The sequence below is a fragment of the Crocodylus siamensis genome, chromosome 12 (assembly GCF_052110815.1).
Source record: "Crocodylus siamensis isolate JL-2025a chromosome 12, ASM5211081v1, whole genome shotgun sequence".
Taxonomy (NCBI): domain Eukaryota; kingdom Metazoa; phylum Chordata; order Crocodylia; family Crocodylidae; genus Crocodylus; species Crocodylus siamensis.
The window spans coordinates 31,673,092-32,249,807 of NC_143406.1; the positions used below are offsets into that span (position 1 = coordinate 31,673,092).

Sequence of the window (576,716 nt, forward strand, 5' to 3'; positions counted from 1 at the left end):
AAGGAAAGTGTTAGCCTTCCTTCCTTCTTCCAGTCCTTACGCTTCATCTTTCCCCCTTTTCTGCATGAAACATGCAAGGATGTTCCCTTTTCTTTTGCCTGATTCCATAAAATGATATAGGGCAGTGAACAATGTTCCAGTAAAACACTATATGATTGTAAAAGCCTATTCCACAACCTACGTGAAGAAGGACTATGAAATGAAAAGTAGACATGTGGTAGCAATCAAAGAAAATTGTCCAATAACTGTTTTTCTGCTTATTGTATGCAATATATTTTATAATAAAAAATATTTACTTAATTTGAAAAATAAGCATTTTCTTTCCTCAAGGTTCCTAATTATCCCCAGGAAGATTCCACTTTCCCATAATAGCCCTTTCAATTTGTTTTTGGCAAAGGTGTTTCTCACTGTAGACTAGCGACTTAGACAGGAGAATCAACATGTTGGAGTGGGACAAAGGTTCTCATCCACTGCAGCTCTCTTGGCTGCTTTTATACTATGGTTCTTGTGTATTCGTTTGTAACTTGGTTTATTTAATTCATTTTTAGATAAGAAAGCAGGAAATCATGTATCTGTACAACCGTTGGTATATTAACTATATTCTTGCTTCTCAATACACTTTACGCACAATGCACTTGCTTCTCAGTGCGCTCAATGTACTTCTGTTCCCAAATGCAGAGCTAAAGGACCAACAGCTGTTCAGTGACCAGACAGGTTTTCTGTCTGGAAACATATCTTAAAGCTTTTTTGAACAAACCACTTGGTTTGCTCAGTAAATCTCCATCTAAGAAATAAAGTGTTTACAACTAGAGCCCAATACGCTTTTTAGATGTAATAGCTAATCCCTCTGTATGATATACTTATATTCCCTCTTACTGAAGCACTGCGTGTAACCCACTTTTTTTTCATAATTGCTGCATATTTATCTTGATAAACAGCTGAATGCATTAGTAAGATTAACAGGAGATTCTAGAGACATGAGTATAGCTTGCGTTTTGAATCCCTGAAGGATCATTAAATTGTAGACAGGGCATAAGGAACAATGAAGACTCATGACAAGACAGTTTTTTCAAGTAGGAGCTAGGAAAAACCACACACGGGCAATCCAGGTTTGTACTGAAGGGTTAGCTTTGGAATGCTATATGCTTTAGATTAATTAGTTTATCATCAATTTATGGCCTGATTACCAAAATGAAAAAGTGTTGCATATAGAATAAGCAGAGGAAAAACAAAGTATTTTATTGGCTGGCACTGATAACATGCTTTGGATGGAATGTGTAATTAAAATTCAGAGCCAAAAACTGGATTTTCTTGTTTGTGAGACCATTTATTTCTCCCAATAGAGCTAAAATAAAACAAATCCTAAAACAAACTTTTAAAACCACAAGCTTCTGTTCACATGTTTGGGCTGGGCAGTTCTGCTCCACATATGTACAATATCAGTAAGGTTAAGTAAGCAAGATAAAACAATTCAAAAAATTGCAAAATACCTTTACGTTAAAGAGTATCAAAACCCAGTAATATATCTAACAAATATGTGTTTATTGATATATCTCCTTGTTGTAGCTCCTTTGACTTTTGCCCCAATGAATGTAGCCTTGTAGCTGATACCACCTGCCAAAAATATTACAGTATTGAAGCTGCCAACTACTGAAATCCCAGCGTCATCATGTCTTCTAAATGTTTTCTGATTCTTTTCATATTGTAAGAGCCAAATGAGAGTATAGTCCTGTTAGGTACTTCTTATTTGCTGAGTTCACTGTTATTACTGACATCTGTGAGGCAAAACAATTGCTCAGTACATCTTAAAATTAAGTGCTTAGTTTATAAAATTCACATTACAAATTTATCATGTTTTTACAATATGTGCTAAGTATAAACATAGAACAATCTAAATGTTTGTGGTAAGTCTGGTAAGTACATTTCTACCTATGCATCTCCATTTTGCAACATTTACTTGATATTTTCATCATGTGAGTAGTCCTGTTAACACTCACATAAGTAAGTGCTTTTTGGCTACTTGAGCTTACAATTGATTGTAAAATTTGGGTCATAATGGTAAAGAATATTTATTATGGCTGCTATAGCTATTGCCATGGAGGGACATGCTGGAAAGCCGGATTGTGAAATAACAGGTGATCGTGTAAAAATGAATCAGCATCAATAGCTACTGTTTCTTCTCTGCTACACAAACTGCCAAAAGATTGAAGGCTGGAGCAGAAGTAACAAGGACTGCACAGTTAGTGTCAAGAACAGAGGCAATAACTGTTAATGTACCACCTGGGCAGTTCAGTTCCAGGGATAGCAGTCACCTGCCAAGCAACAGTAAATGGTAAAAGATCTCATAGTGACAGGTTCAGGCCAGGAAAGTGAGAAGAGTCGCCTGGCTCAAACAGAATCTATTTTGGAAGTGGATTAGTTACAATAATCTTCTCTCTCTAGTCAGTAACTCAGATTCTTTTGATTGCTATAGGATAATAAAAAAAATTCTCCAAATCATATTGGAATACTTACACTTGTGTGCCAGGTATGCACAGCTGTGTATACACCAATGAGATCCATCAGCAGTAAACCTGCCACATGATGACAGCTGCTATAACTATACTTAGGGTGGGACAGGAGAAGAGGCAGAGGTCAGTAAGAAAACAAACAAGGAACTTTTTCTTTCTTCTGACATCTGCAATTTCTGATCCTTCCTTTAATACTGAGAACCAAGAAAGAACTTTTAGGAAGGGTTTAATAAAAATAACTTCCTGGTCACAATATTTCCATAAAATTGTGCAGTGCTAATAGTTATTGAGGTAGCACATGACACGTATGCAATGCCTTCTTGCATTCTCAGTTTATCCATTATGATGTGTAGTAGATCTAAGGAGAAAAAAGACTTAGGACCCAGTTTTCCACTCTGATTCTCCTTTATAATAATTAAGCAGTATAATGGGTACAGAGAGTAGCAGAACTCTGCCTGTCAGAGAACACCAGTGGTGTAAGAAGATTCCCATCTTGACTTACAGCAACAGGAGCAGCTTTATACCCAGCCTCCACCGTCTGACAGCTTCCAGTATCCTGAGAATAAGGTAACAAGGAGGAATCAGGGATATGGACAAAATATGCTGTGCTTTAATTATCCTCACTGAAGTTACTCTGACAGTCATTATGGGCCACTAGGTCTCTGAACGGTGCCAAAATTAAGTCCTGTTTATGTAGTACAGTAATAGAATAAGGATGTCAGTACTGAGCTGAAGTCTGGGGGGGCTAGGACCCCTAGACTGAGATTGACTGTCAGGGGCTCCCCAATCAACCAGTTGATTGGGATGAGCCAGTTTGTGACCACTGGTTTAGCTCTGTGGTGGGCCACTAGGGGGTGCTCCTGCATTGAGCCAACCACCTCACTGCATCTGACCACTTTCCAGGCTCCAAGTGCCTCCCTCATGTCTAGCCAACCCCCTTCCTGGAGCACACCTGCTAGCCTGGAGGTAGTGCTGCCACCACCCAGGGTCTGGAGTGCTCCTGCCTCTGTGCCCCACCCCCCCAGAAACACAGGGCTAGTAGCCCTTGAGGGTACTTGACTCGCCTCAAGAACTTGGGGTGCTTCCCTCAGTCTGAAGCACAAATAGTGGTCTCCCTTAGTAAGCCAAACCAAGGGGACCCCAAGGCATAATCTAGACCTGCTCCCAATAAGTCTCCCACACTAGGTACCAAGGAGAACTTTACTGGTTACACAGAGTAAGTTTGGAATTGGATACAGGGTTGGGCAATATCAGAGAAACCCCATGGAGCAGACAGCATAGGATCACGCATCTGAGTTGCTGCAAGCTATATTTTTAGTTAGATCTTAGGTAGCTTACTCACAAATATCATCCAGAGGCAGGTGGAGATTCCCTCTGGAGGCAGGCAGTTCATTGATCATGAGTTCCAAGAGAGAGAGCAAGTTTCAGATGGTCCAGCTCTTCTCTGAGTTTTCTTCATGGCTACTGCCCCTCCTCCTGGGCAGCCCTTATTTTATATAGACTTAATGACCTCATTTACCTGGTCCAAGGGAGGCCAGCACCTGTTGGCTGCCAGCCAACCAATTTCAAATGCATCACTGGTTGCCGGGCAGACTGGCAGGGTCTCTAGCCCCCTCCCAGTCAGGTTGGCATTGCTTAGAACAATAGGAAGCGTAATCCCCTCACCCATGCCAGTCACGTAGGCAGAGGGAGCAGGTTTCCCCCCTCCCTCAGGAATCTATCCAACTCAGGTTACCTAAAGAGATTGGATGTCTGCCCTTTGCAGGGCCCATATTAACCAAATTATCACAGAGCAGAGTTTTTGGGGAGAGACAGAGGTGGCCTTCAGTCACAAGCTCCATCCTCTTTGAAATCACCCTTCAGGTATTTGAAGGCTGCTATTAAATCCCACCTCAGTCTTCTCTTCTCTAGAATAAATAAGACCAGTTGCCTCAGCCTCTCCTCATAAATTATGTGCCGCAGCCCCCTAACCATTTTCATTGCCCTCTTCTTTCCAATTTGTCCACATCCTTTCTGTAGTGGGGGGCCCAAAACTGGACACAGTACTGCAGATTTGGTCTCACCAGTGCCAAATAGAGGGGAATAATTACTTCCCTCAATCTGCTGGCAACACTTCTACTAATACAGCCCAGCATGCTGTTAGCCTTTTTGGCAACAAGGGAACACTGTTGGCTCATATTCAGTTTCTTGTCCAATATAATAAAGTACTTCTCACTTTTGCACAGCTGGTTTGTTCCCAGGCTGTACCAGTGCATAGGGTTGTTCTGTCCTATGTGCAGGACTTTGCACTTCCTATTGAATCTCATGAGATTTATTTTGGTGTAATCTTCCAATTTGTCAAGGTCTCTCTGAATCCTAGCCCTACCCTCCAGCATATCTGCTACACCCCAAAGCTTGGTGGCATCTGCAAACTTGCTGAGAGTGCACTCCATCCAATTTCCAGGTGGTTGATGAAAATATTGAACAAAACCACCCCCAGGACTAACCCCTGGGGTGCGCTACTTGATACTGAGTGCCAACTAGACATTGAGCCATTGATTACTACCATCTGAGCCAAATGATCCATCTAGTTTTCCATCCAGCTTACACTCCATTTATCCAACCTGTACTTACTTAGCTTGCCTGCGAGAATGTTGTGGGAGACTCTATCTAAAGCCTTGCTAAAATCAAACTATATCATGTTCACTGCTCTTCCCACATCCACAGAGCTAGTCATCTCATCATCGAAGGTAATCAAGTTGGTCAGGCATGACTTACCCTTGGTGAATCCATGCTGATTGTTCCTAATCACCACCACCTCCTCCAAGTGCTTAGAAAATCACAGATCAAGGTTCTTCCTGGCTAAAAGAAGGGAATGCAATAGTACAGCTATACTAATGCCTGTCCACTCAGGGCTGTAAATGAAGTGAACAATAGATAAGGTCTGAACTTAAAGTTTTATCTTGCTTGTCACTAGTTTTGTGTGCTCCATGCAAGGAACCATAACTTCCAATATAAATATGGTTTAATTTGAATATATCTAGTATATCCACAGCTGTCTATGTTGCCTTTTGTCATCAGTAGAGAACTTTTCATTGATTTTGATTAGACATCAATTATGACAAGCCTAGATCCCTTGATGTCAAGCCTCCAAGTATTGCTGGTTGCTTTTTGAGAGTATGTATTCATTAAACTATTTCTGTCCTGGTTTCTGTTCTGAATCTAGCTTTTACTAAGAAAAAATGGAGTAGGTAAACATACACCAGCCTGACTCTGAAAACACATATGCATATAAGTAGTCCCAAAGTAAGAAGCCCTGGAAAGATTTGGCCAGCAGACAATACTACAAAATGTTTACATTTAAAGCCAGGATTTTTTTAATTTTAATATTAAACATAAAATTAACAAGGCGGGGTATGAGGGGCTTGGTTTCTGGTATCATAGCGTGAGATATTAAAATGTAACAATCAAGAATTTTTACTATGCAAACTAACATTTTCACGGATGCAAATTATAGTTCTCTGGTTCCTACCACATGTCTTCAGAAAATATGCTTTCTCTTTCCAAATGTTAATTTATTTTTTAAAGACTGTGTACAACATAATTTTGTCTCCTGATCAAACCAAGTTTGCATGTGGACCCACTTTTTTTCAGCTCAGCACCATCTTTCCATTGCTGAATGATGCCTGCCCCCATCCCCAATAAAAAAGGTGAAAAAGTTCAGAAAAAACTGTTTCAGAAACAGATTCAGTTTAATTACAGGGCAATGTTTTCTTGGCAACAGGTAGCAAAGCTGGCTATAATTCAGATTCTCTGAATCTGTTTTTGGCACTGTACCGCTGAATTAGAAGCTTGGATTTCATGGCTTTTTATTATTATTATTTTCCAACATCCACTTCCTGTTTTACCAAACAGCATTTTTTTCTAGTACTTGAAGAAAATTGTTCAGCATTCTTTGCTATATAGAAGGAATTTATCATAGCTATTCTTTTTAGTATTTAAATGTGATGGGGATACTGGAAAAAACATAAGCATTATCTGCTAAACATAGCATGCTAGAAAAATGGACTGGTTTAGGTTTGTAAGCACATGAAGGAATCAAAAAGGGCTCTTTAATATTAGGTCTGTTTAAATCATCATAACAGGAATTAAAAGGAAACATAACCAAATGTAGAGTAAAAGGAAAAGCATTCAAATGTGGAATGTGGTGCCTAGAGCAGGAAGTTGGCTTCAGTGGTTCCATTCAAGCATAGGAGTTGCCATGTGTAATACATTGCAGAAACAGGCCTAGAAAACTTAGAAATGATAGGACTCAAAGGAAAATGGCTGGAAGAGACCTCGTAAGAGGTCATCTTCTCCAGTTCCCTACTCAAGGTAGGACCACCCCGACTAAGTCAACCCAGACAAGTGTCTGTCTAACCTGTTTTTGAAAATTTCCAGGGATGGAGATTCCACAACCTTACTAAGTAGATAGTTCCAATGCTTGACCACTCTCACAGTGAGAATATTTTTCTTCATCTCCCATCTAAATTTCCTCTGCTGCAATTTAAGGCCATTGTTTCTAATGCTATCCCATATGACAACAGAGAATAGTCTATCTCTATCCCCTTTCATATATTTAACAACTGTTATAAAATCCCACCTTGGTCTTCTCTTCTCCAGACTAGTCCTAGTTTTTTCAGACTTTCCTCATAAGCCATGTTACCCAGCCCCCTAATCACTGTCACTCTTCACTGGACTTTTTCTAATCTGTCCACATCTTTTTTAATGTGGGGCCCAAAACCATATACAGTACTGCAGATGTGGCCATACCAGTGATGATAGAATAGAAGAATCACTTTCCTTTATTTGCAACAGACACTCCTGCTAATACCATCTAGTATGCTGCTGGCTTTTTTTTTGCAACAAGAGCACACTGTTGGCTCATATTGAGCTTATTGTCCACTGTGACACCCCCGTCCCAGCTAAGCATTGCAAACACAAATATAGATTGGGGAATTATTCACCCCAAGTACAGGACTTTGAAATCCAATAAGAATGAGTGTATCCAGTTCATTTAGGACCATTTATTCAGTTTATTCAGGTCATTCTGGATCCTAGACCTGCCTTCTACAGTGTCTGCAACTCCACCCGCCTTGGTGTTATCTACACCAAGCATGCACTCAATCCCATCATGCAAATCATTAATGAAGATGTTTAAAAATACTGGACCTTTGAGGAGCCCCATTTAATGCTTCCTCCCAAATAGACATTGAACTATGAATGACTACTCTTTAAGTATGATGACCCAATCAATCATTTATCCATTTTATAGTACTTTAATCTAGTCTGTATTTCGATAGGTTATTAATAGAGGTTTATCAAACTTGAGGTGGTTGTTGGCCTATTCTGCAGGGAGATCCTCAAGCTGGCAACCCCCATCCCTCCCCCACACTTCTAACTGGTTGAGGGGCCCCTCCCTGTTCATAGAATCATAGAATCATAGAAGTAGGGTCAGAAGGGACCTTGTAGATCTTCAAGTCTGACCCCCTGCCTGGGCAGGAGAAAAAACTGGGCTCAAATGATCCCAGCTAGGTAGGCATAAAGCCTCCTCTTAAAGACCTCCAGGGTAGGAGCCAGCACCACTTCCCTTGGAAGTTGGTTCCAGATCCTAGCCGCCCTGACTGTGAAGGAGTTCTTACTTATGTCTAATCTAACCTACTCTCCAACAATTTATGGCTGTTATTCCTTGTTATGCCAGGGGGCGCTAGGGGAAACAAGGTCTCTCCCAAACCCTTCTGGTCCCCCCTAGTGAATTTAGAGACTGTCACCAGGTCCTCCCTCAACTTTCTCTTGTGGAGGCTGAACAGGTTCAGGTCCCGCAGTCTCTCATTGTAGGATCTGCTCTGTTGTCCCCGAATCATGCGGGTGGCCCTCCTCTGGACCCTCTCCATGCTGTCCACATCCCTACTGAAGTGGGGCGCACAGAACTTGACGCAGTACTCCAGCTGTGGCCTGACCGTGCTGCATAGAGAGGGAGGATCACATCCTTGGCCCTGCTAGAGATGCACCTGTGGATGCATGACAAGGTGTGGTTAGCCCTGCCAACCGTGACTTCGCACTGTTGGCTCATGTTCATCTTGTAGTCAATAATGACTCTAAGATCCCTTTCTGCTTCCATGCTTTCACGAAGTGCATTTCCCATCTTATAAGTGTGCTGCTGGTTACTACTGCCCAAGTGCAGCACCCTGCACTTGTCAGTATTGAAGCGCATCCTGTTTTTGCTAGCCCACCCCTGCAACCTATCCAAGTCTTGCTGCAGTCTTTCCCTCCCTACTAGCGTGCTCACCTCACCCCAAATTTTGGTATCATCAGCGAATTTAAACAGGGTGCTTTTCACCCCATTGTCCAAATCACTGATAAAGAGATTGAACAGTGTGGGCCCAAGGACTGAGCCCTGGGGGACTCCGCTGCCCACTTCTTCCCAGGTCGAATATGACTCAGCCACCACCACCCTCTGAGTACGACCCTTCAGCCAATCTGCAATCCATCTGATGGTGTAGGCATCAATGCCACAGTCGCCCAATTTTTTAATGAGGATGGGGTGGGAGACGGTGTCAAAGGCCTTGCTGAAGTCCAGAAAGACTACATCCACGGCAACACCTGCATCCAATGCTTTTGTGACCTGATCATAAAAGGCAATCAGGTTGGCCTGACATGACCTGCCCCTAATGAAACCATGCTGGTTGCCCTTGAACATCATCTCTGAGGCCGGCCCATCGCAGATGTGCTCCATGATGATCTTCTCAAAGAGTTTCCCTAGGAGTGAGGTAAGACTGACGGGCCTATAGTTGCCCAGGTCCTCCCTCCTCCCTTTTTTAAAGATGGGGACCACATTGGCTATCTTCCAGTCATCTGGCACCTGGCCCAAGCACCACGAGCATTTGTAAAGCCGTGCCAAGGGCCCTGAAATAACCCCTGCTAGCTCCCTCAACATCCTGGGGTGGAGAGCATATGGACCCGCTGATTTGAATACGTCCAGCCCCTCCAGAAGCTCTCTAACCAGTCCTCCCCAACCTGAGGTCTGGAGGCTTTCCCCTCGAGTCCACCTTGCATCATGGTGGGGAAGTCCCGGTCCCTGGACAAGAAAACGGAGGTGAAGAATTGGTTAAAGAGGTCTGCTTTCTCCTCTGGCGCAACCACCAGATTGCCCAGAGGATCTTGCAGGGGCCTCACATTTCCCAGTGCTTTCTTCATCCTCCCTATATATTTGAAAAAGGACTTCTTGTTATCTTTGATTTTGGATGCTAGTCCTAGCCTTAGCTTTCCTGACAGCCTCCCTACGGGCCCGAGCAGAGGATGTATACTCCTCTTTGGAGATAGCACCCCCCTTCCACCAGGTGTACGCCACCTTTTTGGCAATCAGGCATTCCCGGATGCCCTTGGTGAGCCCGGGGGGCTTTTGGGCACTCCTGCCCCCCTTGCTTTGTGTTGGGATGGTCACCCCTTGGGCCCTAAGTATCGTCTCCTTAAGGAATGACCACTCATCTTGGGCACTGAGTTCCCCTGCTCTCAAGAACCCCAGCGCCTCTCCCACTAATCTCCTCAACTCATTGAAGTTGGCCCTCTTGAAGTCTAGGGCTACCGCCTTGCTGCTGGCCCTTGACCCCCTGTGCTGGATGGTAAGTTCCAGCAGGTGATGATTGCTATCACCCAGGTGGTCAAGGACCTGGAGGCCCCTTACCAGGTCGTCGCCTGTGGTGAGGACCAGGTCCAACAAGGTATTTCCTCTGGTGGGTCTGTGCACTTCCTGAATTAAGTGGAGGTCCTGTATCTCGGCCAGGAAGCTTCTGGAACAGTCTGACCTGGCTGACTGTTCCTCCTAGCAGATATCTGGGTAAATTTAAATCACCCGTGACAACTACATCCCTTGCCTTAAGTGCCTCTGCAAGCTGGCCTGAAAATTCTTGGTCCAGCTCCTCCCGTTGGCTGGGGGGTCTGTAGTAGACCCCCACCATTAGATCCCTCTCCCCACGGCCCCCTTGTATCTTGACCCAGAGCACTTCAGCTTGCCCCTCTGACCCCATTTTACTGGCAGAGGATGTGTATTGCTCCTTGACATAGAACGCCACACCCCGACCTTTCCTTCTTTCTCTATCCCACCTGTAAAGCCTATAGCCCCTAATGCTAACTGCCCAGTCATGGGATGAATCCCACCATGTTTCTGTAAGCCCTATTATGTCTGGGCCTGAACTGGCTATTCTGAGGGTGAGTTCCTCCTGCTTATTCCCCATACTACGAGCATTGGTATATAGGCATTTAAGGCCCTGCCTAGCTGCGTGTGCCACCCCCCAATTTGGGAGACTGTTTGGACCCCTGTTTCTTACCTGGGCACTCCTAACATTTGTTACCTGTCTTGCTTGGGTGGTGTCTCCTCGTCTTCCTGCGGCCCCCTCCCCCTCCCCTGTTCATTGACTGTCCATTATACAGGCCTACCCTTCACTGCTGACTATCAGGGCTGTCCAACATGCAGCCCTGCCCTTCACTACCAATGGGTGATTGACAATAGGTGGCAGCAACCCTGCTCTTGCTGTGCCAGCAAGCTGCCTTCCTGTTTTGCTCCCCAGTGGGTTGTGCCGTTTGGCTGCAGTGGCCACAAGGACTGCTAGCTTCAGAGGGAGCTAGGATTTTATTTTCAGTAAGTATTTTTTGTCATTTTTTTTTTTGAAGAACGCCTGCCAAAAGCATGGAGCCCATGCTTTCTCGTAAAGCCTGCCTGAGCTCAGTCATGATTTTGGTAGGTCCCAAGTGATTAATGCAAATCTTAGCTGTGGTAGTTTAAGAAGGAAGCAAACAAGACAGGATAACAACTTTATGCAAGTAGTTACTTTATAATGTGTAAGGCAAAATGAAACAATCATGCAACACAAATTGAGTTATTTTAAGTTTTGATTTTTCTCTTTAAGTGTTCTTGGCATATGTGACTTTTATGCTATGGAGAGGGAATGCCAGACCTCTTTCTGAACACTCTTCTTGTCCATATATGCCTTTTTGTATCCTTTTCTGTCACTCAGTCACAGGCTTGGAGCTCCCCCTTAACTAACAGGGCTCCCCTCTTACTCTTCATCAGTATCTGGTCTTGGGGCCTGATTGGCTGGCTAAGCAGATTTGGTTGCTGCTGGGACCTATCATTCATTGTGTTCTTGCTTAACCCCTTTTTATTGTGTGAGGCCTATAAAACTCAGCACATACACTTTATAAGAAATTACTAAACTGTGATACTGAACACTAATAGGGATGCTTAACTTTGAATATATACAATCAGAACATTACCTTTCACAGAAAAATTATAGGGTCCAATTGATTCCTAAACCAAAGCCCAACATGCACTGCCAGCATTTATTACTTAGTTTAGAGCTTCCTACTACAAGAAATACCATAGTGTAAGCATTGCTTTCAACAGTAAGGATTTGTAGGATTGGGTCTTAAAACTCTTGCTCTTAGCACTTGATACAGGGAGTGTGCAAAGTTTGAATTTAAGTTTCACAGGCTCTACCTTTCTAATGATCTGTACCAAATCCCTGAAGCTGTATACATGCCAGTTTTTGCAAGGCACTAGTATATGTATTTGACTCAGATTTTTCTATCTTGAGCCTTTCTCTAATAAAAAATAAATTATTCCAGTACTGTCTCTCCTTGGGTGAAATATTTCTCACCCCGCCTTTCTAATAAGGAGTGTGGGGGTGGGGTGGGGGGAGTGCATAATTTGTGGATGGCCAACCATCCATTGCAGCTCTTCTACACAGCTTATTTAAACTAGTGGAGATTCAGTCTAAAAACAGTCTTTCTGATCTTTTATTCTCTTTTTTTTATACCATGCAGGGCCGGTCCAACCATTACATGAACTCGTGCGCCAAAAGTATATACAGAATAAAATAACAGGAACATCATTCTAAATAACAGCACTGGCCAGCTACGGTCTAAGACCTTTGGTTTAGTAAAGGGAGAAAGATCTCTGAAAAGATCTCAGAGGAAAGATCACTAGAATCTCAACTCCTACCTTTTCAGCTCTCAGGTGGACTTATGACAACAGCATACTGCTGTCGACATCATCCTAAAAGATGAACCCCTGCTCTTTATGCTTCTTATTTTCCTCTATATTGGAAGTGGTGGGGGCGCCGAGGTAAACAGTTTGCCTAAGGTGCCAACTAGCCTTGGACCAGCCCTGATACCATGGTGAATACTTATGTTCAAAAGACATCACTGCATACAAACCTCAGTTTAATTGTCTCCTGCAGCATATGTTTCTGCTATGAAAACTGCATTATCCCAGGGAGAAGAGCTGCCACAATCTATAGTACTCTTTAAAAACTGGAAAACACAGGAAAATTACTCTAGTGTTGATTTTAAATATCACCCTTGTTTCCAGAGCTGTGGAAGGTTTCCTTCCAGTGCACAGCTTTTATGCAGAAAAGGATTTGGAGGAGTACTCTACAGTGATTGAGTCCTTCTGCTTGACACAGACTATAGGAGTCAGGACAGAAGACCTGCCTCCACATGGGTTCTGCAGACCATTGCAACTGGGAAGAAGTAAAAATAGAGCTTTGGGGCACATTAATTCTTATATTGACCCTGCTACTCAGCCTAGTAATTAGCATAAAGCTTTAGCTCCAAGTACTCAGATGAAGACATCTATTCCAGAAAACATGTGCAGTGTTCATAGGTTAAACCACCAGCTGCAACCCTAAATATGTGAGTACTGAATTTCTTATTTATACAAGAATTTCTCATGTATATTCACCATGCACATATGTATGTGTGTGTGTATGTGTGTGTGTGTATTCAAAACATTGTGTCATATTGAATTCAAACTGAGCACTGCATATTTTAGGTACAGTTCCCAAAAACACATTCAGAATCATTGTACATGGTATTCCTAGAAAATCAACTCAGCTAAATTTATGATTTGGAAAACCTATTCAACTACTGTTGCAACTTGGCATTACTTACTTTTATGTCAGGCACTCAGAGCAGGAGATGCTCTTGCACAAATAATCTAGTCATTAGTGATATCCTTTTGACTGAATGTTGAACGTAGTATGTGAATGAATGTTGTAAAATATTGGGAAAATTACCTTCATTAAGTAGACAGGTAATGTGGTTAAAAATCAGTGGGCCCTTTGCTTCTAAGTCACTTCAATGTTTTTTTGGAAAACCCACCAACACTGTCTATGAGAAAATAAAGTTGTAAACTTTATAATGCTTAACTGGCAATATGGGTGACATTCACCACAAAACAGATTGGCCATGCAACCACTTAACGCTTAACTCTGAAATTATATGTGAATGAAGGTAAAAAATTATGTGAATAGATACATGCAACATTTGTTTGGGGTATTCTAGTAACCGAAGAACAGTAGCAATGAATAGGCCAAAGCAATAGGTGGAAAGGAAAGTTAGGGTAAGGGGTTGTGCAGGTGGATAGCTGTTATTCTCCCTTGTTTTCAACAGCAAAAACAGAGAAATGTTAGTAGGCTCAGACAGTTAGTAGACTCAGCCCACTTCATGCTGTAGAAGGGAGGACTTTCTATAGGCGGTAGTGCAACAAAGCTCTTCAGTACATTTCTAGATGCCTTGGTGCTTAGTGTTTTGTATGTGATCCCAGTCTTTGCTGAATCTTGATGGGATTACTTATGTGTTTAAAATTAAGGGCACATTTAAGTGACTTGCAAATTGGAGTGTAAATTCTGAAGGTTGGATTCAGATACTGTACGTCTATTTTTCTTTTGCATTTAAGTCAAATCTCTGATCTCTATTTAAAAGGATTTTTATGTTCTTCAGAGACATATAATGCATGTAGTAAATATTTTTTCAGTCTTTGTTGAAAATTAATTCTTGTCTAGTCTTTATGCATGTCCTTTCCCTGTGGTTTATGAAATGATAGTTTTTGCCTTAGTTTTAAAGGTTACACTAACTACATCTGCCTCTTACCCAGTTCCTTCTGATTTACTCCAGGGGCTCTTTACTTCTATTTTTGGCTTAATAACTGCTATTTTGAATGGTTCATATTCTGAAGAAAAGTGTCCGTGTGATTTTCAGTATAGTTTGGTAAATCCCTTTTTGTTTCAATCTCTGACTTTAATTAATTATCACTATCAGTCCGTCTCTGGTGTGTTTTATTCTAGTGTCATATCATCCCACACCTCAGATTTTAAATGTTGTTTTGATGAAGCCTACTTAATCACCTTTTAGAGTTGTTTGCCTCTACTGAAATAGCTCTGCCAAAAGTATTTAAGAGTCTGATTTGTAGCTAAACTGTAAAGAATGAACATTGGCTTCAGTTTTCCCTCCCTCATGTAAAGCAAGCTTTCTGTGTTTGTCTTTAAATGATGGTATAAAGCCTGGGGTTCTTTTAGGGGTTTTCATTTTACTTAGTTCCACATTATGGACTACTTATTTAACCACAGGATGTTTATTATATCTACCTTATTCTACTGTGCACCCACCGGGCTTTATGGAGCCTCTCCTGGGTGGCCCTCAAGCAGGAGCCCTGAGCTTGTCATGGAGTCTGCTCCAGCTGCCCGGGTGTCTGCTGGGTCTCCTTACCGGGGAGTATCCTGACATTCACCTGCCATGCCTTTCATGTTGAGTTCAGTAGTGGGGTTCCCCTTGGTGAAGGAAGGATACACTGGGCAATGTTGCTGGCAGATGTTCTAGGAGCTCCAACTTCCCTACACCTATGCCATGCACCAGCCTGTTGGGATGGTCAGACATTGGTCAGTCTGACCCTTTCTTGGGTTCCTCAGTCCCCAGGATCCCCAATTTCGCACTCTTGACCTTGGAGGTCTGGCACCACAATTAATTGGTCAGATGCCTCTTTCCCATTGGTTATGGTCTGCAGCTCATTTGCTGTGGACCTGGCATCAGTTCAATTCCCCCACCCTGGCGGGGCTCCTGGGGTACAGGGTCGACACTGATGGTGGGTTGCCCTACAATGTTGGGAGTCCCTGAGGGGCCCCTGGGTGCTCAGCCCCCAACATTTATCCTCTGGCCTTTTCCCCAGCCCACAGGGCCTCAAAAGAAGCAAAGAAAAGGATGCTGAACAACTTAACTTCAGGGAGGGCTTGGAGCCTCCTCCTTATTCATGCGTCCTGCGTTGGAATGTGCTGATCATCTCTCGGTGCGATCCTGGGTCCCAGCTCACTCCCTGGGCCCAGTGCCGAGTACTCCCCTGATTGGGGGTGGAAACACTTGCCGGGTCCTTTCCCAGGCTCTCTCCTTGGGTCCAGGAGGGTTCCTGGCTGGCCCAAGTAGAGGACTCACAGCCTCCTCTCTGCGGCATTACCCCAGCCTTCTCCCCACCTCCGGCTTTTAACACAGCCAGGCAGTATCTCCTGTTGATGTCATCATCCTGTGCTGGTTCCAGCCATATAAAAAAGTGATTGATGAACTGTGTGGGAGGTTTGTTCCCCTGTGGCTTGTCCTGGCTCTTCTCCTCTGAAAAAGGTAAGTTTGCTCCAGTCGTGGGCCTGTTTTTTGGGGGGTTTCACCCCTCTCTTTTCATCTTCCTGGGACATACTGCTATTCAGGTATAGTGTTGAGTGCTTAGCCTGGAAAGTTTGCGGCTTCCTGGGGGCCCACATCCGTGACATTGTGGAGAAGATCCCTAAACTCCTCCAGCCCACAGACCGCTATCCCATGCTCCTTATCCATGTGGGCACCAATGACATGGCTCGGAGTGCTCCTAGCTGGGTCATGAGATGCTTCAGGGATTTGGGTGTGGAGTTAAAGGGTCTGGGGGCACAGGTGATGTTTTCTTTGATCCTCCCAGTCTCAGGCTCTGGGCTGAGGGAGAGGAGGATCCACGTAGTCAACCAAAGACTGTGGCGCTGGTGTCATAGGGAAGGCTTTGGCTTTCATGACCACAGTCCGCTCTTTGGAGAGAAAGGCAGTGAGCTGTTGGGAAGGGACAGCCTCCACTTCTCTCCATTGGGGAGGAGGTTCTTCTCAGCTAGACTGGCTGACCTGCTCCACCAGGCTTTAAACTAAGCTCGCCAGGGGATGGGGGGACTACTGCTGCTGCTGGCCCACTGAGTGGCCCTTGCAAAGCCAGCAGGCCAAGGCACATAATGGATCCCACACCAGTCCCAACCCTGGAACAAAAAGTGCGCAAGGCAAGAGCCCCTAAGGGGACACTTGTGTGTCTATACACAAATGCCAGGAGCCTGGGGAATAAACAGGAGGAACTTGTTATCCTCCTAAATGCAAATAACTGCGATGTCATTGGGATAACAGAGACCTGGTAGGACGCTGCCCATGACTGGACCATGGGTATAGATAGCTATACCCTGTACAGGAGGGATCGAGTGGACAAAACGGGCAGGGGCATAGCTCTCTATGTCAAGGAAAGCTACACGTTTCTGCAAGCTGACATTGGCACCCATGGTGGATGACTTCAGACCCTCTGGGTTAAAATCCATGGGAAACACAGTGCAGGGATACTATTGTGGGGGTCTACTATAGACCCCCTACCCAGAGTCAAGACCTCGACCAGGAGTTCACCAGGGAATTGGCTGAGGCTGCACAATCCTGGTGTGTGGATATCATGGGAGACTTTAACTACCCAAATATCTCATGGGAGGAGTGCTCAGCCAAATCCGAGCAGTCGCAAACCTTTCTCTCATGTGTGGATGACTTCTATCTGATCCAGGAAGTCTATGGATGGACAAGAGGTAAAACACAGCTCGACCTCGTACTGGCAACCAGGGATGACCTAATTGGCAACCTAGCAATCAAAGGGAAGCTGGGTGACAGTGATCATGGGCTGATCACCTTCACCATCTGCTGTAAAGCTGGCAAGTCAGTCAGTTGTACAGAAGTCCTTGACTTCAGGAAAGCCGACTTTGACAAGTTCAGGAGGCTTGTCAGAGAGGCCCTAAAAGGTCACAATCCAATGGAGAGGGGAGTTCAGGATGCATGGATACTCCTCAAGGAAGCAATCCTGGATATGCAAGCAAAGTCTGGCCCATCTCAGAGGAGCAGCAGGAGGGCACGGCAGCCCCCTTGGCTCTCCAGGGAACTGGTAGACCTCCTGTGTCTTAAAAGGAGGACCTATAATGGATAGAGGACTGGAACCACCATCAAGGAAGAATATTCTGCATTAGTCTGGACTTGCAGAGAGCAAATTAGGAAAACCAAGGCTGCGATGGAACTCCAGCTAGCTACAAATATCAAGGAAAATAAAAAGTCCTTTTTTAGATATGTGGGGAGCCAGAGGGAAAGCAAGGGCAACTTTGGATCCCTGCTAAACCAGTTGGGGCAACTGACAACTGACGCCCAGGAAAAAGCAAACTTGCTAAATGGATACGTTGTGTCAGTTTTCCATCAGCCCCATGGGATGGTCCTGCCCACTGTGGGTCAGGGAGGCCCGGGTGAGGGAGATTCCTTACCCTCCATCGAAGCAGACCTCATGAAGGAACACCTCAACAAGCTGGATACCTTCAAGTCAGTTGGCCCTGATGGGTTACACCCAAGGGTACTCAGGAAGCTGGCAAGCATCATAGCTCAGCCCCTGGCATGGATCTTTGAGAGTTCTTGGTGCTCTGCTGAAGTGCCTGATGATTGGAAGAGGGCCAATGTCATGCCTATCTTCAAGAAAGGGAGGAAAGTAGATCCGGCAAACTACAGGCCCATCAGCCTGACCTCTATCTTGGGGGAAGTTTTGGAAAAGATTATCAAGGAGACCATCCTTAACAGACTAGCTGAAGGCAATATCCTGAGGGATACCCAGCATGGGTTTGTTGCAGGTAGGTCTTGGGTAACCAATCTCATTTCCTTTTATGACCAGGTGACCTATCACCTGGACAAAGGGGAAGAGATCGACATCATATACCCTGACTTTAAAAAAGCCTTCGATCTGGCATCCCATGATCACCTCTTGGTTAAACTGGCTAACTGCGGCCTTGACGTCACCACAGTTTGCTGGCTGGGGAACTGGCTCTGCGGTAGGACCCAGAGTGTGGTGGTCGATGGGAGCCAATCTTCTTGGTGTGTTGTGACCAGTGGGGTCCCACAAGGCTCTGTCCTAGGGCCTATACTGTTTAATATTTACATCAATGATGTGGACATTGGTGTCAAAAGTGGACTGGCCAAGTTTGCCCACGACACCAAACTCTGAGGTAAAACATCCCCACCTGAGGACTGGAGGGTGATCCAGGCAGATCTGGACAGACTCATGAAATAGGCGGATGAGAATGTGATGGTGTTCAACACCAAAAAATGCAAGGTTCTCCACCTTGGGAGGAAAAACCTGCACCATGCATATAAGCTCGGTAGTGCTACGCTGGTTAGCTCTACAGATGAAAGGGACTTGGGGGTCACAGCTGACCACAAGACGAACACGAGCATTCAGTGTGATGCTGCAGCTAGTAAAGTGAGCAAAACGCTGGCTTTCATCCATAGATGCTTCTCAAGCAGATCCTGGGATGTCATTCTCCCGTTGTACTCAGCCTTGGTGAGGCCGCAGCTGGAGTACTGTGTCCAGTTTTGGACTCCACAATTCAAAAAGGATGTGGAGAAGCTTGATAGAGTCCAGAGAAGAGCCACGCGCATGATCAGAGGGCAGGAAAACAGACCTTATGATGAGAGGCTAAGAGCCATGGGGCTATTTAGTCTGGAAAAGCGCAGGCTCAGGGGTGATCTGGTGGCCACCTATAAGCTTATCAGGGGTGCTCATCAGTATCCGGGGGAACAACTGTTCACCAGAGCCCCCCAAGGGATGACAAGATTGAACAGTCACAAACACCACTGAAACCGGTTCAGGCTGGACATAAGAAAGAACTTCTTCACTGTCCGAGCCCCCAAGGTTTGGAACAGACTGCCACCTGAGGCGGTTCAAGTGCCCACTTTGAACACCTTCAAAACACATGTGCATGCTTATCTTGCTGGGATCCTATGTTCCCTGCTGACTTCCTGCCCCTGGGGTAGGGGGGCTGGACGCCGGAGTCCTTTCCAGCCTAAATGTCTATGAAATCTATGAGAATAGGCCCACTGCTCAGAAAGGAAAAACCTCACAGTGAAGAATTAGATGGTAAGGAGGAAAATAAGAACAAACTACATATATCCAAAATAAAACAGTGCAATCAACTAATATTTAATACTATTTAAACAAGGTTATTGTTAATGTGTGAGGCTCTGGAAGCCTTAGTCAGCCAACTTGATCATCTGAAGAATGCCAGTACATATTAGGGAAAAGTTCATGATTCATAACCATGGAGTATGCCAGCAGAATCTTGTGGTCTAAGTAGCCTGGATCAGCAGTGATAAAAACTGGGATTTTCTTATCTTTAAAAAAATACTAATGGAGACACACAACAGAGATATTTGGGGTTTGGTGGCAGACAGTACACATTTGATTTAAGAGCCGATAATGGTGAGAGAAGGCATGGCACAATTGCTGTTTTGGCAAACTGTCAATGTCAGGATGGAAATGTAATGTAAACTACAGAATGCGAAGTATTCCACAGAGATGAATCATTGTGATTCTGAACAACAATTAAATGAGAATTGGAACTTAAAATGTAACCCTTTCATCTTCAGTAACTCTGTTATCCAAAGAAGATTGTTTTAGTTGTTCTCTGAATAGTCAGGAAATCACACTTCCCAGAGCGTTAATTACTCTCAGATGAATAAGGAATTTTGTATCATTAAATAATACAACATATAGTCTGACAAAGTAAACACAGAGTTAGAAATGATGAGATCTAATAGCAAATATATCACCTAGCCAAGTCACTTGGCTTCAGTGCCTCAGTTTCCCTCTGAAAATTGGAAAAATAATACTTACTTTACCAAGTCATAGGGAGGAATTATTAGCTGATGCTTTTTTAGCACTCGACAGCAGAGAAACCTTTCTCTGTACATGAAGAGTAGGGTGGATGCAGTGCTGGGTCCAGAGGCTATATAGTGGTACTGGTGCACCCCTCTTTCAGTTGATGAAGCCGAGGGAGCAGCAGCTAGGGCCTTTTTTTTTCTTTTAAGTTCCTGAATTGGATAGGAATTCCTCACCTCCCTATCTCTTCATGCTCAGTGGTACCTCCCCTTCCTTTCCCTCCCTCTCCGCTCCTCTGTTGCCACTGTCCTCAGCTGCCCATAGGATGTGGGGGAGCTCTAGAGCCACTCCCACCCCCTCCAGGCAGGCTCTGCAGGGAGCCAGGCTCAGGCAGAGACTGCAGCAGTGGTGGGTAGGTTCTCCCTCCATGCCTGGTCCCCCTGGATATTCTCTACCTGCCTACCGCCGGTAGGCGCAGAGGAAGGGAACGTGCCTGCTGCTGCTGTCTGTAGCTGAGCCTGGCTCCACATACAGCCCAACTGGAACAAGAGAGAAGCAGCTCTGAAGCCTCCCTCCCCCGCTGCTTCCTCACCCCCCTTTACAAAATCTGGAAGCTGTTCATGGGTGGATGAATTGGAATCGTAACCAGCCTCAGTCAATACTGTTTTTGAGGAATAATAGAGTACAAATTAAGAGGATGGCAGTTGTTTCCTTATAGTAACAACCAGTTTCTTTGACATATTGAGAAAACAATGGCTAGCTATACAAGAAAAAATATTGCTTGAGAATGACAGATTTTTGGTTCCATATCCTGGAGTCTTTGGATTTCAGAGGATGATATAATAAGCTGAAAGTATCAGTCTTCTGCCAGTTTCATATTTCACATGCAAAATAAGCATGTCTTGTGCTGTATAAGCTGTCAGTTACCAGATAACAGAATCTTTGTTGGCCAAAGTGAAGAAAATAATTCTTCAGTTACTCTTATATAGAACTCCCACTTGAACATCTAGAGGGAGATTATTCTATGGAGTCGCTATAAAAAGCTGAAATTGCATAAGCAAGCCAAAGACACAGGATTACTTTCCATTCTTAACCCAGCCCCCACTTTTTCTTCACCTCTGAATCCTACGTGATGATTATCCTAGTTTCCTCAACTGTTCAACTGACGTTAGATCTCTTAGCGATAGGTTGAACAGTGGAAGTGTCTTATCGGTCCTTTTATTTCATTTTCTTGTTTGAACTCTAGTTTGTCTTTATTTCATGTTTCATGAATTTGCAAGCAAAAAGAGGTCAAAAAGAAGCATAGGTCAATAGAGGCATAAGACAGGCATGCTGCAACAGGCAGATCTGTAATATCCTTTCCTTCAGTCCACACTAATAAGAAAAAAACTGATTTAGAATAGCATTTCTGTTGCATGTTCTTCCTCCCCTATCTTTTAATTAGGATGAGTGACTGTATTAGAGGCCATAGGAAAGCCTTCTGTACAACCCCAGTCTCCCTATATGTCTTTCCTCTGAAGAAAGGAGAAGAAACAGACTGCTACCACCATCCACCACCCTGTGCCACGGTTCCACAAGCAGCTGCTGCTCTGGGACTGACCACCGTTACTGCCCCTCTCTCCTGCTCCGGGACCGGCTGCAGCTCGGGTTTCAAAAATCCAGAATTTTCACATTTCCAGCAGGTTCTCAGCCCTGAGCATGCCGGATTCATGAGGTTATACTGTATCTTTTAATAGACCACCTACATAAAAGATATTGCTTCTAAACCAAGAGTTTTGTCTGCCTCAGCTTGTAGCTGTGTTGGTCTAAAAAGCAATATCCCTGGCATTTGTTCAGAAATGTATAGTTGGGATGGATACAAGAATTGCATACATAGGTAAAATGGTTGTCATGTCCCTTCTTATACAATTTAAAAGACCTTTGTATCTGTACACCAGTTATAAGGCCCACTACTATCATGGTGTAATTGGAGAATAGTTTGAAGAGATCTTCCGTTTAAACTCACTTTAAGTGAGTCGATTTGAAGTAAAACATTCCCCCTCATTGTGCTGCTCTACTTAGTTTCACCATCTCAAATTCACTTTCACACTTTTGTCATATCTTTTTGGAAATCCACTGAGCTGCAGTAGGAACAAAACAAATATTAAGAAAAATAAAAAATGAAAACTAACAAGAAACACAAATCTCTACTGGACAGCAACTATGTTCTGGTTTCCTCAACTTTTTATGTTTTTAACTACTGTATTATCTTACATGCAATACACCCAAATAAAATATACACCTTGTCTGTGGAAACCAGAATGTAGAAAAAAAGATTTTTCCAGAATTATGGCCAACTCTGTGATAGAGGAGAAGTCCTTCAGGGAGCACAGTGTGTCCAGCAAATGTTGCATCAGGAAATTCCTGCTGTCAGCTGCCTCATCCAGACTGTCTCATTCATAGTTCCTGGATACTCTGTGGTCCCAGGAGGACTTACTAGAGTAGGGGTGGACAATTATTTGGGCTGGAAGGCCACTTAGGTAGTTTTGGTGAGCTGTTGTAGATCGGGTCAGCACCACCCCTTGCCCTGCCACACTAGGTCAACACCCCACCCCCATGCCTGCAACTCCCTAAGCATCCCATGATGGCAGGGCACACTCAGCCAGGCAGATGGGATGGGGCTGTGGGTGGCCAGCAGGTGTGGCTGGTGACCTGTGAGACGGTGGGGCGGGTAGAACATCACACCAGGGGCGACCCTATGCAGCTGTGGACAGCGGAGCCACGTGGGGATTCCTCATCGCTGCGAGCTGCCCCCCACCCCCCACTGCCCTCATGATGTGCCCCTGTGCCTTTGAGCACAGCCCTGCACCGCTGCCCCGCACACAGGGGGCGCACTGCCGGGGCAGTGGGGGGCGAGAAGCCATGAGGAGGAGGTTTTCCACACAGCTCCTCCGCTCCCTGCCATGCTGGGCTGTGGGGGGAGAAGCAAAGCAGCAGAAAACAGCAGGCCCTGTGCTTGCCACTGTTCCCTGCTTCCCCATCCCAGTCTGGATGCTGCAGGGAGCGGAGAAGCCATGCAGAAAACCTCCTCCTTGCCACTTCTTGCCCCCCGCTGCCCCAGTGACACTCCCCCAGTGCACGGGGCTGCAGTGAGGACAGTGACGCAGGGCTCCTCAAAGCAGCGGCAGGTGCAGGGGGTGCATTGTCAGGGCAGCGGAGGGGAGGGGCAGCTCCCAGTGGCAAGGAATCCCTACATGACTCTGCTGTCCCCAGCTGCACCATCGCACCCACTGGACTGAGGAAGCCTCGGGGGAGGGAAGCAGGATGGGAGCTCAAGCCTGCAGCCTGTGCCTGCCCCAGCTACAATACCGGGGGGCACAGGGGAGTGTGTGCAGTAGCAAGGAGCCAGCCCTCCCCCGGACGAGCCACCTGTCCTGTTCCCCACTGCAACCCTGCAGCCACACATTGTGGCCCCAACCCCAAGCCCAACCTGGCTGGGCAGCAGCTCCCCAGGCCTGCCTATCTCCCTCCCTACAGGGGCCTCAATCCCACTTTCCCCCACTTACCTGTAGGAGCTGCTTTACAGGCTGCCTGGGGCCAGTGCATGTCTCTGCACTGTCTGTCTGTGCCCCCTGTCTTTCTTCCTTCCTCCCAACAGCTCTTTACCAGGGCTGGGGCGTCAGTACAGGCGCCCTGCTGCCTACTTAAACAAGTGGTTATTGCCATCCAGTCTAAATATTGAAGTGTTTCTACTGTGCACATGCTACTTGCGCCGTAAGGAAATTGCCCCAAGGTGCTTACTGCCTGTATTCACCTTCTTGTTGTGTAAGTGTAGTGCATGATCATAATCATGATCTTGACATTGATCCTGTTGCTTTGAACCGCGTGGGGCAGCGCCCGAGTGCCCCCTATTGACCGGCCACCACTGGTGGGCAGGGAGTGCTGTCATGGCACAGGGCAGGCCGCCAGGGCTCGGGCCCCTGCCCATGGCCTGTCCCATCTGCCCAGCCAAGCATGCCATATCTCCAGGGGTCCCAGACTGGTCTCCATGGAAACCCTGCCCTCCCACTCCATCTGACACCCCTGGCACTGGGTGCACGGTGGACAGGCAGCTGGGCCAGGTCCAGTTGCAGTGGTGACACTGGCAGCAGCAGCAGCAAGGAACTACTGTTGCTGGGGCTCCCAGGAAATGGAGTCTGGCCACTTTGCCATGCTGGCCTCACTGTGTATCTGGGGCGGTGGGACCAGCCACATGTGCCTTGTCCCAGACTGCCACCCAGGCCTAGGCTGGGTGGGGCCAATGTCCTGCTGTTGGCCAGATAAAATGCCTTGGTGGCTGGATCCAGCCTGCAGGCCATATTTGGCCTACCCCTGTACTAGAGTCACACAAGGTTAGACCCTAGACCCTTGCAAGGGCAGCAGCAAGCCTGTTAGTTCTTACAGTACTTCTTTTTATACATTCCTGTAAATAGTCTTATTTCCACATCACAAGGCTCATCAAGATGCTACCAGCAGCTCACTTGCTGGCAGGCAAAATGTACAGTGCACAGCCAACAGCTATGCCTATAAGAGAGTTAACACAGGACTCTGCCATCTTGGCAGCTGTATGGCATGCACAGTGTCTCCAGGTTTCCAGTGACGAGAAATCTTTCCCAGTTTCCATAAACACCCCAGTTTAGGGGTGCTGATTCTGGGGGGAAAGGTGCATGGTGTGTGTTAGCAAATATAGTAGTAGTCCTTTCTGTTTTGTACAATATGACTATGTTCCTCATGGGTAGATGTTCAAAGACAAAAAAGGAAAAACTGCTATTGCTAAAGTATTATGTAAGGCAGTGTGACGAGTAAGGCAGTGTAACTCCCATTTGGGCTTTGGAACATCTCCTCTTGTTAACAGGATTGCTAAACATTGTTTAGTAAGTTTGACTATCAAATACTGAGGAATCGCATGCATGATAAACAGAAAAGAGAGAAACACAGAAAAGACTATTAGTTCTTACAGTCCCATCCCTATCTACAGTGTATTAGAGAGATATTATAATAGAAGAGCCAAAAAAATAATATCTGGAGATTAAACCTATTAAAAAACACTGTTAAAAAGTCAATTGCAGCCCTGAAGTGAAAGCTTTCTGGTTTGAATTAGTCCTATTTCCTGACTAATAATTAAATGAATATTTCATATATAAAATGAAAAAGAGGAGCATTTTAGATAGCTAGATAAATAGATAATTTCACAAACATTGGCCAACTACTCCAATTCTTATTCCAAATTTCACTTTAATGTATATACTTTCCATTCTATATTTTGTTCATTAATTGTGTGTTAAATCGAGCATGAGGTTTTTAAAAGCATAATATAAAATAAAGTAATAAATTAAGCTTTTTGGATTACTATTCTTGTTTGCCTAAGGAGTCTTGATCTGTGTGTTATTGGTTCACTTACAGTTAAGTATAATTAATGACTCATTATTCTCATGTATGTCTAACATTAATGTGAAATACCTATTACCCAACAATCAGCTTGAATATTTTTTATGATTAAATGAATTATTATTGCACTATTTACCTCCTGCCAAATAAAAAAATGTATAAAAGGCCCCAGCTACTTTGCAATTTCAGTGAATAAGTACCAAATCTGAGGCAGAATTCAAACATTACAGTATTCACATATCACATGCCCTTTCTCCAGAAATTAGCCATCTCAAATTGGGACTTGTGTTTTAAGCAAGAAAGTTGACAGAGACATGGGGACATAGGGGGCAGAAAGATGGGCTCCTATACATGTGCAGGGAGCCGGAATTCCAATGCATCGGAGCAGACTTGATTGATCTGCTGAAGCATCTCTGATGCAGACTCGATTAACCTGCATCGAAGCAGACTCGAGTCTGCCGAAGTGTGGAAAGTAATGTGCTCCAGCAGCCTCCAGCGTCATGTGTATCACCATCCCTGCCCTGAAAAATGCCGGGGAGGAGGGGGCGTTAAACTCAAGCTCATCCGATGACCTTTCCTTCCCTTGCATGGAGGAGGGGTGGAGTCTACTACTTGGATTATTTTTTCTCTTCTGGCAAGTTTCACAGCTCAAATTGTAACCCTATCACTTCTGGAGGGAGTAAATGACACTGACAAATAGACTCTGTTCCTGGGTATTCATTTTTTCCTTCATTCTTCCTTCCCAAAACAAGGTGCATGTTTTATTTAGGGGCTTGTGGGGAAATGTTTTATTTAGGGTATGTGAGGAAATATGACATATGATTCACTTATCCTCACTCCTAAACCACAACTACTGAAATATTTGTTGAAACAACAAAATCTTGAAATGGAAAAAGAATGTATAATATCAATAGAAGAGCACATAGGGCTAGGCCCTTTCACTGTGATTGAGCTTCCCTTTGATTTCAATGGGTTTAGATTAGGCTCATGGTGGGGGGATCCCAAAAGTTATGATCATTACAGGCAATACAGCTTGGGCTGAATAAGTAAATCAATGTGTAGGAATGTGAGTGCAGTCATCCTCTTGGGACTGGGACCCCCTGTGAGATAATGCAGGGAACACATTACTGGAGTTCCAGTTAGCGCACCACAACACTCCAATATGTGTGGGAAGAGATGTATAAGAAAGTCACAAGGTGCAGATTTGTGTGCATATTATAAGCAATAGGAGAATTTCAGTGCCCTGTTTGTAGGGGTGGTTGTTTGAGTGAAAGAAAAAAAGAAGTGGATGTATACACAAAATAAAGTTTACTTGACATAGAAATAGGAAAATAAAACATAAGAATAAAAATAAAGATAGGAATGAAAACAATAAAAATAAGAATACAAAATTTAAAAATATTGGTAAAACATTTTAAAAAGTGTAAAAATATGTGTAAAATTAATGAAAGTAATGATACTTAATTAAATCATTTAAAGTAATGAAACTGCACCACTTTCGGTCATCTGCACATATCAGCATGCTGTGAGCTATAGCCACTCCCTGCTGTAAATTAATACAAAGAGATCAGTGGGGTGGACTGTTATGCATCGCCCCCTGCAGTAATTTACCGTGAGTAGCGCACTGAGCATATCATGAGATTTATGAGTGATGATGTGTACACAGTGATGGAAAAATAAAACCCACTGTTTCAATTTAGAGGGCACAGGATGCAACCTTGAGGTGCTTGTTCACATGACGGTTGTCACGATGTACACATGACAAAAATGTCATTTGTATGGTTTAGTGGCCTCACATATTACACATGCGCCAGTTTTGGAGGTTTTAGATGAGTTTGCATCATTGCAAATTATACTACATTCAGATGTAGTTTAGTTTGCAATATTGCAAATTGCAATGATGCAGCTGTCAGCTCAGCCCCGGCTGCAGGAGAGGTGGGCAGTCTCCGCAGAAAACAAGTATCAGGCCCCTTGCCACTTCTGCCTTCAGCAAGCTCCTGTGGCCAGCAGGATGCCTGCGGCCACATGGGAATGGGCTGGCTTTCCCCTGGGCAGCACAGGAAGGCAGCAGGAGGGCAGCTAGGTGTGCTGGTGGCTGGAGATGGCAGCATGGATGGTATATGGGGTGCTGGAAGCCCAAGCAGGCTTGGGGTAGCATTAGATCATGTGCCTCCAAGCTGGGATAGCACCCAGCCAGCTAGCAGCCTGTCCAGGCTTCCAGTGCCCTTTGCACTGTCCCTGCCACCTTCTCCGGCTGCCAGCAAACCCAGTCACCCTCCTGTCACCTTCTCACGCTGGCCCAGGGACAAGGCAACCCATTCCTGCATGCCCCAGGCATCCTGCTGACTGCAGGTGCCTGCTGATGGCAAAAGTCGTGAGGGGCCTGATCCTTTTTTAAATATTTTTAAGGTGGAGCCTGCTCACCTCTCCCATGGCTAGGGGGTGAGCTGCCAGCAGGCCAACTGGCCCCTGAGCTGCAGGGGCCCCTGGTCCTTCCCTCCATGGCAGCGGTGGTGTCCCCCTGGGCTGCCTGGGAGGGCTGCTAGTGGGCTGGGTAAAGCCTCAGATCAGAGGCAGCACCTGACCCAACCCAACTGTTCCCTGAGCCTGCCTGCCGGGTGCTGCTTCCTGGGTGGGCTCAAGGAACCGTGGGATCAGGCCAAGAGCTGCCTTCAAGCTGGGGCAGCACCCAGGCCACTAGCAGCCTACCTGGGCAGCCCCTGGGGGTGCCATCTCCAGGTGTGGGGGGAGGACCAGGGTCCCCTGCAGCTCAGGGACCGCTTGGCCTGCTGGCAGCTCGCCCTTAGCCGCGGGCAGGCTCCAGCTGCAACAAAAACAAACAAAAAGGATTGGGCCCCTTGCCGTAACATGGCAGAAAAATTGAAATGGTGGGTTTCAATTAAAAATAAAACCTTGGAGGCTAAACCCCCGCCTGGAATAAAACCTTGAAGATTAAACCCCCGCCATGTGTACAAGTGCCCATACAAATATTCACTTGTAAGTTGCTGATTTAAAACAATGCAATAAGTTATTTTTATCTGATAGGAAATTCAAAATTACTGTGGCCTTAATTTAAGTCATTTGTGGGACAGATATCCACTTAACAAAAACCGTACCAGCCCTACTTGGCTTCTTTTGCAATCACCATAGAAATATCAAAAAATGAAAGGGTGTACTGTAAATCATTTTATTGCTATTTCTGGTTCAGGGCTGTGCTCTGAGGGAAGCAATGGGAGCAGCAGCAGTATATGTTAGCTATTCTAGGTTAAAGGAAGAGCCACCCAAACTGAATCTTTTCTCTAGCACAGCCTTTATACTGCTTTTTAAAATTTACTGACTTTTACAATTAAAGATATGAATATTCAAGTTGCTCAGCTACAACAGTGATGAGCACTATAAATTCGTAAGGAGCCAGTCCACAGTAGTTGTTGTTTCTTTCTGTGTGAAAGTTAGCATTCAAACAAGCATTGGTTAGGCAAACCCAGAAGGGGCAAACCCAAGCGCAAGCAAGCACTGGATAATACTCCTTATGCAATTTTGCCAGCGCAATTCAGTCTTGCAAACTGTCAAATTGCAAAAGAGAAGGATAATTGTTTTAGTGTTTCTTAATGTTGAAATGGTCTTAAACTACAATGTTTTTTCTGATTGAGACAGAGTAGGTTGTGACTAACTTTATTTTCCCTTTAGCCTGCAATCCATAAAGAGCTGACACCATTAGATGAAATCTGTCCAATCTCTTATCCTTTGGGAGAGGGTGTTCTTTCTGCTTTCTTCAGGAAAGCTTGTCACAGTGGGCAACATGCTAGAGAAATTAAACTGGGGAAATGAGTAAGTATAGGCATGCTCCTGCTTATCCTGAATTCTCTCCTAGTTATCTTTCTTCTGGGGGAGAAAGTATTCTTGATATCTACTGTAAAACATAAAAAGATACGAAGGAAAGGTCTGTTTTCATACTGCTTTTCTGGTTGCAAGTTGATAGTGTATTGAATAGTGCTATATCAGCTGAGGCAACAGGCAAACAAGGATATTTCCCCTCACCCTGGGAAAGCACATGGAATGAACACATACAATATGCCAGTTATCTGGTTTATAATCAGAGGTAGAAAGGATTTGCCATTTTAATTTTAAATTAACAAGTTATCATTTATAAAATCACATGACCTATGTTACCAATGTTGATAGTTATGCCAAATATTCCAGAAAAGGAGCAGTTTCCTAGATTTGCCATGCAAGTTAATAAATTCACTTAGCACTTTTTAGCTACTTTGGTGCACCTTTGAATACTCTGTGCTAGAAATAGCACCCCAGCACTAAACATCAGGGAAGTGTAGCAACCTTACTGTACATTCTTCCTTTGCTATATCATTTATATAAGTATGAATGTATTTGCTACCACTTTTTTCTCTCATTCCTCCAGTTCCCTATTATTAATTATTGGCCCCTTACTAATTAACTAGGTACACTCAATTCCTATAGAAATAGAGGGGCTTTCAGCCCAAGGCAAGATTGGGCCCCTGTATTTAATAGGATTAAATAACCTGTCTTGAAATTATGTATGAAAGTCAGATGGTGTTGGAGAAATGCCTGACCAATGTTTCTCACAGTTTTTACCCAAGGTGCACACCTAATACTCACATACAAGATGCACATGTTTATAGAGATTAACTTATCTAAATGTATTTACATCATTTTAAGTAATTTGTCTTTCTATAATGTTTTCACTTTTAAGAAAGCAATTATCAAAGCAAAGATAATGATAAAATTCTAAATATTTTGCTCAAACAAATGTTGTTAAACATAAGATAAAATATATTTCTATCATCTGAGTTTTACTCCTTCCCTGCCCACCCCCAACCAAAAATAAAACACCAGTCTCGTAACATGTTGCATATATACAAAGTCCTACCCAACTGTGAGTTCAGGGAGTCTGCCTTTGCAGTTCCACTTGCAAGATCAGGGGCACAGTCCAAAGAGGAAAGAACAATATACTTATATACTGAAAATTAAAATATTTGGAATCCTGCTTCCACAATTTGCTAATAAAATCTAAGTTTTACATTCTGGAGTGTTAACTGAAAAAACAAAAAACCTTTCTCTTTATAGAAAAAAGACAGCTCTGCATGTGGTAAAGTGCCCAGTGGTGATGGGAATCAACGAATGCAAGTTCACAAAATTAAAATACATAGTGAAAAGCACAAGATGTAAGTAAAGTGTTTCAAACACCAGGTGAAAAAACAGTCATAAAACAAGTCACTGGATTCTATCACAGAAACACACAAAGCAGGAAAATAGTTGTTTTGTCTTTCTTTAGAAACCAAGATCATTTAAACCCCTGCTGTGATCTGGATGGCCTCCATAAAAGAATCTGTATAACATGAGACTAAGTTCCATTTAAAAAATATTGGGTTATGGCAGGACTGATAGGAAAGAACCTCCTTCCAGCAAGCTGTAATAAGAACCAGCTGTCTAATATGAATTTAAAGGGAGGTTAGGTTTGGGGGTGAAATGCACACCTCTCTCCTTAAGGAAAACTAGTTATTATTAGAAGGAAGGTAAAATTAATACACAATTTAATATTTATGGATATCTGCATACCAACAGACCAAAAATACAAAATACATCTAAGCATGTTTACTGTTATGAGCAACACTCAAAAGTTAGTGGTATCAGAGGGTATAAGATTCCAAGTGTATAATTGCAACACACACCCATCTATAGTTTCAGTAATGTACCTTTGGTCAGCAAAATCCCTATTTTCAAATGTGACCACACTGCACCCAGAATAGGATTGCAAATTGTGTGTGAGTGCCAAAAATGATACTTACGTGCCTGGACAAGTGCTATTTGGGTGTGTAAAGTGAAATAGGATCTAACCCAGACTGTTCTGTCAGAGAATGAATCAGGAATATCTCGGTTTAAGTCACTGAAGTTTTCCTACTGTAAACCTAGTTTAAGGTGAATAACATTCCCTGTAGAGCTCACACCACATTTGCCTGTTGTTTTTTTTCTTTCTTTCTTTTCATCTTACCACCTTTAGTGGCTTATTTTACAAAAGTGAGGTTGAGAGAGATTGTGTTTTCTCTTTGTTACAAGTTACCACTACTTTTACTCTTTACCAAAGCAGCCCCCATTGACTTAAGGATGACTGCACATGTGAAAAAAGGATGCAAAATGATCTGAAGCCTTATCCTGCCCTATGCAGACAAACTGCATACAGTTTAACTAAACCAAGTGATACAACTCTCCAAAATGAAGACAAAATCTGATGTTAAGGGAGAACTTTTTAATGAAAATCAGCCACTGAAGTTAATGAAGACACTAAAGATAAATTTGATCCCTTGGCTACTTGCCTTACTAATTCCTTTGCAGATGTGCTATAAAAGTCTTGGTATTACACAACCATGTGATTTGGGGTTTAGCAAAAACAAACAAAACTACGTCACTCTGAATTAAATTTCCACAAACAGGAAATATATTGCAGTATTACTTTACACCTTTCATTTCATCACACTTTGCTGTCCACTTTTTGGGAACCAAACATCGGGTCTATTTTCAAGTGGGCTGAAAACTAGGGTTGTGTGAAGCTTCGGGTGGTGATTCGATTCAGAGGAGATTCCGCCTGATTTGGTGGCAGAATCTCTGAATCCGAACTGAATCGGGGACGAATTAAAAGGTCCAAATTGATTCAAAGTTCTCTGGATCTTCGGAAAAGATTCAGAGAGCTTTGATGATTTGGGAAGTCCCTGGTGGCTGCAGCAGGGAGCTGGAGCCGGACTCGGAGTTGGTAAGTAGAGGGCGGGGAAGGGGACCATGCGGGAATCCCTGCCAGCCCCCAGGCCCTGCCTGCTCCCCCAGCCACCCCCAACCCCCACCCACTCCCCCAGCCCACCCATGGCTGCCCCACCCACCTCAACTCCTGGTCCTTTAAAGAAAAGCCTCGGTGTTCCCTGGGTGCTGCCAGGCAGGGGGTGATCTCCACTGCCCCCTATTGCCCCACACTGCATGAGGGGCCCTGCATGATCCCCCCTAACCCCCCTCACTCCCCCAGCCCCCCCCCCAGCTGCCCTGCCTGGGCCAACTCTGGCCCTTTAAGGAAAAAAAATGGAGAAAAGCCCTGGGACTCTCTGCTTCTGCAGCTGCCTTGGGGCTTTGGGGGGCTCATGCAGAGCCCCCCCCATGTAGCATGGGGCATTAGGGAGTGCTCCAACCCCCCCACTGGCAAAAGCAGCGAGTATGGGGGGATTTCGGGGGGGGTTCCTTAAAGGGCCGGAGCCATGGCAGGCAGGGCAGCCATGTGGGGGGCTGGGACAGGGGTGGGGGCTGGGGGCTCATACAGAGCCTTCCACACAGTGTGGGGCAGCGGGGACCAGTGGGGATCACCCCTCACCCAGCAGCACCTGCTAAGTTGGAGCTTTTTTTTAAACAAGTGGTGGTAGCTGGGGCGGGTGGGACAGCCTTTGCCAGGCTGGGGTGGGGTAAGCCTGGCTGATTTGGAGATTCAGAGATTCAGCAGCAGCCAAATCTCCAAATCAGATTCGGCCAAATTGATTCAGGACAGTGATTCAAATCACCGTGTAGCAGAGCACTAGGGTGCTTGCTACTGGTAATGGTAATAAGGGCCCAGCTGCCAATCTTCAGGGCAGCACAGGTAAGGGTTGCTGGGACTACCAATTTGGTCAAATGACCAGAAGGGGGCAGGGCCTGGCCCTTATAAGCAGTCAGGCTGAGGCCAGAAGTCAGTTCCCCTCTGGCAGCCTGAGCAGCAGGAGCTCTGCCATAGGGCAGGGCAGGGCAGGGCAGGGCAGGGCAGGGCAGGGCAGGGCAGCGCAGCGCAGCGCAGCGCAGCGCAGCGCAGCGCAGCGCAGCGCAGCGCAGTGCAGTGCAGCCTGACCGCCTGAGTGGCTGCATGTTGGTATGGGGTGAAGAGAACCCTGACAGGGAGGTATGATGGACAGCCAGGGTGGCGCAGAATTCATGTTATAGCCAGGAGGCTTCTTTTGCATTACAGCTGGTTGGCTCATGGCTTTGTGTTTTGGTTTGGTTGTTTGTGTAACACCGGAGGACTGGGTGAGGCTGTAGGGGTTGGAGGAGGCCTCAGGGGAGCTCCCCAGCAGTAGGGGGGGGGTTCCTGGCGCTGCTGAGGGTGATGCGTTTTGGGGTGTCCCGGCCCCAGTGTGGGCGATTATCAGGACGAGCCCAGTGGGCGTGGGACCCGAGTGGGCGTGGGACCTGAGGAAGGGGTCTGGAGGTCAGGTAAGGCTGAGGCTGCCTGAGCCCCATTGCAAGAAGGCCCCAGTGTGGGCAGGGAGCGCGAGAAGCATGAGCATAGGCCCGAGTGCGGGCGGGGAGCACGAGAAGCGCGAGTAGGAGCCCGGAGAGGGCGCGTATACCAGCTAGCGTGAGCAGGAGCCCGGAGAGGGCGAGCACATGAGCAGGAGCCTGGAGAGGGCGAGCGCGGGGCGCATACGCAGAGAGGAGCCCCGGGAGAGGGCGAGCGCGGGGCGCATACGCAGAGAGGAGCCCCGGGAGAGGGCGAGCGTGGGGCGCATACGCAGAGAGGAGCCCCGGGAGAGGGCGAGCGCGGGGCGCATACACGGAGAGGGCGAGCGCGGGGCGCATACACGGAGAGGAGCCCCGGGAGAGGGCGAGCGCGGGGCGCATACGCAGAGAGGAGCCCCGGGAGAGGGCGAGCGCAGGGCGTGTACGCAGAGAGGAGCCCCGGGAGAGGGCACATATACAGAGAGGCCCCAGGAGAGGGCGCATACACCAGCTAGAGCCCGGTGAGGACAGGCACAAGATTAGAGAGCCTGGGGAGGGCAAGTACGGGAGTAAGGAGCCTGGTGAGGGCGAGCATACAGTCAGAGGCCTCAGAGAGGCCCAGCGAGGAAAGAGCATAGATGAGATAACGTCCAGAACAACTGAGAGACTTGGGGCATGGTATTGGGGTGGAAGGAGCCATGCGACACCCATAGGGTTGGGGCACCAGGATCTATTCGTATTAGGGCGAGGACCAGAAGGGCAAGTGCACCGGGTCCAAGGGCCCAAGCCTCCCATTAATATTACAGAACCATCAAAGTCATGGCGGGCAAGAACGAGGGTGCCAGACAGGCAACTTGGCATGGTAGGGGCGCCAAGAGAGATCACAGCTGCTCCTGGGTCCCTGCCCCATGACACACCGAATCAGATCACTGTCTCCAAATCAGCCTGTCGCAGAGCACTTAGGCACCCTGCTCCTTTTAAAGAGGGGAAGCTGCGAGAGGAGAGCCCTAGCAGTGAGTGAGGAGCCCCAGCTGCTGGTTGCCAAAGCTACCAGAGTAGGCTGGTGACCCACACCTGTCAGCAGTCAGCTGACCAGAAGGGGCAGGGCCTGGTTCACATTTAAACCCCACGGCTGGGGTCAGGTTGGCAGTTCCCCGCTAGCAGCCAAGGGAGAAGGAGCTCTGCTGGAGCAAACAGAGGGGAAGAAGCCTGACTGCATGAGCAGCTCCTGATTGCTGTTATGGGGTGGAGAATTCCCTGGTAGGGATTGAATGATGTTTAGCCGGGCAGCTTAGGTTTTATGTTATAGCCCAGAGGCTTGTTTTGTGTTTAGAACCGGAGGTTTGGGTGAGGCTATAGGAGTTAGAGGAGGCCTCATAGGAGAGCCATGGCAGCGTGGAAACCCCAGCCCCAGGGGAGGGGGCAGCGAGAAGCCCCAGAGAGGGGGGCAGCATTGATGAACACCCAGTGAGGCGCCCAGTAAGGCAGGGCCATGGAGAGCCCAGGCAGGGCAAGGGGGCCAGAGTATAGTAAGGCCCAAACTAAATGATGTGAGTATCATCTACGAGGCTTGGGCTTCAGTGTAGGGGAGGAAAGGAGCCGCAGATAGCACCCCCTTGTATCGGGGCAATAAATGGGCAGCCTCCCGCTTAATTAACATCTTTTAATTAATCAATTAACAATGTGTGGCAGGCAAGAAGGTGGGTGGTTGGCCCATAACAGGTGGGCGGGGTCACCAGTGGACAGACCCCAAAGGGGTATACCTGTCACACGGCCAAATCCAAATCCAAAGCAAATACTAGCCATTTCACACAGGCCTACTGAAAACCAGGACTGGCGAACATCAGTCTTAGAACTGTAATAGTTTAAGATATTCATTTGCTGAATCTTTTAAAAAAATTAAGATGTTTAATCGATTATGTGAGTAAAAAAGTCTGAGTTCAGAACCTCATTTGTAGTGTACATCCATTAGGAGAAATCTCTTCTGTTTTTAAATGTATGTAATTTTCTCAGAAAAGGGGTTAATGATGCCTAGTTTTACATGGATATAAATGAGGCAGAATTGAGCCTTTGAGCCCTTTATACCCTGGTTCAGCCTATGACAGACTTCATTTATAGCTAAAATCAAACCTGCTTGAAAACAAAATTAATTGCAGAAACATGGACAGATCCTTAACACTGTGACTGCTAATTGGCACAGCTGTGACATGCTAGTCACAGTCAGATTGATAACTTAAAAATAACACCATTTCCACAGTATAGAGATATCCTTCTGTTAAATAGATGTGAGAAAAGTTATGCTGATTTTGTTTTTAAAATAATAGCCATTGATCCTGTCATGATCTTATTTCAGCTATGCTAAGTGATATCTTTTTTAAATTATTGTTTTCATGTGGTGTTTATGAAAATGAGGGATTAACAGTACTGGCTGTAGCCCAATGTACTATGGGTTGGTGCTATGCAGGCTTCACCTACGTATTTTAGCTAATGTATTTCAGTCCTAGCATGCATAAACTCTGCTAGCTCAGCCAGGGTCCTTATTAATGAGGCAGTCTTCATTTGATTCAGTTTTAGGATCAGATTCTGAAATTAAACCACCAAAATTTGCTTTTATTTAAGATCTAAGGGATGTATACTTTAAAATTATGAGTATCTTCGAATGCTACATTCTGCTACTCAGGACATTTAGGATCAGATTTATAAAAGTATTTAGCTGCCTTAAAGATATAAATAGCAGTTCAGGGAAATTTGCAAAAGTGCCAAGGCAGGTTAAGAGCCTGATTCATATGAGAGTGTGACTCTCACTAAACACATAGCTTCATCTTCATGCAGCTAAACACCTTTATCGATCTGGGTCTTAGCTCCTTGTTTGTATTAATCTTTTTTTTTTGTTGGCACTGGATGCCATGCTCTGATAATATGCAGTCTAACTTGGTAGAATTTTGGCACAAACAAAGGAAAACTGCACAGAAACACTTAATGAAGATTTTTACACTAAGCTGAGTGGGTTATGAAAAAGGAGTTAAGGGCTGTGTCTAGATGAGCGTGGCCATGTGGTATGTGGTGCTGCAGACATGTCTGTTCAGTTGTTCTCTGAAATGCGAGGGACCAGCAAAGGGGTTGTTTGTTTTTTTACCCCTGGATATTCAGGGATCAAAACCCCCCACAGAAAATAAAAAGTGGAGTGATACACGTGGGGGCAGTGTGAGCTGCTCAAAACTGGCACTTGGCCAGCCACAGCCACGTTCCAGCTGCTGGGCAGGCTCTGCACCAGCCCAGGGGGGCCCACAGGACCCCAGGTAAGGCCCAATGCTGGCCCCAGCCTCCCCTACCCCACCTGGGGTAACCTGCCGTGCGCCAAAGTGCACGTGGCAAAGGCATTTCCCAGGGAAAACTAGCAGCGGCACAAGGTGCGCCACTGCTAGTTGTCCCTGGGGAACCAAATGTCCATGTATATATGCATGCGGCCAGGGAGTTCAGTCAGAGAGAGAGAGAGTGTGTGTGTATGAATATATTTTTAAATATGTTCCGTTGATAAATGTTTATCAAATATATCTAGCTGACAAAGGTTTTGCCAGATAACTTTAATCCAAATAGTAAATTCCCCACTGACTTTTTTTAGCTGATCAATAACAAACAGTAACTATGTGGGGAGTTTTTATCCTGGACTGACTGGATTCACTTATGTTAATGTTTAAAGCATCTTGATTAAACTTGTCCCTTTTATACTATGAACTGTAGTCAAGCAGCACCTTTCTCCTGGTCATCACCACAACATTGATAGTAACAACATCCTGTGAAAAGTTTAACCTTTATCAACAAGACTGTTGGGAGCAAAGTGCAATGGCTGTATTTTTAATGGAGATCTAGAGGGAGTGCAAAATATATTTAAAAACCTATAATTTTATTATTACAATGCCAAAAGAATGGTGTAGAATGGTGTCTGTATAATGTGAATAGTGCTTAAACATGTTACCAGTCAATGCAAAGCACAATATTTTAAAGTCACTGGATATTTTGTTGATTCTTCTTGCCATTTCAGAATGCGCTGCTATTCTGATCACATATCCAAAATCTGTTTCTCTGACACTATACCAAGGAATTCAGATTCATCCACTCACAATATTGCAGTAACACAAAAGTAGCTGTATCATGATCACGAAATGTTCTGTATTGCACCCAGGCAAACATTTCATAATGGACCAAGCATCTCTTTCTCGCTTGCACAGCACTCTCCTACAATGCACAGTGTATAGGGACATAAGCTCCTCATGACTTTTCTTACAATGCTCTGATCCTCCTTGTGTTCATGCAGGGCCCATCCATATTAGAAAAGGAACTCTTGATGCAGCAAAGGCACTTATAAAAAAAACAAAAAACAACCATATTGCTATTAATTTGTACTATCCTCGTTTTGTCAGAAAGGACTGAAGTGTTCCAGAGTACATAAATACAAAGCTTGCCTCTAGTAATATTCTGGAAGGTCATCAGTCCTGTTTACTCATGTGTGTTAATACAGCCACCAAAGTCTAGCTGTTTCACAGAGGTCTTCCTCTGGGACAGACACCACCATTTCTTATCAAACGCAACATTTACATAGCACATTATGTTTAATCACTAGGTATTAATGAGATTGATTCTAGATTCTAGGATTTTTGATTTAGGGGCAGCGTAAGAGTTTACGTATCACTAAGCAATTATGCTTCAAAAGGGTTAATACAGACATTTTCTTCACTTTGAACTAGGGTGGCTATCAGTCCTGTTTTATACTGGACTGTCCTTTGTCACTTGTCCATTTCTGAATGAAGAATAGACTGCAAAAAGTCCTTTTTTTCAGTTCATTAATGGAAGTGCATGTCAGTAATTTGTCCTTGTGATTCTACTGGCTGTGCCTAGAGGTAGGGTGGTGCACAGCCAGGACAATCGGGCTTCCCAGCCAGCCGGGCAGGGAGGGAGGGAGGTGGAGGATCTCAAGAGCTGTTTGCTCTGTGCCCGCGCAAGGAGCCATGCCTGCAGTACGTGTGCAGGCACAGTGAGAGCTGAGGCAGGGCTGTGTGCCTGAGCTCCCTGACCCTGGGCTGGCTGTGTGCCGGTGGGCCCAGGCCCTAGGGGCAGAACAGAACACACATTTGCCCTTTGGTGGAGGGGAGGATAAATCTTAGATCAGGTTCTGCCTTTTTTATGCCTGTGTGTGCCGAGCTTCTGTTCTGCTATGCATATAGACCAGTTTTGTGTGCCAAACTTCTGTTCTGTTATGGGTATAGACCGGCTTCTGATCACTTATACTTGTAAAAGTATAATGTCTGTACCCGGCCCTCAAGTTCAATGACACCCCAGATTTCATATGAAATTCAGTGAAAAGCTCTGAGTTCCACACAGTCTCCTGTTGTCAATGCTGACCTCTTATTGTGCCAACCTGAAACCACAAATTAACCCAGGTGTGCTGCAGTGTTTGTGAATGTGGCCTGAGTTTCCAGTTGTTTTTTTTTTACAAAAAGGAAACCTGGGCTGTTTTGTGTGGTGTTAGATTTTTATATGGAAGGTCTAAATGAAAGTCAGCCGTTAGGTGATTTTAAGGTAAAACACAGATTTCTCAAAGAGCTTGAGGCAAACACTCGAAGGAAGGAAGGAAGCAAGCCTATGGCACAAAGATTAAAGCAAAAAAACAGATATTCACTGTTACTAAGGAAAGTCGAGCCACACGATCCTTCTAAAGAATAAGATAAGAGGATTTTAAAAAGGGAGATGTGGCTTAAGCCATGCAGTCTAAATAACCTTGTCTTTCAGTAATGTTCAGATCTAACATATTGGTACCTTTCATTGTAAACAAAAAAGCCACTTAGAGAATTAGGATCTGGACTCAGATTTCTATTTAAAGCTTGGCAAAGTTTAAGGTTGTTCAGATCTGCTTGGGGTTTTAGTAAAAATACATCTCCAGTGGAAACATTAGTTCATACATATGCAGCAAGATTACCACAGTCTTTGTTTCCGAGAAAAGGATTCTTTACACGTGGAAATGAATGGGCATAATTACACTGGTACAATTATATCATTAGATTTATACATGCATAACTCCCCATGTGGTCACCCTTATTCTGGAAAAGAGAATCCACAGGAACTGTTATGCCTGTACTACTAAAACAAAATCACTTTATATTTAAAGCAAGCTAGAGAAATGTGTACATTAGCCAGCTCTTGCTCTTTAAATTCTCAATGATTGTACTGGTGCAGAATTAAGTCCAAAGTGTTACATTGCCTATGTTTTGGAATATATTAATACTTTAAGTTACTATTTAATTTAGTCTTTTGGAAAATCCAGGAGGATGGAGTCTTCCAACTAAAAGTATTTAAATTTAGCTCCATCTCTCTACTTTGAACAAGTAGCCAGATGCAAGATCTTAATGCAAGTGGAAATCATTTTCCTCCTCTTTTATTTTTCTTTCTGGAATTTTTAATGATCAGCATATCATGTATACATCAATCTGCAACATTTTAAAACTGAGCATGGATCAAATAACCATATAATTTTACATAATGACAAATTGAGCCATGTAGTTTCATCTTTATTAATGATTCATTTAAAATGTAGTATTATACCCTAACTACTAGATAAAGCTCCTATTGACTTTAATAAACCCAACAGAACTAACTGATCACCCTGTAAAAGTATATATAGATTTTATAGAAAATACACAGTTCTCTCTCTTAAATTCTATAGGACTTTTCCCTTAGTGGAACAACTTTATCACATGAATTCTTTTCTTTGTTGCATTCCATTTACTTCTTTACTAGGATTAACAAAACACTCCAAATATTTTTATGGGGAAGTAATATATTTACAAAAATTCTCATAAAAAATCTTTTATATTCAAGTTACAGAAAAGGACTCAGTCTTCCCAGGACACATTTTTATGATCAGATCAGGTCATATTTTAATTTCAAAATTATTCTGATGCTGCACTTGCTTGCATGTATGTGGGATAAGATGTCTCTCCTTGCTACTATTTCCTTGTGTGTTGGGGTCTCATTACTGCAATAATAAAGACTGTATTCTAGCCACACTATCTAGAGTGTGGCCATCAGCAGGTGAATTATTTAAGTAAATCTCATGCATAATCATGCCAGTCTGGTAAAATTAATGTTTAAATATTGATTGCCAAATAATATTTGGAGTAGAGTTAATGAAACTGTAAGTAGGACTGATCAGCACCTTTTTAATGAAGGCTTTAATGCCTTTGAAGATGCCTCTTATCAGTGTAGCCAAAAGTAAATTTAGAGAACTGTCAACTCCCAATACAATAAAATAATTGCTTTTCAGAAGGATACTACGTTACAGAATTACTCCCACTATTTGGGTCTATGTGGCACGGGCCAAATATAACACATATTGAAGCAAGTATAAGCACCATGGATTTATAGGAAGAGCAAAACATAGCATGCAAAAGGGTTACACTGATGAAGTCTTCTCACATTCAGTACTGGCCTGAAAAAGCCAAAGTAAATAGATACTCTGTGGGTGTGGCTACACATGCAATGAGTCTACATGAATAAACTCTGGGGCTTATTGCTCCAGAATTTTTTGCTTTTGGGCATGTTAATTAAATGTATTCCCAGGAACAAAAAATCTCTGGAGCAGTTAGCTGTAGAGTGTAGTCATGCACAGCATATGGAGCCCAGCCAGCCCCATCATCATCTGTGCATTTAAGTGCAGTAAGTTACTGTGCCTTCAGATAGTATTTGTCTCTGACAGGGCAGTATCCCACAGTGCAGTAAAATAGTCTACACTGGCCTAACTGCCATGCATGATTAGATGTTGATACTTTTCTGTGCAACAGTCTGCACTGTAATGCACACATGTAGGTGCACCCCATGAAATGTGCCCTGAAGATCAGCCGGCCCAGTTATTTCAGACTGAGGGGAGTAGGTTCCAAAGCAGGGGGGCCTTCATAGAGAACTGCTGCCAACCTTTTCTTCTAAATCTCAAGAGGCTACTGCTGAAGCCTCCTTTGCACATCACAACTGCTGCTGTTTGACATTAAAGAGAGATTTTTCAAGTATAATGGGTCTACTAACAAGAAACATGCAGTCAGATGTTGGTTTTGAACAATTAATTTTCAAATCTGCTCCCACTGAGTTTAGCAGCAAAACTTCTGTAGACTTCAGTTGTGGAGAATCAGATCTTGACTAACCACAGTTATATTATAATATGTTTCGGGGTATTATCAACCTGACAAATATAAACATGGCTGCTGACATAGTTAGATACCTATAAACACTGCAGATGTAATGACCTCTTGGGAATAACCTATGTGGATATTTTTCATGCTTGGAGAACGCTGGAAATTCTCAGCAGATTTAGAAATGAAACAGTGCTCATCCTAAACATTGCTAGTTTCTAAGCTGCTCATTAATTCTTCCTGAATTCATGAAGATTTATGAATCCACAAGATTGTTTGCTTCTTCACATATCCACACACACACACTCTCTCTCTCTCTCCCACCATTCCTGGCAAATCGACAGGACTGCTTTTCTTGGGAATTTGAGTATGGAATTTTGAAATGTTTTGTAAAATATCATTAGTGGCAGATGTGTTGAAAATGCCAAGTTAATTCTTCTTGTAGAGACTGTTCTGTTGATATCTGATGAGTATGTGAGGGTATGTAACTATAACTCTTCGTGACAGATCTAATTTCTGGTAAGCATGTTTAACTTCATTATCAATACAATGCCACATGCTATGAAATCATAAACATGACATCAGAACAGGACATATATCATCATAAAGAATTTGTCAATTTTGTAATGGCTGTTTCGTATTGGTAAATGTCTTTTCTCACCTGTTACTTGATGGAAAAAACACTAAATAAATGAAGAAGCCTACTGTGCACTTGACCACAGCAGGACTACTTATGACAGCAAAGTTCTTATTTTTAAATGTTTCTAAGAAAAACAGTATTTTTTTTCCTATTTAAATATTTAAATGTTTTAAAACCTGTAAATTATTTCTTGAATTTTAAAATATTACCTGTAACGGTAATCTATAATTCCCGCAGAATTTGGGGCCACAGAGGCAATCACCTCCCCTTTCTGTGCTCATCTATACCAGTGCAAAGTATATATAAAATACGTTGACACAGATTTGGTGCCTTTTCCACCACTTTGAATCATACAGCAAAATGTAAATTAGGCAAGAGCCTGAAAAACCTTGAAAAAATGTACAGCTTTTCTAAATTAAAATGAAACAAACAATATGAAAAAGCATGAAAATCATTCCCAGCTTCTACCACTAAGTGAAATATTAATATTGAACACAATCAAGACTAAAGATACTATCTAGTTGTTTAAAAATAATTTTTGAACTGTTGTGTTGCTACTGTATTTAGCAACACTCGGTATAGAAAGGCTTAGAACTTAACTTAAAAATTTAGGTCCAGAGAGGAGCGTGTCTCAATAGACTTTTGTCTAATAGCCTGTCTAGCTCAACAAATATTCAGTCTTTACTAGTCACACTTTGGCAGCTGTCTTACAATTTGACAGCATGAGTAGCAGATCTGATGTAGCGCTGTATTCTCCTTCTGCTACATCCACAATAGTTTCCTGATAAGTTCTTAAGACAGCTCTTAAGTGGTTTTCACTGTATGATACATCCCCACACGGTACATCTCTTCCAGAACAAATATGGTTTGACTTTAAAATCTTTTAGAATCTGAGCCAATCTGTGTCAAACGTTCAGTGGATGTAAACTGATAGAGCTTTGTTAAATCAGGGGAACGGTCCTGATTTTCACCAAATGAGCATCTGATGCTTTCTTGTCTGTATTACACTCACCCAGTGTGATATTAGGAAGCAGGGCTGTTCAACTTCAAAGCCCCCAGGGGCTTCATGGTAAAAGGGACATACCACATGTGGATGCTACCCCCCACTGCTCTGAATGCCCACATAGCACCTCCTCCACATTGCTACACCAGACAGCCCCCCCCCAGCCACTACACCATGTGGGCATGCAGGCATGATTCCTCTTCCCTCTCCCTCTGCAACACTCTGTCATGGACAGCCTGCCAAGGCTACCCTGCAGGCACATGATCCCCTCCCTGCTGCATAGCCTGGACCCCCCTAAGTTCTTGGTGCTCTGTTGCACTGCCTTACCCCTGGAATTAGGGCAGGAAGTGGCAGCTGGTGAACAGAAGGGGAGCCCAGCATCTCCAGCTGCTGCTGCAGTTGGACTGATAAAGGGAAGTGTTGGCCAGGTGAAAGCCTGTGGGGGCTGCAATTTAATCTCTCACAGGCTGCATGCAGTCCACTGGCTGCCAGCTGGACAGCCCTGTTATAAAGCAAACAATCCCGCATCAGAAAGGATCTAGGTCTTGTTTTCACTGTCCTCGAATAAGGCACCTTGAAACCTAATCTGACATGTAAACAACCTTCCCTGATTTATGGAGGATGTTCCAAACCTCATGTCATCTCTACTTGTTTTGGGAGATGACATTAAAATAAAGTGATCTCTGAAAAGGATCTCTCTCAGAACCTCCTTTGAACAGGCCAATGACACTTTCTAAGGCTCTGTGTCAGTGACCTTCGAGATATTTGATAATATATTTATCCACACAATAAATCTATCAAAGCATGTCAGATAAAGTTCTTGTTAGACTGTGCTATTTAAAGTAGAAGATGCTAACTAAAGAACAAATGATTTATTAACTCTCTTCAACCATTTGTATTTTTGATTAAACCAAAGAAAAACATTCTTAGACCTCATAAAAGAAATGCTAAGTAGTCAGGCTGTCTGTGCTCACTGTATGTGATAGATTTATCCCTTGAAGTACCTGCTGCAAAACTGTTGGCACTAGGCTGAAAGCAGTTTATTATTGGAGTAGAGTGTTGCCCCTTCAGGCTCAAATGCTACATCTACACATGCGGTGGACTGCACAGTTGTTACTGTGGAGTCATTTAGTACTTTAGTATTACCTACTATGCAAGTACTAAATGATTGCACAGTAACTAGTGTTACTGTGCGGTACCATTGTAGCACATTTTTCTCCCAGTGCTACTGTGCAATAGCTCATTACTCCTGTGCAGTACCATTGCTGCACGGTTAGTGCCTGGCAACACTACTGCAGCAATGAGCATTTCATGTAGCATTTCATGTAGATGCGCCCAAGGTCAGCTAAATTGGCACATTTCCTATTTTTTTCCTGCATTCTCACAAGTTATTATTCATGCTGCAGGCTTCCATAGGTTTTTCTGATCTAGAGCAAGAAATGCTAAGGAAATTTTTTCCATTAAAAACTGTCTTTCTTTATGCTGTAGTTTACGTGCAGTAGTTACATACTGTAGCTCCTCTGCACTGATTATAAGAAAGCAAGAGGAATAATGGTCTTTAGTAAAATGATAGATACTTCAGATATGGGATGGGTATCTTGTGTGACTTCTTGTCTCTCAGAGGAATAAAAAGGTATTGGCTCATAGAAGAGTTAGCTTGGTATAAAATGTCTAGACCTCACTTCTCCAGATGAACTACCTGTTTCCCATATCATATTCAAGACATGACAGTGTGCTTTCCTATAAAGGCCGCACCCTGGACATGCATGAACTCCTGTGCCAGGAGGCAGCATCCTTTACTTCACTGGTGCTCTGCAAGGGCTCACCCACATACGGTTCTTTGCAGGGTCAAGACCTATTTTTCTGAACAGCCTTTAACGTTCTGGATTACCAGAGATGGCACAAGTTACTATGTATTTAGTGAAATGCAGTTGTAAAAATATCACAAGTACAAGGCAAACTGTTAACATGAGAAATGTTTTGTATTGCTACTACAACATTTTGCTTGGCTGTTCAGGATATCCAGCTGTCAATAAACAACTTCCCTCTAGCCGCTAAAAGGTATTCTGTGCTTCTGAATGCCTAGAGCCAATACTAGATTTTGCTGCTTCCTTTCCAGGAGACTGGTTCCTGCAACCAAGTCATCCAATTTGTGTTATAGCCCTCACGAACATTCATTTGGAAGAGCAACACTTTCTCATTCTTTTTAATAAACATCCTGTGCATGTTTCTTCTCCTGTGGCTTTGCACTAAATAAAGAGAAAGTCTTGAAAGATTTGCTGAGTATTCCCTTATATAATTTCAGTGGGAAACCTAGACACAGGAAACAATTCTCATACAAATAGCCAAGGGTATCCATATTCTCCAGTGCCAAGCAACCACATTCAAAGAGAATGGCCAGGCCTAACCCAGACTTACGAGTGTCATGAAATTCTTTACAAATAACCTAAAAATATTAGCCTTGGTTGTGGATCACTTCTTGCTAAATCCCACATTGCTCTCCATCCTTACTGATTTTTTTTCCCCTTTCACGCCATATCACAAGATGGAGCATAAACATAACTCATCTGTATTTCTTTAGAAAGCCATGGCAGTCATAGATTGCCACACAATTTCAGTTTCCTAAAACACTGATTATCTTCTGTACATATAGTAGTAATATTTCTCTAAAACCATAAATGCTTGCACTTTGCTTAGAGAATCTGTTTTTATAAGCAAGAAAATATTTAAAATCGCACATATTTTTTTCTTTTAAAACTCTTCAAACATTTCCAAAGTAGGTTCTCTATAAAATATGTTGAAAAAGAAATTACAGAAGGCATAGTATAAAGGGCTTTATTGGGAGTTGCATGCAAGTATTTTTCCTAGCTCACTTGTGACTTCCCAACTGGTAATTAATACAGTCATTCCAGGTTCTTGCCAATAAAATCTTTATACCACACTACCATGCATTATCTATATGTCCCTAATCATATTTTATTGGTGTATGTCACTGAGAAAATATAAACTATATTTGAGGTGTATGTGGCAGCACTTTAATAGCATTTACCCTTGGAAATATGAGTTCTAATATAGACTTATGAGTTGAAGTATCAATGTATTTTTGTGTTGACATTTGTCTACCAAAAATTCAGGTAAGAATCAAGGTGCTTTATATAGCGGAGTTCAGGAGAAACTTGCTGAGTTCCTATCTATACTATCCCTTCTTTTAACCTCCCAAGCCCCCACAACCCAAACCCTTTCCACTTAAAGTGCAGAGGTCCAGGGTACTGCATGAACTGAATATTTTTAATCTAAAGAAAGCCACTGGGTTAAATTCCGTTTTTTTCATACTCTAGTAATCCCACTTGGTGCAGTAGAGTTGCTTGGTTATAGCAGTCCCCTATATTTAGATTTCTAGAAAACATGGATTACTACCTCATAATGGTGTATTCTTCGTGCATGTCTACATGAGATGCTTTACTCAAGATTAGAGGAAACTACTGTGCAGTAAGCATCACCAACTACACTTGCAGATGCTTACTGTGCAGTAATTTGCTCTAATTGCAAGTAAATGTGCTACCTGTAAATATAAGCAGCAGATTTACTCAGGAGTAATTACTGTGCAGTATGGCAAATGTAGGTGGCCAACTGGGAGCCAATGTGCTCCGAGTCAGCCGGGAGCAGGAAATTGCTCCCTGCCCCCAGGAGCTTCCTGCTTCCTAGGTGGGGACAATGTTCCCCTGCCCCAGCAGCAGGGTACTCCCAGCCCCTGTTCTGCAATCACAGAGCAGGGGTTGGGAGCTCCCTGCTGCCAGGGCAGGAGGGTATTTTCACCACCCACACTCCTGACAGAGGCCAGGCTCCTGGCAGGCAGCTCCCAGAGGCTGGGAGCAATCTCTCAGCCCCAGCCTAGAGCTCCTCCTGGTTGCTGCAGGGGGCTGGTGTGGGGCTTTTGGGGCAGGAGCACACCTGCCCACTGTGGGTTACTCTAGAGTAAATGCTAGTGTAAACACCTTGCATGTAGCTGGCAGAGCTCTTGAGCAATTCCCTACAGACAGAGATGGCTACAGCAGCAAAAGCTCCAGGTACTAACAGAAGAAAACACTGTTCTGTAGGACATAGAGCACTGACCAACTACTACTAATTTTTCAGTTTCAGATGAAAACTCTTTAGTGCATTTCCAATTTTTTTCAAATGACTTAAGAAGCTCCGAATACAACTCTGGATAGTGCTTATCAATCTGTCATGTATGGTAGTGTTTGTTAACTTGCAACAAGAAAATGTTTATCTTCTTTCTACATTTGAAGAAAACAACAGAAATGAACGTTCCTGTGAAAAGCAGCTGGCAAATGGCCTGCATGCTAAAGGGACTCTGGTTTACTGTTTTATTTTTTACTTATATGGTTTTCTCTCCAGGATTCAGTCAACAGTAATGATTCTTTTTTTTTTATTACTTCTAATGCTAAAGATGTGTATTCAATAGCTACTGCCTAGAGTACAAACAGTACTCTGACACAAAGAAAAGGACAGCAGTACTCAAAGTATTATTTGTGACTTATTATCCATATTATTGTAGCACTTAGATATTGTAGTAATTGACTAGAACTCCATAGTACAATGAACTGTAGATATACAAAACAAAAAGAAAATCCTTATCCCAGAGTAATGGTCCAAAACTCTTGTCTTACATTAGGAACACAACCGCGTTTTAGTCTGTTACAAAAGAATACAATAGTATTTTCTTTTTCAGTGATATGTGGGTAGAACAAGGAAGTTTGTATTTCTGTTTGGTGTCCTATGATTAAGTGGCAAACTTCTGATGTTCCAACTGTTGGGTCATACGCAGTACATTAATTCAAAATATAATAAAAAACTCTAAGCAGATGCCTAATTTGTTTTAGAGTCTAATCAGATGTTACCCTGAGGAACACTACTGAGCATGTCACAGTAGTCTGCCTTCTTTCATAATTACGTTTATTATTTAATATTTATTGTTATAATTTAGTATTATTTTTATGTATGTTGTCAGTTTTTAGACGGTAACGCTTCAGATTTGTTGTATACATGCTAGTTTGTTTCCTTTTTAAAAAGCCAGAGGAAAAAAATCCTTTTAAGACCATTAGTATTATGTTCAAACAATACCAAACCAATTGATTGTAGCAAAGTAAGAACAGACTAAGCTTGATTCTCACTGTTTTGCCTAGTTGCTCAGTATATGTGGTTGTCTTCTGATCTCCAAACGCTTTATGGTATCTTACTCCAAGACCTAATCTCATAGTTTTTAATCAGAAAATTCCTAGTGGTTGCAATGGAATTTTTTTCCTGGATATGAAGTACAGAATTAGAACTACATTCACTGTAGTGCTGTGTAACGGGCAAATGTCATGAAGTATCAGGCTTCATGAACCTGCCCATTTTTTGTTATACTTGCTTCTCTTCTCCAATCCTTGCATCCTGTCCACATAATGTATTGTCTGCTGCCTAACCTTGGGTGCCTGTACATGTGGTCGGGTGTGGGAGATGCATTTTAATTCGAGTGGTTCCTGAAAAGCACCTCAGTGTCATGTGTATTAAGACCCCCTGCATTTAAAAATGGCCATGGAACGCTTTAACTAAAGTTCAATCGATGAGCATTAGTTAAAGCACCCCAGCAACCATTTTTGCATGTGATCCTGTGGCAGTGCTAGCGCACTCTACTTAGAATTTGAAGCAGACTCAATTAATTGAGTGTGCTCCGACACGTTCTAATTAGAACACGTCGGACCACGTGTATAGGCATGCCTAGCTGTGTTATGTCTCAGAGTACTGTGCTGTGGACACAAGCTCTCTGAGCGCTTGGAAGCTGTATAACCTGCAGTTTTTGCAGTCGTCCACTTATATTAATTAGCACAATTAATAATGTACAATGCACTGCTGGGTAGATATATACTAGTGTATAGATATTAGAATGTGTTCTGCTCTCATACAAAGTCAAGCTCAATTTTCACTTCAATTGGAGCAGTATTTGGTTGTTTTTTATGGTTCTTGGGGCAAGGATCTATAATAGTTACATGTTTGTAAAACGCCATCCACATTATACCAACGTAAATTTCTCATTTATGTAGCATAATCGTGATGCTAAAAGTATATCTGTGTATTATTCCTTTCTTCCACTTCACGTAGTTCTTAGACAGATTGCTTCTTCCCAGTCAGAACCCTGCTGAAGTCAAGAGTCTGTTTGTGCATTGCAATGCAGGATCAAGGCACTAGTCTGAAATACATAAGATATATTTTGAGAATTGGAAGACAATACTGCTCTTAGCATCTGTCTAGTTAGCTTGATTAACACTGGCATGCTGTTTTCAACTACTTATGGGTCCTTGTGCGTAATGAATTACTATCAACAGCAAGAATTGGGGCTCTGTCTACTGGCAAACATTCCCCTTACGTGGTGGGCAGAAGTTCAAGGATCATAAAATGATCAAGATTTGGATTTCAATAAATCTGTTATGTTACTTGGGGCCCTTAGTAAAGTCACATTCATATACCCAGTACAAAAGAAAAAAGGCACTGAAGCAATATTTTGCAGCACTTTTGAAAGCATATAAAATAGAACACTGACACTGTGGTTTGCTAAACTGCACTTCACAAATTTTAATTTTAGAAGAAAACTGTAATTAAGATGGAAGAACTAGAGGGGCAATTGAAGAAACTAATCTGAAACAGATTGCCTGCACTCATTTTGCAAAACTTTATTGTTATCATCTATATACCCAACAAAAGTAATAAATATTTTCAGCATGAATTGATAGGAATAGGTGGAATGAGGAGCCCTGCACTGTTTTAAAATGGACAGCTAAATAGCTCCATATTTTTTTAGCAACGTGATGTGTCAGGGAGAACTGGAAACTGCAAAAGAGAGCCACTACTCTTACCCATTAAAATCATGATAAAATGGCATCACTTATGTCTATCTAAAACATAAATTAGTAACTAGTACCATTCAGGTAATATTACTAACTTTCCAGATTTTTATGCCATTTAAGGCAACACTTAGACTACTTGGGGGAATAATGTATTATGATAAGGTAATAACCTTAGACAGATATGTAAATATTTTTAAATATAATTCTTAAAATTCTGTAGGACACCTATGACTACTTTCTGCCAATAGTCACATAAATTATTTGTAATACATCTTTTTAAACAAGATACTATCAAAATTCCAGTCACGTTTTCAGTCACTAGGGATTATTACTATTTGTTCTTTATAGGAATGGAAAATTAATTATTTCCTCTTAAAATCAGCACTACCACGTACAAGCAATAACGCTAAAATCCAATTAAATACATGTTCTATAACATTCATTGCAGTTGCAATAAATTACAATAAAACAGTTCTCCATCTCACTTATTTACTGCCAAGCCAGTTAGGGGACTTCATAGATGAACAACACCTGCAATGCATCCAGAAGCAAATTGCGTGGGAGGAAGGGGAGGAGGGAGCCTAGATGGCAAGTATGAAGTGGTCACTTCAGCCTGTTGATCTAGTCAAAAGCTGAAAAAGAGATGGTTAATTGTGGCCAGGTCAAAGTTAATCAAACTGATAAAACAATTTCTCTTAATGAGTTAAATGAAATTAAAATCATAACATGGCATCTTCCCATTGCCTAGCATACAGTGGGGAGTAGCGATAACTGAAAACGTGTTGGCAAAACCAAGCTCATTTATAGCTATAGGTAAAGGTCATATTGTACCTTAATTAGAATAGACAGAAAACATGGTCCATAATTTATTCTTGGTTATTAAAAAGAGAGAAAGGTGGATTTATATTTATGGGGGCTGTGCCTAAACTACATGTGAATGAAAGGAGTAGAACTCAAAAGAAGTACAGCAAAAGAAGTAGTGCCATCTGTTACTGAGCAGATGGTAAAATTTTCCCTCTTGCCCAACCCAAACTTGGGTGTTATCAGGAGGCACGGCTATCAGGACATTGCAGCCGTGGCTCAGTCTTCTTTTTTGGCAGTCATGCATTCAAGATCTTGAAAGAGAGACACTTGTTTTTTTGGACTTCTTAGAATTTTCTGTTTATTTACCACACAACCGGCCAAAGTTAATAAAGGAGCAGAGCAGGTCCAGGAAGGTGTGATGGGTAAGGGCAGATGGTGATTTGCCCTGTGCTGACCTGACTGACAAACCAGATGAAATTCTCCCTGAAATCACCTTGTGAGGGCAAGTAACTGCTCCACTTGTTTGGTACAAATGAAAGGGTTTTGCACTATCCTGTGATTGGTCAGACTCGATTAATCCTTTAGTGGCCCTAGGCAAACTCATGGGCCCCTACTTTTTTCACTCAATAATTATAACATGTAAAATAAGCACAACTTATTTTGGGCCCTTTCTTCACGTAGGGCCTTAGGCATGTGCCTAGTTTGCCTATGCATTAATCTGGCCTTGGTGACCAGGACAAGGCACACAGTGTCCAGACCTCAAGTCTAAACTCCTCAGTGTCATGCATTCCAGTTCTAGCATGTGGAGCTGAACCTAACACTATTGTTCTTGGGGTGTCTGCTGTAGAAAAAGAAGGGGATCTATTTTGTTATTTGAGTCTAATTTAACAAAAATCTTACAAAAACAAAACCATTTTGGCACAATTTTGAAGATATTTCTTCAAGAGCAGCTGCTTTTATAAGAGTTCTTAAGAGTTTGGGGCCTGTAAATCTCAGTCTGAACTCTACCACAGATGTAACCTCTGACACAAGTCACTGTCTGAAGCTACCCTGGACACAAACAGTTGCCTCTTCTGCCAGCTCAAGTGTATAAACTATTTAGATATCAATATTGTGCTCATCATTGTGGTATCTGAATGCCTGAGACAACAATTAACAATAAAACTGTAGCTTTCTGTTTTCAAAAGAATATGTAATATACAGTTTGTCCTTGGAAAGATACAAGAAGGAAATTGCTGCCTATCATTTTAAGAGGCTTGTCTACAAAACTAACAAAATACAAGCCATTAATGAATCACTGGGTGCATCTACATGAGATGCTATGGTGCAGTAGCGTTGCCAGGCACTAATCGTGCAGCAATGCTACTGTGCAGTAGTAATGAGCTACTGAGCAGTAGCTTGTTGCTACTGCACAGTAGTGTCAGGGAAAAAGTGTGGCGATGGTACTGTGCAGTAACACCAGTTACTGCACAGACATTTTAGTACCTGCACCGACTCATTTAGTCACTTTAGTACTGCACAGTCATTTAGTACTAAATGACTGAGCAGTAAGAACTGCATAGTCCACCGCACATGTAGATGAGGTCACTGTGGAGAAGAATTCTGAGGAGCCATTAAAATGTCTGTTAATATTATATCTGTTGCAGTCCAACTAATGGATAAGGTCACCTATTACAAATATTTCAATATAAATAATTCCTCAGCACAATAAATAAAGCAATAATCCAAAATAACTTGTTCATTTAATTCATCTCATGGAATGATCTTAAGTTTTAGTTTAAGCATGAAGTGCAGATAATGTAGATCTTTACTATGAATCACCCCATGTTGGTAAATGTTTGATTCTGAAATGAACATACTTTTCCTTTAAATTATCTTTGTTATTTTATAGCAATTCCATATATTTCCTTAACTGTGTGTATATACATGTTGCACATTGGTAGAGCTTCATCCATCCATAATTAAGGTTGTGTCAGCACTGCTATTCAAAAACTCTGTTTGCAGTTGTATATAGCATGACAGCAAAAATCCACTTCAGCAAGAATCTTGGCAGTGAACGTGTAAGGCTGGGGATGTGTTTATACATGTTTCAAATTTAAACAAAACAAAGTAAAACCTATTTAGACATATTTAATGTTTCACAGTTTGGTCTGATTGATGAGTGTGGGAGTGACCCTTTATTAATGGAGTATTACTTTATTTAATGAAATAGAAGAAGACCCTGATTATAAGACGACCCCCCCAATAATTAGATTCTATTTATGGAAAATTTATAAATTTGTTACAATTTTCCGGGTATAGAACCTAATTATTGGTTTGCCTTGTATTTGTCACCCTCTCACTGCTGCAGCAGGGAAAATAAATCTGGGAGATCAGCTCTTTCCTCTACTTCCCTCTAACTTTTTCCCCTGGCAGCCCCTTCCCTGTCACTTTACTGTCAGACCCTGCTCTCCCTGAGCACATGGAAGTGAGGAGCAAATGTGAAAACAACAAACTTGAAATTAAACATGGTTGTAGCAATTTGCATACAGTAGCCATAGGCTTAGTTCATCCAGAATTAGTGCATGCTACTAATCTTGAAACTGCTTTAACTTTTAGCACGTGTGTTTCATAAACACAATTTTGAGCAGTGCTTTGGTACTTACATCTGTCTAGCATCAACTTTTTTTTAACCTGGCAAGGGAGATCCCATGATCAACAAGGACTTGGTAGAGAAGATCTCATGATTCTCTCAGCCAATCAAGTTTAGTTATAGGATGAAATCTGCCCCTTGCACTCCAGGCAGACTGACTACTGTAAAATTCCCCAAATGCAGGAAATTTGACTGCACAGGATTGTGGTAATGGGGGGCTGAGTTCTTGCTTTTCCCATGGCTTGCTCCTTAGTCTTTTGGTTAGGAGCAGCCAGGACTAACAGGCATCCAAACCCCAAGGTCTTTGGGCTTGGGTCTTGCACATAGGATGCCTGCCATAAATTTGGGGAGTATCTGAAGCCCCAGACCGATGGGTATCAGAAGAAGGATACTTCCAGTGCTCAGTCAAAATTTGGAACTTAATTCAGGACTGATTTGGCCCTTAAAACAAAATCTTATATAAGTATAAAGTATGTATGGTATTAGTCCAAAGCCAAAAGACTCATGATTTACCATATAGTTCACTGGACTGGGCCTCACTAGACTCAACAACATTCCAAGCTATGGTGAGCTACAACACTTCATACAGTTCACCCAGAATCCCTGCTGCACCCTCTCACAGCCTGGGACAAATTATTAGTGTGCCCCCACCCTCCATGGTGACCCCAGAGGTCAGCACTGCTCAGTACGTATATATATTCCAAATGTCCCCCACAAAGAATCCATGTACTAATTAGCCCCCAATCATGACCGGAACTGGGTGTTCTTGTCACAAGTCCTGAAATGCTCCAAAAGTTTATGTGCAGATGAGGAGCAGGGCAACCTAGTCTGGCTTTACCTTGTGGAGGGTGGGGCCACACTAATCACATGTGCCAGTCTGAGAAAGAGTGCACAGAAAGATTCTGGATATGCAATGTTGTAGCTCACCATGACTTGAAAAGAATCAGTGGTGAGGAGGACTGCACTTAATGGGCACTACCATGTAGCTTATGTAGATAGATTGCACTAACCTATACTTGTGGTATGGTCCCATTAGAATTGAAGGCCTTGATCAATGTCATAAAGGAAGAGAAAAAGATTGACAGAGTATAGGGGTGTAAAGAATGAAGGATGGGAGACCCAAAGCTCAAAACAATGGCAGGGGCAGCAACTAAGCATAAGGTAGAAAAAGAGTTGAAGAGCAGAAATGAAGGTCTGGAGACAGACAGTGGACAAAGGTCTAGAAGAGGGTATGAAAGAAGGTGATGATGGGAACAACAGCAGAAGCAACAATGATGGCAGCAGTACCAGCAAAGCAGGGGGTGATGAGAGCGATGATGCCAGAGAAAACCCAGGAGCAAAGGAAAGTAAGCAACACAGTGGGAGCAGCAGGCAAAGGTATGTTGGGCAAGAGACAGAGGACAGTGGGAACATGATGAAATTCCAGTGCACTGGGAGTGGCATGGTAGGAAGACACAGAAAACACAACAGATTGAAGAAAGGATCAGAAACTGCATATAACGTAGTATTAGTCACCAATGGAACAAAGACTGTATCAGTCCTAAACAGATATGACTTTTTGGAAAAGGGAATGTTTGTATACTGGATATACTGCTGGAGAACCTGACTAGCTTAACTGCTTTTCTAAACAGAAAACCTTGGCAAATCACTTACTGAAACAGAGATGGGTATGGGTTTTTTTAAAAGAAATATGCAGAGGAATGTGGGAGGGAGGAACTAAGAGGGATAAGGTTTATGGCAGGAGAAAAGACAAGGGAACGAGTGATTATAGTACAAATGTATATGGATTTATTAGTGGAAGAAGACATAGAAAGATGGTTGGAATTGCATGTTCAAAGAGTAATGAGTGTGAAGAAAGTGAAGGACAAATATGGTATTTGGACGGGGTCATGGAGGGCATTAATAGTGTTACAAGCAAATGAGTGTCGCCTAGCTGGAGTGATGTAATTCAGCTGGGGGCACATTGGAGTTTTATGATGTATCATGGGCAATCCAAACAGTGTAGCAAATGTGGAAAGGGGGGGGCACTTGTCTGCACATTGCCCTTATACAATGTGCTTCAAGTATGAAGGGAAGAGGTACAGGGTAACAGAGCACCAGGACCCACTAAAATACATTACCTGTAGAGGTGGGGAGGCTACTTGCACCACAGGTGTCCAATGGCTTTTGCAGACAAGGTCAGTTCCCACAAGGAACAGCGAGAATCAGAAGGGGCAGCAAGGGAGAAGAGAGGGGTGAGAGCAAGATGGAAATGGTGGAAGAGACCCTGCAGGAGGGAGAAATGGAGAAGTGGGGGGCAGAGTTTCTGTAACTGAGGAATTGCAGACATCAGTCAATGTCAGGAGTGTTTTAACACAAAAAGATGGGAAGAGAGTGAACCAGGGTTGGAACAAATAAGGTCAGACATAATCTTCCTATGTGGTATACCAGAGGAGAGGGTTTATAAATGCTTTGAGAAAAGGTGGAGATGGGGATCATCTTGGTGGTCAGGGACAAATGAGAACAAAGTGGCAGGAGTAGCAATACTTTTCAAGAATCCAGAGTTGAGAGTAAATAAGTGGAAGACATCATCAGTGGAAGACTACAACGAATGATACCATCAGCCAGGGAAACAATTAGAAATTTTCAATGTATAGGCACCGTCAGAGTAGGACGGGGGAAAATCTATGCTTAGGAAGCTAGCAGTTTACGTGGTCGGGGGCAGGCTGTGGATAATAGTGGGGGACTTCAACTGTATAACAGAACAGGGGCAGGAGATGGAACTTTATACAGTTCATCCAGACTATTGAGAAATATAATAAAAGAAGTGGCACTAAAAGATGTATGGGCAGGAGAGAAAGATTTCACTAGAACAGACCCCAGGGAAGGAAACAGTCACAAACTGACTTTGCCTTGGTATCAAAAGAAACAGAGATAAAGAAAAAATAAACTGCCATTGTGGCATTTAGGGCATTTATACACATACCTTTTTCCTGCAACATGGCAGAGATCCGCTGTTTCGGAGCAGATTAATTGAGTCTGCTCCACATGCGAGATGAGGGGAATTGTGCTGTGCTGTGTGCAGTTGTATAAGTAGGAAAATGCGTGTCAGTGAGCAATAAATAGCGGCAGCGCGCTTTTGAGCTAAAGCACCTCTGAGGAATTTTAGTTCACTGCCATTTTCTCAGCGCTGATGCTCATTTAGCCACTTACACAACTGCAAGCATCGCAGCACCAGGCGCTTTGAAAAGTGCCCAGCGCTGAGGCACTTACATATGTAAAAATGCCTATTTAGAATTACCAGATGCTGAAGGCAGAACTGAATCTTGGTCAGAGCCCCATAAGAGGAAGAGGCGTGTGGAAGTTAAATGGATGACTGTTACAAGATAAGAAGATACGTCAAGTGTACTGAGACAGTATGAGGAGTGAACAACAGTGAAGAAATATTTTAAGATTACCTGGGAATGGTGGACGATGGTGAGAAAGAGGACAGAAGAGTTTTTCAGGACGGATGGCTGAAGAACCACAGAGAAAAGAGCAAAGCTGAGAGAGCTGCAGAAGAAGAGGCAGGAGCTGCTAGAGGAAGCCACAGAAGGAAGACAGGTATGAGAAGAACTAGAAGAAACAAGGCAAGAGATCAAAAGATGGCTTAAAAGAAAGGTGAGAGAAAAATGTTTTTAGTACAAGCACCCTGTGTGGCAGAAAACGAAGAGTGGTCCCGATACTTTTCAGCTAGAGTGAAGATGGCGAAAGGAAAGCTAAAAGTGGTGCACAAAGAGGGTGGTACCTGGGTGGAAAAAATAGAAAGAGGCAAAGAAAAAATTTTATGAAAAGGTATAAAAGAAGAGGGAAATTCATAGAAAGAAGATGAAGGATTTGCTGGAAGAAATTGAAGAGAAAGTAGAGGAGGAAGCAAAGAAGATGAAAGAAAAGATAAGTTTAAAGAAAAGAGTGCTTAAAAACCTTCAGAAGAAGGAAATCACCAGAAGTCAGACTGCCTATGGAATTTTATGGGAAGTTTTGGACATGTGTAGGAAAGGATATAGTAAAAGTCTGTGAGGAAATGGCAGGGGAGAGAGGCAGGGAAGGATTTTACTAGAGCCATTGTGATCTTACTGTTCAAGAAAGGGGAGAAGGAACTCTTGAAAAACTGGAGACCTATTACACTCCTCACTATGGATTATAAATTAATGGCCAAGACAGTGGCTTTGAGGGTGAGGAAAAACCTCCAGAAGATAATACATGAAGACTAAGTATGCACATACCAGGTAGAAGGATCTCCAAAGCAGCCAGAGTAATCAGAGATACACTGTCCCACATCTGAGAGAGGAAAACAAATACAGTTATAGCAAACATAGATTTAGAAAAAGCATAGGACAGAGTGGATCATGATTACATATTAAAGATGCGAGGAAAATTGGGTTCCCAGAGAAATGTATATGTTGGATTAGATTATTGTATAGAGAAGCAGAGATTCAAGTTCCAGTTAATGAGCATCTAAGCGGGACCTTTAAAATCCATACAGGGATGAGACAAAGGTGCCCCCTGTCGCTACTACAATTTGTGTGGCATGGAACCATTAGCACCAAGAATAAGAAATGACAAGGTCACAAGTGGAGTAAAGATACCAGGTGGGGGAGAGGTAAAATTCATACTATACATGGATGAAACAAACGTAGTAGTTAGAGATAGATTCCTTTCATTGGAAAGGGTGCTAAAGTATACACTGGAGTATGGGAAATGGTGACAACAAGGCTATAGCAAAAACTTTGGTTATGGTCCAGAAGTATGCATGTATTCAAGTACTTATGGTATTGATTTTTTGATGTTTTCTGCTTCTGTAACTCTATAACAACTTCTGTTAAAGAAAAGATAATCTAAACAACCTCAGTACCTCGTGGTGCCAACTCCGTGTGTGCTCCGGGGCTGGAGCACTACTAGAAAAAATTAGCAGGTGCTCAGCACCCACAAGCTACAGTCATTTTGGTTTTACTCAATACATGTTAGATCTCTGTTATATTAAAAACTTTCCCCAGAAACTGAGCTTTTACGAACTGGTACCACTAGGTAACAGAAGAATGTTACATGGCTGCACAAGGGAGGTGGACTTAGACCAGTGCCCCATAATTCAAGGTGAGGTAGTGGACATCAGTATGGCCAGAGGTAGGGCCAAAGCACCTACCCGCAAAATCCACAGTCAGTGGCTATACATCTTGGAAGCTGTGCTGTATCCTTTGCCTTACTTGGGGCCACATGCTGCAGGGAACACCAGCACAGTCTCTCTGCAACCTTATTTACAGCACACAGGCTCTATGATGGTCCTAGAGCATGTCTGTACAAACCAACCCCCTCCACCACTTTCTGTATACCTCTTTTTGGTTCAGGGTCTACTGTTTCATGACCCTATATCCAGCATCATTCTAGTGGCGGGATGACAACTAATATTTGGCTCACAACCATGAGGCAGAACTGTTACTGACTTTATTCAGTGAACTAGACCGCATGCACCCGAAGTCCCATAAATATAATATATGAAAAAATACATATTTTTAAACAGAAATCAAAATTTGTATTAGTGGTAATTTTTTAAATAATTTGATAGTTATACATAAAACTTAAAATAATTCTGATAATGCATTGAATAAACAATTTTTTTTTGTATTTCATTAAATTTAGGATTTCAGGATTTGTGTTTTTATATAGCTGCCTGAAATATCAAAAATTATATATACGATAGAGGAAGAGACCTGTAACCTTTCTGTAAAGCTCCTCACATTTTGGGAAAGAATGAAAATATATCTATATTTATCATTTATTGGCAAATAATAAATATTTCATAACTTTTGCACTGTGGAAATTCTAGTTTAAAGATGTCACCTGGGACAGAATTTGATTTCCCTGGGTGCCCCCAGATGAGTGCAAACTTGCCTTTTGTGGTATCTCAGAGGCTTCTGAGGCACCACAAAACACATGCAGTGCACGTAAAAAGGTTCTCTGTGCTGCATATTTGCAGCACAGAGCCAGAATTAGATACCAGGAAATCCCAGTACCTAAAAAATGTGCCAAAAAAAGCGGGGCAGTACACATGGCTGCAGCATGTACCACCTGACGGTGGAGTCTGGCCAGCCAGAGTCATGTTCTGGCTGCTGGCCAGGCTCTGCATGCCTGTATCACCACTGCTGCAGCCCCATGAGGCCCCCAGGATCCCAGGTAAGGCTGCTGGGGCCAACCCAGGTGCTGGCCCCAACCCAGGTGCTGGCCCCAGCTTCACCTACCTCACCCAGGGCAATTTGCTGTGTGCCAGAGTGCACGTGCAGGGGCATTCCCCAGGCACAAGCAGCAGCGGCAGAACTATGTGCTTCTGCTGTTTGTCCTGGAGAAATGCAGTTTCTTGTTCATTTGGATGCACCCCCTTTGTGCATCCAAGTGCAGTTTTTTAGCCATGTAAATGATGTTTTTATTACTTATATGCACAGTTTGAAATTCTATCTTACATCCTTATCTCTCCTGCCCTGTGGATGCCTAAGCCTGCAAGTATAGACCAAGCATGCTAATGAGTTACACACTGGCTGGATTGCTCCACAACTAGGTAGGTGTATCCATTCTGGATGGGTACCTGCATCTAAGACATGAAAACATAGCTGGCCAAAATCACATGACTGATGAAGTAGGTGGGGAGGACTTTCCTATGTATTAACCCCAATAACTGAGTGGTTAGGACACTTGCTAAGGAAGCAGGAGACAGGTTCTAGGCCTCTCTTGTCCAAAAAGTTTTTGAATTTATCTCTCTTGACTTCTGCAGCATTTCCCAGGCCACAAGTCAGGTATTACCTAGTTCCTTCCACAGCCCTCGTCTTGAAGCTGAACCACAGCCATTGGCGACTGGTGCCTCCCGAGTCTGGGGGGGGCACCAGATTGCCGACTGGGGGGGACCCCCCAACGGCCAATCATCAACCAGGGGAGGGTGTCTCCCAGTGGCCAATTGCTGAGCCAGTGGCAAAACAGCTGGTGCTTCCAGGGGGTGCATGGATGATCTCAGGGGGTGCACATCCACCCCCTACGCATCACCAATGACCACAGCACCTTGCATTTTATAGTCATTGGGTTCTAGCCTGGACCCGTTTTCCTAGTGGGGTAGATGGTACAATGTTCTCCGTCCATGTATGCAATGACTATTAAGGACACCGGCTCAACCTTAAAGAGAGTGCTAGAGAACATTCTAGAGGGCCTAACCTGTGGTGTTGCTATTCAATACTGGTGCTGAGAGGTCAGCAAGACTAAGGTTCAAACACCCACAGAGCAATGAGGTCTCTGGTTTCTAGGACAAGTGCCCTAACCCAGGGGATGGCCAATCTGTGGTACAAGTGGCACAGGCAGCCTCTGTTCATGACATGGCAGACGGGGGAGAGGACAGGCAGCACAGTAGCAGACAGAGTAGAAAGATGAATAGCAGTTCATGCAGGAAGCACTAGGCAAGAAGCAGAAAGCATAGCAGCAGATCAGGAAGGGATAGGATATCAGAGTGGTACTCGAGGGCCATGTCTACACATGAACTTTACTATGGAGTAGACTAATTAGCTGTGGAGTATTACCATCTACATGTGCTCTGGTATTAGGACATAGTACTACCTTACGGTAGACAAGGGTCTTTGGGTAGATGTGATATCTTTTATTAGGCCAACTAAATAGTTAGAAAAAAGTTCTTTCAAGTTTTTTGGTACAAACACCTTTCTTCAAGCACTGGGAGACTCTGCTGCTTATGGTGGAGTAATTGAATGCTATTAAACACAGGTGCAGGTGCTGACTGTGAGCATAAATTGCACCTGGCTAGCCCAGGCACCAGCAGGCCAAACTTCTGCCTGCTGCCTAGCCACATGGGTCTGTACTTTTAGCACCCTTTTGCCCCAGCCAGCCCCTCTGCCACCAACCAGAGCAGAGCAGAGCAGGGCTGGAGTGGTCCTGGCATAAACTGCTCTACCCCAGCTCAAATTGCTGCTGTCCTGGGCACAAGTGTAAATGCGGCACCTGGGAGTAGTTTACTCTGGCTCAAACTGCTCCAGAGTTTATTGCTTCAAATTAATTGTATTTGTAGACATACCCAGTGAGACTATAGGGCTAATTTGTGGCACACCTGCCTAAAAGGGTTGGTCCCTACTGCCCTAACCACTCAGTTATTAGAGCTAAAATATAGGTTCTTCACCTGCCCCCTCCCCTTGCTTTTCCAGGACTTGTGCTTAGCTACATGCATATACTTGCAAACTAATTCCACGTGCTGACCCCATGCCACTTATCTGACCTGTAGGACCAGAAGGTTGAGCACCACTGCCTTAAAATATGTGCCCATTGCAGAAATTATTCATTGTTGTAAACTCTAATTCTTTAATTGATTAGAACATTATACATTTGACCCATACTCTTGACTTAACTGTTTAAAATACACATCTCAGACCACATACTTAACTCTCATTTTCTAACACTTATGATGGAAAAAATGTGTAAATAAATGCACATACTTGTATGACAGTTAATTTAAGATCTGATATATAGCCAAAAAGTCGGCAGAATTCTATGTCACTTAAAGCACCACCAAAGTGTGGCTTGCAACCAACTCTGCGTTACCTGACTAAAGTTTAGGAATTATTTTATTACCTCCTCTGAGCATGTACGTGCTTCCATTATAGAAACAGGGAAAAATTTATACATCTCTGGAGGCAATTCTATGAAGCATTTTTTAAAGACTTGCATACAGTTTGGAGTGTGGGCATGTGTATATATCCATATAAGAATTGTCTGGTATGTGTGAGATTTTATTTACTGTGGTTTTAATGAAGCAGAAGAGGTCACTTACTTAAATTTTTTTAAAAGACTTACATAAATCCTAACTTAACATTACAATACAGAATGAGTATGAAAGCAGCTCCATTTTAATAATAAAATCCAACATTTTACATATGATTGTGACAAAGATCATCCAAAAAGATTTTTAAAACATACAAAACCAAATGATTAACAGCTCATTCAGTTGACACAGTTGTCTGCCATGGCAAAGAAATACAGAGTTAGATGGCTCTCAGAATACCACCCCCTCACCTCCCTGCCATTCACTGTTAGTCTAGTATTCTCCAAACAGTGTATGTTCCCACATACTCTGGAATATAGTCTCAGTTTGAAACAGATTTTTTAGCCAAGTATTCTACTCAGCAGAAACAGGCTTGCTGAACACACTCCCAAATGACTGGAACTTCATTAATAATACTAGTAAGTTAATTAAGGATCTACAACCTTACAGTTTTAAACCCTGTATGGGCCTCAGGTTACACCCTAGTCATGATGTTTGTAGTTCATATCACAAGACCTTTAGCCCTCTCATATGACCTATAGCAGGGGTAGGCAACATTTTTTGGCCGGAGTGCTAAAAAAACCACAATGTCTATCTTAGAAGGTGCCGGAGTGCCAACATGCCAGAGCCCAGAGCAGCTGTTTGCAGCCTCCCGGCTACAGCCGGCCCACGGATCCTGCGCTGCTTGCAGCAGGGCTTGCAGCCTCCCAGCTGCCTGCTGGGAGCAGCCTGGGCTCCGTGGCTGGCAGCAGCTGCTTAGAGCCTGGTCTAGCCAAGCAAAATGGCCTTGCATGCCGTGCTCGGCACACATGCCGGGGGTTGCTGACCCGACCTATACTTTTGGAATCAAGTATGAGGTTGTAGGAGGGCAGGCAGCTGATCTGGCTCCAGCTCCATCCCAACCCCAGCTCCAACCCCAATCTGGGGTCAGAGCTGGAACCACAGCTGCTGCCTGCCTCCCTGCAGCCTATGCCCCTGCCATCTGCCCTCTCCATAGCCTTAGGCCTCCTGTCCCTCTTCTCCTGCATCTCCTGTCCCATCACCCCCATCCCCATTCATTTACCCTTGCTCCAGTACCACCGGCTCTGTCCCTGTTCCAACCTAGGTCATGGAGCATGTGCTTGCTCTGGTTCCAGCCCAACCCAATAGCAGTGGTGCTGGCAGAGCAGCTCACCATGGGCCCAAGCTGCTATGCCACCAGAGCTGCTCCCAGGCCTCCCAAGCATGTGCTTCATGAACCAGGCTGGAGCAGGGATAAAGCCTGTGACACTGGAGGAAGTATAAGTGGAGGGGGAGGGGCAGGTGGAACAGAGTCTGTGGCAGGGAGGGAGGATGGGAGGCACAAGATGAGGCAGGCGTCAGTGATGACAAATGGTAGGGGTGGACAAGTGGTAGTGGGCAGGGTGTAGGAGGAAAAGGGGCAGAGGTCAAACTACTTGACCCAACTATCTGCCTGTCTTCCCACTACCTGCCTCCCCACTGCCGCCTCACTGCCTGCCCTCTCACTGCCTGTCCCCAGTGCCTCCCCGCTCCCTTTCCCCCTACTGGCCCCTACACCTTCTCACCACCTGCCCCTCTGCCACTGCTTTTCCAACTGAAACAATGGTGGGGGAGACAAATTGAAGATAACTCTCCAATAATTAGATTCTATACATGGAAAATTATAACAAATTTAAATATTTTCCCATGAATAGAATCTAATTATGGGGGGTCATTTTAATTTTAATGTATTCGGGGTCACCTTGGATTTGGGTAAATACAGTATTTGTCCTCCCTGTCCAATATCTTGATTTAAGAATACATACACTACTAATCATTCATAGCATTCTACTGGTCACAGCTGCTAAATTTGCACTTCTAATTTTACACATATGAAGTTGAGGATATATTGTGCTTCAATATCAGGTGAAAAGAGAGATTTGTTTTTTTGATTTTAAGACTATAGTCCCTCTTTCTTCAAACCACAATGAAAAAGTGAAGGCTTTTTGGCAAATCACCGTCTGCCATGAAATGTTTTGTAGGGTGTAGACTTGGCTTGGGAACAGGCCTCAAAACCTTGGAGATCAACAGGATTCACATAGATGAACAGAGGAGCCACCCTGAAGGTATAACTGTGTAGAAGGTAAACCTTTTACCAGGAACCTATTGAATTTGTGTATCTCAAAATGAGGCACAGTTATACCTCTAGCAGCTGAGATATACCTCACTTCCCAGATGTACAACTCCAGTAGAAGTTCTTCTATAGCTACCTAGCAGAAAGTTCCAAGATGAGGTAGAAGTGGTACCACAGAGATGTCACTTTCCACAATTCTCCCTGTCTCCAAAAGAGCACAGAGCGCTGGTAAGTGCAGGTAAATTCTCTGAATTATAATGGGAAGCGGGGACACTTGAAAGGGAGGAAATAACTCTCATTTTTCTGAGTGATTAGCTGAAGTTCTATCCATTCTATCCATCTCTTGATTACATAAGCATAGAGCAGATAAGCGCTTGGATGTCATTCCTAGGTCAATAGGAACATAAAAACTGGCATTTATTAGGTCAGACCATAGGTCCATCTCGCCCAGTATCCTGTGTCACACAGTGCCAGAAAGTGGATGCTGAAAAGGAGAGTAAACAGGGATTGGCCAGGATTTTTCCTCTGTTCCTCTCCCACTTGCAGCCTCCAGCATTTAGGCTAGGGACAGACATTCAAAAAGCCTAAGCCTGAATTGATTCAATCTTTGCAGGTTAGTCTAACCTGGCTAGGCTGAACTGGTTTGAAACTGGACAGACGTTTTTTTCTGAACTGAGGAAATTCAGGCACGTGCCTGCAGTAGCTCAGGCTAGAAGCTGGGGGGAGCGGGGGGGGGGGCACTAGAGCAGCCCTCCCTTCCCTTCTGCAGGGAGCTGAGCTGAGGGGGGCATAGCCAGGCTGGCAGGACTCTCATTAGGGAGGTCTGCCTGCATGGTCCCAGGCTTTTCCCCGCTCATTGCCAGCCCCAGGCTAGACTCTGAGGCAAGGGGGGTGCACAGTGCATGCATCTGTTGATGATATGGAGCTTTTCAAGCTCCTTCCCTGTTTTGTCATACTGTCTGCATCACACTGACAGGCTAGCAGGCCAGCTGAGGGCTGACAGTGATAATAGTCATTATCACCCAATTAGCAAAACAATGACCTCTCTCCATTACTTCAAACTTCATATACAGTTTACTGGTTGACCTGTTGATTAGCTCTAAACAGCCCTAAGCAGTCACTGTTCTGTCTGCCTGTCCTAGTGAAATTGGAGAGAGACACACACAGACACGTCTCAGCATTAGCTACCATACCACATGCCTAGCATCCATGGGGCTGGGGTCCCTTCTGTGGGAGACGGGAGGAGGGGGCAGGATTTTCTGCTTGAGCAGTGGGGGGGGGAAGGGCAGGGGGAAGCCAGACAGACTCTACTGTGTCTGCAGTCTCTGCTGGAGCCTTATACAGCATTAGCTAGCATACCACATGCTGGCTATGGTCTGTGCTGTGGCAGAGAGGAGGAAGGGATCCCTGCTTAAGCAGTGAGTAGTAAGGGGGGGGGGTGGTAAACAGGGAAGCCAACAGACCCTGCTGTGCCTGCAAGACCGCCAGAGCTCTGGCCAGGGAGCAGAGGGGAGGGGCCAGCCCTACTGTAGAGCAGAGAGCCCTGCCCAGCCCAGAGAGCATGCTGGGATGCTAGGGGACTCTGATTTAACTTAAACCAGCAAGGGGTCTGGGACAGAAATAGCATAAAACAGTTTGACCCAAATGAGTTAAGTCTAATACTACATTCAACCAGGTTTATCTCAAACCGGTTGCAGCCATTTTAAAACTGGTTTATGTGCACTGAACATCTGCTCTGTTACAAGTTTAAGCCAGTTTCTGATCACTTAAACCAGTTTATCTGTAATATCTGTCCCTAGCCTTAAGGTTTAGGACGTTCTGATTCAGAGACTATATCTCTGACTCTCATGGTCAACAGCTACTGATGCATTTTTCCTCAAAGCATTTGTCCAATCTTTTTTTAATCTGGCTAAAGTAGCAGTTTTGACATCTTGTAGCACTTTAACTATATTCTGTGTGGAAAAGAACCTCCTTTTGTTAGTTTTAAACTATCTACTAGTTTTATTTTGTAACCCCTAGTTCTTGTATTGTGAGAGAGAGTAAATAATAAATCCCTATTTACTTTTTCTTCACCATTTAGTATTTTCTAAATGCTTATCATGTCCCCCTAAAGCATCTCTTTTCTAAACTGAATAGGCCTAGCTCCTTTGTCTCTCCTTATATGAAAGCCCCGCCATGCCACTAATCATCCTTGTTGTTCATCTCTGTACCTTCTCTCCTTCCAAACCTACTGTGCAGTGCCAGTGAGTTCTTCTATCTCCTTTCAGAGACGTGGGAACCAAAATTGGGCATAGTACTCCAGGTGTGGATGCACCATGGATTTATTAAGGGGCATGATGATACTTTATGTTTTATTTACAGTTCCTTTCTTAATAATTCCTAGCATACTGTTTGCCTTTTTGATGCATGCTGAGCACTGAGCTGATGTTTTTAGTGAACTGTCCACAATGACTCCCAGATCTCTTTCCTGTGTGGTAACAGCTAATGCAGAGTACATTATAGTGTAGGTATAACTTGGGTTATTTTTTCCCATGTGCATCACTTTACACTTGTCTACACTGAATTTCATCTGCCATTTAGTTGCCCATTTGCTCAATAATACAAGATCCTTCTGTAATTCCTGACAGTCTACCTTGCTCTTTACTACTTTGATTAATTTTGTGCCATGTCCATATCTGACCACCTTGCTACTCACCCCCTTTTCCAGATCATTTATGAATACAGCACTGGTCCCAACATAGATCCCTGGAGGACCCTGCTACTTACTTATTTCCATCCTAAAAACTGATCATTTATGCTCACTCTTTGTTTTCTATCCTTAACACAATTTCTAATCCATAAATGGGCCTTACCTATAATCTCATGACTACCTTTGTTAGGAGCCTATCCTTGTCAAAGGCTTTTTTGGAAGTCCATACATCACCCTGATCTATCTGCTTACTGACACCCTCAATAACCTCAAAAAACTCTAGTTGGTCAGTGAGGTATGATTTCACTTTGGCAAAACCATGTTGATTCCTCCCCCAGCAAGTCAGGTTCATCTGTGTACTGAACAATATTTTTAATGATTATTTCTACTAGTTTTCCAGGAACAGAAATTAGATTTACTAGTCTGTAGTTCCCTTAGAGCCCTTTTAAAATATGGGAGTCATGTTGGCAATCCTGCAGTCCTCTGGTAGCAAGGTTGTTTTTGCTGATAGGTTGCATACTACAGTTTAGAGTTCAGCAATTTCTGATCTGAGCTCCTTCAGGACTCTAGGGTGAATGCCATCAGGTCCTGGTGATTTGCTACTGTTTAGTTTATTAATTTCCTCCACAACCTCATCTACTAAAAATGCAATTTGGGTCAGCTCCACTGACTCATCCCTATAAAAGAATGGATCTAGTGAGGGAGTCTCCCTAGTATCTTCCACAGTGAAGACAAATTCAAAAAATGCATTTAGTTTCTCAGCAATGGTCCTGTCATCCTTTGGCATCCCTTTGACACTGATTATCCAAAGGCCTAAGTGACTCCCTGACAGGTCTTTGGCTTTTAATGTACTTGAAGAATTTTTTAAGGGTTTACCCTTAATTTATTAATTTTGAGATTATGTGAGGCCTGTGATTTTATCTGACCACAATTTTGGTGTGTTTAATAGAAGACTCATGCTATGCGGCTCTGTTGTACACTGCTTCATATGCACTCTTACCAGCAACAGATTTTGAGTGGGATCAGATACAGCAAAGTAATTCAAGAGTAGGTGTACTAAATCACTGAGAAATCTCTGTGTAATGGGGTTAATGATCCTGGAGACATACACGGTAAGTTCTCAGGTTAAACACAAATGATATTAGTTTTACAAAACAAGTAAAGCTTCTTTTTAAAACTCACTCTTATGGTGAAATTTATTCCTTTTCCCAAGTACTGCACAGGTGCCAGCATGTTCCTTAGATTTATGACTTCTGACATTTGTTTATCAACAGGTGGTTGCACATCTTGCCATTTATATTTTAAGCAACAGTAAACACAACTAAAAATAAGATAAGATAAACAAACTCAGTGTTTTTTAAACGATTTTTGCATTAAAGCTGCACTTATAAGCTAGATCTTCAAGTAGTTCACACCAGGCCCTGTAACACAGAAGAATACTGCAAGAGCAATAAGGATTTTTAGGGGCATTATGATAGTGTAATGGAAACACAACTGCCCCCAAAAGTCCCTCATTTTCCCTGCGGTAAAGAGCCATGCAGGAAGTGATGAATGCTGGAACATCAAGAGTGAAACTAAAAGGAAAAATATTAGAAATTAAAACAAACACTTGTTCAAGACCAGTTCAGGCTTTTATACCGTGCTGTTAAGCCACTTTGCAGAACAGTAATATGTAAAGCTATCAAATTTGCCAATTTTTTCTTCATATTCTGGATGCATTCAAAAGTTCTGCTTCTCAGTCAAGTACCACCTAATACTAAGTAACATGGAGATGAAAGCATGTCTTACGGAAAGTGAAGACAATCCAAGAATATTCTTGGCTATTATTTTTCTGACAAAAATGATACCACAGAGAACAGTTTTGTTAACCTCTGATCAGTTAGCCTAATATTTAAGCACTAACTTTAAACAACTCATGATAGTGGAACAGAGTTTTTAAAGAATGCGGGAGCAAATAAATCCTGTAACAGTTTTTATCCAAAAAGATTGCAAAGTGGTTTTACAAATTACAGTCCATGTTTATCTCCACACATGAAAGACTACAGTAACGGAGCACAAATAATAGGAGAAATTCTAATGCTAAAATATCTAATCTACCTACATGTTAATAGAAGTCATTAGTAAATCAGATAACATTCTTAACACTCAGTGAAACGGATGGATCAAATACAAAGGTAAAATGATAAAATAATCCTTTATTATGTATCAGTCATATTATTCCCTGGGTTATGTGTAGTAGTATATAAAGTATAATTATTTTGTTGAGTATGATGATTATCAAATCCTTCATTTATTACTCAGCATAGGCCTATATCTGGTACTTTTGTTCTTTATTTCTATTAAAAAACAACTTATGATACAGAATGTGAAGCCACTTCTGTTCTCAGATCAACTTATTGTGATCTCACAGTTCATCTGATCTCACATAAATCTAATATTGATTCAACTCCATTGATTTCAGGGGTGTTATTGTTGAATTATACTATTGTAAATGTATAACTCCAGTTATCAGACAACAGAAGGCGCCATAAGAATAATATGGTAAAGGTTTTGAATAGAGTTTAGTAATTAAAGAGAGAGGGATATTTCATAAAATTTGATAATAACAATCACTGCTCCCCCACGTTATGTGCATTTTACAAGAAATGTAGCTAATGCTAACAATAACAACAAGTACATATAAAATGTGTCACCAATAAAACTAACACCTGCAATATTTCTTTTCCCCAGTTTAACCCTTATAAGCCAACCATGGAACATGCTAAAGAAACTCACTGCCCTCCCCCCCTCTCCTCCCAGTGAAGCCCACTTAAATCTGAGCTGTCAGAAATGATAGTTTTTCTTTTGTATGTCTCCTGCCTGGCATACAAAATGGAAGTAAAAATATTACCTGCAAAACACAAATGTATAGCTGTTATTTTATACCAATATACTGAATGCATGCAAGGAATTCAGGCCTCCTGACCCCAGTGAGATAGAAGCTTGAAGATGACTGACTTAACAGAGGCTTAATTGCATAAATATTACATTACACTGGCAAACTGTAACCTCTACTCTCTCCTTCCCTGCTGATAACCAAATTCAAATATTACACCAGCACTAAATGAAAGGCTGAAAATAGCTTTAACATAACTAATATTTATGATGTAAGTATTCAAATTATAAGGCAAACTTTTAGGCCTGTTACAAGATTGCTAATGGTTCTTTTGATCTCACTAGATCTATTTCAAGCAGGAAAGGAAGAAACAAAACTTTTTAGGACACTAGAGCTCATCTCTGAGGGTGCTGCTATTCTTTCTGAATCCTGTCTGATGACCAAAATGGTATTCAGACTTGAAAGCATTTTTTGAAGTTTTTTAACCTGATTATACTGCAGGGACTCGGAAATCACTAGTAACCTTCTCAAACGCCACCAATTCCTGACATATAGTCGTATTTGGCAGGCTCACAAAACACAACTCACCTAAATAATAGAAGATGGGTTTTTACTCCTGCTATCTGCCTCACTACACACTGCAGGAATGTCTGGAAACCCCCCCCCCCACAATGCTGAACAACCCAAAGGCGCACACACATGGCTCGCCTACATAAACACTGTCCTCGCACTGAAACCTTAGTAAGCAGAAACTAGCCAGGCATTCTGGCAACGGACAAAAAAAGCTGATTCTTTGTCTCTCTTGTTGCCATGCTTGGCCTTTACCACAGTCCCTATTTGCTTTATTTGATTGAGAAAGGCATATGACACTGCACCGGACAAGAGGTTTGCATAATCATTAACTGACCTGTACTCTGCAAAGGACAAATAATGCCTTAAATAAGACTGGGAGCTTCATATCCCCAGGCTGCACAGGCTGAAATGGACTTGTTTGTCTGCCCAATACAACTTCTTTTCTGCAGCTTATTCCACTGTAAGGGCAAATTCCAGGTCCATACCAGTTTTTGTCAGTCCACGTGGGGTGCTGTAAACTCTTCAACAAACTTTACGGACAACATCTCTGCTAACAAGGAAGCAGATATGCCTGTTTAAAGGCAATGTGAAATTGTTTATCTTTGAAACAACGTGTTCTGTACACGTTTTCATACATTCATAAACATTTCCATATACCTGTTTGGATGTCTGAGGTCCAAATTCTGCGCAGGAGAGCAATGCCCATTAATTCTATGCAGGGGCGTAGTGCCCACTGAGGTACATGAGTTTAATCACATGAGTATGACAAGCAGATGTTGACCATTTCCTTGCCCTGGTATAAAATTGTGGATGCTTTCATAAAAACTTGAGCCTGAGTTTGCAGCCCTTACTTGCAAACCTGCTAGCTACTCCAGCGCAGTTTTTCAATCAAAGGATCACAGCCTCCTCCCCTTTCTCTATGACTACATTAGAGAGGTTCCAGAAAACCTTTGTGTTGTAAGGTGGGGTCATGGGATGTGAAAGGCTGAGGACCACTTCTTCAGAAGACTGAAGGTGCAAAATACTTCTCAGGTTCAGGCCTTATGATAGAAAAAAAGTCATACCATTGCTTTGTGGTGGGGATCCTGGGCCTGAATCTGTTTCCACTGATTTCAATAGGAATTCATCCACTGACTTCAACAGCATCCAGTTGGGCCCTTTGCTAGACCTTTCACAGTTTCTCTTGCTCTTAAGTTTCCTTGGAAAGCGCTCAAACCTGACATTCAAAAATCGAAGGTAGTTTTTAACTGTATTTAAAAAGTATACAAGGTAGGTTTTCCAAAATTATAAATGAAAAAGTAATAATCAAAATAGCTTTGATTTAAAAAAAAATGTTTGACTGAAAATAATTATTTTCTTCATTAAGTACATTTTCTCATTTTAAACAGGAAAATAAACAAACTGTCTCTGATCTTTAATTAATACAAGTATTATATACAGAATACATTCTAATATATTTAAATTTAAGGCTGACCTCTCATATTTTAATTATGGCTTGTAGGAAAAAAGGCATCTAAATATATATATTAGGAACGACCCTACCCATGTAATTTTTATTACAAGCATTTATCAGGAATCCATCACTATACCATCTGGTCGTCATTGGTCTGGATTACAAATTTAGTATTAACATAGAGTTTGGGGGAACATATTTAAGGGTGACATCTGAGTTTAGCATTGGTTTAACTGGTTTAATATACTTGTAAACATTAAGAAAAAAAATACATGAATAATAGTTTTAATGAGGAAAACCTGCAGGACTAAATTCATATTATTCATATGTGCTTATTTAAAAAATAAACATATTAAATGGTCTGATTTAACCTAATGCTACTAGAAAGATTACACATATATTATGTTTATGGTTAATGAGGAACTAAATAAAATCCAATTTGAAAAATGTTATCTCAAGAATAGCTGCTTAACCAAATGTGATGCATAAGAATGGGCATAATACATAATTTAGTATTAAAAGCTATATATGTGACATTTCAGAGCATTCAAATGTTGGGTTTCATTTTCTAAAGAGAAATTACTTCTAACTTTTAGCAGAAAAGGGTTGGTGTTTGGAGTGGCCCTGTACTGTTTATTCCTGTTTTCCACTTTATAAGAGCAAGATCCTTCACTAGACCAACACTCACAACACCCACAACACTCTACTCCTTGGTTTTCAAAATAGTACTCAAGGAACAACGGGAATAAAGTTACTGTATTTGTTTGGATAAACACTGTACTCCCCCCCCCCCCAAAAAAAAATTACCACCATAAACTAGGGTGTGGTCATTATATGCACCCTAGACCAAGACAGAAAGAATAACAGAAGTTATAATACAGGGTGCGCCCAGACGAGTAAAGACATTTGTTTCCCCGGTGACAAGTAGCAGTGACACACCTTGTGCCGCTGCTACTTATCCCCAGGAAACACCTGGGGCACGCACGCTCTGGCACGTGGCAGGTTACCCTAGGTTGGGTAGGGGAGGCTGGGGCCAGTAACCGTGATGACCCCAACAGCCTTACCTGGGGTCCTTACATACAGCCTCAGGGCTGCTACTGTGGCAGGAAACCTGACCAGCAGCCGGAGTATGACTCCAGCCAGTCAGCCTCTGGCTTTGGGTAGCATGCGCTGCCACCACATGTGCTGCCCTGCTTTTTTCAGCATGGGCTTTTTTGACCCTGGCATATCCTAGGGTCAAAAAGGCTCCCTGCGCTGCAAGATAGTAGTGCAAGAAACACCTGTATATGTGGTGTGCAGAGCTGCAGACAAGTCTGCAGTGCTACATACCACATGTCCACACTTGTCTGGATGCAGCCACGGTGTTCAAACATTCATTCTTACTTCTCCATCTTTCTTTATCTTACAGACAAGACTGAATGTGGAGCAGAACTAATACACCATGTGGAGTACGTTTCCTAAGTAGGTATGTTGTATTCCTCAACAAATTGTGGCTTTTCAGAGAAATGTAATTCGAATCAGTGTCTCTAAAAATTTGAGTCCAGCAGTTATGGAGGTAGGTTATTTTACAAACTTATAAGATAAAGTTTAGGCATGTGGACATTACACAAATATGAATATTACATGAATAAATATATTAAATGCATTTATATGGAGACAGATATATAATTTCCTTGGTACAAAAAAAATTAAAGGTTTTCCATAAATTCTACTATTGAGCCATAAAAGTGTTCGTATTAAATAGAAGTGAACATACATCTAGAGCAGTAGCATAATAATTTAAAATGTTGCCAGATATTTCTTTCAACATACTTTGGGTCTTAAGCACATTGATTCATTTATCATGTGTGGAGTACAAATGTCTTTCTATCTCACATATGCCTACGTAAAGACCATATAAAACTTCTTTGGAATAGCTATTGTGAATTCTTCATTTTGTAAAATAATCTTTTTGATTATCATTATCATATATTTGATTACCATATCAGGAACTACCTTAACAGTATATCACTGTGCAACTTTTGCTAATTTTCAAGATCTTTTTAAAGGATTCAAAGTGGTACAAGAATATATTATATTAATATGAGTAGAGCAGTTAAATAAATAATGCAAAAAATATGCCAATGCATGAAAATATGAGTCGCTCATTTACAGTATGGGAAAGATCCACAGCTGGGGTGGCTATGATAATTGCATATATCTATGATAACTTATATCACCCAAAGATCTTCACCAAACATACTTTCTGGATATACAGTGACCACACATAGCAAATATTTAATCTCACGAAGAAGTTAGTAACTTGTTTCTTTACATTCTGTGTGCTATAGAGTCATGGCTACAAAAAGGGTTGGAATTTTCTACTAGCAAATCTTAAAAGTTTATAAAAAACCCAATTGGAAAATGTAAATATATGCTTACTTAGTGAAATTATTTAGTAAAAACTACTCTGAGACTATGAGTCTCAACCATTTATTAATAGAATGGATTTGTGCACTCTTACTAAGTGCAAATGTATAGTACACTTGTCCTGAGAACATATTTTACAAATAATGTGAATACAGTAGCCAACATGGCCAAGAGAGAATTATTTAAAAATATATATTTGGCTGAATCATGACAGTTAGTGTAGAGAAATACATATAAAACTGCAGAATTTTGTGACTAAGAATATATATAAATGGAAATCCTATAAAGTCTATAAGATTTTTTAAAAGTTTTTTAACCTGTTTCTCTTAATTATCTAGGCACTAGTTTGCTTTTCTCAGAAATTCACTTTTGGTAGATTTATGTTCTTTGGCTCATGTTCCATAACTGAATGACAGCTGAAAACTTTTTCATAGGGTTTTTACTGTTTATAAAAAAAAAAATCTTTTATGAATTGCATCAACAATTACAAACTTATCTTCTAATTCCCAAGGATTGGTACCATCTTCTACCCATTTATCATGTTGAGGACATTATCAAATTACAATATTGTTATTTATTAAAAATGTGCCATAATCTTGTCCTGCATGCAGCAGTAGCATAACACTAATTTACTATCCACTGTATGAGCCATAATCTACACGTTTCTTTTGCAGAACAAAGTGACCACCAAAAGCGGGACTTTGTGGGCCAGTTGGATAAAACATAAGCTCATCTTGCCCCCAAAACCCCGACTCTGGAACCACAACTTTCAGAGGGTTAATTGTTAAGGGAAATATCTTAACAAGGTATGCCCAATCAGCTAAAAGAATATCTGCTGCAAGCAGCTAACTTTTCTGACAGCTACAGAAGGATAGCATAGCCAAATCTCAATGCACATTTTCTTCTCTTACTGCAAAAAAGAAATTGCTACCAGATCTTACTGCTTTCTATTTATGTTTCATGATTTCTGTACTATATAGACCAGAAACATTTTCTAAAGCAACTTTATATATAAGCAAGTCAGAATTCACACAGTAAAGTATTAGATCAGGCCAAACTGCATCTGTTTGATAAGATTTTTTTTCTTGAATTTAGAAATGAAATTTCTTGCATTTACCTGTTTGACTTTATTTCAAGCAAAGACTGAAACATTTTGGGTAACAGTCTCCATTTCTGTCCAAATTTGGTGGAAATTTCCGCTGTAACAATCAGGACTTCTACTCAACAGCAGTTATATTTTGAAGGGGTGTCATACGTACTTCTGTAATACTGCTCTCGACACTAAATACGTATTTTACAGATGACAGAGAAAGGCAGGTATCTTGAAATTTGCCGTTTCCTTTCCCTACAAAAATTCTAATAAATAACTTGAGTTACTCAGAAACATAGTCCACGTTCAGACAGCTGAAAGAGCGCATTATTATATTTTTTTTTAAACTGCACTTGCAAAGCAAAAATAAAGTAAGTGTTAGGTTTACTTTGTACTAAAAGAGTACCATGGACTCTATGGCCTGTGGAAGTTGGGAATTGTATTTAGTTATGGTAACTTAAAAAAATGGCCGGGTTGCTGGTTTCCCCTCATCTGAGCAGCGACACATGTCTGCAGTTCAGGAGTCCGGCGCTTTCCTTCCTCGCCTTCCCCGGGCGGGTCCCGGGAGCTCCTTCCAGCCAACGCTTCCCGACGTGCTAACTGGGGCGGGATGCTGCGAAGCGCTGAGCACCTGTAGCTGCGGGGGGCTGCGGGGCTCAGCACCAGGCCTGTCTTCCTCGAGCGCCCAACCACGGCCCCGGCCTCCTGCCCCGCGGGGACTTGCAGACACTTGCAGCGTCGGCCCGGCTGCCTCGCGGCTGCCCGCAACGCCAACTTGGGCGACTCGCGCAGCTCCCGCGTCCACCTGGCTGCCGGCACGTGTCAGCGCAGCCGAGAGGGCGGCGGTCCCGGGCGGCGGCGGGCGCGCCAGGGCACGGCGGGCTCGCCACGGCGCTGTCACCGGGCGAGACGGCTCGGCTGCTCGGGGCGCTCCCGCCTGCGCGCGGGAGCAGAGCGAGAGCCCCGCACGACGCGCCCGCCTTTTGTGCTCCCGGAGCTGCCCAGCCGCGGGGCAGAGCGACATCTTTATTTATCCCCGGGCACCTCCGGCGTCCGGCTGCGTGTGCGCAGGGGAGGCTGCCGAAGCCGCCGTGGTTTTTTCCGGCGAAACGCGTGCGATGGAGGAAGGACAAGGGGCTGCTGCGGGCGGCAGCGAGGCATCGTCCTCGGGCAGGGGCAGGGGCAGGGGCAGGGAGACTGCAGCGGAGCCGCCGCCGCCGCCGCCGCATCAGACACTGTCTAGCGCGCGGTCCCGGGAGAGCCCAGGTGCCTGCTCTGTTTGCACGACCCCGCTCGCCCGGCTTTGTGAGGGACCCGCAAAGCCTCGCCGCACCCGGCTCCGCCGAGGCCCCTTGTCCCCCTTCCCGGCCCCGCACCCCCCGCACCTGCTGAGCACCCGGCGCAGACAGGGACGTGCGTGAGCACACGCGTCTCGCCGAGCCTGGGAATCAGCACAGGGAGGTGGGGGGAGGGCACAAAATTACCGGCGGGGGGGGGGGTAGTGAAAAGAAAATACAACTCACCACTTGTCACAGCTTTCAGGTGTCCAAAAAACCCCAAGCCCCCACAAAACAGCAAGCGAGGACTGGGCTCCCAAGGAGAAGGTGCAGCCCGCCTGTCATTTTTCTGCTTGAAAGCAGACAACCCCTCAATCCTCCGGCCCTCTTTGCAAAATCCTGACTCATTATAGAAAAAAAGATCACACTGCCAGGCGCCCAGAAACATTTCTTCATCATGGTCACGCCACAAGCTAAACAAGAGGCCACATCAAGGGGGGGCGGGGGGCGGCAGGAGAAGGAGAGAGAAAAAAAATCCATAAAGATTAAAAGGAAAAAAAAAAAGAAAGAAAGAAAAATTTTTTTTAAAAAATCCTCTTCCGTTGAAACAGAAAAAGAAAAGTGCCGGAGTCAAATCAGCCGCCCGGAGATAACTACAGAAGATCCACGCATTGTTGCCACAGACACCTCTCCCCCCTCCATGCTCATTTCTGCAACATTGTTACAAAGAGGCAGCGCTGCCTGGAGTTGGGATCGCCGGCACCGGGCTTCGCAACTCCGCCGGGCTCCGCGGCAGGGACCCCTGGGGGCGCGGGTCCTTGCACAGGACGGGGGCTCAGCCCAGGAGCCTCTCAGAAGGCTTTTTTCCCCCTAGAAACTACCTCCAAATATAGTAACAGGGAAGGGGCATTCCTAGAAATTCAGGAGACGTCAGAAAGGGAAGACTTGTGAAATTCAGCCTCACTTCCTGCAGAGGGCTCCTAGCATAGAAAAAAAAATCAAGTGAGCAATAAAGTGCTTTTCATGCCTCTCTGATCAGATAATAGTTAAAAAAAGAAGAATGGCAAAGCACTTAACTCACATTGCTCAGATAAGATCTAGGAGTGTCATATGGAGGAGAGCTAATCAGTAACCTCCTTTCTTCATTTTCTACTAATGTTTATAGATGTCTGCCTCCTGTGTTTACTTTTTCCCCCTGTCTGTCCTCACAGCAGACACATGCACAAAGCAAATACAAGGAATACACAAATTACACACACAGAGAGAGTGATACTAATGCTTGCCTACATCACAGGGTATTCTAAGCTTAGCAAATGTTTACACAATATTGTCTACATGATCTGTGGGTGCCATCTTGCAAACTTCAGTCGCATTCATGCGTCTTGCAAACTTTGGTCACATTTAAATTGCTGATAAATGTATGCAAAATTGCTATTGTAATTGTTATTGCTCAGGTGAATAGGAATGTGCATGATCAGCCTCTATTTAGGGCCTCAATCCTGTGAAAGGCTGTCACTGTCACTTGCCAAAGACTTTAGCAGAAGTTGAAGGTGCTTAGCAACTCTCAAAATAGGTCATAAATGCCCTATATAAAGCAATTTGAACAACACTCCTGTGACAGAGTCAATTATTACTGTTTTTTCTCATAAATCTTTACATTTACCTAGTATATGCTTTACATACATCTATTTGATGTGTTCCAACCCAGTCATTCAGCATTTTTGAACTCATGTGAATAGTCCCAATGAAGCACTAAAAATACTTTATTTAACTCATCGAAATGTCAAAATGTTGCATGACTTAATGTTTGTAAAGGATTCTAAGATTCCCAGAAGGAACTATAGATGTGAAAGTGCTATTATTATTGATAGCAATGGATTCCTGATTTAGAAAAACTATCCAGGAAAAGCAATGACTGCTGTAGAAACCATCATGAATAGTTTTTGGCAAAAGGGTTTAAACATGTTTAACTTTTGTTGGTGAATTGGATTTTCATAATTAACCCCCTATTGAGTAGGTGAAATTCTTGCTTTTGTTCTTCACATTTTCAATACAATTTTTAAAAACCTTCCCATCGCCATCTTCTTAGCATCAAGTACAATGAAGATGCTGGTGTTTGGCTCCATGCTCTCACTTTGTTTTTAGTAGTTTATAAAATATTGCTATTAATCACTGAAGTTGAAAGACACACAGTAGTATGCACAAAGTTTCTCTAAAGTTTCCCTTAAACTGTCCTATAACATTTACCTGTTACCTCTTTACTGAGAAAGCAATGGCATAAAAATACAGAGCTAACTGTTGAACATTTACACATTTTTATTAGTAATTATACCTGTTTAGAAGTGGATTAAAAGAACACTTTCTAAATAATCTTTCTGGAATTTAAAACAACACTTTAGATAATTACAAAAGCCATTTCTGAGCTGGCAGTAATTTTTGCAACATACTTTTGCCACTCAAATTAATACCCTCCATGGAATGAGGATGACAAGCTGAAGTTCAGAATCTTTTGATCATTATAAAATGTATTTGCTGTCCTCTGTTGGTCATATTGGTTGTCACATGTAAAATTAAATTAGATAGGAAATAAAGCTCAGTCCTATAAAGCAATGGTTCTCCACCTTTTTTGCACCAGGACCCATTTGTAAACATTGATGGCCAGTCCCAACACAGTGCCCCTCACTCCTGACCCCCCTGCCCCAGGCTCAAGCCCCCCAATGTGTGGACAAGGGGGTGGATGTGTGGGCTATGGGGTGCCCCAAGCAGCCCCTTGCAGGCTGAATTTCTGACAGCCAGCAAGGGAAAAGCTGTGGTTTCACATGTTTTTCTCCTTTAAAAGAAAATCCATTTTTAAAGTTTGTTCGCCACCCTTTTATACATTCTTGAGACCCACATTTGGGTCATGACTCATGGGCTGAGAAACACAGCTATAAAGGGTTGGAATGAGTTAACGCCCTTTCCCCTTTCACTATTGTGACTTGGCAGTGCATGGAGTTTTAAAGCATAGTCTAATACTAAAAGATACCATAACGTTAGCTGCAGGATAAGTTAAAAGAGGGAGGCAGTATTAATGTCATGACTTTTATGTGATGAATTTTGTATATATTTCTCCCACTCATGTTATTTCTCCCATTTCTTTATTTCCTCGCCCCATTGTTATTAGCTGTGGTGAAAAGTCCAAAAAAAAGCCAGGAAGTGCTCCAGGACATTCCTCTGCTGTAGTGACTCTGATGTAGGTAGAGTCCCTGGCAGGTGCATAGCTGATTTCCCCCATTGGAGCCCCTGGCACAGGAGGTGTCCTCAAAGCACATCGGAGTCAGCAGGGTAATATGGCTTGAACATTCCTATGACATTCCAGTTTCCAGCTGCCAGAATAGTATGTAGGGGTCACTGCACCAAAGGCACAATTTAGTATAGAAAGAACTGCTGTTTCATTATTAGTTGATTTGTTCTCCAGTCTGTGTCTCGGAAGTTAAAGCTTACCTGTACAATTCCTAGCATCTATTCTCTCCCTAATAATATAAGAGAGATCCTAAAACCACAAGTGAGCTGAGCAACTATAGTCCTGATAATCTGACCTCAATAGCATACTAAAGCTTTGACAGGAAGAATAATTAAAGACATTGAAAATAGAAAAGTGCAACATAGTTTTACTAAGGTAGATTGTGCCAGATGATCCCGATGTCTTTGTCTGACAACTAATTCTTTTGACAAATGAAATGCAATAAATCTAATCCACTTGAATTTAGGAGAAGCACTGGTACAGTGCCACAAGGGAAATGATTAATTAAACTAGAGAAGATGTGTATTAATACAAGATTTTTAAAGTGGTAAGGAATTGGCTGAAGGGGAGACAACAATGGGTTTTGCTGAAAGGGGAATCACTGCACTAGAGATAAGTTGCTTGTGAAGGTCCTCAAAGATTTATATTAGAACTACTCTTATTTAATATTTTAATTAATGTGGTTGATCCAAAAAGGAGAAGTATACAAATGAAATTTGCAGATGACACAAACTAGGAAGGCATTGTCAATACAAAGGAGACTCAGTATAACACACAGGAAGAACTGGATGATCTAGCAGACTTGAATAATAGAAATCAGCTGAAATTAAATAGCACAAAATGGAAGTTGCCATACTTAGAAAGTAATAATAATTTGTACTATACCTTTTGGGTTTACTAGCTGGAAATGACCAAAAAAAGATATATATATATTAGTCATAGGATGGCTATGAGGAGCCATTGTGATACAGCCATTGGTAGGGCAAAGCAATCCTAGGGCGCATCCAGAAGAGTGCACATATGTGGTTTGGGGCACCTCAAACCACATGCTGCACATGTGCAACCATTCACTGCGCTGCTAATTTGCACTGCAGCACCAAAGTTTGATACTGAGAGATTCCAGTACCAAAAAAAGCTGAAGCAAAAAAAAAGGAAAAAAGAAAAGCGGCATGGTGTATGCTCTAGAAGTAGGCACTGGCAAGCATGGAGTCTGGGTCCTCCAGGAAGTTGCTTTGGTTGCTGGCCAAAGCATCTCCCCCACCTCTAGTTGTCCCTCCAGCATGCCTCAGTAGCCCATGTGTAGAGGCTTGTGCAGTGTCAACAAGCGGCAGCACCAATTTGTGCTGCTGCTATTTTTACTGTAGCAAACACGCATCTCTGCAAATTTATGCTTATCTGAGTGTGCCTCTAGGACAGGGGCGGGCAATTATTTTGGGGAGAGGGCCACTTACTGAGTTTTGGCACGCCATCGAGGGCTGCATGACAGGCAGCCAGGGGCAGATAAATACTAATTTTCTAAATTTTTTAGGGGCCCCACAGGCCAGATAGAATGGCCTAGCAGGCAGCATCCGGCCCGCGGGCTGCATTTTGCCCACCCCTGCCGCAGGGTGTATCAGTAGAGGTATGTATAGTCCTCACCATGGACTGCCACCTTGATGGGGTGGAGAGCTTGCTTGTACCAGTGACTCTAAGAGCAACATCGTTTGGAGTCTTGTACTCCTGGTAGGTTCACTCATGGTGGTATGGTCAAAGTTGAGGTATCAGATGAAAAGTAGTCCTGTATGACACAAAGACCTCGATGGTGGAGCAGGGTAGATGCAGAAGCCATACTTCTCGATGGCTGCGAAGGCAGATGAAAGCTACTGTGGAAGAGTAACCCCTGTTGTCTTGGATCTCCTTGCCACTGGACACAAGTTTCTCCTCTGCCAAGATCTGTGTAGTTGCCGATGTGCAACAGCCTTCTTATGTAAAACGTAAAACTCCTTCATGACCAGATGACTGCCTCCATCCTATGCAGTGGCTCAGCTATCGAACCCTTTGCCATTCAAAATGGCATCAAGCAGGGCTGCATGATCACACCAATTCTGTTTTCCATCTTTTTTGCGATCAAGATGCTTATCCCTGACTGCCATATGGCATCGGCATCAAGTACAGGATGGATGGGAAATTTTTCAGTCTTTCCTGCCTCTGTGCCAAAAGCCAAGTTACATCAGCCTTGAGTTTGGAAAGCTCTTCTCTATGGCTGTGAAGCTTGGACCACCTGAAAAGCTTGGAAAGCCTTCAACAGCACTACCTCTGGAAGATCCTTGGCATAAAGTGGGAGGTTAGTTGCACAGATGGCATTGTCCACACCAATGCCAAGACCACCAGCATGGAAGCATTGATTATTCAACATCAGCTGTGATGGACAGGGCATTGTGTGTGCAGGCCTAATGTATATTTACCAGAACAATGGCTATACTCCCAACTCAGCCAAAGACAAAGGACATGGGGTGGGCGAGAGCACAACAGAAAAATGACAGAACTGGAAGGAAAGAAAAGAAAACCCAGAAAGCTGTGGTTCAACCCTCTCTTTAACCACCACTTGTGGCATTTGCTAGAGAATCTGTGGCTCTAGGATCAGCCTTCTTAGCCATCAACAGACTCATCTACAACCCTCTACTTGACCCATTGGAGTGATCATCTTCAACCGTGGGAGATTGCTGCCGCCATTGGATTTATAGTAGAGGTAGGGAAATAACCACAAAATTGTACAAGTCCCTGGTGAGTCCTCTTCTAGAATACTGTGTTCAATGTTGACCATCCATATTTTTTAAAAGGTTAATTCAAAGTGGAAAAGGAAAAGAGCTAAGATGATAATGGGAATAGAGAGCATGTCTCATGAGAAGATTTTAGCTTTCATCCTTGTGAAACAAAGATTGAAAATAAAGTTTCTAACCATCAGAATAATAAACTTCTGGGCCAGTCTTCCAACATGAATTATAGGTGCTTAAAACATAACTACTTTGAGGGTGAAGCTAGAAGCTTATGAACAAGATTACATGATAACATTGGTAACGTGTAAGGGGTGCACCCTGAGATTGGTGGTGCACTCCCTGCAAAAAGCGCCACCAATGCTGCTGGCAGTGACTGTAGGCGATCGCCACTCACAGCACCCCTCACTGTCTGCAGGTGGTCCCTGATCGCTGCTGGCTGCCACCGCCACCATTGGTGGTGTCTGCGGGTTGTCATCGACCACTGGTCAGCGCTTGCCACCCCCCACCGCCAACAGCACTGTGGCCACCTGCGGGAGCTCACTGCTTGCCACCACCACGCCCATGCCGCTGCCAGTGTCACCGCTGCCTGCAGGAGCTCACTGTACCCCCCCCAGCCTCCAGGGGCACGCAGTGTTCATGCATGATATGGTTGCCTGTGAAGACAGGGGAGGGGTTTTGATAACTCAGGATAACCCTTCTAGTCCTGTCTTACCTGTGTATTCAGCTTACTGTAAACTGAACACACCAATGGAAAACAGGAACATTGCTGATGCGCATTTGGGGCTGGGCTGATGCAGCAGAGCTTCACTGCTGGGGCTGTCAGCAGGTATGGAGGAGGGAGAAGGAAGCCACACATGCAGCCCTTCCCCATCCAGTCTTCTTGAAGAGGATTTCTGGAATGCAGCATGTGTTGGAGTCCTCGGAGCCAGCAAAGGCACCTGCTTTCAGTGCAGGTCCACCTGCTTTGCTCCTGTCAGGAGCCAGGGGGCTGGTGGCTGCTTCCTCTGTGAGCGCATCACTCCTTTGGGACTAGGTGATATTCTTGCAGCCTGGGCAGTCCCAAAGGAGTGAGGTCCAGGAACAGGACAAGAGGGTGAGGCTGGGATCTGCTCTCCGCGCATCCCTGCCTGCAAAACTGTTGCCTATTGCAGGGACATATGGGGAGTGGACCACGTCTCTGCCCCAGCCCTGTGCTGTCACCACCCAGTAATCCCAGCCCCTGCCCACCTGTCCCATTCCTGGATGCCCCTCCCCACCCACCCACAACCTCACTATCCACCCAGCCAAGTGTGCTCTGCCCATGGAGGTCTGGGCCAGTCTCCATGGAGACCGCATCCACCTACCCACCCACTCACTTCATCCAGTGCCCTCAGCAGTGTATGTGAAGCAGATGGGCTGGGCGCCAGGGCAGCCGGGCTGGGTCTGGCAGTGACAGCGGCATTGGCGTTGCATAGGGAGTGCACGTGGGTGCACCCCCTGAGACTGGTGATGGCATCTGCAGCTGGTTGATCGCCGCCATTATCTGTGCAACTCATGGGTTGAGAAATACCGGTTTAGAGATATATCAGGTAAGATAAAACCCCACAAAAAATAAAACATGTCTGTACATTAGACTTGGTATGGAAATCTTACTGTATATTAGGAAAAGCCTTAGCCAACCACACGTGAACATTTGTGGAGAGGAAAAAAAGGTAAAAGGTTAAAAAAAAATCTGTCAGGGATTATTATGGGCAATCTTTAAATTACCTTCTTCCCCTCTGCCTTTCCAAAGATCGGCAGAGATACAGAACAGGCAAAGGTGGTTCCAGAAAAAAAAATACTTTAAATACCTCCATGACCTCCACCAAGGCCAGTCCATCAGCAGGATTTAGGGACATGTAATGCTGCACTGGCTACTGTACCAAATCCGTGCTCTTTGGGCAATTTTACATGTGGTCTGGGACATTATGCTGGGCACTTTAATTAGGGAGCCATGCTAATTAAAAGTTCTCACGCATCACGTGTATCAGCATCTCCACGCTGAAAAAATGGTGGTAGGCCACTGAACTAAAGCTCACTGAATGTATTTCAAAGTGCCTCACCACCGTTTTTTCAGCATGGAGACACTGATACACATGACGCAGAAGGCTGCCGGAGCGCTTCAATTTTTGTGCTCCAGCTGAGTCCATTTATTGAGTCTGCTCTGGTGAGCTGGTGTGTCCGGCATGGGCGACTGCTGCCACCTTAGTCAAGGGGGGGCACGTGCCCCCAGTGACCAGTCAGTGACTGGGAGGTGGGGCCCGTGGCCAATCTCGCTGACCGGGAAGTGTCTGCAGTGCTACATCCATCGCTCCCACCCCCTGGCCAGCGCTTGCAGGGGGGCACTGGTGCTCCCACCTGCCCCCCCGCCCATCGCCTAACCGGGGAGCACGGCTGGTCTGGGGGTGCACCAATGCTCTCAGGGGGTTCACATGTACACCTGTGCACCCCCTACGCATCACCACCGGTGTCTGAGCAGGCGCCGCATGCCCTGGCAGGAGCCCTCCATGGCTTCCGCCCTGCAGAGAAGCCCTGCCACTGGTATCAGCCTGAGATCATTCCTGGAAAACACACATTTGGTTGATAGGCTGCCCTCTCCAGAAGAGGCTCAGGGCACCTTGCAACAATACAAACTGGGTAAAAGGTAATCCTTTTTTAATTTAATCCTTTATCATGGCAGCCATAGATAACATTATTACACTAAAACAGTATGTAATAAATTAAGCTCCCCCACATCGTAACGCCGCCTCTGCCCCCACCCACACGCGGGCGGGCGAGGAGCAGCTCCCGGGCTCGCCCCGCGGCAGCGACCCTCCCCCCGCCGGCGCTCGGAGCCCCCTGTGGACTCAGGCCGGGGGAGCAGCTCTGCTTTGGAAGAAATGCGGCCGGGCCGGCTCGGGGGACAGGCCATCGTGCGCCCCGCTCCGGCGCAAGCACGGGGCCGGCCTGCGGATCCCGCATTGTCCCTGGGAGTCGTTTCTTCCTCGCCCCTGAGGGCCTTGGGAGCGAGGCAGGGAAGGAGCAGCCCTCTCTCCTGCCCGCCGTTCGCTCGAAATTCCCCTAAAAATTTTCAAGGCAAACCTTCCCCCTTCGCGGGGCCGAGGCACGGACGGGGTTCGAACCCGTGATCTTCGGTTTACGAGACCGACGCCTTACCACTTGGCCACCGCGCCTGCGTTGCCAGGCCGGTCCCACGCCCCTGTATGCTGGCGCCACTCCCGAGCGCCGCCTCGACACAGTTCGAGTGCGCGTGCGCTGGAGCCACCTCCCCTTGTGCCTGCCCCTCCCACTCCACTGCCTGCGGGCGGCCATTTGGCGCTGGTTGCACGCAGGTCGCGGAGAGGAAGAGGTTGGCGTGGTACTCGCGCTTCGCTGACGGGGCGGAACGCGGTCCGCGGAGTTCCTCAGCAGTGGCGTGCGGTCACGACCGTTGGGCGCTGCCGTTAGGAACAAGCCGGGCCCCGCGCTGCTGCGGCCCGAGCGGGGAGGGCGATGAGCGCTGCCCGCCCCCGGGGCACAAAGACGCCTTCGGGACCTCCCATGACCGCTGTGCTGGGCAAGCCCCTGAGAGCAGCCCGGAGCGGGTGCCCGCAGTGCAGTGCCAAGGGGCGGTGTATGGCCACCAATGGTTTCCCGCCCGGGCCCTGTGGGGATTTGCAGGGGCAGCGGTACCCCCCCGTGGTGCAGGCTGGGCTGCGTGTGAGGAGGAGCAGCAGGAGGTCCAGGTAGAGGGAGTCAGAAATGTGGCCAGAAGTGGAGGACCCTGAGGCAGTGAGTGAGCAAAGAGGTGCATCCAGCAGGGCACTTGCAGGGGGGGCCTTGGTCAGGTACATGGCAGGTTTGATGCATCAGAGAGACGCCTCTGGTAGCAGGTTGGGGTCAAGCACAGTGTCTGCAAGGGTAAAGGGCAAGTGTCCTGGCTAGCAGTCACTGCCACTCAGACTCCAGCTGTGGCCCACACAAAAGGTGACTTGGACACCTCCCTGTTCAGAGTGGCAAGGCTCTCCAGTGCTGCTCCAACTGCCAGCCTGTCCTGTGCTGCGACAGTGCCCCGTGCTTCCTTGTCCGTCTCCACATCCCCTTGGGTTTGTGGTCCCCTAGGTTGTAGGGTTGAGACTTCTCCTCTGCTGCCTCCTTCCCCACATTACCTGTTTAACCCCCTCGAGCAGAGGAATCCCCACATAGCGGTTGTGTAGAACGCAACAAGCCATGGAGGTTTAGGGAAATTTTGGTGGATGAATTAATGTGCTGCCAGGTGCAGGTCCAGTGGACCTTTCCACAGCTGACCTGGCGCATGTGATTGTACAGCATTTTGGCATCTCTCTTGGGATACAGGAGACATGGCCAGACAGGGTAACTGCAATTCCAAGTGCAGACATACAAGCGGCAGCCCCAAGAGCGCCCTTCCCCCCACCAAATTATCTCACAGTGACTGGCTCACACCCGTTCTGCCTGCTGCTTTGCCTACACTTGTCAGAGGGCCCCAGGGCGCTTTATTTACAGTCCATGTTCAAATTGGCAGCAACCCACAGCAGCAGCAGCAGTTGCTACAAGCAGCTACATCCTATTAGTCGAGTGTTTTGTACAACTACATTTTTTTTTTTTTACCTATTCAGGCTTAGGGTAGCCACTAGATATCCAGAAGAATGGAATAGATTAGCCCTAGGGTGTAAAAGGCTGCTGCATGCCTCTGAAGAGGAATAGGATTGTGATAGAGTATGCTTAGTGGTCACAGGTGCAAATGACCTGGCAAAGGTGTAGCAGAGTCATGCATTTTGCTCCGTAAGTGTGATTCAGTTGTTGGAAAAAATGACAGAATTAAATCTGGATAGCTAGCTAGCTAAGTGTTGTTTAAGCATCACATAATTGTTTTATCTGATGAAATAAGATTCCACCCAGTTTTTGGTGGGGTGAGTTATGTGAGTTATGCTTAGCTCCTCAAAATATACCGTACTTTGGATATATTGTATTTACTCAAATACAAGATCAGGTTTTTCCTTCCAATTGGCATGGGGGAAAAAAGCCCCTCATCTTATAATCAAATGCAGGAAAATCTCACTAAATACACTGTCTATCGTTAAACTGCTGCCAAAAGCAGCATGTGCTCAGCAATGGAACCCAACTATGAAGCTGATTAAATGCAGCCAACACTGAGCATGACTAAAAACACATGGCCCATATTGGGCAAACATGCTGATAGGGACCTGCCACTTTTCAAAAATTTTGTTTCAAGGGCCAGATCAGTTCCAGATTCAATTGGGCAAAGCCCAACAGTCAAGTTCCAAAATTTAACTAAGCTCTTTGCTCAGTCAGCAAGTCTGTGCAACTCTACCACCAGGCAGGTATCCACCCTTCCAAACTCATTGGTCTGGAGCATTGGATATTCCCCAAATCTAGACAGACATCATATGTACAAGCCAGGGCTCAGAGGCCTTGGGATGCAGTTGCCCCCCAGTCTCACCTGATCTTAGCCAAGAGGCCAAGAAGCCATGAAAAGCCATGCCTATCTTTTTTAAAATAAATTTTATTGGTAACACAAAGCTTCACATATTGTACAAACAACTACATATCCAAAACCATACAACTGTGTATCTTAAATGACATGCATCAACCACTCACAAAGAAATGCTTACAGGACTCATTTTCTTCAAATCCATGAAACACAATTACCTCAGCAACCACCTGAAACTGCCCCTCTCATCAGTCCTCTCTGTTGGTTCAGTGAAACAAGTCTAGTCCTTTTTCCTCCATTTCTTCTCTGATCTCTTCCTTGTTCCAGTCAATGTAGTATTTCAGTTCATGCACCCCCAGCTACGGGCACTCTCTTTCAATGAAAACCAATCCCTTAAAACCCAGAGGTTTCTTACTTTCCATAAACTAGTTTTAAACATACTAGTGAAGTCCTTAATAATGTTTCCTCCAGTCTCTTTGGTCTGAGTTTGCATAGTACCATCTCTCCGGCTTACAGGTTTATTTTGATGACACTCAGAAAGCAGTGGGCCCTTCCCCATACCCCCTTTGCAAATGTACACTCCCAAAACATGTTCCACTGTTTTTTTTTGCCCGTACCCTCTACCTTGGGCACCTAAATATGCTCGTCAAGCCTCAACTGTTGTACCTCTTTCATTGGCAAGATATTTCTTACAACCATCCACGCTAGGTCAGCATGTTCACATTTTAGTTGTTTACCCACTGCCACTCCCCACACCTTCTTCACTTGTCCTTCTGTGAAGGTTCCCACCAGCACCATCCTGTCTCTCTCCCGTATCACTTTCATCAATTTTTCACAATCCTTCGGGACCTCCAGCTACACGCCAACTTTATGGAAATGGGAGACTTCTCTCTAGGTTGCTTCTGCAGCCATATGGCTGAAGGCAAGCAAAACTCGGGGACATCTGAATCCCAAGCCTCTGGGCTTGGGCCTGCATGTAGGATGCCTGCCTAAGATTTGGAAGCATCTGAAGCTCCAGGCTGGAGTGGAAGACACTTGCTGGAGCATACGGTTCTTGAATGATTCAAATGGATTCAGATTTGATCTGGCTAATTTGACGAGGAATATGAAAAATTTTCCACAAAAAAATGATGCTATGTGATAGCAATGGAGATGACAACAAAAACAGGTGCAATGTCAAGTGAAAGGATGGGGAAGCAGGCAGGAGAGTTGGGAGGGAGCGGAGGGCACTGAGGCACTCCTTGGCATAATTTGTTTTTCTTGCTGTGTATATAATAGGGAATTCAAAGTTAAACAGGTTTTGAGATATGATAGGAGATTAAGGTGTTTGATATGTTAGATACTTGTAACCTAGTTTAGTAGGGTTTTGAAGGATTATATTTCCCTCATGTTTTTAAACTGGCGTGGCATATTTTGTAACACTTCTGGAACTCCTTTTTTATTTAAGTCAACTTTTATTTTATCCATGAGGAACAGGGCCAGCCTGAACTGCGGTCACTTCGTTTACTTGTGAGATGAACTTTTACTGTTATATTTATTCTCGATCTTTATTACTTGGGGGGCTTTGTACCCATTCTTTTCCATTACACTTTTTGGAAGGTGCCAATAGACAGTCTTGTGTGTGGAATCTGACTTATTAGAAGATATACATACATAACAAAAAGGTTTTCCCTCTTCGGTCTTTCCATGAGAATTTGAGTGAGAGTCCTGATTTTGATCCAAGGTTATTTTCTTTTTTCTTTCTGCAGCTTTGTCAATGTTACAAAATTCTGGAATACCTGCAAGTGGTAATTCCAAATTTCTTTTATTTTTTTTATTTAAGTGCACATTAAGTTTTTCTTTTTTCTTTTCTAGCTCTAGATATATACTTGTTCTTGTAATGGAAGCCACAGGGTAGCTAAATATTCTTTTAGTTTTATTTGAATGCTTTCCTTTTCTGTCATGACCTCTGTGGGCTCCTGAGGCAGAAGTAGACACTTTTTGATAGAGAGATTCTTCTGGATGGTTATTCATTTGGGATTTGGCATTTACTGATTGCTGTTCAGCATTCATACCACAAATATTGCAATGTTGCTGTAAAATACTCCACTTTACATCTTTTTCAATATTTTGCCTTATGTTTGAGGCAAAATTGTTGACTGCTGGAATTACTTCCAAGTCTGCCTCTAATATATTGTCACTAATATCTGACTGCAGAGCAGGTGGACTGAATGAGTTCCATGCTTGTGGTATTATTAGTGCCTGCCTGTATAGTGATTTCCTCAGTGTGATACACTTGTCTTGCATATTAGCAGAGGAAAATGAGGTTTCATAGTCTGAGGAAAATGAAGTTTCATTGTCTGTAATGTCTGTTACAGCTCCACTTGGCTGGATTCTTGTAAGTGTCCATGGGGCCTTGGGGATCATCATCTTCATAGACTCACTATATACTGTAGGAAGTTTCCAAAGGAATACAAGATATTTATGTTTTATATTAAAATCTATAAGATGTAGAGCATCTTGATCTATAAATGGCAGGTATAAAGCCTTAGATCTTTTAAGCTTATTACCATAATGAATCAGTTTTGTCAGAGGTCTTTTTAGATTAAAGTAAACTGCTTTGAAAGATACTTGAACCATTGTAGGTAGTGTTCCTAATCTGACCTGTAGTGATTTCACTGTTGTATGATAGATAAGTTTATTAATCTCTTCCGATGTAAATGATCTGAGAAAAAAGTTTTTCGGTATTTTTCTTGCTTCAGAATACATAATACTAGGTCTTGCATCTGATGCAAAGTGTACATATGGAAAATTAAGACATTCATAACTTGTAGCATGTACAATGTTTGATGTTTCTTTTTTCCTATATGTGATGCAATTGGCCATAAGTTTTTCTTGGAAATGTGGTGCAAAGGGGGTAGATTTTTTTAATGGTTCAATCTCTTTGGGGGGAATTCCCCACTTTTCCTTAATTATTTTCTTTTTTATATGGAATTCAAGGCAATATTTGGTTTTCTCATTGAATGGTAAATTGATTATGTTTTTCACTTCTGTTTCATTTTTCATTCTGATTTTTCTAGATGGGCCTGGTATGGAGACTTCAGTTGACTTCTCTGTCTGTAATTCCAAAACCCACTTGTGTTGAATTTTTTTTTTCCTAAGATGACATTCAGACTTCTCTACAACTTGATCTGGAGTAAGTGGTCTACTTAGTTCTGTGTCTTGTATTGCAGTTCTTATTGTTGGATTTAGAGAAGGAGACTTTGGAATATTTTTTCTTAAGGGCTCTGTTTGTTTTGGAGGAATTCCCCAGTAAGCCAATAGATGTTTCTGTCTTATTTCAAAATTATCTTGATTAAGAGAAGCTTGATGTATTAATGTCATCATTGTAGTTGTTTCCATTTTGGGTTTTTTATCATTAATAGATGGCTTTACAATTGGTTTCTGTATGACAGTGCAAAGTTGTTTAATAGTTACAGGAATTGTTTCCACTTCGATAGCAAATGATTTCCTCATAACATGAAAACATACATTATTCTTTTTTCCCAAAGATGAGCTTTGGAAGATATTTCTTCCCATTAAGGAATCTTTGAATTGGAATTTATTTGTTGCCATAAATCTATTTTGCAGTTGATTCATTTGTTTCGTTAAAAGACACTGCTCAGGAAATGCTGGACTAGATGATACATTTTTTTCTTGATTTTGCACACAAAAGTTGCTGTCTTCAGGGATGGAGCAGTTGTGTAATTCAGAATCAGAATTACAACTGTCACTGTCAGAGATATCTGATACTGATTTTTCTGTTGTTGAACTTGCCTTTACAAATGAAGTTATTTTTGTTGATGGGATGGACTCCGGGCATGTAGAAGCAATGGGATAACTAGAGCCAGTTACTTGTTTCAAGCTTTTTATGTGAGATGGCATGAAAGATGATGATGTCCCTTTGGATAAGTGGCATACTTGAATTTCTTCTGTATTAGAAAAACATAATCTGTTATCTTTACTTTCTTCACCTAAGTCTTTCTGATACCAGTTCTCAGGGTCTTGGCATCTAACTGAAGCATTTATACCTGTCTTCCAATGTGCTTCAAAATTGCTGAAAAGTAAGAGGACACATCTTACAAATGCAGAGATACTGGTATATTTCAAAATAATAAAATAGTGAGTAGAAACTGCGGCCTTGATGAGGCCGCAGCTGGAGTACTGTGTCCAGTTTTGGGCTCCACAATTCAAAAAGGATGTGGAGAAGCTTGAGATAGTCCAGAGAAGAGCCACATGCGTGATCAGAGGTCAGGAAAAAAGACCTTACGATGACAGGCTGGGAGCCATGGGACTCTTTAGCCTGGAAAAGCGCAGGCTTAGGGGTGATCTGATGGCCACCTGTAAGTTTATCGGGGTGACCACCAGTATCTGGGGGAATGTTTGTTCACCAGAGCGCCCCAAGGGATGACGAGGTGGAACAGTCATAAACTACTACAAGACTGTTTCAGACTGGACATAAGGAAGAATTTCTTTACTGTCTGAGCCCCCAAGGTCTGGAACAGCCTGCCATCGGAGGTGGTTCAAGCACCTACATTGAACATCTTCAAGATTTCATAGATTTCATAGACATTAGGGCTAGAAGGGACCTCGGGAGATCATTGAGTCCAGCCCCTGCCCAAAGGGCAGGAAGTCAGCTGGGGTCATAGGATCAAGAGCAAATTGGATGCTTATCTTGCTGGGTTCCTATGACCCCAGCTGACTTCCTGCCCTTTGGGCTGGGGGCTGGACTCAAATGATCTTCCAAGGTCCCTTCCAGCCCTAATGTCTATGAAATCTATGAAAAGGGTGTTTGTTAAAAATAACTACTCCATATTTTTTTATAATATTTAAGGAAACCAAATTGAGCTTCAGTTGCATTAATAGAAAACAAAATAAAATCAGATTTTATAAGAAACAACTACATTGTCAAACCCCAGAATATCTATTATATTTGCCCCAAACTGCTATTTCATAATATTGATCTTTTTTATTAAAATTCAATCTCAGATTTTTATAATAATCTTTTACATTAACTCATATACACTTTTAGCTTCAGAAAGATAATCCCACTATATCTGCCTCTGCCGTACAGCTTTTTCTAGGATGAGCAAAACTGAAAACTATCTAAATATAGACCATATTTCATTTTGTAGACTCAGAGTACCTTCAACACCTGGTCCTCTGATGAGTTATTTTATTAATAATTATTTCACAGAAGATCACCCGTATCTGATATGGTCTTGTAGACAAGCAAAACAAGAGCAGGACCAAAAACTCTTTTGCTGGAATTTGACACATGCAAACAAAGGTAATAATGGAGACGATGACAGTAATCAGGGCTATCTCCTTTGACTAACTCCTTCCTTTTCTGAATGGCAAAATATAGCAAAATGCTTAGGATTCACATAATACTGTTTATCAACATATTCTTTGATGAGGGAATCACCCTTTATCCTTCAATATGCAGATGTTCAACCATTGTGGTTTGCTAGGGACCTCATAAGCCACTGCTTGGACTTCTAAGATCTCTCCCTTTTCTAAGTGCGAAGCAAGGTTTTTTGTGATATATTTTATTGGACCAACTGTATATTTGGGAAAGACATTAAACAAGCTTTCCAGCACAAAATCACTATCCCTTGGGTGGATCACCCTAGATGCTCCAAGCCTGCTCTCCAACTCTCCTACTGTGTTTTCTCAGGTACATGCTGTATCTTGTTTCCCAGACGCTGTAACTGGGCAAAATCCCAGTCTAAACCAGATTAAACAGTTTAATTGGAGGAAGACCTAGGCAGCTTTCCAGTGATTTTTCCCCCAGGAATTATACAATATTAAAATATCAGGTGTGATCTTCATAGAAATGGAAATGGAATGCCTGTAATAAGAGGTGAGCTGGGGGTGGGGGGACAGGGGGTGTTGGGGGTGCAGTCTCACCTCCCTTTGATTCCTGCTCCACTGAAAGTTTACAAGACATTGCCCAGCAGGGCAGCCACATTTCTATTTAGGTAGAGTTGAGGGAGTCAGTTGACTTCATGCCTTATTATTATCTGATTTCTGCTAATTTCTTCACTCAGTAGGTGTTAACAACCCTTGATTTTCCACTAAAGCTATCCTTTCTTCTACAATTATCCTGTCTGTTATCTATTCCTCATAATGTTTCCCTGCTCACCCACCAGCAAGTCCAATAAATGTGTGGGCATTTTGGGGGTGGTATTTGGGGTAGAGGGGTGTGGAGTAAGGAATGACTGGGGCATTAGGGTGGTGGGGGCTGGGAGGCATAGATGAGGTTTGGGATTGGGGGGGTGGGGGGATCTGTTGTGCTAAAATGGGGTGTGAAGGGGTGGGGAGCAAGAGGGATTGTGAGCGAGGGGGACCCAAGTGGTGTGAGGGGCTCCAGTGGTGTTTGAATGCTCAGAGGGGCAGGGGAGCACTCCAGATAGTGTGAGGGGGATGGTAACTGTGGCAGCATCTGACGTTGAGAGCCACTGTTGCTGCTGTCTCAATTTACATCAGTGTGTCTCAACTGGGTACTGCTGGGTCCAGATAAAAATTGTCCCCCATACCTGCTGCACAGCCAGCCCAGGGAAGGCAGTAGCATGTATACACACTTCTCCTGCATTAGGGGTCTCTGATAACCCTAAAGCAGGGCAGAGAGCTGCCTCAGGCTAATGCCTTTCCCAGTCCACCTCTCCCATGCTTTGCCCAGAAATGGTGGAGTGCATGGGTGGAACAGAGAGCTCTAATGCAGCAAAAATGTGCATGAACATCAGCACTGTATGCAGGGCAGTTTTACTTGCCTGTGGCTGCCACATCAGCACCTGCACCGTAGCACCCCTAATCAGGTTTCATGGCACCCCTTCCAATGTTCTAGGGAGGCTGGTTTTATTTGCACTTTAAACACAAACTGAAATTTCAGAAAGCTAAAACAAAAGCACTTGTTGTTAACCTCATTGCAACAAAAAGACCAGTATGTATAAATTTAGAAGGTTTCTTTTGATCTTTATGTTGATCTTTTTGGTATCAAAGTTAAAGCTCATGGACTATTAAATATCAGCTATATCTTGGCTGCAAGATACTGAATCTGATGTGTTGGCTAATAGGGTTACCAGGCCCAAAAAAAAGGACACCCTCCATGGGGTGGAGGGAGTATGATGGTGGGGGAGGGGGAGCAGTGGCATGCTGGTACACTGCCCCTGCCCATTCTTTGCCCCTCCCTGACAAGACACCCCAGCCTCCAGCCCTGCTGGTGCCTCTCACTTGCAAACAGCAGTGCCCTGCTCCCCATCCCTTGCTGGTGCCCTTCATTTCAGCCCCCTTGTGCTGCCAGTACCCTGCACAATCAACCCACAGTCAACTGTCCCTTCCCCCATGCCCCTCACTTCTGATGGATGGCCCCTGCCAGCCCTGCCGGTGCCCCTCACTCCAGACCTGCAGCCGCCTGTGCCCTTCCCAGCCCTGCTGCCTAAGCAGCTCCTGCATTGCATGTACACCTGCTTTCGCCCACTCTCTTTCTCTCTCTCCCCCTTTCCCTCCCTGGTTTGCCAGAGCCCATGCGGGGCACATGTGACCCCCAACAGTCAATCACCTTGCTCGCTGCTCCCAGCCCAAAGCGCCAGCCCAGGAAAGCAGAAAACCCAGACATTTGCTCTTATTTAGAAACCTGCCCAGACGCAGCACAGGGGTCCAGAAAAGAAGACTTGTCCAGGAAAACCCGGATGTATGGTAACACTATTGGCTAGTGACCATAGGCAACTCATAGGGTGGGAGGGGAGGCACATGCTTCCCCTGAGATTGACTGCTGCTGCCACCGCTGGCTTCTGCAGACAGTTGCCACTTGTCACTGCTCCCCCCGCCCCCTGCCACCGGCATCACTGCTGGCGTCTGTGTGTGGTCCCCTCTCACTGCCAACCCTGCCACCTATAAATGGTGCCCCCCCCCAGTCTCAAGAGGCACCAGTCATTCATGCTAATGACATATATTGCTCCTCATGTGCTAGGCAGTCTTGAAACAGTCTGTTGGTTCTTAGCTGGCATGCTAGCCATTCTTTATGAATTGCTAAGTACTGTTGTAAAAGATGTTTCCCTCATCCTTGTTCCCAGGTTCAGACCATCTTTGTATTAATTAGGGCTGTCAATTAATTGCTGTTAATGTGTGCAATTAACACATTAATTGGTTCACGTTAATTGCATTGTTTCACCTTGTACATTAATAATCTTCAGTGGATTATTAGGAAGACCATGGTTTATTAATGTACAGGAAGACCATGGATTAGAAAATTCTATATATATAAAAGCCTTTGTCTGTCTGTCTGTAACACTGTATTCGCGCTTTGATTGGTTGTCTCGGCAGCCGGTCAAAGTGCTCTAAGAGCATTCTGAACAAAAGGCAGTGGCAGCATGGCTGAGCTCTGCCATGACAGAGGGGGTGGAGGGGGGCGAGGGGCGAGGCCAGTGCTGCTGGCCTCACTCCCTCCCATCCCAGCCCTGCTCCCTGGAGGTGGCAGCAGCACAGGGTGCTTCCCAAGGGGGATGGAGGGGATGGCAGGCAAGCTTCTCTCCTGCCTTCCTGCTCCTTGGAGGCAGATGTGGGAGGGAAGGGGGCAAGACGGTTGGGGAGAACAGGGTCAGGCCTGCCGTGGCAGGGGGAGGACACAGGGGAGCAGCCTTGGACCCAAACTGCTAGGGAGAACGGGGTTAGGCCCAAAGCAGTGGGAGAGGCAGGGCTGGATGAGGACGGGAGCAATGCTGGGCTCCTTCCCCCTGTAATTCTTGATGGGCAACTTGCTAGTATTTTATAAATATGATGCAAAAGTAAGCACAAGAGAAAAGGCTTGAATGTTCATTTAGGAATATTTGCTGTGTTTCTTCTGTAAGAAGATCTGTGATGGAGCTCTAGTTTACCAAACTGGAAACTAAGATTAGACTTTACCTACCTGACATAACTTGACATTGATTGTGAATTGATTAATCCAAAAACTGAATGAGAATCTGTCAATATATAGAAAATAATTTACTGAAATAGGAAGAACTTAATCTATATATTACTTCTATTAAATCCAATTAAGAATATGGAATTAAAAAGACATTGTTTCCCCAGCTGTCACTTCTCCATCTTTTATTACAAACCACCACTAAAATAACTAAAACATAAAGAATTTAAGAGAAAATTGTTAAACACATTTTGTACAAATAAGTTCAACACATTTTGTACAAATACATTTCACTGGTTGATGGCCTAATACTTTATTTTCATTCATTGCTCTCATTTCATTCATTGCATTTACAAGTGCTGTAAGTGAATCTTCACTGGAGATGCAATGTTTGTATTCACAAGGAAACCCCAGGGGAGGGTGGACTTGAGCATGTTTGGTGTTATGTTTTCCAAAATATTCTTAAAGATACAGCAAATCTGTTATTAGCTTTTTTTTTAATCAGGTCATACCATGTTCTGTTTAAAATAATATTTCAAAGTTAGTCAATGCAAGAAAATGTAAATTTTATTATTTCCTCTGTAATGGTTGCTAAGTGTTACTGATATAAAAAACAATAACTTTTTTTTTTAAAATGAGATCAGCTCATGTTCTGTCTAAAACAACTAGTCAATACATACAAGTTAGTCAGTACAAGTTTCAAAGTTAGTTAATACAAGAAAACTTAAGACTTGCTGTTTCTCTTTTATGTTTGCTAAGTGTTACTGATGTAAAAGCAATAAAGACTATATATGTTGTTACTATTATTATACTATTAAGAAGTTATTTTATATTTACCTTTTGTTTGACTTCTTTGAGAGCAACTTCCTGTCTCCTGTATAAAGGAAGAAAAGGATTAGAAGACCAAAACAAGTCCTAGTCACAGCTTCCTTTCACTGTTACCAACCTCAGTTGCTGAAAACTTTCACTAACCTTACATCTACAATACACACTACATCACATCCGGGCACCTTGTCCTCACTTGTAAAGTCCTCCATAATCTTGCTGCCACCTATATGTCTGCTTCTCATTCTTTACTTTATGTTTTGTTCCTACACTTTTCCCTAGATTCTCATCTTACTGTTTCCTTAATCTAGGAAGAGAATAAAAGTTGTAGTGGATCAGAGCAGTGATCCAAATTATTCAGCTTTTTGCAGCTTTGGTGGTGGTTAGTTATGAAATACTTTCTCTCCAGTCTTGCCTCCAATCTCAGCTTCCCACCCTCTCTTGTGTAGTTCCAGTGTTACTTATTCACTAAACTTTTTTTCCTGCAATCCTGACAGAAAGCTTATTTGTTCAGGGGTCATTCGGTGTTCATTTTACCAAAGATCCCTTTCATTCTAATTTATTTAAATCACTGTCCTAAAATGTTAATGTAGAATTCAAGCAGTGTAGGTAATAGAAAATGGCTTGCTGTATGTTTATCTGCTGTAGATATCTGACATGATATAAAGTACTACAAGTGATAAAATTACTTTTTAAGTATATCACACTAAAATGTATTCTTTTTACCCGCTGAAAACATGAAGAACTTTCCGAACTCTTCTGTTGTGGCATTTGTGCACTGGTTGTTTTGTAAGATGTCCAGATGGCAAAACCTATCAGCAGAATAAGTATTGCAGTTCTCAAATAGAAACAATTCCAGGCGGGTAGAGGAACCTGGCTGAAACCATATTTCCAGAAGATCTTCTTTTCAAAAAGATACGGTTTATTCGCTGTCTCGTGCAAAATAGCTGGCTTTTTCATGTCCATAAGAGCTGCTTCATATTTAAGAAATGGTTTCTTTTCATGGTTTCTTTTCAGTAAAGATGCAGTAAGCACTAGAAATATACACCAATTTCTCATGGTAGTCCACCAGAGGGATCCTTTTCAAAGTAGAATTATATCCAATACATTATTAGCACTGAGCACCTATCAAGTAGTCTGGTTTAGCCTGATAGAATCTGTAGGTTTGCCTATAGAACATTTTAAACAAGACAAATATGTCATAATGCTGCTTTTGTCCCATCTTAAACATCATCCTTGCATACAGTCAGCTTGAGCAGAAAGTGCAGGGGACTTTTATAGCCCAGCTAGGTAGCCATTTGTACATCGTATATTAATAAAGTTAGTTTTTGTTTCATTTTCAGCAACTTCAAACAGAGAGTGTAATCTTTGATTAACTTCACAATTTTTTGTTGGCTGATGATTGTGCCTTAGTCTCTCATTAGTCTCTGAAGAACTGCAAACCATGGTGGAGAGCTTTGCAAATATATGCTCACTTTTTGGTATGGTTACTAGTCTTAAATGGACCAGAATCCTCCATCACCCTGCACCTGCAAAACCTTAGGTATTGTCAGAAGCCAGCATTAGTGGACAGGATCTCCAATCAGTTCCTAAATGTAACTATTGTGGGAGTACTGTAGCATGTTACGATGAATGATGAACTTCCACAAAGAATTGCCAAAGCCATCACAGTGTTTGGAAAACTGCCAGGCTAGTATTAGAACTCACACTGGATACATCTACATATGCAATTTATGTGCCTGAATTTATACCACAGAAAATTCAGGCTCGTCAAAGCACTTTGGGGTACACATCTATATATGTGCCCCATCAGGAGCAAATTGAACCTGACAGGAGCAGTCCAGTCCAGGGCTGCTTCCTGCCGCTGTAGCAGCCAGGGGGAGAGCGATCCCTGCTCAGCTCCCCATGTGGCTTAGGATTAGGAACCCCATGTGGCTGGCAGAAAGCATCCCTTGCTCAGTGGGGATGGTTTTCCCAGCTACATGGTAATTGGGACTCCCTTGATCCCCACATAGCTTGAATCAGGCAGTTCCAGTTGCTGGGACAGCTGTCCTGACCATGTGAGGGTCGGGACAGGTCCCAGTCTCCATGTGGCAGCGAAAGAGCTGCCAAGTAGCTAATGAACCATTAATCTAGTACCTATATGTCCTAGTACTGGCAAACAGCGCATTAGCTTAATTTACTGCACAGTAAGTCCTGTGCACGTGTAGCCGATGACACTTTACTGCATATTAGAATAGTTTAATGTGCAGTAAAGCATTTCATGTAGACTCACCCACTGTGGACCAAATTGAAATGCTTTAAGGACTGCCTGAAATTTCAACTCAAACAGTACAACATTGGCTTCTGATTGGGAGCAACTGGCATTAACTCACAACCTGGGACAAGACAGCATGGCATTTACTAACCCAGAGGTTCTCCATTTTTTGACTCAGGTCACCTCTCAGCTTTAGCTCATTTTTTGAATCTGGAAAAGTAATTGCAAAGAACTCAGAAAGACCACAAAAGGTTAGAATGTTTTTGACATTATTGATTTCTATTTGAAATCTCTGGGCTTATCTTGTGAATCGTGTGTGTGTTTGCTACCTAAGGGTGCTAATATTGCTCTTATTAAAAGTATCTCATGGCACTCTCCTTGGGAATCACTGTGCAAACCTGTTCAGGTGCTTGCCCTTTGAGAGCCCATGCATCTGAGATGCTCACGATAGGTCTCCTCTTGATGGCTTGAAGCCGTCCTCTTTGATTCCAGCAACGGGATAAAAAGAATGAAGATTGTATGGATGAATTCATTGCTCATCTAAATCTTCGTTAAGGCTTTTGGACTCAGAAATATTAATAGTGTAAAAACAACATCTATTTTTCTTCAGTAAGGAAGTGCTGTACTTCAGGGACTTTTTCTCCTTTTGGGTAACAAAGGCTACATTTTTAAGGTACTGCTCTCATTTCCCCTCTCCTGCAATTGCTTGCAAATGCAAACACAATTAGGCATAGACAGAAATGACAGCATTTAAAACTAATTATCTAATTTGCAGATGCAGTCAATTGTGGCAACAAAAGTAGAAACCATTAACCAGAAAAAAAGAAAAAGCCAACAGCTTGTATGTTCTTTTGTGTTGCACTTTGAAAAACTGAAGGCCCTTCAGATCTTATCACCCAGGTTATCTATGGAATTACATTAAGTGGAGTCGCATCAGCCTATGTGCCTGAATGCAGTTTTGGCTTCTGGCTGTTTGTCCATCACCGTCCTGAAGCATATGCAGGTTTAGGTAACCAGTCAGGGGATATGGCAGACTTGCCACAGAGCCTTTGGGGCAAAAAACACTGATTATCCAAGTAAGTAAAAATGTAGATATTTCTTGTATTAGTGATGTCCTGCCGGTGTTTTCTCTCTCAGTCTATGAAATTCTGGATAGGGGTTCTGGATAGAAGGTTGCACAGAGAATACTGGGAAAAATGTCTATTTTGTTCCTTTTGGAAACCCATATTCTCTATTTTCGTGGAAATCAGAGCTGCAGCTGGTAGAGATTGTGTCCTGGGCAACAGAGGTATACCTGCTAGGGTTTGCTACTGGAATATATAAGGCTCCAGCTGCCTGCAGCAGGGTGGAGACAGGATGCTTGTGCAGGAGGAGGTGTTTCCACGAGCACCCAAGTTAACTCTCCCTTGCCCCACTGCCATAGTTTTATATGGTGAGCAACCATGTAAATCCCTTAGGTTGTTAGTGATACCTCTCCTTGCAGCAGCATTGCTCATGGAGAAGGAAGGTGAGTCTGACGAGGGAACTCCTGCCTCTGCTCTGCCGTGTGGCTGGGACCTTGCACCCTCCCACCTCCATTCTGGCTCTCCCTTTTACTGGGCTTCTCCCAGTCCCCCACCCTTCGTTATGGTATGGCTGAAAATACTTGGACTTTATTCCAAAAAATGCATGTGTTTATATGTGTTTATAGATTTCTGAAGGCTTCTCCAGCTTGTAAGTTTGCCAAACCAACTGTATCCTTTCAGTCTCTGTGAACAGAGAGAGACATGTATATTTCCTCTTCTGCAAACAAACTTTTTGGAAAACATCCCTCCTTTTCTTTTTCCCTGAGAATTTAGATTCCCTTTATATTTTTCCCTTTGCATTTCCCTCCTTTCTTGCTCTGACTTGGATCTGGAAAGGTTACAATAGCTCCTTATGGAGGATTGGGAACTTCCCTACCCTAATAAATCCTTGATCTTTTGTAGGAGGTAATGTTGGTTGAACTGCTCCATCCATTAATTCTTCTCAATGCTTAATATTTTCCTTTCATTCTTAAGGTACTGTCATCCACCTTTTCCATCATCTTCTGCCTTGTTTTGTCTACTACCTAACCCAAGTGGCAGATACCGTATTTTTCCAAGACCACCCCAATAGACATCTTCAGCACATAATACAAAAGCAATAAAAGTTACATCACATAACCTGCCACTACTTCTACTTCTTCATAGCTTCCAGTTGACTCTTTGTGCCATCTGGATGCTGTTTCCTTTTGGCTGAGAAGATGCAACTTCAGAGAGAGCTAACTGTGCATGAGATGATCAGCTGCCAGAAATGTAGCTAACCATCACTGGCAACATGTCACAGACTGTGCATTTATGTCAACAAGAGCAGAACAAAAATCCATTCATTTTCCTTAATGCTTGGCTGAGGAACAGTGGTATTAACATGTTTTTTAATGCGTTCCTTCTTCATTGAAGTGCAGTTTGTTTATTAAAATGTTTTAATTTTTGATTGATTGCTTTAGAAAGCACGCAGCGAGAAATATTCTGTTCTTTGCTGGAATAGAGGTCTGTGTCAAAGTGATACACAGCATTTTGTCAGTCACTAGAAATCTAGGACAAATCTACTGTATAACACTGCTTTTGAGTGAAGTGGTGAGAGCCTGGGGAATGGGAGTTAGGACTTGTTTCTGTCTCTGATGTCTGAGGATCTCATCTAAGTGGTAACCAAAAAAAGTAGTCTGACAGAACAGGTGACACTTGAATTACCCTCTATACTTTGTGCCAAAAAAATCAATGTTTTGGCCACTTAATATGCATCTCAGCAGCAAAAAAAAGGTGATGTCTCCCCCAGCAGTAATGAACCTCAAGATGCTGCTTCCATGTTGCTGCTGCTGTTCTGTCCTCCCCAGTGCTGGGGCTGGAGCCACTGCAGCGAAGGTACAGGATGTGGGGTTGAGGGAGCACGGTACCAGCCAGTTATGCCTTTGCCTCAGATTTGCAGCCTGAGCCCCCATGGCTCCTGTCTTCAATATGTTGAATCGACCTCAGTGTCTTAACCCTCTCTATTTATTTCCCAGTGTCCCAGATCTTTCATTTTTAGCAGTCCCTTCCATGTCCTCTTGCAGCAGAGGCTAGCTGTCTTTCCTAGTGTTTAGGAGCACGTCTGGGGGGTGCAGGTCCACTCTAAATCCACCAGGTTCTAACCCATGGTCCTGGCTCGTTTTGCAGCCACACGTCCACCAGCTTTGCTCTGGTGCAGCTTGGTACCTGTTTCATGGGCCATCTCCACACCTCTGATTCCTCAGCATATACATCTTGCATCTTACCTCTACCTTTGGCCTCTGCTGCCTAGACTGCCCTTCAGTCCCTCAGGCTTCATGTGCGCATCAGGAACATCTGTCACCTTAGTACTTATTGAAACATTTTTATAAACTTTTCCAAATCAAAGTAACTCTTGTGTTGTAATATAGTGGTGTTATAGTTGGGCCTAAAGCATTTCAATAGAAGTTTTTTGACTAGTTCTGTTAATAGCATGATTGTCCTTGCTCTGTATTTGGAATGGGAAGTCCATTATCTATTTTTATGACTCAGTCAATTTTTGCTTTGTGTTGTTAGGAGGAGTTCTGAAATCTAGTAGGATGAAAAAATTGGCCTCAAGTCCATTTGTTTGATGACTGCTGAAGCTTAGCCATCTGGTGGAGACATGTTATTTTGAGTGGCTCTGTGTCAAACAGCAAATTACTCTGGCTTCAGTCTGCATGTGAGCTAGTAAGAAAAGTATCTCTGGATGTCTAAAACTAGTTTCTTCACATATGCTCTTTTGCCTTTTAACTGTATTTAAAGAAAACAGCACAGGATGATCATCACAAGATAATATGATAGGAGTGCTCGACACCCTTATCTTTTCTCTTTTTGTCGGTAGGGCAGTGCAGTGTCTGATTAAAAAAACCACATTCCGCTTTCAAATAATTGCAGAACACTCCTGAATTCACTGCCTCGTAAGAACCCCTGCCCCAGAATCAGTCCATGCTAACAAAATGCCATTTACATCAATGGCAAATCAGTGCACTATGTAATTGAAAGACTGGAGAATATGCAGCGCTCAGAAATATAACTTACAATTTGGTCAAAGAAGCCAAAAACAAAGAATCTGATACTAGTCTTCCCAGTGATAAATTTTCAGAAAAAAACAAGTGATTTGTAAAGGCAATAAAGACTGAAGGAGAAAACTGTGGCAAGAATGTCAACCTTTATTCGTTGGAAACACTAGTACCTCTTTTAGCATATCCCTTTACCCCTTAATCTTGGCAGTATTTAAATTAAATAAAGTTTATGAAAGCCTCTTCCAGAACCAAACCTGACTCCTTAGGTTTAATATCCCCACAACTAACCTGAGTGAAATATGTAAAAGAACCAAATTACTCTGCAAAAGTAAATTTATTGAATTCTTCACGTCTTTCAGTTTATACCTGGGAAGATGTTTTTGCGCAGCTCTGATCCCAACCTGGTCAGCTACTGTAGACCTATATTTCAACAGGACTGGCAGGGGGCCTTTTAGTTCTGCCAAAGGCTGAAGCCCCCCCCGTCCCCCTTACACTGCCTGTTTGTGGAAGAATAATTTAATATATTAGAAAGAATGGATAAAACATTATTTTAAATGGAATTATATGGACAGCCCATTTATAAAATCCTATGCAAGCAGTGTTTAAGCTGCTTAGCTGTCAACATTGTTTATTGTAGATTACGTTTTCTATCATTCACAATAAGATATTGTGAGAAATCATATTTTACGCTGACATATCCATGGAGACATCATTGCCATGTGAGAGCCAGCCACCCAGCAAGGAAGGTGTAGACATTAAGCATTCAAAAGTCTGAGACCAGGGACAGTCAAACAGTGAGGTTTTATACAACCAAAAAAACAACATAGTACACCCTAGAACACAAAATGTAGGCCACATTTACAGGGGAGGAGCATGTCATTGAAAAGGGCTTAGGAATCATCATATATGAAATCCCACCATGTTCCTGTGTCAAAAAGGGCATGATCTTACATGAATTTACTAACAGAGCAGTAGGGAAATGTTACTACTTTTTTGTCCATGATCACCTTCCCCATTACTGTGAATGAAACTAGTACTTGAGAGGCTAGGTCTTTAAAGGTAGAAGGAAGTCACTTCTGGCTCCATTTCCTTTACAGGTAAGTAAGAAGCAGCAGAGGTGTAATTAGCTAATTCAGGGCCTTGCCAGAGTGTGTGTGGGGGACACAGGGAGCGGGGCAGGGATTGGGGGCAGGTGAGATCCTGCTACCTTGCGCAACAGGTATGGCTACCACCGTGCAGGTGCCCCATTGACTGCACCCTCATTACAGTATTGATAATCAGGCTAGGAAAGCTACGTCAGTTGAACCTAGGCTACTAAGAAGCTTCAGGTCCAGAATTGGATGACTCCCAACCAAGCTGCTGGCTAAGACTGTGGAGCAGCAAGCTTGAGTGATAAGCTAAAGTGGCTGAGCCAAGGAATTAAAGCCAAAGGACTGAATATGGAGGGGAGCAAAGAGCCAGGAAGCCAGACTGGGAGGCATGACAGGGGATGCCAGTGTTGGGACTGCCAGACGTGGAAGGGACCCAAATAAATTGTAATAAGCTGTGGTAAAGAGTGTAACCACCAGGGCCAAGCTGTGTAGCCAGGAAGGGTCCTGGGTTGGGAGGAACCTGGTATACCTTTTTTGTGTCCAAAACTGGGTACCTGCAGAGGACCACTAGCCTATTCTATTTGGGATAGGCCATAGAGGAGACTGTGAGGTTTCGATGCTGAGCAACCTGCCTGCTTCTGAACAAGAGAAAGCGTGAGAACTTTGGATAGATCCAAGTGAATTGAAGGAAGGCTATGAAGGGCCTGGGTTGTTAAAAACAAATGAGCCATGGCACAGCTGTAAGCGCTAAGGAGATTGATCAGGAAAAGATGAAAACTGAAAGATGTATAGCAAAAATCATATTTTTTTTACACCAGACTAACTCCTGGCCAGAGTGAGCCTTTTTTAACACAAAGTCTCTAGGAATTTGTTTTGACCATGTTAAAAAATGTATTTCATTAACTCAGTTCTCAAAAATCCCTGAACTATTGTAGCTGAAATTTAAAAAAAATGGCCTGAAATACCCAGCCAGTAATTTCAGCTGAAATTGTTAGTTTGGGATCATGATCAGCAACTGAAAACAAGGTCTATTATGGGGAAATTCTGTAAAACAAAACAAGAAAAAAAGACAACAATAACAGCTGCAATATGTGATATTTTCTTACATCTCATATTTTCAAACGTGGCTGGTTTTATATCAGGGGTGTCAAACATAAGGCTGATGGGCCAGATCCAGCCTTTGGTGCCATATGATCTGGCCCATGAATCTCAGACTGACCTGTGCAGGGCTGGTCTGGCACATGGGCTGGACCCAGGACCAGCTGCAGGTGCTGCTTGCAGCACAGGGGCCTAACGCATGGTGCACACTGCATGTGGACTCATGCTGGACTGACCCTGTGCACTGACTCTGGGCTGATCTGAACTGGGCTGTGCCAGAAGCTGGAGTCGGGCTGGTCATACTGGGGTGAAATGGGGAATGTAGCGGCCCTGTGTGCCACTGGACTGTCTTTGTGTGGTGGCTCTGGTGCAGCCTGATCTGGTTCACAGACTGGCCTGGAGACCTTCATCTAGCCCACCAGGCCTGATGAGTTTGATACCCCTGCTTAATGTAATGTAATACAGGCAGTCCTCAGACTTACGACACAATTGGTTCCAGAAAACTGTGTCTTAAGTCGAAATGCAACTCGGAACAAATTTTCTCATAAGAAACAATGTTATAAATGGGGGATTGGTTCCCGAACCAAGGCCCGATACCCTATTTTTACCAAAAATACCCCAGAATTTTGTACTCGATCAATTATAGATAAGTAATATAGCTACATTAATGTCTTCATATTGTAAATAGCAATCAGATTGATTTGGAAGGACTTCTTTGAGGTGACTTTGCTGGACTTTTTGAAGGGCTTTAGGTTGGACTTTTTGAATGGTTCTTGGCTGGAGTCTTGGCTGCAGGTTTTTCTGGAGTCTCGTCTGCTTTCTTAAGGAAGTTTGGATAGATGTTCTCCAGGGAGATGGGTGATGCAGCGAGCTTGTTTGCTGGTGTGGCATCACATCGGATCAAGCGTTGTAAAGTTGAAACTGACGTCAGAAAGTTGAAACGGTGTCAATTTATAAACACAAGTGCAAAACGTTGTAACTCAAAACATTATAAGTCAAGGACTGCCTGTATAATCTTGATCATTTACGTTCTAATACCAGGATTTGTTTCCTGTAAGCGTGGCTTATCAGCTTCTCATGAGCCGAAATAAAGTTCTGTAATGAGACACATTCTGTACCAGAAGAAGTGACAAATCTTGCTATTGCAAATAGAAATTTTGCGTGGCAAATGTGGCAGCATCAGTATGTCCATGTTTCACTGCTGAGATCTCCATGTCAGCAGGCATGACTTCATTTCTTCTGTAACTGGGTTTGCAAGGATAGCAAGTCTCACAGTGGGTTCAGGGGTCAAAGGTTCTTCTTTTATTGAGAGGCACAACTGAAAGGAAATACAGGAGAATGGTTGGGTACTTTTAGATCCTGACTGCTGTCAGTTCACTGGGGATTTAAATATACAAGCAGAGCAATCTTCTCAGGGCAGTCAAAAGAGCAACTGGACAAAGGCTACTAATATTTGTCCTGCTGCAACAGAGCAAATAATGGCCTGTAGCCAGAGCATTGCAGCAAGCATGTAAGAGGTTGGCAAAGTTTAGATACAAAATTACTAAGTAGGAAGATTAGAATGGAAAAGGACAATACTCTAAGCCTTAGTTTGTTAAAACTGATGTCTCAAACCATGTATATGCACTCACTGAATTACATCACATAAAATTGACAAAAGATCTTTGTTCTTTATAGAAATATCTGGACTTTCCAGTGAACATGGAAAGAAAAATCATACTCTTCAAGCTCGCTGAGTTGAAGCGTAATCCCGAATGCACAATTGTAAAGCTAGAGGGAGCCTGTAAAAGTCAATAGAGTGAGGGCTGTTTAGGGTGGCTTTTTTCTGGTGTAACGGGTTAGAATCTGGACTCCAACCATACAGGCCCCACATTATGTGGCATCAGAAGGGTTTATTTGAGGGGAAAAAATGCAGTTTTAGCAGCAGTGTAAAAAACCACACAAATCAGCAAACAATAATCCAGAATATAGTCTAGAAATGCTAAAATCTATGGTATGGTGTCGCAGGGTCCCCCAGGAGGGTGCTTGTGTGGGATCTCCTAGCAATCCTGTGCCTTAACAAAGAGTTAAGCCTCTGTACCCAAACCAGCACATATAGCCATGGGGTTGTTCACCCTGCCCTGTCCATTACCATTGCTTATCTCTGTCTCCTCCCTCTGGGGCATCTCCTTGAAAGGGTGATTACCAAACCCACCTGAAGCAGCAACATAGCTATTCAAGTCTTTATAGATGCATGTGTCTCTTGTCAAGTAGGTCAGTAGCTCTGGCTTTACTGTCTGTCTCTTTTTTTCCCCTCTGTATAAATTAGCCACGGGAAATTGAGGTACACAGCATTACTACAACATAAACCTACTTAACACAGAAATAGTAAAATGCATAATGATGCAGATGGCTTATAAGGAATTTTAGAAATGTAAGACAACTTAATGTCACAAAGAGATATTCTTGCTATTGTTTTCCTCTAGTGTGTTTCAGGATATGGTTTACCTGAAACTAGTTACATTTTCTATACTACAAAGCATTCATGTGAGGGGCTTTTCTCCTGTATCGGAGAGATTTTTAGTATCTGCTTTCTTCTTTCCCAAGGGAAAGCTGCATTTTTTACTGCCTTGACTTTTACTGTAGTCCTAATGATAATAGAATCAATGTTGAATAACATGGGTCCCCATACCAATGATGACAAAAATATGGATGATCTGTTTCAGAACAAATACATGAATATTATTTTAATTCAGTGAAGTATTGTTCAGTCATTGATTTAAGCTTCTATTTCTAATTGATTTATTTGTCCATCTATCAGATGGCCTGCCAGATCCCACAAAGCTTGATGCTAAAGCAAATGCTCTTAAAAGGATTTAAGAAACCTGAGAGTCGGTAGAAGTAGTGGTACTTGGTCCTTTCATACCAGTAAGGTAACTTATGTGCAATTTGAGGACAGAGTTGCAATACTAAGTACTTTGGCTTATGAAGTGTGAAGAAAATAGAGGAGATGCAGAAGCTGAGAACACGGGGAGAAGATGAGCACCGCATCACTTTAATGGTAAGATTTAAAAGAAAAAGTTCTGATAGGTCAGGTGAAGGAACTATGATTCAGGAAAAAGGAAAGAAAAAAATTACTCCATCAACCAACCTCCATAATTACCAAGGCTCTGTCGCTCTTTACCACTATCCTCATAAAATTCATTGCCAGTTAGTAAGTGGAAAAATGGTGAGCTGTACTTCTTGGGCTACTGTGTGAGATGGCCACTGACAAATGCCCAGGTAAAGGCACAATGGGATCTGATTTGTGATCTCAACAATAGTGCCTCCTGCTATGCCACACATGCATGACAGGAGTTGCAGTTGCAGGATTGGGGATCAGATCCTAATCATGCCCTACTGCACATGAACAGGGAGCTGACCCCAGGCTCCCCCTGCTTTGCCAGCAAGTAGTAAGCAGGTATTTGGTGTACCCAGCTGTGGGCGTTCAGTCATCTTGAAGGGCTCCAGTGTGTTCCTGTGGCTGGGAGTGCCAGTCTGGTGATAGGCACTCCCAGCCTTGGGACCACATTGGAGCCCTTCAGGACTCCACTGCACTCCCAGGGCTGGGAAGGGAAGGGAGTGCTGGACACACATTCAGTTTAAGGTGCAAGGGAACCAGCCACAAAGCTATTACACATATTTTGTATGATGATAACCAGGGATCTGGGTTTTCCATCTGCTATGGAAAAATGCAGTAAAACCCAGATTTTTTCATTTTATGGAGGAAAAAAACAAATTTCTCATTTTAATGAGAGAAACCTGGATTTTTCTTCTTTAAAGGAGAAAAATGTGGGAAATGCTGGGTTTCTCCTTGTAGGTTTGCAGAGTTCCAGCCTGCGAGGGGCTGGGGGGAGCCGGAGGAGGGCGATCAGGCACGGGGTGCCATGTACGTGTGGGCACGTACACATGCACATGGCCTCTAGGGAGCCTGGAGAACAGCTCCCTGCGGGTATTTTTTTTTTTTTTGTGGGGGGGGCATGGCTGGATTGAGGCCCCAGTAGTGATGGAGGGAGGGAGGGAGGGAGCTGGGCAGGGCTGGCACACAGCTCAGGTGCGGAGTGGGATGGAGCCGTGGGTGACTCATCCAGGGAGCAGCAGGAGTGGGAGAGGGGAGGATTTTTAAACAGAGAAAACCAGGATCCCTGGTGATAACTGTGGTTATTCCCTGTTTTAGCATGTTATTAATTGCATGAATATATGGTTGGGTTACTATTTAAGATGTAATTAACTGGTTAATCATGTCTTAAGTGTAATATTTAACTTCAGAGGCTGTGACACAAATTGCTATGCATTGGACATCATTTAATAAATCTACAATTTCAACTGAAAACCAGGTTTTGGCTTCTGGAGCAGAACCTCAGGTGCCAACCAGTTTTACTGGCCTGCTGTTCACATCGTTATACCTTTGTGAACATCGCAGCAGTGTTTTTAAGTTAATTTGGTGAATTCAACTTTACCTGTTATTTGATGGAAACAACATTAAAAGAATTAAAACAGAAAAATAAATAAAGGTAAAATAGAATTCAGAGCCTGGAGATAATGATTTAATGTGATCCTGGAATTACTTGGAGAGGTTTTAAAGGCTGTTTTTATAAAACAAAAAAAAAAAAAAAAAAAACACAAAACACAGCTACATAAGCACTTATTCTGCTTCACATGTAAGTCTAGTTTATCTAGGACGGGGGTTAGACTGTTTACCAGACCTTTGATTTCACATCCACTCCTGAATGCTTAGAAAAAAATGTACTTTTTCTCAAACAAAAGAACATTCTTTGGGCTGATGCCGCCTGACATGATCCTTCTGTGCGCTTGCTCTGGTCAGGTAAGTGACAAGAGTTGATCTAATGATCACCGAAAGCAAGAGCTCGTGCCGCTTTCTGGTTCTTATGTCTCATTATTTACTTCAAGTACCCAGAGTTTACTGAGGACAGTGTCTGATTCTCTTCCTAAATTAACATGTCTAGGCAGTGTGCAAGAGGCCCCCCCTCTAGATAAGCAACCTGTATGGGGCATGTTCCCCAGTGTCTGGTCTTGAATAATGGGTGTTTTTGTTAGGTGAACCAAGTTTGCAATCCTGCAGTTAAGCTCCTTTACCTTTAGGAATATATTTTGATTGATTAAATTAATATACAAATGGTCTCTTCTGGTGCTATTTTGTTCCTTTGCAAAAAGCATGATTTAGAGAACGAGTGGCTAGAAATATTGCCTGAGTTTGATGACATATTTGAAATTTAATATTAAAAAAATGTGAGGGTTATAGAATATAGTCTAGATTCCACTTCCTTGAAAACTGCATTGTTTGGGTATTATATCACTAATATGTGATGAGACAAACGTGGGCCTTGTTCTGTAAGGCATTACACGTCTGCCCTCAAATCATCCTGAAGACAGAAACCTGTTGCATGTAATATGAATAACACAGCTGGTTTGGCTCTGCTAGTAGAGTTAATTGGCCTGCCTACAGTACGGCACTATGGTGGCTACACTGCTGGTTTAGGAGTGAGTCAACATAACAGAACAGTATAGAGTGATCCTTAAGCTGTGTCTGGATGGTGGAAAGTAGCGCTGTGCAGAAATACTTGTACTTCCTCCTGAAACAAGCAGTCGTGGTGTGTCAGCCTGGAACATCATAAAGCATCCAAAAATCTAACAGTATTTCTCTCTGCCTATTATAATTCAGAATGATCTTTTTAAGTTAAGTAGACACCACCAAATATCAGTTCACCTGGGAAATAGAATGGTTAAGACATTCACTAAGCTACTAGCCAGAGTCCTACATAAAAGCATTTTGCCTTAAGAGCCAGTGTAGAAAACTGAAGTTAAATTTCTAAATTAATCTTTGAGTGGGAACTGTGACTGGGGTGTACTAATGCTCCTTTTGGGACTAAAGCCAGTGGTTCCTGGCTAGAGGGTCTTGCCGCTCTGCTAAGGGTCAGACCTCTGGCACGCAGCAGGTTACCCCAAGTGGGGCCGGGGAGGTTGGGACCAGCACTCTGCAACAGCCTTACCTGGGATCCTGGGGGCCTCTTAGGGCTGCAGCAGTGGCGATCCTGCTGCTTGGAGCCTGGCCAGCAGCTGGAGAGTGACTCCAGCTGATCAGGCTCCAGTTCTGGGCAGCATGCGCTGCCCGTGCATGTGCCACTCCACTTTTGTTTTGAATTTCCTGGTGTCAAACCCCATCCTCATACTGCTACCTTGCAGCATGGAGAACAGCTAAATGTGCGGTATGTGGTGCCACAGCTAAAGGTTAACATTTTAAAGGGATTTATTTAAGTACAACAATATGTTGTTTTTAAATGGACAATTTGCAATCTTGTCTAGGTCTATAGAAAATGGTAAAAAACAGTGATATTCTGTTTCTCCAGTATAAGGTGCAACCTCCTTCTTGCCCTTTTCACAGTTGCTAAGACAGAAAGACAATAGTAAATAACCAAAAACTTGTTGCTGCTGTAATACATGAGATCCATGGGAATTTCACAGTTGGACTTAGATCCTATTACATTTCAATAAAATAGTGCATGACTGATTATCCAGAGTGAAATGTAGAAGATCCAGGGAACTACAAGCCAACCAGTTGGACCTCAATCCCTAGAAAGATCTTGGAAAAAAATCATCAAATAAATAATCAACAAGAGGCTAACAGAAGGCAACATTTTGAGATATATCAACATAGCTTTGTTGCAGGCAGAATTTGCCTGACCAACCTCATTTCCTTCTATGACCAGCTGATGCATCACCTGGACAAAGGAGAAGAGGTTGATGTCATATACTTAAATTAAACTAAGCCCACTGGGGGATGGGGGGACTACTGCCACTGCTGGCCTGCTGAGCAACCCTTGCAAAGCCAGCAGACGAAGGCACTTAAGGGAGCCCACCCCTGCCCCAGCCCTGGCACAGTCTGTGGGCAAGGCAAGAGCCCCCAAGAGGACACTTTCCTGCCTGTACACTAATGCCAGGAGCCTGGGCAACAAGCAGGAGGAGCTCATCCTCCTGCTCAGTGCAAAGAATTATGACGTCATTGGGATAACGGAGACCTGGTGGGACTCCACCCATGACTGGACCACGGGGATAGAGGGCTATACCCTGTACAGGAGGGATCGTGTTGACAAAAGGGGCGGGGGTGTAGCTCTCTATGTGAAGGAAAGCTATATGTCCCTGCAAGCTGATGTTGGTGACCAGCATGGACAGCTAGAGACCCTCTGGGTAAAAATTCATGGGGAATACGGCACAAGGGACACAACGGTGGGAGCCTACTACAGACCTCCCGCTCAAAGTCCTGAGCTTGACCAGGAGTTCGCCCGGGAACTGACTGAGGCCGCTTGCTCCAGGACCTTGGTTGTCATGGGTGACTTCAATTACCCGGATATCTTGTGGGAAGATCACTCAGCAAAATCCGAGCGGTCGCAAAACTTTCTCTCGTGCGTGGATGACCTCTACCTGACTCAAGAAGTCTATGGGCCAACGAGAGGCAAAGCGCTGCTCAACCTGGTACTGGCTACGGGGGACGACCTAATCGGCAACCTAGTGATCGATGGGAAGCTGGGTGACAGCGACCACGAGCTGATCACCTTCACCATCCGCCGTAAAGCTGGCAAGTCAGTCAGCAACACAGAAGTCCTTGACTTCAGAGAAGCCGACTTTGACAAGCTCAAGAGGCTTGTCGGTCAGGCCCTCGGGGACCATGACCCCAGGGAGATGGGAGTTCAAGAAGAGTGGTTGCTTCTCAAGGAAGCGATCCTCAATGCACAAGCGAAATCTATTCCAACACAGAGGAAAGGCAGCAAGAAGGCACAGAAGCCCTCCTGGCTCTCTAGGGACCTAGCGGACTTCCTGCGGCTAAAAAGGGAAGCCTACAAAGGATGGAGGATGGGATTCACCTCCAAGGAGGATTATTCTGCACTGGTCCGGTCCTGCAGGGAGCAAACCAGGAAAGCCAAGGCTGCAACTGAACTCCAACTAGCTTCAAGCATCAAGGACAACAAAAAGTCCTTTTTCAGATATGTGGGGAGCCGGAGGAAAAGCAAGGGCAACGTTGGACCCCTGCTAAACCAGATGGGTCAACTGACAACTGACGCCCAGGAAAAAGCCAACCTATTAAATAGGTACTTTGTGTCAGTCTTTCATCAGTCCCATGGGACGCCCATGCCTGCTATGGGACAGGGAGATCCGGGTGATGGGGATCCCCTACCCTCCATAAATGCTGACCTCGTGAAGGAACATCTTGAGAAGCTGGATACCTTCAAGTCAGCCGGCCCTGACAATCTGCACCCCAGGGTACTCAAGAAGCTGGCAAGTGTCATAGCCCAGCCTCTGGCACGGATCTTTGAAAACTCCTGGCGCTCTGGTGTAGTGCCCGAAGACTGGAAGAAGGCCAATGTGGTGCCAATCTTCAAAAAAGGGAGGAGAGTGGATCCGGCTAACTACAGGCCCATTAGCCTGACTTCTATCCTGGGAAAGATCTTAGAAAAGTTTATTAAGGAGGCCATCCTTGAGGGACTGGCCCAGGCTAACATTCTAAGGGATAGCTGGCACGGGTTTGTTGCGGGTAGGTCTTGTTTGACCAATCTCATTTCCTTCTACAACCAGGTGACCTATCACCTGGACGAGGGAGAAGAGATTGATGTCATATATCTTGACTTCAAAAAAGCTTTTGATCTGGTATCCCATGATCACCTCTTGGCCAAAGTGGCCAATTGCGGCCTTGGCTCCACCATGATCCGCTGGCTGGGAAATTGGCTCCGTGGTCGGTCACTCATTGTGGTGCCCTGTGACCAGTGGGGTCCCTCAAGGCTCTGTCCTGGGACCCATACTGTTCAACATCTTCATTAATGATGTGGACATTGGAGTCAGGAGTGGACTGGCCAAGTTCACTGATGACACCAAACTTTGGGGCAAAGCATCCACACCAGAAGATAGGCGGGTGATCCAGGCTGACCTGGACAAGCTCAGCAAATGGGCAGATGAGAACCTGATGGTGTTTAACACTGAAAAATGCTAGGTTCTCCACCTTGGGAGGAAAAACCTGCAGCATCCTTATAGGCTTGGCAGTGCTACGTTGGATAATACTACAGAAGAAAGAGATTTGGGTGTCGTCATTGACCACAAGATGAACATGAGCCTGCAATGCGATGCTGCGGCTAGTAAAGCGACCAAAACACTGGCTTGCATCCATAGATGCTTCTCGAGCAAATCCCGGGACGTCATTCTCCCCTTGTACTCGGCCTTGGTGAGGCCGCAGCTGGAGTACTGCGTCCAGTTTTGGGCTCCACAATTCAAAAAGGATATGGAGAAGCTTGAGAGAGTCCAGAGGAGAGCCACGCGCATGATCAGAGGTCAGGAAAACAGATCTTACGATGATAGGCTGAGAGACATGAGACTCTTTAGCCTGGAAAAGCACAGGCTCAGGGGTGATCTGATGACCACCTATAAGTTTATCAGGGGTGACCACCAGGATCTGGGGGAACATTTGTTCACCAGAGCGCCCCAAGGGATGACGAGGTGGAATAGTCACAAACTCCTGCAAGACCGTTTCAGGCTGGACATAAGGAAGAATTTCTTTACTGTCCAAGCCCCCAAGGTCTGGAACAGTCTTCCAGCGGAGGTGGTTCAAGCACCTACATTGAACACCTTCAAGAGTAAATTGGATGCTTATCTTGCTGGGATCCTATGACCCCAGCTGACTTCCTGCCCTTTGGGCAGGGGGCTGGACTCGATGATCTCCCGAGGTTCCTTCCAGCCCTGATGTCTATGAAATCTATGCAATTTAGGTTTCAAAAAAGCCTTTGATTTGGTCTCCTATGATGTCCTCATGGTAAAATTGGGGAACTGTAGCCTTGATAACCTTATGGACTGATGGCTGGGGAACTGGCTGTGGTCAGAACCAGAGCGTGATAGTCGATGGAACAGAGTCAACGTGGCACATGGTGACCAGTGGCACCCCTAGGGCTCAGTACTCAGATCAGTACTCCTTTAATACATTCATAAATGATCTGGATTTGGGTGTCAGAAGTAGACTGGCTAAGTTTGTGGATAACACCAAATTATGGGGAAGTGCAGTCACTTCCAAAGGATAGGCTAGCGATTCAGGCTGACCTGGACAGGCTTGCAAGGTGCGCAGATCAAAACCTGATGACAGAGAAATGCAAGGTACTCCACATTGGGAGAAACGCCCCCCAACATCATACTTATAGGCTTGGCAGTGCTACACTCACTAGCACCACAACTGACAGAGACTTGGGGGTCATGACTGACCACAAGATGAGCATAAGCCACCAGTGCAATGCCACAGCCGGCAAAGCGAATAAAACTCTGGCTTGCAGCTACTGATGCATCTGAAGCAGGACTCAAGAACTCATCCTCCCACTTTATTCAGCCTTGGTGAGGCTGCAGCTGGAGTACTGCATCCAATTCTGGGCTCTACACTTTAGAAAGGACGTGGAGAAGCTTGAGAGAGTCCAGAGAGCCATGTGCATGATTAGCGGTCAGGAGAAGAGGCTTTATGAGCCAAGGCTGAGAGGCATGGAACTCTTCAGCCTGTAGAAGTGAAGGCTCAGAGGTGACGTGGTGGCAGCCTATAAGTACATAAGGGGTGTGCATCAGGAACTGGGAGAATGTCTGTTCACCAGTGTCACGCCCTGATGACCGGTGCACCCTTGACCTGTGAGCCTGGGGCGGCATGACCGGCTTGGCGGGAAGGAGGATTTATGACCGGACAGGTGGGTGTTAACGGCAAGCAGGAGTCAGATGATTTAAAGCGTAATGGTTACACAGAAAGTTTATTTTACTTACGCTACTGATGTGATGCAGTGTAGGCAGAGGAGTTGATTTATTCAGTTACAGCATGCAGATATCATGTTACCCAGCATTTACAGGGTGGGTAAGAGAGTTGCTTGTTACAGATTCCGAGCGATTCACATAAGCCGTTGCAGTCTGCAGATTACCGAGAGCTCTTGATAAGAAAGATAACGAGGGAGATAATCGAGCGGGCAAGGACGGAGTTACGCCGAGATAAAGATTGGAGGTGGGGAGATGTTTGTAAGAGGCCACTTTACAAACTATGTGTCCTGGGTGTGTGTGTGTGGAGAGTTCTCCGCTTTGGGCGGAAGCTCTTTCAAAGTTATACTTGGCCAGGTGGCCAATTACTGCATGCCAGGCATGGATAATTAACGAGTTGGCACTTGTGCTCTCTTTGTTTGCTCAGGTTTCAGAAAAAAGGGGGGTTATTTTTCACTTGGGTGGTACTGGTCCTGTTTGGTCACAGGAGGGCGAGCATAGTACATTATTTAATTTTACAACTTCACTAAAGTCAGATAATTTGGAGTTTCATTTTTATCTGGTCACCATGGGTACCCATATCTTTCGTGCTGAGTTGTCAAGGTCAGTTTCTCTCTCTCGTATGGGAGCTCAAGTGATTTGAAATGAGGCACAGACATAGGTGTGTGCATGCAGCACTGTTACAAACTAGAGAATAATAGTGTGAGACTACAATTACAGAGTTTGTTGTGTTAGCTTCTGACCTTTTGCCATCTGACCTTTTGCCACCAGCATCTGAAATCAAAGACTTTGATCTTTGACAACCAGGACACCCCAAGGGAAGACAAGGTCTAATGGTCACAAACTGCTGGAACACTGTTTTAGATTGGACATAGGGAAAAACTTCTTTACCATCCAAGTCTCCAGACTCTGTAGTAGATTTCCCCCAGAAGTGGTGCAAGCACCTACTCTGGGTACCTTTAAGAAACACTTGGATGCTTGTTGGGGTGATCTGACTCCAGCTGACTTCCTGCCCCTTGGGCAGGGTGCTTAATTCGATGAACTTGAGAAGTCCCTTCCAGCCCTAACGTCTATGAAATCTATTAAACTAGTGCAGGTTCATGGAGGATGTGTTATGAACTGTGATAAGTATTTACTGCGTGTCAAATTCTCACAAACCTAGATGTTATTTACAGAGAATTTAACTTTTTTCCCCCAGAATAACATAAATATAGTGAGACCCCCCAAATGATAAATAAAAGGAACCTGAATCTAGTGTCTAATGCATAACATCACCTCTATAGTGTGCTCTCATTACACAGAGAAAGGGTGGGTTCAGGGAGAATTTCAGAACTTCTCAGTTTCCAGATGGTACAAGTGTACTTCATGTTTCAATACAGTGGTGATAGTTTTTTAGAAAAAAATGCAAGTTAAACAGACACATTCTTCTTTGTACTCCATGACGAATCAAAACAACATATTGCCTGATGTGGAGAAGATGCTTAGAATTAATTCTTTTTTGTCTAATTAGCTTCACAATACATGTCTCAGCATCTGCATGTGCTGGGTCATTACGATGGAGTAAACTAATTAACTCCATCCTATAATATTAATAAGTCACCAAGACTGGATCGCATTTACCTGTAAGTTCTGACGTTCTCGCAGGTGAAATTGCAGGACTGCGGGCAACAGTATGCAACACTGGGCGCAGATGGAAATGACATTTGTCACACAATAAGTGCTCTAAAGTTGTGCCCAAATAAAAGAGCATGGCTGTGAGCCCTCCAATCACACCGTAAATTAAATCTCATCGTATGAGGGTTCAAATGAAGATGCTCCTAAGCGGAGTGACTTCATTAATTTGTCTGCTGTGGCCTGGTCTGAGCTGCTGTCTCTGAATGGGAGGGGGAGAAAGCAGGGGATGGAGGTCCCTTCTGAGGGTCTGTCAGCCCCGCTGGAGTGATGAGGGGCAGGTGGATTGGAGCCCCTCACCTCAGGGGGGGGGCTCTAATCTACCCACCCATATGTACACAATGTTGGGGTCTGAACTAGCTGTACTGACTCAGAAAAGAGACTGTGGAGTCATTGTAGTCATTGCCAACCAGCGGTTGTGGGGTTGGGGGAAGTGCACAGGGGAAACTGCAAGAGTAGAGTTGCTGCCATGGAGTGCACTTCCCATATGAATTCTAGTGGTCCCTCTACTGATAGCTATTGAGTAGACCATCTGGAAATGTTTCCTCTAGCATCTCCAAACCAATAATGGTGGATACCAGGGAATCATAGAAAATAAGGGCTGGACTGGACCTCGAAAGATCACTGAGTCCAACTCCCCTGCTAGGGGCAGGAATGCTTTTGAGACCAAATGATCCCAGCAAGGTGGCTGTCTAGTCTCCTCTTGAAGACTTCCAAGGTTGGGGACTGCACCTCCTTGGGAAGTCTTTTACAGATTCTGGTTACCTGTACTGTAAAGAAGTTCTTCCTTATATCTAACCTGAAACCAGTTTATGGCCATTGCTCCATATCCTCCCCTGGGGCACCCTAGTGAATGCCAGCTCCTGATAGTCACCCCTTACATACTTATAGTTGGCCACCAAGTCCCCTCTCAATCTTCTCTTCCCCAGACTGAACAGGCCCAGATCCCTTAGTCTTTCCTCATAATGTTCGTTCTCCAGGCTTATTCATTCTTGTTGCCTTTCTTTGGACCTGTTCAAGATTCTCCATGTCGTCAAAGTGCAGTGCCTAGAACCGGACACACTACTCCAGTTGGGGTCTCACCATTGGTGAGTAGAGAGGAAGATCACTTCCTTAGTCCTGCTTGCAATGCATTGGCAAATGCATCCCAGGATGCTATTAGCTCTGTTGACTAGTGTTGCACTGGTGGCTCATGTTCATCCTGTCATCTACCATAACCCCGGGATCCCTTTCAGCCACCATGCAGGCCAGGGCATCTCTCACCGGTTACTTCTCCTCAGATGAAGTGCTCTGCATTTATCCTTATGAAAGGGAAGGTATTGAATAGGGGTTAGCTCAGTAAATACCTGTTCATTGTGCTGCCTCTATAGCATCTACCCCTGCCACTGTCAGGGACAGACTACTGGTCTAAATGGACCACTGGTTTGATCTAGTATGGCACTTACATTATTAATTAGGATTCTGGCTTTTAATTTTCTGTTTATTTCAGAGACACATAGAATCTACCTTTGTGCGAGCTGATGTAAATACACAGCCCCAAGTGTAAACTTAATCTTGGCGTGTACTGACATTGTCAGGTGTTACAAAAAAATGAACACACGTCAGTGTGAAAAAATTAGCAAAAAGTGTTTTTTTCCTGAATGAGCTTACCATTGAAAATGTATACAACAAGGGATGAAAAGTGCTGAATGTAGATTTTTTATTGCTGGTAGGCTTCTGGTATCTAGAATTATTTATTTTTAAGGAACCAGGTTAGTGAACATTAAGGCTAGGGATAGACATTATACATAAACTGGCATAAGTGATCAGAAACTGGTTCAAATCTATAACACAGCAGAGGTTCAGTGCATATAAATCACTTTCAAAATAGTGCAAAGATTGTATCAGCTCAGCCTTAGGCTTTTTGACAGTCTATACTTAGCCTAGAAGAGTGCCTCAAGGAGCAAAGAATAAAATTAAGGATAAGAATGAGGCTGATTTACTGACTCTTTTACACAAGACAACCATTGACTAAACCTTCTTAGGATCCTGGTTTATGCTTTTGTGAAAGCTACTAAATGTTGGATGCAGCAGTCACCTCCTGGAGGTAAAGGGAACCAGCTCTCTCTCTCGATTATGTCCTGAAGAAATGGTCACTGTGAGTATGGAACACGGACTGTTTTGTTCCACCGGAGGACACCTGCTGAGAGCTTCTCAGAGAGGCTGGCTATGAAGTTTGTTAAGCCCAGATCAGAATTTTAAACTACTAGAAATTAACAGCACAAAACAGGAAGGATTTTAATGCGTTTTCTCCACCGTAAAGTTTGTTTGTAAATAGTAGGACAACTGGTCCAGAGTAACTGGATTTCTCTAAAAATAAAAAATAATTATTTAGGAATTGAGTATGAAGCTACTGTCTCCTCACTTTGTAAAATCATGTTCAGTAAGGCAGTATTACTTTTTTTTTAAACACCGACTAAACATTAGGATGTTTGTACACCGTATTTATAAATCCCATTGGTTACATGAGATGGCAATTTGGCTGTGTTCTTTAAGACAATCTATTACTTTTCCTGTTGATGCATCATATAAGAAAACTGAATTTGACAAATCAGTCTCTACTACAGCATATGGTTTATGGCCTAAAGCAGTACATCCTCTTTTACTCATCTCCAAAAGCCCTAGGAGGAGGAGAGTACAATGCCTTCCTACTTAGACTGTACAATGAAGTAAGATTCCTGCATGTACAGGATGCTTTGTGTATTTACTTTCCAAGTGGTAAGGCTTTTATAGTTGACCTTTGACATGTATGTTTTCACCTTCTTTAGTTTTTGCAGGCAATTTTAGTTTACCTTTACTTTCTTGCCATTCACTGCAGATGCTGACAATTTCCCCCCTGCCCCATAGTTTCAGGTAAATGAAGCACATACACTAAGCATCTTCTCAAATGTAACATGACACTTGTCTTTGCAGGGGATCTCCGTCATGGACTTTTATTCTCATTCCTCTTGAGATTGAGGGGATCAATAAAAAAACAGTACACAAATCAGGACTGTGGTTATCTTGTTGAATATTACTAATGTCATATTAAGTTCTTTGTGGCTTTTTCTGATATTTCTCTCACAGTTTTAGTTGAACACAATAAATGTATGCGGTTTATCATTTTTTTTTATTTGAGACACAAATAGCAAAATACTGAGATATCAAACATTTCCTCAGTAGCTACAATATTGCCACTATGTACAAAAAATTTGATAAATGTACTACACATATAAAAATACAGTATGCATTACATATATACAGTACAATGTGCAAAACATATGGCATTCAAATATGGAATTGATTTCAGGGGTGCAAACAGCAAATACAAAGGCATCATGGTTTCTTATAGAAAGGCAATACATGAATGGATGCCCTGATTGCCATACTTTTTTTTACTGATGTAGCATGTAAATGAAGAGAGCTGTACAGACAGGTATCCATCTTCTTTTTTTCATTAAGTGAGATGCTAAGACATAATTTTGACCATGAAAATAAGAAGAGAAACACCAATGACTGTAAGCATTATTTTTACTGCAAGCAGTACAGTGAAGAAACAGCTATCTGAAAAGAAGCCTGTGTTTATTACCTAAAACAGTTGCTCAAACAGCAAAACAAATGTGTACTGTTATACATCAAAATCAACTTCAAAATATATACATCCTTAATTAAAAAAAAGATAATTTTAAACTGATAATACTTTTTGGGACTGAATTTTCTATGCTTCAAAATACAAAGTGCCTCCTTTGGCAATAAAAATGGCAATCCTTTGGTTCCTATTAAATAAAACATTGTATTAGTAGAACTTATTGAGACTATGTATCTTTTGAATATCTAAGCAGAATTCTTTACCCTCCCCCCCAAGGACATTATAGCGCTAGAGTCAAGGTACACTGATTTCCTGTTTTTCTCTGAAACTGCATACAAACGTTCAGTTTCTACTGGGAGAATTGCCTAGATCTTGGTAGAAAACAAAACTCTGCAGACATTTAAGCATTTTTTCCCCCAAGAGGTAAAATGGCTGTTTCTGGAGAAGAATAACCTGGGAACAACCAGAGTTAAATTGCTCTTGGAAGAGTTTCTCCCAAGAAACTCAAAGTCTCCACACTTTCTTCTGGCTTACCTCCTCTTGGGACTGTCTGTGGCTTTTCAACAGCAGCCACCTGCCACTTGACAGCCTGCCTCCTTCCTAGGCAGCAGGAGGACAGACTGCCAATTTAGGGGCTCCCCTAAGGGCAGGGGTGGCCCAGAGAGATCCCTGGCTGCAGACCTGGCCTGCAAAGCTATTTCTTCCAGCAGAAATATAGGTCAGTACACAGCCACAGTCAACATGACACCTGCTAGATTTCTAAAACTGCATTTATATACCAAATGCAAGGTTTTTGTAATTCAATCAGACACTGCAGAATAAAAGAAGTGTCTTCTTTCAGGAATCAAATTGTACTGACAGGTGTTTTAACAAAAATATTTGGTAGGATTTTCTTTTCCCTAATTTTTCAGGTCAAACTATTTTAAGAACTTTATAAGAGTTCAGATGATATTCCTATACTAGAAATACATAACAAATAGAATAAAAGCATTTATAAAACAGCTGCATGCTCTACATTCCTGTATAGATTTTTTTTTATTTGTGTCATATGTTAAAATAATGGCAGGAAAATATGCAACCATACTTTGTTTAAAGGCTGCTGGATTGCAATTTAAAGATTTAAGAGTAGTGCAGTGTGTTTCGACATTAAGGGTTCATTATTCAGAATTCTGTAGAACTAATTTTTCTTTCCAGTTTTAATAGAATTTGCTTAAAGAGTTTAAAAATACAATGATTCTATCCAAATAAAAATGATTCTTTACAACAGTCAGGTAGCTTTACTGCATTTTTACTACATAATGCCCTTCCAGTTAAAAGTATTCTGTGATTTGCATTTTACTTGTTTTATGACCCTTAGAGAAGTCAAACAGCTTGCTCTGGGTTATGATATTGCCTATCAACTACAAGTTTCAGATGGCTAAATGTGTTAACTAAGCAACATATGGATATTTTCTCTTGGAATTTTGTACACCTGTTTACCTTACAGCTACTCAAACGGGTGACCCAACAATGTTTCAAATAACTTTTGAAAAAGACATCAACATAGAATAGAAAATTCCTCCTAAATGCTAAAGCCTAATTTCACAAACTCACATTTATGCAAGCTCAGATTGCAGAATTCGGTCCTAGGGTTGATTGAAAAAAAATCTACCATAAATTTTGCTCTTCAGAAAGCCTGTTAAATTTATGACAAATATAAAGAACCATCAATAGTGTTCTAGAAAAAAATGCATGTAAACTTACATGCCTCAACAAATGTTGAATGGCACTAAAAAGTGCAGAAGAAACACTGTTTCTGTGCTTAGTGACAAAAAGGTGGTGGTCTTTGTTTTGATAAGACCTTTCCCTTGGTTATAAAGTTACTATCCACTGACAGCAATTAAGCTACGTCTCTTAGTCTACTTCAGCCAGTACATGGCAAGTGTAGTACTAGTGCATTCCTTTCCAACTGTTTGCACGAGACATCATTCTGACTGTGGCAGTCACAAAACTGTACAGTTATATTAGAGTTTCAAGATGTATATATCCTATTTGTGTTACAAAAATGATCGTGTAAAAACATGCACAAAAAGAAAAATCTAAGCAAGAAAATCTTTTCACAATACCAGGTATACATGAATATGGCAAATATTGTAGCACATTTCAGAACATATGATCTAAAGCAAACCATTATATATGAGGTTTTATAATGCATGTAATTCTGAAACGTACAAAAAAATAATCATACCCCATACACTAAAATACTTGCATTTTTAGAACTTCACACTGATCCCTTTTGTGTGTGTATGTGTGTGTGTGCATTGACCAGGTTAGGGGAAAAACAGCTCTGTATTGGTACTGACAGATTTCAGAGCCTTGGGTACTTCTTCCACCTGCACTCAGATTCTTATGGGTTGGTTAGTAAACTATGTTGCCAGTGATACTTGTGTAGCAAGATACTACATAATATTGCCAGTTTTGAGCTATATTTACAGGCACATCAAAATGACAGTACAATTTCTCTCTGTGCTAGTCTGGCTAATTTTTTCCTCCAATAGAAAACTGATTTTAATTGAATTTTAACCCATCACATTTAAACAGAAAGCACAAACAAAAGGGGCCATTCTGTTACTATCATCTTTGGTCTGTCATTACATTTTTATACTGCACATTTTTAGTACAATATTTTACATAATACACTAACATACAATAGTGTAGAACAATATACATTTCATAGAGGTCCTCCTACCAGACCAAGAACCCACCTCTCTTGCAAGGTGTGAAAAGCCTCTAACTCCCACTGACTTCTGTAACAGCAGAGGGTATTCAGCACCTCACAGGATCAGCCCCAAGAGAGCATGGTCAAGTGGAAAGGTAAAAGATGAGGATATTTGTTCAGTCATGTTCACAAGAGTCCTACCATAGTTATCAATACTTAAAAACAGAACACCACATTAAAAGTGTACTCATGTGCATATATACCATAGCCAAGAAAATCAGAACTTAAGGCAGGCTGTCTCAATGCAATATTGCCCTTGAACATTGCTTACACAGATGTGGATGGCAATATCTATGCACAACAATGTAGGATAAGAATAATGTTCTTAACTTCAAACTAGCGTCCTTTTTCTTGTGGGACACCCCTAATACAAGACATTTTGACTTTAAAGGACATTTAGTTTAAAAGTAAACTGCAGTGTGACTTCATAACTGTGACTTCATTAAATGCCTGCAATTTTTTTTTTCAGATACAGGTGTAATTGTCATGAAACCAAACCAATCACACTGATCTGACAGGTCCCAATGTACATATGTTATTTAGGCCTGAAAGTCTGATGCAATCCTTTGTGAACACAATTTTGAAGAAGGAGAATGGACTATATCCTCAGTGTCTAATTCTGTAATATTTCGACAATATGGAATTCTGGAACTTGAATATCTAAAAGATGATATTTTAAAAGTTCATTTTGGTATGTGTTATTATGTTATTATTATAAAGTTAATAGCCACTTGGTTTTCACTAAGTCATCCCTGAAAATAATGACTTGGCAAATTTTATTTCTGAAACTGAAAAAACCCAAATTGTTTCTGAACTGAGACCAATTTTCATCCCAAATATTGCTTTTATATAGTCTTAAAAGAACTAATGGTTTTTGATGGCTATGTGGGAATAACACTAGCCACACCAGTACAGCTACACTGATTGTATGGAAACCAAAATACAGTGTTCCAGAATATATAACTCTCACTTACATCATTCTTTGTAGAATCTAACTCAGTTGAAGCTAACATGGAAATAGTCAAGAAGAATAATAAGCAAGTGAAGGACTGCTCATCTTTTACTACATGCCTGCGATGCAAATAATGTGCATTCCAGCTTGGTAAATTTGCATCTTCATTTAGCAGCGTTTACTTGTATATCTTGAGGCCTTCCTATTTTTCTCCTCTTCCGCAGTGTTGTTTTAGGATTGCTTTTGAACAGTTTCAACCAGGATTAGGTACTGGCAGATGAAGTTAAGTTGTCTACAATGTCATTATATCCTGTGCAATCTGGGGCTGATCCTGCAAACATACTGCACTTGATTGGATCATTTGTGCATAGGTGTGTGCAACATCAGAGCCCTAAAAAGCTTTACCAGAAACTCTTGTAGTAGGCTGAAAACAATATAATGTGCTGAGGTGATTCACTGAGATATTTTGATAGATGAATCTCTTTAGCAAATACTATCAAACAATGGGAGTGAAATTGGATGTTTACTATTAGAATACTAGAGTCCATTGGTTGGTATGCCTACTGCTACCCTTCCCCCACAGAAATAAATTGTACAAGCCACAACAATAAAAAGTATACAAATACCTGTCTGATATACACATTAAAACCATCTATTAAATCCAGAGTGGAAAATTCAGTGTTCTCAAAATACCTGGCCTTTTCTACAGTGGATTATTCACAATTACACTTAAAATATCCCTTAGGATGCAGTTATGTCCTCCCCTCAGTATTTAAAATTGAAATAGAGTGAGAAAAGAGTTTAAAAAGTCACAAAACAAACCAAATACAAAACAAACAAATTAAAGGACTAGATACAAGTGAAATTTCACTGAACCAGCCAGTGCTTTTAGTTGCCTTTGCCCTCACAATGCATCTTGCTCTTGGCTCAGGCTGTCCACAGGAACAATTAAGTGCAGTGATACCTTCCCTTCCCCCAATGTATGCTCTCTTTGTCCATACTGCAGAATAAAATCTGTCCTGTTTTTCTTGTTTCAGTTCTAACCAGTGGCCTCATGTTATGCAATCTGAACATGGCAAAGGTATTAATGCTAATTCTTACATATACATTTTTTATGCTTCACCTTGGCAGTACTTTTCATTAATAAAAATACAACCATCCCTTTTCTGATCTGTGTAGTATAACACTCAAATGCCCCTGACTTGCATTACTGAGAATCTAACCAATTCATGGTCATGTACTTCAACATTAGTGAAGGCTTCTCTTCGAGCATTTCTCCTTCCCATCATTCTGTGGTAATTTACTTTAATTGCAATCAGAATGATGTAATAATGAACCTACACTGTAAACAGATCTTTGAAAGTCACATTCTTATTGGCTGCACTTTTATACCTTAATCCCAGTGCAACTGTAGGTCTTGAGGATCTAGAAAGTCAGTGGAAAACATACTTGGGGCAGCAGAGCCAAGAGGAGTAAGCCCTGATGAGGAATTGGGCATGGTAATGTCTAACCACTCCATATTGTCTAAATTTGTGTCAGAAAGGTCAAGAGATAAACAGGAACTATTAGCAGTGAATTGAGGATCAGATGTTTCCATGGGTGACTGGGAGTGATCAAGCATGCTAGAGTGATTGAGCAGATCACTTTGAAGGTCTTCAATCAGAGAAAATGACTCTCTGTCTTCGCTGCTGCTTGTTAACTGAGGAATTTCATTACCGGGAGGCAAAGTTCCATCCAAGAGAGCTTCAAGTTGGTTTTCTAAACTGTTTGCCAGTTCTAAGGAGACAGGAGGTGCCATTTGCACTTGCGGTGGTGGACGAGATACTACTGTATTCACTGGCATTGTGGTGATATTAGCTGTAACTGGTCTCATTTTGGAAATTGGAGATGGTTCCTCCTTTATTGGAAGGGAAATTTCTGCAAAAAGGAAAGTTAAAATAAATCAGTACAGATCACCATGCATTCAAATATTAGTATTTATTTCTTTACAGCCTTTAGTCAAAGAGGCTATGCTTTTTACAGCACCTGAAACAATAAATAAATGCTCTCCGGGCAGGGACTGTCTTTTTGCTCTAAGTAGAAGGCAAGAAACACAGGGGTGTGGAATTCTGTTTCCCTTTCCGAGCATAAATGGCAGTTTCCTAGCTGCATACCTGGTTGTTTGGCCCTCCCTCTACAACCGCAGATGGTTAAGTGGCCAGCACAGCCTGGCTGCATACACACATAACTGAGCATTCGTCTGGAGAAAAGCTGGGGAGGGTAGTTTTATTCCTCACCAGCTAAGGGCATGTTCTAAGGAAGCAACAGGCCCAGGTCCCAGGGGGCTTCACCCCAAGGGGCTTTGAAACCGCATCTCTAACTTCCCAGTACAGTGCTGTAACCATCTGGACACAGGTTAGGTTTTATCCATTCTTTATCCAGGCTGTATTCTGGAAGCTCAGCCATGGCCCCTTGCATTTAATAGTCATTGGATAAAATGAATTAAGAGCAGTATAGCACTCTACTAGGAGCCGGGGGCCAGGGTAGAACCTATTCCCTTCTACAGCAACATTCATCTCACTGACCTACACGCTGTGTGATGCTTCAGAGCTTGCACCTGCAATCCCACACATGGGGCTATGAGTGCAGCCCTGTGCATGTGCTGCATGACGGAGAAACTTCCCTACACTTGGCATGTTAAAGTCTGTGCCCACAGCCGCTTACATGGGGTGGGAGGGAATGGACGGGCAGGACTGGGAGCAGCATCTGTGCCCTACACCTTCCCCAGACTGATCCCTGGCCTTGAAAGTGGGGACAGCAGGAAAGGGGGGCAATTGCAGGATAAATACTTGTACTGCTTCATTCCCAGAACAATTCCTCTAAAATTTCCACAGCTAGAAATGAACACGTACGCCCCCCACCCCAAGTTCCTCTTTTTCTTATCCTTTTTCTTCTTTTTTTGTTGTTGCTCATCCTCAACTTTTAGGATTTAATGTTGCAATTCTTCCTCAGTCAAGAAGCCTCAGGGAACTTAACATCACCAGTAGTATTGGGAAGGCCCATTATTACCTGAATAAGTGATTTGTACCTGTAATGGTCCAGGAAACATGCGAGGCGCAAGACTTTTTGTGGATGGTATCTTTTATTGGACCAACTGCATGGTTGGGATAAAGTTAGACAAGCTTTCAGGTATCACATGGAACAAAAGCTTGTGTAAAACTTCACACTTTACTTCACAGGTGAGAATGACCCTCTTGATCCTGTTCTTTCATTCTGGTGAGTGGCGACTGGCTGCAGGTGGGGGGTGCACTGCCATGCTCAGGAGGTGCACGTGCTCCCAGGTGAACCCCCATTGCATCGCCTCGCCAATGCCCGTAGCGGCAGTGCCATGGCAGCGTGGGGCTGGGGTTTCCATGGAGACCAGCCCCAGTAGTGCTGTCAGGGGGGGAAGCTGCTCCAGACTGAAATCTTCCAGTGGAACTGGCATGACCCAGAGCTGGGACAGAGCCGTGATCCCCTGCCTGCACACCCTTGCCCAAGGCATGTGGGCAGCAGATCACAGCTCTGCCCCAGCTCTGGACCACGCTGTCCCTGCCAGCGCTGTGCTTTGTCTCGGCAACGAGAGCAACTCTCCATCCTGCTGCACACCCTGTCAGCGCTGCTGGGGTTGTGGAAACCCTGGCTGTGCACTGTCACGGTGCTGCCACTCCTGGGGTCTCCATGGAAACTGGCCACAGTGACAGGCAGGGGCTGCTGGGAAACAAAGTCCACTGTGGGCCTGATCTGGCCTGCAGGCTGGATTTTGCCCATCCCTGGTCTAGTCACTTGTCTCCTCGTTGCTCCCTAGATCTGATTACTCCTACACTGTGCAATTAATTTTTATTTTCTTTACTTAACCTTGCAATAGTGCTTTGAGAAGCAGAAATACTCTTATTTGAGAATGTGTCTCAAGAACCACCTAATAACCTACAAGCAGTTATTAGCAGTAGCTACTTTCTTCCTTCTGACAGCAATATAAAATGTTTCCCAGTAGGTACCGTACAAAATTTGTTCATGCAATTTTAAATAAAATTACTTTGATTTCTCCCTCCTTAATATACATGATGACGTGGAGACTGTTTCATATTTTTTTCTGTTTAAACTGCGCAGGATGTTAGCCATTAAATAATAAATATAGGCACATATTTTATGTTTCTTCAGTAGTTCAGGTTTTCATAATGTGATGTTATATTTATATCCTACAGTTGAAAATATTATTCTGAATATATTTTTCCCATTTTGTAACATACAGAACTTGCAATTGTTTACTTCCTCTAGTATTGTCCTACCTAAACTGAAGTGCTACTGCTGACACTTAGGATAAAGACACATGCTGAACTCCACACGGGCTAACTTACCCTACTGAGAAAATGTGGAGTACAGACATACCCTTACAATGTAATCTGTTATGCTTCTCCTGTGAAGCTCAAAAATGTCTTTCCTTACTTCCAGCTGTTGGCCATGTGATATTGGGTTAGAATAGTAATGGAATTTAAGCTACAATCATGTTCATCACTTCAAGTGTGTGTCAGAATCCAGCGGGCTATTTCAAAATCGGTCCGAAGACAAGCTGATGATCTGTTTCTTACTCTCTTGTTCAGCTCTTGAGAGTCAATCAATCAATTAAATTCCCTAATCAATTGTGCCAACTAATTATTCTGGACAACAGGTTAATTCATTATTCTCTCTATTTAAGGTACCCTGATAACTATATGTTAGTGGCGTCTTCTCATTTAAAATGACCTACTGACTTCTAAACTGGGAGTCAGAATTTTACAGCATTACTTTACAGAAAAATTTGGCCAGGGGTGTAGAAACAAACTGAGATACAATTCTATCCTATAGTAGGACACCAGGGACCCGAGTTTTCCGTGGGAAAAAAGGGGAGAATCTCTGTTTAAAAAACACAAACATTTGTTTATCCATGACGTTCTGAAAACATGGTGGCGTCCCGCAGCAAGCTGTGGCCTGACTGGCTGAGAAGCAAATAACATGGAAAAAATAAAAGACATCAGAAATTGCACCGCTTGCTGCAAGACACTGTCATGCTTTCAGTAAGTCATGGATGAACAAGGCTTTCATGTTTTTCTATGGCAAATGGAAAACTAGGATCCCTGGTAATTATGTCTCTTGAATAGAAAAGCTCTTCTTTCAGGTTCAGTAGCAGAAATAGGCTTCCATGCACCAAGCATTTGAAAGAACAAGGAAGTTTCAGGCACATCTAGCTTGCCCCATTTCTTCAGCTGCAGGAACAGCTGGGGGCTTCGGGCTTCAGACTACCCCTCCCTCTGGCCTTCCCTTCTTTTCCCCATGCAGCAGGGAGGCGCCTTGCATGCAGTCAAGCAATGGGGGTGCAGAACGAAGTTGGGAGGCTGCACCTGGGTGCACAGTGAAGTGGAGGGTGGGAGAGAAGCATCAGGGAATGTGAAGTACAGTGGGAGGGTGGGGTGCAGTGCTGCAGGGGAAGGAAAGGGGTTACCTGACTGCACAGAGAAGCGGGGGTGGGGGTGCGATAAGAGGAAAATCTGTTTAAAAAATGGCAGGAGTGCCTGGGCCTGTGGTGCAGCAGCAGTAGGGCATGGTGCAGCAGGAGGGGCATCCAGGTATGTAGTGTGCTCATGCTGGGTGGAACAGGGACATGCAGCCCCAGGGCTCCACGGTCCCCCCTGATATGGCTCCTGCTACTGCAGCTTCTGGTATTGTGGCCTGAACAGCATGCAGCCCTCAGCCACTGAGAACTTGGACAGCCCTGATTTAAAGACTAGAATTACAAGAATGATATTCTTATGCAGGAAGAAACACACAGATGACAAGAAGGAACGGAGAATAACTAAGACATCATTTATTTTATGCAGCTTTTTCTTTGTCATTTGTCTGTCTCTTTCCCTTCCATCCTGCATGGCACAGACATAATGAACAATAAGAACAAGGGTGAGGTTTTCCTTGATAGCACTTGGAACAGCTCTACAGCCTCAAGCAATCATGATAGATTTCTGCTTCTTACAGTTTATTACTAAGTTGGCAGAAATAATATGCTGTTCTTGGAGACTTTTACTGAAGCCTGATAGAAAAGGGAACTGAGAGACCTAAATACCTGAATTACCCAGGCAGGGTGACTGAAGCAGCTCTCCAAATTTATTCATAATCTATCTGAAATTAAAGCAGTTGTTAGTCCTCAGGGATGATAATGATTGTAAGGGGACAAAGATTTTAGAGAATTTGGGAGATAACATGTTTTGTGGATCAGGAGGCTAAAGAGACCTTAAATATATAAAAATGTTTGTATAAGATTCTGGCTGCAGGAACTTCTGAATACTTATTAGTGCCTGAAACCCGCTAGTATAACTCACCTAGTGATGAGTCTCCTGAAAACACCTTGGACTAAAATCAACTGCATCTTCCCTTTCATCTTCCTCTCTCTCTTTCCCTGCTTGTGACACCCTATAACTCACTGTGCATTGAAACATCAGAAAATCATACATCTCAGCTCATAAACTGTACTCCAGTTAAAGTAGCTCAATTCTTATTTTAAATTTAATTATGCAAATAGTTTTCCAGACTTTTGCTATGAAGTTTCAGAAAACAGATTCAAATACAACTTGGGCAGGGCAGGGCCAGGGCCATAGACCATAGTTTACATTTATAAACAGATGACCAATATTATTTCATTTGCATTGAAATGAGCTGCAAACATTGATAAATAGAGCAAGAGTTGTCTAGTTAAACTAGCTCCTGAATAACTACTACTGAGACAGCATCCAAAAGTTTTAAACCAACAAACTGCAAACAACAGCTATACGCTTGGTGTAGGGGATGAATAACTATTTCCCTTTTTCTTCAGTGTGAACAGAACTTTAGCTTGTGACATATCTACAGTCAGGCAGTATTTTCAACTGAGTAAAGAACTATACAGATGTAGGTGAAAACTGAAGAAGTAATACTTTAGATGATTTATAAATATTGCCTGCCCCAGCAAAGAAGAATCCTCTACAGTGGCACTTCCTTCCTTAGTCATACTGTTGCATCTTAACTTATTCCCAACTTCCGTCAGTTTGCTAAACTGCTTCACATCTGTGCATCATATACTATTTTAAACTGATTTACCTCCGCTCTTAATGAGAATATCAAAGAGATCATCCATCTGCTGACTGTGTGCACTGGAAACCTGTAATAGAAAAAAGGGTTATTCTTTGTCACGCAGACCTTACTCTAAGCTAACTGATGCCAGCTTCTCACAATAATACCCAAGCTACTAACTTGGGCTGAAGGCTAGCATGACTAGTAAGAGTTTTTTAACTTACAGAAATGGAGAAGAAGGGAGGGGATGCCAGGGAAGTATGCAGCCTAGACAACAAAGTGGAGGAACAAGAACTATCAGCGCAAGACACAAAAGTGAATTCTGGAGGGACTATACATATGGTGAAATAGCAATCATGTCTGGAATACGTGTTGCTCAGAAAAGGTAGAAATAAAGGGAAAGGTGCTGGGCTCAGTTTTCTGACTTTTAATTCTTAGTACAAAGCCTGGGCCAGAAATAGTGTGTTGCTGTGGAAAAAGCTGAGGATTAGGAAGCTGGCTGGAAAAGTTTGGTGCTGTAATGCAAGAAAGATGTCTGGTTGTTTCATTTGTCCTGTGCTCAACAAAGCAAATCTTCATACATTCTTGTAAACCAGGGGCGTCAAAGATATGTAGGCCAGATCCAGCCTGCAAAGCCCTATTGTTCAGCCCACAATGCTGCCTCAATTTCTCAAAGATTGAAAATTTAATTTGATATTTTCATGCTCATGAAACTTTTTGACAAAAAGTTAGGAGGCAGAGTGAATGCAGAAGAGTACAGGAATATATAGGAAGAAATGGGATGGATTGGAATATTGCAGAATGATACACTCAGAGATTAAAAACAATTTCTGTTACAACCTGTAGGCATATCACAATAGATTAGGATAGATTAGCGTTTCCCAACCTTTTTCGCCCCACAGCACATTTACTGAAATGAAAAAGCACCATGGCACACAGGACACCGATTGCGGGGAGGGAGGGAGCAACCACAGAAACAGAACCTCTCTCAAAAGCAGAGAATAATAGTTTATTTGTTTAGGTTAGTAGACCAAAGCTACAGAGACTCATAATCTAGTTGAAATTAAGGCAGTTGCTAGGCCTCAGGGAGCATGATGACTCTTAAAATAGTTATGCAGTAACGGTAAATAATATATTAAGTAAATGTTGATAGATAAATATGACTATGTATTACAGTAAAAATACTGATAAAAGCTGTGCATGCCAGGAGGTACACACACAGGGATGTGACTATCCATCTTGAATCATCCATGACAAAAGTCATCTTTTTAAAATAAATGGGAGTCATGGATCATTAGCATAACTTTACAGCTTCTTTTAAACTAAAAACTGGAATTTACAGAAACAAATGAAAACAGATCAGCAACAAGGAAGTGTAGAGATAATGAAGTGTGTGTTGGGAAATGGAGACACTTAAAATCAAAACTTCCCAAATGCAAGAAATCAGGAAGAGTGCCAACAATTTCCTAGTTGAACACTGAAATTCTGTTTTCCCATGAGCTGAAAAGTGATTTTTGCCAAAGCGTATGAGGATTGGCATTACATACAACTGGTGCACTACATTCACAAATCCCCAGTTTGGATTTGGTAAAAAAATTCTGAAGCAGTAAGGCTTTTCAGTTTATAGGCGGACTCGTGTGGCAGAAGCTCTCTTCAGATTTTGTAGCAAGGCTTTTAAAACTTCAGCTCTTTATTGCTATGTTCTCTTCTAAGAGTAACAACTTGGACAGATATGAAATGTGGATGCTGTGCTTTTTGGCATGCCAAGCAATATCACAGTTCCCAAAACATGGAGAAAAACAGGTGCAAGTGATCATCATGACAGGAAAGGAGAAGCAGATGATAACTCTAATTCTCTGTGTGACAGCAGATGGCTGTATACTGCCTCCATATACAGCTTCTAAGCAGAAAGGCCTGTCAAGGGACAATTTCCCCAAAATAATATTTGTTTAAGTGCAGGTAAGAAAATGAATAGCTGAGGAGCTTATACTGAATTGTCTGCAGAAAGCATGATTTTGGTCACCTGGTGCCCTGTTAAACCAAATGAAATGCTTGTGATGGATGCTTATGAAGCGCACAAAACCTATGCAGTTAAGAGGACAGCTGTGACCACAAAACTGACCCGGTTATCGTGCCAGGTGGGCTAATGTTATAACTTAAGCCATTTAACATCTATGTGAACTAGCTACTTTAAATATAAAACTGAGAAATCTTTATCACTAAATGGTTTGTGAGTGAAGAAACAGCTGACATTAACTGGATGAAGATACTCTGCATTTCCTCTTCTCTGTGAATGGATTATTAAAGCATGGGACACTATAAGACAAATCGATGCAGTCCTTCTAAAAAAGGTTCTCTCTCAAACTAGCATGATAGAACAGAAAAATATAGTCTGGGAGATGTAAAGTGAGAGAGAATGACTAGGAGAGATTTGTACTGTTATATTTGTAGTATTTCATAGCAAAAAGCAGGGTATTGTTTTCCTTTCTTTAAAAAAAATACAGTAGTTCCTGTATGCACAAGAGGTTATTTCCCTGTAAATGTTGCTATTTGATATTTGCTTTCTCCAATTATAGAAGAACAATCCAAAAAAACTTAGATGCATGTTAAATTTGAAGGTATTTTGCATTCAAAGGAATACGGAATTTAACTTGAAGTACAATGATGGGACAAAACAGATTGACGTAAGTTGACCTTGAATAAATTTAGCCAAGAAATCGAAATGCTGACCAAAGCAATGACAGTGGAACTACTTTCCAGTAGCAGAAAGGGGCCAAGAAGCCTAAAAAGCTTTAAAATGCACTGAGTTGAAGTTATGAACAAGGTTATATACAATGTGGCTGCTTAAGACAGGATGGGACTGGATTTGATTCATTTGAGGAATCCTAGCCACAGAGCCTAATTTGGTGGGTATGACGTTTATCACAATATAAATTGCTGTGTCACCAGATAGCTCCCTTATATATCCAACTTCAGCTGCAGCAGGGATCATACTTCCTCCACTTGTGTGACAGGAGGGTAGAAAATAGACAGAGACAAAAACTACCAACAAGGCAGATTCTTACAGGGGAAGACTGGGAGAGACAAAGGAAGCTTTGGACAGGAGTGGGGACAGAAGGGGTGCTTAAACTGGCTTCTGTAGTAGGGGAGGCTGGTGTGGCTGTAAAACTGCATTTAGGAAGTTGTTTCTTCTAATAATCTGCAGGGCTGTGTGAAGCAGCAACTCCTTGATTCGGCTTCAGACTTGGCTGATTCAGAGGGACAGTGATTTGATTTGCTGATTCGAATCACTGTCCCAATTAAATCTGGTTGATTTGGATTCAGAGATTTGACCGCTGAATCAGGCCAAATCTCCTCTAAATCAAACAGGTGGCAGCAGCAATGTTGGCAGCGGGGGCGTGGCGGCAGGGAGCGGGGTCCCACCACCTGCCCACTCACCCTGCCCCCCATGTCTGCCCCTCCCAGCCCCAGCATCCCGGCGCTTAAAAAGTCCCGCACTCACTGGCAATCGGGGCCTCTGGAGGCTTGTGGCAGAGCCCCCCCACGCAGTGCGAGGCAGTGGGGATTGGTCCTCTCTGCCTGGCACCCACGAAGCAGCTGTTGCATCACGCAGGTGCAGCGCAGCTCAGCAGGGTGCCGTGGGGCTCCACACGCAGTCCGGGAGCTGGGGTTACTTGGGCTGGGGGCTGCTCAGGTCTGGGTGACTGCTGGAGCCACACCCCAGCTCGAGGACAGTGTGCAGCGCCCTGCTGAGCCGCACTGCACCCACACGATGCAACAGCTGTCGCGTGGGTGCCAGGTGTGGGGGGGCATTCCCACTGCCCCACGCTGTGCGGGGGGGGGGGGCTCTGCCACGAGCCCCGAATTGCCATTTCAGCAGCTGCTGAGTGTGGGCCTTTTTAAGTGCTGGGATGATGGGGCTGGGTGGGGCAGCCATGGTGGGGAGGCTGTGGGCACTCGGGGGAGCCGGTGGGGGATGGGGCCAGGTGCGGTTCCCCCCCATGGTCCCTCTCCCCCTCCCCCTACTTACCAGCACAGAGCCTGGGTCCAGCTCCCTGTGGCGGCGAGCAGGGACCACCCGAATCTCTGAATCAATCAGAGGCTTCCGATTAGATTTGGACCTTTTAATGGGTCTCCCGTTTCAATTCAGATTCGGAGATTCAGCCCCCGAATCAGGCCAAATCTCCTCCGAATCGAATCAGCTACTGAAGCTTCACACAGCCCTAATAATTTATAACCAAGCTTTATTCATCAAGTAAAATTAATGGTAAGCTTTGCAGAGTTGCAAATTTTATCTGTTATGCCCTCATCTCTTATATGACACCCAAAGAGAGAAACTGTAAACTAATGCTAATGCTTTAGATGAAATTTTAAAAAAGGGCACATTTAAGCTGCGGTGGGAGTCTGAAGAGTCAGAACTAGACTGCAAGATAGGCTCCTGGACTATCAGTTTCCACCTTTCAGGAGAAAATCTGAAATACTGAGTCCACGTATATACATTCAGTTTCTCCTGGGAGAGTTACTTCTCCCCCAGGACCAACCACAAATGTACAGATGCTCAGGATTTTTCACCCAGACAGCTGCTTGAGTAGAAAAACAATTGGGGAACAACCAAGGTTAAATTGCTCCCAGGAGAGTTTCTCTTGGGAAAATGAACATCTGTACATGTTGTCTTCCGATAGAACCCACAGCACAATTCTCCAGCATCCCAGGGTGCTTTGCTCCTCCCTCCCCTCCTCAGTCCTAAGACAGTGCGTCACTTGCTGGACTCCGCTGCTTCCACCAAGCAGGGGATGGAACCCCCACCACAATTCTCTGTCCCTGCATGGAGACGCAGGCAATCTGGGTGAGCCAGTCAGGATTGTCCTGTGCACCACTGCTGTTCTGTCTCTGGGTAGGCTGAAGGAACCTGCAGAGCATGCTGAGATGTGTGCACAGGGTCCCCCGGGCTTCGCAGTATCAGCACTGCAAGCTCTTTGGTCTTCAAAGGCTCAGCATTTGAATGTCTGTGCAGATGTTCCTAGGTAAGGTTTTCTCCTAGAAGAACAAACCTGGGAGAATCCCCTCAGATTAACTGAAAAGAGCCTAAGTCTGCACCCTAAGCATGTGCTTAGAGACTCAAGAATGATGGGCAGTTTCCAGACTTGTTTAGACTCAAGTTGTAACACTCCTAGGAATGCAGCAGTTGGGTCCCTGAGAGCAATCTGGTGAGTAACCAGTAGGGAACATGTTGCCAGATAACTACCTCAAGAAGCCTAAAAGTATTGCGTTAAGTATTAGCCTGGATTAGGACCCTTTTTAAAAAAAAAAAAAAGTTTTAGAACTAGCCCAATGTGTTTTGTAGTTTAAATCTCTTATTTCTCTTCTTCTATGGTCCGTAACGGAATCCAGACTTGGGACACAAATAGAAACACAATAAGATTTAGGTTGCTAAACACTTATATTCTGGCCATTGAGGTGGGATGCATAAAACAATTGGAAACTATTGTCATACAAATCCTGAAAGGCAAGGATCAACGTTTTGTTTTTGTTCAAAAGTTACTATGAAACACAGGAAAAACGGATGAAAGTTCCACAACATCTTGCCTCGGCTTTTTCTCACTGTCAACGTGACTCATGTTCTGGTAGTATCTGAAGGCCCAGTTTCCAGTATTTCTATTATATAACCTTGGAAGTACAAAGAGATGGAAACGTATGTCTTAGACTTCCTTGAAGATTAGTTATTTTCAGTTTATTAAGGGTCAGATTTAAGCATCTGGACTCTGAGGAGTTGAAGCCATGCCATGTCACTTAAAGGATTTTATTACTAGACTAGTCAACCGCCTGTCAAGAATGGGGGGGTGGGGTGGGGAGGAGAGAGGGCGGGGATGGAGTGCTGCCACCTAATGCCCCATGCTGCCACTATTCTGTGTCTTGCAGGAGCAGTTGGGGGAGCCGAGGCCAGCAGCGCCCACCCTCTGGTCCTCAGTGCAGGTCTGGAATCATGGCGGTGCCCCCCCATGCTTGGAGCACTCTGATTGGCTGTTTCCATCAGTCAATCCGAGTATGAATAAAACATTATAGACAGACTTAGGCTTTTATAATATTAGAATTGTCAGATCTAGGCATCATTTAAGAAATGACTGAGGTTCTTAAATTTCAAACTAGTATTAATACTGGTAAACATCCAACTTTTTTCTGAGTGGCAATAATCTTACATAAAGAATAAAATCAGTTTAACAGAAAAAAGAGCTTTCAGAGTTAGGATTATGAGTTATCAAACTGTTAGTAGCAGTGGAATGCATACAGAGAAATCCTAGCACCAAGAGACCAAGTAATTATAACACTGTGATAAACAACTTTAATTCTGTGGAAAAAACACAGCTACCTATCAGGCAAGTAAGAGAAAACTACCTCTCGGTGAGATGCTTGCATGTTGCGGGTCTGTTTTATGGCCTCTTCATAACGTGGAGGGTCTTTTGTCTTGGTTACTGGCCTGTTGAACAGAGTGTGTTGTACGATGTACGGTTGGGATTGAGATGGTGAGCCAGGCTGTATGAAATAGCAATACAACATACAAATTAAATCTGTGACATTCAATTTACTAGAGGTACCAGTCTTACATTTATCCAATCTTATTAATAATTAATCACCAGCAGATACACTACCATTTAGTTGTAAAATGTAATACCTATTGACATGCAAAATACTTTCCCCTCATCTTAGAGTGATATACAATGACTGTAATGTAATAATGAATATTTTGAATTAAAAGGAAAGTGGGATCTGACAAGCACAAGTGAATTAGACTTACCTTATTATGAACAGTGGGTCCATTTTGAACAGAAGGAACCTGATTGTTCCCAGTGTGAAGAACAGTATTTCCCTTATTGATAAAAGGTTGTGATAGCTTTGTAACAGGTGGATTTTGATAGGAAAACACTGTATTGGATGTAGTAGGTGTAAAAACCTGTAAGAATTGATATTCTGTCAATAGCCCATCTAATTTTACATTAAGCTGGTTAAATCACATTAAATCTTACTGTCCCATTTTCTTCTCCCTTTTTTAGCCTCTCTCCATTTAACTTCCATCAAGGGAGAAAATTACTGTAGTCCTTAGGTCTATAGTAATTTTCAGTATATACCTAATCCTGGAGAGACAAATCTTACTGTGTGATATTGAGCTTTTTCACCTTAAATTTATAAAACTGCTTCAGTCTGACAAATGACTTTTGTTAATTATATGCTAGAGACATAGCCTAAAAACCTGTGGGTACCCTTTTTAGGGGAGCACATGAGCCATCAGACTTTCTGAGAAGAATATCCTGTCTGATGCATGAGAATAGAATTATGTTCTTCTGAAGACAAAGCATTTTAAACATGCATAATATCTCCACCTTGTGGACAACAAAATAAAATATGGTGTATGAATTTATGTCCTCAATTCTAAATTGGGCCTAAGAGAAAGCTTCAGTGTAACTCAGCCATTCATGATGCACTTTCAAGGAAAAAGGGAAGAGGGATCTAGACTTCCCCTTTGTAAATCTGGATTGCCAAACTACATAAAGCCAGTAAAGTTAGTCTCTGTACTTTTAAGATGAAGTCCTTATTTCAGAAAAATCCTAAGAAATGAAAACCTGGGAATGATGCTTCCCTCTTCATTAAATATATCTGTTATCATATATGAAACAGCTAGCAGTAATATAACACTTTTCATTCACTTGATCTTGAACCCTTTTAGTAAAGTAAGTATTAGTCCCATTTTGTCATATGAAGAAGATGCAGTACAGAGACATTAAAGATACCTGTAGACAAGTGGGGATGCTGCTCCAGAGTGCTGTAATTACAGCACATTGGAGCAGACTTGATTAATCAGTCATGGGATTAATTAGTGTGCTCCAGCAGCTTCCATGTCTCATGTATTCAGCATCCCTGCACTTCAAAATGGCGGCAGAGACACTTTAACTAAAACTCATTAAATGAGCTTTAGTCAAAGCACCCCTGCCACCATTTAAGTGTAGGACACTGAATACACAAGGTGCTGTGGCTCTTGGAGCCACTCTAAAGTGCCCTTCTCCTCAGCCCTGGAGCATGTGTAAAGACACCGTAAGTGACTTACCTCTAGCACAACCAGGAAGAACATCCTTTCTGTTAAACTACAGCATCTCATTTAAAAGGGTAATATTTGTTAACGGTGCACACAGGTTACCATGCATGGCATGGTAAAGATTCTATGAAGTAACATAAATTGCAGCATACCCTATTTCAACACATCTCATTGCTATTCACAAACCTTTCTGATTTGCTGGACTTGACTGAGCACATGCTGTGAGACAGAATTCTGTTTAGATTGCGAAGTATGTATTTGTGGGGCTGTCTGGGCCAGACCAGTGGATGAAACAGGAGCAGTTATTTGTGATGGCACCTGAATTCTTGCTTGTGATTGAGCCTGAATAATGAAAATAATGTGTTACAGAAAAAAATTTCTATAATATACTTCAGTATAGATTCTGCAATACAGATACAGCAGATATCACCCCAGAATGATATTAACAGCAATTTTTACACAAGACACAGGACGTGATTATTTTGCTCAACTAGGTGCTGCTGAGGCTTCACTTGGGAATATCCAGTTGTGGGCACCATACTCTAGGAAAGAAGCAGACAAACTGAAGAGATTCCAGGTTTAGAAAAACATGACCTGGAGCAAGGGGGTCAACTCACCTGCCTCCATGGATCAGATCCAGAATGCAGGACTTCTTCCAGGTGGGTGACCCACCTCTAGTGGAGGAGCAAAGGCCTAGGCTTGCTCCCTGTTTTCCACTGGTGTTGATTTTAGTCCTCAATGGCAACTAAAGACTCTGGTGGCATGCAAGGAGGTGGGAGGGGGCAAGCAGCAGTGACATTCACCTGGTGGGCTCTGAGAAGCCCTGTGAGCTGCATGCAGCCTGTGGGCTACCAGTTGAGGGAAAGCTTACCTAGAGGGAAAGGATGAAGGAACTGGATTGTTTAACTATAGAACAGAAGACCGAGGGGGCAACATAACTTTTTCAGTATGTAAAATACTTTTTATAAAGAGAATTATTGTTCTACATGGCCACTTGAAAAGGGCAAGAGGGACATAAGCTCAATTGTCAGGGAAGATGATTTAGGCTGGATATTGGGGCAGGGTGGTGGGGAGGTGAAAGTGTGGAAACCTGAACTGTTACAGAGCAATGAAACACTGCAGTAAATTACTTCACTGGAGGTTTCTAACAAGAAGTTAGACAAATATCAGTCAGACTTAGTTTAGGAATACTTGATCCTGCCTCAACACAGAGGATTAGACAAACTGACTCGCGAGTTCCCTCCTAGCTCTATATTTCTGATTGTGTAATTATCAGATAAACAATTATTCTTGGTGTTGTTAACACAAAATCAGTTGGGAAATCACATTTACTGATCAACCACTGTCTCACTTCCCAATTCCACAGAAGCTCTGCAGTTTCTAGTTTGACCATTTAAAAATGAGTCTCTCTGTACACATTTTAAAAGTGAGTATATCTCAGAATAAATTGCTGGGCTTGGGGGATGCATACTCTACTCCAGAAGAGTATGAACAAGGCATGTGTGTATGCAGTCTCTTCACCAAACCTTGCTTAAACAGCAAATGAAACATACAGAATACCTAGTTGAAATCCCCTCTCCATACACCTGCTTCTTGTACATTTCTCTTGCTGCTCAAACTTTAATGTATAATAGTATATTACACATGCAATGCCAAAATGACATGTAAACAACTTTTCTATGCTGAGGCTTGCCCTTTTTATTCCCCATTCCAATTTTCATGGGTTTCCTTCATAAACCACTTCATTACTGCACAGCTTTGAATGTATAATTGTGTAAGTATGGTACTTAGGAATTCATCAACTTTCCTCTTCCTAGTCTATAAGCTTGTTGTATTCTGGCAAATGCCAGTGAATTCACTACTACATAATGTGCATCAGAATGATTCAACTACTCCATACTGCAGGAAGTGATATATTCATATGATCCCATGTGTAAGTTGGACATTACTTCTAGGACAGGGCTTTAAAATCCTGTTGGCTATTCACCTACAGCAAGCAGAAACTCTTCTCAAGTAACTGACGCTGAGGGTTGCCAGAGGAAAGTAGTAACGGTACCAATAGTGTGTAACAGAACAGATAGGGTACTGGATTTACTGCTTTTCCTGAGGGCAAGGGAACATGAGAAGAGCGGCCCAAGTAGAAAAGAGCCATAATTCTATGCAGTCAAGGGTCCTTACAAAGAGGGAGACACCCTTTGCTTCCCAAAAATATTAGCTGGCAGGCAAGAGCCACATAAGAAGGGCTGCTGAACTGAACAATTATGGGGGGCATATAGTGTTTGAACCCAAAAGTCATTTAACTGGGGCTAAAGAGAGCCAACAATGGTTAATTGGAAGACAAGTGGATTTTACTTTAAGGGGATATCATAATTCCTCCCCACCTTTTTTTTAAATAAATGAAGGAATAACACATTAGCTGTATGGTGATGGGTCAGATAGGACAAGGATGTAACACTACAAATTAAAGCTGTGCATAGGAAGTGTAGCTAACTGCAGATGCTTTACATTTGGACAGGTGTGTGTCAGGACATTTTTCTAAGCCTTATTTGAATATTTTTGCTAGAGTGCTCAAAAAAGATTTTCTAACAAGAATCCAAGGACCAGAAAAGAAACTAGAAAAAGATTAAAGGCCAAAAAGTGACTTTTTTTTGCCTAATGCACCCGTGACCCAAGTCACTAATTTTATACAGGTCTTATAAACAGTACACTTCTATTGTACATGAAAAAATGAGAGAGAGCGAGGGAGCAAGCACGAGCACACATACATGCTAATTTTGCTTACTATTGTCAATGATACTGAATGATTTAAGTTGAAGAAACAACATACCTGTAGCTTTATATTTCCTACTGGTAGCTGTACTGAAGTGGAAGAATTCGGTCCCTGGATAGACAATGGAAGTAGCAGCTGTGCTGTTCCTTGAGTAGTCAGTAAAGCTTGAGGCTGGGCAACAACTGCAGTTTGTGGCTGTTGCTGAGAACTCACATAAAATTGAGAGATGACATTCTGTGGTTCAGCTTTGGCAACAGGCACCTCTTGCTTGATGATAACAGCCTTTTTGGCAACTAGACTCTGACTACTAGTAGACATTGGTTGTGCTAAAGAATGGTTGGCTATAGATGCTGACTGATTTCCATTAGAGCAGTCAGGGAGAGCATTTTCATCTTTGACAGCAGCACTGCATTGTTTTTGATCCAAAGCAGTTATGGAATTACTAGAAGATTGGGCCTGCTGCTGCCCCCGTTTCTCAACCTCAAGTTGCATTTTTAGTTCTTCCACAAGTTTCTGCTCCTGTTCCAGTTTTCTTTTGAGCTCTTCAATCTGCTTCTCTTTTTCTTGAAGCTTGCGGTCCTTTTCTGCTGCATCAAACTCCATGCTTGACATGCTTCCACTGGCATGACTTGCACTGTCTTCATTCGTAGTGACTCTTAGAGGTGAGGTATTTAAGAACTGGGACGGTGACATCATGGTCATCATTTCTGTAAAACTATCTGTCATATTAGTATCATCTGTGCTTAGATTGGATTGCTCTGAAGGAGATGGGGATATGGGCAAAGGGGAGCTAGTGCTTTCAGTATGTGCTGCTTTTGCAGTAGATGTTTTTTCTGTAGGAAAGCTGGACACAGAACTAACAACTGCTTTATTTAGCGTTGAAATGGGGAATCCCACTGTCACCTCCCCAGTGGAAGTTGCTGTTGTAGTAGTGTTACTAGTAGTGACTCCATTGTTGTTAAGATCTTGATAAGGTTTCAGACGCTCTATAAGATCTGTTTTAGTTCCAGATACAGGTAATCCCCTTAACTTCAACTCCATCTTCAGTTCAGCAACCTGAAAATATAAGTTACTTTATTAAAACATGTTACTTAATGCCAAGTTTTGTTTGCATTACATTTTGCTACAGCATTTCTTTCTCAGTATATTCATGGTTTCATGAGTCACAGGTCTTTTATATAAAAAGATTTCTTACAACAGTATTTCTTCTTCAACTGCTCCCTTAAATTTGGCGGGTGGCCAAACACTCATGTTAGTACTATTAAACTGTACAATACTGGATAAACCTCATATGACAATGTAGGTTCACTGTATGCTATACACACAAAATGGCTCTACATTTGGGTTGAATAAGTCTGTAACAAACTTAGAGTATGTAACGGTTCAGATTAAAGCACTGGGTAAAAGTATATTGTAGAGTCATTTCTTTATGCCAGTATGACACAAATTCTGGTATCAGAAATGTATCAAGTAGATTGATGACTCAATATGCTAATAATAGCTTTTAGATCCTGCCTTCAGTTAGGTATTGACAAAATGTTACTAATTTCAGGTAGGAATAGTCATCAATAGGTGGCCAAAGCTCTTTTAGCTCAAACAGAAGGAGTTTAGCTTGGCTAACTTAATATCTATTTATACAACTGAATATACTTTAAGAGTTGTTTGTTCCTTAACTCTCACAAGCAGAAGTCACAAAGTCTAGAGATCTGAGACAGATATCTGAATGATTTTTTCTTTAATGGTAGCTCTGGACCAGATCAGGGTGGTGGAGAACGCACCGTCATGCAGACGTGGAATGGCCAACAGTGGGTCCATAAATGCCATATGAAGGCTGTCACTTTTCTTGAGTTATGTGAGGAGCTAGCCTCCATTCCTTTAGTGTTGGCCATGGACATAAGGGGCATCTACACATGTGCTCCAGGATGGAGGGGGGTGCTTTAATTAGGGCGGCTCCAAGAGTTGCTCTACTTAAAGTGCCCACAGCATTACATGTATTCAGTATCCCACACTTCACAATGGCAGCGTGAGTGCTTTAGCTAAAGCTGATTTGATGAGCTTTAGTTCAAGCGCCCGCACCACCGCTCTGCAGTGCAGGAATGCTTGATAGATGTGACATGGAGGCTGCTGGAGCAATTAGTTTGGCATGAGTATAGGTGCCTAAGAGGCCAAACCACTCTAGAACTGTAGTGGCAGCAAAGTCATCAGGGAGAGTCAGGTACTACGTGGCTGGGGCCTCAGAGTTGGAAGGATCCAGGGCTCCCCCTACTGCTGAAGCCCTGCTTGGCTTGGCTTTAAGGAGACCGTACAAGGATGGGACTCCCAAGCTAGTGCTCCCTAGGAGGAATCCACAGCACAAGAAGCTAATGTCTCCAATCAGTTCTTTCTAGTGTGGCCAAGAGTCTTATGTATATGCCATGTGGTTTTTGCAGGCTGTGGTAATCTTAATGGTCACAGCCAGGTTCCTTGTTATGAAAGGATGCAAAATATGTAAAAACTTGTATTTTTCTGTTCACCTTCAAGAGATGCATGTAAAGTTCTCACCATTTATTTTATCAGATCTAGTGAAACTTTAATCACATTTGAGGCCATGGTGGGCAGAATCTCAGCTTTAAGAGAGGATGCAGTAATTACAGTAAGGATTGAATATTCTATTCTTAATGCACACGTTTTTCCCCGTCCTTCTCCTCCTATGTACTTGTAGGCAAAACCAGGTGGCTCACGTGAGGTGGCTTCCTCTGTCTCTTTTAGGAACAATCTAGCCTTAGAAACAGTAGACAAAGCAGGCCCCTGAAATAAGGTGGTATCTCCCATTGCATCTATCAAAACCATAGCTAGTAAAATGTGTAAGTAGTGTGGCAGAGGAGTTGAAAATTTAGCCTTTGTGAAGCCGAGATCTCTTTTTATTACCCCTCATGGATCCTTTCTAAGAATCTGTCCTTGGCTTCCAATGAGGTACACAGAGTGGGGATGTTGGCTATTTGGGAGATAGTTCTCTGTCAAGCTTACCACGAGAGGAAGAAAAGGCATAACTATCTAACAGAGATATAACCCTCTCAGCTGTAGCCTTTTTTTGTATACCAGAGAAGAGTACATATCTCCAGCAAAATTGCCTCTCCTAATTTGCCCAATAACAGGTATTAGTAAAGTTCTGGTGTTGTGATGGGTTATATGCAACTAATGGGTAACATGCAATTAGTATCAACATGGAATCAACATGGAAGATACTGGGATTACCAGAAGCAATCCGGGTTGAGGCTCTCTGTACAAAGGCAGCCTCAGAATGGATATATACTAAGATATTTGAAATCAAGGCTCCAGCAGGGCACTGATCAAGATCAAATGACCTGATACCACACTTTTCTGGAGCTTGAGGAAGCTTGACTGACTTGCATAGGAAGCTACATTTTTTCTTCTTTCTCACTCTCTAAGAACACCTGTGGAGTCACAGACGGGCACTTGTCTGGTACAGGTCCTTTAATGGACAATGAAGTGGTACTGGCCACCAATAAAGAGGTTTATGAACAACCAATCTTAGATTTGCTCCTCTGTGACTTGGCTTCTGTCATTCTAGGAATGCTATATTGGTTATATATGCGTGTGTAAGGGTAAAATCAAAGTAACAAACTTACAGATCTTATTTGCTAATGCACAACAGGAAACAAAATCTACACCATAGATTTTGGATATGGAAGAAGTTCACCCCGTTGCTACAGGTCGTAAGAAGGACCCAAGGGACAACTGGGACCCAAGGGACAAGGCTCCCTAGAGCCTCTGGTGAGAAGCACAATAGCATTTGGGCTGCAGCCAACAGTCACAAACATCTGACTTAAAGAATCTAATTCTGATGCATAGCACCAGGAGGATTTACATGGATAATTGCTTGAATGTGAAAAATATTTTATCGTTTAAATGTTTTACCATTTTTTTCAGTGGCTTTCACAAGAACATCCCATATGCATTCTAATCTGCATATTAGTTTTAAAGCCTCCCAGGGCTGGATCCTGCCTAGCCCACATGTAAATGATATGGTGATAAAAACACATACAGCAGGTCTTTCCACAGGACTGGAACTGCACTAGAAATAAGTATTTAAAAATACTACTGTGGGCAGAAGAGCAGAATACTGGTAAATTACAACAGGAATGGATAAGAACTTTTCCGACCACTGCAAACTGTATATATAACGATTTGGCATTTCCAACTTTAAAGTTAAGTCTAAGTTGCATGTCCTATAATTGTTTTATATGAAAATATTAGCTTTGAAATCAGTAAATTCTTGACACAAAAATCTAATCTCAGAAACCATTTTTTCCCTGCTTTCCATTAAGAAACTACTGGATTAAGAAATATAAACTGCAGATCAGCAATCCACTAGATGTCTCTGCTCCCTCACACAAGAGTATTTTCACAGTAGCTACTGAATACTAAAAGCTTGAGGTCCTTAATCTATTTTCAGTGTCCCAGGCCCCTTCCACATGTGCAGGTAAGGGTGTGATTGGATCTACTGCATGTTCCATACAGTTGTGCCTGTCATGCCACACCGAAAGCCCTGCAACTGACAGGGCTCTTGGGCCCAGCTGCACCTCACACGCAGCTGGAACTGAGGGACGCCAAAACTGTGTGAGGTGTAGCTGTGGCTGAGCACCCTGCCAGTTGTGGGGTCTTAGTCATGGCTGTGCGGGGCATAGCCAGGGCTGAGAGCCCCATTAGCTGTGGAACTCTCAGTTCCAGATGCATGTGAGGTGCAGCCAGGGCTGAGAGCTGCATGTGGGCTGGCAGTTTTATGCCCCCCTGAGCCCTGGGGATCATGGCAGCCGTGATCCTTAAGGCTTAGGGGTTTCATCCTGGGGCTCCCAGCTGCAGGGGCCACACAGCCAGATCCAAGGGATCCCACAACTGATGGGGCTCCTGGTCCTGGTACCTCAGCATCACCCAGGACAGAGACCCACAACTGACAGAGTTTCTGGTCCCAAATGTGTCATGGACCAAGAGCACCATGTGGGCCAGGGGTTTCATGGTCCCCCCGAGCCTTGGGGATCATGACAGCCACAATTCCCAGGGCTTGGGGGTTTAATGCTCCCCTGTGGGTTGGGAGTCCTGTCAGCTGATGGGGCTCCCAGCCACAGGGGAGACCCTGCTACACATGTAAAATAAAGCTTGAAAACAACCAGCTATAAAGTTAGTACACATTTTTGAGATCTAACTTTATAGCTTGTTGGAGCTTTCTATTGTGTGATGGCTACTTTGCATCGCTTCTCAGCCTCTTGAAGGATCAGCTCAAGTGTAGTATCTGGTCTTAAGGTAACTGCACAATTAACCAGTTAATTGCACGATACCTGTAATATGTAGAAGGGGCTCCAGTGTCAGCTCTAGCTTTCTAAGTTATTTTGAAGAAATATCATATATAGTGTTGTTATATATGACTAGTAGAAAAGTGGAATGCAAATATTTTTAAAAACAGACATTCCAGTTCATAGTTTCATGTTCACATGACTGCCTGATGTTTCATGAATTATTCATTAATTCTGAAAGTACCATGCACGAATCAAAATGAATTTTCAGGTAAGAAATGTGTTCATTATTCCCTCGTTTTAGTTTGTTTCCAGTCAGGAAACAAAAAACGTTATTTGCTGTATGGGATTGGCCATATAACACTCTGAACAGACATCTGGGGGTTTCATAAACAAGGAAACAAATACCCCCCAAAAGTCTATGCTGTGTAACTAGCAACGAATAATTCAATGAGCTGTATTGTATAGATGTGAATAGGAAACATGAATTCTTCGGTTTATAAGTGATACAGAAATATATCTAGTAAATGCCATAGTTTCTGTATAAAAACTTTAAATATATGTAAGTAGGACCAAATGTAGAGAAGTGTGTCCTTGGAATGAACAAAATCCTTGTGCATACACTTTGGGCAGTTTCATCGGTAAGACACCAGCCAATCCAATTTGTGTACATGAAGGGAAAAAAAATCTGGTTTGAGACCGACTGCTTTACTGGTGTTATATCTGTGTAGAAATTCCACCAGTGATTTCTCCAAATGTCTCAGAGGACCTGTTTGAACTAAACTTCTGCACAAGAGTTTATGAGGGAGTCATTATGTCAGTGTAAAAATCTGTTTGAGTAAAATCTTAGCATGTAGTCTGCTTTACCTAGATTAGGGCTCTTAAACTCATGGTCTGCAGGCTGGATCAGACCCACAGATCACCCCACATGCTGGATCCAGTGCACGTCCTGGAGTGACTGAAGTGGATGCTGCAGGCTCTGGAACACACTGCTGGATCCAGCATTGAGCCGGCACACGCTGGAATGGACGCTGTATACAGTGTGGTCCTTAAATAGCTGGAGCAGGCACTGTGTACAGTGTGTAAGGCCAGCTGGTGTGCCTCTCATGCTGCCTATGGGTCAACGCTGAGATCTACAGGCAGCATCGGCAGCCAGATGATAGGGCTCCAAGGGCCAGATGCAGCCTGTGGGCTTTCTTTGACACACCTCATCTAGATGGTTATTCTTCTCTGCTCACCCAGAGAAGCACATAAATACCAAGCAAATAAAGTACATGGATTATCTACTGTAAATTCCTTCCTTATCTGAAATGGAGGAATGCTGTAAGAATCAGATGAAAATTATAAAATATTTTGAACAAGAAAAGTGTTTATGAACACTTGGTACATAAGCTAAAGTGAACCACAATTGCTGGATGATAATAAATGAACCACAGAAACATTTTTATATAAAACTCAGTATGAAGGTAGAGTTTCCATAAGAAAAAGATATTTTACTTCATGTTTATGAGTAACAGTTTGTAAATTATAAGCTTTTCTAATATTAATAAATGGAGAAATCCCTCTATTTTTACCTTCAAGTCATCCAAGCTTGAAGGCAGTGGTCCTGGTTTCCTGCTGGGCGTATTATTGTTCTGTCTTGGTGTGTTGGCTACTGTTGTAGGTGTGCTGTTGCTCAAAGTATTCAGTGGTGTATTCCCATTGCTGATCTGTTTGTCATTCAATGACCTTTTAAATGAAAAAAAGTATTAAAACGCATTGATTCTTACAGTATTTACATTTAAGAGGATGTGTTGCTGAATTCATGGTACATGGATTTTCCTCAGATACATTTAAAAATGTTAGTTGGATTCAGTTAATATTTTAGATATTCTGGAACTGCTTACAGAGGAAGTCTGCTGCGAAGAATGGTTGGTATTTTATGAACTCGAGTTTGTTTTACACATTTCTCTTACTTATTTTTACAATATTAAATTATATGCCAATGTGGCCCATACCATATCAAACTACTGGCTTTATTTAAATAGCCTAAGACTTAACTGTATCTTACTGATGCAGGCACATCACAATCTGATTTTAAAAACAAAGAACATTGAAACAGACCAAGCTTCTGCCGACTGGTGCAATTAAGCAGGTAAGTAAGATTATAACATTAAAAGCTCTCTTCAAATGAAGGTTTACCTTTTTAAAAAATTAGTAAGGATCATTTGGAGCATGGTAATTCACTATGATGTATAAACAAAGAGCACAGGAGGAGAACATGTATCCCTATTTTATCTAAACACATTGCCTAATATTAATCTGCTTCTTATAGCCACAGCTAAAACTGACATTTTCAAAATAAACACCTAAAGTTAGGCATCTGAATTTATATTCAGACACCTAAATGATGTGATCTACACAAGCACTTAATATATACTTCTCCACTGGAGGCTGGAGACATTCCATTTTTGTTTTGCAAGAAATACACAGAGAGCATAGCTAAGTGTCACCGAAGTTGTAATAAAGCTGTAACCCAGAAAGGATTTCACTGGAATATGCCAGGAGATTACAGGTATTTGTAAAGAGTTGAGGTGCATTGATACATTGGTCTGATATTGGATCGGTACTGATATAAAACAAATTTGCTGTACTGGATATTGGGCCAATAAATGTTCATGCTGCGCACAGCTGCAGCGCAACATGAAGCAGAGCAGGCAGTGTGGAGAGCTGCCTCCAGCTGGTAAGTCAAAAGGGAAAGGAAGGGGCATGGGGGGACGCAGATCAACATCCCCACAGTAAGGGGGGTGGGGCGTGGGATGGAAGCACAGCTCTTACTGCTGCTTGCACCCCAGGAGAATGGTGTGAAGAGGGTGTGCCCTCGGATCGGCACAGGGCAGGCTGGAGCCAGTGCTGCGCTGGGCTCTTCTTGGCAGGGGCTGGGCTTGAGTGGGTGCCGGCAGCGCTAGGAGGGGCTGCTCCCCCCCCCCCCCACAATTTCACCGCAGCTCTGCTCCCAGTGCTGCCACCCTGAGACACAGCCCAGCTCTATGTCTCGCCTCCACCCACGCACTGGGAAAAGCCCAGGCTGTGCCAAGTGGCTGGTGGCAGCGGCGGTGCTGGGAGCGGAGCTGTGGCAAAATGTAGGGTGGCTGCAGCCCCTTCCAGCACCGCCGGTGCCTGCTCTGAGCCCAGCCCCCATCAAGAAGAGCCCCCCACAGCACCAGCTCCAGGCCACCCACCCCACCCCACCCTGTGCAGATCTGGGGGCTCCCCACCCCCACCCCCTCCCAGGGTGCAAGCAGTGGCAGGAGCCGCCCCTGCCACAAGCTACACCTCCATCCCCCACCCCTGCCCCCTCACTGCAGGGGGTGTTGATCTCCCCACCCCACCTTTTTCCTCCCCCCTCCCCTTCCACCACAACAGACTTACCACTGTACTGGATATTGTATTGGTAATGTGCCTCCTTAAATATCGGCTATTGGTATCAACCCCAAAAATCTCTATCTGTGCACCCCTAGTAAAGAGATATCTACAGACTGTTCTGGCATATACTATCTGATGTATACTACATCTGTAAAATGAGATCTACCTTTAGTTTGTGGTTAAATGTCTTGGTTTCTGCACGTGACTATATAAGATAGAAGAAGAGAAACACGCAACAATAATTTCTAAATACTTTAAAAATCTTTGCAGTATTTCAGAATAAAAAGCATTATGAAACCAATCTTTTAAATATTTTTAGTAACCGTCAATTTACTATAATTTTCTTAAAATGTTCCCTTATGTTTAATTTATTCCTCAACTGGTCATCCTCACAACAACTTAAATAGTACAGCAGCATAAAATAATAGAATTTAGAAGTGGTATTTAAAAGTGCCTTTCAGAAATTAAATAGATAACACTAGGTCAGGAGTGCTCAACATCTGGCCCTCTAGGTCAAGAGTGCTCAACATCTGGCCCCACAGGCTAAATGCAGGCCGCAGAGCCATCTCATCTGGCTTGCAGAGCTCCCCACGGGTCTGGCAATTTGGCAGCAGGGAAACAGTGGCCATTAATATAGCCACTGTGCACCCCTGCCAAATGCCTAAACTTCAGGCTCCAAGGAAATGTCACACCAAGGAAATGCACGTATTGGTAAGCATCTTGTTTTATTTTAATCTGCTTGATCTATTATTATTATAATTCTACATTATTGGAAAAATCAACGTGCATTTTCTAAACATCCAAAAGTTGAATTTTAATCTTCTTTTGAAAAAAAGAGTAAGATGAAACAATGAGTCCTTGTATCAAGAGACCTAAATATATTTAACAGTCACTGAATTTCAAGACCTCATCTTCCTGAACAGCTGCAATTTTCATTCATGGTTTATGTAATTATGTCTTTACTGTTACTTCTGAGAAACAATACTTACATCTTAGTATCTCAAGGGTCTTTTAAAGTGGTACTAGTAAGATATCTTAAATGTTTGTTTTGGGAATTGAAATACTTATTAGATTAGAAACAATTAAACTAAGCTTTGTTTCATTACTATAATATTTTTAAATGAATGAATTTAAACAGATTTTCATTCCCTGCCTCTATAGATTTGCAGAAAATAGGCAATATACCATTTCCTGGACTTCCTACCTGGCACCATAAAGATGTTCATAATCTAAAAACTATCTCCAAGAAGAAAAGCTATAATTTGTAATGTGCTGTTATTTATCCAAGTTTCACATGAGTTTAAGGATGAAGTACTGACCTCTGTATTTTGCTTTTTATACGCAGTACAAATCATTAATCTCTAGTAAGAAGCTTAGATAATTTAATAACAAGTAAAAGCGATGCCACTGTTTAGATAACATATATAAAATGTCCTTTTTATTTGTTTTATTATTCAGGGGAATATGTATTTTTGAAAAATCAGTACCTATAACAAAAGGAACTGCTGATAGCAAGCACCACAATAACTGATAGGGTGCATGGCAGTGATAAAAAAGTTGTTTCAGACGGTACCTTCTAGTAATCTACTATCAGTTGTCAAGGAAGGCTGGAAAACAGGCTTACTCTTTAAAAAAACTAATTTAAAGCATTTATTATTATGTAACTATGGTGTTCCAATGAAAGTAGTCCACGGAGAATAATCGCGTGATTAAGGAACTGAAACCCTTGTTGATCTGAGGTCAATTTCTAGCTTAGCCAGCCTCCCTTTAAGTACTTGAACAAATTATTTATTTTTTATTTAATTATTAAACTAGACATACCACTTCCCTATATATCACAAGGGTGTAGAAGGAAAACGTCCGAGATACTCATACCATCTTGGTGTTAGGATGGCATGTAAAAATTACCAAGATAGGCTGAACTTTTAATCTATTGCCAGTAACTTAAAGCCCGTTTCTTATTAAACACCTCAGCACCTCCAAAATGTTGCCTATAATGCTGATATACAAAAGCTTCTCCTATGACTCCAAAAGCAACAGGATGCTAATTTTCTTTGTAATAAGCAAACATATCTGTTGACTGCATCTCTCTCTGATCTACCCACCAAGTATTTACACTACCCTATAGGCAGGGTTTTGAAACCTACAAGGTTAATAAGACATCAGGATTCTTGTGAATTCCAAATGCACATTTAATTTAAAAAAATACATTAGACAGAGGAATAGAGGGGTTTTGTTTGTACACATATCCCCAGGCCAAAATAAAGGCAATAGGTTCACTCTTTACTACCCTTTAATAAATCAGACTAACAGTAGTTTTATCATTATGGGCTCCTACAGACATGTGGGGAGTGCACTCCGACACGCTGGAAATCTAGTGGGTTAGAGCATGGAACTGATGTGCTGCAGCAGCCTTCTGCATCACCTTTATCAACATCCCTGTGTCTCCTGCTGAAGAAATGGTGGCGGGGTGCTTTGAAATAAAAAAAGGGAAGAGAGAGGACCCGGGCAACTATAGGCCTGTCAGTCTTACCTCTATCCCTGGGAAACTCTTTGAGAAGATCCTCAAGGAGCACATCTGTGATGGGCCGTCTTCAGGGATGATGCTCAAAGGCAACCAGCACGGTTTCATTAGGGGCAGGTCATGTCAGACCAACCTGATTGCCTTTTATGATCAGGTCACAAAGGCAATGGATGCAGGTGTCACCATGGATGTAGTCTTTCTAGACTTCAGCAAGGCCTTTGACACCTTCTGCCACCCCATCCTCATTAAAAAAACTAGACGACTGTGGCATTGATGCCTACACAGTCAGATGGATTGCAGATTGGCTCAAGGGTTGTACTCAGAGGGTGGTGGTGGATGGGTCATATTCAACCTGGGGGGAAGTGGGCAGCAGAGTCCCCCAGGGCTCGGTCCTTGGGCCTGTGCTGTTCAATTTCTTCATCAGCAATTTGGACGACAGGGTGAAATGCAACCTGTTTAAATTCGCTGATGATACCAAAATTTGGGGTGAGGTGAGCACGCTAGTAGGGAGGGAAAGATTGCAGCAATATCTGGATAGGTTACAGGAGTGGGCTGACATAAACAGGATGCGTTTCAATACTGACAAGTGCAGGGTGCTGCACTTGGGCAGTAGAAACCAGCAGCACACTTATAGAACGGGAAACTCCCTTCCTGAGAGCACGAAGGCAGAAAGGGATCTTGGAGTTATTACTGACTCCAAGATGAACATGGGCCGACAATGCGAGGTCATGGTTGGTAGGGCTAACCGGACCTTGTTGTGTATCCACAGGTGCATCTCAAGCAGAGCCAGGGAGGTGATCCTCCCCCTCTGTGTGATGCTGGTCAGGCCACAGCTGGAGTACTGCGTCCAGTTCTGTGCGCCCCATTTCAGGAGGGATGTGGACAACATTGAAAGGGTCCGGAGGAGGGCCACCCGCATGATCCGGGGACTACAGGGCAGACCCTACATTGAAAGACTGTGGGAGCTAAACCTGTTCAGCCTTCACAAGAGAAGGCTGAGGAGGAACCTGGTGACTGTCTATAAACTCACTAGGGGGGACCAGAAGGGTTTAGGGGAGACACTGTTTCCCCTAGCGCCCCTTGGCATGACAAGGAACAATGGACACAAATTATTAGAGAGTAGGTTTAGATTAGACATCCGCAAGAACTACTTCACAGTTAGGGCGGCTAGGAGCTGGAACTGACTTCCAAGGGAAGTGGTGCTGGCTCCTACCCTGGGGGCCTTTAAGAAGAGGCTTGATGCCTACCTGGGTGGACTCATTTGAGTCCAGTCTTTTCTCTCGCCCAGGCGGGGGGTCGGACTTGAAAATCTACAAGGTCCCTTCTGACCCTACTTCTATGATTCTACGTTCAATGAACTTTAGTTTAAAGTGACTCACCACCATTTTTTTCAGCGTGGGGATGCCGATACACATGACATGCAGGCGCTTTTCATTAGTGTGGCTCACTAATTAAAGTGCCTGGCACCTCATCCCAGAACACATGTAAAAATGCCTTATGTGTGCTGGTAAATGATGCAGTCAACTACAGACTAAAGAACAGGTGATACTGAGGGCACAGGCACTACTAACCTTTAAAATATGAGTGGCTCACGTGTAATGAGTTCACACTCCCCTGTATATCAAACAGACAATTTATTTCTAAAGCACAAAGTCTATAGTTTACAATAATTTTCACTATTAAGGAAAAAAAAGGAAACCATTTTATTAGGGGCAAAAACTGACAAAGCCTCACATACTTGAGTGGTGCAGGCAGAATCGTCTGGTAGTTGTAGTGTTGTTGCTGTTGGCTCAAGATCTGCAGCTGCAGAAAAAGCTGCTGCTGTTGTAGCAAACGAGCATAGTTGGAGTCCATCTGTGGTTCGTTCTTCTCACCTTTCTGATCAGGTGGAATATACTGATGATACTTCAGCTTCTTTACCCTGGGCTTAGGTTCTTTACATTTCTTGCTCCGGTGTTTGTCATTGGGATTCTTGGGGTGGCTTTGCTATTTACAGACAGAAGCAGAGAAAAAAATTTGTAAGACAACAGCTATTACATAAACATCTGGTTTATGAACCAACTGTGTGAAGACACGAAGGTAAGGCATAAAGAAAACCTCTATTTTGAAAAGGAGACAGCAGGAGAAAATGCTGCCCATTGCTATAATCAACACAGCTTTATAGCTATTTTTTATTAAAAAAAAGTTGATTTATATATATAAAATATATTTGTGTTAGCAAGTAAGCAAACTGAATCAGTTAAATCCAAAAGACCAAAACAGACCCATCACATCCAATTTAGAACCTAAATGAAGAGTTCCAGATATATACACATCTTATTAATGCCTGCAACCTGTTTCATACACTTCCCACTAAACACTTTTTTTAAATAGCTTGTGCTGAAAACTTAGAACATTTACACACATACTATTTAGTCCCACAACGCACTGGAGATCTCCAGCTTTGGAGCAGATTTGATTAATCAAGTCTCCTTCTCACGTGAGCTGACATGCACCACATTGCGTTGCATGCAGCTGTATAAGCAGAAAAACGTGCGTCAGCGAGTAGAAAATGGTAGGCGTGCTTTTGAACTTAGCACTGGTGCACATTTTGCCACGTATACAACTCCAAGTGTAGAAGCACTGGGTGCTTTTCAAACAAATGCCCATTAACTCTTAAAAGTGATTTTTTGATGTTTTGTCAATCCTGAAGTTCATCTTCCCTATTTTTACCCACTCACTCAGTTTGGTGCAGCTCTTCTCTGACAGCTTGGGATTTGACTACCTGGAAAAATTTAGTAACACCTAAAGTTTTGGGGAATTTTACTTCAAAACCCCATTTTCAGATCACTGATGAAAATAATAAAACTGGGCTCAGATCAGATCCCTGTGGGACGCCCGTTTTGACCTCCCTCCATCTTGAGAAGTGACCATTTATCTCTTCCCTTTGATTTATATCTTTTAACCATCACTTGATCCACAGAAGAATCTTCTCTCCAGTCCCAAGCAACTCAGTTTTTCTCAGTGAGGGACTTTGTTGAAAGGTGTTTGAAAACCCAAATATGTCATGAACAAGGGGATCCAGTGGACATGTGCTTGTTAACATCCTCAAAGAACTCTAGCAGATTGGTGAGCCAGGATTTGCCTTACAAAAACCATGCTGACACTTCCCAAGCAATCATATTTGTCCATGTGACTGCTGATTTTATAGACTCTACCAACTTGCTAAGGATGGAAGTGAGACTCACTGGTATTTAGTCCCCAGGATCACATCTAAAGCCTCTTCTGAATATGGGTGTTGGCAACCTGCCAGTCCTCTGGCACAGATGCCACTTGAATTGACAGGTTATATCAGTGGTTCTCCACCGTTTTAAAAATCGGGAGACTCTTCTATTACTTTTCTGAATTTGGCAGCACCTGTTTCAGAACCACTGAAAAGCCCAAATTCCTGCAGATCTACTTCATGGGTGACAATGCCAAGCAGGCTGAACAGCGCTGCAACAATGTCATTCAAACCAACCTGCAGGTGGTGCTGCAATTGCCAGACATGCTCCACAAGGAAAACAACTATGTTCGCAGTTTCAAGTGTGCCATGGAGAAGATGACTCCAGAGTATAATGTTGCCATTCATGCAGACAACACTCCAGCTGGTGAGCATGAGCGGCACTTCAATGCACCCACAACCCGTGCAAAGCCGGGTACTTTGGCTAGTTTTATAATAAACGCATCTATATACAGGTGCAAGCTAATGTTTAAAATTACAGAACCAAAACTAGCTTTTAAAAAACTCAACCCTTTTCCTAATCAACTGTTTATAATCAAATTCTAAATGCTATACATTCTACCACATCTCTACAAAGGCCAATTTTAAAAAAAATCTGGCCCTGCAGCATGATCCAGAAGTTGGTAAGTACTGGTCCAAAGACAGGACAGGGTCATTATGGAGAACTACTTCACATGAATAATACATATCCCATACTTACACCTGTACTCCAAGCTGAAGCAACTAGATACTATGAAGGTTACCTTAGTGCAGCCTTCTCAAAAACTGGAAGACAGAAAAATAACTAGACTGTCAATGTCCAGAATGGGTTTCTTGAACAATTTTAACTGCTATCCTCCCTAAAGAAGGCACTGACCATCTTCAATAACATACCCAATACATCTCCTTTGTCCTTCACTAATCTAAAAGGATGCAACTTTCACTGGGTTACAGTTCTAACACTTCCAACACCTTAGTAAGCATGCTGAACAAAGCTCAACAACAGAAGACTTTCAAGACCATATTCAGCTCTGATGGAAACATCCAGTTGATTGTGAATTGAACTACTTTTCCCCAAAGTATCTAGAAATTTTCTCATAGTGGTAGGAAATAAAATCACCACTCTGAAGACAGCTTGGATCAGAGATGATCTTGGCTGAGGTGAGTATTTGCTTGACTTTCTCCCTTACAAGGGCCCTTAAAAAGTGGCTGTATAATAAAACATATTCCCAACAACATGGGGTTTTCTTAAATTAATCTCTCAGAAGGAAACTAAAAAATGCCAACCTACAGAGTAAGATATACCAAAAACTCTTTGTGAACATGCTGTATATAGAGAATGTGTGAAATGACAGTTCAGAAAAAAATCCAGTTCCTCTCAAGGGCCGTGGCAATGATTGCATGCCTTGGGAAATTTACTAGTTGCTCCCATTTCATTTAAATGTAGGAGACTGGTTTTGGAACATCTCTGTCTGCAATAGGAATAATACTGTTAAAGCAAGGTTTTATGTCTGTATTTCAAACTTGAACATCAATGAGAATGTTATCAGTGCAAGCCCATAAATCTCAGAAATAGTGTTCAACTAGAGCTTGCTTCAGCTGTACTCTTACTCGTGGTCCTGGTGCTCATGGTACAGATACCCTCTGGTTATGGAAATCTCCTCCTTAGCAAACTCTGAATCAGTCTCCAGTACAAACGGGTAACAGTTTTAGAGCACAAAATGATGAACGGAAATCCATGTTGATATACACGTACTAGTTAATCATGTGGTCTGTTAAACTTTTTGAAGGGTCTCTGAAGTTGATAAAGTTGTTTACGTGAGTGTTCTGGTTTAACTCCATTTAGCTCAGCAGATACATTTCAAATCAACATCATTATAATGGAGCAGAATTAGACCTGATACAGTACATCCCGAGTACTAGGAGTTAACTGAGAGAGAACGGCAAGGAGGGGCATGAACGAATTCTTTCTGTTCCTACCGAGCCCCTCACACAAAACCAGACTGGCTGGTTTTTGTGCTGGGAGGATGACTTTCACCAATAAAGAATACACAACACATAGGGACCTACCAAATTTGCATTTTTCCAGATTTGGCAAAATCCAGGCGATGCCCATGAAATCCATGGGGAAGAAAAAAAATCTTACGAAAAAGAAAACGTTGGCACCTTGGAGGGAGCCAGCAGTTCTCAGTGTGCTGCGACAGCCTGGTGGGGAAGGAGGAGCTGCCTGCCCAAAAGGCTGCGGGCAAGATGGCTGCTGCTCCCACCCCTCCATCAGCTGGCGGTGAGGAGTGGGGCTGCATGATGGACAGTCCTTGTAGCCAGTCAGGGGCAAGGCTACATGATAGGCAGCCCCCGCAAACCAATCAGCAGTGAGGGGCAGGGCCACCAGGGCCCCATGGCCAATCCAAGTCATTGGGGGGGGGGGCACTGCACTTCACCTGCGAAATGGCAGCCCAGGACTGCATTCTGCCTGTGAAATCAGGGCTGGCGGGGGCAGCCCCTATGAATTAGGTAGGTCCCTAACAGCAGCATGGGAGGACTCTGGTTACTCCCTGAAGTATGTATCTTTTTATGCATTTACATTTGTATGTGAAGCCAGGGCAGGGTGACACCTTAGAAACTAACTTATTTATCTCAAGCTTGTACCTTGCAGGCAGCTCCCCAACCTGTTTCTCTACCAATATCATATATGCCAACACCTGCTTATATAGCCTTTCTGCTATCCACATTGGACAGACAGACATAGCGATCCCTATGTGAAAGAATGAATGGACACCATTCTGACATCAATTCCAAAAAGACATAAAAGCCTGTGGCAGAATGCTTAATCCCCGCCAGACATCCTGTTGCCAGCCTCAAAGCAGCTGTCTTAAACAACAAAACTCTAAAAACCAACTTGGATGCAAACTGACAGAACAAGAAAATATCTACAGACCAGGCTGTGCTACATAGCATCTCAGTAGAGACTTTGAATTCTTATCCCATTACCTGGACTACCTTTTATAACCCTCATGTCACTCTTTGGGTTAACTGCTCCAACCCACTGTCATTCTCTCAGTTGTGCCCCTTTCCACTATCCTTTCTTCCTCCTTTCCCAATTCTTTGTATTTAAATTACTTTATTTATTCCTTTCTATTTAGTACCTATGCTCTCTGCAAGTCTATTCATAGCATCTGACCAAGTAGGCTGTCACCTATAAAAGCTTATTACTCTCTGAATGAGTTAATCTTTAGCATGCTACCATGCCCTGCCTTCTGCCTGACTTCAGACTAACATGGCTAACTCTACCTCTCTCTACTTTTGTACTTGAAGAGTAAAGTAATGAGTATGCACACATATGCACACTTATGGTAGGCTAATGAAACATTTTGCAAACACTGCAAAATGTGACTGATTCCAGATAGTGTGCTGTAGTTTTCAGCTGACAGCTCAGCTATTCTTCTGAGCACTTGCAGGATACAAATGTATTTTTTTAAAGCACCGTAACTAGGAATCTATGTATTCCCTGTCATTATAAACAGAGAGCAGATTTACAGCACAAACACCAAATGCCTTCACAATAGCCTACCTTTACCAATGTTGGCCCAGGCTTTGCTGAAGAGACAGTATTTGTGATCAGGGTAACAGAAGCTGTAGAGCGCTGTTCAGTGGTGAGGGGAGGTTTTAGGAATTCAAGGACTGGAGAGGTTAATGGTGGATACTGGTTATAAAAAACAGAGAAAAAAAATCAACATTAAAGTTGGCATCTAAATAGGAAAACCATGTAAAAAATGATGACCATTCCATGTATAGAATCAAGCATTTTTGGACAAGAATGGTTTACCTGCCCACAGTCAAATTAGAATTGTTCAATACTACATATAATTTGGTTACAGTTTTTTTGCTTTTCATATACCTGCAGTCTAGGGTTGTACATCTCTAGTGGTAAGGCATTAAGCTGCTTAGGAGACTTGTTTCTAATCTCACTGAAGGAAAAAGCAAAATTCCAACTGATTGCTATGAAAAATGTCGTGCCTTTACGGCGTTATAAACTCAACCTACATTTTACTCCTCTTAATGTCAGCCTATTCCTTCAAGTTAATACGTTTATAACATGGCAAATAATCATTTCCTTTGTGTTGTAGACTTCCGTCTCGTTCTCCTAGCAAGCTTTATATACCACATTGTTCCAAATTTAAGTCACTCCTACATATAAGCTAAATCCATATTTCTGGGTTTACTTTTAGGAAAAACCCCTTTTGCCACCAAATATAACTTGATAATTACCAATAAACTTGTAAACCTTTGATCCTTGATTCAAGATGCACTAAAAAAAGAATTGCACTAAAAAAAAATTCTGACTTGGTATTTTTTTCATTGCATGCACAAAAATATTATAAGTACAAGAGTCAAGCTTGTCAGGGACTCAATTATAGATCAATCCTCATAAGTTAGTGTGCGATTTTCACTGGGTTTTTTGGAGGAAAAATAGATCAATATATAATCAGAACAATATTATATCAATCCCCAAAATCTCTGTGGCAAAAATTCTCTCAGGCCCTTTTCAGTTCCCCTTGTTTGCATACAATAGGGATAAACATCTCCTTCATTGTGAAATACAGTTAATTTCACAGAAGAGATTAAAGGTAGTTTTGAGGTAGTACATCTGCCCTAATTCTCCCCAGCAATTTTGGTGGTATATGGTATTTCCTAATTAAAAATATTACCCTTTTCTCTTCTATTTTTAAAGACTCCCGGGCAACAGAAAAATATGACTATTCAGGGAAACCAGTTATTGTTACTAGATGCTAAGGGGCAGCATTCTGTTACTTCACTGGTCATTTAAGTGGCCATTTTTTAGTTGTCTACATGGATCTTTTGGCACTAATGTGTCCAAAGGAATTCTACTCCTCGATGTGTAGATGTCTACATAGGCAAACAGACTGGGCATGCTCAAGAGAACTTGGGACATATTCAAATCAATAAAATACTTCTAATTTTTTTGGAGTTAAAAAGTAACTTTAAGCATGATTTAGAACAGGGGTTGGCAACATTTTTGGCCGGAGTGCCAAAAACACCCCAACCTTGACCCATGGCTCAGTTTGGCATGCCAGGGGCAGATGGCAGGGGAGCTGCAAAGGGCCTGATCCTTGTTGCTGGTGGCGAGTGCACACGTCTCTGGGTGGATGGGTTGCGCTGCCTCAGCCCTGTCCCTGCTGTGAGCCCCGAGGTGCGTGTGCAGCTGCCACTGGCTCCAGAGGCGGGGTGGGGCTCCTGACCCCGGTGCACCGGCTGCAGCCCCCTGGCTGCCTGCCACAGCCAGCCCAGGCTCTGGGCAGCCCTTACCTGCCATGGAGCCCGAGCTGCTTGCAGCCTCTTCACTGCTTGCTGTAAGCAGCCCAGGCTCCGTGGCCAGTGGCAGTTGCCCAGGCTGGCTGTGACGTGCTGATAAAAATTTGTAATTCACCTTTTCTCCTACTTTAAACCTATTTGGGAACAGAGGTATAGATATATAACATAAAGGGAAATTTTCCATGTAGTCTTCCTCATGACTTAAAGCAGTCCTAACAATGCCTTCATTCCAGGCATCAGAATAAGGAAGCACCTTCTCTTGAAGTCAATACCAACCCTGTCCACTGGAATTATGTTAGAAAAAAAATTTCAAAGTACCCTTCCCCCCTTTTCTCTGAAGAGTACATTAGCTTTCGTACAATGCCTACAGAGAACATAATAAAACTGCCACTAACTAAAGTTATAGAGCTTTATTAAAAGAGTTTGACAAATTTTAGAGAATTAAAAAGAGAAAAAATTATGAAAGTGATGTTATGCTTAATGTTTAAGTTTAAATCAACTTTTTAAATACTAAAAATAATAAGGAAAGCAGTAAGTTTATAAAAATGAAGGAAAATGGAAATGCAGCAGAGTGAGTGTAGGTGGGATGTGTGCTTATGTTAAGGATTAGCAGTCATTTAGCTCTTGCTCTGCTGTCTGTGCAAAAGAAAAGCTATGAATATTGAGTTCTGAATTCTGACATATACATTTCTGTGTTATATTGAAAACTTTACCTCAGGTATACCATAGATATACTCTGTGTAATGGAATTGAGAGAAAAAGCACTTTAGATGTATTTTTTCTTATTCACAAAGCTATTATCCCTTATCAACTTTCAGCTGAAGCAACAATCATTCCTACACACAAAGAAATGTAAAGGCTTATCACCCTTTGTGGGCTTCTCAGATTTACTGTAGGACAGAAGTGTGGGTGGTGGTAGGGGGAGTCCGTCATTTACTTGTCACGTTTTTGTGGATTGGTGTCCTTTTCTGAAGTTCTTAATGGAAATGCATAAAGATAAGTACAAAGGCGGCTTCTATTTGTAGTTTGAAAGATGTTACTTCTTCACTTTTTTATTAATATGCACCAGGTTAATAGGTATTTGAAAAACACAGGAAGTAATCATTGCATATTGCTTCAGTGAGCAAAATTCTTTATTTTTCAAAAATTAATTTAAAGTTGATAATCTAATTACACTACTAGTATCAGCACTAGACTCTGGCATGTTAAGTAAGGTCAAACATCTAATCCTTAACAGATGCAAGTACTTTAGGTGAAAGCAATTTTGGGTTATCTTTCAATCTGAGCTGAGGGTTTGCAGAGTTAGTTACACCGTTTAAGGCCTGGTAACGTGCAGGAGGAAGCCTTCAAAAAGCTCTGGCTACATTTCTTAAAGTTCAAAATATTATTTATATATTTTTCTGTTGTAATAAAATGCAAAGCTTGTCAAAGCAAAATTTGCAGGCATGTGCAGAGATATCCTACACTGTTATTCTTATATTTTAAAGGACCATGAAGATAAGCATCTATTTTATTCTGTGGAGCAGCAGTTTAGTACTTCTAGAGCTGTATGGAGAAATAGATGGAATGCAGGGTGCAATCTCTAACCAGAAGACAAAAGGCCCCATTTGAAATGCTTTTCAAATCAACTTCAAGCGCTCTGTTGTTTTGTTGTTGCTATCGTGACTCTCTCTAAGGCTTATTGCTTTAATGGCTTTTGGCATGTATTGCTTTGGATATTTTTATTTAACTATCCATAAGAAACCTAACTCTTTACTTAGTGATCTCATTTCATGTAGTTTGTTGTTATTTCATTCAATGCATAATTCTATTTTCTGCACATGGAGCCTAATTTGCGCCTCAGTTTGAACTTCAGGAAGAAGTGTGCTGTGAATGATGAACACTCCCAGGATATACTTTTCTTTAACTTGAACTCTGCAATAAAATATAAAAATATATTTTACTGTGGTGAAGGGAGGTGGTCTGGGGGTTGCCTAAGAATAAATAAGTCTAACTCTCACTGTGTTGAAAAGCAAATTGACTCCAAAAGTGCCTTGACCACATCAAAAGTCAACTTACAATTTAAATACAGAAATAAAACAAATAAACATGAGATATACATGTACCCATTTAAAGGAAATCTGAACAAACAAAATGGGAAAATATTCCAAAATGCTTGGACCTGTGTTTTGGCCTTTGTATAATCTAGGACAGTGATTGGATTATATTAGATTATTAATTTAATATAATCCTAGATTATTAATCTAGGACAGTGATTAAGGAATTTGCCTCAAGCATACAGAATCTGCATATGGTCCCTCTGAAAATCCAACAGGATATTTACAGCTCACCACTGCTACCCTAAAGGAAGATTGAAGATTTGAATTAATACCCACAACGCACTAGCCTTGCAATCTTTTCAGAAGCAGAAGAATACATGTTATTTTAGGAGAGGTAGAGAAGTTATCCATAAACTGGTTTAAGTGATCAGAAACTGTTTTAAACTTGTAACAGAAAAGAAGTTAAGTGTACATAAACCAGTTTCAAAATGGCTGAAACAGGTTTTAAGATAAACCCGGTTGCACATAGTATCAGACTACAGTGATTTAGGTCAAACCAGCGATTTAACTTGAACCTTCCTGGTTCAAGTTAAATCACAGTCCCCTGGAGTCCCAGGATACTTTGCAGCCCTAGGCTGGGTTGAGCTGTGCTGTCTGCTCCAGAGAACAGGGTTGGTCCTGCCCCTCTGCTCCCTAGCCAGACCAGTGAGGGCAGGCTGACAAGGGGGAGGGGGTGGGAAACCCAGCAGGGTCTGCTTGGGGGGAGGGGAAAGTCCCTACCAGACTTTTTGCCGCTGGAGCAGAGGGCATAACCAGGCAGGCTCGGGCAAAGGGGAGGGAAGGGACTTTAAATCCCCTCTCCCACCGGTACAGGACCCAGGCTGGGGTCTGCTTGGCAGGGGCTGGCAGGAGACCGGCAGACTCTACCCCCTCCCACCCCTTATCAACTGCATGTGTCCACCTGAGGCACGCATGCAGTTGATAAGGGGAGGAGGGGGGATCATAATTCCCCTCAGCTCCCCCAGGCCATGGGGGAGGAGAAGAGGCTGGGGAACCAGGGCTGGAGGGACTAGTCCCCTGCCACCTGTGAGCACAGGGCCAAGCCCTGCAGGACCACACAGAGGTGGGAGGTGTTGGCAAAGACCTGGCACAATCATCACATGTATGTGCCGGAGATGTAGTTAAAAGAACGAACAGGAGAGAGTCGGAGACTGCTTGGGCTGGTATGCCCAAAGAAACCAGACAACTACATTTATATTATAAAGCAGAACCTGTAAAAGGTGGGAGACTGGAATACCCAAGACGAGACAAAAGACACTGAATGCATGAGAGTCCTGCCACAGGTGACAAGCATACTAATGTCAAGGCACCCAAGTGGGAGAAGGGGGTGCAAGTGCGCCTATAAAAACCCAACTAGAGATGAGGCCTGTGGGATCTCCACTCCAACAACTAAGATCCCCTGCCGATTCCCCAAGAAAGACTTTCTGAATACCTGGCTGTAAGGAGACACTCTGCCCTCAGGATTGCATAAGACTTATACAAGGCTCTCTCTCGTCTTTGTGGTTTATTACATTCCATTTTAGGTTGTGCGCGCTCTCACGGTGTTTTAGGGCTGTATGTTGGCTTAGGAGAAGAATTCTGGTTGTTCTTTGTCATGTGTTGGAGGTGGCACATTGCTGTGTTCAATACATGCTCACTTCAGAGAAAGGACTATTCTTGTTCAAGCTTTTATGAATTCATTGCCACTACTTTTTTCCCCACCCACCCACTCCTAGAGCCTGGCAGGGGTTGCCCTTCCCCCACCCTCGAGCGGAGAGCAGGGGCAGTGTGGGGCAGAACCCTGACAGGCACTGCCCCCACCGCCCTGGCAGACCCAGGCTGGAGTCCTGTCAGATTCAGGGAGGGGATTTAAACCCCCATCCCTCCAGTGTGCTAGCCCTGGGCTGGGGCTTGGCCATGCCCCCTCCACTCAGGCAGAGAAGGGGGGAAAAGTCTTGGACCTTCAGCCCCTTCCCTTTGACAGTGGCTGGCAGGCATGCTCTAGCACAGTGATTCTCAACCTTTCCCACTGGGACCCATTAGCATAACTATCACCTTGCCATGACCCACACCCTCCTGGTCCCCAACCAAGAGCATCTTCCTCTCTCTCCCCACTTCCCCTCCAGCTGCTGCATCCAGTCCCCTCTCTCCCTCTCCCACTGCTTTAGTTGCCCTGCTGTGTGCTCACCATGGCTCCCTCCCCCACTGTGTGCCACCTCCGTGCAGACTTGCAGCATCTCCCTCAGACCTCCCTGCAACCTTTAAAATCTTCTTGCAACCCACTTTTGTGTTGTGACTCACGGGTTGAGAAAAGCTGCTCTAGCGCTCTCCTGGCTTCTGACCCAAGCCACTGCAGGCATGTGGCGGCATTTCCTGAATCAAAAGTGAACGTCTGAGACAGAACACAAGCAACTAGAGCAAAAAACAAAGGATGTAGGGAGGGAGGCAGTGATTTAATTATCTTATTATGACTCATCATTTTTAGATGATGAGTGTTTCCTGCTGGCAGTTCTTTCAAACCTTTTTATGTTTTTTTTGGATTAACAGTTTTAGAAATACCAAAAAGTCTAAAATAAGCCAAAAATTGATAGAGCTTTTATTTAGGGAGAATTGTATCCATTTTATGGCGTTTCAGTGAGTAATCCATTAAAAAATTTTAAATGAATTTGAGAATCACGTAAGAGGTAACAGAAGCACTCAAAAATATGCTTGTTTTCTTCTACCTGTAGTTATGCTTTAAAATAAATATATTAGCCTTTTCAGTATATAAGGCTAAGCACAGACAGTCAAAACCTTGAGGCTGAATCGATTAACTGTTTAGCAGTTAAACCCATGAAACTAACATGAAACTATCAGCAGCACTGGTAAACTCCTTGGGGCAGGGAGTGCATCTACATATCTGTTTTTACTTCGCTTAAACATAATGAGATTTGGATCCTTAGCATGTCAAAAAATCCCAACAGTAACATGAAATAAAGCTTCACTTTTCAAATTGCAGAATAGTCAGGCAGGGCTTGAACCAACAGTAAAAGGACCATTATCATTTAATCCTGAAATGTAACCTCAGGGCAGGAAGGGAGCAGTATAAAGTCAAAACAATAAACAATTCTTAACACAGTTAAAAAAGCCATATTTCTGCACTGTATTTTTTTTTTTTTTTTTTTTAACTATACAGGATTAACTCTTTTAAATTGAGGAATCCTTAAACCGAGTATGGTACTAGACTGCAGACCTCTTCTGCAGCTTTGCATATCAGAGCCACTGTGATACACAGCAAAGTCGTTCCACAAAATGTCAGAATGTTATATGTATGCAAGAAGGGCATTATAAAATATTCCAAAACAAATGCTTGCAATTTGGGGCAACACCCTGTAAAATATAACTGGCACACAGAACTGGGATTTACCAGTGCTGCTGATAGTTTCATGTTAGTTTCATGGGCTTAACTGCTCAATGCTTCAGTGGATGGAAAACTGGCTGTATGGTAGGACCCAGCAAGTTCTTGTTAACGGATCTGTGTCATCTTGGTGAGAAGTGGCCAGTTGTGTCCCTCAGGGGTCTGTGCTTGGACTGGTGCTTTTCAACATCTTTATCAATGATTTGGATGTGAGGGTGAAAAGCTCGCTGGCCAAGTTTGTGGATGACACCAAGTTATGGGGGAGCATGGCCATGCCAGAAGATAGGCTGCAACAGGCGGACCTGGACAGGCTGGAGAATTGGGTGGACCGAAACCAGATGAAGTTCAACACTCAAAGTGTAAGGTGGTCCATCCTGGGGCAAACAATCCCCAACATACCTACAGGCTCAGTGGTAACAAGCTGACTTGCATCATGGCTAAAAAGGACCTGGGGTAGTGATTGACAATTGCATGAACATGAGCTGGCAGTGTGATGCTGTGGCCAGCATGGCAAACAACATGCTGGCATGCATTAACCACTGCATCTCATGAAAGACTAAGGAAGTGCTACTCCCACTGCACTGCTGAGACCACAGTTCTGGGCGCTGCTCTTCAACAAGGACGTGGAAAAACTTGAGAGGGTCCAGAGAAGAGCCACCCATATGACCAGGGACTTGCAAGACAAGCCATAAAAGAAGCTGAGGGACTTGGGCCTCTTCAGCCTATAGAAGAGAAGGCTGAGAGGGGACTTGGTAACAGCTTACCACTACATCAGGGGAGTACATCAAGAACTTGGTGGACAGCTGTTCACCAGGGCATCCCTGGGAAAGACCAGGAGCAATGGATACAAACGCCTGGAAGGCTGCTATGGCTCAATTCCAGGAAGAACTCCTTCAGTCAGGGTGACCAGACTGTGGAATAAACTCCCTCCAGTGCCAGTGCAGTCACCTACCCTGGAAATCTTCAAAAGGAGATTGGACAGTCACTTGACCCCAGCCATCATTTCCAGCCTAGTGCAGGGGGACTGGACCCAGTGATCTACAAAGTCCCTTCCAGCCCCTAACAATCTATGAATGTTAAGTCGGAATCAAGATTTTTTCCTTAATAAAATATTGTTTATCAAATGACAAATCTGAACATGGGATTTCTAATGTAAAGTACATATTGTGATTTATGATTTCTATATAAAAGCAAACCGATAATTTTCCATAAGGAACTAGCTCTCATAATATAAAGTATTTATGGATGGAATATTGTTTCCCTTTGGGTATCTAAATGGCAGCTTTTCAGCTGTGCAAATGCCAAAAATGCTACTTATACACAGGTGGCAATTCTACTTTTCCTGCAGTGTAGATGCATAATTAGTTCTCAACCTTTGGGCATACTGAACTGACCATACTGAATATGTTCAGAAGGCCATGCCTGGGCTGGGAGCACACGTATATCACTCAGTCACTGGAGATGCGTATTTGACTCCAAATTTGGAAACCAGAGGTGGCAAAACCCCATAACTACAATGCACCCATTTTAGCCCCAGTTATGGCAACAGTGTAACTATCAGGGTCTGTTCCCTGGATAGTAGGAGCCAGAGCAAGGGCCAGGGTCAGCTGCAGTTCTTGTACCCACCCCTCATTAAGCTACTGGGTTAAGGAACACACTCTGGGGGGAAAGAAACTGGGGAAGACAGGTTCTAGGACCCTGCTGCTGAGAGAGTGTTTGAAAATGCATTTCTCTGATTTCCCAGCAGTGTCTAGCTACCATATCACAGAGCCCCTCTCTTGCACTCTTTTTGAAGCTGGCCACTGAGGCAGCCAGGAGCATGAGAGCAAGCCAAAAGATGTGTGACTCAGTGAGATGGCTGGTAGCCTAAAGCCTTGTTCCTTGTGGGGCAGAAGTTTCCTCACTGCACTACCTCGATCCATCCATATTTTCCAATGACTATTAATGCAAGTGGCCCAGCCATATGTGGCTGCATATGTACCTGGCCAGTGTGTATTCCTATCATGCATGCTCATGCAAGATCATTACCATCCATTCCAGACCACACAGCTAAAACATATGAAGGAAAATTTTTTTCAAAGCTCAAACTATTTTCGCAGTTGACTTGAAAAGAAAATCAAGTACCGTTACAGCCTGTAACAGGTCCCCCTTTAGGCCCCATTACAAGGAAAAAGGGGTAAGTCCCATTTAAGAGGGATAAAATAGACTGGGAGGCCAGGTTCATACGGGGATACAAAGAAACGGCCTCAGCAGCATGGGACAGAAGCACTCCACCACTAAGACAGAGAATAAACACAAGCAAGTTATCAGGATGGCTTATATATACTAAAGAAAGTTGCAGAGGAAGCTTTAAGAGCCCTTGCACCAGGAGACTGAGAGGTGCTACACTGAGCCAGGGGGCATCTCCCCCCGGAGTCCTGCCCGCTGATAGAACATCAAGGTGTGGCAAATGAAGTGCAGAAGCTGGGAGTGAGAAGAGGGCCTGCTTGGCATGGGGGCCATGAGGCTGGTACTGTACCTGGAGAAGGGAGCAGTGGTTATAAACTCATTTTGAACATTTAAACTTGTTTGACTTTTATTGGCCAGAAGTCAGAGTTCATAGGACCAGGAAATTAAAAAAAAAAAAAAGCTTTTATCTAGATGTTAATATGGTTGGAGTTGTAACATTACCTAGTTCATCCAAAGGACAAATAATTAACGGGTAGCATAATGCTTAATTTTTTCAAGTCCACACACTTTTCAATAGTGAAAGAATGACTTCTTTTTGGAGAAAAAAATTCAACTACATTATGCTTCAAGGTGTCTGCTCTGTATGACACTTTCAGAACATCTGAAAATCCATAAATAAGATCAGGGATTTTCAACCTTTTTTTAACAAGTGTACCCCATCTGTCTCGAAGTTTCAGCTCATGTAGCCCTTTATATTCTTTTCTTGTTTTTAAGAGGTGGGGGGAAGATTGAGGGCCCCATAGTGAGGGAGGGAGTGGGGCTAGGGTAGGGGCAGGTGCTGCACAGCTGGGACAGGGTGCAGAACGGATCTGCGAGTGGCTTGTCTGGGGGGTGCAGGGAGGGGGTGGGGAACTGCTGCTATGCACACCGCAGGAGGGCATGGGAGAGCATGTGTCCCTGGATCTGCATGTGGGGCAAAGGCGGGCTGCTGCAGGGGAAGTGGGGGGCAGATCCAGGCCCCAGCAGAGGGGGAGGGAGTGGGGTTGGGGGCAGGAGCTGCCCAGCTAGGGGGAGCATGGGACTGAGCCGCATGGGGGCGGGGAATAGCTCCCACTGCTATGTGCACCCTCAAGAGGGCATGGGGGGTGTGTGCCCCCAGATCTGCACATGGGGCATGGGTGGGCTGCCACTGGGCTGTGGTTGGGGTGGTACCAGGCTCTTCCCAGCAGACCGAGGCCACACTTGGGGTGGGAGAGGCTAGACTGGGGCTGTACTTGAGGCAAGCGGCGATGGTGCTGAGAAGGAAGGCTGAGGGAGTCTGGTGGATTCTGGAGTGGCTGCAGCCCACCCTGTAGCCCCATTCCTACAGGCCCCCATGATGAGGGAGGCAGTGGGGCTGCGGCAGGCACTGCACAGTTGCAGCAGAGCACAGGACAGAGCCGTGAGCAGTTCGTCTGGGGGTGGTGGCTTCCACTGCTGCATGCACCCCAGGAGGGCATGTGCCCCTGGATCTGTGCGTGGGATGGGGTTGGCTGGGGCTGCACCAGGCTCCATCTGGTGGGGGCTGGGCCAGGCTGCACTATGGCAGTGCACGCGCGTACCTCCAACAAGCCTTTTAAGTACCCCTAGGAGTACGCACATCCCCAGTTGACAACCACTGAATTAGACCAGAAGCTTAAATCCCCCCTCTCATTTACAACCAAGTTACTTTTTTGTCCTAAAGAGATAAGCTAACAGGACTAACAAACAAAATCAGATATCTTCATGTGTAGTTTTAAGCTACTAAGTTGTTCCTGCATTTTGTGGAGATAGTACCATCACAAATTTAAAAAAGCACCACAAATTCAGCTGTCCTATTATAGAGGATGTCAGCATTTCATCTGTTGTTATTGATTTCTTTAGTTTTAGGCCACTTTACTTTAACACATTTGAGCACATAAGGCAAGGAACCACCCCCGCCCCACAAAATCTATCTTGGATAACACTCTCTAGGGTTGTTTTGTTCCTTAATAAGCTGTTTTAAACTCTCTCTGTATGTGAAAAACTTCATTATTTCTTGTATCTCTTTGGGATAGAAAGGGCCAGGTACTCAGCTGAAGGAAAGTGTCATAGCTCCACAGATTTGCAAGAGTTCAGGATCTGGCACAAGATGAAAGAAAGGTACTAAAAAAGTACGTAAGTGCCAGTAGCAACCAACAATATTATAACTGAAGCATCTGTCTAGGAAGACAGGAGACATTTTGTTATTTCTGGCAAGAACGTAGGTTGACATCTTGGCTCTACTGAAATCAGTGGGAGTTTTGCCATTGACTTCAGCAGACTCAGAATTTCATCCTTGCAAAAATGTAACAAGTCAACTGGGTTGCACACAATGAATCATGATGGGAGGGGTGGGGCGGCGGTTATCAAAAATATGGCGTGCAGGCCAGAACCAGCCTGTGGAGCAGGGAATTCAGCCTAGAGGTTTTTCTTGTGCTGGTATCAACAGCAAAGGAGTTAATGCAGCCACTGCTTAACTTCTGTCACCACAGCTGCCGGAGCCACTGTTTCAGTGTGGCAGCTCAAGCAGCAGTAGCAATGGGGGCTAAGTCTCTGGCTACTCTGGCAGCACAGTGAGAAGACTTGCAGGCCAGATCTGGAGGTGGGTCATTTGGCCCACAGGCCAAATAAGTTTGACACTACTGAAGTAAACAAACATCTCAACATGCCCTTAAGAATTTAACAGTTTCAGATGAGATGAAAGTAATGAACCTGAAAAAGTGTAATTCTTTATTACTGCTTGGTCCCCCAAAGTTTGCGAGCAGCATGAAAGACTGTTCCCTTTCAAAACTATGCATTTTTGTTTCTGATTTTAAGTGTTTGTCTCCCCTCCAGTTAGCTAAATCAATGTCATCTCATAAGTAAAAGGGAAATGAAAAATATTTCTTTGCTACCTTTTTGTAAGTTAAATTAAGCAAAATAATATATGAGAAGTTTTCCTGTTTCTTGCTTTTGTAAAGCAGTCCGTCTAATTAAACAGTACAAATTCTAACTGGATACATTTAGTGGGAAAAAGGGATAGAATTATTACAAATGTTCCCTGTGTTCAAGCTGACCAGACAAGATTATCATAATACATTGTAGATTAGTACATGATGACTCAAAGACTTTGGTGTGTTTTACCAGCAAAGAATGTCTTTAAGAAGTGATCTGTTCAGTCTCTCTGCTGAATGTTGTCCCTCATTACTTTAAAAGCACATCCTGAATACTGATCCATGCTGACAATGGAGGAAGTTCCTCACATATATTTTGATCCAGGCATGGGCTTTCATGCTAATAGAAATACGAGAAAAGTATGTAAGGTACAGGACTTCCCTCTATTTTTCCCTTCCCTTTTTAAATAGAACAATGTGTAATTTTGTTTTCATGAGATTGTGACTACTGATTTAGAATCCTAAGCATCTGTAAGCAAGAGAGGGAGGTAGGGTGATGCTATAGAAAATTACTGACTTAATTTAAGAGTTCAGAAAATAAAGGGAAAACTAAAACATCTCTACATACAAAGGTATATGAAAGAAGATACCATAATTAAAAATGGCTCAAGTATGCTAGCATACAGTTCATATTTATTCCATCAACTTCTCGACAATGTTTACACACAGAACAACCATGAAATCTCACTAGCTCATTTCTAAGTAATCCAAATTTGCTGCTTAAATTTTATTACCTGAAGTCACATGCCTGCTTAATGTGATGAATGAAATAGTGCACTTGGTGATCAGAGAGAGGTAAAACTGTTTTTTGGATTCAGATATAGCATAGATAAGCCCACATAAAAGATGGTGACCAGTAAGAAAGGTAGAACAGAAGAGTTAAGAAAAAAGTAAGTAAATATTAATGAAAAATTAGAGGAAATTAAGTTGGGCAAGAACACCACTAGTGCCATTTACTTCCTTCTTCCTCCACTCAACAGTATTTTTCAGATATGTTAATAACATTAGTACATGCTCTTATTGAATGCCAAACCATGTTCAACAGTGCCTGTTTTCCCTGAAAGGAATCCTATGAAAACACAATCAAATGTCCTTTTTCAACAGTGCTTGGGCCTTGCACAATGCACAATACAGAAATGCAATACAGGATTATGACTTGGTTCTGACATTAAAAACTGTACCTGAGCTGCAGAAATAGTGTTTGGTATGACTGGTGATGGTGAGTCGCTTGGTTTTGGCTCACCAGGGGAAGCTGCTGAACCCTGTGATTCCTGGCTGCCAGGCTGATCTGGTGATAAAGCATCACTGCTGTCTTCATCAAATGAGTAATCTTCAAGAGCTTGAGGATAATTCTCTTGCCCAACAGCTAGGAGTTTTACAAAAGACAAGAACTTTCTTTTAGTTTCAGAAGTCAAGATCTGAACAGTGAGAGAAGCACAGATCACTGGAAATCATTCAGTGGCACATATATAAACAAGTTTTTAGTGGAGGAGGTGGTTAATACAAAGAAATAAAATTAGATTTCTATTATAATGTGTATAATGTGTTTATATTAAAGAAAACCATCTTATGTGACATAAGGAACCAATAAAATTGGATACATAATGGATCCAGATTATAATAAAATAATATAAAAGAGATAGATTACGTATTTTGAGGGCTATACATAGTCTCATAAAATAGAAACAGACTAAAGTACAGGTGCCAAAAGATCTAGCTTGGGGGGTTCCTGGAGGGGCCAGGAATTTAGGGCAGAGTCCACTGCCCAATTCCAGAATTCAGAGACTCGATGGGTCTGGTTTTGATGGCAATGAGGCCAGAGGCAGCTGTGTTAATCCCCACAGCTCCCTGAGTCAACACAGTGGCTCAGGCACTCACAGAGGTTAATCTGCTGCCACTCACCCCACCAGAGGTAAATTCAGACCCCATGGTACAGATCCAGCCTGGTGGGCGCAAGTTTGAAACCCACAGACTAAATAAAGGTACCACATGTGTTGCTTCAGTTAATTTTTTATCATGTGGACTAATTAAGAAAAAAGTTGCTCACACACTGCATTATACTTTAAATCAACTCTATAATTAAACTAGGTTTTGAATAAAAATAACAATCTCTTTGTTTGACTTAATGCTGACATGGATTAATTACTTAAGAATCTGATATAATATGGAGTCTCTTACCTGTATGTTCATTTTTCTTTTACTAAACTTCAAATTTAAGGTTTAAATAGCTATTTCCCATATTGCCTTATTGCTAACAGGCCCAAACTGAAGCTCTTTTACTTGCCTATAATTGCTTCTTTAACACTAGAGTCTACAGGAAGGATGTTCTTTTCCACCAATTCCATAGGGCCGGGCCTCTGTGCAATCTTCTCATTCAGGTCATCTGCCAGTCGAGCTCTCTTCAGTTTCATCTGAGTTGCCTGTAGTGAGGGCTCTGCAAACGTCTCTAAAAGAGATATGTAGTTTAAATGTATTCTCTTCACACAGTCTTCCATTTCATGACCTCAGATTTCACCTGAAGTCCTCCTATACTAGTACAGTGCTCCAATATTTAGGCTGAAAACTTTGCAGCATAATACTTATTTGGACTGAACACAATACGGTAATATATTTTCTACCTGTAGAGATGGTTTATATGGTTATTAAAACAAAATAAAAGAAGCACCATTTTAAAAAATTTAACATTTGAAATAAATTTGACTTGCAAAGTTCCTTTAAGTATTTTGACCCTGATTCAACAAACAACTGTACCATATCCTTACCTTCTAGCACCAGAGTAGCCCTACAGAAGTCAGGTTAAAACTATGCAGTTGTTTAGAGATTTAGCTGAAAAAGGACCTTTTGTTACAAAGGCTAAATTTATAATGTTAGACTTCTGTATCAATATGTAGGTTCAGGTCAAAAGTAAAACCAAGTCATGGATATGTTAAATAATGCAGACACTTTTTTTTTTTTTTAAAGTTATAATACCAATATCTATTCCAAACATCTGAGATCATATCACAAGCCTGAAGCACAGAGCTAACATGATTCATAAGTTTAAAAGTAGATCATATATAATAACACTATAAATTATAACAGCACTTGTATACTTAAAGATGAGTTGATATTTCAATTTTAAACTGCAATGTAATACACTGACTGTTTCAAAATACACTTGGTTGACATGATTTTAATTTAAATTTCAGTCCTACTGCCAATTCTTCCCCAAGAAAAAAACTGAATGACATCTATTAAGCGGCAGTTTTGCAAATGGAGAACTTCAAAATACACAATTTAGATGCATTCTTGCCAAGCTGATAATTATGTAAGTTTTAATGTTAAAAATGCAATTTTGAAGTTTTAAATTGTTGTCATTACATGCCAATTGTAATGACAAAATATAGATGGTGTGTCAATATGAAGAATCCTAATCTGACTGTAGTATGCAAATTCATGTCTTGAAAATTAAAAACAACAGACTATTCCACTGACTGGAATTACTGGAAATGTATTTGTTTCTAACACTCCTGTTTCTATACACAAATCAGATTCCAAAATTAAAACTTGCTAATGCTGTCCCATTCACAAACTGATTTTATGACATCAATATTAAATCCACCTGAGCAGCAAGAACAGAAAGCATGAGATTATGGAATTATAGGATGGCAACAATATATACTCTTTGAACATCCTTTGGGGCAAAGGTTTTAAGAAAATTAATGTTATATAATAAAAAACAATGTTTATTTAGAGGCAGCTGTGGTGACACAGGGTCCTCCTCAGGCTGCAGTTGCAGCTGTCTCTCCCTTTGTTCCTTACGGAGTAGGATGAAGATTTCATCTGCTGGCTCTAGTCTCCATGGAATTCCTCTGTGCCACTTTCTTGGTGGCCACTTCTCTGGTGGGAGATGGTGCAAGTGTTTGCGTGTTTTGTGGAGATGGCAACAGTTTTTGTGCACCTTAAGAGGCTTAGAGCCCAAAACTAAAATAAGTCCTCATCTTGGAAAGAAAGGAGATCTGGGGTCCTACCTTCAAGAATATGCATTCTGACCAGCTCTGATCGATCTGGTCTACTGCGAATCTTGTGCTTCAGAAAATTTTCAGTCTTAAAAAAGGGGGGGGGGGAAAGAAAAAGCATCATAACAGTGTTTACTAAACAAAAGCACAAAACAATTTTTTAATTCACATAACCTTTTATGAACAATGACTTTCTTAATATATTCATCTGCTTTAGTTGTAGATGCTCAGATGTGTGTAATTGTTTTTTTCTTCTCTCAAAACTATGCAGAGCAAAGGGAAACAAAGAACTAAATGCAATGACTTGGGATTTAGGAACAGTTGCAGATTTGTGTCCATTCGCCACCCTCAAGAAATCACTAATAGTATGTAGAACAAAAAATTGCCTTTCAAACTATTTTTAAAACTCTATTTTGTTCTTTACTTGAAAGTAGCATTGGCTCCTTATTCAAGCAATAACCATCACAATGGAGCAACCTGGCCTTTGTACATGAAGAAGAGGGAAGACAAATAAAGCCTTTTCTATACAACTTAAAACATCCCACAGAAAGGCCAGAGGCCATCACAGCATCTGATTTTAATCTCTCTCCTGAGTAGATCCTGTTTCATGATTCTAGGCCTGTGCTGGATTAGCTTAGTGCAGACCATTGCAATTAAATTCAGCTTTTTCTTTTAAATCTGTTTACCAAAAGCATCCTACCCTTCCTGGACTAAGAGTAAACTTGAAATAGTTCAGAAGTGTCCAACTGGAGGCCTGCAGTTTACATCTGGCCTGCATGGGGTAAACCTGCCTGGCTCCTGGCCAACCATCTCTCCCCACACTGTTCCTGCTGCAAATGGAGTTGTTGTGGCAGGTACCGCGGTGAGAGTGGTCCCATGAGTCCACTGCCAGGAGATGGGAAAGGGCTCATGCTGCCACCATGGTACTGAGGTAGACGGGAAGGCAGGCATCGCGCTACCCGCACAATGCTGGTCATGTGGTGGGGAGCCCCTTTGGTGTGCAGCCCAAGGCCTATGACCAGCATGGTTGGTGGCTCCCACTCACTCCCAAGTTGGACAGCCATGAAGTAGAGTACTACCATATTTTATATACCTCCCTGTCCAACAAGTGTAGAGAGTTAAGAAAACCTCTCAGATATTCAATACAAACACAATACTTTAATTCCATGAATCCCTGCAGAATGCCACTATTATTGCTATTGTTGTTATTTTTAAATTAGAATAAATTGTTTCCCATAGTCTGAGAATTTACTTTCACATCTATTGCAGTTTACTATCCATTTCCAGATCACAGCAGAATATCTTACCCTGGCTCGTTCCAAACTCTTTATCTGCTCATGGAATGCAGCTGGACTTTTCAAAGCTGAGAAAGAAAAGAAAGGAAGATTTAAAATTGACATAAAATTATTGCCAAAAGAAATAAATAGTCTACTCTGTGTAGTAAACACAGGCACCTTGCACAAAACACTAATAGTTTTGGGGCTCCACTTCACTAGCCCAGCATCTGACCTTATTTCATTTTTTGTTTGCTTGTATACAGTGAAGTTAAAATATGTCCTTGTGTGGACAGCTTAAGTCCTGCATAGTCTTTATGCTGGCCCTTTCCACAGGGATGAAAGTTACCCTTAGATCACAGCTTGCTGCTAAAGCGTATAAAAGATAAATATAGACAGAGAGAGATGATTACTGGCTCTCCGTGATAAAACATATATATATATATAATCCAAACTGAGATACAGAACTAAGTGGAGTTATGGATTATAAAGGAGAAAAAATGCTATATACAGTCAATCTCTTGGAAACTGAAATACTTTCATAGCATAGGAACTCCACATGGGGTTTCCACACACACACCAAAAAAATTTATGGAAGAATTTTTCTGACACTTTTCAGCAGTCTAAGCTGGCAGTGCTATATTACCACCCGTCTATGTTTTAATTTAACTGAGAAGATAGAAAATATGGAAAACTTCTATTGGACAGATGAAGAAATTGTTTTTTTAGTAAGAAATGATTACACTGGTCTTTTTTTAAAAGATTTTGAGAAAACAAGATTTTCATAGTATAATAAAAATTAGCAAAGGTCACCACCATAATGCATTAAATTTGATGCAATATTCAAGAAAACATAAAAAGGTCAATATCTACCTTATTTACTCAAATATAAGATGCCCCCTGAAATAATTAGATTTTATATATGTGCAGACCCAGGCCCAGAAGTCTTGGTCTTCAGATGCCCCTGAGTCTAGCTTGCCTTTAGCCAACAGACCGAAGGAGAAAACTAGGGAGAAATACCCCATCTCCATCAAATAAGTGTGCAGCACGACTGTGAGAAATTTCAGCAGCCATTTCATTTCGGAGGGGCTGGGGAATCCCTGCTCCGTGACCTGGCTCAGAAGCAGGTGACAAAACAGGGGAAGGAGGAGGAAGCGTAACTTCAGACACTTCATCCAGATATAATTAAAAAGTGATTAACATGTGTGGGCAAGGGAAAAGTTTTCACTAAAATTGACCCAAGTGGAAAGAAACAATCAAGAACAGACTTTGTATTTGTATCAAAAGAAAGAGAGATAAGGTAGTAAGAAACCATAACTGTGGCACCAAGTGATCACCGGATGCTGAAGGCGGAACTGAGTTGTGGTAACTGCCCATAGGGGAAGGGGAATGAGAGAATTAAATGTCCACTGATACAGGATGAGGAGATATGTCAAGTGTATACGAGACAGTATGAAGGGTAGAGAACGCTGAAGAAATACCTTAAAAGTACCAGAGAATGGTAGGTGATGGTGAAGAAAAGGATGACAGAATTCTTTAGGAATAAAGGACAAAGAACCATGGGGGAAAGAACGAAAGATTTGAGAGCTGCAAAGAAAGAGGTAGGAGTGGCTAAAGAAACCTGCAGAAGGAAGACAAATACAAGAATAAGCAGAAGAAACGAGACAAGAGATTGAAAGCTAGTTTACAAGAAAGATGAGAGAGAAAAATTTTTTAGCACAAGCACCCTGGGTGGGAGAAAACAGAGTGGTTCTGACGTTTTTCAGCTAGAGTGATGACAGCAAAAGGAGAGCTAAAAGCAGTGCCCAAAGAAGGTGGTACCCAAGTAGAAAAGCAGGTGGTGTTGGAGGCAACAAGAGGATTTTATGAAGAGCTATATCAGAAGAAGCAAATAGACAGAAAGCAGATGAAGGATTTGCTGGAAGAGACTGAAGAATAAGTAGAGGAGGAGGACAGGAAGCAAAGAAGATGGAAAAAAAAGATAAGCTTTGGAGGAGTGTTTAAAAACCTTTAAAAGAGGGAAATCACCAGGAGCAGATGGACTGCTTGAGGAATTTTATGAGAAGTTTTGGGCATGGGTAGAGAGGGATGTAGTCAAATTTTTAAAGGAAATAGCAGAAACAGGAGAGGCAGGGAAAGATTTTACAAGAGACCTTGTGATCTTACTCTTCCATTCCTTAATATAGACTATAGGTTAATAGCAAAGACACTGGCTTTGAGGATGAGGAAAAACCTCCAGAAGATAATGTATGAAGAACAAGTATACACAGTACCAGGCCGAAGGATCTCCAAAGCAATCAAAGTGATCAGATACGCTGTCCCACATCCAAGAGCAAATCTAGATTTAGAAAAAGCATATGACAGAGTGGATCATGATTACATATTCAAGGTGCTTGAAAAAATGGGGTTCCCAGAGGAATGTATATGTTGGATAAGGCTATTGTATAGAGAAGCAGAAAGTCAAGTCCAAATTAATGGATATCTAAGCAGAGCTTTTAAAATCCATAAATGGGTGAGACAAGGATGCCTCCTGTCACTACCACTATTTGCATGCAACATGGAATACTTAGCACAAAGAGTAAAGACAGACAAGGTCATAAGGAGAATAAAGACACTGGGAGGGGGAGAGGTGAAATGCATATTATACATGGATGATATAAATGTAGTAGATAGACTCTTGATGGAAAGGGTGCTAAAGCTTACATTAGAGTATGGAAAAGCAATGGGGACCACAGTAAATAGATTGAAAAGCACCATAACAAGAATGGGGAACTGGTGAGACTTGGAGAAGTTGGGCCTTAAAATAAGAGAGAAATAAGAGTAATAGGGATCCCAATGAATGCCGAAGGGAAAGATGGGATGGCAAGGATACGGAAAATACTTTGGTTACTGTTTGGAAAGAACCAGGACACTTGTTTTTTGGAGTGAACATATGGAAAGGGGATCTGGGAAAGGGTTTGTTGCTTTCTGAGGCCCACCAGAATAAATCTGTTGTTAGCGTGGGAGATGGTACTATATGGACTCATATCAAAAGGACCTGAGGAAACATTATTAAGGACTTTATTAGCATGTGTTAAAACTAGTTTATGCAAAGTAAAAGACCTCTGGGTTTTTAAGGGGTTGGCCTTCACTGAAAGAAAGTACCTGAAGCTGGGGCTGCATGAACTGAAATCCTACATCCATCAGGACAAGGAAGAGATTAGAGAAGTGAAGGGAAAAGGACTAAACACACTTGTTTCACTGAACCAACAGAGGGGACTGATGGGAGAGGTGGAGAATTTCAAGTGGATATTAAGGCAACAAGTTTTTTATGAGGTTCTGTATAGAGAAAAACAGTTCTGTAAGGGTATTTGTTGTGGGAAGTGGATGCATGTTCTTTAAGGGTTTAATATATGTAGTTGTATGTTTTTGGATAAGCAGTTCTTTTTCTGATATCAAGTTTTGGGAAAACAAGGATGGCTCAATATGTGAAGCTTTATAAGAGTATGCTGATAAGTGTGTTTTAATAACATTTGTTAATAATAATAAAAATGTGTCCATCAGTGTATTTGCCCAATATGGACCATATATTTTATAGCCATGCTCAGTGCTGACTGCATTTAAATCACCTTTCTGGTTCGTTTGTATTACTGAGCATATGATGCTTTTGGCAGCAGTTTAACAACAGGCAATGCATTTAATGGGGTTTCCTTGTATGTGAATATAAGATGCGGGGCATTCCCCCTCATGCTGACTGGGGGAGAAAAATCTCATGTTCTAATCAAGTAAATACGGTGTTTGTATTTGCATTTTTCAAGTCCAAGCTATTCCTTTTCTTGTTCTAGTACCGTGTGTTGATTTTCCAGACAGAAAAGAAGTCTTTTGGGAGCCTATTCCCCAGTGTAAGACTGCAAGACCAGTTGAGAGCTGACTTGTCACTAAGAGATAAGGCATAGGGAGAGATGATGGATAAATCACTACAAAACTGAAAAAATACTGTGGTGAAGCAGGCTAAGATCTATTAGGTGTCTAGAAGTTTCCAAGATAGAGGTTAGTTTTGAGAAATCCTAGTGAACTGTGACTCCATCAGTGTAGACTATTTACAGTAATTTGAACTGAAGAATATTACTCTTCAGCTGAAGAATTTCTACTCAGGCTTGTAATTTTTGGAATCCAGTCTCCTCCAACTAGACTTTCCTGGCGGCAATGATAAAAAAGGAGCTAAGGAAAAATTCTCTAAATAAACTAAGATACTGTTAAATGTTGGGACAGCACTGTCAGTTTTAGCTACCTCTGCTCTCAGGTCATTCTGCAGTACTTTTCAGCAGGATGGTCACCAAGGACAAGTTCAGCTGCTCCCACATACTCCAATTGCTTATGGTCCCAAAAAGATATTAAGGTATATTTTAAAAGATAAAATCAAACCCAGTTTTTTCTATTCTTTATCTGCTCTGATTTTAAATATTTCAAAATTCTGAGGTTTTCAACATAGTAGTTGTACAGTCTGAAGAGCAATTCAGTTCTCCACCTCCATATCCTTTTTTAAAAAGCTCTTAGTTAAGTTAGTTATAATCACAGATCCTGGTTTTCCCTGATAAAAAAATAAAATCACAAATTCTCTGATAACGCCCCCCCCCAAATTATTAAATTTAAATGCTCCCTCCAGCCCCCTCAGCCCTGCTGGTGCCCCTCACTCTCCCCACCCTGCACAGCCCCAGTCCTGCCCCTTACTCTCCTCACAATAGGCTCCCACCCCTACTGGTGTCCCTGGTGTGGGAAGGAAGCAGGGCAGAAGCTCAAGCCTGCAGTCTGCCCCACACAGATCTGAGGGCATGGGTCCCTCCTTGCCACTGAGGGTGAAAGACATGGAGTGCCTGGCCAGCTGCACATAGACTGTGAGCAATGCTATTGGCCTGACTGGGCTTGGCGCCTCCATGTGCATCTTCCCTTAAGGGCTGATAGTGCCACTCCAGTGCCATTTATATTTTGGGGTTTGATTTTGGTTTTTTTATGGAAAATTAGAGCTCTCCTTGCCCCTTCATTCGCCAGGATACAGCTCCAGCTGTGGCTATCCTCTCCTGCTGCACTGTGGCACTGAGCAGCCCCGATATGCCAGTATCCTGATGCTGCCCATGTCATTGTTCCTCACTCCCAACCCACAACCCTTTGGCTCTGTTGGCGCCCCTCACTTCCAACTCATAAAACCCCACCCCTACAACCCTGCTGATACCCCTCACTCCTGACCCATAGTTTCATAGTAGCTAGAGTCGGAAGGGACCTAGGAAGATCATCTAGTCCGACCCCCTGCCTTGGCAGGAAAGAGCACCGGGGTCAGATGACCCCGGCAAGGTGCTCATCTAACTTCCTTTTAAAAATCCCCAGGCTAGGAGCCTGCACCACTTCCCCTGGAAGCCGGTTCCAGGCCCTAGCCGCCCTGACTGTGAAGTAGCGCCTCCTAATATCTAATCTAAACCTACCCTCCGCCAGCTTGTGACCGTTATTCCTGATCACTCCTGGCAGCGCACGGGGGAACAGGGACTCCCCCAATACCTGCTGATCCCCCCTGACCAGTTTGTAGCAGGCCACAAGGTCCCCCCTTAACCTTCTCTTGTGGAGGCTAAACAGGTTCAGGTCCCGTAGCCTCTCCTCATAAGGCCTGCCCTGCTGACTCCTGATCAAACGAGTGGCCCTCCTCTGGACTCTTTCTATATCGTCCACGTCCCTCTTGAAGTGTGGCGCCCAGAACTGGACGCAGTACTCCAGCTGCGGCCTGACCAGTGCCGCATAGAGGGGGAGGATCACCTCCCTGGACCCACAGCCCTCTGCTGCCCTGCCGGAGAGGACCCCCAGCTGCCAGGGTTACAGGACCCAGTGGCTGCTATATCCAGAGTGGAGCACGGAGCCTGCCCTCCCCCTTCTCCCATGGCATTACTGGAGTGGAGCCCCACACAGAGTCCATGGGGGGTGGGACAAGATGCTGGCTGCATGTGGCAGGGCTCCCCGCCCTGCTGGCCTTCCTTTGGGGGCCCCTGTGGCTGAGCAGGCTGGATCTGGCATGGGAGGGCAACAGGGTGGGGAAGCTCATTGATGCTGCCATTGCCACCAGGAGCCCCATCCTAGCTGCACCTGCCCACCCACCAGCAGCAGCACAACTCTATGCTGCTACTGCTGCCCCCATTGCCTCCAGGCAGGCAGTGAGCACCTCACCATGATGGCTGTCATGGGGCACCCAGTGGTAGCAGCACCAAGCCACCTGGCCCTGGCTCCTGGGCTGTGGAGGCACCCAGGAGGAAGGCAGCAGGGCTGGGAGCCCCACAGGAGGCAGTCTGCATCCTCCCCACCCCATGCACAAATCTGGGGGGGCCACATGCCCCCCCCCCGGGAGTGCACACAGCAGCAGGCAGCCTACCTCCCCACCAGCCCCCTAGACAAACCATCTGCACCCCCATCCTGCACCCCCCCAGCCACAAATGCCAACCCTGCTTCACTCTATCCCTCACTATGGCTGCCTCAATCAGCCCCCCACCTCCCCCCGGCAACACTTATGCTACCCACCCCCTGACACATAGCCTATGTTCCCTCCCCCACATAGACTTACCTACAAGCATCCGGTGGAGCAAGCAAGCAGCTGCTTTCCACAACTGCCTGGCTGTATTGAACTTCTGTGTTGCTGGCCATGTGCATGTGTACGTATGCACATGTGCACATGGCACCCCCTACCCCTTGAGTCCCTCTCCCCCCAACCCCAAGCATTCCCTTCCAAGCTGGAAAACTGCCAGCTTGCAAGGGGAAACCCATAATTCCCACATTCTTTTCTGTTAAAGGAGAAACTGTGCATATTTCCACAGTAAATGGAAAACCTGAATGCCTGGTTATAAGTTTTCCCAAAGGTATTAAAAGGGTATTGTCAAATGCTAAAATTGTTTTTATTGATATATTTTAAAATTGTCTTTTTCAATGATTATATACTTCTTAAAATAGAATACAAGTGAAATAAAATTAGTCTTACGTGGCATGATGCCCTGGTCTACCAGCTGTTCTCTTGTTCTCCTTTGCTGCAGCCTAAGCTGAAGTACTGGTAAAAGAAAATAGCAATCATTAATTCACATGTAATGATACCATCACCTACTTAAAGCTGCAAGAAAAAAATTAAATTCTAATTAAGATGTCAAATATTCCACTACTGTAAAAACCACTGTGGCTATATCTATTCAGCATCACACAGGAAATTGTATGTAATGGGCAGGAGGTTGTTTTTAAACCTCTGGTATCATTGACAGGAACACAAAGTCCATACCACATCTTTGCACTGCATTGTTAGAATGATGTCTGAGGTTCATAATTTTATGTACCAATTCACATATATTCAATATTTTTAAAGGATTTTTTAAGTAGAATTACTAAATTCTAAATTTGTTTATATATTATTTACATAGCATCTGCTTTCCACTTCAAACTCCTACAAGTCAGATAACATTTTAATTTAGAAATGATGTTATATTTATTTGCCCCAAAATAAAGTCTTGGCACTTACAGAGCACCTTTTAACTTAGTATCTCAAAGTGTTGTACAGAGAACATTCCCCACTTTTTAAAAATGGAGAGCAGAAGAGGAGACAGATTAACTGATTTATTCAGAGTCACCCAACAAGTGACAGTCAGAAATAGACTCTTATCCCCTGCTACTTCCTTGATTAATGGGGAGAGCTTTGTCCTGTGACAATGGTTTAATACAAGCATTCAGAATGTAAGCCCACTCTTGTAATTTGCAAGAGATCCTGCTTAACTTTCAGAAGTAAATTTTCTATGCTTTTTAAAATTCCAAATAAAATCCAAAGTATTCAACTAGTTAGGATTATTTGCATTACCGCAGCAAAAAGGAAAAGGACAGTATTAGCATGAAATGTACTGATACAAAACAAGATACAGAGGCCCAAAGTAAAATCTGGCCAAAGGAATTTTATTAATGTGTGTGTTTTTTGTTTCTTTTTTAAATTTTTCCCCTGTCTAACCATATCTAGATTTTTAATTTAGAGGGTAGCAAAGAGTATTGGGATTAAAAACCATGGCTAAGACTTCAATGCTGCAGAATGAACAAACTTTACAGCATTAAAATCAAATAACTATGGGTGTTCTGTAGCAGTTTTTTAGGTGGTATTTTTGGAATTTACATGCACATGAGGATTCTATTACTCCTCATATGTGAACACACAGACTGCACCTGTACAGCAGGCTAGGCACTAGCCATTAGGGGCAGCCACTGCTGGGCTGGGGGAGTGGGCGGGGGATGGACCTGGCTGATTCAGAGATTCAGCACCCGCCGAATCTCTGAATCAGATTTGGCCAAATCAATTCGGGACAGTGATTCAAATCACCATATCGAATCCCTGTCCCCTGAATAGGCCGAATCTGAAGCAAATACTAGCCAGTTCGCACAGGCCTACTAGCCATGTATGTGTCTGACTATGTGTGCATTGCCCTTGTGGACACCTACTGTTTGTTATCTAATCCCTAGAAATACAGGCATCCCCAGACCCATGACTACTGGGTATTGCACTCTGGAGAAGAACTCTCCAGTATTTTAATCTCAATCCTGGGCTGTTAAGGTATTTACTTGGAAAACTGGAGAGCCAGATTCTAGGCCCCCCTCAACAAAAGAGGGTTTGAACTTGTATTATTCTGACTCAGCACAGTGGTTTAACAGCCACGCCACAGGTCAGGCATCAGCCAGTCCCTTCTCTGGCACCCCTACTGAAGCCGGCAGAGGGCAGGTGGCTCAGTGAGATGGTGGCTGGCTGGGAAAGGAGGGAGCCTTAAGCTCTAGCCTAGAGCCTTACTCCTAATGAGGCACAAACTTCCCCTACATATTACCATGCATCCTTCCCCCACCCAGTAACTACATTACATACAAGGGGCAGTGGCCCAGATTCAAAAGTAGTGCCTGATACGTGGCCTGGTGGTTAGAAACTATGCTGAGAAATGACAGATATAGGTTCAAACCACCTTCATCTTCTCAGGCAAGTGCCAGAGCTACTCAGCTAAACCATCCAAGGGTCCTCCACCACTATTGGGTTTGTTGCTGGGTTACACACCTGGGAACAGAACGGCTGCCTGCATACAAGTAGCAAAAAGACCATGTAGACGACTAAGAAACTGCCACTTGGACAACGAAAGGGAAACAGAACACCTTAAGAGAGTGCCTCAACACTGTACAGTTTTCAGACAATCCAAACAAGTAAGCTTTGAGGTTTCGAAATGTACACTATTATCACCGATACCGTGCCTTAAAGAGAAGGCTCTGACTTGGTTGGGTCTTTTGGCTGCTACTGTAATATAAATAAAAAAATCAACAGAATTAATGTTACTGACTTTACAGTGAATAGAAAAATCAACCAAGATACGTCATAATTTTGCTGATTAAAAAAAATGTCATCTTTGGTTTTATGCTATTTCAATTCTTCCAGTGCATAAACCACAAAAAAGTAGGGATAGAAGGGACCTCTAGAGGTCATTTACTCCAACCCCCTGCTTGGGGCAGGATCATCCCTATCCAAACCACCCCATACAGGTGCTCGTCTAACCTAGTCCCAAAATTACCCAATCAACCCTGTTGCACAGCTAGTCAGACACCAAAAGCACCCTAATGTGCTAACTGGTAAAGCAGAGGTATAAAGGCTAAACCCTACACAGTCTGTATTAGTCTGACCACAGGGTAAAATTCCTTCACGATCCCAAATGTGGTCATTAGTCTAACCTAATAGGAGGTTCCTCTACCCTGGAACCTCTGGGTTTTAGTCCCAGCCACATAGGTACATCCCAGTAAAAATTCCCAGCTTCGGCTGCAGCCGACACCCAATGCTTCTGAGTAAGGTAACCCTAGGATGGGGAAGAAATGGGGAAAAAATATTTCCTGACCCCACGTGGTAACCAGAAAAACTCAGAAACATGGGGAAAACCAAACGCCCTCCATTTTGCTCTGCAACATGGGACAGCAAGCGTAACTCCACATATCACACCCTCTAAATGGACAGTCAGTACTTCCTTTTTTTGCATCTACTACATAAATTCTCTCAGCTCCTGTACATTTCTTTCATAAGTAAACTGGTTGTAGAGCTCTGCTTCGTTCTCATGTTGCCGAGCGTGGTCCTCTTTAATATGCACCTGGTCTAGGCTGCATGGCTCTTATCTCCCAGCAATCTATTGTCTGGTGGGGAAGGTAAAAGGGGGGGGCTCCTCAATTTACAACTGTTGCTCTTTACGGAGCACTTCAGACATAGCTACTTTTAGATCACGCCTGATCAATGCTCATTCAACCTTTCTTTGAATCCTGCCAATGATGGAGATTCCACCAAAAGCCATTGTCCATAAGCTAGACAATCTAATAAGATTATGCATCTGAAAGTAGAATTAATAATATGATCTGAAAAGAAAAATATTTTGTCAATAAATATAAAGTTGACAATATAATTCATTTTGGTTATATGAACCAGTGGAACAATTGCTAACATAAAATACATTGGTTAGTCTAAACGCAGCTCTTTCCTAGGTTTGGCACCGTTGTCAAAAAACAAAAGCCACAACAATCAAGAATAATAACCTTTTTCTAAACTTGACTCTTAAGGTTCTCCCCAGTACGATCAATCTACAACTACCTTTGGTTCCCTCTGCCTCAGAGACATGCTAAAATTTTTACACTCCTGATTGGGGCTGACAAGGCTCCCATATCCGGCAGTGAATACAATTTTGCATATCTGTGCACAATTCTAGTATCTGACTTCACTGCAAATTAAAAAGCACCTCCCTACTGTATACTTAAATCTGATAACATACTGGTCTAAAAAACTATAGTACCCAATAATTTATTACATTTCTTAAAATACAGCACCTCTATTTTAAGCCCTTACTGTATAGAGTTCTTAGACTTCTATAGAACTACTTTCATGAGTAGGAACTGGTAAAGCCATGCCTTTGATACTACCAACACTATCATAATTAGTGTGGAGATCTTCAAAGCTCTTAATAGATTTAGGTGTGTCAGTACCAGTTTTTCTTGTATAGATGACTGCAGCCTCTCTTATATTAATTTTAAATGCTTAAAGTACAAGATCCTATTTCACCTGTTACAAGCCAAATTGACAGCCAGACATGATTTTTTATTCTATTTCACTTTGTATTAATTCCTGAAAAATCTGTATTTTGTAATGTCTTTGTTTTAGCTTTAATACCAAGTCACAAAACGCAGCAAGGGGGAGGATATCCCACCCACCCATGTTTGGCAAGAATGGTTTTTCAAGGATTTGACAAAAGTGGAAAAGGATCACACAATCTGACAACTCAGACACTCAGAAGGTAGAATTCTTCTGGCCTCAACTTTATATTTAATCCTTAAGATTTTAATCATATTAGAAAAAAATACTGCAGTCTAAATCAAACAACCTAAAGTAAAATAATGCATAAAATCTTTTCACAGTAAAGCATGCCTTGATCCTTCATATGATAAAGACTGTGTAAAAATAAAATTACAATGCATTCCCAAGACCTTTCTTGATAATTTATGGATGAATGATTAGGATACACTGTTCCCATTGTACTTCATTAGAAGACAAAACAAACTAAACATTGGCCAGAACATCAAAATGAATGCAATTTCTTTAAAATTAGGCTGAGGACAGAGTTCATTGTTTTCAGAGTTAAAAGGGAATCAGCTGGTTTCCTGTTTCATAGTGCAGGAAGGGCGGCATTCTGGCTAGTGGCAGGCTCTCTCTTCTTGCTAATGCATGAGCTCAGGAGTGAGGACATTTAGGTTCCCCGCCAGACTCAAATGTAAACCTGGAACATGAAGGACATTTTTCTTTGTCACCAATGCTTTGAGAAAAATACCATTTCAAACTGAGCTAAATTATACCTGCCCGAGTCATTTTTGAACATAACAGCAGCCTGTCTACTATAAGAGTTTGGTACAGCTGCAAAGGTACATCTCTCCCCCCAAGTAAGCAAGTTTTCAAGCTCCACAGAGGAAACATGTTCTGCAAATGCAGGATGTTATTGCAGTTATTTAGACAGGAGACTTGAGTTCTATTTTCAATCCTGTATTAACTCACTGCATGACCTTGGACAAGAAATACTTGTCTTTCTTGTGCCTCTGCTTCCCTCTCTGTAAAGCAGGAATGATAATGCATATCCACATTTGTAAAACTGACATATACAGCTGGGAAGTACTACATAGAAGATGGCGGTGATAAGTAATAGAGAAAATTGTTTAATACTTTTGTACTTTAATACTGGTAATGAATATTACAACTGCAGTTTGGTCCGGTGTTTTTCTCTTGGGGTTTCTGTGTTGCTATACAGTATAAGAAGGGCAGGGACCAGAGAAAGCAAGAGTCAAGAAAATTCTGTGTATGCAGTGCAAAGATATTAAAACTCATGCTTGAGTTTAAGGCATTCCCATAGCAACATAAAAAAAACCATATCATGTAATGGAATATACTGTGGAGCTGCAATATCTTGTAATTTATTAATAAGGGAATTAACGGTAACCATGGAAATATTTTTCTAACTGTAGTCACACTTGGATTTAATTTGGACTTTTCCTTAATTTTCCTCCAAGAAATTACAGAAGTTAGTCTTCCGTGCTTGAATCCAACAGCAGTGTTTTATATTTTATAATTTTTCCTTGGCATACCTGGTGTTGCTAATTTAATTACTGAATTACAGAGTTAGTTATTAAATTACATTTAAAATAAGACTTGTTGGCTAAAACAAGATACAATAATGATTACTACCCTGTAAAACTACTCTGTACTTCCTGACCTGATTTAAAATCGTGAATGCCAAAAACCTTAAAGGATTAAATCTGTCACCTCAAAGGTTTAAACGGTTTGAACACTGGTTGGACCAGATGATTGCTTGAGGCCTCTTGATCTACGTCACCATTTCACAAGAGACAGCCAGGAGCCCAGATTAACGTGGCAAGGGTATTAACCTTTAATTTGACAACGGCTTGCAAAGCACTTAGTCTATGCGTCTACTTGCTCCATCAAGAATGCTTGTATATTCATTAATAAATCTGCAGCCACAAGGCATGTTAATAAGCACGGAAAGCTCTCCAAGAACAGAAAATTAAACTACCTTAAGTTCATAACTGCTGCAGATGTATAGATTAAACAAAGTATGATTACATGAAATAAAAATAAAGTGTTGTGAATCACATTTAAATGCTCTTTGCTCTTCCTTAGAGGAGAAATACAGATAGATGAATTAAGCTGTAGAAATATAAAAATATTGCAAAATATACATAGAAACACAAGACGAATTAAGAAGAAAAATACTTTCTGGTATATCCTTGCACAGAACTGAATTTGTTCACAAAGGGGTGAACTTTGAATTCTAAAACAATTTCTGGTGCTTTTCACAGTATCATTCACGTAAAAGAAACTATATTAAGGCACCCTAAGATATGAATGAATTTGCCTATTCAGTATGTGAGAGGGTGTGTGCGTGTGCGTGAGAAGTCTAGCTTCTGGTATCACCTTAAAGACTACCTGGCTCTGAGAGGCATGAGCTTTCATAGCATCAGACAAAGGTTATTACGTATGAAAGCTCATGCCTCTCTGAAGCAAGTGTCACCTTGCCCTGCCATCTGCAATGCACTCAAAAGGTTAGACCCTTCAAATTCATAAGGTAAATTTAAAAACCCTGAACCCAAACCTGTGAATGTGGCCCACTTGGAACTCCAGCCCAAGCTGCAATGTTGGAAGAGGTGGCCAAACTAGTGACATATGCTGTCAATGCTCTATATCAGGGATGCCAAACTCACTCTGCACTCCAGGCCAGATCTGCACTGCAGGGCTGGATCCAGATCTGGTGACAGCAGAGCAGGTGGCTGTGCTGGCAGAGCTGTCACTTGCCCCCTTGCTGTTGAAGGCTGGTCCCAGCATGGCTTGCTCCACAGCCTTGAATTCTGTGGCAGGCCCTGACCCTGCTTGCCCCACTCGAATTCCCCAGTGGGCCTCCCTGGCAGACCCTGCTCTGTCCAATACCTTTGACTTCTTCATACAGCTTACCTAAAGACCATTAAAGTCCATGGAAGTTTTCATAATGACTTCAGTGGACTTTAGACCTCCTTTTATTTTGTTTCATCATTCCTTACAAAATAGTTTGCTTAATGGCACCTTTGTCTGAAGAGTGTTTGCAAAGTATAGGTAACTTCATAAAGCCAAAGATCCCAATCTTGCTTGAGCTCTGTGCAACCGCAAGCATCACGTATGTTCATTGTTTTTGTTCTTGGGTCCCATTGATGCAATCAAGAGTCCTGACAGATGTTGAACTGACATAATGACCGGTTCTCCATTTGAAATTTTGTTCATTTGGAGTAAGTGAAGTTTATCAGAATCCAACCATAACAACACTGTGAATGTCAGCGTATCAACTATTTTAAAAACGAAAGAAGCTTTTAATTAAAGTAGATGTCCAGCTGTACATCCAATTTTCACTACTTGTGAAAGCCCCACTACTGTGTATTTCTTGAATATTAACTTGTACAGCAAGTGCAAGAAATGTTAATTTCAAAGTTTTATATTAATCATGTGATTGAAATGTAATAACATGAGGCTTTAATACTTGGGGAAACATGGTGGATTTCCTATGACAAAGCACAGAAACATCCACTAACTAGTGGCTAGGAATTAAATTATTACCCTAAGATTAAAATGGAGAATCCCTTTAAAAATCAGGAGTGTCATTTTAATTTGGATTGCACAGAACTTCAGACAGTATCACGTTGTTTAGAAGTGGCATTTCAAGATTCCCCCAGTGCAAAGTCTTCTTCTCCAGGGAGATTCACTGGGCCAAAACTGAACAAACAATCTGACTTTCCTCTTTCCCTTTCTCAAATCAATGCTTTTTGATGTTGCCTGTAAATAGTAAAAGCAGGTACAATTCTTGCTCTGAACAGCAAACAACCAGGCACAATGCATTTAGCTCAGATTTACTGCACACCTGCGTTTGGCTTTACTAGGAACTCCAAACACAATGAAAATAGAAGTCTTAGGAGAGAGTTACATCTACACACCTGGTCTTAGCTGTCCCTATGGCATCCCTTCAGAGACTTCTCTGCCCTAGATCCCAACTCCCTATGCCAAAAAGGCTATTCTACATCATTATGTCCTGTGTGGAGTTATTATACCATATGTGACACAGTAAGCAGGAAACAACATGTCCGTACAAGCACAGTGGATCGGCAGGGGATGCTGTTACCATTAAAACAGGCATAGGGAATTCCATCAGTCAAACGGATACTTCTACCAGGAGATAAGAAGACATAATTTGTGGTATTTTGATTTTTATTACCCCTTTTTGTCTTGTCATTTGTATCTACTGAGGCTCATGATTAAAGAGTTCATTAGCTTAGGAAACCAAAAGCAAGGCATAGAGAAGCTGAAGTCTGTACGAGACAGAATTACAATTTGATAACAGCAGTTTCTACTTTCTTCAAGTTATAATCCTTTTCTTTCTGTTAAAAGCAAGTAAAAACCTTTGGACCACTGTGGGTTCAGCTAAGACTATTTTTGCCTGAAAATGCCATCTCTTGGTGATGCTCTCATAAAACCAGGGTGAAAGTTAAATCCAACTCATGCACTTATCTCTACACTATAAATTCTCCATAAAATTTGTCATGGATAGCACTCTCTGAAAGCCCCGTCTCCTTCCCAAGTTCAAATAGAAGCCCATATTAGAATTTGTGTATGTGGGAAATTTATACAACTTCTACTCCTATTTCAAACATGTGCTCCAGTTTTTCACCTTGTTACATGGTAATTACTGTAAAATTTTAAGAGAAAAAGATTGACGGTAGGCTGCAACTTGGCATACAAGGTCTTGATGCGGCCAAAAACAGCTCTACCATAATTTTATTAAATTAATTTGGCTGATAAACTACATGAATGGTACAGAAGTTTAATGGTATTGGATATTTTCTTTCTGCCCTTGTATATCTTAACTTACAAGCTCAATTAAGTGAAAGAGTTTACTGTATTTTCTTGCATACAGCATGCCCCCCAAATAAAATATATACCTTGTTTGTGAATGGGAGAATAAAGAAAAAAAAAGATCTTTCCTTGACATCCTCTCCCAAGGAGCGACAGGGGTCAGGTAGAAAAAGAGAAAGTTTTCAGAGCCAGCAGCTAGAGAGACCTGCATGTAGTACACTCAGCTTCACTTTTGCTTTCCCTGGCAGATGCTTAGATGGCAGAAACAGTGGGCACTGACAGACGTGCAGCCATGCGTTAGCCATTTCAGAAAGCCATTCCAGAAAGCGCCATGAGTTAGAGCAACCTCCCCAACCCAACAGGCACTTGCTGGCATTTCAAGATGAGGCAGTGGGCTCCAATTCACCTGCGCCACTCCAGCTCAGGCTGGGCAAACCCGTTAGGAGCTCCGTCCCCTCCTGTCTCCCCCTTCCTGTCCTGCAGACAGCCCTGGTAGCAGGGCTTAGCTACATCAGCTGAGCCCCGATCACATGAAGGGACAGTCGGAAATTAATGAAAGCATTCCACTTTGGAGTGCCTTCATCTGAACCCTCATTACATAAAGGCTAATTTGTCATACGATCAGGCAATACTCTGCAGCTGTGCACTTCTGTCAGGGTATGGATGTAGAGCACTTTCAGGGGGTCAATCATGAGGCAAATGTCACTTTTGTCAGCACCCCTTCATTACCATATTTCCTTGATTTCAAGTTTCAGCAGATGAATTTTGAGGTGTGTGGGGGAGGGACGAGGGGAGAGGAGGAAGTGCATGCTGTATATGAGAACACACAGTATTTATTACAGGGTAAAACTGTTCTTTCCCCAGTCCAGGCACAGAAGTGACTCTCTCCTTCTACCCTCCTCCACCTGTATGATGCTCTGCAGAGTGAAGATGGAGGGAGGAAAAAAGAAGTGTTGAGTCTTATGCTGACTGGGAGGACAGACATGGACATGGTCAGCCAGGAAGATTATTTGGAAAAAAGGTAGCACGGCTGGAAAGTTTATTGATCATGTATTGATGCCATTTCTGGGGAGGCAACAGCAGCATCTATTAACTGGACATTAAACTCCTGAAAGTTACTACTGTGCACTCTCAAGGAAGATGTTACATATGAAAGAATGCATTTTAAATGCCAGAGCAAGGAGCAAAATTAAGTCAATCCCAATTATAAATTCAAAAGTAAATTGTACGGTCAGTGCTTCATGATGGCATCCTTTCATTTAGGGACATTTCTGAAGCTATGCTAAAGCTTATGTCTGTGGAAGCAGGTATCCACAAAAAGATGAACAAACCAGGCCAAAAATACTGCATGAAGCCTGCTGAATTAGTGGAAAGGTAGTAAGCTAGAATTATCTTTTATGAAACGAAGAGGCATCTTGGAGCACAATTTCAAGGCAATTCTGAAACACCATCATTTTCTTTTAACATTTAAAAATGTTAGGCTAATGTAATGAATGCAAGGCAAATTGGTAATAACAGGACATTAATTTAATCTAACTCGAGATAAATGGAGTATTATATACAATTAACAGCTTTAATTATTTTAAATCTCAACTTTTACAAATACAATACACTGTACTTGGTAAATGCACAGCAAGATAATTTATTTAAAAATGCAAATGCTGCAGAAGTACAAACATGTCCCATACCTTACATGAGGACTATCACCAACTATACAGAATATATATGGGTATGGGGGTATAGGGTTTTTTGTTCTTTTTTTCTTTTTTTTTGAGGGAGGTGCAGGGTATAGTCTTGTATTGCTCTACTGCACCTGAAAAACGTGTTTAATTTGAATTTTTAATAGCACGTTTCTGTGAGGGCAAAAGAAAAAAAAGGAAATAACAAATATAACAAACATTAAAATCTGCTGATAAAGTTTTGATTCCTTTAACAATCTACATGAGAGGCTACCAGAATTACCACTAACTGTTGAGAAAGAATTACCAGAAAAACAGGAGAGGCTAAAACTTCTGAGTGTTCGTGTGCCCTAAAAAATAATACCATTCATAATTTCCTTGTAAATTGTTAGAGAAAATTTCCCAATCCAGAAAATCACCCTAAAGATTGATTTTCTCTTTGGTAAGCTAAATTACCGGCAAACATTATCTGAGAGGCAAGAATTTATTAAGATGATATCTTTTATTGGACCAACTATGTAGTTCAGTTAAAGTCAGATAAGCTTTCGAATGCAAGACATTAAACATGTTTATCCTGGATCAGAATGCTCAGCTAATTGTCATACCAGTGATCCAGGTTTCCTCTGTTTAAAAATTGCAAATTATCTGATTAAAACACACACACACACACACACACACACACACACTCTCTCTCTCTCTCTCTCTCTCTCTGATTAACCCCCTGCAATGAAATGGGGTGATTAAAATGAAATGCCACTATATATGGATATATGTATGTATCAACTAATCACAAAGTTTTATTAATACATATATTGACAATTTTAAAACAATTTGGAAATCTACCAGTGCCTCAATCACTATAATAAAATAAATTCTAAGTACCTATACATTTTGGTTTTTGATTTTGGTTTTATCATGGAACATTAGAGCTCCCCCAGCCTCTTTAGCCCCTCCTGTTGCTGCTGGGTGGGCAGGGGGCACTTTGTGAGGGCAGCGTGAGGCTTGCAGCAGCAACGAGCTTCCTTACCCAGCCCTGATCTTCCCTGCTGCACCAGGTTATGCCTGCTGGGCTGCAGAGGCCATGGGGGGAGGGCAGCAGGGTGGGGAGCCCAAGACCACAGTGGTCTTCCCAGTGTAAAGTGTGCCCTGCCCCATGTACAGATCTGGGGGGCATGTGCCCCTCTGCCCCCCCCCGGGAGTCTGCCAGTTCAAGTCCCCCCCACCTCCCAGACAAGCCACCCACGGCTTATCCCGCTTCCCCCCTCCCCCCCAGGCCCTGCACATGGCCTTGGGCCCTAAGCCCCACACACTGCCCAAGCGGGGCAGCAGCCTCAGCCCTGCCCAACTCCCTCACTATGGGGGCTTCAACCCCCACTTCCCCCCATCATACTTATGGGAGCTCCTTTCCAGGCTGCCATGTGCATGTGTACATGCACATTGTACGCTCTGTCTGACCGCCATTCACCCACTTCCCCTAGGCCCCTGCAGGCTGGAACTCTGCTAGCCTCCACAGAACTCTGCAAAAGTGGAAAACATGCGTGTTTCTCTGTTAAAATAAAAAATCTGCATTTTTCTTGGTTAAAAATAGGAAAAATCCACATTTTTTTCTGTTTTTTTGCAGGGTACAGAAAACCCGGATCCCTGATTATTACATTTCATTGCCAGATCGTTCTCAAATGTGCAACCTACTGTACCAATACCCCAATCTGAATCAGACATATTTGTCTGGGTGCTGCACAAACAAGCAGCAAGAATTATTTCCTGCCCTAATGAACGTGTAGTCTAAGATGACAAAATGCAGCAAGTCAGAGGGACAGAACAAATGTAGGAAGATAAGGAAACTATAAGCCACATCAAGATACTATCAGCAGCCAAGTGCTGCTTCACGCAAAAGCTACAGTACTTAGCCAATAGCTACAGCTGTGAAAGGGTTCTCTCAAGACTCCACCCCTTCAGTTTGCTGAGCAGATGCACGTGACAGCCATCTTAGCAGGTACATGGCATGCACAGTATTTCCAGGAGTGCTGCTTTTCCAGCAAAGAAAAGAGCTTCCCTGCTTAAAACATACAACCCAATTTTGAAGGGTTGATTTTGCGGGGAAAGGAACATGTTTTAAGTAAGAAAATATAGTACTTAAGTTATTTAGAAACACAAGGCCCAGTAGTCACTTTTAAAATCATCATGATCTCTATTTAAAAGATCTTTTTATGTCTGGCCTAAATAAGTGCACCTAAATTTTTGCCTGATACTTTTCCTTTCTATATTTTCACCACTTCTTGAATGAGGCACATTTATATGTTTAACTATCATAACCAGAAAAGATATTCCTGCCTCTGAGAATCAGCAAAGGTTTAAGTGTGTTAGTAATTCTATTGATTTTTATCAGGTTATTCAAATGCTTAAGTATAGATATGTTTGCACAAACAGTCTATGGCCATGTATAAATGTTCAATTCTAGTGGTGTAAAATTCCCATTGTATGAAATGATTCTTAGAGAGGAAGCAATACAGATGTTCAGTCTGCAACTGCCCTTTCTTCCCCTAATCCTTGTGCCTTTCTGAGACCAGTGACACAAGTCTAGGGAAAACAATGGCTGCCCCAGTCCTCCTGTGCCCAGGGGGGCTAGAGCAGTGGGCTTCTCATACCAAAGACTCTGGGTGTGAAAAGTAGTCAAGAGGTTTGTAATGACAGTCCTTTCCAGGCACACTGCTGGGCACTGGGAGCTGAGTATAGGAAGTGGCATGACAAAGCTTGCTGCCTGCATATCATTCTGCAAACTCAAGTAGAAAAAACCGGTGGCTGTTCCTCTCCTCCCCTCCCAGACTATGTGAAGAGGGAAGCAGCTGGCCCCTACACCTTCTCCAGACTTCTTTCTGGGTCAAAGGCTCCTGTGCCATCCATTTCCAGTCTTCCTGGTCTCTAGGAGGTGTTAACCGAGGGGGAAATTGTGTACACATTCAGTCTCCTGGAAGAAACTCTCTTGGGATTGATTTCTCTCTCATGAGAGTCAGGTTATTTTTCTCCCAGAGTGGCCATTTTTGCTCTGGCAGAAAACGTTTGAACATCTGTGTGCACTTGTGGTTTCTAGCAGGAGAATGGCAATTCTCCTAGGAGAAACCAAACATCTGTACATGGCCTATGCTAGCACCACTGAATGAATTAGGCTGCCTAAACAAGACATAAACAGGATCTACAGCATTTGAAAGCATCTTTTTCACAGTGTTGCCAAACTAGAGAATAAAGTCTAAAAACTACTTCTGATTTGCATCTGTTCAGAACTGCATTGTTGTTTTTAATTAGTGCATGATGGGACATTTACAAATGTAATACTTAACTTTCTTAATAAAACCTCTTTGGAAATTTCCTATGGTTTATCTATCAGATTGTTAACCAAAGTTTTTAATTAAATGCTTAATTTTTAAAGACAGAGAATATTTATTCCTTGCAATGGGAGTCTCAGGCATTCAAATAGCACAAAATCAGCAGAGATCTACTGCACTACTAGAGCTATGCTGTTTTTTTACCAGGTGAGAATCCATTTCACAGAGGTTAGTGCTCTCTCATTATTAGCAAATGTGCTAACACTAATAAAGATATTAGGAAGTCTCCCTGTCCACAGACAGCTGAATAAAGAGGATAGTACATAAAAAGAAAAGTTATCTGGTAACCAGACATGTACTGGGAAATATATTTCAACCTCCTGGTGAATTTCATAGAATAATTTGATTGCTTTCCCTCTCCTAATAGTTAATATTGTTCAAGATAAGCAACATAAGGAATAGGCCTTCCACTGCAATTGCTGAAGTGCACTGCTATTTCAGTGGCCAGAAGCAAATACGGATGGATAGGCAAATCATTTACTCAGCAATAAAAATATTACTTTTTATGTATGATTTATTAAAATATGACAAATTAACACTGCTCCAGAAACAAGTCAGATTTTAATTCATGCGACATAGAATAAATGAAGAGAAAAGGGATGCATTATTAACATATCTTAGAAAATAAAGCACTATTGAAGTCAAAGAATGTTCATTTGATATATTGTTCATACTGAATCTGTGATTTTTAAGGTATGGAAAGGGTGCTTCCAAGTAGTACTATGTAATCATAAGAACTGGAATGTAAAGAAGCCAAAAATAAATTGATAGCTGCTTTGTAGGAACAGTGTTATCTACATTGATTGACAAGCTTTCATCACTGGTTCTTGTCCTGAATAAAAACAGAACTCATATTCTGCACAGTAATTCTAATGCTACTAATTCCAAGACCTGTGAATTTCAGCTAGAACATCCATCTTTTGTTTGTCTTGTTAAAGTAGGTGCTATGATATGTAGCACCTAAATGACTATCAAAAGTTTAAACAAATGTGGGTATTTTTCTTATAAAATACTGTAAACCTACAAGGAGAGACCGGTTAGCCAATATACACACTTCTTAAAGGATGTGTAAAATGCAAAAATAACAACACATGGCAAGATAAATCTCAACCGTGCCCTGATTATTTCTCTAAAAGATAAAACACTGTAGATAAATTGCTGTTCAGTGATTATCCATAAAAATGTAGGTGATAGTTAGAAAATGGTATTTCCAGCATTCTGCCTTGGCAATTTGCAAGAGCTCTCCTAGCTGCTGCTCTGGCTGCCATGGAAACAGGCAGTGCTCAAGATGGGTAGGTTCCTTTAAACTCCTGTTACACAAAAAGCTCATTTTTCTTTTTGTTAGTTTACAGTAACTTGTCCTGCTTTTGGTAAGCCAAAATCTCCCCAGGATGTTTAGCAAGAAATATACTACATCAGTATAATGGGCACAGAAAAATTCAGTGGATGGCTCTATCAGTTATAAAAAAATAAGACTGATAGTTCTTTTAATTTAAAATCTCTAGATTACCACAAATTGCAGTTACATGGTATTATGTCTCTGAAATATTACACAGGCACTATGAACAAGTGAAGTCCTGATGCATAAAATAGCAAAGAACACCATCAAGGGCTAGGTGAAATACATAATTAAGTGAACTAAGCGCATGAAGTTTACACTGCCTAATGTAATGGAACTACAGTTTCAAATCCCAATAAGATCAATTTGATTCCCCCCAACTCAACTACTACCTCCAAAGCAAGAACCCGTCTGCTTAGCATAGACTCAAAAGAACCCATTATATTTTTGCTACAGAAGGGATTAGGCTGAAGTTTTCTTTCTAACACTGGTATGCTGTGCTCTGCAGTTGTAAGTATATATGCAATTAAGGTGTGCTTATAAAGACTGTAAAATACACAGGAATTTAACAGCAATTTTACAATTTTTTCCAACAAACATCTATTATTTGTGGGTATAAATCTGAGGAATTTAAAAATCACAATGTTCTAAATGGAAGCTTCTTTTTCTGGTATTTACTATTCAATATACAGCCTTGTGAAGGACTATGGAATATGTTGGTTTTCACCCTGAATTACTCATCCCATATGTTTCCAAAATCACAAATCTGATGATAACATTTTGTTCTTTTGGTTCCCATAGCAGTAGTATGTTCCAGAGAGAGTGAGGCCTTTACAAGTATTTAGCAATCTGCAATCTGGTGGAAGTACACTGGAATGAACTGTGTATCACCTTAAAAGCTAAAAAGTTTTTGCATTTGTTTCCTATGAATTACAAGGAGTTATACAGGCAGTCCTCGACTTACAACATTTCGAGTTACAATGATCTCCACTTACAACATCTATAAATTGACACCCTGTTTCAACTTTATGACGTCAGTTTTGACTTTACAAGTTCGCTGCGTTGTTCATCTCCCTAGAGAACATCTGTCCAAACTTCCCTGGACACTTTCTTTAAGAAGCAGACAAGATTCCAGAAAAACCTGCAGCTAAGACTCCTAAGACGACTCCAGCCAAGAACCCTTCAAAAAGTCCAGTAGAGTCACCTCAAAGAAGTCCTTCCAAATCAATGATCGCTATTTACAATATAAAGACATTAACGTAGCTACATAACTCATCTATAATTGAACGAGAACAAAATTCTGAGGTATTTTTGGTGAAAATAGGGTATCGGGCCTTGGTTCAGGAACCAATCCCCCATTTATAACATTGTTTCTTATGAGAAAATTGGTTCCGAGTTACAACGTTTCGACTTAAGACAGGGTTTTCAGGAACCAATTGTATCATAAGTCCAAGGACTGCCTGTAGTTAATATTTTAAAATGGCCTTCAAAATAATACAAAGCTTTAATTAATAATTACATCAGAAACAACAAATTAATTTGATGCAACTTTGTAACGGTAGCTGTTTGGCAGACAAAGGCTTGCTGTGGGTTAAAACTTAGTGATTTTTCATGCGTGTTAAAGTAATGTATATTCTTTTTAGAATGGTTATATATCTTGCTTAACAGAAAACGAAGTATGTGGGACAACTTAGACTAAAAACTGCATGTAAAATGGATAAGTAATTGAACTTATCCGTAGTTAGAAATGCCTGTATCCTTTCACATATTCATTTCCTGAGCAACAAATTGTTGTGAATATTTTCACGCACAGATTCACAAAAGTTTAGGTCTGGAAGGGACCTCATGAGATCATTGAGTCCACCCCCCCCCCCGGCAGCAAATATAGTTTCACTGGCTGAAAAGTGCAGTGAACAAATGCAAATTGTAGAAATTTACACTGTTGAGTAATTTGTAGAGCTTACACAATAGCTATGTATGGTACAGTAATTCTATCAAAACTCCAGAACTCTGGAGAGATATTTTGCAAAGCCCCACAGGATCATGTAAACTGGGGTGAGCAAGATATGCCCGCTAAAGGCATTCTGCTTCACAAAGGTCTCTTGCGCCACGCCATCCAAGAGCAGGCGGCAGCCCAGGACACGTGGATTGGGGCTGCATGGACAGATGACAGGACAGGTGGGTAGGGCTGGGGCTATGATGGGGACCACAGGACCAGGGCCCAGGGCAGAGCTGTGATCCGTTTCCCGGCCCACTGCAGGGATGTGCAGGGAGTGGACTGTAGCTGTGCCCTAGGACCTGGTCCCACACTGTCACTACCATGCAATACAGGCCCCAGCTGCCACCTACCCATCCTGCTCCTGGACTCTGCTCCCCGCTTACCCACAGCCGCATCCCATCCGCCTGGTTGAGCACACACTGCCCATGAGGGTCCTAGGTCAGTTTCCTCCAGACCCGTTTGGTGCCCCAAGCAGTGGATGCAGGGCAAATGGGCCTGGGACCAGATACGATCAGCTGCCCTCCCTCCAATAGCTTACCAAACTAAAGTGGCCCTTCAGCCCAAATAATTGCCTACCCTGATATAAACTCTTGCAAATTTAACATCAGCAATTCAAGATGTTCTTTGGGAAGCCAACAACACTGTATAAGTAGGTCCAGAAAAAAAGTATTCTACTGCCCTGCAGGCAACAAGTAAAAAGCTAGTTTTGAAAGGAAACTAAAAATAATTTAGCATTTTCTTTAATTATTAGACAATAAAACCCAGAACTATTACTGTAGCCTAGGAAATACTTAAGTGAAATGCCTAGGAAACAGAACAAGCTGTGTCATATATTATTGCTATGGAACACTTGGTTGCTTGGAAACAAGTAAGAACATAAATTTAGTCTTTCAAATTTAGATTGTTGGAACCCCTGCGAGAACAAATGTTCTAGATATATAACCTAGACTTTTGACAATTTTTCTGAAGCTGTACAACAAGAAAATAGGTCAGAGTTAAAAGGAGAGGAACGAAGAATTAAAGTTTAAAAATCTGGAATATTTTGTGAAATATATTGGTTATATTACCAGAAATTACACTTTCTAATATTCATTGTATTTCTTTGCTTAATAAGTGGTTGCTATGATTTTTAAAACTGTTTTACCCTTCTGCAGATAGATTTATGCTCCAGATTAGTTAGTGGACTGCACATCATAAGACCTGGACTCTGTTTCTGGTACTACCACAATCCTGTCGTGCAACACTTTTGGGCACATTACTTATGATGCTATCATACAAAGACCAGCATGCAGGCATCATGCCCTTAATTTAGCAAAGAATTAAGCATGTGATAATCTTTAAAGTCAATGTGACTTAGCCATATGCATACCACTAACTCAGCTCCATAAGCACATATCTTGGAAGAAACAGGAACAAAAAACCACCAGCAAGAATATGAATATAACCATCACCTTGCAACACGATTTGCTGAATCAAAGCCTACAAGTTAACCCCATTGCCAGCATTGCCTGTGTCTCAAAGTGCATAAAATTAAGTATTTTCATAACCCTTGGCAAGATCAGGCCCTTAAATTTTCTGGAATATGGGAATAATCCTGTTTTCCATTTTGTTCCTACCTTTGTCCTTTTACATTTAGGCTGCAATCTCCATTACTTTCTGTGTGCACAATGGGACCCTGACCTCAGCTACAGGCTTTAGGTGCGACAGTATAATTATGTTATTCTATGATGCAAAAAACTAAGAAGATGCATCTAGAAGGGCCTAAACCAGTTAGGACCTTAATTCCATTTAGATGTCAATGGGACCTAAATTCCTAAACTATGTATTTTTGAAGCTTGTGAAAAGGCTGTTTAAGTATGTATGAATGATTAGAAATTACTAGAGAGTTAAACTCTGGAGTAACAGTTTTAAAGATTTTCTTTGCTTGTTAAATGTACAGAAGTTCTTTACAAAAGTCAACATGTAAAATTCAGGTCTTGAAAAAATCTTTTCACCATGAACAGATGGAGAGCAAAATAATAGTGCATGGCGTTGTTTACAGGAAAGTAGGGTCATTAGGATTTCCTCCCTCTGATTTGGAACAGGATGCTATAAAGTATACCTTATAAAGTATTTATTACTTTAAGAAAAAAGTTATTTGTCATCTAATCTCCTAATGCCCTTTTATTGTGTACATTAGCTTGTTAATGTAATGTTGGGTTTCATTTTCATAAAAATTCTTAACATTTGATCCCGGAGACCATTTTTTCACTTATAAGGAATAAGTGAGCAAAAAGGATAACTTAACGACTTGCTGCAAATAAAATGTTTGCAGTTCAGGAATTTTAAACTTGACATATTTGAGCAAAGTACATTAGGACCCAATTCAAGTACTTCTAAAATGACATGAATACTAATCAATACTGGAGTATCAAAAAAAGCCTACTTTCTACATCTTTATAGTTCTGCCTATTACATTTTTACAAATGGTGTTCACTTTTTTGGCGCCATTAAAGAGATGTTGAAGCAGACAGCTCTTTAGTTTAATAAGATCATAACTGCTGACATTTCAAATAAACTTACTTTATTAAATATTGTTCTATCCAAATTAATCAAATTAAATTTGCTAATAAATAATTTGCAGTTTTAATTATAGTAAATAAAAATAAAAATAATGGAAACCTACATAATTAAGTGAAAACTTGACTATAGCCTGCAAAGCTTCTTATTTGGGCAGACTTCTAGTAGGGAAGTTAAATTCTGAGTATTCTCTGGGGAACTCTTTTATTATCTGTTTTAATGACTTATTTTAAGCTGCCCTGAGCCTTTTTGGTGAGGGCGGCATAGAAATAAACTAAATAAATAAGATGTTTAATAATGTTTTTGTGACATGTTAAATTATAAAAATAAAGCTAAAACTCTTTGTTAGCACTGGTAGATTATAAAAGCAGAGTTGCAACATATCATATACAGAAACCTAGAATAGATAAACTACTGAATAATAAACAGAAATGATTGTTTTTCTTAATGCCACACTATGAATTAAACAACAAGTTTTCTAAAATAATACTACACTTACTTACCTTTTACAGTCCAAGTGATTTTAATTTTAAACTTCAAGTTGTCAAGCTGGTAGGTGGAAGAATGAGTAATTCGCAGGGGAAGGAGAGCAAACATGGAAGGGCAAAAAAATTACAGAAAAATAAAGGCCAAGAGGATGGGGGAACATTTATTTTCAACCACAGAATGCTAAACAATTTCAACCCTAAAATATTTTTGAGTTGTGACAGCATCCTACACTTACTATTTGTCACTGATTTAATTACATGACAAATTGTAATGAACAGCTGGGTTATGATATTCCATTTATTATGTGCAAGTCAGATTTATTCAAATATAAAGAATATTTATTTCTGTGTAGTTTTTTAACCCACCCTATTCTCTTCTGTTCATTGCTTCTTCCATACCTTTATTTTCTTTCATTTCTCCCATTATTTCTTAGTAGTACAGATCTCTTTATTTTTTCTGGTACAACATGCATTTCTTTGCTACCCCTCTTCTGCTTCTTTGGTCTTCTCCTTTGCCCCGCCAGCCCCTGCTGCAGGTTTTCTATGAACTTTAATGACATTTGCAGCAGCTTTAACTGTGTAAATATTTGGATCTTCAAGGAACCTGTAACTGTGATGTACACTATGGGATGAAAATTCAGTGTAAGCTTTTTTTTTATTTTTTATTATTATCAGCTTTCTGTAGTACAGGAGGCAAAATTATTATTATGCCTTCAGGCACAGTTATTTATACACGCTGCTTTTGAGTCCTTATTTATACACTGGCTTCTTTCACTTAATAAAGAAAAATATATTTGCCTTTAAGGCTGCTGACAGATGTGAACCCCCTCTCCATTCCCCCCCACCAAAAAAACAACAACCATTGTTTACCAGAAGCAGCAGCAGGTTAGTTTGTCCTGGCTCCTCAGTGTCTGTATAGATTGGGTGCTTTGGCTGGGCTTTTTGGTGCTTTTATCTAATAGCTGATTCAATCAGCTATTAGATAAAAGTGCCAAAAAAAACACCATTAAAGCACCCGATCTATACAGACGTTGGGTGAGCTGGGTCCAACTAACTTGATGCCTTTTCTGGGCATGTGCTGGGCTCAGTGCTGGAGCACACTGAGTTTAAAGTGCTGTTTTGTTTTGTTTTGTTTTTTTTAACGGCTGCAAGCCACCTACATGAGTAATATTAAACAGTTTTTCCTTGGCCACAACTAGAGATAGTTGAAAACTGGAAGGTTTGCAGTAAGGACCAATTTTCCAACCAGATCTATTAATAATCTCAACATAATTTTTCCAATATATTTTTCCTTTTCATGTCTATTATTTCAGTTTGGAAGAAGATATAAACTCCAATGGAAAGAAATTTTCAGCTCTGCATCACTGGCACCAAGGAGAGCTGTTTGGCTCACTAACAGATGAGCCAGAGAGACACGGGATAAAGACGGGCCAGACAGGGAGGCAAGGGATGGGTGCAAGAAACAGCTCTGTCTACTGACAGGAAGGGATTTTGGCTAGCAGGATATGTCAGCGATGCTCAACCAGGGTGTTAAGGTATACTCGCATGCCACAAGACCTTTTGAAGGGTGCCACAAGGTGCAACGAGATTAATGCAGGCTCAAGCTCTTCCCTACCAAGACTGCCTGGCCCCTCTGCAAGAAGGTAATCACTACAATATATACACTATTTTTTGAAGTGGGGTGCAGGTCAATTCACAAAAGTTATGGGGGTTTGGCTCAAGTCAAATGAGGGGTTCCTTGAGTCTAAAAAGGTTGAGAACCACTGAAATATGTTAAGGGTTGGAGTCTCTAACTGCAAGGAACTACATACAGTTTGTGTTGAAGAACTTGGTGTATAAAATTCGGGAGCTGTGCTCTCTGCAGGGCAGGAAGGAATTCCAGCAGCCTTCTCCTCCTCAACATGATTCTCTTACCTCCAAGTGGGTGAAGAAATTTGATAACCGCCTGTCTTCCAGCAATATTATGACAGTCCAATGAACCCTACTTTGTATGCACTTTGCATAGTTTTCTTAGTACCAATCAGTATTGTTATCACTATCAGTACTGAATGATAATGCCCAAAACAAACCTCAACAGATTATCTCATTGTTGCTTTCTCGATTAACTTCCTACCATGAATAATCATTTAAAATGATAGAAATAGGCTTAGATGTACACAGGGATGGAAAAATAAGAAGAACCAAAAGACAGAAAGGGGTGGGGGGGGAGAGAAAAAAAAAAAAGAGAGAAAGAACTGTGCAAAGAGATAGCTGTCAGGAGAAAACAGCAGTGTCCCACATTAAAAATAGGGAAGAAGTAGAAAACTCTGTATAAAAATGCTTACCTCTACTCTCTAGTTTAAGACAACATGTGAAATCCTTTCAGGGCACATTCTGAAATGTGCTCTGAATGGAATTTTTGTACAAGATACTGCGCTGAAATAAGCACTTACCACTAACTTTTTTCAATAAATTGATTTCTATTAGTATTCGTTACCCATTATTGTTCAGTTGGCACTCCCATAATAAAATAATGAATCTGCTTTTTAAAAGATTTGAAAATTGAAGACAATATTTGTATGCATGCAAAGAAACATCTTGGAGCATGATATTTTAGAGCAGGCAGTTGCAGACTGAATGTATTATCATTTTGCCTGCATTTTTTTTGCCTTCCATGTTCTCCCCACCAACCAGCAAGTGACTGACCTTCCTTGAGACTTTTTTGGTTGTTCAACTCAAGACATTCCTTTTCTTTCAACGGCTCAATATCTCCAGTAGGTAAAATCTCTGGAAAGCCCTGTTGCTGTTTCTTGGAACTATCGATCATGATGAGACTCCTTTAGACCGGCAACATCCAAATTAGGAAAAAGATCAAATTGCTAACCAGCAGCACACTGCTCTCCTAAATACTCTGCTTCCAGTTTCTCTCTCACAATAAGTGAGCAATTATGTCTTTATGCAGTTGAAAGCAGCCATTTACCCCTTACCCGGTTTGACCTGCAACCACACTCAAGCTGCTTGGACCCCTTAACTCTCTCCCAGACAAGAGGGACTGAGCTTGTGAAGCAGAACTACAAATCCCCACCTCCTTCCCCAAACAACCACGCCTCCCAATCCCTTAGTTCTCCTGGCTTCCTCTGCACTTTTTTGTTTCAATATACAGTTTAATGGTCAATCATCTGACAAACACTGAGTCAAGCAGTTAAAAATAAATCCAGCAGTTGCTGAAGGAGCAGCCTTTGCTGATACCCGAGACAAATTATTACTGTGGTTTCTCTCTCTCGCTCCCTCCCCCTTCCCATCCCCAACACTGCTGCAGGCTGTGGAAATACTTTTATGTCAGCCTGACAGGCACGTTCATTACTCATTAAGTGCCATCAGTAAACAAACAGCTGACTGCCAGCATCTGAAAAAATCTAGATAAAGAGAAGAAAATTGAGTCTTATTTACTCAGCAGGGCTGTGAAGCTTAAGAAAAATTAAGGGACAATTTGAAAGCAATTGGTTTCTTTTGACTCTATTCATATAGTGTACAAAACCTGCCACTGCTATATACAGATTTGATTCTTTAAAATAAATATTTTCAATTGTAGATTTCTATTTTTTCCTTTTGCACTACACTCACGACACAGTAACACTTCCCATTGTTTCCCAGCAGTCAGCTCAGAGGATTTCCTCCTACACAGTTTCTGATTTGCCATTCTCACCAGCATGCACCTTTTTATCTTTTTTATGAGTCACTGACACGGCTCTTCAGCGACAACTAGGAACTTGGAGAAGATACTTTCCCTTCGCAGCTTCTCAAATTCTTTGGCACTGTCAGTGCCAAACTGAGACACAGGCAAAGTAATTCTGGTCGCAAATGTGAGTAAATTCCTTGACACTTCAGGTACAATGATATCCATCTTCTCTGGTTAAAGTGGGCTAGAATTCCAGTGAAACTTAATATTTTACAGATATGGTTTTCAACAGGAAGTTAAATGACTACTGCTTATTTATTTAAAAGAAAAAATGGCCAGGGTTGTTTAACTTTTTTTTATTTAAAGAGACTTGTCTATTAACTTGCAAGAGCACATGAATTAATATCTTTAGGAAATAACAACTTGCATCTATCACAAAAGAGTATATTTGAAACAGTACATGTATGCTTATGAAGTAAGGGACTCAGGCTCAATGTACAGTTACTGGAGGCACAAACAAGTTTCCCGGGACAATCAGTGACTATTCCACCCAGGTAAATGAATGTTTAGTGCAGTGGGTGGGCATGTACCAAAAATTCCCTTTTTCAAGTGTACAAGTCACTTAAATTGCTCTTATGTAGCTATTTCCATGAATCGTTCTTGTATTTGTACTTCACATGTTAAAAATGTATTTGATTATTTGGACTTCTGCCTCTACTTACATAATATAATTTTATGTAATATTTTCAGATTCCTCTCTCTTTTTTAGCGGGGACAAATTCTGTCTGCAATTAGTGGGAGTAAACAGTCAAATTTGTGCTAACAATTAATTTCCGTGGCTGTTTTTATTACAGGTACAATTCCCATATACAACAAAGAAGGCTAAGACTTAGCTCTTTGATAAACTATCCTTTTCTATATTTCTCTTTGCTTGCTCTTTAGAAAGGGAAAGGGAAGAGAAAGGGAGAAAAAGCTGACAAGGGAGAAAAACTAAACTTTTAAGCTTCTGTTTACTTCTAATGGATTATAAGCTACCTGAAACCTACATACATATAACAATGTGGCAGTCAATTTTAAGAAGAATAGTAGAAGCTACGTTTTAACAATATTTTACAAATGTTCTATGTCCAAAAGTATTTTTTAAAATGATTTGGTTTGCAAGGCTTTATAAATAATAATTCTCCTAGACCTTAATCCTGCACATCTGTTCACATGAGAACGCCTACTGATTTCAAAGTTATGCATGGAAGTATCAGGACCAGATCTAATATGAATGTTTGAATTGTTAAAGGTATTGCATGGGATACAAAATGGTTATTTTTTTTCTTTTTAATTTTTTCAAATCTTCCTTTACCAAGTCAAAAGAATGGACATAATTTTTTTTTTTTTTTTACTTTTGTATCACCAAGAGAACACACACACATACAAAATCTTCCTAAAGCAAAGGAATATATTGACTTCCATGTTTTCTTTATGAGCTGTTAAATTCACAGAGGATGAGATTTCCAACCTGAAGTGAAAATATAAAAGGATCTTATATAAAAAGATATGGAAAAGTTTTAATGGACTTCTATGTTGGGGGCAAGTTAACTGAAGCTACAAGGTTAACAGTGATGTTGTTCAACTGACACTATGCAAGCTACCATTGGGCCAAGACAGCTTCTGTAAGGAGTTATAAAAGGACTCTACTGCACTTAAGAGGTTTTTTTTAATCTCAATAAGACTGTAGAGACAATTTTTCAATGCTGTTAGTTGCTTTCAAAAACCCTTACTGTGTAGGGTGAGTTCCCAAGATCCCTACTTCATGTCTAATGATGGAGCTCTTCAGCTTGAAAGCACATGAAATGTATGCAACAGAACACCACAAATGATTTCCTTTTTCATTCTTGGCATCATACAGTTACATTTCTCCACGCAGTATTACAGCTGGCTAATACAAACTATTTTTAATGGAGAAGAACAGCAATCATCTCGTCTCTTCAAGTAAGCTTGTGTGACAGTGATCAATTTGGGAATAAGCCAACAGAGTTAAGCCTGAGTTTCTCAACCTTTCTAAACTCAAGGTTCCCCTCATTAAGACTTGAGGCACCCCTCCAAAAATGCCAGCTCTTCGTTTCACTCATTTTTTGACTACAGAAAAATAATAGAGCAAGTCTTCCATTGCAAACAACTCAGAAAGACCACAAGTCAGAATGTTTTCCTACTTGAATGGATTCCTATTTAAAATCTCTGGTTTTATTTTGTGAATCATGTGTAGCCATTTCCAGACTTAACAGTGCTAATATTCTGCAACACTTCACAGAACCCTTAAAAGGATTTTGGAACAACCTGGCTGAGAATCACTGAGTTAAGCCATTGACACGGCTAAGACTGTATGATGTAGCATGGCAGTGAGGGTGACTCGAGAATCTACTACTACACCCCTTTCCTCAATATTCTTCCTCAGACAGTGGAGCAGATCCAAGCTGCATAGATGAGAGGATATCAACCTGTAAAGACCAAGAGATGTGAACCTACTTGGAAACAGCAGTAGTGTGACATTTAAACTATTAGAAATCCTAGCAGTCATCCACCAGTCTGAGGTGGAATGGGACCATGCCAGTGACTGAATTAAATACTTAAATATTAAAAATATTTCTAGTTCATCTACGACACCTACAGAAAGTAACATAATTCAAGTTACATTTGAGGCAAAAAGCAGCTATTTGTATCATAACTGTCTTAGGCTGGTTCTCTCATCTACAAATATGTTGTTAACTGCTTGTAGGATACCATATTGGTCAAATACATCATCTTAAATGACATATTGCATAAATGCAGAAGATATAAGATCACAGTCATATGTGTTGCAATACATCTGTTTTTGTAGTGAATTTTATTGTTCAGAACACAAATTTGCTACAGAAGAACTCCTCCTTAAATCAAGTCAAATTTCCCACTTACCCTAGCCCAAACACTTACTAAGCATGAGAAAAATTGTACTGCTGAGAAGTTGGGCACAGCCAACGAGGGACTTCCAGGCAAGGAGAATACAAACAAACATTGCTCAAGGGACATATATGAAAATTTGGCAGGGTCATTATATTCCTACAGTTAGTGATGCACTAGACTATTATTTTACAATTTTTTTGTTCCAACAAAGTAGTGAGTCAATTAGCCAACTGTGGATAACAGCGCAATAGTGGGTTCAAGCAAGGAAAAAAGGAAAAAATTGCATATATTTCATGTATTAAAATGTTCTGTTAAACTATCATTTTGATCCTGAAATAATTCCCCCAAAACATCAGAAAACAGACTAGGCTCAAATATAAATGTGATAAAATTAAAATGCAATTAATATGCAGAGATCCTGGTTTTCTCTATTTAAAAATCCCAAATTCTGATTTAAAAACTGAAAATCTATGTTTTTCCATGATTAAAATGAAATGCCTCTATCTATCCATCGAACACAATACTTTGATATCTTTACGATTTTTAAGCAATTTGGAAGCCTACCTGTGCCTCTATAATTATAAACAAATAAATTCTAAATATCTATATATTGTGGTATTTGATTTTGGATTTATCATAGAAAATCAAAACTCCCCCTCCCCTCTTCGCTCACCAAAAGGCAGGTCCAACAGCTGCTGTCCCCCCTGCTGCTTTGTGGCACTGAACAGCTGTGATATGCTGATGCCCTGCCCCTGCCCATTCCCCTCACTCCCAAGACACAACCTCCACCAGCCCTGCCAATGCCCCTCACTCCCAACCTGCAGCTCCCTGGCCCTGCCAGTGTCCCTCACTCCCAACCTGCAGTCACCCACCACCCTAGCCTCATGATACCCCCGACTCCTGATCCGTAGTCCCCAGTCCCCGCCAATGACCCTCACAGTGCCCGCCAATGCCCCACAGCCTACTAACCCTGCCAGTGCCCCTCACTCCTGACCTGCAGTCCCCTGCCCGCCACAGCCCTGTGAGAGAGAGCTCTCAGCTGCCAGGACTATGGGATCAGGAGCAGGGCCAGGCCTGCAGCCCCCTACCCCCTCCCCGGAAGTGCCTGAGCCCCAGCTGCTGTGGCTAGAGCAGATCACAGAGTCTAGCCCCTCTTACTCCCCTGCCCTAGGCGGTATGGCTGAAGTAAAGACAAGGGGAGCCCACGAAGAGGGAGGATGCAGACTGCCCGCTCTGGGGCCCCCAGCCCTGTTGCCCTCCCTTCATGGGCCTATGCAGCTCAGCAGGTGGGACTTGAGGACAGAGATGCTGGGTGCTGCTGCAGCCAGGAGCTCCATGCCAGCTGAGCCACCATGGCAAGGTGCCCCTGGCTGCCCCGAAGGAGCAGGAGTGGTGGCATGGAGTTGTGCCCCTCCACCGCTGCCAGGAAGGTAGGGGAAGCCTTGCCATGGTACCACAGCTGGTGCAGGGGTCCCAGTGGTGGCAGCACCAAGCCTCTCTGCCCTCCTGTACCGAGTTCCACCTGCTGGGCTGCTAGGCCCCTGTGGGGAGGGCAGCAGGATATGGAGGTCTGAGCCCCACAGCAGGCAGCCTGCATCCACCCCTGCCATACAAATTTTGGGGGGCATGTGCCCCACCATGTCCCCATCCCCAGGAATGCACACAGCAGTGGCGAGCCAGCTTCCCTCCCACCCCCTGCAGACAAGCTGCCTATGGCTCCATCCTGTTCCCTGGCCAGCTCCACAGCTGCACATTCCTGCCCCAGCTCCAGGCCCCATGCACCACCCCAGCTGGGCAGTGCCCCCAGTTGCAGCCCCTGCTGCCAACCCTGGCACACTCCCCCTCCTTCACTGTGGAGGCCTAAACCTGCCCCTATGTACCGCCCACACTTACCCACAGGCAGCTGATCTCCACCACTTCCTGGCTTTATCACTGGCCACATGCATGTGTGCACATACACATGGCACCCCTTGCCCCCTGCATCCCGCTCCCCTCAGCCCTTAGTAGCCACTTGCAGACTAGAACTCTGGCAGCCTACAAGGGAAACCTGCGGTTTCTTGCGTTTTTCTCCTTTAAAGAAGGAAATCCACGTATTTACATGGTAAACAGAAAACCCAGATCTATGTTAATAAGTCCATCATTAAAAGTACTAAAGGACAGTTTAGTACCTTATACTGTGTGTGCTGTAGTACTGAATGACATATTCTGTTTTGTTTACTCTAGTTCTTACATGGATTTTTAGCTGGCATCAATGCCAGAGTAACAGCACTGAATACTGAAGGCCAGACCAGGTGTAACTTAAGGAGCAGTAATTCAAGTTTCTCTAAATGTACCTCTCCTCTGCCTGGAATGAGGAAAGAACTTTAGAGCCCCAAAGATTTATAGGTTCTAGTCTTTGGATTTGCTACTAAGGGGTTGTCTACAAAGGGTGAAGCAGATATTCAAAATCCTTTTACAGCATCTGATGAAGTGAACCTGGGTTCTAATTACGTTAATTTACTTTGAAAGCCAATTTAGAATAAGGTCCTCTTTATTGGAGCAAAAGACTCCACGCACAGAGAGTTCATTTGCTATTCTGGAAAACTTCCTATCAAGGCAAGCACTTAGGAGGCTGATCAGTGACAGGCACCAAGTAGGAAGTGAAGGTTACACCTGTAAACAGAATTTGGACTAAAATCACAATCAGATACGAGATTCTACTTTTTAAGTGTTAATAACACTATAATAGAACTGGGAATGAAATTTCAAGTATGTACACTAGGCTTGATCCCAAACCCACCAAAGTCAACAGAAAGAATTCTATTGCCTTCAGTGGCTTTCCATTGTGCCCAGTCTGAGAAGCATCATTTCATAAAACACAATGCCTGCTAGAAGCATATGTATATCTGGTGGGTTGTAAGATATAAGGCAGATCATTTAAAACTAAATGGGTCTCCAACTACTTCACTCCCACAAAACAAATAAACAAAAAAAAGCATTTCACAGCTTTCCTATTGCTTGAAGTAATCATATTTACTTTTAACTAAACAGCAGCACAAAGGAAACAGATTGGTAGCAACAGATGAGAAATTAGGTTAGCATGTGTATCAGTTTGAGAACAAATCTTTAGCTTTTAGACAACAACAAGTAATTGAATAACTTTAGTTAAAGCACCCTTGCTGCCACATCTCAGTGCAGGGATGCTGATACACATGACCCTCTGGGCACTTTAATTAGTGTGGCTCAGAGAGCCATTCTAATTGAAGCGCCTCCCCCACAGGGCACATTTATAAATGCCCTTAGAGCTATTATTACTACTATTCTCCAGGTCTATAGACATTCTGCTGACATCTTAATAAAAAATACACATACACAGAAGTTAAAATAAAACTCTAATACAGCTTCTTTTACCTGAGGGTCTCAATACATTTTATGTGGATATTACAAGTTACATTTTAAAGATGCAACATACTCCAAGTACTTTTGGCATTTTATGATACTAAACGCTGAAAAGCAGATAATGAACAAAGCAGAGGAACTCTGCATACTGTAGAATTCACTGCTTAATAAGCATAGATCATAAGATCTCAAACTGTGTTTGTGGGCCACAGAGCTTCTTGATCAAATGGTGCTGGCTGCTAAACTGCATTGAAAAGACAGACAAATAAGCAGGCACTACTTCACGGTCAGGGCGGCTATGATCTGGAACCAACTTCCAAGAGAAGTGGTGCTGGCTCCTACCCTGGGAGTCTTTAAGAGGAGGCTGGATGAACACCCTGCCAGGGTCATTTGACCCCAGTACTCTTTCCTGCCATGGCAGGGGGTTGGACTCGATCTGCTCAGGTCCCTTCCGACCCTACAAACTATGAAACTATGAAATTATCAAATAATTTCCTAGGCAAATACAGCAATGTCCACAGAATTGTTATGCAATTATTGATGGAGACATGGATCATGTAACTGTGAATGGGAAGGAAGAAGCTCCACAAAGACTTATTCTCATGCCAGCAAAAGATTGTGAATGCTTGGGGAAGACAATCTGGGCATTTTACTACAGGACATAGTTTCTCCTGAATTCCTTTTCTCTCATAAGTTCAAGATTATATATACCATGTCTCATGAAAAAGAGACTTCTCTTTCATCTCCGTTAAGTTTTTGACAACTATTAGTCTAAAACATGCAGTGATAGAAGGCTAACTAATAGTTTTTGATTCCTTGGGTCACCCACCAGAAATAGCAGTTACACCATTTCCACTGGTAACACACCTGGGAACAAAACTGTCCAAAATAATTCCATAAGTAATTAGGGAAGTCCAATATTTTGATGAAACTCTTGGGTAATCAGGTAGATGTACCAAATGACATGACAGCAAAATTAAAATGTAATTATACATGTTTTAGTGTAGGAAAAATGTTTCTTGAAAATATCATTCCCACATTCATAGGACAAATGCAGCAAAAACTGAATTAAATAGGGGGCTATCAAAGAGATCTCCAAGGATTTAGAAACAAGAACTTCACTAAAGAGAATAAGAACACTGCAAGTTAAGATATTCATTATAGTCAAGTATTAAAATTAATCTGTTAAAGTAAACACAGCTTAATTAAATGTAGACACTTGTGAATTACCCTAAAGAAAAAAAAAATCAATTTACCAATTAAAAAAGCGGTTCTGTTACATTGTGTAATCCACAGTAAATTACATAGGAAAGAAGAGTGAAGAAAAGAATCTGAATTCAGATTTACAATGTCTTCTGTTTCACTATTTTTCCTTTATTGTCCACAGGAAGTCTCAGACAGTATTAAAGATGTTATATATTAGACAGAATGATAACAAAGTTCCTTTCTTTATTTTGGATTGAAGAATTTACAGTGTTATCAACATAAACATTACTCCCCACCTTAAGGAATCATGTTTTATACTTCAGTCTAAAAACAATTTATCTTTGGTAACAACATACCTCAAAACTTAAAAAAACCCCAGTGTCTGTGTTTAATACTTAGGGGATGATAACACTCTCCTTAAGCAATTTGGCAAAGAGCAGAAGTGAGAGAGGCAGTTGCAAGAAAACAGTATTTTCAAACTGAACGTGGAACAGCTGGAACTAGATGGAAGAGCACCTCACTCATATTTCATGGCATCAAGACTCCAAATCTTTACTCTGAGCAGTGATATAAAGACAAGAGGCAAGGGATGAAGATTAGACTCTCACTTGATTAAGTCATCTGAGAATACTATATAGCACTGTCTTAGGGCACTAAGGTGCCTAGAGAGAGAGCTCTAGCAATCAGGCAGGAACCCCAGATGCAGGTTACTGTGGCAGCAGGCCTAAGGAGGGAATTAGCCTGCCACCTGCAGCTGGTCAGCTGACCAGAAGAGGCAGAGCCCTGGGCCCGTATAAACCCCAGCGCTGGGAGTACAAAGTCAGTTCCCAGCCAGCAGCCAGATGGGAAAGAGCCTCCAGGGAGGAATTGCCCAGAGATACTGCAGCTGCCTGGTATGCTGCACTTAAGGCTAATGGGGCTCCAGGAGCTCACCAGGTACCCTTGCCTACTAGGCACTTAGTGCCAGGAAGAAGTCAGACTCTTTTAAAGGGGTGGAACACACCCTGAACTTTGTGTGTTATGTTATAGCCCAGGGGCTCATGTTCCTATAATACTGGTGAATTGGGTTGAGGTTATTGGTGAAGGAGGCAGCCTCATTGGGGACCCACTACAGTGTGGGGACCCCAGCACCAGAGTGGGTGCGGTATTCAGGGTGAACAGACCCCAGCACCAGAGTGGGCAGTTATGGAAGCTGGACTGAACTGAGGCGTCAATTCCAAGGAGACAATATCCGTATAACATTTGCAAGGCTTGGGGCGTGGTAATGGGGTGGTTAGGAGCCACACATCTACCTCAAGAGGCATCCATTTTGGAGCAGGACCCAAAAGAGATCCAAGAACACACAGGGTTCAGTGGGGTCCATCAGGACCGTGCCCAAAAATAGGAACTAGAGGGTAGCCTCTTTATTTATTATAGTACAAGACATGGCAGGCGAGAGAGGGCACCCATTGGGCAGGATTGGCACAGTCAAGGAACCTTACGGGTATCACTGCCATCCCTAGGAACCTCATCCCATGGCAAGCACTGAACTGTGCAGATCATAATTCTTCTCTTGATTATTACAGCTACTTTTCAGAAGGGTTGCCACTAGCCCTTCCACTTTCCAACTTGGGCATAACCCATTTCTGAGACTACACTATACTCTTCTGGCATGAGGAATAAAGGGGTTTGTCTCCCAGCTGCACCAGATGTGAAAAGCTTCAAATCCCCTTCTTAAGACCCTTAAATGTTGTTGTCCCATAAGTCCATTTCCAACTCTGACTGAACTGGGAACTAGACCTATTATGGAGTGAGTATCTCCACTAGACACTTGCCAGTGTCCTGCTAAATAATGACATCTTGAAACTAGCCCTCATAACAGTCAGGTCCCAGGATTCTAACTGACAGAAATAAGGTATAGATACTTCACCTCCCAACACTACCCACTCAGTACACATTGGTCACTTGCTCATCTATGCCCCTTTTGGTTACCCCCAGGCTCAGACTGTGCCCAGTTTGTCCTTGCCTTGCAGTCCAAAAGACAGAAGAGTTAAGAGGAGCCACAACCTGTGTTGTTTTTTTTCCGCCAGTAAAACATTCTTTTCTTGGCAACTGAAGTTGTAAGCAACTTTTCCATCTCTGAGGTGCTTGGTACACGTTTATTTAGGCCGCGTCTACACGTGCAATTAATGCACCAGAATTTCTTTGCAGAAAATTCAAACTAATTGAAGTGTTCCAGGGTGGATGCATTGGGAGCAAATTGTGCCTCATAGGAGCAGTCCAGTCCAGCGCTGCTCCTGCCCTGCTCTGCCCACCCTGCAGCATCCAGGGGGAGTTCCATGCTCCCCCAGGTGCCAACCCTGGGGCTGGTAGGGAGGATGGGGGTCCAGTCCCAATCCCCACATGGTTGGGGGAGCTATCCCTGCTCAACGGGGATGCTGCCTGCCAGCCACATGGGGATTAGATCGGGACCCTACCTCCATGTGGATATGACACAGCAGTCCTGGCTGCCAGAACAGCTCTCTCAGTCACATGGGGATCAGGACAGGTCCCAATCCCCATGTGACAGGGAAACAATGGTCCCTGCGGCCAAGACACCTCCCTCCACATTGGGGCTTAGCCAGGACTGACTAGGAGCAAATTGTTCCTGGTCACCATATATACATGTACCACTGCACAGTAGCTAATGCGCCATTAATCTAGTACCTGTATTTCCTGGTACTAACAAACAGTGCTTTAGCCTAATTTACTGCACAGTAAGTCTCACGGATTTGTACACAGTGATTTTTTACTGCACATTACATATCTAGTCCACAGTAAAGCACCTTGTGTAGACTCACCCTTAATGGCACAATAAGATCTGATCCCCAATCCCAACAAACCCAATGATGTGAGAAGATATGACTGGGATCTGATCCCTGATTCCAACAGTCACGCCATTACTAATTGCCTCCCCCTGCACTAGCAAGTTTAAAGAGAAGTGCCAGCAGGTCCAGCTGGGGCTGACAATCAGATGATGACTGGTTCTGCACTAGGGTCTCCCAGGCGTTCTGGAGCCAGGGCTGCAAACCAGTTCATTGTCAGGGCCAGAGCTAGTGATGAGCTGGTTGTCAGCTCTAGCCACAGACAGCACCAAGGCCAATTCAATTTCCCAGTGTAGTAAGCTGACAATCAGCTGATTGTTGGCCTCAGCTGGGACTGCCCTGGGTCTGGTTCTAAACTGAGACGGTCTGGGTTGGGCTGGCAATCAGCTAATTGTTAAAATCCAGAACTTGGCAGCTCTGGCCAGGTTCTCGGGTGCAGGGAATCAGCAGCTCCCAGGGCACGGGGAGGAACCAAAAGGCTTCTCTGGCTGGGGACTTCAAACTATGTTGGGAGCCTCTGATCCCCAGGAGGCTGGCTAAAATTGCTGAGAATAAGGTTTAAGGCACCCAGAAGGGAAACCTGGGAAAGCTGCCTCAACTCATTAAAGCTCCCTGAGTGCCAGGAGCCAGAGACTGGGGAAGCCTCTACCCACTGCCAGGGATAAAAATGCCCTGGGGAGCTTTAAAAAGCACAGCTGCAGCCTAGGTACAGGTGTACTTTTTAAGGTTTTCTGTGCATTGGAACCCATGGTGCAAAGTATGGGTACCCTGGAAACTTAAGAAGTAGGCATGCAGCTGGAGCTCCCAACTGCACACCTATTTTTTAAAGTTCTGGAGTGGTGAGCCCAAGATCAGGGTGATGCTCCCTAACATTAGGCTCATGGCATTCCCCCTCCTGCCCCACAAGTCATTTGCCTCTGGAGACTGGGTGGAGATACCGGGTCCAGGATGTGGTGCTACCCCCGGTCCAGCAGCAGGCAATTCTTTCAGGCAGAGGGCCACTTACAGAGTTCTGGCAAGCTGTTGAGGGCCCCACCTCTTGGCAGGTGCCTCAGCCCCTGGTCACCATGTTAGGACCAAATGTCCCACCCCCTTATCCCTGACCTTTGCCACCAGAAGCCCCTTTCCATGCCCCTAGAAATACTCCTTTCAGGTCTGCAATCTCAGAACCAGCAAAATAACAAATATTCTAAAAAAATCAAACATCTACAACTATCATTAATTTCATTTAAAAAAATATTTTTGTTCTGATTTACATGTGTTGGTGTAGTATACACAGAGGTGATCACACAATAGCTCAAAATGAAGTCTTACTCTTGTATACTGTAGGGGAGTGGGAGGCATAAGGGTATGTGGGGTACGGAGAGGGTATGGTTGTGTGCGTGGGGGGGTTTATGGGATGCAAGGGAGCATGTGGGTATGTGTGTGGTTATGCAGGGTGTGGATAGGTATGGGGCTTGTGGGCATCTGCGTGGGGGTGTGTGGGTGGTACTTGCCCTACAAACACACAAACTACATAGTTTGGGGGGAGGGGGCGCTTAGGGGTGGGGCCAGGCCAGCCCTGCTCCTGAGTCCTGCCAGCTTCCCCTGGCTCCCGTAGTCTTTGACAGGGGGCCAGGAGCAGATAAATAATAATTTTCTAAATTTCTTAGGTGCTCCGCAGGCCGGACAATGGCCTGGCGGGCCGGATCTGGCCTGCAGGCCATATTTTGCCCACCTTTGGGTTAGCAGAAATGGAGCATAAAGAGCACAAGAAATAGGTGAATACTGTAAAACTAGCCATTGGCGAGAAACCCTAGATTTTTTTGGCAAACGTATTTCTAAATTAACAAATACAACAACAACTTCACTTACCCATGCTACAAACTCAACTCCACTCTAGAAATAAGTACATTTCATTTAATCGTATAATATACTTTACAAAAAGTGCGCCTATCAAAAAATAATTATGAATATACATGTGACAAATAGATTTTCCCAATTTTTTTATAACTCTTAAAAATATAAAAACTTAACGTTATGAGCTTTTAAAAACACGATTTGTGGAGAGAACCCAATCCAAACAACAGATAATCAAATTTAACAGAAAAAAAATTACTGCTCACCCCATAACCTTACTTAAATACAAAATTTAATGATTCTTTGATAATATCCCTTTTAATGATGGCAGTTATTTCAGAAAACCTTTTACTGAAAAGGTAAGCAGGACCTGAAAGCACAATAAAATAGAAAATGCAATATAAATATAGTTCCTTGCCTGATGCATTCATGTTCAAAAGATGACAAAAGAGCTTTGAGAAGTTACATATTCAATTAGTGTTTCAAGGTTATGCCATAGTGAGTGCGTCTCTACGTACATTTATGGCACCACTGTTGCTGTGCCATCATTTAACACTTCCTTTTGGAAGTACTGAAAGACAGTGTATTAACAGCTGGAACTGCTTTGAGCACACCATGCATGGTTATTTTTAGGCACTATGCTGCTGTAGTAATGCGCTAACCAGGGAGTGCATCATTATGACAGCATAGCTGTGGCATCATGGGTTTTGCCCACGGATGCTACATTGCCATAGCACATTGCTACAGTGATGTAGCATCGTGTGTAGACGTGCCTGGTATATTTTGTCTTCATTTCCTTAAATGTGCTAGTATACATCGGCTATATTCCCAATAAGCAGTACAGAGGAAGCTTGTCTTAATTAGGAATTTCAGTGGAAAGAAACTAGGCACCTTGTGGATGAGCTCAGAAAAAGGTTCACTGCATGACACCCAGAATGAAAGAAGGTACACTCCTTAAGAGAGAAGGGAATAAAAAATGGTGGAAAAGACTGACTTCTGTAATGAATAAGATGAACCAAGACAGAAGCATGTAAGCAGAAAGAGGTGGAGTTAAGCAAAGCTTTGAAGAAAGTTATGAAAGTCCTAAGTAACTGCATACTTGAGTGACCACATTAACAACAAAATATCTAGAGTGCCTTATATTGCACCACGTATTTACACTGCTTACTTGTCTCTAGTTAAGCTGTATTTCCTCATATTTCATTCCACTTCAAGTATTAATATAGGCTGGAGCCAACTGCATTTTCTGATACATACACAAATAGCAAGCTTTAATATTTGGGTTACAAGCATGGGAGAAAATTGTTCATATTAAATGGTTTTCCATATTATATAGTTTTAAATTTGAAATGATACATAATTAAATGATTTTTAAAAATATATTTAAAATTTATAATTAACTCTATATTCAAGACAGAAACATTCAGCATAATGTTTTAAAGGCTGTTCAATAAGAAGGCATGGGCAAACATTATCATTTAGATTGGTTTCATAGTTTCTAGGGTCGGAAGGGACCTGAGCAGATCATCTAGTCCGACCCCCTGCCATGGCAGGGAAGAATACTAGGGTCAAACGACCCCAGCAAGATGTTCATCTAATCTCCTCTTAAACACCCCCAGGGTAGGAGCCTGCACCACTTCTCTTGGAAGCTGGTGCCAGACCCTAGCCGCCCTGACCGTGAAGTAGCGCCTCCTGATATCTAACTTAAACCTTCCCTCTGCCAGCTTGAACTTTAAATGAAAGTTAACCTGAAACAAACACACAAGCCCATTAAATTGGTTTAAAACTGCCAGTTCACACTACATCAGTTCAGTTTTACATGTGGATACCGGCATTTTATGACATGAGTTTGGTCGGTCCTCCAAGCATCTTACACTGCATCACTGTTCTTCCCGCACCTCTGCCACAACTGGCCACTCTGATAAGCCCTATTACCCCTACTTTCCTCAAATTTGACAAGCCTTATTACCCCTACTAACCCCTATTTCCCTCAATTTGACAACATTTATCAATAAGCTCTTTTATGCTCTCACTCTCAACTCCTCCCCCGCCGAAATCCAGAAGTGTAGGTCTCCTCAACCCCAGCCACTCCATGTCAGACAAGCACACTGCAGACTTTGGTCAATTACAGGTTCCTAAGGTTTACTGAACTTAGGTTTAGGGACAGCAGAAAAGTAAATCCCCCATCCGCCGTAAAGCTGGCAAGTCAGTCAGCAACACAGAAGTCCTTGACTTCAGAAAAGCCGACTTTGATAAGCTCAAGAGGCTAGTCAGTCAAGCCCTCAGGGACCATGACCCCAGGGAGAGGGGAGTTCAAGAAGAGTGGTTGCTTCTCAAGGAAGCGATCCTCAATGCACAAGCTAAATCTGTCCCAACACGGAGGAAAGGCAGCAAGAAGGCACAGCAGCCCTCCTGGCTCTCCAGGCACCTAGCGGACCTCCTGCGGCTAAAAATGAAAGCCTACAAAGGATGGAGGACGGGATTCACCTCCAAGGAGGATTACTCTGCGCTGGTCTGGTCCTGCAGGGAGCAAACCAGGAAAGCCAAGGCTGCAACTGAACTCCAACTAGCTTCAGGCATCAAGGACAATAAAAAGTCCTTTTTCAGATATGTGGGGAGCCGGAGGAAAAGCAAGGGCAATGTTGGACCCCTGCTAAACCAGATGGGGCAACTGACAACTGACGCCCAGGAAAAAGCCAACCTATTAAATAGGTACTTTGCGTCAGTCTTTCATCAGTCACACGGGATGCCCATGCCTGCTATGGGACAGGGAGATCTGGATGATGGGGATACTCTACCCTCCGTCAATGCTGACCTCGTGAAGGAACACCTTGAGAAGCTGGATACCTTCAAGTCAGCCAGCCCTGACAATCTGCACCCCAGGGCACTCAAGGAGCTGGCGAGCGTCATAGCCCAGCCCCTGGCACGGATCTTTGAAAACTCCTGGCGCTCTGGTGTAGTGCCCGAAGACTGGAAGAAGGCCAATGTGGTGCCGATCTTCAAAAAAGGGAGGAGAGTGGATCTGGCTATCTACAGGCCCATTAGCCTGACTTCTATCCTGGGGAAGATCTTAGACAAGTTTATTAAGGAGGCCATCCTTGAGGGACTGGCCCAGGCTAACATTCTTAGGGATAGCTGGCACGGGTTTGTTGCGGGTAGGTCTTGTTTGACCAATCTCATTTCCTTCTATGACCAGGTGACCTATCACCTGGACAAGGGAGAAGAGATTGATGTCATATATCTTGACTTCAAAAAAGCCTTTAGTCTGGTATCCCATGATCACCTCTTAGCCAAACTGCCCAGTTGTGGCCTTGGCTCTACCATGATCCGCTGGCTGGGAAATTGGCTTCGTGGTCGGACCCAGAGGGTTGTGATTGATGGCAGTCACTCATCATGGTGCCCTGTGACCAGTGGGGTCCCTCAAGGCTCTGTCCTGGGACCCATACTGTTCAACATCTCATTAACAATGTGGACATTGGAGTCAGGAGTGGACTGGCCAAGTTCGCCGATGACACCAAACTTTGGGGCAAAGCATCCACGCCAGAAGATAGGCGGGTGATCCAGACTGACCTGGACAAGCTCAGCAAATGGGCAGACGAGAACCTCATGGTGTTTAACACCAATAAATGCAAGGTTCTCCACCTTGAGAGGAAAAACCTGCAGCACCCTTATAGGCTCGGCAGTGCTACGTTGGTTAGCACTACAGAAGAGAGAGACTTGGGGGTCATCATTGACCACAAGATGAACATAAGCCTCCAATGCGATGCTGCGGCTAGTAAAGCAACCAAAATGCTGGCGTGCATCCATAGATACTTCTCGAGCAAATCCCGGGATGTCATTCTCCCCTTGTACTCGGCCTTGGTGAGGCCGCAGCTGGAATACTGCATCCAGTTTTGGGCTCCACAATTCAAAAAGGATGTGGAGAAGCTTGAGAGAGTCCAGAGGAGAGCCACGCGCATGATGAGAGGTCAGGAAAACAGATCTTACGATGACAGGCTGAGAGCCACGGGACTCTTTAGCCTGGAAAAGCGCAGGCTCAGGGGTGATCTGATGGCCACCTATAAGTTTATCAGGGGTGACCACCAGGATCTGGGGGAACGTCTGTTCACCAGAGTGCCCCAAGGGATGACGAGGTCGAACGGTCACAAACTCCTGCAAGACCGTTTCAGGCTGGACATAAGGAAGAATTTCTTTACTGTCCGAGCCCCCAAGGTCTGCAACAGTCTGCCAGCGGAGGTGGTTCAAGCACCTACATTGAACACCTTCAAGAGTAAATTGGATGCTTATCTTGCTGGGATCCTATGACCCCAGCTGACTTCCTGCCCTTTGGGCAGGGGGCTGGACTCGATCTCCCGAGGTTCCTTCCAGCCCTAATGTCTATAAAATCTATGACTATTCTACCTGGAATGCTAGGGCACTGTACGTGTGGACATCTCTGACCTGGGGCAATAGAAATCTGTTCACAAAGTGACGTGGTTTGGGTTAGTTCACTTGTATCCATAACCTTAGAAGTGTATGTGAACGAGTGGGCAAGCCAGAAGCAATTTCTGCATGTAATGATTTTTTAAACCACTTGCTATTTTGTAGACTAAAATTGTTGTCTGTCAACAGGGTTTATTTAAAACAGTTAATTTTTTGGAGGCCAAATCAAACACTTTGGCATCCACTAAGCCAACGTGCAAATTGATTGGTTCATATTAAAATACTGCTGATTTTAGTCTTGTGGTATTTGAAAGGCTTCTTTAAAAGTAAGATGTGCTGGGTTCCACAGTACTGTACTAGCATACAAAAGAACTTGTACAAGTTACTTTTTTTTTTTTTTTTTTTTTTTTTTACTGATTCCTTTTCAGTACAACAAACATGCTAGCCTTTTAAAGAGCTGTTGAATTACCTTTTGCCACATAAAAGACTATTCAAATACACTGTGAAAAAGATTCAAGTTTCTTGTCTGCTCAAGAAGTATTAAGTGATGACCCATCAGGCAAGAGACACATACGCTAAAGCTGCTTGGGAATACCTGCTACACAGGACCTATCTTCTAAGAAAAAAAATCGTCAAACAGCAAAGGTACACTTAAAATAACAACCATAAAAAGCATCTGCAAATAAACAAAAAGGGAGCTCATACTTAAAAATAACTTATTCTCATTGGGCATAAATTCTGGCAAATTTTCATTCGTTTCAGTGGTGTCAGGATGTTCTCCACTGTTTCTTTGTGGTTTTTGTACCTGTATATCCTTTTCCTACACCTTTTAAGAGAATATATTGATATTCTAAGTTCTGAAGCTATAACCTTCTGTTTTACATCAAAAACATTCCTGTAAGCATTACTGTAATTCAATGCTTCTATTCCTTTAAGCAGCACTTCTTATTTTAAACTACTTGCAGAAGAGACAAACATATGGATTAGATTTCTGAAAAATACCTTTTTTATTTCAAGAAAAATATTCAGAGGTTGCAACTGTAAAACAATGTCACTCAAAAATGACAGTATTAGGCTTACCCTTTAACAGTGTTAAATGAAATTTCCTTTTTAAGACTTCTATTAAAATTAAAAAAAACACCAAGTGATCTCTAGGATTGACATTTTCAGGACATATGTGGAGCACAGTACTGGAAACAGCTGAAGTTACACAGATACAGCACAAAAATATATAGCTCATATCCAAGATCTTAATCTACTAGTCACTGAAATCAATGTGAATCTTCCTATTTAATTGGTTGGGCTTTCTATTTTTAAAGGTAAAGCAGTAAAAATGATAATGGAGTAAATTTTGCAATTAGCCAATCAGAATGTAAAGAAGCATTCAGACAAGTAGCACAGCGCTGCCATGACGGTGGGGACACAGGGGATGGTGGAGGCAGGAAGAGGAGCGGGTCTGGCCCAACACTGCAGTAGTGGAGGGGGGAGAAGCAAGTCTCCTCCCCACCCCCTTGGGCCCACTCCTCCTCCAACTCCCCTCCCCCCCCATGTCAGCCCCGAGCCCACTCCTCTTGTCCCCCCACTGCTGCCAGGTCAGTTCAGGCCCCGCTGCTTCCCCCCACTCACCCTGCCAGCCTAGCTTCTCCCCACCCTTGGGCCCAGTCTTCCCTGGCACTGGGTCCAGGCCCGGTCCTCCCCTCCCCACACAGCTGCAGGGGGAAGCAGGCTTGGACCCCAAGCAGTAGGAAGGGGGGAGCCAGTCGGGGGGGAGGGCTCCATCCCTCCCCACTCCCTCACCTGGTCATTCTTGATGGGCAACTGGCTAGTATAAAACATTAGTCATATATTCATTTTAAAATCATCACATACCATTTATAGATGTATGGCAAAGAAAGCTAACTGAACTGATTTTTTTAATCACATTCAAGACTCGGTTACGATTCAACTGTCAGGTCTGCATTCTCTTGTAGTGATGCAAGTTGGTTAAATCACCAAGTTTAACCCCAAATGAAACATGGTTAAAATTCCAAGAAACATTACAGTAGCATAAATGTTACAGCTTATATGAAGGTATCATTCAATATCAATATAATTGCTACGTCTTAGTGGTGCACTGATAGAGATTTTGGGGGCTGATACTGATACCTGATATTTAAGAAGGCATAAGGCTGAAACCAATTCGATTTCCAATACAGCTGATAAGTCCATGTGATGGAATGGGGGAGGGAAGGGGCATGGAAGGGGCAGATCAACACCCCTCATGGTGAGGGAATGAGATGGGGCAGGGCAGACAGAACGAAGCCACGACTCATCGGGAGAGGTGGCTCCCACCGCTGTTTGCACTCTGAGAGGGCATGGGGGGGTGCACCCCCAGATCTGTGCAGAGCAGGGCAGGCGGGCTGTAGCTCTGGACTGGAGCCAGGGCTGCGCGAGGCTCTTCTTGCTGAGGGCTGGCCTCAGGGTGGTGGCTATGAAGGGAGCTGCAACCACCCCAAATTTTGCCAGATCTCTGCTCCCAGCACCGCCGCCGCACACCCGGTGCAGCCCCAGCTCTTCTTGGTGCCTGGGTGGAGGTGAACCTTTGAGCCAGGGCTGAACTGGGCGCACCATAGCAGCAGCGCTGGGAGCAGAGCTGTGGCAAAACTTCAGGTGGCTACAGCCCCCTCCCAGCGCCTGGCCTGAGCCAAGCCCTTGGCAAGAAGAGCCCCATGCAGCTCCAGCTCCAGACCACAGCTGCAGCTCACTCACCCTGCCCCATGCAGATCCGGGGGCACATGCCTCCTGTGCCCTCCCAGGGTGCAAGCAGCAGCAGTAGCCCCCCCCCCCCCCATGAGCCATGGCTCCATCCCATGCCTGCCCCCACCCTGGTTGGGCAGAGCCTCCCCCCTACCCAGGGGGGGAATTGATCTGCTCCCTTTCCCTCCCCCTTTCACCACATGGACTTACCAGCTGGAGGCAGCTCTCCAAGCTGCCAGCTCTGCTCTTGCTTGCCTGTGTGCTGTGCTGCTACTGAGCACAGCACCGGCATTTATTGGCCAAATTATTGGCCCCAATTGGGCCAATTTCCGATACAGCCAATTTTCTTTATATTGGTACCGATTTGATATCAGACTGATGTATCGGTGCACCTCTACTAAGTCTGTCTATGTCTTTAGTATGGATGAAGCAGCAGTTAGTAACCATCAAACAAAATAACACCATCTTTTTTCTAATGAAACATATTCTTATAACTTTAATTTCCAAATAGAGGCCGCAAGCCAAAAGAATACAAACAGAATTCAATGTAGAGAAAACAATATTAACCAGCAACAGAACTAGTTACTTTGCCACATTTTATGTTTTGTTTTGTTTCCATGTAGTATAGCAACAGCTATAGGGCTCTTATTGTCTTCAATGGTTAGGGGGCATTTCCTCATTACATTAGTTCTAAAATAACTTGATGCATTATAAATTCTACAAAAAAAAGTACTATTTGTTTTGCATTACTCACTGCTGAAGAGAAGGCCAAATTTACTTTTTATACACTGGTAGTGCCATGTAAGCCACCCTAGTGGTCATATGGAAAATTTCTGCTGTTTGCAAGAAAAACTATCTACCTAGGACACCACAACTGCCTAATATTTAATAAAAAATGAAATGGCCACATTTTACTCTTTTTTTTTTTTTTTTTTTTAAATGTTATGGCTCTCAGGTTCTGCTCACATTTCATATACTTGAAAGCAGATTACTTTTTTTTTTTCATATAAGGCAATTTGCTCTATGGCCCTGGCCTACAGACAGAACTTGCTTGACCCAGGATATTTCCCCATTTCAATTTAATATTAAAAGGTGGAATGTGAAGCAGGGAATATAATTCCCTAAATCTAAATACATTTTTTTTTATATCTGTGTATTTCATTCACCAGTGGAGAAAACCTGTGTTATACCCAGCTGAAGAATCCCATGCTGCAGGACCTCCTCAATGCATCAACATATCAAAGTTGGAATCCAAATTAAAATTCCACGGTGGTTAGGACGTGTTTCTAGCAATATTACTTTTAAAGATCATTTTAAGTAACTAAGTCAGACTAGAGTATTAACACAGTATTCATCTGCAGCTAAGCATTCAGTTATCCCAAGGAATTTTTGGAAACAAAAATCAAAATAAGGCATTTTGATCAAAAGATTTCTTTAAAGGAAAACATACTTTCCATATCTTCTGTAATTACTTGACTGCCAAAACTTCTAGCTTAGGCTTTTTTCATATACACCAGATGCCTTAATGGAGTCAGTCACAGATCATGTCTCCTATCTTAATCTATTCACAAGAAGCAAATAATAAAAGAAAAAATTTCTATAAATCAGATTAAAATGACAGACAGTTTGTTTAGAAGTTTACCAAATGGAACGACCCTGCTGGAATTCCTTCAAGTAGCCTGCGAAAATGTCAGAATATATTCTATTTAAGAGGTCACAGTCCCTAGAGAGCTCTGAGTTTTGGCCTGTATGTCTTTTCACATGCTTTAATATTTGAAAATTGTTCCTTGTAGACACTGACTGATGCCCTGGGAATGCTAGGATTGTGGGAACTGGCAGTACCCATGACAAAGGCAGACTTAATGGGAAATCAGTACCTACTCAGTTTGCTCTCTCATCTTTTAGAAGATAACATTCAAATACATATGGGGAACAAAAAAAACCCAACCAAACAAACAAAAAAACCACACATTAGCAGACATTTGTTGTTCCTATTGACATTGTTTTCAGAGTTTTGAAAAACAAAATTTCAGAGACTATAAAAAAGGACAAAAACCTACTTAATTGCAACATTCTGCATTTCAACTAAGATTAAAGTATTGTAAGTGCTAGTACACTTTATTTCAAGTATAGTAGAATGTGTTTTCATATTAATTTCCAAGGATGATTTAAAAAAAAAAGAACTGAAATGATGAATATCTACCTTTTATGCATTTATAAATGTATTTTTACTTTTTATTGGGCTTTTAAACTTTCGTTAATATCTAACTTAATATTGTAATCTTTGCTTAAAAGGGCAAATTCATTACGAGACTCAATACATTGAAAAAATTGTTCAATACATCAAATGAAAACTTTCTGCACTATATACAGGCAGTCCTCAGCCATGCAATTAATTCCTGAAAACCACATCTTGCCATAAGTTGAAATGTTGCAACTTGGAACCAATTTTCACATAGGAAACAATGTTATAAATGAGCGACTGGCTCCTGAACCAAGGCCCAATGCCCTATTTTCACAAAAAATAACCCAGAATTTTGTATTCAATCAATTACAGATAAGTAATATAGCTACATTAACATATGTATAATGTAAATAGTGATCATATTGATTTGGAAGGACTTCTTTGAGGTGACTTTGCTGAACTTTTTGAAGGACTCCTGGTTGGACTTTTTGAAGGGTTCTTGGCTAGAGTATTCTCAGGAGTCTTGGCTGCAGGTTTTTTCTGGAGTCTTGTCTGCTTTCTTAAAGAAAGTGTCCAAGCAAGTTTGGACAGATGTTCTCCAAGGAGATGCGTGGCACAGCGAACTTGTTCGCTGGTATGGCGTCGCGTCGGATCAAGCATTGTAAAGTCGAAACTGATGTCAGAAAGTTGAAACATGGTGTCAATTAATAAACGTTGTAACTTAATGTTGTAAGTCAAGGACTGCCTGTACGCAGCTACAGAGTACCATCATAAATGTATTCATGCCAGACACTGTACTCGTATCTTTTTTTTTTTTAAATAAAAAAAATTACTTGTCTAGAATTTACATTAGTATTGCCCAGATCTCATTATTTTCAGTTTAGTAACTAGCAGGATAGCTAAAAAAAACTCTGAACTCGAATTATTCCAACTGGTTTTCTAGGTTGTTTTATTCTGCTGCCTATTGTTTGCTCACTGGTTAGAACATATAAAGACTAGATTTCGCCTTTCTTTTGGTTTACAGCTGGTGTTTCAAATAGCTTTTTAAAACCATCCCCACCAAATTGTTTTCTTCCTGTAAGTAAACACCATGAGTACCGAGTTGATGATCATCCAACATCAACTTTGTTGGGTTGACCAAGTCATCCAGACATCTGACTCCAGATTCCTGAAGCAAGTTTTATTCTCCCAGCTCAGCCAAGTTGTACACTCTGAAAGAGGTTAGAGGAAGTGCTTCAATGATGTCCTCAAGGCCAACTTAAAAAAAATGCAACATCAATGTCAATTCATGGGCCACTAATCACCCAGGACTGCCCCAAATGGAGGAACAGTCTGTTGCAGGGATCTCAGTACTTTGCCGTGGCATCAGCAGCGTCACAAACCAAATCAAAAATCTAGCACCACCCACCCCACATGGAAACACGTCCAAGCCACAGTAGAGTCCGTCAATCCTGGATAGGCCTCATCTGCCATCTTTGGACATGCAGATAAAACAACCATGGAAGACAATCATCCTCAACTACAAGGGATTGCCAAAGACAACAATTATGATGGACAGATACAGGAGCTTCTCAGTGAGGCACTGCTGGAATGCCCAATACTGAATGCCCTGTGCCCCTAAAACTATTCCAACCATTCTAAGCTGGTCCAAAATAAATCACCCACCAATTTTCACCTATTGCTATATGACTGAGTCCCTGCCAGTTTCTGAGTTCTCTACTATTTGTGACCAACTAATATTTCTGAAGAAAATTAAAAAATCCTTGAGAATCCTTGGAGCTCTAAGTACCTAGAAGAGAACTCCAAATTATAAAGCTTGTATTAAGTGATAATACATATTTTTAATAACTTAGTCACTGTTAATGTTTTAAGATTTATAATGTAAAATGCTTGTTCTAAAACCAACAGTACATTGTGTTATGTCATCCAGCAAAACAGTCTAAAAATTCATAACACATACTCTGCACCACAATTAAAGTGTGAGAAGTGCTGAAGATAAAGTTCTAATTAGAATTTGTATTTCATAGCCTTTTGATGATGAAGACATCTGTCTGAAAAGTGACATTATTTGTGACTTCAGAGATCATGCAGTACATGCAGAGATTCAGGCTATTTTTCTGCTGATAAATGAAGTATGCAATAGCTATCCCACTGAAAAAAAATAAAATAATGGGGTAAGGCATTTACATTTTACTCAAGATAAATTAGGCAAGGTGAACTATGTACTCCATGTAGGATGTATACTGCTGACCTCATCTTGCTACCCAATAGTAAAAATTACAGAAACCTTGTTTATAATAAGATTTTATAGCAAGGTAGAGTGAGTGAGTTCCTACTATTTCCTTCTTCACTGATGGCCTCTTTTTTACCTTGTATTACTACCACTATAATGTTTCCCTTTGGCCCTTTTTTAAAATCCCTGCTTTCTCCTCCACCCCCAGAGATGTGGGGTGAAAAATTTTCCAGCCCTTAATTTTTCCATGGGAAATTTTCCATTTCGAAAAATTCATTGTTTCATAAAATTCATTAGTAACAATGAATGGATACCAATACAATATTAGGCAAGCTTGGCAGTTTCAAAGTTTTAATTAATGTTTTTCAGATGATTATCCCTAGGAAGTGTGTGAGTACCATACATGTTTTATTAATTTGTAAACAGGAGGGTAAATACACTCAAATAATAATCCAAACCAAAAATCAAGTATGAATTCACCTAATTGGCTATGCAGGTCAAATCAAAACCAAAGCTAAAATTCTTATTTAATTTCAGACTAAGTGAAAGCAAAACCAACACTAAAACCATGATTAATTTTTGTTTCACTTTCAGTTCAGCAAACAGACAGCAGTGTCTCATTTCTTTTCTTGAGCTGGGGAAGTTGGAAGTGTTTGAATAAAATCTGTTAGTTTTTTAGTGCTTTTGGTTTCAAGTAGCCATAATGATGCCTAATCAGAAAAAATGAGTGTGTGTGGCATCATTATTAGTGAAGTTCAAGCCACTGAAGGAAGGAAGAAAGTTGGTAGATGTAAATATTGTGGACAGGAGTATGTTGACAATGCAACAAGAATGAAGAAACATTTAATAACATGCAGAAACTGTCCTGAAAGAGTACAGGCCATATACAGAAAGCTAATACAATAACATGGTGGAAAAACATCATCTGAGAAATCTCTACTTCAGGAATCCTATGCAAGTAAACAAATTAATATGTTAAACAACACACAGTATAGACTAGTATCTATATTGTTTTAAAACATTATAATTTTAAAGTTAATGCAACTCTGGACTATTGTTTATTTATTTAAAATATTTGTATCATGCTTTTCTGCTTGCACTAAGCACCCAAAATGGCATACGGTTAACAATATAATTTTTAAAATTACATATTAGATCAATAGTTAATTATTTCAACCCAGCAGAGCGAGCTTAGTCCTCTGGCTGATGGCAGAGGCCAGACTACACTTCCCTTTGGCTCTGCAGTCCCAGGGCAACTAAGCAGCAAGATGAGCAGCAGAATGTTCTTTCTGGCATTGGAGGGGAGGAAGCAAACTCCATGTCACTTCTCCTTCTGATGGCTGAAGCCAGACTACAATAGGCTAAAATAAAAATCTTTGCCCCCTTTTGTTGCAGGAACTTGGTAGCTCAAGTGAAATAGCAGATTTGCAAAGAATGGAATATTAAAATGTTGAGCTGCCAGGTCTTGGAGAAAAAGCAGCAGGATCCTTGATTTCTAGGTAACTGTCACCAGATATGCAATCCACCATGGAGTAGCTGTTCAAGACAGTCAAGCTTTTATCAAGCTTTGTGGACAAAATGTCAAAAGAAGATCAAGAAGAAGCAGAAGAGACATTAGCTCGAGCTATATTTGCAAGTGGTACACCTCTTTCCATAACTGATAAATCAATACTGGAACGAACATTACAAACTAATTCGCCTATCATATAAGTTACTGTCACGTTATCACCTATCACATTTTCTCTTAGATAGAGGGTATGACAGAGTTCAAGCAATGGTTACTCAAAGGATTGGTCAAGCAGAATCACTGACTCTAGTTTCATATGGATGGACTGATATACAAGGAAAGCCTTTATTGAACATTCTGTTAGCAGCACCTGAACCAATATTCCTGAAAGCAATTGCTACCAAATTTTCTGGTCATACAGGTGAATATGCAGCCAAATTACTAAGTGAAGCAATTGAAAGTGCAGGTCCCTCCAGGGTACAAGCCCTTGTAACTGATAATGCGGGCGACAAGAAAGCTATATGGCAAATATTAAAGGCAAAGTATCCTTATTTAATAGTATTTGGCTGTCTTGCTCATGGGTGAATCTTCTGGCAAAGGACATGGTAAGTGTGAATACAATAAAAGAAATTAATGGCAAACTGAAAAGCAATTGTGAAGGTATTCAACAATCATCATGTTAATCAGACTGAAGAAGCTACAGAAAGAGAAGAAGGGGAAGGAAAGTGCACTTTTATTGCCAACAGAAACTAGATGGGGCTTGGCTACCAAGTATTTACATAGCTTGCTGTGCAGAAAGAACTGTTTGCAGTATGCTTCAATAGATGACACAGTATCCCAGATTATTTCCATGAACCTTCAGAAACAGATTCTTGACAATGATGTGTTATGGGTTTGTGTTCAAGGAGCATTCAAGTTGTTACTACCAGTTCTGGTGGCTATCAAGAAACTTGAAGAAGATACACCAAGCCTTTCAAATATTCTAGAGATATTCAGACAACTAAATGAAAATCTAACTGAGCTTTTGCCTTCTTCACCTTTATCCAAAAAAGAAGTAAAACAAATGTTTACTACAAAACCTGAGTTTTTGCTCTCATCCAGTTCATTTGGCAGCAAACCTTTTGGATCCTCAACACAGAGGACAACATTTATGAGAAGATTAATTATCTACTGCTCTTGATACTATTATGGAAGTAGCTAAGAACGTCCCCAACTTTGACAAAATAGCTGTGATGGCAAACATTACCGAGAACTGCAGAAAAGAAAAACTTTGGAGCAAATATATCATTTGGCAGGAAGCAGAGAATGCGTCTCCTCTCACGTGGTGGAAGGGATACTGTAATACCCAACTGTTGTTCAGGATTGCTCCAAGGATCCTAAGCATTCTTCCAACAGCAGCTTCTTGTGAACAGAACTGGAAGGCTTTCAGCTCAATCAAGACATAAAAGAGGAATAGACTAACAAATGAGTGCACTGCTAAACTTGTTTCTATTTCTCAAAATCTTCAGCTGGAGTAGTATGTCCAGTTTTGAGTGCCACACTTCAGAAGGGATGTAGATAACCTAGAAAGGGTTCAGAGGAGGACCACTGGTCTGGTGAAAGGCCTACAGAAAAAACCCTATGAGGACTGATTGAGGGACCTGAATCTCTTCAGCCTCCACAAGAGAAGGCTGACAAGTGACCCTGTGGGTGTCTACAAACTCATCGGAGGTGACAGCAGGAAATAGGGGATATGATGTTTGCCAGGACGCCCATCAGGGTAACTAGAAACAATGGCCACAAACTGAAGGAGAGCAAATTTAGACAGAACATCAGAAAAAAAAATTCTTTACAGTGAGGGTTGCCAAAATATGGAATACGCTTTCAAGGGAGGCGGTGCTGTCCCCTTCCTTGGAGGTATTTAAGAGGAGATTGGACAAACACCTGGCTAGGGTCATCTGACCCCATTCCTGCCCAGGGCGGGGGGGGGGGTTGGCCTCGATGATCTAATAGGTCTCTTCCAATTCTAAAATCTATGAAATACATGCTATTTTGTATTGTCTTTATGCTTTTATAAGTATTCCAATACCAATAATTTATTTCCACATAGAGCTTTGAATTTGTTTGAATATAACATTTATACCACATTAAGTGTGCTGTATTTAATTTTTTTCAGTTCAAATACTTTTGGCTATTGGGACATAAAATTAACACGGGGTACTTTTTTAGTTTTGTTACTAAATAAGTCAAATAAACATGCCAAATCAGATCACTCTCTAGTTAGGGCATTGGAAAAATTTCTCGAAAACCCACATCTCTCCCCTCCTCTCCCGCTTTACCTTTTTGTTTCTCCTTTTTACCTTTTTATAATTATACTACATCCACTCATACTTGTAGCTTCTCTCATTCCTGTTTTCCTGATCTCCATCTACTTCCCTATTCTACCTTGTATTCTATCACTGTAATGTCTCCCTTTAGCCTTCTTCCCCCTGCTCTCTTCCTCTTCCCCCTCCCCTCTCTTATTTACCCTTTGTCTTTCTAATTTCTACTTATTTATATTCTCACCAACATCCTGCCACACTATTTTAGTTTCTCACATTTCTTGGAGTCTCAGAACAGCAGAGACTCCCAATGCTTGAAGAAGGATGACTGCACCTGAAAGCTTGCTAAGAACTTTTTCCAACTACTCAGTTGGTCTAATAAACATATCTACTCAAAGAACCTTGCCTGCCTATATCCTTAGGCCAACATGGCTACAACCAAAAACCCAGCAACATTATGATTTATCTACGAAACGTTCCTCAAGTGTAGGACACCAGAGGTCCTACTTGCTTCCTAGGTCAGGTCTGTCATATGGATATTTCACTACTGTGCCAAAAGGAACAGTGTTGCCATGTACATTAATTTATTTTGTTCTGAAAAGAGAAAAATATACACTTCTACTAGTTATTTACCTTTATACCATACTCTTGAAGAATGCAAGTCTAAGTCTAAAAAGGTGAAGATGGTGAGGTGCATACGCTTCCTGAAATTAATTCATTTTACAACAAAAGCAACCTACATCTTGATTCAAGCCTAACTATTCCATATTTACTGTAATCACGAAAACACTGTTCTACTAAGTTGCCTTGTGAACATCAACAATGATGGAAAATAAAAAAAATTTAAGTATAAATCTTGTTCTTCTTGTGGTGTTCACCCTTAGACTACTCTATGAAACAGAAATTCTACTTTAAAATCTCGAGTTTAAACACCTGTTTTGCTAAATGTCTCTCTTAATTATCTTCAGGTACCTAATGATGTTACAGTTTCCTTGCAAAATACAGTAAAATTGACCAACTCATACTTGCACTCTGTATTTGCTAGAGATTATAAATTTAACACATTTTTAAAAGTTGACCAAATATTTCCAAGTTGGTGGTTTAAATTAGAAGCACACATAACATCTTGTGTGTATCTTGTAAATTGCAACTGTAAACTAAGTTGGTTGAGAGATATTGCATAACAAACAACAATGCTCAAACTTTAATACAACTATTGGAGATGAAGAGGGAGAAAGTTAAACAAAGATTTAGCTTGAAGAAAATGAAGAATTAAGCAACAACATCTCAGTTAAAAAAAATCATATCTTAGCAGGAAGGAACAAAGGAGAGCTCTTCATATAATCAATTTTGCACTTACCATTTTTCCGTTCTTTGAGGGGGGGTAAGTACTGATTGGGCTGCAATGACAGTTCCTGAAATTCATGAGCAACTGCTTCACTATGAGGACTAGGAGCAAGACGTGTTAATGATCCTGAATCATCCTCAGTGTCTGCTGTCCCTAAGTGATCCATTGTGTCCAAATGGCTGAAGAAAGGGAAAGCAAGTGGCCTCTTAATCACAGCAGGTTGACAAAACTGATAAGGGGGAAAGGAAAAAAAAAAAAAAAAAAAAAAAAAAAAAGACATCAGGTAACCAAAGGTAGAACAATTACTTAATGCTTAATGCATTTTAAGGCCATCCAACATTCATCGCACAACAAAATTCTCTACAACAACATTTTTTTAATACCAAATAAAAGCTGTACTGTGTAACTCTTTTAATAAGGCTCTGAGATGATGATTTTTGAGCTTTGGTTCACAGATGACAAGTGCTCTATGTAGCTCTTGGTAGTCTCCAGAAAACTAACAGGTCATATGATCATTATAAAATCAGAAAATTAGGGTTTAAAGAGACCTCAGGAGGTCATCTAACCCAGCATTTCTCAACCTGTGGCTCATGACCCAAAAGTGGGTTGCAAGAATATATGAAGTGGTCGCAAACACACTTTAAAAATGGATCAGCAAACTCTAAAAATGGAGTCTCCTTTAAAAGGAGAGAAAAAAAGTGGGAAACAATGGCTTTTCCCTTGCAGGATGGAAAAGTTCCAGCCTGCGAGGGGCTGTTTGGAGCTGCTGGGCTCCCCGCACCCCTTGCCCCATACACCCACCTCCTGCCCCACACACTGAGTGAGGCCTGGGGGTGGAGGGCACTGGGTCTGAACTGGCCTTGGGTGTTTACAAATAGGTCCTGGTACAAAAAAGGTTGAGAACCACTGATCTAGTCCCTGCTCAAAGCAGGACCAGCCCCAACTAGAACATCTCAGCCAAAGCTGTCTACCTTGGTCTTAAAAACCTCCAAGGATGGAGAGTCCACAGCTTCTCTGGGTAACCCGTTCCAGTGTTTTACCACCCTCCTGATCAGAGAGCTTCTTCCTAATATCTAACCTAAACTTCCCTTGCTACAACTTGAGACCACTGTTCCTTGTTCTGTCATCTGCTCCCACTGAGAACAGTCCAGCTCCATCCTCTTTGGAACCATCCTTCAGGTAGTTGAATGCTGCCAGTTAATCCCCTCCCTCTTTTTTCCAGACTAAATAAGCATATTATGATTTTTTTTCCTTGTATTGTCTAAATTTCAAAAAGCAAACACTTAATTTCTTGCATATCACTCCCCCTCCCACCCAATAAGATATGTATCTTGTTTTTGGAAGGCAAAAATGAAGAAAATTTGCTGCATCAGATATTGGCCTGATGGGGCCAATAATTTGGCCAATAAATATCTGTGCTGCACACAACCGCAGTGTGGCACGAAGCAGAGCCAGAAGCATGGAGAACTGCCTCTAGCTACTAAATTGGAAGGAGGGGGGAGGGAACAGGTGTGGGGGGAGCAGATCAACACCCCCTATGGTGAGGGAGGGAGGGGGACCCCAGAAAGGAATGAGGGGTGTCCCCCATCTGCATGGGCCGGGTGGGTGGGCTGGAGCCAGCACCGTGTGGGGCTCTTCTTGGCAAGGGCTGGGCTCACAGTGGGCACCAGCAGTGCTGGGAGGATGCTGCATCCACCCCAAATTTTGCCAGAGCTCTGTTCTAGCCCTGCACTGCCAGGCACAGCCTAGATCCATGTCCTGCCTCCACCAATGCGCTGGGAAGAGCTGAGGCTGAGCCAGGCAGCTGGCAGCAGTGGCAGCACTGGGAGCGGAGCCGAGGTGAAATTTAGGGTGGCTACAGCCCCTGCCCAGCTCCCACTGAGCTCAGCCCCACCCAGAAGAGCCCCAGAGCAGGAGTTGGTAGTGCTGGAGCCACCCCAAATTTTGCCACAGCTCCACTCACAGTGCCACCACTATCACCAGCCACCCGACTCAGCCTTGGCTCTTCCCAGTGCATCGGTGGAAGCAGGACATAGAGTTGGGCTGCGTCAAGTGGCACAGGGCTGAGAGCAGAGCTGTGGCGAAATCTGTGGTGGATGCAGCATCCTCTCAGTGCTGCCAGTGCCCGTTTCAAGCCCAGCACCTGCTAAGAAGAGGCTCCAGCCTGCCAGCCCATCCTGCACAGATTCAAGGGGTGCTCCCCTCCCCATTGTCCTGGGGTGCCTATGCAGCGTACCTCTGTCCCCCCACCAGTAGCACCTGCCCCCAATGTCTCCCACAGGGAGGGAGATCTGCCCCCCCATGCCCCTTCGCTCCCCCTCCTCTTCCACCACAAGAGAGACTTACCAGCTGGATGCAGCTGTATCAGATCAGTATCAGTTGATATGCCTCCTTATCAGTATCAACCCCCAAAATCTCTATTGGTGTACCCCTAGTTAAGAATTTTTAACAGTTTCAAATATATTCTTTTATTTTCACTCACTTTAAAAAAAAAAAACAACTTTCTAAATTCTCACTTTTGGACCCTAGACAAGACAGAAATTTGGGGGGGAAATTTCCTTCAGCCTTTCTCAAGTTCCCCATTTTAAAACTATTGTTGCACTTTCTCCACCTACAGACACTCAGAACTGAGAACTACCTGAACTTCGGGATCTGGGGGAATGCCTATTCACCAGAGCACCCCATGGGATGACAAGGTCAAGCAGTCACAAACTTCTCCAGGACTGTTTCAGGCTAGACATAAGGAAGAACTTCTTTACAGTTAGAGCCCCCAAGGCCTGGAACAGACTCTCACCAGAGATGGTGCAAGCACCTACTCTGGACTCCTTTAAGAGTCAATTGGACATTAATCTTGTTGGGATCCTGTGATTCTTCCCGACTTCCTGCCCCTGGGGCAGGAGGTGGGACTTGATGACCTTCCGAGGTCCCTTCCAGCCGTAATGTCTATGAAATGCACAGATCTAATATACATCTACTAGAGATGAGGAAGACTGAGGACAAACAAACAATGGCTAAATAACATTATAAGCAATGTAATAAAAACACTGACTTTTTCATATCAGAGAATATTATCAGAGCTTAATATCTCTCTGCCCAATTTGACTAGTATGTTATATTAAAGTGAAAGACTGAATAAAGCCCATGATAAAGTAACATGCTTTTCCTGTGGAACCTCAAAATGGAGTTAAATTTCCGTCCCAGCTATTTGAATGAGCTATTAATAATGACATATGCAAGAAACACTTTAAACTACTTAGGCAGTAAAAAGGAGCATTTGGTTGCCTCAGGCTTACAGAAAACCTATCCAACCAGTTTACCACGCCCCACAGGACAATGGGATACATCTCTTCTGTACAGCTGAGCAAAATGGCAGCTCCTTGTTTTAAGAAAAATATGTATCTCATATCAGTAATACCAGGCTGTCCTTTACTATCCAATAAACAAATTTAAATAGGTCCCTCTTTAGATTAACAACTTTGCTGAAGTTTATTAAAACTACATAAAAATGTATGAGCTCTGACATAATTTTGCCAAACTTGACATCATATCATGGTAGCACTCCACTGGGCCTGATGCTTACGCTCCACTGGGGCTGATGCTTAATGGTGCCAGGCCTTACACAAGACACATGATACAGACATGGTTATAGCTTTGTTATAACGTACTGAGGAACACCATCCACACCTCTACTTTGACCCATCTGAACATGTACTTGGAGCGCCAGGTGGCACAGCAATGTGAAACACAAAAAGATTATTATGAAGATGGTCTTTATCATGCAAACATTAAGGCAACAGAAAATGAGAAAAGAACATAGAAAAATGCTTACCAGACAAGTGAATAAAGCAGAGGACAGATAAGTATATAGCTAGGTAAAACCAATAAGGGAAGGAATAAAATGGGAGAAAGAAAAAAGGAAAGAGATTAACTAGTAGTTTTTAAAACCACCTTTACAGCAGAAAAACAAATCAATAAAGGGTTGTACAGATCATCTCTAGACAATTCCTGCTTTTTAAATCATAGAAAATTAGGGTTGGAAAGAACCTCAGGAGGTCACATCTACTCCAACCCCCTGCTCAAGACAGGATCACCCCCAACTAGATCATCTCAGCAAAACACTGTCTAGCTGGGTCATAAAAACCTCCAAAGATAGAGCTTGCACCACCTGTCTGGGTAACCTGCTCCAGTGTTTTACTACCCTTCTAGTAAGAAAATTCTTCCCAAAATCTAACCTAAACTTACCATGCTACAACTTGAGACCATTTTTCCTTGTTCTATCATCTATCACCACTGAGAACAGTTTAACTCCATCCTCTTTCAAACCCCACTTCAGGTAGTTGAAGGCTGCTATTAAATCCCCACTCAGTCTTCTCTTCTCTAGACTAAATAAGCCCAGTTCCTTCAGTCTCTCCTCATAAGTCATGTCCCCCAGCACTCTCACTGTTTTTGTGGCCTTCCATTGCACTCTCTCAGATTTGTCCACATCCTTTCTGTAGTGGGGATCCAAAACTGAACACAGTACTCCAGATGTAGCCTCACCAGTGCTGAATAGAAAGGAATAATCACTTCCCTTGACCTGCTGGCAACACTCCTACCAATGCAGCCCCAGATGCCGTTAGCCTTCTTGGCAACAAGGGCACACTGCTGGTTCATATTCAGTTTAACCCTCAGGTCCTTATCTACAGAGCTGCTGCACAACCAGTCAGCCCCCAGCCTGTACTGATGCATGGGACTGTTCTATCCTAAATGCAGGACTTTACACTTGTCCTTGTTGAACCTCATGACTCTTTCTGGCTGAATCTTGCAATTTGTCTAGGTCCCCTGAATCCTAGCCCTACCCTTCAGAGTATTTACTACTCCCCGCAGCGTCATGTCATCTGTATAATTCCTGAGGGTGCAGTCTATGCCATCTTTCAGGTCACTGATGAAGACACTGAACATAACCAGCCTCAGGACCAAGCCTACTAGGGCTGTGCAAAACAAGCCCTATTCAATTTAGATTCAGCCTGAATCAGGGATGGTGATTCGATCCACTGTCCTTGATTTGATTTGGCCGAAACCAGATCTGAAGATTCGATGCTGATTCAGTGAATCAGTGATTCACACACAGGCACAGGTTTAAAAGTTTTTTCTACGTACCCTGAGGTAGCAGTGCAGCTCATGACCACTGCGGTGCTGGGGCGCATGGGAGCGTCCCCACAGGAGTGCGGGTGGGGGCGGGGCGGGGCGGCTCTCCAGCATGCTTGGCAGTGAATCTGGAAGTGGACCGAAAGTACTTCCGGGTCTGCCAGGAAGCGTGCTGGGGTCACCGGCTATCGGCCAAGGGGGGAGCCTGGGTGCCCCCCCCCACACCCAGGAGGCACCAGTCACCAAGCCAGAGGAGCACGGGGGGGCTCCTCTGTGCACTCCACAGTGGACCAAGAAGTGGACCAGAAGTAGTTCTGGTCCACTTCCAGGTCTGCTGCTGAATGTACTGGGGAGCCCCCCGTGCTTCTGTGCGATGCTGCATCTGCCCCACTCAGAGCCCCTGCTACCTAGAGGTATGTAAAAAAAACATCTGAAGCTGTATCTATGTCCAAATCGCTGAATCTGTCTGAATCTCTCCAAATCTTTTCAGAGGGCTCCATGGTCACCTCCCCTTGTGGGGTCTGCTCCCTTTTGGGGTCTCTGGCACGCCAGCTGGAGGAGCTCCAAGCCAGAGTCCAGAGACTGCGTGCCATCAGGGACTGTGAGCAGGAGATTGACTCCTACTGCCAGGCCCTTCTCCCCTGGGAGCCAGAGGGTAGACCACCGTCTCCCTCCAGGACAAAGGAGGACTCCAGGACCTCCCACTCTGTCCAGTCAGGGCCATGGACCAAGGTGGTCAAGGGCCCTAAGGCCCACCGCACCAAGGCCCCTCCCCGCTGGAGCTCAGCAACAGGTACACACCTCTTGCTGCTCCAGCAGAGCCTGCTGAGTTGCCAGCTTCTGCAGGCAACACAGGCTCAACTGCAGCTACCGCCCCCACTCTCCCCAGGTGTTTGTTGTGGGAGACTCCATCCTGATGGGGACTGAAGGGGTAATCTGCTGCCCCGACCCTTTAGCCTGGGAAGTCTGCTGCTTCCTGGAGGCCCGCATCTGGGACATTGTGGAGAGGAGCCCTAAGCTCCTCCAGCCCACAGACGACTACCCCATGCTCCTTATTCATGTGGGCAGCAATGACATGGCTCGGAGAGCTCCCAGCAGGGTCATGAGGCGCTATAAGGATTTGGGAGCAGGGCTAAAGGGTTTGGGGGCACAGGTGATGTTCTCGTCGATCCTCCCAGTCTTGGGCTATGGGCTGAGGAGGGAGAGGAAGATCCACGTAGTCAACCAAAGACGGCAGCACTGGTGTCATTGGGAAGGCTTTGGCTTCCATGACCACAGCCCGCTCTTTGGTGAGAAAGGCAGCGAGCTGCTGGGAAGAGATGGCCTCCACCTCTCTTCCCTGGGGAGGAGGCTCTTCTCAGTCAGACTGGCTGACCTACTCCACCGGGCTTTAAACTAAGCCTGCTGGGGGACAGGGGGACTACCGCCATTCCTGTCCTGCTGAGCAACCCTTGCAAAGCCAGCAGGCCAAGGCACTTAAGGAAGCCCACCCCTGCCCCAGCCCCGGTACAATCTGTAGGTAAGGCAAGAGCCCCCAGGGAGACACTTGTTTTGCCTCTACACAAATGCCAGGAGCTTGGGAAATAAGCAGGAGGAGCTCGTCCTCCTGCTTAAATGCAAATAATTATGAAGTCACAGGGATAACAGAGACCTGGTGGAACTCCACCCATGACTGGACCACGGGTATAGATGTCTATACCCTGTACAGGAGGTATCGTGTAAATAAAAGGGGTGGGGGTGTAGCTCTCTATGTTAAGGAAAGCTATGCATCCCTGCAAGCTGATATTGAGGACCAGGGTGGACTGGAGACCCTCTGGGTTAAAATCCATGGGGAACATAGCACAGCAGACACAATGGTGGGAGTCTACTACAGACCTCCCACCCAAAGTCCTGAGCTTGACCAGAAGTTCACCCAGGAACTGGCTGAAGCCACATGTTCCAGCACCATGGTTGTCATGGGTGACTTCAATTACCCGGACATCTCATGGGAGGATCACACAGCAAAATCCGAGCAGTCTCAAAGCTTTCTCTCGTGCGTGGGTGACCTCTACCTGACTCAAGAAGTCTACAGGCCAACGAGAAGTAAAGTGGTGCTCGACTTGGTACTGGCAACTGGGGATGACCTAAAATCGGCAACCTAGTGATGGATGGGAAGCCGGGTGACAGCGACCACGAGCTGATCACCTTCACCATCCGCCATGAAGCTGGCACGTCAGTCAGCAACACAGAAGTCCTTGACTTCAGAAAAGCCGACTTTGACAAGCTCAAGAGGCTTGTCAGTGAAGTCCTAAGGGACCATGACCCTAGGGAGAGGGGAGTTCAAGAAGAGTGGTTGCTCCTCAAGGGAGCAATCCTCAATGCACAAGCTAAGTCTACTCCATCTCGGAGGAAAGGCAGTAAGAGGGCACAACAGCCCCCCTGGCTCTCCAGGGACCTAGCAGACCTCCTGAGGGTAAAAAGAAAAGCCTACAAAGGATGGAGGATGGGATTCACCTCCAAGGGGGATTATTCTGCACTGGTCCGGTCCTGCAGGGACCAAACCAGGAAAGCCAAGGCTGCAACTGAACTCCAACTAGCTTCAGGCATCAAGGACAATAAAAAGTCCTTTTTCACATATGTGGGGAGCCAGAGGAAAAGCAAGGGCAGCACTGGACCCCAGCTGGACCAGATGGGGCAACTGATGCCCAGGAAAAAGCCAACCTATTAAATGGGTACTTTGCACCAGTCTTTCATCAGTCCCATGGGACACCCATGCCTGCTACAGGAGTGGGCGGTCCGGGTGAGGGAGATCCCCTGCCCCCTCCATTAATGCTGACCTCATGAAGGAACACCCTGAGAAGCTGGATACCTTCAAGTCAGCCGGCCCTGACAATCTACACCCCAGGTTACTCAAGGAGCTGGCGAGCATCATAGACCAGCCTCTGGCACGGATCTTTGAAAACGCCTGGTGCTCTGGTGTAGTGCCCGAAGACTGGAAGAAGGCCAATGTGGTGCCTATCCTCAAGAAAGGGAGGAAAGTGGATCCGGCTAACTATAGGCCCATCAGCCTGACTTCTATCCCAGGGAAGATCTTAGAAAACTTTATTAAAGAAGCCATCCTTAATGGACTGGCTGACGCCAACATCCTGAGGGATAGCCAGCATGGGTTTGTTGCGAGTAGGTCTTGTTTGACCAATCTCATTTCCTTCTATGACCAGGTGACCTATCACCTGGACAAGGGAGATGAGATTGATGTCATATATCCTGACTTCAAAAAAGCCTTCGATCTGGTATCCCATGATCACCTTTTGGTAAAACTGGCCAATTGTGGCCTTGGGTCCACCATGATACGCTGGCTGGGAAATTGGCTCCTTGGTCAGACCCAGAGTGTAGTAATTGATGGAAGTCAATCATAATGGTGTCCTGTAACCAGTGGGGTCCCCCCAAGGCTCTGTCCTTGGACCCATATTGTTCATCATCTTCATTAAAGATGTGGACACTGGAGTCAGAAGCGGACTGGCCAAGTTCGCCAGTGACACCAAACTTTGGGGCAAAGCATCCACGCCAGAAGACAGGAGGGCAATCCAGGTTGACCTGGACAGGTTCAGCAAATGGGCAGATGAGAACCTGATGGTGTTTAACGCCAAGAAATGCTAGGTTCTCCACCTTGGTAAGAAAAACCTGCAGCATCCTTATAGGCTCGGCAGTGCTATGCTGGCTAGCACTACAGAAGAAAGAGACTTGGGGGTCATGATTGACCACAAGATGAACATAAGCCTGCAATGCAATGCTGCGGCTAGTAAAGCGACCAAAATGCTGGCGTGCATCCATAGATGCTTCTCAAGCAAATCCCAGGATGTCATTCTCCCCTTGTACTCAGCCTTGGTGAGGCCGCAGCTGGAGTACTGCGTCCAGTTTTGGGCTCCACAATTCAAAAAGGATGTGGAGAAGCTTGAGAGAGTCCAGAGGAGAGCCACACGCATGATCAGAGGTCAGGAAAACAGACCTTACGACGACAGGCTGAGAGCCATGGGGCTCTTTATCCTGGAAACACGCAGGCTCAGGGGTGATCTGATGGCCACCTATAAGTTGATCAGGGGTGACTACCAGGATCTGGGGGAACGTTTGTTCACCAGAGCGCCCCAAGGGATGATGAGGTCGAACGGTCATAAACTACTACAAGACCGTTTCAGGCTGGACATAAGGAAGAATTTCTTTACTGTCCGAGCCCCCAAGGTCTGGAACAGCCTGCCATCAGAGGTAGTTCAAGCACCTACACTGAACACCTTCAAGAGCAAACTGGATATTTATCTTGCTGGGATCCTATGACCCCAGCTGACTTCCTGCCCTTCGGGCAGGGGGATGGACTCGATGCTTTTCCGAGGTCCTTTCCAGCCCTAATGTCTGTGAAATCTATTAGATTGATTTGGAGAGATTAATGGGTCCTCTGATTCGATTCTGATTTGGAGATTCAGCCACCGAAATGGGCTGAATCTCCGCCCAATTGAATCAGGGACTGAAGCTTTGCACACCCCTACTGGCTACCAAACAGACATTGAGCCATTGATTAGTACCGTCTGAGCCTGATGCTCAAAATGTGCCCTTTTATTTTGTCATTACTCATACCAAGTCCTTGACCAGCTGTCTAGCTATCAAAAATACATATATAATACTGCTCAAACCATGGTTGTTCTTCTGACATTCTCTTCATCAGCAAAACTGAATCATGGATATTAGCACCCTCCTTTTAGTCTTTTTCTTTTCATCAAATTATGAGTAGACATTTAGACATCCCCCATCCCAAAACACTTGTCTATATATAAAAAGAAAACTTTACTTGCAGGATACATAAAAATCAATTAATTAAAAAAAATAATAAAAAATAGTTTTTATTTAAATTGGATTTTTTCATTTAAATTGGATTTTTTCATTTAAATTATAATTAAATTAAGTTTTCCTTTCTAAAAATAAACCAGCTTAAAATTACATTTGAACTGAATACAGTATAGGCTAACTATTAAAATAATGTAAAATAATGTGTGGAGTCAATGAGCCTGTAACAAAAACTCTTGAGCTAAAAGGTGGACTTTTTTCTATATAAAAATTAGGGGAGAAAACACCTAACCTTTGAGGTCTAGCTTTAGAAATATGGCACAATATCTCATGTATTAGGAGCTTGAGCTGCAAGGAATGCAGGCTCAAACTACTGGATGCAAAGGATCACAAAGTCACCACAGGTGTTGGAACCTAGCCTCCAACTCCAGCAGACACCATTATGTGTACTCTTTGACCAGGATTATCCACTAATTCCTTAATAGTATCAAAGCCCTGTTTTATTCTTTGTACGTGAGCTCCGATTAGCTCAGCTTTCAAATTATGAGTATTTATAATTCCATACCTGTAATGGAAGTTCATGGAAAAACAACCAATCTGCTCAATAACTATGAACCCCTTGCTTCTGAATGGTTCTGTATATTTCAGTTAAACCGTCTTCCTTGGGCCCTTTGCATATTAAGTGAATGTTAACTTTTCAAGGGCTCTGTCCACTTTTATAAGCTAAAATACTGTACCACACAAGGCAAGGGGGTTACAACAACAGAAATCAAACTGTTAGGGGGAAAAGGTTTGGTTTGGTTTTGTGGGGCAGGGGAAAGGGAAAGGTGTGGTGGCTTATGTCACAGATAGAAGGGAATCTTGAGTTGTTAATGTCTTGTGTGTAAGAAGGAGAGGGAGCAGAGTAAGGAGCGGTGTGTGCAACAAGGGACCAACTCTGAGCTCGGACAATGTAGGAAAAAGAATAATATTCTGTGGAGTGTAGACTAGTTTGGATTTCAACACCTGGGAACTGAAGGAAAAAAAAGTGTTATGGCTGCAGGTCACCAAAAAGACCCTATTCGGGAATATTTTCAAGAAATTCCTGAGAAAAAGATGAAACAGTGCAACAATACGCGTTTGTGTGACAACAGAAGACAGGATTGTATTATCTCAGAAAAAAATAACTGACACAGAAAAATGCCTACTGCAGTATATTTAAAAGCAGCAGCAGTAAAATCTGTAACATCTTGTGAGCAAAAATTCAAGTGTCACTTGCATAGCCTTGTCACAGATACTTCTATAATGTTGCAAAGATGAGCAGGAACTCGGAAGATAATGAAGCAAACCTGAAACTTATGACATATGGGTGCAGTGCTCGCTTGATCTAGCTAATAATTTAAGTACCCCAGGAATAAAGGAAAATGCTGAAATTACAAAATACTTCTGTAAAATCAATTTGCTTCAGCTTCACTAAAGAGAGCGAGGGGATCCAAACTACCTTCCCAAGATGTACAATGGAATTCAATTTATTTATTAAGAACTGGCTGATTCTGATAACCATCTTTGAAGAAAATGGTGACAAAATTTGATGGAAGTATCGCAGCTAGAGGAGTTAACACTGGACTACAGAGAAATGTAGAAGATATGCTGAATATGCTAAAACCTATTTCCATAGTCTTGGACAAACCACAGAAAGATTGCTGCTATATTGTGGATTCTGGTGAAATCTGGGATAACTTCAGGAAATAGTAAATCAAGAGTCAAAACGATTCTTTTTATTTTACTTTATCCCAATTCACCCATGACTATCATTCACTCATGACCAATCCATTACTACTATAATTTTCTACGAACAGAAAAATTCAAAAAACCTTAGACGTAAGAAGCTAATTTTGTAATATATATTCAAATCTTAATTTACTTCTACTCACCACATAAGAAATAGATGACAAAAGACAGTTATACTTTTTCCGCAGTGAGGAAACTAGAATTTGCTAGATCTCATACAACATGAAAAGTTTGTTTAACTGAATAATGAACTTTGAAAAAAAATGTTAATTTAATCATAAAATACACTACATCTCCTTGGAGGTCATCTACATTCCGATTTACACATATGATTTCTGATAAGAACATTCCTAATTTCAGTTATGTCTGACTGCTACAAATCACTTTAATGTTCAGTAGATAGCTTGAAATCAGACTTATAACTGATTTATACTTAATAAGGCTGAGGCAAAAGGACAAGCAAGATGGCTAAAATCAGAAAGAAAACATACGCATTTTCAAATCACTAATGTAACAGCGTCTACACTTTCTTATAGGGCTTCTGAAATCAAGGACCTTCCTCAGTAGACGGTACTTGAAGTTAGAAAGTCTACCATGCCTTTTGGTTACAGATTTTAAAAATTATTTTGTTGAACTCCTTATTACAGGTTCCCAGAACAAACTAAAATAGTCAAAAGAAAGCAAGAGTCTGGGAAAACTTGAAACTGCGACCTTAGTTTGTTGGGATAGATTTCTTACATCCAATGAAAATTTTGCTTTTCAAAGAAGTAATAATTCCAGGCACCAGAATAATTGCACCCATCCTTTCTGACTATGACAGGAAACAGAAAACATAAATTATTTTAAAATATATTACTGAGCCTCTGCCCTTTGTATTTAATAGTTATAGGACAAAACAGAGGCTACTGCAACTAAGAGGTTTCTGCCTTTTAGGCAAGAGACCTGGAAACAAGAGACATGGACAGGATCCAGACGCTGTTCTGTTATAGGCCAGCAACAATCTCACTGAACCACACACCCTCTGACTTGTTCCCCTTCTCTTGATCCCCTATATCTCTTTCTCTTGGCTGCCCATGGCGCCAGCCTTAAAAGTAGTACCAGAGATGGAGGCTAGGCAATGTCTTACCTGCAGCATGTTGGCGAGACCAATAAAGTGGGAAGTCAGACAGACACAGCGAGGGCAGCACAGAACATGGGCCTCCTGGTTTCTAGGAAGCGCCCTAGCCAGTGGGTTGGGGACCTGAAATGTCGTAGGGCCACCTCCTCCTTTATTTTATCCTACAATTACTAAATTCAGAGAACTGAAGTTTGGGAGTATATTGTTTAATAATGAATTCATGTTTTCTGTTTCTTTTGATAGTCAGAAAGGATGGATGCAATCATTCTGATGGCTGTAATTACTTCTTTGGATACAGTCTTCTTCCTTCACCCCCTCCCTCCCTTACACATACCTTCCTCCTCAGCATGTATGTGCCTAGCTACTGCATAGCCCTGCTATACATGTTCATTTTGTGTGTGTGGGCTTACATGGGAGTCAATGGCTAGAAATGGTTGGGTGGTGGCTAAATAAATTGCCATTTAGATGTACAAATAGGAAAAAAAAATCTGTGCACAAAACTCATTTTGATTGAAGTATACTAACTTATAACATTACGCAGTTTTTAATTTGTTCATCGCTTTTAGGAAGCATAACTTGCAATGCTCTAATACTATTTCCCGACATTATACTTTTCTCATACTCCCACACATCCATTCAAATTAAGTACATTATTAACTAATCAAGTCTTTTCAGAGCAGAATTCACATGAAAATCTAGCTGAAAACCCCATTATATTCATGACAGTTCATTGGCAATTTATTGGCTATAAGTTATGCCTAGCAACCATTTTTCGAAGTCAGAAACAAGTATCACATTTGATTTATTCATGCAAGTAACCTTCCTGAAGTCAGCAGGAATGCCTCCTATCTGAAGGATTTAGTGCTTACTATGTGGTACCCAAACTCTCTCTTCCCCCCCTTATGGATTATTGCTTCAAAATAGACAAATATTCAATGTGTTACAGAAGCACTGAAAAGCAAATTAAATTAATAAAATGTTTACTTATAATTTTGGTATTGGAAGTATGAGAAAATGGGCCTTAACTGCTGCCTGATATTTTTTTTAACCCGAATTCCATTTTATATATAGCAGCTGTGCAATTCAACTTAGGTCTCTTTTCTGTTTTCTTCCCCAAAGATGTTCTTTCACAAAGACAGTTTGTTTAACGAAATGCACAGATTATGTAACAGAAAAACTGTACTTAGTATTAGGAGCTGAGAGTTAAGTTGTTGCTATAGTTGTAATATGGCAAGAATACTTGGTAGTGACCAGAGCAAAGAGAACACTAAAAACACAGAAAAAAAAATTAACCAGAAGATTTCTCTCTTCTTTGTCATCACCAGACCAGTATCAGCTGAAACCCTCCAAAGGCCAAGCACCACAAAACTACTACTCCACAAAGTTCTTGTTACAAATCACAAAAGAAGATACCACGGGCTTACTTTCACTTCTTTCCCTTGAAAAGGAAGGAGGCACAGACATCTAAGACATACGTATAGATAAGCAGACACTGATTGGCCAAATAACTCTAATCTCACATTTTTGGGGAGCATTGTGTGCCCAAAGTGCAATCCCTGTGAATGAATTCTTGAAGCACTTGTCTACATTGCAGTCTAAAGATGCAACTACAGCTTATGGAGATACACAAGACAGTTTCAACTAGCTAGATCACGTACAGCTGTGTATCTACTGCAGCACAATGCTCAAGAATTTACTTAGGGTTCCAGGGGGCATTTGATAGCCCACGAAGGCTATGCTGCTGCAGATACACTGTTAGCAGCACTAGTGATAGAGAGTTTAAAACTAGCTTGGATACATCATCTACACATGATGCAATCACATCTGTGGACTGTAATATAGACATAGCATAAAAAGAAGCATTAGTACTTTATCCTTTCTGACACGTTATCATCTCAGTCCCAAGGAACTGAGTGCTCAAACTTTTCTCTTTGTTACACTCAGCTGTATTAGAGAAAGACCATCACTCTCAAATTTAATAGATAAGGATGCAAGTTTAACAGACAAAGTACATTTTTGTTTTATCACACTGCCAAAGAAAGGTATAGGGACAGACTAAGAGTTATTTTCCATAGCACAACAAAAGCAATGCCATCGACTAGTAAATAACACCTGAAAATTTGAATTCAAATTAGCAAAACTGAAATCCAAGACACTTGCAAGAAACCTGCAGCTGTTGAAGAGTGACTTTGACTTTGCTTCTTTAGGGCATGGACACACATAAACACTCAGAACAGTTTAAATGCATTTAAAACCTCAGACAGATGGACACAGAAGCCCGTTATAGCAGCTGAATTATTTTAAACTGTTCAAGATTCTGAGGAGTGTAACTTCCAAAATTAGCATGTTTGCCTATCAGGCTTTCCTAAGTATAAGATTTTGCTAATTGCCTGTTGACAGCGTTTATACATTATTGATAAAATAAATTTAAGCTTTTAAGAAAATCTGGTTTTAAGATACAGCTTTACAAAAAAAATAATAGAACATTTAAGAAAAATGAAGTACTTATATGAAAACCAGTTTCTTCTACTGGTATTGTATCCTATAAGATGAACTACTTGTGTTACAGCATGAGATTTTAATTTCTATGGGCTATAAAGGATGCTTCCTATCATACTATCTTACTATACAAGATAAACTACTTCACCAAAAAACAGATTTTCAGTTCTTAAGTACATCTTTCCATCTTTTCATTTTCTTAAGCTACATTTCATTATGAAATGTCTCTAATGTTAATAGTTAAACTGTTTGGATACCAAGTAAACAACATGAATGCAAGCAACAACAAACTACTTATCACTGTATGCTCAAAAGCCAATACAGATGTGTATTGAACCTCCATTTTTTTGATGGAAGTGGGTGAATATAGAAAGGGATGAATGAGGATCCTTTCTTGAAGAAAAGGAAAAGAGGATCTGGGGTATTATAAACCAGGCAGTCTGACATTGATACCTAGAAAGATCATGAAAACAGGCCTCAAGGAAATCTACTGGGAAGCACTTAGAGAAGAACAAAGTGTTCAGGAACAGCTACCATGGATTCACCAAGAGTAAATCATACCCGACCAACCTGATTTCTTCTATAAAGTGACAGGCTCTGCAGATAGGGAGAGAGCAGTGGATGTGATGTACCTTCACTTCAGTAAGGCTTTTGACACTCTCTCATGACATTCTTATTAACTAAGGAAATACAGACTAGAAGAAAGTACATAATTGTGACCAATGAGTAATCATCAATGGCTCAATGTCTAATTGGGAAGCGGTATCAAATGGACTTTGTCAGGGGTCTGTCCTGGTCCAGTGTTGTTTAACATCCTCTTTAATGATCTGGACAATGGGACTGAGTGCATGCTTAGCAAATCTGTAGTGACACCAATTTGGATGGAGTTATAGATACTCGGGGAGGGTCAGGGGGTAGAGCTAGGATCCAGAATGATTTCAAACTGAAGAAATAGCCCACAAAAAATCACATGAGATTCAACAAGGACAAGTGCAAAGTACATTTAGGATGAAATAATTGTATGCCTAAATACAGACGGAAGAATGGCTGGCTAGGCTGCACAATGACAGAGAAGTACCTGGAGGTTACAAACCAAAAGCTGAATGTAAGCTAACGGTGTGCTCTTGTGGCAAAAAAAATAGAACCACATACTGGATTGTATTAACAGGAGAGTCCTGCAAATCTAGGAAAGTGATTCTTCTGCTCTGTTCTGTACTGGTGAGGCCCCAAGCGCAGTACTGTATCCAGTTTTGGGCCCCACACCTCAAGAAAGATGTGAACAGACTAGAAACAGTCTAATGGAAAACGTCCGTGATTAGAGGCCTAGGAAACTGGACATATGAGGAAAAGCTGAAAGAATTAGGATTATTTAGCCTGGAGAAAAGAAGATTAAAGCAGGGATTTGATAAGTCTAAATCACCTGAAGGGTAATTATAGACAGGATGGAGATAGACAAGCAGTTTTCACCCTTTTTATACTCGAGGCAGTCCTTGACAGGCTTGAGGCATCCCTTGCAAAAGCCAGCTCTTAGTTTGCATTCCTTTTTTCTTTACAGAAAAATAATAAAGCAGCTTTTTCTGCTGCAGAGGACTTGGAAAGACTACAACTATGGATTTCTATTTGAAATCTCAAGGTTTATCTTGTGAATCATGTGTACATACCTAACAGTGCTAACATTGTGCGGCACCCCACAGCACCCTGTAGATGGACTTTTCTTTGTGGCTGAGAGGGCAGAACTAGGAGCAGTGGCCTCAAACTGCTGCAGAGGAAATTTAAGTTGGAGATTAGGAAAAACTTTCTGAATATGAGGGTCATCAAACATTGGAAAAGGCTATCTAGAGAAACTGTGGAATCTCCATCCTTGGAAATTTTCAAGAGCAGGATGGACAGGCAGTTGGTTAGGATGGTTTAGTCAGGGATGATCCTGCCTTGAGCAAGAGGCTGGACTTAATGACCTTATGTGCATGCAGATAGTAAATCAGTCTACAAGAGATTTCAAAAAAGAAAAAGCAATGTGGTACTCATTAAAAAGCAAACAAACAAAACAACCCCCCCCCCAATATTTTGGCACACTAGAGCTTTTACAGTGTTTCAAGGTTTGTATATGGTTCAAAAGTGTATCCTTCCAGCCCTACTTTCCTCCCAACCTAAGTGGGGGGGGAAGTAAGGGGGGCTGGAAACAAACAAAACATACAGCAGAAAAGAAATATCAGCTTGATTTTAGACCTTACACTTTTAAAAGGCTTCTTAATTTGCTCGTCTTCATTCTCAGTTTTCAATAACATAGTTAGAAGATGCTTACAGATTTAAAGTAATTTTCATGTGCCTTATTAAACAGACCAAACTGAGTATGTTGACACATGCCTCAAAAATAACCACCACCACCAAAAGTAATTTTAAATGTTCATTAACATTTTTGACATGTACTGAAGCTTGAAACCAATATAGACAAATTATTCCAGGCCTTTAGAATTACAATCCTAAGGGGAAAAAAAAACTTTGTGTACTATATCTGAAAACATGGCTAATAGATACAAAATGGTATCTAGTCATCTAAAGGTTCAAATACGTAATGATACATTTTTTTAATTATACACAAATCTTGAAAAAGTTCTAGTGTGTCAAAATATTGTGTTTTTTAAATAAGAGGTAGCATATCATTTCCCCCTTTTCCTTTATTTGAAATCCCTTGCACTGTGAAGAATTATTTGGTATTTACCATCTGCATACACATATGGTAACCATTAGCTGTGCAACTGCTGACTTTCATCTGCTTAAATATAAAAATATATTAATATCCCATAACTGTTTCCTATTCAGTATAGAAATATTTTACTGTGGGAACCATTTTTTTTAAATAGTCATGCAGTTGTGCAAGTCTTACAATATTGCAAGAATTATATATTGTTGGTTTTTTGTTACATGACATTTATTTAATGTTGCATATTATAAATTTGTCCCCATCCAACCACAGAAAAAATATCTGCAAATTTACTAAGCTTCCTAAAAGCCTGTTCCATACAGAATTTACAACGTTTCTGTTCATTAAATATTTAGAAGTAGAACTTAAAATAATTAACTGGTCGACTCTTAGCTATCTGATAAGTTACTCTGAAATTCCCTATCTTATCACACAACCAATTAAACTGAGAAGAGCACTAAAATGAAGAAGAGCAGCACCTGCACTGTGCATGTTTCTGCTTTTATGTCTAAAAAGTATGTTCTAGTTTATCCATTCTGGATATCCACCATAGGTAACATGTAAAATTTGGCTTTAATTTGCCTGACAAATGCACAGCCAGTGCCATAGTACTGACAAAGAACAACTGACATACTGTACAGCAAGCTTACATAAGTGTTCTCACAGCTTGTAGGTGGTTGCTATCATTCTTAAATGCTGAACAAAAGTACTTATTTTAAAACATGATCATTTTATCCTTAGAAGAAAAAAACACCTTTTCTAGATAAAACTCTAAAGGAAAAATGTGCATATTTTGCATTTCTGATACACTTTTTAAAATATAAAAACAATTGAGCCTGGAAGTTGCTTTAGTGTTTTATTTGAGAAGAAAACCTGCTCAGAGGGCAGGATAAAAGAAAAAAAAACAAAACTCTCAGGTGTCAAAATCACTGGTCACTGTATACTTGCTTGCTTTCACTGACTTCAGTGGAGTTATTGTCAATTAACACTCACTATCAATCCAATCCACCGTAACTATCATTGTATAAATATGTTAACCAACATGTAAGGTAGCATAGCTAGCAGGGCTGTGTGAAGCTTCGGTCCTTGATTTGATTCGGCAGAGATTTGGCGCAATTTGGTGGCTGAATTTCCAAATCCCAATCGAATCAGAGGCCCCTTTAATCTTTCCGAATTGAATCGGAACCTTCCAAATTGATTAGGTGAGATTTGGAAGGATTCAGACATAGACACAACTTTAAATGTTTTTCTACATACCTCTAGATAGCAGGCAGCACGTGAATGCTGCGACGCTGGGGCAGATGGAGTGTACCACAGGAGCGTGGGGAGTCCCCCGCGCGCTTGGCAGCAGACCCAGAAGTGGACCAGAAGCACTTCTGGTCCAGCTAGGGAGTGCGTTGGGGGGCCCCCCTGCATTCCCCCAGCTTGGCAACTGGTACCTCCTGGGTGGGGGGCGAGGGGGCACCTGGGGCTAATCACTGAGCCACGGGGGGCATGGGAAAAACCCCCAGCGTGCTCCATGGTGGACCCGGAAGTGGACTGGAAGTACTTCCGGTCCAATTCTGGGTTTGCCGTTGAGCTCATGGAGGGCCCACCCCCCTGCGCTCCTGTGGGACGCTCCATTCACCCCAGCATCACAGTGTTCATAAGCCGAACTAGTATCTCAAGGCATGCAGAAAAAAATATTTAAATCTTTGTCTACGTCTGAAACACTGATTCTCTGAATCAGCATCAAATCTTCATATTCAGATTTAGCCGAATCAAATCAGGGACAGTGATCTGAACCAACTAATCAAATCACTGTCCTTGATTTGGGTTGAATCCAAATCGAACAGAGCCCACTTCGCACACCCCTACTAGCTAGTGTTTAAACCATTAGATTTGAAGTTCAGAATATTGGGTTCTAGCCCCAAATTTACTGCAGAATTTAGTTAAACCAAGGAACAATTAAAAATCCTGACTTCAGCAGCAGGTACGGCATGAAGAGGACTTTGGGGAGGGAAGAACAGGGGAAAGCGAGCAGTATTAAATCCGCAAGTTTCAGATCAATGCTGAAATAGCAGCTCTGGCAATGGTGACAATGAACACCACTGCTGTAGGGGCTCTGGCAGCTGTAGCAATAAGCTCCACAGACCAAACAGACCAAATCTGGTCCACAGAGGTGGGTGGTCCAGCCCATGAGAAGCTCCTTTAGCTGGATGATGCATCTCCATGCATGCTTGACACACCTGTTCTAAATTAAGATTCTTTCCCCTCCAATATCTATTATAACATACTCAATCTCCAAAATTCATTCTGGTCCCACTAGGTGGAGATACTGACCAATGGTGAACTAGAAAACCAAAAAAGAAAAAAAGGCAGGGGAGGAAAGCACATACCTAGGGATGGAAGGGCTCAGCCCTGTAACAGGTAGTCCTCGACTTACAAAGTTTTAAGTTACTACGTTTTGCACTTATATTTATAAATCAACACCCTGTTTCAACTTTCTGACATCAGTTTTGACTACAACACTTGATCTGACGCAACACCACACCAGCAAACAAATTCGTTGCATCGCCCATGTCCCTGGAGAATCTCTGTCCAAACTTGCTTGGACACTTCCTTTAAGAAAGCAGACAAGACTCCAGAAAACCTGCTGCCGAGACTCCCGAGAAGACTCCAGCCAAAAACCCTTCAAGAAGTCCAGCAAAGTCACCTCAAAGAAGTCCTTCCAAATCAATATGATTGCTATTTATAATATAAATACATTAATGTAACTATATTATTCATTTATAAATTGATTTTTGAGTACAAAATCCTGGGTTATTTTGGGTGAAAATAGGGTATTGGGCCTTGGTTCAGGAACCAATCCCCATTTATAACATTGTTCCCTATGGGAAAAATGATTCTGAGTTACAACATTTTGACTTAAGACACAGTTTTCGGGAACCAATTATGTCATAAGTCCAAGAGCTGCCTGTATTCTCATGGGCTTTTTGCCTCAATCTTGGGGAAGCTAACTGGCTTTGTATCCATCCCATGCTTCTGCAGCTATCCAAACCTTTTCCTTTTTAACTACCCAACATGCCTTCCTTGTAGCCCAAAAGTCAGAGCTATATTTTATGATGCTACAGGTATTACCGATTGCCTGAGAAAATAATTGCCTTTGAGCCAAACAGTAAGTGGCCCAACTGCATAGAATTACAAAGACAGATCAAACAGAAGAAAGAAGTGAAAACTGAATATAAAGAATTTTAGTTCCTTGCCATTTGCAGTAGACGTCCAATGCAAATAAAAGCTAAAAGGGTCAGTTCCCACAGCTAAGAAATCCAGATTTTAGTGATGAACCTTTCTGCAGCTGAGGAAACACTAAATTTTCACAGAATGCTCTTCCCCCTCGCCCCCACATACTCCTCACCCTCTTGTATACGAGGGTGAGAGGATTAAAAAAGAGTCTTAAGAGTTAAGCTGAGGAAGGAAAATGGATATATTGCACACTTGTCCAGTGTTAGGTTGATAAAATTGTGACTTGCTGCTTAAATCCATGCTTGTATGCATGGGTCCTCATTCACCTGCATGTTCTAATGTTATCCAATAGGATGGTAAGCGCGACAGCGTACCATTCATCCATTTAAAATCAGCAACATCTTAAGAAGTCTCCGAAGTCACAGAGAACAACGTATTTTCAAAGCACATGCCTTTAAAATATACACCCTGGCATATAATCATCTAACTGTACCTTCTAAATTTTTCTCCAAATACTCTTTGGCAGACTTTACCATGTGTATATACATGCTAAATCTCCCTCCATCTTTGGGTGTATACTTCCTCAATTCTAAGATTCTATTAACTCTTCAGAAATACTTGGGATAGTTTTAAACCATTGCCCAGCCAGTTTATAGCCACTCCAGATATCAGCTTCTGTAATGATCTATGAATTATAAATGGAAGCATATATCCAAAAGTTTGAGTCATAAAGAGATTATCCATTATAAATTAGCAGATTAGGCTTACATTTTTATTTGATGATCTTATTTAAAGAAGTGTCTACATTATTCTTCATTACGAGAGCTTCCAAAACTATTAGCACATCTTTGTTAAATGGCTAAGAATTTTTAATATTTTTTAACTGTAAAACAAAGATGCTTTCTACATCTAGCACAAAGAAAATCAGAAATACTGTAACACGTTAAATAATTAGGGTTGGCAATATTTTCTAAAGTCTTTAAACTGCATTTATTTAAAATGAGTATAAAAGTATGCAAATAACACAGGAAAAAAAATCATTCTTTGGATCAAGTTTTAGCACAGCTGAACACTGAGTTCAACATAACAGACACAGACAGCTCCAGAAGTTAATCAACACACCGTCCCAGATCCTAGAGATGTTGTGGAATCTCCATCCTTGGAAATTTTCAAAAGCAGATTAATCAGACACTTGACTGAGATGGTTTAGTCAAGGATGGTCTTGCTTTGAACAGGGGGTTAGACTAGATGACCTTGAGTTACCTTCCAGTCCTACTGTCTATTATCTTATATGCAAGACTGACTTTTAAATGGGTCTTCCTGCACAAAATAAACTGCTCCCTTAAACCGAGTTTAGACAAAACTTATTTTCTAAATGCAGCTTTTCTGATTGACCATGCTCATGAATATTAAGCTGACAGCATCTTTTATAAGTATATTTATTTTCTTAAACTTCAAGTCTCTTAATCCTTACTCCTTAGTCCCCCATGGATCAGAACAGCTAGGTTTGAGCCCTTCCATGAAAAAGCCAATTTAAAGAAGTTCAGAAGCCTTCCTACTCCCCATCCAATAGTGCTATGCTGTCACATTTTTTTCCAGAGATGACTGAATCAGTGCCACAGAGCAAGACAACTCAAAGCTGTCTGTGGTTTTCTTTGTAATTTCTGAAACCGTTTTATTTTTTTCTGCAAAATGCATTAGTTCTTTCACATAAATACAATATTTCTCATATTATGCAAAATAATAGTTGTAATAGCTATGTGAACTCTGAAATTAAAACTCATTACAATCTGAAATGTAAAATTAGTTAAACTGCTTTGTTAAAATGATAAAATGCTGTATCCTAGTTGATAAAAAGTGACATGAACACCAGCAAAGATATAAAACACACAGACAGTTCTACAAAAAAAGTCAACTAAAAATGGGCAATACTGAGAAGAAACACTATTAATGGTTGGCAAATAGCTGTATGACCCAGTATGAGGAGCTTTACACATCACCATAAACATATCTGTATTGCAGCAGCTGCAAATTGCTGAACACTACAGAAAACTGCTCACCTCCAGACAGTGATAAAAAGTGGGCCAGTTTGGTCAGCAGAATTAGAGTTGGTGCACTCTGCTGAACTGGCTCACTGATGTAGACTGGGAAGTGAAGGATGTACAACAGTACATTCCCTGTGATGTACCAGGCCCTCCCTTCAGTGAACAGAGGTGGTCCCTAATGACAGCCACATAGCCTCAATGAAGAAGAACTGGATAGGGGTGCACTGATAAAGGTTTTCTTGAATGATACTGATAGTTGATTATTAACCAGCCATATCAGCCGAGACCAATACGATAACAAATTTACAGGAATGCAGCCAGGTAGCATGGAGAGCAGCACCCTGCAGGCAAGTCTGTGGAGGGGAAGGAGTATGGGGCAGAGGCTGGGAGCACTGCCCAGCCAGGGCTGTAAATGGGACCTGGGACCAGGGCAGGAAGCAGGATAGAACTGTAGGTGGCTCATCCAGGGGATCAGTGTCCCAGGGCTTAAAAATGGGAATTAACTGGGGCAGCCGACTCAAAAGTCAGAAGATCACACAGAGAGCAGAGCTGAGGAACAAGCCAAGTCAAGAAACCAGGAGATCTCACAGAGACAGGAGCTGAGGAGCAAGTCAGAGGGAACAGCAAAGCAGTTTACGGTCAGATTCATAGACTGTAGAGTGAGAAGGGACCACAAAGGATCATCAGGTCTGACCCCCTGCTCCAGGTAGGAAAGAGCACTGAGGTCATATGACCCCAGCCAGGTGTCTATCTAGCCTCCTCTCGAAGACCTCTAAGTTAAGTGAGAGTACCACCCCACCCAGCAGCCCATTCCAGATTCTGGCCACCCATACTGTGAAAAATTTCTTCCTAATGTCTAACCTGAATTTACTCTCCACTAGTTTGTACCCATTATATCTAGTTACTCCTAGGGGTGCCCTGGTAAATAGTGTATCTCCAATTCTCTGTTGTCCTCCCTTGATAAACTTACAGGCAGTTACAAGGTAACCCCTCAGCTGTCTCTTGTGAAGGCTGCAGAGATCCAAATCCCTCAACCTCCCCTCGTAGGGTCTTGCATGGAGGCCACTAATCATATGAGTGGCCCTCCTCTGAACCCTCTCCAGATTCTCCTCATCCCTCTTGAAGTGCAGTGCCCAAAACTGGACACAGTACTCCAACTGCGGCCTGACCAATGCTGCATAGGTTGATACCTGTTGCCTGGACAATTCCTGTTCTGAGTCAGGGGTTTATACAGGGGGGAAAAAATAAAAATAAAAATAAATAAAAAAAATAAAAAATTGAGGGTCAGCTGACGCTGGCCAGCCATTCCAGTGCCAGGGAGTAGACAAAGGGTTGCATCCTACTGAAAACTTCAGCCTCAACTAGCCTGGGTGACTACTCATAGGGTGGCAGGCATGGATAAGCAATTTTTCCAAGCAGATACCTCAGGTTCAAGACTATGGTCTGACACCACTGATTCACAGAGCCTGTTGTCTTTTCATAGAAGGAAATTGGGTAGGTCAGGCATGAATTGCTCTTGGTCAATCCATGCTAGCTGCTCCTGATCACTTTGTTTTCCTCCAGGTTCTTGATAATAGATTCCTTGAGGACCTGCTCCATGATCTTTCTAGGTATTGAAGTTAGACTCTCTGGTCTGCAGTTCCTTGGATTCCCCTTTTTCCCTTTCTTAAAAAATGAACACTATATTTGCCCTTTTCCACACCTAAGATCACATCTGACCTCCACAAATTCTAAGAAAGGATAATCTATTGCTCTGAACTTACCTTAGCCGATTCTCTCAGTACCCTAGGGTGCATTCCATCTGGCCCTGCCAACTTGAAAGTTTATGAGACCAGGTGGAGGTGGTATGGGGGCTTTGGGCCTGATCCCAGTATGCATGAGGCCCAATCCTGCTCACAGATGCCTCCACATTAATCATATGGCCCACAAAGCCAAAATATTGAGCACCACTTATGTAGAGCAATTCCTGCCCTTGCTGCAGGAAGCACTACAATATTCTTATAAACTTTGCCCGTTGGTGCCTTTTCTGTTACGTTTCAGTATGCCTACGTTAATTTCCTCTTTTACATCAACCACCATTTCAATTTGGTGGTTTGATGTTGACTACACATCTAATTCTCTAACAGTCTCTCCCTACTCTTAGGGTAGCACTTAAAGTAGCTCTCGATAGCATCTGTAAGCTGTAATAACCCTTCAAGGGGGAGCTCCCTCTAAAACTAGCTTATTTGTTGTCCGCCCCTCCCCCCCCTTGGCTACTCTCTTCCTGCTGAGCTTCCTCTTTCTTATATCCACTGTTCCTTCGGTGTAGCAAGCCGGACTAAAGGAAGGGCCTCCCAGTCCTTATAAAAGCATGCCACCTACTTACAGAAAATCTGTTCAGTGCATTGTCATAATGTTTCCAGCAGAATTTCAACAGATTTAAATTTTATAAAAGGAAAAGTCTTTCACACCAGAAAAATTGCCTCTCTCTCTAGAAATTTGATCCAGAGCCACAAACTAAGAACAGTATTCTTGGAGCTTCAAAAAACTTTTGATTTAATCAGGTTTCCTTTAACCCAGATTGTCAGAATTATATTATTCCAATAACCCTGGTCCTGAATGGCTGAATTTCTGCTGTTAGGCATGGGCTGAGAGACCAAGAAAACTGCAAGAGGTCTGTATAGAATGAAAGGACACAACAGCTTCAGAACTGGCTAAATTGGCTTCCAGTAATTCTGACAGCAAAAGTCTAAAATTGGGTCTATACTTCTATTCTTATTTTAGGGGGCAGATGGAGCATCTGAACTGGAAAAATCCTCTCTAGAAAACATATGAAAGAGAGCTTGCCTCTGAAAATTGTCGAAGAGGAAGTACATAGTTAACACATTCCTGTAAACGTGGTGCTTCTTGCTGTGATCTCCTAGAGCTGCTGTGCTTGCATAGCCAACACCTAGGAAGTTATTACCACCCTCACCACTGTCACTGATCAAATCAGAAGCCAGGATTAATTACTCCTTTCCAATATTGTGAAGATTTTTATGCTGGACCTACCTGCTCATGCCACTAAAATAGGCCCAGAATCACTCAGAAAAGGAATTTTGCAGACATCATGGTATTGGAAATGCAGTACCAAATTTCATGGATATACATAGATCCAGCCCTTCATAGTGCAAGATCACTGAAAAGTGACCCTGCCATGCTCAAAGGTATCGCCCCCATACAATCAGATTCTTTACTGGTAATTGGACCATTGCTCCTCGTTCTGTCATCTGCCACCACCGAGAACAGTCTAGCTCCATCCTCTTTTGAACCACCCTTCAGGTAGTTGAAGGCTGTTATTAAATCCCCTCTCAGTCTTCTCTTCTCTGGTCTAAATAAGCCCAGGTCCCTCAGCCTGTTCTCAGAAGTTGTGTGCCCCAGCCCCCTAATCATTTTCACTGCCCCCCACACCCTGTGGTGTTGGCCCCAAAACTGGACAAAGAACTCCAGATGTAGCCTCACCAGTACCAAACAGAGATGAAAAATCATTTCCCTCAATCTGCTGGCAACACTCCTACTAATGCCGCCCAGTGTGTAATTAGTGTTCTTAGCAACAAGGGCACACTGTTGGCTCACATTCAGCCTACTGTTCACTGTAACCCTTGGGTCCTTTTCTGTGGAGCTGCTGCTTAGCTAGTCAGTCCCCAGCCTGCTCCGCCCTATGTGCAGGACTTGGCACTTGTCCTTATTGACTTAACCAATCAACTGCAACAATTGATTTAGCCAATCACTTGTCCTTATTGACTTATTCAATCAGTTAATTTCAAAATAACCTAAGCCAATCAGAGCTGAAAAACCGTCCCCATCCACAGCTGTCAACGAGGCTGCCTAAATCTGCTTCTGCTACTGCAGTAGATTCCATGACAGATGGGCACCTTCTTTAAGAAGAGAAACAACAAGAAAAGCAATACCAGTGTCTTAATTCGGGAGAGTCAAACTCAAAATATGTTAGTGGGCCACATCTAACCCATGGGGCTTCTCACTGCAGCTCCCAGAGCCTGTGTGTGTCAGTGTGGCCAGCATGAGGAAGTTAACGGCACTGCTGCTCACACCCCCAACTATAGTTTTACATACCAAACAGCAATTGGCAACAACCAAGGGTAGGGTGACATTAATTGCATAGGTACTGCCAGCACAGCAGCTCTAGGAGCCCACAGCAAGAAGCATCAAGGGGCCAGATCTTGAGGGGTACTGTCTGGCCACAGAGAAGCCCACAGGCCAGAGGAGCCACATTTATGGGCTGTATGTTTAACACCCTGTCTTCTTCATTCATGGCACCTCTGATGGCCCTGAAGGGTAGCTTAAACTACTCCACCCTTTATACTTTTAGAACTCTTCAGGGGTTGAGGAGAGGGGATAAATGGTCCCATTGGACGACTGCTTTCAAGGTTTTTCATAAGTTGTTAGAGGCTGGAAGGGACCTTTCAGATCATCTAAGTTCTAGAAACTTATAGCACAAGTACCATGATCATATAAATAAAAGATGCAAAGACCAAATAATTTAATTTAAGTTACGTGGTTACACTTTTACAGCCTCATGTTACTGTCCCTTTTATACAAAAAATAGAGTGGAGCAGTTGAAGACTTATTAAAACATTCAAACTTTTACAAATAGGACAATTTCCATATTCGAAATCAATAAACTAATCTTTGGAAAAAGCAATAGCTTATGTTGGCAAGACTTAGCATGTTAACTTTAATGCTTTTTGTAACTTTGTTTAATAAAACGCTCTAAATTGAGATCTATGTTCCTTAATAATATAATAATAATATTTATTTCTGTTCACCTATCATCACAGAGAAATATAACTATTACACACACACACACACACACACACACACACACACACGTGAGCAAGCAAGCAAGCGAGCGAAGCACCAGTATGAGGCTCTAGAGAACCTTACAAATACAAAAAAAAGAAATAAAGGATCTACACTCTCACTAAGGGCAATCAATCCCCTCCTGATACAAGTCACTTGTTTAAATGGCTTATTGAACTCAAACCTAGTAAACTGGTGCTTTGACAGACATGTTTATAAAGTCAACTTCAGTCAGGAACTTCTCTCTCAAAAATAATAGAATATTATCTCCAGGGGTACAACTCTTACACTAACAGATGACAAGAGAAATGGTCTCTCAGGTACCTTTGGCATACAGAGGCTTAAAATGGTTTGCAAATTAGCACCGAAAACTCAGATAATGGGAATCAAACTGTAATATACTTCCTATTGTTATGGTTTGTGAGTAGACAGCCATATGCTGCCTTAATTTATATCTCCACATGGTTCTACAGCACAAGGTATTGCAAAAAATAAAAAAATAAAAAAAATCAAAAAAAAAATCAAAAAAAAAATCAAGAAACTTGTTCAAGAAATTGGTATGAGCTTAAAGTCCTATGAGAGAATGAAAAGGTGCACTTCTTAAATTGATTACTGATAAAATACAGGCCTTTTTATAGCTATTACTCGTACATTTAGGGGCAGCGAAGGCTCTAACACCACCCATTTACACATTATATTCAAATATACTCAGGCATTCAGTTAAAGAAAAAAAGTCTATTGAATTTTACAAAAATATTAAAGTGTGTTTTGAAAAAATACTGGTGTGGAACAAAATGTTTATACATATTCTTCCAAATATAATGTACCTTTAAATTATCCACAATAACTTTGTAGAAGCAAAAATATCAAGTCTTTAATATTTTCAGCATCTTGTGTGCTTTACAGGCATGTCTATAAACAGAAAAATCAATGAGGAAAAATATTAGACTTTTTTGAAGAGGATCTCTAGCAATTCAAAAAACTGATTAGATTCACAGCTTTCAGTCTATTATACCTTTCTCTTTGTCCTTTAGCCTTCCTATAACCCCTCTTTTTAAAATTAGCACTGGTAGAAATTTCTTGAAGCATTCCTAAAAGGTTAAATTACTTTATGATTTCATTTGTTTGCTCAGCTACTTCAAGATGTTCCCATTTATGTAAGCTGCAGGTGCTATTCTGTTTATTTTAGCGCATGTAAACTAAGCCCTTGAATTGAACAAAGTGAGGAAAGCATTAGAATTCAAGTTAGAGAGGAAGGAACTGCACAAATGTTTCCTGTAGAACATGCCACTTTCCATCTTCCTTCAAGCACATGATCTTCTATTTCACAAAAATGTCTATGAACAAAGTAGAGAGGTAGTTATCTACATCAGTCCAAAGTTAGAAAGAGGGCAGAACAGGGTGGCACCTTAGATATTAAGTCATTCAGAAAGTAGGCTGTTGTTTGTGAAAGTTTCTGCTTTTCTGAATATGTCTCTATAATGTCTTCAAGATGCCACCCTGCTATGTCTTCTGTATGAACAAAGTGCTTTTTCCCCCCAAAAAGAGTAACTTTGTTTTCTTTTACGTTAATGATTTTCTCAGGAATTACTGGGAACAAAAAGCTACGTTTTATTTTACTCGTAATCCTATAATAAAATATTTACAGTGAAAACTTAACACCCCCCCTCTTAGATATAAAGTAAAACTCTCATTTAAAACAGAAGCAGAATTTCATAGTCTCCAAATCCAGCAATAAACTAAATGCTTGTAGAAATGAATTCAGAATACAGCTCCTATCCAACATAGCACAGTCAGAGGTGATTAGAAACACCAATTTACCAAAAGCTGTACATATTCAGGGCAACATTTATGTAGGCATGTATCATAACTGGTAATATGCCGGAATGGAACATTCTGTATTGCAAAAGGTGGAATAATTTAGTCAGAAGAACACATTTTTCACATACATTTTGGCACTACAACTTGTGCAAATGCACAGAAGAGTAGTACTGGTATATTTTTAGCTATCTGTAATGAGTGTTTTTCCTTTTTGAAAAGTTAATAATACCATTTTGCCCCTTTCTTCTGTTCTGTTTCTTTCAGCTAGAAAGGAGGAAGAAAGTCTATACCATGCAATCAGTCTCCAAAAAATCTCTTCAAACTGTCAGATCGAGTTCTTGAAGACTACCCTTTCTCTCCCCTCACAATAGAAATGTCTCAATTTTATTTATTAGTTTATTTTGGATCATGAAATAGATTCTGGATTGTACTGAAAACTTAATTTTAGAAAACTTAAGCTGAAAAGAAAATTCCAACCTGTTTTCCTTTTAGAAGAATGTGTTTATAAACTAAGCTGCAAGTCCCACAATATTGTTCTTAGAGATGGTAGCCCTCTATCCAGCGAGCACACGAAACATAGGCAGCAGCAGTATACTGTCTGCCAACAGATGTTAATCCCAACCTGAAGCACACAAATTTACAAGTAACTAAACTCCAGAGGATGCCTGATGTTCTGCAGAGTTGCCTGGCTTTGGAGAATCCAAATTATACTCTCTAATCATAGACTTCCAAGGGCTCTCCAATTACATGAAAGGTTCTGTTGTCCAAAGGCATTTGAATTGTATATAGTATACATCCCATTATCATGTATAAACCATCACATTCTTCGCTCTCAACTAAATACAGAAAGTTGCCTCTTAACTTGTGATGCAGAGTTTTGACCATCAAATAAATGATGCAGCCAACTCTCTATTAATAGTATGCAATTCCTTTACATTCACATTTGTCATTATTCTGAAGTCAAGATTAGAATTAGAGCTAATTTATTAAATTTTGCAAATTCCTTCCTTCCTCCAGAGTCATAATTGTGACTTAGAAGCCTCCTTTGCTATGGTTACCAAGAGTAGTACTTGTTGTTCTCCAGGTTATATTGGCACTTAAAGTACCTTAATTTCATAGTAAATTGTTTTTCTTTGTTTAGTCTCTCTTTATTCTAGCTGCCTGTAAGATTTCTGGCTTTTAACAACACACTTAATAGGTACCTTTTCCAAAGAAGGTATCTGCTGACAAATAGAAGCTAATGCAGAGACTCTTCTGGAGTATACTTGTAACCAAACAAAGAGCACTGAAACAATACATTTGGAGTCAAGAAACCAGCGTCTGGACTGTCTACACTTTTTAGTTAAATGACTACTGAAATGTTTGAGAAGACCTTTCTTTACATTTGCTTATTGAAAAAAATCTTTAAAAAAAAAAAGAAGGGAAAAACAAAGAAAGTAAACAATAGGCCTGAATCGGTTTATGACCTTAATCTCACTGATGTACCCACTATAACTTAATGGTATCCTTCTAATTAGATGCTGCTTTCAGTTGTGTTCAGCATAGTTATATCTAATCAATGGCCAAAGTAAGTAATGTTAAGAATACTCATTCAAACACAAAGATGTCCCAGACTTTGGAAAACAAGACCAAGGCATATGGCAATCTATTCTCCTTGTAACTGAGAAATACCTCTGAAGCCAAGGTAGTTCTCTCCTCTACTTCAGAAAAGTTGATAAAGCTAACTTTTCTACCCCCATGGATGAAACATGGGCATACGCAACTTTCTCTTGCAATGGAACAAGATCACAAGAGTCACTCATTCTGCCTATGTAAGTGCCAGAGGATTAAGCTTAATCCTCAAATCACTACCCATTTTTTTTCACTTTATTTAAAAGAAAAAAAAACCTTTTTAGAGCAGTTTCTGAAAACTGCAATGTTCTTAACATTATAATGCTATAATCCAGAGTCCATGCCCTCTCTGCTTTAAGAGCAAGTTTCTCACAAACTTCAAGGCCAAAATGAACTGGAATTCCTTTTTCCATACTGGAATTAACCAAATACTAACAGGGCAGAAGCTTAGGGTCAGGGTGTGTTTACACTGCCCAAAGCCCTCCTAAGGACGGCCCCTCTTAAAATACTGAAGGCGACAAGGATTTCCTGATAGCAAAAAAAAGAACCCAGAAAAGGTGGTGCAAAGCACACCAAAGTGCATTCTGCCAGGACAAACACGGGGGCAGGGAAGCAGGCAGCCCAGGACTGCCTGCTCTCCCACCACTGTGCACTGCAGCCCCCACGCTGAAGCATCCTGTGCCCCAACCAGCCGGGGAGTGGCACAGCCCTGTGCTGCCTGCTCCCATCGCCGCATGCTGCAGAGCCCCCCTTTTCTCATGGTGCACTGCATGCCAACCAGCTACTCACCAAGTCTACATGCCACTCCTTGGCTGCCTGGGGCATAGGGCACCTCAGTGTGTCCCCATGTCCTATTCCCTGGCTGCCTGGAGCACAAGGTGCCCAGTGTGGGTGCTGCCTGCTAGCTAGCCCTACACTGAGGCACCCTGTACCCCAGCCAGCCCCCCCTGCAATGGGACAATATATATCTCACCACAAACCGCATAAGCAAGGGTGTGCACTGCAGCACAAAGTAGCAGCACTAATCTGTGTCCCACTATTTGTGTGCTGCAGACATATGCCCCTGTTTGTGTGGATGCAACTTGTGTGTCCTAAAGTGTTCTTCTATAGGTCTATGCATCTCTAAACAGTTGAAATGGGAAACAGAAAGAATTTGTATAGAGATAACACGAAGTCATCACTGTGTTTTACCAGTAACTTGGCCTCTAAATTCCTTATTTTCAAAAGACTTTTAAGTTTCTTGTTTAAATGGAACATTAAATGAAGCCTTAAATGTGGGCATGGGACCCACAACCAGCACTTCATTAAAGAACAATCCTGGCCTACTCCTCCAGTGCCCTTCTCTCCTTGCACACTGGAAATACCCTGAACTAGCTACAGAGGACTGCTATAATCAGTAGCATGCTATGACTTGCCAAAACTAGTGAACTATACTATCACATTATCCAATTTAAATAAAAACATATGTAAAGATATTGTGGAAATTATACTGGCAACAATAACCTTCCAAAATGTGAACCGATAGGAAGCCTTTTTAACACCATCTTCGAGTCTTTATCTACCGACACAGTTATTGTTGTTGTTACAGTACAAGCAAGCAAGTGAGCAGCAAAACTGCAAAAATCTAGCTGGTTTATATTATTATAGTCATAATCTTCCCAGGAGTAGTAAATGTTGAAAAAGAAACCGCTGTTAGCCAGAGAAGCTATGAAACTGAAGGCAAGGCAGGTAAAGAAGTAATTGCAGAAGAGCAGGACCCCGATGCAAGACTCCAAAACTAAATCACAAACCAAAAAGCACACAGTAAAAAAATAAGTAAGTTAACAATAACGATAATCACAGCAGCAAAAAACGACAATCACAGCAGCAAAAAACTACTATGGCTAGAGACAAAAGAAACATTTACTACTGTATCAGTTGGATGTGGTGGTTTCAGAGAAAGTGAGAAACAGTATTGCCTCCCTTGACATTCAAATTTTTTTACAGTCAATTCACTTTTATTTCTGCTGAGAGCATTGACTGTATTATAATGTTATGTAACAAAACAGGTAAAGGAAGTTTTATCCATCCAGTGAAGCCAACTTCTTTGAGCAAGGAATGCATTCAAAGATGATAAAGAATCCTGACATAAATCTAAGGGAGAAGGAAGAAGAATAAAAATGAGGACCCCTCCCCCCACACACACACCTGCCCTGAAAAAAACACCTTAAAATGTTTAGGGCTCTTTGTGTATTATTAGTGATTTAAGATTTTAACATTTTTAAAGAGCATTTGGATGCAAGAAAACAGAATCCTATTGTAGTAGACATAATGAATAAGCAACAATCTGCTCATACAAGGATTATATTAAATATAATGCATTCTATATAAGCAATGTTTGTAACAATATAAACTACACGCAAAGACCCATCTATACAAAAGGATTATGGTATCATCATTTTGTGAAGCAGGAGGGAGCACACATCACACTATAATTTTTACTCGTATACCAAGATATTACTTACCAGCATAAAACTCTACCACACATCTAGGTCCAAATAGGGACCTACCAAAATCACAATTTTGCAGGAATCATGAAATCTGGCATTGTCTGTGAAACCCACAGCTGGACAACAGCTGTGAAATCCACAAAAAAACCCCCAAACTTACTGAAAATAAAATGCTGGCTCCACAGGGTAGCCAGCAGTCCTCATGGCATGGTGTCCCAGCCACATGGCCCACGAGGGAGGCAGGGGGAGAGGGGCTACAAGCATGAAGGGGAGCCCAAGATAGCTGCCAGGTTAACGGACCGCTGATTGGCTGAGGGGGCTGCCTGTTTTGCAACCCCACACCTCTCTACCAATCAGTGGCAAGGGGCAGGGCTGCACGACAGACAACCTTCACAGCCAATCAGCAGGAAAGGACAGGGCCGCAAGACAGAAAGCCCTCACAACCAATTGGTAGTAAGGGGCACAGCCGCATGACAGACAGCCCCTGCTACCCATCAACAGCAAGAGGCAGGGCCACCAGGGCCCCCTGGCCAATCAGAGGCATGGGAGGGAGCACCGCAATGAGCCCACGAAAACAGCAGCTGGCCCCGTGATCTCCCCACAAAATCACCCAGGTGTCTCCTCAAGTCGGGGAGACCCGTAGCCAAATCCTGCAAAGCACATACTAAACTTTACGTGCTAACTAGTCTAAAAAATCATTCCAAGCATGCAACGTGAAGTCTTCTCAGGACTGGGATTTGGATATATAGTGCAAATTCAAATCAGTGAACAATGTTAAGATTGGGTTGTCAATATAAGTGATATGGAATGCTACAAAGTATCAACTCTGACCATGAGGCACAGGCTTAAATGCTTTACTTATTGATTTCTAAGTATTTTAGTATTTGGGGAGTCTTAAGCAGCACAATATTTTGTAAAGAAGATTACAGCTGATCTTCACTGGAAAATATGAACCAACATAACTCTTTGTGTTCTTGTATTAGCTTCCTCTTCTTTTATTGTGATGTAGAAAGGCAAGTCAACAAGTAACTTTGATGTCTACATAAGTCGAAAATAAATCTTCAGCATCTGTTTTCCATTTTAGATGTGATTGCAAAAAGACTGTTTTTCAGAACTCCAGCTTATACAAGCATAAATATGTATATACATACTTGCAATGTGTATATGTTTTATGTTCTGGAGCATGAATTTCTAATGATTTCCTCATGTTTAAACAGCAAACTGATCAATTTTGACATATACTTCTCTTTAGGATAGGTGGTTTTGTGCATACGGCATGTACTGTAATTGTAACAGAATCTCAACTCTAAGTTGTATAACGTCATACCTTATGTACAATTTCTTGAGAACTACACCAGACTTCTGATAATGATCCAGCAGGGAGGAAAGCAACTGTAAGTTGATGTGACATCATTGTCTCATACATCTACTTGGCTTTTTCATACTTGTAGTTGACTAATCAGTTTTATAGTTCCATCTTCTAACTTCTTATTAAGAATAACTTCTGTCATTTGCTATTAAAAAAAAAAAATCACCTGCAGAAGCAGCTCCCTCATTACTAGTATAATATCCGTACATATTGTTATTCTTCAGGATATATCATGCATAAACATAAATACACTTTTCATCTTTTAACACTTATTGCAATGAAACCTCAGATTTTAAATACTATTCATTAATTAAACAAAAAAAGTAGGTATTTTGGTGGGGCAAACTCCTTTGATTCAGAAAAATAGCTACTGAAAAGGCGTACAGTAGTGAACTTTTCTCTCTAGCAGTAGTAACAAATGATACTCAAAAGTGATGGTCCAGATAAAATAAAGATTAAGTTGCTGTCTTAAATAATCATTTTTATTTCTTCTTATCACCATTAACATTAGCATTAACATTTTTTGTATGTTGTTGTAGGTAATAGATTAAGATGAAAATTTTCATGCATCCCAAGCCATTTTTGAAGCACAGTATAAGGAGACCTGTAAATTATTTAGACTAAAATGAGCCTTTTAAATGGTAAAGCTGAATAAATAAATTTGGAGTTGCTCTAAAATACTGTTTCAACAAACAAGAAATATTTGAAATGTTAACCTTACAGCAAACTTCTAACATTATTTACAGCTCTCTGGAAACTCACCAAACTTTTTTGAAGATACTAATAAAGGATGCTTACTTACAGTCTTAAGAATGCACATTCTGATAGGGTAAAAGTAATAAAACAAGTAGTTTCTGATTTGTTTTGGGCTTGTCTGTATTTCATGCTTCAATGCTAAGACTTAGAAGAATAACTACAGACTCATCCCTTATTGTACTGCTTTGGTTCTCATGCCCAGACTCAAGTCAATTTTCAAACAATATTTAATTAATAGCTCTCCTCAAGTATCGAAACATGAAGTATGTCAGAGTTCTATGTATTCAATGCACAATGCTAATATTAACATCTGGCTTTAAATAGGTATCTGAATACTATTTAATACAGTGGTTTTCAAACTTCCTAGTCATGGAACCTGTTCATATCACTTCTGCCACAGAACCCCTACCCCTGTCCTAAGGACTGATATGGAGCCAGGCAAACAAGACCCACAATGGCAGTACATTGCCCCCCTGACCCACTCTGCCAGTACTGCCCAGTCTCTTTGTGGAAACCCATATGAACAAAACGCACAATCCCAGAATTCCAAGGAACACAGCTGGAAAACCATGGTTTGGTATATTCTCCAACGTGTAATTGTTCTTAAAAATATGAAAGATTTTTGGGGTGATGGTTTTAGGCAGGTCTCAGGAAGACTGGAGAAAGGTTTTGTGGCAGTTGTCAGAATATCGCAGGAGCTTTATTGCACACTGAAGACTAAGTGATTTTCAATTATTCTTTGGGTTTCTCAAAGCTGCCTTGAACTTCAGCTGATGAAGAAAAGCTAAAGAACCAGTGCCAGGGAGTTTGGTTCATTGTGTTCAATAGAGCATGCAACGATTTTATTTAGAGATGCTGAGAGATGAAAGCTTTATGGCTGCCAAGTTCAAATAGGTTTAATTTGGGTCATTAAACATTTTCTAGGCATAATGTTGGTTGTTGCCTGGCATGCTGCTAATGAAGCAGCAAACACACTCATTCCAGGGAAATAAAGGTCACAGCTGTATTAAACCAACAGGACAGGCACACAGCTAGCTTTGCCAAATCCACTCAAAGGAGCAGTTCTCTGAGCAGCCTGAAGGCATCATAGTAATTCATTTTACATAGTGGCAGGGATGGATACAGGAGTGGGGAATTAGAGAGTGGGGTGAACCCCCCTTTGGTTATGTGGCAGACACACAGCGAGTTCTTTGTAGTTACTGGTCTGTTGGCATGGATGCTGACATAGAGTCACCGGTTTTGTGCAGCTCTGGAACGTATGGAGCGAACTCTGCCACCACTCATTCCCCACCCTTTGTCCACTGCCAAACTGGGTGACAAGAGAAAAGGTCAGGCAAGTACTGGCAACATCCATCTCCTTGGTTCCAGAGCCATGCCAAAGTGGCAGTTCTGGCAGGAGCCCTGCAAACAAGCCAGGGAGCTCATAAAGGTCACTGCACGTGTACGGCCAAAAGGGGTGGGGGGAAGAAGGAGGACTGAACCCTGACACCTCCCCCAGATCTGCCTTTACCTACAGGATAACTGAAGCCCTCACCTCTACTTTCTGCACTCCCTGTAGATACAATTACAGAACTTTTGTCTAACACTAGTCTCAGGAAGAGATGCAAGGGATAAGAGTAGGTGTTCTTTGCCTCAGCTTTCTTGTATTGGACATCCACAGCCCACAGAGCAGTCAGTTGTAACTACTTGAATTATGTTCTCAGTGGCTTCAAAATTGTAATCTGAAAACAGCATCTGCTAAATGTTTAGGGTTATGATTTTCAACCATTTTAAAGTTAAAGCACCTCTCATCCTTGTTGTGAATACAGTGACTCAAGCAGGCAAAACTGGGCCTTGAGAACACTTCAAGTCTAAACACTGGAAGAAGAACACTTGTTGACTTCCGGGTCCGGAACCAATCTACCCATCAACATCTGGCAGGTGCATGGACGGGGTAGAGGGGAGGTAGGAGTCCCGCAAAGAAGGTGGACTGACTGACTCCAGATCAAATGCTTGGCGGACATACCACCTCCCAACCAATAAAAAAAGAAAAATTCACTGTTAAGACATGGCAGGTGAGAAATGGGCAGCATTAGCTGGACGCTTCAGAGATGTCTCATTCCCCACAGCAAAATCCCACCAAGCCTTGAGTCAATGGGGGCCGCAACTCTGATGCCACAGCAACATTCAGAAACAGCTTGAATAAAAATAATTAAAGCTGGAAGTGGAGCAAGAGCTTTCACAGGTATCCACATTTCTTACAAGAGTTTATTAAGTACTAATTTAAACTGATTTGGCCCCATGTTTGTGAGCAAGGCCCCTCAGTCAAACCACTAAAAGGTTTCTGTGGCTTAGCTGCTTTGATGGTTCTAGCTCCTACCTGTACCCATAAGAATGTCCAGTGCTTCAGGAGAAGAGAAATAAAAAATAAATCTAAATAATACATTCAAAGGAAGGGAGAAAAATGCAAGGGAGCAGGGGGAGAGGAGGAAGAAAAGGAAAAAAAAATTCCTGTCTGCAAGAGACAACCAGCAGAAGCCCTGAAGCAAAGGATTACCAAACACCTCCCACATAGTGCAAGCAAATCCCCAAAACGATCACATTTCCATGAAACCTCCTCCCAAAGGTATCAAAAAAATAAATAAAAAAAAAAAAAAAAAAATCACACGTTCCAAGTACTACTCTAAGAATATGCCTATCTTATTATAATCCCTTTCAGATAATGTCAAGCTTCATCTTGAAGAAACTCAGTTTTTTTGTCCCTACTACATTATGAACCCATTCAAGAATTCCATTCTTCTGGTTAGAAATCTTTTAATTTACACTCTAAATTTATATAACCAGTTTGTATTCATTTGAACTTATATATAAATTGTCCTTTAATTTAAATATCCATTGTACCTCATAACAATTACGGAAATTAAGAAAGAACAGCATGCAAAACATTACACGTTTAAAAGCTGGAACTTCAGCTTCTCTGACTGGTAAATGTAATTGCAATTTAGTTAAGTAAAATTAATCTTAGCTCACATATATTGGCTATAAAACTTGCATGTATGCTAAACATGGTATTGGATAAGTTGTATACTTCAGAACATCATAAAGCATCTTCACTTAGCTTTTTAAGGGGGTAATATAAAGACATGTGCTCATCTCTACTACATTCTGCTGCTTATGCTATACCAGGGGTTGGCAATATATGGTCCATGGAGACACTGGATCTGGCTTCCAGAGCTGGAGGTCTTTGCCTGCATCCATTCTGGGTCTGGCCAGTTAGGAGGTACCTGTGCTGCTGCCACTTTTTCCCATCCTTCAATCTGTAGTCCAATGTCAGCTGAGTGGTTTCTGTAGCACATCAGTGGTGGAAGGGCTTTGCCTATACCAGCACCAGGCAGCTGTGCCCATGCCACTACACTTCCCCCAGTCCTCCACTTCCCAACTAGGGTGTGGGTACAGCTTCCAGTCCATGGCGAGCTATACCAGAGTTCAGCATCTTCAAACTCCATTCATGCTGTTGTAGCTTCTCCTCACTTGAACTGCAGTACAGGCACAGCTTTGAGCTAACTAAAGCCAGACTGCTTCCAGCTGTGCCTATGCCACATGGGGAAGAGAGAAGGACAGGGAAGAAGCAGTGATAGGGAAGAGACAGACAGTTTGTAGGTAACTGGATCTGATGCAGCTCCCCACCAGCTGGAAGCAGCATCTGTCCTGCCAGCTGGGAAGCAGGGAATGGGGAGAAGCGGTAGTGGTGCATGAACATCTCCCAAGGGGAAAGCCAAAGCCCGATGGCCCCCACTGGACTGGAGCTGGGTCATTTAGGCCCATGGCTTGTAATTGGTTGTTGGCCCCTGTACTATCCCAAAGCTTCTTAAATTATTTCAGACTTGTAAGCAGCCCCTTACACCTACCTGAAAGTCTCCCAGTCAATATTTACAAAGCCTCATTTCTTTCCTCCTCCAAGACTAATGAGAAAGCAATATTTGTTCACCATTTCCTTTCCTGTAACAATTTAATGTAGAATTCGACATTCTAATGGCATTTTATCCTAATGGTTAGAATTCCTCACTTTCCTTTAATTGAGCTAGTCCTTCACTAATTAGCTTGAGTAATGCAACCAGCAACCCACAAGGCATGAAAACTTGTGGCCTTATGCCAAAAGGTTTTACTTTTCATGTAACTTTTTCTGATGTTACTCTGAAATGGAATAAATGGAAGGAAGCCTGCACTGTTTTCTTCCACAATCCCTGGTGTGGGTACAGTGAAATTTGTACTTGCATACCACTTTTCATCTGATGACAACAAAAACATGTTACCAACATTAAGACTATCAAAATCCTGGGGTGGATTCATTCATTAAAAAAAAAAAAAGAAAAAAAGAATGCACAATAATTTAAGTGACATGCCAAAGTTCTTTCTGTAAGACACCAAAAGGTTTAGAAAAAAACAGAAAGTACCCAGAGTAACAGTTGTGCAACCTGACAAATAAGCCACGTTCCACTTAAACAGGTGTATCAAAAATGCAGTTACACAGTAAAGACAAAAATCTTCCTGCCAAAATTAATTTTTCCACCTAATTTCAAAAAAACACTATAAACTTCAGCTGTTTGGAATGGTGATCATTATCATTAAATGCAAATCAGACCAACAAGCATTTGATATACTGGATGTTAAATACAAGCATACGTGTTTCAGAAATCTAAGGAATAAAATATCATCCACAAATACCCTGTAAATATTTCAAGTGGTCTATGAATGTAGATCATTCAAATTCTTACATTACAAAAAACAGAAAGGTCTAGTATAGTATGTATGCCACAGATTAGCCCTACCCTTTCCCTGAGTGTCATTCTGATCTCGCCCCCTCCCCAATCTGCTGCTCTGTTCCCTGCCTGACCTGCCACTGCTGCCTGTCCTCCCCGTCTCCAATTTCGCACATGCCACACGCAGAAGACACCTGGACCACTTATAGCACTTGTTGCAGGTTGGCTACCCCATATATCTAGTAAGATCATCTACTCTGACAACCTGTACAATACATACCACACAGCTCTTATCATTAGTTCCTCTTTGACCTAAAACATATTCTCTAGAAAATTTCCAATCTTGTTTTAATAGAAAATATGCAGTAGCATAGCCCAAAAGATTATCTAATCGAATAATGAAACAAGCTCATAAATGTAAAAATGTTATAATAACACAGAGAATATATGTTGTATATAATATTAAGATAACTGCCCTATTTCAACACATTCATGGTAAACTTCAATGCAGAAGTGAAGGTTCACAAAAAGCCCACAAGAAAAGAAACATAAGTTTAAATATACAATTCATTAAAATGTAAATATTACATCTTAGAATGCAAGATCCTGATTCTGCAAGCTGCTCTTACCAGTGTACCCAGACTTTACTAATTTTCTGACTTGTAAGCAGCCTCTTACTCTTGGAAGTCTCCTAGTCAGTATTCACAAAGCCTCATTTCAATGTTCTATCAATTTACAAATTTGAAGAAGAAGAAAAATGATTTCAATATACTCTAACACCTTGAATAATAAGTTACAAGATGACACAAAGATCTTTTGTTATTCCAGTTCATTCTAGATTGAACATCAGTGTTAGGGATGTTCTTTTTCATAATTACAATATAACATGCTAGACTCTGATTCTAAGTATGATTTTACAATAAAATCTTGTTTGGTAGTTTGGCTGCAGTAGACAAACCCTCAGAGTTGGAATGCTTTCACACCTGAAACTTTGAAGATACTGACTATACTAATTCTTTCTTTTATAATGAAAACAGATTTTAAGGTTTTATAGATTTTACTACTCAAGTATAAAAAGTAAAAGGAGGACAAAATTCGGTGGTCACGTTCAACACCTTTTCTATGACAACCAGTGTTCTGTAACTGGTCTAAGTTTGTGACACTACTCTGGAAAAAACAGATGATTTAGTATGTCGGTAGAGTTTACAAATTCCTTTTATAAAACATAAGGAAGAAAAAAGAAAGGAGAATGGTAATTATATTTTTGCACTTCTACCATGATAATGGTGTGCACGCATACACAGGTGTGCACACACAAATGTGAACTCAATTATCACCACATATATTAATAAAATGAAATTGTGTGGCTAAACCCTCTATTTAGATTTGAAAATCTTTATAAACATCTTTGCGTTTAGAGACGGTGTGTGGTGTTGCACATTTATACAAGAATGCCTTCCCAATTAGCATGTCTACTAATTTTGACTCTGATCCTCTAAATAGTGTATGGAAAGTCCCAGATGTAAAACTATCTTCAGACAGTTGTTCCCATTAGTACTACATGAATGACAAAAATATACATTTTAAAATATGTTTCTGATGGTTAAAATTAAAATGTCTTTGTTATATCAAACAATGAAAGAGAAGATCTGGAAAAAGATGAGATGCTAAGATTTGTATGAGCTGTATATTTTATTAGATCAATTATATAGTTGGGAAGGATACAGACAAATTTTTGGATACCAAGTATCCTTTCCTCTTGCATTTTTCCTGGACCATCATAGCTAAAACATGACTCCAGAACTATCACATCTTGTAAAGATAGAAGATATAAAGAATAAATGGAGACAGATGAAATTAATGTTATAGATTTAAAAAGAACTTCTGGAGTACTCCTTCGCCCCCTGCCTCCACCCATACTTCTGCAATTTAAACACCAGTCTTCAGAATAAGAGTATACCCGCTTCCTAACCACCACACCATAATAGGCTGCTTGTAGACATTAAAAAGAAAACAAATCAAAACAAAAAATATGTGCTTTACATGAAGAAGCAATGCATTATTTCAACCTGGCTCTCCACAGTGTTTATATGCATGGGGCACTTTGGCATGGCTTTTTGGTGCTTTTATCTAATAGCTGATTCAATCAACTATTAGTAGGGGTGCACTGATAGATATTTGGGGGGCCGATACCAAGAGTTGTAAGGAGGCACACTGGCCGATACCGATCTGATTTCTGATATAGCTGGTAAGTCTGCTGTGGTGGAAGGGGAGGGGGTAGGGAAGGGGCATAGGGGGGCAGATCAACACTCCCCACAGTGAGGGAGGGAGTGGGGCTGGTGCAGGACAGAGCCACAGCTCATCCAGGGGGCGCAGGGAGGGGGCAGCTCCTGCTGCTGTGGGACAGAGCCAAGGGCTTATCTGGAAGCTCCTGCTGGCTGTCTGGGAGGGCACAGGGGGAGAGGGGGGCGTGGGACCCCAGATCTGCGCAGGCCAGGGCAGGGTGGGTTGCAGCTGCAGGCCTCACTGCACTAGGGGCAGGCGGTAGCAGTGCTGGGAGGGAGCTACAGGGGGGCTGCAGCCACCCCAAATTTCACCATAGCTATCCCATAGCTCCAGCTGCCAGTGCCTCCACTGCCCGCCCCAAGTGCAGAGCAGCCCCAGTCCCCAGCCCGCACCTGCAGCCCGTTCTGCCATGTGCAGATCCAGGGACACACGGTCCCCTCCCCACCCATGCCCTCCTGAAGGAGTGGTGGGAGCAGCGGTGGGAGCTGCCAGATGAACACTCAGCACTGTCCCACAGCAGTGGGAGCCACCGTGACCCTCCCCCGAGGAGCCATGGCTCTGTCCCACACCCACCCCAGCTCGGCAGCACCTACCCCAGCTGCACTCCCCCTCTCACTGCAGCAGGGCATTGATCTGCCTCCCCCCACACACGCCCCTTTACTCCCCTTCCACCACAATAGACTTGCTGGCTGCATGCAGCTCTCCACACTGCTGGACTTCTCACTGTCTGCATGCTGCACTGTGGCTGCATGCACAGACAGTCATTTATCGGCCAAATTAGGCCTATTTCTGACATAGTCAATTTTCTTTACACTGGTGCCGATCCAATATCGGATCGATGCATTGGTGCACCACTAGTTGTTAGATAAAAGTGCTAAAAAAAGCCCAAACTAAAGCCCCTAATCTATACAGACATCAGGGAAGCCAGGTCCAACTAACGCACTGTATCTTCTGGGCACGCACTGGGCTCAGTGTAGGAGCATACGGAATTTAAAGTGCTGTTTTTTATGTTTAAATGTCTACAAGCAGCCTACAAAAGGTCTGTAATTATTCTAACACATAAGACACCATCTTAATAATGTTTTACCATTAAAAATGTGCAATTTACTGAACATTTAAATTATAATTTCTAAACTTGAACTGAACACTGATATGCTAAAACTCACCCCTCAAATTCTTCTGCTGATTCATGTTGTTAAATCCTACAAACTAAAGACAGCAAAAACCTACCAGTTCAAAGAAAGTCCGATGTTGGTAGGGAGATTATATGAAGTTTATTTTCTATTGTTTAGTTCAACCTAATTCCAATTGATTCTCTCTAAATTTCCCCAACATGGGTCAGTTCAGAAGTGTGCTACTTCCTGAAAGGCACTGGGCATTATCAGCTCCCATATGTTATTACAAAGGTTGGAATAAAAGAACTGCATTGACACTGATATATTTTAAACCCAAACTATATCATATCCAAATTTACTACTTAAGTAGATACTTAGCTAAATACACTGGCCCAAGCAACTTAAAAACAAAACTTTATTAAACATCAAACATTAAAAAAAATCTTTAAGCGTCAAACACTGATGCTCAGATCTTCAGTACAAGTATCAATGCAAAAGTTGGGCGTTTTTCCCTTCGAGAGAAAGCTATGTAACATTAGACACACAACTACCTTTATATAAATATATATTAGAGTACATACTGTACTTGTGGCATTGAGTAATAAAAACATGACTAATACCTTGGTATTTCTAGATAAATCTTTTAGTAACTAGAATTAAGCAAATAATCTGTAAGCATTGCAGCGTTTCTTGTTTACGAAATACCCATGAGCGATTAGTTACTTTCTTGTACTCATTCCATTGTTCTCTGGATGTATATACTGATACCTTTCTATTTAAAATTAGTTTACTAGTTGCAATTGGTCACAAAAAAGTCACAACACTATTTTTCCCCCAGGTTAGGATGCAGATAGCTTAAAAAAAAAAAAAAAAAAAAAAAAGGATTTTAAAAATACATACAGGAAAGTTCATTAAAGTGAACTAAAAGCTACGTAAGCAAGGCCAAGGCAAATCTGTGCAAGAAATAAATGGTTGAGAAATTATTTACCATGGGCTGGCTTGTAAGCGATGCATAATACTGTATACATGATTGCTGCAAGTACATTTTATGTTGTAGCGCCAATTTAAAAAAATCCTGCTTCTTGCAAACTCCAGTAACCTCAAACCATTTAACAAACAGATAAGTCTTTCAAAAAACCCTTCGAAGTGGGCATTATTATTCCTTTAACAGGTAAGTAAACTTTAAACAGTAACCTGAGAACAACTTAAGCAATCAAGGCTGAGAGTTAGGAAAGCTAACGAAGCCAAACTTTGCTCTCAGGTGTACAGACTTCTAAGCAGGGATGATGTCAGGATCATCACCTAGTCTGAACCTGCCCACCACAGCCCGAATGTTTCAGCTAATGATTTAGGCTAGCTGCAGTGACTGGGGGGGCACCAAACTCTGCAGACTTGGACAGAGGGACATGGACAGGCAGAGCCTGAGGGGGATAACGCTGCCTGTCTGACTCCCCAGGTACAGTCCTGCCTTCCAGAATAACAGTGCAACACCCAACGGTGACATCAACTCAACCAGAAAAATGCACGCTTACTCCAGAGCAACGCCCTCCCGTGCACACGGGGCAACAGGCACGGAGCAGCAGGAGGGTCCTGCCCACCCAGGTGCACGTCTACGTCTCCAGGGGGGCTGTTTTCAGACAGAACTAGGACCCAGACAGGCTTCAAAACCATCTGGGCTGTGAGCTCTTCGACGCCCCACATGAAAGCACGGGGGACCTTCCCAAAAGCCCGGCCCGGCCCTGCCCTGCCCGAGGCGGGGACTGCAGGTGAAGCTGCGGGCGGGTCAGTACCGAGGCTGGGTCGGGGCGATTCTGCCCCCAGGCGGGCAGGTGCTGCGGACTCGCCTGCAACAAGGCTCCGCCAGGGCTGTGCAGGAGCCTCCCGCGGGCCCGGGGAGCAGCCAGTCCCGGCTGCCGCTCCCACCCCTCAGTCCCTCCGCAGCCCCGCCCGCGGCCTGACCCTCGCGGGGGAGGCCCACGCCGGGCCCCCCCAGCTCCCGTGGGCCCCGCTCGTCCGCCCCTCACTCACCCTCTCTCGCCGCCACGGCGGACATGTCCTCTCGCGAGCGTTGCGGCCGAGACCTCGCTCGGGCGCGCGGCCCAGTGGGGAGCCTGAGGCGGGGGCGGGTGGAGGCGGCCCTGCCGCATCCGGGTCCCAGCCCCCCCGCGGACGTTACGCCCCTTCCCCCCCAATCCATGCAGTGTCCTCGCCCATCCCCAGGCGGCGACCTCGGGCTGGGGCGTGCGGCCTGCCGGAGGCCTGAGCAGAGCAGAACTCCAGTCTCTTTTTCTAACCCTACGAACTTAAAAGTTTTAATCGCCATTTTAACCGTGACATCTCGCTCAGGTTTTTCTGGTGACCTCCGCTTTGGTCTGCCTGAAAGGCCAGGTTTGTACATGGCTTTTTTGGCAGAACAAAATAAGGTGGGCCTGCTTCTGCCGCAGCAACTACAGTTTTGCCCAACTGTCAACGCAACACTGCGGAGCCAAGGCAAAGCGAACGGGAAATTTAAGACGTGACGTGTGTTGTCGTTAGTAGCCAGACCAGCCGTGATCTCTCGAGCAAAGGCAGTTGAGAGAAGAGCCTGCACCTAAAATCACGGATACAAGCTGGTAGAGATGGCAAGCGCTGGGTGCAGGGCAGAGCGTTTATCAGCTGAACTGGATGAGGTGAAATTTAATTTGAGTAAAAGTTACTCAAAGTTATCATAAGTCTGGGATTTCAGATCCCAAAGGAAGTACATCACAGATAATAAAGTTGGGGAGATTAAGTTTTTAATCTTGCTTCAGTTTAGATCAATGGGTGTTTTTCCACTGACATCATTTGGAGCAGTTCCTAAAACTTATAAAGAAGACAGACAAATACTAAGCATATAGTGCGTTTCTATTCAGGCTGCAGTGAGGGAGTCATTTGTCTTCATGGTTCATTGTAATCTACCTGATTCCTTCTAAACTGCATTCCACAAGTATTAATGATCCTTTCCTTTTTAATGATGTTCAGGTTCCAATGATCAGGCTATTCTTTCTCTGCAGTTCTGTGGCCTGTTAGCTGCTTCTCTGAATGTAGCTGCTGTTTCACAGCCCTAGCTAAAAACATTTCAGGTAAACATTAATTTAGCTATGGAAATAACTTATGATGAATCTTTGGATGCACTGTTAACATGCTCAAGAAAGCTAGATTCTTGTTTTATGAATTTGAAAAAGGGATATACATTTAATTCCAATGACTACAGGACTAACAAAACAACATCTTTTGATCCATTGCCTCTGTTGGGATTTTTCTATATCAATATATCACATAGCAAATTAATACACATTGCAATTGTGATGGGCATGCTGGTAGCAGCCCAGCTTGCCAGCTCAAAAAGACTTCGAGCCATTGGTGGGACATTCCCACCAATCAGCTGGTGGTGCAGGAGAGGCTGCCCTGCCCTGCCCCTCCCCTGGGCAAGGCAGAGAACCCAGACCTGGTTGAAGCCTCTACCTTGCTTCACCCTGATTGGTCCTCTTGCAGTCCGAGGACAGAACCTCCAAAGGGCATAAAAGAACAGCGTGTGCAGCATACGGACACACTGTGTCGAGGGATGAAGAAGAGAGTGGGACTAAGAGGAGCTGGGGAGAGCTGCCCAGCAAAGTGGAGCAGTAACCCAGAAGAGCCTGAAGACTGGATGGGAACAGCGAGCGGAGCAGCCCACAGCCGTGCCACTGATAAGCGTGACGGCGGTGCACAGTTGGGTGCACAGAGTCAGATCCTGGGAGCTGTATGAGGCAGCTTGTGTCTGCACCCCCTGGCATGTGACCAGAGGTGCACAAGGCAGCTCAGGTCCACACCCCCTGGCATGAGGCCAGGGGCTCATGCCAGGCAGCGCTGCATGGAGGGTCCGGGAACAGACCCAGGCCCTGGGGCCGTATGAGGCAGCTCAGGTTCTCAACCCCTGGCAAGTGGCCAGGTCCTCGGTGCAGGGCACAATCCAGGAGTAGATCCAGATCCTGAGGGCTGCACGAGGTAGCTCAGGTCCACAACCCCTGGAGAGCGGCCAGGATCTCAGTGCACAGGCGGTACATGGTACAGTCCAAGCTTGACCAAGACCCTGAAGCTGTATGAGGCAGCTTGAGTCTCCAACCCCTGGCAGGAGGCCAGGAAGACTCAGTGCAGGTGGCACTGCATGGAAGGTCCGGGAACAGACACAGGCTCTGGAGCTGTATGAGGTAGCTCAGGTCTACAACCCCCCTAGCATGAGGCCAGGCACTCAGAGCAAAAGCGTTGCAAAGAGGGTCCCAGTTGGAACCAAGACCCTGGAACCATGCAAGGTGATTCAGGGCCCTGAGCAGCAAACAGGCCACAGGGAACCAGAGACAGATGGGACCTCAGCAAGAAAGGTGGCAACTCACCTGCAGAGACAAGGACCCTCCACCTGGCTCTGTGGAGTCATGAGTTCCCAGGGAAGAGGATTCCCACAGGGGAGAGAAAAGTTACCCTAGGTCAGTGTGTGCTTGGCCACTGAAAGGGAAGCCCAGAAAGAAAGGGCTTCCTGGGATTGGAGGTTTTGTTTTGGGGAATGCATTTTGTTGGGCTGAGAGAAGCAAGAAGAGCACTGAGAAATTCTTCCCCCACACCAGCCCCATTCTGTCACTGGAGTGCAGCCATGACTCCCAGACAGTCTGGGCCTTGGTGTCCCTTAAATAGCTAATTTATAATTAAGGTTCTTGTCCTTTCTGTTTTGGAGATGGCGTCTTATATTTTGTGAAACTGTATTTTATTATATGTAAGTTTGAACTTTGAGTTTAAAGTTGTTTGACCTTCATTGAAATCTTTGTTGGGTGGTATAAGATTGAATGGACATTATCCATAGTTTATGTTATTGTGTATATGTCTTGTGTATTTTATATTTGTAGTTCAATAAAGTTTAGAGTATATGATTTACATTGAGGCCCTGCTGGGACCCTCTATTATTTATCTGGTATTTAGCAGTAACATCTTGGTATCTTTAGGGGTGGCAGACATATATGTGTGTGTGTGTATGTGTGTGTATGTGTATATGTCAGAAGATTTAAAGTTTAATAATATATGTAAATATATGTGTTCATTTTTGTTTATATTTATTTTTATGTAATTAAATTTGTACGTAGTTAAGTTCATATAGTGTCCTGCCTTGGCTCTCTATAGGGGAAGGAAGCTGCGTGCAGCCAGCGGTTGTCCCCCCACAGGATACCTGCCCTGTTGACATATCTCTTCAGTTGGAGAAGGGAGAACATACCTGACTACATCCAGGTTACACAATAACGTTATTTTTATTTGTGCTTTGGTCTTACACTGAATAACATACCCTAGGCCCCCACCTTACTAGTAAAACTTCTTTTCAACTGAAGAAAAATACACATTGTGTTATATGTGATGATTCATCACACCATCTGTGCTCCTCTTTTGAAAATCCTAGATCCACCCATGACAAAGAGGTGTACTCTGGCCAAAATTCAGGACAGATCACAGCTATAGTGTAACACAACCAATATTAAAATGCTTTTTGTACAACTCGTTTATTTTTAACTTATGTGTGATTGTAAACAATCTAACATCAAGATTAGAAGGTGGACATTGAAGCAGTTGAGGGGGATTTCTTATTTTTTCTTCAATCTTTACAATGGAAAACAAAGGGGACATGTTTATTTTGAAAACTACATCCATGACAGTAGGGCCTTAACCCAGACTGAAGTCTATGAGGATTAAATCATAAAGTATTAAATCATAGCCTGGGAAACAAACAGGAATAATTGGAAGACCCTGCACAGTCACAGAACTATGATACAATTGGAATAACAGGGACTTGATGGGATAGCACGCATGACTGGAGTACCATCATGGATGGGTATAAACTCTTGAGGAAGGAAAGAAGAGGAGGAGGAGTTATGTAAAAGACCTGCATGATTTCTCACAGCTCCATTATGAAACTGGAGATAGGCCTGTTGAAAGTCTCTGGGTTAGGGTTAGAAGTGAGAGCAACGGGTTATGTCACGGTGGGGGTCTGCTATAGACCACCAAACCAGGAGGAAGTGGTGAATGAGCCTTTCTTCATACAACTAGTGAAAGTTTCCTGAGCACAGGCCCTGGTTGTCATGGGGGACTTCAATCACCCTGGCATCTTCTGGGAGGGCAATACAGCAGTGCACAGGAAATCCAGAAATGTTTTGGAGAGTACTGGGGACAACTTCCTGGTACAAGTGTTGGAGAGGCCAATTAGAGGTCGTGTTCTTGACCTGCTGCTCACAAACTTGGAAGAATTGTTGGGGAGTGTAGTAATGGATGGCAACACGGGCAGCAGCAACCATGAGATGATTGAGTTCCAGGATTCCAAGGCAAGGCAGAAGGAGAGCAGCAGGGAAGGTCCCTGGACTTCAGAAAAGTAGACTTCAACTCGCTCAGGCAGCTCATGGGCAGAATCCTATGGGAAGCTAGTCTGAAGGGGAGAGAAGTCCAGGAGAGCTGGCTGTACTTTAAATAAACATTTCTGAGAGTGTAGGAACAAACCGTCCTGATATGCAGGAAGACAGGCAAGTATGGCAGAGGAGCAGGTTGTCTTAGCAGGGAACTCTTCAGTAAGCTAAAACACAGAAAAGGGAGCTTATAAGTAGCAACCTGGAAAAACAACTAGGGATGAGTATGAGTATTTCTCGGGCATGCAGGGATGAAGTCAGGAAGGCGAAAGCACAACTGGAGTTGCAGCTAGCAAGAGATGTGAAGGGTAACAAGAAGGGTTTCTACAAGTACATCGGTATCAAGAGGAGGATCAGGGAAAGTGCGGATCCCTTGCTGAGTGGGGGAGGCAACCTAATGACAAAGGATACAGAAAAGGCTGAAGTGCTCAGTGCCTTTTCCCCCTCAGTCTTCACAGGTGAGGTCAGCCCACAAACTGCTGCACCTGGGGCAGCACAGTTTGGTGGGGAGGTGAGCAGCTGACAGTGGTGAAAGAACAGGTTAGGGACTATTTAGAAAGGCTGGACATATACAAGTCCATGGGGTCAGACAGGATGCACCCAAGGGTGCTGAGGGAGTTGGCCAATGTGACTGCAGAGCCACTGGCCATCATCTGTGAAAACTTGCAGCAAGCAGGAGAGGTCCTGGATGACTGGAAAAAGGCAAATATAGTGCCTATATTTAAGAAAGGGGAAAAGGAGGATGCAAGGAACTATAGACTGGTCACCTTACTCCAGCTGCTGGAAAAATCATGGAGCAAATTCTCAAGGAATCCATTTCTAAACACTTGTAGGAGAAGAAGGTGATTAGGAACAGTCAGCATGGATTCACCAAGGGCAAGTCATGCCTGACCAACCTGATTGCCTTCTATGATGAGATGACTGGCTCTGTGGATGTGGGGAGATTGCTGGATGTGGCATACCTTGACTTTATCAAGGCTTTTGATATGGTTTCCTACAACATTTTCACAGGCAAACTGAGGAAGTACAGGTTGAATGAATGGACTGTAAGATGGATAGAAAACTGGCTGGATAATTAGGCTCAGAGTGTAGTAGTTAATGGCTTAATGTCTAGCTGGCAGCTGGTATCACATGGAGTGCCCCAGGGGTCAGTCGTGAGGCCAGTTTTGTTCAATATCTTCATCAGTGACCTGGAAGATGGCATAGACTGCACCCTCAGCAAGTTTGCAGATGACACCAAGGGTGGCGGGGGGGGGGGGGAGTAGTAGGTACACTGGAGGGTAGGACTAGGATTCAGACAGACCTAAACAAATTGGAGGATTGGGCCAAAGGAAATCTCATGAGGTTCAGTAGGGACAAGGGCAAAGTCCTGCACTTAGGACAGAACAATCCCAGTACCAGTGTACAGGCTGGGGGCTGACTGACTGAGCAGCAGCTCTGCAGACTGGACCAGGAGGTTACAGTGGACAATACATTGAATATTATTCAACAGTGGGCCCATGTTACCAGGAAAGCTAATGGCATACTGGGCTGTATCGGTAGGAGTGTTGTCAGCAGATTGAGGGAAATGATTATTCCCCTCTACTCAGCACTGCTGAGGCCACATCTGGAATATTGTGTTCAGTTTTGGGCCCCCCACTACAGAAAGGATGCGGAAAACCTGGAGAATCCAACGGAGGACAACAAAAATGGTGAGGGAGCTGGGGCACATGACTTATGAGAAGAGGCTGAGGGAACTGGCCTTATTTAGTCTAGAGAAGAGAAGACTGAGGGAGATGTAATAGCAGCCTTCAGCTATCTGAAGGGGGATCAAAAGGGGATGGAGCTAGACTGTTCTCAGTGGTGGCAGATATCAGAACAAGGAGAAATGGTTTCACGTTACAGCACGGGAAGTTTAGGTTACATACACAGAAAAACTTTGTAAAACACTGGAACAGGTTACCTAGAGAGGTTGTGTAATCACCATCCTTGATGGTTTTTAAGACCTGGCTAGACAAAGTCTTAGCTGGGATGATCTAGTTGGGAATGGTCCTGCTTTGAGCAGGGGTTGGAGTAGATGACCTCCTGAGGCCCCTTCCAACTCTAATTTCCTTTGATTCTATAAAACAAAGCTGAGAAACTCAAGAACACTTAGCAGTATTGGTAAACTTCCCCAATTACTCCCCAACATAAACCAAGGATTTGGTATTTTTTTTATATGAAAAGAGAAATCCATTTTATTGAACAATATGGAATTTTTATAGATGCTAATTTTGAAATGTACTTAGATCTGCCCAATAGGAAGTACTAAAGCACAGCACCATAGCAACTGCACTATACGGCGCCATGAATACACACCCAAAATGGAGAAAACCTCAAAGTGTTCCAAAGACTGAATATCAGTGACATATTTAAAAATAGCTTCTGTGAAGAAATCATGAGCTTTCTCAATGGTTTCTTTTTGAATTTCTAGGGTATTACAAACTAAAGCCTTGTTTGGACTCTTGAAAATATGAATGTCCTAAACTCACCCCTTGCTCCCTAATGCCTTCTTCTAATACCAGGCATCTGAAGCAATAGTATCTCAAAACTTTAAGAACATGCATATTATCTCTTTAAAGATGACTAAATCCTCACTGCTGTCCTTTCATATAAATCACATTTTTCTTTTAAATCTGGTGGAATAAAACTTTGGACTAAAGAGGCCCACAAAAACTGGTAATTAGAGACAAGAATAACCTTTTATGAACTGTATAGTGCAAACAAAACTTATAGTAACAGGAAAACAAGATGCAATTATTTTCTATCAATAAGCATGATAGATTTTAATAGTACTGAAAATGAAAAGCCAGATAAATGTGCCAAAAAAACAAAATTATATTTTATTTTCTGCAAATGCACTGAGTAATCTGGATCCTTTCTGTACGAATATTAAACTTGGCTTGCATTTCTGTTTTCCTAAGAACAGGAAGGAGGGTAGATCATCTAAACTAAGATGGTAATATCTGCAAGTACTCTTATGTGTTTACATACATTAAGAAAGATAAATTGTTAAGATCAAGCTATTATGATGACACAAATTATTTTGCAAGGGAGAAATCACACTGAAAAGATTATTTTTCACTTGATGTTAGCCAGGTAACCATTTCTGTTTCAAGGAAAAACAGACAACTATATCATTTTTTTAAAAATGGAATTTAAGCAACAACAGACTAATATTTTAATATTTCAGAATTTTAAAGCTGAATGAGAATATACGATTAGCTACATAATTATAGCAGGAATACAAAACAGTCATTAACGTTACGTGAAATTTGAGACATCAGATAAAGAAGGCATTAGACTAAGGTACAAATGATCAACTTAGATTAGAATCCTTAACATTTCTACAATATCTATAAATTCTTGTTCAAAGTTAAATTTGTCATTTCTTCACTAAGATATTGAATTTATACTGGAGACAACAGTCTGGAGTTAGTTCTGGAGACAGTCTCCAGAATATTCGAGATTAGAACATGGAAAGCAGGGAAGCTTTCATTCTTGAATAAAGAGGGTTTTTTTCCCCCTGAAATAAGCACTCTTTGGAGGGAGTAATTCAAATTGCTTATGGAAGAGTCAGAGGGAAAACACACTAGAAGAAAAATCGCTTAGTTCATGAAAATAAAAACAGTACGAAGGTATAACCAACGCTGATACTGATGTCCCACAATTAGACATCTGTATTTTCTTTTGTTGATTGTTCTAGAGACGGGAGCAGTCTTTTCCAGCGGTGAAACATCAAGGAGAAAGAAAAAACATAATGCATTCCTTTTTTCTTTTTTGCACAAATGTCTTATTTTTATGGAGATAACAACAAATGGAATTGATTTAGAAAATTGTTATGGAAATTATAATAAGTTAACACAATTTAAACTAGCTGTTGCATTAAAAGATTAAAGTTGTCAGCATACAGAAATGAGGAGAAAAATACTAAAAAAATAGAACACTATCGACTTTAGAAAGAGCTAAACAAAAATGTAAACCAAGAGAATGTTTATCTTAAATCAGTCTTGAAGATCACTGAAGATAATTAGATGATTATAGTGATTGCAAATCTGAAACAAAAAGTCAATATTATGGTAGGAATGTCTGATTAGCGATTAATAAAAGGAATGAGTTTACTCCAAAATGTATTCCAAAATACTTCTGAGTACTTAATGAAAACAATAGCAATTACAATGAGCAAAAAAAGTTAAAAAAAAATAAAGGCGTAGTCACTTTATATAATTATAGCTCTATAATTCTGTACTGATCCACCTAGCCTGTTCTAACTTACGGTGGCACAGGTTAGGAGAAGAGCTCTGCCACATCCCCACCCATCATGTTTTTTCCCCTCCCTCAAACTCTACCTACACCAGAATAAAGGGAGTAGCTGAACTGTGGCTGGGGCATTTCTTAAGGTACCTCTGCTGTTCAAAAATGATGAAATGCAAACTAGAATCTGCCCTACAAAGAAGTGACACTGCTAAAATACAAGACGTATGGGACAAAGGGACCAGGCTGGTAAGCAACCACAAGAGGGGTGAAAGTAGCCAGATGGTACAGAAATATGTGTAGGAGAACAGCGGGGAGAGAGCTATAGAGCAGATGAGATGGGTAAATGAAATTATGACCAACAGTAGAATCTGATTAATATTTTTTAAAAAGGACAAACAAATTCTTTATATATTCAATTAGGTAGTAGAGGGGGCATTGGCCCAGGAAGCAATCTTCATGCTACATGCTTTTCAGATTGAAAAAGAACTACTTTTCCAGAAATTCTGAGAATTCTTGTATTATATATCAATTATAGTATAACCTTTGGAGATGAGGGATGTTTAGATTCTCTTTACAGTGCAGTAGTAGCTGGAGGGATAATGAACTGGTCAGAAGTTGAGGCATGGACAACATGACCAAGCTACAAGTTCCTTTATTTGAGAAAACAAAGGGGACAGGCATGTCACACTTTAAGTGTTTCAAACACCTTCAAAGGATAAGCCATTGAGGTAAAAAAAATTACTGAATCACTTCAAAATCATACTCATTTTGTTTCACTTTTTGTTATGTCGACATGTTGTATGGAGTGTAATAACATATCCCATAGTGCTCAGCTGGAGTACAGCAGGGCAGACTCTTAGAGTTGCCACAGCTGGGAAACCCACACTAGAAACAGGAGACCCCATGCTCCCCCTGTCCTTCCTCCTCTCCCCTGCATTGAAGCCCCTGTGCCTTCCTGCCAGAATTGGGAGACCTAGTGTCCAGTTCCTGTATACAGAGGATCTATCTGCAAGTTGGTGGGGTACAAGTCTCTGGTCCCCCAGCTGTGGGGGATGCTCTGAGAGGTAGAGCAGCAGGAACCATTCACTGCATTGGCTACATTGGCAGGGGAAGGGAAGTCATAACCCCTGGGAGACTGGGGGCGCTGCAGAGCTGCACTGACACGCTGTTCTTCTCCCCACTCCCTGTTAGGGGAGGGAAAGTGGAACCACAGGTCGCTGCAGCTTTTTGTTGCGCTTACAAGCTGATAGGGCTGTGCAAGGCTTTGGACACAGCTTCAGATCCAAAGAAGCTTCAGATGCTTCGGGGTCCAAAGCAGCATGTCTGGGTCAAAGTGCTGGCCTTGTTAGGCTCCCTGAAGCGTTTTGGAGCTCCTGAAGAGCTTCAGAGCTGCCTCGGAGCCACCTCGGAGATCCGGCCATAGGGTATAGCGCGGAAACAATAAAATATCTATAACTTTGTTGTTTTTTGTCCAATTTGGATGAAATTTTCAGGGATGGTAGACTCTGCAGAGAGAACAAAGTTGGCCATATTTCAAGAAGCTCAGTGCAAGGGTTTGGGCGTAACTGCACCCCAAATTCTGGAAAACAAACCATGTCATGTCTAGGTGTTACAGCATAGGGGATGAAAACTGCAGGTGTGATAGCCTATGCTGAGACGCCAAAGCCTGCCAAGTTTCAAGAAGATTGGTGCAGGGATTTGTGGGGGAAGTACCCCTCAAGCTGTGGACAAGCAAAACTCGTGCCATGGGTGACGCTGTGTGTGTTAAGGCACAGCGGTGTGAAAGCTGCAGGGATGATAGCCCCTGCTGCAGCCACAGAGCCTGCCAGCTGTCAAGTAGATTGGTGCAGGGGGGTTCTGGGGCCCTGCACCCCTAGCTGCTGACAGGCAAAAATTGTGCCATGGGTGGTTGTGGAACTGTCTCTGTCTTGGGGCCTGGGAGATACTACTGCAGGCCTGGCTGCTAAGCTGCTGTGTTACCAGTTACCAATCAATCATGATTCACTCAGTGACCAGCTCAGTACACAGGGCCTAGCTAATGTGGCCAGTTAATTGCCATCAATTAGCACCTACAAAACCAGACTAAGGAGATGAAAGAATCAGTACAGACAACCAACTGCCCCAAGACAGACATAGTCAGTCCTACAAGCACCCATGGCACAATTTTTGCCTGTCAGCAGTTTTGTTTGTCTGCAGCTTGAGGTGCAGTGCCCCTCAAACCCCTGCACCAATCTCCTTGAAACTTGGCAGGCTTTGTGGCCTCAGTAAGAGCTACCAGCCCTGCAGTTTTCACCCCCCTGTGGTATAACACATACATGTGACAGGAGTCTTACTTTCAAGAATTTGGGGTACAGTTCCTCCCAAATCCCTGCACCAATTTTCTTGAAACTTGGCAGGCTTTGTGACCTGAGCCCTGTGGGGCCACCACACCTGCAGTTTTCACCCCCTATGTTGTAACACCTAGATGTGACATGAGTTTCTTTCAAGAATTTGGGGTGAAGTTCCCCCCAAGCCCCTGAACCGAACTTCTTGAAACCTGGCAGGCTTCATGCTCTCTGCAGAATCTACCATCCCTGAAAATTTCATCCAAATCAGACAAAATACAACAAAGTTATAGATGTTTTATTGTTTCCCCAATATACCCTATGGGTGTAATTTACATTTGGCACTATACAAAAACGTCTTGGGGAGGTTGATTGTCTATATTGATTCTTTCTGGTTTTGTAGGTACTAATTGATGGCAATTAACTGGCTACATTAGCTAGGTCCTATGTATTGAGCTGGTCCCTGAGTGAATCATGAGTGACTGGTAACTGATAACACAGTAGCTAAGCAGACAGGCCTGCTGTAGTGTCTACCATGCCTCAAGACAGACACAGACACAGTTGCATAAGCACCCGTGTCATGAGTTTTGTCTGTCAGCAGCTAGATGTGCAGGGCTCCAGAACGCCCCTGCACCAATCTCCTCGACAGCTGATAGGCATCGTGGCCTCAGCAGGGGCCACCATCCCTACAGCTTTCAGCCTGCTGCGCCTTAACACACTCACTGTGACCCATGGCACGAGTTTTGCTTGTCCACAGCTTGAGGGGCAGTTCCCCCAAACCCCTGCACTGATCTTGAAACTTGGCAGGTTTTATGGCCTTAGTAAGACCTACCATCCCTGCAGTTTTGACCTCCCTGTGGTGTAACAAATAGATGTGATGGGAGTTTTGCGTTCAAGAATTTGGGGTACAGTTCCCCCCAAATCCCTGCACTGATCTTTTTTAAACTTGGCAGGTTTCATGCACTCAGCAGAGGCTACCATCCCTGTAAGTTTCATCCAAATCAGACAAAAACCAACAAAATTATAGATATTTAATTGACTCCCCATTATACCCTATGGCCGGATCTCCGAGGAGGCTCTGAAGCTTGGGAGCTGCTTGGGCCAGATCGAGGCAGAAACCCAGTCTGGAGCTCTGGATCAGATGGCGGCCATCCGAAGCAGCCAGATCTGAAGCCGGATTGGATCCCTACCAACTTGCACAGGCCTATTAGTTGAACAGCACAACACTGAATGCTGATGCAAGCAATTTTGAAATGCTCCAGCCAGGGGGCACAATAGGGGCTGTTGTCTGTCCAGTGGCTGAAATGGTCCATTTTTTTAATGTTTCCAAACCAGTTACACTTGGAAATGTTTCAAATGTTATGTCTGTCCACATTATTTAAAGACTACACTACTAAAGAGGCAGGAACATAAATGCCATTTACTGAGTCAGACCATGGATCCATCTTGCCCAGTGCCCTGTATCACAGTTAGAGGTGGGTAATAACTGCACCACATATTTAAGCACCCTCAACTAAGTGATTACAACAACATGGATACATATCAGTTCATTTTTTTTTTTTAATACCTGGAACCTGAAATTGGGGGAAAAACAAAGGAAAAAGAGCTGGTTAACAATTTTGAATGTAAACAAACCAATGCTACTTTTTCTGTTGTTTTTTGAACAAAAAAAACTGGTCATACTAGCCAATGAGTAAAAGAGAGAGTCCATTTAAAGAAGCAAAGAGATACTCAGAATAGCTTGATCTGCAAACCACTTTATGGAAACTGTTCAACCGAACACAGTAGTGCAATGCTGAATACCACCTTTCCTGTCTTGGTCATGGACATTACAATACCTCCTTCTCAAAAAAGACAAGTTTGGATAGAGAATGAACTCTATATTCCCTCACTTACAATCCTGTAGTTACTCAAATACAAGTTTTTTTCCTCCCAACCAGTATGGGGAAAAAAAGCCCCTCATTTTACATTCACATTCACATACAAGGAAACCACATTAAATAAATTGTCTATTATTAAACTGTTGCCAGAAATAATATGGGCTCAGTAATGGAAACTAACTAAGAAGTTGATTAAATGCAGCCAACACTGAGCAGGACTATAAAAACACATAGCTCATATGTAACAATCTTTTTATTATGGGAATCTTATTTATTTATGGGAATCTTTTTTATTATTATTATGAAAGTATCAAAAACTTTAAATCCTGCTTCTATTAGCTTACATTGCATTACAAAAGAACTACATCAATTTGCTGGCCAACAAAACAATAAAGTATCAAAACTTAGAACATGCTTCCATGAGCTTACATTGCCTAACAAAAATTACATCAACTATGGAGAAAATGAAACAATAAGGCATCAAAACTTATAACATGCTTCCATAAGCTTCCAAAACTTTGACAGATAAGGCCAACAAAAAACATCAAACATTTACACATTGTCCAACAATTCCCTCCTTCCCTCAAAATTCCCATTACTTCAGGGGCCTGGACCCTTCCATTTCTTAATACTGCATTGTTGTTCCCTGTAGCTTTCCAAGCTCATTTATTAATGCCAATCACCCCTTATCCCATAAATGTCTTTGTCTTAGCCCCTTTCATGCTTTTCCCTAGGTAACCTCTGGCCTGCAGCTATAGCACTGTTCCCCTCAAACCTCATCATTAGGGACCAGCTTAAAGTGCACTTTTGTAGTTTTTGCAGAAACCATGAAAAACATTAGCTTACACAATTGCTGTGAAAAAATGGTGTTTGCTGTGATATCCTTCAGAATCACCCCAAAATAAAATTAAAATAAAATACTGCACCCCCGTGGGAGCCAGTGGTGCTTACAGCCTCTGCTGCCTGGCCGCTGGGGCCTCTTGGCCCATCAGCAGTGAGGGGCGACACTGTCGTGAAATGCCCACAAAAGTTGCTTGGCACACCACAGGCGGGCAGTGAAAAGCCTTTCATCTTGCCCCAATTTAGGTAGGTTTCTACTCATCATCTTTTCATCCTCCTAGATCTACTAGGTATCTTCATTGTTCTCTTTTCTGTAGACCCATTTCCTGCCCCTAACCTAGTTCTCTTGCATCCAGCCAGCAATACCACCCCAGTTCGCTCAATCTTAATGTAAGGTATCTTCTATAGAAAGTTCCAGTTGTTGCATGACTAGTTAGTTTCTTGCCTCCCAAAGTGCCATACAAGACTTTACTACAGCTTTCCATACTGTTCTTCTATCTCTTCTCTGAGCCCCAGCTCACATGCCGCACATGAAACCGCTTCTAGCATGAGTTGTCTCTTAGCACCCAGCCTCTATAGGAGTTTCTCTGCCTTCCTCCAGACTGTTCTGGCAAACGGACACTCCCGCATCACATGCTGCATGCTTTTTTCTCTGTGTCTCATACCAGTTCACCAATTTTACAATTTTCTTGTACATTTGCAGCATCTGGGCCCAGGGCTGTGAGAGTCACCTTTTACATACATCATATATATGCAGTAATTTCCCCACATAGTACCAGCCCATTTGGTGCCCCCTTATATCCTTTCTTTGTGGCACACGCTGACATACTTTGCATAAACAAAAATAAACACCTCTGAGAAGCCCCATCCTCCCTTCAATTTCTCCTTGTATAGTGTGGTTCTCCTCAGCCTTGCCCTTTTGGCTTTCCAAAGAACACCATCAGTTCCCACTGAATCCTATAGGTGGTAGTCCATGATGGAGCAAATACCACACCTAAATACAGTATGACTGGGAGTACCACCACCTTCCCTACACTTACCTGTCCTGCCATTGAAAGCTTCCAGTCATACCAGCTCCCCAGTTTTTGTTTCACCTTTTCTTTCACCTTCTCCCAGGCCACTTTGCTTGTCAGTCACACGTCCACCTCCACTCGCAGTATTTTGATTGGTCCATTGTGACCTGTAACCCTAGTTTTCCCGTTCTTTCCATCTTCCCCACCACCAGGCGCTTACTTTTTTGTACATTTAGTTTTGCCTCCAATGCCTTTCCACATTCATTTATGTCTTACTCATTCTTGGGACACACTGTCCCTTGCTAAAATATTAACATTGTCCATGTACAACATGGATTTTTCTTGTGTGCCCTTTTCTCCAGAGATTGGCATGACCTTTATCATGCAATCTGTTCTGATCCTCTATGCCAATGGTTTGAATGGCAGGTGAACAGGAGTGGCAACAGGGGGCACCTGTACCATACTTGATATGACCTTGACTTCCTCTGGTAAGTAACGATTCACTCCTACTCTACCCCATGCTCCTTTGTGTAAAGTCTCAGTCCAGCTTAGAAACTGTGGTAGGACCTTCACCTTGTCAAGCTTGCCAGACAGGAACTCATGCTCCACCCGTTCATACGTTTTTTCTAAATCAAGATTCAGAAGTGCCACATTCAATCCTCATTCTTGACAGTACCAAATCGTATCTCTTACTAGTGTTGCAGTTACTACAAGGGACTGTGCAAGTCTGGTCACTGTGGACTCTCTCCCATGACTTGTTTAATTTATTCACTAACACCTTGGCTATTATCTTATCATGTAGGTTCAGTACAGCGATTGGCCTCTGGTTCTTTAACTTTTCCCACTCTCCTCTCTTGTATACCAGCATTATTATCCCTGAGTCCATACCTGTCTCCAGCTGCTCCTTCTCCAGACACTCCTGGAACACAACTAACAGGACCAGGCTTAGTATGTCCCAAAAAGTCTTGTAAAATTCTGCTGTTTTGGAGCCCATCATTCCCCAGGTCCTTTTGTGTCTTGAAGGTTTGGGTTGCCTTCCATAGTTTTTCCAATGTCCACACCTTCTTCAGCGATGCCTTTCACTTTCCTAGCCCCTCCAAAAATGGATCAAGGCCTTCCTGATGCAACACTCTGTTGGAGTACAAATTTTGGTAAAACTCCTTTACCACAATCAGTATTTCTTCTGTCTTTGTTAGTCCCGCTCCCCTAATCCCATCACTGCCATAATACTTTTTTCCCCTCTCCTTTGGGCAAAGTAAGAAGATGATTCTTCTCCTTCCTCCACCCAGGCAGCCTTCACAAGGAAGATGTTTCTCTGTCCTCTCCCTCTAAGCCACTCATTCACTAGATTCTTCATGTCTCTAATTTCTGCTGCTACTGTGAATCCCTTCTCTGCCAGTCATAGGAGACACTGCAGTCTCTTAAACCTCTTCTGCTTTTCCCAGGCCCTTCTTTTTCCCACATTTTGAAAAAAGCCTTGTGTTCTTTCTTTAAGAGCTTCCCACCATCTCACTCTGCTTGAATGCATTCCTTTCATTGCTTCTTATTCTGCATAGTAGCTCTTATACCATCTGCACACTTGTTTGTCTTCCAGTAATCTTGTTGTCACGGGGTGGGGCCCTGCAAGCAGCCGCGAGCTCGCTAGCGCCCCTTTGCCGTGCCAGTTAGGGTGATCTGGCACCTTCTACTCGCCCGCCACATCTTTGCTGTTGAGGTTCAGAATGGGAGGCTGCCTACTTACACCTAACGACACCTTGCTGGTATCACCTCTGTTCCAAAGTGGGGGTATTCTCACCCCAGCCTTATGGGCAAATGCGTGCCTCCAAACCTCCCCTTTAGCACGCCCCAAGCCTCGCAGCTGTTCCGTGGGACGTTGTCCGGTCCCCTGCCCCTCGGGTGCTCTCCCGCTGGCACCCTGAGCTCGTCACCCACCTGGCGCCCCTGGGCCGGGCTCCTACCCACCGGCCTATTACCGGCGCCCCTGGGCCTGGCACGTAGCCACTGCCCTAGCTCCTCTCGCCCCTCTCGGGGTCTCTGACCGCGCTCCTCGCGCCTCTCGCCCTCTCCGGGGCCTGTACCGCGCTCCTCGCGCCTCTCGCCCTCTCCGGGGCCTCGCCCTCTCCGGGGCCTGTACCGCGCTCCTCGCGCCTCTCGCCCTCTCCGGGGCCTCGCCCTCTCCGGGGCCTGTACCGCGCTCCTCGCGCCTCTCGCCCTCTCCGGGGCCTCGCCCTCTCCGGGGCCTGTACCGCGCTCCTCGCGCCTCTCGCCCTCTCCGGGGCCTCGCCCTCTCCGGGGCCTGTACCGCGCCCCTCGCGCCTCTCGCCCTCTCCGGGGCCTGTACCGCGCCCCTCGCGCCTCTCGCCCTCTCCGGGGCCTGTACCGCGCCCCTCGCGCCTCTCGCCCTCTCCGGGGCCTGTACCGCGCCCCTCGCGCCTCTCGCCCTCTCCGGGGCCTGTACCGCGCCCCTCGCGCCTCTCGCCCTCTCCGGGGCCTCGCCCTCTCCGGGGCCTGTACCGCGCCTCTCGCGCCTCTCGCCCTCTCCGGGGCCTCGCCCTCTCCGGGGCCTGTACCGCGCCCCTCGCGCCTCTCCGGGGCCTCGCCCTCTCCGGGGCCTGTACCGCGCTCCTCGCGCCTCTCGCCCTCTCCGGGGCCTCGCCCTCTCCGGGGCCTGTACCGCGCCTCTCGCGCTTCACGTTTCCCGCGCTTGGGCTCAGGTGGCTGTAGCCATGCCTGGCCCCTTGACTCTTTCTTGGGTCGTTTGCCCCACTGGGCAAACTGCTGCCCTCATGGGCTGGGGTCCAAACCCCGTACACCGCGCCACTCTGGCGCAAACAGTTGTGTCCCGCTGGCACTGTGCCCCTACTGGGCACCTGGAACCCCCATGCTGTTGGGAAGCCCCGCTGAGGCCTCCTCACTCCCCTACAGCCTCACCCGGTCCTCCGGTTAACCATAACTCAAGCCAAGCCCAAACGGCTGTAACAAAACCAACAAAGAGCCTACCCGCTCGTAATGTAAACTCCGAGCCCCTCTAGGGCTCCCAACCCTACCTCTCGTCAGGGTGTTCTCGTCCCTAGCATCATCGCAGCTGGTCAGCAAGGTAAGGCTGCAACCACCAACTCTGACCGCTCAGCTCAGCCACAGCGCTCCTGCTCCTGCTCCTGCTCCTGCTCCTGCTCCTGCTCCTGCTCCTGCTCCTGCTCCTGCTCCTGCTCCTGCTCCTGCTCCTGTGGCATCCAGAAGGGTACTGCTAGCTAGGCTTTGGCCTAGCTGTTTATAAGGGCCTGGCCCTGCCCCCTCCTGGCCACATGACCCGCCTGGTTGCCCTAGCAACCCCCATCTGTGTTGCTCCAGGGCACTTCAGCAGCCCTATTCCTCCTGCTAGTAGCAGGCACCGTGGTGCCCTGCTACACGTCTCCCCTTCCCGGGGTGGCGTCTCCTTAGGAGCGGGGCGCGGGAGTGCCCCGCGACACTTGTATTTAACTTACACTGCCCTCTACCTGGTGTTCCTTGCTCTACCACTTGAAACACCATCCTCAGCAGCAGGTGGTCAGAGATGATCAGTATTCCCTCTGCCACTCAAACTTTCTAGTGTACAAACCCAAAAACAAAGTCTGCGTGGGACCATAAGCAGCCTGCCACATCCACTCTAGTAAACCAGCTCTAGGCACTGCCTTTTGTGTGTCCTGTAGTTCATGCTCCACTATCATCCTTGTGAATATCCATGATGACTTGCCTAATCTTGAGGCATCACTCCCTACCCTATACCCTTTCTCCAAATCACAATTAAAATCTCCAGTCACTATTGATCACCTGTAACTTTCTTCCCCCAGTTGTATCCTGATAACTTATTAGTTCCAGCTGTGGATCTTTAATTATGTGGCTGGGCACCATACTCACTGCCCAACCACATGGATGGGCCATGCTTCTATCTTCCTACAAGGTCCTTTTACTCCCTCTGTCCTGGGATCCCACATTCCTGCAGGCATATCACATCTGCCTCTACCTGGTCCAAATACTAGCCCACCCCCCATGTTTTTCTCATGGCTGTAAATGCTCCTTACATTAACTGATATTAGCATGATGATCATAATTATTCAAGGTATTTCCTATCACCCTTCAAGTCCAATCTATGCACCAAGGTCTAGGCGTAGGCATGAGTGCTTCTGATTCCAAACTCAAAATCAAACCTTCCTTCTCCTCCCGCATTTTTCCTCCTCCACCTTCTTTTTTCACCATGTCCATTGCACGCAACAAACTTTGTATTTTGCCTTCCTCTAAGAACTCTACCCCAGCAGGGATTTGGCTTCCCTATGCAGACCCCAATAAACCTGAGAGCTGTGGGGCTAGGCATAGGTTGGGAGGGGGACTTGAAGGAAGACTCTGTTGTCTGTAAATCTCCTTTTCTTCCCTCCTGCATCTCCACCTGCCCTCTAATACCTGCCATTTCAGCTTCTGCTTCATGCATCCTGCAGAGCACTCCACATTGTTGTCCTCTTCCTCCTCCTCCTCTCTTTTCTTCTCCCACTCCCTACCTTTTTCCTTGCCCCTTTTCACCTCTATTCTCCCTTCCCCTTTTCCTCTTATTCCACCCTTCCAACTTCCCTCTAATCCTCTCCCTCTCTCCATCTTCTCTACTCCCCTAGTCCCTGCCTGTTCTTCCCTTTCCCCTTATTCTCTCTTTATATTCCCCTTCCCCTCTTCCTGTCATCTCTTCTTCCCCATTCCCATTCCCTTTCTCCTCATCTTCTTCTCTCTCCCTCCCAACTCCTCTTTCTCCATAGGCTCCATCATTGCATCTGCCCAGCCTATTAATTTCCCCTGCCTCATCTACTTCCTCTTCCCTCTCTGTGCCCCCTCTGGCCCCTCTCTCCCACCCCCTCCCTGCACACTTTCCCTTGTCATCTTAGGAAATGCGTAGGGGAGGTACGGGGGAAGAGGCACGTGCTCCCCCTGAGATTGGCTGCTGCCGATGCAGTTGCCAGCATCTGCAGGTGGTCACCACTTGCCACCCCCCGCCCTTGCTGCTGACACTGCCATGGCCAGGTGCAGGCACTCCCTGCTCAGCCCACCCTCACCACCATTACTGTGGCCACCTGTGGGCAGTCCCCACTTGCTGCCACCATGTTCGCACTGCCAACACTGCTGCCTGCACCCCTAACCGTCACACCATCACCATGACCCCCCAGTCTCAGGAGACACTATTCATTCATGCTTGCCATATTCTCTCCACCTTGTCTTCTTTTGATTGTACTTGTGAATGATCTGGGGCAGGTGTAGAACACATGATCCAATTCTCTGCACAAATTACGTTTCCATTCCTTCTTACACTCTTGCACCGTGTGACCCTTCTCTCTTCGCACCATACAAATCTCTTATGAGCAAGCCATTGCCAAATGCCCCTCTTCCTTGCAGCTCAAATATAACTTTGACTCTCCATAGCAAATCATCAGTCCTTTGTGGAGCCCTAAGACAATTCCCAGAAGCAGGTGTTGTACTGCACATACCCCTACTGAGTCAACCCAAAGTAATACCCAGGGTCTCTAGACCCTAGTTTACACCCCATCTGGGTCTCAGACCTTGTCCATGTTCTTCACTCTCTCACAGCACCTTGATAGGCAAAATCTTATATCCTTGTCTTCTGCAAAGTCCGTATGAATCGTAATTGTAACTACTCTTTCTCAGGTGTCCTCCACAGTCCCAAAATCAAAATGTGCTAGGATAGGGTCTTTCTGCCAACATTCTTTGTAGGTCTCTAAAAACATCCCTAAACAAGTTCAAGTTACACATCTCCCACATCATACAGAACTAATTCCTTTTTCTGGCTCTCATCCATTGTCATCCACCAGGTGCAGCCCATCCTGTCTCTTTCCTTACTGCCATTCTCAGTGTACCTGGTGCTGCTCCTAATCCCTTCTAAGCCTTCCAACCAAACCAGGCCATCATCCTGATCTTGGTCCACAGGCTGAGGAGCAATATACTAATAGGACCCTACCCTATTAGTTAGATTAGGGTAACCCATCTCAGTAAGATATGTGGTAGTCCTCTTCAGTACTGACTCTTTTTAAGTCACAGTGAGCCACTACATTGAATACATTTCAATTTCCTCTTCACACCCACAACTGAGCTGTGCCTTTCTTCTCCATTTCCAACAATCCCTGTTTCATCACTAGCCTTACATGTTTGCCAAACATTACCAACTGGGACCCCAAACAGTTCACCCAGAATCCCTCTGTCACCCCCTCTCTCAGACTGTTGTATATGATTAGTATGGCCTTGCCCTCCATGAGGTGGACCCGAATCAGATTACCCTGCGCTTCATCTGCAAATAATTTTTTGGAGCATCACATGACTCGTGATAAAAACACCTAATTCCAGTCCTGAGTGTGGGTTAATTAGCACATAGATGCTTTGTAGGGGGGTATCATCTGCAGTAGACACACATACTGAGCAGTGCTGAGCTGTGGGGTTACCATGGCTTGAAATGCTGTTGACTCTGCTGGGGCCCAGCCTGATGAACTTTATGGTAATTCATGACCCTTTTGGCTTTGGACTATTATCATGTATGTACTTACTACCTGGTGATAGCTCCCAGGCCATGTGGGAGCAAACCTTCCACAAGGACCTGCAGGAGGAACACAGAGACTTGAACTGGCAGGCAGCCCACCTGGCACTCCTTATGCAGGCATGAAATAACAGTGCAGGGCAGAGAAGTCTATCTGACTGCCTTAGGCAATCCTGCTGGTGTAGCAAAACCCACAGTTTTTCTTTTCTTTTCTTTTAAAATGCATTCCCTCTCATTCCCCAACCATTTCTGACTTACTCTCTCCCTTTCTATTCCCTATAGATAAGTATAAGTTAGCTAAGACATAGGATAAGCTTTAGCATTTTATTTTAATAGCAAGTTGTATTTGTTTTGTTTTTTTTCTTCTTTATATTGTATAATTATTATGTTTATGTTGATGTTTACTGTTCTATATTACAGTTTTATTGATACTATATGATTTAGGCCTACATAGGTAAGTTAGCATAAGTCATGTCAAGTTTCTATTTTGTTTGTCAAGTCTCCATCTTGTCCCTATGCCTTGTTGTGCAAATATGTTGTAATCTATGACTTATACCTACCCCTCCTATGTAACTTAGTTCCTGAATGAATAGGGATGAATGAGGGCGCTTAAGAGACAATGGCAGTAGGTCTGAAAATAGCTCCCTCTGAATGACCAAACCATCAAAACCAATACCTGGACCAATGACCCAGCTCTTGCAACCACCCTCAGCATTCAAGAAACAAAAGATGAGGCAACCCACCATTGTGCCAAGACTGCACATGTTCAGTATGAACACCTGGAACCCTCTGGAACAGAATTGACAAAGCCTGGACATGCCCTCCCCATAGAAGACCAGAGGTAGCCTGTCCCATAAAAAGGGGTAGTGAAGACAGACTCCTTGGGACACCTTCTCCATCTGGACCAGCACCACACCACACCACCTATCAATCTAGAGACCCTGCCAGCAACCCCACTCTGGACAACACCTGCTGGACAGAGACCCCTTTGAAGCATGGATAGGTAGCTATCACCCCCCACCCTCTCTTCAACCAAGGACTTGGACTCTGCTTCTCTTCCCTACCTGGACTCCAGCTCTTCCACTGAGTCTCTTTCTCCTGCTACCATTGTGAGTATGTGTGTGTGTACGAATAACTTCATAGGACTGTGTAGTGTGTTTTCTGTTTTATAAACCTGTTATTTTGAAACCCCAAGTTGGGTTTTTGTCTGTTTCCTGACTGTTTCTTCCTTGCCACCACTTATCTGCCCCCTGATCTCCCACCTGTCTGCCTCAGTTTCTAGCCCCAAGCTCCAAGGTTTCTGCCTCTCTCTCTTTCCTGGCTGTCACCTCCTTGCCACCAGGCTTTTTACCTTGCACCAGTGACCTCAAGTGACTCTGGGGCCACTTGACCTTAAGTAACCCCAAACCTCAGTTTCTTAGCCCAGATTCTCTCTAGTCTACTGGTTCTAATCCTGGTTCTGGCAACTTTCACTCCTTACACTTTCTCTCTCACCTTAACCGTACCCCAAGTACCCCAAACACACACATACATACCATACCATCCAAGTTAGGAACCCACCTATGTGTAGGTGCATGGTAAGTGTGTGAACTGGTGAATATATATATATGTGGCATTTTGCGCGTGATATACAAATTAGTGATCCATGTATGGAGTATGTAGGTATTGACAACTGATTGTTGTCTAATTTTTGGTGTGTGTAGTATGTATGTGCTTGAATTGGTGATAGGTATGCATGTGCCTAGGCTGGTTTGGATGTGTGTGCCTGAGTTGGGTGGGTATATGCACCTAATTGATTTGTGTGTTTGTATATGTGCAATTGTGTCACACTCTCCCATCTAACAGTGCAAAATTGAGATCCTGAGTTGGCCTGGCCCCCCAGGACAACACTGGTGGCAGGTGGAAACAATCAACCACTTCTTCTGGGGCTGCCCATCTGCCAGAGGGGGGTGGAAGCGACTACACACACTCTTCATGGTGGTGACAGGTTTTATAACCCTGACCCAAGAGGCAGTTCTGTTGACTAAGCAGCAAGGGGCCCTGAAAACCCACTTTGACCAATCCATCTCCTGCTTCAGGTATGCCCTGGAAGACCAGGAACTTGCTCATAAACAGACACACAGACCTACCAGTCAAGGGCTATATTAAAACAGGACTGAATTGAATGTATTGGTACTACAAAAAGACAGAAGGCAGCAATGGAAGAGAGATGGCACACCTTATATGGAAGAGAGGGGACTAGCACAGATTTTTCAGAGTCAAGCCCTCTGAAGAGAACAACAAGGACGATGATGGCGAGGACAATGATGATAACAATGATGAATATGACAATGAGTGAAAGGACTGGGCACACAAGCAAGACAGGGAGGAAGTGAGGTAAGGGAAGGGGAGGGGGCTGAAGTGGGTATTTGCATAACTGTGAGGGCATAAAAGTGACGGTGGTGGGTGCGTGGGCACACAGGAACATGGATGTGCCAGGAAGTCTGTGTAATGGGACTAAGAATGGTGTAACTGTAAAAGTGTGTTTTGGATTGTCAAGTGAACCACAATGGTCACAAGACAAGTTGTTAGAAGTTCAGTTATATATATATTTTTTCAAAAAAAAAGTATAGTCTGTACTATACATAAGTAGGTGCAAAAGTACTGCTTTAAAGGTATGTTTATGGAGTACCTGTGCTAAAACCTACAGCAGTTTCTGAAAAGGTAAAATGCCTCAATTCTAGATGGATTCAGGGAGAAGGGGCTGCTGGAAGAAAACATTGGGTGTGGGAGCAGAGGGCAAGGGGACCACCTGATCCCCCAGATTTATTTTCCCTGCTGTAGCAGTGGGGAAGGGACAAATTCCAAGCAAACCTCCAATAATTAGATTCTATACCTGGAAAATTATAACAAATTTATATATCTTTCATATATAGAATCTACTTATTAGGGGTCACCCTGTTTTTGAGTAAATATGATAGAAGCAAGAGCAATAAAAGGGATAAAATGATTGCTATTGATAGGATAGTGATGTCCTCCAAAAACTATGGACCTAGCTTTCCCCGCTTTACATATTGATAGCCTGCAGTTGTAATGTGCTGAAAATGAAAAGGGATCCTAACTTAATCAACGTCAGTGCCCAGCTACCCCTCCGGGCGGAAATACATACAAACTGAAAAGAGTCATAGAAATATACCTAAAATTTGTTTTTCAACTGGAGCAGTCCAAAAATCACAATTTAGCCTTAGCAACAAAGAATGGAATATGTTTGTTTTTTCTCTGTGAGTCAGTTTAGTGCATTCCTTACAAATCAGAAAAAAAGGTACTGAAGAAATATCTTCAAGTTAAATTATATTAAAAGTAAGATCTAGAAATGTTTATGTACTATTTTTCCTGATAAAATCATCCAAGGACTTTTTTTAAATGCATTATGCGTTCTCTTGATAATAAATGATGTAATAAATGGAGCATAAAACTGAACAGTAACTGCAAAAACATAATGAAAGAAACAGCTGGTGGATCAAAACCCCCTGCTTTTGAATGGCATGTTCCAGAAGATCCTCATTGTGTTTAGATTTGTGAATATGGGTATATATTATTTCATTTTTTTTCAGATATACTTCATTTTGCTGATCATCTTTTTTGCTAGAATCCAATTTTAAAGAGTCATTTTGATTTATAATGTATACGCATATTTTTATGCATACTATGTCTATTTGAGAGAAATAGAATTAGTTAAAAATTAAATGTAATTACAAGTATAATTCAGAAACTGTTGACAGTTTTCTATTGTAGCTCAACCATTTAATAGAGTATTGAATTGATCTGTGAGTTCAATGCATTTTGATCAAATAACCAAATGTCAACACTTTACAGAAGTTTTTTCAGTTCTTTCTACAAACATAATCCCAGATGGGTTTTTTTTAAATAATTTAATTTTAAACTGTACATGAACATTAGCAAAATCATTCACCTAGTTCTGAGACCTTTTACTGTGTTTCAAACTATCTTCAAAATACTAGACCCTTGGTTCTCAACCAGGCTGCTGCAAGACCCTTTCAGGTAGACCCGGCCTACTCCTCATGTATGGGTAGATTAGCCTAAAGCAGGTAGGAGTGACCAGTCCTGCTGTAGCTCTTACTGGCCCTCACAGTCCTCAACTGCTCTCAACAGGGGTGTCATCAAATTTTTAACAATTTATGAAGTGGTGCCCAAAATCTAAACAGTTTGAGCACCTCTGTACTAGACCAGGAGTTCCCAAACTGTGGTGTGCATACCACTGGGGGTAGGCAAGACATCTCCCCATAGTTGACCTAGATTACAATGGGTACCTAGTCATTCATGCTTGGGAGTTGAAAGTGGCCAGATGCGATATTGGTCACATCACTTCTTTGTGTTAGCAAGTACTAAAAGACTGCGTAGTTCCCACTGGCACTGCGCTGTCCCTGCGGCACATGGATTGTTTCTGACTCTGCATGGAAGCACTGAGCTACTGCACAGTAGCTCATTGCTACTGCACAGTAGCAGCAGTGTCACAGTTAGTGCCCACTGATGTTACACCACTGTAGCAATGAGCTACATTGCCATATCTTGCTCATGTAGATGCACCCAGTCTCAAACATGCTAGCCTGATGGATCACCTAAGCATTAGAGGGCAGGGTGGGGAGGAAGCTTTAATCTTTCTCAAACCTGCAGACAGTTTTAGCAGAATGAGCATGGAAAGATCTCTTGAATATAGTTAAAGAGACTACCATGTGGACTGAAACATTGCTTGTGCCCTGGGCCAGATTCTGACTGAAAGGTTCTAAGGATGTTGCTGTTTGAGCATATTCTTTTTTTCTGGACAGTAGTAAAAGCTCATACCTGCAGAAAAATAGCCCATTCCTTTCCAAAGTGTGAAAAGTAAGGAAGACAATTTCTTTCTATATTATTCTGAATTATAGCACTTTCCAAATAAGAGAAAAAGGCCAGTTAGTAAAGATTAATTACACACTGGTTGTGTGTGCATGTGCAATTAATGCGGCTGACACGAGGGTCCTACAGTGTGGGGCTAGCCAACAGGCCCCAGCCAGTCCTGTCACCACCTACACATTCAGTACAGTGGAGTTAATTACTTTACTCTGTCCCAATAGCACCACACATATAGATGGTGACATTTTACTGTGGAGCTAATTAGTCAACTCCACTGTAACTGTCTTGTGTAGACGTGTCCATTCATATGCACATGTATATAGTCTTGCTAGTAATTTACCAGCAATAGCCAACACAAACATTGGACTAATAATGATAATTTGCAACTACTGGTTTTATAAAGACATTTATTCATGATGTCCATGTATTTGACACTCATTCCCGTCTCTTATTTCTTGTTTATATGTGGCAGTTTTTGGTATCCATATTATGAACTTGCTAGAATACCATTGCATATGGAATTCTTAAACACCATTCCACATGAACTTATCCTAAAAAGAGAAATGTTAAAGGCATCCTTTTAGTTTCCATTTTCAAACTACCTTACTTTCATTAAATGACATGTTGACCTTTGTGAGATGCATTTGTAATCTTCTCAAGAAGTACTTGATGCTTATGTGATCAAATGCAAATAACCAATGTATTTTATTCAAAACACAATTTAGTTTTATGCTGTTTCAATGACAAATTTTTATTTCACTGGTTACCTTGCCAACCATAATTAACACGCATTAGATGAACTGTATCATTAAAGATATTGGCTGTGTAGAGGTGTAAGGATATATATAGCTAGAATAATCTTTTGAAACTGTAAAATAATACTTGAAGTCTGACACAGAACACTTAGAAAAAAACTTCCCATATTTAAGCACTGAGGAAAATGTATTCCCAGCTATAAAACTGAATTTCTGTAAATCAGATTTTTTAAAAATTCAGCATGTGAGACTATTTCTATAATCCTGTCTTTCCTCAGGCAGGTTGTAGAGGTTGTGCTTGTTCTTTTTCACGTGGCTCTATATCTTCTTGGTCACTAAACTAAAAATATGTAGGACATCTTAAAAACATTTAGGCCACTGGCTCCCATAACATTATATTCAGTATGCAATGTTCCAACCACCATGGGACTCCACTGGCATTCGGAATCAGCCTATAGGGGTCATGTAAATAGGGGGTTTGTTAGAACTATATATTGCAGACTCACAGAAGTTCTGTCTTATTTTTAAAGCGCATCACATTGTAAAACAATATTTTAAAAAGCCTTTGAAAATGTAGTCAAAAGGACACATATTATTATGTGTTATTATGCATATATTATTGTCATATCCAGAGGCCTCAACAGCAATTAACCTCCTCCTTTGTTCACTATTGTATAAAAGCATGCAAAGATATTTTCTTGTCCCAAAAATATAGTCTTAGGCCTAATTGTATGAACAAGTTAGCTGTCCTCTTCCAAGAAGAGTTGCTGCCATATGGTACTGATGGCTTAAGAATAGTATTTTACAGGTTTGATTTTTGGGAATTGGCTTATAGATAGGTAGATCTGCATTAGAATCGTTTAGGATGGGCAGCAGGGGTTAATTGATTTTTAAGAGCCTGGATCTCTCTCACACAGTTTCTCAGCCTTCAGAAGCAGACAGGCTGTCTAATAAAGAAGAACACATAGCCTGGGAAAGTGGGGGCATGTACCAGACTGTTCCATAACATGAGATGAAGTGGTACCAGTCCACAAGGCCAAAGAGGAGGGCCTGAAATTCTTGTTTTGGGAAAGGTGTGCATATGATGAGTTATGTGCTCAGTACGATGATCATAGAGAGAGACCAATCAGCAATAACCACACATGATGAAGAGTCATCAAGAGTCATCAGGAAGAGAAGGAGAATACAAAAGCAGAGACTTGAGAGTAATGAACAGTCCCAGCCAGCTAGGTCCTCCTCCCTGTCCTTCTCCCAATGAGGGTCCCTGAGAGGGGTCCCCATCCCCCAGGAGGGATCCCCAAGGTCACTATGGACAGCCCATCTCATCCATCCCACTGGAGGGGGGGTGTGGGCCTCAGCATCAGACGTCAGATGGCATGCTGACATCTGACACCTAAGAGAGAGCCTCAGAGTGAAGCCTGCATCCTGGCCAGATGTACTTTGACTCTGATGACAGATGTAGAATTGGTAGATATATAGAATTGCTTCATTTGTTTGTATTTTTTTCTATTATCACTGTGTATCAATAAATTTGCTTATTATCGAATGAAAAAGAGAACTGAAGGCCTATCATAGCTGAGAAATTACACTAGTGAGTGGAGAACCATCTAGAGAGGATCATAATCCATATTCAGGGAGCAAGGGGGCAGGCAGGAGTAGACTTGGTGGGGAGGAAAGGGGTAAATACCCCTCCCATTACACCTCCCAGTAACCCCCATCCCAGTTTCTTCCCTTTTCCTCCTGAAACGCTTAATAACTTCCTTGTTCCTCACAAATGCTTCTCAAATGTCACTCTCACTTGTTTCTTTTTCTAGTCTTGCTTCCCTCTTTCCTCACATTTACTTTCTCTCCCTCTTGCCCCAATTTCTTCAGTCTCTTTCCTTTTAGAAATTCAGTGGTGATCCCCAGTGTCTGGCTCATCTACAGCTGTGTTCTCTTGGTGATGCCATCCAACTGTGCCTGTGTTGTCTATGTACCTGCCCACTTGTGCCTATGCTATGCCTGCTGTGTCCCTACCCCTGTTTCTGCAAGCCCCATTTCTACTCTGGCTGTGCAGACCCTTGGAGTCAGCAGGGAAGGGAAAGTCAACATTAGGAGCCTGTGTGCCAGTCCAACAAAGGGCTACAACTGCAGTAACCACTTTTCTATTGAACTATTTATTTCACATTTGGTGGGAAAAGAGAGCAGTTTTCACCTACCCTCAGAACAGCAGCACTCTTTCCTTCCTCCCAGCCTAGCAAAAGAGATGTGAGGCTGGCTACAGGTGTCACACATACGAGAAAGTGTTGTGATTCTTGGTAAGGGTGCACCGATAGAGATTTCTGTGGCTGATACTGATAGCCGATTTTTAAGGAGGCATATGGGCTGATACCAATCTGATTTCTGATACCAACCCAGCAGCATAGAGAGAAGGGGCGTGCGGGGGCAGATCAAGGCCCCCGTGGTGACGGAAGTGTGGGCTGGGGTAGGGGCTGGGGCTGCCCAGGGAAAATAGGGGGGAACAAGTGCAGGACAGAGTGTCATCAGCTCATCCAGGGGGCACGGCAAGGGGGGAAGCAGCTCCCACTGCTGTGTGCCACTCAGCCAGGTGCTACTAGTCTGGTGACTCATCTGGCACTTGCCCACTTGTCTGGTGGCTCCTGCTGCTGCTCCCATCACTTGCCTGGGAGGGTATGGCAGGGTGTGCCCCCAGATCTGTGCAGGGCAGGCTCGGGCTGGGGCTGTGCCAAGCTCTTCCTGGCATGGCGGGGCTGCCCTGGAAAGGGGTTGCAGCAAATTTGTGGCTGCAGGCTCCCTCCCTGTAGTCCCCTCCCAGAGCAGCCCCATCCCACCAGGAAGAACTTGGTACAGCCCCGGCCCCAGCCCACCCCATGCAGATCCAGGGCACACCCTCCCCCCATGCCTTCCTGGTCATGGCAGGAGCCACTAGATGAGTAGACAAGTGCTGGACAAGCCTCCGGATCAGTGGCTCCCTGTCAAGTGGTGTGAGGCAGCAGTAGCTGCTCACCCCCCAATCCCTGCACCCTCTGGATGAACTGCCGCTCTGTCCCACACCTGCCCTGCCGCACCTCAGCTGGGCAGCTCCTGCCCCAGCCCCATGCCTTCCTCCCTGCAGGGGCCTTGATATGCCCCTCCAGCCCCTTCCCTCCCCCCTCCCACCACACCAGACTTCCCAGCTGGAAGCAGCTCTGCACGCTGCCGGGTTGTGCTCCTCGCTGCCTGTGCTGCGCTGTGGCTGTGTGCAGGCATGGACCATTTATTGGCCAAATTATTGGCCTGATATGGCCAATTTCTGATATATTAAATTTTGTTTATATCAGTGCCAATCTGATATCAGACCAATGTATTGGTGCATCTCAATTCTTGGGTTAGTGTATATGTGCTAAAATGTCTGGATGCTGTATCGTGCAGTGGTTTTCAACCTTTTTTTCATTTGTGGACCCCTAAAAAATTTCAAATGGAAGTGTGGACCCATTTGAATTGTAAGTGTGAGCATTCACATATTTTTGATTGATCATAGTCACTTCTTGAGGACCCCTTAGACACAGTCTGTGACCCCACAGGGATCTCTGGACCACAGGCTGTAAACCACTGGTTCAATAGATTAGCTACTCAAGTGGTGGATAACCTAAATGGTGTCTGAGAGTGAGTGTGATGTGTGCATGAACTTGGCCAATTGTAGTTAGAGGTGCTGAGGTTGGGTGAGTGCTGTTTGGGAAGGTTTCCTGGGATTTGTTTTGTTTTTTGTGACAGGACGCTTGTCTAGAGAGCTGAGGGGGTAGGGATGGTTTCTAGGGCTTGACAGAGGGTTCTGGGGTAATAACTGCACCCATTTCTCTGTGTTCACAGCCAGACTCTACCGTTGCAGTTGTAAGGATTGGAAGGGGTGGTGGGTGGTCTTCCTTATTAGGATCCAGCAGGGACAGCAGCAAGAAAAGCCGTGGCCACCTGGAGGGCTAATCAGCAGAGCACACAGTGTCCCCAGGTGGCAACCAGTTAAATGTGCATGCATGCTCCTTTTGCCTCCCTACTCTGCAGCTGTGGGAATGTGGGATGGGGTTGCCAGATACCTGGCACTCGGCAGTTGTGGGCAGTTATTGTCTAAATTGTGGTAAGACTGGAGTATTGCTGTAGCCGTGCTGGTCCAGGACACATGCAAGGTTTTATATCTCTTATAGGACTAACTGCATAGTTAGGAGATGATTCAAAGATGGACATTTTGTGCCTAAAAGCTTATCTAACATCTCCCAACTATGCAGTTGATATCACCAATAAAACCTTGCTTGTCCTAAGAGTTAAGCAAGGCAAAAGAGCTGATATTTCCTGAGTCCAGAACTGCTGAAACAGTGAAACATCTCTCTGAACTCTTGAGGAGATTTCTTTCTTCCACAGCTATAAGAAATACTGCTCTATAGACTATGCAGTCTTTTGTGGAAGACGTGTATGAAAACACTGTGCCAGAACATCTCTTTCCTTTAAACTCTAAATCCTATTTCACTGAATGTACAGTGTAATTTGCTACATGGGGCTATGGTTTGAGATTTTAACTTTTGTCAGAGTGCCCAGAACAGAAAATGAATGCCTTTGTTAGAACAACAGCTTTATATTAGTGCAAAGAATTGATCAACTAATTCAATATCACCATGGGCAAAATGTTGAGGTTTTCTTCAGGCGACTCCCATCCGTGCCAAGTGCACTAGACCAGATGTGATTTTCTTGTTCCTGTGATAAAAGTTTACTTTCTAATGCAGAGTCAAACACTGTAGGATCCAGAGCATTAATCTTAGTTAATGGGAGTTGTAGAGTCTCACCATCTAAGTTGGAAGCCCAAGTCAGGGTGTCCTGCCCCACACTGCTCATGACATATGAAACTTCTTTGCATGGGATATACAGATATACCAGTGCTCATCTCATCATGCAAAAGATAATTTTAAAATATAGGTATAACATAAGCGTGGCATAACAACTGTTCAAAAATATAAAAATAGCAAAATCTGTGGAGGCGGCTATTACTTTTGTAAATCAAGGCGTGTGACTAAAGAATGCTGCTTAGCAACAGATAGAGAAATTTAGAAGATGACTGCATAATTTCTCATGTATTGCTAATTATGCATTAGAACAGTGGCTTTCAACATGTGGTCTGCGGACCCCTGGGGGTCCACAGACTACGTTAAGGAGTCTGCAAAAGACGACTATGATCAATCACAAGCATGTGAATACACACACTTACAATTCAAAGGGGTCTGCACCTCCATTTGAAATTTTAGGGGTCTACAAAAAGGCGGAAAACCACTGGATTAGAAGGTTCATTTGCATTCTATCTTGGGGAAGTTGAACTGGTATCTCTGAGAACCATTCCCTCCTTGTCCCCTGCCCAGACGGTCTAAGGATGTAGAACTAACTATAAACTGGTTGACACCCATCATTGTAGCTATGAATCAGCTCTAGGGCTAGAGAGGAGGCTTCACCCGTTTCCTTCCACCTCCTCTGCATAGTGCATATTCACTCTGATGTACCAAGGAGGCCACTCCTGGCTTGAGCTTTGGGAAGGGCCATACCACTTGGCCATTTCTATGGATAATCACTTTACTACGCAGTTGGTTCCATCACTACCAATCAACTACTTCTCCAAAACATTTCCTACATATCTTCCTTTCAAAACGTGGGAAAACAAAACAAAAGAGATTAATGAGGACAGCTTTATTTCACATATCTAAAAGATTTCCCCAGTAAATTGAGCTCCAGATCTGGAATCTTTATTTCAGAACTAACAACTTAGTATTCCCAAAATAGTGTGTTTGGAAAGAGTAATTATAATAGCCTGTGACTGATTTAAAATGGGTAATTCAGCATTCAGGGTATGAAATATTAAAATGAGCAATTATTGTCCAACTTATTTGTAAATTATTTATTCGTGAACTAAAACTTTAAAAGAAATATAAACCATGCTATCATGCTAATCAAATTGCTAGATTTGTAATACAAACAATCATATACTTAAGCAAGAACAGACATTTGTACAGTTAGCATATGAAATGGGAGGGAGGAACTTAGATTTTCTAATTTAGAAGGAAAGAGGAATAGATATGTCCAGCAATTAGTCTTATAATCATAAATATACAGTCCCATCCCAGTTAATCTGTCTATGCTTCATCAATTGCCCCAACCTTTGCTTCAACTTTGTAAATTGCATTTCCTTCCCACCAAGGGATGTGTCCCTTTTTCTATGGTTTGAAAATCACCTAGCAGTTGAATGCTACTTTAACATGAAGTATAATTAAACCCCATCAGCTCTCTCTAAGATTCTTCCATGTCAATACAAAACAGCTTTTTTTTGCTCTTCCCATGACAGAAGATGTTTTTGAAAGGTACAATAGACAGATGACATTTATGGAGGTCACTTTAAACCTTCAGAGGCAATTTAAGGAGGCTGGGAACACCTGACTCTGTCAAGTGTATTATTTCTATAGTTTACCTTTATAAGATTGAAATAATTATGACCCACATCCTGAGCTGTACCAGTTTTCACTTACTGAGGATTCAGTACTGTGTTTACATATTTAATTCTCTGATATTCTCTTTTATTGTTAAAATGCATTTATTCATTTGCCATTAATATTTTACATTTTGAAAGCACAGCTCTAGTCTTCCCAGCTCAGATCAAGTGTATATTGCCTGCTTGAACATGGGGAAAGATTGACTTGTAATAAAATGTATTAGCAAGAACTGCAAATGTGCAAAAGAGCATAGCCTTTGTTACTGTTTATATAATATAGCTCTATTGTGTTGTCACCTTTTATTAGAAATGAAGGTAGATTGCCTCTTGCAATTTAGCCTATTTAGCCTCCTGTAATAACTCAGGTTTCCATCGTTACCAGTAATGTTTCACTTACATTGCTGGGGAGATATTTCTAAAAAATACAAGAATAAAAACCTGTGTATAGGTAACCAGAGCAGGGGTGTTAGATCTAATGATCTCACAACTTGCCTTCCAGCCCTAAACTTCTGTAAATCTGTGAACCAGGTAGACTAACGTTCTTCACTATTCAGCATTATGCAGCATTGCACAATAGACTGGAAAGTTTCCTAACTTTCAGATTTTTATCTGGTTAACTTCTTGTGTTATATTAGATTCACCTTTCCATAGAATATAATGACTAACACAATGACAAATTCTAGCCCCTTTTGACTTCAGCTACAAATAAGACAAAATTAATGTTGTAAAAAAAGGCCTAGACATGCCCGCCAGCTGGTTTATGCCAGGAGTATAGATAAATCCAGTTAGATTCATAGGGCCTGTGTGGCTTTCAGAAGAGGAGGGTTTAGAACTCAAAGAAGCATTAACTCAACTCATAAACCTCCCTCTAAAATACAACTCTGCTGCTGTGGAAACAATGGCTGGGTTTGCAATGCTGTTCCTCATGACTGTATCTTTTTTAGAAGCGCATGCAACCCCCACACATTATTTGAACCCAAAGATGTGTATCTTTTAAAATGAAAGCATGTTTTTAAGATTAAAATAATTTTAGATTTGCTGCATCTGAGTCCTATACTTATGATTACAGACATTTCCCACTTAAAATATCACTTTCCCATGCAATGGTGCAGAACCATACTGAAAGCCAGATGCCTTTCTCTAGCAGAATACTAATCTACTGTAAAAGATTTTTCTTTTCTCTAATGCAAAATATCACGCATGTCTTCCTTTTTCTTTTACTTACAGTGACTGCCACAAGGATTTTTTGATATTTAAATATGAGGGCTGTTCAAAAAGTATCAAGGCTGATGCTGTAGGAAAGAAAATATTTACATTTACAGGGGGCTCAGCTTAATCTCCTTCAAAGTATACTCCTTCTGCAGCCAAACACTTCTCCCAACATTTCTGCCATTGTTCGAATGTTAACTGTTAAGCAATTTGTGGAATCAGTAAAAGCTGCTCGGTCACGTTTTGTTTTATCACGTCCACATCACAAAATTTTCTTCCTTCCAAGGTTTTCTTTAGTTGAGGGAAAAGAAAAAAGTCGCATGGGGCCATATCAGGCTGTGGCACTTGTGGGATATGGTGTTTGGCTAAAATTTGGCTATATATTGCTTCACAAGCTGTGCTAAGTGGGAAGGCGCATGGTTGTGGTAAAGTTTTTCTGGTTATTTCATTCCCAAATTGTTGGTTAGAACTGAATGACACGAACCAACAGAAATTCCAGCTCCCTTCTTTTAAAGGAGTGGCCTTTCTCTCCCTGAGTTAGACAGCCATTCTTTCTCTGCAGTTTTCCTCCTTCATTGACTGGTTGTTTGCTGAGAGCTCTCACTAGTATTTCAGTTTATTTTAAATACTGCTTATAAAATGTTCAGACCCCTTATCTGGCATCTTGGTATATTTTTAAACAGTGCTTCCTTATGTACCTAACTGCTGATCTGAGTGTCAGAATTAAGGGCTTGCATGCCCCTTTGAGATATATTTATTTGAAAATGAGGCATTTCATATCAAAATCCCTGTGTCAGCTCTGGAAGATGATCTTATAATCAAACAAAACATTTCAGCATTTAAGAGATGACTACATTCTCTCTTCCTCATTGGGCCAAATGTTTGTGTCCTTACTCAGTTATAATGTATACTTTATTTAAACCAGACATCCACTGAAGTATATATTCATTTTAATTAGGTGTGGATTGAATCAGAACGTAAGTAGGCCTGATGTTGCTTTGAGATATACTAATTTAAACCTGTAGGAATTGTTTTGATCTCAGTAAGCCCTACCAAAAGGCATGGGCCTGATGGAGAACTAAATCTATATTAAGTCAAAGATTTAGACTAGAAACTGGTAATAACGCAGAGTACCTTACAAGTGAGGAGAAAGATAGCTTACAGGAACAGGAGTCAATATCTAGGTTATGCTTCAGGCTTTGCCAACAACTTGCTCTGTCACCTTTGGCATGTTAGCTTTCTTTTCATTTCTTCAGGTTACCCATCTGTGAGGGAGAACAAATAATACACATCTGTTGGAAATTAATTCATTAATATGCCTTCTAATGAGTAGATTGTTATCTCTTAAGTGCTATAAGAGTACCTAGGCTGTTTGTAGATGACACTTTTTAGCAGGTTTAAAGTAGGCTAAATGCCTTTTGCAATGCTTTAATGGCATTGCTGTTTGCACATTTGACGGCATATTGCACATTAATTCCAGCCACTGCTATGGAGGGAAGTACCAGCCCTCCCCTGCAGCTCAGGGACCACTCTGCCCACCAGCAGCTCACTCTCCTCTTCCTGCCGCTGGTAAGGATCGGGTTCTGATATGCATGTACACGACATGGGGGTTTACTTCGTCCTAAGCTGAAGCAGTGTTTTTTAAAAAAGCATGAAGCTCTAACAACAGAGGAGGAGGAGCACATTTCATTGGTGGAAGAGGCCAGGCCAGGATTCCCCAAGGTGGGGAGGATCATGACTTCTGCCACAAAGAGGAAACAATGGGTGGTGGTGGTTGGAGACTCCCTTCTGTGGGGTACAGTGGGATCCATCTGTTGGCTTGACCTGTTGTCCCAGGAGGTTTGCCGCTTGCCTGCAGCCTGGATCTGAGATGTATGGAATGATTACCAAGGCTCATCCAACCCTCCGACTACTACTCCATGCTGTTCATCTATGTGGGAATCCACGACACTGCCAGGGGTGACCCTGAGCAGATCAAGAGTGATTACAGGGCTCTGGGTGCAAGGATGAAAGGGACAGGTGCACAGGCAATATTCTTCTCAGTCCTTCTGGTCCAAGGGAAGGGCTCTTGCAGGGGTGGATGCATCCTGCAGATCAATGCATGGTTGCACAGGTGCTCTTGCCAGCAGAGATCTGGCTTCTTTGACTATGGGATGAAGGATTGCTAGGAAGAGATGGGATCCACTTGATAAAGAGAAGGAAGAGCATTTTTCAAACAGACTTGCTACCCTAATAAGGAGGGGTTTAAACTAGGTTCACCAGGGGGATGGAGATCAAAGCCCTGAGGTAGATGAGGAAGTGGGAGACCTAGAGGAAGCATAAGGAGTAGTTGACATCAGTGGGGGCTGCAACACGTCAGAGTCCCCAGGGGCAGCCATGATCCAGTTGTTTCCATGGCTCTTGAATAGGCTGCCACATTCTGCTTATAGCCAGCAGGACCTCTGGCAAACTTTGCACTTCTCCAGCCCCCCGGCTACCCAGGTAAGGCTGTTCTGCAGGTTCTCTCATACCTCAGGGAATTTGTTCCTGCAACAGTATCTCCACCTCCATTCTGGAAGCAAAGTCTTCTTTGCCCCTATGTAGCCCAGGTATACTTGGGTATATACTCCCCTTCTCCAACTGAAGGGAATTGTTAGCTGGCAGATGTGTTGTGGGGGAACTGCAGACCGCTCAGTTTCCCTCCATCCCTATAGAACCAGGCCAGGACAGTCAGGGGACTTAACTATATACAAATTTATTTACATTAACTTTTCACAAGGAAAAAAAACATGGATATAAACATATCATATATATATATATATATATATATATGATATTAGTACATATCTAAACAAATAAGACAAACAATACCCTCTGGGTACATGTTATAAAACCTTACACCAGTGCTCCATATACAGGTAAGTATCTAATCTGAAACAGATAAGCCCCAAAATAAACATAAATAGCCAACAAATAAACTATAGATAAGGCGAATAATAAATTAGGTGAACAATAAAGTAGCCACAAATAAATACAAATAAACAACAGGTGAAATAATAGCAACAGGGGGTCCCAGCAATGCCCTAGGCCTCTGCTCATCTACTAATTTACAAACATGAGAGTTCACAAAATGTAAGGAATGATATCACACCACCTGCAGCGCAAGAACCTCAAAGATCAACTTAATCCTGAGGGGAAACCCCAATGCCCTCGAGCTTTTTCCCAAGCCCTTCAAGGAAGCTGGTAACTTCAGGGGGGACCTCCCAGTGGGACCTCCACTTTCAGGAGCCCTTAACTAACCGGGGGGACTCTACCTCCCCTGTGGAAATCCTTTTTTCCCTGCAACTCATGGTTCCCAGGTCTGGAGGGTGGCCCTTGCCCTCTGTGCCAAGCTGCTCTCTCTCTTGCAGTGGGCTTCGAAGGGTGCCTGTCCCCTGGAACAGGGCTCCGCTATGCAGAGCTTCTGGGGCCTCTGGCTTTGCACTGTATGCTGGCTCAGTAGCCCAAGCACCTTCTGGCTCCCTGGACTCAACCTTTTGGTATGAATTGGAGGCCCCGACTGCCTTTGCAGCACCAGGTTCAGCCCGCTCCCAGACCCTCCGTGCAGCACCTCTTGTATTGAGCTCCCAACCTTGTGCCAGCGGTTGGGGATTTGAGCTGCCCAAGCGTTCCAAAGATCCTACTCCATGCACCGGCCTGTGCACCATGTTTTTGGCCACACGCCACAGCTTGCAGACCCCACCCACCTCATGCAGCTCCTGGGGTCTGCCCACTGTCCACAAACCGCATAGAACCCTCACCCCACGCATTTCCAAGGGGCTCACTCGGACTTCCGAGGGCTGGGTGTTTCACTCTCTGACGGGCGCTCTTTTCTTTGGGGAAAGAGTCCTGATTCTCCAAAATGGGTTTGGACTCACTTTGGGCCTGGACAACAGGACCTGTTTCCCCTTCTAGATCCTATTCGGCATTCTCTAGGGCTTCATCTGGATGCCCTGGTCCCTCAACTCCCCTTTGGGGTGAATTGGCCTCTTCTTCCAACAGCTGTCATCCCAAAGACTTCCCCTGCCCCCTCTTCTTTTGGCCACCCTTCGGATCGGGGCCGTGCCTGCAGTCAGGTTCCTGTAGCCTTTCTATCTCCATTGTCCACCATGGTTTTAGGAGCTTTCTGTGGTCTTCCTCTGTGGGTGCAGGTTTGTGGGGGCACATCTCCTCTTAGATTCTTTTGTGGGTCTTTGTCCTCCACCCCCACCATCTCTGTTCCATTTTTTCTGTTTGTACCCTGTGCCTGACTCAGCTTTTGCAGAGCCATGGCCAGCTCAGACTGAGCCCTCTCCAGCCCTCCTTCTACCCACTGGATATGGCCCTGAAAGGCCGCCACCTCAGTGCAGTGCTCATTTCTGTTCTGCTTGGCTGCTCTTGTAGCAACCCCCCCACCCGGTTTTTCTTTTTTTTTTCTTTTGAAATGCATTCCTTCCCTTCCCCAGCTGTTTCTGACTTTTTCTCTCCCTCTTTATGCCCTATAGATAAGTATGAGCACGCTAAGACAGAGTGAGCTAAAACATGGGATAAGCTTTAGCATTTTTGTAGCAAGTTTTTTCCTTCTCTCCTTCTTTGATCCACTGATTTATATTGTATAATTATTATGCTTATATTGATTCTTACTGTGTGATTACTGTTTTGCTGATTTTTACTGTTTTTTCTATTGATACTTCTATGATTTAGGTTTACATGTGTAAGTTAGCATAAGTAATAGCAAATTATGTCAAGTTTCCATTTTGTATGTCAAGCCTCTATCTTGTGTCCTCTGCCCGGGTGTAACCTATGACTCATATCTAACTAGTCTCTTGTAAATTGGTTCCTGAATGAATGGGGATGAATGAGGGTGCCTGAGATACAATGGTAGCAGGCTTCTACTGAATAATCAACTTAATGACTAGACCATTGCCTTCCATTGACTCACCCAGGAACAGAAGAGAAACCCAGCATTTGAAAGACAAAGACAATACAGAAATCAGCCAACCCATTATTGCAACACCAACACCTGGAACTGCATGTCCTTGCCTGGAGTGCACATGCTCAGTACACCAGGGCTGACCCTTGCCTGGGCATGCCCCTGCCACTAGGGTCATAGAAGATCTGCCCCTATAAAAAGGAGCAGTGAAGACAGAGCCAGTGGGATGCACTCTCCATCTGGACTATCACCGTGCCACACCATCTATCCACCCAGAGGCCCTGCTGGCAACCCCTCTGGACAACACCTTGCTGGCCAGTTGGGGTCTTCTCCATCAAGGATCAACTCACAGCCCAGGATAGGTAGCCATCATCCATCATCCTTCCCCAAGCAAAGGACCTGGACTCTGTCCCTACACACCTTGACTTCAATCCCTCCACTAAGCCTTTTTCTTTCTTGCTACCATTGTGTGGGTGTGTATGTGAGTGCTTGTGTGTGTGTAGGAACCAATAACTTCGTGGAGCTGTAGTGAGGTGTCTGTTTAATAAACCTGTTATTTTGAAACCCCAAGTTGGGTTTTTGTCTTATTGACCTTCCAACCCTCCTCCTTGATCTCCCAGTTTTCTGCCTCCCTGTTTCCTGGCCCAATCTCTCAGCTTTCTGCCTCTCTGTTTCCTGGCTGTCTTCCTTGCCACTGGATTTTTCCTTTTGCTTCCACCCCAAACCCCAGTGATCCTGAGTAACTCTGGGGCAATTGACCTAAAGTAATCCCAGCTTCCCCTCCAGTCTGCTGGTTCTAATCCCAGCCCCTGGTACTTTCACTTTCATATTTTTCCCTCTCTCATCTTAACCCCATCCATCTCCTTCCTTCTGGAAATCTTTGACCCTTGATTCCCCCTCCCACAGTCACCAAGCACCCTAGGTACCCCAAGTACCCCAAGCACACACATACACACCACACCACCCTGTGGAACTCACCTGTTTGTATGTGTAGGTGTGTGGTATGAATGACAAATATATATATCATCGTGTGCACGGTATACAAATTAGTAATCCATGTATGTGTATTGGATGTGTGGTTATTGACTACTGATTTTTGTCTAATTTTTGGTGTGTATAGTGTGTACCTGCCTGAGTTGGTAGTGTGTGTGTATGCCCTTAATTGATTTTTGTGTGTGTATATCTGTGCAATTGTGTCACACCCTCTCATCTAACAGTGCAATTTTGAGATCCTGAGAGTTGGCCTGGCCCTACAGGACACCACTCTGGCCTTCCTGCACCAGCCGGTTACTTTCACCAGCTCTTTTATCACATCCTTTATGTCCTGCCTGCTTGCAGGATGCCGCTCTCCCAGCTGTGATGCAAGGCCTCTTAATTCATGTGTGATTTCTTCCTGTAGGTGGTAAAGTCTGGTATTGCACCTCTGCTGCTCTAGGCCTAATTTTGTCCCAGCTGCTGGTTTTCACTGGTCGGCTCAACATTGATTTGATGGAGCGCCACAAGTTATTCCTCACAACTGGCCTTCTCTGCCTGCAAGTGCTCCCTCTGTGCATGGGCTTCAGCCAACTCCTGGTTAGCTCTCAAGAGTTCTTTCTGCCAAGCTGTTTGCTCACCTCGATATAAATACTCAGTGGATATCAGCTCCTGCACCAAGGCATGGGAACTGAAGAGGTTTTGTAGCATACACAAGAGCTGCTTACCCTGTACATACCTTCCTTGAGTGTCCTGCATCTCTTCCTGCAGTACCTGCTGACACGTATTTTGCACCTCAGGCTGTTTCTTCAGGGCTGCTACCTTGGCCTTCTGTTTTTTCTCTTCCCTAGGGTTGTCAGAGTTCCTGGTTTTTGAGGCTGAGTCCATCCTCCCAGCCTGAGAGGCAACAGCATCCACTTGATCTTGGAGTGCTAATAGCTTTGTCTCCCCCTCTTGGCTTCTCTCTGCCTCTGCCACTATCAGCTGGTTTATTTCTTTGTGGCTCTCAGTCTTGACTGCCAACAAACATCTCAGCTCTTTACTTTTATTCTCTTTACCCTCTGCCAGTATCTGCTACTCAAGGAAGCTACTTCCACCTCAGCTAGCTCATGGGCTTAGTGCTTTACAGCTAGTTCCCATTGTAGGTGGTCTCCTTGTCCACCCACCTCGTCTGCAAAGATCTGTGCCTTTAAAAGTTCATGATCCAGCCTCTCTATGTGATCAGCCTCCAGCACTGCCTTGCTTCTGTCACTGAAGTGCTTGAACCCCTTGATGGATAGGTGCTCTGACAGTCTCTGTTGCACCACTATCCATAATTGTTGGGCTTCTGTGCTTTGCAGCTTGAGTTTTCTTATGTCCTCTTTTACATGCTGGAACATCTGCCCTATCTGTTTCAGCCAATCTTGACTGGCTGCCATCTGGGTTCCAGGCTGCTGAAACTGTAAGCAGACCACCTCTCCAATTCACTCATTTTGCTTTTAGGCCTGCTAAGTTGCAGCAATCTTCTGCTTGATAAATAACTGTACTACCTGCTCCATTTCTGCAGCCATCTCTGCTTTTTTCATCTCCCTACAACCTCACTGTTAGACATGGAGCAATATCTGTTTCCTGCCAGTGCCTCACTTGGCCCATAGGCTCCCTCTCTCTCTCTCCTTCACAGACAACTATTCTGGCCATTGTACCAGTGTAGCACATTAGATTCCCAGGGCTGGCCCCTGGTGGCTTCTTGATCATGTCCCACTCTGCCCCACTCTCTAGAGTGCCTTTCCTTCTCATCTGCCACACCTTGATGTAGTAATAGTAGTAATGGGGAGGCTGCCCACTGGCTTTCACATGACCTCAGTTCAACTGAACCCCAGACTAGGGTTCCCCAGCACCCTACTGATTCTTACTAATCCCCAGGCTCCTTGCTGGGCCTTCATGGTTCAAGGCCCATCACTGGGCTTTTTTCTCTACGTGTACTGCTGCAGGGCACCTCAAGCCTTATGGGTTAATTGATTAGCTTCAGTCCTCCCCTACACCATGCCCCAAGCCTCGCAGGTGTTACCATAATGTTGTTCCCTTGTTAGAGCTTTGGCCTCCTCAGCCTCTACCCCTTTATTCTAGCTAGGCCTTCTAGCCTAGGTCCACTGTATTGGACCTGGCTTTGAGGCACCAGCTCTGCTTTGTCCCCTTTGGGCGATGGGTCCCTGGTCCCTGCCTGGCTCTCTGGCCTTACACTATACCCGCTCTGGGCTCTGTAGTCACTTGGGCCTTGAAGGGCCAAGGTGATTGCATGCCCCCTTGGCACTAATGGGGCCTCGGTATACTGCCCCTACAGTCCCAACCCAAATTGCTGGTATAAACTACAACATAAACAATAAGCCCCTGTGCATAAGAGGGGGCTCTTCCCTCTGCCTCTTTGAGAGGGAAAACTTTCCCTCACCCCTTGTGCTGGCACACCTCCCAGCCTGGGCTGCCTGGAACTCCTTGAGGGTCACTGTTCCTGGAGTCAGCAAAGCACTTGGTGTAGCATCCCTGGGTAGCTCCCCTGGGCATGAGCTCCTAACCCTGCATCTGGCAGTGTTAGATTGGCTTGCCAGCCGAAGCCCCAGGCTTATATCCTCCCAGGGCCCTGCCCCCTTCCAGTTAGCAGACTTCCTGGGCTGCCTGCAGGTATCTGCTAATTGGCTTAATTGCCCTGTAGCCATGACAACCTGCAGCAGCTGCCCCTTGCCTGGCTTGCAGTGCCTCCTTGCTGAGCTGCTTCTTCCTTAAAGGAACAGAGAGCCCTGGGGTCTCTGTTACAGAGGCTGCCTCACTCTTCCTGACAAAGTGGTGCAATTGGCTAGCTACCTCAGGTCTGTGCATGAATACATGGACCCTCGGAAACAAGCAGGAAGAACTGAAAGTCCTCACAGAATCAAGAAGCTATGACATGATTGGAATTACACATTTGGTGGAATAGCTTGCATGACTAGAGTACTGTCAAGGATGGGTACAAACTGTTCAGGAAGGATAGGTGGGGAGAAGAGGAGGAAGAGTACAGTTGTGCTGTATGTAAAAGAGCCATATGATTGCTCAGAGCTCCAATATGAAACTGGAGATAACCCCAAGTCTTTCAACAGGCTTAAGGTTATAGGGGAAAGCAACAAGGGGATGTCATGGTGAGTGTCTGCTATAGACTACCAGACCAGGAATAGGTGGGGCTTTCTTCAGACAGCAGACAGAAGTTTCCCGATCACAGGCTCTGGTTCTTATGAGGGACTTCAATCACCCTGACATCTGCTGGTAGGGCAATACAGCAGTGGTCAGGAAATCCAGGAAACTTTTGGAGAGCATTGGAGAAAACTTCTTGGTAAACGTGTTGGAGAGACCAACCACAGGCCATGCACTTCTTGACCTACTTCTCACAAACAGGGAAGAATTGGTATGGGATGTAGAAGTGGATGGCAACTTGGGCAGCAATGACCATGAGATGATTGAGTTCAGGAACCTGACAAATGGAAGAAAGAAGAGCAGCAGAGTATGGACCCAGGACTTCAGAAAAGCAGGCTTTGACTCCCCTCAGGAAACTGATGGGCAGGATCCCCTGAGAGGCCAGTCTGAGAAGGAGGAGTCCAGGAAAACTGGCTGTACTTTAAAAAAAACTTTACTGAGGGTGCAGGGACAAACCGTCCTGATGTGCAGGAAGAATAGCAAATAGGGCAGGTAACCAGCTTGGCTTAGCAAAGAACTCTTCAGTGAGCTCAAACAAAAAAAGGAAGCTTACAAGAAGTGGAAGCTTAGGCAGAAGACTAGGGAGGAATATAAAAATATTGCTCGGGCATGCAGGGATGAAATCAGGAAGGCCCAAGTGCAATTGGAGTTGCAGCTAGCAAGGGATATGATGTGTAACAAGAAGTGTTTCTACAAGTACGTTAGCAACAAGTGGAAGGCTAGGGAAAATGTGGGTTCCATACTGAATGGGGGAGACAAACTAGTGACAGATGATGAGGAAAAGGCTGAAGTACTCAATGCCTTTTTTTGCTCGATCTTCATAGACAAGGTCAGCTGTCAGACTACTGCACAGAGCAGCACAGTTACGGGAGGAGGTGAACATCCCTCAGTAATGAAGAAACAGGTTAGGGACATTTAGAAAAGCTAGGCATGTACAAGTCCATGGAGCTGGATGCAATTTATCTGAGGGTACTGAGGCAGTTGGCTCATGTGATCACAGAGCCACTGGCCATTATCTTTAAAAACTCACCAGGACCAAGAGAGATGCCTATTTTTAAAAAATGGAAAACGAAGGAGCTAGGGAACTATAGACCAGTCAGCCTCACCTCAGTTTCTAGAAAAATAATGAAGCAGGTCTCAAGTAATCCATTTCTAAGCACATGGAGGAGAAGAAAGTGATTAGGAACAATCAGCATGGACTCAAGTCATGCTTGTCCAACCTGATTGCCTTCTATGATGAGATGACAGGCTCTGTGGATGCAGGGAAAGCACTGGGCGTGATATATGTTGACTTTAGCAAGGCTTTTGATATGTTCCTCCACAGTATTCTTGCAAGGAAGCTAAGAAAGTATGGGTTGGATGAATGGACTGTAAGATGGATAGAAAGCTGGCTGGATTGTTAAGCTCAATGGGTAGTGGTCTGTGGCTTGAGGTCTAGTTGGTAGCTAATATTAAGTGGAATGCCCCAGGGGTTGGTCCTGGGGCTGATTTTGTTTAATCTTCATTAACAATCTGCAAGATGGGATGGATTGCATTCTAAGCAAGTTCATGGATGACTCCAAGCTGGGAGGAGTAGTAGATATGGAGGGTAGGGCTAGGATTAAGAGTGACTTAGAAAAATTAGAGGATTGGGCCAAAAGAAATCTTACAAAATTCAATAAAGGAAGTGCAAAGTCCTGCACTTAGGACAGAAGAATCCCATGCACCCATACTGGATTGGGGCCAACAGGCTAAGCAACAGCTCTGTAGAAAAGGACCCGGGGGTTACAGTGGACAATAAGCTGGATGAGTCAACAGTGTACCTTTGTTTCTGAGAAGGCTAAAGGCATACTGGGCTGCACTGTTAGGAGTATTGCCAGCAGATCAAGGAATCAAGGCCCCCGCCTCTGCACAAAGTATGTGGAGAAGTTGAGGAGATTCCATTGGAGGGCAACAAAAATGGTTAGGGGATTGAGGCACATGACTTATGAGAGAGGCTGAGGGAACTGGTCTTATTTAATCTGCAGAACAGAAAACTTAGGTGGGATTTGAGAGCAGCCTTTGACTACCTGAAGGGTGGTTCCAAAGAAGATAGACAGATGACAGAACAAGGAGCTAGTATGGGAGGTATCTCAAGTTGGAGTATGGGAGGTTTAGGTTGGATACTATAGATTTCATAGACATTATGGGCTGGAAGGGACCTCATGAGATCATCAGGTGCAACACCTCCCTTCCCCCAATAGGCGGGAAGTCAGCTGGGATCAAGTGACTCCAGCAAGAAATATATCCACTTGTTTTTTTGAAAGAGTCCAGAGTAGGTGCTTGCACCACCTCTGGGGTGAGTTTGTTCCAGACCCTGGACACATGTACCGTAGAGAACTTTTTTCTTATGTCTAGTCTAAATCGGCCTTCCTGGAGTTTATGTCTGTTTGACCTTGTTATCGCTTGGGGAGCTCTGGTGAACATTAGAAAAAACTTTCTTACCAGGAGGGTGGTGAAGCACTGGAATGGGTTACCCAGAGTGTACTCTCCATCCTTGGAGGTTTAGCTTGATTTGATAAAGCCCTGGCTGCAATGATCTACTCGGGGACGGTCCTGCACTGAGCAGGAGGTTGGACTAGATGATCTCCTGAGGTGCCTTCCAGCCCCTATTTTCTATGATTCTATAAGAAAACCAGATTCAGTAACACCTCTTGCAGTTAATAATTCATATTCCCAGGAAAAGCAACAGAAACCCAAATGATCCTCCTGGAGAACTGGCAATGCAAATGAGCTACACATGTTTTGGAGGCTTCATGAAACTTGTTACTGTATTGAACAGTGTATCAGTAAGTAGATTCTATATATAAAAATGTTTACATTTATTATAATTTTTCAGGTACAGAATCTTATTATTGGAGGTTTGCCTTGAATATGTTTCTAGGCCACTACTACAGCAGGGAAAATAAATCTGTGTGGCTTACCTACTTGCCCTCTGCTCCCTACCTCTCCCCCATGCCCAATTTCTTTCCCCTATAGCTCCTTCCTCCTCTCCTGACTGTCAGATCCTGCTCTTCCTAAGCACATGGAAGTAAGGGGCAAATTTGAAAACACTGATCTTGAAATAGACATAACTGTAGTAATTTGCATGTAGGCAAATTACTACAGGTATGCATAGACTTAGTTCATCCAGAATCAGTGCATCTTGCCTTTTTGAAACTGCTGCATGTTTTAGCACAGGTACTCCATAAACACACTTTTAAGCAGTGCTTTTTAATTTACTTACGTGTAAAATAAACCATGCATGACATTTCTTTAAAACTAACAGGTTCATGGTTTACCGTAAAGTTAAATGCAGAGTCAACAGCATTTCAAGCAATGGTGACTACACAGCTCAGGCCTACTCAATATTTATGTGTACTTGAGATACCCACCACTAAGCATCCATGTGCTAATTGGCCCCAAAGTCATGACTGGAAACAGGGAGTTCTTGTCTTGAGTCTTGGGATCCTCCAAAAATTTATATGCAGATGAGGCACAGGACAACCTGGCTTGGGTCCTCCTTGCATAATCATATGCAACAGGCTGAGAGAGGAGGTGACAGAAGGATTCTGGATGAATTGCTTGGGGCCCAGTTTGGTGATGCTTGCTAGATATTTAAGGCTCATGAAGAAACAGAACTCACTGGAAATGGGAAAGAAAGGTGCAGCTCAGTTGTGGGAATGAAGAAGTAGTAACAAAGTATGCAATGTAGTGGCTCACAATGACTTGAAAAAGAATGGGTGCTGAGGGGGAGTGCCCACGATGGGCACTACCCTCTGCTTTATTCAGACGGGCTGCTCTAACCTATCCTTTTGGTAGGTTCCCTGGCAGAGGAAATACTGTGACCACTAAGGCAACTTTCCTAGTCACTAGGGATAATTGCTTTTCTGAAATAGGGAAGTACCCACAGAGGTAATATATAATTAACCTCCCAAGTTCATTTCCTGTGGGAAGATCTTGACTTTATGCCCACTTTATGGAAATGGGAAACCCAAGGGCATCTGAACTCCAATTCTTCAGGGTTGGGCCTGCACATAGGATGTCTGCCAAATGATTTGGAAACATCTGAAGCCCCAGAGAGGGGTGGAGGATGTTTGCTGGTAGTAGGGCTACATATGGTTCTTGAATGACTCACATATTTTGAATTGATTTGGCTGATTTGGCTTGGAACATGAAAAATTTTACATTAAAAAAAAAATTCTGGTATGCTCCCATCAGCATCTCGGCCTCTTTGGCCATGATCAAATGTAGCATTTTGGGCATCAATGGGAGGGTACTGACTGGCTCTGTCCCCCCTCATGCCGGCCTGGCCTGGTGCCAGTTCCCTGTGGAATAAACACCTGACATTTTTTGTTGTTTTAAAAAAAAAAAACCCATAAAAACATCAGTTCCCATCAGCATTTTCTTAGCCTCTTGGGCCAAGATTAAATGATCAGGTGAAAACCTGATCAATACCCAAAGAAAAAAGATACGGATCAGAATGTAAGGAGTGGAATAGGTAAACCCAAAGTTCAAGACAATGGCAGTGGTGGCAAGCAACAGGAGCTGGAAAGTGAAATGAAGCACAGAAAAGAAAGACTAAAGACAGATGGAGAGTGGAAAAAAAGAGTAACAGAGAAGAAAGATGACTGAGAAGATGAGAGCAACAGCAGAAGTAGCAACAACTATAGAAGCAGAGGTAAAGGTGATGGAGAGAGGAACAGAGGAGAAAGGGAGAGTCATGAGTGACTCTAGGGCTCTTGGGGCTGGGCTTAAGGGGTCAGGGTCACGGTAGTTTTCTCCTTGGTCCTCCCAGTTATGGGTCACAGGTACAGAAGGGACAGATACATAGAAGAAGCAAACAGAAGACTCCGGTGCTAGTGCCACCATGCTAGCTTTGGCTTCTTCAACCACAGCACACTTCAGAGACCACAGCCTGTTGGGAAGACATGGCATCCATCTCATGTTGAAGGGGAAGGAGATTTTCTTGGCTAGAATGGTGGACCTCTTGGCTAGGGCTTTTAACTGAGATCAGTGGGGGATGGGCAGTCAATTACTGGTACAAGCCCAGAAAATGACAACCATGGAACCAGCAAACAAGGGAACAATAGGAAGTATACTCAGACATCAGCCAAAGGACAGGATTTTCTGCAGCACAGGAAGCCTAGGGCCTCCAATGGCAGGCGTAGTTGCCTGTTCAAAAACGTCAGGAGCATGGGGAAGAAGCAAGAGGAATTGGCCCTCCTGCTAACCAATGATCAATATGATCTCAGAGGGATAACGGAGACCTGGCGGGACTCCACCCATGATTGGGCCGCAGGTATAGAGGGTTACACCTTGCATAGCGGGGATCATGTTGGAAAGAAGGGTTGGGGAGTTGCTTTCTATGTGAAGGAGCAATATACCTCCCTAGAAGCAGAGACTGGCATTAAAGAATAGTGACTTGAGACCCTCTGGGTCGAGATATGGGGTAAGCACAGAGAAGCAGATTTGACTGTAGGAGTTTACTACCGACCTCCAAACCAGGAGGCAGAGCTAGATCAGGAATTCTCTAGAGAACTGGTAGAGGCTGCACACTCTCGGAGCACAATAGTCATAGGCAATTTGAACTACCCAGACGTTTCATGGGACGAGCGTTCAGTAAGATCTGATTGTTCTCAAAGCTTCCTCACTTGCATTGAAGAGCTATACCCGACTCAGGAAGTCTATGGGCCTACTGGGGTAAGGAACTCCTGGACTTGGTTCTGCCAAAGGGGACAAACTAGTGAGCAGCCTGTGGATAAAAGGGAAGCTAGGCGACAGTGACCATGAGATGGTCACCTTCTCCATCCACCATAAGATGGGGAAATCAGTCAATAGGGTAGAAATCCTTGATTTTAGGAAAGCTGACTTCTACAAGTTTAGGAGATTGGTTGGCAAGGCCTGCAGGACCATGGTATGGAAGACGGTTGTTCCTCAAGGATGTGATCCTTGGAGCACAAAGGAAATCCATTCCCTTTTGAAAGAAAGGCAGCAAAAGTGCTGGCAAACCCCCTTGGCTCAATAGGGAAGTTGTGGACCTCCTATAATTGAAAAGAAAAGCTTATAAGGGATGGAAGTCAGGAATTACTAGCATGGAGGACACAGCAATAGCCCACACCTTTAGGAAGTAGATTAGAAAAGCAAAGGTAGAAACCAAATTCAATTTGGCAACTGGAATCAAGGACAATAAAAAGTCCTTCTTTAGATATGTAGGAAGTCAGAAAATAAATAAGGAAAACATAGGACCCCTGCTAAATGCAATGGGACAGCTGATAACCGCCACTCAGGAGAAAACTGAACTCCTAAACAAATACTTTGCATCAGTATTCCACTAGTCCAAAGGTGCTAGCCTGCTTGACAGGATACATGATGATCAAGGATACATGATGATCACCTTCCCATAGTTGGCAAAGATCTTGTGGGAGAACATCTAGGGAGGCTGGATATCTACAAGTCAGCAGGACCAGATGAACTATACACGAGAGTGCTGAAAGAATAGGTCATGTGATGATGTTGGCCAATGCCAAAGCTATTTGAGGACTCATGGCACTCAGGAGAGGTACCAGAAGACTGGAAGAAGGCCAGTGTGGTGCCTATCTTCAAGAAAGGGAGAAAGGAGGACCCAGGGAATTACAAGCCAGTCAGTTTCACCTCAATTCTTGGGGGAAAAAAAAATATCAGTCAGAGAATCCATTATTGATGGGTTAACTGAAGGCAGTATTCTAAATGACAGCCAACATGGCTTCATTGCAGGCAGGTTTTGCCTGACCAACCTCATTTTCTTCTACGATCAGGTAACTCACCACCTGGATAAGGGAAATGAGGCTGATGTCATATACCTAGATTTCAAAAAGGCTTTTGACTTAGGCCATGTGTAGACGAAACGAGGGGCATGTGTGCACAACACTTTAAAGTGGGTTAAAGACTTTTGCACCACTTTAATGGTGTTGGTGTTAGCATGTGTCAGTGGCGTATTGCACAGTAATTTCAGCTGCTGTAGCAAATTTGGTGGCATAATGCACCTTAAATGACTTGGGGTGCAGCAAATTAAAACTCTTCCAAGGAGTTTTAGTTTGCTGCCCTATAGCCACAGACTGAAGCACCAGGCTCTGTGCAGCTCAGGGGCTCTGCAGAAAGCCCATGCAGGCAGCCTGACAGTAGCCTGGGAAGGCAGGCTCTGCCCAAGAAAAAAGCAGCAAGCCTGATTTTCCCTGCCACCCCTGAGCTGCCTGCCTGAGCTGCACAGGGGCCTGGTGCTTCTCTCCATGGCTGCGATGCCCCCTGGGACTGTCTGAGCTGGGTGCCTACAAGCAGGTGCTGTATGGTGAGGGCCACCGCTGCCATGGAGGGAAGAATCAGCCTCTCCCACAGTCCAGGGACTACTCTACCTGCTGGCAGCTCACCCTCCCCTCCCTGCTGGAGAGGCAGTCAAGTTCAGGTGTGTGCAACACAGGGGTTTAAAGGGCCCTAAATTGAAGCAGTGTTTTTAAAAACCCACTGCTTCAATTTAGGGCCCCGGTTTCATCTACACATGCCCTTAGTCTCCCACAATGTCCTCATGGTGAAACTGGGAAAAAGAAGCCTTAATTACTTTATGGTCCAGTGGCTAGGTAACTGGCTCTGAAGCAGGACCCAGAGAGTATTAATAGATGGAATGGAGTCAATATGGCGAAAGGTGACCAGTGGTGTTCCTCAGGGTTCAGTACTTAAAGCAGTGCTTTTCAACATGTTCATCAATTATTTGGATTTGGGTGTTAAAAGCAGACTGACAAAGTTTGCGGATGACACCAAATTATGGGGAAGTATGGTCACACTTGAGGATAGGCTGGGGATACAGGCCCACCTGGACAGGCTTGTAAGATGGGCAGATCAAAACCTGGTGATGTTTAATATGGAGAAATGTAATGTGCTCCATCTGGGGAGAAAAAATCTGCAATACACTTAAAGGCTTGGCAGTGCTACACTTGCCAGAACCACAGATAAGAGAGATCTGGGGGTCATGATAGACCACAGAATGAACACAGGCCACCGATGTGATGCTGTAGCTGGCAGAGTGAACAAAACACTGGCATGCATCTACCGATGCATCTCAAGCAAGACTAAGGATGTCATCCTCCCATTCTACTCGGCCTTGGTGAGACCGCAGCTGGAGTGCTGTGTCCAGTTCTGGGTGCTGCACTTAAGGAAGGATGCGGAGAAGCTTGAGAGAGTCCAAAGTAGGGCCACACACATGATTCGAGGTCTGGAGAGCAGGTCATACAAGGAGAGGCTGAAAGACATGGGACTGTTCAGCCTGGAGGAAAGAAGACTTAGAGGGGACTTGGTGGCAGCCTACTGGTATATAAGGGGCATAAATGAGGGCCTGGGGGAGCATCTGTTCACCAAGGCACCCCAGGGGAAGACAAGAACCAGTGGCCACAAACTGCTCAAAGATCACTTCAGATTGGACACAAAGAGAAATTTCTTTATGATTCAAGTGCCTAGGGTCTGGAACAGACTCCCCACAGAGGTAGTATAACCATGTACCCTCGAGATCTTTAAAAAACATCTTGACATGGACCTTGCTGGGGTCATCTGATCCCATCAGTCTTTCCTGCTCAAGTACAGGGGGGGGAAGGGGGGGCAGCTGGACCCAATGATCTTGTGAGGTCCCTTCCAGCCTCTAACATCTATGAATTTAAGTTCCCGTGAGCAAGGACATCAAAATCCAGTCTTCAGGCTTGGCCAGTGGAAAACTTGTATATTGGGATAATTATGCCAGTACAGCAGACATTATGGACATAAAGTTACCCTGTTCTTATTGTTGGCTTCCTTTCTTGTATGGTAAACTAAACTGAACCAATCAAAACACATTTAGACCAGCAGAACTGCATCTCCACTGATGACTGGACCACGGGTATAGAGGGCTATACCCTGTACAGGAGGGATTGTGTAGACAAAAGGGGCGGGGGTGTAGCTCTCTATGTCAAGGAAAGCTACATGTCCCTGCAAGCTGATGTTGGCGACCAGCATGGACAGCTAGAGACCCTCTGGGTAAAAATTCGTGGGAAAAACGGCACAAGGGACACAACGGTGGGAGTCTACTACAGACCTCCCACTCAAAGTCCTCAGCTTGACTAGGAGTTCGCCCGGGAACTGGCTGAGGCCACTTGCTCCAGGACCTTGGTTGTCATGGGTGACTTCAATTACCTGGACATCTCCTGGGAAGATCACTCAGCAAAATCCGAGCAGTTGCAAAGCTTTCTCTCATGCGTGGATGACCTCTACCTGACTCAAGAAGTCTATGGGCCAACGAGAGGCAAAGCGCTGCTCGACCTGGTACTGGCTACGGGGGACAACCTAATCGGCAACCTAGTGATCGATGGGAAGCCGGGTGACAGCGACCACAAGCTGATCACCTTCACCATCCGCCATAAAGCTGGCAAGTCAGTCAGCAACACAGAAGTCCTTGACTTCAGGAAAGCCAGCTTTGACAAGCTCAAGAGGCTTGTCAGTCAGGCCCTCAGGGACCATGACCCCAGGGAGATGGGAGTTCAAGAAGAGTGGTTGCTTCTCAAGGAAGCGATCCTCAATGCACAAGCAAAATCTATTCCAACACGGAGGAAAGGCAGCAAGAAGGCACAGCAGCCCTCCTGGCTCTCCAGGGACCTAGCGGACCTCCTGTGGCTAAAAATGAAAGCCTACAAAGGATGGAGGACGGGATTCACCACCAAGGAGGATTATTCTGTGCTGGTCTGGTCCTGCAGGGAGCAAACCAGGAAAGCCAAGGCTGCAACTGAACTCCAACTAGCTTCAAGCATCAAGGACAACAAAAAGTCCTTTTTCAGATATGTGGGGAGCCGGAGGAAAAGCAAGGGCAATGTTGGACCCCTGCTAAACCAGATGGGGCAACTGACAACTGACGCCCAGGAAAAAGCCAACCTATTAATTAGGTACTTTGCGCCTGTCTTTCATCAGTCACACGGGATGCCCATGCCTGCTATGGGACAGGGAGATCCGGGTGATGGGGAACCCCTACCCTCCATAAATGCTGACCTTGTGAAGGAACACCTTGAGAAGCTGGATACCTTCAAGCCAGCCGGCCCTAACAATCTGCACCCCAGGGTACTCAAGGAGCTGGCGAGCGTCATAGCCCAGCCCCGGCACGGATCTTTGAAAACTCCTGGTGCTCTGGTGTAGTGCCTGAAGACTGGAAGAAGGCCAATGTGGTGCCGATCTTCAAAAAAGGGAGGAGAGTGGATCCGGCTAACTACAGGCCCATTAGCCTGACTTCTATCCTGGGGAAGATCCTAGAAAAGTTTAAGGAGCCCATCCTTGAGGGACTGGCCCTGGCTAACATTCTAAGGGATAGCTGGCACGGGTTTGTTGCCGGTAGGTCTTGTTTGACCAATTTCATTTCCTTCTATGACCAGGTGACCTATCACCTGGACAAGGGAGAAGAGATTGATGTCATATATCTTGACTTCAAAAAAGCCTTTGATCTGGTATCCCATGATCACCTCTTGGCCAAACTGCCCAGTTGTGGCCTTGGCTCCACCATGATCCGCTGGCTGGGAAACTGGCTCCGTGGTCAGACCCAGAGGGTTGTAATTGATGGCAGTCACTCATCATGGTGCCCTGTGACAAGTGGGGTCCCTCTAGGCTCTGTCCTGGGACCCATCCTGTTCAACATCTTCATTAATGATGTGGACATTGGAGTCAGGAGTGGACTGGCCAAGTTCGCCGATGACACCAAACTTTGGGGCAAAGCATCCACGCCAGAAGATAGGTGGGTCATCCAGGCTGACCTGGACAAGCTCAGCAAATGGGCGGACGAGAACCTGATGGTGTTTAACACCGAAAAATGCAAGGTTCTCCACCTTGGGAGGAAAAACCTGCAGCTTCCTTATAGGCTCGGCAGTGCTACGTTGGATAGCACTACAGAAGAAAGAGACTTGGGGGGTCGTCATTGACCACCAGACGAACATGAGCCTTCAATGTGATGCTGCGGCTAGTAAAGTGGCCAAAACGCTGGCTTGCATCCATAGATGCTTCTCGAGCGAATCCCAGGACGTCATTCTCCCTTTGTACTCGGCCTTGGTGAGGCCACAGCTGGAGTACTGCGTCCAGTTTTGCGCTCCACAATTCAAAAAGGATGTGGAGAAGCTTGAGAGAGTCCAGAGGAGAGCCACGCACATGATCAGAGGTCAGGAAAACAGATCTTATGACGACAGGTTGAGAGCCATGGGGCTCTTTAGCCTGGAAAAGCGCAGGCTCAGGGGTGATCTGATGGCCACCTATAAGTTTATCAGGGGTGACCACCAGGATCTGGGGGAACGTCTGTTCACCAGAGCGCCCCAAGGGATGACAAGGTCGAACGGTCACAAACTCCTGCAAGACCGTTTCAGGCTGGACATAAGGAAGAATTTCTTTACTGTCTGAGCCCCCAAGGTCTGGAACAGTCTGCCAGCGGAGGTGGTTCAAGCACCTACATTGAACACCTTCAAGAGTAAATTGGATGCTTATCTTGCTGGGATCCTGTGACCCCAGCTGACTTGCTGCCCTTTGGGCAGGGGGTTGGACTCGATGATCTCCCGAGGTCCCTTCCAGCCCTAATGTCTATGAAATCTATGAAATCTATGAAAATCTGTGTTGCAGTGTAGTTAAAGTGATACAACTTCCTCATGTAGACCTGGCCTCAGCATCTGTTAGCATTTTTTTAACCTAATCTTCCATGTCTAAACATCCCTTGAGTGGCTAAAAGGAAAGGCAGCTGTATCTTGAACAAGTCCCTTGGGGCCCACTTCTTTTTTTTTAACATTGAACTACCCCCATTTGAGTAGGTACTATTGATTATAAGAGTGACAGAATCAGAGTCTTAATCTGTTTTCCCCATCCATATGATGGGTATAATACTCTCTTCATAAAAGTTTTCTGGATTTAATTTATCTTGGTAAAATACGTTGCATATCAACATCTGTACTCAGTGACACGTGGGTAAATTTGATTAAATTACAAGGATGACAACTGACAACAGATCTGTTTTAATCATTGCCGATATTATGTCTTCAAAGTCTCAAGGCATTAGAACAGTTCCAAGTGCGTAAAAACCCACGCAGTAACCCACCCCCATGAGAAAATATTACTTCCTGTCATTGCTCTGCAGTGCAGTTACTCAACTGCACTCGTTAACTGTGCACATTCCTGATGACATCATCTATTCTGCTAGCACACAGACTAAGACATAAACAAAGAGAGAGCCATGGACATTTCTGATGCATTAAGGAACACGGCAAAATACAATAAGGCAAAGTCAGTAGGGAAAGACATTTTATCATCAACCCGGTAAAGGTCTATTGCAGCCAATGAAGAATAAACAAAATAAGTCAAAGTGATAAAAAGGACTTGACTACCCCATAAATCTTACTGTCAGGCTTAACTACCAAGTCTTATCTGATGACTAATTCACATAAATCTCCAGATTAACTGTAATCAGATAAGATAAACAAGATCTGTACAGTACCTTGAGAAAAATTGGACTGCGGTCTCCACTAATTGATTGAGAATATCTGAAAGAAAGTATTTTTCTGTTTGCATGGAAAGGTTGTCTTCAATGCAGTTTGAATCCTGGACCTGGCCTTAGGTTTTAAAACCACAGTTTTACATTTGATTCACAAAGCAAGGAGGAGGACTTTTGTTTTGAGAATATTGTTCTTCATGCTTTCTTTTTAAAATGCTGGACTATTCCTAAGCCTGTCTTCAGACAAAAGGCTGCTCAAATTTAGGCAATAAAACCACATCCAAAAACAAAGCAGAAAAAACAGCTCTGATTTGCAGGAACAGTCATAGCTGACTGCTCTGGGATCGTCTTCAGAATTACCTCATTATTTATTCTTGGTGCAGTCCACAAATTAAACAAACAGTTTCTATATATATATATAATGGGGATGGGCTTAGCCTACTTTATCAGGGGTCATTTTCATAGAGGCACTGAAACTGCACAGGCTCAAATTACCCTTCTCAGCAGATACTTGCTTGTGCGTGAGAGATATTATAAACTATCTAGCAAAGCAAAAGGAGCAAAGATGGATGAACAAAGGCAAGTCAAGGCTTTCCACTGGATATGAGTCAGAACATGTCTGTTTGGGCCAGTGGTGCCTATAGTTTTGGACTTCCAGCTAAAACCACTTGAATTATTTCAGACTAGGAGGAGACGTAGAGGTGGGATGGGGACAGTGTCTATTAATTACATTCACTTTGAATGTCTATTGCACTGTGTCTGAGAACCTCAAAGCTCTTTATAAACATTAAGCTGTACAAGCTTCCCTGAAAGGTAAGCTGTGTGGCTATACAGAAAAAAGAAAATCCTTATGATTTACTCATCATTGACTCAAAATAGTTCTGTGTCAGTTAATAGCATGCTTATTATTTACAACATCGGGGATAAATACTAAAGTCTGCAACAATGTGAGGCTGTCAAATCACATACAGAAATCACTGAAAAACTGAACTCACCTTAGATTTCCGTCAAATAGCACATGCTGTGCTTGGAATCAAATTTGAAAACCTCTTGAAGACTCCAGTTAGTACAGAATGCTTCCCTAAATAGGAGCCCCTGCTTTGCTGGGTTAGTCCAAGGACACACCATGTGATTTCATTTGCTTCTCCAGAATAAAGCGGTTTGTTTGTTGTATGATTCCTAGGTGGTTTGAAACTTCTCAGCTACCTTGGTACCCAAGGAAGTGTTTTTCTGTCTTGAGAGTCGAGATCAGTTTGGGATACGTATGTCAACAGTTCCTCAATATAAATTTTGCACACTTCTGGCAGGATACTTCCTGGAGGATATCAACTCTAAACTTTATTTATTCTGGTAGTATAACTGAAGTGGGGGGAGAGGCAGGCTGAGCAGGAGAACAAAAATAGCTGCTAGAGTGCAGCAGCCGTTGCTGTTCTATTTGATTGTGAACCCCTCCCCTCTCCCCCTCCCCCCCCCCACATATATTGGGAGCCAAACTAAGGGGGAGGAAAGGGATGGGGGGGAGTGGGACACTGCTCCCATTGCATGATAAAGTATTCTGCTGGACTACTGCTTAACTTCTCAATGAAGCACAGTGAACATCTCCAGGACCTGCCCTATTCAGATACCAAGCTTAACATATTGAACTTGGCTTGTTAATTGGAAATAAAGTGTTGTATCACTATTCTCCCAAGACCACACATGCAGCATTAAAATGAGCCGTCTCACCACAGACTGAAGATCATGTTATAAACTGTCTTTTGTTGCATGTTTTTATGCAAGTGAAATGGTATTTTAAATGTCAGCACTGATTAACAGACATTTGAGTTAGCAGCCTTTGAAAGGGATTGGGCGAGTTGCACCTCACAGCTATTGCTTCAAGTTCTGAAAACACAGGCTTTCCACCTAACTCGGGCTCAAAAACGTGAACCACGAGAGAGGTATCTTAACAACAAGAACAACTGGAGTTTCTTTTTATGCAAGCTGTTTCTGGAGAAAAAAAAGAATATGGCACACCTTAGCAGTGCTGCTATTCTGTGTATACCACAGCATGCTGGCCTAGTCAGAACCCCGATATAAATGACTGTGCAACTTCACAGTTAAATAAATCTTAAAGCTGGCACCAAAAGTCAATTTCATCCTATTATATTGTTATAAAGTGTTAAATGCGAAATAAAGTCTAAACTGCATACATGCTAGCAGAGTGCACGTTTACAACGACGTTACCTGTGCTTGATAAGCACAGAACTTTGTTAGGCATGGAAGAATGTTTTGAAGGTTTATTTCCTGGGCTGTAATTATTTTATATGAACACTTGATTATAATTCCGTTTCATCTAAACTTAGTCTGGTTCCAGTCTAATTAAAAAGAAAAAAAAATTGCGAGTACAGTCTGCAAGAACTGCCAACCTGCTGCTTTTCCGTGCTTGTCAGTTTTCCCATTTTGATTTGCCTCAGCTCTACAGAGTGAGTGAAAATGCAGTATATAGTGTGTTTTATTTAAGCTTGTGTCAGATACTGGAGGTAGGTCTATCAAAGCTAATTTTGAAAGGATCAGAATCAATTTTGTGAGTGCTTTTGTGGATGAAGTTTGCCAAATTTATAAACACGATGGCTAATTGGCTGCTTACATACAGACTTATAATGCTGTTTATATAACACTGGAACAGTGTCTGCACATGAAAAAAGGAGACTTTGACAGCACCCTGCCTCCACAATTCTTTTTAAGACACTTTTAAGATTTTCTGACAGAACCTACATGCTAGTGTTAGACACTGAAGCCAGTTGCTTTCGCTTCATTTTAAACACGTCAGTAAATGGGTGAAAACCAGTACACAAGAGATAACAGCAGTGGCAGCAAAGTGATCAGACAGAAGATAGGCCTTGAGAGGGACAGGAAAAAACTGGAATTAAAACATGGCAAAATAAGAGAAAGAATGATATCCCGAAGAGTTAAGGAAGAACATAAGTGGACACAAGGAAAAGAGTCTGAGAAGGCATAAAATATTACTTCATTTAGGGTTAAATGATGTCCCAGGTATGTGACACACAAGCCTCCAGTGCAGCTGCACATTCTTGTTACTGTAGATCCTTGTAACATTCCATTCATCTGAGTGGACAGTCTGTGGAGGACAGCTGGCAGAATATATACGTGTCCCATCAGGGAAAACGCAAAGGGCCTAATTGGCTATCAAGTAGAGCTAAGCAAATAATTCAGAATAATTACTCTTATTTTGGGGGGGCGGTGTAAAAGGCAAACAAAAACGATGCAGTGTTTTCAAAGTTAGTCATAATTTGCCTATTTCTTTAGCGCACAATTTTTTGGTTTGCAAATCGCTGAGATTTTATTGTATAGTTGAGATCCTTTTCCCCCAAAAATGTGATACAGAAGGGCCCTTTCTCTATTTCTGTTTCCCCATAAACAGGCATATGCCTGGAGAAGCACAAACTAGAATTATACAATTAAATACCTAAAACTGAAATTCATTTTTCTGTTCACTTGTCCAATTCTCTAGGACTGTAGCATGTGCTTAAACGCTTGGTGCCTTGAGATTTAAGGAGTCAGAAAGTAACTGACATTACAGTAATTGGGAGGTTGGAATTTGAGGAATTGTGCTTTTTTGTTACATTTTCTTTTGAAAGGGGATGTTGCAGGGCACTTGCAATTGAAAAATAGCGAGCTACAATATAAGTTAGAGAAGACCTGTGTCATGGGGTGGGGTCTCTAGAGACTGTCATGATGCCCCTAAGGCCCTGTGACTGTGCCAGCTGCACCCTGCAGGCACCTTCTAGTCTCGCCTGCCATGCTTTATTGGTCAGGATAGTAGATAGGGAGGCTGCCCTCAAGTTGCTATGAAGTCATGGTGCTGATGGATCCCACTAAACCCTGAGGGGTTTTAGACCCCTTGCTGGTTCCCCTTCTAAGCAGGTGCCTTGCAAGACACCCCAAGCCTTAAGGGCTAGATGTGTGGCTCCAAAACCGCCCCTTTACCACGCCTCATGCCTCGCAGATGGTATTTATACGTTGTTTCCTGTGATGAGGCCTCAGTTTAATTCGGCCTCTTGTCATTGGACCCTTAGCCTCAGTAACTGCACCCTCTGGCCCTGGGGTCTCCTCACCCCGTTACTGTGTCCTCTGGTGCTGAGGCTCTGCACCAGTAGTGTGCCCCAATGAGGTTTCCTTCTCCCCAATAGCCTCAGCCCAGTTCACTGGATTAAACAACAAAAAAAAATATGAGCCCTTGGGCTATAACCTAACAATAATACTATCAATGACACTGGAAGCCACACTCTGCACCTTTAAGAGGGCCAGTTTCTCCCTCAGCCATGTGTACCTCCCATCCCCAAGCACTTTTGGAGCTCCTAGAGCCTGTTTGTCTTACCCACAGCTGGACAGGCAGCCAAGCATCTCCACGGAGCTTTTATGCATAAACTCCTTCCCCCCTGGCTGCTGCCAGAGAACTGACCACCTCCACCCCTGGGGCTTATATGTGCCCAGGCCCGTTTCCTTCTGGTCAGCTGACTGGATGCAGGTGCAGGCTAATTCCCTCATTAGCCTGCTGCCACAGCAACCTGCACCTGTGGGGTTTCTGCCTGGCTCCAAGGGCCCTCTCTAGGCAGTTTGGAGCAGGCACACCTTAGTGCCCTGTGACAACCTGTCCATTTCTCCTTGATCAGGAGGCTAGAAGGGGGTATTATGCCCCAGAGCATGTGGAAAAAGGCATGACATTCAGTAACAGAAGATCCTACAAGAGAAATATCAACTTGTAAATCCAGATGGGATCACTGAAGATGGGGCAAACTTGCAACCGACAAAATCAGCAGCTTTTTAACCACAACTTTAAATCCTTAAGAAAAATCCTATATTAGTAGCACAGGGTGCTTAACGGATGCTATTGCCATGCTTAAAAAAATTGCAGTGAAATTAATGTATATGGTATTTTGATACACTGCAGCAACATTTTAGAAAACAACAAATCACTGTAGCAATGCAGTAGTTCTGGTTACTGTAAGTTCAGAATAACAAAAAAAGTCCTCTCTTGGTTAAGAATTGGCAGCCATGCTGCTGAACATTTCTGCTCAGTTTCCAAGACAACACTGCTGAGAACATTTTTACCTTGTGAATGTATTGCAGAGAAGCTTGTAAAATGCAGATAAACTCTGAAATCAAGATGGCTAGCCTATTTACTGAGCTTTTTTTTTTTGGTGAATCCAGGCTATATTCAAAGTATTTTGTAGCACACCAACACTCATTCTCCTATTAATAGGCAAATCCATGTTGCTGACAAAGGCAGGGTATTATGCAAATAAGAGAACTCTCTCATCAAAGCTTCCAAAACTTAAGTTTTAGGGGTATGAAAAGAATCATACTCCTCATCAATAGAGCTTTTCTGGCAAAAAGCCCTGTGTGGATGGAGTTATACTGACAAAAAATAGGAAGCTATATAATCTATACTGGCAAAAGAACTGTATCTCTACTGCTATAGACAAATCCCCGTGCAGACAAGATCCAAGACAAATAAGCCATTTCCTAGTTTTTGCCAACTGGCATATATTGAAAGAGATCAACAGTTTCAGATGTACAATGATCTTAAAAATCTGGAGAACTAAAATTGAGGTAAAGTCCAGGTTTATAATTTAACCCTATAGTTTACAGCTTTAACCCCTTCTAAAAACAGTAAATCAGACACTGACAAGAAAAATAAGCACAAAATTTCTTTGCAATGAAAGCATTTAATTTGTGGGGCAATTTCACAATATCATTTTCAGGTCAGAGGACACGTCTGAGGTATTGGTGCAGAACTTAACACAACTGGGAACCAATCTTATGTTACAAATCCATAGTTATCCAATACCTATATTATATCCTGAAAAACAGAGTGTATGAATTCATATAAAATTCAAAGTACAGAAATAAAAGGCAATTTAATTTAAATATCTATTAATATTAATAATTTAGTTACATTGTGCAATTTTATTCAGAGTTTATCATTCAAAGCCACATAGTTATAAATGTATGCTCTTCATTTTTATCGTGTGCAATTCTGAGAACAAATTCATCCCAAACTCATTTCAGACTCATATAAACACAAATATATTTTTTCTGTACTACAGTACAAAGTGATAAAATAAATACTGATTTTAATACTAGTACATAGTTAAGATGGTGTAGATGTTAACTATTAATGGACAAAGGCTAAGTGACTGGAAATTCCACTCATCCCTGTGGTAAAAGTAGACTGTGATATGCAGTTGTCATTTGAAAGTGCCATACAGAATATCTGTCTTTTACAACTGACATTCATAAATTAACAAAGAAAAATTAAATTCTTCCTCCACTCTGTACTACATAAAATGCTAAAAGTCAGCTCTCAGATAAGCAAATACCAGTGCTGAATTTATTCAGACTGGCAATTCAAGGCACTCAAGTGCAAAATAAACTAGGATATATTATAGATGATAATGCACAAAACAAAAGCAACACCTGCAAAAACTGTGAATTTGTTCTAAAACTTTACTTTGGAAAAGTTGTAGAATGTGTGATAGAAAAATCTTTGGGTACAATGAAAAGAACTAAACCACCCAATTTATCAAATATTATAATATTATATTTAGATTTTCATCTTTAACAGAAGGTATCAAAGCTGGAACAAAAATGTTTCTGGAGCATAAATCTAAACTAAGAGACAGACCAAGTAAAGTGGCAGTGTACCAATGTACAATGTGCGTCTCAGTTTTAGAATTATGGAACTTATATGGAAGCGACCAACACCACCAGAGTTGTATTGGTTCTGCAGTGTTACCAAGAGGGAAAAACAACAGTTCGCATTTTTGTCAGTAAAATAAGAAAATATTACACAAAATGTACAGTGCGAGCACAAGCTTGGAGAAATGGCTACTGTTTTTATGTAGTTAAGTTTCTGACCATAAATAAGAATGCTGATCACATTTTTATAATGTAAACTGTGACATTAAAAATGTATCTATCTATTCTCCTAAAACTCCATGGAAAAAGCATGGACATTTTAAACATTTTCACCACTACCTATAATTTAGACAAGTCACAACAACAAAAAAATGGTGGTTTAGGCAACCCCGCCCCCCCAAAACAAAACAATCTAATATGCAAAACAGCACATACATTCCACCCATTAGAAACTCAACACATCTTCATTATACAAGACATCATACATCTCTGAAGTCAGTTTTCCTTTTAAGAGAATACTGAGCGTTCAGCATCTGATTCCAGTAGGCCCCAAAACAAAGTTCATTTACTTCATTCTGTACTATTACAGAGTTGGTACAAGCACTGCGGATGGACTAAGATGATACACTAGTCTGTCTTTTGTACATGAAATTTGCCTCCAGCAATGTCAGGAACAGTGAAAGTTGGTAGAACAGCATTAGCTATACAATTGATTACACCAAAAGGTAAAAAAATATGTGTTTAAAACTCTTTACCAAACTACTGTTCAAGACACAGTGTAATCATGGCCTGGGCTGGCCAACCCCATCAATCATTTTTTGGTTTTGCCTTGAGAAATGGCCTCTGCATAGGATAAGTGAATAAAATCATACAGCTGCTTAGCACTGACAGCATTGCCCAGAATTTCTGTGAGTCTGTCCTGTGACAGTGTTGCCAGTTCTGCAATGCTATTAATATTGTTCATTAAGATAGAACAGTTTTTTGCATTAACGCCTGGCATTTTTAAGAGAAAGTCCTGTGGGCCAGGATTATATTTGTCCGATTCTGGAAGAATTTCAGAATCTGCTGTGATGGCCATTGCTGTGGCTGCATCAGGCTGTGGCCGGTTTTGTTTCAACTCCTCAAAGAGCTCAGCTGTAGCATGGGGAGAGGGACACCACAAGATACGTAGTTTTGGGAAATGAAGGGTAAGAAGGGTGAGTTTGGAAGTGACATCATTACTGGAAATCTCTTGCTGCAGAGAGTCTCGCAAAGTGAGAGAGAAAGATTTGCTAGGGTCAAATTCAATCAGAAGAATTGGCCGCTTGTAATAACGTGACATAGAAATGCATTGAGTGTAGAGCCTTCCGTTATTTAAGGAACCAATCAAATCACTGATACTCTTCCGCTCTACGCAGATATCAGGGGTTAGAATGTAATCTCCAACTTCCAAAGTAACGGGTTCAATATCAATGCCACGACGATGAATCAGAGATGGAAGCTCACTGCGAAATTCTCGCATATCCACTATTATAATTTGCTGAATACTCTTCTGTTCCTGTCCACCTAAAGAATAAAATATTTTTAATGAAACACTTTCATATAGCTGATCACCAATTCACCTTATAGATAACTTATGTTTTATTATGCCAATAACTTGAAAGTTCTACTAACCCCATTATAAAATCCTGATTTTTCCAGTGTTTATCATAGTCAAAAGAAAATCAGAAAAAATCCCTTGCAAATCCATCTATAAAATTAATGCTCTAAGGCAGTGGTCTCCAACCTTTTTAAGTAGGAGATCACCTTTGGTATTTAAAAGCAATCCGAGATCTACCATGTACTGCTGCCATCCCCACAGCAGGTAAGTATGTGGAGCAGGAAGGTGGGGTGCAGATTGAGGCATAGGGACAAAACAATTATTTGGGGGCGCACCTCCCCAGCAAATAAGTCTCACCCGGCCAGGGCCCCTCATTTTATCCCTGCTCCTGCTTCTGTGGCACCGTCCCTCACCACAGGGACCTTGATCTAGCCCTCACCCCTTCCATCTCCCCAAGGATTGACCTGCTGGGCTGGGGTGCATGTGTCCATGCACGTGGGCATTCAGCTCCCCACCCCGGCCATGGATCGACTCCAGGAGGCTCTGAGATGTACCAGTGGATTCACTGGTTGGTGACCACTTCTCTAAGGTAACTAATATGACACCAAAGATGCAAATCTTTTTCTTGTTACAACTTTTTATTTTTAAAGCATTTGGAAAGCTTTAAAAAAAATGTTTCCAGAATGGATTGATTTTAACTCTGCATCCCACTTTGAGGTGTCAGTGGCACAGGAAATCCAGACTGTTCCTCTTCTTGTTGCTTCACCCACTAGACAAGTTTTAAAATGCAGCTGTATTGAGAACTGGCCATAATTTAACAAATCAAGCTTTGCATATGAAAGTCAACATTCAACTGGCTGAGAATGACAAAATTAATCCTAGGAACAGATGTTGCATTTGTCCCTGGACAAGTTATACCTGTGTTTGTTCTAGAATCGAAATGTCCCTAGATTGGCATGTACACAATCAGGATTCACTGTGGTTTCTCTACCCTTGAGTCAATTGCGTTTATCCCAGGACAACTGGTCAGACACACTTTACTATGTCCCAGAATAATAGGGGTACACTGATAGAGATTTTTGGGGCCAATACTGATAGGTGATTTTTAAGGAGGCATATTGGCCAATACCAATCTGATTTTTGATACGGCTGCGTGCAGCTGGTAAGTCTGGAACAGGATGGGGGAGGGAAGGGGCATGGGAGGGTAGATTGAAGCCCGTGTGGCGAGGGAGGGAGTGGTGCTGGGGCAGGCACTAATCACCTGGGGCAGAGCAGGGTGTGGGACAGAGCCACACAGCTCTCGTTGCTGCACACACCCTAGGTGGGGGGTGTGCCCCAGATCTGCGCGGGGTGCAGGTAGGGCAGGCTGCAGCTGTGGCCTGGCGCTGGGGCAGTGCTGAGGTGGGGGGGAGCTGCAGCTACCCCAAAAATCACCTTGGCCACCCCATAGCCCCCCTCCCAGTGCTGCTGCCTGCCCTGCACATGCCCTGCCTTGCCCTCCTGGACGAGTGGCAGGAGCAGCAGTGGGAGCTGCCGGATGAGTAGAGAAGCTGCTGAACGAGCTGTGTGCAGTGGCAGGAGCTGTGCCCCCACCCTTTTCCACACTTTGTGGACGATCTGCAGTTCCGTCCTGCACCCTCCTGCCCTGGCTGGGCAGCACTTGCCCCTGGCCCATCCCCAGTCCCACACCTTCCCCAGTCAGACATGATTTCCTGGGATAAAACTGTTAACACTTCTTAACCTGTGAACCTTTTTAGGATTTATCCTGGGACAATGGATGTGGATGTCTAAACGATCATGTTCTGTCCTGTGATAAAAAATGATTCATCCCAGGATGACACAATTTCTGTTTGTAGCCCTTGAGATAAATGTTTAAATATACTGGGAAAGTTTGATTTAAAAAGATTTATACTTAAAGAACATGACAATTTTCTCTTAAAAAGTGAGAGCAATCACTTTTACTTGGAATTAAGATACTCTCATTCACTCCTAACAATCTGCCACTCAAATACAACAATTGGGCCATCAGAAGTATGTACAAGACCAGGATCTTTTCTATAAATAAGATATAAACAAAACATTTCAGGCTCAACTGACTGCTATAGAGGGGAATAGAAAATATACCTGACAGAGAGCTAAATGAGGCAGTGAGATTTATAGGATTAGAAAGAAAAGAGTAAGATAGACAAACCAAGGCATACCATATGCATGCACGTGTCTCTCACCATGAAATGAAAGTGGGAAGAGAAATGGAGAATAAAGACAAACAGATTAGACAGAGGATACAGTGAACAAGAGGGACCTGGAGGAAATAAGAGGCTGGGTAGAGCTGTGAAGACAAGGGCAAAGAGTTTGAATTTCTAAGAAAAGCAAAAAGCCAGATAAGACATTCAAATAAAGGACCAAGACTGTTGGAACAGTAGCAAAAGGATGACTGATTTTTGTTGCCACTTTTGGGATAGAAAACATCCTCTGCCTATTGGTTGCTTTCTATACAGGATTTTGCAATAAATACCTTCTTTTGCAGCCTCTTTTACTGCCTTGTATAAAACTGTAACTATTTATGGACCCCACTTCCAAAAACAAAAAACAAACAACCCCCCCAACCACCGCCACACAAAACCCAAAATACCCACCACCACCACTCATGTATACATTATGACAATGAATTTATGAATTTGTTTCTGAGGTTGAATACTAGGCCTTGATCTGCCATCAATATAACTGCTAGCTGACTAATTCTTCCACGTTTGCTGGGGAGGGTATGACATAGTTTTTAAGCATATTTTTTAGTCAATGTAAGCAGTTTTTTTCCTTTAGTCACGAAAGCCCACCAGTATAATCTTTTTGTGATAAATTCTAATACTCTTTATATTCCGTGCACACTTTGTACGTGAAACCCATTGATGTCAAAAGATAGAGGAGCAAAATGATCGAGGGAACTTAGGCACCTGCGCCTCAATTTTTAGGTTCTTTAGAATAAAACACTGCTTTAAGCTTTCCCTTCTTGAGTCTTCACACAGCAGGCATCATTCACTCTAGCTGTGAGGAGATAGACCAGTCTTCTTACAGAGTCAGTTAATGCAGGTCTTTTGTCAGAGGAGTGGGAGCAAGCTGTAAGACACTGCTCCCTGCTGCCTTTCAAAGCTAAAAGACATACTGCTGCAGTTCTTCAGAAGCCTTACTGTGACTCACAGTCTAATGACCTGTGCCAAAGAGAAGTGTCTTTGTCCCCAGCCAAAGTCTGGACCAAGTGGCTTAGTTTCCAATAATGGCAATGAGAACTACATTCATTTCCACTAACCAAATTTAATCTGGTCCCATGTATTATTAATGTGCAGCCAGGTATCTAAGGCATTATGCCAGGTTCTGCATAAGCATTAAAGTGTGCTTGGCATTTTTTGGATGGACAAGCTCCTGTTCTGAAACAGAGAGCATATGTACGCACGTATTTGTGAAAGGGATAGAGCACAATTTGTTTACACCAACACAATTCTACTTTCTATTTTTATTTACTTGTCAGTTGGTTGCCCTAGGTACATCTTTAACCTCTGCCAATTTCTTTTTGTTTAGTATCCAAGCTTCCTTCCCCTCCTAGTTTATTTAAAAAGACAAAAGCCCATGCCCTGGAGATCACCCTCCAGTCTCCCCAAGTCTTTGTATTAACTCTCTTCTACATCACGGCCTGTGTAACAGAGTTACCAAGTACCTATGGGAAGATAAACTGCCTTTACTCCCTTCACTTCCTTGCCTAAAGATCTCCCAGAGAAATAGAAGTGATAAGACCAATCTTCCTTTGAAGTCAGAAGGAGTTTTATCCTGGCTTTAATGGGAGAAGGACTGATTTTTTTAGCTTGACATTTTAAAGCGATATTGATTAAGTCTTGGAGCCTCCCCTCTCTGCAAGGTAGGCAGGATGTAGATCTCCACTCCGAAGGTCAAAGGGTGGTGTATTTGCCAGACCATACTTTTATGGTAATTCATGGTGCTACCTAACAGGCAAGTTACAATGATTCAGCAACGCTCTCAGAGTCCAAGCACAAGGACTGGAATTTAACCATGAACATACTGTCATTAGGGGCATCTCTACATGTGCTCCAGGTCAGGCAGGCACTTTAATTAAAGCAGCTCCCGAGAGCTGCTCTAATTAAAACACGTGCAGTGTTTCATGTATTCAGCGCCCCACGCTTCAAAATGGCCATGGGGGGTGCTTTAAATAAACCTTGTTTGGCAAGCTTTAGTTAGCGTCCCCACTGTCATTTTGAAATGTGGGAGCGCTGAATAAAAGTGATAGTGAGGCTGCTGAAACGTTTTAATTAGAATGATTAATCAAGTCTGCTTTGACGTGTTCTAATTCTAGGGTGTGCAGGCACCCTAGAATATTACACTTGAGCAGGAAAGATTTCTAAAATGACATTGTACCAGATAATCTGTCAAGTGCTTGTCAGATATTCTACCCTGACATTACGTGAAGCTGCAGAGCAGTGGTTTTCAACCTGTGGTCCACAGACCCTGGGAGTCTACAGACTATGATTAAAGGGTCCAGCAAAAGATAACTATGATCATTCAAAATATGTGAATAATCACACATACAATTCAAAGTGTTCTGCACCTTCATTTGAAATTTTTTAGGGGTCCACAAATGAAAACAGGTTGAAAATCATTGCTGTAGAGCTAGCTCCAGGAACTGCTCACCTGCTTTGCGTGTGTCAGTAGAAACAGTTGCAGAAGCCGCATCTCTGATTAGATCCAAGTTTGTGTCATCTCTGCCTTCTCTTTCTTCAGGAATAACCATGCTAGCCTTCTCTCTGAAAAAAATCAGAAAATGTAACAGTGGAATTATTTCTGTTGTGTTTTTTTATTGATATTCAAGTCTGAGCTCTCCAGGATTCTAGTGTGACAAATACTATAAATTATTTTACATCTGGTGAAACAGTACTAGAAATGCACATAGTTTAGTATTGCTTGAAAACTTTATAAGAATTACAATGATCCAAAGAAAAATCCCAAGTAAATTAAGGCTATTAGTCAGACACTTATTTTTTTTTTTATTAATATTTGTACTGTGAGGAGCCTCAATTTTCTGTGGAACTTCTCTGGGAAAAGGGGACTTAACTGCACATGAAGACCAGCAGCCTAACCTTGTCTTTGTGATACTGGCCCACCACTCTACTATGATTTTATGATGCGTCCCTCCACTGGAACTATATAAAAAGCCCCAGAAGTTGTTTGGCATCATACAAAAGTTGCTATTTTTGTAAGTAAAACATTTAAGATGTCTTCGCACACAAAAGCGCACATAGCTGCAAGCAGCACCCAGAATGAGGTTTAGGCCTTTCAAATTTCTGAAGTTTTAGACAGACACATCCATGTTAGCAATACAACTATGCCACTGTCATTTCACTGATTCTCAAGGGGAGACTTAACACTGAAAAGCCAGCATAATTGAAAACTTTAAAGAAATAAGAAATTCAGGTTCAAGAAGTCAACATAAAAACGTGTGTTATGAAACAAGTGATTTCCTGTAAAGCTAGTAAGACCACTTTTATTACCGAATTAGTTTTTCAAAAGCTTCTTTTTCTTTCCTTAGAGTAGTGAGATAGCGCTGTTCTTCTGTTGAACCTCCATATATAAGGAAATAAACCCTACAGGCAGGGCACAAGAACATTATTTTAGATTGCAAAACACAACAATGTTATCCTGAAAGAAACATGGACATGTCGGTATTTGAGATAACCAGCTTTAAGGCCTTAAATAATAAATATTTGACTAACAAGGACTCCATTAATTACAACTGAAATTAGAATTGTGGAAATTCATTTGCTGAAAAATTCTTTTATCCAAATTTTTCCTTTTGCCAAAAGAAGGATATGCTTATATAAGCACCGGAATGCAACTGAAGCAGATGGCATGGAGTTTTACTCATCATCACTGTTTTTTGAGACAAGCAAGTTCTTTCAGAAAAGGCAAGCAGCAAAATAAAACTGGAGATCATATTTTTCATTGTTCTTATATGCAAGCTTCCCTGAAGAATGTTTATAAAATGAACCAAAAGTGTGGATTACTTTAAAGATAGCACTCTAAAGTGACAGGCTTAGAGAAGGGCAATACCTAAATTTATATATGGATATACTTTCCTTATATAAAGGATCCCCTTTCGCTGGTGTCACATGCATCGCAGCCATCATAACATATACACTTAGGACCTGAACAAGTAAAACATTACATCACTTTATAAAAGCTGGGGGAGGGGATTTGCCACTGTTCTGCTGAACCCACTAACAGTTTCATCCGTCTACTCTTCAGTAAATGGAAGCTAAACCCCAATAGTTCCCACCTGATTTATTTAGAGATTAAATCATTATGGTGTAGGAACAGACCAAGTCAAAATGGATCAACTGATGGGTACACACAAACAGTAGTTACAAGTGCAGTTAAAGCAGTATAATTGTTAGTCTGTTCATACTTGGAGAAATACTAATAGTTTTATATCAGGTCAATGCATTAAGTACATAAAATCTACATGGAGATATTTCTATTAACTGTCCCTGCACCATGTTCAAAATACATGGAACTGTTTTCTTGGTATGTTTGTAATGCCTACCCAAAAAGAACTTTTATAATGTCTTAACACCCTGTTTCAACACTGAGTTTCTCAATTAATGAACAGTATGATCAGGCTCAGGAAAAGGAAGAAGCATACTGTAAAATTTCACTTCATGACCACAAACACTTTCGTTGGACCAAGCAAACACAGCAAACTTGCAATTAGTGTTCAGCCAGCAGGACACATTTTAAACACAAGTATGCCTCTTGGCCCAGGTTGGGCAGGGGGTAGGGGCTCAAGCATGATGGAACATGTAATTGCTGGTGCTGATACATCTCTGTTGTAAAGAGGATTAAATACTTGCTGGAAAAATAAATACACATTTTTAAAGTAGAATCAATTACAGGGTACATGCTTGTGGCTTTTGAAACCAAAGAATATAACTGAATAGGAATTACAAGATAAACACAGATTCATTGAATGGATATTCTGGGTTAATTATCAAATGGCTGTAACACTGGCATTTTTTAAAGCAAAATTACAGCAACTACATTCTCAGATATCAACTCAACTTGCCTCAAGGGCTTTCCAGGCCTGCTTGCCTTATAGACTTCCAGCTGCCGAACAAAAGTTAGTTCTGCATCATATAATATAACGTATCGTGGTTCCACTTCATGCAATACCCGAGTGAGAGCATAAGGGTCACTACAACCCTGCAGTGGATGAATAATAGTCAAGGGGGTTCTAAAGATACCATAGTAAGTATCTGAAGGCAAGTTCACATGGAAATCTTCAGGTTTGGTTTCCTCCATGTTGCTTTCTTGGCTACTGCTGAAGTCTTTATAATCCTCTGCCTCGTCTCCTATGTTCTCCTCATCTGTTTTTTCTGTTGTTTGGATTAAAATCAAGTCTCTTTCTTTATTGTTTTTGTTTTGTTTTGAAGTAGCTTCTATTCTGGCTTTTTTGGCCCGAGGCCCTTTGTCCAATTTGGCATTTCCTTTGGACTTGACAGCTTTTCTATCCTTACTCCACACATCTCCAGTTTTCTCATCCTTCCCAAAGGTTTTGTTATACAGTCTCATTAAAAAAGCCTCTGCTCCATCAATAATGTACTCCCGGAGTTGTGCACAAGTTCGGTCGTCATTGGCACAAATAAGCACTTGTCCTACAGTCAAAAAAAATATTTTAAATCTCTTACACTGCACTTTATTCACATACAAGAAGTCTCTTGAGCAAAGATCTAAATTGTTTGTAAATGATCTCCAGAGCATGCCTGCCAAATGCCTTCACACTTGTTAGTAGCAGTTGCTCTGGATTTTTGTGGACCATCTAACTTGCATGATTTTTGTCATGAACATAACAAGGCTCCAACTGCAGGTCAGGCTAAGTTCCTTATTCTTAAATGGCCAGAATCAGTGCAGGTTCTTTGAACCATCTGACATAAGACTGATGCAGACACAGAATGATATAAAAAGTACACGCTAGTTGAACCTGTTCTAATTTTCACCCTTTTAACTATCTAAGTTAGTCAGCCTAGAAATACCTCAAACAAATAAATTTTACACCCTCAAATTTGAGGACCCTGGCCACACTATCTTTTTGCAGATTGATATGACTATTTGCAACAGACTTCACTAATTTGATGAGAGCGTACATCTGTCTGATATATGTTCTATCCACTGACATTAGTATTTAAATAAACAGTTACAAATTATTACTGAGGACTGAACAAAGAGCCAGCCTGTGTGCCTGCCCAGGATATCATAATTTACAAAGATTTGGGTGGATTTATAAAACATCCATATGACTTGGTACCTAATGCTCCTTGGTGAATTTAGCCCTTTTGAAATTCTTACCTGTTTCAAAGGCAGGCATGGTCCCACTTGTGAAGCTGAGAATTCCAAATTGAAGATATACCCACATTTACAGGTTATTTGTTTACACTGACTTCAATAGCTAACAACTTTTACTTAGTTCTTCTTATTTGTTATTGTTATCCATAAATATTACCAAAGTATTAGACTAAACATAAGACATTTACACCCCCCTCCACACACAAAAGCTAGTTATGTTTCCCCCTTAAAAGTTACTCAGAGGCAAGAACCTATCAAGCCTCTGGTAATCTACAACATTTGACACTATCTTACCTGGTCCACCAAGACTTTCACTGTTCTTGTTCTCATTTTCAATCTCTTTCAATACTTCTCTTAAAGCCTCCCATTTTGGGTTACTTTCTAGAACCAATTCCTTTTTTAGTTCTGAAATACAGTAGAACAGGTTTAACGTTGAAGGCTTTACAGTCAAGAGATCCCTAAAAGCTTTAAATTAATGAGTTAGATACTGATGATAACTGTTGCAAAGGCAGTTTTCAATGTTCCACATATGCAACTTGTTATGCTGATGGGGTTGGGGACTGCTATTTTATAAACATATTTATAAATGAGGACAAAAGCTTTTGTGAAGCAAAAGTTAAACAGAGTAAAATAGGGATGCTTTAATTCCAAAACTCTTAAAGGGAAAAAACCCCCATATTTATGAGTGACTGAATAACAAGCCAATACAAACACCCTTTGTGGTTCAAGAACAGTCCCCATGGAACAGGGGCAGGCAAAGTCCAGCCTGTTGGCCAGATCAGCCTGTGGCAGACTCCATTTTCTAGTAACCCTTGCCTCCATCGCTGTGGCCGGTTTCCATGGAGACCCTAACAGCTGTGGGGCTGTGACATGGTGGGGCCAGGGCTTCCATGGAGACTGGACCCAGCAGCATTGGCAGGGCATGTGGCTTTGCAGGGAGCTGTTCTGGGACAAGGATGTTGCAGTGGTGACAGCATGGTCTGGAGCTGGGGCAGAACTGTGATCTGCTGCCTGCATGCCCCAGGCAGGGGTGTGCAGGCAGTGGATTGTGGCTCTGCCCTGGCTCCAGACCATGCTGTCACCACCACAAGATCCCAGCCCCAACCTTGGAGCAGCTCCCTGCCCAGCCACATGCTCTGCCAGTGCTGCTGGGGCCAGTCTCCATGGAAACCCTGGCCTGGTGCTGTTACAGCCCTGCCATTGCTGGGGTCTCCATGGAAACTGGCCAATGTGACACACGCAGGGGCTACTGGGAAATGGGAGTCTGGCCACTGGCTGGATCTGCCATTTTGCTGACCCCTGCTATAGAAGCTCTTCCAGGGACTTGCAAGGTCCTGAAGTATGTTACTTCATCTCCTTGTACCTCACTGTCTTATCTATTCTAAATTCGTTGAAGCTAGGACTCTCTCAATGTGCACTTACAAAGCACCTAGAACAATAGGTTCTGAATCTAAGTAGTGGATCCTTAATGATACTGTAATGCCGGTAACAAATTACAAAATGCTAGAATTAACAGTTTAAAAATGAGAAATTCTCATACCGCTTTTATCTCTCTTCATACTGATATTTTCAGATACTTCAACCTTCTTACTCGCTTTGTCACTGGGAACGTGATAAACTCTGGCTCGAGCATTTACAAACATTGACGTACTAGAGTCAAGAAACAACCATCCTAAAGGTGAAGAGAAACCACAATATTAGTCAATTAAACATTTGGAACATGTGTGCTTCAACTTCAAATAAAAGCACAAAATCTCTCATCTGAAATAGCTGTGTTACCTGCTTGTTATATAATCACTGTCTTGGTAAGAGAGAAAAATGCAAATTTGTGATGTGATTTATTTCATGCTGTTAAGTAACAGAAGTTTAGGGGGAGGGTGAAAGCATTAACTGTCAATAAGACCCACGTCCTTATGGTTGGGTATTTAAACCTAATTAGAAGCCTCAGTATAGGTTGGAGGATTTAATTAAAAAGTATCAAGATTTCACTGTTTTTGTGCATTTTCTGACGTGTTAGTCACCTCATACCTGAATTCTGACCAAAAGCCTTTTCAGTTGCTTTCAACGACTCTAGAAGATTAAGGAAGGTGACACAATCATACTGAGTTAGATATTGCAGCAAAGTACGTAATATCTTCAAATCCTGAACCAAAGATTTGGTCTTCGCTCCAAGCTGGTGCCAAAGAGGATCTAAATAGTGACGGATTGTCTAGAAACAAATAAGAAAGTTAAGAATCTTGTATACATGCTATAGCAATCTACACAGGTCTGCAGCAACTCTTTTTCATTCCAGCATTGAGGGCTTGATTCAATGTACACTAAATCTTTCCACTGACCTCTGCAGGCATTGTATCAGGCCTACAGTAGATTTAGATTGGCTTTTAAACCTGTATTGTAAAAATTTTGTATGTTAGAGTTACTTTGGTGAAAGAGACTCAAATAAAAACCGTAATATTATATTTATGTCAGTACCTTGGAAAACTAAAAAATATATGCTCTGACATAAGTAAACAATTTACAAATATTTGCTTCCTCTATTGTTTAAACACAGATTTTCTTTTCCCTAAATAAAATACAGCTGCTGAAATACAGAAAACATAAAAACTTATTTTCCTTGACCTGGCTTGACACTTACTAATTAGTAAAGAAAAAGAAACTTATCATAATATCATTCATTTCTAAAGATGAACGCACTGGAGATGAGAGATTTAAATATTATAGAAACAAACATTCTCTAAAACATTCCACAAGGCTTCATGTTAAAATACAAGAAGAGATAAGCTTAAAGTAACTTTGGCATAAAATGACTGCCTAAGCTTATGGTTTTACTTTGCAAAAGTAAACTGGTCAAGCAAGTTTCAGGTCTGCTACCAATGGCAATATAAACATGGCTAACGACAAACAGTATTTGGATAAGATACAGATGCACCAAGCCATAGTCTGCCCCCCCTGCATTTGAAGAGCTCCTAGTAGGAAGAATACAGGTTGTGAACATGTCATCATGACATAGTAATGCATTGGCTTCACAAATCAAAATTTTCCATTAGACACAGCCAACTAAAAAAAGACATTCAGTACACCAGACTAAACAGCCAAGCAATTAAGAATTTATGCAACTATGAAAGTATTAAAAATTGCCCCATAACTTATATTGCCAGAATAGCTAGGAGGTTTCATCTCAGACCAACATTTCTTTGTGCTTGGTACTGTACAAACATGCAACAAAAAAACCCTCTACCCCAAGGTGCTCTCAGTGAAATCTGGTAATGCCAACTGCACACAAATAGCACTATGGATAACTACGATTCTCTACTTGCATATGTTATGAACTTGTCACGAGAAATTTTAAGTGGCTTCCAGTTAGTTTCTGAAATACTGTATTACCATAGAAAATGTTAGCAAAAATTATCTTTGTTATAATACAGCAAAACACAAGATACCTTGTCAAAAGGTTTTCCAATAGCGTTTTCCAAAGACAAGTCTTCCACCTCAAGAGCTGGATTATAGCGTTTGAGTTCTTTCAGACACACATTCAGGATGTCCAGTATAGAAGTCTGGATGGCACGCATGGCAGAAGTCATAGATACATGCATTTCCACTACTTCAGGTTTATGCTTCTCTAAAAACGAGTTCACTGCTATGTGAAACCTAGAGAGAGAGCAGCTTATGAAGAGGAGTTTTTTGGGTGGTATGCTTGGTGCTATAGTTATTCACTAGGTTCACATATTCAGCCCAGCCATCAACATTAAAACCAGGTAACCACTATACCACCAGCACTATCTGTACCAATATGTGAAGGGGAGATAATGTTGGAATAGATCATGGCATGGAGAATAAGGGCTCCAGGTACATGTCTCCTTATAAACCTTAAGGTGCATTTTCCTTTCTAGCAGAACCTTCATCCTGTGGAGGAGATTCCAGGGGTTTGAGACAAGAGAATAACACTCTGTAACATCACTGTTTACCCGTTTCTTCCCTAGTTAACCTCACTTCTGTTTCCTTTTACTGATTAAATGAAAGCTGAAGATACTATTTACAGTAGCAGGTGACAGGACAAAGGAGAAAGTGAGTGGCTTGTATGGTGGACTGATAAAAAAACTATTTTAAGTACAGATGGATTTTCAGTGCAACTACGATAGTCTCTGTTTTCACTGTTCAGTAGATATGTCACTTGGCCTAATACAGGAGGTCTTGGCTCTACACCTGGCTTTGCTAACTTCACAGAAGTCTCAAACCTTGTGCCTCAATTACCAGTCAGTTGTGAATTCTTTAAACGTAATACACATATTTAAAGGAAGATACTAATTTTGATCTTGTATCTAAATGATAACGGCAGAGTCTATGGAAAATTACCACAAGCCAAACAACTGCAAGAATAACAAAAATATCATGTACTAAGTAACAAGGGGCTTACCTGGGCCATAAGTAAAGTTTCCGTACAAAAAGATTTCTCATCACTCTTTCCACTTGGCAAAAGCCAGTATTAAAAGCAATGGCATTGTCTGTGAAAGCTTTAATGAAACCCTGCTTGTTCTTCTGGCGATAGAGTCGCAAGATAAATGCTTCTTGACATGACTCAATGATTCTATGTGCTTTGTACACCAAAATGCCTGGCAGAATGAGAGGTTTACAAGTTACACAAAAGGAAAAAATAATATTACAGTATTGTGAACATTTTCTCCACAAGCATGCTTTATTCTTAACATGTTTTGATAATTAAAAAAGAAGAATCCAAATCATCTTCCTCTAAGTACAAAATCCTGCAAGACCAATTCAAATAATTCCTTTTCTTCACCATGAAACTCCCAAATAACATAGCTCTGTGACTGAGGTATCTTCAGCCAAAAACACTAGTGTAACCATGCAAGCCAGGCAGGCTTAATTTGGATTCTCAGTGCTACACTAGACATTCCTAGAACTTATCTTAAAACAAAATTTGTAGTGCTGACAAAGGAGCACTGCTGAAAGCCAATTTGAGTATGTTAGTACTACAATTTAAATATTTTAAAGGCTACAAAATTTGAATTAGTTCAACCACAAAACATCTTAACTTGTAAGCTGATAATCAGCCAAATAACTATACCTATTATATTTTGTTCAGTTTTCTTGTGTTCAAAGAACCTCTGTAACATTGTTTTTCAAGTTTTTTTCTGATTTCATACATGCACGATTTTAGCAGCAGAAGGGACAATTATGCAGGAAATCTGATTAGATGACTGTAATACAGGCTACAATATTTAATCAAGGCTTTGCCCTTGACAAAAAAGATGCAATGTTACAAAATCCTAGTGAAAACAAAGAAAGTTGGTTGAAGTAAACCCCAAAGGTTGAATTCACTCAGCTAAGATTTGCTAAAATTAAAGCCTGCCTTGCTTACAATAGGATTCCAACATGTGACTTAATATATTATAAAGCTTTCTTTCAAGTGAAGACAAAGTCCACAGAATATGTGAATCAGACACAACATCTGACTGAACTGCAGTGTCTTTCAGAAACTGACTTAAGGCCTGCGTAAGTGTCAGAACCTACAAAAGCAGTTCTAAAAAGTGAATTATTTTATTTAAAACTATAAACTATTTTTAGCTTCAACTGGTTTAGCTCAACTAAATACCCTGCCTCAACTTCAGTTACACAATTGCGGTTCCTCTGAGATTTGGAAATTTGGCAGCAGGGAAGCAGTGGCTCCAATAATTATCACTACTTTAGGACTTGGATAAGTTGGCTGTACACTGCAAATAAGAGCTCATGGTCAGTGGGTTATCTACCATGAACTTTGAGTTCTTTTCCAAGTCACTGCCTTTCAAAAGCTGCCCCCCTTATCTTATGTGACCTATGTTTTGGTTCCTGAATGTATGTCTTAATATTAGACCACATTAAAATACCTGTTAGAGTGAACTCATCCTACTATGTGATCCTATGGCCAATTATTTACCACTCCAGCAATTTGTGTTACCTGAAATGTTTATGTTTTTCCATATAACTGATAATGGTTTCAAAAGCATTAAGCCAAGAACCTGTGGGACCCGCTAGAAATGCCCCATTGGATAATGGTTCTTGGATAATAAAAAAGGATTTATCCATAATAGTAGTATACTGTCTGTCATGTTTGAGGAATATTAGATTAAAAAAAAAGAGCCTCACTTACCTAGTTTTTTTTCTGAATTTGTTTAATTACTCAATATATCAAATAACATTTATGTTTAATTTATACATACAGCAAGAAATAAAAATATGGCTATTGTTATACTGACATCTAGTGGCAACAGCAAAAGTATTGAAAATATTGGTAATTACAATTACCAATGTGACTACTCACAAAAAATTAACTCCCAAATATGTATCTGAAATATTATAAATAAAGTCCTTGCTTTACTTTCTTAAATTCTTACCAGTGATAAGACTTGAAGGAATTCTGTCAGTCAGGAAATCCACCACAAGTATTCGACTTGTTGCAAAGAGGACACCACCTTGGGTATAAACTTCATACCGACTATTGGTCGCAATTTCATTGGTGATGCGCTGGGGAAGATGAGAAACTCCATCTGACCTCAGCTGATCAATAAAATATTCCTAAACCAAACAATGAGATTAGAACACAATACATCAGCAGAGTAACTGATTAAATGAATGGAAAAATAATAGTCATCTACGTGCTTGTCTATTGTTTTTTTGGGAGCAGTCACAAAAACATATCTACAAAATTGCAGCCATTAGGCACTAACTTCTAGGCAAGATGCAACACATCTTGTCTAGTTAGGTATTATGATTAAAACACTCAGGCTCATCTAACTGACTTCAGAGTCTAACTCTGATTTGCAAAAGCAACTTAAGCAAATTGAATTTCAGTAAGTATCAAGAACCTAAGGAATTTAGAAAATATTTCCCTGTAATTTCTTTACTAACTCTGGAACAAAAGCCTAAGGTAATTTTAACACTTGGTTGATTAATAGGACCGATGTTAACCAGTAGGTTAGTAAGTCCATCCATCCATAAGCCAAACAAGCTCCATCTAAAAAGATGGTTGGGTTTTTTGTTCCCTGCTGCTCCAGCTTCCCCAGCTGTTCCAGAACCTTACTGTTACAATGGTTAGGAACTTTTATTTTCATCCCCAATTTATTTGTGGCTAGTTTATATCCATTTATTTTGTGAATGTTGTGCTTCAGCTTTAAAAGCTCTGCTTTGCTGGTGTTTACCTGCCAAGGTATACAGGCAGCAATTATACACTTCATCTTTGTTTTGCTGAACTAAACCATGTCTCTACTGTAAAATAAGTTTTTATTCCCCTGACCATCCAGTAGCGCCCCCCCCCGCCCATGCCTGCAAATGAGATCTTACCACAGCTACATACAAGGGCATTACATCTCTAGTTATGCTTAAAATACCTGGACTGGTACACCCTTGAATTGCATTGGTTCTGATTTTAATTTACAGCCGCACTACATTGGAGGCAGTGGTTCAGTAAACTTCCTCCATTTCCCTCACTTCTTACACAGCCTTTGTATTTGGTTACAATAAAATAGAGACAAGAAAAGCAAATTTTTATACATAATGGATGCGGATACAAAAGAGGCAGTTCCTTACCAATATGAAGTAATAGGGATGGGCAAGCTATTCAACAATCATAGAATCACAGAAAATTAGGGTTGAAAAGGACCTCAGGAGGTCATCTAGTCCAACCCCCTGCTCAAAGCAGGACCATCCCCAACCCATCCCAGCCAAGGCTTTGTCTAGCTGGGTCTTCAAAACCTCTAAGGACGGAGATTCCACAACTTTTCTGGGTAACCTGTTCCAGTGTTTTACTACCCTCCTAGGTTTTTTCCTAATATCTAACCTAAACTGCTTTTGTCACAATTTGAGACCATTGTTCCTTGTTCTTCACCTGCCACCAAGAACAGTCTAACGCAGAGGTGGGCAAACTATGGCCCATAGGCCCAGATCTCGCACATGGCAGGTGCCCACCAATTGATTGGATCTGGCCTGTGGCTGCCCCCCATGACACACTGTATGGGGCCAAGCCCTGTCTGGGGCAGCCAGTGCGGTGCTCCTGCCTCCCAGACTCGGTTCAGGCCAGCATAGAGTTTCTGGTGGGACTGCTCCTGGTGCAGCTGCAGCTGCCTGGGTTGCTGGCTCAGCTCCCTTTGCTGCCAATGTTGGCTCCTCCTCCTGCTCCTGACCCTGCTGTGCTGCTCTGGGTGGGGAGGAAGCTTCAGCCGGGCAGACCCTGCGCCCGCGCGCGAGGCTTGGGCTCCAGCTCCAGGCTGCCTTTCACTCACTTTGCCCGCTAGCGCAAGTGGCCGAGTGGATGGAAGGCAGCCAGGAGCTGGAGCAGGAGCTGCCTGGCTGAAGCTTCCCTTCGATCCAGAAAACCACAGCAGGAGGAGTCACCACTGGAGGTGAAGGGATCTGAGCTGGAAACTGTGTGCACTGGCTGGGGCTGGACTGGTGGGTGTGAGCTGGAGTGCAGCGTGGGCTGCCCCAGCTGGGAGACAGTCAGGACTTGGTCCCATGTCCCACTGTGGTGGCAGCTATGGACCGCACTGCCCAAGTGAGCTCTGTTGCACGCATCCCCTTGCTTTCTCCCTCCCCTCACCTGCAGCCAACTCTCAGGACCTAGCACCCAAGCAGTCCCTCCTCCATACACTCTACGCCCCTCCCCCACCCCCAAACAGGGCAGGGGTGTTCAGGTAGTGGATTGTGGCTTTGCTCCAAGGACCTGGCCCTGCGCTGTCACTGCCCCGCAACCCCACCCCGTGATCCCTTTCCTGCCCATCCCAGGTCCAAACACCATTCCTTGCCGAGCTGCAGCCCCAAACTACACACAGGGGTCTAGCGAGTTGTTGCTGTAGCAGGAGAGGTGCTGACTTGGCCTGTGACAACTCGGTAAGGGTTGGCAGAATCTGGAATGGGCTTCCAAGGGAGGTGGTGCTCTCCCTTACCTTGGGGGTCTTTAAAGGGGAGGCAAGACATGCATCTGGCTGGGATCGTCTGACCCCAGCACTCTTTCTTGCCCAGGGCATGGGGTCGGACTCGATCTGCCAAGGTCCCTTCCGACCCAAATATCTACGAAACTCATCAAATCTCCCTGTGGCCCATCGGCCCAAATAATTGCCCACCTCTGGTCTAGCTTCATTCTTTTTAGTATTAAGTCCCCTCTCAGCCTTCTACTCTCCAGGCTAAATAAGCCCAGCTCCCTCAGCTTCTCCTCAAGTCATGTGCCCTTGGACCCTGGTTTTTTTGTCAAAATGCTCAGCTTCAGTTACAACAGGAAATCTACAGTCTAAAAAAAGAGGGACCTGATGGACTGTCTTGCACTCAAACACTTGCCTAACTTCATCCCAAGCATGCAGTGGGGATGAAGTTTCCAAATGCAGGGAGACTAAAGAAATGTTCTGTTTACAAAAAGAAATGCTTAAGGGGCAATATACAGGTTTACAAAATACTAAAGGGAAAAGAGAAAGTAAATACGGATTGATTATTTACTCTCTCTCAATACAAGAAGTAGGGGGTCGCAAAATGAAACTAGTCGGCCGTAGGTTTACAACTAACAAAAGGAAGTTCTTTTTCACACAGTGTGTAATTAATTTAAAGCGTGGAATTCACTGCCATTGAGTGTGGTGGAAGGTGACAGTTTAGCCGGATTCAAAAATGGGTTGGACAAATTCTGCAAGAAAAGGGGGATCAGCAGTTATCAAGTATGGGAGTCAGGAATAAAGCTTCCGAACACAACTTCCTACACCTTAAAATGTTGAAAGGTGCAAGTGAAAGAGGAACAGTGGTAACAGATCCTGCTCATGCCCAGTTCACTCTCCCTTTCAGCACCCACCCTCTGCTACTGCAGACACAGGGCCTTGCGACATGCCACTCCAGACCACGGGCCAAAGCCCACCAAGTAGAGACAGAACCCTCCCGTCACAAGAGGGACCACGAAGGGCCCATCCCTAAGCCCTCAGGACAACAAAGAGACAAAATAGGGATGGCAGCAAGGGTCAGAGGTTCAAAACAAGGGCACCGAACGGGGACAAGGAGCAGAACACGCTGTACAGGCCACCTCTGCCCTCCAGCGACTCACAGAGGCCAGTGAGCACTGCTCAGTGACACTGCCCAGAGACGTGCCGTGCTGCGTGACGGGCTCAGAGAGCCATAACATAGTGAACTATTAGGCTCCCTCAGCCAGGGAGACGACTGCAAAGGCAACAGCTGGTCACTTGCCTCAACTACAAACATCACAGGGGGGGAAGAGAAAGTCAGGGGCTTAGGAGGAGTGCACCGACGGAGGCCTGGCTCCCTGCACTCCTGACACAGGAGACTGAGGAAGACGGACCCATGGTCTGACCCAAGGAGCGGCAGCTCTCCTGCTGTCCTGAACACCGCCCACTCCCCCAGCTACAAAGGCTCCAGCCGGACCCCGCGCCCTAGCTGGCACCAGCGGGAAGCGACAGGCGCCCGCTCCGCCCCGGAACGAGCCTCTCTTCCCTGAGGGGCGAGTGGGGCCGAGGGGCCCGCCCGGGGCTTGCTCTGCCCCGCGCCCGGCCGCGGACGCATCCGGAGGCCCCGCAGAGCCTGTAGCGCCCGCGTCCCCGGCCCCGCACTTGCCTCCTCGGCCGGGCTTGTGTTGAGCACCAGCACCAGGCTGGTGGGCTCGCAGTACAGGCGGAGGAAGCGCAGCAGCAGGCGGTCGATGCCCAGCCCGCGCGCGCACACCACCAGCCCGTCCTGGTGGAAGAGGTCTAGGAAGACCTGGTTCTCGTGCTCCAGTGCCGCCGCCATGGCCGCCCCCGCGCATGCGCCTAGCCGCCCTCGCCGCCGCCTTCCCTGCAGCCCCGCGGGGTCCCCGCCCGGTTGGGGGACCCCCCCATGTAGGGCCGCCCGCCTCCAGGACTGCCCGGGGGTCTCCAGAAGTAGCAGTCACTCTCCAGGAGATGCCGAGAGTCACCCGGGAGAGACGTGTTGGGACAGTCGTTAAAATAAGCATTCAATGTTGGGTCTGATTTATGTAGCGGGCCAGTGGGTTTTTAATATGTAATAGTCACGTGCATTTTCCTTCCTGAGGTAAAGCCATTCGTGTCGTTACGTCGCGTGAGGAAACCTCCCCGAAAAGGGACCCCCGACGGCTCGAGCTTCCCCCTTGGGGACGGGACACCAGGAGCACCGTCTGCCCGGGCGCTGCCGGGTTCCTCGGCCGTCGTGTTCCTCTGAGAGGAGTTTTGCTGTTTTAAAAAAAAAAAAAAAAATTTCCTTTGAGAAGGGACCTCTGAGCAAGCCCGATACACAGTGCTGGGCTCGGGCTCCTCAAACATGGCAGCCAAGACCCCTTCCAAGGAGGAGAAGGGGCCTTCAGGTATTAAGAGATGCTGCAAAGAGCAGGGCTCTTTGTCCAGGGGGCGCAGGGTGAGAAGTGCTGGCTTAAAGCCACAGGGGAGACCAAGGTTCAATAGTAGGAAGAGCTTTCCAGCTAGGCAGATCTTAGAAAATTAGGGTTGGAAGAAACCTCAGGACATCATCCAGCTTAACCCCCCTGCTCAGAGCAGGACCAGCCCCAACTAGATCATCCCAGCCAAGGCTTTGTCTAGCTGGGTTGTAAAAACCTCCAAGGATGGAGATTGTGCCACCTCTCTGGGTATCTGTTCCAGTGCTTTACTACCTCTTAGTGAGCAGGTTTTTCCTAATGTCTAACCTAAACTTCCCTTGCTGCAACTTGAGACCACTGCTCCTTCTGTCATCTGCCACCACTGAGAACAGTCCAGCTCCATCCTCTTTTGAACCCTCCTTCAGGCAGTTGAAGCCTGCTGTTAAATCCCCCCTCAGTCTTCCCTTCTTCTGACTAAAGAAGCTCAGTTCCCTCAATCTGTTTTCAGATGGTTAAGTGCTGCAGCAAATTACCTAGGGAGACTGTGAAATCGCTGTCATAGGAAGTTTTTATGTGCACTTCCTGGGACAGGAGTGAGATGGTGTGGTCTAATGGTGAGCTGGGTTTTCCTTTATGCAGTGGTGGGGTCCATGGCCATCTCCATACCAGGAAGGAGGCTCTGGCCAGAAAAAACACAGGCAAGGATGGGGCTGTTTTCCTTATTCCTCTGTTCACATTTCCAGGCACAGTTTCACTGGTTGGGGCCCACAGGTTCATTTGACTCATTCAGAGGGCAGAGGGCACATTCAGGGGGCAGAGAGGGCTGGTACACTCTGCTGGTATCCCCTTCTGGACCCTTGTTTTGAAATTGTAACTCTCACTCCTGTTCCTGTTTCCTTTTTTATTTGTCCCAGACATTTCTTGTATTCTCAGTGGCCTCCCTTGCACGTTCACTGAATGCAACAAATAGGCCTGCCTTGAGCTGGGAGGCTGGACTACTGACCTGAGGTTCCTTCCAGCCACGTTTTTCTGTAATTTTGTTTTTCTGAGCTAGTGTAATAGAACATCACTTTCTAACCTGGTGATGTGAGGAGGTCTCCTTGTTCCAGGGAGTGCTTAATATGAAATACATAAAGGCTTTTTACATTGGCACAAAACTGCCTGCAGCAAGGACCAAAATAATCACATTGCTCACTATAAATTTGTAAGAGTCAACACCATGTAGTGTATAGTAGAAGGGAATGAGACTCCTTGGGGCCCTTTCACATTTTACCCCATGAGGGAATGAATTAAAGCAAACCAGTCCTTAAGAAAAATAAAGAACATTTAACACAGTTTAGAGCCAGGTTAGTCACAGACTCAGGTGGGCATTGGTTACAGTTAGGTCTGGCTTTTACATTTCACTTTGTATTGATAGGGGTACAAATATATATATTTTTAATTATTGACATTCTGTTTTTATCCCAGGATATGGGGACTGGGTCTGTAGCACCTTAATCTAACTCTGGCCTCAGCCTTTTATTCAGAGAGAAAAAACTTCTGCACAGTCTGTTAAAGCCAAAAGGATACTCTTCAGAGTTTTCTTCAGAGGTGAGTGAGGAGGAAGGAGACTTCTTAGAACAACCTTAAAACCTAAGATGATGAGAGAGACAAGGAGAAACAACAAATTTCCCCACAGTCTCATTCAATAGTATAACTTTCTAGACTTTCCTCAGATCTCTCATAAGTGGAGATGAAGCCTCTCCAGAGTTGTCCAAGTTTAACAAGGTGGGATGGGGAAACTGTTAAGTAGAGTGGTATCCATAACTCCTTTGTTAGGAGAGGGACTATAACAGGGACTCCCATTACTTTAAGAGGAAATTGCAGCAGGCTGAGCTGGCTCCATGGGGCTTGGCAGCTAGGTTAACTATTAGTGAACTAGCTGCCAGAAAGCAAGCAGGTTATTAACGACACAGATAGCAGCTACTTCTGGGAGAAGTGACTATCCTAGGAAATAGAAGCAGAGCAGTTAGCTGAATCTAGACAGTGTAAAAACAAAGGGCTGCAAGCAACTGAGCTTAAGTTACTGTAGGGAAGGGAAACTGGTCACCAGACCCAAAATAGAAACCCTTGTGGGCAGCTGGAGAGCTACTTGACAGGAAGGGGAAGGGTTTAGGAGGCACATAGGGCCAGTGCCTGAGACCAGGCTGTCAGTATGGTCCAGCAGGCAGAAGAGCTCCTGAGCAAGATGGTTGCCAGAGAGGGACTTACTCTGGAGCTGCAAGTAAAGTACTTATGGCTTGCAGAAAACCTTGTGTGGGGATAGTTTTAGTTATAGGCAGAGGGCTTGTATTTTTGTTTACATTTTATACTGGTGAACCAGGTGTGGCTATAAGGGGTGAATGAGGAGGCTGCAGGTGGGCCTGAGGTACACATTGGTTTTGAGCCCTGCTAGGGGTGAGGACACAAAACATCAGCAGGTGGAAGTCAGGAGTGTTAAAGCCTAAAGCCAGAAAGGTGACAGGTGGCCTGAAGCTTGGAGGGCTAAGGGCCAGAGCCTGAGAGGAGTGAAACCAGGGCTAGGGACCCAGAGCCCAAGAGGGGCAGATATCAGAGCCAAGTGCCCAGAGCTTGGGCAGGCCCAGGGGCAGTAGAGGTGGCTTGAAGCTGGGCAGGTTGGAGGCCCAGGGGCAATACAAGGGAGAGATAGGGGCTGGAGTTTTTCTGGTAGAAAAACTTTCTTGGAGCCACATGGACAAACATTCTAATACTGAGGCCCTGACAAGTAGAAAGCTTGCAGTGCTGATGCTGTGTGCATCTCGGCATGCTTTGTGGGCTCCCTTACTCTGCCTGGCAACAGATGGCAGCAGTGTATAGGGCATAGGGTATATCACTCGTTATTATGTTTTACCTTGTGACCTGTATATTAAGCCCAGTAATTTGTCTTCAGCTAATGCAGGGGTTGACAGTCTATAGGAAGGTTTGCAGGGAAGGAAGGAGAGTAGCTGGCTCCCTGTTATCTCAACCAGAACTGAGCTGTGAGGGTGTCCAGCGTGCTGCCGTTTGGCTGGTCCTATTGATCAACTGATTGGGTGGATCTAGGAGGCTGTGGCTCTGTCGCTGACCTGGGGGCTGTGCCCTGCCCTGTTCAGCCAGGCAGCCCTGGGGGCAACTGTCAAGGTGTTACAAGTTAAGAGTTTTAAAATGAGATTTTTTTGATATTTTATTGATTGATCATTACTTGGTGCTTATTGTTGCTTCCCAATATTGTCTTTCCCTCTACATTGGGGGTGTCAAACTCGCCTTGCCCCTTTGGCCAGCAAGATCTACACTGTGGGGCTCCTCACAGGTGTGTGGTGGCAGGGTGTAGGGCAAACATCACTTGCTCCTGACTGCTGCGGTACATGCCCAGTGGGGCTCTGTGCCCAGGATTAGGGCAACAGGCTCTGTCTCTGCTTTCTCTGTCTCTGACTTCTTGGCCCCACTAACAGCCCTGTGTACATTAAGAACATGCTTGATACCCCTGGTCCACATGTGCTGTTAATGGAAGCTCTCTGAGTGTTTTACTTTTAGGTAGAGGACCTAGCCCATTGTTTGCATAATCGTGTTGGGAGTCTTACAGTGTTAATTATTTTCATGTCCCTTTATGACAGTATGACAGTGGTCATTGGGAAGATTGTCTGGAGTTTTTCCAACAGTATTTCCTTAGATTTTTTGTTTTTGTTTTTAAGCTTCAAATACAGGAAAGAAGATTATCTAGTGAGGCTCACCTTCCACCATGGCTGGACCATTTCCTAGTTTTCTTTTCTTTTTGACATTTTTTCTGCTGGTATTACCTCCTGACTTCTGAACCACCTTTTCTGAGGAAAAGAGAATGATTCAAGTTGCATCTCGATTCCAGATTGCATCTGCTTCTGTCAGGTAGGCCAGTCATCTCAGTCTCCACCCTAAGAGTTTTGAAACTATACTTACACTATTTTAGAAATTCAGTATTTGTTTCTCTGATAGTCCCACTATAACCACCCAATTTAAGTTCACATGGTTGATGCAAGCTGCACAATCTAATTATAGTGGAAGTCTTGCCCACCATTATATTCAGTACTTTCGAGTATGGCCAGTAGTTCTTAAATACCATCTTGCAAGTTGAAGGCCATACGTGATACCTTCTCTGGAGTGCAGTATGAAGAGGAATGTGAAGTATTGTCCATCCTAATTTAGGAGAGACTTATCTTCAGTCTTTTCCATTTGCCTGCTTGGATTAGAAATTAAATACTTAGTATTTCATGCAAGATTGTTTTCTCTAATATGGCTATATTCAACATACACACTTTTCTTAGTTGCCAGAAATATCCACTGGTAGGCATGCATTCATAGTGCTTTAAGGCAGTAAATAAGTAAATACAAAAATGTAGCAGTACCAGGCATAGACAGAGGTGCAAAGCCCCTTAGCCAGAGCTCATGAGATTCTGCTGGAAGTGCCCTACTCCTTGGCAAAGTCCTGTGAGCTGCACATGGTGGCAAGGAGCAGGGAAAGCAGCCAACTCCATCATGCAGGGCTTCCCTTGGTAGTGCATGAGTCCTGGGATCTGAACGTGAGCCCTGCATGATAGAGGTGGGCCGGTCAGACTCTGCTTCTTGCAACCATGTGCAGCTTCCGGAACGGCTTGGAGCCATGAACTGCCTGGCGCTGGTGCCTGTGTGGACCACAAACACCCTGAGGGCCCACCACCTGCTGCTGCTGCTGCCACCGGCAGCAGGGACTGTATGCCATGTGGGGAGTTAAGGGGGATCCCCGCACCACCATCCTCCCTCACAGCTGCACCCTGCCCACCCAAGCTCTGGGCTCCCACTTCCCAATTGGGCGTGGGCCTCGGACTCCATTCACCTGGGAGCCTCAGAGTTGGCCTGCGAGTTGTATTTTGCCTGCCTCTGCTCTACATCCTGAGTCCCCTCACTGACATCTTGCCACCCTCTGTGGGGGAAACAGGAATGACAGCCTAGTCCTTGTTAGACTGCAGCTGTTTGTAAGTGTGGGACAAGGGCTGGGCCCAGGGCATTGGCGAGCCTGATCATGGTCCCAAGCTCACTGACAGTTCCATCCCATGAGGAGTTGGCAGGGCACTCCCCTGGAGTTTGTTGATGCATTGCATAATCTGTGTTTATATATGCATTTAGCCACTAGAGGGCTGTCATTTGTCAATTTTATGTTAACATATGCATCAGCTTAAAATACTTTGTCATGTTGTGATTTCATTGCATCTTTTCTATTTACAATTTTAATTTTTTTAAAATCCTGTCCAGTCCTTGATGTTGGTGGTCCAGCTTGTTCTTGGTCTTCCTCTTCTTCTGTCCACAGCACCCTGCAAGATGGCACTAGTAAGGGTGCTGGGCCTTCTTGTTACATGTCCAAACCACTGCATAAGTAGAATTAAAAAAGCACCTGAAATATGTCATATTACATACTTTTTAAACATGTAGCTTAAAACAGATTTTGTGCATTTTAGTGTTGATGTAGTTGTAATGATTTACTCTACAACTTTTCATATGTGGGTAACAAACCTGAGCTAATGATGCTAATTACACCATTAACCTACAGTCTCTTCTCAATCAGAGTTTATATTTCCTGTGAAAACTGAATCAGTGAATATTATCCAATTGCAGGAAATGTGATTAACATGGTATTAGTGCACTACAATACAAAGACAATTACCAGGAACTTTAAATTTAAAAAGTGAATCTTTTTATTTTAGTTTTGAAACATTTCAAGGCTTTATCTGGTCTCTCCTGCCCTCCAAATCTAATTTACTTCAATACAACTAAATTAGCATATACCTCTTAATGAGGAGTCCATTTAATTTTTCCCTAATCAGGAGGAGTGTAAGAGGGGAGCCAGGGGCTCCTGTTACTTTGAAAGAGACTGTAGATTCTTACTTTGAAAGAATCCCAGGCAGCTGAACAAGGGTGAGCTGAAGGAGGGAATGCAGCAAGGGAGCAACTGCAGTTTAGGTGCAATAAGCTGCCTGTTAAGGTGCGGGGACACAACTACAGCTAGTCAGGAGAGCACCTTACTGTGGTCGTAGAAGCCGAAGCCTTCATGATGGCACAGATGGCTGGTGACATCATGAAGACTTTGGCTTTTATGACCACAGTCCACACTTCAGAGAGAGAGGCAGTGGTCTGTTGAGAAGGGATGGCCTTCACCTCACTTTGCTGGGGAAGAAGGTCTTCTCAGCCATAATGGCTGATCTGCTTGACCGGGCTTTAAACTAAGTTCACTGGGGGATGGGCAGACAACCACTAGTGCAAACTCACCGACCATCAGCCGCAAAATCAGCAGGTTAGGCTGCTTAAGACTCACCCAGGAATGGAGTCAGGAGTGCAAGGAAGCCTAGGGCCTCTAACAGCACACTTACTTGCTTGTATACAGATGCCAGGAGGTTGGGGAATAAACAGGAGGAACTAGTTCTTCTGATGAACAGAAATGACTACGATCTCTTAAGGATAATGGAGACCTGGTGGGACTCCTCCTATGACTGGACCATGGGTATAGATGGCGATACCCTTTACAGGAGAGATCATGCTGAAAAAAGGGGTGGGGGTGTAGCTCTCTATGTGAAGGAGCAGCACACTTCCCTACAAGCAGAGATTGACACCCAAGGAGGAAGACTGGAGACCCTCTGGGTTAGAATACAAGGGGAACATGGTGAAAGGGATACAATGGTAGGAGTCTACTACTGACCTCCAAATCAGGAACAAGAGCTTGACCATGAATTTGCTAGGGAACTGGCTGAGGCTGCATGCTCTCAGTGCATGGTTGTCATAGGAGACTTCAACTACCCAGACATCTCATAGGAAGAGCACTCAGCCAAGTCCAGTTGGTCACAAAGCTTCCTCACACGCATGGATGAGCTCTACCTTTCTCAAGAAGTTTATGGGCCAGAAAGAGGTAAGATTTTGTACTGGCCAAAGGGAATGATTTAGTCAGTGACCTAACAATTGAAGGGAAGCTGGGAGACAGTGACCACGAGTTGAACATTTTCTCTATCCATCACAAAGCTGGCAAGTCAGTCAGCAATGCCGAAGTCCTCCACTTCAGAAAAACTGACTTTCATAAGCTCAGGAGGCTTGTTGTTGAAGCCCTGAGAGGCCATGATTTGACAGGGAGGGGAGTTCACGATGCGTGGTTGCTCCTTAAGAAAGCAATCCTAGAAGCACAAGGGAAGTCCATTCCCGCCTGTAGGAAAGGTAGGGTTGGAAGGGACCTGAGTAGATCATCTAGTCAGCCCCCTGCCATGGCAGAAAAGAGTACTGGGGTCAAACAACCCCACGAAGGTGTACATCTAGCCTCCTCTTAAAGACTCCCAGGGTAGGAGCCAGCACCACTTCACTTGGAAGTTGGTTCCAGATCCTAGCCACCCTGACTGTGAAGTAGCGCCTTCTGATATCTAGCCTAAATCTACCCTCTGCCAGCTAGTGACCATTATTCCTGATCACTCCTGGCAATGCTTGGGGGAACAGGGACTTCCCCAGTGCCTGCTGGTCCCCTCTGACTAGTTTGTAACAGGCCACTAGATCCCCCCCTGAGCCTTCTCTTGTGGAGGCTGAACAGGTTCAGGTCCCGTATCCTCTCCTCATAAGGCCTGCCCTGCTGTCCCCTGATGATGCGTGTGGCCTCCTCTGGACCCTCTCCATGTTGTCCACATCCCTCTTGAAGTGCGGCACCCAGAACTGGACACAGTACTCCAGCTATGGCCTGACCAGTGCTGCATAGAGGGGGAGAATCACATCCTTGGACCTGCTTGAGATGCATCTGTGGATTCATGACAAGGTACGGTTGGCTTTCCTGACTGCATCCCCACACTGCTGGCCCATGTTCATGCTGGAGTCAATGATGACTCCAAGATCCTTTTCTGCCTCTGTGCTGACAAGAAGGGAGTTCCCCAACCTGTAGGTATGGTGCGGGTTGTTCCTCCCCAGGTGCATCGCTTTGCAATTGTCGGTGTTGAATCCCATCCTATTCTCATCCGCCCACCCTTGTAACCTGTCTAGGTCTGATTGTAGCCTATTCCTTCCTTCTAGCATGCCCACATCCCCCCACATCTTAGTGTCATCAGCAAATTTGAACAGGGTGCTTTTTACCCCCTCATCCAAGTCACTGATGAAGATGTTGAACAGTGCGGGCCCGATGACTGAGCAGAACCCCACTGCCCACATCCCTCCAAGTCGAAAATGACCCTTCCACTACCACTCTCTGGATGCGGCCCTCCAGCCACTTGGCAATCCAGTTGACTGTGTGGGTGTTGACACCACAGCCCCCCAGTTTCTTAATGAGAACGGGGTGAGAGACAGTCGAAGGCCTTCCGAAAGTCAAGGAAGACTACGTCCACTGCTACCCCTGTATTTAAGGATTTGGTGACCTGGTCGTAGAAGGCCACCAGGTTGGTCTGACAGGACCTGCCTTCAATGAACCAACACGGGTTGGTTGCCCCCTAAGCATAATCTCCCCTGCTGGCCCCTCATGGATATGCACCAGAATAATTTTCTCAAAAAGCTTGCCCAGGATCGAGGTAAGACTAACTGGCCTATAGTTTCCCAGGTCCTCCTTCTTCCCCTTTTTGAAGATGGGAACCACATTGGCCCTCTTCCAGTCCTCTGGCACCACACCAGAGCACCACAAATGCTTGTAAAGCCGTGCCAGGGGTCCTGCAATGACCTCAGCCAATTCCCTCAGTACTCTAGGGTGGAGATTGTCCGGACCAGTTGACTTGAATACATCCAGTCCCTCCTGAAGTTCCCTAACTAGTTCCTTGCTAACCCTTGGTCTAGGTGAGCCTCCCCTGGGGCCTGAGGGGGACGCAGCGGGGGGGGTGACTGTTCCGGTCCCCGCTTTGGAAAATGGAGGCAAAGAAATCGTTAAATATGTTGGCTTTGTTGTCTGGTGTGACGACCAAATTTCCTAACGTGTCCTGCAGGAGCCCCACATTACCCAGAACCTTCTTTTTACCCCCTATGTATTTGAAAAAGGACTTCTTGTTGTCCTTGATCCGGGAAGCTAGTCCCAGTTCCATCTCCACCTTGGCCTTCCTGACTGCCCCTCTGCATCCCTGAGCAACTGCGGTATAGTCCTCCCTGGTGATGGCCCCTCCCTTCCATTGGGTGTACGCCTCCCTTTTTGTTAGGAGACATTCCTGGATGCTTTTGGTGAGCCATGGGGGCTTATGTGCCCTCCTGCTCCCTTTGATTTGTGTTGGGATTACCTCCCTTTGAGCTTGGAGGATCATCTCCTTAAGGAGCGAGCATTTTCCTTGGACACCTGGCTCCCGTCCCCTCTGGGACCTCAGTATCGACTATTCTCCTTAGCTCATTGAAGTTTGCCCTCCTGAAATCTAGGGCTGCTGCCTTGCTGCAGGCCTTTGCCACCCTGTGCTGGATGATGAATTCCAGCAGGCGATGATCACTGTCTCCCAGGTGGTCGAGCACCCGCAGCCCCCTCACCAGGTCATCTCCTGTGGCCAGCACCAGGTCCAACAAGTCGTCTCCCTCGGTGGAGCTGTGCACCTCCTGGGTTAGATGGAAGTCCTGCATTCTGGCTAGGAACCTATGTGAGCGGTCAGACCTGGATGACTCCTCTTTCCAGCAGATGTCTGGAAAGTTCAGGTCCCCCATGACACCTACATCCTTTGACTTCACTACCTCCGTGAGCTGACTTAAGAATTCCTGGTCGAGCTCTTCCCCTTGGTTGGGAGGTCTCTAGTAGACCCCCACCATTAAGTCTCTTTCCCCTCGACTGCCTTGTAGTCTAACCCAAAGCACTTCAGATTGCCCCTCCTCTGATTCTTTGTTAATTTACGAGGATGTGTATTCCTCCTTAATATAGAGTGCCACGCCCCCACTTTTCCTTCCTATCCTGTCCCTCCTGTACAGCCTATAGCCCTTGACATTCACCGCCCAGTCATACGTTGAGTCCCACCACATTTCAGTGATCCCCCCTATGTCCGGGTTGGTGTCGGCTAGCAGGAGGGTAAGTTGCTCCTGCTTGTTTCTCATACTATGAGTGTTTGTGTAGAGGCATTTGAGGCCTCCTGTGGATGTGTGCACTGGCCCCCTACTTTCAGCATTACCCTGGTCCCTGTCACTTACCTGTGTATATGTTCCGCTCGTCGGTCTAGGCTGGGCTGTACTTGTGGGTGTTGCTTGGTCTGGCAGTCCGATGTTTCTTCCACCCTCGTCTTCCCCTTCCCCCAGTGAGCCTAGTTTAAAGCCCGCTGGAGGAGATAGGCCAACCTAGAAGAAAACACACACATCCCATCTGAGCATGTCTCTTGTTGTGATGTGCCGGTCATTGTCGAGGAAGCCAAAGCCCACTTCGAGACACCATTCCCGGAGCCGCCAGTTGGTCTCCACGATGCCTGTTGCATGCCGTCTTCACATTGTGAGGGGGTATGGCTGTGTGTGGGGGGGCATAGATTATGTTGGGGGGTTGTGTATATGTGGGGGATTGTGGGAGCAGGGTGTGGGGGGAGTGGGGACCCCCTGCACTCCCCCCGTGGTGCAGCAGCAGGCGGGGTGCCGGCAGGGTGCAGCTCCAGCCAGTGCTGCACATCTCAGCAAGGGGCGCAACCTCTGTGTGGCTACCTGTATTGCTGCTGCTCCCTGCCACTCAAATGCAGCCCTTGCACTAGCACAGCAGGGAGGGAAGCCCCGTGTGCTGGAGCTAGGTGCCTTCTCCATCAGGGATGCACAGCACTGGAGAGAAGCTTCAGGCTCTGGAGCTAGCTGCCTTCCCTACAGGGGCTGTGTTGCAGGGGAGGGAGGCCCCAGGAGCCAGCAGGAGATCAGGCAAGTAAGCAGATCTTGGGGGATGTGGCAGCAGCAGCCTTGCAGAAGCCAGCCAGCAGAAGCTGAATGCTGGCCCCTCAGGCTGTTTTGCCCATGAAGGTGGGAGCAAGGCAAAAGGGTAGTTCTTGGGGCTGTGTGTACTTGTGGGCATCTCGTTCCCACCCTTGTGGGTGGAAGGGCTGGGTGGGGCACGATTTGCTGGGGGGTCCCTGTGGGCCAGATGAAAGTGCCATGGGCCATATTTTGCCTGCCTCTGGTGTAGATCTGGTGAAGGAACACCTTGAGATGCTGGACACCCACAAATCAGCAGGTCTGGATAGACTACACCCAAGAGTGCTAAAAGAATTGGCAGACATCATAGCATGGATACTGACAAAGATATTCGAGAACTTGTGGCACTTGGGTGAAGTACCTGAAGATTGGAAGAAGGCCAATATGGTGCCTATCTTTAAGAAAGGGAGGAAGGAAGATCCGGGAAACTACAGTCCAATCAGTTTCACCTCAATCTCTGGAAAGATCTTAGAAAAAATTATCAAAGAAACCATTATCAGCAGGCTAACAGAAGGCAGCATTCTGAGGGATAGCCAGCACAGGTTTGTTGTGGGTAGGTTTTGCCTGACCAATCTCATTTCCTTCTATGACCACATGACACATCACCTGGACAAAGGAGAAGAGGTTGATATTATATATTTGGACTTTTAAAAAAGTCTTTGACCTGGTGTCCCATGATGTCCTCATGGAGAAATTGGGGAACTGCGGTCTCAACTACTCTACAGTCTGGCTGGGGAACTGGCTCCGAGGTTGGACCCAGAGAGTGGTAGTTGATGGAACCATATCAACATGGCACACAGTGACCAGTGGCTCCCCCCAAGGCTCTATTGTCAGACCTGTACTCTTTAATGTTTTTATAAATGATTTGGACTCTGGTGTCAGAAGTGGACTCGCCAAGTTCGCTGATGACACCAAACTTTGGGGAAGAGTTTCCACACTTGAGGATATGCTGGCAATACAGGCTGACTTCAGTAGGCTTGTAAGGTGGGCGGATGAAAACCTGATGGCATTCAACATGGAGAAATGCAAGGTGCTTCACCTTGGGGGGGCGGGGAGGGAAACCCCTATATTGTACTTATAGACTTGGCAGTGCTACACTCGCTAGTACCACGACCAAGAGAGACTTGGGGATCATGATTGACCACCAGGTGAACATGAGCCACCAGTGTTACACTGCAGCCAGCAAAGCAAAAAAACCTCTGGCTTGCATCTCTGATGCATCTGAAGCAAGACCTAGGAAGTCATCCTCCCACTTTATTTGGTCTTGGTGAGGTCACAGCTGGAGTACTGCATCCAATTCTGGGCTCCACAATTCAGAAGGGAAGTGGAGAAGCTTGAAAGAGTCCAGAGGAGAGCCACGTGCATGATCACAGGGCAAGAGAGCATGCCTTAGGCTGAGAGTCATGAGACACTTCAGCCTGGAGAAGTGTAGGTTCAGGGGTGACTTGGTGGCAGCCTATAAGTACATAATGGGTGCCATCAGCATCTGGGGGAGCGCCTGTTCACTAGAGCACCCCAAGGGAATACTAGGTCCAGTGGTCACAAACTCCTGGAAGATCGTTTTAGGCTGGACATAAGGAAAAGCGTCTTTACTTTCCAAGTTCCCAGGGCCTGGAATAGACTTCCCCCAGAGGTAGTGTAAACACCTACTCTGGACACTTTCAAGAAAGGATGCCTATCTTGCTGGAATCCTTTGACCCTACCTGACTTCCTGGCCCTTGGGCAGGGGGCTGGACCCAGTGATCTTATGAGGTCCCTTCCAGACCTAATGTCTATGAAGTCTATGAAGGTAGAGGAGCTCAGGGCATATAATCCTGGACCCCTGATGCTGAGGGGTTAGTACAGGCCTTAACTGCAGAAACAGGAGCTCCTAACAGTTCAGGCTGATGGGGAATGAGAACTGCAGGTGCTCCCAGGGCAGAGAGAGCCAGAGAGTGGGAGGGTAAGAGGCAGTGCTTTGATGACCCAGTGGGAGGACTTTGAGCTTAAAATGGTTCCTTGAATTTTTGTTTTAGTTCATACTGGAGGGCCAGGTATGGCTATAGGGAGTGAAAGGGAGCTACAGGGATTCCTGAGGGGCACCCTTGGTTGAGCCCTGGCAGGGGCACAAGGCACAGGCAGTCTGAGCACCAGGTGAAGGGGTGATGGGTGGCCTGAGGCCAACAAGAGGCTGAAACTGGAATGGCCAGGCCAGAGCCAGCAGGTCTAGGCTACCAGGCAACAGTAGAGTAATCTGCAGGCTAAGAAGGCCAAAGCCTATACAGGAGCGCAAATGGTGACTGTGTGACATGTATAAGGCATGGCTATGCCTATGGGAGCAGCAGGAGACCCTGGTTAGGAACCCTAAGGCTTAAATAAGGGCCATTTGGGCATTGGCTCACAATACTGGTGGGGCACTGGTAGGTCTGCTGGAGTGTGTGGAACTGCGTGATTTTTGGCCAATGGGCAGAGGACCCATTGATCATGAGTAGTGATCTACCTAAGTCACGGCCAGAGAAAGGGTTTTTTTTGTGGGCCACTTGTGGCGTATGAAGCTGATTTCATGGCCTTTCACAGTAAGCTCACCCTTCACTGCGGATTCACTGAGAGTGCTGTCATTGTGTGGCCCTGCCCCTTACCACTGATTGATGGAGATGGGCAGGGCTGTGCAACATGCAGCCTTCTCAGGTAATCAGTGGAGAGGTGTGGGGAGTAGCTGCTGTCTTGCCTGCTCCCCTTTGTGTTGGTGGCTTCCCTCCCCCCACACCTGGCAGGCTGCAAGGCCAGGTCACAGGAGCCATAAGGATCATTAGCTTACACTGGGGAATCAGCTTTTTATTTTTAGTAAGGTTTTTTCTTTTGTTACATTTCATGGACAATGCCTGATTTATGTTGTTTCCACAAAATCCATGAAATTGCGAATTAAGTAAGTTCCTAATCATGAGACTAGTCATGTTAGGCAAAGCCCTGGTGCGGGCACTCTAGGATTTAGGGTCAACCTCCCAATTAATATCAAGGAACATCAAGGGGTGTCAGGAGGCCAACAAGAGGTTGGACCGTGAGTGTGGGCAGGATTAGGGTGGTTCTGCTACAAGACGACACTTGTAGTTACTTTACAAGGGCCCAGTGAAATCTGTGAGTATCTTTCAGTCTACTTCAATTGTCTTTATAACAGATAGCAAATAGTATCACACCATTTTTCCACTGATAGCAAGGACATACTTTATATTAGGGAACCAACTTTTCCTTGTGGAAGTTTATTAATTATATTTAATATGTATTACCTTTTAAAGCAAAGGTGTCAAAGATACAGTATGTGGGCCAGTTTGGCCTGTGGAGTCTTGTCACCTCACCTCCAGTGTTGCCTCTGGGTCTGAGTTGACCCACATAGTATACACTGGACCAGCCCTACGTGCAGGGCCTGGGACAAATATTGCACGTGGCACCTGCTCCAGGATCTGCACTACACATGGTGCCCACCGAGGCTGGTCTGGAAATACATTGCATGTGGCACCTGTTACAGCCACTCCCAGATCCATGCTGCATGTAGAGCATGATTATTTAATTTGTTTGCATTTCACACTCATGAAGGGTGCTAGGTTGATAGTCCTGGGGCTGAATTCCTACATTTAACACCATAACAAATATGCATTGCAGACAATATCAGTGCAAAATTGCTTAGAATGACCTCACAGCTTGCATCTCACCTTGCATTTCTACACCCATTAGATTTTTGGCATCTCTTCTGAGATGGCCAACACAGTTCCCTGTGAGTGAAAAAACTGGCAGTTGTTTTTCTAATGTGAGAATTTGACCACAGAACTGAGAACACAGAATTACATGATAAAGCAAATGCTTAGTAATGACCTTTCAAGTTCTGTACCTCCAGTTTACTATTTGAAGGCACAAAGGTCTGTCCACCAGTGCTGTGTAGAAGACCCTAGCCCATAGCTGGATTCAACCAGAAAAATTAGATGGGAGAGGCAATGTAGCTAATTATCAAAGTCCCAAGGCTGGCAGCCAGTTAATAATACCTTAAAAATACATCAGTAGAACTCTTGTGACATTTAAAATTCTATGAAACTGAGATCACCTCCATGGTAATGGGATACCATGACTCAGTCAAAGGTAGGCTTATTACCTGGATTTGTAATGAATAGTTTTATTTGATTCTGGCAATAACAAGTTTTTATTAATCTTTGCTAATGTAGAGAAAAGATGTAAGAAACTGAGAATAAAAGTCATTTATGTACTCATTTATGTAATGACAACAGTCTTTCCACAAAACGGATAACAATTCTTATATATTATGTGATTAACCTTTTATTACTGATTTGCAAAGTGAGGAGGAGAGCCTCCCATGAGAAAAATAATACTTTAGTCATTCAAGTTTTGTAGATCTTATTTCATGTTCATTTCAAAAGACTATCAATATTTCTTTTGTATTCCATTCTACCTCCCTATCTTGGGAAAAACACCATCAGAAATCTGTACTTCCAGCAGTGGGAATGGTGTGACTGACTCTGTTGATATCATCACTGTACAGTTAACCAAATTACCTAGCTTGTAGCCAATTCCTCCCTTCATCCATACAGAAAAACCTCTGACCTGGGTTTGCAGGTGGTTTAAGCCTATGCTAATTTTCCCAGGTGGGAGAGAAGTAAGGCGAAGCTTTTTTTTACTTAGCCTTGAACCTTCCTACTTTGCAATAAGGATGAAATTAGACTCACATGAGTACTGAGCCCTGTGTTGTCCTTTCCATTATTCCTCCTCAAGGATACACAATTTTCTCTTGAAGCTGACACCATGGACTAGATTAAGGCTAAGAACATTTCAAAACGAAGTGCTAGCCTATTCCAAACCAAATCCAAGATGTTTCAGCATTATATCCTGCCTATGCCCTTAGACCAACACTGTTACAACCAAAAACCCAGCAACATGGAAGATATCGAATTTTTCCATCTGAAATGGAACCTTTGTAACATGAAGAAAAAAGAAGCGAACTTCAGCAGTGATGTTCTGCCACACTTTTAGCTTCTCTCATTTTTGGAGTGTCAGAACAGCAGACTCCCTATGCCTAAAGAAGGGTGACTGTGCCCGAAAGCTTGCTATGAACTTTTTTCCAACTGCTCAGTTGGTTTAATAAAAGATATCACATCTACTCAAAGAACCTTGCCATTCAGGTATATAAGCATTTCTAACGCACCACAAAACTGACACAGCATTTGTATAAACCATGTACAGGCTGTTAAAACACTTGAATTACTTGAGAACTGTAATTTCCAAAACCTTTCTAAGATGTGTTTTATAACCTGAAAATATGTAAGTGTTTTCAGGAAGTTAGGGACAAATATTGCCCTGCACAGAAGACTGTGGAGATGTTGAATCACTGTGTTTCTATTACTGTATGCTCAAAGGTAGGGTAGAATTCCAGGAATCCATGCTTAGTGTTTATCCCCCCTCCCCCCACCATGCATGCATGGAAAATGCCCTTGGTATGGGCCACATCTGTATTTTTTTGAGAACAATGTCTACTTGGGTCCTTATACTCTAGTTTGGTACAAATAATGCAGTTTTGATCTTGGAAATACATTATCATATCATGATGTTTGTAACAGAGTGGGGGGGGAAGGGGGGTTCTGTTACTTTGAGAGAAGCAGCCACAGAGAGAGCACTGAACGCCAGGCAGGGCCCAGCTGTAATTGGGTTGCCACGGTAGTTTTTCAATGAGATCAGTTAGCAGGCACCTGCAGGCAGCACAGAATAGTCTCTAGACCAGAAGGGGCAGGGCTTTGGGAGGCATGTAAGCCAAAGGCCTGAGCTAGCAAGGCAGTCTAGTCCTGCATGCTGCAGGGGTAAGAGCTCCTGGCCAGGAAAGCTACCAGGAATGCTAGAAGGACTAGTGTGTTGCCTTGGTTTACCAATGAGGCTCTGGGAGCTCATAGGCATATAACCCAGAACTGGGAGGTTATCTTGGTACCAGAGGTGAGGAAAAGTTTTCTCTTATAAAGGCACAGTGTGCTGCTTCCCCTTTTTGTTGATGTTGGTGGGTCCAGAAGGAAGAGTTTGTTATAGCCCAGGGGCAGAGGCAACCCGAGTGGGGTGCAGGGCCCCATCCCTACTCTGATCCCGGACCCGAAGAAACTGCCACCACCATTGGAGGCAGTAACGGGGTGGGGGAGGGGAGTAGTGAGTGGCTGAGAGGAGCAGAGACGGGGGGCCAGGGGCCTGGTGCCCAAGACGGCAAGACTAGAGCTGGTGCCTCAAAGCCAGGTCCAATACAGTGGACGCTGGCTAGAAAGCCCAGCTTAGAGAAAAGAGGCAGAGGCCGAGGAGGACAAAGTCCTGCAGGAGAGTATGATAATACAGTGACACCCATGAAGCTTAAGGCATGGAGTAGGGGAGGTAAGGACCCACACAATTGGCCCTTAAGGCTATAAGTGCATAGCAGAGGCATGGTCAGGCCAAGAGGACCCACCCTGAGGGCACAGTTGAGGTCAGTGAGGTTTAGAGGAACCCTGGTGGAGATTTAGCTGGACAGGGACTCACTCTAAGGCCTGTGGGCAGCCTCCCTTTCAATCCAATAATTGCATCAAGGTGTGGTGGATGAGATGGAAGAGGGCACCTTAGAGGCAGAGTGGGACATGGTTGCAGAGCCACTAGGGCTGTCATGGCTGCCAACGGGATCCCACCATGCTACAGTGTTTTTTAGCAGTAAACAGAATAGAAGAGTGGCTCTCAATCTTTGTAGATTGAAGTTACCTCTTCATAACTTTTTTTGAGTTTACTAGCACCCCAGTTGAGAACCACTGTTTTACTTCCTCACTGGTTCTCAACCATTCTCTAAGACCTCTATTCCTGTGGTTCTCAGCAGAAACATTTATCTGATAAATCTAATGGAGGCAGGAGTGCCAGCTGCTATGACCTTCCTAGCCCGATTCAACATGCTGCTCTCAAAAACAGGAGTATAGGGCAGCATGGCAGCCTGGAGATTTATCTGCTTTTCCTGTGTTTCCCCAGATGGTTGCATTGCTGCTGCCAGGTAGAATTGTGATTTGATAAACTTGTTCCTGTGTTTCTGGTTGAGAACCTTTGGAACAGATGTTTCTTCATTACATCAATAAATTATGTCTTGTATGGAGTGTATCTGATAAACCTAATGCAGCAGAAATACCTACTTGTGCTGCAGCTGCTTACTGATCTGGCTCTGTATGAAGCATGCAGGGTAGTTTTACCTAGCTGCAGACAGCACAGTGGAGGTTGCAGTGGTGCGGGTGCCAAGGCACATGGTTGACAGCCTAGCGGTCTCAAGTTTGAAGCCATAGCAGAAGCACTCTCAACATAGCCATATCAGATTCCAACACATCTGCAAATTCTGCTAAATATCTTGTCACAAGGGCACAAAAATGGAAGGAAGGTCACCATGGCAGCAGCGCCTGTTCTGTAGCACTCTTGAAAGCATCTTTGTACAGCATCTTTTTGGCATTTGAAAGCATCTTCCTGGCACCCCAGGATACCATGACAACCTGGTTGAGCAATACTTTTGTCACTCATGGCTGTAATACAATTTTTGGCTTTCAAATTGTGATAAGCTATGATTTTAATTGTAATGTTTCTGTGTTTAACTATGTTCATGTTGTAAAGTTGAATCCCTTAGTTTCTCTGTAAAGCTAGTATTTAGGGAAGGAATGGGCTAAGGAGATGGTGGAAGCCTGACATCTGCTTATTTGTGAGTCAAGGTAAGTTGGACCGCTAGCATCCATCTTGAATAATTTTGATACTACAGGCAACCCCCACTTAACACTGTTTTGCTTAGTGCTATTTCATTATAGCGTTCATTTTAAGTTGATACCTGATTCCACTTAGTGCTCAGCAAATTTCATTATAATGCTCATGGGCATCACATAGCTAGTGCTGAAACTTACACTAATCCTGACAGCCCTGATTCTAGTGATTTTGGTAGCTTTAGAAATTGAAAAGTGAAAGTTGGTTTTGCTTAACGCTTGGTTTTACTTAATGCTCAGTTTTTCGGGAACCAGTTAAGAGTGCTAAGAAGGGATTGCCTATATCTGCAGAAAAGGACCTGGGGGTTACAGTGGACAATAAACTAGATATGAGTTAGCAGTGTACCCTTGTTGCCAAGAAGGCTAATAGCATACTGGGCTGCATTAGTAGGAGCATTGCCAGCAGAACAAAGGAAGTGATTCTTCCCCTCTATTGGGCACTGGTGAGGCTACATCTGGAGTACCGTGTCCAGTTTTGGGTCCCCCACTACGGGAAGGATGTGCACAAGTTGGAGAGAGTCCAGTAGAAGGTAGAGAAAATGGTGAGGGGGCTGGGACACATGACTTCGGAGGAGAAACTGAGAGAACTGGGCTTATTTAGTCTGCAGAAGAGAAGACTGAGTGGGGATTTAATTGCAGCCTTTAACTATCTGAAGTGTGGTTCCAAAGAGGATGGAGCTGGACTGTTGTCAGTGGTGGCAGGTGATGGAACAAGGAGCAATGGTCTCAAGTTATAGCAAGGGAGGTTTAAGTTGAATATTAGGAAAAACTCTGTCACCGGGAGGGTGGTGAAGCACAGGAACAGGTTACCTAGATGGTGGAATCTCCATCATTGTCGTTCTATTAATATTAGAGGTTTTCAAGGTCTGGCTAGACAAAACCCTGACTGGAATTATCTAGTTGGGGATGGTTCTGTTTTGAGTAGGGGGTGGACTACATGACTTCTTGAGGTCCCTTCAACCCTCATTTTCTGTCATTCTGTGACACTGTTTCAGGGTGACACGAAAGGGGTGGTAGCCCCTCGCAGACGAAATTCTCTTAGAGGAGTTCCTGTGTGATTTGGAGGACTGTACCCAGTGCTGGGTCTGGGATCACTCACTATAGAATTGCAATGAGGTCTTGAGGCTGGCCAAGGCCTTTGCCATCTCAGAAGGAGAATACAGCTGGGAGCAGCTTGTCTTGTGCCCAGGGAGCTGTAGCTCATGAGAGGGATATTTCATAGATTTCATAGACATTAGGGCTGGAAGGGACCTCGGAAGATCATCAAGTCCAGCCTCCCACCCAAAGGGCAGGAAGTCAGCTGGGGTCATAGGATCCCAGCAAGAAAAGCATCCAATTTGTTCTTGAAGGTGTTCAATGTAGGTGTTTGAACCACCTCTGATGGCAGGCTGTTCCTGACCTTGGGGGCTCGGACAGTAAAGAAATTCTTCCTTATGTCCAGTCTGAAACAGTCTTGCAGTAGTTTATGACCATTCGACCTTGTCATCCCTTGGGGCGCTCTGGTGAACAAACGTTCCCCTAGATACTGGTGGTCACCTCTGATAAACTTATAGGTGGCCATCAGATCACCCCTGAGCCTACACTTTTCCAGGCTAAAGAGCCCCGTGGCTCTCAGCCTGTCGTCATAAGGTCTGCTTTTCTGACTTCTGATCATGCGTATGGCTCTTCTCTGGACTCTCTCAAGTTTCTCCACATCCTTTTTGAATTGTGGAGCCCAAAACTGGACGCAGTACTCCAGCTGCGGCCTCACCAAGGCCGAGTACAAGGGGAGAATGACGTCCCGGGATTTGCTTGAGAAGTATCTATGGATGCAAGCCAGCATTTTGGTCACTTTACTAGCCGCAGCATCGCATTGCAGGCTCATGTTCATCTTGTGGTCAATGATGACCCCCAAGTCTCTTTCTTCTGCAGTGCTAGCCAGCGTTGCACTGCCGAGCCTATAAGGATGCTGCAGGTTTTTCTTCCCAAGGTGGAGAATCTTGCATTTTTCGGTGTTAAACACCATCAGGTTCTCATCCGCCCATTTGCTGAGCCTGTCCAGGTCAGCCTGGATGACCCACCTATCTTCTGGCGTGGATGCTTTGCCCCAAAGTTTGGTGTCATCGGCGAACTTGGCCAGTCCACTCCTGACTCCAATGTCCACATCATTAATGAAGATGTTGAACAGGATGGGTCCCAGGACAGAGCCTTGAGGGACCCCACTGGTCACAGGACACCATGATGAGTGACTGCCATCAATTACAACCCTCTGGGTCCAACCACGGAGCTAATTTCCCAGCCAGCAGATCGTGGTGGAGCCAAGGCCACAATTGGCCAGTTTCACCAAGAGGTGATCATGGGATACCAGATCAAAGGCTTTTTTGATCAATCTCATCTCCCTTGTCCAGGTGATAGGTCACCTGGTCGTAGAAGGAAATGAGATTAGTCAAGCAAGACCTAGCCACAACAAACCCATGCTAGCTATCCCTTAGGATGTTGGCGTCAGCCAGTCCATTAAGGATGGCCTCTTTAATAAACTTTTCTAAGAACTTCCCCAGGATAGAAGTCAGGCTAATGGGCCTATAGTTAGTCGGATCCACTTTCCTCCCCTTCTTGAAGATAGGCACCACATTGGCCTTCTTCCAGTCTTCGGGCACTACAGCAGAGCGCCAGGAGTTTTTAAAGATCTGTGCCAGGGGCTGGGCTATGACGCTCGCCAGCTCCTTGAGTACCCTGGGGTGCGGATTGTCAGGGCTGGCTGACTTGAAGGTATCCAGCTTCTCAAAGTGTTCCTTCATGAGGTCAGCATTTATGGTGGGCAGGGGATCTCCCTCACCCAGACCTCCCTAGGCATCCCATGTGACTGATGAAAGACTGACGCAAAGTGCCCATTTAATAGGTTGGCTTTTTCCTGGGCGTCAGTTGCCAGTTGCCCGATCTGGTTCAGCAGGGGTCCAGTGTTGCCCTTGCTTTTCCTCTGGCTTCCCACATATCTGAAAAAGGACTTTTTATTGTCCTTGATGCTCAAAGCTAGTTGGAGTTCAGTTGCAGCCTTGGCTTTCCTGGTTTGCTCCCTGCAGCACCAGACCAGTGCAGAATAATCTTCCTTGGAGGTAAATCCCATCCTCCATCCTTTGTAGGTCTTTCTTTTTAGCCTCAGGATGTCTGCTAGATCCCTGGAGAGCCTGGAGGGCTGCTGTGCCCTCTTGCTGCCTTTCCTCCGAGATGAAATAGAATTAGCTTGTCCATTGAGGATTGCTCCCTTGAGGAGCAACTACTCTTCTTGAACTCCCCTCTCCCTAGGGTCATGGTCCCTTAGGGCCTGACTGACAAGCCTCCTGAGCTTGTCAAAGCTGGCTTTCCTGAAGTCAAGGACTTCCGTTTTGCTGACTGACTTGCCAGTTTTACGGCAGATGGTGAAGGTGATTAGTGGGGCTGTGCAAAGCTTCAACTTAATATTCGATTTGATTCGACAAATATTCTACGTATTCGACCTTGAAAAGTGAAAGTCGAGTCGAATAGCAGCTGGTTGAATAGCTGTCAAATCGAATACCAGAAGTCAAATTCTAACAGCGAGAGTTGAATATTAACAGCACGGATCAAACTTTCGACTTGCTTATACTGGATTCCCTGTGGTGGGGGGCGGAAAAAGGAAAGTAAGGGGATGGAGGGGGAGAGGGGGAAGGAGTGCTTTCATGATTGACATGTGTGGTTGGCCAGTGACCTGTCAGCATTCTCTGATGTCCCTTCCAAACCCAGTGCTCTGGGGGAGGGCCAGAGAAAATGCATACAGTTTTTGAGCTCCCCTGCTTTCTGCCTTGGGGTCAGTTTCTGAGCTGCTGGTGTTTTCCAGCACCTCTGCGTCAGACCAGGACAGCTGGAAGCCCTGATCTTCAACAGATTCCCTGCTTGCAACGCTAGTAACGGGGATTTCTGAGAACTCAGTGCTTTTATTTTATAACTACTTTTCATATTAGCTTATGCTTATATTGGATAGGGTTAGTAGTAGCCTAGGATCTATTCTATATCCAGGAATTTAGTTTATATATATATATATTTTTTCATACATCATTCATTCTTTCCACCACACCAGTGCTTCTCAATATATTATCTACATACACAACACATTTACATAACATCCAGAAATCTAATCCGCGGCGCACAGCACACTTAGCGGTTCCAATTTACATACAAAGGAACACATTATGAAGTGGGGTGGAAAGGCAGGTGGCCACACTGGCCAGCCTGCATGAAGGGGAGCAAGGGAGGTTGCAAGCGGGAGAGCTTTGCTACTTGAAACTTCAGGTTGTGCTGGGTCTACCCAGCAAGAAGTAAAGTCTCATAGGAGGGGAACTGGCTGACTCCTTGAGTCAGGGCCATGGGGAACCAGGGAAAATGAGAGACCAAAAGGCTAGGGTCCTAGAGTGGGAAGAAACCTGAGTTCTCTTGCTTTAGAAGCCATGTCTCCGCTGGCTTTGGGGGACTGTTAGGCTAAGGACAGAAATTATACATAAACCAGTATAAGTGATTGGAAACTGGTTCAAGTCTGTAACACAACAGACTTTCGGTTCACATAAACTGCTTTCAAAATGGCCGAAACTGGCTTAAGATAAAGCTGGATGGGTTAGTATCAAACTGAACTGATTTAGGTTAAATCAGTTTATTGAACTGCTGTCCCAGACCCCTTCCATATTCAGGTTAATTCACAGCCCCCCAGCATCCCAGGATGTTTTGTGCCTCACCTGCAAACCTCCTGTAGCAGGGTGGGCAGACTAGCCTTGGCCCAAGCTGTCTGCTCCAGTTAGCAGGGAGGCATGTTTTAGTGCTCCCTGGCTTCGGGCCTGGGCCACTGCAGGTATGTAGCTGCATTTCCAAAATCAAAAATGAATGTCTGTTTACTTTATTATCAGTTCAATCTATGCAGCTTAGACTAATCTGCAAAAATTGAATCAATTCAGCCTTGGGCTCTTTGACTGTCTGTACTTTGCCTTAGGGATCAGATAAGGCCATGGTAGTCCTTACTAAGCAGTCCCTGAATGACATCCCATGACAGAAGCCTGATAGAAGTAATATAAGCTATTGTTATTTATTTTTATTTTGATAATTGACATAAATGTGCCTGTTGTTTGACTTCCAGTTTATCCTTTCTTTGAGAGAATTAATTTGCTCTTGTACTGATTTCAGTTTTTTTATAGCATAGCCTGAGCCTAGGTTTAGTATTTCCAGTTACAAGTTAGGTTGAGTAGAGGTCTGCTGTAATTTAACTCGGATAATGAGGGAAAATACAGTTCTGAGCCCTCTTTGCAGGTTCCTGAGCTTGGGGTTAGTAAGCAGGGGCTGATGTAGCCCAGGGTTGTGCTATATTGTGCGAAAAAACTATTTTACCAACCAGGGGATCACTGAAATAGCCCCAGCCTCATGTGGTTGTTGAATTACCATGGAGTCCTTAACTCCCAACCCAGGAAGTCCATTAATTGGTGATTTAGATTGAGAGGTAGTAGTCATGTTAGTCTGAAGTGAGGCAGAAAGTAGGGTAGATATGCATCTTATAGACTATCTAAATAAGATATATAGAAAGCCGAAGCTTTGATTAAGGCCAGGGAAAGGTGTTACAATTGGGATGTTCAATATGCATTTGTAGAGCTACAAAAGCTGAGCATACAGCTATTTAAGCCGGTAACATTACAAAGATGCTGAACATGTTACAGAATATTAGCTCTGCTGAGAAATTACTCTGAAAGTACAATCTATGTTGTGGAGACCTATGAGTAATGCCTCAACATGGAGGTTTTCAAATTGTGGGTCGCAACCCCCCAGGGGGGTTGTGGGCAACTTAAAAAGGGGCCACAAACTTCCCAGGTGGTATGCGCGGTGGCACAGTGATGTATGGTGATGGTGGCTACTGCGTGCGAGCTCCCTGTCCCTCGCTGCCACCATCCAGCACTCAGGGTCACAGTATCACAAAGTTTGAGAACCCCTGCCGTAACAGTTACATGTGGCACTGCAGGGGTCTCTGGGTCCTTCCCTGCCCTTCTCCCCTTCCCAGCATGCTATGTTGTTCTGTTCTTCCCATGCTTTAAGGGACAGGAAGGGAGGTGAAGCGGCTGATTCCCCTGATAGTTTGCTCTGTGGCTTCTGGCTAGCTGGTAGGGAATACTAGTGGGACCCTGCTCCCACAGCCACTTGAACAGTCACTTTGTAGCTCTCCAGCCAGGGAAATAGAATGCTTGTATGCTCCATTAGCACTATGTTTTTGTAGTGCTATCAAGTGCTAAGCCACTGTGGCACTGCAAATGAAAGCCTGTCCATACCCTGAGAGAGAGGGAGAGAGATTATACCATCTGTTCTCTTTTGCTACACAATATTTAAAGAAAAGGGCTAATTTCTTATTTAAAAGATGATTGGAAAAATGTACTACCTTTTCTATAATAATCTAGCATTAGAGCATTTCCTAGGAAGTACAGTATGTCTTCCTTGTATGTTTCTAATAATGTTTATAAGTTAGTTTTTGGTTACATTTGGCATTTGAAAAATACACTACTGTGGGTGCATCTACATGTGCAATTCAATGTGAAGCAATAAACTCGGGAGCGTAGTGCTCCCAAGTTTATTGCTCTCAGGCACACAGTTTGAACGTGCACCCTGAACCACAGCATGTTGAGGCAGGTTGGAGCAGCCCAGGGCTGCTTATGCCCAGACTCAACATGCTGTAGAGGGGCTGACTGGGCCATGAGGGTGCTCCAGTGTGGGGCTAGCCCAGAAGGCAGCTCCTGCACTGAAGCTCCCTGGTGCCCCAGCCAGCTGTGTCAGTGGCTACATGTGCACTGCTGCAGAGTTTATTAGTTTATTCCAGCCTGTAACAGGGACTTAGGCAGGAGCCCTGTTACTTGGGTAAAGTCAGGCAAGATTGACCCGAGATTGAACTCTGCCAGGTGGAAGGAGATACGCACCTGAGAATGATCAGGTGATTAGCCCACCAAACTGGCATAAAGCTGGTGGCAGAGTAAGGACTGATTGCCTTTGGGCACAGGAAGAGGAATGGGGAGTCTCCGAGAATCCGGAGAAAAAAACGACGAGACTGACCAGTAACTTGGGAGGACGCCGGGAGTGCGGGACTCCAGGTGGCTCAGCAGGTCCGGTATGAAAGAAAGTATTCTCCTCAGAAATAAGCAATGGCACTGTTGAGCGCGGGAATGCTAAAGACATTGGGAGAAGGATCTGTCAGGAGTCTGAGAAGAGAGGGATAGGATCCTCGATGTATATCGGGGGTGACTGGAATTAATATAAACCCTGAACTGGTCGTGAAGGCAGCAGCGCCGAAAGTGGCAAGGTAAACTGAGAGGGAGCTGCAGGGGGCTGCTCCCAGCACGAGATGCTTGTAAGGAGTAAGAGACATGGCATACACATCTTGCTAATGAGGCAATTGGCAGCAACAATCATTTACAAAGTTTTGGTGTTATCTGGGGTGGAAACTTCAAATCTACAGACCAGACTGCCCTCATCAATGAAGCAATGGGTGAAGACTACTGTTATTGTAACTCTTTTGTTGAGGAAATAAGCAAACACTCTGAGCATACAACATCTAGGTGGTGGTTACTAATTTGTAACATCAAAAGGCACTAATTCCCTTCCTTTTTTTCTTCATCCAAGTTGTGGCAGGTGAGTACAGAAGGGAGACACACTTAAGATTACTGCCCACCCCCCCACTCACACAGCCTAACAGGGATGCATGTGTAGATGCCAAGATGTTTACTGTGGAGCTGGTTGGTCAACTCTGCAGTAAACATCTTGTGTAGACATGCCCCATGTGATGTAGAATAAAAGTTTATTTTTTAGTATTATTTTGAGTGATCCACCCTACTCTTTTGAGTTTATCATTCTGGAGTTGCATGGTCATTTTGAGTTCATGTATTTAAAACAATTTTATTACAGCATTATGGATTCTCACTGCATATGTGCTCACTTTAAAGTTTAATTAAATAAGATGGTTTATTACAACTCAGGGTTTTTAACTTTCCTAACCCTATGGCTGAACATACGTTCCCTCAAGGCCATCTGTACGTACTACATTTATCTACTGGCATCCATAATCACTCATTTTGATGAGCTATCTCTAAGTAGATTTATCTTTTTGCCTATCATCATATTAGCATTTAACCTCATTAGCCAAAGAATCTTAAGAAACTAACAACACTTCAGTCCTGCAGCTAATGCTATCATAATTATCTCAGATCATTACAGCAAGGCCTGAATATCTCTCCTGCATGTATTTTCTCCCTGGGGGGGCTCAGGGATTCACTACTTTTTTTCAGATGGCAAATCCTTATGGGGGGTAGGGGTGGTGCGGTAAAGATCATCAGTGATTTAAAGGTTAGGACTTAAGGAGCAGCATAGCCGCGATTGATTTTTAGATTTAATTCAAGCTTTTAGTATATATGGGTGGTTTTGAAAGTTGACTAAAACTGAAGTGTTGACTATAAATGCGGGTGTAAATTGAAGGAAATATGCTGTAAATTCAAAAGGTATGTAATTTTGCTATAAGCCCTCTACTGCCACCCATATCCTTTAATATTCTCAGAATTTTCCAGAATATTTACCTTTGGGGCTGACACTTCCAGTAGTTGATTTCTAGCTGAAAACGGAATTTTTCTTTCAAGTTTCAATAAAGAACCTTCATATGACTTTGCCTTAGGGGTAAAAAAAAAAAAAAGCTTTCCCCCCATTATAAATAAATATGCATTTTAGATGTAGCTAGAGCAAAAATAGCTGATGTCTAAAACATGAATCATACTGTGCGTATTTCTCAAAGGGCACAAGTGCCTTTGCTCGCTAAAAAATACCCCTGTGATTAAAACAGTTATTTGAAGATCAGAGGACATGGTCTGGTCTAGTAGGTAGGGAACTGTACTGATAGCCCTTGGTTCTAATCCTAGCTCTGCCATAGATATTTAGCATGAGCCTAGGCAAGTTGCTTCATTTCTGAGTCTGTTTTCCTTCTAGATATCACTGCAATACAGATAACTCTAGATGTTCATACAGTTTAATAACAATAAAAAAAACACTGTCCCTTTCTTGCTACCACATATTAGCCTCATGTTTCTGTCCTACTGTGAGAAAATGAAATCTTTGCTTTCCCCTCACTAAGCTCCCTTGATACTTCTGCAGATAGCCCTGTAACTATCACAGGGCTAGGAAGATTTGCAAGCATTCTTGTAATTTACCAGTTCTTGAACGTTTTTAAAAGCCTTCTTTCAGTTAGACTTAGGGATAAGAAGTAGTTAAAGGAAAAGATGTGTGCAGTTGTAGTTCTAATTCTTCCTCATAATTGGAAAACTAAATGTCTAATAGTTTAGAAAGTAGCTATTTAAAAATATAGACAGTCATAGTTAAAGTATTCTAAACAACCTTAATCCCAACCCATTTCTCCTCTACTCTTTTGTTTTCTATTAGTAGTAATGGTGCATATGGAGGAAATTAAAAAAAATAAAAGTTTTTGAAGTTGAACCAGATTTACTGGTTTTAAAAACATAGATTTCATAGGTTTCATAGACATTAGGGCTGAAAGGGACCTCAGAAGAGCATTGAGTCCAGCCTCCTGCCCCAGGGGCAGGAAGTCAGGTAGGGTCAAAGGATCCCAGCAAGATCAACATCCAAACATTTCTTAGAAGAATCCAAAGTAGGTGCACCACCTCTGGAGGAAGTCTATTCCAGGCCTTGGGGGCTCAGACAGTAAAGAAGTTTTTCCTTATTTGCAGCCTAAAACGGTCATGGAGGAGTTTATGACCATTGGACTTTGTCATCCCTTGGGGCGCTCTGGTGAACAGTCATTCCTCCAGAACCTGATGCACACCCCTTATATACTTATAGGCTACTACCAGGTCACCCCTGAGCCTGCACTTTTCCAGGCTGAAGAGTCCTATGGCTCTCAGCCTCTCTTCATATAATAAATAGTAAACAGGATATCTGAACATGTTCTTAAGTATTATTCAGATTAGTAGAAAGACATGCTTAGTGTTCATAAATTAGTCTTTTATAAATTTCTAAGAGGCACAAGCATATCTATTCGGAGGTATCTCCTTGTTTTTGCAAATTCAAAATTTAGGACTCTAGAAGGGAGTATAAATGATACAAGTTACCTTCACTTTCACATTCTCTAACAATTCCTCCCTGATTGTGAGCAGCAAGTCAAGAAGAGCTGTCCCCCTTGTTGGCATCACTCCCAGGGCAGCTGCCTCCACCCTGCACACAGGTTGGAGGGCCACATGCACAGAGTGGCGGAGCCCCCCTGCACCCTTGGATGAGCTGCCTGGGCTCCGACTGTCCTGCCACGCAGCCCAAGGGGGGCTCCATTCACCCCAGCCTCTGCCCCTGTGCCACTCCTCCCTTGTGGGGGCCCTGATCTGCTTCCTCCCCCAGCCTCTTCCCCTTCACAGAATTGACTACTTACCTGCTGTGCTGGGCAGCCAGTGCTGGGCTGTGATCCTGGCAGCGTGAATCCCTCCCCACCCCTGCTGCAGCTGCCTGGAGCCTGCAGCTGGGCTGCCTTGGTGCCCTACTTGCTACCATGTGTTTGTGGGGGGATGAGACCCATTAGCCATGGCCTTCCACCACCTATGGAGCCATCCTTCCCCCGTAACCCACTCTCCCACCACCTATGGAGCCATCCTTCCCCCGTAACCCACTCTCCCTTCCAAATGAGCAGCTTACGGCTCCATCCCATGTCCCACTCTGTCTGGGCAGCATTGATTGGCGCGCCTTCACTTTAGTGCCCAGGGTTGTCGCTCCGCTCCCCCCCACCCCCGTCCTTAGCTATGGCATTGCTAGGGAATGAATGGCTGTACTGCAGAGAAGGACCTAGGGACATAAGCCAAATATGAGCCAAGAATGTGCTCTTGTTGCAAAAAAGGCCAATAGCATACTGGGTTGCATTAACATGAGTGTCACTTGCAAATCTAGGGAAGTGATTTTTTTACTCTGTTTAGCACTAATGAAGACTCACTTGGGGTACTGTGTGCAGTTTTGGGCCCCACACTGGATAGAGTTCAGTGCAGGATAACAAAAATGATTAGATGCCTGGGAGACGAGACTTATGAGGAAAGGCTGAAAGAGGTACAGTTATTTAGCATGGAGAAGACAAGACTGAAGGAGAACTTGATAACAATTCTCAAAGACCTGCAAGACAATTAGAGAGAGGATGGAGATATGTTTTTCTCTGTAGTTGTAGGGGACAGGATTAGGAACAACACCCTGAAGCTGCAGCAAGGAAAACTTAGGTTGAAGATTCGGAGGAATTTTCTGACTATGAGGGTTGTCAGACATTGGAACAGCCTACCTACAGAAATTGTGGAATCTCCATCTTTGGAAATATTGACCCTTGGCTAGAGTCAGGGATGATCCTGCCTTGAGCAGGAGGCTGGACTTGACCTTGTGAGGCTCCTTCCAGCTCTTTCCTTTGATAACTGTAATAAATATTTACTAAAACATTATGTTGAAAAATAATTGGTTTTCTTTTCCTTATGCAGTTTGCGTTGGGTTAACTTGCTGACTGCTCTAAAAGAACATTTTACAAGGATTACTTATTTGGTACTTGACTGAATGGTTCACCTTTACATGAAGTACAGACCAGTAAGATTGTACTGTAGTAATACGTTTCTTGGTTTTTATTGGCTGTGAAATAAACTGGAAGAGTTATTGACATTTGTATTTAGCTGCACTGTTAAAATTTAAAAAAAATTACACCCTTACAGCTTAGTGTCATGCAGTAGCCTTTAGTATTGTATTCACTTTTCCTTAAGCATATTATCAAATTTAATTTTCTCCAATAAGAAAGTAATTTTGTCAGGAAATGCAGTAACAGGACAATTAAAAACCTTTTCATATTAATTTGGAAGCTATGAATGTGAAATTAATATTGTACTATATGATTGACTTTTCTAATTAGAGTGCTTGTTGTATTCTATTATTGCAGAAAAGTATGCCGGTAGTGAAGAATCACATTTATAATAGGTTACTTAACACCTTAATTGCTGAAAGTAATTTAAGCTTTTTAGTTTAAAACAGCAGGGGGATAGGTGGTAGGGGAGGCCATAGAAAGGGCAGGGAGTGGGAGAACCTCCCTTCCTAGGGCCTGTATGCCCCAGTACTTCCCTCCCTCTGCAAATCTTGCCCACCTGCACCCTGCCCACCCTCTGTATTCCTGCATTTCCTGGCATCTTTGTTTTTCCCCCACACTCTGCCTTTGCCTCACCCCTGCCCTGGTACTGCTGCTTGCCCTGCAGCTTTGGTTCTGGCTCCAACAGGGTTCTAGTCCTGCTCCAGCCTGGGGTATGGAGCACATAGTTGCTCTGGCTCCCACCCAATTATTTGATAGCTTTTGCAACAGCAGCAGCTTCAGCTAGGCTGTGGAGCTAGAGCCCAGCCTGGAGCTGCTGCCACTGGCATTGCTACCAGTGTGAGGTTGGAGCAACCATGTGCAGCACTGAAGCCCTGCCAGAGGATAAGCTAGGGTTACCATATTTCCAGCCTTCAGTAGTGAAAGAACAAAAAAGAGGACATCGGGGGTGGGGAAGGGGAGAGGTATATGATTGGGAGGGCGGGTAGTGATATGCCTGCACCCTGTCTCTGTCCCTCAATCCTAAGCCCCTGCCCCACCAGCCCTGCTGGTGCCTCTTGCTCCTGACCCACAGCCCCCTGCCCCGCAGTGAATGCCAGTGCCCCTCACTCCTGACCCACACCACCCTATCTCCCCAGCCCTGATGACTACTCAGCTCCTGCCTGCATGCTCTCTCTCACCTGGGAGCAGCTGTCCAGGGCCTGTGCCAGAGCACGTGACACCCAACAGCCAATCATTTTGCCCGCTGCTCCCAGCCCCAAGCAGCCAAGCTGCTAGTGCCCAGGGAAGCAGGGGCAAAGCAAAAACATGGACATTTGCTCACATTTTAAAAACCCGCCTCGACACAAGGACAGGGGGCCAAAAAAGAGGACATGTCTGGGAAGACTTGGATGTATGATAACCCTAGATAAGCAGCAAGGGGGATGAGCACGGGCCTCAGGGGGGACAGCCCGGGGTGGGCGGGATATGGTGGGGGCAGCAACCAGGGGAGCAGAGGTAATAGAAAGGTGGGCACCAGTTACAGCTCCAACCCTGATCCCCAAGTTGGGGCCAGAGTTGGAGCTGCAACAACAGGCCGTTGCCCTACCTTGTACTCAGAAGTAGATTGAGGGGCTTTTCCCTCCATGTTAATTCAGTGTGTGGTGTGTGTGTGTGTGTGTGGGGGGGGGGGGTGGGTATTGTGGATTTGAGTAAATATGGTATATGCGTTTTATATTAAATTTGCACCTGATAAAATATATACTTTATCCATCTTGTGCTTGGGGAAATATTCTTTAAAATTAATTAATTGGTCTAAAAGCAGAGCTTAATTTTAGTTGTTCTTGAGAACAGTATGTCAGCAGCTGTTAAATTGATAGTGGGTATATTATGGATAGCTTTGCTTGTTCCCTGAACTTCAAGAAACATAACTTAGTTGAGGGGAAAAATGATAGTTCTGGTTCCCCTTTATTACCTACCAGATGTGTTTTTAAAGCTGTCTTACTGCTGGGCATTTCCCAGAACATAAGGATAAGTGTCTTTTCTGCTGTATTTCCCTTAGGTCTTATTATCCTTTAAAGCTCAGTGGTATATAATGTGTCAAATAACTACAGTATTACAAATTATCCTAGAATTCCTTAATTTGAAAAGACTCTCCTGGAAACAACAGTTCTTGCCTTCGTCTTCCATTTGTTTTGTTTTTTTGAGTAACTATTGTTGTATATCTCTTCTTCCTCATTCGTTTATGTCATCGTGTACCCGGCTAGCTCCATTATTGAATGCCTCATTTATACTAGGTCTGAATCTCTCCTGTAAGCATTTCCTAACTTCTGCTTTTCTCCTCTGTGTCTACCAAACAGTATTATGTTCTCTTGTGTACAACTACATAATCTAATTGGCAAGAAGCATCCGAGACTATCTTGTACAGTAGGATTTATAAGTCTGTCTATCACATCTTTCTTCTGCTTAGAAAAGCTGTTTCCATGAGGGGGTAGCTTCCTGGCTTTTCTTCATATTAGCTTTTCTAATTTTGAAAAATTAAGTTTGCAGGCAGCCGAGCCATACATAATGCTGCAGCTTTATGAGAGCTTGATAGCTAGCAAGAGTTGCACCAAGAGGTTTGTCCCTTGGAAAAGTTCAAGGAGCACACTGAACACAGATTTTTTCATTGTTGGTTGGCTTTCTTCAGGCAAGAGTTTCTAGGCTAGGCAGTGCTGGACACATAGCAGGGAGGGCATGGGCTCTGGTCATGGGGGTTGAAGGTCCTCATGGGTGGATGTGTGAGCTGTGTGTGGATGGGTGCCCAGTGCTGGGTTGAGTGTTGGGGCAGGATGGAGAGGGAAAGTACACAGCCAGCTCCTGGCTTGTCCAGAGTGGGCTCAGATCATAGAAAGAATTACCATGCAACTTCTCAAAACGTGTTCTACCTTTCAATACAGCATAGTAATGCTCATTGTTATCTAAATAAAACACGTGCTAAGTGTTCCATGCAACAAGGCTCTTGCATTTTAAGGAATTACTAGCAGTTGGAGGCATTCATGTCTGGCTTAATGGGGCTCCAGTTTAGTTGAAGATGTCTATTATTTCTGTGTGAGGTTGCAGAAGAGAAGAAAGGGGCAAGTAAACTTAAAAGAATTTTAATTCCTATCACATGAAACACAGTGCACTGATACTTGTTGGCAGATATTGTGTATAGCACCCAACTTACTTACAGCACCTCAAAGGTAAGTTTAAGCATAGAATCATAGAAAATTAGGAGGTCATCTAGTCCAACCCCCTGCTTAAAAGCATGGCAGTCCCCAACTAGATCAGTCCAGCCAGAGCTTTGTTGAGCCAGGCCTTAAACCTACAAGGATGAAGATTCCACCACCGGCTCCGGAACTTCACTACCCTCCTAGTAAGAGTTTTTCCTAATATTCATCTTAAACCTCCCTTGTACAACCTGAGACTCCCTTGTGCTCCTTGTTCATCAGCCACTATTGAGAACAGTCTAGCTCCATCCTCCTTGGAACCACCCTTCACATAGCTAAAGGCTGCTATCAAATCCCCTCTAAGTCTTTTCTTCTCTAGACTAAATTAGCCCAGTATCCTCAGCATCTTCTCATAAATCCTTTGCTCCAGCTCTCTAACCATTTTGTTTGCTCTCCACTGGATTCTCTCCAACTTGTTCACATCCTTCCTCTAGTGGGGGACAATATTCCCTCTAAGGTATAGCAATTTGTGAGCGCGCCGCTTTGGTCCATGAGCGCACCATTTTGGTCCCGCTGTTGCACAAGGGGCCGTTCGAGCTCCTGGAGGCTAAGTTCCAATTTGGTCCCCAGAAGTGAGTCACACCACGAGCCACAGAGATAAGGCCTTTATTGCTTGCAAGCAGGTCGGCCTGGAGTCATGAGACTCAGATCAAAGCCGACCCCTAGTGCTGGTTCTTCATTACTTATATATCCTGTTACAGAGTACTGGAATCTTTCTTTAACGCGTGTGTACTTTAGGCCAACATAGTTATGAGACTTGGGACTTTCTAACTATGAGTTAGCAGGGCGGGAGAGAAACAAGTAGCGGATGCCTCTTAAGATATGGTGAGGTAAGAGAAACAACTTAGCGGATGCCTCTTAAGATATGGCAGGGTAAGAGAAACAAGTTGCTGATGCTTCTCCAGATATGCTCTTGTGGAATGACTAAGCGTAAAAGCAAACAGTTTTTGCCCCTGCTTTTTCTACACAAGGACTTCCAGTTCTTTCTGCTTGTTTCCCAGGCTCTGTATGTTTGTGTAGAGACACCAGAGGTAATTAGCTGATTGCCCTACTTTCTCTGGAAGAATTAGGAGGCCTCCCCTGTTTCCCCCTCCTCCTTATGCTTCCTTCAGGTCTCCCATTTCCTCTCCCACCCCAGGGCTTTGCTCTCCATCCCCTGGGGTACCTAGTTTTAAGCCCTCCTCAGTAGGCCCATTTACAATGATGATCTTCCCTTTCTTTGTCACGTAGATCCCATCTTTTGTTAGTAGTCCTTTTTGGAACAACATCCCATGGTCAAAGAAGCCGAATCCCTGCTGGTGACACCACCTGTGCAGCCATGCATTTTTCTGCGGGATGCATCTGTTCCTGCAAGGGGCCCTTCCTAGGAGATCTAGGAAAACACCACCTATGCCCCCGTCCCCTTCACACTTGCACCCAGAGCCCTGTAGTCGCTCTAGATCTGCTCAGGGTCACCCCTGGCATTATCTTTGGTGCCCATGTGGATGAACAGCATGTGGTAGTAGTGAGATTGGATGAGTCTTGTTAATCCTTCAGTGACATCTCAGATCCAGGCTGCAGGCAAGCGGCAGACCTCCCAGGACAATAGTTCAGGCTGGCAGATGGATCCTTCCATCCCTTGCAGAAGGGAGTCTTCAACCACCACCACCAATCACTTTTTCATGGCAGTGGTCTCGATCCTCCCCACCTTGGGGATACCTGGCTTGTCCTCTTATACCAATGGAGTGCACTCCTCCTGTGTTGCTGTCACTCCATCTCAGTTCTCCAGGCAAAACCACTGGAGGTGGGAACGATGACTTCCTTTTGCTGCTTCCTGCTTCCACCTTCCTGGAAGTCCAAGCCCTCTTCCTTTTCTAGAACCTCCTCTGGCAGTCCTTCCAGCACAGTCCTACAGGTTTCCTCTAGCATGGAATCGATGAAGGCCTTGTAGCAGAGGATGCTTCGTAGCCTTGCTACCTCCTTCTGTAGCTCTCTTGTATTCTACCTGAGGGACATCACCAGAAGACACAGCTCATATCGCACCTGGCTGACACTGGAAGGAACCTGCAAGCTTCAGTCTGCACAGCACCAAACCAGGACCTGGGTGGAAACCTCAACCGTGTGTGATTCTGCCTGGACAGACACTTTATAGGTGGAAGCAGGGAAGAGCTGGAAGTGGCAGTGGCTCTGGGTTTGTGATGTCCTTCAGCTATCTCTCTAGGTCTTCTCCTCTGCTGCCTCAAGCAAAGTTCTCTGTAACTGTCCTGTTTGCTGTTCTTTGATCCGGAAGCGTTCCCTTTTCCACTGCAAACTAGCTTCTTCTCAGCAAGCTTATAGTACAGGGAAGTGAGAGAGAGTTTCCAAGGAGTTTCCCCTTCACTTTGGACTCTAGTTTAAAAAGAAAAAGGTGGGGTGGGGTTTAAGTCTTGGTCTATCTGCTGAGTTTTAGCTGCTTAAAACCATGTAAGTTAGTCGGCCTTAATTACATTTTTAAAAAATCTTAATTTACAGGCCCCTCTTCAGAGTGGAGTGGCAAACTGACCTATGAACTGTTTGCAAACTGTTCTGTTTGCTGCTCTGTGTTCCTTTGGTCACTTGGAGAGAGTCTCCCTATATCCCTCTCCTGGGCCTGTAAGGGCTAGGCCCCTTCTGTTAGGGCTTCTTGTCACACCCAGGAAGCAGTCAGTCAGCTCAATCAGCTGCTCAGAGCACATGCCCAGGCACACAAACCCATGAAACAGCCCTCATCAAGGCAAACACACAGGCAACCCTGGTTCACTTACCTTCCTAGAGCAGGATCTGGTCCCTGGTATCTGGTTCCTCTTCTCTTTTCTCCTCTTGCTCCTAGTGAACTGCTTGCAAACTGTCATGTGACAAATGAAGCGACTTTGAGACAGTTGCCTGTTTTTGTTTAGACACATCTCCTAATTTTTTGTGAATTTGAAATATATAATTAGTAGGGATGTGCGAAATTGCACTGTTCCATTTTGACTTGCATTTTGATGTTTCAATGGAACAGCGCTTTGTTTCAAATCTCATTTCAATTCAAAACCGCTGTTTTGTTTCATTTCGTCGAAAGTTTCACTGTTTTGATGCTGTTTTGATGTTTTGCCATAGACTATAATGGAGAAGCTCAAAACGGCCTATAACTTGTCATTTCTGGCCTGATTTGGATGAAACTTTCAAAAATGGTAGCCCCTTCTGCAGGAATGAAGGTTTCAAGGTGACAGATGTTTGGGGAAACTGCACTCAAAGTTTTAAAAGCAAAACTCATGTCACATGTATGTGTTAAGCCACAGCAGGGTTAAAACTGCAGGCATGCTAGCCCCTGCTCAGGCCACAAAGCCTGCTAAGTTTCAAGGAAATAGGTGAAGGGGGAGTCTGGGGTCTGGGGCCCTTCACCCTTAGCTGCTGACGGGCAAAACTTGTGTCATGGGTGCTTATGGCAATGTGTGTGTGTTAAGGTGCACCCTGACTGGCTCCGGGGCATATATACAACATGGTAATGTGCCCCGATGAGGCCGCCTCCTCCCCTACAGTCTCCATCTGGTCCACCACTGTGAACGGCAGCAAGTATAAAATAATTTAGTGAGTGAGCAGCGCTAGCACAGATGCACCAGCAGCATCTCTGGTAGCCTGGCCAAACTGTCACAGAGCCTTTCTTTTTATAAAGGGATTGAAATCAAGAAGTAAAGATGTTGTGTTGGATATATGTTACTCGTGGTGTGTGATGGCTTATCTTGTGTTTTTATGTTTATATGTTTATTATGAATTAAAACCCAGAATAGTTACAGAAATATATCTTAGGAAACTTTTGGGTTGAAAAACCCTTTGTTAGGCTGAGGAAGCACCTGCAGTGTATATGTCTCCTGGTCCTGGATTGAAGGAATAGTAAAGAAGCCAGAGGCTGGCCTGGCATGCAATGCAGGCAAGAAAGCCAGTCAGTGAAAATGGACATGGAGGCATCGGGGTGAGGGACAGGCTGGGGTGGGGGGAAGGAGGGAAGGGGAATGTAGCAGCTCAGGCAAAAGTGCAGAGGCACATGGGAAGTCAGATGTCCGGCAGGCTGCAGTGTCAGAATTCCACTGTCTATATTGAGTCCATGAGTTTCTGTACCTAGGAGGCTGAAGAAGTCAAGTTCATAGGCCTGGCTCTGAAAAGTGGTTTGTAAATTCAAACAAGCACCTAATCTCATCACCAGAACTCAAACCAACTTCCTACAGCTCAAAACACAAAACCTGCCAACTATCTCCAGTACCCCCACAAACTGCACACCAGAATCTATCAAAGACAACAAAACCCAACTACCTGTAGGGGCACATTCCTCACCAAAAAACCTGCACTCTGCCTCCAGTCTCTCACGTCTGATCCTGAGAGAGAACAATTTACAAACCACTTTTCAAAGCTGGGCTTATGAACTTCACTTCTTCAGCCCCCCACATACAGAAACTCATGGACTCAATATAGGCAGTGGAATTCTGACACACTTTAACTTGACAGACATCTAACTTCCTAGATACCTTTGCACTTTTTCCTGTGCTGCTACATACATCCCCCTTCCTCAGCCTGACAAATGGTTTTTTTAACACAAAAACTTATCCCAGACAGCTAAGCTGAGATTACCGGGAGCCTCACAACTGCACTTCAACCAGCAAGCCTCAGGCCTGCCAAAGACGTGACAGGTCTGGGCTTTCCTCAGCCAGGACTGTGTGCGTGTGTGCATTAGCTGGAGGTTATGGTGCTTCCTACCCACCTTTCACCGGGGGATCTTTGGCCCTGGCATTTACGGGGCTGCTGCGCTGCCAGCAGTCCCACCCGGCCTCCCCACCCTGGCAGGGTGTAGTTTTAGTGGTCGTGCTCAGAACCTGGGGTCTCCTTCTTCTCCATAGCCCCAGCCCATACCTCCAAGTTGGTTCTGGCAGGGGAGCGAGCTCAGAAGGGACGTGTTCTTCCCGTGCTGGCTGGTGATGCAGTGAGTGCCTCTTCCAGCTGAGAGTGGGACATTAACTGTTTTTTAAAAAAATGAAAAAAGGAAATAGGTGTGGATGGGGTGAGGAGGGTGGCATTCAGTCTGTCTGCACCTGGAGCTTGGGGAAGCCCAGGAGCAGGAAGTTAACCTTCGGGAACACCAGGATCCAAGCAGGTGCAGTGAGGTGTCACTACATCCCCAGTGATGCTGAACACCCTCTAGGTCAGAACACTGGTCGGTGGACAAAACAGGTGCTCACGGGCAACTGTGACCAGATCTGGCAGCATCTGGCTGCAGCTTTCCCAGTAGGCCAAGAGGTCACACAGCAGCGGCTCCAAATCCTCAGTAAGATAGGCAGCCACTGAGGCACGAGCACTACCTAGTGACTGTGGACCCCATCATAGAAGCCATGCCCTTGACCCACATTGGCAGCAGCTGTGGTGGAGGAGACGCCTGGCTGGTGGATGGCGTGCTAGCATTGAACAGTGGATTCCCCTGTTCCATGTCCCCCCACTTCCACCATTCTGCCTCCCTTACTTTCTTTATCACTGCCTCCATCCACTGATTCAGTACTTGGCTGCTGCATGCAGTGCCCTTTACCCTTGGGTCACACATGGTGGCCAGCATGTGGACTTTACTAGACCGCAAGGGATAAAGCTGTTTCCTGATGCCCTCCTCCAGCTGCCTCACCAGTGCCTGCACATCTGGTGACAGTGGCTTGCCCTACCCAGGAACACTGATCCCCTGGAAGCTCTCCATTTGGTTCTGAAGTTCCCTCACTACAGGGATCACCTGGCTAAGGAGGGCATCAGCAGTGCTGAGGCTCTTGGTGGCTTTGAGGAAGGGCTTGAGGACCACCAAGATCTGGGAGATGGTATCTCACTCAGCTGTGTTCAGGGGGCTGCTGATCCCAATCTCCCCAAGCAAGGCCATTTTATGGTGGCCTTCTGTTGCTCCACCAGCCTATCAAGCATCAGGTATGTGGAGTTCCACCGAGTCTCCACATCCTGCATGAATTTGTGCTGCAGGATGTTCAGCTCTGTTTGTTTATCCTGCAGCATCTTGCCCTCCTTGATGCTCCAGTGGAAGTAGCTTGCCACCTTCCTGAATTTTGAAATTAGCTTGCTGGTGGTGCTAGCACCATCACCAGCAGCCCTGTCCCCCTCCAAGGCATCCCTGACAACAAGGTGTGAGTTATGTACCACACAGTGGATGCCAACAAAGTTGGCATCACAGACTTCCTTGACCATATTGGCCCCATTGTCAGTGACCATGAACCTGCGGGTGAGCTCGCCTTGCCCAGTGAGCCACCCCTGCACCAAGTGGTTCATGGCCCCCATGACCTCTGTTGCTGTGTGGGACTCATCCATCAGCTCAGCCTGAAGGAGAGCCCACTGACGGCTTGACTGGTCACACCAGTGCCCTGTGAGGGAGAGGTAGGCATGATCTGCTGTTTGTTGTTGCTGTCGTGGTGGTGGTGGTGGGGGTTATGGCTGGTGTGTGGAGGGAATGCAGTCTCAGGCACAGGCAGTGGCATTGGCACTGCTCCCCTCTCCTTGCTGCTTGTCGCAGCCTCATCTCTTTTGGCTGGAGGAAATAGGCTGTCTCAGTTTGGGGGGAGGGGTGGGCAGGGAAACCTACAGCTCTCCCTCTACCCCCTCTCCTGCCCCTCTCTGAAGGCTGGCCAGTGTGGCCACCTGCCTTTCCACTGTGCTTCATAGTGTGTTTCATGTGTTCCTTTTCTACAAATATATAAATGTATTTGTGTTCCTATATAAATTAAAAAATGTAGGTGTCTGGTGCAAATAAGAAATGTTAAATGGCAAGTATATGATTTAGTCCCTGAATAAATTCAGAAGTGTGGGTGCAAAATCATTGGTGGTACTAGCAGGTGTGTGTGTGATGCAAATAAGAATGTTAAACAGCAAGTATATGGCTTTGCCCCTGTATAAATTCAGAAGTGTGGGTGCAAGAGCATTGTTAGGTGCGTGGTGCAAATAAGAAATGTATAAAAGCAAATAGAAATATGGCTGTGTCCCTATATAAATTCTATAATGTATGCTGCAAAGCTTTAAATGTATAGAAATAAAATATAAATGTATTTTGCTTCCTATATAAATTAAATTCTACAGTAATCCTATCCAACATAATTACAGAATTGGAAAGAATACATCAATGAATATAATAAAATAAAAGAGCCTTGAAGAAAAAGGTATTCTGAATCTGAAATCCCTCTTGCTAGTGAGTAGGGAATCCTTTAGAAGATTAGTGTTGCTAGTTGTAGTTGTCTGACGCTGAGCTGCTGGAACACACGGCTCAGTAACTGACGCCAAGGCAGAAAGCAGGGCAGTTCAAATAATGCTGCCTTCTATGCAGTTTTTCCATCCCTCCCCCAGAGCACTGGGATTGGAAGGGACCTCAGGAAAGGATGAGGCCACTGGCCAGCTACATAGTCAATAATGAGAGCATGCCCTCCCCCTCTTCCCCCTCCCTCTCCTTACATTAGTTTCTGTTTCCCTGCAGAGAAGCCTAGCTTGAGCTTTGAAATTTTCAGAGAATTTTGACTTGCCTCATTTTGTTTCGAGGCTGTTTCGAAGCTCTCTGCTTCATTTTAATTTTGCTGTTTCGAGCTCAAAATTAGTCAAAACAGCATCGAAACAAAACTTGTCAGAGAAATTTTGCACAGCCCTAATAATTAATTCAACAGAAGGCAGAATTTAAATATACATCAAAATGACTGCTAGCCATATTTTTGCGCTGCCAACTTGAATGTATGTATGTGTTTCCCAGAGAATAACCAGAACTTGGCCAACTATTGTTTATTCAGGAGTGTTATTGTTTAGATTTAGTTTGAATGTCTCTGGCAAGTATTTGGCATGGAAAATGCATACTATAAATCAGCAGGTGTGTGTTTATTTCTCTCATGAAATAAGTAAATTCACTGACTACAATCGAGTCATATTTACTCCAATTAAATTGCCCTTTTTAAATAGGAGGAAGCCTCCAAAATTATCAGTACTCTGATAAATACAGCACCTTGAGTGAGTATTTAGGTTATTGGTTTATGAGCTTATGTCCTGATAGGTTATGTTTGATTCTGTTGTTTAAAGAATTTTATAGTTTCATAGTTTCTAGGGTCGGAAGGGACCTGAGTAGATCATCTAGTCCGACCCCTTGCCCTGGCGGGAAAGAGTACTGGGGTCAAATGACCCCAGCAAGGTGTTCATCTAGCCTCCTCTTAAAGACCCCCAGGGTAGGAGCCAGCACCACTTCTCTTGGAAGTTGGTTCCAGATCCTAGCCTCCCTGACTATGAAGGAGCGCCTCCTGATATCCTAGCCTAAATCTACCCTCTGCCAGCTTGTGACTTATTCCTGGTCACTCCTGGTAGTGCTTGGGGGAACAGGGACTTCCCCAGTGCCTGCTGGTCCCCCCGACTAGTTTGTAACAGGCCACTAGATCCCCGCTCAGCCTTCTCTTGTGAAGGCTGAACAGGTTCAGGTCCCGTAGCTTCTCCTCATAAGGCCTGCCCTGCTGCCCCCTGATCATGCGAGTGGCTCTCCTCTGGACCCTCTTCATGTTGTCCACATCCCTCCTTAAGTGCGGCGTCCAGAACATAGGTATGATAAATTAATGCTAAAATAACAAAACTGAGGAACAGTAAACTCTATAATTAGTATTTCATAAGAATAATGGAACAAGTCCACTGGGTTAGTGTTCTCAAGGCAGAGCAGGTTTTTACCAGGGGCACACAAGTGATGTGGCCGACATCATGTCCAGCTGCATTTGACATCCCAGGCTGAATGACCAGGTACTCATTTACAGCTTGGGAACTGGGAGCAGCCATTGGCATTAGCCCAGAGAAGAACTCAAACTCCTGGTGCTTGAACCAGTGAAATACTTTAACCAGTTAGCTGCCACACCAACCCAACAGCCATGGGCCACTTCTAATAGTAACTACGGTATTGTCTGTATTGTGGAGCCAGTGCCAATATAGGTGTGCCAGCATAGCTTTGTCAACTGAGTCTTCCAGTAAAGAAGTGGCGTGTGCCAGAAGAAGGACTTCTTTGCCAGTGTCATACATGACTTTTCAAATGACAGAAGCTAAGTTGATAGGAGCTCTCTGTCATCTGACAGTTTAATATTCATACCAGGGGATTGGCTGGCACAGCTATGTTAACATGGGGTGCAATATTTTCTCTAATGTGGTTCTGCTAGAGAAACTTTGTAGTGTAAACCAGCCCTGACTTTATACTGCATTTAAAAGATCTTGTCTTCAGTAAGCAGACCAAGGCTTTGTACAAATCTTTCATTCTGTGAATGAATTCCACCCCACTTCACTAGAGCAGCACAAACAGACTGAAAAAATGATACTCTTTTTAGATCATTTTCAAGAACTTGTACTTGTTGCCAGAAAAATGTCTGCTTCTCTCTCACAGGCTGATTCTTTGACACTTCTGAATAGATATATGCTTGTGTATACTTTGAAACAGACTTTTCCTATGATATTTTAGATTATTATCTCTATTGAATTATCAGTCAATGAGTGAATGGTTTCAGTGTTGTAATCTAGATTTTTCTGTAAGTTTTTAATAGAGTTAAAGGTTAATTTTAATATATTCATAGCCATTTTTTCCCTTGATACTTGCCTGCACTTTGCCTGAGTTTTAATGAGTATTACATGTACATACAAAGTGGGAAGCACACAGAATCTCTTACTTTAATTAGCATTGCACAAAGGGGAATGCATTTAAGAAACTGACCACTTTTGCCCTGGAGAATAAGAATATAAACATCTTTTGGAGAATTTTCACATTTGATTTTTAATTCATCTAAAATAACTTTGATCACTACACAAATGTTTCTAAATTTTCTGTGGATTCCTGCACACTTCTTTAATCCACCTGGCTTTCCCATTTGTTTTATTGCAATAAAATTAGCCAAGCTTAACTTTCTAAGTAGATACAGTAGCTGTTTCCCAGATTTATCACCTGCCTCATTCTGTTCCCAGCCACCTCTAGCTTTACAGTTAATTCTCTTTGTTCGATTGTTTAATATGGTTGTTAATTGGATTTCAGTTTATTATAGTTCTAGCAGTATTTATAGATCATTATACATGAAATGTTCTACTGTCAGTCTTCCTTTAATGTTATGATGATTTAATTCTTCTCCCTCTGAGTGAGTTTTTATTTGCAACATATTAATGTTTCACCATTCTTTGAAACCTTAAAAAAGACTTATTTCCTTTTTTTTTTTTTTTTTTTAAGGGAATGATTCATTGTCGGGGAGCAAATGAAAGATAATGAATGGTTCTTGTCAACATTGTAAAGTAAGCATTTTTTCACATTTAAGAACTATTTTCCTTATCTCTTAGACAAAAAATGTTCATAGATTTCATAGACATTAGGGCTGGAAGGGACCTCGGCAGATCATCGAGTCCAGCCCCCTGCCCAAAGGGCAGGAAGTCAGCTGGGGTCATAGGATCCCAGCAAGATAAGCATCCAATTTACTCTTGAAGGTGTTCAATGTAGGCGCTTGAACCACCTCCGCTGGCAGACTGTTCCAGACCTTGGGGACTCGGACAGTAAAGAAATTCTTCCTTATGTCCAGCCTGAAACGGTCTTGCAGGAGTTTGTGACCGTTTGACCTCGTCATCCCTTGGGGCGCTCTGGTGAACAAACATTCCCCCAGATCCTGGTGGTCACCCTTGATAAATTTATAGGCGGCCATCAGATCACCCCTGAGCCTACGCTTTTCCAGGATAAAGAGTCCCATGGCTCTCAGCCTGTCATCGTAAGATCTGTTTTCCTGACCTCTGATCATGCGCGTGGCTCTCCTCTGGACTCTCTCAAGCTTCTCCACATCCTTTTTGAATTGTGGAGCCCAAAACTGGACGCAGTACTTCAGCTGCGGCCTCACCAAGGCCGAGTACAAGGGGAGAATGATGTCCCGGGATTTGCTCGAGAAGCATCTATGGATGCAAGCCAGCGTTTTGGTCGCTTTACTAGCCGCGGAATCGCATTGCAGGCTCATGTTCATCTTGTGGTCAATGATGACCCCCAAGTCTCTTTCTTCTGTAGTGCTATCCAACGTAGCACTGCCGAGCCTATAAGGGTGCTGCAGGTTTTTCCTCCCAAGGTGGAGAACCTTGCATTTTTCGGTGTTAAACACCATGAGGTTCTCATCTGCCCATTTGCTGAGCTTGTCCAGGTCAGCCTGGATCACTCACCTGTCCTCTGGCGTGGATGCTTTGCCCTAAAGTTTGGTGTCATCGGCGAACTTGGCCAGTCCACTCCTGACTCCAGTGTCCACATCATTAATGAAGATGTTGAACAGTATGGGTCCCAGGACAGAGCCTAGAGGGACCCCACTGGTCACAGGGCACCACAATGAGTGACTGCCATCAATCACAACCCTCTGGGTCTGACCACGGAGCCAATTTCCCAGCCAGCGGATCGTGGTAGAGCCAAGGCCACAACTGGGCAGTTTGGCCAAGAGGTGATCATGGGATACCAGATCAAAAGCTTTTTTTAAGTCAAGATATATGACATCAACCTCTTCTCCCTTGTCCAGGTGATAGGTCACCTGGTCATAGAAGGAAATGAGATTGGTCAAACAAGACCTACCCGCAACAAACCCGTGCTGGCTATCCCTTAGAATGTTAGCCTGGGCCAGTCCCTCAAGGATGGCCTCCTTAATAAACTTTTCTAGGATCTTCCCCAGGATAGAAGTCAGGCTAATGGGCCTGTAGTTAGCCGGATCCACTCTCCTCCCTTTTTTGAAGATCGGCACCACATTGGCCTTCTTCCAGTCTTCAGGCACTACACCAGAGCACCAGGAGTTTTCAAAGATCCGTGCCAGGGGCTGGGCTATGATGCTCACCAGCTCCTTGAGTACCCTGGGGTGCAGATTTTCAGGGCCAGCTGACTTGAAGGTATCCAGCTTCTCAAGGTGTTCCTTCATGAGGTCAGCATTTATGGAGGGTAGGGGATCCCCTTCACCCAGATTTCCCTGTCCCATAGCAGGCATGGGCATCCCGTGTGACTGATGAAAGACTGACGCAAAGTACCTATTTAATAGGTTGGCTTTTTCCTGGGCGTCAGTTGTCAGTTGCCCCATCTGGTTTAGCAGGGGTCCAACATTGCCTTTGCTTTTCCTCCGGCTCCCCACATATCTGAAAAAGGACTTTTGTTGTCCTTGATGCCTGAAGCTAGTTGGAGTTCAGTTGCAGCCTTGGCTTTCCTGGTTTGCTCCCTGCAGGACCGGACCAGCGCAGAGTAATCCTCCTTGGAGGTGAATCCCGTCCTCCATCCTTTGTAGGCTTTCATTTTTAGCTGCAGGAGGTCCGCTAGGTGCCTGGAGAGCCAGGAGGGCTGCTGTGCCTTCTTGCTGCCTTTCCTCCGTGTTGGGATAGATTTAGCTTGTGCATTGAGGATCGCTTCCTTGAGAAGCAACCACTCTTCTTGAACTCCCATCTCCCTGGGGTCATGGTCCCTGAGGGCTTGACTGACTAGCCTCTTGAGCTTGTCAAAGTCAGCTTCTCTGAAGTCAAGGACTTCTGTGTTGCTGACTGACTTGCCAGCTTTACGGCGGATGGTGAAGGTGATCAGCTCATGGTCGCTGTCACCCAGCTTCCCATCGATCACTAGGTCGCCGATTAGGTCGTCCCCCGTAGCCAGTACCAGGTCGAGCAGCGCTTTGCCTCTCGTTGGCCCATAGACTTCTTGAGTCAGGTAGAGGTCATCCACACACGAGAGAAAGCTTTGCGACTGCTCGGATTTTGCTGAGTGATCTTCCCAGGAGATGTCTGGGTAATTGAAGTCACCCATGACAACCAAGGTCCTGGAGCAAGCGGCCTCAGTCAGTTCCTGGGCGAACTCCTGGTCAAGCTGAGGACTTTGAGTGGGAGGTCTGTAGTAGACTACCGTTGTGTCCCCTGTGCCGTATTCCCCACGAATTTTTACCCAGAGGGTCTCTAGCTGTCCATGCTGGTCGCCAACATCAGCTTGCAGGGACATGTAGCTTTCCTTGACATAGAGAGCTACACCCCCGCCCCTTTTGTCAACACAATCCCTCCTGTACAGGGTATAGCCCTCTATACCTCTGGTCCAGTCATGGGTGGAGTCCCACCAGGTCTCCGTTATCCCAATGACATCATATTTCTTTGCACTGAGCAGGAGGATGAGCTCGTCCTGCTTGTTGCCCAGGCTCCTTCCTTACTGATTTCATAGATTTCATAGTCATTTGGGCTGGAAGGGACCCTGGAGGATCGTCAAGTCTAGCCCCCCACCCTAGGGCCAGGAAGTCAGCAGGGATCATAGGATCCCAGCAAGATAAGCATCCAAATGTGTTTTGAAGGTGCTCAAAGTGGGCGCTTGAATTGCCTCTGCCGGCAGTCTGTTCCAAACCTTGGGGGCTCGGACAGCGAAGAAGTTCTTTCTTATGTCTATCCTGAACCAGTCACAGTGGAGTTTGTGACTGTTCGATCTTGTCATCCCTTGGGGGGCTCTGGTGAACAGTTGTTCCCCCGGATACTGATGAGCACCCCTGATAAGCTTATAGGTGGCCACCAGATCACCCCTGAGCCTGCACTTTTCCAGGATGAATAGCCCCATTGCTCTCAGCCTCTCATCATAAGGTCTGTTTTCCTGCTCTCTGATCATGCATGTGGCTCTCCTCTGCACCCTCTCAAGCTTCTCCATATCCTTTTTGAATTGTGGAGTCCAAAACTGGATGCAGTACTGATGTAAACAGGTATCCAAATATCATCTTATTACTGTGTACTTCATGTGTGTTTGAGCTTCTATGGTAAACTTAAGTACAGTGATGTTTATGTGTACAGTATAAAGTAGGATTAAATTAGCATTACAACATCTGGAATACTTCATTTTATTATATTCATTAAGCATCGTGTGTTTGGAAGAAATTGTGTATATATAGATTAAATCAAATCTCCTTTAGTTACTTGATCCTGTGCAAGTACAGGAGACCCTTGCCATTCACGGGGAATATGTTCTAGAGATCCCTGTGAATGGGGAAATCCATGAGTGCTGTACTGCGTTTATGAACGTTGTCTGCGTTCATGAACGGCATGTGCCTCTGGTGGCTGGAGGGGCACAGTTGCGCTGGCAGGAGCCTGGTGGCAGTAAGCGCAGAGCTCCTGCAGATGCTGCCATCGCTGTAACAAAGTATCATCACACTGCACTGTGAATATTCAAAACCGCGAATGCCAAATCTGTGAATAGCAAGGGTTTCCTGTAATTGGCACTTAGTGGGCATGTCTAGACATGCACTTTACTGTGCAGTAGACTAATGTAATGCACAGTAAAGTGTCCCCATCTACATGTGTGTGGAAATGAGGTCAGTGTAAACTAATTTACTATGCCATTGGATAGTTCTATCAGACACAAGTACTACCTGATGGTAATAGGGCTGGCTGGGGCACAAGGGTGCTTCAGTGCAGGGTTACTCGGCAGGTAGCACCCCCTCACTGAAGCACCCTTGTGCCCCTACCAGTTGCTCTGCAGCATATGGAGCCCTAGGCTGTGGTGTTCCATGTGCTGTAAAGGGGCTGGCTGGGGCATGAGAGTGCTTCAGTGTGGGACTAACCAGCAGGCAGCCCCCATGCTGAAGCACCCTCATGCTCCAGTCAGCTGCTCCACAGCATGTGGAGCTCCATTGGAGCAACTGGGCAGCTGGGTCATAAGAGTGTTTCAGTTCAGGGACTGCCTGGTTGTTAGCGCTGCACTGAAGCACCCTCATGCTCCACCCAGTCCCTCTGCATCACATGGAGCCCAGTTGGAGCAGCCCTAGGCTGGCATGCTGACCCCCTGGATCCTCTGCCAGCCCAGGCGGTCCCACCAGGCTTCTCATGCTGAGCATGAATAAACTCCAAAGATAATTGCTGCAGCATTTTTTGTTCCTGGGCATATCTTCAAATGGTGCACCTGGGAGCAAAAAACTCCAGAGCAATAAGCTCCAACGTTCATTCGTGCACATTTAATTGCACATGCAGACACACCCAGTACTTGCATATTCTTGGTCCTAAGTGTGTGCTACTTGCCAAGAAGGGTTGTTTTTTTTTTTAAACAAACTGAAAGAAAATTACAAAATCAAGGGTTAACTTCTCCAACAAGATATTGAAACTACCTTAATTACACTACTTTAGAAGCATCAGCATCCAGTCTTCCCTTTCTTGACAAGTATTGACAACGTGAATCACAAAATAAATGCAGCTTCTTTTGTATCAATAAAACTCTGTAGCAGTGTTTGAAACCTGTTTAACAGCTATATTTTTATGTTGTCATAATTCACAAACTCTTTGTCCGATACACTTCAAATCTTGTACAAAAGTTTGTCTCAGCCCCTCAAAAAAGATGCATATTCTGAGGCTCTCATAGTTCTTTTGGTGGACTTCATATGCTTATAAAGGAAATGTAGTTGGTTCCTTAACTATGCAATAACAGTCATAGCTTCTTAATAAGCAAGAAGGGACAGATATGCTGGCTTCAGGGACCTGAATCTTAGTTCTGTCAGACAGAATAACAGGCCAAAAATTTGGAGGAGTTCAGATCTAGAGGTTATGGCTGAGTTATCTGTAATAGTTGCTGTGGAATCACTGAATAGTCAAAAATCACTGCATTACTGTTGTGTGTCTGTTCTATCATTAGCAGCTTCCTAATGGTTGTATTTGTAGCTAAATGGTTAGATAAGTAATGTTTCTTATAAGAAATAGGCTCTGGGGGTAATTAGGCAAATCCTCACTGTTGAAACAATGCAAGCAGCAAGCCTTCTGAAATAGGATGAAAGTATGAAATGACAGCTTATTGGAATGGCCAACAGATGGGTGTGAGACAAACAAAAAACCTTGTGTTAGGAACCTGAATTAGTTCAGACTTTCCAAGTTCTCCATGTGGAAGATGGGTAAGCCATGTATATATAGGCAGTTTATTGTTTAAGATGCCTTCACTCTGAAGTACTTTTGACTTGTGTAAATAATGCTTCTCTTCAAATAAATAAGTAAAACCAAGCTGGTTCCTAGATGACCCTATCATTCCCCGAGAGAGAACAGAAATAGCTGTTGCTGAATTGAACTCATACTGCTGAAGCGATCACAGCATATAGTGTGGGAATTCAGGCTAATTGCCCACTCTGGGGAGAAAGAGAGAGATTTGTGGGATTTCACCCTGTGCCAGGTGATAGCTGAGATCTGACCTATATGTAGTACTCTCCAGGACCCCAAAAGGGGCTCAAAGATGCAGTTAACTCAGAGAATGTGATGCCTGCTTTCATCAGTGGGCTGGATGAAAGCTCCTCAGATTGAAAAATCTGCTCAATGTAGTTTTTGTATCTTGAGCAGTTTTCAAACCAATAGGCAGAGGTTACAATTTCCAGCTGTTATGGTCTTCATTTTAATCCTTACAAATAATAAGACATTCAGTATACCTAGTTTTAATTAAAACACTCCATTTAAAGTTGCATAGGAAAAAGAACGGGGTTCTGTGGTTATGTGGGGTCTCCTAATATTTGCAATTACAGCCATATGTACGACAGATGGTAGAACTGCCTCATATTTTTCTCTAGATATATTCTCCCATCAAAACTGAGCCACACATTTGATTATTTTAAACACAAAAGAATGAATTATGCATTGAATTATTGATTTATGTAAGCATCTTGGTGGGCCTTTAACTGCCAAGAGCTTTTTTTTTCCCCTGTATATACTCAGCTCAACTGGGTTTGCTGATGAATTCATTGGAATTAAGGGAAGCCAGAAATGGTGAAATATTATCAACTTAAAAAGTAACATTTCGGGTTGAATGTTTGCCTCTCTCACTATAGAAGGAGACAGTTACTCCTGAATTTTTTTTTAAGTTCCACAATGCATTAGACAACAATTTTTATTAGTTTTACCATTTTTATATTGTTTCATCTTGAGTACAGCAGCAAGACAAAAACTATTCTAAAAACAAGATGAGGTGCTAGGACCGCTGAATCTCTTTTCACTCATTTTTGCAAATGACATGATTTTGAGTTGACTGTTCTTTTAGTGGGAAAACGAAAGTGCTTTGTGGTCCTTTCAATTACAAATATCTCTTCTAAAGCCATGAGAGAGGATGTGGTATGAATGCGAATTTGGTGGACTTGAGCACAAAGAAAACAGTTAACAAACAGCATCCTTTGCTGTTTACCATGATAAAATCCTCATGGTACTCAAGTTTTAAACTTAGGGATGATTGATTTTGTTTTAATTATATTTATGAAATGTCTAGATCTCTCTTTCTTCCATTGGAAGCAGTTAATTATTTCCTGGCAGATTTGCACTTGTCTACTCAATGGGCTTTGCAGCATTAGGACATCACCAAAAAGTTAAAGCAAAATTATTCTTTTTATTGTCTTGGCTGCTAACGCTCATGTTAACTCCAACATACATTAAAACTTCTAACAGTCTTAGAAGCCTGGGTGCCATCCTTCAAAAAGGTGTGATACAATGCACTTGAGTACTGACAGCAGTAAGGAAAGATGACATCTTAAGTTTCTAAACTATTTTCCCACCAAGGTAAAGGGATCTGGAATATGAAAGCAGTAGCAGGACAGGCCCTGAGGGTGGCTGCGATGCCCCCTAGTGGCTGCCTTAACCCTGCCCTGCTTGCCTACTCTGTCCTCTTGGGATCTCACCCTACTGCCTTCCCTGTTGTGCCTTATTGGTATAAAGCAAAAGGGGAGTATCCCAGTGAGACATAAGTGGAGGCCCTGGGACACCCTTCCACAGTGGGACCCGAGGCAGGGCTGACCTGCTTGAAGAGAGAAATGAAAAACCCTGACAATGGGCCATAATTATGTTTTCAGAAAGAAAGCTGTGCCGAGATGAACCGCCCATGTGGTTCATTGGCCACTTTTATTGCGGGCTGGGAGTGGCGCCAGCTGATGACGTTATCAAAAACTGCCACCCGGCTAATTTAAAAGCTGGCGGCGAAGGAATGAAGAGGAGAGCAGCAACACCAGAGCCAGGAGACATGGCTACTCCCCAGGCTACACATGGGCTGTGTCAGCAGCCCGCCAAGGAGCCAGACAGAGACCCACAAGAGGGGTTCCAGCTTATATAAAAGAGGCATCTCCCTGTCTCAGTTGGGCAGCTGGGTCAAAGAGGATGGTGTCGAGAGATCCTGAGGACCACAGAAGCCAGACCTGTGGGTGGGGCGGGCTGAAGCCCCAAGCCCCAACTGTTCTTTTCCTTTTTTGTGCTGTTGTTTTAGAGGGTCTACAAGAGCCCAGAGCAGAGGCAACTCCGTGTACCGCTATGCCTCAAAAGCAGAGTGGGCACTGTGATCATGCTTGCAGCCTTCCTGGGTGAAGGAAAGACAAGAGACAGGCAGAGAGAGAGAGAGCACAGGTGATGACATCAAAGAACTGGGCATCAACTCATCATCTGGCTGACCTGAGGGCTGGCACATGGCTGGGGTGTAGGGGAGGTGGAGCCCCAAGAACGCCTGCTAAGGGCAGCACCTGGTCTGTAAGAACCCGCAAGAAGGAGTCCCAGCACTGAAGAAAAGATCAAGTCATTGCAGGAGAGTGTCCGGGCTTTCCTCAGGGGTGAATGCGACTCAACACCTAGGCCCCAGGGACACACTCTGCGGCCAGCACTGGGTGTGTGCTCTAAAGCCGCTAGAGAGTGCCTATACGAGGCCAGGTGATGGGGCAGGGAGGACAGCAGGGAGGCTGTTCTTAGAGACTGATGGGCGCTGGCCATAATTGCTTTAAGGGATGAAAGTGTGGCCTCTGTTCTTCCCTATAGTCATGTGTATGCCTCACAAGTATTACTTGTCGACCATTTGCTTTCCTGTGTAGGCCTTGGCCCAGAGTTAAAATGGGCTTAATTCAGCTTAGTTTAATTTACTTTGTGAGTGAACTAATTCAAATTCAGGCCACTTTAATACTGAATAAAACTATTCATGCAGGGGTTTAATTTTATATAACACATCTGCTTTAAAAGTTAGTTTAGATTAGTTTTCCTCCACCCCCTCAGCAATAAAAGAAAGAATGAAAAAAAAATGGAATTTTGTAGACCAGACCTTTTTGGAAATACGGGGCCAGCAGACAATTTTTTCTGAGCATCACAGTTTTAAAAGTGCTTTTAATTTTATTTCCCAGTGTTCCAGGGCTGAGAAATTTGTATGAAATTCTTAAAGTATTCCAAGGTTGGGAGGGAAAACAATGGTTTCTATATTGGGGTCTATAATAGGAAGAAAACTTGAACCTTAACCATGAAACTGCTGCTGATGTTGCATAATAATTTAACATGAGACATTTGTTTCTCTTAACAAGTAGTTTCAGAACGTCCTTCAAATTGAATTGAAACAGTGTTAAAAATAGGGGCTCACTGATCTATAACATTGTGCTTCTATGATGGAAAACCTATATATATATTCTTTTTCTTTTCTGTGCTGTTGTTTTAGAGGGTCTGCAAGAGCCCAGAGCAGAGAGGGAGGCTTTGGTTGCCTTCTTGTATCAAGGGGAAGGAGGTGAGGCAACTCCACGTACCGTTATGCCTCGAGAGTTTTTATATATATATAAATTTGGTACAGACCTAATGTTTCAGATAAAAGTTAGAAGAAAAGCCTATTGATTATAAATGCAATTAAGAAATGTAGATTTCAGTACTGCTTTTTGTATTGCAAGATACAGGGATGTTATTCAAGCCTACAAATGTTCCAGAGATGTTTTGGAAACTATTTACTGAAGACTAGCTTGGTATCCTTGAAGTGTTCTTGTGAAGGCTGACTTATTTAATGTAAAATGCAAGGCTAGAAACAGGCAACTGGTTTAATCTGAGGCTGATTGGTCCAGAACTTGACTCACATGAAAATAGGCACAGGGACAGTTGTTTACATGGAAGGCTTAAATGGCAGTTAACTCAAATTAGCTGAGATTTGTTCTGGAGGGAAGTGATTTAATTCAGGTACTTGCTGTGAGAAAATGGGTTTGTCCATTTGTAAGGTCTGAGTTTTTCAGTGAGATAAAATGCTCAAATCCAAATAAACCCAGCCTTTTTTTAGTCTAAGATTATTTCAGGTGGAGGAGGACACAGAGGCTGTTTATGGATTAGGAATCTCAGATGCAAGGCAGGATTCATTTATCCAGGTATGTAGTAGAATTCTGTCCGTCTGTAAAGATCTTTTGTTGGCTGCTAACTGAACAGCATATCAAGAAATACAGAGGACTGCTAAGTGGGAGATCACTTTGCCCAGGAATCTAATATCCATTTTGAATTCTTCCTGTAGGAAGTTCTCAAGCCTCACTGTAATGGGGCCTTCTTGGGGCCTGTCCGCCATTGTGCTGCCCACCTGTTTCTGGGCCAACTGACATGCCTTATTGTTTTTTAATTGATTCTAATTAGGCAGGAGGCTGCCCATTTTTGCCCTGATGCCAGGGGGCACTATCTGCAGCTCCCGTTCCTCCCCTACACCACAGCCCAAGCCTCACAGATGGCATCGAAGTGACACAATGATCCTGGCCTACAGCCAGACCAAGCTTAGCCTTCATTATCAGGGCTCAGACGCACACTCATTCATACCTCCCACCTCTCACTAGGGCCTCTCACACTCAATCCCCTCTTGCAGGGTGTCTTTCACCCATCAAAGACTTATACCACCTTGCCCCCTCTCGGAGCGGCCCCTTTGGCCATAGGCTGTATCTAGCGCACACCTTGGGTGGCAGATCTACCGCCTTTTGGGCCTCTCCCGCAACCCTTACTGAGGTAGTGGCCAGCCAGTTACCCAACCAGGGCCAAGCTTGCCCTGACCCCTTCTGGGGCATATCTATACAAACTCACACATACCCCCCCAGCTCCTAGCCCTCTGGTTTCCGCCTCACTGGGGCTCCACATCTCTGTTCCCTCACTGGGGCTATGGGGCTTTCCTCCCCGGTGGGGGCTTAGGTGGCCATAGCCATGCCTGGCCCCAACTGCTACCCACAGTGATGTGGGAGTTAGGGATTATTGAGGTGCCCTGACCCGCCTTCCACTGGGGTGGCAACTGGTCTGGTATTTTCTTGGGTGCTCCCACACCACTGGGAGCCCCACCAGGCCACCCACTCTTGTCAGGGTGTAGTTTTAGGTAATGCACCAGAACAAGAGCCTCCTGCTCCTACCTGTGGATGTTCTCAGCAGCTCAGCCAGGCAATGTTTCTGCCTGGCTGCTAGCAGTAAACTGCTCTGTTTATAGGTGGTCATAGTTCTAAAATGGCCACTGCAATCAAGCACTGGCTGCTTGACTTGGCCCTTAAAGTGGCAGGCACCAACAGTGCCCTGCCACACTCACAAACCAGACAAATTGGGGTGAACATTAGTAGGATGCTGAACTAGAATGCAGAGGCTTGATAATAGCAATACTGATTTCCTTCCTGTTCCTTCCTTTTGACCTTAGTGGAGGCAGTATGAACAGACTTGGCCAGGAGGCAAAGTAATACTGATATAGTTACTGGAATTAATAATTCAGACTATCTGGGACAATTCTTTTATTGATTATAATGATATAACTCTAACAGTGTACCAGTATGAAATAGTTTAAAAGAGGAAGACTACAAGCAGAAATATGCACTTACACTTCCTAATCAGTATTTTTAAAATGTAAACTTCATAAGATTTAAATCTGTGCTTCCACATATACATTTTTCCTTTCCTTGTGTGCATCTACATGTGTAATTAATGTGAATGAATAAATTAATTGCTCCCAGGCACCATGTCTTCATGTCTGCCTGGGAGCACAGTACATTGAATCGGGTCGGAGCAGTCCCAGCTGGCAGAAGGCCCTTGGGTTCAGCTTACCAGCCTGGGGCTGCTCCAACTCAATGTGCTGTGGAGGGGCTGGCTGGGGTGTGAGGGTGCTCCAGTGTGGGGCTAGCTGGCGGGCAACCTTACACTGAAGCGCCCTCATGCCCCAGCCAGCTTCATCAGCATCTACATGAGTGTTGCTGTGCACTAAAGAAGGCTGATGCAGGATAGTACTTGTATTTACAAGTACTAACCTGTGGTGGAGTTATTAGTTCCCTGTGGCCTGCATAGGAGGGCTGCACATGTAGATGTTGAGACTTTAATGTGGGGCTAATTAGGTAGCTCTGCAGTAAACACTTCATGTAGATGTGCCCCTTGTTATCTTTTTATGTCTCATCTGGTACTGGTGGGAGAGGAAGGGCCTGGCTTCCTCCCTCAGATGAAGATAAAACCATTGCACATGATACCCTCCATAATAAAATTATTGATCCTAACTTGGGAGACAAGGATTGTTTTGGTGATGTCTTTTATTGGACCAGCTGTAGAGTTGGAAAAGATGCTAGATAAGCCTTTGGGCACAAGGTGCCAGGCTTGTGTAACATCTCTTCTCAACTACATATTTGGTTCAATAGGAGATATCACCAAAAAAAAATCTTTGTGTTTCTGGGACCATCATTGCTATTACATCACTCCTGGCCATAACTGAACTTTTTTCAATTCAGAAACTTATCATGCAGGAGTGTGGGTTCCATGTTGAGGGTGGTGTGGATTACCTGTTTGAACTTCTCATAGTAGGAGCAGGTAAACAGGGAGTTAGGGTTGGATTTTAGAATTGCCAGTAGGCAATTTTAAAGCTTTTGTTGTTGCTGTTGTTTTTAAATTCACTTCCTTCAGTCAACTTCTTCAGTTTCTTTGGGATGGTCCTATACCAGTGCATGCTCTGAGTCCTTGTTCAGAAGACCATGCTTCCTGTTGTACTCACCAAAATTTAACCCGAACCCTGGAATTACTCTGGCCAGCTAGCAGTATGCTGGGGTGATGTCTTCTAAAGTTTGACTGAGTTGAACTGTGCAGAAAGTGGGAAACCTGGTTAAGGTTAAAGGGTGATACTGGGCACATCTTCATGAGCCATTTATTGCAGTTGCCTAATTAGCTCTGTAGGAAAGTCTCAGTGTCTACATGTGCAGCCTTATTAGGCTGCAGGTAACTAATTAACTCCACCATAGGTTAGTATTTGTAAACACAAATACTGTCCTATGGCAGCATGCTTTAGTGCATAGCAGTGCCTGTATAGACACTGATGGGCCTGGCTGGGACGCAAGGATGCTTTAGCGTTAGGGCTGCCTGCAGGCTAGTCTCCATACTGGAGCACCCTTGTGCCCCAGCCACTCCCTCCACAGCATGTTGAGGTAGGTCAAAGCAGCCCTGGGCTGGCAGGTTGATCCCTCAGTCTCCTGCCAGCTAGGGCTGCTTCAACGTGGATCAATATGCTGTGGTCCCAGGCACATGTTCAAATGCAGTGCCCAGGAGCAATAAATTGCTGCGTTGCATTATTATGCATGTAGATGAACTTGCTATGTATTTAAACCACTAGGTGGCTTCTGCTGCATAGAGGGAGAATGGGAAGTGAGCATGTGGAAGGTTCAGAATATGCAGGTCTGCACAAATTATGGGTTAGCCCTGGAGGATTTTCAAACCCATACCTCTGCTGTGGAAGTGACTACAGGTTGAAAATGAGTCATAGGAACAAGAGTTTTGAATACAGATGATACAGGGATTGTGCTAAAAGCATAATCATGTAATAAAATGTAAGAACACAGGAAATAAGAATATTGTGGAAAGCTGGGGGTGGGAATCCTGAGAAGTAGTGAAAGAATTCAAGTTTACCAAGTCCAGACATAGAAACAGGTTGCATAAAGGAGCTGGGAAACTGACCAAATTGCTTTACCCATGATCAAATAAAGGTCTATTCTTTTTTCCTTTTTATTTATTTATTTTTGAAGCAAGACTTAGAGTGTATAGGCCTGGCTCCATGTGCACGTCCAGATGAGCCCGCACATTCCCCTTGCAGCATCTCAAACCCCTTTGAGATGCTGCAAGAGGCATGTGCCGGAACGAGAAAATGTTCCCCGTGTGGCAGGAAGCCACCTTTGTTTCTCCCCCAAATCTCTGCTCTGTGACAATTTGATTAGGATGGGCCCAGCAGAGGAGACACACCTTTACCCTATCTCTTTAGGTAACCTGAGATGGATACATTCCTGAGGGAGGGGGGAAACTTGCTCCCTTTGCCCACGTGACTGGTGTCAGCTACCTGGGTGAGGGGCTTCTACCTGGTGGGCTAGAGTCTGCACAGCAACTAGTGATGTATTTCAAATTGGTTGACCGACAGCCAACAGGTGCTGGCCTTCATTGGACCAGGTGAATGAAGTCACAGGGACTATATAAGTTAAGACTACCCAGGAGGAAGGGGGTCAGCTGGATACGAGGCACCCCTAGGGAGGCACTCGGAGCCTGGAAGGTGGTCAGGCGCAGTGAGGTGGGTGGCTTAACGCAGGAGTGCCCCCCGCTGGCCTGCCACACCCCACACTGCAAGTATGCAGCGCGTGGGCAAAATTAGACCCCTGGATATCCAGGGATCAAAAAAACCAGCGCAGAAAAAAAGCAGGGCAGGCCACAGTTCCAGATTACACCCTGAGGCAACTGGAGGCTGGGTCCTCCATAGAGACGCTCTGGCTGCCAGAGCGTCTCTATGGTTAGCCCTCACCCTGGTGCTGAAGCAAGCTGCCTGCCCATGAGGGTGTGCCAGCAGCAGGAAGCTGGGCCCAGGCTCCACGTCTGGTAAGTAGGGGCATGGGGGCCTGAAGGAGTGGGGAGGGGACCATCGGAGGGATCCCCACCAGACCCGCTCACTCCCCCAGCCCACCCAATCCCTTCCCTGCCCGGACCCATCCCCCTCATCTTCTCCATCCCCCCCATATCTCTTCCCTGCCTGGCCCCACAGCCCCAACCCACTTTATCCCTTCCCTGCCTGATCCCCCCCACCCCCTGACACCCTCTGATCCCTGCCCCCCCCACCCCAGCATCAGGGGAAAAAAAATACTTACCGGCAGTTTGAGCTGCTATCTGGGTCACTGGGGTCCCACCTGCACAGTGCAAAGCAGGGTGACAGACCCAGTGGCCCCATCCTAAGCCTTGCTGGCTCCCTGCTGCCCTGTGCTGCCTGGGGGAGGCTCTGCCAGGAGGCCCCAGAGTCCCCATGTTGCCCTGTGGACAACTCTCAGGATCTCAATATTGCACTGTTAGACAGGAGGGTGTGACACAATTGCACATTCACAAACACACAATTCAGTTAGGTGCATACACACACACACACTACCAGCTCAGGCACATACACATCCAAACCAAACTAGGCACATGCATACCTATCACCAATTCAAGCACATACACTATACACCCCAAAAGTTAGACAGATCACCAATTAGTATATCATGCACACAATGACATATATATACACACATACTCACAAGTTCACACACATACAACCCAGCTACACAGGTAAGTTCCTAACTTGGAAGGTACAGTGTGTATGTGTGTGCTTGTGGTACCTGGGATTCTTGGGGGAAGGTTCCGGTGAGAGAGAGAGAGTTAAAATGTAGGGAATGAAACTTGCCAGAACCAGGATTAGAACTGGTGGACTACAAAGAAGCTGGCTGAGGAACTGAGGCTTGGGTTTACTAAGGTTAGACTGGGGCTGGAAACTGAGGCAGACAGGTGAGATTTGGGGGGAGGGCAGATAAGTGGTGGCTAGGAGAAGACAGCCAGGAAAGAAACTGAGGCAAAAACCTGGTTGTTCAGGGGAAAAGGAAAAGGCAGTGGGGATAAGAGTGGCAAAGAAACAGGGGGCTTGGAGGCAGAGAGGAGCTCAGGACAGGTGTTGGAGGTGGCAGTGAGCCAGAAGCAGGAGATGGAGAAATGAGACAGAAGTTAGAGGGGTAAGGAGCAGAGATTGGAGCAGGGACAAACCATAGTAAAGCAAAACCCAACTTAGGGGTCCAAATAACAGTTTTATTACACAGACAACACACTACACAGCCCCATGAAGTTATTGGTTCACACACACATGCGCAAACACGCACTCACAATGGCAGCAGGAAAAAGAGACTCGGTGGAAGGGTTGGAGTCCAGGTAGGGAAGAGAAGCAGAGTCCAAGTCCTTGGTTGAAGAGGGGGTGGGGGGTAATAGCTACCTATCCAGGCTGGAAAGGGGTCCTTGTCCAGTAGGTGTTGTCCAGAGGGGGGTCACTGGCAGGGCCTCTGGGTGGATAGGTGGTGTGGCATGGTGCTGGTCCAGATGGAGAGGGAGTTCCACTGGGTCTGTCTTCACTGTCTATAAAAAGGGGCAGACCTTGTGTAACCCTAGTGACAGGAGGCATGCCCGGGCAAGGGTCAGCCCCTGGCGTATTGAGGATGTGTGCTCCGTGCAGGGATGTGCAGTTTCGGGTGTCTGTAATGGTGGGGTACAATGGTAGAGTTGCTGGTTCTGTAGGGTCTTTTGTCTTTCAAATGCTGGGTTCTTGTCTCTGTTCCAGAGTGAGGTCTGTGGTTCCTGGATGAATCAATGCGAGGTGATGGCCCAGTCATTACAGGCCATTCAGTAGAGGCCTGCTACCATTGTATTTCAATCATTCCCAATCACTCTCATTCATCCGGGAACCAATTTACATGGGAGGGGTACATGAATCATACAGTTGCAACACAGGGCATGCCCAGGCAGAGGACACAAGATGGAGGCTTGACATACAAAATGGAAACGACATGACTTATGCTAACTTGCATATATAAGCCTAAAACAGTAACCACACAATATAAAAGAACTACAAACATAATAATTATCACTTATAAAACAGTGGATATCAATATCAAAATAGCAGGGAACTTATCTGCAAAGAGGGGAGAGAAAAATAAAACTTACTACCTAAAATAAAATGTTAAAGCTTATCTTACATCTTAGCTTACTTATACTTATCTATAGGGAATAGAGGGAGAGAAAAAAGTCAGAAATGGTTGGGGAAGGGGAGGGAATGCATAAAAAAAAAAACCAAACAAACTGGGAATTTTGCTATACCCACAGCCCCTGCTTTTAGGGTGAATAGAGGCATTTTATTTTTTTAAGGTGCCAGAGGCTGGGGTTTGGGGGGCAGCCATGGGAGGCTGGGGGTGCAAGTGAAGGGTGGGGCTGAGTGGGCAACCATTAGGGGGGCTGGGGGGAGCAGCCATTGGGGGGGCTGTAGGAGCCAGTGGGGGATGGAGTCAGGTGGGGCAGCAATCCAGGGGACTGGGGGAGCAAGTGGGGGTGGGCCATGGCCCCTGTGTGGGGCAGCAAAATATATATTCATGAATTCATGAAACATGTATTTAACGTTCACCTCATTATTATGATAGAGACACTGGTATTTTTCCAAATTGCTTTAACACTATAGATATATCAATAAAACATTGCCCAACTGATCGCTCGCTCTCTCTCTCTGTCTCACTCTCTTTATAGTGGTCTTTTGCTTTAATTGTGGAGAAACATGGAATTTGGGGTATTTTACAGAGTGACTTTGGGATTTTTTATCAGGGATTTTTCAGTTTTCCAATAGGGAACCAATTGGGGCTAGAAGGACATGCTTTAACAGTTCAAAGCAGGCCACTGCACCCGGGACATCGTCTGGGTGATAGCTGTCCAGATGGCTGGGCAAGGGACATACATGTCAGTAGTGGCACAAATGCCAACTCTGCAGCCACAGCCCACTGGGAGCTGGCCCAGAGGTGCAGAAGCCTCATTCAGGTTTGGCAGGTGCATAGCAGGTCACAGGCAGGCAGCAGTCTCCACTGCCAGACTGCTGCAGTAGGTAAAGGGTGCAGGGAACTCTCAGGGCTACTTCAGCAGTCCAGCTGGCACAAGGGGTGGTGTCCCCACGAACCAATTGGCCAGGCCCCAGAAGCTCCTGAGAGCAAGTAGCCCTGATGCTACTTGCCAGGGCAGCTTTTTGTACTGATGGGGCCAGGACAGGGCAGTTTTTTATACTGCTGGGGACAGCACAGGTGTCAGGTATGCTCTGCAGAGTCGGGTACGCTCTGCAGAATACACCTTAAAGGGTCATTTTGTATTTTTTTCTAATTCTTTGGAATTTTCCAAGAAGCTGCGATTTGACAAGAGAGAAGTATCTAAGCAGCTATGACTTGACGCTTCTCTCTTGTCAAGTCACATCCCCAAGTTCCAAATTTTTGTATTCCCTTGCTCAGTTGTTCATCAGCACGCATTTCAGCTAGAGTATTAAAGTTGCATATGTTCAGTTGTGTTACAGTTCTCCTTAACTCTAATCCAGATCAAATATGCATGAGAAGGACAAGGTATTATCTTGGTTTGCTTCTGCATCTGCCGTGACTCTGCATCAGCCTATTCTTCAATATTATTTTTTTGCTCAAATTCTGACTCGGAATATTACTCCTCATTCAGATACACAAGTATAATTTTCCTTCTTATGTAGGAGGCTTTATTTGAATTTATTAATTTGTTTGTTATAAAAAATCTTCTTCTAGTAATAACAGTAATCAGACTGCACCAGAGCTAAAACTTTCATTTTCTTTTTACTGTATTGGTCAAACAAAAATTAACACTGCATGTTCTTTTCTGTAAGATAGTTTAACTAAGACCAATTTTATAGATGTTGGAGTTAGCAGGTTTCAGTGGAGGTACACCAATGAAGAATTTGGCCCACCATAATTATTGTAAGGAGTGATATATCTAAGCTATACTGCTGATGTAATGTTTACATGTAATAAATGCCATTTTCAATGTCATTTTAAGTGCTAGGTATTGTTTTGGTGCTTCATATACATATATGTGTAGTTACCAGTAAAACCTAGGAAAACCAAAAAAAAAGGATTCAAACTTTTATCATGTGACTTTAGGAAAAAGGCTGTGTGCGGAACACTTCTTCATCTTGGCCTGTGGACAGGGAATTGAGAGAAAGGCTTTCTTCAGATTGATTCAACAAAATGCAAAATATCATTGCAAGTACAGCTTGCTTTCATCCAAATGGGACAAAACAAAGGAAATACAGTTCTTACTGTAAGGGGTGGGGTGCTGCAAGAAAGGCTGCTTGCCTTGATTTGTGTAGCTGTGTAATAACCTTTATAGAGAAGAAAATCTACCAAATACAGTATAGTGACAAAGTACAGTGACAAATAGTTAGGTATCTGCTTTTAGGCTGTTAGTTGATCACTGGGGGGGTGGGGGTCAGAAGTTCGTTCTTTGCTATCTTTGTATTCACACAAATCAGTATATTTAAGATGACCCCCTCCAGTAATTAGATTCTCTATATGGAAACATTATCAATTTTTTGTTATAATTTTCTAGGTATGGGATCTAATTATTGAAGGTTTGCCTTGATTTTGTCCTCCTCCCACTGCTATAGCAGGAAAAATAAATCTATGTGGGTCAGGTTGCCTACATGCCTTCTGTTCTCCTCCCCCCCAACCTCCCAATTTCTTTCCCTTATAGCCCCTTCACCCTCTCTTTACAGTTACAGATACTTATGGCTTACAGGAATCAGTAAGACTGGTGTTGGAGGACTTACTATAGCTGTGGCCTGGATAAGTTCTGAACATCTTGCAGGAGAGGAAAACTAGGGGCCAGACGCCATATCAGGCCCAGAAGTTCAGTAAAGCTTCTCTGCTGAGGTTGAGCTACCACTGGGGATTATATTTCAGGGGTTTCATTTTGGAAGTCTGACAGGTCTGGGTTTGAGGGCAACTTTAAAGGTCAACCCTAACCAGTTCTGTAGATGTCTCCATAGTTTGACAAAAAGTGTTTCCTGGGGTTTGTTCTGTATCTTGGAGGTTGTGTTTCCATTGTTGAAGAGAGAAGATCCAGACTTTAAAAAAATGTGGCAGAAAATGTGGAACTAGACAGTTTAATTTTAAAAAGTGTTTCACGCAGTATTAGATGCAAGTCATTGTGACTTATACCGTTGGAGTTGGTATTGGGACCCTAATTCAGAAGTAGGGAAACATCTGGTAAACACCCAACAAGTGTCTAAATTAACTTATCCATCTGTGGGTCTAAAAGAGAGCTGTCAATAATAATGCCAACATAAGCAAGAACAGTATTTAAAAATGTATACAGAACCTCTATTGTTGCTATACACAAATGGGATTACAAACTGGGTTTGCAGTTTCATTTTTAAAATGAAAAAGGAACATGAAATATTGTTTATATAGATGAATATTAAAAGCATGCTTACTGCAGGTGCAAACCTGTCATAAATCAAAGTGTTCATTTTTTAACTTTTGTTATATGACAGACAGTATAATAGATAAGGATGTGTTCACAGAAGGTAGTTAATGTTACTTTTTGAATTAATCTTTAAGTTTTGTTCTTCTTGAAACTTAAACATTTTTAATATATTTTTGGAGAACAAAATTAGAAAAACATGCCAATTTGTCATAAGTAACGTTACTTTGATGTCATCTCAGATTGGTAACTTTATGCACATCATGCCTGCTCAATGTATTTAGCTAACCTAAATCTTACACATTTGAATGACTTAGAGTGAAAATTTTCAAAGTACTTCTTGGTGTTGGTTGGGAATGATTGAGATTTGCTGTGGTTTATGAACAAGCAGAGTACTGTAAGGAAAGTAGATTAAATTATTTTTGGCAATTAGTAAATACTTTCACAAAGTACAAAGAAAATAAGAACCAACTACTGTATTTCATGAAAAAGGTAATGTATCTACATTATACAGTATTTGCACAATCACAGAAAATTAGGGTTGGAAGGGACCTCAGGAGGTCATCTAGTCCAACTCCTTGCCCATCCCCAACTATATTATCCCAGTCAAGGCTTTTCTAGCCAGGTCTTAAAAACCTCTAAGGATGAAGGTTCTGCAACCTCTCTGGGTAACTTGTTCCAGTGTTTTACTACCATCCTAGTAAGGGAATTTTTCCTAATATCTAACTTAACCTGCTCTTGCTGTACCTTGAGATGATTGCTTCTTGTTCTGTCTTCTGCTGCCACTGAAAGTGGTGTAACTCCATCCTCTTTGGAACTACCCTTCAGGTTGTTGAAGGCTGCTATTTAATCCCCTTCCAGTCTTCTCTTTTCCTAGACTAAGCAAGACCAGTTCTCTCAGCCTCTCTTCAGAAGTCATGTGCCCCAGCCCCTTAACCATTTTCATTGCCCTCCACTGCACTCCCTCCAATTTATCTGCATCCTTTCTGTAGTGAGGAGCCAAAAACTGGACACAGTACTCCAGATGTGGCCTCACCAGTGCTGAATAGAGGGGAAGAATCACTTCCCTTGATTTGACCGCAACTCTGCTATCAATGCAGCCCAGTATGCCATTAGCCTTCTTGGCAACAAGGGCAAACGGTTGACTCATATTCAGCTTATTGTCCACCGTAACACTCAGGTCCTTTTCTGCTGCTTAGTCAGTCGGTCCCCAGCCTGTAGCAGTGTATGGGATTGTTCCATCCTATGTGCAGGACTTTGCACTTGCCCTTCCTTAACTTTATCAGATTACTTTTGGTTCAATCCTTCAATTTGTAAGGGTCTCTCTGAATCCTAGCCCTAGCCTTCATTGTATCTACTACTCTCCCCAGCTTGGTATTATCTGGAAACTTGCTGAAGGTGCACTCTATCCCATCTGCCAGCCCATTGACAAAGATATTGAACAAAAGTAGTCCCAGGACTGACCTGTGAGGCACTCCACTTGATACTAGCTGCCAGCTAGACATTCAGTCATTGACTACTGCACTTTCAGCATAATGATCCAGTCAGTTTTCTACCCAGCTTACAGTCCCTTCATCCAGCCCATACTTCCTTAGCTTGCTTGCAAGAATGTTATGGGAGACCACATCAAAAGCTTGCTTAAGTAAAGGTATATCATGCCTACTGCTCTCCCTGCATTTATAGCACTAGTCATCTCATCATAGAAGGCAATCAGGTTGGTCAAGCATTACTTGTCCTTGGTGAATCTATGCTGACTGTTCTTAATCACCTTCTCCTCCAAGTACTTAGAAAAGGGTTTCTTGAGGACTTGCTGCATGATTTTTCCATGGACTGAGGTGAGGCTGACTGATCTGTAGTTCACTGGATCTTTGTTCTCTTTCTTAAAGATGGACACTTCATTTGTTCTTTTCCAGTTGTCTGGGACCTCCCTGCATCGCCATGAGATTTCAATGATATTGGCCAGCAGCTTTACAATTACATCAGCAAACTCCTTCAACATCCTTGGGTGCATTCCATCCAGATACATGGACATGTACACATTCAGCTTTTCTAAACAGTCCCTGTACTTTTTTCACTGTTGGCTGCTCACTTCCTCTCCAAATTGTAATTGTGCTGCTAGGTGTAGTACTCTGAGAGCTGACTTTGCTTGTGAAGACTGAGGTGAAAAAGGCATTGAGCACTTCTGCCTTTTCTGCATCGTCTGTCACTAGGTTGCCTCCCCCATTCAGTAAGGGACCCACACTTTCCCTGATCCTCCTCTTGTTACTGACATACTTGTAGAAATCCTTCTTGTTACTCTTTATATCCCTTGCTATCTGCAACTCTAACTGCACTGTCCCCACTGGCACTGCTGCTGCTGGCTTCTGTGGGTGCCCCCCCCAGATTCAGGAGACACCAGTTGCCCATGAATAGTTGCATTTTATATTACGCATATTGGCAACATTTAAGGTCTGTTATTGTTTTTGATAAATTCTGAAGTCTTGACTCTGCTTTCTAATATGCCTTAAGCATCAAATTGCATGTATTGTGGAAAATGAATCAGTGGTAAATTGCTTCTGTTCACACACGTGTTTGCAGGTTTCCAAGGCTGCCTATAGTAAGTCTTCAGATGCTTTTAAAGTTACAGTTGCCAGCAGAATAAAATAAGAAAATTGCATAGCTATCTGTTTTTAATTACAGTAGTTCTGTCAGTTCTAGTGTTACTTAGACATCTATTTTGCAATTCTTGAAAAAATATGTTATTTGAGCTCCCACCTACATGAATTCACTTTGAAGTAATATAAAAAGGCTTTTCCTTCCTCCTGGTTTAATTTTCTCATGATTTTATGAATTTTAAAGTGTTTTAGGCAGTATTGTATTTTTGTTCTGCCATCATAGCATGCATGATATTGCCTCCCTGGTAGCTGACAACAATGTGAGACAGGCAAGCTAAACTGAGTGGCTTAGACAGTAGTTACAGCTATTCAACTGTGTTCTCTTGTCTTCTGCTTTTTGTGAATTTTTAATTAAGTTGTACAGTACAAGTTGTAGACTCTTTTAGTAAGTATAAGTGCTGAGGCTGGAGGTCACTTCAGGTCTTTCTAACTTCATAAAAGTGACCTGAGGAAGGGCACCGAATATCCAAAAGCTTCTCCAGCAGCTCTTCCAATTATACAGTTAGTCCAGATATCACAAAGAATATTTGCCTCTCATAAGTATGAATTCAGTTTATTTAGGAACTTGCAAAGGAAATGTCTGTGACGGGCAAGCTTGCTCTTTGCTATTTTTGCCTAGGTGGGAATCCAGCTAGGCAGAATGCTTCCTCTACAAGGCTATAATTGTTTTGTGTTGTGTGACTACAAAGTGAGCAGGAGTGAGAAGGTAGCAGGGGAGTTCTTGGATTTATTTATTTTTTGACCCAGAGCCTTTGAAGGAACTGATGAAAATTAATGAGCCTGGATGACTAAGTTTTGAATCCATTCATTCTGTGTGACAAGCCCTCCTTTAATAGGGCTTCTGGTTGAGAGAATTCCTAGAAGTACAACTTGCTGCAGGAGCCAGTGGGACCAGGGGAAGCAAGAGACATGTACACCTTGAACATGCATCATAGTCAATATACCATAGTTCTCACTGGGTTTGTGGACTGAAGAAACATACCATATTTACTCAATTCCAAGATGAGGTTTTTTCCTCCCATTTAACATGGAGTGGCAGGGAGGGAGGAGTCCCGCATTTTGGATTTGGGTACAAGGTGGTGGGAGGGGCAGGTGGCTGCTGTGCCCACTGTTGGTCCTGACCTAGAGTTGCGGTTGCAGTTGGGGTTAGGGTCAGAGCCATAATTGCTGCCCTGACTCCTGCCACCTCTGAACCTCCTGCCCCCACTTCCTCTTCCCAATTGCTTACCCTTTGGCTTTGGCTTTGGCTTAGACTCTGACAGGGCTCGCACCTGGGGTACAAAGCATGTCATTGCTTCAGCCCCAGCCCAGTCCAGCAGCAGCAATAGCAACAGCTTTATCTTGGCTCCAGTTCTGGGGTTTGCCCTAACAGCTGCTGCATGGCCAGGCTGGGGACAGAGCAACCACATGTTCCATACCCTGGGCTGGAATGCAACTGGAGCCTGACAGTAAGCAGTAGTGGGGGGAGCAGGCATGGGGGCTGGTGCTGTAGTGTGTAGGCTTGCAGGGGGCAAGTAGTGAGGGGGCAGGTGTTGGGGGGGGGATAGGCACCATGGATGGGGGGGACAGGTGCTGGGGTGTGCAGTTACTGGTATGGGGGAGGGTTGCTGTAAGGGGGCAAGGTATGGGAAGCAAGGGGCAGGACAGGAGTTAAGTCGCTTGACTCCTCACCTCCTCCACCACATGTCCCTCTGCCACTGCTTTTCCACTGCAGCAGGGAGGGGAGCAAATTTAAGATGAGCCTCCAATAATTAGAATCTACTTATGATACATTAAATCAAATGTATACATTTTCCATGTATAGAATGTAATTACTTGAGTGGGGGGGAGCGGAGCTTGCCTGGTATTTATTCATTGGATTTGGGTAAATATGGTATGTATCTTGGCTTCTTACATAGGGACAGACCCTATCCACTGCTGATGGCAGAATAGTTGAAATCTGTTTTGTTTATATGAAGATGGTCTCTGACTCGTAAGTGAATGGTACAAAAGGATCACATTTAATTAGGATCTCTGGATACTACTTTAGTATATACAATTAAGAAACCAATGCTTTTTATTTGGTTTGCTTCCATGCTGCTTGTGCCTTCAAGTGTTCTACTTTACAAGGATTTCAGTGCATGCTCAGAATGTTTGATTATGCCCTTTATTTTTGTATCACTATCTAAATAATGCCATTATATACATTAATATTGAACTGTTGTGCACAGTTAAACTTGCATTACTTCTACAAACAAGATAAGGGCAAACAACCAATTTAAATTGGCATTTAAATACATTTGGAATTGTAGTTAATCAGGAATGTGAAAACAAGGACAAAAGGGCAATGCTTCATTTATGCTAGGATAAGACTCGTAGAATTTTGTACAAGAGACAAATATCTCTCTCACACTGTTTAAAATCAAATTCTTTTTTCTGTTCATTAATTGATTTCTCTTGGAGCATGTATTTATACCCCTAATCATTAATTGGAGATTTTCTGTTAGCTTTATCTGTCCTTCTGACTTGTCTTCCCTTACCCAGCCAGTATTACTATATTGCTACATCTAACAAAAATAAACTATTGCATAACCTCTTCAGAGTACATGATTATACCTGGGTATCTGCAGTTTATTTTTTGACAAATTCCTTTGTATTTATGTAACCACCAAGTAGTTAGCTAGGCACTTTACATGTCCACTGATTTTCTTGATGAATAATAAGCAAAATGGCTGATATGGTATAGTTTCACAGAATGGAGGTGCCACTAAGAACAAATAGTGGCATTTTAGCTCATGGATTAGGCAGTTTGTATTGGAACAAAAGCTGATCTTCTACAAAACTGGCATCTATCTGCTACAGAATTATTCTGCCTATTAAGAATACTTCATTTTAAACAAGACTTTATTTAAAATATTGCAATGAGAATTTCAGTAATCTCTTTCTTCTGACCTTTTTGAAAAGTTTGATTCTAAGAAACTTGATTCGTGCATTCAACCTAGTTTCATATGTAGAATTTCCATTAATATTAGTAACTGACTCACAACAATGGCTTTGAACAAAAATATTTCTGAGTAGAATTCAGGATTAATGTATGAAATCTACAATTAGATATACATATGTATTTTTTTCACTTAAATCAACATATGTTTGATATCTCTTTCTGAGCTGAGAGTTTGGAAATAATGGTTTGCACCGAATCTCTAATCATCTTTTTCTTAAGGGGGAGAAAGATGCTCCAAATTTAGCAGCTCTACCATTTTGATATGGTCCCAAGAGCCATAAAAGACTACAATACTTTAGTTTTGCACTAATTTGTGTGTATATGTATACACATGTATGGTTGTATATGTGTGTGTGTGTGTGGAGGGGGGAGTGTGTTGGCACTGGATTCACAACCAGCCCTAATACCTTTGCTCTGCAAGCACAACTACTCGACCACAACTACTGTCGGTTGATAATAGGCGAATTTATTGATGCACAATGTGACAGGGCAGCTCTCGAGGCCGGCTCCCATGCTGGCCTGCGCACCTGTCTCTATGGGGAAGTCTGCCCAGTCTCACCTGCCACGACATTGCTGTTCCATAGCTTGTTGGTATGATGTGGGAGACTGCCTATTACATGCCTCGATGCCAAAGGGCACTATCTATGGCTCTGCCCTCCCCTACACTGCAGCCTCGCAGATGGCATCCACATGATGTAATCATAACCTACACCATGACTGGTGCACCAAGGTCTCGCAGGGACTCTCGCTCCCTCCCTGGAGCAGCAGGTCATTGTGCTCAAACTACTGGCCTTGCCTTCATCTCACGCTCTGCCTCCTTGCAGTGGAGGACATACCAGGATTACCTCTAACTCTCTGGCTGAGCCTCCTACTTGGCCTCTGGCCCAAACTATGGCCTCAGGCATCCACAACCATGCCTTGACCTCTTTCCCACACACGGGGTTCCTACCATGCCCCCTCTAGGGCCTCTATATCATGCCCCACCCTGGGGTCTTCTCATCTTCATGATCAACTGTTCACAGGGCTGGCCCTTGCACTGCTCTTCAGGCTTATTCCCAGTTCAGCCCTACTCAGTGTACCCCTGGGACTGCCCTTCAGGCCTACTCCTCATTCTGCCCTACTCAGCCCCTCTCACACACAGCCCTTCAGGCCTACTCCCGTTCAGCCCTACTCTGCAGGGCCATACAGCTGTGTTCCCCATGCTACCCCCCTGGGGTAACTGGGATCTCATATCCCTGGTGGGCTCAGGCGGCACTGTTTGCTGTGCCTGGCCCCACTACTCCCACAGCTGCCTCCAAACCCACCCCAAGATGGGGGCTGGGGTTAAGGTGCCTCTCCTTGCCTTTCCCTGGGAGGTAATTAGCCTGGCACTTCCTGGGGGCTTCCACACCACTAGGAGCCTCACCAGGCCACGCTTCCCTGGCAGGGTGCAATTTTAGATCATGCCCAGAACCACAAGCCTCCTGCTCTTACCTTCCAGATGTTTCTGCTTGGGCTGGCAGCAGCAAACTGCAGCCTTTCTATCCCATGTTTTCAAAATGGCTGCCATCATCAGGCACCTGGTAGCTGCCTGACTCTGCCCTTAAAGTGGCAGGCATTCAAAGGTGCCCTGCCACACACAGTGATAGGAAATAAAAGCAATTCAGGTAAGCAAGTACAGCATACATTACCCAACTTTCCCAGTCCCACGATATATACAACGCGAACAGTCCAGCTGGCCAATACATAAACACCACCTTGAGGTCCTTTGCTTGAGTGTCCAATGTCAGCAGACTTGGAAGTCAGGGGTTGATGCCAACTGTTACCTTCTTCTCTGTTTTGAAAACTTCTTTTGTATTCTTTCTTCTCTTGGTGACTTCTGATGACTCTTGATCCACGGCTGTCCCTGGTTGGTCACACAGAGACATGTCCTGTGTTGTCAGGCAAAACCTTATTTTTACAAATATATCACATGCCCACCTCCTAATTTGGGGCTTTACTGGTGTCCTCCTAATTTGGTCTGTCCTCCCAAAACTGGAAAGCTTAAGGGTTTTTGCAAGTAGGGCCCTGAAGCCCTGGAGCTAAGCCTATCTGTATTATGAAAATAAAGTTTGGATGTTTTTAGTTACTCAGGATGTGTAACCTTGCTGTTTTCTTGCCGGGGTTAGACACCCTGTCTACTTCTGAAGGCTGGGAAACCTGTGTGACTTTGAGACCCAAGCTCTTTAGAAATCAATTAACCCTTAGCTTCATGTTCAAACCTGTGAAAACCAGGGAATAACTGAAGAAATATATAGTATATATATCCAATAAGCCAATTTTCAACAGCAAACCTTCTAAATACCATTTCCAAGCCAACCTGTGTGCATGCATACACATACCCACTAGTGCAATATAATATGAGCCCAGGTAACAGGACAGGAGGTCTGCAACTAAACATGTCCATTGTGACAGAAGACACAAGATCTCATGTAATAGGTAGATGCTGTTGAAATTTTCAAGACCGCTTATAGAGAGAAAAGAAAAACCTCTTCAGTCAACTGAGAAATCGGACTTCCCAGAAGCTAGTGCAAAGATTAATTCAATGACAGAATTCAAACCAGCCACCGACCGACCAACCAACCAACCAACCAAAATCCCTTCAATAACATTGTCTGCCCATCTGAAATACAGTTTAGTTATTCCCTGGTTTTCATAGGGTTGAACATGAAGTTAAGATACAGACCCACACAACATAACTCCTTTTCCCCTGGGGCTGGTTATAGCTACTGAGAATTCTTTGCAGACATTTCATCTGTACTCTCTGCATCAGGAGGGACATTAGGTAGCATAACTTGGCAGAGGTGTGATTTGGTAGTTTGCAGCACCCTGTCTCAGTGGTGGTAAGCTTCCTTGTAGTATAAGTGCATCTTAATGAAATTAGTATGATTAATTTCAGTACTGAGTTCTGTAGTTTGTATCAATAGTGGTTTGTAGGGCTCATCTTTCTATAGGAAATGTCAGAAGTGAGGTGGATTTAAATTGTCTTAATATTTACTGATGGATAAGTGAAAATATAGTGTTAGATAATTTTCTAGGTGAGAGAGTGGATTGGAAAAGGGTATGAAGAGACTGAATTTAGCAAGTTCAGTTGTTTCTGCAACATAGAACAACTCTTCTGTGTGTAAGAGGGTAGGTAGCTTCTCTTCAGTACAGATCACTGTGACGGGGGAAAACTCCCAGGCCTGGTCACAGTGCTGGCCACCTGTCTTTGGGCACACTGCCCACTTTACTTGCCAGGCACGCCACCCGTCTTACTTGCTGGGCATGCCTTGCTGTTAAATCATTAGGATCTTAATTAGGTGAGAGGTTACCCTTTGAGCACCCAGCTGTAAACACATGACTCCGGCCTTCCCTTATTATGTCCCATGCTTTGCAGATGACTTCTGTGAGTTGTCCTATGCTCTGGCTTGAGGCCAGGCCCAACTCAGCACATTGTTAGGCCTCTGTTATACTGTTCTGTTCTGGGCTGCACATATACAGCCCCCCTCTCACTGGGGCCTCTATCATTCCACCTGCTCTCACCAGACTGGGGTTTTAAGGTGCCCCAGCCTGCCTTTCACTGGGGAGGTAACTGGCCTGGCATTTCTTGGGGATTCCTTTGCCACAAAGAGTCCCACCAGGCTACTCTTCCCTGGCAGGTGCAGTTTTCAGTCATACCCAGGATCAGGAGCCTCGTGCCATCCCCATAGCTCCTGCCGTTACCTCTAAGATGTTCCTTGAGCAGCAGCACAGCTGGGTGGTATTGCTCCCTTGGGTGCTGGCAGCAAACTGCTGCCCTAGCCCTGACAGCCAGGATCTTAAAATGGCCACCTCATCCGGGGTGGCCTCCTCTACTCCTTAAAGTGGCAGACAACAAAGGTGCTGTGTCACCCACCTTCCCTTAAAATGGTTCCTGGGGGAGGTTTCCTTTGCTGCTCACACAGCAGGCTCACTCAGAGCTTGCTACAGCCCTAAGAGCTGTAAGTGAATTTCTTGACCTCATCCAGATGTGCATGGACATTTATTTCCCCAGGGACAACTAGCAGCAGTGCACCCTGTGCTGCTGCTAGTTGTCCCCAGAGAATGCCTGTGCCACATGCACTCTAGTGAGCGGCCGGTTGGTGGAGGGGAGGGGAGGCCGAGGCCAGCACTGGGCTGGCTCCAGTACCTGGGGTCCTCCTGGGGTTTCAGCAATGGTGATTCTGCCACATGGAGCATACCTGGCAGCTGGAGCATGGTTCCAGCCCACCAGACTTCAGCTTTGAGTGGTGCACACTGCCCCCATGTGTGCCACTCTGTTTTTGGTTTTTTTCCATGGGTTTTTTTGACCTCTGGATATCCAGGGGTCAATTCTCCCCCCTGCTGCTCCCTTAGAACAACCGAACACATCTGCGGCGCCATATACCTCATGACCACACTTGTCTGGACGTAGCCCTTGAGTCCCAGTTCATGAGCTGGGGGTGGGGAGAGGAAGGGACCTCTACCATACAGGTACTATATGTGATTCCTGGTTCCTGCTCTCTGCTTGGTGCACATTTATATAGTAAGTAAAACCACAAACATAGTCTATGTTTTAAAATGTTGAGTCATCACATGGTGCTTAAGCATATGAGAGAACACTGCAACAGGTAACCTGTCTTTTTACCATTTCTAGTTTCTCTTTTGACTCTATTTAGCCATGTGCATTGTGTAGGCCGTTAGAATGTAACAAGTTGCTCTTTGCTGGCTCACCTCTAGGCTGGCTGCTCCCCCATCTCCATGTGCTGCTCTGTGGCTGGCTGGGGTGCAGTGTGGGCCAGTGTTGGGGCTGCCTGCTGGCTAGTCCTGCACTGAGGCACCCTGTGTCCCAGGCTGGCCCATCCCGCTGCAGCCTCTGGGTCTTCTCCCAGCCTGGACTGCTCTGACTGGGCTCTATATGGTGTGCACCAATAAATTCCAGAGCAGTATGTGCCACTGTTTTTTGGGGGGTTTTTTGTTCCTGGGCACACCATCAACCGGCAATAAGTTCCGCAGTTTATTGGTCCACATTAATTTCTTGTATGGATGGGATATTTAACTATGTAATCAAAACTGTATAATGCGCTGCACTCTATAACTCCCCACTCCCTTTCATGCAATGAATCCAAGGCTTTGAAACAGAGAACCTTATTGATAGGGGAGGGAGGTGGAGAAGAGAATGGGAATGAGAACACAGCATACATTTTTGAAAGTCTAGATTAATGAAGCTTAGGAAAGACTGTCTTCCTTTTCACACAGTGAATGATTATATACTTAGCCACTCCCCTTCTCCCTTCCTCCAGTATATCCCATTCATAATGTTGGAGGAGTACACATTTTGGGCAGAGCCATATCTTGTCCTAGGAAAACATAATGCGAATGTCAACCCAGGACATAATGCTCAAGGGGCTATAACACTAATCCCAGTTGAATTGATTGCAGTTTTGGTGCTGGTCTGGGCATCCCTAAAACAGTCTCTCAGCTAGGTTGCTACACTCTGGAGCATTGGCCCCAACAGCCTCACCCCAGCTCCACATTACAGCTGCCTTTCTGCCTTCTCAAATCAATATACCACCTCATAGCTGAAAGTGATGTACAGGACCCTAACAATTTATTTGTCACAAATGGCATGTCTATACCACTCACTTACAATCCCAGTCAGGGTCAGGACTGTTCTGAGGCATGCAATGCCCACTTCCTATGTACTACCTCTTGATGGAGTGTAGCTGCCTTAGTGCAGTGCTACTGGCATGGCAGTAAGTTCTACCTCTCAGCTGCTCTTCTCCCTGTTCATCAGCAGTAGTGTTTCTTATTCTTTTTAGGGCTTCAGGTCTCAGGGCTTGCACAAGGATAAAAAACCTGGGTTTGTAACTAGCTTTCTGTGTATTATTCTGTTGGGAAGAGATGAAGGCTACTGAGAATAAAACTAGTTCTCCTCTTACAAGTTGTGCATTTCTGTTAAAGGATTGAAAAAGATTCACGTGGAGCCTGTTTTCTTTGTATGGATGACTTATAGAGGTGCACTGACACATCCGAATCCAAAGCTGCTAGGCCTAGAGTGGTGGAAGCTCCCCAGGTTCACCTTGGGAACAGGTTTGATGCCTTGGCAGCTGTGATGGAGAAAGACAGAGAAATTGCCTCTGGCAGGGATGATGCCACTCCCCACATGACAAGGAATGGGCAGAGAGTGAACACCAGCAGGAAGAAACGCCAGGTCCTCATCATCGGAGACTCCATCCTACGAGGACTAGAAGGTCCCATCTGCCAGCCTGACCCCATGGCATGAGAGGTTTGCTTCATGCCTGGGGCTCAGGTTAGGGACATCATGGAGAGGATCCTGGCTTACATCCGACCTGCAGACCAGTACCCCATGGTTGGCATCCATATGGGAATGAATGATGCGGCCAGGGGCAACCCTGACCGTATTATGAAGGAATTTGAGGCTCTGGGGGACAAGCTTAAGGAGACGGGGGTGCAGGTCATATTCTCCTCTCTTCTTCTGGTGAGTAGGCGGGGACGGTGACACGAGGCCTGCATTGGTGAGGTGAACCAGTGCTTATGCAGTTGGTGCCACCAGGCAGGCCTTGGGTTCCTAGATAATGACCCATGCTTTCAGGCAGGGGACTTGCTGGGGTGGGATGGGCTTCACCTCTCTCCTAAAGGCAAGAGTGTCTTCTCTTCCAAGTTGGCTGTTCTCATATGGTGAGCTTTAAACTAGCCTTGCCAGGGGAGGGGGCCACAGGAAGACGAGGAGACACCACCCGAGCAAGACAAGTGACAAATGCAAGGAGTGCCCAGGTAAGAAACAGGGGTCTGGACAGTCTCCCAAATCGGTGGTGGCACACGTAGCTAGGCAAGGCCTTAAATGCCTATATACCAATGCTCATAGTATGGGGAATAAACAGGATGAACTCGCCCTCAGAATAGCCAGTTCAGACCCAGACATAATAGGGCTTACAGAAACATGGTGGGATTCATCCCACGACTGGGCAGTTAGCATTAGGGGCTACAGGTTTTACAGGTGGGATAGAGAAAGAAGGAAAGGTGGGGGTGTGGTGTTCTATGTCAAGGAGCAATACACATTCTCTGCCAGCAAAATGGGGTCAGAGGAGGGACAAGCTGAAGTGCTCTGGGTCAAGATACAAGGGGGCCATGGGGAGAGGGATTTAACAGTGGGGGTCTACTACAGATCCCCCAGCCAAGGGGAGGAACTGGACCGGGAATTTTCAGGCCAGCTTGCAGAGGCACTTAAGCCAAGGGATGTAGTTGTCATGGGTGATTTAAATTACTCGGACATCTGCTGGGAGAAACAGTCAGCCAGGTCAGACTGTTCCAGGAGGTTCCTGGCCAAGATACAGGACCTCCACTTAATTCAGGAAGTGCACAGTCCCACCAGAGGAAATACCTTCTTGGACCTGGTCCTGGCCACAGGCAATGACCTGTTAAGGGGCCTCCAGGTTCTTGACCACCAGGGTGATAGCGATCATCACTTGCTGGAATTCACCATCCAGTGCAGGGTGTCAAAGGCCTGCAGCAAGGCGGTAGCCCTAGACTTCAAGAGGGCCAACTTCAATGAGTTGAGATTAGTGGGAGAGGTGCTGGGGTTCTTGAGAGCAGGGAACTCAGTGCCCAAGATGAGTGGTTGTTCCTTAAGGAGATAATACTCAGGGCCCAAGTAGTGACCATCCCAACAAGAAGCAAGGAGGGCAGGAGTGCCCGAAAGGCCCCCTGGCTCATCAAGGGCGTCTGGGAACGCCTGATTGCCAGAAAGGTGGTGTACACCTAGTGGAAGGGGGGTGCTATCACCAAAGAGGAGTATACCTCCTCTGCTCGGGCCTGTAGTGGGACTGTCAGGAAAGCTAAGGTGGACATAGAGCTAGGACTAGCATTCAAGATCATAGATAATAAAAAGTCCTTTTTTAAATATACAAAGATGAAGAAAGTACCAGGAGACATGGGGCCCCTGCAAGATACTCTGTGCAATCTGGTGGTTGTGCAGGGACCGCGACTTTCCCACTGTGATGCAAGACAGACCCTAGGGGAATGCCTCCAGACCTCAGGTTGGGGAGGACCGGGTTAGAGAGCTTCTGGAGGGGCTGGACATGTTCAAATCAGCTGGTCCAGATGCTTTCCATCCCAGAGTGTTGAGGGAGCTAACAGGGGTTATTGCAGGGCCCTTGGCATGCTTTACAAGCACTCGTGGTGCTTGGGCCAGGTGCCAGATGATTGGAAGATAGCCAACGTGGTCCCCATCTTTAAAAAAGGGAGGAGGGAGGACCCAGGCAACTATAGGCCCGTCAATCTTACCTCAATCCTAGGGAAACTCTTTGAGAAGATCATCAAGGAGCAATCTGCGATGGGCTGGCTTCAGGGATGATGCTCAAGGGCAGCCAGCACGATTTCATTAGGGGCAGGTCATGTCAGGCCAACCTGATTGCCTTTTATGATCAGGTCACAAAAGCATTGGATGTAGGTATTGCTGTAGACGTAGTCTTTCTGGACTTCAGCAAGGCCTTTGACACCGTCTCCCACCCCATCCTCATTAAAAAACTAGGCAACTGTGGCATTGATGCCTCCACAGTCAGATGGATTGCAGATTGGCTGAAGGGTCGTACTCAGAGGGTGTTGCGGGACAGATCATATTTGACCTGGGGGGAAGTGGGCAGTGGAGTCCCCCAGTGCTCGATCCTTGGGCCCCTGCTGTTCAATTTGTTTATCAATGATTTGGATGATGGGGTGAAAAGCAACCTGTTTAAATTTGCTGATGATACCAAAATTTGGGGTGAGGTGAGGTCACAGTTGGCAGGGCTAACCAGACCTTGTCGTGCATCCACAGGTGCATCTCAAGTAGGGCCAAGGAGGTCATCCTGCCCCTCTATGCAACACTGGTCAGGCCACAGCTGGAGTACTGTGTCCAGTTCTGTGCGCCCCACTTCAGGAGGGATGTGGACAATATTGAGAGGGTCCAGAGGACCCTCAATGTAGTTATTGTAAAAATATTTTGAAAAGATCATTTCCTGAACTCTTATATTTCAGTCATTTAGTACATATTCTGCTTAAAAATAAAAGATAAGTGGCTCAATGACCAGCAGCTCTATCTAGTATAAATAAAATCTAATGAAAACTGAGATTATGTTGTGCTAAGGGGAGGCTTTCATCCTGCAGTTGGAAACACTTCACAAAGGAAATATATGTTATTATGATCCGGGGGCAACAGGGCAGGTCCTACAGTGAGAGACTGCAGGACCTGAACCTGTTCAGCCTTCACAAGAGAAGGCTGAGGGGGGACCTGGTGACTGTCTGTAAACTCACTAGGAGGGACCAGAAGGGTTTGGAAGAGACCTTGTTTCCCCTGGCATAACAAGGAATAATAGCCACAAGTTGTTGGAGAGTAGGTTTAGATTAGACACCTGTAGAACTACTTCACAGTTAGAGCAGCTAGGATCTGGAATCAACTTCCAAGGGAAGTGGTTCTGGCTCCTACCCTGGGGGTCTTTAAGAAGAGGCTTGATGCCTACCTGGCTGGAGTCGTCTGAGCCCAGTTTTTCTCCTGCTCGGTGGGGGCGGGGCCAGACTTGAGGATCTACAAGGTCCCTTCCGACCCTACTTCTATGATTCTACGATCAGTCCGATATCAGATGGGCACTGATGCAAAGAAAATTGACTGTATTGGAAATTGGCTTGATGTGGCTGAAAATGCACACCTCTCCCATGCCTCCCAGATGCGTGCAGTGGCAGGAGCCACCCCGCTTCCTGCACTCCCTGGATGAGTCACAGCTCCATCCCATGCCCCACCTTGTTGGGCAGTGCCTGCCCCAGCCTCTGCCCTAGCCCCAGCCCCACTCCCTCCTGTACCACAGGGATCTCAATCTGCTTCCACTCCCACACCCCTTCCCTTTCTACCACAACACACTTACCAGCCAGACGCTGCTCTTCAAGCTGCTGGGTTGCATATTGGAAATTGGATTGGTATCAACTGATATGCCTCTGTAAAAATTGGGTATCAGCCCCAAATATCTCTATCGGTGCACCCCTAGTAACTTAATGTGGTGCTTATATGCAACATTTGGATACTGAGTCTTAGATCACCTCTGAGATGTATACATAACCCATTTAAATGTGATTAATTGACATTGAGATGTTCTATAACGGGGTACTTTAAAATCATAAACATTGTTTTCCCAGTTTTGTTTTCCCAGCATTGTTTTACCAATGTTGCAGTTATTGTATAAATATTTTGAAAAGATCATTTCCTGAACTCTTATATTTCAGTCATTTAGTACATATTCTGCTTAAAAATAAAAGATAAGTGGCTCAATGACCAGCAGCTCTATCTAGTATAAATAAAATCTAATGAAAACTGAGATTATGTTGTGCTAAGGGGAGGCTTTCATCCTGCAGTTGGAAACACTTCACACAGGAAATATATGTTATTATGTCTATTTTGTTGTAACTCTATGATATATGAAGCTAAGTACATATAAAACACAGTGGTATTATTCACAGGGGAAAAAAAAAACTTTGCATATAACCTTTTTTCCTTTTCTAAATGCTTAATTATTACCTGCTTGTAAAATTGTAAATTCTCACCTACTTACAGCAATTCCAAAAGAATATCTGAACTGAAGTATATCTAAGTGCATTCTCCTGTTAATGAAAGAGCTCATATTTGCTAAAGTATTGTTTATTTGTTCCTAGCATGAACGCCGCATGCCCCTGGAGGCTGGTGGGACATGCCCGCAGCTGGTGGTGTTGGCAGTGGGGACATGGCAGTAACGAGCAGGGAGGTCCTGCAGGTGGCTGTGGCAGTGTTGGTGGTGAGTGCTGACCAGCAGTTGACGACCACCCACAAATGCCACCGGCAGTGGCAGTGGTGGCCAGCAGCGATTGGGGACCACCTGCAGACACTGCTGGTGGTGTTGGCAGTGAGGGGGCAGGGGTGGCAAGTGGTGAGTGCCTGCAGGTACCACTGGCAGTGTCAGCAGTGCTTTTTGCAGGGGGTGTACCACCAAGCTCAGGGGTTGCATGTGCACCTACTGTGCATTACTAATGGTTCCTAGCTTAAAAATTAGTATTTTTTTCAAGAAAATTCCTTTTTTCATCTTTGAGTTATAGCCCAATCTTAATGCTTTTAAGTGAAACACAGTTTCTGATAACATATGAGACTCGTTCAGCTTCGTTTGTTAGACTTTTCATGTTCACCTTTTAGTCATTTATAACATTGCTGAACAATCGTAAACTGTCTGAAACATGGACCATTTCATAGCAGTTCAATCTCTGTATAAAAAAAAATTACATGACTTTTTAGAATATATAAAGTCACATCCTAGCTTTAATATTTACTTTTGTTTTGTCCTATCCTGTATTTGTTTTTTCAGTATTTCAATATTTCTTCATTATATTGACAAAGTAAACAAAAAATCCATTTAGTTAAACAGTAAGATTTCAGAATAAGCCAAACATATAGATTATTTCTTGGACTTTGAGACTTTTCATGTATTATGAATTTCTGAATTTATTAAACAAAACTCAATATACCACAGTTGTATTGTAGATACTTATACTGGGATTTCTGACTATTCAGTTTTCAAATGTAACTGTCTAAACTGGGAGCCTACTTCCCTATTTGAGAGCTCAGATTATCTCTTATTATTTGGGAACCCAAATGCCCATTCTAAACATCTGTTTGTTGATTTAAGCATCAAAATGCAGAGCTGTGAAGCACAATTTAAGTATCCAAGTTTGAAAACAGAACATGCCAAATGAAAGCTATTGTTCTTTTGGGTTGCCTCAAGCACGAGTTATGCTCCTTTCCTCAACTGGGCAAAAATCTGCCCAAGAGAAGCTATGAACAAAATGCATCTTTAAAAGGGAGAAGGAGTTGCCATTCAAGGGTGGGTATTGGCTGTTACAACATTATGTCCTCATGTTCCTGTCGTGATACAGGTTGAATTGCTATAGGTGAATCAAACAGTGTTAGTTACAATGATTTGCAACATTTGTGCCACTACAGAAGCATGCAGGTGTAATACTTATATCTTGACAGCTTGTATTGGATTGGTTTGGGGAGTGTGGGGGGCAGACCATGCAGCATGGTGTGCTGTGCAGGTTAAATCCGGCTATGTGGCTTGGGGTGGGAGTGTGGGGGAGACCTCAATGTCTCTCCCTGATCCCCCCTCCCTCTCTTTCTTCTCCCTGCTGCTTACATTCTTCTCTGGCTTCAGTCCTGACCTGGCCCAGGCAGAGCTGCTGTTACAGCTTTTGCCTGGCTGGGCAGAGTAGGCCTGGGTTGGGGCCACCACTGCTGCTGCCCTAGAGCTAGAGCAGAACAGAAGGTAAGCGGCAGGGAGATGCAAGGAATAGGGGACAACAGGGGTTCAGCACAGTCATGGGGCAGCAAAGAGTAAAGGGGGGGGCAGGCAGTAGGGGGGAGTAAGGAGTGGGGGCCAAGGCCTGAAGGGAGCAAGGGGTCAGGGGAGCAGGCACTGGGGGAAGGCATAGGCATGGGGGCAGCATGGTAGCAGGGCTTAGTGGTAGGTGGCAAGTGGTAGGGATAGGGCCCTTCACCCCTGCCACTGCTTTTCCCATCACAGGAGTGGGGGGACAAATTAGATTCTCTACATGAAAAATTGGGGAATTGTTTTGAATTTGAAGTCATTTTGGTTTTGGGAAAATATGGTACTTATGAAGTGAGGCATTACCCATTGGGTGGAACTTCTGATTTTGAAAGAGGAGAAGAATTTGCAAAATACGGCCTGATCTAATGCACTTAACCCTGAAGCATTAGGTCATGACCTGTTTGCAAATTTTCATAATCCTACATGAGAGAGAGAGAGAGAATGAGCTTCTTAAAAACTCTTGAGCAGTAATTAGATTCAACAGACCAGTGTATAATAAACCAAGAGTCATTGTTTTAGGAGTCTATTACCTAAAATGTCTGCTTGATGTTTTACTTTTTAACTCATGCTATCTTAGATTCTAGTGTTTGATTCTTTGTATGATCAAGTCTCACGTTCAGGTCAATAGATGTAGTTGCACAGAATATTTTGGATTAAACTCTTCTTGTTCCACTTGAAATGCATTTATATTAGACAAGGAACAGAGGGTGGGTGACAAAGAGGGCAGGTGCATTATTTTTGTTTTCCAACCAAAATGTTGTGTTTGGAAATGTAATATTTATTCACAATTTCCCCTAAACCTAGACCAAGAAGGACTGAACTGTTTCTGATAGTATCCCTAGATAACTTGAATTAAACAGCAACCATTGTGATTTATATAAGATGAGTGAAAGAAAATTACATTGGCTATGCTGCTGTTTGTAGCCATCAACATAATGTATCATTAGGTAGCCATCCTGCCTCTGTTCTATATGCAGTAAATCTACCCAGATTGTTGCTATAAAGCAATAAAATAGTTTTGAGATTTCTTGCAACAGTTTGTGTTTTTCATTTGGTAATTTTTGTTGTTTCAGCTATTTGAAATTTGAACCTAATATTTTATCAAACTTGTCCTAATTAATGTAATTTTCTCAGAATATTTGAAAATTTCAAATAATCATTGTAACACATCATTTGATTTTTCTTTTTAGTTTAAGGTATTTGTCATAAAGAAATTTTCAATTAAATTTCCATAGGAGGGACTCATTACGTTGGTACAGAAATATTCAACTTTTTATAACTTTAGGTTATTGTTTAAACCAAGTTAGTATTGGTGGCACTTGAGAGTTCCTACTAAGGGAAGGCTCTGTGAAGACCTGGAAAACGAATTGATAGTATCAGTCTAGTTTATAGTGGAGAGGTGTCCACATCACAAAAAAGGTGGCCATGATTGGCACTAATTGGTAACCATGTTGGCATGTTCTGCAGAATGACCCAAGGATTGACTGGGTAAAAAATGAACTACTAAATCCTTCTACTTTCAGACCTGGCTTCTCTTGGTCATTCTTGACAGCTATCGGTAGTGCAATGTGTGAACCTGAAATTGACATTGAATTGAATCTGCTCTGTGGTTTTCGTTTCAGAGATACCAATGTGATATCCTTCAGAATTGTAAAAATCACTTAATTTCACAAATGCATATAAAGTTAAGAAGTTTTAAAAATAATATTACAGACTTATAATTTCCATACAGGTACAAAATACTTTTCTTGTCAAGTTGGTGCTGGGGAGTTACTGTTTGAACCTGAATTCAGGAGGAAGCTCTCCCAGAATGGATCTCAACATGGGAGGTACAACCTGTGGTGTGAGTTGGTGGAAAAATCGTTTTGCTCAGTTCTTCACAAAGAGAGGGATTGTTTATTGGAGGGTAACAATCAAAAGGTTTTCCCATAATTTAGCCATGTTTTTAAGTCTTAGCACCTTAGATCCTTAGGAACATATATTTTTACAGTCATCTTGAAATATTTGTTTTCTACTGTATTTACTTCTTTATTAACAGAGATGCAGATAGTACTCATTGTTGGGGTGAGAAAAGAGGGAAATATCCTGTTAAGGAGAATACTCACTGACTGGCTTTTACTCTGTAATTTCTTTTTAAAAGAATGTTGCTGTTATAGGTACAACACTATGAATTTACTTTGCCGTAGGTCTTGGAAAAATTGGTAGGCAATGCAAATACAAGATAAAAACAGTCTTTTACAAACAGATTTTGGTAGAAACTTATGAACCTGAGCATGACATTCATCATCCAAATTTGGTACGTCTAAGTGTCAGCAGTGGCTCCAGTATATGCTTCCTTCCTCATTTTCGAAAGACTTCTGGTTCACACGTCAAGAATTAATTTTAAGCCAATTTAAAATGGGAAAATTGTTGCAATCATTTTATCCTTTTAATTACATAGGAGAACTTAAGGGAATGTTGGTGGTCATTTATGGTCAGTCATGCATCTCCATGTGAAAACTAATGGGAAATATTTTTTCAAGAGACACCTTTAGATGCTCCCAGGACTCATGCTGCTCACTGCTTTTCAACAGACTTCTGTGGAAGTGGAGTATTATAATTCAAAAAGTAATATTAAGCAGTAACTGGTGGAAAATTGTGTTCAGCTTCCAAGTACCCAGTATTGTTCCAGAAATCCATTTCTCTTGTGAGTGCTTTATAATGGGTTAGATACTAAAGGCCTTTTTTATTCTGGTGTCTCTTCTTTCTTACAATTTTGTGGATACGTTTTTAAAATCTACTCTGTGTGATTGATGTATATTCTAAAAAATTATAGACCTCCAGATGCCTTAGAAATGTGTGTATAAATAATGCAGAGAGGTTCAATTAACTCTTTTCCCACCCCAATTTCTGCTTTTCTTAGTAACTGTTGATACATAGCAAGGCCTATAGTTTATGCTTGAGCTCGCATTGCAAGCCTTCTGAAGTAAAACTCTCAATCTGAGTTTTGAATCATGCCTCACAATTGGATTTGCATAGGATCCACTTTCTCTTGAAGAAATCCTCAGAGTTACTTTTGTTAAGTGACAAGGTGACCTTTGAATACATAGGCCTTTTTATGCACTTATCAAAAAGTCATTCAAAGAGCACAAATCTAGGTTTTCCCAATACAAGTCATTTATAAAATCATAGTTTGTACTTCTGGTTCATACTTCATTTGGGATTTTGTACCATAATTAGCTAACTGTTCCCTGTATATGTGTACGGAGAAATGGAGGAATAATTGTGACCTTTATACTCTTCAGAAATGCTACTTGTCTCCCCATGCATGTGCATGGACATGTGTGCACATACACCAGGGGTGGGTAAAATATGGCCCACGGGCTGGATTCGGCTCACCAGCCCATTCTATCCAGCCTACAGGGGCTCTAAAAATTTCAGAAAATTAATTTTTATCTGCCTCTCACTGCCACTGCTTGTCAAAGTTGACAGGTAGCCAGTGGCAGAAGGACCCAGCAGGAGCCTGTGGCAGAGCAGCAAGGCGGGCCCGGCTCCACCCAGCCCCCACCCCCCTCCTCATCCTCCTCCTCTCTCTCACCCTCAGCCCCAAACCAGAAGCCTCTGTGGCTTCTGGCCTTGTGATCCTTGAGTGGCTCCCCATCCACATCCAAGTAGAAAGTAAAGCAAGATTGGATGGAGAGGCTGGAAATCTCTGGAACAGCCCAGTGGCTGAGATCCCTGTGGTGCTTCCCAGGCCAGGTTGGAAGTGGGGTGCCGGGGCAGAAGGAAGTTGCTGCAGCATGGGGGGGAGGGGGCGTGGGGAACAGTGTGAGGAGGGGTAGAGGCTATGGGAAGCAGTGGGGGCTACAGGGAGTGGTAGGAGCATGTGCCACTCAGCTGCTCTCCTTGCCGGTGCCAACTTGGCTGGGCCCATCTCATCCCAAGCAGCATGCAGCAGAGCAGTGGCTGGGCCGGCTTTGATGCGTGCCACTCAGGACAGGGCAGGCCTGGCCAGGTCAGCACTGGCAAGAAGCCATGTGGTGCTTGGGACCAGCACAGCCATGGCTTCCCCTCCCAAGTGCTGGCCTGGCCAGGCCTGAGAGGCACGCGGCAAAGCCGTAGCTTCTATTTACCTCTGCCAGCCTGTCCTGGCTGGTCTCAAGTGACATGTGGCTCAGCCACCACTTCTCCTCTCCAGTGCTGACTCACCCAGGCCCGTCGCATCCTGATTGGCACACAGGGAAGCAGCAGTTGGGCCAGCTTTGCTATGTGCCACTCAGGATGGGACAGGCCCAGCCAGGTCAGCACCAGCAAGGAGAAGTAGCAACTGAGCCACATGCTGCTTGGCACCGGATGGGCCAGGCTGGTGCAGCTTTGCGCAGCTGTTCCCAGAGCCCTGGGGGCTCCTGTGGTGGCCCAGGGACCTCGCTCCACTTGTGCTGTGCCCAGTGTGCACAGAAGCTGATTTGAGAGCCCCCCAAGCTCAGTGTTCTGCCCTTGCCAGGCAGCATCCTCTTGTGGGCAGGGTGGTTGCGCCCCATCCCATGGAGCTGTGTGGGCCAGGCTGGGCTCCACTTCAGGTGCCGCTGAGGGCCCAGCTGTGGCGCAGTCTGTGGAGCTCTGAGGCAGCCCCCACTCGCCTCCTGCCCCCCCCCCCCCCCCCGTCCTCCAGCTGCCACCTTCCCAAGGGCCTGGCCAGGCCAGTGTACCTGTGGTGCTTCCCCTTGCTTTTCCCCATTCCTCTCTCTCTCTTTCCCTCTTCCTCCTTCCTTCCCTTTCTCTTCCCTCTCTCTACTCTCTCTCTTCTTTCTTCCCTCTCTCTTCTTTCTCTCTTCCCTCCCTTCTTCCCTCCCTCCCTCTTCCCTCTCCTCTCTTCCCTCTTTGAAGTTTTATTTATGGTCACCAGGTTTACCCCCGCCCCAGTTTTGTTTTTTCAGCTTGCCGGTACTGCAGCTCCTTACAGGGTAGACATTGTGGTTTTTTTGGCACTCCAGCCAAACAACATTGCCTAACCCCGACGTAGACCATGTGGCAGAGCATAACTTCCACTTCCAAGTCCATAGTACCCCCTCCCAAAAGGAGTACTTCCCAGGGGCAAAGGGAGGAACTTCCAGTGGCAAAGGGTAGGGGTTAGGGGGTGGGACTTCCAGCCACAAGAGGGCGACCAGTGGGAGGGGGAGCTGTCAAGGGGCGGGGCTACCCATGTGGCCCTCAACAGCTCACCAAAATTCGTGAAGTGGCCCTCCAGCCGAAATAATTGCCTACCCTTGACATACACATACGCTAATCTCCTAAAAGAAGACCAGAAGAAAGATAGAGAAATATGGCTACACTTTCTTATGACATGGCAATCAAAGAAGCTTCTGTAGGGAACTGTATACTGTACAGAATAGAAGAGTAGTGGTTGTGCTCCCTAATGGACAGTGCCTCCTAGAACTGTCTCTGGCAGAGTGATGCTCTGTACCACCTGCAATGTAGGGCTATGATTTAAAGCAGCAACACATTTTTGCAATTATTTTGATAAGACACTGGGCCTTATCAGTGGGACATGAAATGTTTCATGTGAAATGATAGCTGTTATGTTTCCTTTTTTTCAGTAGAAGATGAATATGCAAACTTAACAGACTTAGGGCCTGGGATGAGAGAAAGTGCTGCCCTCTCTTTTTCTGCCCCCTAAAATGGATTGTGAATGCTAACTGCTGAGGAGTATAACCAGGCTAAGAAGCAATTTGTGTCGGGGTTGATCTATGACATGTTCAGTGGCTCTCTGAGGAATTCAACTTTTTCCAAGACAAAAAAAAAGGGGAAGGAAAGAAAACTAAACAGATGGGGCTTTGCATCACTGAGATGAAATATAAACTGGAAATATGGACCTGATTCACAGAACTTTACAGTAATATTAAATGGAATAAGAAAAAATAATTAAAAAACCCCCATATTTTTGGTATATTCTGATATAATATACCCACTTTTCTGCCCCCCCCAACATTCTATTAACTCAAATCTTGCATAATACTCCTCAGAAAAAGTTTTCCCAGGTCACATATGAAGTGTGGGCCTCAAGTTAATATACAAATATAAAATACAGACCCATGGGGCATTTATACACACAGATTTTTCTGCTCCAATATGCCGGATTTTGATTAATCCATTTGATTAATCCAGCAGATTATCTGCATTTTGGAGGATTTTGATTAATTGAGTCTACTCTGCATGCAAGCTACATCATATGCATTTGTATAAGTGGTGAAATGTGAAAAATAGCCATACTGAGCTTTTGAACTAAAACACCTTCAATGTGTTTTAGTTCAAAAGTGCACTACCATTTTCTGAGCAGTGCTGTGCATTTTGCCATTTATATACATGCATGTGATGCAGTACCAGGTGCTTTTAAAACTGCCCAGCGCTGCAGTATAAGCATATGTACAAATGCCCTTAGAGACTAACTTAGGGGTGTGTGAAACAGGCCATATTTGACTTGGATTCAGATTTGGCCTGAATCACGGACAATGATTCCATTAGTTGATTCAGCCAAATCCTCCCGGTGTGCTCCCTAGCAGACCTGGAAGTGGACCAGAAGTGCTGGTCCACTTCTGGATCTGCTGCCAAGCATGCTGGGGAGCACTCCATGCTTCTGAGGGATGCTCCATCTGTTCCAGCATTGCAGCATTCATGAGTTGCCTGCTTCCTTGAGGGTATGTATAAAGAACATTTAAAGCTGTGTCCATGTCTGAATCTGAATCTTTCTGAATATCTCCAAATCGATTCAGAGGGTTCTGATTTGATTTGAAGAGATTAGAGGGTCTCCTGTTTTGATTCGGATTCAGAGATTCAACTACCGAATCAGGTCGAATCTCTGCCAAATCAAATCAGAGACTGAAGCTTTGCACAGCTCTACTAACTGTTCTGGAGAGGCTTAACCTTTCATAGGCAACAACCTACTTCATGAGATGCTAGCAGAAACTGTCACCTATGTAAAATTATGCCTCTCTGAACCAGTTAGTCTCTAAGGGCACTTTTATGCATGCTCCAGGGATGGGGTGGCACCTTTTTAATTAAAGTGCCACAGCATCTTGTGTATCAGTGTCCCTGTGCTTAAAAATGGTTTTGGGGGTGCTTGAACTAAAGCTCATTCGACGACCTTTAGTTCAAGTGCCCCTGCTACCATTTTTAAGCATGGTGACACCGATATATAAGGCGCAGGAGGCTGCTGGAGTGTGGTACTTGCCATGCTCCAGCAGACTTGATTAATCAAGTCTGATCCAATTAATTACAGTGTGTTGGAGAAGCCTCCATGCTTACATACAGGCACCCTAAGGGAGCATTTTTTGGTGGCAGGCAGGAATAGACTAGCTTGGGTCTAAGGTTGGTGCTAGGACTTGGTTGCCACTGCCTCTCTTTACTGCCTGGCTGTGAGTGAAGCTCTCTGCTGCTTGTGCCTGGCTGAAGCCCCTGCTGCTGAATGCTGCTGAGCCTGCTCCCCCTCCCAGGCCCCCACCCCCTCCCCTGTACAATTTTGAATGCTGCTGAAGGCCCTACCTCTGGAACTGGCTGTGGGCCATAGGTTGTCAATCCTTGGTCTGAGGGTAATACTGTTCCCTGCCTTCTGTCTGACTTCAGACTAACATGGCTAACTGCCTCTCTCTAAACATAACACAAAGATTATTTATCTTCCACAAGATGGAGCTGTATGATTTCTGCTTTTTTAACCAAATCACTCATAATTGAAAATAATCCTTCAGTTACTGTACAAGAGCACAGAAATCGCTATGATCCATCATGATTTTCTCACTCTTATGTTGACAAGTTGCTACAAGTTGATTCTAGATGGTCGTAAATGGACTAAAAATATTGAGTTTACAGTTGTGGCCTTGGAATCCAAAAGGCAAACTATCTTTACTTAAAAACAGAAAAAGAAGTCTATATCATTTCTATATGGCATATCTGAATGATTTACATATTGCATGGCGTACTCTGTGTCTTTTATTTATTCTTTGTGATGATGACTTTGCAATGCAAATTTATTTGGAACAGAAGTCTTGTAAAATCCCCATGTTCTTACATCATATGGATTGCTTTGTACAAGTTTGTTTCTGGTATCGGTGCCACAAGGGATGCTGAGACCAAATAATTGAATTGAATAGCATGCTGTTTAATTACTCACTGATTTCCATGCTTTCTATTACATTAAATTGATTCATCTAAATATTCCATGTATGTCTTCCAATTACCCTTTATTGTTAACTATTTTGGTTAATTTAGTTTTGCTTCCTCCAAATAGTTATGCACACTTTAGGGCAGTGGTTCAAAACCTCATATAATGCCAGCTTTTTGTTTTTATTAATTTCTTAACTACAGGAAAATAGTAGAGCAAATCAGTTGCAAAGACCTCAGAAAGACCACAACAGGTCAGTATGTTTTTGATACTTCGGATTTTTATTTGAATCTCTAGGTTTATCTTGTGAACCACATGTAGGTGTTTGCATACCTAAAAATTGTGCAGCACCTGTGGTATCCCTAAATGGATCTTGTAGTATGCTGGTTGAAAATCACTGTTTTAGTACTTGTCATTGAAATAGCTAAAGTTGTTATGTTTGGACTAGTCCAACTTGAGTAACAGTGACCACACATTGGTTATGTCTTTGCTGCAGTGTAGGCACCTCTGCTCTTAAACAATTTTTATCCCAAATCCCCTACCATCCACACACAAATCCTTTAACTATGTTCTTTGAAAGTGTACTTGCTTATATGGTGGGATAAGAGTGAAAACTTCTTTAACTGTAATGTTTTTTCCAACTGCCTGCTTTTTGATGAAATTATAGATATAAACCATAGGAAGCTGAGATCATGTTTAGATAATTCTTCAGTGCCAATTCACAAGTTCCAGGGCCTTTATATTCTTGTCCTTTTACAGTGTCACATCCCACTCATCTTCTATGCACTGGAAACACATTATATTATATATATACACACACACACACACAAAAAAAATATATATATATACACATACACACGTAGATCATCATTTAACTCCTCATTCTGCATAACCTGCTTCATTTTCTTCACTACATTACTCTGCTTAGTTATTTGAAGTTATGGTGTTGCTACCTGGTCAGAAGATCACATCATCATGTGGTTGTAGTTAACCTCTGGTATGAGTCCTAGAGGAAACATGAAGCATAAGAAGAATTCACTTGTATAAAATCTTAAGACAGAAATCAGATCAAGTCGGTGCCTGTCCAGCACCAGAAAATAAGAGCATTTAAAACAAGGCAAAGGATGGCAACTACAAGTCCAGCAATGCCTTGTCTTCCTGCCTTCCCTTATGAGGAGTTTGACCTTGAATCTAGAACTCAGTCCTGCATTACAATCTCTTCAGGGGAGATATGGTTTGGACCATAGAAAAAGGGGATGAGGGTGGAAGATCCCAACAGAAGCAGACTCTAGAACAGACTGAAGAATATAGCTTTGTTTCAGGCCCTTCAACCAGGTGGCCTAGGGGACCTCCTGAAGTAAAGTTCCAAGGATCTGTTCAGGGTTGGTCCCAGGGGTCTTCTGCAGTGGCATCAGCTTTGACTTCACACTTGCTTATACTTTGTTTCTTTCCTGTGAGCTGGTTTATCTTCTGCCAAGCCTTCCAGCTGGATTGTAAGAAGCTCATTGATTCCAATGTTTCTTCCCATTGGGCTTTTCTGACTCAGTCTAGATGATTGATGAGCTCTGTGGCATTATTGCTGGCTTGCTCTAGCTCAGCTGAGATGAAACTTTCATACAGCTGTTGGCATTCATCATGCCAGCCAGGGATATAATTATTCCTGTACACTCTGGGGATACTATTCTTGGCACATCTAAGAATGACATCACAAAATGCAGTGTAAGAGGCATTCACATCTGTATTCCCTGGGTTCAGCAGTGATTCAGCAACAGAGTTTGTATTGGTTTTGAATTTTTCCCACATGGTTTTGTGAAAGTTCCACCAAAAAGATGGTTTGCTGTTTGTTGGTGCTACAAATCTTAGGTATATGATTAGAGATGGATGGTGTAGTTACTGTGGGATCTTCTTCAGCAATTATTTGGTAGGCTGACAGCTGACATTTACACTTGAGAAAGCCAGGTCAGGGCTGGTAGTTGTCTGCTATCTTCTTGATTCAAAGCTGTTTGGCTTCATGAGTTCATCTCCAACTGCATCCCATGCAACAAGATTCCTTACATTTGGAGAAAGGCCACAGTCACTGCAGTCCTAAAGCCTAACAAGCCCAAAGATGATGCAAATTGCTACAGACCGATCTTCCTCCTGTGCATTCCATTCAAGCTACTGGAAGGACCTCATTTATGCCTAGATCTACCCCATAATTGATCTGCAGCTGTGTAAGGAGCTGGTTTAGAAGCAGGAGGTCAACTGTGGAGCAAGTAACTCTCTTTACTCAAGATGCTGAAGAGAGCTTTGAGGTTGGAGAGAAGGTCAGTGCTGTCCTGGTGGACCTCACTGCTGCATATGACACTGTTGGGCTCCATAGCCTGTACAACAAACTCCTCCGCATGATACCTGACAAAATGGTTGGTAGCTTTATTGTTCTCATGCTCCAGAACTGCAGTTTCATTCTCAAGATGATCAATGGACAGGAAAGCTTCAATAGAAGTCTTAGGCATGGTGTCCCACAAGGGTCAGTACTTTTCTCCATTGCTTTTCATGTACATTGTCAGCTTGCCTGACACCCAGTAAAAGAAGTATGGCTGTACCAGTGACCTGGCTCTCACCAAGTCAAGCAAGCAATGGGAAGCCACTGAATCCACTTTGACATCAGACATGAACACTCTTGCTGACTACTTCCATAAATGATGTCTCCAGCTCAGCCTTGCTAAAACAGTGGCATCAGCCTTCCACCTAAATAACAACCAAGTGAAGAAAGAAATGAAAGTCAAGATTGGTGACTAGAGACTTGACCATTGTCACACTGTTACTTATTTACTTATTACTGATTTAGGAGTCAAGCTGGACCTGACCCTTACTTACTGCCAGCATCTAGAAGGGGTCCAGGACAAGGTTAATAGCAGAGGAGCTCTTATCCATTGCCTTGTTGGCACCACCTGGGGTGCAAGTTTCCAAACACTTCACACCTCCACTTATGCACTCAGCAGGAGCATATGCAAATGCTAGAGTATGGGGCCAGAGCATGCACTCTAAACTCGTGGATTCCTACCCTAACAGTGTCATGAGGACCATTACTGGATGCCTTTTGCCAACCCCAGTTGATTCCTTACCATTCCTTTCAGGCATTCTCCCCACCCTTGACATCCAGAGTCAAGCTGCTACCCTGGCCCTAGTCCTCAAAGCCCAAGATCCAGAACATTTAGGCTCCACAATTCAAAAAGGATGTGGAGAAGCTTGAGGGAGTCCACAGAAGAGTCACACGCATGATCAGAGGTCAGGAAAACAGACCTTACGACAACAGGTTGAAAGCCATGGGGCTCTTTAGCCTGGAACAGTGCAGGCTCAGAGGTGATCTGATGGCCACCTATAAGTTTATCAGGGGTGACCACCAGTACCTGGGGGAACGTTTGTTCACCAGACTGCCCCAGGGGATGACAAGGTCGAATGGTTATAAACTGCTGTAAGACCATTTCAGACTGGACATAAGGAAGAATTTCTTTACTGTCCGAGCCCCCAAGGTCTGGAATAGCCTGCCATCAGAGGTGGTTCAAGCACCTACATTGAACACCCTCAAGAGCAAATTGGATGCTTATCTTGCTGGGATCCTATGACTCCAGCTGACTTCCTGCCCTTTGGGTGGGGGGCTGGACTCGATGATCTTTCTAGGTCGCTTCCAGCCCTAATGTCTATGAAATCTATGAAACATTCTTTGCACTCCAGCCTAGTAGCCACAAGTCAGAAAACCAACTACCTCCTGAAGTCTCAGAACCTGTTCTCCACTCAGGCCAATAAGCTTATCAAATCTGCAGATGTCATGTCACTTGTAGTATGAACCTCCCACCAGTGGAGCAGGAAATATGCTGCACACGAACTGTGGCTAAAGAACTTCCTCCTTAGCATCAGCTTCCACCCCTCAGGATGACAGTTGCCCTGCAGGGTCTGGACTGCTCTTAACCATCTCAGAAAGGACATAAGGCAAGCATGCAGTCTTGGGGCTTTTCCAACAATGCTGGTTGCAGCTGTGGTGCTCAGCCCCGACGGCCAACCACATCACTTATGGATGCCCTTACAGCCCTCCTTCAGGTGCAGAAGGTCTTATTGACATTGACCATTCTACCTGTTGCTGGCTTTCTGGCCCTCGTGCTTCCAACATGTGTGGCGACACTCACTTCATCATTATCCATATACATCTCACAAGGTCTTTGCACCAGACAGACAAGTTACTGTGCAGTCCTCCTAGATGTCACACAGCTAGCTATGTGTGCCTAATGATTAAATCCCCCACTACAATCACCTGCTTCCTTCTATCCTGTGGGGTCTTCTCCCTTGGGAGGAGTATCCTTGCAAGAGGATGCTGTGGTATCAATTGGAAGATGGACAGAAGTGAGGAACACGGAGAGATAAATGTACTGATGGGCTTTTGAACAGTTTAGCAAAGGGCCTTAGTAGGACAGAAAAGTCCATGTGTAGATGAAATGAGAGGCACGCATACATGACACTTTAAAGTAGGCTAAATGCTTTTGCACCAGTTTAATGGTGTTGGTGCTTGCACACCTCGTTGGTGTATTGAGCATTAATTCCAGCAGCTGTAGGAAATTTGGCAGTGTAATGCACTGCCAAATGACTTGAGGTGCATCAAACTAAAGCCGCTTTGAGGAGTTTTGGTTTGCTGCCCCTACAGCTGTGGAGCAAAGCACTGGGCTGCATGCAGCTCCATGGCTCTGCAGGAAGTGCTGCAGGCAGCTTGGCAGCAGCACGGGAAATCAGGCTCTGCCCAAAGTGGCAAGCCTGATATTTTTTCCCACCCCTTCCCCTCCCTGCCGGAGCCTGCCTGCTTGCCTGAGCTGCACAGGGGCCCAATGCTTCCCTTGGTGGCTGCAGTGCCCCCCAGGACTGCCCGAGCCAGGTGCCTCAAGCACACCACTCCCCTGTACAGTCACAGCAAGATGATCTTATCTGTTTGAGATTTTCAATCAATATAGAAAAGACAGACTGAAGAAAAGTATCTCAGTTTCAAAGGTGGGGCTCTAAAGAGACAGAAAGTGTGGTAGATGCGTACCTTATGGACAAACAAAATAACATATATAGAGATAGGGACTTCCCAAATTCATGATGGAAATGGGATATGCTGTGGCTCCTTTCATCTTGCAGGCTCCCCCCCTTCCCCTCTCCCGCTGCTCATTAGTGGAGGGGCCCCACTTGCGACTCACTCCTGATCAGCAGGGAGGTAAAAACTCTGGTTTTAAATATGGTGCCATTTTTGCCTCTTGCCACTGATTGGCTGAGGAGCCCAGATGACCCTGCTGTTTGCTGCTAACTGGTGGGGAGGCAAAAACAGTGCCATGTTTAAAACCACATTTTTAGTTTCCCTACTGATATGATGGGAGTGGCGGGGTCCTCTGCTAATCAGCAGTGGAAGGGTGGGCAAGGGGCAAAGGTGTGTGTGGGGGAACATGCAAGATTAAAGGAGCTACGTGCACTCTACTTCCACTGTGAATTTGGTCCCTATATAGAGAGCAAAAAATGTTTCTGAATTTAAGAACACTTCATAAAATGCTGGGAAAGGACACCAGAGAGTTATATATAAAGTGGGCCAGGCAATCTGAAAAGGCAGACAGAGAATTGGAGGAAAGAAGTATTGTCCTGATTTTAGGTGGGGATCTGAGGATACAGGAATCAAGTAATGAAGATCACACAGGAAGTCTGTGATAGAGCAAGAATTAAAATAAAATATTTGAGTCCCTAGTCTGGTGCCAGAAAAATATTCTTTCTTTCCTACTCATGTAAAAAGTTTACTTTTGCTCTTCAGGAGTTAATATAGAAATCTCATTTGGTGATCACAGGTATGTGAGGACAAAAATAAATCTTTTTGTTATCAGAGTCCATTGTTCTTTAGATATCCGTATGCTTGTCTTTGTGGTTTTCATTTCCTGCAAAATAATTTAAATCCCTACTGGGTTAAGCATGACAGACATTTTTTTTTATTTATTCTATCCTTTTGGTGCTTTGGATTGTAGTCAGTTAAAGATGCACAGTTGCAAACAGTATGCAACATTAAAAAAAGCATGATGCATTAGAAAGAAATGTTTTTAGATATTTATCATAAGCAGTATTTTTAGGAATTGGAACCATGAGAAACTTAACCTTACAGAGGTTTACAGCAAACATTCATTAACTCATATTCCTGAAAACTCTCTCAGTGACTGAATTACTGAATTTGTGTGGTTTTGTGCATGTTAATGGCAGGAGGCACTATTGTGGGCTTGCGCATTAGATCCAATCATGCCTTATTGCTAGTGTAGGGGGAATCCAATTCAGTGCTTCCTCTGCAACGGCAAGAAGCAGGATCCTATGGCTGGGATCTCCATTTGCTAAGAGGGTACCCAGCTACAGGGATGCACAGGTGGGACCCAGAGTCAGCTGGCCTGATCTCAGCTGAGCCTCATGAGCAGCTAGGACCAAGAGCTTTGTCAGTTGAAGAGACTCTCAGCCCCCATAGCTGTGTGAAGCATGGAGCACCTCAACTCTAGGAGATTGCAATGGCTGGGAGATCACAGTAGCTGTGGTCTCCCAGTCACATAGACTGCTTGCAGATGTGGGAAAAAAACCAAAATGGTGCTATACTTTAAACTTGGTGCATTCCCACACCAAGCCCAGCACATGCCCACATTAGCTGCACCGGGCTTTCCCAACATCTGTAGAGATTGGGTGGTTTAGTGGGGCTTTTTGGCACTTTTAGTTAATAGCTGATTAACTCAACTTAGATAAAACTGCCAAAAAGCCCCACTGAAGTGCCAGATATATACAGATGCTGCAGAGTGAGGTCCAACTCTGGTAAAGAACAGTTTTTTAACGTCTGCAAGCAGCAACACTGCCTACACATGCAAATTAAAGCTGGATAGAAACCAGCTCTAAAGTTACTACACATTTTTGAGCAATAACTTTATAGCTGGTTGGCATGATAGTTAATTTGCACATGTAACCCATTTAAATTTATTGCACAAACAAGGTAATAGTGCAATATATATATTGTATAGAGTGTGCCATAATGTCTGACATGCAAACCCCAGATTTGCTAGTAAAGCGCCCTCCTCAGGATGAAACTAAATTTTCCAGCAGTAAACTTGTCTTGTCCTTGATAAGATTATTTTAACTAGTACAAATCAGTTTTGGAAAAATCTCATTCCAACAATAGCAAAAGTGAAGGATTGTAGCCCATAAACTATTTTTTCCTGGCTTTTCTTTAACAAGTGTTGCAGGAAAAGATGATTTTGCTGCTTGGCAGTTTGCCTTCACCTCCAGAGAACTAGTTAACAACAGATGACTACATTTGCATCATGCTTTTACCTCGTAGTTCATGTTTTGTTGTACTGAACCAATCTGTCTTTCAGACTCTTAAAATAGAATATAGAAAAATACTGCTACTTTACTATTAATTTACAGGAAAGATCATATAGTTACTTTCTGGAAGTCACTGAATCTGAAGGCAGCATTTTAAAGTGCTGCCAAGGGATGGAATAATGTCAAAGAGATAACATTACAACATTCTTGGCATAAATCGTGCCAAGATGTTAAGGAGAAGGACAAATCCTTCCTTGATTTTGGGGATGAAGTTAAAGAAACCAACAGTAGGTGTTTTCACAATTCCTCCCTTTGTTTCCCCTGAGGTCAGGCAGTTCTGATCTGATCTGATTGCTGTACCTAGTGTATACACTCTAGTCTAGTCCAGTGGTACCCAACCTCTGGCCTGAGAGCCAAATCTGGGCCATGTCATCTGGCACATGGGTCTTCACATTTGGCATTGGGGGCAGTAGTTGTTAGCTCTGGGTTTAGAACCCAGAGGCCTTGTTGGGGGGGGAGGGGGACCCAAACCCTCAGACGAACCATGACTTCTCCATTCGATAACAGGCAAATTTATTAATACACAGTGATAACAGAAAAGATTCCATATATCTACCAAATCCTAGGGCTGTCATTAGAGTCAAAGTACATCTGACCAGGACATAGTCTTCAATCTGAGGCTTTCTTAGGTGTCAGATGCCAGCATGTCAGCAGCCTGGAGGAGGGATGCCAACGCCCACCCCCCCCTCCAGTGGGGTGGGTGAGATGGGGTGGTGATAAGTCCTCTGTCCATGGTGGCCTCAGGGACCCTTCCTGGGGAACTGCAATGGGGACCTTCTCAGGGAGGAGGACGGGGAGGAGGACGAGAGACCCAGGTGGGATGAAGAGAAGGAGGGTACCATTTGTTACTCTTAAGTCTCTACTTTTGTATTCTCCTTCCCTCCTGATGACTCCTGATGACTCTTGATCCATGGGTGTCTCTGGTTGATTGTCTCTCCATGGTTACACATCCATGTACTGTGTCATCAACACCTTCCAAGCCCATCACATGGACACATACTTATTTGGTCTTTCTGGGCCTTCTCCTAATTAGGTTGGTTCCCCCAAAACTAGGACTCAGGTGGGGGGGGGGGGGTTCTCTTGGGCCTTGCAGCTGGTGCTACTTTTCTTTCATGTTATTGGCAGTATAGTACATACTCAGTTCCCACACTGTTTTTCCAAACTATGTGTTATTGTTGGCCTTGTTGTGTTAGGCAGCCTGTCTGCTTCTAAGGCTGTAAGAAACATTTTGTGTAAGACCCAAGCATTTTAGAAATCAGTTAAACCCTGCTGCCTATCTTGAGCCCTTTCTAATGTATATATTTATACCTATATGCCAATTCCCCCAAATAAACCTTTAAATACCATTTCTAAGCCAACAGTAGCAGCATTAATTGCTTTGGCTTCCATACCTGTGGCAATTAATGCTGCCATCCTCAACCAGTGAGGAGGCCTGTGGGCTTGCCTACATGGCCCCATGCACCGGATTGTACTTATGCTTAAGGTCACTCCTTGACCAGTTCTGGGGCACAGAGTTGGGCTGGCTTGTGGGGTTACTCCATGGCCAGATCTTGTATACATGGTTGTGTCAGCCTGTTGGATCATTCCTGCAGCCTGACCCCATGTATTAACTCCACCCTGAATCCTACCCACAGACTTGCCCTATGCCATTGATCTGCCCACACAGTGAGGCCTGAGGCCAAATCTGGGCCATAGACTAAGTTCAGCCCATCAAAGGGGTCAGGGGAGTTATGGGTGATTTGGATGTTATCTGAAAGGCATGGGACACAGTGTTAGGGAAGGTTCAGAACTGTGTATTTGGCCCTAGGCATCAGGACAACAAATAGGCAGCTTCCTGCATGTTAACAACCATTATTGTAACATCAAAGGCATAGCAGGAGAGGCAGGGTGGATTGCTCTAGGCAGGGGATGGGGCAATGATGTTTGCAGCCCAAGGGTGGAGCTTGTAGTTGCACCCCCACGACACCTATCCTGAAGTATTTTTTGGTCCGGATTCAGGATGAGAGCTCTCTATTCTTTACACTCTGGTAGGAAACCTGACTTTTTTGATGGAAATTTTTTGAGCCTCAGGTATTTTATGAAATATATTTTTGTAAAATCTTCAAACAACTGACAAGTGGACTGCAGAATGGGCCATAAGAATAAGGTTGTGAACTAGGAGTTTTAGCTTCTTCTAACAGCCTTTTGCATGACCGAAGGAAAATTGCTTAACTTGTAATTACCCATGTGAAAAATGAAGATACCTGCCTCTGTTAGAATGGATTTGAAACGTATAGATGAAAAGTGCTAGAGAAAAATGAGCTCATTTTATTATATTATATTTGCTTCCTCTTAGAATATGAATTCTGTAATGATGGACTATATATTACCAGTTTTGCAAAGAAACTGGGATCATTTGATAGATGCTGTATAAATAGCAAATTATTATTAATAATAATATAACTGAAATGTGGGACTCATTTATGCTGATAATGCACACGTATAGAAAACTGCACTAAATATATAATTTATTTCCCAATATTTAACTTTCTAACACATCTGAATACTGTTTTGAACTCAAGTGTGCTTCTTTTGAAGTCATCAGAAGTTTTAGCATGGTCTTTGACTGGAGCCAGATTTTGCCTTTGGACCATATTCTACATATATATAAGTTATATCTTTGCTGCATCTGTTTTCTTTAGGTGTAATAATTTATGTTCTCTGGGTAGATGTATGCATGTCGCATTCACATAGGTATAATATAGAAAGGTGGCAGTTTCTTGATCAGACTTTAACTGAGTGGGGTAACTAGGGCAGAGTGACTGGGGGTAACCATCCCAGGTGCTGATTTGGGGAGGCTGCAGGGAAACAACACTACTGCTGCAGCTGCAAAATTGCACTGGTGGTACAGTGGCAAGCAGAAGTCACTGTACTCTCCCCATGTGTCACAGATGCCAATGGCACCTGGCTTCATTGTTATACCTCTGCTTTAACTCCCCTCTGATATGCAGCATATACGTCTTTTTCCCCAAGAATCTAAAATGAACCTGTGTTGTTGAGACAGACCTGAAAGATTTTCAGAAATGAATTATTCACATCAATAATGTGAACTGAATTGCATCCCATGGGGAAAATCATGAAAGGCAAAAGGCAGGCACTACTAGTCAAGCTGTACTTTTGTGCCACCAATAAACATGATTTTAAATGAAATACAAAAGCTTTTAAAAGTGTGAACTTTGCAGTGTGAAAAAGGAGACGTAATAATAGGGAAAGCTACCGAAGCAACTTAAATAATCAAATGAAGGTGCTTTATTTGCAGGTAAGTATAGTGCAGCCCACACACTTCAATCAAGCCAGCAGTAGGCTTTAATAAGCAATAATCAAGTGTGAAAGGTGGCTTTTTGAGAAGGATGGAAAGGTGCATGTACTTATTGCTTATAATTATTTATCCAGTAAACACAAACCAAAACAGACCCACTATGTTGCCTTGGATTATACCACCCAAACATTGCAGTAACCCATTGGTATAAATAAGGCATGAGTTAACATGTGTGGCATGATGATCTTGGAGTCTGTGTCAAACAATTCTAGCTGTAATAACCTAGGTAATACAAACAGGCAAGTAGCTGTTGAGTAGGTTCTTCATTTTCTGGCAGAATTCTCATGCTTAGAGAAGGATAATGTGTTTGAAGAGAGATGTCACAGTACTCTGGAACAAACCTTGCAAAAATAAGCTAGCTTCTTGTTTACCTTTAAATAAAATGTCTCACCCTGTTTACGTGGAGACCCTGCCTCAGGTTGTCTCATTTTCACAAGTGTTTCCACATGGTTGCTGCTTATTAAATGAAGGAATTTTAGGTGAAGCAGTTATGTATACATAACGCAAGCTATTTTTTTTTTTTACAGTTCACTAGTCTGGAAAATAACAATGTAACATTTTCTCCAATGACATCATTTTGGGCTTGTTTCAATAACAAAACTGCATGGCTGCATCCAGACGCCATCTGTGGCACCACACACCGTACACGCAGGCGTTTCTCATGCTGCTATCTTGCAGTATGTTGTGGGTTTTTTTGACCCTGGGAGATCCACACACAAAAAAAGCAGTGCAGTGCACGTGGCAACAGCACATGCCATCCAAAACTGGAGCCTGGCCACACTGGCTGCTGGCCAGGCTCCCAGTTACAGGAGTGCTGTGGCTGCAGCTCCTTTAGGTCCCCAGGACTCCAGGTAAGGCTGCTGGGGCTAGCAGAGGGTAACCGTCTGCACACCAGAGCATACATGACACAGTAATTCCTTTGGGACAAGTAGCAGTGGTACAAGGTATGCTGCTGCTACTTGTCCCTGGGAAAATAAATATCTGCACAAATCTGGACATAGCCCTTCAATATAATTTGAACCCACTTTTCACCCTGCATAGGTAAGGTGTTGCAAAAGGTTCATTTCATTTTCAAGGGTTTATTTCAGCTTTTTGACCTTGTCCAAAAAATAAGAGTTGTTCCTGATTAACTTTCCAAGTACGTTAAGATAAACATGAACCAAGCACTCATAATGGAATAAGTGTTCATTTGGAGGTGATCGGGACAATCCTAGTCAAACCTATTGCTAGTTAACTTAAACAGAACAAAAATATATACTAATTAGACATAAATAGATATATACTGGCAGTGACATGCATCCCCACATAATACATTATTTTTTAAAAACAGTCACACTATGGAAAGATTTTGGAAATCTACCTTTCACAGACCATGAATTTAGTTATTTAGCTAATACATCAAGTATGCATACAGTTGTTTAACTTGGTACCTTTACTTGATGCAAAGTTTGGAAGTAATTTGATTGGCAGGTAAAGATCCAGTTATTCCAGCCTGCAGAAGTCAACATTCATTGTTTAATTCACTGGTGGGTGCTCAGGAGAAAACAGGTTGTCTGCTTGGGAAGCAAAGGAGGGGGAAATGCCTTTGTGCAAAGACTTAACGACAGCATTCACAGAATTGGGTTGAATCCTGATCTAGAGAGAATTTTATTTTTTTGTTTAAGGTATATTGACTTAATTTATTTTCTTATCAACATAATCTCTTGATTGAAAGTTCCTTGCTGGCTATAGGATTTTTTTTTATTGCAGAGTCATTTAATCTATTTACAAGAGATGTAATATTCCAAGGGTATTGGTTCACCTTTGCTTGAGGCATAAGCTTTCTTCTGATACTTTATGTTTGCTTATGCCCTCCAGGTATGTGTGTATATAATACAGTATGATCTGAGGGAAAATAATACAGTATGATCTGCTGCTTATTTCCTACTGTTTCTGTTGTAGTGGGTGGATGAGACAGGGATGATTCTTGCTTATGTAGCCATTCAGAATAGTATTTTCCAATCAAATTGATCTTCTGACTGTCCTAGTGCTATTTGTTGGATATAAGAGCTGAAAAATCAGTCATTATCAGCAGCTGAAGACAGAATACTTCTCAGCAATATGTCCAATACACCTATGGTTTCTCCTTTGGAAGGCTGTCTTCATTGTATTCTCACTATAAAGTGGCCTGACTAGGAATAAGGAATGCATTCCTCATGTTCAGAATGAAGGGCTATTATTTGGAAAGCAGTGACTCTGTAGAGGATTTAGCAGTAATAATAGACAAGTAATTCCCTGGGGGCACTGACAGAAGTGAAACATTTATGGCATGATCAGCCCCTGGAAAGCATTCTACAGCTGTGCCCCGAAAGAAGTGCATGGCTGCAGAACACTTTAGAAGTGCCTGATTGCATGACAAATTAACCTGCATTACATGAGGTTTCAGATGGTGCTTCGAAGCAGAGTGCTTTCATTAACTTCTGTCTAGACGTCCCTATGTGCAATTGATATTGTCTGCAGGAAGGGAGGGGGATAAGGGAGGAGAAGAACCTGGAGTTTGCCCAGCCTGAGATAGAGGGGTGGCAGGTAGATTAGACCCCCCCCCCACCTTGCAGGGGCTCCAATCCACCTGCCCCCCTCCAACTCAGGCTGGGCAAACCTCAGCCTGCAGGTCTGTCCCTCCCTTTACCCCCTCCCATTTTGCAGGCAGCACCGAGGCAGCTCCTGTGCAGAAAGGCAGGTCTTCCTGGATCAGCTCCAAAGTGAAGCTTGATTCCCCACCCGTCCTACTCAATAGCAAATGTCTGTTGGGTTGGGAAGGTTGCTCTAACTCACTGCACTTTCTCTGAAGTGCTATGAGTCAGCAGGGAGCTGCATATCTGTCAGCAACCCCAGTATCATCATATTGCAAAAAGAGCTAGAGTCTTGGATTTAAAAACAAATGGAAGAGTAGGGAGGCGATTTTACTTATTAATGTGGTACTGATAAAACCAACACTGGAATATTATGAACAGCTCTGGTGTCTGTTTTAAAATGGAAGTTGAAATATTTGAGAGGAGCCACATAAGTCATGGTGGCCTAAAAAAAAAAAAAGACTAATAATGAGAGATTTTAGAACTTCTAATTAACTCATCAAAACAAATTTGAGAGGTGACTTGATTACAGTGTGTAAGTACTTTAATAAGCTAAAGGTAGCTGATTCTAAAAGGGTTTTTAATCAAGCACAGAAAGGCATAACAAGAACCACTGTTTGGAAGCGAAAGCTAGTCGTACTCAAAACCATAAGCACCACACAGCGTAAGACCAATGCTCTATCTAGCTCTGTATCTTGTCTGTGATAGAGGCAGAAATTTATACTATACAGGGAAAATGTTGAACCAGATATCACTAGGGTAATCTGTATTCTATCCAGTACCCTCCCAGGCAATAGAGGGTGGAATAACTCAATCTGCTCTGGCTTTGAGTTATAGTAATTTTATTTCCATATTTGTATTTCAATAACATGTATATTTTCTATTTTTTCCCAGTAACTAATTATCATAGGATGGAATTTTCAAGACACCCAATGCCCAGTGAAATTCAATGACTTAGTGGCTAATTTAAATACGGACTTTTAATAATTTAAGTTGTGTTTCATGATTGCCTCAAAATTAATACTTTCCACCCTGACAAAATTGCTGGGTTTTCATGAAGTGATTGGCAACACAGATTCCATTCTTGAACTCATGAAAGATCATATCTTTCAGTCACTGTTGGGACTATCCCAGTGGGTTTTTTTTTATCACTTTTCATTTAAAATATAGGATTGTTGCAGTATGGCTCAGTTTCTCCATACTAACTGTGGGTGTAAAATGGAAGCTTGTACTATCCATGTTGCTTATTCTAAATAGAAATAGGCAAATTTTTAATTTTCTTTTAATTAATTTTTTTTCCAGATATCTTAATTTTATAGTTATTTAGTTAGGTTTTCTTGATGGGACGTATTTGCCCTTTGGCTAATTTTAATTTTACATAAGAGGTATGATACTGTATTTGCCCAAATTCAAGACTACTTCAAATTTAAGGTGACCCCCCATGCCTTTGCCTGCCCCTCTCCTGCCCCCTCTTACCCAGTACCACTTACCTCCTTCTGCAGCTGTGCTCTGGACAGTCTATTTCCTATGCTTCAGCAAGGGATTTTTTAGCATGTTGCTCCATTTATGTAATTCTTCAGAAAGACTGAGGCCAAAGAGATGAAGCTTAAGATTTTCTTCTGCAGTTCTCAAACCTCTGGCCTAAGCAGATTATCTCAAAATCTTCCAGTACCAAGTTCTTTGTATGAGATTAACACAGAGACTATCTGCAATGGTACCCTGAGCTTGCATACCAATCTTTATAAAGCCTCAGTCATGTGGGCCATGATCCTGAAGAGAGGCTGGAAAGAGCATGGCATTAGGGACCAATCCTATTCCATGGAATGAGAATGAAAGCATTCTCCAAAACATTATATACAGAGATAAGATATATACCAAAGCCAAAGTTGGGATGGATGGTCGCTTCTGAATGTAATGTCCAAGTTGGTTAGTTTCAAGATCAGTAGCATGTCATTTTGGCAAAGATTGCCTGGTACTGATCAGCTTGGCCCCATGAATATGGCACTAGAGACTGACCATATGGAGGTATTCTGTACCCAGTTCTGCACAGGATTTTTGCACCACTTGAATACATAGTACTGAGAGGTCTTGAAGATGGCCCAGAATTGGATTCAGTTCTCTTTGAGACAGCATGGGAGGTTGGTGTAAAACTCCCTTCATCACTGACGATGAAATAAGGCATCAGAAAAGATCAGCTCTCCCACTAATAGAAGAGGAGTATTCCTTCCCTTTTTCACCTGTAGCTTGCATTCCACTTTTCTGACTGATACAAGGGGAACAGGACAGAGAACACAGAAAGGAATTCATAATGGAAAAATGATTGGGTTCACACAGAAAATACCTTGACTGGTTCCTACTTAACGTATCTTCCACACTGTACATATCATCCGAGGCCCTAACGGTCCTCATGGGGAATAAGTTGGTAACTGGTGCTATCTTCATATCCAGAGTTGCGTCCCCTTTACTAAAAAAAACAATCCCCCCCCCAAAAAACAAAACAAAAACCCTAACCCCCTGCCTAGATTTCTTACAGTTCTGATTGGTAGAGGAAAAAAAATCAGAAAAAGCGGACATGCAACAAGAGTGAATGTTTTCCTGAAATGCTTCAGCTTTTGGCCAGCTTATGCTTCTTTGTTGAATGAAGCAATTAACTCCTCATATGCCTCAGCAGATGAGTTTTCCAGGGCCTATGTCATCACTTGACAGAGATGCAGCATACATTCTCAGACATCCTGCAGCCTTCCCCTTTGGGTATTTTGGTGATCCAGTTATTGAGATCAAATATCAAAGGAACAAAGATCAAGCATAAGAGGAACTAGTTCCCTGACAAATGGTTTAATACGTCTATTAACATCCCTCCTGTTAACTCAGTCTATGAGAAATCAAAGAAGAAAACCCAGGTAAAAATACCTGCGAGAAACTGAACTAGAGGCAAATCTCCCTTTTGAGACGCATTGAAATGAGATAAATGGGTTATTAAGCATTGTTCACTAAATAGATGGAGTATGGTGGCTGAATTACTGAAGATTTTTTGTCACAGAGCTAATGTCTTGCTTTAGACTTATTCCAAAGATTGCCCCACATTGACGTAGCTGTAAATAGATATCACATTACTTGCTTATGTGCCACTGGATACAAAACTAGCATTCCTTAAGCAGGAATGCTGTTTTGCCTTGATTCATTCTTATTCTGGAATAGGCTTTTTAAACTTCATGAACAAGCTTCCTGGCTTATTGCCAAGGGCCAAATGACAGCCCAAAAGGCACTTAAAATATCTTGATATTTCAGTAGCCAAATACCTGGCCACTCTCATGGTTATCAAAAGGTTTTCCTGGTTGCAGGTGATGGCTAGAAAATTATATTTAGAGGATTGCTTTTAGGAATTGGCTTGTAGGTAAAGTAGATATTGCATTAGAACAATGGTTCAGGGGAATGGTAAAGGTCAATTGGTTTCTAAAAGCCTGTTTGTGACAAAGTTTCCTTCAAGGCCCACTGGGTCTGAAGCCAGCAGACACAGGTCGAGAAACTGAAGTACCACACTGTTCCATAACGTGAGATAAAATGGGATTAGGTCACAGTGTCCAACTGCAGAACTCCAGGCATTTCCCATTTTGTTGAATGGATCAAATTAAGACACTGGTAAATGACCAAATTAAGATGTGTGCATGTGATGGGTGTGCTGGAACAAAGGAATATGTTGATAGAACAAAATATGGACAGTATGATGACCACAGGGAGACCAATCAACTATGCTTGAGAATGAGGAGTCCTCAGAAGAGAAAAACAATTCAAAAGGAGGGATTTCAGAGCAGCAAAGGGTCCCCAAGGGGGGAACCCAAGGCCACCATGGACAGAGAGCACACTACCAGCTTGACTCACCCACTCCATGGGTGGGAATGGGCTTCAGCCCTTAACCTCCAGGCCACTGACATCTGACATTCAAGAAGAATCACAGGGTACAATTTGTGTACTGGCCAGATGTACCTTCCCTCTGTGACAGCTCTAGGACTGGTAGATATAGAAGGAGGGGTGTTATTTTGCTTGTCTTGCCTTCATTATTCTTTTCTGCTATCACTGTGCATCAATAAAATTTGCCTATTATCAAATGGAGAAGTCATGGTTGGTCTGAGGATTTGGGTCCACCTGGAACAAAATATCTGGGTCATAAATGCAGTGCTAGCAGCAGGCACTTGAAATCCCAGGTGAAATCCAGGTGACCATTCAGGGTCTCCACTTGGAAGAGAATGGTTTCTTCAAAAGCTGACTGCTTGATGACAGACATACTTATAGAAATCACGAACTACACAAATTCCTCTGACTCAAAGGAGGAAAATTTGCAAGCAGCAGGCTCAATGGTATAGCCAGAAGCAGTGTCCTCAGGATTATTAGTAGTAACTATCTGCAGAGCCCTCAAGAAAGAAAACATTTCTGATGTAGAAAACATACTACCTCTCTCTTAACTATCCAACAATCTTGCAGTTTGGTAAAACAATGGTTATGACATGCAAGCCATGAGTCTAGCAGATCTCTCCCTCCCTCTTTCACAACTATTTTCTCCACTTGTGGGATGCTTGGCCAGGATAATATTAGATCTATGTATCCTAGACCTCATAAAAATAAAAACCCCTTCAGAAGACAGACCTGGAGGAAAAAAATCCTAAGCTAACAGGGCACCTAAAACACAAGGACATTGACTTTATGGCTCATTATAATTGACCTCATGGCAGTCTATCTGGCAGTCCATGGGCAATATTGGCCCATGAGGGTTTAACTTGCAGCCCAGGGATCCCAGCAAGGGAAAGTGAGGTCTTGCCTCCTTTGTTGGGAAACTACACATCTAGAACTGATGCACTGGGCATTCCCTTATGCAGTGACTGTGTATGTCCCTGATCTCTAGGAATCTACTCATGGACTTGTCTGAGCAGAGAAACACATCAAATCAGAATGGCTTTTCTATTTCTCAGGGTTAATTTTATGAGCTGTGGGAGTCAAGAGGAGGGTGATGGGAGTGGTGATAATATCATAGTCCTTTCAGCTGACAAATTGCATGGTTTTGGGCCGTGGTGCTCAACATTTTTGGCTAGTGAGCTGGATGGGAAGTGCATGGTCTTTCTGTGGGCTGGATGCAGTGGGTGGACCCCCTCCAGTCATGCAGAGTAGGGAAACGACAGCCTAGCCAACCTAGCCCCATGGGGGAGTGAGCATGATCCAGTCCTGAACCAGCTGTGTAGGGAGAGGGGGCGTGGTGCATCCATGGGAGGATGAGGGTGTGGCCTGGCCCCAACCTGACTGGTTGTGGGGGGGAGTGGGCATGGTCCAGGCTTGTGGGGGTGGGGATGGAGAAGAAGGGAGCATGAGCTGGCTCTGAACCAGCTGCCCAGGGGAGGGGGCATGGCACAGCCTCACAGGGAGATGGGGCACAGTGCAGACTCAACCCAGGTATGCAGAGGGACAGGGGTATGGCCTAGCTTTGATATGGCTGTGTGGGGGAGGGTTGTGGCCCAGTTCCAACCCACTCCAGAATTTAGGTTTTTAGCAGTGGGGAGCAGTAACAGTGCCGTCGCTGCTCCTCTGCTGCCAAATTCCCTGACCCATGGGGAGGCCCATCAGCCAAATTCCAGGACTCTGCAGGCTGCATTCAGCTCATGGCTGGAGGTTGAGCATCCCTGGTTTAGGGAATTAAGGACTTGATCATACATGTTAGCAAGAGTTTTCAGTTCTCTCTCTTTTCAAGGAGAATTGAGGGGGCTTGATACCTTGTTGGAATACACTTAAAAATACAGAAGAAGTGAGAAGGCAACATACTGAAAGAATAAAAAGTAACCTGGGGAAACACAAGTTAGCTGCTCCAGTTGTAGCCTAGAAGGTGACTTGCTCCCCCTACACCTTATTTGATTTGCAAATTTTCTACTGTCTAGAACTTCATAGGAACATTTGGAAACTAGGAAGTGTACAGAATTCATCTCTTTTCCCATAGCGTAGAATAAAATATATACTACTGTGTAATCAATATTTGAACAACTTCAGCAGTTGAGTCCTTCATATGCCCCCAATGATGTATAAATATTGTTAAACTGTAATGAAACATGTCAGTTTGGAATAAGATGTCCCTGATCAGCATCAAGGCTGTGTCTCCAGGAGTAAACTTGACATTGTGTTGTTACTGCAGGTTCATGAATGTTTTAGTTCAAACAAATATAGAAACCCTACAAACTATCCTTTATATATTTGTTTGGTTGGAGGAATCTGCTTCAGGGTTAGTTAGCTTTCTATTATGATTTATAGCTATGCTTTCTTTCATCTCTGCATTATTCTTACACAGGGGATACTGTTATGTTCACCTTTCTTTGTTAGAAATTGCTCTCGCATGTTTTTAAAGTGCTGGGACTCAAATATTTTGAGAAGTCTAATTAATCAGCATTAGAAGGATATAAGAATGTTGGGAGTACTGGTTTCTATTCTGCAATACCTGTTTGCTTGTTGAAGCTTATTCAGTTTATTTCATTTTCTCTTTCTGTATTTTATCTTTCTTTATTAGAAAGGCAAAAGCTTAGCCTTGGGAAATCCATCTGGCAAACTTTGCTGCCTATAAGATAACAATGTAGTATACAACAGGAGGAAGAGTAAGAGAAAAAAAAATGAAGAATGGAAGATAAGTATTTTTCCAGGATATTTTGATCAAATCTGATACATTTCTGCAAAAGTAAGAAAATGGCATTATTCTGAGGGAAACCTGGCTTCCTGTAGACCATTCAGCTGTGTATATTATAAATCTAAAACCTTTTCATGGCTTTCTAGGTATCACTTCAAGTTCCCAGGTTCTAGGAATAACACTTACTTCACAAGGTATCAAAATTCTTAGAAATATTATAAATCTTTTTTCTTGGTCATTGTTATGAAAAAAAAATTCTTAATTATCATGGTGTGACAGTAGTATCTCTACTGGACAGTTTCTATCGGTGACTCCACCCTCTTGTTATGGGCCAACCACCTGCTTACTCTTCTGCCACACCTTGGTCTTAATTGATTAAATCAGCAGGAGGCTGCCCATGTTATTCACCCCGGTGCCCAAGTGGCACTATCTGTGGTTCCTTTTTCCTTCCCTACACTGCAGCCCAAGCCTCGCAGATGGTACTGATGTGGTTTTAACCTGGACCTCGCTCTGGGGCTGGGGTAAGCGCACCCAAAGTGCCGTGCCCTTTCCACTGCCGGGGTCCCCCACACTGCTGTGGAGACCCTATGAGGCCTCCTCCAACCCCTAATAGCCTCATCCGGTCCTCTGGATAAACAGCAAACACAAAGCCCCTGGGCTATGACACGAAAACCTAAACTGTCTGGCTGAAATAACATTCAATTCCTACCGGGGAATTCTCCAACCCATAGCAGCAGTCAGGCTTTCCCCCGTTGTCTACACTGGCCAAGCTCCTTCTTCTTTGGCCACTAGCAGGGAACTGCCCTCCTAGCCTCATGCCTGGGGTTTATATGTGCCAGGCCCTGCCCCTTCCTGACAGCTGGGTGGGTCCCCAGTGGTTGTCCTAGCAACCAGCACCTGTGACTCTGGCTGCCCTGGTAACTAGCAGCTGGGCTTCCCTCCTGCCTTCCCGCTAGGGGTCTCTCCCAAGCTGTTTCTGCTCTCTGGCGCAGGGCATCTGAGTGCTCTGTGACACTTGCATAATTGAAAAGACTCCATTTTCTTTTCAACCCCAAGGTTACCTAGTTGGGATCTTTAACAGAGATTACTAATATCTTTATACACTTAAAAACAGCAGCATAAAACTTTCAATTAATGTGAAGTTTCCTTGTGTATGCTACAAAAATCACATTTATTTTGTACTGCTATGATTTCATGCATGCTTTTTCAAGCTAGGAAGCTTGTCTTCAGAATTTCTGTGTGCTCCTCTTTCATATCTTCAGTAGGGAAATTACCTCCTTGTTCTCTCTAGGACTGGTTTTCTTTTTGCATATTTATTTTCTTTAGCCCAGAGATAGTGACTTTTTCAGTGCTACTCATGAAGTTATGTCAGAGCAACCCCATACATTCTGCATCCTCTTGTTTTTGTATAATTTCCAAGCCCTACCAACCAGAGTTGTAATAACACTGAATAACAACAATTAAAACAATATTACTTAGCTCTTATATAGCACTTTAAGCAATGGATGTCAAAGCACTTTTCAAGGGAGATATAAGCATCCTTCTCACTTTATAAATGAGGAAATCAGAATGTTCTTGGGAGGCACTCAGAGTCAAACATGAAGAGGCCATTATAAGAAAGTTTAGAATTGAGTTATATTTGCAAATTTGAATCCAGTTCTCCCAAATGACATCCAAGATCAACTGATTGGCTTGTACTTTAGCTAGTTTAGCATACAGTAGGTAAGGCCTATAGTTTCCATGCAGGTTCTAGAAGTTTTACTCCTATTATTTATGGAAATTTCACAACTACGGGTGCACAGATAAAGTACAATATAAAGTAGCCCTTTAGCTTTTTAAACATATTTTTATAATATATTTTAATTTTTTTAAATTGTCTATACTGTCTTTCCTCCTCTATGATTTTTTTAGGATATATATGTGACAATAGGAAAAAGAGTTAAATCATTTGCCTCTCAGCTTTCTAAGTAAGAGTTTTTCATGGATCTGAGATACTTTGGTAGTCTTTTCCTGCTTTTAGTTTCTAGCCCTGCCTAGAACTGAAATGTTAAAAGAACACAATAAATCCTACTTTATCTTGGTTTCTTCTGTCAGGAAGTGGCTTAGGAGTTCTGATTATTTTTGTCAAGAATTTCAAGAACTGGTACTAAATATTAAGTCATATTTAAAAGCCTAAATAAATGGTCTGATTTTCAAAAGTACTGGGCATCCATCTTCAGACATGTTGTAGGAAGCTACTAAGTGCTCAACAACTTAGAAAAGCAGGTAACATCTAGATGTCTAAATATTTTTAGGAGACTAACTTTTAGGCATCTTTCTTTGAAAATCTGGGATGTACAAAAAGCTTGCTTTCATGACATTTCTGGCCCCAGTTTGGAGTTATAAGAGTCTTCAAGTAGGATTTTGAGAATCTCTCAGTTCTGGCCTAACCCTGCTCTCATGAAGTCAATGAGAATTGTAAGATCAGCATCAATAGAAGAAATAGGATAGTGTTGACTAAACCCTCCCACCCCAAGTTGTTCAGATAAACACCTTACAACTGTATGTTTATGTGATCTTACACAAACTCTGAGATATTCGAGGTTCACCCTTCAATAGCATGAGATCTTGAGTCCATTATGAAATCAGGTCTTGATGTTGGTAGACCAATAAACTAGAATTTTCCATGTTTGTTTTATTTTAGAGGGCAGCTCAATCTTATATGCTGCAAATTAATAGGAAGCATCAACAGATTGAGATAACCTGATGTTTACTTCAATACTAATTATCAGCAGCTAAGATGCTTTATTTTCTGATGGCTAGGAGAGCACTTGAAGCAAATTAGAGTATAGGAGGCAGTGCTCAGATACATAAATTAAGTTAGAATTGCTCTGTGATTACTCAGTTTTAAATGAGAAGGGAAATGTTTTTATAATTATCAATGCAGCACTATTTACATAGGTGCAGAATAAGACAAATGGATAGAATGTTATGCTTCTCAAGAATGTTCTGATTAGAATGTTCTGATTACTAAGCAAATACACACCATGCCAACCAATGCAAGTGAAAGATGAATGGTAATCCCACAAATGTGGAAAAGACAATTAAGAAATAAAAACAGGTCAGCTTTATACAAAAATAGAAGTGATAATTGTGTCTTTCTAAGGAACTTAAATGTGCTATCTGCAATGTGTAATATGAAATAGTATAAGGGAGGAAAACAGACCTCTCTTTGGCATTGTCTGAATATATATTTTAAAGGACTGTTCCTTTTCAGAATAAAGTTTCATTTTAATCTTTACCTTATTTTCATCATAGATATCCAGATAAATGAGTACCTGCTGTGGCAAACTATGTGCTGCTAATTGAATTACCTTCTTCATCTGGGTACCCAGCCATCTAATTGTCAGCCAAAACTTCCTGCTGGTGCTTTATTTCTTGCTACTTAACTTGATAGGCAGCTGTTGGTTTGAAGTTAGGAGTATGGTGTAGTATAGATAACCACAATGCAATTAATAAAATTTATGCATAGATGGCTGTGTTCTAACATGACTATTTAAGATCTGTTAAAATTCCCACTGATTTCGAGGGAAGTTAGAAAAAACCTAAACTGGGTGTCATGAGTCCAAAAAAAACATTTGAGGAGCAGAAGCATTCCCCAGCAATTGCTCATCATCTTCCACAACAACAATATAAAAATAAAATACAAATAAAATCTGATAGCGAGTACAACCACCAGGAAAGTGAAGAGAAACAAACTTAAGGTTGGCCCTGAAGGATACTACAGATGAACTCTCAGGTATTACATTGTGTAATGTTTTAGACCCCAACTAACTTTGCATAATACTTGGTGTCCTGAAAGAAACACAGATCTTGGAGAGAATCTTTAAGGAGCACATCTGTGGGGGGGCCCTCAGGGGAGATCATGCTCAGGGGCAATCAGCATGGGTTCATCAACGGCAGGTCCTGCCTGACCAACCTGGTTGCCTTTTATGACCAGGTGACTAAATCCTTGGATGATGGTGTCACCATAGACGTAGTCTTTCTAGACTTTAAGAAGGCCTTTGACACTGTCTCTCACTCCATCCTCATCAATAAATTAAGTGACTGTGGCATTGATGCCTACGCAGTCGGATGGGTAAAAAATTGGCTGATAGGGTACACCCAGAGAGTAGTGATGGATGGGTTGTACTCAACCTGGTGAGATGTGAGCGGTGGGGTACCCCAGGGCTTGATTCTCGGGCCTGCACTGTTTAACATCTTCATCAGCAAATTGGACGACAAGGTGAAAAGCATGCTGTCCAAGTTTGCTGATGACACTAAGTTGTGGGGTGAGGTGGACACATTTGAAGGGAGAGAGAGAGGCTGCAAATAGATTTAGACAGACTACAAAAGTGGGAAGATGAGAATAGGATGGGGTTCAATGTAGACAAATGTATGGTGCTGCACTTTGGGAGAAGGAATCCACAGCATACATACAGGCTAGGGAGTTCCCCTCTTGAAAGCACAGAGGTGGAACGGGATCTTGGAGTCATTATTGACTCCAAGATGAACATGAGCTGCCAATGCCAGACCGCAGCCAGCAAGGCTGGCCATACCTTATCATGCATCCAAAGGTGCATCTCAAGCCGGTCCAGAGAGGTGATACTCCTCCTCTATGTGACTTTGGTCAGGCCACAGTTGGAATACTGCTTCCAGTACTGCGTGCCGCAGTTCAAGAGGGATGTGGCCAGTCTGGAGAGGGTTCAGAGGAGGGCCACCTGCTTGGTGAGAGGGCAGCAGGCCAGGCCCTATGAGGAGAGACTGAGGGACCTGATCCTGTTCAGCCTCAGCAAGAAGAGGCTGAGGGGGGACCTGGTGGCGGCGTACAAACTCATCAGGGCAGGTCAACAGCAAATAGAGCCCCTTTCTCCCCAGCACCGCCTGGGGTGATGAGGAACAATGGTAATAAGCTGATGGAGAATAGGTTTAGGTTAGAGATCAGAAGGCAATATTTTACAGTTAGGGTGGCCAGAATCTGGAACCAACTTCCCAGGGAAGTGGTCTTTGCCCCTACCTTGGGCAAATTCAAGAGGAGGTTGGATGATCACCTGTCTGGGGTCTTGTGAACCTAGCATTCATTCCTGCCTGTGGCAGGGGGTCAGGGTAGATGATCTGTTCAGGTCCCTCCTGATCCTAGCTACTATGAAACTATGAACTACCTAAGTCAGGTGCTTTCTTAAGAAAACTAAATGTTTGATTCTTCTTTCACTTGATGTGGGAGTAATTTGAAGTTAAATGGAGTTACACTGATGAAAGACTACAGAGAGCTCACTTTTTTTTGGCTTAAAAGAATACTTTGTTTAGCAAGTTCTGGACTTGAGAGAAATAATCTTGTTGACTACAAACTGAAAGGAACATAAAATTTAGGGTCAAACATTTGTATTATGTTATTTGGATTATCGACTTCCCAAAGCAATAATGATTACTTTAGTCCAGTAATTCTGTACTAGGGTACCATGGCTTCTCAGGATCCTTTCAAGGCCTGGAGATCCTTTCAAGGGTGTTGCAGGGTGCCACACAATGTTAGCATGGTTAGGTGTGCAGACATTGATTTATAAGAGAAACTCGGGGATGCCTATACACTTGCCGAGAGGCTGCTCTGTCATGCTGTAATTACAATGTGTCGGAACAAACTTAATTAATCAAGTCTTCTCGAGTGTGGTTATTACTGTGCTCCAGCAGACACAAGCATCTTGTATATCTGCTCCCCTGTGCTGAAAAATGGAGCTAGGGTACTTTAACCAAAGCTCATTCGACAAGCTTTAGTTAAAGCACCCCGGCTGCCGTTTTTCACGTGATGGTCTGAGCACCTTAATCAGAGTGGTTTTTGGAGCCATTTTAATTAAAGTGCCCTCACCCCACTCCTGGAGCATGTCTATAAACACTCAGAGTTTTCAAATAGGAATCCATAGCATTAAAACAATTCTGATAATTCTTTCCAAGTTATTTGTAACAGAAGAGTTGTTCTCTTATTTTTCTGTTGTCAAGAAAAGAGTGAAAACAAAGAGCTGGAATTTTCCAAGGGGGGCCTCAAATCTGTTGAGGGATGCCTTGAGTCTAAAACAGTTGATAACCACTTCTCTCTTTTTCTCTATAGCAACAGAAGTGGGCTTTCATCAGGGAGGCATTTTCAACTTAATATAAATAGAGCATACTGTTAATCAATTTCCTCCAACTGTATTCAGCTTACATTTTCATTTGCTTTATTTTGTTTCACTAAATCTACTTAATAGCTGTTGTACCGGGTATTACAAAGAAGTATTGGAAAGATGAACTTCACTTCTAGGGAGGTGTAATGTTCCTTCACATAGAGAGCAACTCCACTGTCCTTCTTCCCAACATGATCCCTCCTATGCAGGGTGCATCCCCCTATGCATGTGGTCCAATCATAGGTGGAGTCCCACCAGGTCTCCATGATCCCCATGAGATTGTGTTGGTGAGTAGGAGGGCCAGTTCCTCCTCCTTGTTTCCCGTGCTTCTGGTGTTAGTGTACAGTCAACCTGTCATTGAAGGTCCTAGGCTTTTGGGTGAGCTGTGGAATAACCTGCCCATTGGGCAGTGTCAGAGAAAGCTTCCTATTGTACCCTGGGATACTGGTTTTGAGGTTGCCATTTTTGGGGCTTGTGCTAGTGACTGATGGTCTGTCCCCTGGCAATCTCAGTTTAAGGCCCTATCCAAGAGGTCTACCATTCTAGCCTAAAAAAGCTTCTTCCCCTTTGATGTGAGCAGCCGTGGCTGGAGTCGCCATGACATGAGGAGGCAGAAGCTGGCCAAGGAGCAGGAATGCCTTTTAAAGATGGCTGCTGGCTGTTGGCAGGTGTGGCTGAAGACTTTAGCTCCCCCTGGTGGTGGCAGGGGCTCATCATAGGACCCCAGAAAGCAGGAGCAGTTTGCTGCTAGGAGCAGCAATCTGTTCCCACATCACTGTATATGAAGATGCCTGCTCAGGAGTGTTTACTTGCGGGTAGTTTACTCACAGGTAAACTGATCCTGGTCAAATGCATGTGTATTTGAGGTGCAGGTGCCCTGAGACAACTGTAGTTCCCTGAAAGGAGTCTGGTTTAGCTTATAGCACCTGTGGTTATCTCCGTCAGCAGCTGCAATAGGATCCAAGTGATAATGGCATCTTCACATCATATGCAACAATATATTTTGGTTTAGATGCTCACTTATATTTGGAGTAAGAATGTTGAGTTACAACTGGATAACATTTTTTGCGGTTTCAATTTCAGTGCTTTTGTGTGCCATCCTCTATTGTTTATTAAAATAATTAGTCAAATAAGCAAGACTTTGATTGTTTATTCTGATGTATGATCTGTTGAAAAGTGTTTATTTGGCAGCATCGCTGAATTTTTTTAAGAAGGAACATGAGTAGGTTATAAATATATTGATTTCATGTAATTCTTCTTAGATAACATATATGAAACTTTCAGTATCCATGGCCATTTTCATGAAAAAATCAGCAGTTGCTCCATAAGGACTGAAATTGCCATGCCTCACAACAACATTCTATGTGATATTTTATTCAACCTGTTTCATTGTGGGTAATTTTTATATTTATTGGACTCTTTCACAGAGAGACTGCCCCATTAATTTATTCCAAACTTTAATAGAGTTGATGTCTGTCACTTGTTTAGATAGAAAGCACCAGAATGCTACATCAGATTTTTTTAGTATTATTCTTGGTGTAAAGTACAAAGAGAGAATTTTAATTTGGTTTTTGACCTATTTTATCTTGGAGTTGCCCCTAAAATATGACCTGTGGAATGTTATTGTTGCATGGACCATCTTTTATTTGGAAGTATCTATTAGAAGAATTATAAATTCTAAAAAAAAAAATAGGATTAATTATAAATTGCCAAAATATGAGAATATTCTAGTAGGTTACAGGAAAAAAAATTCACCCCACTTAAACTCTTTCTAATATATTGTTTTCTGATTTTAAAATCAAAATGATTCCCAACTTCAGTCTGGATTTGGTTCTTCAGCTAAATAGATTCATAGATGTAGGGTCAGAAGGGACATAAATAAATCATCAAGTCTGACCCCTTACCCTGGGCAAGAGAGAATACTGGGCTCATATGACCCCAGCTAGGTAATTATCAAGCCTCCTCTTAAAGACCCCCAAGGTAGGAGCCAGAACCACTTCCCTTGGAAGTTGGTTCCAGATCCTAGCCACCCTGACTGAAGTAGTGCCTTCTAATGTCCATCCTGAACCTACTCTCAAACAACTTACAGCCATAATTCCTTGTTACTCCCGGAGGAACTCTGGTGAACAGGGTCTCTCCCATTCCCCGCTGGCCTCCCCTGGTAAGTTTGTAGATGGCCACCAGGTCCCCTCTCAGCCTTCTCTTGTAAAGCCTTCTCTTGAAACTTCGCAGGCTTTGTGGCCTCAGCAGGGGCTAGCAAGCCTGCAGTTTTGATCCCACTGTGTCTTAACACATACATGTGACACAAGTTTTGCTTTCAGGATTTTGGGGTGCAGTTTCTCCAAACCCCCTGCACCTATCTCCTTGAGAAGTGTCAGGCTTTGTTGCCTCAGCAGGGCAGTTATGACCCTTCTGTGGCTTAACACATGCACGTGATGTGAGTTTTGCTCTCCAGATTTTGGGGTGCAGTTTCTCCAAACTCCCTGCACCTATCTTCTTGAAGCTTGGCACACATCATGCACTCAAAAGTGGCTACCATTCCTGCAAGTTCCATCCAAATCTGGCCAGAAATGACAGTTATAGCCTGTTTTGACCTTTCCCATTATATCCTATGGGTGAAACATTGAAACAGGGTCTAAATGGCAAAATGTTTTGACGGAATGAAACGGAACAACCATTTCAACTCAGAACAAACATTGAAATGAAACATTGTTCTGTTGAAACATTGAAATGCTGATCAAAATAAAATGCTTCTGTTTTGCACAACCCTAGTAGCTACCAAGGAGGAGAATACCTCCCTGGCTTGCACTTGTAGGAAATCAGTTAGAAAGGCCAAGGCAGGATCAGAAATTAGGCTGGCAACAAAAATTAAGGACAGCAAAAAGTCATTCTTCAGGTAGATAGGGAGCAAAAGGAAGGAGCAGCGTTTTATAGGACCCCTACAGGACAAACTAGGGCAATTGGTGACAGAGAGGGTGGACAAAGCTGAGCTCTTCAATGAGTTTTTTGCATCTGTATTCCTGACACAGACCAAGACAAATCTCCCAGTTGGATCATAGATCGACACAGGAGGGACACCAGCCCACCAATTGTTAGCACAGACTTAGTGAAGGGGCATTGGAGGGACTGGATGTGTTCAAATCAGTGGGCCTGGATGAAATTTATCCAAGGTGCTGAAGTAATTGGCCAGTACCATAGCAGAGCCACTGGCACAGCTGTTCAAACACTCATGGTGCTCTGGTCAGGCCCCAGAGGACTGGAAAAGTGACAATATGGTCCCCATTTTCAAGAAGTGGGGGGAGGAAGGAACCAGGAAACTATAGGCCAGTTAGTCTCACCTCTGTCCTGTTGCAGGATCTTTCCCTGGTCGGGCTTACCACAGATCATGAATAGGCAGAAGAATGGTGAACAGGCTTGGTAGCTTTTATTAATGACTATCAACGTAGCCACGCAGCGGCTAGAAGTCGCCACGCCTCACGTGTGCTAATGGTGCGCGAGACCGATGAACCTGGCTGGTGAGTAGTTTCTGGGGTTTCAGGTCGCCGGGATCAGGCGGGTCTCTGTGAAGGCTGAGCCATGTCCGTATTAATCTGCCGTGAATCGTTCCAAGTCCGTTGGACGCAGAAAGGACCCTGACGATCAGGTGCAGGCTCCTTTTATAGCTTAGGTGACGTGCAGTGGTGTGATTGTGTGAGGCACCTTTCGATAGGCCCATGGCGCTGACTGACTGACGCTGGACTCGGCCTTGTGGAAAGTTCTAGCTACCGCTTATCTCTTACATTGATGGCAGAAAAACAGCTATGGTCTGCCTAGCAACTGTTACAGAACTCTAACTTTTTCTGATTGGCAAACATGGCCACTTAACAAACATAGTGATCACAACATATCCCTGGGAAAACTCTGGAAAAAATCATTAGGATCACATTTGTGGGAGCCTAGCAGGGGAAATAATGCTGAAAGAAAATGAGCACAGATTCATTGCAGGTAGATCCTGCCTGATCAACTTTGTTTCTTTTATGACTAGGTCACAAAATGCTTAGACACCAGAATTGAGGTAGATGTCATCTACCTAGACTTTAAGAAGGCCTTTGATACAGTATCTCATTCTGTTCTTGTAAATAAACTGACAAGCTGTGAAGATTACGTGGTTATGTGGGTGGCAAATTGGCTTAGGGGTCACACCCAGAGAGTGGTGGTGGATGGGTCGATATCAACCTGGAAAGATGTGGGCAGTGGAGTCCCACAGGGCTTGGTCCTTGGACCAGTGTTATTCAGTGTTTTCATCAGTGACTTGGACAAGGATGTGGAGAGCACCCTAAGTTCACAGATGATACCAAATTATGGGACAAGGTTAACACATCGGAGGGTAGGGAATGGATCTAGGTGGATCTGGACAGATTGGAAAAATGGTCATAACTAAATAGGATGCAGTCCAACAAAGATAAGTGCAAAGTGCTGCACCTGGGCAAAAAGAACCACCAATGCACTTACCGACTGGGGGATGACCACCTCAGCAGCACAGAAGTGGAAAGGGATCTTGGTGTCATAGCTGACTCCAAGATGAACTTGAGTCGTCAATGTGACAAAGTGATCAACAAGACTAACCACACTTTATTGGGCCAGTGTAGGCCTGGGTCCTGCTGCAGGGGAGCAGCGCAGCCTCTGCGAGGAATGGCAGCCCCCTCATCCAAGTTCTAGAGCAGGCAACTTTCTGTGGTTTTTTTTGTTATATACACAAGAAGCTTGGCAGCTGCAACATTTAATTAAAATGTGGTGTACAGTTTCACATGCAGCATTCCCCCTGCTGCCCCAAGGGTTTGTGTTTGTTAAGTTGAGCCCCCCCATGGCTGCCCAAGCCCATTCTGTCCTCAACAGCATAACTGCCTGGTGCAGGCAGGGCCTTTTCCCACTCTCTCAGTTTTAACTGAGAAGATGGTTCCAAGTTCCAGAGCAGGCAACATAGCACAGTTTTTGTTGAATAAATACACTAAAAGTTTTGCAACCTCATTATTTTAAATTGAGGTAGATCTTTCTCACACTGCATTCCCCCTGAACCCTGGTGTGTGCCCTCAAGGATGTTGGTGAGGGAGAGGGAAAGGGAATGGTGCCCAGGCATCCTGCGTTGTGGGCAGCGGTTCCCATGACTCCGGGCCAGAGGAACCCATTGCAGGAGACCCATGGCCTGGGGCTAAGGTGTGGGCATGTGAAGCCGTCTGGCTAGGGTGGCCATCATAGAGGTCAGTCTGGTTGTCCTCTGTTGATATGAAACCTGATGCCTTTATGTCCTCTGTTTTTCTCTTCAAGAGAAAAGGTGTTGGGTTCTGTATCAATAGAGAACAGAATAGCAGAAAACTGGAATGTCCTCTATGATGGCCACCCTAGCTCTGGCGTCTTCAAAAGTCTGGGAAGTCCACAGGGCATGCTGGGAGGCTTGCAAGAAGCCCTGTTGCCCTCACTCCCCCAAAGGCCAACTTGAGTTTTGCTTTCTTCCCACCTAACCTTGAGTGCTTAAGAGTTAAAGCTCAAAAGTTAGAGCACTTTCACTCACAGACTTCTTGAATGCCTGTATTTAGCCTAAGAGCAGCTCTATATAGATTGCTAGGAATTGGTCTGAAGGCTCTAACTAATTTGTGCAGAACAGTAAACCACTCTATATCAGTCAAATCCTTTGGTTATTCAGTCCTCTTAAATTTGCTTCCTTCATTTTCTAGCATCATGTTGACTCATTCCCATTCTTTCCATGGTAAAATAAAATGCCGTTTCCCACATTCTGGCCTTGCTGTCTTACTATGATTACATTTTCTCTTAGTTGTCCTTTTTTCTGAGCTAAACGTATTTGATTTTTGTAGCTTTCCGTCTGTGGCCTATTCTGTCCTGTAATGTTACATATTTGGAGCCAGTCATTAGCCACAGATTCATCATTAGCAATGTAGGTTTATTTTCTAAGTGTAGTGTTGAATGGGGATGCTGAACAGGGATGTAGTGAATTTTTGAAAAAAATAACATAATGAAAATATTATGCAGGCAGATAGCCAGATTGACACAAAGATCTGCCCTGCCTTTTGCCAACATAAAGCCTGGCAACAGAACTAGCATTGGAGAAAGAGAAATGCAGCAGCAGAGAGTGGGCTTTCTTTTCTTTTAGGAACCATAAAGATTGCCATGCAACTCAAAATGTGCAAGTGCAACCTGGAAAATTGCTGAGAAAGAGTTGCTGCTTAGTAACACTATTTGCCCTGCCAGCTTGGAGTCTGAGGAGGTTATCTGAGGGAGAGACATGTATAACATCCATTTTGAATTAGCCTGTCCCAATCTTTAGCTTTCATATGTTCATAACAAATATTCTGAGAGCATCATTGAAATATATGGGCAAATTTGACGTGTGTGTGATTCTTAATTAGACAACTGAAGGCAAAGGAAGAAATGCTGAAACAAAGGAAATGTGAAAATTATCATCCTCTGTTTAATGGCAGACCATAATTTCCTGTCCTGGCTGCTAAAGATAAAAGAATAATCTGTGTAAATAATCACTGACACTGAACAATATAGAACTTACACATAAACCAGGGATATATTATAGTAGTCTTAACCAATAAGTCTGTGCGTCTTCACTACATGAAAATGTTTTTGTGTTCAACACTAGTATGAGATATGTTTTCCCTGTCACTTTGCAGGAGGCAACACCATGTGTTAGTTTGAATAATCATTTTGTGGAAGGGAAATGGTTCACAAACATGAAAACCATGAGTGTACTCCTCCTAGAAATGTGGGAAAGCGTTAGTCTCCATGTAATAATAACTGAAGTCTAGGAAACTATTTTAAAGATTGGCTAAGCCAGATACTTTTGCAGCTGATTTGCATCTTCAATCATCAGACATTTTGAACTATTGCGAGGAAAGTGTCATCCATATTTATGCTCCATTAAATAAGCATAAGAAGTCTTGAAAGATGAAAACTTGGAATTTTCTTCCTTGTCAACATAAAGAGCTAGCAGAAAATGCTGGAACTTATCAGAGAGAGATGTGCTATTCCAAATCATGCCAACTAAAATTATTGAAAAAAAAAAGATAAAAATAGGCATCCTTTTCTAGGTTTCAGAAGATAATCTCTAAAATAGCCAAGCTGGCAATCACCAAATACTCATAAACGTGCTTTTGTGTTTTGACCGAGAAGATTAAAATAATCATGTTATTAGAATATTGTCATTTTCAGTGCTTCAAAACAGGAAGAATCAACTCTTTCTTCCCATCCTAATTGTGGAGGTGTTATTTCAAAGCACAATGAGTTTCTGTTTTGTGGTGTCTGAATGTGATGATAGTGTTATAGCGTGTTAACAGGAGTTCTATAATGCAGCCTTTTATAATAGCAATTGGCATGAATGTTTAGTGAAGATAAACAGATTCCCAGTGTGCAGTGTGTGCAAAAATGGCAGCAGCAATCAGAGAGCAAATCTGCCTCCTTTGTCATCTGTGTTATTTACTTAGAGAAATATTAAGATGTGGTTGGTTTCAGTTTTCTAAGCACCATCTGTTTTGAAAGACAATGATAGAAGTACCAGAACCATTTAGATACTGTGTTGGGCAGCGTTACAAATAGCTATAAAATAAAGAAATGTATTAACATTTCTTGTAATAAAGTGACAGTGTAAGACAGCTCCAAAGGATGAGGCTGAAGCATTACTAGGACTTAAGACATGGAGGATTTTCTGGTTTGCCCCCTTTACTTCCCTTTTTCTCAACTACCAGTCTTCATCTTCCCGGCTTTGTGCAACACAGCAGTCCAGTCAGTTGTTAGTAGCCTCAAGTTTGTGATGTTAGTGTTGAAAAATGTTATGTCCTTCTTATAAGCATCTTTGAAGTTGAGTCTTGGTTTGCTCACTGGCATCTGAAAATTGCCTATATGTAAGAGGTCCCTTGGAATATGCCCATTGTAATACCAGTGACCTGGTCAATGGAGGTGTCTCTGTTTAAGACATTGTTAGATTAGGCAGCTTTCCTTTCTCAGGTACATTTGGTCTCCCATTTTGATAATTCAATATAAGGCAAAGGCAGAGAGCTCTGCTGCAATTCATATTGGTTTTGGGTGCACCAAAATGGTATCTGAGTCTCTGATCTGCTAGGAGTCCTCAGATCACATGCAACTTTCATGGACTTCAGATCTGCTGCAACTTATATTTGTGCTGGAAGTTATCAAAGTGCTACTGAGTGCCCAGAGAGAATTGGCCTGCTGGTCATTTTTAGTGCATAACTAATTCCCATTATTGACTTTAATTCAAAGACAGTAGTGATAGTCAGTGTCTGTATTAGCATTAGGCATTCAGAATGCCAGGTAAGTAGAGCCCCTAATGGAGCAGCGTGAGTTGGGCACCTAAAGTCTGGAGCAGGGTATTCCTTGTTTGCTATCCCTAAGTTAGAAGTCAGCAACTATGGTTTAGGGCTGGATCCAGACTATAAAGAGGTTGGATCCAGCCTGGGGCAGCACACATCTCCACTTGAACTACCTGTTCCTTTTACACCCTTTGCTGCATCTTTTTCTACTGCTGTCTTGTTCTTGTGCTTACTCTTGCTGGAGAGGGGCTGGGAACGTGCAACAAAGGTAAGTGCAAGCAGCTTGATATTTCAGGGTGGGCAGGGGGCGGGGGATGAGATTTGTGGCCTGTAGCAGGGGGCTAGGTTGTAAGCTCTGGTCTGTGGCAACAAAATGTTGCTGATCCCTGATTTAAGTGTCCCTGAATTTCCTGGTTTGCCTTCTGTAGCTGCCTGCCTCTCCCATTTTCTTTCTTTATTTTTAATTGATTTTTAAAAGTGAAATACAAAAATGAGAAATACATATATTTCTCATTTTTGTATTGCATTTTTTAAAAACTCAATTAAAAATCTATATGAAATAATGAACCAAGTACATATCTGTCACAATGAGTAATAAAGGGGAAAAAAGAAAAACAAAAAAAAATAGAGGAGGGATGAGGGAAGGATAGAAAAAAGAAAAGAGAAGTCTGTAAGAGGTAATATTATAATTACTAAAATAATCAAAGAATTCTTTCTAAACTGCACTAAACTTTTCAAAACAGTTAGGCTTGCTAAGCATTAACTGTCTCCATGGATACCAACTGTACAATCTCATCATACTAGATTTTGACTTTTGGAGTTGTCCTACTCTTCCAATGCAATATAATTATGTGTGTCATTAATACTCAATTTACTCGAATCCAAAATGAGTCATTTTCCACCCCCCCCCCATTTAACATGGGAGGGAGGGGGAAAATCTTCATTGTGGCTTTGAATAGAAGGCAGGAGGAGGGGTCAAGTGTCTGCTGTGACTCCAACTCTGAAGCTGACCCAGAGTTGAGGTTGGAGCCACAGCTGCTGCCATCCCCTCCACTGCCACTTCCCCGTCTGCTATGCACTTATCCCCTCCACTACTGCCTGCTTCCCACTGCCTCTGCCCCAACGCCTGCCCCCTCCATTGACTCTTACTCTCTGCCTTTGTCATGTCTCCGGTCCCACTCCAGCTGGAGCCAGCTGTGGCTGCCACAACCACTGCTGTATGGCTGGGCAGGGGCTAAAGAAGCCATGTGATGCGTGTCCCAGGGTGGAGTAGGACTGGAGCTGGGGTAAGGTGGTGGTGGTGGGGGGAGGGGATGTATAGAATCAAATTGATTTGAATTTCTTAGGGATATACCCAAGAACATAAGTGCTATATTCAATACCATGTTAACAGAGCCTGAACATGCATCACACACACCTCATTCCTATCAACTGTTACCGAAATGCTAGATATCTCTGTAGTTATGGCCTATGCAGAGAAGCCAAGTCCTCTGTCTTCCTCTTGGACCTTAGAGACCTTCACCTTGGAAGCTAAGGGGCATCTTGATCTTCTTGCGTTTTTGATAGCCCTTGACAACAAAGGTGAGTGAGCGTTTTTCTGAGCCATATAGAGGGATCTGGAATAGTCCCAAGTATATATATATATATTTTATAAGAGCTTGAAGCATTTTAACAACCATAAGTATCAGAAGATGCTGCAAAATAACAGCAGTCTGTTAGACTTGTTGTATATACATGCTCTGCAAGATCTTACAATCTCTTTAGAATGACCTATGAAAGTACTTTGCAAGCAACATTTGAGAGAAAGGGAGCCCTGTATAATTATTGCAGTTATTCTAATCTTTTTATACACAATTTTCAGATATTAGCATCCTTTGTGTCTTATACTTCTACTCTTTATCCAGCAGTTAAGCAGTATGCTGTTGAGATGCTTAATCACCATCTGTCCCTCTATTTTCAGTATTTCAGTATGTATTCCATCTTTTCCTGCAGACTTCCAAGGGAAAGGAAACATTTTTATGTGCTCATCTTTAGTCCCACAAGCACTCATGTCACAAGTTTTGCCTGCCTGCGGTCAGAGGTGCAGGGCCCCAGAACCCAGACTCCCCCTGAACCTATCTCCTTGATGTCTGGTAGGCTTTGTGGTCACAGCAGGAGCTACCACCCCTGCAGTTTTCACGGCCTTGTGCCTTAACACACACACAGTGTCACCTATGTCATGAGTTTTGCTTTTATGCTGGTGTTTCCAGAGCTGCTTTCTGCAGATGCACTGTCGTGTTTGTCAGTTGTTTTCTGTAAATGGCCCATTGTGTGATAATGCACAACGGGTTGGAAGGGACCTAAACAGATCATCAGGTCCAACCTCCTGCCCTGGGCAGGAATGGATGCTGGGGTCATATCACCCCAGCCAAACATCTGTCCAGCCTCCTCTTGAACACCTCCATGGTAGGAGAGAGTACCACCTCACTTGGGAGCCCATTACAGATCCTGGCAGCCCTTACTGTAAAGTAATGTCTCCTGATGTGCAGCCTGGACCTTCTCTAACAATTTGTGGCCATTATTCCTAGTAGCCCTGGATGGTGCCCGGAGGAACTGGAGCCTTCCCCCAATTCTTGCTGGTCCCCCCCTAAAACTTTTTCCCTCACTGATCTAGCCAGGAGGGGCCACTGGTCTATACCTAGGCTTAAACTTACAAACTTCTGGCTCTCTACCCAGTAGGCCACCCCCCAAGCTAGACAGCCAGGGGATAATCATCCTGTATTAACCAAGTAAATACAAGTACTATCCTGCTGTGAAGTAAAAAACTGTAGATGCTGTGGCTAGCAACAGCCATTCAAAAAGCCTGAGCCTGAATTAATTCAATCTTTACAGGTTAGTCTAACCTGCCTAGGCTAAGACAGTTTATAACTGCACAGACATCTCACATATACAGGCACATGCCTGCAGTGGCTCAGGCTAGAAGCCAGGGGGTGCTAGAGCAACCCTCTCTTCCCTTCTGACCTGAGACAGATGTGGCCAGGCCCCTGCAGGACCCTCTGATTAGCCCATCAGGGAATTGGTAACAGTGTTTATTATCCCTAACTCACTGTTTATGACCCCATTAAAAAAGCAACAGAGGGGCATACCAGCTACCTGTTGATTGTGCCTGTTGATTGTGCCTGTTAACTCGGCATGGACTGTAGCCAACATGTGGCTAATACCCAGACACCTCCTCAGCCAGGCAGAGGGGAGGGGGGAACTCCAAGCTTAGCAGGGAGCAGTGAGGGGGAGAGGGGAAGTAGCCTGCAGTCTCTGCCGGAGCTGCAGTTAGGGAGCAGAGGGGAGGGGCCAGCCCTGCTGTGGAGCAAAAAGCCTCGCCCAGCCCAGGGATTATTCTGGGATGCTGGGGGAGTCTGGTTTATTTTAAACCAGCAAGGGGTCTGGCAGGGCTGGCCTGTCGTATCCTGCAAAACCTGCAGCTGCAGAGGGCCTCGCAGCTAAGCGGCCCCAGCACAAAGGCAGATGAATGCCTAGGCAAGGTGGGCAGTTGCCCAGGACCCTTCAGGACATGGGGCCCTGGGAGGGAAGGGCAGGCAGCCCAGCACCCATGTACTGCATGCACACACAGGCTGTTTGTAGGCATTCTGCTGGCAGAGAGCAGGGAGCAGAGTGGAGACGCAGGCTGGAGGCTTGTCCAGGGGAGCGGGGAGTGGGAGGAGGATGCTTCAGGCTGGGAGTGGGCAGTGTGATTGGTTGTCAGGGGTCACGTGTTCCCCATGTGGGCTCCAGCAAGCCCAAAGCCTTTATTGCCTAGCTTTAGGGCTATGTGTTTTTAAAAAGTTTACATCTACATTTTTTTAAAACACAGCCTAGCTTCAGATATGAAATGCAAAAATGTAGAGCTCTTGGTTCAGAAATTATACCTTTTATTAAACTAACTAGGAAATCACAAAAAATTCTCTTTTTCTGCAAACTTTCAGGCTCAAAGGCCCTTCATTAGGCTCTGGGAAATTTAAAGATGGTAAGAAGTCCCCATAGGTAGGAAATCAACTTCATTTTTGCACAAAGGGAGCTGGAGATGGAAAATCTGTCCCTCTGGGTCCATGAGAGTGAACCAAGAGTTCTAGATTTTTGCATTTCTTTTTGTCTCAGACCAACACAGCTACCAAGTACACCCCTGAAATGTGGAAGATGCCAAATTTTAGCTGATTTTGGATTTTAAACTTTATTGCAGAACAAGAAGAAAGATTTTTTTAAACTTTCCTGCTTGGCATGGGACATCTCCAGGGAAGGAATCCTACCTGATCCACAGAACAAATAGCAACTCAGAACAACGCAAAGACACAAAGGTCCCTTCTTTGAGCCTGAAAGCTTGCAGACAAAGAGATTTTGTTTTTGTGTTTTCCTAGTTGGTTTAATAAAAAGTATAATTTCTGAACCAAGAGTTCTAGATTTTTGCATTTCTTTTTGTTTCAGAACAACACAGCTACCAAATACATCCTTAGCTTCAGATATGGAGCTTTTAAAATAATTTGCCCAACTGCTTGGACTCATATTTATTTTTGGGTCTCTCTGCACTGGGCTCCTTGCACTCTACCCAGCAGGGCAGCGAAGGGATGCACAGCCCTGGCAAAGGCTCCAAACCCCACACATACACCCACATCCCCCTACACCTTCACAAACAGGAAGGATGTGGGTGTCCAAAAGCTTGTAAATAACAACTTTTTGCAACTATTTAGTTGTTCAAATAAAAGATATCACATGTACCCAAAGACTCCAGCTATGGGTCAACATCCCCATCCCTCCACCTTCCTGGATCATTAAGGAAGACCATGGAACATCTGCAGATGCCGTCTTTGCCTGCAAAAGGGTCTTTGTGCCTGAAATCTTGCAAAAAAGTATTTTTCCAACTAATGTAGTTGGTCTAATTAAAGATAACTTGTCATGGTGGTTTTACCAGTCTGGCTGCATTTGCTGTGTACTGAGCTACAAGGAATGGAGCCTGGCTCCTGGCCAGTTTCATTCTTCTTTCAGCATGGCTTATCCCAGAAGCCAATATGCAAGAATGCCAGTCAATGAAAATGCCATGAGACAATGAGTGAGAAACAGAGGGGTGGGGAGGGATGTTGACCTGTAGCTGGAATCTTTGGGTAGATATGATATCTTTTATTAGACCAACTAAATATTTGCAAAAAAGTTGTTATTTGCAACCTTATGGACACCCATATCCTCTCACAGGCAAAAAAAAAAGTAATAAAAAATGGTGAGAGATATGAAATATGGTCATTCCTCAGGTATGAAAAAAACAGTCTTTAGAAACAAGTTCTATAGAAATGCAAATTTAGGAGGACTCCAGGGAACAGCAGGTTGTTTACCTGTAGGTATCAGATGTCAACTGAATTGGTGGGGGGCATAAAATCAATGCAGTATTGTGAACCCCACCCTGTCAAAAATTATGAGACAAGCTGTCAAAAATCAAGAGATATGGTATATAAATCATGAGAGGCTATTTTTAAATTCTGTGTGTGTGTGTGTGGGGGGTATTTGTGAAGGTGTGGGGGGCTGTGGGTATATGTGTGGGATTTGGAACCTGGGGGGGTGGTCCCTGCATACCATGGCAGGATGCAAGGTACTGTGTCAGTGTGCATGCATGTGTCTGTGTTCAAGGTAGGGAGAGTATGTTTGTGTCTCTGTGTCCATGTGCAGAGAATGAGTGAATAGAGTGAGCAACCATCTGCATGTGTGCATTTGTGTGTCTGTGTGTGTGTACCTACATGCGTGTGTCTCTGTTCCTGGCAGGGAGAGTATATTTGTGTCTGTGTGTCCATGTGCAGAGAGTGAGTGAGAGTAGTGTGCACCCATCTGTGTGCAGCTCTGTGCGTGTGTGCCTGTGTGTGTATATGTTTGGCCATAGAGGGGCGAGGGTGGGGAGAGGACAGCGGGGAGCAGGGAAAATACGAGGGCATGTGCCCCCCCACCCTTGGCCTGGCACAGTCCCTACCACCTCCCATGCCAGATTCAGGAGGGGAAAGTGCCCTGACCCCCTGTAACAGGGAACCCTAACCCTGTTACTAAGAGGCAGAGTGACCCAGAACCTTCCAGTCATGGCCAGCTGGTCAAGTAGGGATTAAGGTTCAAGCCCTGCCAGCCAGTCAGGTGACCGGAAGGGGCAGGGCCTGGCTCACATATAAACCCCAGCAGCCAAGGTGGATGGAGCTCTCCCAGAGCAACCAAAAGGGAGAGGCTTGACTGAAGGTACAGCCTCTGGTACAGGTGAGGGCTGGAGCACCTCGGGGGTGTGGCTTGGATGATGTTATAGCCGGGAGGCTTGAATTTATGTTATAGCCCAGGGGCTTGGGTTTTGTTTGCTGTTTAAGACCGGTGGTTTTGGTGAGGCTATTAGGGAATGGTGGATGCCTCATAGGGGACCCATGGCAGTGCGCTGACCCAGGCACCAGAGCGGGTGCAGCATTTTGGGGGCACCTACCTCAGCGCCAGAGCGGGTGCAGCATTTTGGGGGCACCTACCTCAGCGCCAGAGCGGGTGCAATATTTGGGGATGAGCTGACCTCAGCACCAGAGAGGGTGCAATATTCAGGGGTGAGTGGACCCCAGTGCCACAGAGGGGCAGGAGCCTGAGTGAAGGGTTTTTTTGAGAGCTAGAGCCTGGGAGTCAAACCCTAATTAGTGGGTTGTTTTTTTGACTGACAGGCCTAGCTAGAGAAAAAAGGGGTAGGCCCAGAGTGGCCTAGACCCTGACATGAAGAGGAATTTACAAATACCATCTGCAAGGTTTGGGCTGCAGTATACAGGAGGAACGGAGCTGCAGATAGCACCCCCCGACATGGGGCAGAAAATGGGCAGCCTCCCACTTAATTACATCTATTAATCAGTTAACAAGGCACGGCAGGTGAGAAGGTGGGCGGGGCCTCCAGTAGATGGACCCCAAAGAGACACCCTGTTACACCCCTTACCCCCGCAAGCCCAGCTCCCACAGGGGAAAGGGGCCTCCAATTTTGTGTTTGCCCAGGGCCCCAGTAAACATTCATCTACCTCTGCCCTGTGTCCAGCCACTCCCCGGCCACTCCCCACCCCTTGCCACTGCTGGCTTCGTGTCTGGCCGCTTATCACCCCCTTCCCCCCACTGGCTTCTTTGGGGCAGGGGACCCCAAAAATATTTATTACAGGCACCCCAAAAAATTGTGGGCTGACCCTGGAGTCTGGGACAGACATTGCATAAACCGGTTTGACCCAAATCAGTTAAGTCTGATAGAATTTTATTAGTAGATGTTAAGAATCATGAACCAAAACAATGACAAAAAGCCATAAGGGAAAAACAGAGTGCCTGAGCGAGGGATTTAACCAGGTTTATCTCAAACTGGTTTCAGCCATTTTCAAACTGGCTTACGTGCACTGAAAATCTGTTCTGTAAACCATGTGTAATGTCTGTACCTAGCCTGTTTGGCTGGCTGGGGCATAAGGGTGCTTCAGTGTGGGGGCTGCCTGCTGGTTAGATCTGCACTGAAGTTCCTTCATGTCCAAGCAAGCCCCTCTGCAGCATGTTGTAATGGGGAAGCAATCCTGCATTGACAGATTGATTGCCGGGGCCCCCTACCAGCCAGGACTGCTCCACCCCAGCTCTATATGCTGTGCATAAATAAACTGTGGAGCTTATTGCTCCAGGAGTTGATTGCTCCCGGGTGCATGTTCAAATGGCATGCCTGGGAGCAATTAACTCCAGAACAATAAGCTTTGCACTTCATTCAGGCACTGCAATTGTATGTGTAGATGTGCCTTCTTTTATGTAAAGCATTATATTGGTATTGTTGTAGAAAAAGTTCACATTTTCATTATGTTCTAACATGCAGTTTAAAAGGTGAACAGATGCTTGAATAAGAACAAAGGGAAAATAAGGTGGTCAGTAAAATAAATACATTATTTTTAGCATTGTCTGGTAAAAAAAAAAACTTGTTAGATGTCCTACTCCCTTCATAGGAAGTAACATAAAATGTCTTTACTCACTGCATGCAGGAGGCAAGACTCTTTCTGGGTATGTTTTATTGGACTAACTGCACTGGTGGGATAAAGTTAGACAAAGATTTGAATGCAGGGCATTCTTCATCAGGTCTCAAGTTTACTCACTGTTGATTTTATATGTCAGTGGGCCTGTATATAGTACTTAAATCTACTATGGCAATCTTTAAGAATATACAAGAAAGACTATAACCTATGCTAACCAGAACACAGCCAATAAATGATGTGTAATCAAACATACAACTGAATCAAATCAAAAGGAAAATGGAATACATTCCTTAAAAATCATATCCTTTCACTTTTCATCAGTTTATGACTGTTCTAAACCTTGGCCCAAGATATCTGTTGCATTACCAAAAGAGTTCTCTGAATGGTAGAATACTAGGATCTTTCCATTATATTGTCAGTGGCTAAATAAAGTAATGCTTTCCTGTTTTAATAATATTTTTAGTATTATCTCTCTCTTTGATCTCACAGAACATAGGGGCCTAAAACTGCCTTAACTAACGTATTTTATGTTTTCTGTTATGTATAATTATAATTATGCTTTGGTTGACATTGTCTTGCACACCTGCATTTGTGGGCTTTGCTCAGTGTTACTCCAGTTCTCAGTTCATTCTTCGGCACCGTAGCAGGCCCAGGCCCCAGGGACAGCCATGCTACCTCCTGGTGGGCATACATCTCCTGCTGCACTCCAGCTCTTCAGGGTACCCTTTCTTCCTTCCTGCCACACCTTGATGGAATTATTTTGTTGTAAAAAGGAGGCTGCCCCAGGGTCCCAGAGTGAGCTCTAGCTTGTTCTGGCCAGTGGGTCCCTCCCATATTCAGTTGACCTTAGTCTTGCTCTTCAGACACTAAGCGTGGGCCCTCCTGGCCCTGTCAGTACCTCATGACACTAGTTTCCTTGCAAGCTATTCATGGCCTCCTTCTGCTGTGGGTGTGGGCCCATGCCTCACAGATGTTTCTTTAAATTGTCCCCTGAGCCTGGTGGCCCCCATCTGTTAATGGACCAATCCACCTAGCCTGCTGACCCACTTTTCCTGGCAAGGCTCTCTTCTCCCCAGGTCCCTGACTCTAGTCTAGCTTCCACCTGTTGGAGGCTTTAGCCACTCTCCAGGCTTTGGCTCCCCTTGCCCTATTATGGGCCTACTGTACCTGTAGCTTTCTGCTCTCTAGGCTCTTATCCCCCATGTGGCTGCTGTGCCTCTATTCTAGCCCTCACCTCTCTGGGTCCCCAACCTCAGGTCAGGCAGCTTCCACTACACTAGTCTGCTGCCCTTGGGGTCCCTAACCTCAGGTTCCTCTGCTTCCACTGACCTTGGCTCTTCCAGCCTTGGCCTACTTCAGCTCACAGCCCTCTGTGTCCCTGGCTTTAGGCTAAGCTGCCTGACAGTGAGTGCCCTGTTAGACATCCAAGGCCACACTAACTGCCTGGTCTCAGGCACTGGCTTTATGGGCCTCGAAAGCCCCACCCCTTCCTGTCAGGTGGCACTCCAGCCACCCACAGGAATTTCCATTTTGGCCCAAAGACCATCCAGCCTTTCTTTGCTTCAGCTGAGCTCAGCTGCTTTTAGATGTTTGCTCCTGGGGTGCCTAGTTATTTGCCCTCTATGCTTTGCAGCTAGGTCCCAGGATAGTCACTCCCCAGGGGTCACCCCTGTCCCCATAGTTTCTTGTCTGGTGGCTGCATCAGAGCCCTATGTGGGAGCGGCAAGTACCACGAGGTGGTGGGACCAGGAGTGATTAACTCTGAGTCAGTGGGGACCCGGGAAAATCACACGGGAAGGCGGCCTGCTAGGAGGGAAGAGATGAATGAATTCCGTCCCCCACCCCAGGGGGACAATGGGGTGCTGGAAGACAGAATTCCAGGTACCTGTCGGCAGATGCTGAACACCTTTTCAGTTAAAGTTGTCTTAAGTTACAGTCAGCCCAGGCCAGGGCAGGTTTAGTTGCCTGAAAGCTGCTCCGGAGACAAAGGATTGACTCAGAAGGGACTGACAGCCAGAAAGACCCAAACCAGGTTGAGGCAGATAACTTGAATGAGGTGAGATCATCTTGAGGAAGACTACAGGCAGCAGTGTTTTTGCAGGCTGTGGATGTGGTAAGGGTGGGGCAAAGAGGAGGTTTGGAGCCCCACAAAGAAAAGACCAGGGTCAAGACCCCTTTGGGACCACCGACAGGGAACTCCTTCCCCATCAACCAACATCAAAGACATGGCAGGTGAGTAGGAACAGAGCCTGAACCATCTAGGTAGCACTGGAGCGTGGTGTCACCCTGATGTTGCTAGGAAACAAGGCACCAACCAGAAAGGGGCCAAAGCCTTACAACACCTACCAGTGACAAATTGGTTCATTGGCTGGGAACAAAGAACCCAACCCAGGGATCAGTCAGGTGATGGAAGTACAGGTAGGGCCTATGGCAGGAATGGAGGCCTTGCAGCAGACCTTAAACCTCATGGTGCATATCCTGCAACAACAACAGCAGCAGGTGAACCGATGAGTGGTCTTGGATGAGCAAATGCTGAATCAGCAAGAGCTGATGAGTTGGAATATGGTGTATTTAAGAATCCTGAAAATCACAGTGAAAGATGACCCAAAGCATTCCTGGAGACTTTTGAATGGGTTGTGATGGCCACAGCCCTGGATGAGTCCAGGTGGGCAACAAAGGTCAGAGAGTTGTTGGTGGGCCCTACACAGGCAGCCTAAAGGGTGCTATCATGACTCGCAGCTCAAGACTATGACTGTGTGAAGGAACAGATTCTTTATCACCTGGGTATTACTCCGGAGCATTATTGTCAGATCTTCTGTGTCCAAAAGAAGGAGGATAAGGACCCCCGGGTCCTCCTCCAGAAATTAACAGATTTCCAAGAACGATGGATCCAACCAGCCTGGGCATCCCGAGAGGAGATCATGGATGCCTTCCTGCTGGAACAGTTCCTTGTGGATTTGAAAGAGGATACTCAGAGGTGGGGGCAGCAGCATTGTCCTAAGACATTGCAGGAGGTGCTACAATTGGCAGAATATTTTGACTGTTCCCAAAGTGAGATACCCTGTGAGAAGGGGGACAAGCTGGGGGCATCAGTGAGCACTAGACCTAGCGAGAGGCAGGGGGACCAGGAGGGTAGGACTGCCACCTGAGCCCTGCTGATGGGACCAACTTGTTTCCACTGTGGAAAAAGGGTCATTTTGCATGTGAGTGTGCAATGAACTCACAGCTCCTAGCTGCAGAACTGGATGAAAAGACAGTGGAGGCAACCATCCCACAATGCAAGAGTCTTCCCCAGTGGAGATGACGGACTGCAGTCTGGGTACTACAGCAGAAGCAGTCCACCGAGACAAGCCCATGGTGCCCATAGCATCGGACCTATCCTGCCTGATGATCTTTGGCTGGGACTGGCCAGCAATCTATGGGATCCTGGAGAACCAATGAACCCAGGAAGGCTAGAGCCTGAGGCTTGTTGAGGAAGAAGCTCTGGGAAAACAGGATGAGGAAGAAGGGGCCTTTGGGACCTAGAGTCACTCACCAGTGGAGCCCAGTTCCAGGAGGCCCAATGGGCAGAGCCTGCATTTCAGGTCATTTGGGAGATGGAGATCACCAGGCATGACCAGCAAGTGGTCCAGCCAGAACTCTGTGATCAGCTACCCTGTTGTGAGGTAAGAAGAGGGCTGCTATACCGTATCATGAGGGGAAGAAGAGGGACAGAGCAGGTAGCCCAACTCCAGATGAATTTGTTATGGCTGGCTCATGCCAACCACCTTGGAGGACACCTGGGCCGGGAGAAAATGGTAGCCAGGTTGGCAGGGAAATTCTTTTGGCCACATCTCTACTGAGATGTAGAGCAATTCTTCACTGCCTGTCCAGAGTGCCAGCAGGTGAGCCTAAAGAAACCCCCTAAGGTGCCACTCCAGCCTATGCCAATTATCGGGAAGCCATTTACATGTGTGGCATTGGACATTGTGGGTCCACTACACAAGTCATCTGGGGGACATCAGTTCATATTGGTGCTGACTGACTATGCCACACGTTACCCGGAAGCCATTCTGCTTAGGTTGGTAATGGGCCCTCAAGTGGTGGAAGAACTCCTGAAGTGGGTCTCCTGGTTGGGCTTACCCCAGGATATCATCACAGATCAGGGTACAATCTTTATGTCCTACGTGATGAGAGGACTCTGTCAGGTCCTACGCATAAAACATCTCTGCACTTCTGTATATCACCCCCAAACAAATGGGTTAGTGGAGTGATTCAATGGGACCCTTAAGGACATGCTCCAGCGATGTACGCAGGAAGACCCGTGATGGTGGGACTTGCTGATTCCTCCTCTGCTTTTCACCATCAGGGAAGCACCTCAAACGTTGTTGGGCTTCACCCTGTTTGAGCTGGTTTTTGGGCATACCGCACAGGGCCTGTTGGACGTGGTATGGGAAGGATGGGACAGCGTGGAGGGAGGAGGAAACGCCCCCATCTCAATATGCGCAGATGCTAATAGAGTGGCTGCAAAAGGCAAACTTGGTGGCTGGGGATAACCTGAGGGGGGCCAAGGTATGGCAAAAACAGTACTATGATAAGAACACGGGAGAACATGAATTTCAGGTAGGACAAAGGGTACTAGTGCTGCTGCTCCATGAGCAAGTTCCTGATCTGTTGGCAGGGGTCTTTCCAGATTGTCCGTAGGGTTGGACCAATGACTATGAGGTAGTGCAGCCCAGACATAGACGAGAGAGACAAATCTATCACGTTAACCTGCTGAAGCAGTGGTGTGAGCCAGAAAGGTTCTTAGCTATGCCAATCCCTGAGAGCGAGGAGCTGGGAAGGCCCCTAGATGAACTGGCAGGGGAGGGAGTCTCTATGGGCCAAGATTGATGGCTGAACAGAGGTGACAGCTGGGAAGGATAATGTGTGACTTTGCTGATGTGTTCAGCAAGATCCCTGAGAAGGCCCAGGGTGCAGTCTGCAATATCGTGATACCTGAGTGGGGCCATAGTAAGGGAAAGGTGGAGGCAAATACCCTGCCACAGGTATCCCATGGTATAACAGGAGTAGCTCCCTAGGGGTCACCATGCTCTCCCCTAGTGCCCCTTACCATGTCCAGTCAGTCTATGATGCACCCTCATTGTCACCTGCCACATCTTTGATGTCAGTTATATAATTAGGGAGGCAGCTTCCAGGGTTTCCCTGGACACAGTTATCCTCCTGTACATTAGCCCAGCTCTGCTAATGGGTGTTCCTGGGCACCCCAGCCTTATGGGCTATGTGTGGCTCCAACCACCCCTTTACCACGCCCCAAGCCTCGCAGATCTACCAGATATTGTTCGATCTTAGCCGCAGCCCTTGCCTCTCTCTCTGCACCCTCTGGTGCTCGGGCTCTCTGCAGCCCTTGCCTCTCTCTCTGCACCCTCTGGTGCTCGGGCTCTCTGCAGCCCTTGCCTCTCTCTCTGCACCCTCTGGTGCTCGGGCTCTCTGCAGCCCTTGCCTCTCACCACCCCCTTGCTCTGGGGCTTCTCATGCTTCTCCCTTGCTCCAGGGCTGGGGTCAGTGCACCCCAAAATGCTGTGCCCTCTCTGGTGCTGGGGTCCCCACACCACTGTAGATCCCCTGTGAGGCCTCCTCCAACCCCTAATAGCCTCACCCAAACCACCAGTGTAAATAACAAACACAAAGCATAAGCCCCTGGGCTATAACATAAATTCTAGCCGCTTAGCTGTAACATCCTTTGAGCCACCCCAGGGGTACTCTGTCTCTTCCCCAATATCAGCCTGCTCGTACAGTCCAGCTTCTTCCTTTTACTCACATAAGCAGAGCTCTCTCTCCCTTGGCAGCCAGCAGCCCACTCCCCTCTGGCCTCAGACTTGTGATTTATATATAGGCAACAGGCCCTTCTGTTCAGCTGACCAGGCAGGTGTAAGTCCTTACCCTCATTAACTGGTTGGCCCAGCAACCTGCACCTGGGACCTTATCTCTGCTCTCAAAGTAGCAGGCACCTTAGTGCCCTGCTACACATGGTAAGAGAGGAGATAAGAAAGATGTTGAAACAGGGAGTCATCAGGGAGTCTTGGCATAGCCCCATAGTCACGGTCCCAAAGGCTGACAGGACATTGTGGTTGTGTATCAACTTCCACAAGCTCAATGCTATCATGCAGTTCGATGCTTTCCCGATGCCCCAGGTGGGGGAATTGCTGGAAAGAATAGGACAAGCACGGTTAATATCCACATTTGACCTGGGCAAATACCCTTGTGTCTGGAAGACAGAGCCAAGATGGCATTTGGGACTCTGTGGGCCCTGTACAAATTTTGCAGGATGCCCTTGGGCCTCAGTGGGGCAGCAGCAACCTTTCAGGTGCCCCATCACCAATATGTGGCTGCATATATTGATGACATCATGGTGTACACCAAAACATGGGAACAGCACCTATGGGTGGTCTGGGCAGTACTACAGGAGTTGAGGCAGGCAGGCCTGATGGCCCACCCTAAGAAATGTACTCTGGGCCAAGCTGAGATGAAATACTTTAGATTCTTAGTGGGACAAGTCCAAATCAAAACCTTGGCCAGTAAGGTGGCTACTATACAGAGGTACGAGATTCCACAAATGAAGAAGCAAAAGTGGGCATTCCTAGGCCTAGCCTGCTACTATAGGTGGTTCATTCTCTACTTTGCAGGGCTAACAGCCCCCCTCACAAAGACAATCAGAGGGAAAGGAAATGGAGTCATAAAGATAGAAGAGGAAAAAAGAAGGGCCTTTGAAGGGGTTAAACAGGCCCTTTGCAAGGAGGTAGTGTTACACACACCAGACTTTTCAGTGCCCTTTGTCCTGTAGGTTGACACATCAGGGCAAGCACTGGGAGCAGTCTTATCCCAGAAAGTGGAGGGGACAGAAAGACCAGTGGCCTATGTCAGCAGGAAACTCAATGACCAGGAAAAGAGGTGTGCCAACATTGAGAGGGAGTTTGGCCCTAAAATGGGGAGTAGGGTATTTTTGATATTATTTACTTGTCAGAGAATTCATAGTCATTACTGACCACACTACTTTGAAAGGGCTAAAGTTGGCCAGGACCAATAACGCTAAGATAACACGTTGGGCCTTGGCACTGCAGCCATTCCAGTTCTCCATAGAATGCAAACTGGGGAAAAATAATGTGGTAGCTGACTTTCTGTTCCACTGCCATTCCAGGGACACACCAGAGGACCCTCAAGATCTTCAAGGGAAAGCATTGTCATCTGCACATATGACACCAGGTAATAATGGAAGAGCACCTGGCAGCATCTTGAGGGGGGGATATGTGAGAGGGGAGGCAAAAGCCCCTCCCCACCCCCCAGCATGTCCCAAGATCCCATCCGATGAGCCCCGGTACTCACTACAGGGATGAAGATGAGTGGCAGCTGCGGAGAAACGCCAACACAGGCTTGACAGTTCCGGAGCTGCCTGAGCCTGTGAATCGGCGAGTCCCGGGGCAGGGTTTTAGAGAACTGCAGGCTGCTCAAAGAGCAGCTGGAGAGGCAGTCAGCTGGATGGGGAGAGAGGAGCTGCACACTGGCTGAGAGACACTGGCTGCAGAGCTAGGCAGCATTGGCTCTGAGCACGGGGAGGGGAAGCTGAGTGAATGCCAGGGAATCCTGGCAGAAGAAACAGAGAGGTGGGGCCCTGGGAGCAGAGGGTTGCTGGGGAGCCTCAGCAGGGAAAAGCAATTCCCCACCATGCTCAAGAGCAGAGCCACAGCCGCATCTGAGAGCTCAGGTACCATAATGGGGAGGGACAACATGGCACAGGTAACCCCCTCAGGCAGCCCGGTGAAGAGAGAGAAGCAGGAGACAGCTGTGTCAGAGCCCTATGTGGGAGTGGAAGTACCATGAGGTGGTGGGACCAGGAGTGATTAACTCTGAGTCAACGGGGCCATGGGAAAATCACACGGGCAGGTGGCATGCCCCTGCACCTGCTAGGGAGGAAGAGATGGATGAATTCTTATCCCCCACCCCAGGGGGACAATGGGGTCCTGGGAGACAGAATCTCAGGTGCATGTCAGCAGACGCTGAACACCTTTTCAGTTAAAGTTGTTTTAAGTTACAGTCAGCTCATGCTGGGGCAGATTTAGTTGCCTGGAAGCTTGTCTAAAGATGGATCAACTCAGGAGGGACTGACAGCCAGAAAGACCCAACCCAGGTTGAGGTGGGTAACATGGATGAGGCAAGATCATCCTGGGGGAAGACTACAGTGTTACAGTGGGGTGAAGGGGGAGTTTGGAGCCCCACGAAGAAAAGACTAGGGTCAAGACCCCTTTGGGACCACCAACAGGGAACTGCCTCCCCATCAACCAACATCAAAGATGTGGCAGGTGAGTAGGAGCAGTGCCCAAATCATCTAGGTGGCACCAGAGCACGGTGTCACCTTGACATCACTAGAGAACAAGGCATCAACCAGAAAGGAGCCAAAGCCTTATAACACCTACCAGTGACACATGCATTATGACAAAAGGAGGTCTCCAGTAGTGGATTTATGTAAATATTATTATTTGGTCCTTGCACACCAAGCCTTCATACTAGGGGCAGGCAATTATTTTGGGCAGGGGCTGCTTAACGAGTTTTGGGGAGCTATTGAGTGCAACATGGGTAGCCCTGCTGCTTGGTAGGTGCCCCGTCCCCAGTCACCATATTAGGACTGGAAGTCCTTCTCCCAACCCCTGAGCTTTGCCACTGGAAGTCCCACCCCTTGACCCGGAAGTACTCCTTTTGAGAGGAAGAATGCTGCAATCTTGAAACTGGAAAAAAAATCAAAAATATTATTTAAAAAACCTCAAACATCTATTGTAATGTCTTTTAATTTTATTTAAAAATATTTTTGTACTGATTTGTTTGTTTATGAAGTGTATCTAGATGCGACTGCACAATAGCTTAAAATACAGTCCTACTGTATGTTGTGTGTTGGCAGTAAGGGGGTGTATGTGGTGGGGCATGGTTAGGCAGTGTGTGTGTGTGTTTGTGGTGGGGTGTAGGTATGGTGAGTGGGTGTGGGGTATGCGGTTGGGTTGGGGTGGGAGAGAGAGAGAGATGGAGCCGGTCCCAGGGCACCTGCATAGGCTCCATGCACCCCCCCCGCCCCTACTTCCCTGCATTCCCTCCCACACCCTTGCCTGCTGCTCGCCACTGCTTGCTGTGCTGCTCCCCTTGGCCCCTGCCACTTCCCACATCACTCTCCACAGCCCCCACCACTTCCCTAGCCATTACCCACTTCTCGCCATGACCTCCGCTGCTTCCTGCACCACTCTCTGTGGCCCTGGCCACTCCCCACAACCTGTGCCACTCGCCATGCCACTCCCTGTGGCCCCCACACTTTCCCACTTCCTGTGCCACTCCCTGCACCCTGTGCTACTTGCCATGCTACTCCCTGTGGCCCCTGCCACTTCCTGTGGGTCCCACCACTCCCAGCACCGCTACTCGCAGTCCCTGCAGTCCCCACCATTCCCTGTGCCACTCCACACAGCACTTGTCACTTCTCAAATTGCTCTCTGCAGCCCCTGCCACTTACCATGCTGCTCCCTGAGGCACCCACCACTTCCTGCTTCCCATTCCACCCTCTGTGGCCTCCACCACTTGGCGCTTCCTGCACTGCTTCCTGCTCCCTGCACTGCTCCCTGCAGCCTCTGCTTCTTTCTGTGCCACTCCCCACAGCTGCTGCTACTCCCTACGGGCCCTCCAATGCAGCTGTTTCCCTCCACCCCGCTGCCTGCTGCTTGCCTCTCTCGCTCCAACCTGGCCTGGGAAGCACCATGGGGTCCTGGCTACTGGGAAGTTTGCAGCAGTTCCTCCACTCCCTTCATCCAACCTTACCTTACTTTTCATTCAGATGGAGGGAGGGAGGGGAACCATTCCAGGGTTGTGAGGCCAGAAGCTGCAGAGGCTACTGGTTGGTATCTGAGGGCAGGAGGGGGAGAGGGATGGGGGCTGGAGATGGGGTGGAGCCGAGCTAGCCTTGCTGCTCAGCCACAGGCTCCTGCTGCCACTGGCTGCCTGTCATCTTTGACAGCTGGCTGCTTTATAGGACACAAGTTCCCTGTAGTGAAGTGAGATCCCATAGCCCAGCTTCCTTATGCTTCTAGGACTAGACTGGCTTCTCAATAGCTTAGACTCATGCTTTCTTGGAGTTCCACATTTTGGATACTATCAGGAATGCCTGATAGTTTAATCACATAACGCGCCGAGTCTGAATAGGATTCTGAAACAAATGATACTTTAATAAGGTAGAATAGGAGACATACAGATCCAGACCAAACAAAGACATACACTTATGTGTTTATTTCATGTTCCTCACTGTACTGGAGCATGCTTCAGTGTAGGGTGGAGTTGCAACCTGTCAGCATCTTTCTCTGCAGTTTGTGGCTCAGAATCCTGGAGTCTTTGTCTCCCTTTCTCTCTCTGTACTTTAAGTCAATGTCTTTGGAGCTTGACTGTCCTGACAGTTAAACAGTCCCTCTTTAATCCTCCCTTTTGCCCACAAGTTCCTTCAAAAAGCCCAGAGCTTTGGATTCTCCTACAAGTTTTTTTTAAATCTCTGTTTTTACTTCTGTCCTTTTATTGTCTTAGGGATTTTCTGCTCTCTTTTTCCCCATTCTTGGAGAAAAGTTGTGGGAAATATTTTTCTCAACCAACCCATTGACTCAGTGTGTTTTCATCAGAATAGATGACCATTAAAATCAAATGGCCTTTGGTGTTCAATAAATCTCAAAGTACTTGATAGAGAGATGCTTAATTTTGTATCAGAGTAATATTTTTGAGCCTTTGAGGCTCCCTCTACATATTACATTTATACCACAATGAATGTGTTAATCATGGCATAAATAGCAAGGGTGCTGCACATGCCTCCAATTTAAGGCTCAATAAAATGCAAGCCAGCCATAAAAATGTTCCATATACAATGTATTACATCTTTATGGTTGTTTGTTTGGGATCTCAAATTGAATGTATGTTGAGGGCTGACAATCAGCTGATTGTCAGCTGGGATCTCAGACCTGCAGACTGCAGACCTGTTCTCAACTTCCTGGTGCAGGGGGAGCTCAGGATCATGGTCTTAGATTCTCCCTGCATTGGCAAGAGTGCAATTATGATCTGATTTTTTTATCCTAAAATCATGCCTCTTGCCATGTACATGAGGCATGGCAGGAGGCATGATTGTTTGGATTGGGGATCAGAACACATGGCAACTTTAAATGTATATGTGCCAGGAGCCTGAGAGACATCAAAGGTGCCTCTTAAAGGTACAGTTCTCCATTGTGCCTGGTTTGGTAGATCTATGACAGCCTCATCAATACATGTCAGATTCACTGTATCCTGTCAGTTATGTGAAAAATCTTGTAACAAGAGCCAGAAGTTTAAAAGTTTAAAGAGATCCCCCACATCATTGAGGAATATAGGGTTAAAAATATAATCTTTAGGTAAATTTGACTGGCATTTCACACTAACTTAACTTCCTTGATGTGTTGCCTATACTGCTGAGACATTAATTTTTTAGGTATCTACATCAAAATTAATGTCAAGATCTTTTCCCCACAAACTTTCCATGTTGTTCTTATTATCTTCAGAGACAGATATTAGCGTTGTGTAAAATGAAGAAATCCTTCAGGGAATGAGCTTCTGTCTGAGCAATTTCCCTTGAAGAAAAAATGATCAGTTGAAAAGCAAAAATTTGATATAATTCATAATTTGTAGATAGCTATTAAAATGTGTATTTGGTATTATAAATGTAGCCTCAAACTGCTCTGATTACATTCATGTGTTTTCTTGGAAGAAGTCTGCAGTTACACTAATATCTTGTCTCTGACCAATTGCTGGGGCTGGGATGGAGTGCTGCCACCTAATGCCCCATGCTGCCACTGTTCTGCCTCTTGCAGGGAGTGCTGCTGGCCTCAGCTCCCCCACCCTCTGTCTGGTCCTTGGCACGGCTTTAGAATCATGGTGGTGCTCCCCCAGGCTTGGAACACTCTGATTGGCTGTTTCCATTAGCCAATCAGACCGTGAATAAAGTGTTACAGACAGACAGACAGACTTAGGCTTTTATAATATTAGAATTCCCACTGAGAAAATAAACATGGTATCATGAGAAGCAAAGGAAACTAAGGGTTTTGTTACTACAGATAATTAGCAATAGTGCTGCATATGATTAGATGTTATATTTTAACTTATGGCCTTAGTAATAACACATATCAGGAAATGGAAACACATTCATAGACAAGGTATAAGCAAACAGTGAACTTTGTATAACCAGCCCAGATTAACTCTTCTACATTTATGCTTTGCTTCACCCAACCTGTGCTAACACAATTTAAGAAAAGAAAAAAATATTGTACTCTAACAGAAGGAAATAATTTAAAAACATTCACCTTTGACATCCACTTTAAATATGGAAGTCTGATTTTTGTAATGCTTAATTCTTTTTTACAATAATTTTTCTTTTGATACATAAATTCCACATAAAAACAAGAATTTTATTTTTGAACTTTTGCAGTGTAAGTACCATGAAATATGGTATTACTGAGTATATATAAGATATGTGCATACATTGAGAAGAATGACTCCCCAAATCTTATAACATACAACAATTTTCTTGCACTTGTCTGACATCTCTCCAATACCTCCAATACCCATATGACTAATGTTTTTGACTGTACATTAATCCGTTATGTTTATATTGCTACTAGAATTACTATTAAATTTGCTCCTGCAGGGACTAACCGATTGAGGGGCCCATAGTGCTGAGTAGAATACAATTGCATGGAATTCCCCAACAGAGGGAGAAAAGGGGTGTTTCAACTTTGGAGGGGAATTCTAACACCCCTTACAGTGTAGTGTAGGACAGCTGACAGGAGCTACCTTTTACACCTTGATTTGGGGATGGCTGCTTTGTAGGAAGAATGGACCTTACCATAAAGAAATCATGTCTGATGGGTTGATAGAACTGGATAATAAGGCTGAGCAAGGCAAAGGGTGAGATAGAAGGCTGTTACAAGCTTCTTTGTGGCTGAAAGCAGCAAAACTATTTTAAAACTATCTGAGCCACTCTAACGGCAAGAGGTTTCAGGTGTCTTAAGATTTAAAAAATTAAGCAGTAATAGAACAATTTTTGACACACTGTAAAACACAATAGGCATAAAATGAACCAAGACAGAAAGGGGAGAAGAAAGGAGCAAAACAAAGCAGAGGAAGGTAAGATGTCTTGTAGCTAGGAAGATCAAAAGGCCAGCATATTTCAGATGTACCTACACTCTCTAGTTGCTTCTGTCACTATGAGAGTAACTACCTGTAAGAGGGGATTGAAGATGTTTACAGTAGCATGCAAAGCTCCCACTGAAACAGTGAAATGACTGGGGATTGTCATCAATGATTCCACTCATTTTTTCATTGTTTCATTGGAATTCCACCCATTTCTAACTTTCAAGTCTTTTAGTTAAAGAGGGGGAAAAAGGAGCAAAAGGTACCTTAACAATGAGTTACATCAAAAACTGCATTAAACCTACCATTATGTGTTCATAAAAAGGCATAATAGGAAATTAGATTATTCAAATAATGTGCTAATTGCATTTTTGCCTAAAGTCTGGCATAAAAAGGTGCATTTGCTGTGGGTTTTCTCTGAATATTCACAGCATGTATGTGCATGTGATGTAATTTTCAGAATTGATCCCATTTCTGTTTTTAGCTGCACATCTGGTGACTGTGGGATTTAATTATAATATTTCTAATGAACCGCTCTGGCTTTCCTCTGAAATACACAGATCCGGGACACAGAAGCCAGAGGACCCTTTTGTTATTTGTTTTTCTATCATCTAGTAGCAATGAGGCAGAACACTGCAGAAATGAAATACTGAATGACAATTTACCACCAGAAAGACATTTTTTTTCCTTTTATTGGCAACCAGTCCTTTACACATCTCCTTTCAGCACAGCTCAGTAATCTGGTAAAACTGCATCCGATTGGTTCCTCTTCTGGACATTTCTGAAAAAAAGAGCCCATATCTCATTCCCTATAATAAAAATTCTCAAGGACTAGATAATTTTAGTTTTTTCCTTTCATAAACCTCCTACCAGAAATCCCTTTAAAGATTTCTGTCCTAAATGTTCACATGGGGCAGATGATTTTGATACATCTGAAATGTATTAGGCAAGAGCACTTTATGAATATCTTGGAGACTTTTGATCCGATTTCAGAAAGGGATGAACACATTAAAGTACCTGACCTAGTATTTGTCCATGCCTTCTTTCATGTAACCAGGTGCCTAGATTCACCCATTCCTTGAAAAAGCGTAAGTGCAATGGTCCTCAACTTTTTCCTTATTTAACAGCCTCAGGAACAATTCACATAGTTGGATGGAAAAAACCTTTTAGAAACTTATCTGAACACCAGGGAGATAGTATCTGAACACCCACATTGTATTTTAAATCTAGATATTTATTTCTGTGAATGTTCCGAAAATAAGGCCTTTTCAGATGTCTCAGCTTAGGCATTCAGAATCACTAGAGATTTCTGGAAATTTCAACTAGAAATATTTATATGAGTATTCACTAGTTAATTTCTATGAAAAAAGAAATCTGTCCTGAGAACAAAAACCATTAGCATATTTTATTTTATTGTTGAAGCTGGGGAGGGAGTATAGTCTCATTTAACAAATGTATATAGAAGAACTGTATATTTGTAAGAAATTCTTATTGTCAAAACTGCCATCACAACTCCTGAGATGAAAATTCAAAGACAACTGATAAAGTGAAAACTATTAATGTTAATAGTAAACATGGCCTTACAAAGCAAAATTAGAAAAAAAAAAAATCAACACTTGAATGGTATGAAGTGTGATTAGGAAGTTTATATTTTCTGGTACTCAGAGCTGTCATCATTCCCAGTGCAGCAAACAGAAAACTGCATCTGAATAGTTATAATGTGAGGAAAGCAGCAAAAAGCTGTAGCCTAGTTTCAATGTTTAGTGTTTATGTTTAATGTTCTGGTGACTCTACTTTTGTTAACCACCCCACTTTGCTCATGGATGCTACCTTTCTACTTTTGCTCCATCTATGATATTTCATCTAAGCATTGTTAGGGAAGGGTTAAATAGAGGAAAGAACACAGATTCATGTTGTCAGGGCACAGATAGACAGGGTGTCCATTGTGAAGGAAGTAAAGCTGGGTCCAGCAACCATGCACTAAGCAATTACTCCTCCCATCTGAAGAAGGAGATACAGCAAGGCATATGGATTATAGGAAGAAGTCAGTCCTGCATTGAAAGAAAAATCCCCTTTTTCACAATCAGTCATCTTTTGAGGTATGATAGGGGGAAGCTCCCCCTCCCCCCATTTTTTGTTGACTGAAGAGACTGGTTTGACCATCCAGTGGGACTTCAGTACCCAGGCTACCAAATGTGCAGATCTGTCATAATTTCTTTTTCTTAATCTATAAGATCAGTGAGGGATGGAGTTAGAGTTCATAGATTCATAGATGCTAAGGTCAGAAGGGACCTCAGTGGATCATCGAGTCCAACCCCCTGCCCATGGCAGGAAAAAGTGCTGGAGTCATGTAATCCCAGCCAGCTGCATGTCCAAAAGAAAACTAATACCTAGCACAAAGCTTGAACCCACAACCCTGAGAGTAAGTATCTCATGCTCTACCAACTGAGCTAGTCACAGTTGTTTGCTAGGCACTTTTTTTATTCCTTCCTACAACACCCCAGGGATTATGTTGAAAGTAGTGATGCACTGATACAATGCACCCATATCAGATTGGTACTGATATGAGGAAAATTGAGAGTATCAGCAATTGGCTTTTTTTGTCTGGTGTGACCAATAATGTGGCTAATAAATGCTGCATGCATGTGCACAACTGCAGCATGCATGTGGACAAGAGCACAGCCCCACAGCATGGAGAGCAGCTGGGTCCAGCTGGTAAGTCTGTTGTGGGGGAAGGGGTGGGGGGAGGGAAGGAGAATGGGAGGGGGGCAGATTGAGGCCTCTGCAGTGAGGAAGGGAATGAGGCTGGTACTGGCACTGGCACTGGCACTGGCACTGGGGCAGGCACTGCACAGCTGGGGTGGGGTGGGGTGGGGTGGGGTGGGGCATGGCATAGCATGGAGCTTCAGCTTGTCTAGGGAGGCTGGGGCTGCACCAAGCTCTTTCCAGTGGATGCTGGGCTAGGGCTGTGCTTGGGGTGGGCAGTAGTGGTGCTGGGAGGGAAGGCTACTGGGGTGGGGGCTGCAGCCACCACAAAATTCACTGTAGCCCTCCTGAGCTCCCCTCCCAGCACCATCACTGCCCACCCTAAGCCCAGCACAGCACAGCCCAGCCCAGCCCAGCCCAACCCAGCCCAGCCAAGAAAACCCTGGCCCACAGTGGTAGCCTATCTTTCCCCATGCACAGATCTGAGGGTACATGCCTCAGATCCCTATGCCCTCCCAGGGTGCATGTAGTGGTGGGAGCCACCCCCCCCATGCCCCCTGGAAGAGCTGCAGCTCCATCCCATGCCCTGTCCTGCTTGGGCAATGCCTGCCCCTGCACCAGCACCAGCACCAGTCCCATTCCCTTCCTCACTGTGGGAGCCTTGATTTGTGTCACCCCCCACACCGTTTCCCTCCCCACAACAGACTTACCAGCCAGGCACCACTCTCCATTCTGCAGGGATGCATATTGGAATTGGATCAGTATCAGCCAATACAGATTGTTAAAAACTGGCCACCAGTATCAGCCTAAAAAACCTCTTTTGGTGCACCCCTAGTTGAAAGAGAAATGGTTAGAGACAGGCAGAATTGGCAAACTTGGGACAAACAAATATAAAATTGGCCAGGGGAAGCTATTCAGGAATTAATTGGCCTACAGCTTTCTAATGACTAAAATACTGTGTGTATTAGTAATGGCAAGTAACATTGTTGTCAAGGTAAGAAGAGGCTCCTGTGAAACCTTGTCCTGTGTCCCCTTTAATAAGGACAATTCTAAATATTGAATAGATAATGGCAGAATGCAGACACCAGCCAGCCATACAGGCTCTTTTGTACACTTAGGCTATGCACACACATACCTCTAGAGCCATTTCAAAAGGAGAACATTTCAAAAAGGGCAGCAGCTGTTATGTTCTAATTGTTGCATGTGGACCAGCCGGGAATGATATAAATGTAGCAAAACTGCTCCAACTTTAACTATGGATGAAAGTGTGTTAAAGTTGGAACATTGTTGTTACATTTGTATCATTCCTGGCTTTGTCCACAAATAACAATTAGAATGTAACAGCTGCTGCCCTTTTGAATCATTTCCCTTTTGAAACAGCTCCAAATGTATGTGTGTCCATATACTTAATGGTCATCACATTAACAGAACACAGCCTGTCTCATTCATTGTAAAAAGAGAGTTGCCAAAGATTTAAATAAATTTCAGCTCTTTGTTGTTTCAGAAAGGACTTCAATATGTGTTTATAATAGGGGGGCTTTTATATAGAGGATGATCCCTTTCTGTGAACCACCTTTTGAGGATCATGTATGAAGGACAGTTTGGTAAAGATTTGAACACCTTAGCAAGAACTTCTTGGTTTCCTAGAAACAAGTATATGTGCTATTGCAGGAATTAGGAGTCACCTACCTTCATTTATTGGCCAGGCCAGTAAAATTCCCAACTTCACTTCCCTGGTCCATTCTTTAGATGTTGTATGTCCCTAGCAGACATTACACTTACAGCAATTTATTAAGGTTAATTTTGCCGTAAATTTCAACGTGCCACATATTCAACCAATTTATGCTGCAATAAAGTGGCAAACAATCACAAAGATGTTTCCTGTATAGTTTTTTTTTGGTCTAAGTACCCCTAGTGGCTGGATGCTGAGCGGGGGAGGAAAGGGTTAGCACATGGCTGAACACCAAGTGAAGGGTGGGTGGTAGCATGCAGCTGAACACCAAGTGGAGGGGGGAGTGCACAGCTGAACACCGAGTGTGGGTGAGAGTGCGTGGTTGAACACTGAGCTGGGGGGCAGGGTATAGCACACAGCTGAACACTGAGCAGGGGGGTTAGCATGTGGCTGAATGCTGAGTGGGGCGGTAGTGCACAGCTAAATGCCAAGCAGGGCTGATAGCATGCGGCTGAATGCCAGCCAGGGGGATGGGGTTTAGCACGTGGCTGAAAGCCAAAGAGCGGGGGGGGGCATATGGCCAGACACAGAGCGGGGAGGCAGGGACGCCACACAGGTAGGTGGGGACAGCACCACCACGTCCCAGGAGCAGGGCCAGGGTGGGGCAGGATGGGGAAGCTCACCAGGCTGAGGTGAGGGCAGTGGTGCCCCTCTATGGGGCAGGGAAACTCACTGGACTGGTATGTGGCAGCGGCCGTTGCCACGTGCAATCTTCCCTGCCCCACACAAGGGCACCACTGCCATTGTCCCACCCTGGCCATGCTCCTGGGAGGTGGCGGTGTTCCCTCCCTGCCTGCCCACCCATACACCTCAGGACCAGTTCAAGTACTCCCAGGGGTATGCATACCCTCGGTTGACAATCCCTGTCTTAAATTGAATGCATGACATATGTTCCAGACTTGAGGCTGTCCCACAGCAGTGCAGACAGTCATCTGACAGTCATTAAGCCTGGGACAGCCTCAGGTCTCAAGCTAGGTCCAGGGCTGCCCCAGGCCCAATGGGGTACAATCAACTGATGGTTGGCTTGGGTCTTGGGTATCCCCAGCCTGATCCCTGGGAATTTGGTCTAGGGCTATCCTGGGTGATGCCAATGATCAGCTGATTGTCAGTATTGGGTATCTGGCAGCTCCAGGGTCTAAGAAAAAATTGGTCTAAGGGGCAGCCCTTAGATTCAGTTTAGCCCTGGCATTTGTCCAATTAAGAGCTGGCATGGCAGAACACACAATTTTTGGGGTGGGGTATAAAATTCCTCAAAACGCAATCACACCATTATATTAATGTATGCTGAGGCCTTAAAGTCACCCAAAGTAACTCTGAAGGTCTGAGTTTCATGTTGGCAGCTGGACATAATTGTAGAACTCATCTTTATCCCTGCAGCTATGTTCCTTTGTTAGCGCATTGCATTACAGTGGAAGTTCATTGTGATGTATCTAGTTTATAATGTAGTGTCCTGTACAAAGTTCCAACCTATGGAATCAAGGCCTGAGAAACCAGTTGCCTAAAGAAAACCATTTCTTGGGATCCTGGTTTTCTGATTTAAAAAAAAAATCCCTAATTTTCAGTTAAAAAAAGAAACCCCAAACTCATATTTTTCCATGATTAAAACACCAATATATATGTATCTATGTCATAGTGCTGTTTCATTTAAATCAGGGAAAAATATGGATTTGGGGTTACTTTTTCTTAACTGTGCTGGCAACAGGTGATGACCTGGTGAGGGGGCTGTGGGTGCTTGACCACCTGGGCAACAATGATCATCGCCTGCTGGAATTCATCATCCAGCGCAAGGTGGCAGAGGCATGCAGTAAGGCAGCAGCCCTAGATTGTAGGAGGGCAAATTTCAGAGAGCTAAGGAGGATAGTTGGAGAAGCGCTGAGGTCCTGGAAGGGAGGGGACCCAGGTGTCCAAGGAGAGTGGTCGCTCCTTAAGGAGACGATCCTCCAAGCCCAAAGGAAGGTAATCCAACGAGGATCAAAGGGAGCAGGAGAGCACACAAGCCTCCATGGCTCACCAAAAGTATCCGGGAATGTCTAAAAAGGAGGCTTACACCCAATGGAAAGAAGGGGTCACCACCAGGGAGGACTATTCTGCAGTTGCTCGGGGATATAGGGGGGTAGTTAGGAAGGCCAAAGCAGAGATGGAACTGGGACTAGCTTCCCAGATTAAGGACAATAAGAAGTCCTTTTTTAAATATGTAGGGGGTAAAAAGAAGGTCCCGGGTAATGTGAGGCCCTTGCAGGATGCGTTGGGAAATTTGGTCGTCACACCAGATGGCAAAGCTAACATATTTAATGATTTCTTTGCCTCCGTCTTCCTAAGTAGGGACCAGAACAGCCACCTCCCTGCTGGGTCCCCCTTGGGCCCCGGGGGAGGCACACCTGGGCCAAGGGTTAGCGAGGATTTAGTTAGGGAGCTTCTGGAGGGGCTGGACGTATTCAAATCAGCTGGTCTGGATCATCTCCGCCCTAGAGTGCTAAAGGAATTGGCCGAGGTCATTGCAAGACACCTGGCACAGCTTTACAAGCACTTGTGGTGCTCTGGAGTGGTGCCGGAGGACTGGAAGAGGGCCAACGTGGTTCCCATCTTCAAAAAAGGCAGGAAAGAGGACCCAGGAAACTATAGGCCAGTTAGTCTTACTTCAATCCTAGGCAAGCTGTTTAAGAAAATTATTCTGGCACACATCCAGGAGGGGCCAGCAGGGGCCTGCATGCTTAGGGGCAACCAACACGGGTTCATCAGTGGCAGGTCATGTGTGAGCAGGTGGGGCCTAGGAGCAGCCGTGTACTCCCTAGCGCCCCTCTACCATCACTTCAGATGCCCCAAGCACCCTCGAATCTCGCCCGCCACGACTTTGCTGTTTAATATATGTTTATGGGAGGCTGCCTTTATCCACCTGGTGACTGGTAAGTGTGTTCTGCCCCTACTCTGTATGGGGTGCCGCTATATGTCCCTGCCTTAGGGCTATGCGTGCCCTCTCTATCACCCCGGGCTCCTTACCCGCCTGAGGGCCTGACTCTCCGCCGCCGCCCTGTCACTGGCGCCCCTTGGGCCTGGCTCTCTGCCGCCGCCCTGTCACCAGTGCCCCTCGGGCCTGGCTCTCTGCTGCTGCCCCGGTCCGGGGCCTGTGCCGCGCCTCTCGCGCCCGCTGCCCCGGTCTTGGGGCCTTGCCCTCTCTAGGGCCCATGCCGCGCTTCCTGCGGCCGTTGCCCAGCCTCTGGGCCTGCGCCACGCTCTCTGTGCGTGCTCTCTCTGCCCCCTCTGGGGCCTTGCCCTCTCTAGGGCCCACGCCGCTCTCTTCGCGGCAGTTGCCCTCCTCCCGGGCCTATACCGCGCTCTACGCTCTTGGGGCTCAGGTGGCCGCCGCCGTGCCTGGCCCCCTTGACCCTTCTCTGGGTCTTTTGCCTTCTGAGCAAACACCGCGCCTCTCTCTGGCACAACCCATGCCTCTCCAGGGCAACTGTAGTGCCCTTACTGGGCACTGGGGACCCCCAAGCTGCTGGGAAGCTCCCCTGAGGCCTCCTCGCTCCCCTACAGCCTCACCCGGTCCTCCGGTGTAAACTATAACTGAGACTCAAGCCATCTGGCTGTAACATAAACACAGAGTCTCCATACTCCAAACCATAAACTCCAAGCCCCCACCAGGGCTCTCAATCCTACCTCCTTTTAGGGTGTTCTTGTTCCCAGCATCATCGCAGCCAGCCAGCACAACAACGGCAGCAGCCACCAGCTCAGGCTGCTCAGCTCTGCCACAGAGCTCCCACTCCTGCAGCAGACAGAAGGGAACTGCTCCTGGGCCCAGGCCTCAGTTGATATAAAGGGCCTGGCCCTGCCCCCTTCCAGTCACCTGACTGGCTGGTTGCCCTGGCAACCCACAGCTGCCCTGCCCTGATGATTGGCAGCTCTGACAACCCTCACCTGAGCTGCCCTGGTGACTGGCAGCTCACCTCTTCTTCATCTCAGGCACGGAGCACCCCAGTGCCTCCGTGACATCATGTCAGACGAACCTGGTGGCTTTTTACGATCAGATCACCAGATCATTAGATGCAGGGGTAGCAGTGGATATAGTCTTCCTGGACTTCCAGAAGGCTTTTTACACTGTCTCTCACCCTGTTGTCATTAAGAAACTGGGGGGCTGTGGTGTAGACACCCACACAGTCAAATGGGTCGCCAACTGGCTGGAAGGCCGCACCCAGAGGGTGGTACTGGATGGGTCCTTCTCAACCTGAAAGGATGTGGGCAGCGGGGTTCCACAGGGCTCGGTCCTCGGGCTCGGTCCTGCACTGTTCAACATCTTCATCAGTGATTTGGACGAGGGGGTGAAAAGCACCCTGTTCAAATTTGCTGATGACACTAAGATGTGGGGGGACGTGGGCACACTAGAAGGAAGCAGCAGGCTACAAACAGACCTAGACAGGTTACAAGGGTGGATGGATGAGAATAGGATGGGTTTCAACACAGACAAGTGCAAGGTGATGCACCTTGGGAGGAACAACCGGCACCATACTTACAGGTTAGGGAACTCCCCTCTTGTCAGCACGGAGGCAGAAAAGGATCTTGGGGTCATCATTGACTCCAAGATGAACATGGGCCAGCAGTGTGGGGAGGCAGTTAGGAAGGCCAACCGCACCTTGTCATGCATCCACAAATGCATCTCGAGCAGGTCCAAAGAGGTGATCCTCCCCCTCTATGCGGCACTGGTCAGGCCGCAGCTGGAGTACTGTGTCTAGTTCTGGGCGCCACACTTCAAGAGGGATGTGGACAGCATGGAGAGGGTCCAGAGGAGGGCCGCTCGCAAGATCAGGGAACAGCAGGGAAGGCCCTATGAAGAGAGGCTACGGGACCTGAACCTGTTCAGCCTCCAAAAGAGAAGGCTGAGGGGGGATCTTGTGGCCTGTTATAAACTAGTCAGGGGGGATCAGCAGTCACTGTTCCCCCGAGCACTGCCAGGAGTGACCAGGAATAATGGTCACAAGCTGGCAGAGGGTAGGTTTAGATTAGATATCAGGAGGCGCTACTTCACCGTCAGGGCGGCTAGGGTCTGGAACCAAGTTCCAAGAGAAGTGGTGTAGGCTCCTACCCTGGGGGTTTTTAAGAGGAGGTTAGATGAACACCTTGCTGGGGTTGTTTGACCCCAGTACTCTTTCCTGCCATGGCTGGGGGTCGGACTGGATGATCTGCTCAGTGTGAACGGGTCTGGTTATCTCACAGTCGGTACCCATCCGGTCACTAACCTCCAGCCGGAAGTGTACCGTTCCCGGAGCCGCGTGCGTCAGAACCCGTCTGCCACGACTTTGATAGTTCCTATGTTCAGTGTTTTCTTCTGACGCGCGCAGGTCCAAAACCAAGACTTCTAGTTATCTCGGAGGTGGGATCCTTGAGGACTCCTTCCTCCCCTGCACCCTCACCCGGGCCTCCATGCCAAATCGCAGTTGGCCTTCCAATCTCCCCGTCCTCTTTAGAGAGAGATTGAAGGCCAAGGTCCTAAATATACGAGTCCCGAAATTAACAAATCATGGGTCACAGTCAGTTCCACTCCTGGGCACTAGGTCCCGGGTTCCTATGGTCACAGTTGGCTTCAATAAAGTTCCAAAGTCCTTTGCCAGGGAACTCCTTTCTGTCCCCTCAGAGTCCTTCCTGGGGTAATCCCTTCCCTTGCCGGGATGTACTGTGGCTGTGACTAGAAGCCCTATAAGCTGAGCTGCCTGCCGTGCAGACCCAGCTGTGGTGAGGCACCTCCAGCTGCCACAACTTCTACAGTCAACTTCGGGACCTATTGCCCCCGTCATCTCCCCCCCCCGGGGCCTTACCCTTGCCCCAGAACGTATGGGCCGGTCGCGTGTCGGCGTGCTTCCGCAGTGCTGAGCTTCTGCCGGCGATCTGCTCCTGCGCTGGCACTTCCGGTCTCTCGCTCCTCCGTTCTGGTCTGGCTTTTAAGCCAGCCGGCTTTGCCTCACACCTGAAACAGGTGAGTAAGTGCCCCGCCTCCAGGGGCCGCGGGTGGGCCGTCGCTGCGGAGCCTTCCGCCCCGTGGGTCTCAGGGCTTGTCTGCCCCACCCCCAGGGATCACGGGTGGGCAGTAGCTGTGGAGCGCCCTGCCCTGCCCTGCGGGTCTCGGAGCTTGTCTGCCCCGCTGCACTCGCACACTCAGGTCCCTTCCAACCCTAGAAACTATGAAACTATGAAACTGAAAATTGCAGATTTTTTTAAATCAGAGAAAACCAGGATCCCTGCATCACAAACTCACTTATAGTGTACTTCTGGATAGGGCATAATACTATTTACAGATTCCTAATATACACCATGTGTAAGGGTCTACTGAACTAGAGGAGGCAGCCAGCCAATTTCATGGGCAGGTCCTGAGGCTGGTTGCCATTTTCAGTGTGGACCTCATGCTTCTGATTGGCCAAGGGGTGCGAATCCCACCCCTCCCTGCAGATTGACAGATTGCCTGAAACCATGGCTTAATTACCCTGTTAAAGTCTGGAGAAGCCAATTAATCCACATATTATTATGTGTGGATTAATGGCTTCCCTGGGCTTAATCAGGGTAATTAAGCTGCAGTTTTGGGACATCCCCAAGTGGGCAGGCTGCACAAGCAGCTGCAGCAAGATCCCAGGCAAGCTATGTCAGGCAGTTGGGAGGCTGCACTGGGGTCTGTGGAGCCCTGGCCCAGCTTGTTGGTGGCAGGTGTATGTGTGTGATGAGCCAGGCTGGAACTTTGCTGATCCTAATGCAGCCTCCTGGCTGCCTTCCACAGGCTGGCCCAGGATCCTGCTGCAGCTGCTTGTGCAGCATGCCCACATCCTGCTGTGAGCAGCACTGCCCCACCCTCCTCACCCCAGTCCTGCCTCCACCCCCTTTGTGCTGTCTTGTTAGTTGGTTAAGCAGTTCATACCAACATTAGCGTGAAGACATAATTCTTATTAGCCTTCTACAATGTATTTCACAATAAAGTTGTATGTGAGTTATATACAAATATTCTTTCAAAATGCTTATTCTTATATAACAGGCTGACACTAGCTGGTCAAATGAGTCTCTCTTTTTTTCTTCTTACATGAAATTTAATATGCACTAGGGCCCTAAGTATGTAACCTTGTACTACAGATTAGGAAAAGTCCCAAAGGAAAAGCTCCTGTCTGAGCCAAATGCACTTGAAAAGCTATTTTAAAGGGGGTGATTACAGCAATGTTTTATTACTATCACACTGCTTGCTTTTTTAAGAGGAAGTTGCATTTGTCCTGCCTAAGAGTCTACAGTACTTGCCAGAATGAATGAAATTATATTAATTGAAAAAAAAATAATGCCAGTTGGATTTTCTGAGCTCATGCTGTAAATGTTTCTCTTGCTGCAAAGTGGCATGATCATATTTGTGATGTGGCTGCCACGTGTGAGCAGTTGCTAGTGGTTTAAGAGTCCTTGGATTTGTCTTTTTGGTTAGCACTGAATTTGATTTTGTCCATTCTAACTATGAACTCTGAATTGAAGAATATTGGGTGCCCAAGGGTACTTCATACTCTCTTCCCCAGGCATCCTTACCCTTTCTTTCTTCTGTACCTCATTTTGCTTTCAGAAGCATTCATCATTCAGAAGGGTTGGGAGCTTATTGGCTGCTGTCATTGTCCTTGCCACTGGTGCTTTTAACAAGGCTCTAGGCATTAGGACCAAGCCAAAGGTTTCTGGCAGAAAATGACTCCAAATTTTTTCATTCCTTTTATAGTCAGAGCTTGTCTGCACTGCTTTCAAAAAGAGTTGAAAATATGTTTCTACTTTTAGTTGAAATACTTTTTAGATTTTTAAGAGATCATAAAGCCCTGCTTTTAACATTCAACATGCCACATTTTTGCATATAAAATAAACAACAATCAAAAGGGACAGGATTTTAAGATGAATTAGTTGGGAGTAGTGTGATAAAGAGGAACCTGGAAAAAGAAATGAAGACTCTAAAATCAATGGTTCAAAGTGTTTTGCTGGTAGTTATACCACTGTGAGACCTGATTCACTACAGTTGGGCTTAAAAAGATGATGACATTTCCATTACTGGAACATTTAGGCAGCCTAGCAGATAGTAAGCATGATATATGCAGACAGGAGAAGAAAACGTCCTTGCTCCAAATAAATTACAGTCTAAACACAAGAACGTAAGAAGTGACACATTGGGTTAGACCAATGGTCCATCTCATTTGATATCCTGTATCCTACAGGATAAATAGCAAGGGGTAGATACTTCAGAAGAAGACTATATGTACAAGGCATGTCTGGTGTAATCAACCCTATCATACTTTCCCTGGCGTCAACCATCATTAGGTTAGGGAGGTCTGTGGATATATCCATGACTGTTCTAGTTAATCAATGCATCTATTTTCTATGAATTTATGTTCTGTTAACAAATTTACATTCCATTAACTAGTCTGTGCTATGACTCCTATATTGTACTATGTTTAAATGGCATTATCTCACACGAAACATTTATTGCGTGTTACTATTAGGATCCATAGATAGACACATGAATAACTGGGTTATTTTTTGGTTTGTTAGCTAAACTGAAAATTGGAAAAAAAATGTTTTGGTTGACCTGAAACACATTCTATTTTGTTTTCCCCTCAAAAATGGAAGGCTAAAATCAACTAGCTTTTGGTTAAACCAAACACTTTATCTGATCTGCAGCAACAGATGTTTTGGTTTGTTTTTTTCCAAATTATAAAAAAGCTGAAAAACCTAAATGTCAATACGTTTTAAAATGAAATGCTTCTAAATGGAAATATTGAAACATTTGGTTTTGATAATATTGAACAAATATTTTCAATATTTTCCAACTTTTTGGCCAAAACTATTCAAATTTGACATTGAATGGTTCATTAATAGTTTCCGTCGACCCACATTTGCATTTTTCATTATACTTATTACTGTAAGTTATTTGCACTTTATTTAGCATATGGTTGTCTGCTTGAAAATCATTCATGAACAACTCGAGAAAAGATGATTGCAAAAGAGGGACATAAAACAGCTCTGGGACACAAAATAACTTTTGTTTGACTTTCGGGACTTCTTTACTTGGCTCTCTATGGTTCTCTCTACCTGTGCTGGTAAAGGCACAATGGGTTCTAATGTGCAAGTCACACAGTTGTGCCTTCTGCCATGCTACATGTGACAGGAGGTGTGATTTTGGTATTGTGCGTTAGTTCCCATTGTACTTTATTACTGGTGCAGGAGGAGCCTGATCCTGGGTTCCTCCTGCACTGGCAAGAAGTAGGCTTTCATGGCTGGGAGCCCACTCAGCTGCGGCTTCTAGCTCAGGGGGGCACCCCCATGCACCTCTTATGGCTGGAAGATCACTGCTGCATTGAACTCTCTGTGGTGGGGGTGTGTGAAACCCCCAAAATGCAGCGGTGATCTCCTTGCCATGGGGGTTTCATGCACACCCATGGCTGGGAGACTGTAGCTGCACCCTGCGGCTGCTGGGGCCTGGCTGGGTTCTGGCACTAGGAGGCACGCTTCAGGGACCCAGCATCCCCACTTGTATGATTCTGGGTCCCAACAGCTGCAGGGTGCTGCTGGGACCCAGAATCTGCAGCTGAAGTGACTGAGAGTCCCCAGCAGTTGCATTGGCTGGGCAAAGTGCACTCCCATAGCTGGGAGCCCACAGCTGATGGGGCTCCAACTATATGGACACCCTGCTACACATGCAAATTAAAGTTTGGTAGCAACACATTTTCAAGGTCTAACTTTATAGCTGGTCAGAACTTTTTATTGTGTGGTAAGTAGTTTGCATGTGTAGCTGGTCTCAAGGTAATTGTGCAATTAACCAGTTAATTGCACAACATTTGTAATGTGTACAGGAAGCCTAAGTGTAGAATTGGGAAGGTACTTCCTTTCTTTTAGCTTTTGCCTTGTCTAATTATGTTACAAACTCTTTTGCAGGAGGTATAGTTCTTGCTACCTGTGTTGTGCCTAGTGAAATAGTTCCTCATTTTGGTTGGAAAAACTTTTCTGCAGTGTCATGTGCAACTGCAATAGAAATAACAGGTCATTCCATAAATTTGCCATTCGAACCATTGCAGATGAATTATATGCTGTTATGTCTGCTTCCTGACTGAATGGAAACTACCCAGCACAGCAAGAACTTCAGCTGAAACTTCAGTTTGAACTTTGTTTTCCTTGTTCATTTGTAAAATTGATCTTTAAGTGACTGTTCATAGCAGATTTTAAAATACTTGATACTTATGAAAAAAATACATACACGAGCCACAAACAGGGTCAAATAGAAATTAACTCTCAGATTCAAACAGTGTTTGTGGCAGATGTTTAAAAAATGGTTTAATTCTTATAGCATTACAGAGCCAACACAGGAGTGAAACAAGAGTGTCTGTTTTGGCTTAAACTTCATCAACCAAATTGTTACCTAGGGGCTCAGTTCACCACTTTCAAGAGAGCCAACACAAAGCCTGTGCACAATTGAAACGCTATTCTGAGAGCTTATGTGAGAGTTAAGTGGAACCTAGTGTACAGGTAAAAATTACCATATCATTCAGGTGACAAATCTAAACCCTTCAGGTACCTGTCCAACTAAATATCTCTTTCAGATTTTGTCTTCACCTTTAACTATCTTCTCAAATGATATATTACTGGACATAAGTAAGGCAGACGGAATACAACTTCAGTTTCAAATCCCAGCGGTCACTTCTACACATGCCCCTGACTGCGAAGTTGGTACTGTTCAGTCCTGGCAGCACATGGGTTGTTTTCAACCCTACTGCTCAGTAGCAGTGGTGTCAGAGTTCGGGCCTAATGATACTACATTGCTGTAACTCATTGCTACAGTGACATAGCATCTCGTGTAGACACGTCCAGAATGATCTTAAAAGGCTGTCACTTAGAATCGCAAATCTGTTGCAGGTTCTGGCAAGGTAATGACATAATGTAGACCAGTGTAAGGATGGGATAGCTAGGATCTTTTCTTCTGTTCCTCAGGCAAATTCCTCTTCTTAATTTTCTAATTCAAGTGTCCTCACTTGCTAAACTGCCTAGCCTGTCTACTCATCTCTCTCTGTAATTAAGATTCAGGTCTCTTCTACTTCAGATTCCAGAGTTCTGGCAGAGGGAGAACTGAGTACAAGAAAATCAGCCTCTGTGTTCCCAATTTCTGTGAAGATCAAATCCTTAGATTAGTTGCCAAATTCTAACAAATCTCCCCTGAGTATTTTTGTCCTCAGATTTGCAGAAGCTCCAAATTCAGTCAAAATTGAATAGATTTTTTGTGAGAATAGCAAAAAGCCTACCCCTAAAACCAGTGCATTTCCCCATCTAGCTCTTAAGTCCTTGCTCTGAAGCATAAGGACACAAGGGTATATTATTTTGGTGGCAAGTCCCTACACAGAAGGGGCTGACCATGCCCTTCCTGCTTGAGTTCACCAGCACACTTGGGGCACAGACAGAAGTTACATTTGTTACATGAACAGTCACCTGGGAGTGCCCTACAGCTGTGCCATGACACACATGCATGGCTGCACAGCGCTTTTGAAGTCGCCAATTGTACAATAAATTAACTGTCATCAAATGAGGGATCAGATGCAGGTGCTCCAAAGTGGGCCAAAGGAACTTCTGTTTCCTACTATCAATCCATTGCATGATTGGGACTGAGCTGATGCAACTGAGCCCTGCCCCTGGTGCTGCCTGCAGGAAGGGGGGGAGAGAGGATGGGGGGTAAGCTGAGCTGGATGAGTGGGAGAGGCGGGGCAGGCGAATGGACTGGAGTCTGGGCAAACCCCAGTCCACAGCTCAGTCCTTATCCCTTCTCCCCCCTCCCTTCCTGCAGACAGCACTGGAGCTGTGGGAAGGGAGGTGGAACTAGGGGAGAAAGGCTGCAGGCGGGTTCCTTGGGCTTGATTGGCTCCAAAGTGGAGTGTGATCCTCCCCCCTAACCCAACAGGTAACTGTCTGTTGGATTGGGGGATTGCTCTAACTCTTGGCACTTTATATGAAGTGCCATGAGTTAAAGTGTGGGCCTGCAGGTTTGTCAGTGCCATTACGGCATGGAAATTTGCCAGGGAGGCTGAAAATCATTCATGAACAGCTCAAGGAAAATTGTCTCTGGGACACAAAAGAGCTTTCTTTGACTTTCAGGCATGAGCAACGTGTGCCCCCAGTGGCTGAGAGGGGGTATGACAGTGGCAGGAGCACGACGGTGGCACAAGCATGGTGGCAGTGATAAGCACGGAGCTCCCGCAGATGCTACCAGTGCTGTCGGTGGTGTGGGTAGGGTGGCGAGTGCTGACCACACACAGATGCCACCGGCAATGTCAGTGGTGGTGGGGGGCAGCAAGTAGCAACCGCCTGCAGGTGCCATCATCAGTGTCGGCAGTGCCTTTTCTTAGGGGGCCACCATGTTCAGGGGGTGCACGTGCACCTGTGTGTACCCCATATACATCGCCAGTACTTTCAGGACTTCTTAACTTGGCTCTCTATGGCTCACTTTACATGGTTTGGTAAAGGCACAATGGGATCTATTGTGCAAGTCACACAATTGTGCCTTCTGCCATGCTACATGTGCATGGCAGGAGGTGCAATTTTGGGATTGTGCATTAGATTTCATTGTACTTTATTGCTGGTGCAGAAGGAGTCTGATCCTGGGCTCCCCCTGCACTGGCAAGAAGTAGGCTTTCATGGCTGGGAGCCCACTCAGCTGCAAGCAAAACTTATGTCACTTGTAAGTATGAAAGTACAGGGGGGTGAAAACAGCCGGCATGGTAGCCCCTGATGAGGCCACAAAGCCTGCCAAGTTTAAAGGAGACAGGTGCAGCGGTTTCTGGGAAATTGCACTTCCCTGAATTTGAAAGTGATCTTGCCAGTGGTGCTGGCACCGTCACCAGCAGCCCTGTCCCCCTCCAAGGCATCCCTGACAGTGAGGTAGAACCTGTGTGCCACACAGCGGATGCCAAAAAATTTGGCATCACAGACTGCCTTGACCATATTGGCCCCATTGTCAGTGACCATGTGCCTCGCCGCCACAAGAAGTCAAAATGAAACAGTGCTGTTTCACATCACCCTACTGCTAATGACTTATGCTTCTAATTAGCACGTTAACTATGTAAGTAGTCTCTTTCTTTAATATATTTAATACATGTTTTTATATGTCTTCCTGCCAGAAATATTTAACATCTGAGTCATACAGGTACCATAGATGCAACTGAGAGAAGCCAGTATAAGGCGATGCACTTCACTGAGTGAGATCAGAGTACATGTATCCTACTATTTCACTGTAAAAAAAGAGAGCTAGCTTTGTTTAAGCAATTGGTGGAGGAGTCTGGAGAATTAATTTATATTCTTGTCTCTCCTACTGATTTGCTGTGTGATTATGGAGAAGTCATTCAAGACAGCACCTTCTAACCAAGGTTACTAAAGTTGGATTTGGAGAGGCACTAAATATTAATGTCAAGGGAGATTACACATGCTAGATCAGTGTAATTACTTGGTTACCTAACATGGTGGATTTGGGTACCTAACTTCAGGCTTCAGGGTTTATAAACTTTAGCCACAATCTCCATTCCATGCTTTTATCACCTGTGCCTCCTTTTTGTCATCTGTGCTTCATCATCACTTATAAAAATGAAGAAGACATAGAAGTCTTTCTTAGGCATGTTGAGAATTAATTCCTTGCTGTTTACAAAATGTTTTGAGGTCCTCAGATGGAAGATGATAAGAAATAGCATTTTGTTTTATTATTTTACAGATGGTAAGTGTTTTTTTTGGTATTTGCCTTTCTGCATCCTATGGTGTTTCCAAGGTGACAAAACTCAAGAGTTATTGATATTGTACCACTTGCAGAATAACTCAGGCAACAAAACAAAGGAGCATATTGATTCTGTATTCTAGCTACAAAACTATCGTGGCACAGGTTTTCACAGCTTGACACTTGCCAATGACAAATTGTGTCACAGCGCTTTCTGAAGTCTATGCTCATGGCCTGTTTCTTCAGCTTATGGAGTAGAAGTTTTTCTGTCAAGTTGAATTCCCCCAGCATCTGCTTACTAGCTTACATGTACAACTGAGTTATGATCAAAGTATATCTGACCTCTAAAACATTACTGCATATGATTCATTCAAAAAGATATGATTAGTGCAAAGTAAATTTTCATGACATTGTACAAGCTAACAAGATATATAATGGACCACTGACAAGAGCATTATGCCTGTTTCCACAGGAACAACTATGAAAATGTACTCCCAAGTGTTTCTGAAAGTGGTTAGTACTTTACTAGAGAAATAATCTCTCTCTCACTTGCCTGTATAAAATCTTCACATGCAGTGGAGGCATACTTATCAGCGGCCACATCTACACTAGATGGTGATTGCGCAGTAGCTTGTTACTACTGTGCAGTACTGTGGGGTGGCACAAAGCATAATGTGACACTACTGCACAGTAGTAAAAAGCTACTGCACATTCAGCATCATAAAAAGCCCTTCAGGTTACTGTGCTGGTATTAAATGACTGTGCAGTAACAATGCGCAGTCAGCATCTCTCATAGACATGACCAGCCTTTCTTTTGGCCTGGTAATATACCTCTAAGTAAACCTTTGATTGATAGTTCTTTTCTCTATTTTAGTGTGTTCACTTCCATCATCCCATGAACCCTGGTGGTATATAGCTCAAAAACGCCAGTGAAAGATGCAACATCTGAGAATATTATAGTCCTAACTGTGCAAACTAATGTGGCTGTCACTGAGTAATTCCCAGACCTACTGACTATCAGAGACTCCATGGAAAGATTAAGGACCATACTGCCTTCATCATCAGAATAATCTATGCAGAAAAGTGGAAAATAATTTTTGACTCTTACTTAGAATTCTCCCACTGATGCATACAATAATGAAAACTCTTCCAATGGTATATGAAAGGGATTTGTTCATTCCTGAAAGACAGTCCCAAAGAAATTATAATGTTAATAAACAAACAACATAAAAAATGTGGGTCTGACCCACAAGGAGGTTCAATTTGGTATATTTTTACAGTATGCAGGTAATGGTTGTTCTTCATAACATATAAAAGCATTTGGGTGCATCCCCCAAAAGTGGTTTGTGTGTGGAATATAAGAGTACTTGTATTTTCTCAAAAGTAGAAAAAATAGTCTTATGTATATTTTTGGAACTGAAAGCTGTGGTACCCATTCTTGGCCTTTTCAGTTTAGCCTTGAACAGTCATTTAATCCCTCTAGCTACAATACTCTAAGCTACAATACTGAGCTCAGGGAAGCAACAATACTGACTTCTGCAGAGATGTGGAATGCCTAATGTATTCATGAAATGATTTGATGTCCTTGGCTAGGAGGTACTAGAGAAATATTAATTGTTGTTATAATAGTGAAGCCATTCTGAATGCCTTGTGCAGGAGCTAAACAGTTCTGCTGCCTGCTCTTACAAAGCCCCATTTTGGCAGTAATTCAGAAGTACTTTCTGAAGTAATGTAGAAGGCTGCTTACAAGAATGCAAGCAACCTTCACTCCAAGTAACTATTTCCATAGAATAAAATTGACAACAGGTGCTTGAAGAATACCTGAGAGAGTTTGTTGCTATGGAAGTTGTTTTTTTGCCTAATGCATGATGTATCTTCTAATACAGAAGAACTAGGGAATTTCTGCCAATCAAGTTGCTCTGTTGATTGTTTTTTGGCTGAAATGCCTTCAGGGCAAATTCTTTAAATCAGAGCTTGAGTATTTGGGAACTCAGTAGGCACAGGGAGAAGGAATCCTTCCTTCCCCCTAGGCTGTGGCTACTTAGCTTCTTTGCAGCAACATGAAATCTTGAAGCTGCACTAGCCTCTTTGTTGCCTTTCATACTATGAAGGGAAAAGGAGGGTTTTGTGGTTAAAGTTGTCTACCTAGGAGTGTGTGTGCTGACTCTGAGGCCAAAGAGTTGCGAGTTAAAGTCTGGGCGTGCACCCAAACTCCCGGCTGGACCCTCACGTCCAGGAATTGTTTTTGCCAATGTGGGAAAGCGGTCAGTAAGCCTCACCTTGTTGTGCATCTGTAGGTCCAGGGAGATGATCCTTTCCCTCTATGCAGTGTTGGGGGTCTTCAAGAGGAGGCTGGACAGATATTTGGCTGGGGTGTTATGAGCCCGCACTTGTTCCTGTCCGGGGTGGGGGGTTGGACCTGATGATCTGTTTAGGTCCCTTCTGACCCTAAGCACTATGAAACTATGAAATGGTGGCCTGAGGGCTCTTGCCCAGGTGCCATTCTTCCCCCACTGCTCCTGCTCTTGCTTTGACTAGGATCTCTGTGTTCATGATTTCTTCTCCAGGTTTTGCTTCCTGTCTGTGCCCCTAGGATAGGGCAGTGCAGCCCACAGGGCCCAGGGAGCCTGAAGCCCAAACAGTGTGCATCCCCTGGCTACTCAGAAGTTGGACAGCCCTGTTTTAAACTATAAATTCTTTAGAGCAAGAACTTTGGGCAGAATTCTATTTCACTTCATGCACCCAAATGGCAGCATGAATATGTAAGCATGTACAGCATGCTCTGGCTGGGCAGGTGGACAGATCTGTATGTGTGTACCTGAGCCTAATTCCTGAAATTGTGACCCAGTCAAAACTAGGAGGAAGGTGACCCACCTACATTTTAGCTTAGTATCCTATAGATCAGGATACTCATTCAGGAAGTGGGAGACCCAGATTCTACTTCCCCCTTACTCAGAGCCACTGCTCCTTGCGTTTAATATTTAATGAATAAAATGGATGGAGGACAATGCAGTAAGGAAGTTTTTGCCTTGCCCTACATATATCCCTCTCTTGCCTGTCTAAGGGCTATCTTAGAAAGGAGAGTGGCCTAAGGGGTAAGTCCCAAACATGGCAATTGTATGACTGACTACAGTGAAACAGGATTCATCCCTGTCTTATTAGGCATGTCTACATGAGACATTTACTGTGCAGTTGCCTACTTAACCATGCAGTAAAATTTCAATATCTACACGTGTGCCTCTATGAGGGTGCATGAAACTAACAAACTCTGCAGCAAGGTAGTACTTTGTTAATACAAATACTACCCTGCTCTGGAGTTTTTTTGTGCACAGCAGCTGACCCGGATGGCTGGGGCACAAGGGTGCTTCTGTTTGAGGGCTGCCAGCTGGCTAGCTCTTCACTGAAGCAACCCAGCCAGCCCATCTGCAGCACATTGAGGCCAGTTAGAGCAGCCCCGGGTTGGCAGGCTGACTCTCCCCGCTCTCCCCCCCTCTCCCACAGGTCCTCAGCTATCTGGGGATGCTGCAACTGGGTTCCATGTACTACGTATGAATAAACTGTGGAGCTAATTACTCTGGAGTTATTTGCTCCCAGGTACATGTTCAAACAGCTTACTTGGGAGCAAAAACTCTAGAGAAATAAGCTCTGGCATTTATTCATGTACACTCTTATTGCATGTGTAGAGGCACCTATTGTGTGTTAGTTTAGTGCCTGGCATGAGATGCTTAGAGTTAGAATACCCTTAGAATAACAGTAGTGTAAGCTGGTGCATTCAAGAAACAGTAGATTGTACAAACCTCCACTTCCTGTTCTGTGGTTCTCGGGTATCACAGAGGCACCTGGCCAAATAGTGAGTTGGACTGAAACTCTGGAAAGAGATTGCTCTAGGATGCCACCAGGCCTTCCTACCCTGTTCCTCTTCAGTCCTTTGCCTCTACTAGACAGTGTGAAATGTGAATTTAGGTCTCTGCTTTTTGAAGAAAACATATCTCTTATGCATCCTCATATTTTGCCATTCTAGTTCAGTGGAACTGTGCTCAACTTCTGCATACGGGGCCTTCCAAAATTGCCTTGGAGGGGTAAGATTTTTTTTCTAGTAATTTAAGATCCCATTAATTCTACTATCAGTTGAGAAGAGAATCTGTAAATGTATATCATTCATAGTGGGCTTCAGATTGGCCCATCTGTCATGGGTCCCCCCAAGTTTTACCAGAAGAGGAGACCTCCCTAGTCTTTTTTTTCTTGCCTCTCTGAGCAACCCCAAAGTCAGCACAAACATGGATTTTAGAATAAGGGAAAGACCTGGCTTCTTCAGACTCAGACAGCCCTGACTCTCCTTGGCTATCTGGTCCTGCCTCAGAGAGCTGCTTTGCAGTTCAGCTCTTGAGAGAGGGACTTGACTTATTCAAAGGGGAATGGAATAGACCTCAAATGACAAGCAGCAAAGAAGACAGTTTCTTTTCAATAAAGGCATTTAGTTGGTAGACAAAGCCAATAGAACAAGAAGACCCTTCCCTCCTCTAAAGGGTTAAGCAGTCCCTCTATCCCCAGTCTAGCCTGTTGGTCTGCTTCCCTTAACACCTCCTAGGTATCTCCTGTGTCAACAAGGCTATTCAACTCTATGTTGATGCTGGAAGTCCATCTAGGGCACTGACAGAAGTGACATTTGTTGTGAGATCAGCTTTTTGTAAGTGCTTTACAGCTGTGCCCTGACAGAAGTGCATGGCTGCAGAGCACTCTAAAAGTGGCTGACTGCGCAACTAATTAGACCTCATTACATGAGGGTTCAGATGAAGGTGCTCCAAAGCAGAGCACCTTCATTTATTTCTGTCAGTCCTAGTCAGGAGCAAGGCTGGGGTGATGCCCCTGCTGCTGTCTTCAGAATGGGAGGTGGAAAAGGGAGGGGAGGGAACTCGGTCTGGGCTCCAATCCACCTGCTGCCTTCCCCCCGCCACTCCAGTGCAAGCTGGGCAAACCCCAACCTGAGCTCCCTCCCTCCCTCCCTTCTCCCCCCCTCATTCTGAAGACAACACCAGAACTGGGAAGGGAGGGGTCAGGGCTAAGGGAGAGAGGTTGCAGACACACAGCCACTCCAAACTGGAGCTTGATTCCCAAACCGCTGGGCCCAACAGCGAGCGTCTGTACATCTGTCAGCGCCCTTAGTGCTATCTAGCACATAGCCAGCTGTGGGACCTAGTAGGGATTCTATTACTCCTTGTTTCCCTGAGGAACCTGAGGTACATAACATTATTATAACTTGAACACATTTAACCCAGAAATATTACAATAACAGTAAAGTTCTTTACACCATCTAAAAGGTCTACTTTCCTAGAATGTGCTGATTAGGTACTGAGGGCATTCAGCACCCTCTGAGAGGAGGCAGGATCAATTTTTAGTGGTGCTGAATCTTAACTATGGTTGAAACAGTTTCTTAGCAAGGACCTAGAGAGATGTATGTGTTATATAAATAAGTGGATGACATTGTATGGCGGACGTATTATGATTCTGTATGCCTAGATGACCCTATAATTAATTACCTGGACTATAGGAAATTGAATGAGAATGTAATTATTTTTTGCCCTTTCAAATAAAACTTGGCCTAACTAATTAATCAGTTTTAAGAATAGTGAATATAGTCATATAAAAAAAATCACCATTAATACCAGGCCAGAGGTTGACAACTTTTCCTAAGAATACAAATGACAGAGATTTCAGAAGAACTGTAATGATTAATCATGCCCCTGCTTGAAAGCGAGATTATATATATATATAAAACTGCAAACTTGTTAATGGTTTAAAACTTTTTGTTGCATGGTACTAAGTAGTTTGGCAGATCACAAATGTTACCATATAATGAGCACTTAGTAGCATTAAATTAGTGACTTTATAATGTAGTTAACACAGTACTAATGCTCTCATTAAAAGGTGGTGATTTGCAAAAATCTGATTTATAAGAAATGAACTATGTATTTTTCTTATGGTTCAGTGCAGAATTTCAAAGGCAGAATAAAGTACCATATGTACCATTAATTCTGTCATATTCAGGTACAAATGGTGAGTGTCTATATTTCACTTCATGAAAATGTATGAAGTATCAGCTTGGCATCCCTGTGCTACCCACTAAGGCTGCCTAAATGAATTGCCTATGCTACAGCATAAGTAGCAGAAAAAATGCATTGTAATGGTAATTTCATAGTTTCATAGTTTCATAGTAGCTAGAGTCGGAAGGGACCTAGGTAGATCATCTAGTCCGACCCCCTGCCTTGGCAGGAAATAGCACCGGGGTCAGATGACCCCGGCCAGGTGCTCATCTAACTTCCTTTTAAAAATCCCCAGGCTAGGAGCCTGCACCACTTCCCCTGGAAGCCGGTTCCAGGCCCTAGCCGCCCTGACTGTGAAGTAGCGCCTCCTAATATCTAATCTAAACCTACCCTCCGCCAGCTTGTGACCGTTATTCCTGGTCACTCCTGGCAGCACACGGGGGAACAGGGACTCCCCCAATACCTGCTGATCCCCCCTGACCAGTTTGTAGCAGGCCACAAGGTCCCCCCTTAACCTTCTCTTGTGGAGGCTAAACAGGTTCAGGTCCTGTAGCCTCTCCTCATAAGGCCTGCCCTGCTGACCCCTGATCATACGAGTGGCCCTCCTCTGGACTCTTTCCATATCGTCCACGTCCCTCTTGAAGTGTGGCGCCCAGAACTGGACGCAGTACTCCAGCTGCGGCCTGACCAGTGCCGCATAGAGGGGGAGGATCACCTCTCTGGACCTGCTCGAGATGCATCTGTGGATGCATGACAGGGTACGGTTGGCCTTCTTGACTGCCTCCCCACACTGCCGGCCCATGTTCATCGTGGAGTCAATGACGACTCCAAGATCCTTTTCCGTCTCCGTGCTGGCAAGAGGAGAGTTCCCCAGCCTGTAAGTGTGGTGCCGGTTCTTCCTCCCCATGTGCAACACCTTGCACTTATCAGTGTTAAACCCCATCCTAGTCTCATCCGCCCACCGTTGCAACCTGTCAAGGTCAGCTTGTAGCCTATTGCACCCTTCTAGTGCACCCACATCCCCCCACATCTTAGTGTCATCAGCAAACTTGAACAGGGTGCTTTCTACCCCCTCATCCAAGTCACTGATGAAGATGTTGAACAGTGCGGGCCCGAGGACCGAGCCCTGCGGAACCCCACTGCCCATGTCCTTCCAGGTCGAGAAGAACCCATCCACTACCACCCTCTGGGTGCGGCCCTCCAACCAGTTAGCGACCCATTTGACTGTGTGGGCATCGACACCACAGTCTCCCAGCTTTTTGATGAGGACAGGGTGAGAGACAGTGTCGAAAGCCTTCTGGAAGTCCAGAAAGACTACATCCACAGCAACCCCTGCGTCTAATGATTTGGTGACCTGATCGTAAAAGGCCACCAGGTTGGTCTGACAAGACCTGCCACTGATGAACCCATATTGGTTGCCCCTGAGCATGCATTCCCCTGCAAGGCCCTCCTGGATGTGTGCCAGGATAATTTTTTCAAAGAGCTTACCCGGGATTGAGGTAAGACTAACTGGCCTGTAATTTCCCGGGTCCTCTTTTTTTCCCTTTTTGAAGATAGGGACCACATTGGCCCTCTTCCAGTCCTCCGGCACCTCACCAGAGCACCACGAGTGCTCATAGAGCCGCGCCAGGGGTCCCGCAATGACCTCGGCCAGTTCCTGTAGAACCCTAGGGTGAAGATCGTCCGGACCAGCGGACTTGAACACGTCCATCCTCTTCAGAAGTACCCTAAGTAACTCCTCGCTAACCCCTGGCCCAGGCGTGTCTCTCCCGGGGCCCGAGGGGGGCCCAGCAGGGAGGTGGCTGAACTGGTCCCTACTTAGGAAGACAGAGGCAAAGAAATTGTTAAATATGTTAGCTTTGTCATCTGGCGTGACGACTAAGTTGCCCATCGTGTCCTGCAGGGGCCCCACATTACCCGGGACCCTCTTTTTACCCCCTATGTATTTGAATAAGGACTTCTTATTGTCCTTAATCCGGGAAGCTAGTCCTATTTCAGTTCTGTGCTGTGACAAAGCAGCTTCAGTGGCACTTCATTGGGTCGTAGACTCTTGGGCCATTGTGGCAGGGCACCAGTGGTACCTTCTACTTCAAGGGCTAGATCGAACACTCAGCAGGTGTTTGATTATGGTGGCCATTTTAGAACTCTGTCCACCTATATAAACAAGAGCAGTTTACTGCTGGGAGCCAGGCAAGAAACATTTCCTGGCTGAGCTGCTGCATGGGAACATCTTGCAGGTAGGAGCAGGAAGCTCTGGTCCTAGGCATGACCTAAAACTGCACCCTGCTGGGAGTGGGTGGTTTGGTGGAGCTCCCAGTGGCATGGGAACCCCAGGAAAATGCCAAGCCAGTTACCATCCCAGTGAAAAGTGGGTAGAGGTGCCTTAACCCTAGCCCTCACCTTTGGGTGGGTTATATGATCTACCTAATCCAGGGAAGGCCAGGTAAGCTTCTTGAAGTGCCTGAGCCTGCTGTGGTGAATGACCCCATGAGGCCAGGCATGCTTTGTGAAGCACCTGAGTCAGGAATGGGGTACCCTGATCCCTGAGCGTGGGCAGGAGGCTTAGACCTAACCTGAGGGACCTGACTGGCCAATGCTGGAGCCAGGACCCAGATGGGGTCAAAAGGGCAAAGGGCCCACCGCAAGGGATGCCCATATAGAGCAGAGAAGCTCGGCATCCAGGCCTGAGCAGAGAAGCTCAGGGGCCTGAGATGGGGTCAGGGCTTAAAGGGAAGTTGAAGGTCCCAGGGAAGGGGCTACAGCTAATGGGTGAAGGGGATGGTTGAGTTGACTGCCTGAGATGCCATCTGTGAGGCTTGGGCTGTGGTGTAGGGGTGGAATGGAGCCACGGATAACCCCTGCAATACCGGGGTGTATAATGGGCAGCCTCCTGCCTAATTATTACATCAATATTATTACATCAAGACATGGCAGAAGAGATAGGTGGCTGACCCATAGGGGGCAGGACAATGCTTGCACAGGGCATGAAAGCTTGCCCCTGTCACAGCCATGTCTCAGTAATAGTAATGTCAACACTAGAGGAGATGACTTATTCAAGGGCATCGTCAATGCTATATTTTATTAGGCATCAAAGAGGAACTGACAGCAGAAGTAAGACATGATGATCAATGCCAACCTAGTACCTTGCTGTGATAAAATTGCATACTTTTATTCCATATTCATTGTCCTCCATTGAAATTATGCATTCTTCTCAGAATAGCATTTTCCTTATGATTGCTTATATAAAATCAGTCTATATTTTAAGGAAAATAACACTTCCCTCCAGCCTAGGATTCAAATGCTTGTGAACAAATGTTAAAAGAAGTATTTTATTAAAACTGATCTGCCGAAAACAATGATTTTTTATTTCTCTGTTGAAGGCATATTTGAGCCATAGAGCCAAATTCTGCCAAATACATCCTCTTTCCATGGTCTGTGACTTTTACACAGGCACATCCCCTTTGCCTAGTCAACTTAGTTGGTGGGGCTGAAACTAAGGAAAGATCTTGATCCAGAAAGTAAACAGGCACCTGGAGGTATTGCTAACCAGGAGTAGCAAGTAAGTATAATATGTGGGAAACCATGGAAACTGCATACAGATTAGGCTGCAGCAGAATTTGGGGTACTGTGTATGGAATAGAGTGTGTCTCTTGTAGTCATTGCAGCTGGTTTCTGATACTTTGGGGAAGGAGCACGACCTGGGAATAGTCCTGAAAAACTGCAAGCTCCTCTTTGCTTTTAATTAAAGAGTGTGTTAAAGAGGACACCCCAGGCATTTCTCCTAAAGAACCTTAATCCTTTATTGGATGGCCCTTTACAGCCATTGCTGTTCCACTTTGAGTTGTAATTGTTGGTGGCCTTTTTCTGGCATGGTCAAGCTTGTTACCTGTCTATCCCTGCAGGACTGCAAGTCTATACCCCACTCTTTCCTCATGAGCGGCTAGCTGCCACATACAAGATCAGAGCAGCAGGCATCACAGAAGGGGGGAGCATTGCAGAAGGCAAGGCACAACAGTGTGACACTAACCTTTTATGTTAGATTGTACCTCTTCACAGGCCAAATCTGGCCTGCAAGCCATAGGTTACCAACTTCTAGTTTAAGGTACAATCACAGGATATTTGCAGGTCCCTTTCTTGTCAGCCCTAGTAAAATACACTTGCACTTTTTCTAACAAGCTGAATGGTTATTCATATCCACTGCCCTTAAGACCTACCATCTGAAACATCTTTAGTGCTTGCCTGCAAATCATGGTATATTTGCTGTGCTTTTAGTATCTAGAGGTGGTATATATTATAGCCCTAAGCAACTGTAATAATTACACTTCTAAAAGTATGAATTACCCATGTGGAAAATATATGTATGGGCTGTTGTTGAGTCATAAAGTATGTGTGTTTATTTGTGAACTGTGGCCTGAAGCAGCTGTCCATATGTCATATGTTTATGATGTCTCTATGTGAGGGGCTAAAGAGTAATGCCACTGGATGTTTTTACTGTGTGGGTACAGATCAGTTTCTAGTTTACACCTTACATTTGTGCTGTTTTGGGAGGGTTTGCTGCCATAGTCATGCAACACCTTGGCTAAAATATTATAGTTCTATAGACATGAGTGATTGGTGCTCCCTTAGTCATGTGCCCCCCCAGCAATCAGTCAGTGACTGGGGGCATCCCCCTGTGGCCAATCATGCCAACTGGGGGGGGTGTCCCAGGAAGCGGCTGCAGCGCCCCTGAAAGTGGCTGCTGCACCCTCACTCCCTGGCCAGTGTTTGCAGGGGGCACACAAGCATTCCCGCCTGCCCCCCCACCCATTGCCTCAGTGCAAAGTGCGGCATGACAGGGGCACCGGCACTCTCAGGGGATGCATGTGCACCCTCTACACATCACCACAGTTGAAGAGTAGTGTGCTTCCTGAATAGGGCCAAAGAATTTTTGTTTCACCTGGTACTGCTGCTGCCAGTTGTGATAATGCTCAGAAACCTGCTGAGAGCTAATGTAAACATCTAATGGAGTAAGTAGTGAAGATCATTCTAAGGTGCTATCACTAGGTCAAATTCTTTTCTGAAGTCAGTGTGGGTTGCACTCACATATTAGAGTAGTATTTGGGCTGTCTTCTTTGTCAAAAGAGTCTAAGTTTGATTTAATAGAATTTTTAGATTGGGCAAGGAAATATCTCAGTTCTGTTTGACTTTACTGTCTCTTTGGTAAATCTTGTGATTCTTTAACATTACATCATGTATGAATAAAAAAGATATAGGGCCAGTTTTCAGATCCTGGCTCTTATTTTTAAGACAGTTTTCTTCTGATGTTTATCGCTTAACATAAGTGCCCTTGTAAACTGTGGGCACAAATGACTGACACAACAAAGGCTGCATATACACATACACTTTACTGCAGAGTAGGCTAATTGGCTGAAGAGTAAAATGTCATCATTTACATGTACAATGACATTAGACCACAGTAAACTAATTAACACCACTGCAAGATAGTACTGTTGGAGACACTACTTCCTTATGGCAGAGTAATGAACTGTGATTAGATGCACACGTAGACTCTGATGGCAGGCATAAATTGTAGCCCAGCCAGCAGAGGGCCAAACTCCTACTTGCCTCCTAGCCACACAGCTCCGCACTTTCAGCACCCTTGTGCCCCAGCCAGACCCTCTGCTACCCATTGCTACTACCTGGAGCCTGGGACACAGCAGGCCAGGAGCAGTCCTGGCATAAAATGCTCTGCCCTGGCTCAAATTGCAGCTGTCCCAGGCTTATGTGTAGATGCTTTGCACAGGAATAGTTTACTCCAACTCAAACTACTCTAGAGTTTATTACTTCAAATTAATTGCACATGTAGATATGCCTGCTGATTACACACTTAGTACTGGAGCCAGGACAGCAAACTGACTCAGGAAGATGGCTTTGCTTGCTGACGTAATACTTCTAGTTGTATCCCACAGGAATTAAAGAATTTGCCAACTTGCGGGAAATAGTGGGATGGTGGGTAAACTTTCAGTAATGACATACTGAATCCTGAATTTCTGATGACCTCTAGAATTTTCATTGATTGTAATTCTTTGGTGGCTTCATGTCACTTTCTGTCTTATGCCTATCATTGTGATAACTGTGGGTATACTTTGGTATCCTGGGTGCTGTAGAAACATTTCAAACGTTATGTTAGACCAGGCAGGAATTTAGAGTGTAGTTGTAGCAATACATAACATTCACCTGGCTGCAGATGCACATGACCCACAAACTAAAGGAGCATTTTCAGGAGGAGAGAAAATTATCCTATTTATTTTTAAGTCAATAAGGTACAATTTTTCAAATGCTATTCTATTCTCAGTGCTTAAGGCATTATAACTCTTGGCACCCCTACACATGCTCTGGGGTGTAAGGGGCACTTTAATTAGAGTAGCTCTTGGGAGCTGCTCTAATTAAAGTGCCCACAGCATCTCATGTACTCAGCATTCTCCCTTTCAAAATGGTAGGGGGGTACTTTAACTAAAGCTCATTCAATGTGGGGACACTGAATACACAGGATGCCGAGGCTCCTACAGCATCATAATTACCATGCTCCGGCACACTTGATTAATCAAGTCTGGTCTGATGTGTTCTAATTGAAACACATCAGAGCAGGTACTGGGCATGTGCCTTCCATGTCTTACTATATGGCCATGGTCATGGTTTTTGTCTTTGCCATGATATATGCAGCAGCTTTAGCAATACCAAGTTACGTTTTTGATTTTTTCCCCCCTTTTAAAACAATTTGAAGGAAGATGTGTTTACTTGAAAGAGAAATAAAGTTATGCCAAGTACCATGTAATATACTTGTGCCACTATATTGAAGATGTGTGTTCTTGCCTTTAATTGTAATACTTGATGTAGCAGACAGCAGAAATTTTAATACAAAATTTGAATTAATGCAAATCAATACTTGAATTAATTTAGGTAGAAGAGCACATATCATTACAGTAAGTTTAAGGTTAACCTGTTGCTTTGTACATTTTTACAATACACTGACTTTTATTGTATTGACTTGAATACAAAATGAAGTTACTTGCCCCTCCCACATCAACATGGGGAAAAAAGTTCCTCATCTTAGATTTGCATACAAGGAAACCTCATTAAATACATTGTCTATTATTAAATGGTTGCCAAAAGCAGCATGTGCTCAGTTATGAAAACCAACTATGAAGTTGACTAAATGCAGCCAACACTAAGCATGACTATAAAACACATGGCTCATATTAGGCAAGGGTAGTTATTTTGTCAGAAGGGAACAAGTACCAGAGCTGGGGGTACCACAATAAAACGGCCAGCACTTGAAGGGGCCAGAGGTAACTGTAACACCCTTCCCTGGTGCCAAAATGCTGGGTTTTGTTTTTTTGGGGGTTTTTTGGCTTAAGGCTAAATTAGTTCTGAATTCCAAATCAACTGAACCAAACTCTGGGAGGGAAGAGACACCAGGCAAGTCTTTTCCCTCCCAGACCCACCAGTAACCTACCAAAAGGAAAAATTAGTGCAGTCCATCTGAATAAGATATATGGTAGCACCCATTGCATGCAGTCTCCCACGGCATTAGATTTTTTTCAAGTCATAGTAAGCCACTACACATTTAGACTTCCTCTTCTCTTTCACAGGTAAGCTGTGCCTTTCTTTCCCATTCCCATAGATTCCTGTTTCTTCACCATTTTAAATGTCTGGCAAACATTGCCAAATGGGCTCTGAAACAGTTCACCCAGAATCCCTCTGTCATCCCTCAGCCTGTTGCATATGATTAGTCTGGCCCTGTCCTCCATGAGGTACAGCTGGACCAGGTTGCCCTGTGCCTCATCTGCCTGTAAGCTTTTGGAGGATCCAAGGACTCTTGACAAGAAAAATTCTGGATGAACTAAGTTTATGGGTACCTGTAGTAATTTCCCTATATGCAAATTACTATAGTATATTTAATTCAAAGTTAGTGGATGCATGCTACATGTGCATATTAATGTACAACAATAAACTCTGGTACATATTGCACCAGATTCTATTGCTCCCAGGCACTGTGTTTACATGTATGCCCAGGACTGCAGTGCATTGAGTTGAGCTGAAGCAGCCAACAGCTAGCAAAGGGATCTGGGGGTCAGCCTTCTAGCTCAGGGCTGCTCTGACCTGGCTCAACTTGATGTAGAGGGGCTGGCTCAGGCACAAAGGTGCTACAGTGCAGGGCTAACTGGCAGGCAGCCCCCACACTGAAGCACGCTTGTGCCCTAGCCAGCATCATCAGCATCTACACATGCAATGCTGTATTTGTATTTATGGCGTTAATTAGTTTCCTGTGGCCTAACAGGACTGCATGTGTAGATGCTGAGATGTTTACTGGAAATCTAATTAGGCAACACTGCAGCAAATGTCTTATGTAGATATGCCCAGAGTTTTCAGATTTTCTCCTCATTTCCATGTACTCAGGGACAGCAGGGTCTGACAATAAGGAGGTGCAGAAGGGGCTACAGGAGGAAGAAGTCAGGGAGCAGAGAGCAAGGGGCAACTTGATCCCAAAGATTTATTTTCCCTGCTTTAGCAGTGGGAGCGGGACACCTCCAATAGTTAGATTCTGTACCTGGAAAATTATAACACATTTATAAATGTTCTGTATATAGAATCTAATTACTGGGGGCATCATCTTATATTTGAATAAATAAGGTAAATCATAATAGGCACAAAGGTCATTTCATGAAATTATTCTCTCCAGTAATAGACTTTCAAGTGGTTCTATTTTTGCTTCAGTAGCTTTTGAAAAGGAATGGTTCATAGATAATTTGGAATGGGCTTCCAAGAGAGGTAGTACTATCATATAACTTGGAGGTCTTCAAGAGGAGGCTTGATAGTCACCTGGCTGGGGTCATCTGACCTTGGTCCGCTTTCCTGCCAGGGGCAGGGGTTCAGAAACAATGATCCATTGTGGTCCCTTCCGACTCTACAATCTATGAATCTATGAATTCATAGATGCTAGGGTCAGGAGGGACCTCAAGATCATTGAGTCCAACCCCCTGCCTGGGCAGAAAAGGGTGCTGGAGTCAGATGACCCCAGCCAGATGCCTATCCAGCCTTCTCTTAAAGACCCCCAAGGTAGGGGAGAGCACCACCTCCCTTGGAAGCCCATTCCAAATTTTGGCTAGCCTCACCATGAAGAAGTTTTTCCTGATGTCTAGCCTAAATCTGCTCTGTCAGTTTGTGACTATTGTTCCTTGTTACTGCAAGAGGTGCCCTGGTGAACAGAGCATCTCTGATCCCTTGCTGCATTCCCCTAATGAATTTGTAGGTGGCCTTCTCTTGTGGAGGCTGAAGCGGTCCAGGTCCCTCAGTCTCTCCTCATAGGGCTTGGCCTGTAAACCTTTAACCATACAAGTGGCCCTCCTCTGGACCCTCTTGAGGCTACCCACATTCTTCCTAAAGTATGGCGTCCAAAACTGGACACAGTAACTGCGGTCTAACCAATGCTGCATAGAGGGGAAGTATCACCTCCTTGGTTCTATTTTTCATGCATCTACTGATGCATGATAAAGTGTGGTTAGCTTTGCTGATGATTTCGTCACACTGATGACTCATGTTCATCTTGGAGTCCATTATGACTCCAAGATCCCTTTCCACTTCTGTGCTGCTGAGAGGGTCATTTCATAGCCAGTATGTGTGTGTCCCAGGGGGACACAAATGGAGGTCCTGGAAACCCCTCTTATGGCGGAACCCGAGGCTGGGATGAGCTCCCACAAGAAGAAAACCAAAAGCCCTAAGGAGGGGGCTTACTTACTTTCAACAGGAAAAGCCATGCTGTGCTAAGAGCTGCCAGCACAGTTCATCAGCCACTTTTATTTGTGGCTGGAAAGTGGTGCCAGCAGATAACATCATAAAAAACCACCACCCAGTAGATTTAAAAGCTGTCAGCGGGGAAATGGGGGCAGCAGCTAAGCCTGGGACAGGAGGTGAAGCTGCTCCCCAGGCTACTGGGTTACAGAAGCAACAGATTGGCAGAGGACTGGACAGGGACACACCAAAGGGGTCCTGGTTCCCCTGAAGGATAAATGCCCAGCTCAGCAGGGAAGCCAGACCAAGGGATGGTGTCAAGGGATCCCAACTGTAGCAGGGCACTAAGGTGCCTGCTACTTGAAAAACAGGTGGGCTCAGGTGCTGGTTGTTAGGGGCAACCAGGAGGAGCTAAGGGGCCCACACCTGGTGAGTCAGCTGACTGAAAGGGGCAGGGCTGACTACTATAAGACCCAGATGGGAGGTGGTGAATGCTCTCTCTCTCTCTCTCTGCTGGCAAATAGGAAAAAGGAGTACTGCTTGAAGGTGGGAAAGAGAATAAGGCCTGAATGTACCAGCCGTGGGTTACATGGGTGAGAGGTGGTGTGGTTGGAGGATGTTTAGCCAGGAGGTTTAAATTTGCGTTATAGCCCAGAGGCTTGTGTTATTGTCTTCTTGTTGTTGTTAGACCGGAGGACTGGGTGAGGCTAATAAGGGTTGGAGGAGGCCTCATAGGGGCTCCACAGTAGCGTAGGGACCCCAGTGCCAGAAAGGGCACAACATTCAGGGGTGCACTGACCTCAGCCCTGAGAAGGGGAGCAGAGGATTGGAAGTGGGCAAGGTAAGGCTGAGGCTGCCTGAGCCCTAAGGCGAGAAGCCCCAGTGTGGGGAGTTGTGAGAAGCCCCAAAAAGGAGATGAGCCAGAGAGCGCCAGTGGGGCGCGGAAAGGGAAATCAACCAAACAACGTCTGGTACATCTGTGAGGCTTGGGGCGTGGTACAGGGGTGGCTGGAGCCACGCATAGCCCATAAGGCTAGGGTGCACTGAGTCACCCAAGATAGAACTAAGACTGGGATACATCAGGGCACCATGTCAGAGAGGACTAAGGGCAGCCTCCCTTAAACTGTTAACATCAAAGATGTGGCAGGCAAGATTGTGAGGGTGCTTTTAATATCACCTTCGCACAGTAGGGGGCACTAGGGGAGTTCACAGCCACCCTTAGGATGGCACACAGCTACGCCAATGACTACAGATGCTGGAGCCGTGGATGGGGTGGGCTGAAGCCTGAACCCTTGCTGTTCTTTTTCTTTCTCTCTTTTTTTTTTTGGTTTTACATTAGTACCCTGAAGGGCACCCAGAGCCTGAACAGGGGAAGACATCCCCAATTGACCCAGAGGGTCATGAACATGCGCAGAGGCAGCCCTATCGAATGGGACATCCCAAAGGTAAGGCCCAAGCAGAAGTTTGGACGAGACTGGTCCCACACTGTAGGTACCTGGGGCAAAGAAAAACACCGAGGGTTGGGCCAAAAGCAGGCAAGAGCAGGAGTGAACATCAAAGAGACAAGCTGGCGATCCATCACCTGATTGTCCTGAAGGTTGGTGTATGGCTGGGGTGTAGAGGAAGTGGAGCCCCAAAAACACCCGCAAGGGGCAGCGCCCGGTCTGTGAGGTTCCGTGAGGGAGAGTCCCACTACTGAAAGGAAGATCAAATTATGGCAGATGAGTGTCGGGGCCTCCCTCGGGATTGAACACAGCCAAACATCTAAGTCTTGGGGACATGCCCCAAGGCCTGAACTGGGCGTGCACTCTAAGGCTGCTAGAGAGTGCCTGTACCAGACCAGGCAGGTGCAGTGTGCTGGATATTTTTACACCCTAGGTGCAGCACTCTGCAATTGTCCTTGTTGTACTGCATCCTATTGTGTTCTGCCCACTTTTCCAACCTGTCCAGGTCTGCCTGCAATCGTTCCCTACTCTCTGGAGTGTTCACTTCACCCCACAATTTAGTATCATGCACAAACTTGGACAGAGTACACTTCAAGCCCAGATCCAAGTCACTGATGAAGACATTGAAGACTACAGGCCCAAGGACCGAGCCCTGTGGGACCCCACTACCCACCTCCTTCAGGTTGATACCAACCGATCTACTACCATCCTCTGGGTGCAACCCCCAAGCCATTTTACCGCCCACCGGACCACGTAAACATCTAAGTCACAGCCTCTTAATTTATTTGTAAGAATGGGGTGAGATACCATAGCAAAGGCCTTCCTAAAATCCAGGAAAACAACATCGACCTCTACTCCTGTGTCTAAGCGTTTTGTCACCTGGTCATAAAATGAAACCAGATTAGTCAGGCATGACATACCTGCTATGAACCCATGCTGGTTGCCCTGCTGCATTATTGTTCCTGCTGGACTCCCACAGATATGATCAGTGTTCTTTGTAAGGTGCACATGTACGTAGCCGAGCACAATTAAAAATCTTGCCGCGCATGAACTTTTTCATGCCGCGCACCCACCCAGAGAGGAACTGGGTGCAGAGCACAGCGGAGGCACTGGGGCTGGCATGGGACACTTAGGAAAGCTCCTCACTGCAGGGCAGGCAGCAGCTCCTCCCTCATACGGGGGTGGCGGCTGGCATGGGAATGAGAAGGCACATGGCATCAGGGCTGGAGAGTGGAGCAGTTCCCCAGAGCTGGCAGAGCCCACGGAGTACTGCTCACTAGCTACTAATGGAAAAACATTGAGCTTTGCAGTAAGCTGTTAGGGAAACAGAAGCCCTTAATCTAAAAGTTCTACACCAGGTACTAGAATTGCTTTTTATATTTTAAAAAAAATCTGTATTTAAATTCAGAACTGAAGTGAGTCCAAGTAGAATATTAAAAACAACACTTGGTATTTTTTCCTCTTATAAACAAAACAAAAATAGTTCTCTTATTATTTGCACTGCAGAGCACTGTACTTAAATCAGCATTTATGTTGGAGAGTGCTTAAAAATAAATCAGACCACTTAATGGAACAGGTAAAAGTTTAGTTGTTGTTTATATTTTTTAGTCTTGACAAAAAATAATTCTCTTCAAAATCATTGTCTGTTCTTCACATCCCAGATTCTCTTAGGCACTTTACCCCATTATAGGGGGAGGAGGTAAGAGGGAAGACAGTGTGCCATAGCAAGGTGGGGGCAAGCAGGATGACTGGCCTGGGTGCTGAAGCGAAGAGGCGCTAACAGGTGCTGCTCAGCCAGTTTGGGGCATGGGATGGAGCTGTGAGCAGCTTATTTGGGGGCCATGGGGATGTGGGGAGGGTGGCTCCTGTCTCTCCATGCACGGACAACCATGGGGGGACCTGCTTCTCTGGGTCTGAAGCGGCATACTCACGGACCACTACTCCTTAGAGGGAACATTGGATATGATCCTTAATAATCTTTTCAAAAACTTTTCCAAGGGTGGAGGTAAGACTGACTTGCCTACAATTACTCGAATCCTTCTTCCACCCCTTCTTGAAAATAGGGACCACACTGGCCCTTTTCCGGTCCTCCAGGACCTGACCCAAGCACCATGAGTGCTCCATCAGCTGTGCCAGTGTTCTCCCTTACAAAGTCTCCCCTGTATAGGAATGCTTTCCTCCTTTCCTATTTTTTTCTTTTTCAATTAATGTTTGAAGTGATGCTGCTAACCTGTGTCAGATGTTAAACAGATGTGTAGGCACTGTTGACATGTTTCTGATCCAGCTATGCAAGTCCATCTAAGAATAAATTGTGTGATACCTCTGCCTCCAGTCAAGAGCCTTCTGGGAGCAGGGATTGCAGTTGTGCTAATTTGGTTGAGGAATTAATATTCAGTAATTAATATTAAACTCATTTTTCCTTTTACATTAAAAAAATGGTTTAGATATCTAGCACCTTGCACCTCCAGAACGGAGAATACCATTTTATTATCTCAAATCTCTAGGCCCTTGGAATGTGCATTTCCCTGTAGAAACTCAAGTTGGATAAATAATGGTACTACCATCAAGGTCCACTTTTGGTCCCTTTCCTGCTGGGAAATGGGTGATATTTAGGAATGAGTAAGTGATTGCATGACACTCAGAAGATTCTGGGATGAGGTTAAATATTAGGTCAGCACTGGGCTGCTAGTTTTGATCAGGGGCAGGGTGGGGAGTGAAAAACCAACTTGTTCATTATTGTATGCTCAGAAATGTTAAATACAGGCAGAGTTTTAGATGGGTACTCTTTGATTACAGAGTAGTATGATTCCATGAAAAGTATGAATTTAGACAACGTGAAAGAAACATATCTAATAGCTTTATTTTAAAAATATATGGCAGCTTCTTGAAACAGCTCAGAGGGACAGAATATTAGAAGTAATTATGTTAGACATATATACAAGTAAACATGCGCTGATGAAATCTGTGGAATAAAGAACAGAACAGTGATGATATACTGCGCAAGGTAAAATATAAGAGAACAATGCAGAGCCAGCTTCTGACACTAATTATCTCCTTTTACTTGTATTTTAAATATACATGTGTAAAGAATCAAGTCTATTTTATTTTTTTTCAAAATTATAGTTTGGCACTTTCAAAAAAAACATGAGAGCAGGGCACCCAACATCCACCAAAAGCCAAATAGAGTTCCAGGGCCTAATGCCTTTCTGCCATTTTGAAAATCCCAGCCATACTCACTACCAACAGCTAATTGTGGTTTCATTTGTTTCAGTTCTGTACTGCAGTGGAGGAAATGCAGATTTAGGAAAAAACCCTCAACTTAAAGGACCTTCTCATTCTATTGCATCTCAAAAACAAAATGCAAAATATTTTCTAACTGCAAAATTAATGTGGTAGTTTTTGTCAGTCAGGTGAGGCAAAAAACTCCTGACAGCAAAGTAAGAATGTTATGCTTTGTATGTCAGGAATTGAAATGGAAAAAAACTTTTGATTTTTCAGCTGTAAATAATTAAAAGTTAGGAATAGAATGCATATGCATATATATGTACCTTATAACTGCAAAGTCCTATTTTGTGCAATGAAAAGCTGCTGATCCAAGCTGTACTGAACAGATTCACTGGACTAGATTTAATTCAGCACAGGGAACAGATGCTGAACAACAAAAAGGTATGACATAGGAAACAGACAGAATGGGCAGTTAAACAAGGCAGAGGTGAGGCAGTGTGAGGCATTTTATTTGGACAGTCTTGGGCACACATGTCCTAAATGTAAGTGTTGAATAATCCTTGATGTGGAAGGGTTTTACAGAGCCTGACAGTACATACCATCCTGAAGCAAAATAATGTTACTTTCTTTTGATAGTGCCTGTCTGCCTCATCTGAGTCTTTTTCCACTTCATAAAGAGCATTAATCTCCATGGCAGTCAGTGGCACAGTTCCAGTTATTCACTCAGAACCACAAGCAGTGTCTGCTTCTTTAAAATCACTTCCACATCAAGCAACATTCACCTAGTGACTACTGTTCAGAACCTCCTTTCCAATATTTCCCCCTTTGTCTTGGAGGTGTGCTTTCACTTCCTTGTTTATGTTGTATATATACACAAAAATGTATATTTGTTTATATTATATATATGCAAAATGGCCTCGCATGCCATGCTCAGCACGTGTGCCAGGGGTTGCCAACCCCTGATCTAGACCATGCCATGACAAGAAATGTAAAACCTGCCAACATATCTCTACTACCCGCACAATAACTACACCTCACAACAGAACCATCACCCTTCCTTGATCTTATACCTGCACCTCCAGAAATATATTATATCTCATCCAGTGCACTTACTGCCCTGATGAAAAATAAGTAGGAGAAATTAAACAACAACTGCATAGCAGACTGAACACACGCTGAAAATCTATCCCAGATAGAAATACCCAATTACCTGTGGGTGCACATTTCTCATGAGATAATCACTCTTGGGCCAATATCTCAGTTCTAAACCTTGAAGAGAATTTACAAAATACCTTTCACAGAGAAGCCTATGAACTTCATTCCATCAGCCTACTGGATACATAAAAGCATGGACTAAATATAGACATTGGATTTATGGCACATTATAACCTGCCTACCATATAATACACCAAGTACACTCTCTGTAATTTATCAGCTACATTTTTTCTCCAGGTCACCATTTCCTTCCTTCTCCCCCACACCTCTCTCTCACCCATTGTCTCTCACACCCTCTGACCCTCACTGCTACACATTTGCAATTTCACTGACCTGCATTCTTGCAAACTGGCTTTTATCTGATTCAGAAAGAGCACAAAACAACTGTAGATGCTCCCTCTGCCTGAAGAAGGGTGTTTTTACCCAAAAGCTTGCAAAGAAGAATTTTTCCAACTATTTTAGTTGGTCTAATAAAAAGTATATTGGATTTACCCAAATAACCTTGTCTGCCTATGTCCTTAAACCAACACAGCTACAATCAACACCCCTTCTACTGTTCTTAGTATGTCAAAACCAATACAGCTCCAGGAGAATGAAATGGAGTTTTGTTCATCTTATTTCTCATGTGAAAAATTGCTTACTAACTTCCAATCAGTTACATCTGCACACTGTCCTGAAAGCACTGGGATTTCTCAGGTGTCTGTAAGGAACATAGTTGGAATACATTGTCATTACACAGGCAATGAAAACAGTAAAGCTGCAAAAGTGTGTAGCTGGATTTGCCTAACAAACCTGATTTCCTTCAGCAGCAAGGTGATGGGCCTTGTGGATGGGGGGACTTTAATAAAGATTTTGATATGGTCTCCCACAATATTCTTATAAATAAACTAAGGAAATGTGGTCTTGATTAAACTAGTATATATTGATGCATAACCATTGAATAATTGTGCTCAAACTGTAGTCATCTATGCCTCAACTTTAAACTGGGAGAAAGTATGAGATGGATTTGCTCAGAGAGGTTGGGATCAGTGGTCCCCTTAACAGAGCTGAGTGGGATACCATCTCCCAGATCTTGGTGGTCCTTGAGACCACTGAGACCCTCAGCATGGACAATGCCCTCCTTAGCTAGGTGATCCCCATAGTGAGGGAACTTCAGAGACAAATGGAAAGCTTCCAGGGGGTCAGTGTTTCTGGCTGGGGCAAGCTGCTGTCACCAAATGTCCAAGCACTGGTGAGGCAGCTGAAGGAGGGCATCAGGAAATGGCTTGATCCTTTACAGTCCAATACGGTCCACATGCTGGCGACCATATGTGACTCAAAGGTGAAGGGCAGAGTATGCAGCAGCCAAAGTCTAGATCAGTAAAGGCAGGTGCTGGTGAAGAGAGTCAGGGAGGCAGAATGGTGGAGGCAGGGGACATGGAAGAGGGGGACCCACTGTCCCATGCTAGCATGCCATCCACCAGCAAGTCTCCTCCTCCACAACAGGTGCTGCCAATGTGGGCCAAGGGCATGGCTTCCATGGTGGGGTTCAGAAGCACCAGACCACACCATCAGTCAGGTAGCACTCAGACCTTGGTGGATACCTACCTTGCCAAAGGTGTGCAGCCGCTGCTGTGAGACCCCTTGGCTGACTGGGCAAGCTGCAGCTAAATGTGGCCAAATCTGGCCACAGTTGCCCGGGAACACCTGTCCTGTCCACCGACCAGTGTTCTAAGTGAGAGGGTGTTCAGCACTGATGAGAATGTGGTGACACCCCACCACACCTGTTTGGATCCTGGTTTGGTGGAGCACCTGGTATTCCTAAAGGTAAACCTCCCACTGCTGGGGTTCCCCAAGCTTCAGGTGCAGATGGAGTGAATGCCACCCTCCTCACCCCATCCACACCTATTCCTTTTTTAATTTTTTAAAAGCCATTTAATGCCCCACACTCAAAGCTGGTAGGGGCACTCACTGCATCACCAGTCAGCAGGGGAAGAACATGTCCCTGCTGAACTTCTGTGCCAGGATGAACTTGGAGGTATCATCTGGGGCTTTGGGATAGGAGGCGGCCCCAGGTCCTGGGCATGACCACTAAAACTGCAGTTTACCAGGGTCAGGGAGGCCTGGTGGGACTGTTGGCAGTCCCAGGAAGTGCCAGGACCAAGGATCCTCCTGGTGAAGGTGGGTAGGAAGTGCCAAAACTTACAGCTATCACACGCATGCACACAGTCTTGGTTGTGGAAAGCCCAGACCCATCATGTCTTTGACAGGCCTGAGGTTTTCTGCTTGCAGTGGAGTTGTGAGGCTCCAGGTGAGCTCAGCTTAGCTGCCTGGGATGCCATCTTTTGGGCTGAAAAACCCTTTGTCAGACTGAAGAAGCACATGCAGTTGGCATGTGTGTGTGTGCTGTTCCTGGATGGAAAGAATAAAGAAACCAGAGGCTACCATGCAATGCAGGCAAGAAAGCCAGTCAGTGAAAATGGAAATGGAGGCATCAGGGGCTTAGGGACAGGATGAGGTGGGGTTGGGGGGAAGGAGGATGTAGCAGTGCCAGTAAAAGTGGAGAGGTACCTGGGGAGTCAGATATCCAGCAGGTTGTAGCAAGTCAGAATTCCAATTTCTATATTGAGTCCATGGGTTTCTGTACCTACTACCTAGGAGGCTGATGAAGTGAAGTTCATAGGCCTGGCTGTGAAAATTTGTTTGTAAATTCCCTTTCAGGATCAGGCCTGGGAGACTGGAGACAGAATTTTTTTTTTGTGAGAAATATGCCCCCACAGGTAGTTGGGTATTTCTGGTGTGCAGTTTGTGGAGGAACTGGAGATTGTTGGCAGGTTTTGTGTTTTGAGCTGTAGGAGGTTGGCTTCTGGTGATGAGGTTAGGTTAGCAAAGTTCAGTGCTTGTTTGATTAACAAACAACTTTTCAGAGCCGGGCCCATGAACTTCATTTTATCAGCCTCCTAGATACAGAAGCCCATGGACTCAATATAGAAATTGGAATTCTGACATGCTAAAACCTGCCAGACATCTGACTCCCCAGGTACTTCTCCACTTTTACCTGTACTGCTACATCCTCCTTTCCCCCTACCCCCCAGCCTGTCCTTCATGCCCTGATGCCTCTATTTCCATTTTCACTGACTGGTTTTCTTGCCTGTATTGCATGTCAGACTCATGCTTCTTTACTATTCCTTCCATCCAGGAACAGCGCACACACAGAACAACTGCAGGTGCTTCCTCAGCCTGACAAAGGGTTTTTCAACCCAAAAGTTTGCTAAGATATATTTCTGTAACTATTCAGTTGGTCTGCTAAAAGGTACCAGATTGACCCAAAGGACCTTGTCTGCCAGTGCCATGTCCTTAGACCAACACCCCTAGTACCTGTCCCCAGTCAGCTGACCAGAAGGATGCAGGGGCCTGGGGACATCTAAGGCCCAGGCGTGGGGCTGGCAGGGAGAGTTCTCTGGCAGCTGCTGGAGAAGAAGCTCCTGCAGGAAAGGACAGTGACAGTCTAGTCTGTGACAGTTTGGCTGCCTGAGATGCTACTCATGCTACTGTACTGCTTACTAAGTTATTACCTGTTGTCATTAAAAGTGATGGACTGGACTAAGGCTGTAGGGGAGGAGGAGACCTCATTGGGGCACACTACTGTGTTGTGTAGAGGCCCCAGTGCCAGTGAGGGTGCACCTTAACACACACACACATACAGTCACACAGTAAGGGTGCACCTTAACACACGTGCTGGAGAAGAAGCTCCTGCAGGAGAGGAAAGACAGGCTCTGTGACAGTTTGGCTGCCCGAGATGCTGCTGGTGCTACTGTGCTGCTCACTAAGCTATCCTATTTAAAGTGGTGGAGTGGACTGAAGCTGTGGAGCACACTACCATGTCATGTAGAGGCCCCAGCGCTAGCGGGGGCATGTCTTAACACACACACAGTGTCATGAGTTTTGCTTGTCAGCAGCCTGAGGTGCAGTTTCCCAGAAACACCTGCACCTATCTCCTTGAAAGCTGGGAGGCCCGATGCCCTCAGCAGTGCTGACAGTGCCTGCAGTTTTCACCCTGCTGTGCCTTAACACACACACACACACACACACACACAAAATAAGAGTTTTGCTTTCAAGACTTTGAGGTACAGTTTCCTAGAAACCCCTGCATCTATATCCTTGAATCCTGGCAAGCTTCATGGCCTCAGAAGGAGCTAGCATTCCTGCAAGTTTCATCTGAATCAGGCATGAAATGACAAAGTTATAGGCAGTTTTGTGCTCCCTCATTATAGCCTATGGGTAAAACATTGAAACAGTGTCAAACAGCGAAACAGTTTCGATGAAACGAAACAGAACAGTGATTTCAAAGCAAAACAAAACTTGAAACAAAACACTGTCTCATTGAAATGTCGAAACAGAAGTCGAAATGGAACAGTGCTGTTTCGCACAACCTTACCGTGCACCTGTCTGGCAAAGGTCATCCCATACACATCTTGTTGACACTGCTGAACGCAATCATGCATATCATAACTGGAACCCTCCTCTCAGCTCCACCCACCCAGGCTTACTCTCCTTGTAAATATCACTCCCCCATACATCTGTCAACTGATGATGACCCAAAAGTTGGTTGAAACTATCCGTACTGCACCTTACCTACCATTCTATGATGACCTGCTCAATTCACCCAAGGCCTGCCTTTCTTCATGATGCCTCTTATGGAGCAACCTCCCTAACCATGATCTGTCTGCAGATACCCCCTGGATCAAAGAATGGGAATCACGGGAAGTCACAAATTTCCTCGTGACAAACCCCACTCATCAACCCTGGCTTTGAACTATCACAGAGAAAGTGGTCATTGCTAAACAGGTTCAGGACAGCCAAGATCCCTGCGCAGTCAACCTTCACTGCTGGGGGCTCAATGCTAATCCATTATGCACTTGTTGAGAGACACAAACAATGCCACACATCACCAAGGAGTGTCCCCTCAACAAAGTTAAAGGTGAATTAATAATCTTGAACTCAGCTAATAAGGAGGCTGTTGCTTGGCTTTGCAGATTTGCATTTGTTAAATAATAAATAAAAAGGACTGGACTAGATTACTTAGAGAGATAGTAGAAGTCCCATCATTTGATGTTTTTAAATGAAGTTAAGACAGATTTTCAGTTGGTTTAGGCAGAGCTGATTCTGCTTTTTGCAGGGACTGGCCTGCTAAAATCCCTTCCATCTCTTTCTCCTATGATTCTCAGCTCACATCTTGTAGGTATTCAATTTATCTGCATCTGGTTTAAGACACTTAGGTGAGGTGAAGTTAAAGTTGGATTCAGGTCTCATGTCCCTCACTTTTAAATTTTCTGACTCACATTGTATTTTGCCTATGCTTTTGTATCAGAGAAACTTATAAAAAATGTTTACACTAAGAAAATAGCAGCATTGGAGCCATTCCAGATTCTTTAGGACATTAAATATTAGGTTTAAAAAAGACAAGAAAAATATTGTTAACTTGTGAAGTAGTTCAATTTTTTTTTATTGGCTGTGTGGCACTTTTGCAAAAGTTTCTAATTAGGGAGAATCTCCTTCCATGAATAATTAACCTGAGAAATAAATAAATGTATACTGTAGGCAATTTTTTTTATAAACATGCATTATGTAATTGATAGACTATTGGTCTCTTGTGTAAGCACAGGATGTAATTAAGACTTATATTTCCTGCAATAAAAATTTTTGACAATACATATTAAAAATGAGTAATATACACACTCATGCTTGCACTGGCATGCAAGCACGCTTTCTCTCTCTCACACACACGCACACTACGTACTATTGAAAATGTATTAGGTCAGTTTCTTTTCTTAATTTATGAGTTACCAATGGAGACCTGGCTCTTTTATTAAGGTATAGTTGGATAAATTCATTTAATTAACAATGTTTATAGCACTGAAGAGGTTATAGTGCAAAATGATTAATTTAAATCAGCAACTTCCCTTTTTCCCACTAGGTGAGCCAAGATTCTTTTTTCAAGCTCTCTAAAGATAAACATATTCTTTTGCATGCTAGACTTCAGCCCTGGATAAAATTATATTTACTAATAAACCCAGTGGAAAACAGGTTTAGAATAAAAGTGCTGACACAACCTTAACCATCAGGACACAATTATTTTAGCTGCAATTCTGTTCTAATCCCAAAACAATAACAAAGGAAATTGTCGTGTCAGACAAATTCTGCCTCTCCTTTGTCTCATCAAGGCCCCGGGTATAAGCCGTTTTATCTGACTTCCCCCTCCTTTAGAATTTTGATGTTAGAAAAATGATCTGATTTATCAAAAGGAGACTGGAAAATATAGAAGAGAAAACTTCTAGTAGAAAAAAATTGGTTACTTAAAAGCCAATAGAAGTGGAGTTGGTAAGTTTTAAGGGAATTATGTAAAACATGCCCTGTAATTTATTTTGCTGGGTTTTTTCCTTGTAAAGAAAGTATTATAAATTTCAAAAGGTAGCATGGAAAAATATATAAAATTATTTTTCTGTGTGCACAAATATAAACAGTTTATTGCATCTCAAGTCATTGAGAGTCTTATTTTTTAAAGATTTACAGAGGCAGGTGCTTGTATAATTTTACCTGGCCACACAGGCAGAACAAAGCAGTAATTGAAATAGATGCTTTTGGAGTGCAGAATATTTTCTGTGACAAAGACAATACGAAGGTCTATGTCATTCTGCAAAAGGGTGAGTGACAGAGATACAACTTACTGTTCTGGTCATACACTGAGGAAGCAAATGATGTAGTGTTAATAAAACAATATTTTTAGAGTACTTATAGTTTTATAGTTTGTAGGGTCGGAAGGGACCTGAGCAGATCATCGAGTCCGACCCCCTGCCATGGCAGGAAAGAGTACAGGGGTCAAATGACCCCAGCAAGGTGTACATCTAGCCTCCTCTTAAAGACTCCCAGGGTCTTCTCTTGGAAGTTGGTTCCAGATCCTAGCTGTCCTGACTGTGAAGTAGTGCCTCCTGATGTCTAGTCTGAATCCACCCTCTGCCAGCTTGTGACCGTTATTTCTAGTCACTCCTGGTAGTGCTCGGGGGAACAGGGACTCCCCCAATGCCTGCCGGTCCCCCTTGACTAGTTTATAACAGGCCACTAGATCCCCCCTCAGCCTTCTCTTGTGGAGGCTGAACAGGTTCAGGTCCCGTAGCCTCTCCTCATAGGGCTTGCCTGCTGCCCCCTGATCATGTGAGTAGTGAAAAAAGGGGTAAGTATTGCTAAAAAGAGAATGAAGGAGAAGCCTAAGACACTTAATTCAGTGTTGGGGAAAGGTAAAGTGTAAGAGGATGACAAGTTAGAATTTTCCTGGATCAAAGACTCAGTGGCATAACTATCACATGTGAGACTAACGTAAGTTCAGCACTGAGCCCGGCAATAGGACAACTTGTAGACTTGTAAGACTGAAGTGTCTTGTTGCAGAAGCTCCACATTTTTCAGGACAATTTTGCTTTTGTTTATTCATGTTTTTAATTTCTAACAGAAATTTCCTGGGAAAAAAAAATGCCTCCTCCCCCCAAAACAACCATGTGCTCCAACTACTCCCAAGAAAATTTTTCTTTTTTTTTTTCCCCCCAAATCTGTGCTCCCTTAACTACTATTCTCTAGCTTTCTAGGGCCCTGATTCTTCAAACATTTTTCACACAAATAAATGTGCATATAAGTAGTTTTATTTAAATGCATTGACTAGTTTACACAAAAAGTTACATATGTGCAACAACTTATAGAAACTTGAGACCTTATTTCTTATACCAGGTACAACACAATGGCATTTCAAACCTTAATTCAGTAAAGTATTTCCATAAACTTTAGTTGAATCTGAATTAGCATCTAAGTACCTCCCTTGCACATGGAGTGGCATGATACTGCTCGATTTTGTTTCTAGTCCAATCTCTTCTTCAGTGTTCAGGCCCTATTACCAAGACAGAGTGTATTCTCTTAGCACAGAACCTGATTTTATCACCTAGCTTTAATTTCTGACAGTAGTAGCATAATATGCTGTTACCCGTGCCGTTCTATTTAATACTAAAAAATATTTTGCTTTTGTTTGGAACTATTACCTGTACTATAAGTTTAAATAGTTCTAAAAAAAACCTTGAAAATGATTTCATAGAACACCATGAATGCCATGAAATACCTGTATTTCCTGACCTCCTATATTCACATTTTTGTTGCATACTATCATTCATTTTCTTAACACACTAATATTCTGAGAATCAACCCTGTCCCATCATTTCCAAGAGAACTGATAAGTGGTTCCAGCAGAGCATGCTGCATCAGTAGCAGTGGGTATGTGTGTAAGTGCTGATTTAAGGTGCATTAGTCATTTTTAAGGTGCATTAAGAGCATGGGTCTACCTGTGTGCACCCTTAATGCACCTGAAAAATAGCGATTTTAGGCACCGGTACCTGTCAGTGTGCCAACTGACTTGGGACTAAATTGACTGAAGTGGCATGAGGGTTCCTGTCAAAGCACAAAGGAAGCCCCCCATTGCTGGTCTTGCTTCACTGCTGCCCGCATGAGTGGGAGCTGCTACAGCAACTATAGGCAGAACTGGAGCCACTTGCCCTCCTCCAGCTGCCCACTGCATGACCTGAACAGAGCTGCATATCCCTGCCACAGCTCAGCCCCAGCCACAGCTGGAGGTGCAGGGTGGTGTGTGGTGCCCCAGCTGCTGCCCATGTTTCAGGCTAGTGGCACCACCCTGCTCCATGTTGGGACTCCCATGCCACGCCAGGCAGCCTGTCCATGGCCTCCCTGCTCCCCCAAAGCAGTGTCTCCTGGCCATACCTGGCCAGGCCAACTGTCACAGCATGGGAGCCCCAGCCTGGAGTGGGGGGTGCCACTGGCATCCCCTTCACCTCCCTCCAGCACTTGCTCCCAAAGCTAACAGGCACAGGCCCCTAGTGGCCTAGCAATGCAGCTCCCCACTACCCGCAAAGGATCTCCCCCACCCCCTTCCCCTGCTGGTGTTCTGTGCAGGTGGGACCCACTGGCAACAGCACTGAGGTGGGCTTGCCAGCAGCACCGAGTGCTGCCTTAAACCTCTCCTGACTCTCCACATCCCCATTACTCAGACTCCTTCCCCCAGTGCTGGCTGACACCTGCAGGCAGACAGACTCCCACACACACCCGTACGCATCCCTTCCACACAATTACACACATGCACATGCACACATACCACCCCCACAACAGTCCCCAAGCCCTGGCCCTCCAAACCCCCTGTCCCATAGACTTACCTGCATCCAGCTGCTGAGGTTACTCCCACCACCTTGCCTGGTTGGATTGCCAGCCATGTGTATGTGCACACACATACATGTTGCCTCTTGCCTCCAATTGCACTCCTCCTGCTCTCCTGAGCCCCAAGCAGCTCCTTGTAGGCTGGAACACTGCTAGCCGGGACAGGGAAACCTACCATTTCCTGTTTCAAAGGGGGAAATCTGTGATTTCCTTTAAAGGGAAAACCCACATTTTTCTATAGGGAATGAAAAAAACAGATCACTGGTCATAACCACTATTGTAATGGAAGCAAAAAATAATAGAACTCAAGAATCTCTGGCAGTGAGCCATGTGATCAGCCTCCTTGTTTCTTAAATTTAGAAGGAAAATAAATTAGCGGATATGTACAGTGCTTGTTCTTTCAAAAGGGTGAGTTAAAAGCTTGAAGAGATCTTGGGAATGGTGAATCTAACAGCAACGGTAGCTACCACTGGGTGGGAGAGAATAATATCCAGATTCCTTGCATCAGAACTAACAGAGGTTTACGTTCCAACTCCAAAAGGTAGTACAGGTTTCCCTCACTTTATGCTGTACATGTGTTCTTGGAAAACACTACATAACTTGAATTCGCATAAAGGGAATCCACCTTGCAATGTAACAAATAGAGATACATTCCAAGACCTTTGCTGTACTGACATGATGTTGCATTGCTCCTGGGGCAGCTGCAGCTCCAGAAGCATGGGCACCAGATACCCTAAGTGGTGGCTGCAGGCGCTGCTGCTGGGTGGCTTCATGGCTTACAGTTCCCAGGGTGCCATGCTAATGGGACCAGACCAGGCTGTGCTGGGCTACAGGGCAGACGCTTGCAGCCCAGCACAGGCACCACCACCCACCTCGGCCCCTCCAAGTTATTTTTAATTCCTCCACCTATGGTGTCACTCCCACAATGCACTGCACAAAGCAACTGATTGTGATCTTCCACCATGCCAATCACATATGAGTAAATTTACCTTGCATATAACAAATTTTTGGTATAAAAAGGCTCATTGCATAAGAGTGAATTCACACAAACAGAACCTGCATAAAGTGAGGAAAACTTGTACAGTATACACAAAGCAAAAACTAGGGACAGGTGCTAGCATTAGTGGAAAAGAATAGAGACTGCTTATGTAGTCAGGACAAGGACTTCAAAGGAAATAGCAAATGTAATTGGAATTACCATTTTCCTCCTCTCACTCCACCTAGCTCCTACTAATTCCAGATGCAGCAGCAACAGTAGGTAGTTTATCATCTCATTCCACAGATTCTTCTCATTTCAGTACTCCACCACTACCAGGTTTGCAGCAGAGCTGCCTCTCACCTCCTAATCTGCACTCTAAAAGGAAAGAGTTCATACATTACTCAGTAATATTATTTGTATTGTTAGCTTTTTTAGTCATATTCAGGGAGTCCAAGAGAGGCTCAGCCTTGTGTCATTGCTTACATATGCTGCTGCTGAAATTGTTTACAGACACAGAAAGAGTAAACTTGAATTTCAAAAGCCAAGAAGCAAAGCCAAACCTAATAGTTCTTCAGGTGATTTTTCTGCACTGGAAGAAAGAACTTTAACAATACTGAGTAACTTCAGTGGAAAATGCTTAGTGAAGTTTTTGGATGGGATTTTTTGGAACTCCACTGTTTCATTCCTGAATAAAGCAGCAGTTCTAGAGAACTTTTTGAGTTTGAAGTCTTAAAGATGAGGTTTACAAAAAAGAATAAGGTGTTTACTCACACGGCCTCCTCTTAGCTTCAGTAGAACTTGGGTGGCCAAATCCCTTACTAGAACTCAACCTTAGATACTATCATATACCATATTTATTCAAATGAGTATATAATATGATCCCCAGAGTCTTGTCTCAGTCTCTGGGCCAGCAGGTTCAACATGCAGATGAACAGGATTGGGAAGAATGGGCAGTCCTGCTGATCGCAGTGATCAGGAACCCATTCATGAGCACTCCATTGGTCACATCAGTGTATAGTGCCTTTATCTAAGCGACAAAGGTGGGGGGGGGGGGCGCATCTTCTTCAATGTCTCAAAAAGGAACTGGTGGGACACTCAGTCAAAAGTCTTCTACATATTACAGTTCAGCACAGGGACTCCCAGACCACTCTTCTGGTAGTACCACAGGGCATTCTGCCATTTCATAGTTTCATAGTTGGTAGGGTTGGCAGGGACCTAAGCAGATCATCAAGTCCAACCCCCTGCCATGGGCAGGAAAGGATGCTGGGGTCAAACGACCTCAGCTAGGTGGTTGTCTAGCCTCCTTTTGAAGACTCCTAGGGTAGGGGCAAGCACCACTTCCCTTGGAAGGTGGTTCCAGCTCCTAGCCACCCTGACTGTGAAGTAGTGCCTCCTGCTATCTAGCCTGAATCTACTCTCAGTCAACTTATGGCCATTGTTCCTTGTTACTCCCAGTAGTGCTTAGGGGAACAGGGACTCACCTGCTGGTCCCCCTTGGCAAGCTTATATGTGGCCACTAGATCCCCTCTCAGCCTTCTCTTGTGGAGGCTGAACAGGTTCAGGTCCTGTAGCCTCTCCTCGTAGGGCCTCTATGGTGGCACATACCCTGCTGCCCCCTGATCATGCAAGTGGCCCTCCTCTGGACCCTCTTGATGTTGTCCACATCCCTCCTGATATTTTGTTATCAGGCATCCCCCCCATTCCCGGGGGATTCCAGATAACAGAGCTTTTACTGTACTAAAAGCTGGGAGGAAGACTCAGTCTATGCGTGATTTTGTTTGCCCTGTGGGATCCACCCAGATGAAGTTTACTCTGGGGCCCTGGGATCCTTTGCCTACATCTACCAGGTGGTGGTTGCAGATGAACTGTTTCAGCAGCCTGGAAGATCTCTCCAGGTCTATCTCTTGGCCTCCACTCATTCTGTCTCACTCACTGATGATGCAGTTGAAGTCCCCTGTGATGACCACTCACTTGGTACTGAGCATGACCACAGCCCTGCTCTCTAGGAACTCACACCTTGCTTCCTGGTTGACTCAGGCATGTACATTCAGGAGACTGAATTTCCCTTCCTCTGTTTCAAAGTTGGTTTACAGTAGCCTGCCTGCAATGATCTCTGTGTGCTGTAGGGGTTGTGCTCTGTTTCCTTTCAGTTGGATGGCAACCCCTACTACTCTATTGTCATTTAATTCTGACCACATAGAGCAGGGGGTGGCAAACCCCAGCATATATGCCAGAGCATGGCACAGGAGGCCATTTTGTGCTTGGTACACTAGAGCCAGCTAAGACTCTGGGGAGCTGTCACTGGCCACAGAGCCTGGGCTGCTTGCAGCAGTCAGTGGGGAGGCTGCAAGCCCTGCTGTGAGCAGCCTAGGCTCCATGGCAGGCAGCAGCTACCCAGAGCCCAGGCCAGATGTGGTGTGCAGCCAGGAGGCTACAACCACTGCACTGTGGTCTGTAGCCCCAGCCCAGCTCCATGGCTGGCAGCGGCTGTATGTATGCCATAGTGTGCACAGCGGGGAAGGAGCCTGAGGTAGTGCAACTCCAGTCCCTTCTCTGTTGTGCACCCCAAGGTGTACATGTAGCTGCTGTGGCCACAGAGCTGAGCTGGGGCTTGAGACCCCAGGGCAGCTGTTTGTAGCCTGCCTGCCACCTGCTGTGAGCAGCCCAGCTGCTGGACCCCAGGGCTCCAGACCCCAGTGCAACTGCTTGTAGGCTGCCTGCTGCAGGTGGCCCAGGCTCCATGGTAGGTGGCAGGGGCATTCCCAGAGTATGTCTTGAGGTCAGGTAAGGGGCCAGGGCTGCACTGCCACAGCAAGAATCAGGCCCCACTGTCTGCCCTTGGCATGCCAATGTCTTCCAAGCCCAGGTTGCAGAGTTTTTTGACTCCTGGCCCAAAAACATTGCCAACCTCATATAAGTCTTGTGCTTTATAGTCATGATCCCTGTTGGTTACATTTAATCATCTTCATAGCTGGTTTCTATTACTGAGTACATGCTGCTTTTGGCAGCAGTTTAGTGATAGGCAATGTATTTAATGAGATTTCCTTGTATGCAAATATAAAAAGAGGGACTTTTTTTCTCATGCTGACTGGGGTGGGGGGTGGAACCTTGTCTTATATTTGAGTAACTGCAGTAACTGGTAAGAACCATTGCTGAACTCCTAGGCTGAACACCTCAAATTATGAGACCTTCAGATCCAAAATAAGCATTATCCCTCAACTCTACTTGCAGTGGAATGCTTTCAAAAGCTTACTAACTGGGTTATGTTTATCTAGTCAGGTATAGACATGAGACTTCCTTCCAGCATGGAAAATATCACCAAGGGAGTGGTTAACACCAGGGATGGGCAGTTATTTCAGGTAGCGGGCTGCTTAATGAGTTTTGGTGAACTGTTGAGGCCTGCAAGGGTAGCCCCTTAACAGGTGCCCTGCCCCCTGATCAACATCTTGGGACCAGAAGTCCCACCCCAAACTCTTGCCACGGGAAGTCCCTCCCCTTGCCCCAGAAGTATTCCGTTTGGGAGGGGAGGGTTGCCATCTTGGAATCAGAGAAAAAGCAAATCATAATAAAAGTCAAACACCTACTATAACATTTTAATTTTAGTCCAAAAAATATTTTTGTCATGATTTGTGCATGCGTAGTGTATATAGAGATGATTGTATAATAATTAAAAAATAAAGTGTTACTTGTATATTGTGGGTGGGTGTGTGTGTGGGACGTGGTTGGGGTGTGTGTGGCAAGGGCTTGTAGGGAGGTGTGGCTGTATGTGTGGGGGCATAGGGTATGCTGGGGTATATATGGGGGAGTTGGGGTAGGATGTGGGTGTGTGGGATTTGTGGAAAGGAGGGAGAGACGGGGTGTGTGAGGACCTCCCTTCCCATGGTGCACAGCTCCCACAGCTGGTGGCAGCAGCAGCAAACACGTGGTGCTTGGGGTGCAGAGCTTCATGTGGTGGTAAGGAGTGCAGCCAGACCAGCCTGCCTCAGTCATGCGGGGCTCCCTGCAGCACATGGACAGCTCCTAGCGCTTGTGCACCATTGAGGGAAGCTCTGTGTGATGGAGTTGCCTGCCTTCTGCACCCCCTGCAGTACAGGTCCTGGGACTCCACTGGGAAGCACCCACAGCTTGCCCACCCAAGCTCTGTGCTCCTGCTGTGCCTCTGGGTGTGGAATCTGTTCCCACCAGCCCCAGCCCCGTACTCTGTGCTCTCGCCCAGCTGCAGCTTCCCCTCCCCCCACCCCTGCCGCTTCCCTACCTGCTGCCCAGAGTGAGCACTGCAGCAGGGAGGTGTGGAGGAGCTAACGGATGCTGGGGAAGCCAAGTAAGTCCCCCAATGGCTGCAGCAGTGGCAGCAGCAGCCCTGCCTGGAAACTGTGTGCTGGCTGGGCTGGGACCTTCTATGTATGAAGGTGGGAGCAAAGCACGTGGGCTGGGCAGGATACAATTAGTTGGTGGGTGCCTGTGGGCTGGATGAAATGGTTTGGTGGGCCATATTCAGCCCATGGGCTGTATTTTGCCCACTCTTGGTTTAGACTCTCTGTGGAATCTCACAGCACTGTGTGTGCCTACAAGAAGATTTAAGACCATGTAATCCATTGGACTAAAGTTTTTAATTCACAAGGTGGCTAGCATCAGGAGTGCCAAGGGATTGTAACAGGATCCCCCCAGAGGTGGTACAGTTATCCACCCTGGCAATCTTCAAAAAGCATCTTGATGCCCATCTTGCTGGGGTCATTTGATCCCAGCAGTCTGTCCTGCCCAGGTATTGGGGGGAATGGCCCAATGATCAGTACGGTTCCTTCCAGCCCCAAACAACTATGAAACTTTGAAACTATGTCTAGCCACCTTTGACTCTTCAGCCTGAATGACTTGATAGCCATTTAGAGAGGAGGTAATGAGAAAGTCTTCCCTGCAAGTCTCGATCATATTCACACATCCAGATACATGGCAAGATTGTGTAACTGCTCTGCCAGTTCTGTCTCTGAAGTGTACGAGTACACTCGCTCAAGGAGTGTTTCAAGCAAATTCCCAATTTTGTCTACTGCATGGAATGTGTCCTATTGTAGTTACAACTGAAATTATTCTAGATTTATGAGTTTGTAACTTAGATCCAAATAATTAGTTTGTTAGGAAAAGCGGAATTAAATATCTATGCCTTTGTTTTTTATGTATCAGTGAAATATTAAAGGTTTAGCTTTGAGCAGAGAGAGGTAGTGTGTTAGTCTGAAGTTAGTGCAGCAATTAAGCCTGTGGAAATATGGAAGTATTTGATTCGGATTTGGATTCAGATTCAGCTGATTCAGAGGACAGTGATTCAATTCAGAGATTCATATCACTGTCCTGAATCGATTTGGCTGGATTGGCTTCAAAGGAATCAGCGCTGATTTGGAGAGATTCGGTGATTTCACCATAGACTATAATGGGGAATCACTGAAATATCTTTGACTTGTCATTTTCTGGCAGACGATGCAGGGCACTAAGGTGCCCTGCTCCTAGAAGAGCAGAAACTGCCTGGGAAAAGGCCCAAGGAGAGAGACAGAAGCCCAGGTGCAGGTTACCAAGGCAACAAGCCAGAGCGCAAATTAGCCTGCACCTGCATATGGTCTGCTGACCAGAAGGGGGAGGGACCTGGGCCCATCTCAACCCCAGGCTGGAGCTAGGGAAGGCAGTTTGCTGCTGGTGGCTAAGGGGGAAGGAGCTGTTATACAGTAAGTGAAGGGAAGAGGCTTGACTAAGTTCTGCTCCCAGTAACAGAAAGGGGTAGAGTACATCTTATGCAGTTGGTGTTATGTTATAGCCCCGGAGCTTATGTTTGGTTGTAGTTTTATAAGACCAGTGATTTGGATGAGGCTATTTGGGGAAGGAGGAGGCCTCAATGGGGGCCTACAGCAGTGTGGGGACCCTGGTGCCAGAGAGGGTGCGGCAGTTGCGGTGCACAGACCACGGTGCCGGAGAAAGTGTGGCACTAGTGCTGTGGAGAGCCCAGGTGCCAGTGAGGTGCAGAGACAGGGCTGTGGAGAGCCCAGAGAGGTCAAGGGAGCCAATTCATAGCAAGGCTCAGACCACGTTAATACCATCTGCGAGGCTCGGGGCATGGTAAAGGGGCAGTTGGAGCCACGCATATAGCCCATAAGACTAGGGTGCCCCCAAAACATCCATTATGAAATGGGATGCACAAGGGGTCTGGGAACCCATGGGGTTCAGAGAGTCCATCAAACTGCTTCCAAGAGGACTTAAAGGCAGCCTCCCTATTTTTATATTTCCAACAAATATGTGACGGGTAAGAACTGAGGGTGCCCAGTGGGCCAAATTGGCTGAGGGGTCTTAAGGGTAACCTGGTCATCCTTAGGGACTCCATCCTGTGAAAGCAGATTTGGATGAAAACAGCAGGGATGGACAGCTCCTTCTGAGGGCATGAGGCTTGCCAAGTTTCAAGGAGATAAATGCAAGAGTTTCTGGGAAACTGCTCTTCAGACTGGTCAAAGCAAAGCTTGTGACGTGACTTTGTGGTTGTGTGTTAAGGTGCAATGGGATGAAAACAGTGGCATGGTAGCCCTTTCTGGTAGCCAAATTATTTTAGCTGCTTAATGGGTTTTACATTCTGCAGGGAACTGCATACAAATAATCTGCACTGCAATAACTTTGTTCCATAGATGCAACATAACATGCCTTATATACACAAAGTTATGATCAGGAGACTCCAGCATCATTGCTTAATCCGAGTTTGAATGGGACTAATGTAGCTGATTTTGTTTTTGTAGATAAAACATTAAGCTAGCTTCATGTAGTTGTGTATCTCCCAAAATACACATCAGTGTCCACTTGGGGAGAGGATGGCAGGGAAGCTGTATTTCTTGCTGGCTTCTTAAGCCTGTGACAAAGGAGATAATTTATCATTAACAATGGATCTTAAGCCTGCTGTTAAGATTTGTCAGTCAGTTACCACTGTGTCTGCTACAGCTGCGCTGGTGAGCCGGTTCTCTCAAGGATGGCCACTATTAAAAAGGCCCTTCCTGGGCCACATATTAACACTTTGTGGGGCCACATGTTGCCTGTGGTGTCACAGTGTGGGGGGCCCTGTTCAAATAGCAACCTCAATTTGTTGCAAGCTCTGCTAAATCTCTTCTTTGGGTTTATCACAGACATTTTGCTATAGATTTTACTGTTTTGGGCTATCTCAATAGAAAGTGTTTCTCATGTTCTTAGCTTCTGTGCTTACTCTGTACTAGTAACAGTGCATGTCATCTTTAAGGCTTGTGAAAAATTGTTAGGAAAAAATCTTGCAATTTGGTTGGAGAAGATGTAGATTTGAGTGGGTGAGTAACTGATTTTTTTCTAAAGGGAATCAATCATGTAGATAGCAATACCTTCATAATATTATTTGAAGAGACTACACCTTTTTATCACTTGGAACTTTTGTTGCTGTGTTCTTCTTTGATTAATGGTTATTATTTGGAGAATGTCTCTGCATCTTTTATGCTTCCTCTTAGAGAAATTTCATAAATATATATGTCTACTTTTAGTGGAATGTGTACTTTTGTAAATCTGGCACTGCTTCTCTCTCTCTCTCTCTCTCTCAATAGCTATGTAGATATGAAAATCATTGATCATTTCTAATGATCATACTTTAGATTTCACAATTAAAATCCCCACATAGGTTTGGGGTTGAATTAATGATTTTTAAGTAACACAATGTTAATTATTTTAGACTTCTTTAGCAGTAGTCTGCTTTATCAGTCTTCCTCTGCTCACATACTGTAACAGAATGGTTGTAGAGATGGCGTTGAGTAGTAAATCCCTGTGTGCCTACTTGGGATTACTCCAAACACTGTCACTTCCCACCTCTGTACATTTGTTGTCAAAAGGTTTCAGAACAGTTTGTTATGCAAACCCACTTTCCATATGCTCCTTTTCAGAATATTCACTTATGGGGCTGAAGTTTTGTCAGTTTGATTTCTCTGTAAATACACTGTTGTGTTTTGGGTTTGGGAATGGTGAACCCACTTTTTATTACCAGCATTTCCAGCCTTCCATCATTTGGTAAAAGGTCAGAAAATATCACCACTTCTCTGATGCAAGAAGCTATCCCTGAGTTAGATCTAAGGAGCAGAGACAGAGTTAATACTCTCATTTCCACTACTCTCTTTTTCCCATTTCATTATTTTGTGTATTAATATTGGTACTTTCTGGCTTGGCCAGTTTAAATGGTTAATTTTCATTGCATATGTGTAACATGCAAAAACAAACAACACCCCCCCCCCATGCCTGTTCTGTGTGAGCGAGACTTCACCGAAGAACATCATAGATCAGGAGTGTTCAACTTCCAGTCTGCAGGTCAGATCTGGCCCACGGGGCTCCTCACACATCCAGAAATTTGGTGGCAGGGAAGCAGTAGCACAGCTCCCCAGCTGCCAAATCTCCAGAGCCATGGGAAGTCCAAGGTCTTGTGTGCTGGATCCACACTGCTGTGTAGGGTGCATGTTATGACTGTGTGATGCATCATCATATTAAACTTAGTGGACTTGTCAGAACTGATTTACAGCAGAGTAATGGATACTTTACACTTGAATATTCACATGCCCTTAACAGTAATCAATACTGTATACTTTTTGCTTGTTTAAAATTTAAGTATATATGGCTCACTCCTGTTTGGACAAAGAAAAATGTGAATAGGGTCCTCTTCTCCCCATCTAAATAGGATGACAGGGTCTGTTAGATCCATACACTGGCAGAGAGGTGCTGCTGTTCAGAAGATCAGCAAAGTGTACTCCAGAGAACAGCTACATGAAAACTTCATGCTGTATCAGAGAACACTTCTGTGGGGATGATTCAAAGGAGTAACATCTCTGCCCTCTATCATTTTACTGGTCAGGGCACAACTTGCCTCACATAGTGTACCGAAATAATAGATTTAATTAAAATGCGTTCAGCTTGGGTACATTTAATTCTGCCATTTCTTAGGCAAATGTTTGAATTGATTTCATATATATTTAATAAGCACTATTACTTTATATGATATGTATCATAGAAACAATTTTTATAGCTAAATAAGATGCAGCATAGTTATAAGATAGCTATTGAGGTCTCTAAAGCAAAATTAATAAGTTTTAGCCAATTTATTCCACGTGTTTGCTTGGTCTGCACAGTGCTTTAATTTAAATAATCTTTTGTAGAAAAGAGAGCTGGTTTGTGAACACAGCTGACTAAATATAAAGAGTGATTTTTTTTTTAAATTTAATTTAATTTAATTAATTAATTAATTAATTAATTTATTTTTGGAATATTTTTATGAATAAATGTGTGTTCACTCCATTATTTGTGGTGTCCAACGTTAATGTTCTTGGTTGAGCATATGTCTGGGCAGACCACTTTTTAGATGTATATCTGCCTCATGCAGGTATAGATTTCATAGACATTAGGGCTGGAAGGGACCTCGGGAGATCATCGAGTCCAGCCCCCTGCCCAAAGGGCAGGAAGTCAGCTGGGGTCATAGGATCCCAGCAAGATAAGCATCCAATTTGCTCTTGAAGGTGTTCAATGTAGGTGCTTGAACCACCTCTGCTGGCAGGCTGTTCCAGACCTTGGGGGCTCGGACAGTAAAGAAATTCTTCCTTATGTCCAGCCTGAAATGGTCTTGCAGGAGTTTGTGACCGTTCGACCTCGTCATCCCTTGGGGCGCTCTGGTGAACAGACGTTCCCCCAGGTACTGGTGGTCACCCCTGATAAACTTATAGGTGGCCATCAGATCACCCCTGAGCCTGCGCTTTTCCAGGCTAAAGAGTCCCATGGCTCTCAGCCTGTCATCGTAAGATCTGTTTTCCTGACCTCTGATCATGCGCGTGGCTCTCCTCTGGACTCTCTCAGGCTTCTCCACATTCTTTTTGAATTGTGGAGCCCAAAACTGGACGCAGTACTCCAGCTGTGGCCTCACCAAGGCCGAGTACAAGGGGAGAATGACGTCCCGGGATTTGCTCGAGAAGCATCTATGGATGCACGCCAGCATTTTGGTCGCTTTACTAGCCACAGCATCGCATTGGAGGCTCATGTTCATCTTGTGGTCAATGATGAC

General features: G+C 43.7%; 2 protein-coding genes, 2 long non-coding RNA genes and 1 other non-coding gene across 21 annotated transcripts; 1 reads left to right on the plus strand and 4 right to left on the minus strand.

Annotated features, from left to right (window-relative positions):
• Window positions 1–1,207: 1,207 nt before the first annotated feature.
• LOC149854868 (uncharacterized) lies at window positions 1,208–78,020 on the minus strand. 9 transcript variants are annotated; one of them, XR_016438691.1, is made up of 6 exons: window positions 77,650–78,020; window positions 76,154–76,381; window positions 72,239–72,390; window positions 68,909–69,047; window positions 58,351–58,405; window positions 37,274–50,015 (listed from the first exon to the last, which is right to left on the minus strand). It is a non-coding gene; the product is annotated as an uncharacterized LOC149854868 (long non-coding RNA). The 9 variants fall into 9 exon arrangements; XR_016438690.1 differs by having other exon boundaries at window positions 76,154–76,392; XR_016438687.1 differs by lacking the exons at window positions 37,274–50,015; window positions 72,239–72,390; window positions 77,650–78,020 and adding exons at window positions 1,209–3,066; window positions 5,268–5,351 and having other exon boundaries at window positions 76,154–76,285.
• An 8,541-nt stretch (window positions 78,021–86,561) lies between these two features.
• On the minus strand, window positions 86,562–86,633 carry TRNAT-CGU (transfer RNA threonine (anticodon CGU)). Its single transcript has one exon. It is a non-coding gene; the product is annotated as a tRNA-Thr (tRNA).
• Window positions 86,634–91,969: 5,336 nt separating this feature from the next.
• LOC149854870 (uncharacterized) lies at window positions 91,970–201,481 on the plus strand. The gene is made up of 3 exons (XR_016438695.1): window positions 91,970–92,087; window positions 197,444–197,600; window positions 199,880–201,481. It is a non-coding gene; the product is annotated as an uncharacterized LOC149854870 (long non-coding RNA).
• Window positions 122,772–343,513, minus strand: MRTFB (myocardin related transcription factor B). Of its 9 annotated transcripts, XM_090023893.1 has the most exons (17): window positions 343,208–343,513; window positions 322,740–322,870; window positions 240,622–240,838; window positions 187,601–187,666; window positions 180,646–180,701; window positions 179,351–179,426; window positions 177,625–177,786; window positions 176,522–176,706; window positions 162,962–163,093; window positions 157,888–158,135; window positions 151,795–151,948; window positions 144,987–145,985; window positions 142,346–142,501; window positions 140,867–141,022; window positions 140,467–140,604; window positions 134,101–134,161; window positions 122,772–128,895 (listed from the first exon to the last, which is right to left on the minus strand). In XM_090023893.1, the coding sequence occupies exons 3-17, from the start codon at window positions 240,773–240,775 to the stop codon at window positions 128,372–128,374; spliced, it is 3,267 nt and encodes a 1,088-aa protein (XP_089880019.1). In that variant the 5' UTR covers window positions 240,776–240,838; window positions 322,740–322,870; window positions 343,208–343,513; the 3' UTR covers window positions 122,772–128,371. The 9 variants fall into 9 exon arrangements, with proteins under 9 accessions (XP_089880019.1, XP_089880017.1, XP_089880023.1 ...); XM_090023891.1 differs by lacking the exons at window positions 322,740–322,870; window positions 343,208–343,513 and adding an exon at window positions 286,959–287,074; XM_090023897.1 differs by lacking the exons at window positions 322,740–322,870; window positions 343,208–343,513 and adding an exon at window positions 286,959–286,976 and having other exon boundaries at window positions 240,622–240,788.
• Window positions 343,514–349,373: 5,860 nt separating this feature from the next.
• On the minus strand, window positions 349,374–370,838 carry ERCC4 (ERCC excision repair 4, endonuclease catalytic subunit). Its single transcript, XM_090024266.1, has 11 exons — window positions 370,479–370,838; window positions 366,275–366,455; window positions 364,300–364,495; window positions 363,326–363,533; window positions 361,914–362,094; window positions 361,426–361,557; window positions 360,180–360,290; window positions 358,609–359,197; window positions 357,038–357,130; window positions 356,181–356,293; window positions 349,374–351,451 (listed from the first exon to the last, which is right to left on the minus strand). The coding sequence occupies exons 1-11, from the start codon at window positions 370,650–370,652 to the stop codon at window positions 350,718–350,720; spliced, it is 2,712 nt and encodes a 903-aa protein (XP_089880392.1). The 5' UTR covers window positions 370,653–370,838; the 3' UTR covers window positions 349,374–350,717.
• Window positions 370,839–576,716: the final 205,878 nt, after the last annotated feature.

What these genes read in the sequence shown, in the direction of transcription:
- MRTFB (XM_090023893.1), bottom strand. Translation starts at nt 240,775, where the DNA reads ATGGATCACTTAGGGACAGCAGACACTGAGGATGATTCAGGATCATTA. An exon ending in AGAGTTTGGAACGAGCCAGG is followed by an intron (nt 179,427 to 180,645) that starts GTAAGATATTCT and finishes CCCTTTTTTAAG; the next exon opens with ACTGAAAATTTTCTGAAGCA. An exon ending in TAGGAAATATAAAGCTACAG is followed by an intron (nt 142,502 to 144,986) that starts GTATGTTGTTTC and finishes TTCATTATTCAG; the next exon opens with GCTCAATCACAAGCAAGAAT.
- ERCC4 (XM_090024266.1), bottom strand. Translation starts at nt 370,652, where the DNA reads ATGGCGGCGGCACTGGAGCACGAGAACCAGGTCTTCCTAGACCTCTTC. An exon ending in TTGGAAAACCTTTTGACAAG is followed by an intron (nt 362,095 to 363,325) that starts GTATCTTGTGTT and finishes ATTTGTTTCTAG; the next exon opens with ACAATCCGTCACTATTTAGA. An exon ending in TGAAAGTCTTGGTGGACCAG is followed by an intron (nt 359,198 to 360,179) that starts GTAAGATAGTGT and finishes TTTTGACTGTAG; the next exon opens with GACAAGTGCTTATTTGTGCC.